The 444,900-nt window shown below is 43.3% G+C and overlaps 10 protein-coding genes, 2 long non-coding RNA genes and 1 pseudogene across 23 annotated transcripts; 7 read left to right on the top strand and 6 right to left on the bottom strand.

Annotated features, from left to right (window-relative positions):
* Window positions 1-8,021: 8,021 nt before the first annotated feature.
* ADAT2 (adenosine deaminase tRNA specific 2) lies at window positions 8,022-18,601 on the bottom strand. The gene is made up of 6 exons (XM_064447134.1): window positions 18,478-18,601; window positions 18,116-18,220; window positions 10,892-11,042; window positions 10,223-10,329; window positions 8,474-8,546; window positions 8,022-8,355 (listed from the first exon to the last, which is right to left on the bottom strand). The coding sequence occupies exons 1-6, from the start codon at window positions 18,532-18,534 to the stop codon at window positions 8,315-8,317; spliced, it is 534 nt and encodes a 177-aa protein (XP_064303204.1). The 5' UTR covers window positions 18,535-18,601; the 3' UTR covers window positions 8,022-8,314.
* On the top strand, window positions 18,163-38,121 carry PEX3 (peroxisomal biogenesis factor 3). 2 transcript variants are annotated; one of them, XM_064447133.1, is made up of 12 exons: window positions 18,163-18,281; window positions 26,494-26,625; window positions 27,168-27,249; window positions 30,433-30,476; window positions 31,691-31,815; window positions 33,168-33,234; window positions 33,342-33,396; window positions 33,676-33,832; window positions 34,717-34,787; window positions 35,628-35,750; window positions 36,896-36,992; window positions 37,328-38,121. In XM_064447133.1, the coding sequence occupies exons 2-12, from the start codon at window positions 26,619-26,621 to the stop codon at window positions 37,409-37,411; spliced, it is 912 nt and encodes a 303-aa protein (XP_064303203.1). In that variant the 5' UTR covers window positions 18,163-18,281; window positions 26,494-26,618; the 3' UTR covers window positions 37,412-38,121. The 2 variants fall into 2 exon arrangements, with proteins under 2 accessions (XP_064303203.1, XP_064303202.1); XM_064447132.1 differs by lacking the exon at window positions 18,163-18,281 and adding an exon at window positions 18,606-18,728.
* FUCA2 (alpha-L-fucosidase 2) lies at window positions 37,325-50,885 on the bottom strand. 2 transcript variants are annotated; one of them, XM_064447130.1, is made up of 7 exons: window positions 50,455-50,885; window positions 47,494-47,681; window positions 45,470-45,809; window positions 44,634-44,844; window positions 43,043-43,233; window positions 41,694-41,802; window positions 37,325-39,412 (listed from the first exon to the last, which is right to left on the bottom strand). In XM_064447130.1, the coding sequence occupies exons 1-7, from the start codon at window positions 50,649-50,651 to the stop codon at window positions 39,272-39,274; spliced, it is 1,377 nt and encodes a 458-aa protein (XP_064303200.1). In that variant the 5' UTR covers window positions 50,652-50,885; the 3' UTR covers window positions 37,325-39,271. The 2 variants fall into 2 exon arrangements, with proteins under 2 accessions (XP_064303200.1, XP_064303201.1); XM_064447131.1 differs by lacking the exon at window positions 50,455-50,885 and adding an exon at window positions 48,540-49,466.
* A 3,293-nt stretch (window positions 50,886-54,178) lies between these two features.
* On the top strand, window positions 54,179-197,595 carry PHACTR2 (phosphatase and actin regulator 2). 4 transcript variants are annotated; one of them, XM_064447124.1, is made up of 13 exons: window positions 54,179-54,338; window positions 146,961-147,128; window positions 157,477-157,557; window positions 160,366-160,524; window positions 170,656-170,892; window positions 174,538-175,087; window positions 176,359-176,558; window positions 178,787-178,943; window positions 181,057-181,112; window positions 188,017-188,078; window positions 189,108-189,245; window positions 191,535-191,611; window positions 195,349-197,595. In XM_064447124.1, the coding sequence occupies exons 1-13, from the start codon at window positions 54,194-54,196 to the stop codon at window positions 195,362-195,364; spliced, it is 2,046 nt and encodes a 681-aa protein (XP_064303194.1). In that variant the 5' UTR covers window positions 54,179-54,193; the 3' UTR covers window positions 195,365-197,595. The 4 variants fall into 4 exon arrangements, with proteins under 4 accessions (XP_064303194.1, XP_064303197.1, XP_064303196.1 ...); XM_064447126.1 differs by lacking the exon at window positions 54,179-54,338 and adding an exon at window positions 84,396-84,452; XM_064447125.1 differs by lacking the exon at window positions 54,179-54,338 and adding an exon at window positions 115,224-115,536.
* Window positions 197,596-205,956: 8,361 nt separating this feature from the next.
* On the top strand, window positions 205,957-215,496 carry LTV1 (LTV1 ribosome biogenesis factor). Its single transcript, XM_064447129.1, has 11 exons — window positions 205,957-206,178; window positions 207,363-207,494; window positions 207,992-208,180; window positions 208,787-208,874; window positions 209,800-209,920; window positions 210,708-210,957; window positions 211,681-211,808; window positions 212,739-212,878; window positions 213,153-213,205; window positions 213,961-214,161; window positions 214,763-215,496. The coding sequence occupies exons 1-11, from the start codon at window positions 206,176-206,178 to the stop codon at window positions 214,874-214,876; spliced, it is 1,419 nt and encodes a 472-aa protein (XP_064303199.1). The 5' UTR covers window positions 205,957-206,175; the 3' UTR covers window positions 214,877-215,496.
* Window positions 215,497-215,550: 54 nt separating this feature from the next.
* ZC2HC1B (zinc finger C2HC-type containing 1B) lies at window positions 215,551-224,857 on the top strand. Its single transcript, XM_064448551.1, is given in 8 exon segments — window positions 215,551-215,559; window positions 216,886-217,008; window positions 219,125-219,244; window positions 220,244-220,382; window positions 222,453-222,589; window positions 223,329-223,434; window positions 224,118-224,159; window positions 224,688-224,857. Coding segments are annotated over 8 exon segments (846 nt in total).
* Window positions 224,858-228,741: 3,884 nt separating this feature from the next.
* Window positions 228,742-280,103, bottom strand: PLAGL1 (PLAG1 like zinc finger 1). 3 transcript variants are annotated; one of them, XM_064447123.1, is made up of 8 exons: window positions 279,855-280,103; window positions 259,621-259,663; window positions 242,375-242,530; window positions 241,190-241,302; window positions 238,677-238,826; window positions 235,102-235,221; window positions 232,396-232,892; window positions 228,742-232,020 (listed from the first exon to the last, which is right to left on the bottom strand). In XM_064447123.1, the coding sequence occupies exons 2-8, from the start codon at window positions 259,637-259,639 to the stop codon at window positions 230,745-230,747; spliced, it is 2,331 nt and encodes a 776-aa protein (XP_064303193.1). In that variant the 5' UTR covers window positions 259,640-259,663; window positions 279,855-280,103; the 3' UTR covers window positions 228,742-230,744. The 3 variants fall into 3 exon arrangements, with proteins under 3 accessions (XP_064303193.1, XP_064303192.1, XP_064303191.1); XM_064447122.1 differs by having other exon boundaries at window positions 279,872-280,103; XM_064447121.1 differs by lacking the exons at window positions 259,621-259,663; window positions 279,855-280,103 and adding an exon at window positions 248,599-248,757.
* Window positions 280,104-283,934: 3,831 nt separating this feature from the next.
* On the bottom strand, window positions 283,935-296,014 carry RSPH3 (radial spoke head 3). Its single transcript, XM_064447120.1, has 8 exons — window positions 295,832-296,014; window positions 295,562-295,649; window positions 294,273-294,414; window positions 292,010-292,155; window positions 291,206-291,409; window positions 289,877-290,039; window positions 288,475-288,561; window positions 283,935-286,220 (listed from the first exon to the last, which is right to left on the bottom strand). The coding sequence occupies exons 1-8, from the start codon at window positions 295,951-295,953 to the stop codon at window positions 285,964-285,966; spliced, it is 1,209 nt and encodes a 402-aa protein (XP_064303190.1). The 5' UTR covers window positions 295,954-296,014; the 3' UTR covers window positions 283,935-285,963.
* An 8,324-nt stretch (window positions 296,015-304,338) lies between these two features.
* LOC135312788 (NADH-ubiquinone oxidoreductase chain 2-like) lies at window positions 304,339-305,171 on the top strand (annotated as a pseudogene).
* Window positions 305,172-309,658: 4,487 nt separating this feature from the next.
* Window positions 309,659-364,171, bottom strand: TAGAP (T cell activation RhoGTPase activating protein). 3 transcript variants are annotated; one of them, XM_064447116.1, is made up of 12 exons: window positions 364,059-364,171; window positions 354,808-354,896; window positions 318,171-318,212; window positions 317,649-317,733; window positions 317,486-317,539; window positions 316,837-316,903; window positions 315,200-315,372; window positions 314,264-314,425; window positions 313,684-313,793; window positions 312,802-312,997; window positions 312,088-312,205; window positions 309,659-311,883 (listed from the first exon to the last, which is right to left on the bottom strand). In XM_064447116.1, the coding sequence occupies exons 1-12, from the start codon at window positions 364,143-364,145 to the stop codon at window positions 310,706-310,708; spliced, it is 2,361 nt and encodes a 786-aa protein (XP_064303186.1). In that variant the 5' UTR covers window positions 364,146-364,171; the 3' UTR covers window positions 309,659-310,705. The 3 variants fall into 3 exon arrangements, with proteins under 3 accessions (XP_064303186.1, XP_064303187.1, XP_064303188.1); XM_064447117.1 differs by having other exon boundaries at window positions 315,200-315,369; XM_064447118.1 differs by lacking the exons at window positions 309,659-311,883; window positions 312,088-312,205 and having other exon boundaries at window positions 312,793-312,997; window positions 315,200-315,369.
* Window positions 364,172-364,335: 164 nt separating this feature from the next.
* Window positions 364,336-376,818, top strand: LOC135312859 (uncharacterized). The gene is made up of 3 exons (XR_010372479.1): window positions 364,336-364,521; window positions 376,110-376,305; window positions 376,672-376,818. It is a non-coding gene; the product is annotated as an uncharacterized LOC135312859 (long non-coding RNA).
* Window positions 376,819-387,964: 11,146 nt separating this feature from the next.
* On the bottom strand, window positions 387,965-389,343 carry LOC135312583 (uncharacterized). The gene is made up of 2 exons (XR_010372190.1): window positions 389,187-389,343; window positions 387,965-388,645 (listed from the first exon to the last, which is right to left on the bottom strand). It is a non-coding gene; the product is annotated as an uncharacterized LOC135312583 (long non-coding RNA).
* An 18,222-nt stretch (window positions 389,344-407,565) lies between these two features.
* EZR (ezrin) lies at window positions 407,566-444,585 on the top strand. 3 transcript variants are annotated; one of them, XM_064447112.1, is made up of 13 exons: window positions 407,566-407,584; window positions 425,617-425,700; window positions 430,619-430,714; window positions 431,525-431,799; window positions 432,623-432,706; window positions 433,338-433,484; window positions 436,672-436,768; window positions 439,838-440,001; window positions 440,934-441,064; window positions 441,771-441,931; window positions 442,223-442,315; window positions 443,247-443,498; window positions 443,837-444,585. In XM_064447112.1, exons 2-13 carry the CDS (start codon window positions 425,638-425,640, stop codon window positions 443,999-444,001), a joined length of 1,728 nt encoding a protein of 575 aa, XP_064303182.1. In that variant the 5' UTR covers window positions 407,566-407,584; window positions 425,617-425,637; the 3' UTR covers window positions 444,002-444,585. The 3 variants fall into 3 exon arrangements, with proteins under 3 accessions (XP_064303182.1, XP_064303183.1, XP_064303181.1); XM_064447113.1 differs by lacking the exon at window positions 407,566-407,584 and adding an exon at window positions 408,113-408,136; XM_064447111.1 differs by lacking the exon at window positions 407,566-407,584 and adding an exon at window positions 408,206-408,660.
* Window positions 444,586-444,900: the final 315 nt, after the last annotated feature.

The raw sequence follows: 444,900 nt of genomic DNA, 5'->3' as shown, positions 1-444,900 counted from the left end.
ACACAGGTTAAAATAGCATCTAGAAAATATCTGAACTGTGTACCTTACTGGACAAGAATTTAGCATATATCCTGAGGTTCACGCTAATCAGAAAGCTGCTACAGAGGATAGAGGCCTGTTATTATAATTTGCTATTTTTAAAGTTCTCTGAAGTAATCAGAAAATCAACCAGCTCAACATCCCCAAAGAGAGCTGCTTCCCACCCACCAGCAGTGGCTGACTTCACTGTTGACATAAAAACCGTGAAGATCTCAGTCTAGTGTTCTGCCATGTAATTGTATCCTTAATTTTGGCCTTGTTGAAAGTCTGCTGGAAAACTGAGATTGTATGTCCTCATTAGAAGCAATTCATATGTAAATCATTTAAGGTTTGGTTTTTGTTTGGTGTTTTGTTGGGGGTTTTTTGTTTGTTTTTTAACTTAAAGAAAGCGTCCCTGTGACTCAAACATCCTGCATTGTGGCTCCCGTGTGGCTGTGACTCCTGGCAAATCCAGTGCAGAGCGAGAGGTCTGCTGGCCACACTCTTGGCTTCTCTTGCCTTAGCTGCTGGAGAAAGCACATGACACTTTGCTTTTGCCAATCTTGGTTTAGTCCTTGAAAGGATGTGAGATGAAATGGTGCTATCTTCTACACGCTTGTGCCTGGCGTACACCCAGGGAAGGTGCTTCCCTCCCTTCAGTCAATGGTAGCCGTCTATTTATCAACTTTTCTGCATATTGGGAGGCTTAATTTTTGCTCTTTTATGTGCAAAAAAATAAGCTCAAGTGTCAGCAGTAGTGGAATGACATCCCAGTGCTAAAATAGAATGACTTTGAGAAGACGTTAAATAAACAAGTGTCAGATGAATTCTCTGGATCTTTATCGATAAAACTGATGAAGCAGCATATGAGGTAACAGCCAAGTGCTTGTCTAAGGGTACAACTTTGATAAAGTTTGGGCACCTATTTCTTCTGAGTATTTCAGGAGTTGGAAATGGAAGTTATTTTAAGTATGCTATTGAAAGTGTTGACAGCAATTTGAAGGTATAAAGGAATATCATGTCTTTACCATGAATTCTATGCTTTTGAGTTGGATGAGCCGAGTCCCTTTACACTCTTAACTGTTCCTAATATATATTATCTGAGGTATTTGTCTCTAAGAAAGCTGAGTCTTTGTTGCTCATGAATAAATTTTAAACTATTGCTGAAGGGGTTCGGAGCTTCCCTTTGGCACCTTCTTATTGCAGATATATAAAAGCGAGACTAGGTAGCAGATAATGAAATTCAAGTTGGTTAAAAAACCCTGTTTGTCAAAATTCTCTGTTTTTTTCTTGTATAAAGAATTCTACATTAAAAGGTAGCAGGGGAAAAAAATAAAGGTAGGGTCCAAGGTAATCTGGGAGGCAGGTAATTGTTTATTGTTCATGAATTGTCCAATTCATTGCAAAAAAAAAAATAATCCCATACCTGCTAGAAATCTGACCTTGTGCCCAGAAAATGTGTAACAGCACAGCTGGCCCTGTTTGGGCTGGAAATCTGCTTTAAGACTAATGGCAAAGACTTTATTTCAAGAGGGTATTTAGCTTTAAAAAATGAATAGGGGCTGCATGTTCCAAATGTCATCTGTCAATTTAACAAATGGCAACTAAATACACATCTTAATGCCAGATTGCTGTTTCATTAGGCTTCTTGCAGGTTATTCCTTCTTCGTAGCTGGCGTTATTCTAGCTGGAACAGCAGAAAGGCAGGAGGGCAGAGGCTCCCCTCTGCTGCTCCTCAGCTATGCAGTGCAGCTCCTTGCTGCTTTTGTGAAGCAGAAGAGAAGATAGGGCACAAAATGGAAAAAATGTTCGACAAGATCAACAGGGAGGCGCATTCCTCGGTACAGCTGGGTTCTCAGCTCAGCACGGGACCAGGCACAAAGATACCTTGGAGTTAGGTTTGTAACTACAGCCTGGGCACACAGGCAAGTCCTTATGGCTGCTGAATGGCACTGCCCAACGGTGGTCTGAAATGGACAGGCAGGTAGCTCCAAATGGGAGCGCTCTGTAGCTCTGCCGCAGGGTATAAAGGAGGATTAAAGATTCACCCTACCTTGAACAAGACCTGCAGAAACAAACTGAACAAACTTTCAGTACAACAGAGTGAAGTGAGTGAGCACCGAGGAAAACAGCCACGGCACAGGGTTAAGGTAAAGCTGGGGAAGGGATGAGTCCGAGCCACTTCACCTGGCCCAGCTCCAACCCATTGGGATGCCATTCCCTCTCTGCCCTCTGTGGCACTGCAGCACTGCCAGGACTCTGTAAATCCACAGGTTGAATCTCCCTGAGCTGCAGCTGCCCACACTGAAGTTGCCAGCTCTTCCCTGTGGTAGAAATGCTTCTGAAGTGCCCTACGTTGTAAGTAATCAAGGTTTTGTTGCAACCGTGGCTGAGAGTTTTCAGCCCTCCCCGTTGTCACAGGCAGCTTGAGCATCCCAGTGGAGTTCCTTGATGGGATAAACACATTTAAATATTAAAAAGTGCACTAAGCAGGTATGGTTTTGAATGATTTATTCAGGCTGGTGCTGCCAGTACAAGTGCTGCACAGCATGACTGGAAAGAAGTTGCAGAGGGCAAGAAAATTAATTTCTTAAAAAAAAAATAAATCAAGCGTATGTTGTCTCCAAGGTTTAGTAATAATAGGCTGGCCATTACACAAGTGTAGGGTTTCCTTGCTGGGGAGCTCTGAGTGTATGGGTGAGGCCAGAGCACAGGAGTGCAGCTAGGTAATTCTGTTCCCAGGCTAAACTGACTTCATTTACTTGTACCACAGCATTCGGGAGAGTTCATGCTGTGATTTGTAAACCACAGGTAACATGAACTACCCTCCCTCCATCCCACGCACTCCCACTAAGAAGCTGCTTCTCAGGAGTCTCCCTCAAGGGTGAGGGGCTCAGTAAATGAGCTGCTGCATTCAGCACCTCGCTGGGAGGCCTTTGGGAAGGGGAAATTGCGTTGGGTCCTCACGAAGTGCTGGCACATGCACCGACGTGCCTGTGCAGAGGCAGCAGAGGGGGTCTGCTGGGGACTTAGCAAAGTTTAACATGAGTCAGGTCTTCAGGTCTCCTACAACCTCTTTTCCTGCTCAAATTCACAAACTTTTTTTTTTCTTTTTTTCAAGAAAAGCAAGGTTTTCAGGGAGATGGTATATACAAACACGTACTTACTTATTTTCATTTTACTTCCATTAGGTATGTGGAAAAAGCTGGTAAGCTTTTGAAATCAGTGTCTCTACAGCTGGTTGTTGAAAAGCTTGCCTGCTTTTTCTGACTGTATCATTTAGCTTAATAAAAGATATTGCCTCTCTCCACAAATCTTGTTTCTCTTGCACAATATGGCTGCACAGATAATGGCAGTTGTTTATATCCTCACAAATTAATGTGACTGTAATGGCTACCTCTCAGACTTCAAAAGAGAAAGTAAGAATCAATATCATGGTGAGCGTCAATTTTTATTACAGTGCCTCCATGCGCAGAGAAAGCTCTGAAGGTTAGAGAAGTGCCACACGAACCTTCCTCCATATGTAAATGTGAAATCCTGACACCACAAAAATCAGTGGCCAAGCAGTTTCCCCTCTAAGAACACTACAGTCTGAGTCACTTATTAATTTCAGAAGCTGTCCCGGCTTTATCCAGCAACGCGGGCGGCCCCCACAAGTGCTGCAGTGGCTGAGGCTGGCGAGTGTGACCGTAGCTGAGACCAGCGCATCACAGCTGAAAGCAGCAGCGAGCCCAAGCCATTGCACCTGGGAAGGGCAGAGTTAATTATACCATGCTAAATGTTCAGGTCTACAGAGCCCTTCATTTTATCATTTTATTTTAACATTCCCCCCCCCAACCCCCCTTTTTTAATCACTTAGATTTTTTAAAAGACAAAAGGAAGGGACCATGTGAAAACATCACTATGGAAACATCATGGGCTCACTTGTACTTGCCTGCCAAGTGACTACCTAACTGAAGTTTTACATCCTATTGGATCACTGTTGGCCATCTGCTCTCCTTCAAACTTCTCTGAATTCCTTATTTCCCTGAAAAGTTCATTTTTAGAAAGGAGGGAGGAGGAGGAGGCAAGGGGAGAATCCGGCATTCTTGGCTAGGGCAGAGCTATTGTGAAAAAGGAAGATAAACTCGCTTTGGGGCAGCCCCTTAAAAAAACGAAGATCCATGTTTTGCAAAGTAATTTCATAGAAAATACCCCATTTCTAGATGCACTTTAATGATAAGAGTATATATTGGCAGCCACAAGGCAAAACAAATAAACAGCTGCTTCTAGTACTCTCACACTAATTGCCTTCCTCTCCCCTTCTCTCATTTAGTGTCAAACGTATTTTCTTCTAAAATGTAACAGTTACTGCCTACGCTGGAGCTGTTGGCTGCAGGCTCCCCAGCCTTGCTCCAAATAAAACACAGAAATAGATTTCCTGCCAAGCACTGGGGAAGTTTGAAGACGTTAGTTTTTAAAAATACAATCTTTTTATCAGTGCCCTAAGCCTGCCAGAGGTAATTATGGGCCACGGCGCATTTACATTAATGCATAGGACCTAGAGACGTTTCAAAAGCTTAATGGAGAAATTCAATAAATGTACATATCAAAAAAATAAATTAATTAAATTAAACTGTCATGTAAAGATATCACTTAATTTTGCAGAGCGGAAGGCGCTCTTAATGGGAATGGAATGGATCAGTGAGCATTTCAAAACCCAAAGCTATAATTTAAATTCAGGCTCTCCTCTAGTGTGCGAGTCAGAAGGCATATTTATTATAGCCTTGGATTGTCAATTGTAATCGGTTTAGCAGAGACAAAGCTGTGTTGTTTTGCTTCCTTGCCCTCCCAGCTGCTTCAATATATTTTGATGTCAGACTATTGACAAGCAAATCAAAGGCTGAAATAAAATCATGTTTGCCTGTGATGAACTGGCAAAAATGCAGTCCAAGGCAAACGTAACGACGTAACGCTGACGCCTACGTATTTATTTATCAAGCAACAAGGAAAAAATGGTGATGTGAAGCATTTAAACTCCTTTCTTTAAATAAACCAGTTGAATAGATTTACTGCTGCTCTTGGGGCCTGCTATGTGGCAATATAGACACAAATAGATTAAAATAAGTAAAAGCACTGTGAAAATTAATAACACCATTTAGAAGTCGCTGCTCTGATTTTTCCAGGTAACAATTAAAGTTGTTGTTCTCAGGACTCTTTTAGGGCTAGAGCCAAAGCCTGAGACCCAGCAAGCACACACCAACACTTCTTCTAGGCTGTCCAACCCATCAGCTCTTGATTCCCAGGGTGACTCTGGCATGGTTTGCTGCAGGATTTTATTTGGTAGCAAGCTACAAACCAAGCCTATGCTTCCACAGCCACGAGCAGCGGTCTCCTCCTTGCTGAATAAGCATTCCAAGAATGGGTCAATTCTTTTACTGACATTCTTTTTTTCTGTGTTCACCAATTCCCTTTCTTATTAAGTCCATTTTCTGATCTGGATCACTGAAACTTGTCAGCTCATCAGGTCAGAACTGTCGTGGCTGCCTTCTTCCAGCCCGTGTTGAGCTTAGCCATGGAGATGGTTCTCTGAGCCTGAACCTGGAGCCTTCTGCCCAGGAGCGCTCAGGTTTGTGAATCTGACTCCAAACAGCGCCGACAAACTCAAAACTCATGGTTAGGAAGAGCTGCAGCACATCAGACAGGGACAACCGCCCCAGACACACCTCTGAGGGCAGCAGCAAGTGGAGGGCAACAGGACCGGCCTCCGTGGGCTCCTGCTACCGTGGTGAGAGCCTGGCCGTTGGCAGGGAGGGAGGACAGCACTGCCCGGGGGGGCAGAGAGGAGAAGACGGCCGAGTAGGTACCAGTTGTTGAGATATCATGCCACGGCTCTGATGAGCGGCTTGTGTTCAAACACAAGTTAATTTCTTTCCTTTATAAAAATACCTGCATATCTGTATTTGTTCTTCCTCCCATAGTAACAGAATTTTAAGGAGAAAGGGCTACACGTCTGCTTTCAGTGTCATCTTTTAGCAGTTTGTTCCCCAAGCAAATTATTATACTTGAAAAAAAACACCACACACAGAAACATGGCTCTTAATACTAGACTGGATATTTTTTGCTTGCTCACACATTAGACTACATAGTAAATAGAAGCCTCTTTTCTAACTTTTCTGTAACACGGCAGTTTTTAGCTTGCTATGCTATTCCTCTTCCGTGCCCCTTTTCTAAGATACACATTATTACCCTTGATCACTCTTAAGAGAAGTCTTTATTTTTGTCACCCTCTTCAGTCTCCTTTGGCTTTGAGCAGGACTTAAACTGTTTTCTAAGTGACAGGTTACCACTGACTGCTGTTACAAAATATTGCTGTTCCACTTCTAAGGACGGGATAATTGGACACAGCTTTTACAGTGTGTTTTGTGCTACTACCCATATCTTTCTACTCATTTACATGGCTCCTGCTCTCACACCACCCAAATGCTACAAACGTTCTTCTTTGAGAGAAGGCGGTGGGGAAGGAAAGCGTTCTTAGCCGCTCTGCAGAAGAACAGATGCTGAGAGATTTAGGTCCTGGTCCAAAACAATATGTAGGCTCCAATTTCTGCTGTCACTGATGTCAGTGACAAGGCAGAAGTCCAGCGTTTTCCTTTAATTTGGACTTTAGTGACTTCTTCAATGAATAAGAAAATTATGGTCCAGTTGATAGCTGAATGTATGTATCTGTATAGACAAACAGCCACCTTATATCACCAGCCAAATACCATAACCACAAGTGTGACCGTTTCTTTCCAACAAAGCCACCACAGTCATTAAAAATGGTCTTTTTTTTCTGAATAGCTTTTCCAGCTTAGCTGTCTGGTTCATGAGCTCTCACAGCTCCAAAGCTGATGAAATCTACAAAAGAGAGTCTTAACTTCTTTTGCTCAGGGAAAGGAAAAGACTCAGAGAGTGCTGTAATAGTCAAAATAGGGTAGGTTACAGGCATCCATTAAAGGCAAACTATTTCTAAACTTTTAAAATAGCTTTTATGGTAAAAATGCCTCTTTCCCATGTCACTTTGTAAACAATAAGTAAATACACAAAATACAAATTCTGAGCTATTAGGAGCAATGGTGGAGCTTTTGATGCTTTTCTAAAAAACACTTTTGAAAGTATTTGAAATATCTAAAAGGTTTGATTGTATTCAGTTGTTAGTCATAGAATTCTTATCACACTTTTACACTAAAAAATAAGGCATGTCTCAAATTTCTGAATATCAGCTGAATAAATTACAGTTTCATGCTTAAGTATCCATTAAGAGGTATATAATCAAGACTGAACTGTACTTGTATTAATTCATTAGTGGAACTGTAAGGCCCTCTTCTGGATTACAAATTACTGCACGGGCAAGCAAAGTGCATGGCAATGACAAAGCCAACCAACGCTACAAAAACATCTCAACGATATTTTCTTGATACTGTCACCAATTTCATTTCCTGGTTGTCACATGTATCTGCCCATCTTGGTTACTATAATTTAGTACCTGAGAACAACTTCAACTTCTTAGTGGATACTTGACCATAAAGCGTATCTTCTGCTAATATTCACAGGAGGAGTGGACAGTCTAAAGAGAGTTGCAGAGAGTTTATCCACAACTTTGTATGAAGATGCTGTGCAGCCAAGTGACGCTTCCTTACGCTTACTAGCAATAGCATACAGAAACGGAGACATGAGAGACTGCTGTCTCATCTATACCTGTCTACATATGTATGTGAGTTCCAGAAGTTACATTTAAAAATTCGGCTTATGCTAGAGGGGGTGTAAAAAACAATGAAGAACAATTACAACGGTCTTATCTCAAGTCTTCAAGGACTGTATAATTCCTATATGTCTTTTAATTAAATATACATACCAGGACTGTGAAGGTCTTACAAATGTAACCTTCCAAGGCATTTACTTGGATTTGCCTAAGCACGCATTTACTATTGAAAAGCAAGATGCTTCTCCACAGACAGAAGGAAAGAAAATATTCTAGAACGTGCTGTACAGAAGGGTATGATTTTAATGGATCCATCTGGCTGTAAACAAGTGAACTCGAACCACAAGTTTTCCCCTTTCTAAAAACAACCGCTTATTCTTCAGCTTGGTCGTGTATGATAACAAGAAATCACACTCATAGAAACACAGAACAGGTGGCAAGTATCCTGCTGGTAAAAACTCTGTACAGAACATTAGACATTGTTTAACTGGACTGCACATTTTAAAAAAAGTACACTGAAGAAGCCTTCACGTATCATTTCTTGGTAAGTTTCTGTCTCACATCAGCGCAGGGCTAATTACGACGGTCCTTCTTCCGTACTTTTGATTTTGGTGCTGCCAAGAAGAAATAGGAAGGGAAAAAAACCATGAGAAGTAAATTAAGGTAAAACCAGTGCCAGTGATCTTTTAAATTAGGTTGGTATCAAAATGGATCCATTAATGTGAAACCTACCATTGGGATTTTCTTGTCTGTAGAAAGCTTTTAACAGTTCCACTGCTTCTTTGGCACGATAGCCAGAAACGCACTGTTCGAATAAGAATGATGTTCATGAGTGCATCTGAGAATAACATATTCAATGCTTCACAATAATGCTTAAGTACAGAATAATTGTAAACAACTATAGTGTCTATTCCACTAATTTAACATGCGCCTTTAACTATGTGGGGGTCAGAAAATCTCCTTCTCAAGTTGAATACCTCATGTTTGAAAAATACTACGTTGAGGCTTAGCAGAGTAAATAATTCCCCTAATAACTCAAAAGTGAGGCAAAACAAACTTTCTTAGTAACTTAAGTAAAATTTTTATGCAATCTCCAATTTCTTTCTTATTAATGTGTCTCCAACTTACTTTATATGCTCTTCAAGCACTTGAAAATGTAACAGACATGCACCTAGGTATTTATAGATAAGACTACTACCAGACAACATATGTCCACACACCTATTCTTTATTCCTAACAGTCACCTCTCAGGCGTCCTTGGTCCTTCCAAAATATTTTTCCAGGCCAGGAACATTAACGACAAAGAATTTAAATGTCACTAACACTAACAGAATCTCCACCCACTCTAGAAAATGATGAATTACACCCATACATCCCACTGCAGTTACTTACAGAAACAAAGGAAGGATTTGCAGTAGCAAAATTAACCACATGCAAGTGTTAGCAAGTGAAGTACTGGAAGAGTTTCCAGTACTGACTATACAAATTAATTCAGATGCTAGTCTCACAAACACCCTGACAGAAAGATCCTTAATATGTTTACGCTGGACTGCCAAACAGTATCGTCTTGCTGACCAAAATACTTTGAGCCACGAGCCTTTAGTGCTTATTTACAATGCTGACATACATTACTTATTTTTGACATTCGTTAAATCCTAAACGTTAAGTGTGGGAAAGAACTCTTAAGAACCCTAATCAGGATCCTTGTATAAGGCAGGGTCATCTACAACTGCATATTATGTAATAAATATAATGCTATAAATACTCTCATTCTCTAGGTATGTATAGGTATACAGGTATACTAGTATAATGCTGTAAAACACCTAGATTTCTGTATACTATACCTCCACTGAATGCCTGTCCAGCCTTTCTTAAGCGACTAAGATGCCTCATTCTCCCCAGTCTCTTCCAGTCCTTCAGTATCCTCACTGTTCAGAAAGTTTCCCGATATTCTAAACTAAATCTCCTCTGCTACTTTTGCAGTCTATATTTATTTTGGGATTTGAACTATGTGAAGGAGATCTAAGCTAATGCATTTTACCTCATATATGGATAAACTGGCAGCAAAAATACAATCATTTCCAGTGGCTCAGCTAAAATCGAGGAACTTAGTAAGTTGCTGTTACTTGATCTTTATTGATTATGTCTTTGTACATTCTGCAGTTTAAAGTAATTTTTCCCTCATCTCTTCCTGCAGCATACACTTACTGTTCTAAGTATTACACATCTTTTAGATATACTCATTTCTTACCTTGTTCCACAACTATAATTCTTTCCTATCCTCTTTGATGCACTCGATTTTCTTTAATTTAAGGTCTTAATTTTTTAAATATTATTTTCTCATAAAGTCAAGTTTATTTCACTTCTGATAATCTTTCATCTAAGTTCTTTTAAACTGATGCATAACATTCTCAAAGCATGGTAATGAAGCTAGGCACAGTACCCTAGCTGAAAAACAAAGGAAAATATTTTATAGCTTACTTCAAATGGTTCTCCTGTGTCCACCATATCATCAGATGAGATGCTCAAAACTGAGCCACAGCCTCCAAATCGCTCATTTCGACAGCCATATACGACCCGTGGAATTTATGTGAACGAGTTAAGGTATTAAGTTAAAGTGAAAAGCAAGCAGGAAGTAAAGTAGCCTGATTTAAGTAGTCATTAAATTCCACTAAAATGTGCTTGTACTTTTCAAACTAAATTAGTTTGCACTACAATTCCTCCCTCATAAAATCCGAGCTTACTTCTGAGTAACATAAGATGTCTTGCTGAAGATGCACATCCAGCCTTCCTCAGAAAAGGAGAAGCATGAATCCCAAAGCAGAGGCATACAAAGCCATGGTTTTCCAAGTGTTACAGCATTCAGAACTGAACACTGAACTGAGATTACCTCATTTTACATAATAACAGATATCTCTAAAATGTATTTTTACATCCCTAAGACAAATTGTGGTTTGTCATAATTTCACCGTTTCACTTTCATTCTTGAGTCTCTCACTATTTACCACGCAGTACGTGGAGGTGGGTGCAGACTCTCACACGTAAGATGGCACCCCTGTTGGCTTTGCCTGACAGCCTCTGTGGGCTCACTGCCAAAAGAGTAACATTTTGACATATGGTTTCCCAGCACGAATAAGCATGAAAGGATACTCATCAAGCGCACGGCAGCTGCACACATGATACAAGGCTCTACGGTTACATACAATACTGAGTGTGCAAACACTTCTGTATAATCTCTGTTGTGTTGCTTGCACCAGTCAAGGACCTGATCGATTGCCACCATTTCAGCATGTCGAGTAGCCTAGGAGATAAAAATAAACATTTTCTTACAGTTTGCATTGATTCTCAGCTTTAAGCGTCTCACTTGTGCAAACAAAATAAAAGGCAATGTCATTAAATTATTCTTTCAAGTCAAAGGTACAATGACCTCACATCCGATTTATTAATAACGCAATTATTTTCGCTACTGTACAAGAAGTAATGCAATGCTTTCTTGAGAAGTCTCTTTTTAGTATACCTCTTTGCTGGTTCAAGTTGCAGAAGAAATTTCATGCAGCCCAAGCTGCAGAAGAAACACTCAGACCAAGAAAGAACATATTCAACCTCAATCTCATATGCAGCACACACAAGATCCACAAGCGCAAACCAGTTTTTTCTTCAACCTGTTCCTAAGCAGAGGAGCCTGCTCAGAAGTTCTCCTCTCTCTGTCGTGCCAGCATAGTAAGACAAGACACGAAAGCTCTACTTGGGGCTTAAGGGACATAGAAAGCCCAACAGAACAATTCATCTAGCCCACTGTGCTTCCAAGGGCAAGAATGTAGGCCAGGTTAATTTCTCTGGAAATCCAAAGAAACTGCTCCTACCTGCTACCTTTTCCTCCCTCTGACAATGTTACTGTGCCTCCATGGAATGAATATGCTTCATATTGCATTCATATATTGCATATTCATATATGAATGACTTCAATATGTTTCTGGAATTGCTTGGCCTACTGTGTAGACACAGCATTTTCAGTCTGCCATCAGGTTTAATGCTGCTAGGAAATAAGTACATGCACAGTAAATCCCACAAGTAATAGGCAGGGATTGCAGCATATGCCTGATTACAAAAAGACAGAATATTGATTTTTCTTTTTTTTTAATCCAAGACAACTGAATGACGAGTGTCTTGGAGGTCACAGCAATAGGTACGGCACAAAAACCTGAACAGAAAAGAAGTGTTGACTTTAATTGCAGAGACAAACACAACCAGTAATGTCCCAGTATCACTCTGAAATGTCTGCAGCAGTGTTTTTTGCCAATCAAATTGTCAGAGCAAAACCATCACAAAGTACTACTTATGAAAGGACTCCCCAGTCACAAAGCCTGATGCTTATTTGAGTTAAAGCTGTTTGTATTTTCCTTCCTTTGAATCTACTCTGGAAATAGATGTTTTTGACACAGGCATTAGACTTAGACTCAATCAATCCAAATTATACTTGTACCTCTGCTACATATGTCTTTATGTGACCTTAGCTAACTTCCTCTCAATACATGAACCTGGGTTAGTATTTTAGCACTTTGAGGATCTGTGGTGATAACTGTGAGATGCTCTACAGTATATGGCAAAGGGCTCATGTATAAATAAGTTACTGGTAAGTTTAATGCTGTTTAAAAATATTTTCAAAATCCTACAGAGATCTAGGTTGCCTATGCCTACATTAGCAAATACTGCAGTGCAAGAGGAGCGTATCTGTAGAACAAGACAGCGCTGAGGACTCGACACCAATTCAGGGGAGTTCACACTGGCGTAGCTCCAGTTTAGTCCCGTAGACTGTATATTCCCAGCAACAGCTGGAGTGCATTAGGTATGCTCCCCGAGCGTATATTTTCAGCATAGTTTAATCTGAAAGGAAGACAGTTTGCCATCTCTGAGAGACAAACCAAAGCACAGCAAGCAGGCACAATCAAGAAATTTATTCCGTAAGTGCACTTGTGATCTGAACTACCATAGTAATGAACCCACTTGGAACAAAAACATGGATCTCAATATGCAGACATGATTCTTCCAGACCTACTAGTGGAATGTTGCCATGAAGGTTCCCTAGTTGAATAAATGAGATTACACCAGCTGAAGTCTCAGTGCACGCATCTTATGGAGGCACAAAGCACAACACCCTCCAGCAGAATGATGCCTCAGAACTGCTACAGCTACCAAAATCCACAAGTGTAAGCTGTGGGTATTCTAATTTTGCGCCCCTCGGATCAGAAGAGACATGAATACCATGTTGTCTTTTCAACTCCTGAGCATGAACTGAAACCATATAAGCAATAAGCCTGCATTACCTGAAGAAAACATGCCTCTAACCTGTAACGCTGCTCTCTACTGAGTATACTGAGCAGCTTTTAGGCCTCTGCTCATCTTGGGAGTACAAGTTAAGAACACATATGCAGCTGCTGTAAGTCATACTGGTTTCTGCAGTAATAGCAGACAACTACACAAAAGACATTACACTAACACAGAATATTACAAGACTCCAGTGCACCCATATCTTAAGTAATACATGCTTGTTTGGCCACCTCACCTCATGAAGACAGGGGAACACCATGACAAATTCACCACAGGGTGAGAAAGGATTATCCAAGTTACAGAACAGTCTCTGTACAGATATTAACTAGACTATGGCTCTTAACTCACCAGATACAGTCATTAGTTTTCCAAGGTAAGAGGGCTACGGTAGAGGTTTATAAAAATCAAGAAAAATGTGGAAAAGCAAACAGTAAATTGTTATTTATTATTTCTCATAACAAGTGGGCACCCAATGAAATTATCAGGCAGCAGATTTAAAACAAACAAAAGGAAGTACTCTTTCACAAAGCACGTAATTGAATTGTGGAACTCATTGCCACAGGATGCTATGGAAGCCAAAACCATAAATGAGTTCAAAAAAGGTTTAGACAAATTCGTGGAGGATATGTGCACAGACAGCTATCAGAAACAAGGATCCAGATACAGTCTTGGGCTCTGGTAGTCCCTAAGTCATTCACTTTCAGAAGAGGAAAGGCTACGCAAGGGGAAGGCTTACACTAATGTCTTCATGTTTCTCAAGCTCCTACTTTAAGCATCTGCTAAAGGTCCCTCTTAAAGACAAGATATGGGGGAAAAAAATGACCTTCTCAGTCCGCCTTAAGATTTTATTTTGTATTGAGCTATGACCAGACAGTCTTTTTTTATTGACTTGCCATGTGTAAAATCACATACAGAAAGAGATTACTTTCATTTTGAGTCACTGACTCAATTCGTAAGCTTCTATAAGCCCCTACTGTTTTTTAATTTGCCCAATCTTACGTGTTATTTAAAAGCCAAGAAAACAAAAGCAGGTAGAGTAGCAAGGAAAAGAGACTTGTTAGAGAGTGGCAAATAGTGTTCCAAGGAGAAATTATTTGAAGCTGATGTCAGTGGGGAAAAAAGCCTTGACAAAGCTCTAAAATAGTGCCCCAAACCGTGGCAAATGTTTTACAGACAAATAAAGATACCATCACTGCCCTGAAAAGCTTACCTTCTAAATCTTAGACAAGAATTAACACGTGAGAGTACAGGGGGCCAAAGCTCTAACTTCTATATCATCTTGTTGCTTCATTAGTAATTTCAGAGTGCAAACAATACTTCATTTTCAATTATCATGTACCGTACTGGCAAGATGATCTGGGCAAAGACACATGCTACAATGACCCAATGGAGGAGAAGTCTGCATGTATCAACAAAGGACCTAAGACAGACTGCATTTTAGTGGGAAGGGAATGACTGCATCACACATGGGAATAAAGATGCCAAAAAAAAATACTTCTAGTTGGGTAGGGTCACAGATGTTATAAGGAAGAAAATTTGCAAGTTGTTCTGAGGCAAGACTGTGAACAAGCAAGTGTGGGAGCTGCCAGAGGGAACAGAGTACTGGCACAAACTTGTGGCTGTATCGCCAGGCTGTTGAAAGTAATGTCTTACACAGACATTTGTTGTGCTATTGCCCAATGAATGCAAGTAATGACCTGCCTAACTATTTTGAAATGCTGACACCACAGCCATGCTCCTAAAAAAATAAAACAAAACAAACACAGCTGTATATAAACTCCTGTCCTCCCACAGCATCTTATTCCAGAAAAATGTGATGATCAATAATTTTGCAAATAACTTCCACAGAGTAAGCAGCACTATCTCTGACATTACTGTGTTCTTCTATGGACACGCAGGGCAGAAACAAAGTATGCAGGGTGACAGGAGACAGACTGGGGAAAAAAAAAAATATCAGAGAGCTTTCAGCAACTAAATCTTTCTGCCAAAACAAGGAGCTTAGGAACAGAAATGGAGGGGGTGTAAAGAAGACACTACCTGCTCCTAACTCCAGTCAGTCAGATCAGAGGATGCAGGGACTTACTTAAGGAGAAGGCAGGGAATTTATTTGACACAAAGCCTAGTGGCAAGTTGATTCCTGAGCAAGGGTGAAATTGTAGGGAAGGACTGCAGATCTAACTGGATAAATGATCATTTTTTAAAAGTGGAAAGAAAGCTTGCAAGGAGTGGAAAAAAGCCAATAGCAAAGGCTAAAGGAAGAATCACCAAACATCAACGTTGCAAAACGAATTACATGAAAAGTAAAAATGTCTTGAGACAAAACATGTGAAAGAAGAATTACAACTACTACAGTGACCTCCAGATGATGCTCAAATACAATTATAGTACTACTCCAAAACAAAATCAGTATTTCGCATTTTCAAAAAAACATGACACAGAGAACATGGTCAAAAGGCAGAAAAAGAGTATGGAAGCAGAAATTACAGTGTACGGGATACAGAATTATGACATTAAAATTATGAAATTGCCTAGGGCATGGAAGAGGGACGAGGGGCAAAAACCCAAGCTGATAGATCACCTCCACCAGAAAAATACTAAAGAACTTGTTGACGAGGCTGCCAATCCCACAGCAATGCTTTTGATGTGTCAAGGGAGAGTATTGCGTGACTGAAGCTTGTCAGAGCAAAGAGAGTTACTGTCATGAAGAACAGGAAGGACACACAGTCCTGACATCTACTGATCCAGGATAGTCTCAACAGCAAAACATGCAGCATAACAAACTTTGAAGGTAATATTATAAGGGCTAGTCTATAAAAGGGAAAGGACATAGAATACATATGGATTTACATAAGACAGCTGACACTAAATTAACCTAGTAACTTTATTTGACAAATGTTTTTTCTAGGCAAGAGAAACACCCATCTCATCTCTCTGAATTTCTACAAAGCTCCAGGCACAGCACAACACATGAAGTTATTGTCAGTCTGGGGAAAACAGCATAGCACAAGAAATGCAAGGTGAGCAAGCAAAGAATAGAAGTTGCTTTGAAAGGAGAAATATTTATCCAGAGGGAACTAATTAGCAAAGATGCTTGAAGATAAGTTTGCTTAAATGTTTTCAGTTGTGACATTGGCCTTAACTAGAAAAACACCTACAGAAAATAGCTAGTGATGTGATGTCTTTCATGTGACGAACGACATCATCAAAAGAGACAGGGTCAGAGCACCACTCAAGAAGTGGACGGCCTTATAGATGAGTATAAAAAAACTAAATAACAAATGAAGAATAACAAAACAGTGTTAAAGACCAAGGCAGCTCCAGAAAAGACGGGTTGACTTAATTCCAGAAGAGTGGGAAGTATTGTTACCAAACAAGGCACAAGAGAAAGTCTACCTGGAATAAAGTTGACAGTTCTGGTTAAATGAAGTCAAGAAAGATGAATCAAAGCTGGAATGGATGTATATACGAATTATTGGAATGAACACAGAAAGAAAGCCTATCTTCTGAGAGGAGATTAAAAAGCTGACTTGGGAAAAAACAAAAGCCAAAAGGGAATACGACTTTAAATACCACCAAGCTATGTAAAATAAAGGATGACGCTGGCACAAGAACAGAGATAACAGATATAAACAGACAATAAAAAGTTTAAAACTGGAAATAAGATGTTTTCTAACCATCTGAGGAATGATGTTCTAGACAAGTCCTCCAATGTGAGGTGGGACAAGAAATTAGTTTCAAAATGGACCTTGACAAATTTATGGTGTCTGCTGGAACTGCCTCAATGGTTCAAGAGGGGTTTTTTTTCCCCCCAGGATTGTTTCTAAATAATGCCAGAAATCGTTAGGAGAAAACTGAAAACAATTTCCTGCATCCACATTTCCCAGCAAGTGCCTCTTTTTCAAGCTCACATTTTCTTTTAGACTCTATGGAGCAATTAAGTATCTGATACAAAATTTAGAAGCACTAAGTACACAGCATTTCCAATCACTATAATATAAGCATTTATGAAAATTAAGCCACAAAAGAATTGAAACTTGAGCTATACAGAAATTGAAAAAAGGACTGGCTTTCAAAGATATTAACAGTTTACTCTTTCCAAAATGCAGATGAATTTTTTGAAATCAGGCTGCTTAGATTTAAGTGCATACCTTCAGGCAACCCTGATGTTATTACAAAAAAAGTCTGAAAGTTTCCCTAAGGTTTTTAAGATTATTTTGTTATCAATCTTGTCAGTTACATTCTGCCCGTATGACTTTTACACAGCATTACTATCTCTGGCGCAATTTTCCCACAAAGTGTCTGCTTCCTCACAGTATTTACACTGATTTAACTCGAGATAGCTAGCTTCAGCTTCTCCGTCATCTCTCTTGAGCTGCATTAGAATTATTTTAATATGTTATGGATTGTCCTGTAGTACACGTTAGTATAATGATTCATTTTTATTGTTATGTTTTTGAGCTTAGAAGGCTCATTTTCACCTTCTGTTATATTTTCAGATTTGAGACATCTGAGTTAGAGCCAGATCCTGCAACCAGATCCATTTATACAAAACTTCCAGTTGCACAAAACCCCTGCTGGCTTTAATGGGTCTCTTGGAGCGTATAAGATCTAATTCGATGGCTAAAATTGCAAGCCTCACATCTAAAATTTACAGGCAGTCTTTTTTAGGATGAACAACTTTGTCAAAGAAACAACTTCTGTAAATTAAAGGTGAGATTTCGTTAGCCTGCACATTCTGTAACACGCAACTTCCCAACTCCTCGTCTTACCCCCGCCCCTTCCAACGTACGACTATTAACGTTTTATCCCTTCATTTGTACGGCAGCTTCCCTAGCAAAGCAGCGGAGTTCGACTTCCAGTTTATATTTCATTGCTTCTCAGATAACCTTAGCGCAAAACACGAAAGCGCCAGTCCGCTCACGACTATAAACGCTGTTTCTGGAGTGCCTACGGGAAGAATTTCAGCAGAAAGGCCGCACAGGTCGCTCCTGCCTCACGCTTAACCCCCCGGTGATTTCAAAGGCCCCCAGAGAGCCCCCGACTCACGTTCTTCGTCTCGTTAACCTCGTTGCTGCCCCTCCCTACGACCTCGCCGTTGTACACCAAGAGGCAGCCGACGGGAACCTCACCCTTCTCCAGCGCCTCTTTAGCCTGCAGGACGGACAGACAGATGGAAGGAAGGAAGGAAAGAAGAGGACGTTACCCTCAGCAGGTACGCGCCGGGCTTTAAGGAAGCTTCACTCTCGTGCCGCCGTGAGGGAGGCCGCGGCCCAACCCCCCTCCGCTCCCCTCAGGCCGCCGCCTCCTCCACCACCGCTTCCCCACCGCCTCTCCTCCCCCCCCGCGGAAGAGCGGAGCCCTCACGGCGGGGGCGCAGCGGGAGCGCCCCGACCCCTGCCCACACTGACCACTTCGAGGGCCTGGTCTATCCAGGCCACCGCCTTCTCCTCCTCCTCCTCCTCCATGGCCGGCACCGGCGGAGCGCGGGCGGCGTTTCCGGGGGCCCGGACGGCGAGGCACGGCGGGCGGGGCCGCTGCTACCGCCCCTTCCGCCGAGGCGAGGGGCGGCCGGGCCGGGCGCGCAGGATGCTCCGGTCCCTCTGGAGTTTCCTCAAGCGGCACAAGAAGAAATGCCTCGTTCTTGGCACCTTCCTCGGCGGTGAGCGCCCGGCAGCCGGGCTGAGGGGCGGCGGCGGGCAGTAACGGGGCTCGGCTCGGCGCGGGGCCGACCTCGGGGCCGTGGGGCCTCCCTGCTCCCGGTTCCCGCAGGGCGAGGCCCCCTCAGAGACGGCGCTCGGCCCGCTGGTCGGGCGGGTTCCCCGCTGGTCGGGCGGGTTCCCCGCTGGCAGGAGAGCTTGTCTGCCGCCGAGGGAGCGCCGCGGTGGCGTGGAGCAGCCCCTCGCCGCGCCGGTGGGACCAAAGCGCGCCCACCGACCGCCTGCGGGAGAGCTCGGGGGTGGGGGGGTCTCCTAGGCAGGGAGGAGAATCTACACCTTGTCCCCTAACGCCTGGAACACAGGGGTCCAAGCGGCCTGGGTGTTCTTACGGTGGGTGTTGGTGTTGCTCTGAAACGGCGTTTAACCGTGCAAAGCGTGGGTGGCGTTTGTGTTGTTTATTATTTTTGGGACGGAGGCTGAAAGCCTGTACTTTTCAAAAAGTGACTTGTGCGTTGAGGTGAATTGTCAAATATAAATCAGCTGCAGACACGAGACTTCACTGGAGGGGAGGATTTACATTAATTATTCAAGCTGTCCTTTCTCTCTTAAGGCTCTTGTCTAACCTGTAGGGTGGGTATGGTCTGGTAAGCTCCTCCTTTCTTTGGAGCTATTACAAGGTTATTTTTAGTCGGAACTGGATTTAAAAGAACACCTTGGATCTATCTCTGTGTTTACTATTAAAGTGCATATCTGTGCAGCTGGAGATTAGATACTCCTCAAAAGGTAGAATCACACCTTTGCGTGCTCAGTCATCACATGTACTTATATTTTATTCAGATAACACAGAATTAAATACTATAGGGTTGCTAAAGAAAGTTTATATTTGTTTACACCCACTGGAACTACACATAGGGCTACAGGGTCTTTGCAGTACGTTTTGTCTTGTGTTCAGGTGGGGTGTCTTGTGAAGGTGAATTGTCTATACTTCTGACTTGCCTTGGTGGTTGCATCCTCTGCATCCCTTCAGTATGAATCCCTTCTGCATTTTTCCAAAGAGTGCTGATTGGTACACGGTAGTAGGTTAGACGATTTTTACTGAGGTACTTGTCAGGCTGCTTCTCCAGTTTATCCCTTCACCCATGAGTTTTCTGACTGTAAGTACAGTTGAACATAATGTTCACCAGTTTCTGAGCCACCACGCTTACAACCCACCATGTTAAGTGAACAGGTTTACTTCAGTATACCAGGCTGTAACCTGCAAGCTGTAACCCCCTCGCCTTAACTGTCTTTGTGAGGGTGGTGGGCAGGCAAATAGAAATAGTAAAAACATGAGTTGTCCCAGTTTCAGCTCATAAACAGGGTTCAATATCCAAGTGGCAGAGCAGGTGTCAAGGAGCTTGTGGCTTTTGATAGTCCTCATAGCCTGAAAGCCTAAATTCATCATGTAGCCATCTGCCAGCCTGCAAACCATCCTAATATCGCTGGATTTGCAGCTTTTTCCTTATGGTTGGGGCTGTTTATGTACAGTTCAGTGTCACTTTCACTAAAATGCTACTGACTGGATCAAGTGCACTTAAAAATAATCAGGGACTAAAATAAAGTCATTTGAAGTATGACCAATAAAAAAAAAAAAAACCAAAACCAAGATGCCCCTCTTGTAGCAAGTGTTTTAACCTCTGACTGAAAATATTGAACTATGCTGTCATTGCCTGCAGTATGGATCAAGTACCTGTTTCCTCAGGCCATGCAGTATTTGAGGGTTCTGTAGCAAATTGCTTTTTTCTACTTGAGACTCGTAGTTAGTCAGGGCACCCACAAGCAGGGGAACGTCATTAGCTGCCAACAGCTGCAACTTGCACCATGGTATTTTAGGGCAGCCTGGAAGATGGGGAGGGATTTACTGCAGAGTGCTGCACTACAGTTGTTCAGAAGCTGAATCTTGAGTGCTTTGGCCATCCACATATTAGTTATGGATCAGACCTTAAAATAACTCCAGGAGCTGTGGTAATGCCATCACCAATGAATCAGAACTCTGAGATCTACAACAGAGTCTCCTCCAAAAAATACTGCCTAATGTTGGAAGGTAGAATGCATCTTTACATCGCTGCTTTTACGTGAAGACAGAATATTTGGAAGTAGCTGAATGATTTTAAGAAAAGCATCCTAATCTGCTGATTAAATACCAGGGACTGGAATCTACATCTTTGGTGTTTGGGCTCTTAAAAAAAAAATTAAGAGCTGTAGGTGCATTTTCTGGGAAGGAGGATGTAACAAGGAAAATAGGATATCACAGGGTTTAATGATTTTAAGTCTAACTGGCACATGGTCAGAGATTAATGTATTTAATGATTCGTTGGACAGTACAGAAAAGTCTGTTATTAGTGATACAATATAATATCAGTGTTGTGTTACTGAAGAGTTATTGCGCCAAAGTCTGAGCTGGCTGGTAGCCCTAGCCTTTCCTCTGTTTACTGAGATGGGCTCCTTGTGTGTTATCAGTGGCTGTCATTCTTAGTGTAATTTCTGTCAATCCCAATGCTGCAACAGATTTTTCTGCTTATGAAGATACAAAACTCATAAGAGCTGAAACTGAGGGAAAAGCAGCTGAGATGGGTGTAATTTTCCCTTAATCATAGAGTCAGGTTGAGAAGACCTCAACTTAGCAAAGACCCTGTACAAACCCTTTCTTCAGAAGTCTGTTCTTTTAGCAATATAAAGTAAATTGCATGCAAACAAAATCCAGTGCTCTGGGATCAAACCCACCAGAAATATTTAAAGCAGAGAGAGAGCTAGCATGATGTAGGTGGAAGAATGCGTTATGTTCACTTGTTATTATTGGATAGGTGGATTTACCTTAAAGTGGCTTCTATCTTGGTGCTCAGCGTTCAAAGCAGATTTCAGTGGATATTACAAAACAATTAACTGTTGAAATTATCCCCTTGCAGTAGAACAGCAAGTTCAGGGTGTGCCTGCAATGTATGGTTCTGATTTCAGTGGTGAATTAGCTATTGTTCAATTTCACCTGTTGCAACCTTTGGCTTGCAGAAAGAGCATTTCAGTTCAGAAGTCTGTCTGCTTAGCAAAGAAAGTTGTCTTGGTTTGTGGGTGAGTGCAGGGGTGTTAAATACGTTTTGGTGTGACCAAGAGAGTAAGGCTTTAGTGCCTTTTTATTCTAAATATGGTTTTCAACCACAATGGGACAGTTGTATGTCAGTTGATGCATGGTTTACTTGTACATAAGGACAAACCACAACTTGCAGAGCTGTTGATGTTCTGGAAGGATGCAGGTTTCTGCATGTCAGTGCAATTTCTATATAATGAAATTCTTAAAACTGAAATTTTTCCCTTAATTTTTTTTTCTGGGGGAAGTATGGCAGTGAGGGTAAAGGTTACATAGGGTTGTAAAGAGGTTTCCTGAAAACTTGATGCCTCCTGGTTACCACTACCATTCTTCTGCTCATGTCTCCATTCCACCTGTGAGGAAAGGAAAGAGCTAAGGGAGAGGTAAGCCATAACTTATGTGATGTCAGAAATATTCTACCTGTTTGAGGTCACTGGTATGAATATCTTAAGAGCCTGCAGATTTTGTAAGCTACTTCCATTGTTTACATTTAGATGCAAAGAGACTGTACGATGCTACAGCCCAAGAGGGCTACAGAGACATATTAGAGCATTTTTTATCTCAACTCACTGTTCAGATGTATCAAGGTGTAGCTTCCCCAGGTATTCCTAGTGTTGTAGGAGAGTGTTGTGGTTTAACCCCAGCTGGCAACTAAGCACCACACAGCTGTTCGCTCACTCATCCATCCCCCTCTGCCTCAGTGAGATGGGGAGAGAATCAGAAGGGTAAAAGTGCAAAAACTTATGGGTTGAGTTAAAAAATAGAAATAATAATAAATTGTAAGGAAAGGGGGGGATAACAGTGAGAAAAATAAAATCCAAGAAAGACAATTGATGCAAATGAAAACAATTGCTTACCACCAGCCAACCTGATGCCCAGCCAGACCCCCAGGCAGCACCCCACCCCCCCCCAACTGCTCCCCTAGTTTAGTTGCTGAGCATGACATCATGTGGTGTTGGAGATCCCTTTGGTCAGTGGTCCTGGCTGTGTCCCCTCCCAGATTCTTATGCCCCCCGTCCAGCCTGCTCGCTGCTGGGGTGGGGTGAGAAGCAGAAAAGGCCTTGACTCTGTGTAAGCACTGCTCAGGAGCAACTAAAACATCCCTGTATTATCAACACTGTTTCCAGCACGAATCTAAAACATAGCCCTGTACTAGCTAGTATGAAGAAAATTAACTCTATCCCAGACAAGACCACCACAGACAGCCAATACAAGTGTAAATACATTTCACTTTGTAGATCAATTTTAAAGCAGTATGAACTGTAGTTCAAGATCCTTACTGAGGTTGCTGTACCTGAAGGTTGTGGCATCAGGTGATATAATCCTAGTTTGTACCACTCATCAGTTTCTGAACCCTCTGTGAATCGGAAGTGTTGTGATGGCATTACAGTAGTTTGCATAGTTCACACTTTAATGAAGGCAGAAAAAGGTTTATGTAGAAATTATCTTTTGGGAGGTCTCATTATTGCTGAATTTTCTTAATTCCTGGTTTTGTATGGAATATATGGGAAAGATTCAGTATGAAGTTCCCTCTATGCAACGATTTAGGAATTAGACATGAGTGAAATGGTGCTGATGCCTCTTTTTGCAGACTTCCTATGCTATACTGAGAAGTAAATTTGAGTTATATTAGCTATTGTAAAAAGTTGGTGTCCACTTTGCTTGTTTATGACAACAGAGGCTTTCAGAGTGTCAGTCTAGTTTCTCACAGTTATGTTAGCAGACTTGATGTTATGGCAGTTCTTGGCATGTGGCTTTATCTGGTCCTGCTTCCAACTCCAAGTGACGATGTTTTCGTGTGATGCATTCAGCCTGGACTTCTTGGAAGCCTGTGTTATTTTCAAGTCTCCTGAATTAATGCTACCTGTATCAATATAGACAGACACAGTACTTCTAAAGTAAAATGTGAACATGCATGGAGACTGACTCCCGGCTCCTTGAAATGTCCCATAAGCCAGAGGCTGGCAGAGGCTGTGATGCCACATTTAGGTGTGAGTGACTAGTGGGCTGAAGGTCATTGTCACAAACAAGACTCAAATTTTCCAAGTGTGGTGTGGTGTCCTCCAGGCAACTTAGAGGCACTTACAAGCCACACAATTAGTAACAGAGACAGTCCACTGCTGACATCCAAACTTTGTTGCTGTTCATTGGTTTTGCTTAAGCTGGGTGGATGGTGTAACTTTTACTTTGGTTGACTTGTAATGCAGTGTGTTCCCAAAGATGAAGATGATATTGGAGTAAATAACGTCTCTTATGGGTGGGTCAAAGTTACGGCTCAGTTCAGGGGGAGGAGGGGAAATAAGACTACCTGTAGCTGATGTTGCATCATTTTAGACAAGTATTTTTTCCAGAAATTCCTTGTTAAACCTTGATGACTCCTAATGCAGCTTTGGACCCTCCGAGGCACAGCAGTTCTTAGTACAGAGTAATGACACAGCTCTAACAGTATTAAGCAATTAGGTGTCTTAATTATAAAGGTGCTGCTTCAGCATTATCACTCAAGGGCATGCGCAGGATTCTCCTTGGATTGTTTGCATGTCTGCCTGTGTCCTGTGTACATGCAGGAAGAGTCCTTTTTTTTAATACTTATGGGACCTTTCTGCCACAAAACCTGGAGTTAAAGGATTTCTTTTGCAGGAGAAAAATAAACAAAAGTAGTTATTTGGACAAATTACTATGTCTGAATGTAATGTGAAAAATGTGTTGGGATAAAATGATTGGAAAAATCTTGTGTTCAGAAATTATTTGTTTCAGTATATTAGCTGGGAAAAAAAAGTCAGTACCCTGACAGTTGTGTTCTAAATACATACTCTTGGCAGGAGTTGATAACAATTGATAATTGTTATTTGTGGAGTCTCATTTTGGTTAATAATTTACAATGGTAAAGTTGCATTTTATGTATACGGAACCATAATATTAAAGTTTGCATCTACTGGAGTGAATCTTCCACATGTTAAATGCTCAGTCTGCCTAAAGGCCGAAGCAAGAGAGAGTGACTTCACTGGTTTTATTTTATGAGGCTTTTGGGAAATAAATGGAAATGACCGTGGTTGTTCCAAACTGGTCTGGCTTGTATATGCTTATTAGGAAACATCATGTTGATACGAATAGCTGGGGTTTTTTTCAACCATCAATACTGGGGCACAAAGTTGACAAGCCTTTTGAAATACTGTTGGTAGTTTTGGAGAATGTATTGAAAAGTTTTAATGATCTAAAAAATGTAGCTGAATTCAAAATCTTCGAGTTGGGGTTTTGTTGTTTGGGGGGGGGGGTTGTTTTGGTGGTTTGTTTTTTTAAGTTTTCATGAATCAGGCTTATAAAAATAGTTTTAAAACTTTCAGCATTCAGAAACTGTTAAATGCCTTGTTCATTCAGATATTAACTTTGAAAAATGAAAATTGAATTTTGAAGAAAACCTTGTAGCTCTGTTTACTTTGAAAGTGCTTGGTGGAAAAATATAAAAGACTTGATTTGATGTTCACACTTATACTGTGAAACTCTGTCAAGTCAGTAGTGGTACAGTACTTAGGGGATTGCTCCCCAGTGGACAGAAGATGATCAGCTTGTACAGTCTGCTGGGGTTTGTTCCTGCGCTTTCTCTCCCCCCTCCCAATTCTTTCATGAAAGAACATGGGGAGAGCTTGTTATATGCCTAACTGCTGCTACCAGTGCATTCAGGAGGCAGCAAAGGAACTTGATACACAGGAGGTGTTATGAGAAGCCCTAGATGGAGGGGGAGAAATTCAGACAAAGCAGCTTGCAGTGGGAAAAGGTGCTGAGGATAAGTGTAGAGACATAGTGGTAGCTTGAGGAATGGCTTAGAAAGGGGAACGGAGATGAGGGAAGATGAGAAGAGGGCTGTGGGCAGCTTGGAGGGATCGCTGGACCCCTGCTCGTGTGGGAAGAGCAATTGGGGAAACGCCAAAGTGACGTATGTTGGGAGAGAAGGAAATGTAGAGCAAAAATTTTTGGTGGGTCTTTGTGGAAATAGAGATTCATAGCCAGAGTGATGAGGGATGATCAGATCCTCAAGGACAGGAAAAGAGTGGGGCTGGAGAGCAGGAACCAAGCGTGGTAAGGAATAACAGGGCCACAGTCAAGGCCTACTGAAGCAAAGGTTCCTCCTACAGACAAGTTTCGGGACCAAATGAAGGAAGTGTTAGTCTGTAACATTTTTCTTTTATGTCACATTTAAGACTTGAATTTTATCTCAAATTTCTCCTAATTTTATAAAGATATCTTTTTTTAAAAAAATGTAAGTTTTCATCCATCTCCAGACCTGTGCATTTCAGGTTTTTTTCTGTTTTTGTTATGCTGCATTTTTTTCTCTTCCCAATATTTGCTTCAGTCCTTTCAGTGCTAGTTGTTCATGGTGCAGTAGTGCCAAAAATGCTGCCTTTGCAAGGCAAGATATAACTTCTCAGGAAAGTTTCTTATACTGATTCAAGTCATTACCCCTGACATTTTAATTAATTTTGAAAACATTTTTTCTGAGTATTACTTTGTCAATCACTGTTAAAATACTCAAGACCCACATATCCCAAAAAACTCACTGTGTACCCTTATGGTTTAAAATCAAAGAAAGGGGCTGAAGGGGCTTTCCTCACTTTTTTAAAGCGGCTTCTAATATGAAAATCTCTCTGTAGGAGTTTATTTACTGGGAAAATACGGGCAGAAGAAAATCAGAGAAATCCAAGAACGAGAGGCAGCTGAGTACATCGCCCAAGCGCGAAGGCAGTATCATTTTGAGAGTAATCAGAGGACGTGCAATATGACAGGTAAGATAAGGAAATAGCTACCATTCTTGATAGGTGGAATTATTTGGGGACTTGCAACTGTATAATGACAGAGTGGAAAAAGAATAAGAAATGTAGGTTAATTCAAACTCTTAATTAAAATACTAGTGCATAAATAGAGTAATTTTTAATAATAAACACAGAATCTGAAGAACGGAGGATTGAAGGGATTTCTAGAGGTCATCTTAAACCTTGGTTTGAATATATCCATATGTAACGCATACATATATACGTCTGGGTTATCATTTTTTGTCACTTCAGGACCCTTTGTGTATTTCCCTAAACTACATGTGGTATTGAGGTGTGAAACAGCACCCAGCTTTCTGAACTTACAGCAGGATTATTTTATTCCTTATAACATGTTGTTAGTAAGCTACGCAGCTACTTTGTTCAGCCTCCTAGCTTTGCCTGTTGAGCAATGGGGTTTACATTGTATAGCAGCTATTGAGTGAGAGCTGGGGATAGGTTTATGATGATTTTTTTTTGTTGACAGATTTTTTTTCCCTTTTTTCTTTTAATAACAGTGCTGTCAATGCTTCCAACATTGAGGGATGCCTTAATGCATCAATTAAATTCTGAGAGTCTCACATCCCTTCTTAAAAATAGGTAAGACTGTTTTGTTAATTGTGTTAAAGATCACTTGTTTTGATCACAAGATGAGCCCTTTTTTTTCAAATTCTGTATTTATAGTGTAGAAAGCATGCAGGATTTTGGTTCTGTGTCCCATTGAGTCACTAGTCTTAAAGTGTTTTGAAAACACTATGTAAATATTTTGTGTCATGTTGGATGTGTTTTGATAGGTATGGCTGGCGTTTTCCAAACATTAAAAGAAATAATAGTTCCTTTAAGATGCTGCAATGAGAGCCATGGTTTTTGTTGAAATGCTTGTAAGATAGGCAGCTACAGCACTTAACATGATCTAGTCCTCTCAGACAGAACAGAGTATCTTGACTGAGTTGTTGATGTTGTGTTTTGTAAAAAAAGTTTATGTAATCTTATCAAGGTCAGATGTGAATAGTAGTGGAAAGTATCCAAGATGAGATTGCAAGTGGATGTAAGCTATGAGAAGTAATTTTTTTTCTTTTTGAAGTAGAACAAATAGGGGCATGTCATACATTAAGAGGAATGCTTCCCTGTCAGAAAACACCTTTGGTTTTCTTACAACTGCAGGAACAAATAGCATATTTTTAAATACATAAAGTGCCTGATAGCATACCTTGAAAGTAGAGTAAGCTGCTTGGCATTTGGCACGGAGTAAAAGTGTTATGTAGGCAGTTAACGCAGGGTTTCTGACTTGCTCTAGACTGCCTTTCTAGCTTACCTCCCACTGGCTTATTTATATAGCTATAACAGCTGACCAGCATTTAATAGACTACCTACCCAGTCATTGTCTTTTTTTCGGTCAAAAAACTCCCACAGCAAGGGAACAGAATGTGATATTTGAAGTGGGAATTGCAGCCTGAACGATGTTTTTATAACAGATTATCTCAGAATTTGCAACTGTAATTGAATATTATTTACCCAAAACAACAAGAAATTAGGAAATGTTAATTTTAATGGAATATTTAATAATGTGTCATTACTCATGGAGTGAACAAGAGATCTTGTGGATCACCAGATTTGTCTTCTGGACAGTGCAGCAAAATAGTCTACAAAGGCCTGTAATTCTTTGTTCAGTGGCAAAGACATATAATGCCTTTGTTTGCTCTCTTTAGCATGCATTCTTCTATCAAAATATATCTGGTGTACGTAACTTGTTTGACTAGCTGAAACAGTTAACAGCTACAGTGACATGCTTCTGAATTCCAGTAATCCCACTGAAAATAGAGATGAGACTTTCTGATATTATTGTTACACACTTCTGAAAACAAATATTTTTTTTTAAATGCTGGTTACATGCAGTATCCTGTAAGCATGGGTGTCCACTGGGAGTGCCACCTTACAGTGGAGTTCATGTCTTGATGCTTCTTTTTTTGATTTGTGCTGAGGATGTGATTGAATGAGATGAGGTGAAGTCCCTGCTGCTGTACCTTGCAGGTGTTGTGTATCTTCCACCTATTCAGCACTGAGCTTTATTCCAAACCTGTGGGTTTTTTTATTTGCATTGGCTTTTGCTTCCATAGCAGATAGTGTTTTTCCAAATAAATAAATGTGAACTAAAAGTTGAGTTCTGAGTAGCAGCTGAGTCTTAGTAAATTGCAGCAGATGAAGGCTGAAAAATCCATTTCAACTGTTAGGCTTAATACTTGCAGACTTAAACTGTTACCTGGCTGTTGCCTTATGTTGTGAGGAGAAATTTTGTAAGCATGAGCTCTACAAAATGTTTTGACATAATAGGTGCAAATGTAGTTGGCTGACGTTGATGCATTGGCTTCTCTTTCTCTCTTCAGTTGGCATGGAAAACTTATATAAGCAACAAACATGGTTTCGAGTCCTGTTATGTGTTTTATCTATAGAATTATTACTGTAGTTTTTTTAACAGTTTTTCCATTGTTTTGCTTTGAAATAGCTTTTAAAACTGTTGATTTATCTTGCAAAAAGAGAAGTATATAAACTGTTTGTGTATGTGCCATGGATCCTTGTGTCTCTTCCAGCTATCCTTTCTTTAATCTGTCTCTTTACTTTTGGAGTTGTAGACTTCATAGTTTATTATATCAGGGCATTTGCATTATTTGATAGCGGTGAGCTTAAAAATTCATTGTTTATGTAAGTGAGATAACGGTCAAACTAATGCCAGAGTACACGTTTATTCCAGACAGATTAAAACATTCCTCAATAGTTAATTGTGCCTGTAAAAAGAAATGTTTTCTGGTGAAAAGTGTAGTATTTTTTATAAACTAGGTTACTGTAAAGTCTAAGCATGAGTTAACTGCCTGCCCTAAATAATTAAGTGTTAATTCTGATCCTAAGACACTACCAAATGCTCCTCTAAGTGACTGTCACAAATTACTGCTTCCACGATAGAGATACAGTAGCCATTCCTTAGTGACAGCGCTTAACCGGCGAGAATGGCCAGTGAGACTTTTTGGATGGTTAGCTTGCTCTCATCTCTGCTACTGCTGCTATGTTGCTAACATTACCTGTGGACAGTAGTTATAAATATGCAATGTAACCTAGGCAGTTCAGGTGCACGTATGCAATCTACAGCCTTGCTCTTTTGACTGCAGAATATACAAAATTTTAGGAATCGGTCAGGTCAAAAAAGTAAACACACCTCAACAAAAGAAAAAAGATCAACTTGAATTTGTGTGGATGGCGCAAGGCTTCTTTTCTACAGATGGTCACAATCTTTATTTTTTGATGATCAAATCTGAACTTTAAAACCAAGTCAGGCAACGGTAAATCTTGCAAGAAGGTAGGATATAGAAATTCTGGTCCTGCTCTTGTTATACAGAGGGGGGTACAGAAAGCCCTACTGAACTGAGGCCTACATTAAGTATATACAGGATCAAGGCCCCAGAAAGTCCACTTTGTATCTACCATCAGTGGGCTTTTTCTGACCGCTTAGCACAGTAACTCAAAATTAATAATATAAGTGTATAACTGACATCATGAACTACAACATTTATACATTAGAGTTTGAATATCTTTTCTGTGACTTCATAGCATGTTGTATATATACTGCTTTCTTGAATGAGGCAAATCAATGTAGACATGAATCCAATCTGAATAATTATAGTAGCTAAATGAGCTCGCCTTAGAGCACCGGTATTTCATTTAACATATTTGTTAATTTCCAAGGAAAACATACTTTTTGATATTTAATATTTCCATTTATTTTTCCCACAGGCCAGCAAACAAGTTAGAAATATGGGAAGATTTAAAGATAATAAGTAAGTGGAAATGAAAGATTCCATCTGCATAATACTTAGCATAAATTTAAAATGTCTTTCACCTCCTTTAAAATGCACACTTTACACTGGGTTGTTGTTTCAGTAGATATGAAGATAGTGTGACACAGTATATTACAAACCTCCTCCCTGCCCCCCTCCCAAAAGCTCCTCATGAATTTTTCATAGCCCTGAGGGAAGTTGGAAGCTCAGAGACGAAGGTGAAGAATTTTATTGGCCTTCATGTTACAATACTCAAGAAAACTTTGTGAGAACTTTCTTTGCCATCACAGAAAAATAACACTAGTCTTTTGGAAAGTTCTGTGCTGAACCTAACAGAAAACTTCAATCAGAAATGTAGGCCAGCCCTTACATGGCCAGCACTTTCCTCTTTTCCAGCCTGTTGGAGATAACCACCGTAGCAGTGGTTATGAACCCCTCAGTTCATCTTCTTATTTATTGGCTGATGGAAGCGGAAGGGAAGGAAGAATAGTGAAGTCAAATAATTATGTAGTGAATACTACTGAGCTTTTTTTACTACTTCTGATTCCTTGGTGCCATTTGTTATCCCTGTCACCTCCCTGGTTTTGTTTTTCCTTCCTTTTTGTTTCGTTTCTCCTTTTCACAACACCCGTACAGATCCTACTTTTGATCTGGCTCCTTGCTTCCCATGTCCTTGCTACTCAGCATTCATCCATATTTATTCATGTCCCTTCTTCCACACATTCTCTGTTGCCTAGTGGCTGGTAGCTGATGTTCATTTTAATTTTCTTTCTTTAGATACTAGCTGCTTCTGCCTCAGGTAGCTTTTTTTTCTCCCAAGCTGCTGTTATGCCTTGTGTGTCTTAATTGCATGATGAGGGCTAACATACTGGGTGTATTTCCTGGCCTAATGGAGAAAGATGATTTGCAAGTACATCCATTTTCCTTCTGGAGCAACTTCTATATTATTTTTTTTTTCCAAAATAACTTGTGTAACATGCAAAATAATATGAATATAGGACTTTAAATGGGACACTGTAGATGTAGATCCAGCACATTTAGACTCATGACCATCTTGGGTATGTGTTGTGAGAATGTGTTATGACAACCAATGAGAGGAATGTGACTGTGTATTTAAAAGTCATCAGCACTTCCTGAGTCTTGGAAAGCACTCTCCCTCCTTGACTCACCCTTATTTCTTTGACTTTGAAGTTATTTTGTTTTCTCTTTTCAAGGTTTCACAAGAAGCATTGTAGCTGTATATAGTACCTGTATGCTAGTAGTTCTTTTGCGAGTCCAGTTAAATATTATTGGCGGTTACATCTACCTTGATAATGCTGCGCTCTGCAAAAATGGCACAGTAAGTTTCTTGTTTTGTTTCAAAGGTAGAACTTCCACTTTCTTGGAAGTGAAAGAATTATTTAGTGAGAGATAAAAAGCTCGTAGCTTAGGAGCATTAGAATGAAACCAAGAGCTCTTGTAAGAGTTGGAGATGTGGAAGCATTGCTGGAAGTAACATATATTGATGTGTTTTAACAGCCTCTAAATTCAGGTGATTCAGTGACACTGTTGCTTAAGAAAATACTAGCAATATTGAAGAATACCTTTTGTCTGCATTTGTATTGCTTAAAGAAGGTTACTTTGTATCTAAACACCATCATAAAATAATTTCTTTTATTAATCTTTTGTGAAACAGTAATACTGTGTGAATGATCCAAGATACGTATACAAATGTTTAGGTCTTCCAAGCACATATGTTAATTCCCACAGTTAAATTTTCCTAGGATTAAAGAAGGAAAAAGTTGTCTTTGAAATTCTTACTATTTTGTTTAACTCCAAAAGGCTATCTACCTAAATGTCTCTTGGTGGGGCCAAGCAAGGTAGAAGACTTGGTTTTTTATATAGTATATCTATCACTGCTCAATAAAAATAGATCAATCCCACAGTAAGCACATACCCTTTGTGCAGAGTAAGACCTGCAAATTGTTGGATGGCTCATCTGAAAATAATGGTTACAAACTTTGACTAGTTGTTGTGTGCCCCTCTGTGATAGCTCCTGCTGAGAGTCAAGGAACAGGATGTCAAGGCAGGCCTGAGGAAAGTTTTCATTAAGGAGGCTGGGGTTGATGGAGGTCATGCTTCATTCTGTAAAACCTGAAAAAGCTCTTTTAAAAGGGCAAGATGAGTGTGGACTAGAAATGTGTTTCCTTTCTGTTATTGTTCCAGTAGAGAATGGGGTTGACAGGGCCAACTGAGGCACTCTGCTGGAGCAAACTGGAATCCTGTCTCAGTTCTAGAAAGCTGCTTTTCTATCAGACAGGCTTTTGTTAGGGTTGAGCATAAATATCCTATTCCACTAGGTTTAATTTTTGGGGTTGTAGAGAGTCTAGTTGCACCTGCAATGCAGTTTCTTTAACAGACTTTCCTATACGTGAATGAAAAGTGAAAGATTTTTCTGTGCCACTGAAGATGGAAGAGAGATCTGTGTAGTATTGAAGAATCCCATAGGACTTACGAACTATCCATGGGTTGATGACGGGAAGAGAGTCAGAAGCTACAGAATTGCATGAGAGTCAGGGAATCCACCTGCTGCAGGGTATTATAAAGATGAAGGAAATTGGTCACAACCTGTTTGAAATTATTTTTGCATTGGTCTCTAATGTTGACATGTCACAGAACTGTTGGTTTGTGTTTTTTTCTTTTTTCCTGTAGACACCACTAGCTCCCCCTGAAGTTCAGCAGCAATATTTATCAAGTATTCAGCACCTTTTAGGAGATGGTATGGTGCTTATTATGAGCTAACTACACCTATAAAATTCTGCCTTTTTACTTTTTTCTAGACTTGAGCAAATATTTAGAATAATTTTGATACTTTCCTCCTTCTAGGACTGACTGAGTTGATAACTATTGTTAAACAAGCTGTGCATAAAGTCTTTGGAAGGTAAGAGACTGTATTTCTCTGTGGTTAGCTTTTAAGTTTTACTGTGATGACTGTTGCCGAAACAATGAGTTATATTAGAATAAAAAAAAGGGGGGGGGAAGGGGAAGGAAGGTGTACTGACTTTTTCCAAAACAACTTTTTTTATTGTAGCAGGCTATGTCTGCCAATGCAAACCAGTAGAGCAGATTGGGATCCTGTTACTGTGAACGTGTTATCAGTAGGAAGACAAAGCGTCATTATCCATTTTGCAAGTGACACTGTAGTCTTCTTCCTTTCCAGTATTTCTCTTAAGCACACCCTGTCTCTCCTGGAGCTGGAACAGAAACTTAGAGAGATCAGGAAAGTAGTGGAACATAAAGATTCAGATCAGATTGTATCTTACTCTCCCTTATGTCATTATCTGATGCCAGATGAAGAAAACCCCTTGGCTACCCAGGTACTTGTTTGGTTTCTCTCACCTGCCTTCTTTTCATTCTGCATTTGTTTGTTTTGGGGAGGGAAGGGTGCTTAACAGCCCTCTAACAAATGGCAAGGCCTCTTCCTTCATCTTCATCCTTATCTCTTTAATCTAGGCAAAGTAAAGTTTTACTTTCTTCGGGTTTGTTTGAAAACGAGTGTCATTGTCAGTGCTAGCTTTGAGTTCAGAAACAGCCCAATTACTGCTTTTAGCCTGTGACTTATGCTGCAACACAGTGCAGCTTAGCTCAGCCCTGAGCTGTATTGCCTCACGCTTGTGCACCAGCAAAGATCATGGACAAGTGTAGCATCGTGGCTGATGCCCCAGAAGGTCATGGTGTGCTGGAGCCCTTTGTTGTGTTGGGCTGGAAAATGTACAGAAGTCAAAAGAAGGGTGTATCTAATCTCAGTTGTAACATGAAGGTAATTTCCTAGATTTTCTGAAGGTGTTTGTTTCCATCCACACCACCGGTTGGAGAAAACTCATTCTTAACTTGGTCCTATACTAGTATAAAGAAGAAACTTAGGCTTCAGTGTGTGACTGCGCGTACTTATCCCTTTTCCTTGCGCTGATATGTGGGGTTTATTTCAGTTTTGGAGGTCAGAAGTGGAAAACTTTGCTCAATTAGTCTGGTATTTCCTGTTAATATTGTTTTTAGTTAAAAAACAATATCCTAAGTTGACCACTTAAAAGGAAAATAAGAACATTATATATTAAGAATCTGATTTATGACACTAAATATTTTATTTTAAATGATTTGACTTATACATCTTGAATTAATTCCATGGTAAAAAACTCTTCTACTCTTATTCTTACAGTTGCCAACAGATTTCTTACTAAATGTCTGTCTTTGCTTTTTCTAGGCCTGTGGACTCACAGAAAGAGACATTGCTACAATTAAATTACTTAATGAAACTAGAGACATGCTAGAAAGGTATAGAGAAATACCTTGTATTCATACTAAACTCCTCACAACTATTGTTTATATAAGACAAATGCTTTCATATAAAAGCTGTCAGCTTTCATTTGTGAAATGTGACCTCTCTGCCGCATTAAATTTTTATATTCACTAATCGTAGGCTGGGATTTTCAAAATTTGAGAGCTCTGAAACTCATTTGTAAGAAATAGCCCTGCCTTAACAAGATGACCAGGAGGTCCTTCCCAGTCAGACCCCCTTACCCCTTCCTCACCTTTTCTGTAGTTATGCAGGAACAGAGGAGTACTTCCATTCTACTAAAGCAGGGTAAATCGAGAGTAATTTTATTGTGTTTACTTGCTTTGATAAAATTAACACCAGTTTTAGCTTATCAGAATTTATTTTAAATGCATGGGTTTGAGAGTGCTTGTGTGTGTCCTTTTACCAGTGAGGCTTCTATAGTAAAGGTTGAGTATGAGGCAATTGAGCCAAATGCCAAACTACTCTTAAAACTTAGCTGCTAGACTTCTGGGGCATTTTAAGAATAAGTCCCTTATATGTTATTACATAGCAAGAAATAGAGAAGAGAGGAATGCTTTAGATCTATCTGGTTTTTTAGTAACCTTAGGGTAGAGTGTAGGTTATTGATTGGTTTGCTGTGGAGATATTGGGGAGCTGGTGTTTCTTGAGGTGGCTATACTGATGGCCTTTTGTCTGGGTCACGCATCTTCCTTTATGGGAGGGACATCTGTGGCACTGAATACTTGCAGCATTTTTAGTTTGAAAAAAATAAATTCCAGGAATCAAACCTTTTTTTTTTTTTAACTTCCCCCCCCCCCCCCCCTTCTGCCTCCCAGTCCGGACTTCAGTACAGTTTTAAGCACGTGTTTAAATAGAGGATTCAGTCGACTGCTGGACAACATGGCAGAGTTTTTCAGACCTACTGAACAGGACCTCTCTCAGAATGGCTCTGTAAATAGGTAAATGTGTTTTTTTTGTTGTGTTTCTCATGTGACTGATGCTTTGGGTTCAGAGTGAATTTTTATTTTCCTGCCTACTTGAAGTTCTCACACTGGAAAGGATTCTGCTTCTTGCTTTTCAAGAGTAAATACAGTCTCCTCACTTAACCCATGAAGCTGCTGGAATTCACATGAGGTATCTTTCCCACCATCACGTGCAGATCTGCAAGTAGAGATCAGAAGGCCTACACTTCCCACTTCTTGGCGAGGCTGTACAAGCAGACCGCCTTTCTAGCTAAGGAGGGCAGACCCTGCGGGTGGTGGCTACTGACAGATGTACTGCAGTACCTCCCCTGCGAGGCTGCGAGAAAGATAGCGTTCCCCGCCCCTTAGCAGATGAGCTCTGCACGCCCCAGGCTCCCACTGTCAGTTGCTGTGGTTCTCAAGGAAGGCGGGCAATTGGCATGATTCTCCTAATACACGTAACCAAAGCACCTGCAGAGCTTTAGGTTCGTTACTGGTATGCTGGAAAAAAGGTACTGATGTTCAGAATATTCTGCCTTTTCCTGGAAGACTGTTCAAAAATAGCTTTTATTCTGAAGTTAACTTTGGTTTTAAACAGTGCAGCAAGAGTGTTCCAAAAGCTGAGATTGAATCCTTGAAATATGATTTCAAACATATTAAAACCTTGAATTAACTGGATTTATGTATGCTTATTTTACTAACTGATGGCTCTCAGAAAGTAATGTTTTTATTTAAATATATACTCTTTACACCACTTAGAATATCCCAAAGGCTGTAGGTTGGCTGTCTGTCCTTAGCCTGGTTTAGAGTTTGAAATAGCATGAGATTGTAGACTGGCACTTCTGACACCTGTTTACGCGCACACGCATCTGAAGGCTCTGGCTAAACCATATTTCTCTTGCATGAGAAGCAAGCCTGAACCTGTATGTAATAGGAACAGCAACTGAAACTTGCTTTGGTGCTTTTCTTTATTAAATGAAAGACTTGACTGGGGGGGGAAACTCTTCATCTCTATGTTTTAGTTTGTGGTCTTTCAACCCTTACTGTTGAAGTAGTAATTATTTAGAATTGTAATAGTCACAGTTTAGTGGCTTTACTAATGTCAGAGCCGGTCTAGGTCAACATTTTTTGTTCTTTTCTAGTCTTTCCAGTGTCAGTCTTCCTTTAGCCAAGATAATTCCAATAATAAATGGGCAGATCCATTCAGTATGCAGTGAAACACCCAGTCACTTTGTTCAGGTAAGAATTTCACCTATTTAAAATATCCCAAGTAAAACTTTGAAATGAATGTTGTACATTTCTTTTTCATAACATACTTCATTCTGTTTAATTTCAGTGGCTTTTTAAAAAAAAGTAGAAACAATTGCTAAACTGTGTGGAAGCACAAAAAGGTCTCTCGACTTGGTTCTATTTGAGGTTCTGCCCATAAACCTTACTCTAAAGCAAGAAATTTGAGTTAGGTCTCTGTGGGAGTGCCAGGTGTTTTTCTCAGGATTAATTACATACTGCAGCAAAACCAGATCAGTGGTGGATGTGTTTGATTAAGCAGACTTGTTCTTTTAAATTTCTTCCAGGACCTGTTGATGATGGAACAAGTGAAAGATTTTGCTGCTAATGTTTATGAAGCTTTTAGTACCCCTCAGCAACTAGAGAAATGAACTGCACATTTATAGGAAGAGATCGGGTATTTATAACAACTCCCTTGTGACTACTGATGAGCCTTGGGTTAATTTTATACTGGTGTAGGAGCAGCAGACCAGCAGAAAGAACATTCTGAAGGAAGTAAGAGCAAGCCCATACTTGTAATACAATTCTGTTTCAAGCACCTGTTAAAAATACTCTTGTTGAAAGAATCATTGTATGTAAAGACTTTTCTATTAAAAAAAGTAGTTAAACTCTTCCATAATTCATTTGATTATTTTTTACTGAAAGGCATCTGGTGGCCATATCACGACGAGTTACTAAAAACCCATTTGTTTGCCTGGGGTGTGTAAGTTTTGGAAAAAAGTTATGATGGTGATCCAAGAATAGCCCAGGGAGCAGAGTTGAAGTAAGGCTTCTTTCTTCTTCTCCCAAATTTTTCTTTTTATAAAAGAAAACTTTTTTGTTTCCCTTACCTTCACAAATGTTATTCCAAAGAGTCCCTCCTTCTTCAGAAAGCCTTTGCCAACTGATGCGTGTTCCTCTTGAACAAGCTGGGGGAGTGCTCTCTCTTACCTAATACTAAAGGAATGTGGATTTTTAGAGGTTCTCTCGTTTATGCTGTTCAAACAGCTATGCTGTACACATTATCTTGTAAATATTTTATCTTAATTTGTATTAATTTTGAGCCCAACTGTCTGTATTGTAATAAAATATTTTAATGTAACATTTGTGTGTGTATTAACATTGCTAGCAGGAACGGCAATAACCTCTTTTGGCCCATCGCTTATAATCTTGACAGAGTTGAAAGGATAAAGTTAACTTATACAGTAATAGTTTTGCACTTATTAACATTACTCAGGAAAAATAAACCTTTGATCTCTACACTGAAACCACTCATGCTTTTTGTTGTCCTCTACCTCCCCCTTTGCAAACTTCACGCTGCAGGTCCGTCCCTACGCCTCCTGACGCAGGATGAGTTTGGGAATTTTTCAAGTTGGATGTGATGTACCCTCAGCTTGAACTGTTGTCTGTCTGCCAAAGTTGAGGATCCCTAGCAACCCCTGATTGCCTTTTTTTTTAAAAAAAAAGTTAGCCACTGAAGTATGTGTTTTGTTTAATAGTCCATAGCAGGCACCCTGGTAACTGTAAAAACAAGGGCTGTAAACAAGAGTCAGGTTTAACCATGTGAAATTATACAAAACAGCAAAAAAACCCTCACACTTTACTTGTATCCCCAAAATGGACAGAATTAATTTTACCTGTTCCTGTTGTTAATGATTTTCATGATGAGAAATGAAGATGTATATGTGCATTGCTTCCCTGTGTTTGATGAATTCCTAACCCTGAGAGGAATGTTCTTGCAGATACCTTGCCCTACTCAGCTGAAAATGCCAGCTGCTGTACACTACTGGAAAGTTTTTCTCTAAAACTGACAGTTTTTACTGTACAGCTTTGTGGAATTCAGCTGTGTACCTTCAGTGCAGGAAATCTAACTTCCATACGTTTGAGTGCTGGCTTCACCCAGCTTTGTTCTTTTTAAAGTCATGAGAAAGTTAGTGCCTGTTTTCCACCTCCGCCCATTTTTCAGGTAACTTGGCAAGAAACAGGCTAAAAAAAGGAGAGAGGTCAAGGTAGATGCTTGGTTTTTCCACACAAGTTCAAAGAAACAAATTCTATGCAGAGCTTCAACTATCAAGTGCTAGCTTTCATGTGAGGTTCACTCTGTTCCATCCTTTAATAACAGCCCACCTTTCAGAAGAAAGTGGAAGTGCTGATGTTTCTCAGCCAAGCGAGTGCAAGAGTTAGAAGCCAGTGCTGAGAAAGTGGGCAAACATCAGCCTCCCTTGCGACCCAAGGCTCCAGCAGCCTGTGGCTCAGCTGACAGCAGTCAGTCGCAAAGTCCAGCCCCACTGACATGGCAATTGCTGAGGCGTTAGTTGAGGTAGAGCGATCACCATTCCCTTTTCTCCCAGTGCAACCCATTTCAGCAGTTCCTTGTAGCCCATCAGCTTTACCTGAGACAGAAACAGACACAATAGTTTGAAAAGGCACTGTTCTAAGTGCATATAATAGCAAAATTAACAAAAAAAATTGTTCTGTGGCTACTTTACTATCCATTTATCCTTAAATGCCACTTACAACCAAATAAATGATAAAAACAACAATTAAATGTAGGAGAAAAATACTTGCAGAGTAGATAAGTAATAAAGCTAGTGATGTTGGGTCTTGAGCAGGACTTAGGTCTGTAAGTGGTACATAACCACTCTTCAGAAGTATTTGGGATGGGAGTTGAGTCTCAGCAGGAATCCAGGTACCACAGTACACAGTTCTGTATCACCCATTTCTGAAATGCCTGTTTCCCATGGTGGAACTTGTCATCTTGAGTAAGCAATATTTCTTACGGAGTGTGGCCAGGTATCTCAGAACAAAGCTGACCTGAAGAACCTCTCCACTACAAACACACAAATAGGCTTTACAGTGAGACTCACGCCAGCTGCTGAAATGCTGAAAATAGGCATATTGAAAGAGACATTGAAAAGCAATAGGAGCAGCTGAAGCCCAGTCTCTGGCCCTGAGGAACATTACTCTTATGCACATATGGTCTAGGTTTCCTCCTTATTGCAGAACTGTCTTGGCACTAGAGTCTTTTCATATGGAACTAGACCAGAAGAGACAGTCTAGATAAACACCATTAATGCATTTCAGCAGCTAGTGGTCATCCAGTGCACAAGACCAGGACAGAGCTAAACCAAAATGAATCCCCACCTTAAATGCACAGTGTTGCTATTAAGTCCTGAGCACCAGCTCTTCTGCTCTGTAAATCTGCTTCCATTGGGTTACACTACGTGCTAGCGTAGGTGCGGCATCAGTGTCCTCAACTTCTGCCCAAGACACGCATCTAGGGTTGCACTGGCTTACTACTGAGCATCTGATAGGATGCAGCTTTCTCGGAAGGGGAAAAGGGTTTTTGCTCAGCAGCTAGCAGGGCTGATTGACAGAGCCTTAAACTGGATTGGAAGGGGAGGAGGGGGCTAGCCAGCAACAGGCAATGGGAAGACATGCCAAAGTTCGAGGACCTGCGTGCTAGTGAGACTCTTCACACTGCTCCACATCGCAATGAGCACAACAAACGGCACTTGAAGTGTTTCTACACAAATAAGCGTGTCATGAGGAACAAGCAAGAGAAGCTGGAAGCCTTGGCCCAGTCCCAGAGGCATGGTATCATTGGCATATGGGAAACCTGGTGGAATGAGGGCCGTGACTGGTGTGCCATGGATGGTTACAGGCTCTTCAGGAGGTCTAGGCAAGGCACAGGTGTGGCACTGTATGTAACGGAGGAGCTGGAATGCACAGAGCAGTTGGCGATGGTACAGTTGAGAGCTTCTGGGCAAGGATTAAGGGCCAGCAGATGTTGTCATGGGAGTCCACTGTAGGCCACCCAGCCAGGAGGATGACATCAATGAGTTATTCTTTAAGGAACTAAGGGATGCCTCTAAGTACTCCGCCCTTGTCCTTATGGGGGACTTCAACTTGCCAGATGTCAGCTGGGAATACCACATGGCCGGGACAAACAAGTCCAGAAGGTTCCTAAAACATCTGGATGACAACTTCTTGGTACAGGTACTAAGGGAACTGACCAGAAAGGGTGCCTTCCTCAATTTGTTGCTTATTACCAGAGAGGGTCTCGTGGGTGAAGTGGAGATAGGTGACCGCCTTGGCCACAGCAACCATGAAGCAGTCAAGTTTAAAATCTATCGTGACAGATACATTCTGTCCCTGGGCAATGAAAACCTCTGTGTGCTCTCCTTTTGTGCAAGGCTTTGACTTGAAACTACTGCACCATTACAGCAATTACAGTATCACCAAAGTCACGAGGCTGCTATTTATAAAGAAGGGTCATGCTGAATTAGAGTCTACACAGGAAATGAGAGGGGTGGCAGGTTTTTTTCCTGCTACTTGGCCTCTTTTTATGATCCTTAGTTTACAAGCTAAAACATATCCCAGCAACAATTTGGTCTAACTTTGTTGGAGAAGAAACATCCCACTGGGAGGACTATGACAAGGAGGTCTCAGAACGAAAACAAACATTCTGCTGGGTCTCCTCCAATGTACTCTGTCCTAAGAGTTACACGTTCCCAAAGATGCCAGAAACTAAAACAAACGCTGATGGAACATGACAAATCCTAGAGGTGCTTTCCTTCAGAGTATGTCCATGTCATGAACTGTGTGTTAAAAGCCTCACTGTTCTAAACGGGAAGGCGGGGAGAGGGGAGTGTGGCATGTGCTGTCTTTTACCTGAGTTTCTCCAAGCTTAGCCTGTGGCTCACCAAGTTCCAGAGTCCCAGAGACTGGCCAGCTGAGGAAGACAGCATTGACTTTGTCCTCTTTAGGGCTGAAAGTGTACCTGGTTGGAAATGGGGAACAGAAATGCTTGTCAGTTTGTCCTTGTAAAATTTCTGAAGTGATATATAGAATGCTTTCATGACTGGAAAAACAGATTTGAAAAGTTGGCATTAGCTACCTTTTCACATGCATGACTCTCTCTTCAGACAACTTCTAGCCTTTAATGAAGTACTGTTTCTTGGAAATATGTTCCAACAAACTAGAGGTAAGAGACTATTAAAGAACTGAATTTAACCTCTGTACTAAGCGTATAACAACTCACTGCTGCTCAGCCATGTAGGAAGGAGGTACTTGCAGCGCAGGGGGAAATCACTAACAGATAATTGTGGGTTAGTGGGTTATATTCAGAAAAATATGGTAGTTCACATCTATACACAAACATACAGACATTCCACTAAAAATTTTTAAACAAGAGGATGTGTGAAAATAAAGCTTCCACCTTGCACAGCTAGTTTTTAAATTAATTTCAGCAGACATTATCTACAGTATGTCCTTGGAAATCTCATGGCATACATTCGACACATTCCTCCCTCTGTCCTTCATTTTGTTACAATTTTTTATTGCTCTTGGAAGTGGTTTTACTAAACAGTCAACAAACAGTTCAGCATTTCAAGGTTAACGCCAGATGTCCAAATCTTACTGGGAACAGAAGTCAAAAGTCCCACTGAGGCAGAGAAGGGGGTCAAGGCCTGGTGGATCATTAAGGTATTACAGCAGTTATGAGGCACAAAGGCAGAGGCAGGTCCAGAGACTGGCTGATTTTAGTGACCAAACAATGGCTGTTATCTTCCCACATGTTTTTACCCTAACAAGAAACGCAGAACATGCTAGACTGATTTCCACTTTCTTTCTCTCCCTTCTTTCTCTCTAAACAGTGACATTAAGTATTCCTTTGCACAGATAAACACTTCATAGCAGTTTTATATTTCTGGATTTATATTTTTTGGTATAGTTTCTATTCCCAGCTACACTAAGAATCACAAGATCGCCAAGGGAACGCCTGCAACCTTCCCTTCAGCCCTGGCATCGCCCTGAGACTACATTCCCTGACAGCCATTGTCTACCTACAGTTTTATACATATTTCTATGTGCAGCTACTTAAACAGACAAAAGGATTAACTTATTCACAGCGTACAATAAGATGGTGATTCCTGTAGCATCATGTCATTAAGAATTTCAATGTTTCACCACATACACTGCTGCTGCTTTACACGGCCAACACCTTGATTCAGTAGCCTTACCATACTGCCGGTGTGACCGTGTCGTTCTGTGCTCTCCACGGTTTCGTTCCATAGATGGCTTCTCCATTGACTTTCAGCCAGGCGCCCATCTGCCTCAGGCGTTCCTCAAACACAACAGTGATGCGACCATCGTGAGTGGGCCCGATATTCATCAGGAGATTCCCTCCGCAAGACACTGTTTCTACAAGTTGCTGAAATGTTTTTAAACACATAGAACATATGGTTACAGCTAATTAAATCATACATTTGAAGTTCTTTCTAAAGCCAGGCACGCTGCGTCAGAACAATCAACTCAAGTCACATTACTGCTGCGCGTTTAGACTTTGGGGTTATCCCAAGAGTCAGTACAAAACTTAAGCTCTCATAGAATGAAGATCAGCTGTCAATTTTTATGGCAGAAAACAGCCCGAAATACATTTTTGCACCAATATGTCTGACTGAATCTATGTTAGAATCAGATCCTACATCCTGTTAACATTCTGACTTCTGCAGGAATTTCATGAGGGTTTTACCAATAGAACAATAGATAGTTTCTCTACAGAGAAGATAATAAGGCTAATAGATGCCACTTTGTTTTTACTGAAGCTGAGAGAAGCAACTTCCTTCTTCCTCTGTTTGATGCTTTCCCTATTTTACAGGGACATCTGTAAAATACTAGGAAGCCTTCTACAGAGTCCATAAATATTTGTGTTCACATCCACACTGCCCTCCAGAGATCATGGACTGAGATGCACAAGTCTGAGGAACGGACAGCTGGAGACAAGCTACTGAATGAATGTAAACCTTCTGCCTCTGAAAAGAGGTTACTTCAATTTGCAATTATCTTTTGCAAGGACAGTGCTAGGAAAAATTTGGATTAAGCAACAATAACAATCAATCTTCCCCTCACTAGCTGAATCTTGCAATTAAGTGCATTTATCTGAAAGATTTATCAGGCTTCCTTTCATTTTTTCCTAAGATTCAAATCTCTTTTTAATACCTTAAACTAGCAAAGGGAACCACTGCTCTATTAACACCAGCTGTCTGCGTCTGCTAGTGTTTATCTATTTGTCTGTAATAAGCGTGTTGGTTTCTCTTCTTTAAATTAAGTGGGATGAAAGGAAAGTTTCTCGCTACAAGGTAAAAAGACTATTAAGTTATAAACTGTTCCTAGCTAGAACGGGGAGAAGATGCAGACTTCGATCAGGAGTTCCTAAACAGGAAATGTAAAACTGCAACTGTTTGCCTCTCACCAACTTAGAGGTGCAGTTACTAGAAAAACTTAGTAGAAAAGGCAATTATGAGTCTCTCCAGATCAGTCTTTGGCCAGTTACTCACAGGGGAAACAGCTTCTAAGAAACAGGTTGAATTTTTACTAGATACTAATTTTCTAGAAATGACTAAAAGAAAAATTAAGAATTACATGGATATTCCATCCCGCCAGTGTTAGGCTGCAAATGGACAAAATGATTTATTACTTCATCATCTCATTATTCAATTCAAATAATATTTTTTCATAAAAATAGATACATAATTGAAATGTTATGTAGCATGATATAATGATCAGGAGGGAGAATTAGAAGTTGTGGGCAACATCTTTGTCCCACTGTACCTTCACCAAGTCCTCGATTGCAAGGTAATCGTCAAGTTGTGCATTCCTCCTGTACCCCCATGACCTTTTGTCAATAGTCATACAGTTCTCCCACTTGTGAGGCAGGAGGTGGCCGGGGTTATACCGGTCACTACAAGTGTAGAAGCCACCATGTGTACAGATGCTGCCAACTCCCCAGCGATCATTGGTCACAACCATGTCCCGGACTGGGCTGGAAACAGAGAAATGTTCAGTTTCTGGTTTTTACTCTAAAAAATACAGTCACAGCCAGTGTAATCCCTTCCCACATGTACACCCCTTCCTTCCCAGAAGCTAACATTTAGGATGACTTCTGTGCTATTGATTTATTATAATTAGATTAAGTGCAATTTCAGGAATCTTATTCTCATCCTTTCCTAGCAAAAGGTCCAACTGGCATTTCTTAGGGAAATACGCTGCAGACTTTCACAGGAGGTCTGCCAGAAATCAGCCTGCACTTCACATGCACTGCCAGATGTTCAGTCTGCGATGACAACAGTGTACCCATATTCTCCAATTATCCTGCTATCCTGTTTGTCTGTGCAGTAAACAATACCTAGGGAAGAATATGACTAGGTAGAATAGCCAATACCACCTTAACAGATTAATCTGCAAATGTGGTTAAAAAAAGGTATGAAACAGTCTTTTTCTGAAGCAAGCTTTGATAGTTCTAGGAAAGACCTGGATTCTAGATTTCAGGAAAATTAATATTTAGTTGAATCCTCAAAAGTAGGTTCCACAAAATATACAGAAAACGAGACAAACTAGACACAGAGCAGAATTTCAGATAAGGACCTAAAACCAGCATCATTATGTACCTGTCATTATACAGCCAAGCCAAGAAACTGGTGCTGTTCCAGTACGTATCTGGTGCATTTCCGTCCCCATCAGACCAAATTATTTCTGGTTGGTACCTGGTCACAATTTCATAGAGTTCTGGTAATGATTTACTGGTTGGAAACTTGCTTGTCTTAAAGACATTGGTGGCATCCTCAAGGAAGAGGGGATTAAACCATTCAAACAGGGAGTGATACAACCCAAAATGCAAGTCAGTCCTGTTTCTAACTGATGCTGCTAGTTCAGCCACAAGATCTCGTTTCGGTCCCACATCAACAGCATTCCAGTTCCAAGAATATTTGGAGCCCCACAAAGTAAAGCCTGAAAAGAAAAAAAAAAATTAAAAAAAAAATCAAAGGATAAGAAAGGGAAGCAGAAGAGCAGAAGTTATATTTCCTCCTTCTGGAAAGTGGTTTGCAAGCGTGTTGCAAAAAAACAGATACAAAATCATAAAAATCATATATATAATAATGTTGTTATCATAGTATAGAGTATGCCTATAATCTGTTTATGCACAATGATAGCAGTCATAACATCAGAACACCATGCCAGATACGTTTATGTATTTTTTCATAAATATACACACGCATTTATATTTTTATCTAAAACATTCCATTTTCCAGTTCTGCACTGCTTAGGATTATTCCTTCCCCTTAATTATTCACTCCATTCATATGCCCCAATTAAATTAACCAAAAATACAGCAACTTTTGAGGCATCTCCATTTTCACTGATTGTATCAAATTGAACTGTGAATACACATTCAACAATTGGAAGATAAAACACTGTCTCGGTTGCAGAATGCACAAGCAATCATTTCCATTCAAAGACCATTCTCCTCCCTTCTGTTTAGATCTTATGCAAGTGTTCACTTTTCATTTGTAGTGACATTTGTAACAGCTCAATCAACTACTCAGTACATGTATGTAAGCAGAGTACAAAAACTCCTGAAACAGGTTTTAAAACGTAAGTATCAGGAGGGATTGAATGTTTTAGACATCCAGCAATCCAGCACAGCACTTACAAGTACTACTGCACTGCAGACTTACACCACTGCCGGAGGAGCCTCACTCTGAACTTCAAACTGCTTTATACTCATTGCCTAATAAATCTTGCAATAATTTTGTGAACTGGATAGATGAAATTGCATCGACTAGACAGAGAAGCTAAAAATTCATGCCCAAGGCTACAGGGCAGACTAAATGAATCATGGTTCTTTTGAAGTCACTGGGAATTACGCCACAGGCATCATCAGGATCCAGATTTTACATGTGTTAGAGACGAGATTAAAATTCACAAGTTACTAGTTGCCAGCCTTGAACCCACATCTCCCCAGACATCAACACTCACTAGCTGTACTGTCATACTGCATCCTGGTATATTATACTTTCTTTGCTACCATGTTTCCTTCCAACCACTTTCTTTTCCTTCACTTCTCTCTGCAGAGTATCTTAAAATTACAGTGCCAAAAATCAGTTGTGCCGGTGAAGTTCCAGACCTGGTTCAAGGTTTTGGCTTCTGTGAACTGTATCAGGAAGAGCTACACCCTGTGTATGTTTCCAACTCTGAAGTTGACTTCTGCAACGTACTTCTAAATTCCTTGGAGCTCAGTAACTGCCTGTACACAGCAGCTCTCCATACACGAAGCAGCGCAGAATTCACTTTTGTGGTTCCTTGAGCAATAAACTGCACAACAAAAAATAAACTATGGCTATTGCAGGAAGTTCAGCTGCCCCCACCGCTTCAGGCTGTCTTACCTACAGCAAGAGAACAATGGCACAATCTATTTCTCCTTCTGTGCAAGCTTCATGGCCATAGTATTTGTGTAAGTGCCAGGAAAATGCATGCCTGTTTCTCAAGTGGTTTGCTTCCTCTTTGGCTGGGTTGGGGCAGGTAAGCCTGCCTGGCTTTCTCTCTCTCTCTTAGCAGGCAGTAAAGTCATGTGGATTTTTCTTCTGTTGACGGAAGTGCAACAATTACTAACATTCACAAACCTTCCACTTACCTTCGTGATGCTTTGAAGTTAACACAACATATTTTGCACCTGAAGCCTTCAGAATATCTGCCCACTGGTTGGGATCAAAGAATTCTGCTGTGAACAGTGGCCCAAAGTCTTCGTAACTGAACCCAGGTGGGTAATTGGCCTCCATAAATTTCACATAGGGCTCTCTCTTTTCCTTCTGCCAGTACCACCTACAAAGTATAGACCAAAAACACATCTGCTGGTGTATCTTTAGACAAAGAAAAGAGAATTTAAATCATTAGCTCCTATTTCTGTTCACACTGAGAGGCACATGGACTAGAGGTACATGACACTGGCAATGGGGTAAAACTGCTTTGGAACATAGCAGTGCTGATTATCAGAGATTTCCTTTTCTCTGTCCTCTTTCCCCATGCTCTGCTTCTTTCAAGCAGTCCACTTTGGAAAGATCCCAGGGTTTCATCTGGAGCAACGTCACAAAGCAACTATACCTGACAGTCTTATTCAGTACCCAAATCTCAAAACAATACTAGAGAGCACAGGTACATGATCCACATAAGCAGCCCAGGTGGCATGAGGGATGCACTTTTTCTGGACTAACAACTCACTCTCCTCAAGTCTCACATATCAGCCATCAGGCACCTCTGCTCTGCCCCCCACACTGCAACACCTGCCGCCCATAAACATGCAAGCCAACAGCTTTACCTCTCTGTTGGTCTAGAGTCCCCTATGCCAAACGCAGCTGAGCAACTCGACGCGTGAGCAGATGCCCATAGCCCCAGAGCAGGAGAGTGCTGTGACTGGAGAGCCCTGCAGTGGCTGCACACATGAGGCTCTGGAGCAAAGGCGCCCTACTAGAAGGCATGTCCTCCAACAACGACCTGCCTCTGCAAGAACCCTGCACACTTACAAATGCGCCTAGCATGCAGGCACACACCTGCCTCGGTCTGCCGGACCAGTGCACACAGACTTAAAAACCAGAAACATCATGCAACAGTCCTTACTGCATAAACAGACTTACTGCTGGACACCTCCTAACAACAATGTGCATTGTGACTGTTAATACTTACATGAAAGGGTCTGAAAGCATTTTCCTTTCTATGAATTAAGCTAAGCAGCAAAAATCCTGTTTGCAAATTTAGACATAAATGAAGACAAACTGAAACTGAAGGCCAGAATCTGAATGTCTGAAATGTGTTTCTCTCTCCTGTCCTGAGCTGGACTCTGACCTCACTTCTGTAAGACCACGGTAACCTATGGATGTTGTTGTAACCTTTCCAAGCAGACTTCAGCATAAACAAACAATCTCTGGCAGCCGGGGAGGGGAGGAAGAAAGAAGAAAGAGGCTGAGACAGCCTCCTTCCATAAAAGAACCTGAAAAGAAACCACCTCTGACTTTAAAGTATGTAATTGCACAAAGAAACAAATAACATCCTTGCTTCTCGTCCTTTGTCACATAGTTGGCTAACAATGTGAGCATTTCTGCTCTGACAGGATTAGGTTCTAGAAACATCCTGACCAAGGTTATGCAGCTCTGAGGGAAGGAGGACAGGCTGGGTGATATCAGAGTTTACAACCTTCCATCTGAAGCTGCTAACACAGGACCTCAGTCATCTGACTGCACATGCTGCCAGAAGGACCCGAAGCAGCTTTGCGCCCACATGCCTAAGGATGGGAGGCAACAGGCATATAAAAAACAACTTCATCAACTACATTAGAGTGTTCTGGGGTCTTTTTAGAACAACAACAAAAAAAATGAATGTTTGAGCCTGAATCTGTGTACCAGTATCGGAGCGCAGCGCTCGGGGTAAGACTTGAACTCAAAGCTAGCCCCCCTGGCCACCAAAAGTCACTAATTAGTAAACAGAGTCCACGTTTTAAAAAGTGCTGAAACCCTTGAACTAATTCTGAAAAAAGCAGGCCAAAAAATTGCCTTTGGAAAACTGTGGTTTGTTTATATTGACATTGGTTTGGTTTATGAATATTGCATTTAAGGTTTACCATAGCTCTGCCACAGAGCTGCTGCTATCTTCATACTGTAAATGATAATGTGACTCACTTGAAGTCACACAGGAACTACTCAGTAGCGCATGGAAAGAAGACAGCAAAAAAATGCTTAGAGCCACAGGGCCTGAACCAGTGGACACTCACAAAACAAAGGTTTTACTCAGCCTCTGAGATAAAATTATTTCAAGGATCAGAGCTTTAGGTTCTTTGAAGGGGAATGCACCCTTTAATAAAAATAATAATAAAAAAGAAGAAAACCATTGACAGCACAAAACACGCATGCAAAAACTGCAGGCAGTCTGCCAAACAAGGGCAGGGATGCGGGGAGGGATGGAGCGATGGGCTCCCGTGCTCCCCACAGGCGGTGTCCCACGGCCCTCCTGCAAGAGCTGCTCAAGGCTCTTTCAGGGAGCCTGCGAGTTCCCCAGCGCTTGTCCCCCACAGAGCCTGAGGAGAGCCCCTGGAGAGGTCTCCCTCTGCCACTCAACCGACTCTTCCACTAACGCTGTGAAAACTCCATCTTGCAGCTCTACAAGCTCTCTGCTTAGCTTGGTTAACGTTAGACAACATATTCAAGAGCTTCAGGGCTGGGCAGAGAGATGGCCAGACATACCAGAAGCACATCAAACACCACTTCCTTCATAAACGGCACCACAGAGCCCGTGGCCTCACTGCGCAGCCTCAGGTAGAAATAAACCTCTTCCCCCGCACCTCAGCTCCAGGGTCAGCCTGCAGGGGGGCTTTAAACTTAATCATGGCTCGGGGGGTGGGGCACCAAACCCAACCCTGCCTGCCCCAACAGCAGGGATCCAAGCAAACCCTCACATCGCTGGTAGGACCCATCCGCAGGAGCGGCTATCTCGGTGCGACCCCCCCCCCCTCCCCCAGCCGCCCCCGGCGCGCCGGGCCCTGAGGGGGCTGCGGGGCAGGGAGGGCAGGCTGCGGCGGCCGGTGCGGGGGCCACGGCCGGGAGCTCACCAAAACCACTCGCTGCCGAAGCTGGGCACCGAGAACACGCCCCAGTGGATGAAGATACCAAACTTCGCCTCGTCAAACCAGGCGGGCAGCGGGCGGGCGTCCAGCGAGTCCCAGGTGGGCTCGTAGCGCGGCCTCGCCGGCAGGAGCCCGGGCAGCCCCAGCAGCAGCAGCGCGGCGCGGCCCAGCGGGCCCGACATGGCGGCGGCGGCGGGCTGGAGGGTAGAGGCGCCTCAGGGTGGTGGCGCTGGGCGGCCGCGCCGGGGCAGGGGGACACGGCAGGGGTGGGCCGGCCGGCCGGGAGGCACAAGGCCGGCCCGGGCTCTCCTCTCCTCTCCCCGCCCCGCCGGAACCGCCGCCCTCCGGCCGCCGCTGAGCCTGTCCTGCCGCCGGCCGGTGGAGGGCCCCGGCGCTGCCCCCAGCCGCAGCTCGCCCCAGCCGCGGCCCGCAGAGCCGGCAGCGCGCCTCCGCCTGGAGAAGCGCGGTACCCGTTGGGGGCCTCGTCCCCGTCGGTGCCGTTTTATCTGGTAGCCCGGTGACAAACTGTCACCTGGGTTTTGAGGATTTAAAGAAAATTAAGTGACTGAGTTGTGCCTTGGCCGACACCTCACCGTGCTCCTCCTGCCCGCTCCCACCCCAGGCCCTGACACCCCAGGTGGCCGCCGGTCGGCCCTGTGCGCGTCGGTGCTGCTTTCCTCGTTGAGGAGAGCACCGGCCGTTCTCCCTCAGTGCTCGCCTGAAAGCTGCCTGCCCGGGTCTGCTGGATCTGCAGTCTGAGCCAGCCTGAGTCTTGGATCTGCAGCCAGGGTCTGCTTCAGAGGTGGCCTCGGCAGCCTCCTGGACTTGCCCTTCCCACCTGCTTCCAACCACAGGCTTTTCTCTCCCCCTTCCACTTTCCATTTCCATTTCCCTTCCCTGCAGCTCCAGTATGTGATGGCTTTCAGGGTTCAGAGATGCCCCAAAGCCTGTCCAGGAGGTACTTCCTTGACCATTAGAATGGCTTCAGAGGAAGCCTGTGCTGAAGCTGCCTTGCTTCAGTAGATGGCACTTTGTGTTTGTGCTGCATATCATGGGTGGCAGGCATGTACTTTAAAAGATGCATCTTCCAGCATCTTTGTAGCCCGTGCTGGCACTTCTCCGATCTTTCCTGATGCCGAAATTGCGTATTTTTGCATCAGACCCCAGCAGCCATAGGATGGCCTTTGTGAAATCATCTGGCTTAATAAGAAAATACTAACTTTCCAAAATCATCGCCACGAGTAGCAATTTCTTAGGCAATCTCATCAAAACAGTTAAAAATGAAGGAGCAGAAAACTGAATTAATCTCTCTTCACCTGGGATGGATGTGTATTTTACTGCTCATCTATGGAAACAACTTCGGTTTCCAAAGCCATTAACCACAGCTGTTACATTTAATCCAGAAATATCTAAAGGGCTGTGAAAATGGCAAGTACATAATTTTTTAGCATTTTCATTTATGTACAGACCTCGATGAGTGTATTAAGTTACAGGCTGATAAAAAACATTGTGACTTCCATGGTATTCTTTCTGACTGATTGCTCACATTATTCTGATTTACAAAAGCTCTTTGATATCACAATAGGAGCCTCTTCATATTTCATTTACATTCAATATTGACCTACTTTCTCTGCGTCTTCTATTACTTTCCCCCCTTTAGATGTCACTTTGCTTCTCAAAGGGGATCCTTAAGTACCTTTGACCTCTTGCTATGGTATCTTTTCTAGTTTATCTTTGGATTTCTTCATGTTCTCTTTTCTTTGTGATCATTGCAAAGGATTGCAGGCACTGAGCAGCTCCTTAGTGTGGGAATTTTGAAGTAGGCTCTCTGAGGCTTACTCTGTACAGCATAGCAAAGTTACAACTGCTCTGTGGCTTTGAAGGGAAAATGATTTAAAAAAAGCTCAGGGTCCTGACCCAAAGCCCAGTGACGTCAGTGACCTGCCATCGACTTTGGTGAGATTTGGAGCAGGAACTGTGTATTTCAATAATGAACTTGATCACATCCTTTAAATTGAAAAAAAAAAAAAAAAGGAATTAGAAAATAGTTCAGTAAATAGCAGCCATGAGTACACTTCTGATTAAGACATAAACAGGTTCAGAAAATGTCACCAGCCCACACAGGCACAGCTACTGAAATCTCCAGCGAGGGAAAAGGTCCCCAGTGCACAGTCACATCTGTAAAGATGCAAGCTTCAAAGGGTAAATAATAAAAATTGTACACTGCAAGATTTTGTGAATAACGCAAGGCCGGTGCCTGCACCCGCAGGAATCTCTCTCAACCTGGATATGGTGTGCCTGCCCGCACGGTGCTGAAGCCACCAGGCCACCATGAGGAGGCCTGTAAGCATGGAGCTCGCTGCTGTGCCCCGCGAGGAGAAGCCCCTGGCTCTTGCTCTCGCAGCATGGTCCCGGTGGGAAAGCTCTGTGCAGCTAGGGAAGGATCGGGCTGGTCTGTCAGCTGGGGGGGAAGAGGGAGAGGGAGAGGAATGCATGAAGGCAATTCCCTGGGAGATGCTGAGCAGAAGAGACCTTTTGACCTGTTTAATTGCTGACGTACGAGACTCACGTACTGGATCGATTGCTTGGACAAAGGCAAAGGGTGCCTGAGCCGTACCATTGCTGGGAAGACCACAAAACCGCCGTGCTTGGGGAGCTGCACGGGGCTTGGCATTGAGAGGAGGGGACTTGGTCACCTGGTGGGAAGAAGAGGCAATTTCACATGGGCATGTTTCAGACTCGGTAGGATTTGATTTACACCTGGGGAGTGGTGTTTGTGAAAATATTTTCATCAGCCTGAATGGGACTTTTGTATTCGACAGCTAGGTAACGTGGCACTGGATGCATTAAAAACACAGGGCGAAGTCCCATCTGCCTTTGCCGTTGTGCTGGTAGCTTCAGGGCAGCAAGGACTGTATTCAAGGCAGAATATAAAACTATTGGCCTGTAAAAAAGCAGTTAAGTACCTTTTTAAAAGTTGAGTCGTGTCATGAAAGTGTATCTGTAAAACACCAGAAAACGAAACCACGGGGCTTGATTTTGCTTTTGCCGAAGTCGGTGTGACTCCCGCTTGTGATTTCAAAGCCAGGAGTACTTTCCTCCCAAAAAGTTGAGTCACACGGTCGTAAAATTGGTTGTGAAAAGCCTCTTGCCTGCAACCCAAACCTTAAGAAAGACGAAGGGTGTATGTGTGTGTGTGTGTGGCGGGGGAAGCAGGAGATTTGACTCATCCCCCTCCCCGCTCGGCTGCGGGGGTGCGATGCCTTGTGCAAACTCCCGGTTTTGTGGGTGAGACGGGGGGGTGGGGGTAGCCGGGGGGGGGGGGAGGGAGGACACCCTGTTACACAAAACAGAAGTGCTGGTGTCGGTTGCTTGGCTCTTTTTTTAACCGATTCTCTCTTCCCCCCCCCCCCCCCCCCCCCCCCCGAGAGCTGGAAATAATGGGAGCGGGAAGTACGAAGACACCCTGGTGGGGTGCAGATGCACGGAGGGAGGGGACGCGGGAGGGTCCGTCCCCGCTTTTGCTTTACCCATGTGCAAACACAAAATTTAGGCTCCGACAGACCCGAAATCCCCGCCGCCGTCCCGGCGGGGCGGCCCCGCTTCGGCGGGGCGGTCGGAGGCGAGGGGCGGCTCCTCCCCTGCAAACTTTCCCTTTCCCCTCCCTCACCGCCTATTTCCCTCCCCTGCTCTCCTCCCTGCCCCTCTCGGCTCCCCGACGGCGATGGCTGAGAGGCCGGGGAGCACCGGGGGAGCACCGCTGCCCTCCTGGTCCTTGCCCGGTCCCCGCGGCCGCTCCCAAAGCGACATCTCCTCCTTCTCCTCCTCCCGGAGAACCTGCCTGCTCCGGTCCAACGTGGGCGGCTCAGGTAAGGGGGAGGGAGGGGAGGGTCCTTGTGTCCGAGCCCCCCCACCCCCCCCAGCCCCGAGCCGAGCTGAACTGGGGAAACTGGGAAAAAGACATCCTCTTCCACACCCTGCCCTCCCAGAGCTGGGACCGTCTTCTCTCGGTGGCCAAAGTGTGGGTCCCTGGATTACATGGTGCTTGATCTACCCCCTCGAGATGGTGCACGTCAAGTTCCTGGCTTTTCATACCCGTGTTCTCAGGTTTAAACGAACCCCAGTAAAGTCGTGGGTACCCACCCGTTGGCCAAAGCATCTCTGACTGCAAGGGCAGAAAAGCCCCAGGAAGTCTTCAGGGTGTATTGCAGGGACATCAAAACTCCTTGTCCTGCTGCTTCACACGTTATGCTTCAGTTGTGTGTTAGGATTTTTTTACTGCATGCACTCATATAGCCTTCGGGTTTTACACTAACAGGTGAGGCAAAAAAATGTGTGAGTCAGCATCCCGCCATCCTCCTTCAGGAGGTGCGCGGGGGTGATTTGGGGGTGGAAGCTGGCCTTTTGGGACAGAGTAGACTTTCTGCAGGATTCCAGATAACTTTGCTCTGTAAAATGATAGGAAGTGAGTGTCCTAGTTTACAGTGCTGATATCTGACAGTGGCCAAAGTAAAAGAAATACATACTCAGTTGGGCTGTTATTTACTCAGGCTGTTTCCTGAGGATGGGTATTAAGGAAAATGAAAATCTGGTCTCCATACTGCTGCACACACTTTGAAAATGCCTGCTAACATGGTTGCGAATCAGCCCTGTTCTGTTGACTAAACAAAGACTGTAGGCACATACGTCACTAACAGTGTAGGTATCTTGGATGCACTCATACACTCTATTGCACAGAGGTACCCTGATCCACAAAGCCATCAGGGAAGCTCCTGAGTGCACTGAGGAACCTTCTCTGCTGCAGCACAAGTAGGACAGCACGGTGCGTGGTCGGGTCTGCAATGGACCACAATGTCCTCTTATGTTTGCTCCTCAGGAAGCGTTAAGATGAAGCAGACCATTTGCTTGGGGAAGCTCAAATATATGGCTATGGCTGCCTGATGAGGAAAGAGGGAGTGAAAACTTGCTTAGTCACACAGGAGCAAGTAGGTTCAGCTTGTAGGGCCAGAGGCTGCGAGCAAAAACAACTCTACGTGCTGTTTTGTGCATCATTTTCTGCTCTACCTTTTTCTGTGTCTACTCAAAAGTTATGTTGAAGGACACTTGGGGCAGGGAGGAGGGAGAAGGTTCCAGTGGTTTGTCCAAGTCAGAAAGGACTGCTTTTAGGTGTAAGGTGTCTTTCAGCACCATCTGGAAGAGTGCTGTATGAGCAACACCCTACGACTTGATGCGTACACAAGATGCCTTAACCTGGACGCAGAGGGATCGCCACAGAGGTTGACAAGATTGAGACTATGTCAATGTTAGACTATGTTCGTTGTTAGCTTAACTATAAAGACTACTAACAATGAGCTCAGCTCATTACAAGACACTGGCATATCCAGTGGAGGTAAAACGATGGTGTTATTGAAGATCTGTTGTTATTTGTAGTTTCTTACACACAAAATTTAGGCCTCCCTGTTGCCCTACTTGATTTTTTCTCTTAATTTTGAGGATGTGCTTCCTGCCAGCAAATGACAAGAGCAGCTTTCTCTGGTTTTTATTTTTTTGACAATTTTTCTTTCATTCTGTATTTTCTCCATTGTCGCTTCCTGTATTTTTTTCTGCCTGCTCACTGGGCACAACAGAAATACTTACATGCTTCCACACAACTGTTGATTCCCTCTTTAAAAAGTATGCATTAGAGATGCTTAACTATTTAATTTTTAATGTGGTGGTTAGAGAATTGTTTTTATACTGAGATGCCATTAAAAGAGCCTGCTTTTTCATTCCCCCACTAACCTGGAGAACAGCTATAATGGGGACAGAAATGTGAAGCACTTAGTGAAACAATATGAGCCTTATTATTCTTTTTTCTTCTACCTCTTTCTCTAGCTGTACCATTTGATTAATTTAAAGTAGGTCACTCATTTACATCAGATGTTACCTGTGCTTCAGCTGCTCCATTTAGAAAAGAACAATTTGCTTTTTAAATAACCTGCAAAATGTTTGCTTACTGACTGTTCTTGGAGTGATTCACTTGCAGCTGTTGAAGTCGCAAGTTGCTGTTTCTCTTGCATATTGTCTTTGTTTTCTAGATCCCTTCGCCAGTTGTGCTGAGAAGACGATATTGTCTCCTCGCGCTCCATCAGCGATGGGTTGGTACTCCTATAGACAGTTTGCACTGTTTATTTTACTACCTCCTGATCTACCATTCTCAGTGCAGGATCTGTAAGAGGCAGTATTTGTAGGCACCCTTCTAGCTAAAGAAAATACAATAATAGCCTTTCTAAAAGCAACTTTGGCAGTGGCTTATAAAATGCATGTGTGTTGGTTGTTCTAGAGCAGTACCCTATGTATCTCAAGAGCACAGCGAGGCTGGTCAGGTGGTCCCCATGTTTATGCTGCCTGTGCTTTCTTACCCCTACTCCTTCCTCTGCTATTATCATATGCTGAAAGTAGCAACTTCCTGGTATCACTTTACAGCATCTCACTTCACCAGCTGCAGTCCAGTTTGTGAGGACAGTATATCTGCAGGTTTTTTCTTCTTCTTAAAGCTGACCTCTTCTTTTAGGGTAGTGGTAGAAGATGATTTAATTTCCTTCTCTGGGCTGTCACCTCGCCTGTCGTCATACCAGGCCTTTACCTTCCAACTCTTTCTTTACTTCTGGTAAACCCTGGGAGGAATAAGGTGATCCCCATGATGAATAAGGGTGGCAACAGTCTAGACTCTTGATTTAGACCCTGCAATGTCTAAAGCTCAGAGCCTCTGTGGCAGGCATAGCCTGGTCATCACTTCAACGTCATGGTACGCCCTACCTGACCACTGGCTAGTTCGTCGGAGTGTCTCTAGGAGATTAGTGAAGTAAAAAATATTGTCCTAAAATTTCAGAGCAGCACCAGAGCCACTACAAGAATGCAGCTTGAATTACATACCTTTAAGCAGCCTTCTATGTTTAGTGACTAGATTTAAACCCACATTAAAGGTAGACCAAGGTTCTCGATTTGCCCAGCATAGATGGGGACCAAACTGCATTTGAAATAAAGACCTTGTTCAAACTCTTTCCCAGAACTTATCCAGAATGTAGACTTGGTGGCCATGGGGCTGAGGTCGGCTCTCAGCGTGAGCAGTCAGCCCCAGGCTGCAGGGTGGAGGGCGAGGCTGCTGTTTCCTATCAGCCTCCTTTGCGCTCTGGTTGTGAAGCGGCGCCGGTGGTTCTGTTCATGACAGCCCTCAGGCACCAACCTCAGCTACTGCGGTGCCCGTTCTTTATCTGCATGTCCACGTAGACAGTTTTCAGTTTGCTCTCTTTTTAGTGTTGTGGTTTTTGCTATGCAGGCTTGCATTTTGTTCCAAAGGTGGGGAGGTTTGTGGTGAGGTGCATCTTGGTGAAAAGGCAACTTTACTGCTCAGATCAGAAGTCAAAAAACCACCCATTTCTCCACTCTGGGATTGACATATGGTTAGAAGTTTCAGATAATATGTTCCACTGCTAAGAAGCACACCTTCCAGGTAGAGAGGTGAGCTTCTCATGCATATTTCCATTCTTTTCATGCTTTTTTTTTTTGCACCTTTCTGATGATAGATGAAAAAAAAAAAACCCTACCTGAGAATTCAGGGAGCCGTTCATCAATACCTCAGGCTATACCCCAGATGCTGGGTTGCAGCAGACAGTGAAAGGCTGAGTGCAAATGACAGTCCTGCCTCAAAACCTGTACGTCCCAGGATTATTCTGTGAATTTTTGACTAGCAAAGTGGTCCTTCACGTGTTATTGTATTCAAAATGATAATGAGTAACAACTACAATTCCTTCTGCTGCTGACTCCAGAACAGAGTGGGTGAACGGATGGCTTAAACTCACCCTGTTCAGTGAAGAAGCAGGGAAGATTTCATGTAGTGGTCAGAGTGGCTGCTGTTGGATGGGAAGAAAATTGACGACTTTTGGAATTATTGGAGCTTTTCATTATTAGGGTGCTCCTCTTTGCGAACTTAACAAATGTCAGGTTATCTTCTTAAAGGTCAAACTTTCTGGCTTATGCAAAGAAAATAAAATGTTTTTGACAGCTGGAGGTATTTGAGCATCGAGAAAGAGCGAAACCCTAAAAACTCTTATCTAGAGACTGACTTGACTATATGGGGGCTTGGAACCTAGGAGAAAAGGGAAATATTGGCTAGGTAAATATGTAGCTGTAAAGGTTTGCCTGTATTTCCCTCCGCACTTGTATTTCCCAAAATGGCTACAGATTCCAGTTTCTTAGATCCCATTTCCATATACACCGAGCAAGTATGTGCCCTACCAAAGTCTATAAGATTTGAGTTCAGTGTTTGTGAAGAAGACGTCAGATGTGCTTTGGAAGGGCAGTTAGAAAGATGGTGTTTTTCAGTCATCAGATGGGGGTGAGGGGAGAGCAGCCTCATGACGTGGAAGGACACTCATAATAACTAGAGCATCTGGTTTTGGTACATTGTATGAAAATAGGGGAGTTATGGGAAAACATGATTCTCCATTGTATCAACTCATTTGCAACACAAATCAAAGTACACAACTTTGCAAGAAGCCCAAAGCAGATAATTTGGGGTAGAAAACTATAGCAGAAGTTAAGACAAATCATTGTTGTTGGGGATTTAGAATCTAAACTGAACATGACTGTGTAATTTCCAAGAAACAGTGCATCCTGTTCCTATAAGTCCACATGAATAGTTTTCCATCAGTTTGAAAGTTTGAACTATCAGAAAGAGGCAGCAATCATAACCATATGAAATTTGACATATGCTTATGGAATTGAAATATCTACTTCTTCATAATCTGGAAACACGCTTAGACCATCATCCCATAATGTTAAATCTCATTCCAGTCACCCTTACATGTAACTTGAGGTTTCAGAAGTGTGCTGAGCAAAAACCCAGGAATCATATAACATTTTTTACTGTGCAGACATTGATAAAGGTTAAGGCTGCCTGAAAACTGGTTTAGTTTATAAGATTAGGTGGGCATGAGGGAAGAAGTATGTGCCATTTCTAATACAAGTTTATACAACATTGCATATAAAATAAGAATCTGCCTGGTTTATCCTGGACTAAAAGACATTATTCCGCACCAACTCCTGCAGAATAACTGGGGTATGTTCTTGGTGTTAACCCTGTTTAAGTGTGAAACGGGGAACACTGGGAACACAGGGAACACTATGATTTACAAATACAAACCATGTATACTATGTGCCGTTTACACATGACCCAGTTTCTGGGACAACAACTTTACAATCCAATATTCAAACCTAGGCTCAGGATTAAGAAAAAAGTATTTTCTAAACGTGGTAATAATCTTCATGGTTGGCTAAGCAGAAATTGGACTGCAAACATTTGCAGCATATGATTTAATGCATATTTTGCAGCAACTAATCAGTAGCTGGCTGTGGGATCTGTTCAGCATTTTGCAACTCTGTGTGTTTTAGTTTCTCAAGGCCCTTCAGCATTTAGCACTTCCTGCTGATCTGTGGCTTCTAGCAAGTAACCATTTAATATCAGACTGCATGTCAAGTATGTAGTCTGAAGAAGTGATCTAAAGAGTAGCTGAAGAAGAGTTTTTATTCCTTCTCTTGCTGAATGTAAACAACTTGTTCCAAAAAAAGCATTTGTTTTCATTTTAAAACCTAAAAGTTTCATCATTCAAATCCATCATTAGCAGAAATCATTTATCCTTCTTCCCCACCCCCCACCTCCTGCTCTTTTTGCCATTATTTCCTGAAAAAGCAGGCACTGTTTAAGGTCAAAGGGCTGGGGGTAGTTGGCAGGTTTTTTAAAGATTGATGAAGAATTTACTTTTTTATTTATTTTTGCTTTTTGAAGTCAGAATTTTTTCAGTGCCAGAAACTCTGTAGGATTTAAGTTTTCAATAACACCAGTATTAGCCTTGCTTCTGAATTTTTAGTAGTTCTCACTGAATATGCTTTAGCATAAGGCAAAGATATCTTCAATAGTAATCTTCTCATTTTTTCTTCTTTTTCTTCCCCCTAGCATTTTACCTAGTGTGTTGCTATTTTTAACAGATGCAGAAGTTAATTTTTCTCTGGTACAAACTAAATGGCACAAAAGGAAAAATATCCAGAAGAAAATGGCAAACCCTGGCTTCAGTGTTCCAAGTTCAATCACTTTTTACTTTATCTCTGAAATTGTCAGTCTTAAAACCCACCACAACAAGGGATGCTCATGTGTTTCATTCATGCGGAAAGCGCTGTGATCTTCCTGAAACACAAGCAGAGTCTGTAGGCAGTCAACACTTCCCTCAGTGGTGAGCTGAGAAAACTTGTTCCCCATCATGCATCGTGCAGTTTTGATGCAGAATTGGACTTTTAATATGTTGTGTTGTATAAATTCTACGGGTGTCTTTAGTATTGTTAGGATTTTTGAATTTTGAAAGGCTGAAGCAGTGAAATGTTAGTAAATTATATCAGTATCAAGTAGTTACTGTAATGGGCTCGGAAGCATTGTCACTGCTTTAATATAGCGTGAAGCTTCAAAGCCACTACACTTTGCAAGTCTGATGAGCTCCCAGGTAGAGGACTTTATAACAAAGCGGAGCTAAAAAGCGGCTTAAACCACTGCGTGCTGTGGTGGTAAGACACTTTCTTACCCTCTCTCATATCTCTCATGTTTCTTATATATTTCTAGCACATTCTGGATTGCCCTTCCCATTTCTCATGTCGTTGTTAAAACTGCTTGTCCACATTGCAGGGCCAAACAGTGGGGGGCTGGGAGGGAAATGTGGAAGAGGAAGCATTCTACCGCAGGTGGCAACATGGTGACTCTTTACATGCTAAAATACTGTGTCTAAATGGCTTCTGTTTGAAATAATGATCGTGGTTTTTACTAAATGTCTTATTTTTCAGAATATGTAGCCTTTAGTGGTTATTTTTAATTAAACATGTATTTTACAGCTTTCCCTACACTTTTTTAACATTTGCAAAATTTGCAGTATCAAGAAGAAAAACTTGTTTGGGGAAAGTGGACTCCTATTAAAAGCAGTTACTTTTCCTTCCCCTTCAACCTCAGACATGACTTCAGTCTCGCACACAAACTCTGTTGGCCCCCACTTGGGGAATTTGGCCAGTTGCACAGTCCCACACACTGCTTCTGTTAGCTGGATGCATCAGTTGGTAGCTCAGTTTTGGCTCCTTTACCCAAGTCATTGCTATCCAAACTATACTGGAAATAAAAGGCACTCGTGTTTTTCTTCCTTTCTCCTTCTCCCCACTCTTTCACTCCCCTCTCCGCTACTAGCTTCTTTTCTATCTTCTCCACAGCTTCCAATAAATCTCACTTATATTGTGTCGATAGCCTACATACCACTTTTGATGATCCTCTGTCTAGGTCTGGCTGTGTGTGTGTTCGGTTCTGTCCTGCCCACTCAAGTCTGATGCACTCCAGTGCTTCCCAGATGTTAGAGGCTCTTTGACCCCAGAGACTGAGATGTGGATGGACTAGGAACCTGCAAACTTTATTTTCTGATTGTCACAGGGAGATAAAGGTGAGAATTTGTATAGGCAGAGCAGAAGTTCATTCAGTTTTAGGGATTCATTGGGGAGGGAAAAAAAGATCTAGTAAAAATTGAAGAAAAAAACAGGTTTGCTGAACGTTAGGAATGGAGGAGAAGTACTTCAGAGCCTTTTTAAAATAAAGCTTGGCACAGTGGTGAGGATCAGGAAAAGGCTGAAGTCTGGCACAATCCCTACATTATTTGAAGTTGCTAGGTTAGCTAAAGTTTCTTTGAATACAAATGTATCCTGATGAAATGAGACTTTTGTGAAAATCCACTTTTTTTAGAATGAATTCTGATTTCAGGCACATTTCTGTATTTTCAGGAGAAATATCTGACAAAGTTTCAAATGGTAAATTGTCACTTCAAAAAATTAGTCTAAGGTTTTTAGAATTTTTCACCATATGAAAAATTGATATAGGAGGTTTTTTTCTTCTAGTCTGGGGGGCAGGAATAGGAGTGAAGAAAGAAGTGTCAGAATTTCCCTGGCAGAGAAATGTGATTATTCTAAGGGACCCCATCCACCTCTACAGGGAAAATGTAACCACTGCCACTTTACTTTTTCATGGCTAAATCATTGGATATCAAATTCTTTAAAGCTTCAAATGCCTTCTTGAAAGAATAAGGATGTATAAGGAAGTATTTCATGGAACCAAGCCCTAAAGAGCACAGTTGAGCAAAGCTCCCCTGCCAGAGCGCATATGTTCACTTTTTCTGTTTTGGGGGGACAATAACAGCTTTTAAGATACATCTGTGACTAATATGCAGCGTACTCAAGAAAATTACAGGCACCAAGTAGAACTGCTGTTGAGGTATTTTTTGTATCAGCTACTAACACAGTGGAGAAGGGGTTGCAGTGCATTTGCAGTTGAATGTGTCCTAATTGCAGCCCTTCTTTGTGTTCAAACACAGGCAGCTATATTTAAACTTTGTGAGTGAAAGGATAATTAGCAGTCATCTGCTTGCCATTTTTTTTATTTATTTCTTCTGTTGCCCAGTTGTCAGGGTTGACAGATGTTAGTGGCTTAAACCACGAATGAAACTGTGAACTTTTTATCTGAAAAAAGATGAGTGCCACCAAAGCGCAGCATGAAAAGGCAATGTCCTCAAGACATAATTCTGATCTTTTTTTTTCTGATTAAAGGCAGTTTTGGCAAGCTTAGAAGGGTTAGATTTGAAATAAGTTATTTCACTTACACAGCCAGAGCAAGTGTAATCCACTGGGGACCAGCGGACATCCCAAATCATGATATGAACTGCTCTAGTCCCAAGGATGAAGCATGGCATGCTGCTTTCTTTACTTGGGCTATAGGCACCTCTGCCTGTGTTTCTCTGAGTAGACTCTCAACTCTGTATCCTTAGGAGTGAGCCAAGAGGGAGAGTTACAGCTCCCCAGGGGCGTGACATTTTTCTTCCAGCTCTTTGAGTTTTGAGCCCTGAACATTTGATAAAATAATGGTGTCTTCCTGTTATGCCTTGCTGCAAACAAAACTGAACAGCAATATTTCACACTGTGTTTATTTTAGTGAATAGCAAATCCAAAAAATATGCTGCCACCCAGCTATTTAAGCCTTTGGAAACACATCTGCTATGAATTTTGCCTTATTCTTTGGAAGTTGAGATAAACAATGGCTTTTGATCTGCAAATAGCATAAATCTTTCGGGGGAGAGATTTCCAAAGGATTGATGCAGTAATTTTCAGAGCTTTCTCTTATTCATGTGGTCAACTTGGGATTTGCCTAATGGGATCTTCTCAGGTGAACTAGTGAATGTATATATGATTTTGTAGGTGATTTTGGCTTACAAGCCAACAGCGCCCATTTCATGCCATGGTATGGATGTTTATCACTGGGCACATGGTACATGAGCGCGTTGTACTACAGCTTGTGCATTTAGTGGTCTATCAGAGAGCATCTGAAAGCTATACCCTTGCAGTGCAGAAGCTGCCAGACCTGGAGGGAAACAGCAGAGTGAATGACTTTCTTTCAGCTATAGGGGTGAAAGACTCTGGGGTGAGATTGGGATTTGGCCATGCTGCCTGCCCTTTTTTGGCTCTGTGTCAAAGAGCTCTCCTGATCATCACCAGACCCTGGAAGAAAGTTCCTCCCCTTGCAGCTTCCATGAGGACAAATAAAGCCTTTCACTCAGTGCCTGCCACGGAGGAAGCACCAGGAGGCATGCAGCTCTGCAGATTTGCCCATCCTTGGGTGAGGGAAGGTGGCACACTATCTCAAAATAGCAAGGTAATAGCCTAATAGCAAGTTAGGTGTTACTTTGAAATCACTCTTAACTCAAGCTGGGTTAAGTAAAATGCAAACAAAATGTCTAAAATAATGCAGCTGCCAGTCTTTTAAAAAGAGAAAGGAAACATCACCAACAGAGCAAGTGCTGGCAAGATGCCTGTAACCAGTCTGCCTAACTCAGGGGGAAAAAGACCCGTCATGCTTAGTCTTGGTGTCAGCAGTTTAAGCAAGGATTTTCTTTATTTATTTGCTTACCTCTTCTACGAAGTTTGGAATTATATTGTCTGTTTTGGATGGGTTTGCACTTTGGTGGAGTTGTTATAATTTATTGTTGTGGTTTAGCCCCAGTCAGCAACCACGCACCACACAACCGTTCACTCACTCCTCCTGCAGTGGGATGGGGAGAGAATCAGAACAGTAAAAGTGAGACAAAAAGCCTGGGTTGAGATAAAGGCGGTTTAATGGGTAAAGCAAAAGCCACGCACACAAGCAAAGCAAAACAAGGAATTCATTCACTCCTTCCCATGGGCCGGCAGGTGTTCAGCCGTCTCCAGGAAAGCAGGGCTCCGTCATGTGTAACATTACTTGGGAAGACAAACGCCATCAGTCTGAACATCCCCCCCTTCCTTCTTCTTCCCCCAGCTTTATACAGTAAGCATGACGTCATATGGTGTGGGATATCCCTTATGTCAGTTGGGGTCAGCTGTCCCGGCTGTGCCCCCTCCCGGCTTCCTGTGCACCTGGCAGAGCATGGGGAGCTGAAAAAGTTCTTGACTAGTGTAAGCACTGCTTAGCAACAGTTAAACATATCTGTGTTTGTCAACACTGTTTTCAGCACAAATCTAAAACATAGCCCCATACTAGCTACTGTGAAGAAAATTAACTATCCCAGCTGAAGCCAGGACATTTATTAAAATAAGAAATCATCTATTGCAAGCATTAACAAGTCCATATCACATAAATTCCTGGTGAGTGGGTTGCATTATACTCACTTTTACCCTAGGCGTAAGATAAATATATACATAGATGAATTTACATGAATAGCTGAATTCTAGGCAACAGTGCTTTGACAATGAGAGGTTGATCGAACAAACAATTTTTGTCTGCCTTCTAAGCTCATTGCTATTTTCAAAGAAATGATGTCAAGGAGGTTTTAATTCAGGCACTAATTAGTAAAGTGAATACTTCTAATACTTACTAGAACTCCATACTTCTGCTGCCGTGAATTTGTCTCAGCTATATATATGCCATAGAGGAAATAAATTTCAGAAAACTAAACTTCATGAATATCATGTATGAAGTAAATGAGATTTGATCCAAAATGCTTTTATACAAACATTGATTATCATAAAAATGTGAGAGAGGGAAAAAATGATCAAGACAGAGCTCTGTAAGTGTCAATTTTGCATCTCTCTCAAACTCAGGAGTAGATGTTTCAAATTATGCACATTTATAAGAAGGACTTGTGTTTTAAAAATACATGCAAATGATTTCTGATTCTAATAATTTTAAATGTCAATAAAAGCTATCAAAATATGCACTCTTTTCAGTAGTCCTAACCTCCGTTTGTTAATGGGAGCCTAACCTTTTTGAAACAGAGTTTTGGGAGTGGCTTTCATGTATTGAGGCAATTTGGGATCACTGTGGAAGTGGTTCAACCAGTGTAATAATTGTACCAAGGAGAGATCAGAAGCCAGGTTTGGTGGCGTTTGGTAGATGCCAAATGTCTGTGGGATTCACTCTGACACTGAAGGCTCCTGCGGTAAAGGCTGATGTGGTTCAGGGAACCGAAACTCCTTGCTTGTCTTCTAATGGAATATCTTCCCTCTGTGATGCTCTGAGGGATGTAATGTCCCTAAGTGGAGGGCTCAGAGTGGCTCTGAGCCTAGGAATTTCTGTAACAGCACTGAACATTGGCTGAGTTGTATGGACAGTGGGCATTGAAACACTCTGCCACAGAACCCCAGGGCAGTTTTTAGGAGGGTTGCGTATTTTATATGTAAAATTGCAGTAGGGGTTTGTCTGTTGAGAATTCATGACATGCAAGGGATAAGAGCATATCAGGTGTGCCCTGACCATAGGCACTGATAGGTTCTTGGGTTTGATGATGTGTGTATAGATGAAAAAATATCTAACCACCTTCAGTTCAGTCCAGTTCATTTAAATGACATTTTTCTAAACCACTGGCATATAAGCATCTAGCTATCAGGCTGGTGGAGCCTTGCTTTCTCTGCTAGAAAATACAGGTACACAGTCACAGGTAAGGAAGGAGCCAATTGGTAGCTATCAGGCATCTCCAAGAGAAAGGCTGAAGGCTGACCACATGGACCCTCGCTCTGAACAGGGAAGCAGGTTTCAATCACTCTGCTTTGAGGTCACCATGGAAGGAGAAAGGGCTGCGCACCCCTTTTCTTTCCCCCTCAGCTCTGTGCCGACGTTTTTCCTCCCATTTCAGTGTATTTGGTACAGAGTTAGTAGATAATGCGGACATTCTGGATCCTCAGCAAATGCATTGGCTTTGAGAAAGCACTTTTAGCGAAGTGAGCGTTCTTCAACAGAGCGTGCAACTCGGGCTGTGCCAGCATGGCAGCGTGGTCCAGCCAAGCCATCACTGTGACTGCAACCCACCTGAGCTTCACCTTCAGCTGCCATGCAGTCCTCCTCTTCTAAATGCAGCAGTACACTGCTGCTGAAGTCTCATGCAGTGTTTCTGGGCTTGGGATTTCATTGTGACTTTCCAGTGTTCGATACTGTTTTGGTTTGGCTCTTACAGGCACAATCTCAATTGTTTTTTTCAGTGGCTGCTGGACTGCTTTGGTGTTGAAAACTTCTGAAAACATGATCCTGCCATGTCCAGGCATTCAGAAATTAGGAGAAGGCAAAAGAGAGGGAGAAGTTTACTGGTCTTTTTTTTATTATTTTAAATGAAGTTATAATATGCTTTCTATGTCATCCTCATGTTTCTGGAGGCCTGATTCATGTTTTTTGTACACTTGTGGCTGGCAATGCTGCTATTGACTTCAGAGGGCTTTGGCTTGGACTGAAATACATCGCTGCAGCTTTTATCCCAGGAAGGCCTCTTCACAACCATTTACAAAGATGAGGTGACCTGAAGTTCAATATCACAGTCCTTTGGAAGGCAAAAGTCCCTTTGGGACCAGACTGGGTTTTTTTCAGCTCCAGCCTCTTAAGAAAATCTGGATGTGAGCAGGCATGAGATGCATTAACACATTCTGTGAGTGCCCAGGCTCAATAATGACCAAAATAAATATGAGATTGTTTTCCAAAGGAAATTAAACAAGGAGCAAGTAGAAAACATCTACAGCAATTTCACAGTAGGTAACATTGTATAGTCACTTCTATTTTTTTCCTGTTGTCATGGTTTAGCCCCATTTGGCAACTAAGCACCACACAGCCACTTGCTCATTCACTCCCCCCACCCCAGTGAGATGGTAGAGCGAATGGGAAGAGCAAAAGTAAGAAAACTTATGGGTTGAGAAAAGAACAGTTTAATAATTAAAATAAAATAGTAAGAATAATAATAACAACAATAATAATAAAAAGCAAAATAATGAGAGAGAGAGAGAGAGGCAAAACCTGGGGAGTGGGAAAACCAACCAAACAACAAGTGATGCAACCGCTCACTACCCGCCAAACAATGCCACCAGTCCCCGAGCCACAATCGCTGCTTCCCCCGGCCAACTCCCCCTAGTTAATACACTGGGCATGACGTCGTATGCTATGGAATATCCCTTTGGCCAGTTTGGATCAGCTGCCTTGGCTGTGCACCCTCCCTTCCTGGCTTCTTGTGCCCCTGGCAGACCATGGGAAGCTGGAAAAGTCCTTGACCAGTATAAGCACTACTTAGCAACACTTAGCAACTACTTAGCAAGAACTAAAACATCAGTGTATTATCAATACTATTCTCATACTAAATCCAAAGCACACTATACCAGCTACAGTGAAGAAAAATTAACTCTGTCCCAGCCAAAATCATGACACCTGTGAAAGCCCTGTGAGGGTACAACTGATGACATGGGGGGCTCCAGGCAGCCTGGCTTTATGTGAGAGGGTGTCCTTGTGGGATGAGAGCTCTGCCTGGGCTCTTTATTGCTTAGGTAACGACAGGAAGATGGGGGGATTGTCCATGATGCACAGTTACTCAAACCCCTTCTGCCTGTGAGTGGGAGTGAGGAGTGTGTTGGCTTTTCTTCTCTGATGTGAGGGATATTACTTCCTTCCATTCAGCTAGTCCTTCATCATGGTATCAAAAGGAGGAGAAAAGTTCAGACTCAGATAGGAAAGGAAAATGGAGAGAGCTTAAAATGTAAAAGATCCTCAACAGGAACAGAAGCAATTCCTTCATTCCAATTATTGACAGTTCTTTGATAATCTCACCCTTATGTATACAAACAGAGCAAATGATTTTTTTCATCTAGAGAAATCAGTTAATCCTGCCCTGCCTCTTCCACTTTATCTCCAGCAAACCACTTTTTGGCTCTGCTCCGTAGATTCCTGTTCAGTGGAAAATGTTTATTCTCCAGATCTTTTGCACTGCAACACCCACCAAGTGTGAGAAAAGTGGGGATACTCTCCATCTAGCATCAGTTACTGCAGGAGCCCATCTACCTCTGGCGGCCAGCAGAGATGACATGTTGAACCCTTACCAGCTCCAGTTCTGCCCTGCCATGGGATGAAAAGAATTGTCCGTGGGCTGGGATTTTCTAGCAGAGCCTAAAAACACAGACTATACAACAGAAAACAGCAAATGAGTAGGTTGGTGGCATTAAACAACTTGTTAGCTTTATAGTAATTTGAAGAGAGTCTCACTCATGTGAGGAATCTTTTTTTTTGTTTTTTTTTTTTGCTAAGAAACACGGAATGTGTTACTGCAGCACTGGGCCATGTCACCACCAAAACAGCTTTCCCTGAGCCCAGCAATATGCCTTATACCGTATGCTCCCAACTGCCCCCGCAGGCTTCTGACCCATTTGCTGCATCTCGCGTTACCCATCACCTCCATGCATTTGTTTAGGTGCCTTAACCTGTCCATCGGCACAGCTGGCTGCCAGGAGCCCGCAGGAGGGAAAATCTCAGCGGGTGAGAGATTTTGTGTCTCAGGGAGATGCTGCCGTGTGAGGCTGATACACTAGGTGGGGCGGTTGTTATGCTGATCAGCAAAAACCTGGCTCTCCGGTGCCCGATTTCTTGCCTGGATCACCCACCTGCTTGCGGATGAGAGGATTTGAAATACAGGCTTGTTAATATAAAGTGAGCAGCCCTCCTGCAGCATTGTTGGTAGATTGCCCTGGGTTGGTTTTGGCTGGTTCTGCTCCTTCCCGGATGAAGTCATGGCAGAGTCATCATTAGTTTCAGTGTCTTTAAATGCAAACTCGGCTGTCTTTAAAAGCACGAAGCTGGAGTGGGATGGGATGGTGTGGCAGTGTTTTAAATTTCCTGAAGGCCCCCCACCCTTTTCTTTTTTAATCCATAAATTGCATATTTAAAAAGCACAAAATTTTATTATCATCCATCGCTCTTCCCTCAGCCAAGGTAATGCTGCAAGCCTGACATTATTGGTTGTACTGGTGAAATTGGATCTCCTTGTAGTATTGATTCTGCTGTACTTTGGTCGGGGCTTGCAGGTTTTGTATTGATCTGTCAAAGAAAACGCTGAGGAGCAGGTGAGCAAGATCTGTTGTCTGTGTTGTTTGGGAACTAACAGAAGCTCTTATTCTTTGCCGACAGCCTGTTGCACACCTGGACATTGATTCATTATGAGAGATGTCAGCTTTAATTAAAGCCAGGTTTTCCAGTACTTGTACAGAGTGCTTTGACCCTGATCCACAGTAAATTCATAAAGGCAGACTTTCAGGCTGAGTTGTTCATTTATTATGTAGTCTTCTGAAAAAGAAGCCATTAAAAGAATCAGACTAAAATTTTTGTATGTGCTGAACCTGAAGTAGTCTTTTCTAAAACCAAACTCAATGGGATCTATAAAATGTGTTCAGAAATACACATCTAGACCTCCACTGGCATTGTGCACTGAAATAGGTATTGCTTACCCTGATGTTTTCCTGGCCTGCTAGAGATTTAGATTTGATGTATGCAGCTCTATGGGCAGATGCAGAATCCTTTGACTGGTTTGAAAGAGCCTGAAAACAGGAATTCCTTCTCACAGCCTGAAAACTCCAACACTAGAAAGGCTTTCCCCAGAAGCCTCAAAGAGATACATCACTCGCTCTTTCCAACCTCAAAATAATTTTATGGCAGAAGAAAACTTTTGTTTTCATTTTTTCTTTATTTATTCTTGGAGGAGGAGGGCCTGGCTAGATTTTTGCTTTTAGACTGTATTTCACAAAAACCACTGCAGTAATGTTAAGTGGGTCATATACAATTCATAAGTATCAAAGATAACATCAAAGTGTTCATGTATGTTAGTACGTGTGCCACAGAAATTTTTTTCTATATGAAATAATAAAAGTATAGACACTAGATATATGGCTAAAAGTAAGCTAAAGCAGTTTTCCCATGCCATATCTCCAAATGAAACATGAAAAGAACACTCTTCTAAACTATCAAAACATTTCTCAATTATTTATTCAATACTGCCTGAAATGATCATGAAAAGTGACTCAGTGAAAAATGACTGTGTCATTTTATAGAATGCAATCCGTGCCCTATAAAATTGTAGTATTAAAGTAGTATGAACAAAACCAGAAGTCAAGTAAATTACAGCTGTAAGTCCTAGCCACCTCCCACATAGATGTGCAGATGAATATAAAGGTGGGGGTGGGAGGGGTGGGGGTGTGGAAGGACCCTTAGAGTAGTTCTTATTAGCCAGGTCCCAGCCAAGTACAAGTCTTTCGCAGTCATACTCTTCTAGCAACCACCAAGCAGCCATTGCAGCATCTGTAAGACTAAGGAGCCAAAGCTCCCTCACCCCACAACACCCCACAAGAAATGCTTGGATGCTTGGTGAGTGTCAGCCCCGATGGCTCAAGAATATCCAGGACTGCTACAGGCTTTCTGAAAGTTTTGGGGCAGGCTGTGTTGCTCGTACAGCACGGTGGAAGACCTTCATGTCCTGGACTCTGGGGGAGGACGCATGGTGTAGTGCCATCCAGGTCTTGAAATGTGTATTTGATAATATCCCAATGTCAGGATGAAAAGCATAGTTGGGTTTTTTATTACCAGTTTGAAAATTATGCACTAAACTGTTTGGATTCAGACACAACATTTAACTAAGGATGCAATAAGTAAGGTGGCCTTCTTCACCGCTTGTCACAGCCTTAGTACAAGGTAGTATCTGAATGCGTCTTTTTAGGTTAACTGATCAAAATGCTTCCAAAATTATTTAGTTCTTGATTTGGACATAAAAGCCCATAGGATCTGTATGTTCTGGCAAAGCATATTAGAAGGTTTGCCTATTGCACTTGACTTTTCTTTCATAAAGTAGAAATGTGATCATTAGATCTGTAGTAGGAGAGTCCCTTTGTGGACTGGTCTAGTTCAAAAATTGATGTCGTTTGCTTAGTTACCTTTAAACATCATCTTTTTCCAAAAGAAGCATGGCAAAATGAATACAAAGTCACAAAAAATGTTAAATTACTAAAATGTTATGGGACTTGTATAACTGCAGAGAACAACTAGGCTGCATGCCTGATTTCTCGCATGGGTAGGCATTGACAGGATTGTTTCTTTGATTTATATGGGCTCATTGAAACATGGGGCCAGCACAATCTTCTTTTTAGATCAACTTCATCTCTGACATATCATCTTGTAAACCACATGACAGCAGCTTCAGAGCATGTGCCTCATTAACTGATTTTTATTTGTGCTCATCATAACCACTTCACTTAATGTTGTTATCGTTGTTATCTCCTGTATTTGCCGGGCCTCTCTATGGGTTCTTGTGCTTAGTTTTTGTAGGGTTCCGCCATCCCTGACAGCTCTCACTCAGCCGAGCAGCCGCCTTGGTCTGGATTGTCCACACCACATGTGGAAGAAGCTTTTTCCTTTTGGTGTAGCAACACAACACTATGTTTGGAGGTCCATTTCCTGGGATCGGCTGGCAGGGTTGGACGTGGGCTGGCCGAAGGGATGAGTAAGTGTACCATGCTGTCTCCTCTGCCTCCATCCCTGGAAGCCAAACAGGAAAATTAATTACCTGGATCTGTGTTATTGTTTCCACATAGGGCTTACCAGACCACGCTGTGGTGATGCTGGCAGAGCTGCAGCAGAGAACCCTGCCGCACGGCGGCGGAGCTGAGCTTGTTGCATGGGCTCAGGGCACATACATTGGTGGATGACCTTGGATCTTTGGGAGGGTGTTTTGCAAATCAGTGTTGCTTGTCAGTGCCCTGGTCTCAGTGTGGTGTTTTATAACAAAAAGTGGAGGCCAGTTAGACTAAAATTCACCCCAGGAAGGTTCCAGAATGAGTTATGTTGAACAATTGGCAAGTACTGAGAAGAAAATAAAGCCAACAACTAAATGAGAGCAAATGTGTGGTAAATCCATTTGATTTACGTTTGGAGGGCTAAGTTGCACGGTGAAGGAAAACACTAGATATATCTTCATTTGATATATCTTGACATTGAAAAGGTTTTGAGGCTGTTTCATAGGACTGCGTTTTAGACATAAGCTAAGGAAACATGACCTAGATGTAATCTCCATGAGGTGGGTGTACGACAGTTTGATAAACTGCTCTCAGAAATATTTATCAGTAGTTTTCTGTCAGACTAAAAGGGCATCTCAAGCAGGATCTTGCAGGGGGCAGTCCTTGGCCCAGTTCTACACAATACTTCAGTTTTGATTTGAATGTAGGATTACGGAGTCCATCTGCAAAATTTGCAACTATTACCGAGCCAGAAAAGTTGCAAGCATTTGGGAGGACAGCACTGGGAGTCAAAATGGTCTTCACAAGTTCAAGGAAGGAGGTAATACAGCTTTCTGTCAATTGGCACACTCCTTTGCTCTGGTTTTCACATAACCATGGCACATAAAGAAAGAATTATTGAATTCCAGGTAAAATTCCAAAGTGCTTGAGAGGTTAATCACTGTCAAGTAATTTATGCCCAATGCTGAGGTTTTCTAAGGATTTAAAATAAAGATGTTTGAAAAAATGCTTTGGAGAAATGCTGAAACTACCACATAGAAACATACCCTTTCCAGTTTTCACCAAAATGCTTAGAGTTTGGGATTTGTCAGACTTGAAGACTGCAGCCTGAGAGGACAAGTAGAGAGCAGAAGGTTTGGGAGATTAAGGCTGCATGGGATTGTGCCATACACCCACACTGCTAAACTGAAAGCAAATTAGAGGATGGGAATTATCTAAAGACAGTATGCCTGTGCGTGAAAACCAAGATGGAAAATGGGGAATAAGAGGAATAAGACAAAACAATCTTCATTGTAATCCCATTGTCCATGCTGACTGCAGTGGCAAAAGAAAAAGATATCAGCAGTGAAATAATTAGCTATTTCAAATTCATTACATTTTAATAATTCAAACAATATTAATAATGCAGTTAAGAATATTTGAAATATATTTTTGTCAGGGACCTTCTGTAACGTTCTCTTCCTCACCGAAGCAAGGGAGCTTATACTTCTCACCACCTTGCAATGGAAAGAGAAGGGCAACGCAGCTCTAAAATACCAAGCTGCCTTTTGTAACAGCTTTAATGAGCTTTTTCACATTGCTCTCAAGAGGGCAGCTTTCCCTGCATTTCTAAATACGATCTCTGGGCAAATTCAAGCAGCATGTTCCTGATGAAATTTTGTTATTTTTAGAAATAAACGAAGCAGGATACATCATTTCCCCTCCTACACTTTTGTTGATGCTTTAATACAAAGACCTGTGTTCAGAAGTTAATTACAGCATCTTAGATTGCACACCAAATAGGCACTGCAACTGCAAGTGAGTGCTATTGTAAAGGGAAAAGAAAAGGAACAATGCCGTAAAAATGTTGCTTTGGAGTTCTTTTTTATGTCTGATTACCACCCCAGGAAAACAGTGCTGACTTGTTTGCCACAAAAGGGATTAAACTGCCTCACATGACACCCTGGGAATGGATGCCCAGGTGAAAGGCATGTTACAATAAACAGAGTATTTTGTGTAATATCTAGGGAAGGAAAGAAATATCACAAACCAACTTGTCATGTGTATGTGGCCCGTTTGAACTTTTATGCAACCTTATATGCTGTTTCACTTAGGAGGAGAAACTGATAATAGAAACAGGAATGTCTTTGATTTCTTCATCTGCTTGTACACCGAGTTCTGTTTCCCTGAAGACAGCAGGAGTCATACAAGAGGACATATTTCATTGCCCACAGCTCAGTCTTTCTCAGCTGGCATTTGGTCCTTAGGTTTTTCTTGGGATGTTCTTCCAGAGTTTCCCTGGCTTCATTGTTGCCTCCTCACTTAAATTCTCTGGTCTTTCTGCCCTTCTTCTCCAGACACACATGCTTCTGGGCAAAGCATCCAAGCAATTTGAACCAGATTTATAACAAGTTGTTGAGTTCATCATAATACAGCTCTCAGCAGTGGAAGTTTTTATGTTGTATTAACAGTAGTTTACCCTCTGGCTCGATGATGGAGTGAAGCACTGTTAGAGTTTTGACTCAGAATAAAAAGTTCAGGGTGCTGAATTACCAGCATTGGTACCTGAAATGACTCTGGGGTTCCATTTTCCTTCTGCTATACTGGCCAGCTATGGTCTAGTGAGAGTATAGCCTATGGTGAGACAGCTGCGCCCTGAGCTGGAAAACATTTACCTTGTCTGTTCATTCAGCAAAAGCAAGCTCTCTTTAATGCATATTTTCCCAACACCTGTATATGGCACATCTCCAGCTTGGCAATTTGTCTGATGTGCTTTGCTGATCTCAGTTCAGCTTGGTGTTTGTCACACAGATTTTGCAGTAAGTTCTGGCAAACGTATTAATTATCACATCACAATAAAAATAACTAGTGCTGTTAACTAGCCTCTTTCAGGGCAATTATATATTTTATAAGAATTAAAATATACCTGTCCTTTCATTACCTTTGAGGTGCATTTGAATATCTGTTTTGTTGCTGGTTTTAGAAAATCATCAAGCTGTACGAGGTAAAGTGATCCTCTATATGGTATGTGAAGCAGTTACGGATAAGAGTAGCCAAAGTCAAAGATAGAGACATTCATGTGGCTGACAAGTTAAATTACACATACACCAACAGACAACTGATTCACCACACTTTGTGCACTTGAGAAGGGACATCGGGCTCTGACTATTAGCCATTGAAAAGAAATATCCTTTGGTGCAAGTGTGAAGCACCTTGTACTGGCAGCATCTGGAGCTGTGATTCTAGTCTAGCTGGATTCCTTGAGCAGGTTGATCAAGCAGAGGAAGTTCTTATTCATAAATACCTCACTTTGAATCAGGAAGTAGCAAGTGAAGTAGACACAGGGAAAAAGGTGAGTGTTTTGTTTCAGGGGTCTGTGCTTGCATGACATAGAGGGACCTGTTCAGGCACGGTGGGCATGCCTCACTGTTACACAGCCCATTCAGCTTGAGCTCCTGGCCATGAGGGAGGAAAGTAGTCTCTGCAACTCCATGGAAACTCAGGGGCTGAAGTAATAGTAACCCTAAGCTTGAAGAGATGAGACATTAATTCCATCAGGCCTCGTAGAGATACCAGTTGCTCATATGGACACCATAACCTGGGCTATATGTGGGTAAAGTGAATCCCTTCTATGTGGAATAGAAGTTGCAATTAAGTGAAAGTGCAATCCCAGTACAGTAATGTAGAGAGTAAATTTATATATAAGTATACATAAATAGGTATTTTTTAAACGCACTTGGGAGAACACACTCAAGCAGTGTCCTTTGCTCTCCTTAACTCTGCTTCACTCTGCCATTCTCCTTTTCAAACACTACAGAACATCTGGCAACACCTAACAGTGCTCCTTTATTTAATGGTAACTTCTGGCTGATGGATTTTACTTTTTTAATGCGCAGTATGGAGTACAAAAGCAATGCAGGTTAACAGTGAGATCTATGTGATAACCAGCAAGACCTCAGGGGAGGAGACAGTAAGGTAACAAGCTGAAGTTATACCTCTCTGTAGTGGATCTTGTCAAGTGTCTCCTGTTTGTTTCTAATCTATGTCTGCTCAGTTTTCTGTCTCATGAACCAAATTACAAAACACTAACCTCTAAAGAGTCAGTCAGGTTTGCTGGCTAAATGTAGACTGCATAATGTACAGCGCATGACTTCATGGTAGCGGTTGTTCTTCAGCCTTCAGATTTTGCAAGACTTCTTTTTCTTTCTCAGTATTTATTTGATCAGTTTCCTATGGATGGCATTTGACATTTAAGTGATAATTACCTAGCTCTCACTTGCCTAAATTTCACTTTGACTGGGAGAGAGGGATTACAACAAATGATGATGAATATCTCAAATGCACTCTTCTATTCAATTGCTTAAGTCTTTCTTCATGTGTTTTCACTCATACCAATGAAAACAAACTGACGTACCCAGAATCTCCCTTATCCTTAACATAAGCCTAACAACATATTTGATGTCCAGAGATGAAGCCCTGACCCCACTGAAGTGGAAGTTTTGCTCTTGGCTTCACTGTGAGTGGGATGCCACCTTAGATCCTCAGAATAGGATATATTGTTTTACCTTGGTTTTCCTTCACTGCATTAGTTAGCAGATTTTAAGGCAAAACAAAAAGAGCTATGTTTATACCTCTCAGTAAGGTTAAATCTCTTTTTACTGTACATAAGTTTACAAGAGAGAAACCTGCAGAACACGCAAGAGGAAAAGTGATGGGCAGAAGGTAGAAATCAGGTCCCAAGATAAAGAGCAGGGTAAAATGTTTTGTAAATCTATTACTAAGGCATGATAAAAGTTTTGGTATTTCATTTCAGCAAGGATAACAAAGACCAGCCTTTTTACATAGATTCATAGCACCAATGCCAGAGATGTTGTTAGGTCTGACTTGTGCAATACAAGCCCTTAAATTACTCTCATTTACCCTTTTGTTGAGCTCAGTAACTTACGTTTGATTGTTGTCATCCAGAAAGATGATGTGATGACCTCCAGAGACAGAAAATCCACTGATAGCCTTGGTAGCTTAATCACATTTGCTGTTGCAATAGATACTTGGGTTTTTTTATTTGAAACTGCATGTTCTCAGTTTCCAAGCATTGTTTCTTACTGTAACTTTCTCTGCTGGACTAAAAGGCCTTTTGTTTTACTCGGTGCCTTGTCCCTTATGATTCAATATGTGTTTTCACTTTTTACACTGCAATAACTGGCTGAAGCATTTTTGCTCATCTTAGCCATCCTCCTCAAGCTGAACACTGAGAGCGAGGTGTTGCTGCACCAGCCACAGTATGACTGAGCCAGAGCCAGAGATCGAAAACTGGCTGTCCTTGTATCCAGAGCTTCAGTTTTGCCTTTTTATAGAAAAATCTGTCCAAATACAAATACTGCATCTAGCCAAATATCATGATGGTTTCAGAACATTCAAAGATGTTCCCAGATTTTCAAAGCCAGAACATTTTATAAACAGGCTTTGTAATTGTCTAGCCTAGGTGTGGAAAACCTGCAGCCCATAAAATGGGGTTTGGGTCAGGGACTTTATTTCACAATGTACATATGGACACAAATTTTCTATTCCTTGTTATTATCGGATAACACTGAGGATTATGTTAGCCTGCTACCTTACAGTTACACTCAATAGTCTTGTTTTGCCCTGATTTACCCTATTTCCTATGCCTGATTTAGCCTGGCACTCTGGGTAGCAAAGGCCATGCTCTGAGGTAAGGTTTCAGTTGGAACTCATTTCTGTTTCCATAGGAATAGTAAGGCGTTTCAATGCACTTGTTTGTGATATTTAAAGAGAAAAGGGGAGAGGTTATTTCAGTTTGCTTGACAGAATTCACTTATGTGAGCAATACGTTACATTAATGCATGAACACCCATGCCAGAGATTGCAAATGGCCGTCCAGGTCTGGTAGCCTTTCTCCCAGAAGAATACTTACCCAGTCTCCTATGACAGAGAGGAAGAGAACTCTTCTGCACTTTCCCAGATCATAGCCTTGATCCATTTAGTAGCCATTTTCTTTTTCAAGTAATTTTCAATTCTGAGAGATTGTTAAAAGCAAACAGAAGGGCACTTTTCGTTTCTGAGGACAAATACTTGACGGTTCAGTGGAAGATGTGTGGCAGTTTCGGATCCATACCCCTTTCTTCTCTTCCAGCCCCACTTGGGTCTGGTACCTGACAGGAACTGAGAGTTTACCTTCCAGTAAGAGAAGAACTAGGAGGACTAACCACAGCCCAGTTTGTGTATGTACCTGTGCCCGTGCCCGTGAGAGAGAGGGATGAGGGAAGAAGGGGAAGTGGTACAGAAGTAATAGGATAGGAGAGAGCACAGATGAGTTTGAGACTTGTGGCATTTTTAACGTCAATTAGACCTGACTCTGAGTAGATTTAATTGCACTCTGAAGACAGTAAGCCTGCCAATAGTTCTGGGCTGGTTTAAATAGTAGTAAAAATGCTTAAAGCCATTAGATGTCTTGTTTCTGAGGCTCGCATTGCCAGATGTGCGGCTGTGCTCATGGTGGCAGCAGCAGACACTTAATATATATTTAGTTTTGGTCATGTCAGGGCATGGCATAAGTTGTTCCAGCACATCCAAGTCCAATAAGTCCTCTGAAGATTTCCAGGGCTAGGTAGGCAGTTAGGCATGTGCAAAGCTGCCTGACTCCATAGCAGGATCAGTGGGAAAACTAAAGGAGAAAAACATATGTTTGTTCTTCCAGACTTTTCAAAGTGTCCCTTTCATTATAAATAGCTGTTCTCTCTGGATGAGTGACACCAAACATGTACCACACCTCTGTCTAGATATGTGTTTAGTAAAAGCAGGGATTCAGTAACAAGTTAGAATTTACTTAAATAATCGAGCATTTAGAGGCATTTTTCTTGTCCTTGGTTTTATCTCCCACTAAGCACCCCTCTTCATGATATGCTGAAACCTCCTTCTTGACCTCTCCCCATGTCCCTTCTTTCCTCGCTCGCTGCCTTTGTGCCTCCCCTCACTCAGCCCTGCCACTCTCTCTGCACTATGCTCAACATATGCCCAGCCCCTTCCTGCTCCCTCTGAAAACCCATCTGTGCTGTGAAACTCCCCTCCTACAAGGACCACACATTGCTGTCTGGATCCCACTCTCTCCTTGTTTTCTATCAGTTTAAATCTGTTGACTTCGGTGGTGTTGCTTCTCCCCTTGCAGCTTTCAGCAAGAGTCAGAACCTCTGCATCTGTCTGGGCTGTTCAAGGATAAAGTCTTCCCAAGGAACAAAAGGCTCCTGTTTGCTCAGCAGAATAAAGCATCCTCTGCACTTATAGAGGTATATTAACAATATTTCTAGATTGAACTGTAGCTTCTTCCCAGGCAAAGATCATCCTTGTTACTGTCCTGCTCTCAAACTCTTACGCCTCTGTGAGATGGGGAAAAGGCATTCAGCAAAACCTTCTCCTGGTGATTCTGGGAATTGTTGCTGAGGCTTAGGGAAGGCTTCTACTAGAGGTCAGTCCTGCCATATGCTGAACCCTCAGCCCTAACCCAGGGAAACCTAATTCCATGCGTATGATTCAGGCCTTTGTCAAGAGGCTTTCCCTTTTGCCCAGCAATTTTCAAGAACGTGCCAGAGGCAAGATGGTTTTCATATACCTAAAGCCTGAAGAATGCAGCTAGCAACCGTGTATTTATAGAGGTGTTACTAATGAAGGATTTTGGTGCATTCTGTGAAGCATCCTTTTGCAGTAAGTGGCAATCTTCATTACCGACTGAAAAATTAGGATTTGTCTGTAGCAGAGCCCGGATCTTTTGCTGCCATTCCCATGCCTTCAAAGTGTCCGTCCTTCCCTCCCTCCCTGTGAAACTGCCCCACCACTGTGAAGTGTACTTCACAGAAGGAAGCATCTTTTGGAGGGCCATGGACCTCTTGTACTCAGCCTGGTTGTTGCCCTGGGACTTGGTGGATATTCAGAAGAATTGCATGAAGCTGTATATATAGAATGTTGGCGTTGACTATACAAACCCACAGCATCTAAAAACAAGTACAGCTTCTCCCAGAGACACCTGCATGATGGTTTCTGTGTGGGAAGAAACAGACACAGTGAAAGGGAAGCGAAACATTTTGCCCAAAATGGCATCCTACGGAGTCAGATCTTTGCAGTGACAAATCTGCGCTGAGCTGAGCCAGATTTCACATTTTCTAAATGTGTTCTTAGGCGTCTTTGTCATGATTGGAAACACCACAGCTGAAGCTGTACATCGATTCTGCAGGTTTGTCAACTCAAAGTGGTTTTGATGGCTGGGCGCTGAGGTGTCTGTTTAGCCTGCTTTCTCTATTTGCTTCTTACCTGGGCAGATTGCTGTGCCTCTGTGAATCCTCATCGATTTTCCCAGGAGTGAAATGTCATTACTGCAGCAGGCTGTGTACATCAGGTACATTGAAGAACGGGATCATTAGGGTTCTGTGTCATTAGCGGTGCTTCTAATGCACCCCATAATGCTTTCTTCTCTAGGAGGTGGCACTGATTATCTGAGTTAGCTGCTTTATCGCCTCTTAACGCTGTACCACCAGGGTCTCGCACAACCTCCAGCGTGTTTATCCTCACACAGCTGAGGTGTGGGGACTGAGCATGGTATGAGCCGTTCCTGTAGGAGGTCAGATGTTGGAGGAGCTTGCCCAAAGCCATTCAGAAAGTCTGTGGCTGAGCAGGGAATTGAATCCAAGACTTAAGTGCCTATGACCAAAATGAACTGTGAGCCAAGGCCACCTCATAGCTGAGGAAAACTGGGATACAGGTTAATGAAGTGTGAGATTTTGGGAAGGGGAGCAGAGAGCTTTGGACCTGTGCAGACCTGATCTTCTCAACCCTTACCCAAAATTGCCCTTAAACAGACTGAGGTATTTTGGTGTCATGTAAATATGAATCGTGATGGGGTTGCTCTGTACTCACAAATTAAATAAGTTTATGCTTGGACTATATGTATATTTAACCTTTAAATAACAATTGCAGTCAAGTGTTCAGCCCCACCTAGTATCTGTATCTTTCTTTTGCCCATGTGCAGTCAGGGAGACATTGCTTTAATTCTATAATAGTAGCATCTGATCATACATGTTTGTTAATGTCTATGCAATAATCTAATTACCTACAAGAAAAGAATAAGTTATGCATTTTGTAAAGTTTTCTGATTTTGGAAGGTTCCTGGTAAGATATTTTCTCTTCAAATGGAAGAGATTTAGGTCATGTATCATATTAAGTTTCCATTTATAGTTAGCTTTCAAGAGTTAATAAATGGTTACCTGTCACACAGCCCTGATGAAGCACCCAAACTCAATGCTTATCAAGCTGTTGTAATTGGTACTTCCCATACTCTAGTTAGCACCTTACAATCCTGATCCTCAGCTGACTGGAGGCTGTGACTATATCAGAATTGCATGTCAGGATGGGATGTGGGTACATATTACCATCTTCCAGAGCTTCTTTGGAAGGAAACTTGCACATGCAGGCAGTATGGGAGCTGTGGTATGCTTCCGTACGTCTTCTCATTTGCCTGGCTGGGGGACCAGCACCCTGAAGGACGCCATGAAGCCCATCTGCTTGGCAAATGGTGTTCAGCCATTGTACCTACACTGGGACCAGCCAGCCACATAGAGAGAGTCACCATCTGGAGCTCTTCATTGCCCTCAGGTCTAAGTAGGTGCAGCTTTGCATCTTCTTGTGGATTCTTGGGATCTTTGGCACAGGCTATTGCCCACCTGTATCCCCAGCCACAAGCGTCTGTACTGGTTTCCTCTAACTGCAGCATTGCCTGGTGGCTGCTCAGGTGCGTAGCTCTGCTTTCCCAGCCTAAATGAAACTCAAAGGAAACTAACTGGATTCAAAAACGATCTCTCTTAGCTTTAATCAGCACAAGACACTTGCTTACTTGCTAGGATTTAAGATATGCATACACCCTTCTGCCCTGTGGTGGCTTTGACACCGACCCTCGTGCTGTTTGGGCTCAGTCAGACACCTGTAGGTTTTGCAGCTCTGCAGAGCCCCATCTCCAGACCAGGGAATCTCTTCCTTTTACGCAAGCAGCTTGCTCTTCCCTTGGTTGGCTCCATAGTTAAGCAATTGCATCCTGCCACAAAGGCACAATCCTCTGCTCTTCCCTCCCAAGCAGTCTGCTGGTGCTGCAGTACATCCCCCAGCTCTCTCCAGGATCTGTGGGGCTTTGAAAACCCACTAAGAGCCCTTACTTTCTCTCCGGGAACCCAGCACTCTCCAAGCAGCTACCTCCCACAGAGGAGTTAGAGAAAACTGGTCACATGTATCAGGTGGCCAACTCACAGCCTCCGGTTTAGTGCTCCTTTGCAACTAGATTTCATCAGATACACATTAACCAATTACATAAATTGGCACATTAATCAATTGTCATTAACTGATACAGAATCTAGCAGGTGAATAAACTCCTTATTGATCATTTTTAACCCTCTGCATTGGTGTGGTTGTAGCTCTGTGTGACATGTATTCATGCAATGTGCTTATGAGAACTTCTATTTTTTATAAGCTCTTTATAAGCTACTTATAAATAGAAGCTTAATATGAAGTGTGACAAATTTCTAATCTTCAGTCTCTCCTTAGCCCTCCAAGCACTTCCTTTCTGGAAATACAGAACATATCCAGTATGCCCTAGATATTCTCCATTCTTGCTGATGACTTTAGCTCTCAGCCATTGATTCTCTCCACTTCTTAATCAGTGTAAATAGATCAGTACTGCAACTCTCTATTTATTTAACATTTAAAAAGGACAAATAAGATCAAAGGGGCGGTGAAGGGGTGATGAATGGAAAATGTACTTTTTTGCTCATGTGCGCTGAGGGGGTTCATGTCAATATAATACAGGCACAAAAATCTGTATTTCTTTTCCATTGCAATAAAGAAGATTGAAGTAGCTGAGTGAATTATTTACAAGAAGGGAAAAAATATTGAGAAGATACTGTGTGGCATTTACGTAGTGTCAGTACTTTGTGACATTCTCTTTCACAAAAAGCAGTATGTGTAATGGTCTCCCTTCCACCACTGCGCAAACACTGTGTCACAAAATGCCTTATTTAGGGTTACACAGCAAATCAGTGCCAAAACAGAGGATGGAACCCAAATTTCCTAGTACCCTCTTTGTACTGCTGCTGTTCACTTGCTGCTGCCAAGGGAGAGACTGAAAATAAGATATTTTTTCATTTATAAGGAAGAAACTCTAGAAGTGTAGGGGAGAGAAATATTTAGGAGTCTACACTGGTTTGTTTTGTTTGTTTATTTATATGGGGGGAAAGCCTGTGCATCTGACACTCAAGTGGTGTAGAAAATTTAGAAGTAATACCTGTTCACCTCAGCATATACCATTCAGATTTTGCTGAGTCTAATCCCTCCAGCATCCAGTCTATTTTTACTTTGACTTTAAAAGAAGTAAAGCCCTGTAGTTACTTTTCACCCTTTCCTTGCATTCAGCTATGAACAGTATAATTATATTGAATGTCTCCAGGCAATTAATATATTGACATGCATTTGCAGATAAGCAAATCTGTGTTTCTCACAAACCATAGGGAACATCAGGTGCAGAACTTGTAGGATTTAAAGCACAGCCAAAGCTAATGGCTGCAAACTGTAATCTAACCTAACAGTTTCTCAGCCATCGATTCCTCCCCCTTTTTTCTCCTTAAAACTTTTGCTGTTGCGTCACTGATAAATCACAGCCCTTTGCTCTGTAATGTATCCCTTTTTTATTTAAAGTTTTGCCTTCCTACCCATTAAACCTTTCCTCCTTAGCATTACTTTTACTTTTCAGAAACATATATTCCATATTATAGGCTTGGAGTTCTTTTGTTTTCTCCCCAAAGAGGTAAAACCCTGGGGAATTTAAGTGTCTACTTGATAGGCTCACACAATCTTAATCAGCCTATAATGGAGCTAATGGCTGTTTGTCATCCTTGGAGATATAAATTTCCTGGTGATGTCTACTGCAGTCAGTGCATGAAGTATGCTCTGACTGCCAGCAAGGTCTAATAACCAGAAGGGCAGCCAGCTTCATTAACGAGAGCGAGACTGAGACTGTACCGGCTGCTTTTCTGGGGAACTCTGCTTTTTTGAATACCAAGGGGGGGAAATGGACAATGCTGGTAAGTGAAATAAAACAGATCTTCATTCTTAGTGGAGCTGCAGGGTTTGTTTGTCTGTCTCACTTGCTGCAGGAAATGTGTTTCTTTAGCCTTTGTGGCTTCTTCCTTTTCAGCGTCCTTTATTAAAGCAAATTTCTGTGTAAAATGTGACACACTTAAGTTGTTAACCCTTTAGCAGTCTGTTTTTTCTGTTTTAAGTCTGTGTTTCCTGCAAATGTGAACTTAAACTGTAGCATAGGATCTGCCTTTTCAGTGTTATTTCAGAAGCTATATGCAGGACATGTGGCAGGAAGGGAAAAATTCGTATACTTTAGTAGGAAAATCTCTCTCACAGATTGCAGTAGGTGTGGATAGGATAGGTAACTAATAAAGCTAACAAAAAGTAGATAATGCATGTCTCTCACCTGTCTTATTTTAAGCCGTTTCTATTTTCTCCATATAATGCCTTGCTCTCTTTTATATTTAGTACACAAAATATTGAATATATTTGCAATTTTAATTGTTTTCTTTGATGTTCCAACTTTAGATCATGCATTTTCATGCCAAATAATGCACTTCATGGTTTCTAAGGAGTTCTAATACCAATGTTGCATCTGTGATGAAATGCATTATTTGCATTTCCCTTTTGCATTACCTTGTAGCACTAAGCAGAGCATAAAGAGAGCTCTTTGGGATGGATGTTTTGCATGTTGCTTTGACTGCTGTAAAACTTGAACATGTCAGTGTCTCACTGATTTATTGGTATTAGTACAATACATACTAGGACACAGAATCCGCAGTAGATGCGGTGCCCATTGAAACCTGCTCAAATCACCAGATTTGTCTAATGTTGACCTTAAAAGTGATGACCACCTCTAGAGTGTGTGAAAAAAATATTCTACCGTAGATTTCAGCAGTGATAGTATATGAGCAGATTATTTCTGTGGTGTTTTGTGGGTGGGGGGGTTTTGCTGTTGGTTTAATAATAATAGCAAAACTCTTACTTGTGTCCGTTAAGCTGTCCAGGTCAATCTTCTCTCAAGTGTATTACTATTGACTTCTGCAACAAACAGATTAAAGGGTCTTGCTGCTTTTATTTCTGTAAAGCCCAAGACAAAAGGAAAAAAAAAGTTTTCCCAGAAATTAAAATGTTGGCATCATGGAAAATTACATTGCTAGTACCTATGAACTTAAAAACTGACATGGTCCTAGTATAATGTTCATTTTTGAGAAATAAATAACATTAGGAATACTGTTTGCACTTTGTGCTTTGGCCAGCTTTTAAGAAACCTCCATATAATAAATTATAAAGATGTGTGCTCGATATTCCATGATGAGGCAGAATTTTCTGGTCAGAGGTGAAGGATTCATGTTCTCCAGCACAGAATGCCTGTGGGCAAGAGACACCCTGGCAGGCAGACCTGCTAATTCCTCCAGGTTTTTAAACTTCCCAGCATCAACAACTAATACTATTGAAGTCTTGACAGAGCTATCACTTTAATCCAGCTATAAGAATCTGTTCTGGAATGAGTCACATTTATTTTAAAGGTCAGTTTTGGGGGGGGTGAAGAGGGAATCTAGTATCTGAAAACCATAGAAACAGTTTTTCCCGTGTGTATATATTTTTTTGCCTTAGGAAGATTCCGATTTGGTTGCTATCTGCAAAATTTGGAAGTTAAAATATGTAAGGCTTTGCTCTCTGCACAACTTTACCAACTACTCTCAAAGCCTATTATAACACCAGTTTGCTGAATAACTCCAGACAATGTTTTAAAAAATGCAGAAACAGTGACCAATACTTTGCATTTTTTAAGAAAACACTATAAATACAGGTGAAATTAGTTAAAATAATACTTTTGGAAGGAGAATTAAAAGCTAGTTGTAAAAAAAAAAAAAAAAAAAAAAAAAAAAACCCAAAACAAAACAAAAAAACCAACAAAAAAAAACCAAACCAACATAACAACAGATAGAATTAAGCCTTAGTGAGGATGTCATGGCAGAGGGTAAGGCCATGCTCCAGCTTCCACCGTGGTTACCAGTGAGCTTCTCGCTGCCTGTGGTTAGCCTGGCCAAACCCCCAGCAAGCTTGAGCCCCGCACGTGGCATGGGAGTCTCTTCTCCAGGCAGCTCTTCCAAAAGTCCAGCCAATTCCATGCTTTGAGCAGTGTAGGGAATAAATCCCTTTCCAGGAAGTCTACAGTGGGCTGGGTGTGCAGCGGTATTTTTGGGGCTCTTCATCCCTAATTGCAGCCAAATGGAGTTGGGTGCCAATGTGGGGACCATGCAGTTGAATACCTCTGTAGATCTGGCCCGTGCCCCCTGGCTCCTACAGGGATGTGAGCACAACTTTGAAAACCCACATGGTGTAGTCTGGGTGCTTAGGAGATTGAACCGAAAGGAGCAGGATATCTGCACCCATAAAACTAACTACCTAATTAGTTTGTTCTTCAGCAGTTCACCAACTGAAATGTAAACATGCTAATGTATACAAACTGGATACCTGCCTGAATTCTTCGTAAAGAAATGCTATTTCTGGTGATACAGAACTGCAGAATATTAGCACAGCTGCGAGTTTCAGCCACCAAGTGTTGGAAATAACAATTTGGTTATCAGTGTCAGTGAATCAGGCCTTTGTTATTAAATTCATCATGCCGCCAAAGAGACTTTCAAAGTCAAACCATGGATAATTGTTGGGCAAAACTCCATCTTCTCTTCTGCATAACAGAAATATCTCTGTAATTCATCACTCATCTTCTGTGCCATCGTTACAATAATTTTCTGGCCAAAACTGTTATTTAAAAAGATCAGTGTTGCTAATAGGTCACCTGCGCACCCTTTAGCTGTTTTGTTCTGTGCTATTCCATGGTTTTAAGAATCAATGTTTTAATTTAAAAAGTCTTTTCCTTTAAATGTCAGATTGCTTATATTTTTAATCTGTATACAAAGGCAGATCCACATCGTCGTTGTCTCGTGTGTTCTTTTAAAAGCCTTTCCTGGAATAATAATAAAATATTCATCTATCTGTGTATGGCACATCAGGACAGTTCTAGTTGTATTTTTTTGCCTATTTTGGCATCAGCTGTTTCTGATGGGATGGCTGCAGGTATTCAAGTGCAAGGATGCCTGCCACTACAGGCAGGGGAGGGCGGGCGGGTGGGCAGCAGCCCGCTGTCTGCTTTCACTGGTAGGCCCTGAGCTCTGGCTTTGCTGCACGTCTGCTTTGGGCCAGACACATCAAGCCCTGCAACAGCAATGATGTAATAAAACTGGCTTTAAAAACCAAGGAAGGGCTGAAAATAACTCATGGGAAAGAAAGTTAATATAAAAGTAGCAAGAAACTTGCGGTAGCAGGAAGAGAGAAGCTGCGGAAACAGACGTGTTCCCAAGTGATGCTTTTTGGGGGGGATTTCCTGTAAGAAGGAGTGAGAGCGGCATCATTTCTTTCCCTAGAGCTCCTAGACAGCCATGTCCTGCCTGGGCAGGCGTCTCACCTTAAAGTGGACAAGTCTCACACACTCATTCATACCCCAGGAGCATGCCAACAAGAGGTGCCAAAAGCTGAGGGGGAGGGTTCTCATCAGGGTGAATGGCACCATAGCAAGGTGCTGTGTTGTGCATACTATAACTGAACAAAAACAGGAGGCCTTGTTTCTTGGGGATTTATATGACTTCTTTGCACTTGGAATATTGTTTTATTAGTAATGAGGTAGCTGTGGTTAATTGTTACCCTGGATTATGCAGGCTCTACAGCTGTGGCTGCAGGCTATGCCTTCTGGTAAATAATCTGTTTTAAAAGGACTGGAGGTCTTGCACATTGAATATCCCATCTCTGAGTAACACATCGAACTTCATATTTGACCAGTAGTGAAACTTAGAACTTTCCATGGAAGCAAGACTATTTAACCTGAGGCCTAAAATGTGGTTGGACAGGGTGAAGAGCAAGTGTTGGTTTAGCCGCCTTCTGCACGATATCACATGTGGCAGGAAGGGTAAGAGACTTAGGAAGCTGTTTGCTGACTGTAATTCCCTTGCTTTTTGAAGTAACTGGTCATTTTTGTCTTTCAGTAAGTCAATAGGATTTACTTAGCATCCTTTAAAAATAAGACTGCTGGGATTGAATGCTGGTTACGGATTTGACCTTAGATACTTTGCAGTCTCTTACCTGAATTCAAGGTAAACAGGGTGCATCTTTTTAAAAAGTAGGGGAGAAAAACATTCAGGTAGTTAGAAGAGCAAGCTGGGAGGTAAGCTTTAGATTATGATCCTGGTTTTCTCATCAACTCACTGTGTTCAAAACTCTCTGATGTGGCCCAGGTGATCTGTGTGCAGGATTAGGCTAGATAACCACCTCAGTGTGTTTTAAGGTTGCCTGTTTTCTTGGCCACCTGTGGCTTAAGCTTGGCTGAATTGTCTCTATCAATTTGGAAACCTACTGAAACAAAACCACTTGCAATGGAGAAAGTGATGATGTAACAGTGGTTTTGTCAGCTCTTGACACGTATGACAGCTCCAAACTCCAGCAGCAAAATCAGCTGGGTCCTGCTGGCAGCTTCTGTTTTGATCTTTGATGGTGCCTTGCCCAAGTGACTTGTGTATGTGTTCTTGGGGTTTTTCCTTCTCTTGTTCTCTCTAACAATTGGAAGATGTTTTTGGATGGGACAACAGCATCTCCTTCCTCTCCCCCTCACTCTTATGTATAAGTTCACTCATTGTCCTTGAAAATTGTGGATATCATCAGTGACGCCATGTTGACTTTTATTGGGTTTATATGACATGTTCTATAGATCACAAAATGGTTTGCATATAGGCATTAAAATACAAAGCAATAATCAACTCTTTTATACTACATTGTGTATCTTTATTTTTCTCCTACTTGCACTCATGGCCTCAGTGGAAGCAGATGCTATAGTGTGTCACAGGTCACTCTTTGCTAGAAAGTTGAATTTCTTCTTCTAATTTTAGAATAATACTCATGGCTTATGCCCCTTTACCCAGAAGCTGGAACAGTGTGCTTATAAAGCCATCATCTTGGAAAACATTTCTGTGAGGGTTAAACTTCCTTGTGATGCTGTTGCTTCCAGTGTTATTTTCAAGTCTGTAAATGTGTAGCCCAGAATAACTCTATAGGAGCTTGCACTAGAAGTAACCAAATACCACGTAGGACTAAAATGATGGTGCATCTTCTAATGTAGTGATGGTCCACCCACCCTACTTCAAATGGTTCTTTTTAGCTAGAAATGCTGTGGTTGCACTGTGGTTGCACTCTGTTGACACACTCATGATATTTTAAGCAACTGTTCCAGTTGCTACAGTAGTTCTTCTAAAGACGCACCATGAGCTCCTGCTGGTTTGGAGAGATGGTATAATACAGATTTTATTTTCTGATAAGTTCTCGTTTTGTTTTCTGATAAAAGCTAGCAAAACATCAGACCATCAGGTGCTCAGTTCATGCCTTATATGTGCATCTGCTGGTTGTATGGGGTTTTTTTGAAAACTGCCCTCAGACCCCTGTTCTGGGCTCTGATTCATCATTGCCACCTATGGTGAAGAAGCAAGTGTTGTGTACGGAAGTAGAAAACCAAATTTGACAGGTATCACTTCGCCATACACTTCTAGCAAGGACCAGACCATAGCTGCAGAAGCCAGCCATTTTGACAGCATGAGAGAGCAGTCCCAAGGAGGAAAGGTTGTATTAAGAGAGGCACCAGTGCAAATCACTCTGAGAAAAGCAGCCTGTGCTCCAGGGGCTTCAAATACCCCAAACTGAGGGGGCTGCAAGTGATCTGCTAGGGGGGAAAGCAAGATTGTATGACCAAAGAGCAGGTGGCTGATAATAAGGATCTAGTCTGCTGCTGTTTAATCATCGTTCATTGTCTCTAACTGTGAGTCTTTTAGGAAATTTTATGCTTAATTATGGGGTGACTTGCAGAAGTATTGCTTTGGGCTCTAAAAGTAGACTGGATGGAATTTTACCAAAAAAGTCTTCCCCCCCCCCCCCCCCCCCCCCGTCTTACTATTTAACCATTTTTTATATTTTCACATAAAACATTTATGAGACTTCTTCCTGAAGTATAATTGGAAAATATAAGTAGCTTAGGATTTCAAGAATACCTAGCAACCTCCCAGCAGACAGAAATAAATCCAGAGTAAAGGGGCTGAGTTGCTCTCTAATTGCTCCTTCTGGCAGGTGGGGCCCAGCAGCCCCTGGGTGAGCATGGGGGGGCTCCCAGGGCCAAAGCAAGCAGCCCCTACTAGTGCCCTGTGGAGAGGCAGGGTGTCAGAGGAGATGGGTCACCCGGATTTGTTATTCCAAACCCAAGGAGCTATGCATGCTTCGCTCTTGGCACAGCTCAGCACTGGAAGGGATGTCCCATTTACTGTTGGAGATGCCAGAATAAAGAAGTAGCCATATTCATTTGAAAAAAAACTTCCATCTTTTCTGCAGATACTGGGAGACAGAAGCTAATGTGGTTTGTACTGAGACCAGTACAAAAGCATCCTCTCCAAGGACCCTGTGGGGGCAGTGGTAGCAGCAGTAGGACTTCTCGCAGGGAGCAAAAGTAGGGATGATGTTTATGGTTAGCTGCTTCCCTCCCGAAGGAAACAAACTCGACCCAGACTTGTCAGCAATGGGGTGTCTGAGTTGCTGGGAACATATGGCTCAAACAACGGACTTGAGTGCAGCATTAGGTCCCTGGTCACACCCAATTTTCAAATAAAGCAAAAGGCCTGGGAGAATATTTGGCCAGGGCCAAATATTTGCTTAATCTTAGTTTGCTCAGCACCGCCGTTCCTGTAATGAAACAATAAAAAATTACTGTGTTTGCATATTTCACAACTTACTGTATGTGTTTCTGAATAGCAACAGGCTATTTCATAATGATAAAGACAATTCTATGTCTCTAAAGAGAGGCAGACATAGAGGGAGACAATCCCAGAAACAATCTTTTAATCCATGGTTTGACCATTCCTAGGAGAAGCCTTGCACAATGTAATTCAAACACAAATATGACAGCAGCTGGTATTTCCACAGGAAACAAAGTTGTGATCGATTCGTCCTAGCTCCAGCTCCTGCTGACTCACAAGTCCCTTCTGTCTTTCTCACTGGGACTTGCATCAGTCCAAAAAGCAAGGGGTATTTTGTTATGGAGGCTTGCAAGGAACCCGTGTGGAGAGATGAGCTGAAAATATGGCAATCTCAAACCAGCAGAAAATGCATGTTGTTGAGGGTTGCTTATTGACATTTAGACCATAGGCTTTGCTATGTCCTCACTGTCCAGGTTTGTTAAGGTAGGAAGCCTAGGGATTTTGTGTCTCTGTGTGTATCTCAAAAACAGCCTGTATATTTTAGCTGCTTTGTTTGTAGCTACAGTTGTTATATAAGTCTCCTTTTCTTCTCTTTTCTGTTTCTGTTTTTGTTGTTTAATATTATTAAAATAACTAACATGACGCATTATTCTGTTTTAATTTCAAGTGAAATTTGGCAACTTCTAGTGGTGGGATAAAGTTTAATTGCTCTTGGCATTTTAAAAAGAAATGCAAATGACAAAGATATTAAACTGACAAATTATGACAGCTCACATAACACTTTTTTCAATGGATTTTTTCCATGCATTTTAATACCCAGAATAGTCAGCCTTAGTACTACCATATTTACCATAAATCATTATTCTAATGGAGACATTCTGCTTTGTCAGGCAATACACAATCAGCAGTTTTCAATAAAGAATCTGAAAACTGTTTAACATTAATTCTGTGACACAAACTTATAAATGCCAGACAATTTAAAATTGGGGCCAATATGCCGCCCTTAAATTGGGATATTAAGAAATAATTAGAGCACAGTAAGGGCAGGTTGCCAAATGTAACTTCTAAATTCCCTAGTTTGTGTCACTTAGCACAGTGAATATATTATATGACTTCTGTAAGGCATAAACATGAATTTCCGACATAACAACCTAAGGCTCTGAGTGGTGCCCGCAAGAGGTCAAAGTGGCTGTTTACTTTGGCATGTGTGGCTTCAAGAGGCATAAAGTATCACAAAATTTATGAGCAAGGATGGCTTTGGGGTTAAAAATGGGAAGAGGAATCAATGGAAGAGCCCACTTTTCCTACAAACCTCAGTGGTGTTTTGTTTGTTTGTTTGTCTTCCTCCTCTAGCATCCCACAATGGCCATGTCTGCTCTGTGTAACCAGCACCATGCCAGAGGTCCTTGAGCTAGCTCTGAGCATGTTTATATGGTGTGGTCCCTTTTGCCCGGCCGACATTAATCTGAACCAGTAAATAGCATAGTCACATGAGTACAGGTGGCTGCACCCAGGCTGGTTAGCCAGCTCCGGTTAGGTGTGATGCAGTGTCTTACATATGCACGGCATCCAGCTCGGGACACAGCTTTTCTGCTTCTAGCTGGAGGATCTTTGAAGACTGTGATGTTAATTGATGCAAACAGGCCTCAGTCCAACCCTGCCCATGGTTTTGGAGGTGTTATCCGTGCTGATGAATTACCTGTCTTATTTAGAAGCGAAAGAAGGTCTCATGGTGGCATGTGAGGGCATCTTGGCAATTTCTGAGGTCATACAGTCTAGATAGTGGGGAAAAATACTTTCTTACCTAGATGTGAGAAGTTCTCGGGCCAAATTAACTGTGATGAAGTCTTGAGCAAGATTTTGAGGCCCCTCAAGGTGAACAATTTACTTCGCAACATCAGCATCTGAAGGTGATGATCATTATATTACATTACTTGATTATATACCAGTTCAAAATAATGTAACGTCTATTAATTTTCATTGTTTTAGCTCTGAACATTCATTCTTCAACATGAATACTAGAGGAGATGGAGTAATTGTACATATGGCACTTCATTTTCACATGAGTTTCTGTCACCTTTGCAAACTCTCATATTCCATAAGTGTTGCATATATTCTTTAATACTGTAGTTGAGGAAACTTGTCTGCAAAGTAGAGTGGGCAGGTATAATGTATAATATATATATATTGTATAATATTGGAAAAGTAGATGTACTGCTCAGTACCATTTAGAGTCTTACTTTGAAATGCTAAAGGAGGAAGAATAGTCAGCGTTATTTCCATCTTCCTGTGCCAAAATGAAGGATGGTGGTAGGGTTGTCTCCCTCTCTCAGCTGGTAGCCTGCCTCACTCTTTCTTCTGCACCATGAAGAAGCTAATTATATGCTGCTTGAGTGGGGGGGCAGTTGTACGGCTACTATTTAAGAGCAGTTTTCTAAGAGTAGTGTTTTTCTGCTGCATTAGTAATGCTGTGTGTACATCAGTGAAGTCTGTTTCTCCCTGCAATCCCGTTGTGACAGAGAAACACGCAGTTAACTGTTGTGTACCTTACTAAGCCAGTGACATGAAAAGCTCAGCTGAGGTAAAGATTGCCCTGGGATAAGTTGCCTTATTGCTGCTTGGAAACACAGCTAGATTTCTTTGGGTTTTTTTAATTTAAATTTGAAAACTTGAGGGCAAGTTCAGCTTTTTTCATCTGGTAGAGCAGATGGCTCCCAAGTGGTAAAGTTTGTGCATCTCTTCTGGATGCAGGTAGGTTGTGCAACCATTTCAGACTACCCTGGGGGTGAACAAGGTGAAGGCAGAAGTTAGCATCATTGTTACTATCAGAGTTTAACTGCAGGTTTGTGGCATTGCTACCTCTTGTCTGTGATCTCCTTTTCCTTTGCTCTGCTTTTAAGGTTTTTCCCAGACCAAAAAGTGCTACCTCAAGCAGTAGATCAGACTGCTAATGGAGAAGAGGGCTGTCACTATCCTGAAAGACTGTTGACGTGTGCTTGCCTGAAAAAGCAACACAAACTTCTCAGCACATTGCAGAGGGAGCTGTGTGACCTCTGGCTCTCCTTTTCTCTCCCTCTGGCACACCACACTTGTCTTTTGCACCTTTGCCTTTTTACAGCTTATCAGGAAGCACCTAAGCATCCCTAGGATGAAGAAGTGCTGTTTCCCACAGCAAAGCATCTATTGTCTGCTACTGTGTTGGACTGGTCTTGATAGCTCTTGTGGTCCCCTCCATTTTCATATTCCCGTGCTGGTCTGCATGCTCAGTGTGAACCTGCATCACTGGGGTTTCTTTTTTTATTATTTTTAAAATTTTATTTCTGCCCATTTTCACAGTCACAGTGTATTATGGGCAGAGTAAAAAGGGAAAATACGTATTTTGACAATATTAGTAGCTTGGCAACCGTAAAGCTTTCCTGTGGCTTTGCAGAGGAATTTGGAGTACTTATTTTCTATGCTTCCCCTGGTTGTGCTATGCACTGTGCACTAGAGCTCCAGTTCTGCAACTGATGCCATGAAAGTAGGCTGCTGTGCCCAAATCCAGCGTTTGCTTGAGTCTTCCGAGTTCAGTTTTAGCACTGGTAAAACAGCATATGCATTGCTGGTCTAGACTCCTTCTACCACGGGTCATCCATTGGCTGTCTCATCCCATTTAGAAGGGGGAGTAGGTGAAATCTTAACACTGGTTTGGTTTCTAGAAACACAGAAACAAAATGGTAAAAGAACACTTACCTGTGTCAAACTGGGCTCGTTCTCAGCTGAGAGAAAAAGCAAAGGAAGTTTTCATGCACCTGATGATTTCCCTGCTTGCTAACTACCTGGTCACACTGGCTAGACTTGAGTGTTCTGAAATCTGAGGTTCTTTACAGCTGGTACAAAAGGACATCCCACAGCTGAGGAGTGGTCCTTAAGTTATTTCGGATTTTGCTGTGTCAAAGATGACCAGTCCAAGGTTTTCACCATACTTATATATCAACACTTCCAGTTTGCTCCCAATTTTTTCCTCCCATTTCAGTGAATGTTACATTAAATAAAATTCTGTTATGTGTTCATTTATAGAACAAGCTGTCTCCTCATAATATTTATGCATGGCTGCATCGCATTCTTTATGGAGAGGCACTGCAAACACATGGGAGCAAAAATGTTTCCCAAGCAAGACAACGCTCTCTTTAGCACATGGAGGACTGACCTGCACGGGCAATATTCAGCCAGAGTGCAGAGCCTGTGGAAAGCCTGCAGTGCTTAGGGACACTGTTGGAGACAGGGTGCTGGGCTAGGTGGACCTTTCCTACACGTGTAGGAGGGATGTGAGTTGGGTAAGGAGGCAGAGAGGCACCAGCCTGTTGCAAGATGCCTTAGTATATAGTAGTGTCCCGGAGAGTGCTATGAAAGAGCTGCAGAGAGTTGGCCACACAAAGGCACAGAGCTGCCGTTTGTTTTGTAGCCCAGAGACAGAGCTGGCAGAGCTTTCTGGCCTTCTGTTTGTGGGCTGGGAAGGCAATGAGTTACCTGGGCTCAGAATCGTTCCTCTTCTGAGGGTAACCAGGTAGGACACACAATGTGGACCCTTGGTCTCCCTTGTGAGAGAGCTGCATGCTTTTAAAGAAATTATTATTAATCTGTGTTGTAAAAATTTTTAAAAGGAGTAAGTGAGGTAGACTGGTAATCATTAGCTGGTGACTCTGACATCAGTCCCAGGGAAAAATATGGAACAGATGATACAGGGACTGAGCCAGAAAGAATGGAGAGGTTGAATACAAATAATTCCAATTAACATGGATTGGAGGAAAAACAGGTTTGAGGGAATTATTTCATATATCTATCTTGCTGCCTTAGAAGATGTTTGGCTTGGTTCTTCTGTGTAGAACCTAAAATGATACAAAATCAATATGTTATTTATCAAATGGGTTGTTCTGTGCCTAAATGCCAGGCTTCAAAATACAAGTATATTTTGGGAATCGTTGCCACCCATCAGGTCTGATTCAGGAGGTATCCAGCAAGAATTGGTTCTTTGCTCCAGGCTGTATGGTGCTACTAGCACTGACTAGCAAGAAAATATGAAATTATTTTTAGGCAAGAAACCAATGCACTCAGTATGGACGAATGAAAGGCCATATAATCAGTGAGAAAATTAATTGGGTCATAGTTACACATCAGGAGGCTCAGTGTTGAGAAGCAGTGATTTTGAAAGATACTTGCACAATAATAGCATTATGCTGGAAGCACATGTTCAGCTGATGAGCTCTGTCCCAGAGAGCTAATGTACTCTTTAAATGTATTTTCAACATTGAAAGATGTCTTATTCTGGTTTGAGCACTAGAATGACTGCTCCTGGGATATTAGGTAATCTTTGGTGTCCCACGTCTTCCTTGAAACATAAAAATCTGGAGAGGATTCAGGAAAGCCTTGTAACTAAGCAATATGAATCACTGTGAAGACTGGTGAAAGCAAATTTCTGAACCTCCTTTGCACCTCACCCTAAAATCCTTTTGCAGCTTTCTAACTATAATAATCCCACAAAGAGAACTGTCTCAGTGTTTCTTACTGGAAAATACTAGTTTGGACATCTTCGTTCCTGCTTATGACTAAATAGCACCAAGATCTATCTGTAGAGGTACATTGTTGGGAACTGTAATATATGTGTGTGTATATATATTACATGGGTGTTTATATATAATCACATGCAAAAACTGGTAATGGGTGATTCTGAATATATTTCAGATTAGGAAAAGGAAGGTAACTATTGACTACCACCAGGGAAAACCAATATTGCACAACTTCAAGCAGACAGACTGCTAAAAAGGCTGGAAGTCAGGGGTCCCAGGTGTTAGAAAGCCTCTAGCTGGATGTTTCCTAATCAACACCCAGACTTCTTCCTTCCAGTTTTAATAAAGGCTCTGTTTCCACCGGAGCTAGCTGCATATGCCTTAATTGCTGCCTGTTGGACACTACGGTATGGCAATGCTGACACATACGAGCCTTGGCTACCCTGCCTCCTCAGCAGGAGAAAAGCTTGTTGAAATAATGCCCATTATACTGTTTCTCAGTCCACATGTAGTTAAATGGAGGATGCTCAGTTCTTTCTCATCATCCCAGAGTCAGCACTGGCCAGGGTTCCTGTACAATGCATTAACTCATGTTTCTTTTATGTGGTAAGTACTAGCGAGTGGGGCTGATGGGGCTCAGCCAGAAACCAATTAAGTCATTTATCTCCACTCACACCAATGGAGGGCAGATTTTGGCATTATTCCAGCATCTCTGAAATCAGGCACCATCCTCATTCCTCAGTGTCGTCGTCAGCCTGACAATGTAGCTGGAACTCATACAGGGCTGCAGTGAAGACCGTGGTTGAAAACTGCTTTGGTGTTTTGCCTAGTAGGAAGGGTTCACCGGCTGAATCTGGTTGTTTAAGAGGCACATTAGTGGTGCTGCTTTTCATACTGTGAGGAACTGCCTTCCAGTCTTATTACCATTGCTTTACGCAGATGGTGTGGTTTTCTCCTCCGGTGAGAGATAGTTTTATTAAATTTTATTTTTCATCCAGAGGAACCTTTAAGTCCTCTCCTCCTTCAGGTTTGTGATGCCTTTCTTTGGGTGGCACCTGGGAATTCAACACAAGGCACCCCCTGCCAGGAGAGGCCCCCTGGGACAAAAGAGCTGGAGGCAGCAGAACAGGTTGTGGTGAGGCTTAATGCTGTTGAAACCCGGGTCTGCAAACACAAGCAGTCCATTTGGCCTTAAATAGACAATGTGTACGAAAATAGAGCCTACTGATAAGGGCACTCACCTATCCTACTCAGTACCTACTCAAAAAGCTGAAGCACTTTCTTTTTTGGAAGGAGGACTAGAAACAAGAGCTCAGCCCCATGCCACCATGCTATAGAGAGGTGCCAACACTGCTTTATTATTCTCTATGCAAAAGCATCATCAATCTTTCTCCCTAATCCCAGCTGACAGGACAAAAGTCCCCAAATACTTGTACTATACCAGCACACAGATTTGTCTGATTTGGCTGTTGTAAGGTGGGAGAAGCAGGAATTAATCCCTTCAGGCAGAAAAGAGGTTTGAGTCAAGACCCTTCAAACTGTTCTGTGCCCTGCCTGAGCTACTGCATGGACGGACAGAAAGGGTCCCCTCCATCTAAATGCTGGGTTTGTGTGGGATTTGGTCTGGAAAGAGAGCCCCTGTAACACAAATGACAGAGTACCTCGCTACCCAGCACTGTGCTGTGTAGGCTCATGTCTTGGGAATGGAGACCCCGAGGAGAGAGGATAAACTTTTTCCCCCAAGAGTGCATTCTTTTGACAGTCCAGTATCACTTGAAAAGGCACAGGCTCCTCAAAAAGCGCAGCCTTCAGGCTGTTCTCCAAGATGCTTTAAAAGGGACTGGACACCACTTATCCAACAGTGTAGGTGCTAACAGGGCATTGCTATGGTGCAGACAGCTGTGGTGGTACCCCTAAGCAGACCTTTAGCTACCAAAGTTGAAAGCTTCAATGTACAGGTAATTCTGGTGCCTCTGTGGTTAGGCAGCAATGAAGCAGGGGCTGAGGACTGTGGAACTGAGTGCTTATGGCTCCAACCACATTTCTGTAAAAGGGAGTAATTTCTCACATGGCTCTCCTGTTACCCCCTAGATTATGCCTGTAGCAGATCTGTTTGCTGGGTACTGTGAGGTACTCAAGTATTGCAATGATGGGGAGCCTGAGATTTGCTTTGCACCGTAGCTGGTTACCTCCCATCAAGCACAGTGTTCCAGCTACATGCTGTTTTCAGGCAAAATGTGCTTTTCCTATACCTTCTTCTCTTCTGGCCTGCAATGAATGGCAGAAGAGACTTTAACCATAATGGAAATAGCTACTACACAGAACATGTGCTTTCTTCATAGCAAAGGGACTGGGAGTCAAGAAGTCAGGTCTGGGTGCAGGCTGTTGTTGTAACCTTTTGCTCACATTCACAAACAATGCCCTGTTGTTATGTTGTTTCCTGCAGATTATTCTAATAACCAGCAAGCAGTGAAGCATGAACATGTGTTCAGGTTTCTTAGATTGAATTCTAATGTAATAAAATGTGTCAGCTTTTTAAGGGCCAATCAGAAATGCACAAGGAGGTGAACTGGATAAGACTGAGCACAGGGAATTTTGCTGTCACCCTCAAAACTTGGAAACTTCCTGCAAGAAATTGATTTTATACCTGAAGACATATGATGCTTGCTTTCTTTTCAGCTATTTAATGATTTGGCAATTATATACACAGATTTCTTCCCTGAAAGGGCATAGTCTGATGTTGGTAGTAGAGCTTTCATACAGGCTTGATGGTATTTACGATGAGATAGGAATTTTTGTGTATGTGAAAACACACGAGGCCTCGTGTGGTGTGTGAGCCGACACAAAGACAAATCAAGTACCTCACCAGGGAGAATAGGGAGACCTGGAGCTCCTACGTGGCCACATCACTGCTTACATGCTGAAGCATTCCAGTTATTTACTGGACCAGCAAGTCTGTAATACATTGGATATAAAACTGATTGCCACTAAAATACATTTTAGTGACTTCAGTGGAACGGCACCAAAGAGGAGCTGAATGACATCTCATTTTGGCAGTTCAGTATCAGGCTATTAGCAGTAGACTAATGACGTAAGCATGTAAATGTTCTGTCTGCAGAGAAGGTCATGTTCCTCATAGTCTGGATTTTCTTTTGTCCTTTAGACTGGCTCAGCTTTTAGTGAGCATTAACCTCGGAGTTAAATAATGTCATGGCACCTGGAAGAGTTTGCAGTCAGAAACACCCTTGCAGTCAGACAAATTACGTTCAATGTAAAAATTAACAGATAGACCAGCCTAAAATAACTTCAGAACGGGTAGGAATTTTTCTTCATACAGTGTTATGGTCCATTAGTTAACCAACATTACTAGACAACTTATACAAACAAAAAATTCCTTGCATGAATTGTGGATCCTGTTACTTTATATTAGCTTAGACAACTTGACAGGGAAAATTATTTATAAAATCACCTAATATTTGCAATACGATAAGGAAATGCCAGATTTGTATCTGCTGTCTGCACCAAAATTTTTCACCTATGAATTTAATAACAGAATACCTTAAAATTCAGATACTTCATCTTCTTTCTATTAGACTGGTAAACAGATCTCTTTGATATGTCTTCTTTTCTGTATGACTTCCAGTCCATGGATTTGAACTGCATCAGGTGTGCCTGCTGGAACTCATGTTCACACTTCTAAAAACTTCTAGGATTAATAGGATGTTTTAACACAAACATCTGCGCACTGAGAAAGTTTTCAGTAGTTCTGGCCACACAAGAAATTTTCTACCTTTTTACCTAGGTCAACACTCAACTGACTTGCATCAGTTTAGCATATCTACATGTGCATGAATATGAGCTGAACATGAGCCAGCAGTGTGCCCAGGTGGCCAAGAAGGCCAACGGCACCCTGGCTTGTATCAGGACTAGCGTCGCCAGCAGGAGGAGGGAAGTGATCGTGCCCCTGTACTGGGCACTGGTGAGGCCGCACCTTGAGTACTGTGTTCTGTTTTGGGCCCCTCAGTACAAGAGGGACATTGAGTTGCTGGAGCGTGTCCAGAGAAGGGCAACGAAGCTGGTGAAGGGTCTGGAGCACAAGGCTTATGAGAAGCGGCTGAGGGAGCTGGGGCTGTTTAGCCTGGAGAAGAGGAGGCTGAGGGGAGACCTTCTTGCTCTATACAACTACCTGAAAGGAGGTTGCAGCAAGGTAGGGGTTGGTCTCTTCTCCCAAGTTACTAGAAATAGGACAAGAGGAAATGGTCTCAAGTTGTGTCAGGAGAGGTTTAGATTGGATATTAGGAAAAATGCCCTTACTGAAAGAGTGGTCAGTCATTGGAACCGGCTGCCCAGAGAGGTGGTGGAGTCACCATCCTTGGAGGAATTTAAAAGATGTGTAGATGTGATGCTTAGGGACTTGGTTTAGTGATGGACTTGGCAGTGCTAAGTTAATGGTTAGACTTGACAATCTTAAAGATCTTTTCCAACCTGAATGATTCTATGATTCCATGAGTCTAAATACACTCACTTCCTAAACAATTTTACTTAAACTGATCCAGCCCTTGTCCATAGACATGACCTGCCTCGTGAGGCCAGGAGTTAGTACAGTGCTGAGCAAGGGTTAAGTCTCTGTACCTTTAATTTTTTCAACTTTGATTGGCTTGAGCTGTGGGCATCTGACTCCTGACAACGTAATGAGATTTTGACCACCCTTTGTCTTGAATTGAATGGAATTCTGCCTGGATCCAGGTGTACTACCCCATGCTGAGACATTTGGCTTTTGTGGAATTCAGCTGCGCAAAATGAAGGTGGCCCTGTTTTGTCCCTTAACCAAAGGTGATGTCTCTTAAGGACTACTTTAGAAAGGAACATGTATTTTCTCTGTACACATTAAAAAAAAACAAAACCAAACAAGCCTCTCTGTGCTTTCCTCAAGTGCATACTGCACTCTGATTTATGTTCAGTATGTCAGGATAATGGGGATGGAAAGCACAGGACACACTTCTCAGTTGCATAAATATGTTGTAAAACATTCTGAAAGTTTTCGGCACGTCTCCAGTAATGGATCATTAAATAAGAGGAATAAACAGAGAAGGGACCATCAACCTGACCTCCACATAGTGTATGTGATGACTGCCAGCTACATTAATAAATTTACAGGCACTGGGTTTTATCACCATGTGTGAATCGAGGTTGTGTTTCATATTTACTGTGCAGTTCATGGGAGAACAGAGACTCTGACATTTTGCATTGTATTTTAGGAATTTCAGTGAGTGGGATCTGTGCTTGAGTGCTTAGGACCACCCCAACCCCAGTATATTATGTGGGTAGGTGAGACTTTATGTAGACATTTGCTTACTATTTTGGGAGAAAACAACTCTTTACTGTGGTACACAACTAACATGCAAGGAACGGTCTCAGCTTTTCTGGAAAGGGTGACTGTTTAAAAAGAGAAATGGAGTGGGTTTGGGTGTCTTACGTGGGGTATCTTTTTCTTCTCTTCCTAACACCATTACGACCTGTCGAATAAGAAGGCCAGCGTTTACTTACCCCAGTGATAGAAAAGTCCTAAACCAGATAGCATAGTTCTCTGAGTGACTTTACACAAAACACTGGAGCATAATGCCAAGCTGGATTTTGTGGATCATACCATACAACCAAAGGTTTCTCTGCTGCAGCCACAGAGCCCAGCAGATGCTATTTTCATTGCCCATGAAAGCACTCCTGCATGGCATGAGGCTGCTCCTTGCACAAACCCAGGGTTTTAGAGGGTGCTTGGCATTGCAGCCTGGCTCCCTGTGATGCTGGGGACTGCGAGGAGGCAGCAAGGGGTCTCTGGTTAGGTCATGTTTTTGGAAATGTGTATTTTCTGCTTTTGGTAATGGGTCTTCTTGGTTTTATGGTTCTTTGTTTGGTTTTTTTTTTTTTATATGCACCCAAATACTTACAATAAACACTGTAATGTTAAGTCACTTTTCTCCCAGTAAGTAACATACCAGTAAAGGTTTGATTACTGGCTCTCCCATGTCAGCTTTGTGGCTTCTATATAGGAATGTAATTCAGTGAGCCACAGAACTACGAAAATATCTGAAGTACTATTTCTTCTAAATGGATTCTTCTTACAGACAAGTTATCTTCCTGGGCATTTCTGTGAAAGCTTCTGTCATCCCAATTTAATTGGATTGTAGCTGAAAACAATAATACTACATTTACATTAGCTTAAAAAAATTCTGCATTTTTCCCTCTGCAGCCCATCTGGCTTTAATGCTGCTGAATTTTAATCTAATGAAATTTGTTCATTTTAACTAACTAAATGTGCTGCATTAATGATCTGCTGTATTAAGCAGGTAGTTAGAATAAAGTGAAATATTGATGTTTAGTCTTAGTAAAAGCACTTTTCACAAGAACCATATTGCATTTCTACTTTAGTTCATATAATTGTTTTAGTTTACTTATGCGTGGGTTTTGTAACTGAATGAACCTGAGCTAAACTCAGCCTGGATCAGCATAAAAAACCGCCAGGACTAGCGTGATTAAAGCACGCTGGTTCCCCTGGCCACCAGCAAGCAAACGAATGACGCACGAGAATTTAAAAGGCAAAAGGAGACCCACAGATTGACACTTGGTTTAAACAATCACCACGTAGAGATCAAACACCATGCGTATGGGAGGAGCTTGAGGCAAAGCTTGCCAGGCTTTCTACCTCATTAAAAGCAGCCTTCTCCAGGGAGAAGTTAGCGGGTTAGCAGATCAGAATTCCCCACAGCCCACTGGCAAGGGTGCAAAACCTGGCCCTTCACAACCCTCCCCGTGCACAGCAATGCACTCGGTCATATGGAAGTTAAACAGGGGTGATACGTTTCTCAGCATCGAGGATGGCTTTAGGAAAGAATGGTATGCAAAACCTATTAAGAAGAAAGCTACATCCAGTTTGGAGAATGAAGGACAGTGGCTGATTCTGAAGGTTCAAAACAAAACCCCCAAGCAACTGCTGGGGAGGGAGGGAGGTGATTTGCGTGCATATAAGCATGAAATTGGATCTACTTGTGTATTTGAACCAGTCACACCTTTTTGACATTACATCTAAAGAACAGGGCCCAACCACCAAAGGCAACATCCCCTGAATCCATCCATGTTCATGAGGCTGCGTGACCCTCTTGGCTGGCTGCTCTTCCCTGGCAGAGCAGGTTGTGTGCTGTGCCGGCCCCACTCGCTTGCCCGTGTCTGCTGTCTGTGAGCTGCGCAGACCCCACCACCCCTTGGACCCATTGACCTTTACGAGGAGCTGCAACGCGGGCGAGCACCGCAAGGCTGATCTGCGCCATGCTGCCCCTGCAGCCCAGCCCTTCTTGAGGAGGAAAAAGCTGATGGGTCCAATGCACAGAGACCCATGGGGTGACTTTTTCTCTTCTGTCCCCACATTCCCACTCCCTGGTGATTTCGGCAGCAGTCACTGTCCATCCCTCCAGAGAGCCAGGGAGCAGCCAGTCATTCCTGAGCCTGGGTCCTTTGGAGGCAGCAGGTAGGTGCAGCAACACACACACGCTTGGAGGCGTGAAGCTGGAGGTTTTTGTCTGCTTTGCCAAGGGAAATGGGCTTGTACAATAAATGCCCTAGTATGGTGGCCTCTAATGACAGCTCTTCAGCCCTGTGGAGAGCTGGCACCAGACCTGGCATAGGAGAACCAGCCTGAGTCAGTGCTCTGCAAGTGCCTGTGTGTATCTGCAGCCAGACAGCCCCCGACAGAGCCGACAGGGAGGGGACGTTGCTCCCCTGTTAAACCTCTGGAGAATCTGAAGTAGCAGAGGGGGATGTTCTACCAGCCCCACTCCTGCGGAAACTTTCAGTTGGTGTTTGGATTTTATTGCAAGGCAAGAACTGTGAGCAAAAGCCACAAATCCACAGAAAAATCAGGCTGCACAGAAGCAGAAGATCCATTTTACACCCTTGATTAGGACACTTTCAACTGGTTCTGGGTTTTTCTAATGGATCAGCAAAGGTGCAGGCCACGCACCACAGCTGTAATCATGGTAGGTGCAAAAAGGGGGTTTTCTATCAGAGCAGCAGAAGAAAACTGCCCAGGGCCATGCTAGATGCCTTGGAGCAGCTGGAAGCAGCAGACTGAAGATAGCAGGAAGACTTTGCCAACAAGGAGAGTGCAGCTGAGCAGGACACCCTCACCTCTTTTGTAGCACCCTCCCTCCCCCCGTTCACTCCAGATGAAATGTGGAGATCCTACCTTGGGGATAATAACACTTCCCCAGGACCAGTGAGGGGTGCTCACACGCTGTAATAATAGATGCTGTGTAAGTAAGTGCTGCAGATGGAAAGTGGGTAATGGCTCAATATTTGCAAAATTGGAATAATAAGCCTGGTATTGCAGAAGACCATTTGGGGAGCATGTGGTGCAGGAAAGAACCCAGCCTGAGAAAAGGAGAGCACCTCTGCCAGCGGCCCCTTGTTCTGTTACTCGGCAGACACTGATGAATTAAGTGTATAGTGTCGTGCTGTGCAGAGTAAGTGGAACAGACACAGGGAGATGTCTGACATATATTTTGAGGTGTATTTAATATTGTAGTGCTTCCGGATTCCACTAGCATGCTAGGGGTTTTGGCCTCAAACCAATGTTTGCATCAGTACCATGTGTCTCTGGAACAGCAGTGCTTACTTTAGAGCTGGCTATGAAAATAGTTTCCATTATAACCCTTTTTTTTTCACATGCTTCTTATATTTTATTTTATTTTGAAAATCCTCTTTTGAGTAAAAAATTTCCATTCTGTATCTTTGCCAAAAGGTGAGGTTTTCCCTCTCCCTTTTTCTTAAGCTTGGAGGAAGAATCTTTCAGATGTTTTTGAGTCATGGGAGAGTGGAAAAAAATGCATTTTCTCAGTAGGGTAAAAAAAAGGTCCACATTTTTGTAGTAGTAGAAATATGGGGGGAAATTAAAATGAAGGCTGAAACTTATATTTTGGTCTAAAGATTTCTGTAGTAAATCAGCTTCATAGGGTATGACTTTGATTTGCCAAAGGCAGAGATTATCCTCACTTTTGGCAGTTAATCAGGCACGAGTCCAGGTTTCAAACTTTGCTGGCATTCAGGATATCAGTTAAGGTAGTGTCTTTACAGCTGTCCAGAAGAGGAAAAAGCCGGTCCCCTGTGGTCTTCTGACCTTCAGAGCTAATTATAGTCCAGCAATACATTTAAATTCATTCTAAAATCGGATTGAATGGCGAGGAACTAGAGGGACAGTTGTGCCAAACACTTTCAAAACTTCTCAATTCTCACTCAAGTCAGCAAGAGCAAATGGATGTGCTGAAGTCATGGACAGGCTCAGGCACTTTGAAAGGGCCAAAGTGCATGACAGGGTATGTACACACAACTGCCTCGTGCAACTGAGAAACTTCATTCAATATGCCTGCCAAATTTTTTGTTGATGTCTTTCCCCCTTTAAATAGGCTAGGAAGCATCAGTGTAAAAATCTGCTGTGCTATGTGTAGTTAGACTGAACCAGTCAATAAACGGAAGAGAAAAGAAAGAGGTAGGCATCTAACAGTCATGCTGATGAGTGGTCCTGCTTTCTATTACTGTTTTTTCCTGGTGAGAGCTGTAGCTGATGCACTAGGGGTAATCCTCCTCCACATCTTCTAGAAAATATACAAAATGTGAAAAACTACTGGTCTAATGGGACTGTTGTGACCTTCAGATTCGCATTCTCTAGCTTTTTTGTAACTTATAGCCAAGCAGCCTGCACATTTCATTAAACCTTTCGCTTTCTATCATTCAAAACCTGCTCTAAGTGTACATATATTTGGCAAAGGCATCCAAAATGATGTGTTTATTTTGCTTTGGTGCCAAAAAGCAGTGATTCATTAAGGAGCTTGGAGTCGTAGACTGAAAGCTGCAGCCAGCAACCACCACACGTGCCCTGAAGAGCAGAAAGCTGTGTTTTCCTAAGCAAAATAGTTAGTGCAGATGGGCTGGTATCACGGCTGACTCCTCCCAAGTGAGGAGGTACTACTGGGCAGATGGGCAGTGCAGAAGTTCTCCAAGATAATTGGGCTTTGCTGCAGCAGCAGCAGCCAGGAGGCATCTGGAGGCACGGGAGAGAAAAAAAATGAGAGAGATTTTTTTCTCTCCAGATGGGCGAGAAAAAATATGCCTAAGGGGAACCGGTCCAGCCGGTAGGAGCCTTTCCTCGAAATGATGAATTAGGGGTCTCCAGTTCTGTGACCACCACTATGGTGAACGCTATGAGCAGGCCTTGAGAGAAAAGATGGAGGAAGAAAGGTGTTGTCCCACAGTAAGAGCAGACCTCCAGCTGCTTTTAGCTGCACTACTTCATTTTCTCTGTTGGGGTCATGCCAGCTTGTATCAGGAAAGGGGCCAGTCCGCTCTGTTTATTGTAACTACTGATACGAACTTGCAGCGGCTAAAGCCTTTGAAAACCTGGCAGAAACCTGACTCTTGAGGAACTCTACACTCTGGCATGTCGTTTTTACACCACCGCTTTCTTCCCCAGTGGCTTGAACTAGGACAGGCAGAATGCTATTTATACTTTTTAATGTAGTCCTTTTCGTCTTTCATCGTAAATCTGGAACCCTGGACAAAATGGATAGTTGGTGACAAACACACGCTTGATTGGAAAATTTCTGATGGTTATTTTCTGCCTGGAAGGCAGATGCTGTCCGGTACTGTCACAGTGGAGCCGCTGCATGGCAAAACGCGATGCAACAGGAGGTGCTGGGATCAAGGAGTCAGTACGAGGCACAAAGGAATTGATCACTTATGAACAACATTAATATTGAGAGTTCTTGTTATTAACAATAACAAAAATGTAAAAGAGTTTTTGAAAATGTACGGTTTAAAATTTAAACCAGGACTGTAGCATTTAAATGATTACGTATTAGGGACCTTACAGACTTTGGATAATACGTCTTGCCATCTACTGGGCGGATTCTTCAGTTTTTTTCAGGCATATCTGATCTAGGGTTAGGGACACAATGTGATCTAGTATGTCAGTTCCCCTTGTTCTTTAAACAAAGACAGAAGGTAGCTTTTTCCAGCATTAACCACACAGTGCTTAGCTATTCTCAAAAGAAGAAAAGATCCTTGCCCTGAAGAACACACATTTCTTAAGGTGTATTAATTTTCAGTAAATTCAAATTAAAAAATCCCAACACTGTTAGTGTCAGAAGAGTCTGATTAATCAGGGTCTGAATCTTTCATTTGCTCACCTTTCATAACCTTGCACAGAAGTTCTCCAAAACCTGGGTTACACCACTTCTACTGCTTGTGTCATAAGCCTTCAGGCAGGTGATAACTTTTAAAACAGTAGATGTGAAAGTAATAATACACCAGCTATTTAAATACTCTGGGTTTGTGGATAAAAGAAAGGTTCCTGCATACGCCAGGCTTGCTGAAGCAAAGCAAGGGAACTGACTCCAGATATTCACAAGCGGAGTAAACAAACATTGGAGAAAAGTCAAAGAACTCAGAGGGATATAAATTTTTAGAATTTCCCTTTAGGATCACTTTTGAAATATATTGTGGAACGGAACTGGGGTGGAGAAGGAGCATGTAGAAATTGAAATACTAGAAGAAAGCGCAGTGAGGGAGCAGGGCAGTTTCTGAAGGTGAGGAGCATGCTCGGGGGATGAGTAGATCTGCTCTCTGCGACTCCTGAAATGTTTGTGCTGGGACCATTTTCTTTCTATTGTCTGCCTTCAGCCACATATATTATGTAAATTACTTTAAAAGCTCAGTCAGTACAGTACCACAAGAAACTGCAAACTGTTATTGAAATGAAAATGGGGATTTTTCAACATACTTGCAATATTCAAGTCTGTAGAAATCTTTCCGAGAACAACTTTCCAAGCTGTTATTTAATATAGGCAAGAGTAACATTAGTTAAAGGGTACAAGAAAAGTCACAGATCAGATGATAAAATCACACGAGTAGATCTATACGCATTCATCACTAACCATTTAAAACCATATTGATGCAGCTATTGTGAAAGTTTCCTCTAGGTGCAGACAGCACCACCAAGTCAGAGAGCACAAACTGAGCCCCACAGCTGGGGGCACCTAGCACACAGTCTGCGTAATAAATTATTGACCTGCTGTTGCCATGAATTGTTTACTTGCTTCCCAGTTTCCGAAATTTGCTTACAAACGGTTATGGTGAATAATTTAGAGTAGCAAGCAAGTCTGCAAGTGCATAACATATTTGCGCTTAATTTGTGAGCAGAAAGAAAACCTGCCTGTGCCAAATTGCCACGAGTGAGTTTGCCCAGCTGTGCTCTTTTCCTGCCTGTGATGGCGGGGGCTGGTCAGGATGAAGAACAGACATTGAAACAGGAGTTGAGAACACCTGAATACTAAACAACTCTGAGCCCCTCAGACCTTCCATAGGTAGGGGCCTCACTACGTGTCTCCCAGTGCAGTCTTAGTCTGAGCAAGCAAATCTCATCCAAGAAATGTCTGCGTTTTGTTTTAACCAGAATAACCCTCATTCGCAGATTAACTGCTCTGGTCCAAGGCTTTGAACCCCTAGCTTCCAAATTGAGAGACTAAAGTACAGAAGCTTCTCTCAGGTAGTTCCTCTGTATAGATACCTTTCATTTTACAGTATAGAAAGTATGTACAGTGCGGTTTTTGAGGGGGGCAGGTTAAGCCATAGACTTGTGATGGTCACTTGCAGACAACAGCCTCATTTTTAAAAGAAATTTCAAATTTCTTTTTTTGTGCTATACCTTGGAAGTGGGAGGTGACACTGGCAAGACCATAGCGTTGTTAAGCCATTCAAAATAAAAAAGGACACATAAATATATTGAAAAATATTTCCAAATGAGAGCATAATCTAGGGTTCTTACAAAAGTCCCCAGTTATTAAAAGGAAATGGCCCAAACCACCAATACAACCCCAGAATAATTAATGGAAATGGCCTGTGATTTTATTTTGACAGTGCCTGTTTAAGAACTGCATTCAGTTTCCCAGAAAACAGAATTAGATTTTTGTTCAACTGCAGCTAATGTTCTAGTCTTAAGCAAACAAACTGATTTAGGTGGGGCCCTCCCCAAACTCTTCCCTTTTGTGACTGGAAGTTCTCTACCAGCAGGTACAAATTCAATGTCATTGTTATAAACCTTAGTGTGACCTGTTACTAAAAAAATTTACTTAGCTTCTTGTTCACATTTGCTCATGTCATATCCTTTGCTTTGTTCATTCAATCATGCAGCTCTGCCGCCTGGGGGATAAGATGCTGCTCATCTTCCAGCAGCTCTGCAAACTGGCAGGAGTCGTGGGTGGGATGTGGAGGGCTGGGAGGCCCACACAGGAAATGACCTGTCTGGAACACTTCTGTTCAGGAGTCAGTGCCATCCTCTTGGTTTATCTTGATAAGCACTTGGGTAATATTTTTTTCCTGTTACAACGTTGAAGGCATTTGCCAGTCTTGCATTATGAATCCTGGGATTAAATGTGATAGTACCTCCTATAGCTTCTGTTGCATTTAGTGTCATAAATTAGTCTTTGTGACTGGAAGTAGAGTAATACAAATTCACCTTTCTAAAATGCCTCTTTATGTGAGCCTACAGAACTCTAAAGACTGGGCAACAGCATCTTACTGGTTGTAGGTCATCTGTTGGCATCAGTCGTCCCAGTATAGTAAACAGAGTGAAATACAGCTGTCTTTGAAGCTTTATTGATGGGAGGGAATTTGCTCTTTGATGTGTGAGACAGGTTATTGTTTGTATTATTTCATTCTCCCTTGGGAAAAATTTTGAAGTTTTACATTCTCTTCCATGAAGAGATCTCATGCTAGACTTCTATGCAAGTGCAATATTCTCCTTTTACAAACATGTCTGAAGTTCATGAAGAAGCCATTCTTCCTCTTTTGGTGGAAGATTTCAGTTCCTGAGGGAGAGCAAATATCTGTTTAACAGTATTCACTACAGTACCCAACATTATAACTTGGGACAAGAAGGGAAGAACTACGCGTGCAGCATGAGGCGATAAGATAACCGCAGTATTACTACTCCTGGCACTGAAATCTAACTGGGACGCTGGGTCTAGGAACTACATTGAGGCTGATGTTGTGTCAGAACAGTCTGGCATGACCTACCAGCACCTGTCCTACCCACCAGGTGAGCCTCAGCTTCCCCACCTGATAGAAGACGTGTTCATGTTTTAGCATCTTGTTGCAGCATTTCTTTCAATACAAGATTAGTCCTGGCTAAAATGATCATGTAAATTTTAGTCCTGAAATTCTCACTTTTATCCTCACAGGCCATTTTTGCTTTGCTAATAATTGTGGATTTCCAGAAACCCCAGAGACTATAATAATTACAAAATGCTGGGCAGCCCTTTCATGTCTCATCCTCTTAGTTGTTTAAAGGCAAAGCGGAATATACATCCAAACACTTCATAGACAGTCATCTAAATCCTAAAAAAAACAGTATTCCCAACACAAATGTATTTTATCCACATAAGTGCAATCTCAAATCTCTGCTAGAATCAGTTGTTATCAAACATTACCCTTAAACTTTTAACTGTCCTAAATGCCAGCTACCAACATGGCAAGAAATTTAATGCACAGATTAAAATACCTCTATCATACTGCAGAGTGAAAGTCTCCAGACAACTGAATATGAACGAAATGTATGTATTTTGTGTGGATGCTCATATGGGAATGTCAGTAGGACGCTACAATCCCTTCTGTGTGGAGGCAATTACATAAATGTTGCTCTACGTAGGAGAAATGTAATATATCTTTGCTTTCAACAGTCGAGTTCCTCTCATAGGTCACACTAGTAGATGTCTTTTTATATACTGTTGAGGATTCAGGGTTCATTCCCTCCCATTGGTGATGTATAAGCTGAATTCTTAAATCGAATGGCTTAAAAAGCAAGATCTAAGCAGAAGAGTGCTATTTTTTTTTCTAATTTGATGATCATTAATGACTGTGAGTAGTCTGAGATGTATACATTGCCCCTTTACACCTTTAGCCAGGAGATAAAGCAGAAAGAGGCATAACTGTTGTAGGGACCAGTACTAGTTTATGTATTCGACCAGTATTCCATGTTCAGAATCAAGAGAAAGTATTTATTTTTGCCCACTTTACAAAAGCTGAATAAAGAATCTATGGTGCTAGTACTGCGTGCTCCCAGTATCTTGTCCACCACAAATAAAAATCTCCTTAATAGGACCTTTAAATTTTCTTATTCAAATAAATTATTTATTGTTTACAAATTGCTGGTTTTGATAAACTTTCATAATCAGCAGCTTCATTTTCTTATTCTATGTAATAAGATGTCTATAATTTGTTAGTGCTATACATTAACATTTATCTTCCCTAGAGTTGACGTCTCCTACTTTCTAAAGAAGTAACCATATTCTGCAATATACCACTAAACATCACTGAGGTATGAAGACAGGGCCCTTAAAAATGAGATGGCTGCAAATAAAACATACGAAAGAGAGTCACCATCATCAGTTAATTTATGGGGAAAAAAAAACCCAAAACCACCAAACAAAAAAACCAAAACAAACCCCAAAAGCCAACAACAACAACGAACACAAAAGAAATTGGCAACTAATTCACATGCGCTGGAGGATGTTATAACTATGCCCATTTTATCAGCTTACAAATCGACCCTGAGGAGTTTATTACCCTCACAGGAACCATTGCAGGCAGATGATATATACTTTTGCATTGTAAACTGGGCTTTTACATAACAGGGGAACACAAATTCCTTTGATAAAATTAATGAGATTCACTGGAGGCAGACAGGAACACTTTTATGTTCCTGTTTACGAGTAACTCCAAAGAAGTAACTCGAGTTTCTCAAAACAAAACCTTTTCAAATCATTTTTCCAGGTAAGAAAAATAAATGTGGAAATCACTGCAAAAAACTCTCCTGAGAAATGAGTGACAGGAGTTGTTTGTTCAACAAGCCTCCCTTCCAAAAGCCTTTCCTCAGGTGCAGGAAGGGACTGTTAGGCCACCTACCTTCCACTTAGCTCCTGTGGCATAATTCAGCCTGGTGCCTCTGTTCTTGCCGCAGCCATCTGCTCAAGCAGGGGGGTTGGACAAGATGACCTCCAGACGTCCCTTCCAACCCCTACCATTCTGTGATCCTGTGATTCTTCAACTCCATGCTCTGTACAGGGTCTGGATTTGGAGGTGTCAGCAACGAGCCTTGCCTTCAGCGTTTGGACTTCCAGGAGTGCTGCAATGCCAGTTTCTCCTCCAAAGGCACTTTTAGGTTAAAATGCAACATGCCAGTCTTTTCTGAGCGCATCTGAACTGGTCAAGCCTTTTGTTGGAGAGCCCTTCCTTCACTTTCCGTCTCACCTTGTGGATATCTTTTGCGCTGACTCCTATGATTCAGCATTGTTTCTAAAGGGGAAGACAACAACACTGGACATGGGAGAGCACTTTTTGTCTGATAAAAAGTGTGATGATGTGATGGGATTTCTACCTACCACTTTCCTATTTGCACATCCATATGTGAATACTGGCTTCCTTCTGTACCAGCACTAGCCCACTAGGAGCTCGTGTTGAATTCCTCTGAGCCCCTACATGGATCAGCTTTCTAACATACCTTCCTTGGCCCTGTAGTCTGCATTGCTCCGGTCTGCAAATCTGATTTCTTTCTTCTTTTGACCCTATTAAAACTTACTTGTTTGAAAGAGCTGAGTTTATTAAATAATCCAGATAACTCTGTGACTGCCTTGTTCTCATTATCGCTCTGGTAATATTTACTCGGTCTAAAATTGCTGCTGGTGGTTATTTATTTAGTCTTTTATAGCTGTTTGAAATAATACTTCTCTGAAGTGCTGATGAAAACACTGTAGAGCCTCCCTGCAGCTCCCCAACAGAAACACCTTCACTAAATGCTAGTGCTCCTTGGACAACTGATCTTCTTTTCATTTAGCTCTTCGTCTGTTTGGGCTTTATTAATTCTGTGTTGTCCTCACTTTTTTCCATCTTACTATATGAAGTGCCTACCACAAGTCTATTACACTCAAGCCCATACCTCTGGCAATTTAATGTGTAATCATACAAAACAAGGAAATAAAAGACCTGTTTACCAGGACCTATTTTCTATAAAAACCATGAAGACTAGCATAAGTTGTATTCTTGTCTATTAACCATGTATTAGCTGATGACCACATCTCTTCTGCTTGTAACTGACGTCAGGCTACCCAGACTGCAGCTGCCTGTGGTACTCCCGAGCGCGGGCCCAACACTAACACAACTCTCTGTCCTGAAACGTCGCCACAGTGACAGAACACACAAAGATCATCAGGTCAGAAATCTCTTCAGCCAACCCCCCTAGGACCTCCAGGCCACTCAGAAACATAGTAATTTCATCGTATGTCTCTCTGATAGATGTTCTTTAGTGTGTGATTTAGATGAGCCTTGAGCATCCTCACATGACACCTGTGCATCTCCCTGCTTCTTTCTAGATACCGTATAGTAATACATATTAGGGACCTGAGCTTTTTTTTTCCCCTCCCTCATCACTGGTAACAGTTACCTGTTTGCTCTAGGATTAATCTTATATCACTGCTAGATTATGGTTATGCATTAAGAAGACCAAAATAAAACCTCTGTTGCTTTTGCCCTCGTGCTCTGCAGTCTCTATTTCTCCCCATGTTCCCCACTGATTTATCCAATTGATTACGTCCCACCTTGCCACTTGTTACGGCAGAGTGCTGTCTGGGTGCTGCTGTCTTAAACTATCTTCTTTCTTTTGAAATTAAAAGTGGTCTTGTCCTGCATTATGTACCCGTGAGAGAGGGAAGGGTTGGGCAGACCCCTGTCACGGAGAGCAGCGGCACAGGCTGCCCAGGGAGGCTGTGGAGCCTCCTTTCCTGGAGACATTCAAAACCCGCCTGGACGCGTTCCTGTGCCCCCTGCTCTGGGTGTCCCTGCTCAAGCAGGGGGTTGGACGAGATGATCTCCAGAGGTGCCTTCCAAATCCCACCATTCTGCGATTCTGGGCAAACACGGGCTCGCAGGGACCCCGCGACCCGCCCTGCCCAGCCGGTCCCTGTCCGCTCGGGCGGTAGCAAAGCCCTGAAAGCCGCTCCCAGCCGGCAGCGCCTCGGAGCCGGGCGGCGGGGCCGCTCCCTGCGGCTGCCCCGCGTTTTCCCGGTACCTGCAGGGGAGGGGTGGAAATAACTTTACGTCTGGCCCAACGTTTTGGATTTTGGAGAAGGGCGGGGGTTAGGCAGGGGCTTGGGAGGTCAGCAGCTGGAGAAGGCTTGCCAATTAAGCGCCGCTTTTCCCAATCTCCGTATAATTGTGGTTTTTTCTTTTTTTTTTTTTAATTATTATTATTTATTAAAGACTTTCACGATCCGCCCCGCAGCAGGGACATGGGCGGGGAGCGGCGTGCAGCCCCCCCCCCCCCCCCCCCCCGCGGCCGGGCGGGGGCGAGGCGGCGCCCCGGGGAGGGGGGAGCGGAGCTGCTGCCGGGGGCCCGCGACCGACCGACCGACGGACGGACGGACCGGCCGGCGGGGCGGCAATGACAGTCAGCCGCCGGCCCCCCGCCGCAGCCGCCGCCCCCCACCCCCCCGCCCGGCGGCGGGCGGCGCGGCGGGGAGCGCGGCCCCGGTGAGAAGGGCGATGGCCCCCCGGAGAGAGCCGCGGCGGAGGCTGCGCGCCCGGCGGGCGGCCTGAGCGCCTCCCGGCTCAAGCCATGGGCCAGACCTCCGTCTCCACGCTGCCCGAGCCGGCCGGCGGTGAGTACCGGCGGCGCCACCGGGGAGCGGGGCGCCGGCGGCGGCGGGGGCGGGGGGGGAAGGCGGCGGTCGGTTCCCTCGGACCGCGGCGGGGACGGCGGCGGCTGCCGGGGAGGGGCGGCTGCACCCGCGCTGCTCCGCCCGGCTCGGCAGCCCCGGGGGGCCAGGGGCTCCGCGGTGCCCCAACCCCGGGCCTTGGGGGTCCTTTTTTCCCCCCTTTAATAAGTACTGCGAGGGGGGGCGGGGGGCTAGGAGCTCTGGCACCTCGCCCGGCAGCGCGGCCACTAACCCGCCCATCTGGTTGCTTCTGGCTCCGGGACATTTTATGTGTAAGCAGACTATTGAAAATAAATAAATCGCGTGTGAGTGAAACTTCCCAACTCCCCCAGCCCCAATAAAGCAGCCCTAGCTGCCTGCGAGTTTTTGAAGATAGGACGAGCTGCTCGGGAGTGCTGTTTGGAGGCACGTTAGGATAACTTGGTGCGTTTTAGTGGCGGAAAAACAGAGCGGGTCTCTTCCCACAGAAGTGGGAAGGTGTCCCCACCCTACAATAGGATGTAGAATCTTAATCGACTGCAGTGAGGTTTGAAGTTTCCTGCGAAAATGTCACTGCGTGCATGTTTTTCCTCAGCGCCTGTTTCCTTTCCGTCCATTTAAAAAAAATAAGCAAATCCTGTTCTAGACTTTAATCCTGAAGGCGGAACTTTATTCTTAATTTGCTTATTGCTAATAACGTGGGAATGTTTTGTCAAATAGGAGACAGCGCAACAAACTTTCCTTTTCCTCTTTTTTTTTTTTTTTTTTTTCCTTCACGGATATTTCCAAGAATAGTTTTAGGAATAACACATACATTTTCAGAAAAGCTCCATTATGTTGCCAGTGGTACAACTTTCTAGTCATACCATCCCAGTCAAAATCTTGGATGATTTTTTTCTCGTGCCAAACACTGCATGAAAGAGAAATTTGACTATTTCCAATAAATTTCACCATCCTGTTGAAGGTTTTACCCAGCAGCCAGCACGTTAGAATTATATCAAGATAGGCGTCGGGAAACAGATGTAAGGAAACAGATGGACTGCTTAAAAGTTTTTGTTAAGCTTCCTGTACAAAAATGTGTCCCAACCCTTACATGCAAAACTCTGCTGCGAGGGTATTTTGCCTGGGAGGGGGCCCATATCTTGGCTGATGATAGCCATAGCTGTGGCGCCGGCATTCCCTCTGCAGAATGCTAATGGACAATAATAATTGGATGGGATTTCTAGTTCTAGCTGGAAGGAAAAAGTCACCTTCGAATTCTTTCCTAACTGAAACCAAGATTTTCAGTCGGGAACAATAAGAGACAGTTACCTGAAGATGTAAGCTGTGGTGATGCAACCTCAGTGTTGCCAAGTAAATTCTGTTTATTGCCATTTCAAGAGCAGCGCACTTGTGACGGGACACCAGTAGTAGTGCCTGCGGGAGGTTTCACAGAAGAGCAGGCCCGCTGCACTTTCAGCCCCAGTGAAAACGTTGGGAGAATATATTCTCAACAAGAAACCATGGGGGCGGGTAGGTTCCTGGGTGGCATGGATTCTTGGGGGTGCAGTCATTTGTTTTCTCTAGTCTGCAGCACAGGTAAGGTCTGAATGCTTAGTACGTTGCAAAGTTTGAGAGGCCCCATCCAGCTCTAATCAGGGCAGGAGAGTGACTTCCAGTGGTTCCAGTTCAGATTGGTTGCCCCTTAGGCAAGTAGTTCTAAAATCTTCATTGATCTTGGCATGCCAGCCAACTACAAGCCACTTAAGCCTTTGACAGCTGCTAGAGATTAGAGTTGAAGGCAATCCCTGTCTTGCACATGCAGGGGCTACAAGTCTGTTTTAGTGCTAGGGAATCAATAGTGCATTCAGATCCCCAGTGAGCCACACAAAAGCAGCTGTGAGAAGTTACTTGCCTGTTTGCTCCCTTTTTTTTTTTCCCCAGCCATGCCAGCCTGCGAGAACTCAGATCCTGCCCTCTGATCCCTGCTGTGCCCCTGCGGGGTTCAGAGGGGCTGTCGGCTGGGTGCAGGGGAGGGCACCACTAGTAAATCACCATGGGGCCTTCCTGTGGACTGATATAGTGAACACGGTTTGAGGTAGAAAATGGAAATAAAAGATTTTTCCTGAAAGTCACAGAGTGTTAGAAGAGATAAAATATATGCATAATACAATAGTCAGTATGGACCCCAGCCAATGTCCTGCATTTTTTTTTAAGATTTACTTCAAACAAAGGATTTTACTCTTGGAAAGGGAAATATATACCAAAGTACTTAAACAGACCAAGATCCTAGGGGCACTTTCCCATTGGGTTAAGTGCAATACTGAGGCCTAACCATAAAACTCAAAGTCCTTCTCGACTGGGCAAATGTATGCTCATACCAGATGGATTAGAGTGCTTTTAAAGAGAGGAAGAATTGGATTTTTGTGCCCCATTGGAACTTTCTTTAGTAGCAGTGCTCTCTCGCTAGAGTTTGCCATCAGCTGCAGGTGAGTGGGTGTTGAAGTATTTTGGACAGGAGGATCAGGGCTTTAATCATCTTCCACGACTGAGAGCGGTAGATGGGCAGCAAAGCAGGTCTTAGCTGCCTGTGGACACCCACCAGGCAATCCTTTGCTCCTTCTCCTCGGTTCCAGCTTTTCAATCATTTAGATAGATTTTTCCAAAGCTTGTATGTTATTTGTCATGGTTAGCAAATGTGAGCAAACAGTGATAGCAAGAGGGGCTCGAGAAGACAGTATAGAGATGTGGAACAGGAGGAGTGCGTGCTGTCCTTGTTTGTCATCCTTCCTCTTCTGTGATTTTCCTGTGTCTGGCGGGACTTGATTAACGTGCTCTCTCCCCATTCATTGGCTGGACTTTAGTGCTTTTGGGGGTTATCAGCCATCACGTGCAAAGGCTATCGCTTCTGCCGTCTGATCTACAGCTTATCAAAGGGCAGTAGAGCTGTGCACGTTTTTCAGTCTTTTTTTTTTCCTCTCTTTTTGGATTTGTTCTTGGTGAGTTCAGTACCAACCACGGTACTGGGAAACAGCCAGGTCCTCAAGTGGAAGCATGATTGGCATATTGGGAAGATAACACTTAAAAGCAGACCTAGGTAGGTGGCAAAAGATCTTTGTTGTTTCTTGAATAGCGATATCTTGTAGAGAATGAAACCTACAGTAAAAACAGATCTACAGAGGTCAGTCAGCTCAGCACGGAGTCCGTGGAGCACAGCAGAGGGTATGTGGAGGGGAAGGACAAGCTGCAAAGGGAAGGTCTTGGGAACCTCTTGCCCCGATGGTCAGGGTGTTCAGGGGTACCAGCTGAAGACTGGGGTCAGATCCCTGTGCTGACCTGCAGTGCCAAGTGCGTAATCCATTGCCTGTTTACTCTGGGGTGGGTGGGAGTTCCTCCCATCGTATGTATTTTACAGAAACAGAGCACAAATTGTCAGGCTTGCGTTTCATCCTATTACAGACCCAAAGTTTCTTCAAGGACATGAAAATGTACTTTGATAGCACAGGAAAACCGTTTCCCACCCAGCTCCCCCCACGAGATGAAAGCAGTCACTGGAAGGATCCTGTTGTTTGTTGACCTTGGCACTCAGTGAAATTATTGTCATAGGTCAGAAGTGGGCATGTTTCTCAGACTGTTCTTTTTCATCTCTCTTGGCTTTATGGGATTTCCTGTTCATTGACAAAGATACAGCAGCTTCACCTGTGACTGTGCAGAGGAATTGCAACTGCCTTAACCGGGCAACCTTATCTTAATCCTGAAATGAAATGGAAAACTAATATTTGTTTCAGTGGCTTTAGGTGTTGGGTAAACAAACTAATTGGTTATCAGCGCAGCAATTCTGGGACTTGCCTAGCAAGAGAGGTTATTCCAGTAGGGCTCTCCAGTAGTAGCTACTTGTGAGCCTTACAGAGGGTGCTGTTCTGGAGCAAACACTTCTGTTCCCGAGGAGTGGGACACGGAGATATTCAGCCGTAGCCTTAAATTGTCATCCTGACTCAGTCCACTACGAATCTGAATGCGCAGGCAAAAGCCCTTGCAGTAATAATTCTTAACGAAGGAAAAAATGAAGTTGATTTTTCTCTTCCAGCTTCTCTTCCTTTCAAAAGCGGAAGAACTTTGACACCATTGCACTTTACAGGAGGCCATCTCAAAGTATTTGCAGGCACAGTGAGGTACAACACACCTGTTAGCCAGTCATTTCAGTTATTGGTGCACTTTAAAAGAGTGGAAAGCTGAGATATTGAGCTGAGATGTCAAGTCCCACTTGATGCGAAGCCCTAAATGACTTGTCCGCAGCCACAAAGGAAGTTCTGGGCAGAGAGTCTCATTATCCTTACTTTTTCCAAGGGTTAAATTGACTGGGGGCAATGAGGCTGAACCCTTGTAATACTGCAGTGGGAATCCTATTCCTTTTTTTTCCTTCTTTATGCTTTTGTAAATTATGGAGGAGTTGTAAGTACAAAGGGAACTCTGTTTTCAGTTGCTGCTAAATTTACATCAAAACTTTTCAGCTTTTGTGGATCTTGGGATGGGAAGCTGTTTCCTCATCCTACCAGTCATGTCAGGTGGGGCTACAATTGTGACAGCTCCAGAATTTGGGTTAATTAAGTAGGCAATTTGCCTCAGACTTTGGGCACTTATCCACTTAATCAGTGGATATTTTAGACACCTAGTCAAAGGCATAAATAGCCCATGTTTTTCAGACAGAATGGGTGGCCACAAATTTGCCTCCTACTAATGGGAACTGTAACAGCTCATTTAAAAAATTGGTACTTGTGTGTCTTGAGCTGAAATAGCAGAAGTAATAGCAACTACTAAAAATGTAGGTCTCGGCACCCAAAACCATTCTGATTTGTGCTGTCAGTTAGAGTCCAAGTGTCACCATCTGGAATGAATTGCTATTTCTAGAGAAAAAAAAATTGTACACATTTGTAAATAGAACATATTTATAAAATATAAAATGTATTTCCGTGTTCATGGGTGCTGCCATATACTCGTGACCAGCCAGAGCAAAACTGTGCCCTGGATGCCTCAGCAGTTGCTGCCAGTTGGCCCAGACTGAGCTTCTCAGCTGCACCGATAACTCACTGCAGAGGAGGCTGCAATCTGAGCCTTCGCTGTGGGGCACGGCCGAGAGCAGAGATCTTATAAGGACACGGGGGACCAGCCACACCACAGGAACTGTGTGTGACCCGCAGGAAGATATGTGTGTGTGAAAATAAAGGCCTAATGCTCAACAGGCCCCAGGTTGGTGTCTCACCTCTTCTGACTGTGAGGCTGCTTCAAAGATGACCAGGAATTCTCCTCACTTAGCTGCCGGGGTACGTGACCTTTCATGTCAGGCACGCTTGCTGATATGCCTTCATGCACTGATATTTGGTAGCCACTAATCACCTGTTCGCAGTGTTAATCATCAGCTTCCTCGTGTACCATGAGGAGAATGAGAGCTGGGTCCCAAGAGGTCAGCGCAAGCAGTGTGGCAGAGCTCCGTGGGCTGGCTGAGTTTGTGTAGAGTTGTCTTCTCAGATGACCACCCTGATACTTACCCCACATGAAAAGCTCACAGGAGATCTAATTTCCTTCTGAGCCCCCTGTGCTAAGCCCCACTGACAACCAATCCCACTTCGTTGGATCTCAGCCATCCCTTGGATCAATTGTCCTTCCTTCCTAGGTCCTCTTCCTTGGCTTTCTTACTGCTCCTTGCTAATATAGCATTGTTCTTAGGTGGTGTTTTCACAGATTTCAAAACACTTTCTAGTCCTTCTTATAATATTTGTTGCTTTAAATGGGAAAACTGAGCACAAGGAGGTGGGACAACTTAGCTTGTGATCACCTGGTGGACCTAAGGCACAACCAGGAGGAAACCAAAGAGCTCCCAGGTCCTCATTACTGTTTGAGTCATATCACAGTCCTGCCTATTAAAAGTGGAAGAGACGTGGACATTTATATCTTTTTTAATATGTTTTTACCTACATAGAGTTGTCCTTCATTAATTTTGCATACTAATTCTTCTCATTATTTAAAAAATGAAGAAACAGTAACATTTCTGGAAAATACTTCTGATTCAATACTGGATTTGGATTTATTTTTCACTTTAAGGTTTGTTTTTTTAGAACATGCTGGTGGTGATGATTAAAAAAAATAGAGTGCACTTAATGCTTTGGGACAATAACTGATGCATTTTTAAAATAAATACTTCAGCAGCCAGCCAGCTTCTAGAACATATTTCTACCCATTGTATTCAAATTGTAACAGTGGCTAAAAAAATATCTGATCCACAGAAATGCCCCAACCAGCTGCCATTCAGTCCCATAGAGAGAAGTGATTTCTGAAGGTTCATTCATTGCCTTCTCTAGTTGACATAAGGGGGATTACTGATCCTGTGCTTTTTCTGATGAGGATCATGACAGTGTGGCAGAGGGATTTTCATTTGCGGGGGTCTGGGCAGGGCCAGCACTAGGCAGAGAGGGGGTAGTTTGCTGGTGACGATATAATGCCTCTAGTAACAGGCAGTGGTGGCTCTGGTCTGCTTTGCCCCCGGCAGATCCCAGAGACCGAGGCTGGCTGCTGCTGCCCCTGGTGAGAGAGCAGCCAGGGAGGAGGTGTGTGTCGGGGAAGGAGGCAGTTCAGTTTTGTCTTTGCCCCTGAGTCAACAGAATTCAGTTTTGCCAATGCTGCTGCGAAGCCATCAGTCAGGTCTGGTTTCAAGCCACATAAAGATATTGATGTTAAAAATATGTGCTAAACTGAAGAAGGAAGAGAAGGAAAATATTAGTACAAATCATCAGCAGAAAAGGTAGGCAGACAGTGAGGGTGTTTTTATTTTGGTTTTTGCCCCCAAAACAAAATCAAATGCAGAGAACAAAATTAAGCCACCTCTTAGATGAATTCTACAACCCCTAAACTGTCAAATGTGGTTTTGAGTGAATGTAAAATTACAGTGGGGCTCCAGAGTGTGCTATTTCCTGCAATGTTGTATGACAGAAATGGTTCAGCAGGAGCTAGGTAGGAAGGTCACTGTGAACATCAAGGTGATGCACGGTGTGAAGATGGACTGGTTTCTCTTTGCACTGTCTCTGGCCAGAATCACATGGGTAACAGTGCTGGGTGTCCTCTTTTGGGTTTGTTGGTTTCGTTTGTTTGGTGGTGGGTTTTGTTTGTTGGTTGCCCACCCCCTACCCCCATTTTGTTCTGGATTTAAATATCCACAGAGTGTTTTGGACTAACAGTCTGCACGGGCAGTGCGACTACGTCTGTCCATCATGGGGAGGCTCATTAGAAACTTTGATTTAAGACTTGGCTTGCTTGCAGGCTTTATACAAGGTCTCTGCATAGGAATGAATTTCTTCTGTCTCTGACTTGGTTTTTGGGTATTTGGAAATGAAGTCTCTGTCAGAAGTGAAAGTCTTACTTTGTATTCTCTCACTGCTTTGAACAGCTGTGATGATCAGTGTAAGTGGGGAAAAAAAGCTAGGGAGAAATGAGGATCTAGGTTGCTCTGCCATTATGTGGAAGCCTAGGGGATGCTGTCAGGCTGCACACAAGTAAAATGAGAAAAAATGTGAAGAGAATGAATTGCTGTCTGTTCTATATTGTTAAAGGGTTGACTAAGTATATGTTGGATAATACTTTTCTATATAATGCTATAAAATTGTGATAACACTTTGTTACTTGGCAGACTGGAGTATTAATACAGAGTCCCATGTCAATGACAGCTTTGTGAAAATGGAGTTCTGTATGAGAAGATGTAAACAGCAAGGGGTGTGTTGCATTTTTCTTCTCTGATTCCTGCTTTGGTTTCGTATGAACTAGAGCGGTGTTTTGTCAAGCAGAGTTAGACTGTGATATAACTGTCTTAACATTTGAAACTGTGTGAGCAAACCCAGTTTTCTTCCCAAAGATCAGCCTGCATCCCTCACCCCTGAGAATGTGCCTCTTTTATTAGTGTTGCAAGATGCCTGTCTTCACTCTGACAAACTGCCCAAACTGTCAGCAAATCCTTGTCATGTAGACAGACCATCCTCGTTTCGGTATTATTTAACCTTTTTTGTATTTTCTGGATCTGAATGTTTTAATGTGTTGCCCAGTAAAAGTCCAAGAATGGTGCAGAGACCTTAGATGCTGGTTGGGCTTTTAAGCCTGGGGTATTACTGCTCTGTGCAAACAAATCACATAGTTCATAGTCTAGAAATAATTCATGAAAAATACGGACAATCTGTAATGTTCATTGATTTAAGCTAATTAGGTAATTTGCACGATTAGAATAACTGTGATAGACCATGAAATTTGATGTTTTCACTGCAATCATATAATTTCTGTTCCAGCTTAAACCATTGCTGACAAGACTTAGAGGTGCACAGGGACACTCAGCCTTAAGAATTTTTCTTTAATGCTTGAAGCTTCAGCTCAGAAAATTAACTCTTGACTAGGGATTTCTCACCCCTGGTTGTGTTTGGGGGGGGTTTGCAACCCATAACTCTGTTGACGCAAACTGAAATTATTGTCATTTCACTTGACCTTTTCTGCTGAAGAAGACAGGGCTCTTCTCCTTCCTTCTGCCTGTGTGGCTGCGGAGCAAGGGCTGGCAACAGAAAGCAATTTGGATCCCAACTTCAGTTCAGTAACCAGCTGAACTAAGTCAAATAGCACTTGTGATGAGTGAAATTGGGTCTGAATGCCCAGGAAGCTTCACGGGAGGGCAGCCTGGCACTGGAGAGGATGGTGTGTTGAGGAAACAAACCACGGCGACAGGAGCCAGGCTTTGCACTCCAGCTCAGCCTGCTGCAGTTGGGTGCACCAGTGATCTTCCTTCTCAAACCAGGAGCTGGGAAGCCAGCGCCATGTGCCAGTGTCCGTGTCTGCATCCTCAGCAGGCTGCAGCTTCTGCTGATGTATCCTAGATACCAATATAAGTTGGTGCGTGTTGTTGCACGGATGCCAAAAGGCATAGCAGTTTATGGAAGAGTCGTGATGCTGTAGCTCTAGGTTATGTCCTTCTGTGCCCCAAGTCAGTTTTTGCAGACACTGTGGGGAGTGAGTTTCCTGAGATAATTACTCCTACCTAGCATTTGCCCATGAGGCCCTGGTAAACTACAGTGTGACTTGCAGACCTCCCACCCCTACTGTCTAAGGGATGCACAGGGGTTTCTAATGCTTGGGCACCAAACTGGTGAAGTTCACCAATGCAGCACCTTAAAAATATGTGACCATGAATAGTGAGGGACGGTCCATTTTGTGACTTTTCTCCCAGTTGCTTTCCTTGCTTATAAATCCCAGAGATCAACTTACCTGAAGCATTTCTGTCATAACAAGCAATATAAAGTCATCTAGGCTGAAAAATAATCTCCTGTGGGCTTTTTTGCCTTCTTTTTCCCCCCCAGATCCTGGATGAGTCAACAAAGAAATGACACTTTCATTGCGTGCTTATGAAACACAGATTCAGTGGGATATAGTCAAGTAGTCTGAGTCACGTTACCACTTAAAGTTGTTGTAAGCTGGTGGGAAATGATTTTTAGATACTAGCTGTGTTTACAAGGAGAAAAAAACCCCAAACCATTGCCAAGAAATTGGGCATGTTTAAATTATACATATGTAATGTGTTATAATTTATTTCATTGGTAATAATTCAAAACTAGCTGTGCATTTCCTTTCCTGGAAATTCATTCAATGTGTCTGAAGATTACTGGTTTGTTTCTTGGAGTTTTTTAGATTTATTGCATTTCTGGGGGAAAGGAAGTGTTGGTTTTGGCATGGATGCTAAGAATATTCTTGTTCTGAAAATGTGAAGCAGTGTTGTAGTGCACTGCTAATCTGGCCTCTTTTATGTTGATACAGAGAAGGGTGTAGCGGTTTTCTTGTCCTACATGTACCTACCACCATGCATGGTCCTCCTTTTCCAATGAATTGTTAAAATGATTGCTAAAAAGAAGGAAAATATTAGTATTAATAATTAGTATTAAAAATCTCTACGTTATTTAAAACAATTGCAGACTAATTGCAGAGTAGGTCCTCTGCTTTAAATTCTTAAAATGAAAAGTTTTAGAAGGCTGGTCTGACTCTTACAAGACACCAGATTCAATTTCTTGGGAAGAATATGCTATTGTTGTTTCTCATTTGAATATTGCTGCTTTTGACACATGGAAATAGGGCATGGAAGAAATATATGAGGCCTGATGGTGAGAAATGAAAGAGACTGCATCTGTGCAAGGGGGTGAACAATAAAATGGAAAACTAAGACTCTCATATCCAAGCCAGCTTGTCAAGAGCTGGATAAGGACCAAACAGAAATGAAAAATGGTCTATACTTTAGTTGGAGAAGAAAGTCATAGAGAGTAGCGGAACATGAGCCAGCAGGAGAAAGAGAGAGGTGTTAACTACAAAGCACTGCAGAAACTACATGACCATGACACTTGGCTTTTCAAGCCTTTTGTTGGACAATACCATCATGTAACAGTGTTGTGTTGTAGAGTGAACATGATTCTGAAGAGAGGAAGAAGGTTGTTGTTAGAAAAGTTTGGGAGAATTCATAGAGAGCTGAAACTGGAAAAACACATATCTTGGACACTTACAGCAACACCTCTCTCTTAACTCCCTTCTGGCACTGCTCCTCCTGCTGATTTAATTTCCCATCACTACTGGAGGCAAGGGCAGAGAAGAGGAGGGCATATTTCAGCCGGACCCAGCAAGACAAAGAGTTTGCTTCTGAAACATTTAATGCACCTGGAAACTCTGTAGCTTAGTTTGAAATGCATAATAAAATGTGTTGAAGATAAAAATAATCAATGTCAGTATTGGGTCTCTAAGATCATGTCTTTTTGAAAGGAAAAGAAGAGGAAAAAAGCATGTACCTTTCTAGCTGTCATCCGTGAAAGGTGAAAAAAACCTTGAGAATGCAGAGGTAGGCCGCTGGAAAGCATCCAAAAGCTAAGCATTATTTTCAGTACATTTTAAACCATTAAGCAAAGGTTTGGGGCTTTGCAGGCTTCTCTAATTAGCAGAAGCTGGACACGAAATTTCGTGTATAGCACTGCACACTATCTAGTGCATAGACTGGTTATTAGTTTGGAAATGGTTGCAGGGGCTGAAGATGCACCCACCAACACTTACCTTCCCTTAGACAGAAGTTATCCGCCTCTCAGCTCAGCCTTGCTAACGTGCAAGCCTTTCCCAAGTGCTTCATGCAAAATCTGTTAGCCTGTAATAATAAAGGCCATAGCTTTCCACCCTGGCGTGATCTGGAAGGGTTTGTGTCTCCTGACTCTGAACTCTTCAAGGAGCATTAATCAGTCCTGAGAATGGTCTTGTGTGAAAATTAGATGTTGTTATCCCATCACCTTGCTACAGATGGAGCATCCCAGACCTGAAAGCCATAGACCAAGGAACTAAGTGAGCACAAATTAACAAAATCAGGCTGTGGATTTTTGTGTTTGTACCTTTCAACCAGTCGTCCTTAAGAGAGATGTTTGTAGAGAAAACATATATCTCTCTCTCTCAAGCAAGCAAGAGCCTACAGTGCATTCAGGCTTTCCTCAACCACAGAAGAAAAACATTGCAAGAAACATCCCCAGAAGATGCGGTGAACAAAACCCAATAAATTAAGTCCTTTGAGTTCACCATAGTGGAGGAATACAGCTGAAGACAGCTAGTGAGTTAACCCCATGCTGTGGCTGACTATTCCTTTAGCTTTTTGAGGGGAGCAGCTTCCTCAGACCCGGCCTGCCTGTGGTTTAGCAGATAAAATCTGTACACTCTGACAGTCGCTGGATGGGAATGCTACTGTTCAGCATATTCGGCAACTTTTTTTTTTCCCCTGAGGCCTTGTTTCAGGGGATATATGCCAGCAGGGCACAACTGAGGTCCCAGTATCTTTTTGTCAGCACTGAGGTGTCTGGTGGCATAGACCAGGTTTTTTTTAACCCCTTAAAAATTTATGCACCCTCTGTATATATGGGGTCAAAGGTTTCTTACTTTTGGTTTAATTATTTTACTCTTTATGCAGTAAATTCCACATAGGAGTGAGGGGAGAATGGAGGAAGAACAGAGGCAGTAGAGCTAATTAAATTAGCCATTTCTTAAAAACAAATAAATACCAGGCAGTTCAATCTCAGTAAAAAAATACCAGCATGGAGCCCATTCGTTCTGGCTTAAGCGATTATTTACATGCCCAGATGTCAGTGTGGGGAAAACCTGCAAATCTGGAGAGGTTTATTTTGTCTTACTCTGTGGATTTCTTTATAATTCAATCTTTGCACCTACGATTTTTGCTTCTTTTTTTTTAACGTATGGGGTGACAACAAAAGTTTAGACACAAAAAATGTCATTCTGAGGGGTGGGGGAAAAAAAAAGGGTGTTTTGGGGTGAGAAAGAAGGGAGGGAAGTTCAGGTAGTGCTGAGGCAGTGCAAGTGGTGACCTTTCAAGGAGATGGATAGCAAAGTGAAAAGTCTTTATGAGGACTTCCAGTAGCCCTCTTTAGCCCAGCAGCTTGCTCTAAAGTTATGCGGGAAAGCCAACCATTAGTACATCTTAATGCAATTATTGTTGATATTGTGTTGATGGTTTTTCTTCTGACATATTTACAGGAACTTTTTTTTCTAACCCGAGAATTATGGCTCAATTCCCACAGAGATGCACATACGTGTACAGTCCCATATAATTGCAAAAGTTTTTTAGCATCAGATTATGGTTTACATTATATTTTGCTGTAAACTTCTGTGGCACAATTCTCAAGAAAACGGTGACAATTTTTAAAAATAGTTCTCACCTTTTATCAGTTAAAACAGAAGCCAGAGCTCTGGTAGCAGTAACTGGGTTTAGATGTAGAGAACTGTTTGCAGTTGGAGGAGGGGCACATGAAGTCAGTGGACATGAGAGAAGATGAGAATCATAGAATCATAGAATTGTTAAGGTTGGAAAAGACCCTTAAGATCATTGAGTCCAACTGCTAACCTATCACTGCCAAGTCCACCACTAAACCATATCCTCAAGCACCACATCTACCTGTCTTTTAAATACCTCCAGGGATGGAGACTCAACCACCTCCCTGGGCAGCCTGTGCCAATGTTTGACAACCCTTTCGGTGAAGAAGTTTTTTCTAATGTCCAACCTAAACTTCCCCTGGTGCAGCTTGAGGCCATTTCCTCTCGTCCTATTGCTTGTTACTAGGGAGAAGAGGCCAACCCCTACCTTGCTACAACCTCCTTTCAGGTAGTTGTAGAGAGCAAGAAGGTCTCCCCTCAGCCTCCTCTTCTCCAGGCTAAACAGCCCCAGCTCCCTCAGCTGCTCCTCATACGACTTGTGCTCCAGACCCTCCACCAACTTTGTTGCCCTTCTCTGGACACGCTCCAGCAACTCAATGTTCCTCTTGTACTGAGGGGCCCAAAACTGCACGCAGTCCTCGAGGTGCGGCCTCACCAGTGCTGAGTAGAGGGCCGTGATCACTTCCCTACTCCTGCTGGCCATGCTATTCCTGATACAAGCCAGGATGCCGTTGGCCTTCTTGGCCACCTGGGCACACTGCTGGCTCATGTTCAGCTGGCTGTCAGCCAACACCCCCAGGTCCTTTTCCTCCAGGCAGCTCTCCAGCCACTCTTCCTCAAGCCTGTAGCATTGCATGGGGTTGTTGTGACCCAAGTGCAGGACCCGGCACTTGGCCTTGTTGATTCTAATACCGTTGGCTCCGGCCCAACGATCCAGCCTGTCCAGGTCCCTCTGTAGGGCCTTCCTGCCCTCCAGCAGATCGACACTTCCACCCAGCTTGGTGTCATCCGCAAACTTACTGAGGATGAACTCAACCCCCTCATCCAGATCATCAATGAAGATATTTAACAGGACCGGCCCCAACACTGAGCCCTGGGGAACACCACTGTTGACTGGCTGCCAACTGGATTTGGCTCCATTCACCACCACTCTCTGGGCTCAGTCGTCCAGCCAGTTTTTAACCCAGCGCAGAGTGCAGTTGCCAAAGCTGTGAGCAGCCAATGCTCCCCAGAGCTCCCTGCTAGTAGAGTAAGGTAGGTTTAGGGTAGGATTGGGTTAAAAGCCTCTTCAATAGCAGGTATTTGTTCTCGGTCTCCCCAGTTCTGGGTAGGTGTCCTAGGAGGTAAATGGGATCCTCCAGTTTTGTGGATACAGCCCTTCATTTCATCTAGCATTGCTACAATTGCCTGAAAAGAGAACCACCCAAATTAGTCATATCAACGAAATTATTGATGAGAGATTTTTCCTTGCACAAAAACCTACACTAATGTTTCTTTTAGTTGTTGTCCTTCCAGCATTTTCACTGATTACTCGCCTGTTTCTACTAGCAGGTAGTTCTGTGCTTATAAAAACAACATCCAGGTATTCCCCAGAAAAGTACCTTGACTTCATATAAAATTATGATGATATTCTTTTCAGTAGCTTGACCAGAGCACACAAAAGACAGTATTCTGCCATTGTACATTTATCTCATATTCTGCAACTGTACGTTTAGCTCTGGATTTAAGTTCTAGCTTGTTTTAGTTGTGAAATAGGTGGGTTTGTCATAATATTATGTGGAGGCAAAGGTCTTTTCCAAAAGCCAGCATGTGGGCCATGGCCTCCAGAGTAGTTACAGTAATGAGGAGCTTTCATCTGCACAAATAGCAAGAGCCACATTATATTTCATAAATTTGTTTTCCTGTGCTCAGCAGCCTCCCCAGGGAACAGGTGCTGAGCTTGGGGTGCTGCTGTGGCTGGGGGGTGGAACCGCACATCCCTGTGAGCCACAGCTGGGCTTGCTCTGCAGCCCTGTGGGTGGCCATTCCTTGCCACTGGTGCCTGTCCTTCCTCCTGCCCTTGCTGCAGCACTGGTCTACACAGAAGTGTGCAGTATTAGTGATAAACCATGGTATTCCTGACAACATGAGTAAATTAAGACATAGTCTTTTGTCTTTCTCTGAGTGTGAAGATGTATGTGCTATAGTAATGCATTATTTTTTCTTCTTAATTATTCTTTTTTTTTTTTCTCCCTTCAAAGACAAACTTCCCCAAAATGCAATTATACCTTAAAATTCTGTGTTGGGATGAAAGATAATTAAAAGTCCACTCAAATCTTTGATTCCCAGGTGGGTTAACAGACAGAAGCTTAAAGTTAGCATAGGGACTGACAGGAGCAGGAAGGCAGTGTCAGTGATGGAGCTCGGTGGGAAGGAGGCTCTTTGTATTGGAATCTTCAAGGAGACATCTGAAGGTTCTTCATCCTCTTAAGAGCTAGTGTTGCCTGAAATAGGATCCCGTTCTCCCTGTGACCCTGACACAAACCATGGACCCAACCCTTCAGTAGGATGCTCCAGCGTTGCTGAGCTACTCTGGCGGAGGCTGACTTAGAGTGGGTCACCGGCTGGGTGTTCAGCTGGGCTGCTCCTCCTCATGCCGATGCCTGTCAGAACCCTGTAGGGCAGTCTCTAAAATGCCAAGGTGATGTATGGGCCGTATACATGTCCACAGACATGAAACTGAAAAGTTTTGGTTTAAGTGAAAATTCATATAGAACTGGTTCCCAGTGACTGCTATTCATAAAAACATGAAATGTCATAAGGTTTGCAAAAGAACCTTCCAGTTAGTTACATTGTGCATAGCTCTGCTGATCAAGTTTGGTATATTATTCCTGATCTTATACAGTTTAAGAAAAAAGAGCCAGTTAACAATTGGTTTAAATTTAATTTTATTCCTTCTAGAACAAGAAAATATTCAGTGAAGGTTAATGATGCTTTTCTAGCAATTTTTTTTAGCCTGAGTCAGGCTGTGCTGTTGTGCTTACCTACATTCCTTGTATTATACGTCTGTATTGCTATGCAGAAAATCTCCTACCAAACACAGAAATCTTCAGTCTTACTTCTGTGGTTTCTATATGTTTTCATCACGGTTTCAGCTTTTTCTCTGAAATACCTTAGCTCTTGTGAGCACCGCCTGTGAAAGGTTCAGTATGACTAGCCAGCAATGTCCTTCTGTACCTTCTGCATGTAAGGGAGAAGACAGGCCAGCTACTTTGGGCTGCCATCAGCTCAGCAGCTGCCACGTGCAGGCAATGCCTGTGTGGGGCAGGAGCTGCATGGTATGATGTGCCAGTCCCTTTTTGGGTCCCTCCTGGGGTGAAAACTGCCACTCCCTCCTGGAGCTCAGCATCCAGCTAGGGTGAAAAGCAAGCGCAGGGTCTAAAAACGTTGAATATGTATGCTGGGTACTTGAATGTTTGCAAGAATGAGAGGGAGGTTTAGGGGAAATTACTAACCTTTTTCAATGCAAGAAAAGTGACCGAACACTTTATCTCTTCTTTTCATTTCCAAAATATCACAGCCACTCCCCTAAGCTTGGGAAAGTTGCCGTCATTTGTTTGTAAGCTGCTTGAAAGCGCTGTCTTAAAGAGTAATAATTAACCTCTTTCTATTTCAAAACCTGCTCTTACACAAAGCGTGTTTTGCTGGAGATGGAGTTAGGCAGCAGCTTTGTTCAACATGGCAAAGAGAATTTTCCAGGAGGTGTTTTATGAGGGAGGTAAATTGCTGGGGGCTGCAGGAAGGCCCTCTGCTCCTTTGGTCGAGGTTGGAGCTGAACAAGCCATGCAGTTGGACTGGCACTCGGAGGGTGACTGTGAAGATGTCATGCCTTGCAGAAGTGCATGGGGACTAGGCTCGACCCGGTTGCCAGCCCAGAGCTGCAGCCTGCTGGTGTGGGGGCGAGAGCATCCCATCATCAGGAGGCTCTCTGCTCTCCTTTCCCTCCTAGGATTCCCCGCAGCGATGCCGTTTTGGGGGATGCTGAGCAGGGACCCAGGTGAGCCCTGGCTGCTGGAATGGGCTACCCACCTCTGGGCAAACGCTTGGATAAAGACCACCACGGAAAGACCACCAGTGGAAACTCAGTGTTTGCTCATTTCTTTGTGGGAGACTCTATCCACATGTTAATTCATTATTAAATGAACAGATAAATAGCCCTTTCTCTCCCTTGAGTGCATCAGCTGCTGAGTGAGTTGCAGGAAGCCCAGGATGAGAGCACGAGAAACAGTCAGGACAGGCAAAAACTGCCAGCAGGAATTTCTGAAGTATTCCTGTAGGCTTTCCTAAGGGATGGCTCACTTTCCCAGGGACCGCTGGAAACAGGCAAGCACTCTGTCACATAATGTTCCCTCTCTAGGAAAACATTTGGTAGTAGTTTAAAAAAGAAGACTTTACAGAGCTTAAATAAAGCCAAAGATGAATTTGGTGAACCTTGCTGCTGTACATACTTTACTTGGGAGGATTTGGAATTTCCAGTGCTGCTTGGAGTTGCTAGCAATAGGTGCGGGCCTTGCCAGTCATATTCAGGCTTTTTGCACCACCTTTTCTTTTAAATCAAGTTCTTACTATGGCACTTTTAAGCACGCGGCTAAACACAGCTTTTGTGTTCAGTTCATCTGTATCAGCATGGTCATGGCACTCACAAAGATACCACAGAATTCGAGTAATCAAAATTTATGACGTACTGATAATGAGAACGGCTTCAATTTCATTCAGATTCTTAAAGTAAACAATTTTGGTGTTTTCATTCGTATTCTGGCTTGTAATTACTCAAGGGTCATTTAGTCTGGTTTACCTCTGCAGTCATAAATAATAATTTTTAAAAATTCTTTTTAAGGAAAGCTGGAGGTTTTTAGGGTTTAAAGAGAGTTTTTAGGAAAATATGAAATACAGTGAAATGTGTCATTCCATACAGTGGGAGTGACCTCTGTCAGCATTAGTCTGGCTAAAGTAGGCTAAATTATTCTTGATGTCTGTATAGGGTTTTGTACAAAGGAAATAAATCAATATATTATCTGATTCAGGACAAGCTTGAATACATCTTAATGGTAACTGGAAGACTTAAAATTTCTCATTGGGCTGCAATGACTGCTCACTCCTAACTGCGCCTGGCTCAGTAGGAAAAGGAAAGGAAAGGTATTCCCAGGCAGTGGTGCATGCTGATGTAGCTGGGTGGCCTCAGATCCCCCCGCCCCCCGCCAGGCAAACAGGTGTCACCACTGGTGGCGTTTGAAACTCTTGCTAATGATGTGCATGGAAGCTAAGTACTGAATGAATGTTGTTAGGCTCTGTGATGGCATAGCGCTGAAATGCATTGGCGGGGGGAAAATGGGGTCTGGTATTTCTTCTGTGGGAAGTTGCTTTCAGACTCAAGGGATGCTCGTCCAGCTCCAGCTAAACCAATTCAGTTTAAACTGGCACACAGAAGTTCAAGTTGGCATTTTGTTTTAGCCTACAGATGTCAAAGATGTATTTTATGATTGCTCAATGCCTATGTCTGAATGAGAGAGGTGTTAGGAAAGGACATGCTGCAAACAAAATCATATGGACTTTTGGATAGCTAAAAACTCTTAAAAATGCAGCAGCTGAGCAGGTGGCAAGGAAAAATTTGGAATCTGTTGTTCAAGCTGTTCTCTTTCGTTTTATACTTAGAGCTGGAGCAAGAGTGAACTTGATGGGTTTTGTTTGTACAGCTCTTGTCACAAAGAGGTCCTGATCTATGACCAGTTCTCTTAAGCACTGCAATAATGCAATCATTCATTATTAACAGAGAGCAGAGGAGAAGTGGGGACCTCGAATACAGCATGAGACAAGCAAGTGGGGAAATGAAGGTATTGATTATGTATCTGCCATGTTGATGATGCTCTTACAGAGCAGTTGTTTCTCCCTAAGGGAAGGATCTGCTGGAAGACCTGAGCATGTTCCCAGTGCCTTCTCTGACAACAAGACATCTCCCCATCCAAGGCCTCACCAAGCCTTTTTCTTTAGCCGTTTTCCCTCCCAGGAGGACTTGATGCTCTCGTTAGTCCTGGGCTGGTGCCTGGCCTAAAAGGGGAGCACTGCTGGCCCTCCCACAGAGAAGTGGGATCCTGGTTTCTAACCCTACCTCCATGAGTGCCTGCACCCCCAGGGAGTGCTGCAAACAGGGTGCTCTCCCAGCACAGCATCCCAGTGTGCTGAGCTGAAGGGGAGCCGCTTTCTCATTTGCAGTTTGTTCCAACCAAAGCTTTTTGATTATCCATGCCTTGCTTCTGTAAACACTGATTCCATGGAAAAATTGTAGTCCAAAACGTGTTTCAATGCAGCCTTCAAATCTACATAAAGATAGTACGATAATTCCATTGGGTCTTGCTGTACTGATTTACGGTGCCACAAGCTTGCTTGATGGAATTACTATTTTTTATTGTGTAGGAAGTAGGAAGCTATTTTTTTGAAGTATAGCTGAATCCCATCACAAATTGCATGCAGACCTGTCCTTTTACATGAACATGCCCCTGAGTGTCCGAGTTTAACCTGGCAAAGGAAGAGCAGCTGGGCTGACAAATATGTCAGCTTGTGTCTGATTTTCCCCACCCTTGCCCTAATAAAGAACAAGATACAGGGAATAAAACAGCTGTTTGCTGTGCGTCCGGGGATGGAGAGAGTAATGAAATATGATGCGGAATAAAAGTCAGCTGCAACTTGGCAACTCCCATTTCCTCATAGCAGAGGATGACTTACACTGTATTCAGAACTGTGATATTATAGGTACAGGGTGATATGAACAATTTTTACAGGCTGTGGTTTTAGAGTTGACAAATGGGCATTTTGGGAGGAACTGTGCTTAATCATTAATAGTTTCTTCTGAGCGTGTTGGAGTTTTATTATTATCGTTTATCCAAGCCAGTATCTAGCAACAAAGACAAACATTTTAAAGGCAGCTAAAAACTGAATTTAAAAATAAACAGTTTGCTCTACAAAGACTGTAGAGCTAATAGCTTGTGCAAACATTTGCAGTGACAGCAACACTCAGAAATTTGCTGGTTGGATTTAAAAGTGTCCTTGACCTCCCCCGCGGGGTTCTGAGGCCAGTGGGGTGACAAAAAGAAATTATTTGCTTCGGATTTGACTTACACACATTTGGACAAGTGCAATATGCTGTTTCCTGTATTAGAAAAAAAGGTGTTGAAGTGGTGCCAGTATAAAAGAAAATGTCACTTTTAAAAGGCAGCACAGCGAGTTCTGGGCTGTCCCGTATGGGGGATTTAATTACACGACTGCTCAAATTGCTCCTAAGGTTTTTTGTATGTAAATGTTCTGTTATTTGTAGATCAAGAGCTCCTTGTTACAGTACTTAAGTGCGAGGAAGCATTGGGATCAGAGCCCACAAAACCAAACCTGCTCTCAGATGTATAGCCATGTTAACTGTGAAAGGTTTGGTTAAAGTTAGTAATAATAAAGGGAAAAGCACATGTGTAATGTTCATACAGCATTATATTTAGTAAGGGTGCTGGGTGGTCTGGCATGAGTTGGCGTGAGTGGGATGGGGAGGGGGGATGTGTATCTCCTTCCCCAGCTTCCTTCATGGGAAATGGAAAATAGGTAATGGTGTCAGCACTTCAGGCAGTCATTCCTTCAGCGTTGGATGTGGTGAAGGGGTTGCGGTGTGCTGCTGTGAGGAGCAGCTCTCACACCCACTGGCAGTGAGCTCAGGGGCTGACTTTGTGGCAGAAGTCTTCCATCTCTTCCCAAACTTCTCTCCCATCCCCTCCTTTTCTGTTCCTGCCCCAGCTCCTCAGCACACCACCAGCTCAGCCTGGTCAGCAAAACTATTTGCCTGACCCTCCTGTGTCAGTAGTAGGAACTGACTCAGTTTTAAAAGCCTAGGCAAAAGGTTATTTTTCTTCTGGCTCAGTGCAGTGATAAACTGCAGCCTCACAAACGGTCAACAGCACCGCTCTGGTGGTTCAGCTGATGTTTCTGTTGTGGTGGTGTGAAAACACAGGCTGAGATGACCAGGAACCCGCTTGTGTGGGCAGGAAGTGTCTCTGTCAAGCCATACCTGCATGCAGCCTCTGCCGACAGTGGTGGTGGATTCTGGAGACACATCCAGCGAGCTGTGGGGAAACGCCTCTGTCTTTCCAGGCGCACTGAGGGAACGACTAAAGGCATCAGAGAGGGATCAGCAGTTGGGTTCTTTAGCTACTGCTGCAGGGTAGGCAAGTTGTTAACAGAGTAAAACCCTCCCTTGGGATGATGTATGCCTCCAGAGGAACCAGCCAGCTGAGATCTCTGAAGCAGCCCCAAGCTTGCGTTTGCATATGGAGAGTAGAGGAGCTAGAAACAGCCAAGTAATTTTGGCTGTGCTTTGACCATTTTACTACATTTTTGACTGAGCTTGGATAGCAAATAGCAAGGGCCGTCTCAGAGTGTGCTGGTTCACTCTCTGAAGGCAAACGGGCTACTAAGGGCCATTGTAGGTAAGCATCTAGACATGCCCATGAGTTAGCAGCCTGACGGTATGGGGGCTGCTCAGCAGAGTTTGCACTAGACCACAAGGTTTGCATTTGCCTTGCCTCCTTCGGTTTCCCTTTCCCCAGATTCCTGTGGGCTGTGTTTCTCATCTTGTCAAGTTCCTTGGAACACTGGGGATGGGACGTTCCAGCAGGGCAGTGACATGGCATACCTATCACCTTGGCTCTCTTGTTGGGACGAGCCAGCACCAGGAACATTCTCCCACCTTCCCTTTCCTCAGTGGGCGCCGCTGCTGCTCAGGCAGGGCATCCAAGAGCTCCTGGCCCATTCTGGGGGGGATGGAGAGTAACTTTGCCACTAGCAGGAGAAGTGGGAACAGGGCCAAAGGCTTCCCTGTGACACACTTCGCCTGGTTTTATCTCAGCGTCAGTATTACCTACCTATTAATTACCATGAAAATGTTCTCTTTTAATTCCCGTTTATTACCACACAGGAGAGGGGCCACGTACTTGCTTCAGTTTATTTTCATACTTCTAGCCACTGTCTGCTGGGAAGTTTTACCACTTGCCTGTAGATAAAAATGTTTGTTGTAAACTCATTATAGTTGTTGTTTTTTCCTCCCCCATATTAAGGCTATACCAAGAAAAGTCAATAAGGAAATATTTCTGGCTCTGCAGTTCTGGCTTTCACTTGTGACATTTTAAAAATATTACAGAATTTAACAAGATAAGTACGTGCAGCTTACTTTTAGGTGGAATTACAAAATTATCCAAAAACTTTTAAAATTAGAAATGGAAATCTATACCTTGTACTCCCAGGAGATTTATCCCTTAATATTCTGACACAAGAAGCATTGATTTTCAATCCTCAGCTCTTCAAAGTAGTTTGGTTGCTCTTTTATGTACCCTGCTTTTAGTTGTTGTTTTTTCTGTCCTCCCACATCTCTGTTACTGTGCCTGGATTTTTTTTCCCTCGTTTTGTGGAGAAGTTGCTTGGATCCAGAATTTTACCTTTGACCTGATGTTTCATCTATCTGGAAAATGTAACTGTCTGGAAATTTTCCATTTCCATTCACTCAAGTATTGGGGTAGAAAAAAAGGAATAAGCAGCCTGCATTAAACCTATGATCCCCCTACTTCTGGTCAGAGCCAGCTGTGTTCAGGTCAGAGAAGACGTAACAAGAAGATTTTTGGCCAGATCACTTTCAAACCTGTATAATGGGATTGCTGAGCATTCTCTTATTCCTTTCTTAGGAAGCTAAAAGGATGGAAGTTAATCATTTGGTTGAAGAGGAGGAAGTAGTGCAGGTGTTCTAATAAGGACTGCATGATGCCAAAACATAAATAATGAATTTGCAAACACATGATTCTGGGCATATTGTAAGCTTAAGGTCAGGTCCTTATTTTTTTCAGACCTTAAGCAAATCCCTAGTGTGTTTTGACACAAGAAAGAGGTGAGAAGAGAGGTGGTCTAATTGTAGAGGTATAACTGCAGTGCTTAATGCGCTGTAGAACCCCCCCAGCTCACATGCCAGCACAGATGTAGCAGACGAGCTCTGCACAGGTTTCTGCATGAGAGGTGTTATTTGGTAAGGCTGGGTAGCCCTGACTAGCTGTATTGCTTGTGGTATTTCCAGTGTCTGTAGGGTGCCCTACAACCATAACTTTGCTTTTTTTTTCCTGTAGAATTAACCCAATGGGATTGAAAACCATACCATGAAGTAACTCTGAAGCTGCACGTTAAAAGTGCGTTATCTGCATTTGGGTTGCATTAGCAAGAGACAACTTGTGGTAACTAATGTGATAATGTGATAGCCTGTAACTTGACAAAATAACCATCAGCACTTAAGTTGGTGTGGTTATTGTGACCAGAAAAAAAATAAAAGAGCAGATAGTTCCTTGGTGCTTTTCACCCCAGTGAAGAAACAAGCACATCTCAAGCCCTAAAGTTAACACTGTTTTATTTACTGTTTCTTGTGTAAGGTAGTAGGAAGCCAAGGTAAAGTCCGCTCCTTGCTTGCTGGGGACCAGTTTCTCACGGGGCAAGGTTTTCCTACCTAAGAGACAGAAAGCTAAACAAGCTCTTCCAGGCTCTGAGCAAGTTAATCACAGGTGTACAGGTGAGGGAGCAAGAACTAGAATAAATGCATGTGAGAGGCAGCACCATTGCTTGGGACTTTGCTTATGTTCTTCTGAACACTATAGAAGAGGACAGTGTGGCTGAGCATCTCTCTAAGCCACGTGGCTTTTTCTCTGAAACGTGGAGCCTTGGATGTCTGTGCTATCGCTTTCAGGGGAGCAGAGGCTCCCTTCCTTCCCTTGTAAATACCTGTGTAGCAACACCTGTGCTTTTTGCAGAGCTTAGGCAGGGACTGATCGCAGGGGCAGAACAGAGTATGTCCTTTTGTCTCAGCTGTAACAAAGCTGAATTTTCCACTTCTTGCAGTGTTTGACTTTCTGCAGCGAGGTAACGTATTGCTTGTGGCGAGATGGGAGGTGCAGGGTTCAGCCTCCTGAAGCTCTTTCTGCACTTCGGCACTGCTGATCCATGTGTGACTCCGACAACCCAAAAGGTGTTCGTGCATGTGTCCTTCTAGAAACCTGGAGGCATTCAGGCAGTTGTATCCATTCCAGCCGTGGTTATCCCAGGAGGGACCCCTCTGGCTCTTTTAAGGCAGCAGCCAGCATCCCTCTGAAGTAGCCGCTACCCAGCCTGTTTAGCTCATCACCAGCAGGAGGTCCAATTAACATTTTGCAATATTGGCAGTTCCATATGGAAACTACCATTCAGCCGCCTACATCTGAACTTCAGCTCTTTCCTTTCATTTAATTAAAACACAATCAAGTCAATTAGCTCATGACAGAGTTTCCCCAAAGTTAAACTCCAGATGTATGGCAAGGCAAAAGCATTCAGATGCCAATTCATTGTGCTGCTCGGAGGCAGATTATAGCTCTCCCATTTGTCAGTTTATCCACTGGGGATTAGTTGCATTTTTTCCTTTCGAAGTAGAAAATAAAAAGGGAGAAAGAAAAAAGACCCGTCTTTCCATCTGGTTCTGGTCAGGAAAAATCGATATAACATTACAGAATTTGAGAGATTTATTGAAAATTACATTGATAGTGTCAGAATGACTTCTGGTTTTTAATGACCATGTCAAACATTTCACCATGCAATGACTTGATTTTTTTCTAGTAAGCTCCAGGAATAAGCAGCTTACCATACTCTATAGCAAGTCAATGAGTTATTGTTCTTGTCACTAAATGGGGATAATATGCAGCTGCATAAACATGCTGATTTTGCTGGCATAAAAACCATGATTTTCAACTCTGTGCCCTTTGGCAAGACTGTATAGAAAATCATAACGCTGTCACAAGAGGTTTTGAGGTCTCAATAAACCAAGATGACTTTTGCAGCAGGGTAGCTGGGTGCAGCGGGAGGAAGACGAAAAATAACTGTACAAGCTAACTGGTCATTAATAAGCATAGAAATCATTCAGACCCAAATCCACAGATCGGGTAGCTTTGAACTGAAGCCACTGCATCTTCTGTTGTGTTTCTTAATTCATTTGTGGTTAGAGGTGGCAATGCCCTGAGTCATCTGCATTACAACAAAAAGGTTTTATCCTCACACACTTTAAGGGTGATGTGATACCGTGGTGATACTGCAAGATAACCAATGCTAGTGAAAGTATTAGATGCCAGTACTACCTTAGTACCTTGATATTGGGGAACACTTGGTTCTGTGCCTTTTCCCCTCCTGGTCATGTTCCCCAGTGCTGGGGAGGAGAGGCTGGAGGAAGACCGTTCCTTCACCTGGCCACTCTGTACCTTGCTTCTCTTGACAAGGATCCAAGGCAGAACTGCAGTGCAGGTGGGTGAATCTTGAGAGGCGAGTGGCTGGGAGGAGGGATATGAAAGGTGCAGCACCCAGAGGGGTCAGAAGAGAAGAGAACTTGCCGCTCTGCGGTAGCGTCTTATACTTAACAGCACCAATGTGAGAAAGATCCCTTAAACATATATCCCAGTGCTCCAGCAAGACTAGATCAGTTGTGGAGAATGGTGCAGGTGAGGGGAGTAGAGAGACAGAGGAAAGAAAAAACACTTCTGACTATGCATTTGGAAGACTTAATAGCATTGCAATCCTGTAATACTTTTTTTTTTAGTATGAGAAAGATATTTTACATTCTCATCTAAACTACAGCATCTTTTTCTTGCAGAAGGCCCATACACATTGCATCACTCATGAGGTATATGAATTCCTATATCTTTGTAAATGAATGAACTTAGCTACCTGAGTACAACATCACATTCCTCGTGGTGTTCTCTCTTGCCCGTGGCTGAATGGCCCCAAAACTACTTTCTGCAGAGAACCATGACTCCCACTCCTGGTTAGGGTGTTCTTCTTTGGGAAGGGAAGGATAGTAGTTTTCAACGCTATTTGTTCAGGAAGGGGGAGGAACCCAAGTCTTCCACCTACCCTGCGAATGCAAAAGCATGCTTATTTTGTGGACTTACCCAGGTTTAGACACGTGGTATGTGCCAGGCTGTGTAGCACTCTCAGGTTTGTGGCTGGAGTGTCCTGGTATCCTGGCTGCGGCTGTGAAGCTGACACAGGCTGCCTGCTCAGCCCAGTCACCAGCTCCCTCCCCATGCCACAGCCCGCTCCTCACCCAGCCCTGACACTTCATTTGTAGGATTGTGCTGAAGACTAAAACACTGAAATGGCCCAGATTAAAAATAACCTTTTAAAAAAGGGAAGAGAGTGGAAAGGGGGAGGCATTTTTGGTTGGGATCATTCAGAGATCTACTTGTGATGAAGCCCAATAACAGTTGTATTTTTACAACTGAAGGGATGGCGTATTTTCTTTGGATCGGGAATGAGCAGATGGAAACACAGAGAAGAAACTTCACACGCTAACTTCATCACCAAAGCCGCTCTGCTCTGAAACTGTAGTCTGGGATGATGTTTTACGTACAGAGAAGCAGAGATTTCAGATAGTTTTAATGTCATGAATTACGGCATCTGTACCTTCAGAGTCAGGAAGCATCTGAGCAGAGTTTCTCAGGCTCCCAATAGCATAACTTTTGACATATGCTCCTAAGTTCTGCCTTACTTCTTTTCTTGGATGTCAACCTGAGTGCTTTTTTTACTCCAGGATCCTAAGAATCTTTGTGACAAGAATAAATTAATTAAACTTCACTTATTAACATTGATTCCAGTGTACTTGTTATCAGCTTGGAGTCTCTGTAAGACTAAATTAAAATGATCCATGTTTTTCATATCATGTGTTGTTGTTGGCCACAACACACCAAACTCTGTTAAAACACCATTCAGAGAAGAATTATTAAACAGCAATTTTATAAGACGTTCCCTCCTAGATTACAACAAAGTCTGTCTAATAAACTCTGTCTTGTTGGGACTAAATGGGGATGTGGACTAATGTGAGAAAGAATCTGAAAACTGTTCAGAGTCAGTGAAAGATTCTTCTACAGACAAATCTTTTGAGTGTACTCCTACTGTAGCTAGCTTTGACCTTTTTTAAATCATCAGTGACTCATATTACCAATAGTAAACTACAAGCAAGGAATTTTGTTCTCATAACTATTAAAATACAGTTCTACTAGAAAAAGAATAGCATGTAGACATAAGGGGAAGGGGGGAAGTGTCCCATATATCTTGTATTACTCCTGGTATTCAGTCATGAGGTTAGATTCTACTACTGACTTTCCACTTTTACTGCCAAGAGCAAAAATACACAAAAGCAGAAATACAGGACCACTTCTGGCATAAATGTAGCCCTCTTTTTCTGATCATGAATGCTTTTTAAGTCAAAGCTTTTAAAAAGCTATTTACTTGAGAGGAATCTATATTAGACTTGCTTGAAATGATCTGATGGCTAGTTTTTTGTTGCATTTTGCATTTGTAAAGTTAGCTGTAATTTCTTACCTGAAGAAGGTATTAGTGTGTGTCAGTGCCGACATGAACGTCTAAGTGCTGACGTGTACCATGCCCTGGGAAAACTGTGATGAATACACATGCCTGCTTCAGCTGCACAACATCTCTGGAGATCATTCACAGCAGAAAAGTGTCTCCTAGGCAGCTACAGAGATCAGCATTACTTAATGCAAGTAGCCTTCCTAGGATAAGATGTGTTCAGGCATTTCTATCTTTGGGTGTTTCTAGGAAAGTTTTGGTCATCCATAAACTGATCTAATCTTTGCTGGCTGCCCACAAGCTCAGGGAGAAGCTGTCCTTTTTGTATCCTTCATCTAGCTTATGGCCTGTGCTAGCGTGATTTGGCTTCACAGTATCTCAGCATTGTTGTTGGTCTTTTACAAGATCTCTTCTTTGCATGGCATCAACATGCATGGTTGATATACTTACTTCTTATCCTTCTTACTTCTTATCCTTCTTATATATACTTTTATCCTTCAGATGTAAAATCTACACCCAGGGCAAAGGACTGGGATATAACAACGTATCAGGTAGTAGAGTCAAAAGTCCTAATGTCAAACTTAATAATTACGTTTATTGAAGGCGACAAAGTGACTCACTGGCTTTTTTAAGATGGTGGGAAAAAGGCAGGACTTCAAGACACTGCACAAATAAAAGAATAACACAATTGATTAAGCTCTTCTAATCTTGGAAAGCTGTTTCCTTTCATCTCAGTGAATATGTATAACGTTTATAATGATTAATACATAAGTTCTCTGAGGTGAAAAATACACCACTTTATTCTTAAATAGTACATGACCTATAAAGAAAACTGTAAATCTTAAACATCAATTTCCTGCTGAGTGTTTCAAAGATGAGGAGTAATAGCTTTTGAAAAGATCTTTCCATAAATGCTCTGGAACGTCATTGCTGAAATAGTTTTGGGCTTTTTTTTTCCTAGGCAGTTTATTAATTGGTAAAATGTGCTACCTTATGATTGCTTTTGAATATAAATAAGTCCTTTTTCCTAGAAATGTTACTTTATCTTAGGTTATTTCTGAAATAAATCTATGGTGTTTGGTCATACTTATTCTTCCTTTCTGGATACATATTTTGGTCCTCTTTTCAAATGAAGGCACTAGTACAAGGTCAATGGTTTAGTAAATTCCCAATTATGAGCACTTGTTAAACTCATTCGATAAATCAACTCCTCATCTTTTATTGTCAGAAGGAGTTAATGTTGAATCCTGTTTTCAAAAGGTGCAGTCTTCCCAAACAGAATTAATCACCACTAAATGGATCCCTTTTTTCATATGTTAGCTCATTTGAAGCAGGCAGATTTCTTTAGCTAGGATGAATATCATTATTTCAGAGTTAAACATCTTCAGCAGAGGGCAGAGCAGGGACTGATGCAAATCCATGTTTCTCTGTGGGCAGCTATTGGAGCCATGACCCTCCTCCAGTTCTGCTGGTAGGCACTGGAGGAAAAAATTTAGATGAGGCTTTTGTGAAAGTGGTTGCCTGCAATGGACTAGACTCCATGACCCAGGAGGATTTGAAAAGATCTATGTTAATAAAGACCGTGCTGTCTGTCACCAGGGTGCAGGCTCTTCACATCAGTAACCCAGCTTTTCTAAGCCAGTAGACACAAGAACATGAGTTTTGTCCCGCTGCCCCCAAGGAGCGGGTAGCTTTTCCCTCCAATGAGACAATGGGCTGCCTCTGCCAGTGAGATAATGCTTGGCTCCTGTCCCAGGACAAAACCCTTCAGCCACCAGATCCTGGTCTCTCTGCTTCAGCGCTTCACTTCTGATTCTTTGGATTTACTAGTGCAGATTTCAGAGAGCAACTGTGTCTTTCCACATCACGTAGCACCATGGGAATCTTGACTGGGAGGGACCTTGGGTGGTCACTCAGTCCAGTCCCTCAACTGGAGTAGGACTATTACTGACAGTAGGCGAGGTCAGCCCTGGCTCACCGGCTGAGCCTCTAAAACTGCCCAAGACCTCTTCCAGTCCTGTGCCACTCACCTCCTGGAAGTGTTTTCCTTACGTCTAAGCTGACTCTCCCCAGCTGCAATCTGTGGCCCTTGCTGCTCCTTATATCAACTGGAATTACCAGGATAAATTTAGCCCTCAAATCTTTGTAACTCCCCTCCAAGTAAAGGTACTTCTCTCTCAGATCCACAGTTTCCAGCAGGGGCTTCTGTATTCCATAGGGGGTTGTACAACATGGGCAGCGACTGTAAGCCTAGACAAAAGTGTGATCCGTAATTCCAGGTGAGGCACACCCCCAGGGGTCCTTCTGCTGTCCCATGCCTCTCTGTCAATGCAGAGCTGCGTGCTGCCTTCAGTGGTCTTCTCAGCCCCACCTCTCACCCGGCTTCTCAGGGTCTGTAGGGTGGCAGCTGGTTCGTTTTAAGGGAGTCTCATCTTAAACCTCCATAAAGATCGCTCTGTGATGTTATCTAGGATGCAAAAGTGAGGAAGCTGGGGTTTTATACTTGTGCAAGGGGTAGATGTGTCTGGGTCTTTACCAGAATCTTGGCTTTTTACATTTAAAGCCCATTTGCAAGCCTTTCTTCCATCTTATCTCCATGTTATAGACCAGAAAGTACCCAAGGAAAACACTTTTTAAAAAGCTTTAAATTCCAGTGCATCTGAATAACAGTAATTTATCGTGAAGAAGCTTCGCATCTCTCTGTTCCATCTCTCTGACAGTACAGGATTTATTACATTTTATAGCATAACTCAGATTTATTGATTTAAATGCTATCATTTTCATACAAATTTATCTCTGGTTTTAACTTCATAGATTTCAATGAAATTATACAATGGATCTTTTTTCCCAGTACTTTATTTCAAAACATTGGAAATAAAGTTTCTTGGGCTCTGATTGCATGACATCAGCTTTCTCACAGAATAGATTTTTATTTGGTTTTTTTTTTAGCATCCTGGATCAATCTAAAGTCTAGGACAAATATAGGACTCATTAAATGCCATTTGTCTGAGAAACAGAATAATAAGATTGTACCATGATGTTATGTGTCTGAATATGTATCTTTTTAGCAGCTAGGACACAGGACCAGGATTCAGGAAGCCATTTGGCAAACACAAAATTAAGCACTTAACAATTCTGTACTTCATATTTTCCATCTGTAAAATGGGGACAGTGATATTTCCTTCTCCAAATAGCACTTTCTGATTTAATGATCTCTGATTATCATTATTACTGTTGACAGTGGCATCAACTCTGTTCCGAATTGGTTATAATTAGAATGTTTAGATGAATGAAAGCAATTACAGAGCCCTTATGCTGCAAACATTTAAGTCTGTGATTAATTTTATGTACGTAAGCGCAGTTACTTCAATGAAGCTGCTCACGTGAATGAAATTAAGCACATTTGAAGTGCTTGCAGGACCATGAATGCAAGGCTCTACGAAACCTCAGTTCTTAAAAAGAAATAACAGTATTAAAAAGAGATAACAGTAGACTTCTCAGGGAAATTTCTGGGAAATTTATTTTAACTGTATGCTACAGTGTGTTGTGGAATGGGTCTTAATTTGGTTCACAAAACTCCATGTTACAGCCATCGATGATAAATATTGGCTTTCACATCACTCAATATGTTTTTGCAGAAAAGTAATCCTTCTTTAAATTTTGGCTACAGCCCAAAAGCTTATTGTTAAATACGTTTTGTTAATAAGAAGCCTGACTCATGGCAGGCTGTGCTGTGAATGACTGATTATCAGGGATATCAAATGGACCTATTTCCATTCTACTGCCAGAACAGTAATCTTTAGAGCTTGTTTAAGAAAGAAGTTGTTTTACCCAAAAGAAATAGTTTGTGTTTTTCACGTTGTAAGGGTTTCATTTTCCATATGGTGACATTTTCTATAGGGAAGAAGTCACCCAAATATTTGTCGAAAGAAATTCTCCAGTAGCAATGAAAACCTGCAGAAACATGTGGGTGTGCCAGATGCGTGTCATGAGAAGCACGTTCTGGGCTGCTGCAGCTGAGGTGCCAAGCAGCAGTGATGGCCAGGGCTAGGTGGGGACTGGCTTGTGACTACAGGCTGCAGTCAAGTGTCTTTTGGCTGCCTTCTGGAACAAAAAAGGCATGGACCCACACACAGCCTGTTGCAATCGGATAGTGGAGGAGTTTAGTGTCGGGTACCATTTTGTTTCCCATCCTTCAGTTACCTTTACTTTTCTTGTTTATACAGTTGATGGTTTGGATAAGGCTTCAATCGCTAACTCGGATGGATCAGCCCCAGGATCCCAAACTCCCCCCTTCAAGAGGAAGGGCAAACTCTCCACCATCGGCAAAATCTTTAAACCTTGGAAATGGCGGAAGAAGAAGACTAGTGACAAATTCAGAGAAACGTCAGCAGGTATGTCTGTGACCCTTTGGTGGCAAAGAGTAGAAAACACTGTGATAGCTTTGCAGAGTAGTATTTGAAAAGCTTTTGGAGCTTGTTAGAAGGCAGGGATTATTTCAGCACAGTATTTGACATACAGAAAAACAGTTTGATCCTTGACAAGGGAAAATCTAACCGTGTTCAGCTTCTGTCCTGAACCTGTCACCAAAAATATGTAGTTTATTTGTTTCCTATACATTCTATGTGATATTCTTTTGATGTTGATAGTATTCTTTTTTTAAACTAAGAAACACTATGCTCTGTATTACATATCCTCAAATATGTTGGAAGTGTCTCTATGTCCTCCTAATAGTCAGTGACTTGGATTATGAAACAAACCTTGCCTCATGGCGACAGAATTTTGGTCTGTTCAGAGGGCAGAAGCAGACGTGGCTGTGCCCAGCAGAGAACGAGGACCAGCTTTGCGACCACTGCCTTCGTACGGGCTGCACTACCCCTTCACCCCCCCATTGGCAAGGCTTGAAGAATGGTTTGAAATAAAATGCTGATTGACTTGCATTCCTTCTGAAAAAGAGGAAGATTGAGGGCTAGGATTCAGTTAGCTAAACACAGTTGCTTGGTGCCACTTGAGATGCTCTGAGGTGTCCTGGCCGCTCTCCCAGCAGGTTCTACATCATATTTGCCATCCCTGTGCAGGTATCTCCAAAACCCCAGGGCATCTCAAGTGGCTGTAGACACCCACGTTTAGGAGACTGCATGCCACCCTGCATATATGTGTGTGTGTCTGTGTGTCACAGATCTGGCCAAGCTTTCTCCAGACAAATCCCAAACTTCCGTTTTGGGATTCAGACATTTGATGCTGTGCTTTTCTAAACTCAAACTGAATCAGAGTCCAGGGAGCATCTATGAGCTCTTCAGATTCATTACCAAAGTGCAAGCTGTCTGTCCACTGTGTTCCATGGCTCTAGGCAGTAAAACCAATACTAATCACTTAAAGTGTCCTCAGAGGCTCTCCTGAACTCTTAGGAGGTCACTGCTTGACATTCTAAACACATAGCAACCCCTGACAATTACAGCAAGGAGCTCTCTGGTTTTGCAGTGTAACTTCTAAAACATGCTCTGTTTACACAAAGGCAAAAAGAAGACATCTTCTCTGGTGCCATCATCACTCCAGATACCAAATGAAGTTTTGGAAAGTCTTTCTGAGATCTTCAAATCCTTCTTCCAGGCGCTCTTTTTTATTTTTTTTTCTTTTTTAAAGATTTTATTTTTTCTCCTGGGTACCCTGCAGCAAAACCCCCACAATTTTTTCCACTGTGGTAATAAAAAAAAATCCGCTCAGTCTGCTATCTCCTTCATTGCTTCCAGTTTCCTTCAGCTTCTCCAGTACTTTTATCATACTGCTGGAGCAAAGCTATTTCTAGTTAACGATTCCTGAATGTTCTGCAGGTACTGTTGGACAGGTATGTGATTTTATATGCAGTGAATTCTCCAGAATAACTACCGTTGATAAGTGTACACAGATTCCCCAAACTGTCACAACAGATTAGCAGGTGTTAAATCATTATGCCATTAAATAATTATGCATATGTCATTTTGCAGTTATTTTTTACGAATCAGTATCTGGTAAATTAATGTTAGATACAGTATTACTTATGTTGTACTGTCTTTCTTTAGAAGGCCTCAGTGCAGTCTTACAAGCATGACACATCAATTCTTATAATACCAAGGCAAAGCATGTGTTTATATTTCTTTTACAAAAGGAGGGAATTGGGCACAAAGAAGTTAAGGTTAACATTTCCAAAAGTGCCTCTGTAGTTATTTGCTTGTACTTAATTTGCCTGTCTTGTTTATAATGGTGTGGTTCCTCAAGTCCTTTCAGGAGTGTGGAGAACCCACAGTTCCCACTGGTACTGACTTCAGATGGAGTTATTAAGGACAATTTATCTCAAGGAGAGCACCTGAAAAATGGAGGTGCCTAATAGTAGGTGTAATGGACAGAGAACATTAAATAATTTCAGAACTGTAATGAAAGTCAAGCTTTAAAATTATGCTATAGATAAAAACAGACAAACTTTGAGCCACAAAATATCTTTTTTCAGGTGCTATACAGCTACAGTAGTTTGTAATAAGGGTTGTCATGTCTCTCCCTGAACCTGCTACATCGATATACCTAGACCATCAGAGCTAAGGTACTAGTAGTATTACAGCAGAATACGTGTAACATTCTACATTCTGAGTCTCTGGTTTTGCCACTGTGTGCTCTCAGTGCATAGCTGAATTTATTACTCTTAAGGAAAAAGTAATTATTGGGAAGCTGTGTCCATCTTAACTTCCTCAAAACTAATTTTCAAGTGATAATTTGTCTTCCCAGTTCTCTCAGCTGTGTCTCTGTACTTCACTGCCTCCTGTGTACTGGCACCAGTTTTGTGATGAGCAGATCACAAACCTGATCTAGCTAAAAACAAACCCAGCAAAACATAACACGAAGAAGTATTTTTTACTTTTCTGCAAAGGTTACCACTTGCATTTGTGTCTTAGCCTTGTGATTACTATCAATAAAGTGCAGTGAAGCAGAGAGGAAAAACAGAGCCGCTCTTTTGGATGACTTCTTAAAATTTAGACAACTGGATTTTTTTCATTTCAGCTGTGGTTTTGCGACACTGCCTTTCAGGTCTGGAAACTAAAAGAGTAGCATAGACCACCTTGTATTTTTTTTCAAAGTTAAAGCTTTATTTTGTGATCAGTCTTTTATTGAAAATGGAGAGCACCAGTGTGCTGAACAGAAATCCATAGAAGTTAGGAGAGTTTGCACTATAAATTGGCAGAAGAACAGATTTGGTGGTGAAAAATAAGTATAGTCCATAGATCATATAAGTGGGAGCTCTTTTGGTCAATTGAATGAATGATTATATGTAATTATGTATTGTAAAGTGGAATTTCATTATCTGCACAATAAAGTGTCTCTGTAAATGGAGTAGCGGATGGGAAAAGTTTAATGCAGGACGAGGTAACACTTAGTTGACTAACTGAAGTCCCCAATCTAAGTCCAGTCACAAGACTGGACTTTGTATTTAGTAGTCCTTCATGGCAAAAAAGCAACCAACACAATTGGTTCAATAAGTGCTTAATGTACCTTGTGTATCTAGAAGTATCTTCTATATAGACTTTTAAATTATCCTGAAAAACCTTTCATTTTTTACTCCATTGTTTATCTAGCATCCTGCTAGATAATGGTGTAGTACATACTCAGGCTCTTACATAGTAAAGGCTGCTATTATATTTACTAACGTAAAACAGCTAATAAACCACAAAACCATTATAATGCTCTGAATTATGTAAACTAGAGTATTTCAGTGCCTATATCGTTTGTGAAGAGTAAATATACAAAATTCAATGCACGTCTTGGCAAACAGAACGTAACGTTATACAAGAGGTTTGTGAATTTTTTATATTTTTTCATTATTCAGTAGATTGATGTTTTATAGAGTATATATGCTTTATTTTTAATAAAGTTCTGCTTAATCATCCTGCTACACTGTAAAATTCAATCTATTTGGGTGGAATTATACAAACATAGTGACATAGGGAATTAATTTCGGGTTTTCAAAACTTCTGTATTATTTTGTACATTCAATATATCAGCTTGTATTTGTATGCCCCAGTTTACATGCATTTTGCCAACCATGAGAATATTTAGTGATTTTTATTTTTTTTTTCTTCCTTAAAATGAAGCTCTGGGAGTTCTGTAACATCTGAAAATCTTGGCTTTCACCAGCAAGACTGGCTCACTAAGCTAGGGAGAAGGAAAGAAAGTAAACCTGGATGATATTAATTTTAAGAGTGTTAAAAAGAAAGAAAAGGTTCCCAAATTATTTCCCCCCTAAATTTCTTATAGGAGTTTTACCCCGTGTGACTCTTAACATGTAACCTACAAATTCAGGCATTTTGCTATATGACAGTTCCCAGAGCTTTTATGTTGAGAAAGAAGAATGTATCTAAGTACTGATTAATCCCTACAGAGCAAAGATTTGGAGTACATCTTCCAGGCAAATATAGTTTATAGTCTTGCTTAGGTGTTACTGCTGTTTACCTTCCTATCTTCGTACAAAGCTTTTTCTTCCCAGTCTGGCTGTACTCTCTGTCCTACGCTAGCAGCCAGTTGTGGCCTAGGTAGATCTTTCATTCATGCTGATTGCCCAGTAGTGCAATTAGTGATTGCAAGTAGTGCTAGTAGTCCTCTGCCTTGGCCAGAAATGCAGATGACCTCTCCACATATTTCCGTATAGAGAATAATAGGGATTAATTGTACTGTTCTGCAGCACTAACTATAAGGAGTTGTGTCTCCAGAAATCGTAGAAACAGACAGTGTGCAGTCCCCGGCTGCATCATTAATAAGCTGTAGCTTTTCAGTGCAAATCAGGTTAGCTTGCAGCGAAAGCATATCTTTACATGTTTCGGGACTATTTCACTGTCAGGAAGCCCCAGAGCTATAAGGAGATATTAATTCGCTTTTCAACTTTACGTATGTATGTCATCACTTATATTTGTGCATGTGCTTCCTTTGAGGCTGGAATTTGAAATGAAAACTTGTTTGGATTGCATTCATCCTGCCTCAGATGGTAGTTTCAGGGGAAAAAAAATTAAAAGTAGTTATCCCTGTATTTCTTGAGGAAACAGACCCAGGACCAAGGGAGACTGAGAAGATGCATTTATTGGCAAGTTGCCCCTTGCTACATGCTGACTGACACAGCAGAAGAAATTTGCTTGTCTAACTAGAAAAAGAAATGGGAAATATTCCATACAAAATAAAAATCCTACAGGAAATCCTCTTCCTCAGACTGCTCAGTCAGACATGTATTTACATTACAGAACAGGGTATGTGTACGTACATGTGTGTACGTGCATCTTACATGCAGGAAGCTGATTTCCTGGCCTGAAACCATGGGACAGTACGATGATCGTCCCATTTATGGCCTATTCTCTTAACAGGGCTACAACTTGATAAATTTGTATGCAGCTGAAGAAGGAGTTTCTTCTAAGGCAGAATGTGGGCTATTGGAAAGAGCTTTTATTGCTGTATCTGGGTTTTCAGTAGGCTTTTCGAAATAGATTCTTACTACAGCCTTGCCAGAATATGTGCCATGTAGTGCTTTGACAAAAATCTCATGTGACTCTTATGCTAGCAACTGAAAGATGTTAATAAACAGCAAACACAACAAACATCAAAAAAAGATGGAGGGCTAGATGTGGAAGTATTTGTGCCGATGTGGGAATGATGGTTGGAATTTTTTCATTTAGCAGCATATTTTCCATGCTGTATCTCAGCAAATCTGTTCTCTGGGCACTGATAGTATATACTCTGCCTAGAGGGCTTTCAAAATTAAGTAAAAACAAACAGAAAATGGCATCAGCTCAAGGGTTTCTCCCCTCCACAGTGTTTTGCTGTGAGGGAAAAGAAGGCAGCAGTTTGTGTCTTGGCACAAAGTAGATGCCACTACAAAGCTCTGTTGCAAGAGTATCTATAGACAGGGAGCAGAAGGTGATTTTACCTCTTACTAGGTCAGAGGAAGATTAAAAACTGGAATTCTTTCGAGCTTCTCTTGGAAGAGAAAAACTAGAATCTGGAGAATATCCAGAATCTCACAGCACTCTTTGAGTCAGAGAATGGGTTTTAAGACTGCTTGAGGTTTGTAGTTGCTGACTATCACTAAGCAGTCTTTTTTGAGGGGTTAGGGAGGGAGGGATGGAAACTGGGTTTTGAGGTAAACTGTTCTTATGATTACTGTTACTATTATTTGTATTGGGCCAAAAATACAAATGTTTGTGGGATCCCTTGGACGAGTAAGATTTACTCAAGTAAATGAGGGCTGCATACAGTGTGACAAATTCACACGCTTCCTGACAGTTACACCTGAAGTCAGGGGAAGCTTTGCTTTTGACTGCAGTAGGAGAAGGATTTTGGCATGAGATTTCTTGAGTCTGCTGGAGCACAAAGTCTGAGAGTGGAGCCCACTTCATCTCAGCCTTCCTCAGCAGGCAAGGACTGATAACCAATTACACTGACAGTCAGGACTGACTTGTTTGTGTAATCAATCTTAATATGTACATGTATACAGATGGAGAAATGGTTATTTCTGTTTTATTATTGCTTAATGTTATAAACAATATGTTGATGTTAATGTTGAAATGTTATATATATTCACACTTTTCTATATACACATATATATCTATATATCATATATATCACAGACATATATTAAGATATATATATTCACAGATATCTATATATATACACACACATTATTATATACCCATATGACAGAAAAGATTTGTAGTAATAAGATCAGCTGGTCACTCAGCTTACGGATGTCCACATGATGGTGGTACAGCTAACAGTATTTATCATATATTTGTTCCAGGATACTACTAGTCATCTACTCCTGAGTGAGGAATAGGTAATAGCTTGTAAGGTCAGAGATTGCAAAAATGATGATCAGCAGGAATAGAGAGACAAAGGTACGCTTATGGGAGAAGCAAATGGGTAGCATATCATGGCAAGTTCTACTAGAAGAAGAAGAATAGAAGAGAGGTAGGTCTGGAAACCAAAGATAAGAAGTTTTAACTTCTCAAGTAAAGGAAAAAGACCCAGGTGATGAAGTCATGACAGAGGTGGTGAGAGGAGGGAGCATGCCAAGCAGATCAGTGGTGGAAGCACTGAACTACAGTTCTCTTCCTGTACAGAACTCAGGAGACTGAACTGTTTCTAAGGTGACAAATAGTGAAACGCATCCCAGGCGGTTCAGGTAGATGATAACTGTTTCTACAGTTGTCTGTTCTATTAGCTCAGCAGCAGATGGCCAGTGCTTGGAGCTTCACTTCTGTTGATTAGATACTTTGAATCATAAGTCGGCAATTCAGCTAGAATTCTTATGCTTTGGGTTGGTTTTTTGTTTCTTTGCTTTACTTCTTTATCACAATTTTAATGTGGGATATTACATGTGAAAAGGTACCTCAAATTAAACACTAACAAATGTCAGCATGTTTGATAATATGACTTAATCTTTCTATGCCATAAGTTGCCTGTCTATACAGTCATGATAACACCTTTGCGTATCTCGCTTGGGCATCAAGGAGAAAAGCATGTTGTCTTTGGTTCACTCAGTTGCTGGGATGACGTTTGGGAAAGCTTAGAGTTTTTTGTTCAAATGAAGGTTTAGGTTGTTCCTCAGATAAGGTCTGGGCCCCAGGTTGAAAGGTAAGGTTAAAAATTTAGGCAAAGAAACCATTCATTGAACACTGTGCAGACTGTATCCTAAACAAGGCAGGGATGGCAAGGATAAAATATGTAACAAGCAAATAAAAGCTGTACCATCTGCATACCCATCAACCTTCATTCAAACATTTCCTGACTTCTGAATGCTTGACACTGTAACTCTCTTAAAATAAGAGAGTTTACTGAAACATAGCAGTAGTCAAACGTGATTATCTCAGCTGAGTAGTTTGAGGCCCTTAAAGCTCAGTGCAGTTGGGCTGTGGTAATCAAAATACTTCTCTGTGTAAATGTGAAATGTATTGTATAGTCCAAAGCCTGTAATAAGCAATAAATTATAATAATGAGTCCACTCTGGCTAAATAGCACCCAGTATAGGTTCATAAGCAGACAGGCTACTCATTCCTCTTATACAAGGGGACATATTACAGTTGGACTTGATGATCCTGGAGGTCTTTTCCAACCTTAATGATTCTATGATTCGATATTTTTGGTGTCTTTGATTTAAATAAAAATTATGCCTTGTCTTTGTAGGAATTAAAATTATAATATTCATAGTGAATACTAGCATGATTTCTAATGTTCTTTCCATGTGCCAAACAATATTTTAAATAAATTATCTTTTCAAACTGAATTAACTGAGCTTAATCAGTTTAAATAGAAACACCACTAAGGCCTAGCATTTTAGATGATGAAGGATTGGGGCTTAAGCTTCTTATCTCTTCATATATTTTCTAATCTGTGAAATGGAGATAGTTATGTCTAAGGGATGTTATGAAACCTATGTAATGTTAATGAAATGCTTTGAGGTCTTCCAGTAAAGGCATGAGGAGTTAATGTCTTTTATTGCCAATTGACATTTTCCATGATCATTAATTTGATACAGTTGTTAATTCCATGTTGTAGAACTGACAAAATATATCATCCTGAAAACTAGAGAGAGACATTGATGGGGGTCTGAGTCAATGTTCTTGAACTTGATGGAAAGAGCATCATTGTTTTCAAGTGGTATGGATTAAGTCCCACAAATAAATCTATAAGAGAGACCATGTCATTTCACTGTCCCCAAGAAAACAGACATAAAAAGTAAGCAGAGAGGAAAAGTAGTAGGAAGTAAATTATACTTGCAAAGCTGAAATAATAATAAAAGAATATATATGTTCACCTACATGAAAAACCTTTTGCAAGGATAGGGCATGCTCCTGTGCTTTGTTTGCCATGCCATATAACTTGTGTGACACACAGTTGCAAGGCATATACCTTAAAGAGTCATTGAGAAAAATTGGAAGAGCTCCTGAATAATTTAGGATCAGGACCCAAGGCAGTATAACCAGATCTGAGTTCAGGCTACCACACTGTCCCCAAGGACACTGGCTTACATAGAGAGTCTGCAGCCACACTCATGGGCTCCTTTGTATTGTCAAATGTGATTTGAATGCCGTGAAGGTTTGACCTTTAATGGACAGATCCCACAAAGTACCTGAGTATATAAACACAGACCTAATGCCAACTTACACGTTCTTGTGCCAGTACTGTTTGCATTTACGCACGGTTGATCTCACGGGCGTGGAGAGCGTGAGCTGGGCCACTCAAAATGGTTACTGCCCCCAGTCCTTCTGCCAGGAGTCGGTGCTTTTTTGTCAGGGAAATGCATCCCATGTGGAGCATTTCCTGAATCCCCACACTTCGCAGTGTGAGAAATAAAACTGGTGCTGTAAATTGGAGAAGCACAGTACCTGCTTCATCTTCTGTTCAACCATCCTCTTCCCTGGTAGAGAAGAGGAGCGGGAAGCTGTGAGCAGTGATGCCTTCAGGCGTCTAAATTCAGCCAGCCTGGTTGCAAGTCAGCAGCTGGGGTTACCTGCTGCAGGGAGAGATGTTTATCAGCTGCTATGCATAGAAGGTAAATTTCTTAGAAGCACCAAACTGCCTCTCTTTGTGCCTTCACAGGAGCCCTCACTTCACCCTATGGCTGTTGACTTCGGCTGGGCTGGTGCAAGTGAGATTGACAATACTTGCAGTATTTAATCTGCATAGAGCAATTAGACTGACCCTAGAGAGTAATTGGATTACCAGAGTGTCTGAATTTGTTGATGAGATAAATAACCCTATCCCATAGCATTAATAGGATGAAGTCCAGCACGGCTGAAGCTTTGCTGCATGCCCTCAGCTTGAGTTCCAAACGTCACTTGGCTTTTGATGTCCATACGTAAACAGAATCAGGATGGAAGATTAACTTTTCCTAACAACAAAGACAGGATTTTACAAGTGATCCTCACATTTTATGGACGTGCACCATGGTTCCATGGATCATTACAGTGGCCTCCCAGGTCACTGACCAAAACTGTATTGGTTTGGCAGTGGGGCACAGTAGGGAGTTACTCTATTTTGCCATCTGTAAATGCTTTTCCCTATAAAACTATTTAGCATTTTTCCCATGGGAAATAAACAAAATAATTAAATGCTTCCTGTCACAGTCTTTTTTTGTGTGTTGTATGCTTCTTTTTTTTAACCTAAAAAACAGGACACTGCAGTTTTTTCCATGCAAGCCGACCAGCCTGGATGAGGATGTTATTCCCTTTTAGAACAGAACTTTCTAGCTTCTGTTTAAGGTTATTCTTTTTTCCTTTAAAACAGTTGGCATGTCATAAAGGCTACTCTGTGGATTGCTTGCTGTGAGCAGGATTTGTCTTTCCCAACTCAAAACATATATGAAGCTGACGGAGGTGTCTCCAGCTGAGCTAGTCACCTCAGTCAATGGTAAAGAGGGGCTTTTATGTATTAAACATCTGTGCTAGGATGAGTTCAGTGTCACTCTGGAAGTACCTTTTTCCATTGACTGTAAAGGAAGCCTCACAGAGCCTTGCTCAGCTGAAGGCATTGGGTCAGATGAATCCCCCTTCCGTGCTTGAAACTGTGGGAGAATATTTTCAGAGACTGTCCATGAAAACCCAGACCGTTTCTCCTGCAGAATCAGAAAAAACAAGATTTCTCAGGTTTTCTTTAAAATAAAAATATTTTTCTAAACTTTTCACAAGCATCAGCAGTATGAGAATAAATCTATTCTTAACTGTGCTTTTTCTTTAGTGTTGGAAAGGAAGATTTCGACAAGACAAAGCAGAGAGGAGCTGATAAGAAGGGGAGTGCTGAAGGAAATGCCTGAGCAAGGTGATAACACATTACCTAGAACTTAGTTCCTCAGTGCTAAACATGGGTGATAAAGCCACTATTGCATTGTTTCCTTGTAGTATAAATAGGTATGGGGAGACAAAGCTGAGGAGTGTGAGAGGTAATTTGGTCCAGCTGACAACAAACTGAAGTTGAGAGATTTGTGTTCTGTAACTGCTTCTCCCATAGGTCCACCATCTGACTTCTGGTCATATCCTTAAGTATTTTGATGCTCCCTGTAAATAATGTGACTCCTGTGGTTCCTATTTATTGCTTCTCAGATTTTTTAAGTTAGTGATTAACCTATTTTTTGAGTCAAGGTCTGCTGTCTAAAGCAACTGGAGTACAATACAAGAAATTTTGGCTGAAAAAATTTTAGAGGCTTTGAGATCCCCAAGCAAATCAAGCGCATCCGTTTCAGGTATCAAAAAGTACCAGTGCTGGGATCGTACAGATCCCACTACTGTCACAGGCACCACAATCACAAATGGCACAAACATAAAACTGTGTGGAAGACACGACATGTTTCAAAATGCTATAAGTTTTAGTAACTGGTGTTAACCAGAATTTGTGTTTCGAAAAGTATGAGTAAACCATGGTTAACACCTCTGTGCTACATCTGATTTATGTTTCTAGTGGTGTTCTTTCTAATATTCTTGATTTCCTAGAAATCTAGATCAAATAAAATTCAAGTGAGTAAAATAATTTTCTGTAGCTTAAAATTAAGCCATTCGTCATTTTATCAAGGAGTCTAAGAACTCCATGATTGCAAAAAATATTTTTCTCCTAGAAATTGTGTTACTCTGCCTGCGCTGAAGAATTGTGAATCTATCAATGTGTAGGGTTGTATCGTACACATTGATATCTAGAAGTAAAGGGCTTGTTTGTCCACGTGTGACATCACTTGTCTTCACAGTGTTTCACTAATTACGAGGCTATGGCGTTCAGCATAGCTGGCTTCTGAACTTGTCTCTGCCACTGTCTTTGACTTAAAGGAAGAAATGCAAACTCTCCATACCTCAATTTCTCCCTCTGTGAATTTGTTACATATTTTTGCTACATGCTTTGCTGGGAGCTGTGTGGCTTTGTCCATTGGTGACTCTAAATTGCATTTAGATTGCTGGGACAGTTAATGAAATGTGTTAACATTTCAGTTTGGTTACAAACAGTCTGAACATAAACACTATCATTTGTGATAAAAGTGTGTATGCTTTGGTCATCAATGTCCTTGAAAGGGGATGGGACTTTGGATCCCTTACAGAGGTTGAACAAAGTGAGAAAAGGATGTAGAGATGAACAATTTTCTCGTCTTCTTCCTGTCTTAAGAAGGATTGGTTTGAAGGTGCTAAAAAAAGAGTTACAGAAAAGACAGTAGTTGGGCAGTATGAAGGTAGGTAGAAGGAATGACTATGGAGGTGAAAGCTAGATGGGGAAATTACAGGGGAGTCTTGAAATGTGAGAGGTAAGAAATGTGAAGAAGTGTCTGACTCACCTGGGATAAGAAGAAAGAAGTGCAAAGTGGCAAGTGCCACTTGGAGGCAGGAGGTGTTTACAGAACCATGACATGGATGCCACATGTGAAGGCAGAGAGGAAAGAATGGATTTATGAACATCTGGAAGAGAGGAGCTGAAGAAACTGATTGTTGTGGTAAGGTAAGAAGGAAGCCTTGTGTGACTGTCAGCTACAGGGGATGAGGCAAGGATAAGAAGGCAGAACTTAGTTTTTACACATCAAGTTTAAGTTAGCATGTGTGAGAATGAAACCATCAGCTTAACCCATGGAGGCTGCATAATTGTGTTGAAACCAGGGAACTGCCAAACATCCAGGTCTGATAGCACACAGCAAGGAAGAGGAGGAGAAAAAGAGAGTGGAATCACCACAATTAATGAAGAAACAACGGGAGGAACCAGAAGAGACCCCAGGTAGATTTGCATAATTTTTGGACCAACAGCAAGAGTATCCTGCAGAAGGAAAGCAATCATCTACGTGAACTGCAGGTGTGGTGTGAGCAACATAAGGATAACAAGCCCTAGAAATGACCAGAGAAGAAAATCAGCAGCAATTTTAAAATGCGTGGAAGAGACAAATCAGTAAATAAGGGAAGAGAAAAAGCCGTCAGCCAGCAAGAGTATGTGGCATTTTTCAGGAATATAGAGGCAAATAGGGAAGAGAAAGAGTTTTTTTTTAGGTGGTCTGGGTAAGTGAGTAAAATATCATCAGAGCTGGGAAAGAATTTGACTTGCAGAATTTAATAATGGTGTAATAAGTGATACAGGAAGACCTCACCTTGGTTCTTAAGACTGGATAATGACTTGGTTACATATTTTATTCATTAATTCGGCACACATATTCTGAGAACTTTTGTCTGAATTGCTGGCTGATTTACCTACTGGATGCACCACAGTAGTCCTGCAGCTCTGCCCCCTAATTGTCCAGGTTTGGGGCCTGTTGGAACACGTTGCAGCTCCGTTGTAGTCCATGCACACATTTCTTTGCTGTGTAAACCTAGATGCAGGGAGGAAGAGAACAGGATGCTAATGTCTACGGGCAAGAAGCTGGACCTGAAAACCCATGTGCACTTCCAGGCCCGCTACTGCAGAGGTCTCCAACCAAAGAATGAGGAAGCCTGTAGAGTTCCTTTACAGCATTAACTTTTCAGAGCAGATCTGCAGCCTCACGTTTCATATTTCAGTAAGTCTTTCTGCTTTGCTTCCATGGAACCTTGAAAGCAGAGGGATGCTGTATGTTGTCAATAGATGGTAAAGAAGAAGTTAAACTAGATAACAGCTTTTTAATTTTCATTTCAGATGGTGACATAACAGTGAATTTTGAAACTTCAAATGGACACACCATAGCCATTGGTGAAGTAACTGTACAGGAAGAAAATGTGGTAAAAGCCAGTGGAGATAATGGTACTTTATCAGAGAAAGCATCATTACTGGAAGGAAAAAGAGATGATCAAAAAGGTAAATGAACATATTTGTCACAAATTGTTTTTCACCTATTTAAAATATTAACATGTTCTTCCATTAGCACCAATACATGCTGTGAGTTCTGTTCTGCCACAAAGATGCCAGCAGAACCTGCCAAGACGACTTGTAAAACATCAGTATGTCATCACTGGTATGCATGCCTTTTACTGTGGATATAATGAGGTCATAAAGAGAAGCATGGTCTGAGTATGCAAATGGGTGCGGAGACATTTGATTTCTAAATTCAGTGTGAGCCTTTCCTTGTAGCCATGGGCAAGCTTTGGTTTCAGGTTTTCCTTTTGTGAAAGAAGACACTAAGTGCGTATGCACCACCTTGCAATGTCATTGTAGAAGTGGATTATGGTTTGAAAGTCCAGAAGTGTTTAAGCCACTTAAAAAACATGTATCATTTTGAAAGTAACTTCAGCAACTCATTCCTGATGATATTCATAAATCTTAAACACTTGCAGTCCAGCTCTTCAGAAGCATTCAAGAGGCTATATCACTACTGTGAACTGAACCTAGGTCATTTATGGAAAATGTACCTTATGACTATAAGGTTTTCTATATTGCAGCAAATTGCAGCAAATACTGCTAGATATTTAGCAGTCCCAAAGTCCATATTAATTTTGTTACCTTTACTCAGATCTATCGTGGTAACAAGAGTTTGACTGAGTAAGAAAAAGCTGAAGATTAAATGCGGAATCACAGGACTTGGATCAGGTTTCTTTTTCTCTAGCCTCTTGAATAGTGTACCACTTCTTTTCCTTGTCAAAAAGTGTTCTAAATACTGTTCAAGTTATTGGATTTTCCTAGAGGGTGCAAGGGTGCAAAAGATCAAGAACTTTATGGCTGGCTGTTAGAAGGAGCAGCCTTTCCAGTGTCTTCTGGTAACCTCTACCAAGTGATGAATGAGCCTCTAGAGGTTGAGAGGGTTAGTTTGGCTAACACAAAAATCTGAATTCTTCTCTGAACTATGTAAATCACTTGACTATGTAAAAAGTGGTTGGATGTCCAAGGAGAACTGCCTTTCTTATGAGATTTCTAGTACTTCCTGTCTCCCAACAAGACAGAAATACAACATTAGCCTTTTTCATGACATTTAAATATGACTATCTTTTGGTGCCAACTAGAACCAGATGTGTATTGGGTCAGGGAAAATGAGTTATAAAAGCCATGGAAAACTCCTTTAAAATGGTTCAGGTTAACTTTGGGGTTAGATAAGACCACTTATTAATTTATGCATCCCTAAATACAGCCTTTTAGAACTGTCAAGTCTTGAAGTTTTTCCTAAGGTACAGGGTTTTTTTTAGAAACACACATTCCTAACTATGTTGAAATCCCCTCTACCTGTCTTTGCAGAATGTAGAACTCCAGTGAAGCAGGAAAGGTTCAATATCTATTTCAAACACATCATTACACTCTGCACTCCCTATATATTGTGTTGACCTGACAGAGAGAAATTTAAAATGATAGCTGTACCGGAGTAGACTCAGTACAGAAGAATATATAGCTATCACTCCAGTCCCTCTCTGAAGTATATATGGAGGAGGGAGAAGGAAAACAAAAAATGAGCAAATTTGGTATTCTGGGCTTCATAGAATGTCAATATGACCATATAGAAGATGCAAAACACTTCAAGTATACTTCCCTCTTACATCTAAACATGGAGTTCTTCTACACATAAACATCTTGAGTCCCCTGAAAAGGAACAAGGTAGATTTATTGCCGAGGAATAGACTGCCCAAAAAAGGTGTTAAGAATCAGTTTCACACATCAGCAACAGTGATACACAGTGCAGATCCAGTATGACTCACTGGATAGAAGGTGAGCCAGTCTGTTGAACTCAGTGGAAGAGTAAGGCCCGCTGCATCTCACAGATGCATCTCACCTGACAAATTAACCCTCGGTGATTTTTTTATGGAAGATGCAGTGGGTCTGCATTACACCCACACCCACTGGCAGAGGGAGGAATTAACTGGAGAGTGGAGGTTTGCTAATGCTCACAGAGCATCAAAATAAGAGCTGAAGCAGGAATACCTACCTCACTCTTTTCTGCCCAGACCATAAAACATGCTGGTGTTCCAGATCACAACCGTCCGTCATGACAACGAAGACAGGAGGAGTGATTATCAGCTGGACAATTGGGAGTAATGGATGAAAGGAGTTCATCTTCAGTGAGGCTAATGTTAGGCTTTTTAGAGTCATGAACTCTTATGTGTAAATCTTGAAGGAAGTTAAATACACTTTCCATGTTTATAAAACCTGAAGACTGGATTAATTCCTGCTGTTGAGTAGCACGGTGTGCTGCAGTTCCAACTCCAGCTGAATCAAAATGTTCCAAAAAATACATCACAGTCCCTGAAAGTTCTGAAGTTATTTGAAAATGTTTTTATGAAATGGTGGTGGTCTTTACTTACCATCTTGTTCAAGTGCAGTTTGAAAATGGCCTTCTCATATACATATGATAAATATGATAAATATGACTGCTGGAACTGGAAGCTTAAAAAGAACAAGTGATAAAGGAACATTGTGATAATATGGGTTTAATAGCGAGAGTTGGCAGCAACGCATGGTAGAATGTTGAATATGTTAGGAGTTAAAAGAAGTTAAAGGAAAAAAGTTGTTTCAGCATGAGCCACAGAAGTACAGTATCAACAGGGCAAACAGTCAGGTCAGCCATGCAATATAAAAATGAGTGAAGAAGACGACCCCAAGGCTGTTCTCTGTGCTGTGAACCAGTTCCATAACCCGTGTACCCATCTGCTTCCTGTCAGCTCTCAGGTGCCTTTTGTATTTGGTGAATAAGTTCCCTTTGGCAATTTAAAAGTGTAACTGTTACTGTTTATAGTAACGATGAGATGTCAGTCATCCAAGCAGGGTGTTTAAAAGGAAATTTCTCTTATGGCAGGGTAATAAGAAGCTGGTGACAGTTTTACATAAAACAGGTAATTGATGGATAAAGCTTTGCAGATGAGAAATCAGAGAAATCTTTTTCCTAGATCATTTATTCACATTATGTTTGTGCTGGGTTGAGTTCTGAATTTTTCTGTTTTGTTTTGACTAAGAAAAGTTAATAGCATCTTTTGCAGAAAATAAAGAGCCATTCTCTGTAGCCATTCTCTGTGAGCACCCTGGAAAGGATACAGAGCAGCGAATAAAAAGGCATCATGCCAAAGTACACCCTGGCTGCCTGGGCAGCAGACTGGACTGTACCATTGTGCCAGGGCTCCTGACCTGTGGTGCTTGGCTGCAGCAGCCCCTACAGACCCCAGCGCTCCAGGTTCCAGGTGGGGTACGAGCATCGCAAAGGGGATCCAAGGAGTCACTCTGCCTCCTGCCCCCTGCAGCAGTGTTGCAGAAGACCAAAAGCCACAGCAGTAGAATAGGCGTCAAAATTGTCACTGTTTGCCTCCCTAGGTATAGGGTCATAGCATGCTGACACAGCATGCATGCTGCACATTGTAAAACCTCCTGGTACTGTGTGAGAGGTGCTTTTCTCCCTTCCACCCTCCCAGGATGTCTCTGGCACACAGATGTACCAGAGAGCCCAGAGTTTGTATCTGAGTTCAGTTTGTAAACTTAGATCTTACTCATTTATATCAGAGCAAGCTAATATTTTCATGATTCTGGTAGATACTTCCACATTTCATGGTTAGCCTGGGCTTGAAGAAGTGAAAGGCTCAATAACTATTAGCAAGATACTGCCTGGAAAGAAGTAATAAGAAGTTTCATTTTGTGTACCTTTAGTCAGGAATATTAAATGCTGCTTTGATAAATAATTGCATTGCAGGAAGCTAGAGCTATGTTGCAGGTGCTGTAGGTGTTATGGGTGACATGGAGCATAAGCTTCTGAAATGTTCCCATGCCATTTATAGCAGACTGATCCGCTCAGGTTTGCTCATGTCTTTCAGTAGAGGAAACAGTTTGTAGTCCATTTTCCAAATGAAATCATGGGATACATGTGCAGAGTGTTTTTTCCCCACGGGATAACTCCAATATGAGAGCTGGCAAAAGTTCCAGGTCTTGGTATGTTGGGTCAGACATTCTTTCCTCTATACTTTGTCTGCTCTCCCTTAAATCTGCCATTAAATTTAATCTTTTCTTTTTCTCATAGGTAACCAAAAAAAAGAAGCTTGGAAGCACAAGCTCTGGTCTTATGAGCATGCATTGTTGCTGACCAACGCTTTAGTTTGTCTACCAAGGAATGTTCTTCAAAGTCAAAATTTCTAGGTTCCTTTTCTCAGAGGTCTTTGCTTTATTTCCCCAAAGTGGAACAAAACCTGTTGAGTTTAAGATAGTAGTCCTCACCTTCCAGGGTCTCAGAAAAGAGCCTCCTTTCTCTCAGAAGACTAATGCTGCAAACCACTCACTGTGAGAGACAAGGCAGACTTTCTTGCCTCTTGTGTGCCTAGCTGGCTTCCTACACTCCTGAGCTCTGTAGATCATCTATATGCGCACCATACATAAAAGAGGGGCTTTTTTGTCTGACTCCCAAAGAATCTCTCCCTCCAGCTGAGTTATTTGCTGAGTAAAACCAGTTCTTCTAAGAATAGTATATCTTTGATTCATCACCTGAACTATGTAAATGAGGCTGAATCCAAATCTTCTTAAAAGGAAAGCTACTCTAGATAAAGCTGTATTTGGGCAGAGACTGTCCACTAAGTCAGCCAGGCTGGCTCATGACAGTAGGCTGACTTAGTGGCAGAGAAAAGCTCCTGATTTGTAAAGCTGCTATTTTTTTTCTTTTATAGGAAAGATATCCTAACGTCGCTCCAGAAATAAGACTGTAGACGTGCTTTTAGTGAAGTAACCACTGAATTATTTGAGCATATTGATACAGAAAGTATAAGGGAATGTAGAAGCCTACATGCCTTTCACTTTCCAAGTCTCCCATAGACCAAGAAATGGTAAAAGTATGTGGCTGACAGTGAAGATGTTTTAGGTATTCTCTCTTAATTTAAGATTTGAAAGCTTACTTTTTATGCAAAAGTTGGCCAGTTAGCCATTTAAAATGACAGTCAGCAGGGTTTTTTTCTTTTTGTCTTGGAACCAATGCAAAATATCTGAACGTGGCTGCCTTAGGTCAGGTGTTACACCTATTCCCTTTCTCCCCTCTTCTGTTTTCTACACTGTCTGTTACGAGACCTCTTGCACATGGTGGTGTTGAAATTATAAAGTATGTAAGATCTGTAAGTCTGCAGATGTACAGATCTGCTCATCCATCTTCAAGAAAGATGAATTCAAAACTGCAGAGAGTGCTGCAAAAAGCATCATGAGGCAGCTGTTCTTGTTCACCCTAGCAAAAGAGAGCCTGAGAGAGCCTGAGTGCGTTTGATGAATGTAACAAGTTGGTATATAGCCAGGAGAGAGCATGGCTAAAGGACAATGCTGGCACAAGTAGAAAGGAATAAACGGTGGCTTGAAATACATCTAGGCTGGAAATTAAAGGAAGCTTTCTAACAATTAGAATGGGTCTTTTCTTGAACAGAATTTTAGAAACAAAAACAGGAACAAAAGATGGAGCTGGTTAAATCTGCAGTTTATGAAGGGATTTGTATTAGTTGATTACCTGCATCAGCACAGTGAGTGAGTCCAAAAAAGAGACAGAAGACACCTTGTCTTGCTCTGTGTCCCATGTTTCTGGATGACAGAACATGCTGAATGTTTTGATTAATCAAAACACAGCTCTCTGCATAGGCTGGAAAGGAAACTTGTGAGTCTCAAAACTCCTGAGTTTCATTTTGCAGGGAGTCATCCTGCAAAAGACAACAAATCATATGTTATTTCTAACTTCCATTTTACATAGAGTTACTCCACTGAGTTGTGCTCATCTTCCCGGAGAAGGGTGCTTTGCAATTGATTAAATGCTTGTGTTGCAGCACTACTGGTTTTCCATGAGCTAGCTCCATGTCACTGTTTTAGCTGTAGAAACAAAAATACCAGTACTATATGACAAAATCCCAGGGTAGAAAAGCTTTGGCCTTTGGTTCCTTAGAAGTTCACAAAAGAAAATAAAAAATTCTTGTATTATACAAACCAGTCATATATGGCTTTGGAAACTATGCCCAGGATTTTCATAGGTCCGTTTGGTCCAGAGTTTGGCAAAGGTCCCACATTTAGTTTCCAGAATAAGCCACCTGATTTTCCAGTGCCTGTGGCATGCTGACACCTCTCTGAAAGTCTTTGAGACTTGATGAGCGCCCACAAGAGCTGTTGTACACTGAGTACTTTGTAACCCTGACCATCATTTAGGTGTTTACATGAGAACACAGCTTTCTTAAGAGTCTGGCCTCAATCACAGTTTGTGGGAACAAGAAAATCTGGTCTCAAAGTGAGGTGAGCTTTCTTGAAAATCTGGCCTTTGAAAAATTTATTCTAAACGTAAATATATTCTAGATTCAAATGCTTAATGAGACATTAACATTTGCTTTTCTTTCCTATTTAAAGAGTAATTTATAGGCAGATTCCTTTTACAGCAGATCTCTTGATCAAGACAGCAGTGAAAAAAAGATATTCCTATCTGATGGTCTTTTGTAGACCTTTTCTTAAAAGGTCAGTTCATGGTGAACAGATGTCTACATTAAGAAAAACAACAGCAATAAAAATACATTGCAGCTGGTACTGAGGTACCTGGGGGATTGGCTTGAACAAATAGATGGGTCTGAACTGATTCAGCTGCCTCCTTGTTTTGGCAAAAGATGCAAAAGAAAGAGCAGGCATGAAGACTAAGGGTCCATATTCAAGCAGAATCATGTTAGAGAGGTGCAATTACAACATAATTGTATCTTGAGCCATTTACAGACATCAGACCATCTCTGTCACTGTTTGCGACCAAGCCACTGTTGCCATTATTAGTTATTTGTATTACTACAGTACTTATGTATATACCAGGAATTTATTGTAGTGTCTTACATAAATGCAGAGAAACACAAAAAAGTGTGGTAGTAAAAAGTGTTGTAGTCTCGCAGTAAAAGAGAGGACACATTGGTTTAGGCACTGAAAAACAAGAGGGGACCAGACCAAGATAACAAGTGCAATGCTGACAGCCTAAAAATTGTCAGTTTTGGCATCACAGCAGAGAGGAATTTGCAGGAGGACGGTCAGTGAATGTTCACAAAGCCTGAGGGGCAGCGGAGGCAAAGCAATGAAAAGCATCCGCTTCAAAACTTGGCTTGTCGCTGGCAAAAGCTATTATAGTGGACTAGTCAGGTAGGAACTGGAAATCTGTATCTCAAGGGTAAATGAGAAATAGTTTGGGCAAGATTGGATTGACACTGAGAGCAGTCAAGTTTATATCTGATGAGGTAAAAAAGATGAAGCTAACAAAGATAAAAATGACAAAGCTAGTAAGATGCCAAGAGGGACGATATGGTGAAAGGCAATCATCTTCAGCACAGCTTTCCTCATGGCTATGAGCAAAAAGAAGATTCATTGGTCAAGGCCAAGAGAAGGGCATGTACATAACCAAGGGGCAGGCAAGACTAGATCAGAGCTGTAACTATCTGAGCAGGTAGGTTGCTGCTGTGCAGAAAGAGTCTGCCAGTCTTTGGTATGATGTACATAAAAGAGCTGTCCTTGATAAAGATGATTTTCCAGAGATGGCAAGGTATTTCAGTTACAATCAATGTTACTTAAATTGCCGGTTTTTATCACAACTGAAGTCTGCAAGCAAGAACTGTGCTGTGAATTAACTGCTCCAGTTTTTTTAATTTATAGTTTTTAGTCCTGTATCTAAAGAAAATTTGAAAATAGTTGGTTGTCACTAAGATATGTTTATTTGCAACTAAGTAAAGCTTTAGCCTTATATTTTATACATTTTTTCCTAAATCAGAAGCTAAATTCTAATACATATTATTTAATAAGTTATATAGTTTAATGTAGAGTGACTGAGATTCTAAATAATTGCACTGTATTACTTTAGAAGATGGTGAATGGTGTAATATTTCTTACTAAGTTATCGTTCTCTTTTTAATATTTTCTCTACTAATATGACTGGAAACAAAACACAGTAATGGTGTGTGAGTACACAGGTTTTAAATTCTTTCTTATTAGTAACTAAAATTTTAGCCTGCTGGAGCTATAAGTAAAGGGTATATTAAAAAATTGTTTACACTTAAAATTCTTTCTGATCATCATGTCCTTCAAGATCTTCCAACTAGAAAATCTTATCTTCTCTTACCGTGTTTGTTATTCATGGAATTAAAAATTTAAAATATGCTGTTTTTTCAGAATTAAATCCATTTTTCAACTTTGAATGAAGGTAGGTAGAATTTCACAAGGAGATGCTTTTTGCTAAAAAAAAAAAGAGGAGAACAAAATGTAACAAAGTCTTTCTCTGGTCCAGAGTTCTTTCTCTGGAAAACAAAGAGGCAGTTCAAGAATCTGTGCTCGAAAGACTCTGTTAGAAAGCTGTAAAAGGTTGCTATGCAATTGTTCTTGCAAAACATTAGCAAAAGCATATTAGTCTAGAATGGGGTGGAAATAAAGGAGGAAGACACTGGACAGTTAACGTTCATTTCTTCAGTTCATGAAGAGACATATGTGTGCATGTTGCTTTTAATAACTGCAGGTGATGCATTAGGTTCATGTTAACAAACCTTACGCTAGAGATTGAAAAGGCTTTGTTTCTAAGATGAAGAATGTCATTGTTGTCCAACACATTATTTGTTTTTCATCTACTAATCTTAAAATGAAAAGGTGCTGCTTATCTCTTGGGAATCTTATACATGGGAAGGAAGAGAGCAAGGAACGGCCAGGAGATCCAGGAACGGCCATTTAATGTGTGTAAGCATGAGGCTCTAACAGCAACATACTGCAAGAAATTAATTGGTTTCCTCTTGAGTGATAAAAGGGACTCTTAAAGTCCTTGCAGTATTTGCTTGGATCCTTTCTTCCCCAACCACCATAGTTTTCAGTAGCATGCAAATAAAGCCCATGTGATTCTGATGGTTTGCTCTTGCTTTTATAATAGTCTTTTTCTGGAAGGTTTGGGAAGGCTATCTTGAGACAAAATGGGCACAGCGTTCGTGTAATTGAATAGATAAAGATTTCCTTCTGGGAACTGTAGCTGTTCCCAGATGTCTTGCAACCATAGTCTTATGACCATAGCGATTATGTTGCAAAATTTTATGTTGACTATAAATGGCTCACCTACATTAACATTATAGTTGGCATTAGGCATGCACTTTTGAAGTGAATTTCCTGGTCATCCCCACTTACCATTTTTTGATTTGGAGAGCACACAAGCCAGGTTTCTTTTGGATTAAACTAAGCCAAAAGATACATTCAGGAACTTACGCTCCTATGACTACTGGGCATGCAATCTACAGAACTACCCTGAAGCTAGTCCAAAGTCAAGTCTCCTGAAATGCACATTGTGGACATTGGGTCCTCTTTCACTCTACATTCCTATTGCATGACATAATGTAGGTACAGTCCAAATTCCAGTTGACTAAGGAACTGCTGATTCTTGAAAGTGCAGTCTTGTAACAGTACCCAGAGATCTTGCAGGAGAGAAGAACATTCCCATGGCAAATGATATCCTATATGATTTAGCTTCATCTCTTTCTGAGGAGTAGAAATACTCTGGGAAATATACCCAGAATAAAGTTGCCATGAGCAAGCAGCCTGCAGCTTAGGAGAATGGGTTGCTTCAGGGGAAACTTTCGGCTGCATAGTCATATTTGAACCCGTGGTTGAGAGAATGGCCCTGTTCACATTAAGAATCACATGAATCTGAGTTTTATAGTCTGTTGATCTCAGAAGGCTGGAAAGAAGCCAAGGGAATTTATTAGAGGAGTAAATGGCATTTCCCTTGTTTAGTTTGCAGCCAGTGGTCTAGTTGAGGATACTGGATGTTAGGGGTGATCTTTGGAGGTCTAGAAGAGATGAGACTGAGAGAAGTGCTGGGCAGAAGTCCTCCATGAGAAGGACTTGAACTGAGATGACGGTAATTTTTTTCTGAGATACTTGCCTCTTCAGTAAGAGGCAAAAGATGAAGAATTCTCTCCTGATTCCCAAGAGCTCAAGCAGCAAAAAGTAGACATTGTTGTCAGGCTTGCTGTTGAATGTATGTGGCATATGTCTGTGTCAGTTGGCTTCTGTTCACTTTCTTATCCATAGAGAGCCCTACTGATCACTGCCCAGAAATACCGGCATCTCATGCTCCACCACTACCCAAGCCTAAGCCTAAATCTAAAAAAGCTCCGCTACCACCAAAAAATGCTATTGCTGCTTCCACCTCCACCAGCCATAAAAGTAACGAAGCACCTCATGCTAAAAAAAAGGGAAAGGCTCCTGCTAAGCAGCCTCCTCTCCCACCGCCCAAGCCAACAAGTCACAGTGCAAATCGAGAAGCTGGTGAGTACTGCACAGGCAGTGCCAGTTACAGCGGGTGCATGTGCATGGGGGTGCTTGGCTTGGTCTTAGGATAACTTCTGCCTTTGTACATAGCAGCATTACTAAAGAGCATGCCACGGATCTTTTTAGCTAGCTTCCCTCTGAGCTCTGGTTCTACTGTCTGCAAACACCTCAGACAGCAGACAAATCACTTTGCTGTTTAATGAACGTATGCACAACACCAAGCACATCAGAGACTATATTGAATTCCCAGCTCAAGAGTGATTGCCGGCAACAAAATGACCCAGAGAACTGCTGAAGAATCAGCAGAAGGTGGCTTCTGAAACCAAACATTTGAGTTGCCCCAAAGTAAAACTACCTTGATATTGCTGTAATTTTCTGCTGGAAATATCTACTATTCTGATTAATTTGGCAAGATTAGAAGATCTCAAAGATGTAAAGGATAAAACCATTAAGACATCTTTAAAGACTGTTGAGTAGCAGTTGTTTTGGCTGGAAAAAAACAAAAAGAATTCATTAGAAATAGCTGGGCTTCCCTGAGCTTGATGGCTTACTGTGATTCTAAATATGCACTGGAAATGGAAAATGTCCATCATCAGGCACATAGCAGATGTGTTTATCACTACACTTTCAAACCAAAATTCAGCAGTGATGTTATGTTAAAGATTATAAGTAGCTGTTCTTAAGGTACTGATCTTGACTTTGAATGGTTATAATTTAGGTGATGACCAAAATGAAAACATCCAAATATAATTTGAACACAAGCAATAATATGATGAACGGACTGTATATATGCATTGGCCAACTTATACAAGCCTTGTGTTTTCAATCATCTGTCAGTCTTTCAAAGCCCTTCAGTTCCTCCAGTTTTCTCTCCAAGTACACCTCTTCATGGCTTGTACATTTTGGCACATTTCATATTTGAAGCACACAGAAGAGGACTGTTTGAAAACATTGCAAGACTGCTAGAGTTACAATAATAACTTTGCCATAAAATACCCATTAACTTGGTATTAGCTGTCCCTACTATATCAGACAACCACAAGAATAAATATTTTGAAAACCCAGAATTTGCTGCTTGTATTTCACATTCAGCTGGAAACTTGGTTCTTCCCAGGTGAAGGAACCTTATAATAGCAGACCTTTCATAAATAAAACAACCCATCACATAAAGAAATGTTTAGACCAGTGGTTGGTAACAAACTCTCAGATAGCTCAGTTCTTAAATTAAAACACATTCAGATTCCAGCTTTGTATTTTAGTAGCCTTGCTGAAATTTTGTGCAATGCATGAGACCATATGGATATAAAATACATCACTGCATCCCTTATATAAAATAGTACATATTCTACGGGTAATTTCTTCCAACATTAGGTACGTTGTGTCCATTTGAAGTAGCAATACTTAATAAATAGAGCTGATGTACAAGGGCTTTATCAGATCCCTGTGCAAGTGAACGCATGATACAGCCAGTGATCCAAGCCCATGAAGAAGCAGAGGAATATGAGTAACAACTGAGCCATGGCTCTCCTGAGGGCACCACAGCAGGTTTCCTAACTGAAAGAGTGGCGCTGGGAGAAGGGGAGACTTAAACGTGAGCATGGACACATGCCAAAAGGCAAGAAACAGCCATGAAATTCTTCATTTAAACAAAATTCAAGTCTTCTGCTGAAAAACAGGCATGACAGAAAATTGTCGGCCAACCCAGTCAAAGAAAACAATAGGAAGAGCACTTTTGACCCACTTGAAAGGGTAGAGGGGATTTTCCCTGGGAGAAATCTTTCAAGTTGCTGTATCTGATTGCAGGTCCAGAAAGGTTCTGAGAATAATATAAGGGTTTTTTCAATGGGAACATCTTTTGACATTTTCCCAGCAACAATTATAGTGTGTCTGTGTATTTGTATTATGCTGGTGTTCTTAAGTGTAAGCATGTAACCGGTTCTGTTGACGTCCAGCCTGTGTTTAAGTGCTTTGCTGGATCAGAACCAGAGCCCTTTCTTACTACCATGCACTTACTCAGTAAGGTTTCTGTTAAATAATATGCAGGTGGAGCCGCCATCTATTTCCACTGCAATTATGAACTGCTGTGTATACCATTTCTTTGCTTTCTTTTGATATGCCGATAAGTCAGTGATTTGTAGTTGTGGATGATTAGGGCAGTATCAGTAGATTCTGTACTGTGCCCTTTACACTTACCATGCAGCGCAAAGCGGGACAGCGATTTGCCTGAAGTCATGAGTTTCTGCAGATTTTTCCAGATGTACTGAAAGCCTCACAGGGCTCTAAATGTTTATAAACCATAACATTCAGCTACATAAAATAACAGAATAATGTGTCGTCTGAATTATTTTCCATCTTCTTTGAGACTGAGAATAGTCTCACTGTGAAAGCTATTTTTATATTGTGAGCCTATTAGGGCTAGTATCTGTATTTTTCGTTCTATCCTAATCTGCTGGGGTTTTGTTTTTATTTAAATGCTTATAAGTAAAGTAGGCCTTTCAGCAGATTTCTATTAGAACTTTCTGTTTTACTCGGTAGGCTTAGCCGCAAGGCTGCTGTGTAGCTTTATAATGCTTTCATTTGTTCTCGTGAGGTTAATGCATTTTTACTACAGCAGAAGTGTTTGAGTTGGATGCATTTTGATGAAAAAGACTGAATCGTTAAGATGGTTGTCATTTTTATTGCTTTTAAAATGAAAGTCAGAAGTCTGAAGCTCCTGGTCCAGATAACGGGTGCATCAACACAGGCAAAGAAATGTGACTGGAATTCACGTGGGTATGCAGGCTAGGCTAGCTGAAATCTCTTGCAAACTTGGGCATTGACACATATATGCTTCAGTATAGTAAGTATCACAGCATGAAACAGCGACATCACTGGCCAGCTTGTACAGCTAGTGTCAAAACCTTGAGTCACTACATTTTCCAGGCTACCTGAGTTGGTCACTGGTAAGACGAAGACCTCCAGTACATACAGGAGGCCTTCAGTGTCTCCTCCCTTCTGGAGATTGTTTGTGCAGAGTGAGATCAATGGTTTCTGCCTCTGTTTTATGGACATGCCCAGATAGACATGAAAGTACATCTTGTTTTGCTGTCCTCTGCTGCTTGCTGTTAACTAGGAGCATAGCACTTGCAATAACATTGTGAAAGGTAATTAACTGAAATCCATAATGGTCCTGAGGTGTTTACTGAAAAGCATAAGGAAAATCATGGTGTTCTCCTAGTGCTCAGACCAAAACTTCATGTAATAGGAAAGGTCAGGCAGTTTTCTCTGTCTGGTAGCAATTTTTTTTAAATAGGGCACTAAACACATTTGGAATAAGTAGTGGACTTTTTAGATGATGTCCGGGCAAGATGTAATGGGCCAATGCAAAAATACTAGACTCAAACACCCATTTGTGAGGTTGATCGCCTCCATTGTTCTTGGGCAAGTATTAATTGTTCCAGTTTTTTCTACCTTAAAGGTGAAATTTGAACTGCAACATTTACTCATCTCAGGAATATAGATGTAGGATTGTAGAAGTATCAAGTGTAATTTTTTCATTTTTTCATTTTTTAAATATCAGCACACATCAATCCATGTAGAAAGAACAGTGCAAAAATCATATAGTTGCAAGACTGTAAAACACTTTATCTTTTCCTATTTTAGCTAGTTCCTCTCACACAAAAAAACCACCAGTCTCCAAGTCCTCTTCATCACCATCTCCTTCGTCCACATCATCTCATCCCAAAGCCTCTAAGGAGACTTCCAGCAAATCAGGCACTTCAGGGACTCCCAGGGGCAAGAAAAAGCCTGGGAAACAGTCAGCCCCACGAACAGCGCCAGATGGGGCTACTTCTTCCCCCTCAGGTGCCTCTGCCAACAGGTTGGACGCAAAGGCAGAAAAACCTGAGCCTGAGCAACCTTCCATAGTAATTTCTGAAACGGAGGATGCAGACCAACTGAGCAAGCTCGTCGTCCCCCCTCCTCCCACCGCTGCCCCTCCTCCACCTCCACTTCCACCTCCATTTACTGCTGCAGCCGGTCAGCCTGCTGTCTCCTCAGATGCCCAAGATGTGTCAGATAGCTGTGCGGCAGGGCCAGTCGTCCCTGGATCAGATACTAAACCTCTTCTCCAGACTGAGCATGGCACAGATGAAAGCCTGAGCAGTTCAGCCCTGGACAGCGGTCCAGATGCTAGTGGAGAAGACATAAGAAGGTAAGATGTATGGCTGTCATGGGTAAGTGGTAAGACCCACAGCCAAGGAAGCTACATTTCTTCCTGTAAGGGACACTGTAGGTACATGGGGATCTGTCTGTTTCTTCTGCTGACTGGTAACAGTTTGTGTCCTTTCCTTGGAGGCCCAGGGCAGTGTTGCATCCCAGCACAATTTGTTCTTTGCCAATGTCTTTGAGCCATTCACCTGCAGTACCTCATGTTTCCCCAGAAGGTCGTTGCTCATAACCTGCCTCCTTCATCGTTGCGTGGCTTAATGTGACCACTGCAGTCAGCAGTCCAGCTGGTAGCTGATAATGCTTTAATTTCTCTCTTATAAAGGCAAACAAGAAATGATGCTGAATTACAAGGAGGTTTTATTTTTTGTGTGGATATCATTAAATATCTTACTGCTAAAGCTCTCAATTTGATAGCTGAATTTACTTGCAGACTTGAAAATGACAGTTCCAGGCTTTGGTTTGTAGGCGTTTGGTCTGTTGGTGCCTAATATCTTGTCTAAGCCTCAGATACTATAAAATCGAGTCAAGAGAAGGTCATAATTACATTTTTTAAGCAAAATAGTTGGCAGCAAAAAACAAACTAGCTTATGTCTTTTCCCTGCCACAAGAATCAGCATCTTTCATAACAACCCAAGAGAATTTAGTCTAATGCCGGTGGCCTAGAGATTTTCTTTTAAATTCTTGATGGTATCTCTGTGCCAGCATTACATTCCTGTGCTGCTTCTCCCCTTGCTCTACCCTTCCTTTACATAAAGATTTTCCCAAGGCAGAGAGCATTCTGCTGCTGATTTCCACGTTCATCGGTGACAGACATGAACATTTTGGACATAACAACAGTGAAACTGTATTTACATTAAATAAAGTTAGGCTCCCAGAACAGAAAGCTTTGCACTCCCATCCACTCTCCAACTCGCTCTCTCCCAACTTTATGAGCTGTTTTTCTCTTCTTAGTAGCTTTTATGTACTATTGGTCCCATCCCACAAGAAATAAAAAAGAATTAGGGTTTTTCTTTATACAGGCTTTGCAGCACATCATTCCAGACTGTTTGCATCTTTTTTCCTAACTTACATGCATACAGATACGTATACACATATGCATACTTTGTATATGTTTTATATGTGCCTGTTTTTTAGAAAGAGGTTAGTTTGAGTTACAGAACTTTTGTTTTCATACTTGCTTATACTGTCTGTCTCCCGTTTGTGTTCACTGCTGCTTCCATTAATATGACACCATGTCTGCTTCTGAATTAACAGCTTGGCTACCAATGAAGACCCAGAAATGGAGGCATCTGACCAGGCACACTCTGAACCAGTGGAGGAGGCTTCTGACGCTGCTGCCCCTCCTGAGAGTGAAAGTAGCAGAGAGAGCCACAGCAGTGACTCGGACTCTGATGGACCAATACTATACACAGATGATGACGACGACGACGACGATGATAGTGCAAGTGCTGAAAGTAAGCTCCTGACAAGAAGGGCGTAGTGGGAAGGGGTGGTCACCTTTGAATGTATCTAATACGTATATTTGGCCTGGGCTGGCTCAGAGAGCCTACTCTGATTGTATCCAGATTGCTAACCGGAGTTTACTGATAGAGTGTAGTCCAAAGACATCTATACTCAGCAAGATTTTGTGCAGCTGCCTCCATTAAATTGTGTCCTTCAGGAGAGCAAAGACTTTGGGATAGAGCTGCTAGCAAGCACATCAGTCCATGAGTGATTCTGTTCCAGGATCTGCTTCTCTGGCAGGGCATCCCGCCAAGGAGTTGCAGGCTACCTTTTGCACATTGCGTTACACGAGCGTGCCTGACCCATACTAGTGCAAAGTAAAGAGAGGAGGATATGGCTGCATGGAATTGTTTTAGATTATTTAATATTTTACCACTACTGAGCAATGAGTGTTCTGCTTCTCCCAGACAATTGTGATCAGAAACCTGCTGGGCCTGTGCAGTGGTGGGACCAGATCAAGCATTACACAGATGGGAGTGGAGGTGGGAGGAACAGGATCAGGAGACCATGAGGATGGAACAAGGCCTGCACGTTAGGGCATCAGTGAGCCATTGATTTGGCTTGCCCATGTCATGAGCCTCTACTGTTAAAGCACCAGTGTAGCTTTCAACTGAACTGCACTAGAAATCCCAGAGTTTCTTGTGGGAGTAATAGCGGGGGTAGACAACAGAGGAGGCTCATTGGTCAGCAGCTTCACTGTCTGAAAGTCATCTGTTCCTCTTTGATTAGGGTGTTTTTAATCATTGAAACACCTTAGCAGCCAGAACAGATCACAGTGGATTGCTTCTAAGTTCACAGCTTTGAAATTTCATCTAGGGTCATGGCTGAATTATCACCATATATTGTTTGGCAGAAGCCCTTGCTGCTGCTGAAGGGTGTTGTGCTGCCCACCCGCTGCCTCATCCCTGTTCCCAGATGTTCCTTTTTCCCTTAGGCCAGTGTTCATCTTTGGTTTTTCAGCGGTGGCTGATCTTCAGTAGAATCGGTTCCCTGACCCAGCTCACCACATGGTTGCACCTTTGCTGGAGCAAGGGAGGTGACAGCAAAGACCTGCCAGCAGTAGGGAGGAGGGCAACCCTACCCCTACCACCTGCAGGGTGGCCTTATGTCAGAATTAAAACACCATCAAAGCATGACTTGAGAGCCTTGCCCACAGCCATACAGGAAGAGGTGCTTCACTGTGCTTAGTGAAGAAGGCCTGAACACAAAAGTGCTGTGTACTGGAGGTGGGTGAGGGAAAATGAACACCTTTTTTCCCTTGGACACTGGTGCAGCAGAGGGTGAAGTGCCAGCTAGCTTAAGAGGCTGAAGTCTTCTGCAGTTCTGCGTTTTGTTTGAATATGATCCAAAGTGGTGGCAACGAAAAATTCCTATATTCAGACAGCAGAACGGTGTCTTGTGAGAAGTGAGCTGGGAGCCTGTGGCCTTACCCAACTGTCTAAAGTCATGAAAACCTGCTAACCTAGTACCTATGCAGCCCCCTCGGCCAGAATATCAAGAGACAAAGGAAGGACTAAAGGCCATGAAAAACACTCTTCCTTCCACAGCTGGCTGAAGCTAACACTGGCAAAATTGCACAGCCCTTGTCCCTGTTGTATCTGTTTTATGGATAAACAGATTGCTTCGGTGCCTGGGAGTTCCTGCTAGGTTACTTTACAAGCACTCAGAGCACTTTTCTAAACTGTATTTTTTCATTTAATTTACAAATTAGTTAAATATGAAAAGCACTATACAAGAACTAAGTGGTATTAAATTGAAAAAAAAATGAAAGAATGAGGGAAAAGATGAGAGAAAGAGACTAAACTATTTAAGGATGAAGAAAAAAGAGCAGCAGGTTGCTAAATATATTGAGTAGATAAATAAACCAACCTGTAATGTATCAGACTTCAAAGACACTTATGTGTGGATTTGGCATTTTTATCCTATCACTTCACAGATGACAGGTGATGTTTGTAAAATTCCTCTGTCAATTTGGCTGGTAGCTTTTTCATCCAAGTCTTTCAGCTTTTTATTGTTGTGAGCTAAGCTAAAACTATTTTTCTTTTGATGTTAATTAAAATTTCTTTCCTGCATGTGGGAACAAGAATGCTTTAGGGAGGTATTAAAGTTCTTACTCAGAGTTTGTGTCTGTAACCTAAGCATGAATGAACTAAATCTACCCTCCTCGTCCTTTCCTCAGGCTCTTTGGCAAGTAAAATTCGTCGCAGGGATACTCTTGCTATCAAACTTGGCAACAGACCATCTAAGAAAGAACTAGAAGACAAAAACATCTTGCAGCGTACATCTGAAGAGGAGAGGCAGGAAATCAGACATCAGATTGGAACGAAGCTAGTGAGGTATCCGTGGCAGGGTAAATGCGGTTTCACTGGGCGGAGGTGGAGGAAGACAATCAAGAACACTGGGTTCGCATTTCAAATGCAGCCCAATGTGTGGTGCAGGATCTTTGTGGTACAACTGCCTGGAAAACAGTATTTTCATTTCTCAAAAAACTTCAAAATGTCAATAATGCATTTTTGTTCTGCAAGAAACAAATCTGAGAGCTTCTGGGTTTTTATAGAAAGAGGAAGAGAATAAGAGTGACTCCAGAATAATCAGTGCCATGGTTCAAGTTTTTTTTTTTCACATTGGTTAGCAGGGACTTGCATTTGTATATTCCCTATCTCAGGTGGAGTAGTAGTTCCTGACATACAGAGCATGCCTGTGCCTGTTTGTCCCTCCTGGCCCTCCCCATCCTCCCCCTGCTCTCTAACTCCTTTATTCATGTGCTCATTCCAGCAAAAGAAATAGAGGGAGGCTGACTTTGTAGGTCAGTGTTTAGTGTTTTACTGTGCTCACCTCTGAGGCATGTCTTTCTCATGCCGTTTAACTGCTAGGGGATATATGTTACCTTCTCTTCCTGGACTTGAGAACATTGCATAAAAGAGACTAATCTTCACTTGCATTTTTACAAACTTTTGAAAAAAAGACGCTCATAAATGTTAATTTTGGCTTTCGTGGTCTCTAAGAATAGACTACAACATATCTGGATTTTCCCAGACCTGTCCTTGTTTCTCTTGTGCTCAGAAATGTTGTCTAGGCAGATTTGGAGGATGTCCTGTGTTTGTTCGAGATTTCCAGATATTGGGTAGTCCAGCTGGTACTGCTCCAGTACAGAGTACAGCAGTCCTGCATCAGCACTTGGAAGATGAGCTGAATTGCTCTGCGAACCGGGTGGCTGGCTAAGTCATTTATTTCAACGCTTAACCGTAAGAGTGATACATCTATTGTGCAGAGCCCAAGGGTCATTTTACTTCTGCTAATAAAGCGGTATGGCTGTTATCACTGCTTTCCTGACCAAATCCTAGCTCCAGTGATCACATCCTACTTGTTGATGCTCCCTCAGGGGCTTGAACTGCAGGAGCTGCTCCAGTCCCCACCCTGAGCTCCTCGCACGCAGCTCTGCTTTGGTGGCAGGAGTCTGCATCCATGTGTGTCAGGGCAGTGCTCATGCCTGAAATCACAGCCAAGTTTGATGCCAGTTCCTTAAAAATTCCTGGCATGGTGGTCAGCACCCAGCAGCATCAAGGTCTGATGGGAAACCTGTTCCCATACTTTGGTCAGGGTCGGGTCAGGTCCCAGCCTGGGACTTCCTACACTGGGGGCTGGTCACTTGGGGTAAACCTGCCAGTTCTCCCCACCAAATCTGAAAGCCCAAACATGGTTTGAATGAGATAGGTTTAAGGAGGCTGAAGATAATCTGTAGTGAACTGTGTGAGGGTTGCAGGTCAGAGAGGCATCTATCCTTAACACACATGCAAGATTAATTTCATTGCTGAAATTTTCCTTGCTCCTTTTCTCAGGTGAACCCATTTAGTAAACACAGAGACATCAACCGTGTTCTCCACTATACAAACCAGAAAATTCATATATCTTTTTTTTTAAATGGCAGTTGTTATATATAGGTAACTAAACAAAATTAACTTTCAGTTAAAACTCCCAATTGTATTATACATCTAAATCAGTGAGGAGTGCACAGCTTATGTTGTGGGTTTTTGTTTTTTAAAATAATGAATAGGGTTTGCATTCAAAATATCTGAGAATAATCTTATGGTTGCACAACTTATCATAATTATGGTGCTTGGGGACAAAAAAGGTTTATGAACTCTAATAAAATTCTACCTGTAAATGAGGAATTTAAATTTGCCTGTACAATTTCTGTAATATTATGCAAGTATCAGTTATTTATGCATTCAAGTGGCAGCAGTACATCTTTTAAAACAAATGGCCAATTGGTACTGTGGTTGCATGCACAGTTATTATAACTGTGTCTGTAAATTACCTGTGTTGTTGAATACCACGGCTGGCAAAGAATAGCATGGCCATATGAGAAACACCTTTTAAGCTTTATTACGAATCATAATGTGTTATTTGGATCTGGTTTTAAATCAGTCACTTACTTTTTTCTCACAGGAGACTTAGCCAGAGGCCTACAACTGAAGAGCTAGAGCAAAGAAATATCCTAAAGCGTAAGTATTTTATTCAGGTTTATAGGTTTCAGCCAGCATTTACTTAGAAAGTGAGCATGTGTTGGATTCATATAGAAGCCTGTCATTGTTGCTCTAGTGTTAGAGCCATAACTGGAGAGAAATTATGTTCTAGAAAATAACGTGTCAACACTAGATCTATATACTAACCTGTAAAAGCTGTGAAAATTGCATGTATTCAAGATGCTGAATTTTGCTTGTCTCAATCCCACTTCTTGAAGCTGGTCCCAAAAACCAGGAATGACTTAGATACCCCTTAGAAGTATTTCTAGGCTGGTTAAACCCCTCCACCTAATTTTTATGAGGAAGAGGAGGGAATATCAGTAGGAGACAGAGGTGGGATATAAGGGCAGAGGCTGGAAGGTGGAGTAGAAAGAGGAAAAGTGAAGCATTCAGTGGCAGTGCTGACTACTTCAGCATGCTAGCCTTCATATCCACTTCCGACATCTTGTGTACTGAAACTTGCATGAGACATTCTCACTGTACATCTTCCCATTTATTAAATCCTTCCTCGGTATACCTCTTGACAAATTTAAGTCAGTCATTCAAATAGTCAGAGGCAGAGGAATGAAGTACTGTCGTGGTTTAGCCCCAGTCAGCAACCAAGCACCACGCAGCCGCTCGCTCCCTCCCCCCTGGTGGGACGGGGGAGAGAATCGGAAGAGTAAAGGTGAGGTAACTCATGGTTTGAGATAAAGACAGTTTAATGGGTAAAGCAAAAGCCGCGCACACAAGCAAAGCAAAACAAGGAATTCATTCACCCCTTCCCATGGGCCGGCAGGTGTTCAGCCGTCTCCAGGAAAGCAGGGCTCCATCACGCATAACGGTTACTTGGGAAGACAAACGCCATCACTCCCAATGTCCCCCCCTTCCTTCTTCTTCCCCCAGCTTATTTACTAAGCATGATGTCATACGGTATGGAATATCCCATTGGCCAGTTTGGGTCAGCTGTCCCGCTGTGTCCCCTCCCAGCTTCTTGTGCACCCGGCAGAGCACGGGGAGCTGAAAAAGTCCTTGACCAGTGTAACTGCTACTTAGCAACAGCTAAAACGTCTCCACATTATCACCACTGTTTCCAGCAAAACTCCAAAACATAGTCCTATACTAGCTACTACGAAGAAATTTAACTCTATCCCAGCTGAAACCAGGACAAGTACATTGGGTGTTTACCCTCTCTACCTGTTCTCCCATGTACTTCTGTTGGTTTTCTTCTTAGGCTGGCAAGCGCTTCTTAACAGGTATATTTTGTATCCCTTTATGAATCTTTCCATAATATGGGTGTTACCTAAACACACACTGTAACAGCTGTCATGCCCAGCTTCTCTAGCTCTGTGTTCATTCTGTAAGGGTAGCTAGTACTTGATATGTAAGTGGAAGAAATAAATGAAGAAAATGCATATGGAAGCATTTCACACATAGCAACAAATCCAAAAAGTCATCTATTCTTAAGCTGTAAGAACTTTCCACACTCAATGTAACTGAAAGAGCAGGTATAATGCTGTTATTTCCAACAATCATTCAGAGTTCATTGGTTGCATCCCCGCTGCACAGCATGCTAATGGAAGAAAAGAAAATGGGCTGTTTACCCGACAAAGGCCATGGACTGATCACTCTGTCACCTGCTCAGGCCAGGAAATCAAGGAGACAGAGCAATTACTGGCTTTCAGGCAACCATCCATGCTAATGAAATTCTACTGCTGTTGTTTAAGCTCTCAAAAGCCAAATAGGGCCATGTAATATTGAAAAGGGAAGCTACATTCATCATGTGAGCATGATGCAACCAACATGTATTATGGTGCACAGGAGAGGGTTCAAGGGGCTCCTGTCCAAGACATAATGTGAACAGACTTTCTAAGACTATAATTTGTGAACCTATAGATTGCATAGGTAAATAAAATTTGAAATATTAACTTTTTTTATATGACAAACCGCTTTTACTGGACTATGTGAGAAAGGTAATTCCGAAACATCTTTGGTGGGCCAGGATTTGGCCACTGAGCTGGAAGCACCAGCTGGGCTTTCTTACTGCCCTCTCTGGCTGGCTAATCTCTAGATAACTAATCTAGCAACAAACCTGTGATGTACTTAATAGCCCTTTTGCCGTTGTTTATTCCGTTCACCAATTTTGCAATAAGTAGCTCAAGACTAGAAAGCAGTTAATAGATTTCTTCTCCTGTTTCAGCTTGTTTACTTTAAGCTTTTGGCAACTTACCAGGCTTTGCACTCAATACCTCCAGCCATTCTCCCTTGCTGCTGGGGGGCTGTCTTAAAGAGGCAAGGGAGAGCAAGAAATCAAGGCTGGGAAGCAGCATTATAAATCACAAAAAATTGCAGTCATTGATGAGCATGTAGAGTATCCAAAGCTGCTTTTTGCTCATTACCAAAATACCAAATATTTTGAGTTGACAGTGATCTGTAAAAAGCAAAGTGAACCAAAGCAAGCCATGGTTTATGATGACAGTCTGACTCAGAGCCCTTTCAGGGTGCACGTTCTCTCTCAGCTCTAAGACAGTTGTATTATTTATCAAAATTATTACATTCCCTTCCTGTGGATCATTCAAAAATGTTTACATATCTTAAATGCCTTTGTTGTTGTAGGCAGATTTTGTAAATTGGGATTTCTTTCATAAAGCTTCCTTCCTCCTATTTTTAAGCAATGGATGGGGAGAAGGGACTATATTATTGTGTGTACGTAAACTGCAGCTAAGGGAAGTACTGTTTTGCATAATATTTATCAGACTTTGAGGTTACATGAAGTGGTAAAGGTCTAAATGTTTATTTCAGGATTAAGTTCAACCCAAAACTTTTAAGAGTTTCAGAAAAAGTCCGCATTTTCTCCTTTTTTATATTTCCAGTCAGCGAGGAAATCTGTCTTGCAAGAGGTTTTGTTTTGATAATACTTCCAGATAAACCAGTTACTGCAAATCCTGTTACAGAATACAATCGCAAGACATTGCAGGTGGATTTCTATAAAAACAATTTGGATAAAACTATCCAGACTTCCGAGTCTTCCCACACTAAAACAAAGTTACGATAACTGAAGAGTCCACTTGAAGGAATAGATAAAGCCCTGTGTTTTTAATAAAGACAGGTTTCTTGTATACTGGCTTTGAGCCAGTAGTATTTACAATATTGCATTATGGCAAAGAAACTTTTATTCTTCCAGGAATTTTGGACTAAGATAACTGTATTTTCCTGTATTTGTAAGGGCCAGTGGGCTTCCTGCACTGTGCACCTGCATGCCTGCCAGTCCTGGCTTTGTGGAAAACAGGGTTTAGCTCTTGATGCTAGTTAAGCAATATTAGTGGTTATCTTTGCTTGTAAAACCAGGAAAGAGAAACCACTTTGTGCATTCCAGAGCACTGCAAGAGGCAAGCGCTTTATTTGTCTTTTCTTCCCCTTTCCCTAGCAAGCCCACAGAGAAGTCTAAACATAGCTAATCCCATAGGGACACAATGGAAAGTTCAGTTTTACGCCCCAGGAGTACTTTCTGGTCAAGAACAGAGCAGTCCTCAGGCAAAGCAATTTCTCTCTTCTCTTTTCCCCTTCTGGTATGAAACAAATGTCCAACAGAACAGAAAGTTACCAGATTTAATATGGCAGAAGTTGCAGGAGCAATAATGTATAGGTGCCAGGAAAACTGCTTGTTCTGCTTTGATTAGTGTTTTTTTTTTTTAACTCAAAGGCCACAATAAGTAACGCTAAACAAAATTGTTTAAAATAGGAGTCAAATCCCAGTTTGACCTCCTAGGAGCTGCAGGCAGGGAAGCAGGGAAACTATAGTTTTGCTGGGATCTAACTGGGGACTTGTGCAAGCAAAGGGCACTTGCTGGGCTGATCCTTTGCCAGTACGGCAGCAGCGGGACATCTGAGGAGGGGACTTGCAGCTGGGAATGCTGTGTTTATATTTTTTTTTCTCCACATCACACAGATTAGATCTGCTTTTAAGGTGGAAAGCAGTCAGAAGTCTGTTCCTATGCATTAATGTGTTCCTGTTTGGGCAAGTGAGTCAGTTCATACCTGCTGCCAAAACGTGGCCCTCTGGCTGGAATTTTCCACAACACCTGAAGGAAGCAGGAGCACCAGACCCATTCTTTTTAGCACCACACAGCTTCTTAACTCACTACAGCAACTTTCAAAACTTTTACCTTAAAAGACCATAAATACACTGTAGGTGTTATTGTTGGTAGGAATTTTTATCAGGGCAGTGTTTCTGCAGCACTGGCTTTAATGCAACACCCTGCCCAGCAGGCTGGAGGTGGTAAATAGGTGCCTTAGGTACCAGTCAGTGCCATAGATGGAGGACTGTTTGCTCAACAGTGGATTCAGTACGTTAGCAGCAGCCACCAGATTTCAGTCCCTTTCCTTTAGCTCTTGAGCTTTATTCCTAGAAGTAAAATCACTTTAATATATAAATCACATCCTGCCCCATGGCCTCTCAACACAGAAGACTATTCCCCATGGGTTCAATCCCCACCTGCTTTGCCCAGGCATGAAGGAAGCTCCTGGTCCCTCCTGTTAGAGCTGTCATCTGAAAGGTGTGCTTCCAGCCCTCCTCACCAGCCTCCTTGAGGACCTGCCTGGACCCTTTGCCCAGCAGCTAAGATGATGGCCCTGCTCATCTACCATTTCTCAGTGATTTCCCATGTCCAGCCACCCCTTCATGCAGTCATCTGTACTCTGGGTCTGCAGCCCACAGGGACGTAGCCTCACAACTTGGGAAAGGCAGCTAACCTTCAACCTCCCTAAATGTCCAGATCAACTTTTCTGAGTTATTTTATCCTCCCCCAAAATACAGGAAAACTATTTCATGTGGCCATGCTGTTGGTAGTTGTTTCTTAAGGTACACATTAAGCAGCGTGAGCCGCTGTTGCTTACATCAGGTGCCTTATTGCTGCTTCTTAGGAGACAGCATGGTTTAGATAGCAAAGAAATGTCAAGATATGAATAACACAGAATGTATTTTATAAACTAAATTAAGGAAAAGGCAGTACAGCAATGTGTATATCCAGCTGCATTTTTTCTGCTGTGTCTGCTGCTGGAGAATTTCTGTAGGACTTAAGCAACTCAGTTCATGAAGGAACAGAATTTTTTATGTCAAATGATTCCCAGCTGAATGGAACCCCAAATTAATAGTTTGTGTTTAATTACCTCAGTTATTATGTCTATTGATTGCAAAGACGGTATGTTTAAATAAAAGACTAAGATGATTTACCTGTCCTAAAACAGCTAGAGAGCTTTTGATTTTGTTAGGTGATGTTAAAACAGTTCTCATTTGAAGTTGAAAGTCCTTAAATACACCCAACTTGTTTATTGATAGGTATATTTTAAAATTTCTTTTAAATGTAGCTCAATCTTTAACTCTCCATTCTTCACTTTTAGTCAGTTTACACTTCCTCTGTGGAAACAGACTATCCATTTCTTCACCATTTAAGTGAAAAACTGTTAAAAACTATAAATAACACTCACATTTCAGTATTTCAGTAAAATCACCGTCAACACTAGATCCAACCTAATCCTGGCAGCAAGCCTGTGCGATTGCATCTTGCTAATGGAAACCTGGGGTTGCTGTTGGACTTTTCTCACAGAGCAGGCCTTGGGCTGGTGTCACCTTTTTCCTACTGTAACTTTCTTCTTTTGGGTTTTGTTTGTTTGGGGTTTTTTTTAATAATTTGTTCCTCTTCCCCTTTCCTTTGTTTCTTCTTACGTGAGAGCCTTTGAGTCAGCAAAGGAAATCTGCAGGTACCATGAGGTGACCTGCATCGAGCTGTCTCCACCGTATCAGTCAGTCATGATACAGAAGATCCTCTGTGGCCAGGTTGCCTATACTAACACAGCAGGCTGGCCATAGCAGACAGGGAAAATTGGACTATACCAAGATTTAAAACTGCCTTTTCATCTGTACAGGTTAGCTGCATCCACAATAGACAGATTAATTACTTTAAATTTATAGTTAGCTGTGAACTGCAACATGGAGTCCATAACCTCCAACCATGAATAAAACAGGATCAGAATTTTATGGATATCTCTAGGTGGGATATTTCAGCCACAACAAAGTTAACTTTGCACATAACCCTCAGAGGTAGACTGAAAGGGCAAAAAATATTCTTCAAAATGTACATCAATTAAAATACTGCTGAGTCCATATGAACATGCCTGTGTGATTTCCACTGACACTCAAATCTAGTTTGGTTAGCACAGAAATTTGTTAAAAGCACTTTTCAGTCTCATGCCCAAATACATTCAAAAAATGCACCTAATTTTCTGCTGTACTCACTCATTTGGTCTAGCTAGTGGCCCTTAACCAAGAGGGCTTGAGTGCTGAATTATATGCCTGCATTATAAAAGCAGAAAAAACAATTTTAAAGTAACAAACCCATTTTGCACTAACAAATAACAATGTAATGAATTATCATTGATTCATTGCATCCTGTAGCAGTAGAAGACACTCGGCTGATTCTGATACTCAGAGCAAACTGTTTTCTTGACCCTTATGAATAATTAGACTCTAAAGTCAAAAGGTGGCATTTTGGAAATAAAAGCAACAGTGATTTTAATGTTAGAACAAGTAATTGAAACATTAGGCAGCTCTTTCAGGGTACTTCTTGTTTGCTGTTACACAGAAAGAAAATGACAGACGCCTCCTCTTCGCTGTGTTCCTGACCCAAAGTGGTGACTTGAGATGTCTGCAGAATCAGGGGAAATGAGGATAGGGAAAAGAAATAAGAGCACACAAAATCCAAAAAGCAGACAACACATGCAGGATCACCCAGAAATATGAGGAAACATGAGCCAGGACTTGAAGTCCTGAAGCTTTCAACCAAGAGAAAAACAGTATGTGCAGTTATAATACTTATTCACTCCTTTTTATCTCTTCTGAAAACAGAGAAGAATGAAGAAGAGGAACAGGAAGCCAAAAGAGAAATAAAACGTAGACTCAGTAGAAAGGTGATGATGTGTTTTTGTATTGTGTATTTGTGTACGTAGGATTATTTTTTATAAGATTCTAAAAATCAGTGTGTATATATTACTGCAAATGTCCATCACTCACGCCCCCAGATTAGAAACCTGTTTAAAAAGCAGTACAAGCCAAGTCCACTTTGGGGAAACTCCATCCTGTCCGGTTTCGCATACCTGGAAAAGCATACGGAGTCTGGCTGTGCTTAATATTTGTCCCTGTAAGCAGGAGAGAGAAATGACGTGTGTTTCCTCTGTGAGCATGACCACTGCTGTCATGTATGTTTGAGGGCAGCCACACCTGTAGATCCGCTCTTCCCTAGAGCAGGGCAGCAAACCAGTGTGGGCCCTCAGAAATCCCTTCACCGTTCTTCTAACCACGTCAGTGGTCTTGGCCGCTGCGGGTGGGGTTGTGCTCATTGTCCCTGGAAATCAGGCAGCTATGGATCTGCTGCCCTGACTTCTGGGAGAGGATGGGGGGAGTTTTCATACATATCCCTAGTCTGCCCTTCTCTGCAAAAATAAAGTTTCCTTAATATGATCATCCTTAGTTAATTAAAGGGAGGATTGTTTGAGGTGACTGAAAAAGTTTGGCATCATAATGACACCCAGATGTTCAAACCCAATTTTTTTAGTTAGGCAGACACCTCCAAATCCTCCTTATTTTCAATATTATATTTGAACACAGCAGACTGTGTAATCATTAATGCAAATGGACCTACTGCCTAGTGGTGTAAACAGTGTGACAGTTGCAAAGTCACAATTAATATTCCAGGGATAACTGTCATGATTGTCTGTGACCTGCCCGACAAGGGCTATTTTTATAATTGAAGAAATTAGGTTGTGCTGCTTCCCCATTCCCGTGCAGTGCTCCCAGGATGGTACCTTTTTTTAGACACCTGAAAGTGACCCTATTTAGAAATACCATTAAAGTTCTCTTGAGATTACATCATACCCTCTGCTTTTATTTTATTTTATTTCATCTTATTAAATGTACTATTTTTTGCCTCCTGCTTACAGCTCAGCCTGCGGCCTACAGTGGCTGAACTTCAAGCAAGAAGAATCCTTCGATTTAATGAGTACGTGGAGGTCACGGATTCTCCGGATTATGACCGTCGTGCCGACAAGCCTTGGGCCAGGTTAACTCCCGCAGACAAGGCAAGGGGCAAATGTAGATTATAAGAAAATGCTCGCATCTGTCACTTTTGGGGGGGCTTTCCTCTGGTTTACATTCTCTTAATGCCAACATCACAAATGACATCTGCTGGAGGCAGTGAGATTGCCATGGTACTACTTTGCATCTACTGCTTGCAGCTAAGAAAACCCACTCAGGTGCCTATCAATAGCATATTTGCCACTTCCATTATGGCAGTTTAGGCCAGAATTTCTTGCATTTTTAAAGCCTTGCTAAGCTAGGCACACACTGTTAGCGAAGGTGGCCATGACCCATGGAATTCAGACAAGGTTTCTGCAGGCAGAAGCCTGCCTCACTGCCACCAAGAGTTACTTTTGCAGCTCATTAAAGTGAAAAATGGAGAAGTCGCTCCATCCTCCTAAGGGTTCTTGGGCACAACTGTCAGTGCAGGAGCTGACTGTATGTGTGCAGCATGCCATCTTGGTAAGTTTTCCCCCAACATGCTGCAGTTAATAGTTCCTCTGCCTAACTACAAAGGATGAGACAAATGATTCTGTGATTCTCTTTTAAAAACCAAATCAGTCAAAGATTGCCATAAAAAACTCTTCCATTTCCCTCCTATACCACTTCATAAAAGGAAAGCTGTAGGATTTATGTATCAAAAAGTGCTGGCCCTTAGCACTGGATCTGAAGCAACTTTTATGGAAATCCTATGAGATGTGTTTGTCATGAAAAGTGATATGTGCAAGAGCCCGCTGTCTTGTGGGTAAGAACTGTGAAGCACTGATTTTATTTCCACTTCTATTTTAATATTAATGCCAGCTCACCTGATAATCAAAGGAGAATGTCATATCAAGTCAAGGTGGAGACATTAAAAATGTACCCAGAAGTGTTTGTAAATGTCGGTTCTAAGAGGTGCTGAGCACATTCTAGTCCTCAGGTAGTCTGTGGGAGGTTAGATCACCCAGCAACCCCACTTTCACCTAGGTCCAACCAGGGTAAACTGCACTAGAAAAACACTTGTGTTTCCTACCTACTTTAGGGTAGCAGTTTTTAATCTGATTTCATTTCGTAACGAAGAGGTGCCCAAGGCTGGTTCTGTGATCCCCATGTTTGTTGGCCTCAGCAGAAAGGCAGACCTTGGGCTGCCAGGAAACTCCCTTGCCCTTTTTTCCCAAGGAAGTAATTTTTCTAATGCCAGTGGGAGCAGAAAATTGTACTGGAACTATATTATGGAGCTGGAGCTCTGGTGTCTTTGCTGCTGATTTGGTGCTCAGAAATGGCTGTCTCTTTCCTAGCTATTACAGAAGCCTCATGTAAGCATGCTGTTGTGGCTAAACAGAACCATCCCCTGCTTAAAATGAGGTTTCTCATTTATGAGACCGCAGTCTGGTGATGCTATAATTTAATCATGCTGCTTGTCTGTTTTGCATTGAAAGGCATGCATACCAGATGAGATTTCTTTAGGGATTAATGAAATTATACTGCTTTTATTTAAAATGGTGAAAGAGTGAGTAAGAATAAACTGTCATTTCATTTCACAGTGAAGGTAGGAAAGCGCATGGCATAGAAACAAAAGTCCTTGTAGTATATATTAGAATATTTCAGAAATTGCATGTATTATCTGATGAACTAAATTGCTTATCGCTCTTCTAACATAAGCAACAAGTTGTTTACAAAGTGCACTGATTTTCTGCTGTTCTTTAGTATATGCTAACTGAAAACACAAGCCTTAAATGCCCAAATATTTCATGTAATTTTACATAAAACTGATCAAACCGAGTGACTAGTTCCACTTAAAAAATCCTATTCATCTTGCATTCCTGAATTCCTGTCTTCAGTGGGGAGATACAAGGCCCCTGCTGTGTGTACAGTGCCTGTGCAGGCAGCATGACGCACCAGCTCCTCAGGGGCTGTGCCTGGAGATGTAATCCCCTCGGATTGCACACCCAGCAGGTGACTGTTGAGGTAACCCAGTCCCTTGCCCGTTTTTATCTGTAGCAAGTGCCGCATTTCGGTGGTGGGTTGGTTCACCCATTGCAGTAGATTTGGTGTTTCTTTGTGTATTGTTAGTGTTTGGTGCTTTGGGCCTCTTTGTAGTGTATTACTGCTTCAAATAGCTGTAATTGAAAAAAGTCATTCGTGTTGATGAGGAGAAATATATAAGAGATGTGGCTGTGGATTACAGTAAGGGAGACTGTAAAATGGGAACTGTAAGGGAACCTGCAAGAGTAGGGCCAGGTTCCTCTCAGACTCTACTTGCTTTAAGATTCATATTTCTCATGACTGCATATGTCATTGTTGTTTATTAGGCAGCAATACGGAAAGAACTGAATGAATTTAAAAGCACAGAAATGGAAGTACATGAAGAAAGTCGGCAATTTACCAGGTGGGTGAATCCCTCTTCATGCATAAGTCAGAGACATGAGTATGACAGGGAACCCCTGCCTTTCTGCAAGGCCTCTGCAGTTGTATCATGACTTGCATGGATTCCTACCACAAGTCCCCTTGAATCCCACCAGAATCCCACCACTGATTCTGTTGGGATTCCCAGTGTTGCTGGCTCCGTCCCTGAAGCTGGGTAATTGACACAGCAGTGAAGGTGACTGCAGTGGATCAGCTGCTACGTGGAAAAAAGATTGTTTGGGACATCTGAAAAATAATCCTTTGAAGGGACTCAGCGTTTCTCACAGATGAAGTTAAGAGTCCTTAGGCACAAAAACAATGGCATGTCCTTCTTTGGCAGTACTCCCTTGCTCATGAAAGTATACATTTTAGTAGATGTGTTTGGTTAGTGAAAACTAGATGATGTGTTGAACATCAGAAAAGCTCACCCATGTTCTGGGGAGCTTCCTAAGGGTCACCTAGGCTCCTGGCAGCAGTTTCTGGGGAACAAGACAGATTCTAATATCTTTGCTACTTTCAATGTGTTAATCTGGATTTGGTTTGTTCTCTGCTTTGGTTAACACCAAGGTGTTGTCTGAAGCATTACTATTTAAAGAGCTCTGAAGTGTCCACGATTTTTAGCAGGAGCTCAAATTTGGCAGAGTTATTCCTAGGGGCAGGGAGGCACTTTCTGCCATCCCCATGGCATCCGTCAGTATTTTTTTAAGTTATAAAGACTGAAAATTGCCACCAGTGAGAAAAACTTGCTCTTGGGATTAACCAACATCACATACATAGTAGTATGGTCTTCACTTCCATGCAGAGTTAAGTCAGATAAAAATAATTGCCCAAGTCTGGGTCCCTTCCTGTTCCCACTACTGTTTCAATCAAACTCAGCATCAGAGCAAGTGAGTGTGAATCCTGTAATGAAAGAGAGTGTCACAAGGGAAATTGACAAGGGGAGATGGGTGCTTGGTAATTTCTGGCATCTCCTAGTTCAGTGCTTGATTTCACAACTTCAGTGATTTTTTTTCTTACCAAAACATGGATTTTTTCTATAATACTAGAAACTCACTGCAGTGTAGACATATCATGGATAAATTAATTTTTAGAAAAACAAACCAGTTTCACAGACAGCAAACCTAAGCCAGGAGATGAAGTATGAGGCAGAGTTTTAATCTTGCATCACATTCTGAACATTAGAAAATGTCCTTTTCAAACATGGATTTGTATATTTTCATTTGGCTTCTGATGTCATTTTCTCTTCAGGTAGTGGGTAGTATATCTTCTTTAGAATATATAAAAATACTACTTGAAAAAAATTAGCATCCCGAAGGAGAGAAGGAAAACGAGCAGGAATAGAAACCTGGCTGTGTGCTGAGAGAGATGGAGTGCAACCCCCTGCTTACATTGTTATGTTTTTGAGTTGCATTGCAATATAGAAGCGTAAGTACAGCTAGGCATGAGTCACACAAAAAGAATTGGTTATTTTTTCATGAGAATTGAAAACAGTTGAGACGGATTACAATTGGATTCTTGAGAGCTGAACCAAAAATATGAGGGATCCAATGGAGTGATAAATGAGTTAAAAAGTGAATTATGTTTTTTGAGAAGGGCTTTGGAATATGGAGTAAAAAATAGGCACAGCCAAATTGTCATAAATATAGGCAATGATTCTATAGGGTCCTGGAAGAATTTCAACCTGAGGGAAATCAGGCGCACTCTGTTCCCTCTCCACCCTCTCTTTTTTTCATTGGTCGTGTTGTAGAACCACTGCACAGAAGTCAGCAGAGTAACACTAGAAGAAGCTAATTAAGAGCAGAATTAGATGCAGATGTTTTAAGTCAATTGCAATTTTGAAAATAAAAAGAGATTCTGTTTCCTCTGGGACCTCTCATTAGCAATTATGTAGTTCACCACTACATTTGGATTGATACAACAGAAGTGATTTGTTTTAAGAAAACTGTAGGCAAAAGTTGCTAGCCAGAGAATGAATTACTCATCTTTTCATTTTTTTTTCAAGGAGATCACTGAGAGAATATAAACCAAAAGGCACTTGCATTGGCAGATGGTTAACAAAGGCTTATTCGTGAAGCTCTATGGTAGAATGAGACAAGAAGGAAGCTGCCTATTAAACAAAAATAGCTTATAGCATATAGTTTCTTCTATTTTTACATATTGAATATAAGACACTAATATTACAACCAGTATTTACAATATCTTTGAATTGTTAAAATTCACTGTTAAACTTGGGAAAGAAAAAACACTGGTTTTCATTGTTCATAATTTACCATAATGGCTGTCAGTTGAATTGTTTCTATACTCCCAATAATTTAGACCGATTCCTTCTGTTACGAAATAACAGTGTCTTGAATCCAAGACACTGAGTTCCTAAAAATAAATAAATAAAAGTTTGAGAAGAGGATATTAGTAGATGTTTATAAAGAGTTTCTAATGGAAATGCTATATATAGTCCAATATATAGTTATTCTACACCAATACAAAAAGCCAGTGTCTTTTCTGCAAGGCACTGTACCCTCGCTTAGCAGATAAGCTGCATACCTATGACAGTCAGCTCTTGTGTACGCCTCCTTTCTTTGAGAAGTACATCCCTGTATTGTACTGTACCACATTACAGGGGTCATGTGTGGCTTGTTTCTTTTCTCTTCTCTGGAACTGCTAAGAGAAAATGTGCCAAACAAAAACTTACGTAAATCTACTGTGTTAGGCACATCACTACCTATGCTGTTGTAAATTTGCCCCATCTTACCTCATGGATAGATGCATTTTTAAAGTCATTTAAACAGAGATTTAGAAGTGTGGTGGTCGATATGTTGAACACCTGATACTGATGCCCTTCTTGCCTTTGAGTCATTACGTTTAAGCTGAGTTAGAATTTCAATTGCTGTAGGTTCCTAAGTTATTCTAGAAAAGGTTGGTAACACACTTTGAAGCAACCCACCTCACTATCCATCATACAGGCCATCTGGAGTGATGTACACACCCTACCTAAAAGTCTAAAAAATAGTGAGGTGTATTTGGACCTTCATGTGCCACAGCTGGTTGCTGTTAATAGGAAGAAAGCATCTGCAGTGCTATAAAATTTGTTGCTTACTTAAAAAAATCCAAAATTTTTGTTAGCTTCATTTTGCAGAAGGATTAAAAACCAGAAATTTAAGTTTTACGGCTTAGCAAAGCTTTTCTGATTTACTGACAGTGTCTCCAAATAGTGGATGCAACCGTGGCTAAATCTATATTGGTAAACAAAACAGACTGGAGACTCTTCTCTGGCCCTGAGGCCAGCAGGCTTGGGACAGCTTGAATCCATACAGTTAACTTCTTCCCCCCCACCCAAAAACAGGGTGATGCCCCCCCCCCATACGCAGCCTGCCTATTGGCCTGTGCTAATCCCAGCCATGCCCAGGCAGTATCTGGAAGAGTGCTGGTTGACCCAAGCAAAACTGTGCCAGGGACCACAGTAAGAGGTTAATGGTATGGAGAGACAGACATATACCATACATGCCCGAGCCATGCCATAGCCCTGTTTGGTTTCCTAGTAGAGAGAGAGAGACAGACAGTGGGGGGTGATAGGGCTGACTCTAATCCAATGTAGACCAGGAAAATCAGGAATAACTCTGTTCAAGCAACTAAAATAAACAACTGTGAGAGCAGGATGAGGATTGGTGTCATTGTCAGTTTAAATAATATAATTCTAAGTTTTTAAATGATTTATCATTTCAGGTTTCATCGTCCGTAACTGTTTGACCACACCCCATATTTCATGTAACAGTTTTCTTTGGGGAAATCATTGTGTCCTGAAGACCTGAGATTGCACTGGAACTTGACTGAGTGTGAGTGTGTGCTACAGCTTACCCTGAGGGTAACGAACGATGTGGCCCTTGTCTTTACCAATGGACAAATTATTTGTCTAGGAGGAGAACCCACATGAAGTGTTTGTCAGTGTTAAGACAAACCATGGTTCTGTGGCTAGCCCACACAAATGAATCGGTGGACTTCTTCGGAGCTCCACAAGTCAGGAAGAGCTGAAGACAATCGCTTGAGAGCCTGCTACCAGGAACTCATCAGACTTCATAGCGTTGTGACTGAGGGTAACTGAGAGGGAGGAGTGTGAAGAGGACTGAGAGCATGGGGGAGGAGAGACTTTGCTTGTCAGTCCACAGAGAAAAGTGGAATGGATGGGACTGCTTAACGATGCACTTGGCCAGTGGGAGGAATTGTTTTAAAAAAAAAAAGATGAGAGTATGAGCAACTGTGCATGTATTTTGTTTAGTGGCTGCAGCCTGTCTTAGAAAGACAGCAAGCCACAGGTCCTCATGTCATCAGTACTTTAGTGAAGAACTGTAATTTTCTCTGGTGCCAGTAAATACAGTTGCCAGAAATTAGTCCTAGTATAACTCAGCTGTCTTTTTTAAAATTGCAACGAGCATGCTTCAGGAAACTACACCAAACATTCATACAGAACAAGTCATATATTTTTGGGTTTTTAATGTTGACGTACTCTGGATGCTCAGAAATACATAAACAGGATTTGAAGGACAAATAACGTGACACTATGAATGCAATTAAATGCTTCATGTTTAGAAACACTCCTTGCTGTCACTTGCCATTCAAACCACAGGGATCATCATCTCTCTCACCTGTGGCAGGCAGTGCTGACAATTTTGACATCATGCTAGTGGGAATCCAAAATCAGAATTGAAATTGGGTACAAAAGTGTTCACTGGTGGGCTTCAGCAGTGATTACTAATGTGACTTCTCATGTTTAAAGACTCTTGCACTGCTTGGAAGAAGAGCTCCCAGATGTGTCAGTATGTCTTCAGCCAGTGGTTTTGTAAAAGCAAATGGAAAATCCTTAGAGTGTCTGCAGCCTGTTTTGTTGAGTGTGAAGAATGCTTCTTAGATTAATAATTTTTTATACTATCTTGAAATTGTATATGTGAATACAGTACTATTAAAATTAAGTGGTATGGAGTGTGAAAGGCAATACATGGTTTTTCTAAGTTGGCCCAAAAGCCTATTAAAAAGCCTGTGGCGTTGTTTACACTAAGAAATTCTCTTTCTTATATTAGCACTTATTTATCCTTTGAATTAATGTACACAACATTTTTGGGGGGTCTGGAATTCACATATGCATACATTTAAAGCAGTATTACTATATATTTGCTATTTATCCTTTCTAATGTGTGTACATATTACAATTTATTTTTGTCTTTTATGTGCCCTGTTTAGTTTTTAATTATGAAGTGTAAGTATTTCTTTTTCAGGCAACAAAAGGTCTGTGTAGATGTCATTTTTACCTCAGAACCTGCAGTAGATTCTTGTGGAATGTTTTTAGGTTATAAAATTGAAGGTTGCTGTTTTAGATGTCAGCCTAAAGGCAGGAAGGCAATTTGGTGGCTAAAATTAGATCTCCCTCTTTACTGATATTTACAAGACCAGGTTTGCATAAATGGAGTGGATTATTTTAGCAAAGAGCAATTCTAGTAACAGGAGAGTGCTTTGCAACAGCTGGCACTCTATTATTTTTAAAGACAGTGACAAACCTTTTTTAAAAAACATAGATGTATATGACACTTAGGATCACTTAACATTTTAATAAAAACCCAATGACGGATGGACCCCAAACTATCAATAACCAAATAAAATAACCATCTACATGCTTGCAGCAAAGAAGAGGAAGCAGCACCTTCTTTTTTTAATGGAATCAATAAGAGGCATTAGGATTCCATTTGCAGAAAACAGTTTAGCTTCTGTGAACCCATCATTTTATAAATATAGAAACACCACTTCGACATCAAGGAAGAAGCGAAAATGTATTCTTTGGCACTAAATCATGGAGGAATGATCAGGCCATTAGAGTTAAGGTTTGTCAGCAATTCTGGTAGAATCCTAAGTTTTTTTTTTTAGAATTTTAGAGTAAACTTAAAAACTTACAGTAGCACTTAATAAATAGTTCTCCTGATTAAACTTTTTGTTGTCGTTGTTGCCAAATTTAGAAATGTGTGTCCAAAATCCTATAGAGGCCTACTATGTTGACTTTGAAGTATAAAACACAGTAAGTATTTCACTTCAAAGGAAACAAGTGGAGCAATTAAATAGACCTCAGTGTTGCCTTAATCACTTTCAAACATTTGAAAGCAGCCAAGATACTAAAGGCAGGAAGGTAGCTGTTGCACAGGCAGCATAACTTGGACAGAGGTGAAGTCAGACTGTACAGACTTTATATATGACAGTAGTTCCACTGACATGCCAGGATACATACGGGTTACATAAGCGAACCATAACTTTTTAAACTCTTAGGATGAAGTGAATGAATTGAGTTTGCAAGAAGACATACCTCTATACTAGGCCTGGACCATGGATGGCAAGACATGTGGCACCTTCTCATTTAAGAATTAAAACACAAAGATGAGGATACAGCTTCTGGCTCTAACTTCTTCAAGCAGCATTTTGACAGAAGACATGAGGATACGTAGGTGAGGTATTACTTAGGCTTCTTCTATCCTCCTTCTGGATTTGGATTTGGGGTTTTTGTAAAGTATTCACTACAAGCCATTGCTAGAGGCAGACTACTAGCCTGGATAGAGATGCTGAGCTAATCTTTAATTTCATATGTAATTTCTTAATATTTTTGTGATAAAATGTCAGATGCATTCTTTGGCCCACAATTCAGCAAACTGGTTAAGCAAATTTATGTAACTGGACAAAAAGAGTTGTCTTTATTGGGTCTTATGTAAAAATGTAGTATATTTGCAGAATTAGAACTATAAAATATCCATTGTGTATTGTACCCACACACAGACTTCGAATTGTATATACTATTTTTATAATATCAACTGGCAGAAAACCAACAGCTGTAAAGTGTTATCCATGCAATAAAAAATAACAAGATTTTGGTATGTCACTGTGTGCAGTGAAGCAAGTTTGCTTTACCTTATTGAGCTGCCTGTAGTCAGTTTATCTCCTAGTCCTCTGTATTGATTTCAAATGTCTTCAAGTTGCTACAACAGCCTGTTGGAAATAATACATCATGTACCTAACTCTCTAGGGTGCTGCATTGCCTGTAAGAAGGGGAAGATCAGGATAAGTCGTGAGAAATTCTTGAGTGAGTAATCCTTGAGGAAAAAAATAAAAATATGTAAAAAAGGCAAAGAAAAAAAATAACACTTTCCATGCAACACATAGTACAGTCCAGCTTGCTAAAAGGGATGAATGTGTTAATTTTTATCAACTTGGACAAATCCTTTAAATATCATCCACAACATATGACAAACCTTACACACATACCTATATTCCACAGAATCAGGTATGAACTCAATGCTTACATCCACACAAAGGGAAAACGAGTAGCTTAAACATTTATTAGTAGGATCACGCATCCCAGCATGTTGCTGTGAGTGCAGAAGAATGGATACTTAATTAAATCCTAATTCATTCTTCACATAACAAATTGAAATGGTTCTAGAATGTCTCCCATCTCTCTCTTCTTTCAGGTAATATATATTAGTCCTTATAACTGAAATTCATTGTTTCAAATGAAGAATAGTCTGTCTGAATTTCCTCTAATTGTGACCTGTGTTGACTCAACGAGTACCAAAAAAAGAATTATTTAAGCTAAATGATATGATTATTTACACTAAATACCATTTTGACCAATGATTTGAAACAAGGTAGGACCAGGAGCAGTGTCTCTTCAAAATCACTGAATTATTCAGAGCCGTTTGTAGGTCCACCAGATTGCATTTATTTGTTGGGTTTAGCCTTTACCTACAGTTGTGTGTGTCCTTTGCTGTGGTGGACTTTACTGACTTCTGATGTGGTGTGGGGCAGGGCAGCCCAACCTTCTGCTTCGGCCACGCTGGGCAGCTCTTAGAGAAGCACCACAACCTCAGTGTTGACATGTAAAAACCGTATCGGATGACTTTTTTTTTTACTTTTTTGTTTTCCCCCTTGAAAACCAAATTAAAGCTGTGAAACAAAGGGAGGAAGATGTCCCTGATACTACAGAAATTAGAGCCCTCCTTCCAGGGGTGATTAGTGCTTTGTTTCCAGCAGGGATGTTTCAAACCCACATCTTGTCACTAGTAATACAACAGCTATGTCAGAGAACTTGGTTTGAAATAGCTGTCACTTAACCTGATGATAAATATGGTCTGAGCCACATTTTCATATCATCTTAAATGGAAAGAAGATCCAGCTAGCACAGATTAAAAAGGTGGATCTCGTCTGGCAGCCTGGGACTCAACCGAAACCCCCTCATCAGCTGCAGCTGGCAGCCGGTCGGAGGCAGGGTAGGGAGAGCCACGCTGTCACTGCGGTACCTGGCAGACTGTACCAGGACAGGTCTGGCTGACCACTGCTGGCATCCTAAGTAGAGACTAGAATATGAGCCCATGTCCTGGCACCTGTTAACACTTTAACGATACAGTAAAACAAACTGAAAGTCTACTTTTGCATTAAATTGTCAGGTATACCAGAACTGCGTCTTTTAATGCTTTCACGTCATCTGTTTTTATTCATATCTCAAGGAGTTAAGACCTGTGCCACTGCTGTAAACTAAAATAAAGACATACTCAGGGTAGAAAACAGAATAAATTTGCCTCCTGCCTTTAGAAGCTCCCACATTTAGCTCCATTATCGTTGCTACCCTTATTCTTATTGTACAAAACTCAGTACAATGCTCACTGCTGGGACCTAGCTTTTGATGAACAAGAACAAAAAGTTTGTATTAGGTTAATATTAAAATATTTTGAGGATCAAATAAAAAGCAAAGTAAATTCCCCAGAATAGTTTAAATCTTCTATTTAACAGGTGTCTGTAAAAAAAATCTCATGGAAGTATAGCTATACAGAAAATGGGAGAGATGTATTAAAAAGAAAATATTTCACTGTAATGTTTTGACAGGTTTCTATTTATTAACTTTAATGATTAGTAAGATCTTGTTTCACTTTGTCAGTGTTCCCATCTTGTTTCAGGATTATAATGGAAATAGAGCTCATATGAACTAGATACAGCATTTCACCAATATTTCATTATTTTCTAGAAGCTAAATATTGCATTGGATAGGAACAAAGAAAGTAATGGTATTCTCTGTATCTCCTTGTTCAATCATTAATTCTTTATATTAAAAGTCAAATTTAACATATTTGAACATTGGTATGATATAGTAAGATGTTGCTGAACATATCTCCTCTTCCTGTCACTACTTTGTGTGGTGGTATATTGATTTGTAAACTTGTATACATTTTTGAATTAAAGAAATACTGTGTTTTGGACAATAACTTTACCTGGTGTGATTTGAAACCCAAAGGTATTAACGGCTTATTCGAATGGGCATCTAACTGTACGAGTGGGGGTGGGGAGGGTGCGGAGACGGAGCATGCTAATTGCCTACAACAGTTTAAGCAGCTCTTAAGATTTTTTTCTTTTTCCCGTAAAAGAGAAGTAGAATTCCATTTACAACCAAACTAAAAATCTAGAAGAGATGCTAGAATGCTGCAGCCCACACTGCTGTACACCCAGGAGCTAATAAATTTGCGTCCCTTCCCAGCCTTTCGTGGAGCAATTGCTCAAACAGTAAATCATGGCAATATTAGTATGTCATGCTTTGTAGGCCCAACTGTGCCTTAAACACTGGCATTCAAGAATGCGTATTTCTCTGGCAGAGCTGCAATACCCTGCGGCGGGGTACTACTGAGTGCTAAGAGTCCTTGCACACATGACTCTTCCACTCACGTCTGCAAGGACACCTCTTGGAGACGACTCCAGTAAGGCGGTGTCATGGTTTTAGATGGGATAGAGTTAATTTTCTTCACTGCAGAGGGCATAGTGCTGTTCTTTGGACTTAGTATGAAAATAATGTTGATAACACACTGATGTAGTTGTTGCTGGGTAAGTGCTTATACTAGTCAAGGACTTTTTTAGCTTCCCATGCTCTGCGGGGTGCACAAGAAGCCGGGAGGGGATGGGGCACAGCTAAGAGAGCGGATTCAAACTGGCCAAAGGGATACTTCATATTATGTAATGTCATGCCCAGTATGTTACCTGGGAGGGGCTGGCTGGGGCTGGAGCAATCGCAGCGTTAGTCAGCGGGTGGTGAGCAATTGCATCATTTCTTGTTTGATGTTTCTTCCCTCCTCCCAAGGTTTCATATCTCTCTCTCTCTCTCTCTCTCTCTCTCGTTATTTTCCTTTTCATTATATGACTATTATTATTATTATTATTATTACTGTTTTATTGTAATTATTAAACTGTTCTTATCTCAACCCACAAGTTTTCTGACTTTGGCCCTTCTGATTCTGTCCCCCATCCCACAGGGGTGGGGGAAGTGAGCGAGTAGCTGTGTGGTATTTAGCTGCTGACTGGGGCTAAACCATGACAGGAGGGCTTGATAACCCATCCACACCAGTGCAGGTGGTTAAGCTCCAGTAGGATCTTATTAGGATCCAGTAAAGCCAGGAGGTTTTTACATGCTGAATGCACTATGAGCAGGATACAATCACCTGAAATTAAATTTTCATGTTAATTCATTGGAGTTAAAATTTTGCAGCACATAATGGAGAGTGTCACCTATTAATAGGCACTAAGCCAGTTCTTAGACTTATTGTTTTATTATTTTGATTAAAAATAGAAAGAAATAATGCTCTAAGTAACACACTCGAATTTCACTAGATGACCCTATTTACAAGTAAAACGAGGCAAACAAAATTCAAGACTTGGTTCCCCACTGCCCTCCATGCTGGATAGTTATTGATAACTATAAAAAATGTATGCGAAACACTATCAGCTTAGAATTGCTGGCATTTTAAAATGTACTTTCCACGTGTTTAATGACTTTCAAAAGATGTGAGGCTGTGTAGAATTAATACCAAAAACTTTTCAGCTTATGCAGTATGTATTTTACATAACAATTATAAAACGAATGCATTTACTTGTATTTTAGCAGCTTGACTTAGAGTGACTGAATATGGTAACTTTAAGATGTGGCTGGTCTGATACTGCATTTTACACAGGTGTTTTGATAAGTGTGAATGTAAATAACTGGAATTGTTACAAATGAATGATAGCTGCTTCTTGGGGTTTTATCTATACTGTAGTATATACCTACAGATACACACACACACACGCGCGCGTATATTCAAACATTGTCCTCTGAAAAATAGAATATGAATTATCTTTTTTATATGCTACATATATTATGCTTGTTTATGGTGTTTTTATTTAACAAGCAAAAAAAAAAAGTGTGCTGTCTAGTTTTACAGTACTGGAGGATACTCTTGCTATACACAGTTCCAAGTGCCTTAGACAACTGTTTAGCTCTTTGAATTACAGATATATATGAATGAATACATATATGAAGATAAAATGAAGAAAATCACATCAATAAAATTGTTCAAAAAATCTTCACAGAACATATTTTTTCTTTAATCTCTAGCAAGTACATGTGCATGTATAATGGAGTTAACTTCAGAGAGCAGTTATTTGTTGGAAAGTAGCCTCCAGAGACTGAATTAGAAGTCCCTGTGAATGGAAATGAAAAGCAGGAAAGTTCATGAAACTTTCCTTTGAATTTTGGAACTCCTTCAGGCACACTTGGTAGCTCTCTCATGGGTGGTGTATTCATGCAGAGGTGTGTGTTCAAAGTGGTGGCAGTTATTTTAAAAATACAAAATTAGTGTTGTAGCTTGATGGTTCAGAGACCTAATCTATGCTCCCAGTTTCCTTTTTTTTTTCCTTAATATGAGCAAGAAGTGGTTTCCACTAGTTTCAGTGGAATAACTTCATTGACAGCAGGTTTGCACCAGAATTACACCTACCACACATGGACAGAACTGATCTGCATGGCTGAGGATTCAACCTAGTCTACAGTTTATCTGCCAATGCTTTTTAATTGCTTTATAATAACTTCTGCTTTGCAAGAACTAAGAGAAAAAATAATAGCATAAATTTTCTCACATGGAAGGCAAGTTATTGATTATGTTAAGGAAATGCGTGCTTCCAGCGTATTATTTTTCAAGTGTCTGCCTCAACAGTGAGACTGTTCCAATATTGACTATTCTTCTTCAATAAAGCATAAAATAAGTGGTTAGTGACCTGAGTGCTTTTCACCTCAGTCTCTGTAGTTGCTCTTTGCTGAGTTTAAACTGCAAGGTGTCTCAGCAGAGATCACAATGAGAGAGTACAGCGGGATGGATAGCCATGAAAGGTTTAGAGGGAAGCAGAAGCTTAAGTGTCTCCATCTGAGAGACTCTCTCATACACATTTCACATACACGTAATAATAAATTTTGAATTTTGATATATCATAAATCAGTTGGAAGGAGATGACTCACCCTTAGGCATCAACAAAGGAGGCAATATGATGCATATTATTGCTAAACACTCAATCTTAAAACTAACCTCCAGATGTATTACTCTTCGCATACATCATCAATCTTCTGTGATAAGGGAGCCTGTTGTTTTAATCACAGTGTGAACACCTAATATAGGTCCTTTCCCCTAAACGCTTAGAATCTAAACAGGAAATACAGGGCGGGGGGATGTGAGTTAAAGCAAGACAGAAAACGCTGAGACTTAAAAAACTGAACAGGTAAATTTAACTTACACATATGAAACAGATGATTAGCAACAGAGCTGAAAGCAAAAGCTGATTTTCCCACCTCCAGACTGACAATTATACTCCTAGATGAGATTTGGAGTATATGGAATGACAGTACTGCCACTATTAGATAGGGGGTCACCAGGTGTAGGGGATTGTCAGATGTAATCCTACTACTCTGCACTTCTGTGGATGCCAGAGCTACCTCAGGGACCTGGAAGCAATAAGGAATAATCTAATATACTTCATTACCCTACAGATAAATGCTAAGCACTGCATTTTTAACAGTTGGGTAATTCTGCTCTTAGTTACCTTGTGAAAAGCTAGCTCTGCTGTTCCACCTGTCACTGGGTTTGCAGTATAGACATACTATAGGAAAGGAGTTGCTCCTCTCAGGTGCAGTCCTGAAAAAAACATTCACAGCATTCAGCCAAAGAGTTGCTAACCCTCCCGTACCACGAGGTGTGTGCTACAACCTTCAGCTGGCTGACAGCAGCAAGATACTCACCATGTACCTTTAGGAAGCAAGAGGAAAGGAAGGTCTAGCCTTTGCATGGATATAGGCAGGGATAATTTGAATCCTCTGCATACAGGAGTAATTTCAACAGATGGAGCAGATCAGATTAGTTCCTGCACTTCCCATGAGAGTGTTGTGATGAAACTTGATGGTAAAGATGCAGGACTTCCAAAAACAATAGCCAGAAGAGTGAAAATCTGGGCTCTTTTGGAGCTTTAGTGACACCTACTGAAAAACAATGAAATCCACTCAAATACAATTAGAGCTAATATTTTAAGGTATACATATACGTATATATTTAGCTGCATACATATACACGCATAATATGTGGATAATTCTTTGTTAATTTTCAGTAACAACCTTTCCATAGTTGTTGTTTTAATCGTCTATGTGCACGTGGAAGATTGGTCCCTCTGTGTTTCACACTTCCTTTTTGAAACGTAATGAAACAGTTTTACATCATATTCCTAAAATACCAAGCATAGTTTTTTGGTTTTTCTCAGCAAGGAGCACATATGTGTGTGCCCGTGTTTGCGCCCAGGCATGCTACATGGCATAGGTGCAATTTATGCAGTGTCATATCACCAGCAATAAGAACTCATATATGGCAAAACACCGTTAATATGTATTATTTACACCTGTGCCTTCAAATTCAGCCTGGGTATGAGCTTGTGCAGAGCCACATTGCAAAGGTGCACACCAGTGACCCCTGTGGCACAGCTAGTTGAAGAGGCCTGTTCTGCCGGGCCAGCAGGCGAGTATCGCTGTGCCTCCTATCTCACACAGGTTCTTCATAAGTTTATTGTAGGTTCAAAGTTTATCGCATCTTATTGTAGCGCCCGATCACCTCCCTGCCCCTCTCCCCGGCCGCCCTCAGCCGCCCGCCCCGCCCCGCCCCGCCCCGCCCCGCCCCGCCCCGCCCCGCCCCCAGCAGCAGGAGCAGGGGGTGGAGTCCCAAGCTTAAGCCACGCCTCTCCGCCGGCGAGCCCCGCCCCGCCCCCGCCCCTTTCTGCGAGCCACGGCACGGTCGCTGCGCAGGCGCATTGCCCTTTGGCCCGCTCCCGAGTCCTCCATTGCGGCCCTCTGGCGAGCGGAACCATTCTCCACTATTGGGGGGGGGAGAAGGAGGAAGATATGTATATGAATGGTGAGAGAAAAGCACTCTTCTTGAGCTGACGGAGCCCCTCTTTTATTAAAACGCTATTCAAGTCTGAGCAAACTCTCGCTGTTGTTGTTACTGTGAAAAAAAAGGGTCAAGAGTTGCAGCTGACCGCCTTCCCCCCCCGCCCTTGCTCACTGGTTTATCCCAAGATGGAGGCTGCAGCCGATCGGTGCTGAGGGCCGGTCCGCGTGAGGGCGAGCGGGTTGAGGGGTGCGGGCAGCGGCTTCCCTCGCCGGCGGGCAGCGCGCGCCGCCTGTCCTGTCCTGGCGCCATGGTGAGCAGGGGCGGAGGGCACCGGGCGGCCGCCAGCCGCTCGCTCAGCCACCCACCCACCCACCCGCCTCTCCGCTCTCCCCCAGCCTTTGGGTTGAAATCGGGCCGTTTCCGTAGCGTGGAAACTTGCTGGGCTGTCCGGGGGCTTGCACCGGGCCCGGGCCCGGGCCCGCCACGGGGAGCGGCGGCGGGGGGGCGGGCCGCGGCGGCGTGGGAAAGCGGCGCAGAGGGGCGGCCTGCCTACCTCCCCCGGCGGCGGCCTGGGCCCCGGGGCGCGTGCCGCCGGTAAGCCGACCTGAGAGGTGTTCGTCCGGGTGGCGCGTTGCCTGCTCCCGAAAACTTGCCGTATTTCCTTTTACCGTTGCTCCAAGTATAAGATTTTAAAGAGCGGTTTGGGGTTTTTAACTGAAAACACGTGGCAGCTGATGTGCTCTGGACTTTGATATGACGCGGTGCGTAATGTTGTACGCTTAAAGTTACCAGGTGAAGAACATAGGTTAGGTCTGTAGAGTAGTTTCCGAGTTGCATGCTTCTGCTATTAACACTTTTTCGTAGGTAAGTAAAGCAGGAAATTTTGATAAAAGCGTTTCCCTGGGTCAGATGTGCTAACTTGTAGAAAAGCCTTTTCTACCCAGTTAAGAATGCTTCAGACTTTTGTTGATCCTGAGTGTAGATATATTCTTGATGTTATAGCAAAGTCTGTGTAATGGTGCAGTCGATAGTTTTCATGGCCGATACCAAATTACTGGTGTAGGAACAGCTGCCTAAACAATTTTCAAGAAGCTAGGTGTGTCTAGATGAATTTCCTTATGTCAGTTTCCTGTGTTTCTTGGATGAAGTTTGTTTCAGATTTGACTCAGTGTTTAGAAAGTAGTTACTTTAAAATTCCTTTCTAGGATAATGCCTAACATGTATATGCTACAATCAAATATTAATTGTAGCAATGTATTGCCATTTTGCAGCTGAATACAGCTGCATGTGCTGTTAGAACATACGAAATGGCTGTTGTGCATGTGGTGAGAAGAGTTAGGCTACCACTAGTCTCTTTTTCCTTTGTCTCTAAGTATATGTTTATAAGACATTGCCTTAAAAGGAATATAGAAGCACGCTCCAGGCAAAAGGTTCACTTTAGGTGTATTTAATATTTAATTTGTTATTAATGGTTAACCAAATGTCCTTTTGCAGCCTCACAAGAAGAAAAAGCCCTTCATAGAGAAGAAGAAAGCAGTAACGTTTCACTTAGTGCACAGAAGTCAGAGGGATCCGCTTGCTGCTGATGATACTGCACCCCAGAGAGTTCTGCTGCCTACACAGAAAGTAAATACTTGCTTTAAACATTGAGGTTCATTTAGGTAAGAAATGTTGCAGGAGAGAAAAGTGGATATGCAATCATACAATTAAAAAACATAGTCTGAGAAAAGGTAGTTTTTAGTCCAGCTTATTGAAAAGAAGGGGATGTTGTAGGGAGCTTAATATTTGTGAGTTACTACGTGATGGGCTGAAGGATTACTAACTGGCAGTAGGGATATAAATGTATTTAAAAAACCAATAAAGATTGCCTGACCCACCTTAAAAAAACAGGCTATGTTATGCTGCTTATGGAAAGAGTTGTTTATGGTCCTGCTCAGACACCACCTGAATGCTGAACGAGACAGTTACGCGTTCTAATTGGTGGTGCGTTAGGGTAATGAGTGAGGAGAGGCTACAAGGTCTTTAGAATTCAGGCATTGTCAATAGATGTGTTACTCTTCCTTTTGCTAATAAGTTTTAAATGGACTTAAGTAACTAAATTTATTTCTTTTTACGATTCCAAGGGGCATGAGGAGCAAAGGAGGGAAGAGCAGCGGAAGTATGGAGTCTTCTTTGATGATGACTATGACTATTTGCAGCATCTAAAAGAAGCTTCTGGTCCTTCTGAGCTTGTTCCTTCTGTGCATGGACAGCAAAGCAGAATTGTTGTCACAAGTGAGGGCCACATAGAAGATGAAATTCAGCGGGTTCCAGTAGGTACTATTTTTGCTAATAATAAGTTTATGCTGTTCTTTGGAGTAACCATATATATACTTCAGGCAATGAAGTATGCCATTGCTAGTCAGTCACTTTTAATTGAGGGACTTTGGTTTAACAAAATACTGTCATTTAGTTGAAACAGGTGTTCTTGGTCAGAAACACCTTTTAGGTACAGTTTGGTGATACTACGTAAGATTTAAAGTTTAGATGTGTATGTTAGTAAGCTTTTGATAAGCCTTTCAGTAAAGGGGGAATTTCAAATGTGTGGTAGTGTTCTCTGAAACAAAAAAAAATATTACAAATTTAACTGTTCCTGCAGTACAACCATTCTCTAAAACACTTCAGAGGTGTAAAAATACTGTGTCTATACCTGGAGAATATCAGAGAGATGAGAATTAATACTGCTAATGCTTTACCTAGCTTTCATTGCATAACTGAAAATTTGCCACCAATGAAGGGGTGCTTGTCTTAATATTTAAGTAATACTCACAGAGATTCTTCTGGTCATGTGATTATCTGCACGTTTGCTAATGTGAGCTCAAATGAGAAACTGTGAACAAATATATGGTGGTGATGGGGTTTTTTGTTTCTTTTCTAAGGCTCCATCTATTAAGTTGCCTTCCTCAGTATTTGCCACAGAGTTTGAAGAGGATGTGGGCTTGTTAAATAAAGCTGCTCCTGTTTCAGGTATCATTAAATCTTTTACCTTTCTGTAATGTGAGTTGCCATCTAGGCAGTAGGTGGTAATTATGGGTTTGATTACAGTGTCATATTTGTTTTGGTTTAGAACAGCTCAGTAGCAGACATAAAGAATGATCTATAAGAGGCCTATGTTTCAACTGGAGACCTGTTTCTGTGGTTCACTAATAATAGCTTTTCAGCTTTGCTTGGGGGGTGGAATTCATGAGCTCTTACTCTTGTGTGGCAAATACAAACTAAAAACGGGAAAACTGTAGCTGATACTATTGATTTTATTACTCTATCTGTTTGAATCCAAGTCTGGGACTGGATTTTCACTCTCAAAATTTCTCTTCTCAAATGCTCAGTGGTGTTTACTTCCTTAGTATTCTTTTAGTATTACAGGCTGTAAGAATGCTTTTGTTTTGTATCCATGCTTGCACTGGACATTCACCTTACAGCTATCTAATATTTTATAACAGGGAATAATTGAGGTAGTTCTCTCTGTCCTGACAGGAGGATGCTAAAGACACTTTGGTTAATTGCAGTAGAGAAACACTTCTGACCTTCTCCAATGTAGGGAATTTTAGGGGGTGGGAGCTAGGGTTGGCAGTTGATCATACAATACTTTAACTTGGATATTTTTCCTTCTGTAGTATTCTAAGTAAAGTATATTAAAACACATTTATGGAAGCTTAACAGCTCTGGGGAATGTTGTTTTCTGCATGAGGAAAATTGACAAGAGGCTGGTGACTTGCATGGGCTTGTACCAATCTACAAATTTTATTGAGAGGTTTTGTGATTCTTAGGTTTAGTCTTTCCTTAGTGCAAATTAACAGTCTAGTTGGATTCTGTTTTATAAAGAAAAGTAGCTTCTTAATGTCAGAGAAACTTAAATATTTATGTTTTCTGTTTGGTTTTTTTAACTTTCTAGGGCCACGGCTAGATTTTGACCCTGACATTGTTGCAGCTCTTGATGACGATTTTGACTTTGACAATCCAGACAATATCCTGGAAGATGATTTTGTTCTACAAGCAAATGAACTGCAGAAGGGGTATAAAGCTTTGTAGAACTGTTTGTCATGTGTAAATAGGAATGATGCTATTTGTTATTTTATTTGTTGTTATAGGAAGCAAGAATGGTTTCAGATTTCAAATTGAATCCTTAGCTGTGTTAAAGGAAAAAAATATTACCTTGTGTTATATGGGTGGTAGCTTATAAAATCAAATTTTCATGTGTTATTCAAGAGATGGGTTTCATTTGTTATTTTGAGCTCATGGATTATATGTATTTGTTTACAGATGCAGTGTATGGAATAATAGGATTCTTGAACTATTTAGAACATTACCATCTCTCACGTTTGAAATAAGTCAGTAATGATACTGATGAAGGCTAATGGGTGTTTCCAGAAGCTTTACAAATGCTTCACCTGATATCCCACTGCATATTGTTCAGGTTTTGGTATCATTCCCAACATTCTATGAACAATGAGAAATTTTGCTAGTTTTAATATTCAAGAATGCAGCTGGTATTTTTCTTTTTCCACTTTGACAGGTGTAGCTGTATGTAAACATACTCTCATTCTCAGTGCACAGATGTGTGATCCAACAGTTACCAGGAATGTTTTCAGCTTTCAAACAAACGTATTGTTACGCTGACTTTAGTAGCACCGTTACTGCTAAACTTGTTTTTATTTTACTGGCTTGAAAATAATCACTTTTTATCTTGGCCTCTCAAGATTTGAATCTATTATTGCCAAATGGTGTCAGATAACCCAGCATTGGCCAGAGCTGTGGAAAGGTCCATGTATGATTCTAAAACCATTTTATACTTCTGTTCAGGGGATCAGATGCTGAGGATGAAGATGAATGGGAAGATGTGGAAGACGATAGTGATGAAAAGGATAGTTGTAGTAATGATAAAGACTATGATTCAGAAGGTCCTTTATCAGATGATGGGCTGAATGGACAGACAAAAGAATTTCTTTTTATGCAAGAAGAAACCAGGAGTCGTTTCACGGAATATTCCATGACATCTTCAGTAATAAGAAGGAATGAGCAGTTAACCCTGTTGGATGACAGATTTGAGAAGGTGAGGCGGCTCAAGAATGTAACTGTTAATCATGAACGCTCATGATTAAATGCTTCTTTGTCTTTTTATTCATCTCAAAGTGGTGTCCTGTATCCCTGCCCCAATTCGTACTGCCTTCAGTAGTCAGGGCATTTAACAGCTGTTCTTTGCACATATTCTGCACTTAATATTGTGTGTGCTAAGTGGCTCATATTACATAGTGTTAATTATTATTAAAAGGCCTGACACTGATATTGTTAAACAAAATTATTCCAGTCACTAATCATTCATAGTTGGTGTTACAATTTTATCTGAGAGGCTCAGTTCAATGCACCACGTCACGTACAAGTGCCTGGTAAAGATTCACTTCTTTCACCCCTTCTCTGCAGTGTGCCAAGTATGCATTCATGAAATGATGTCACAGCAGTGGAAATATGGTGTAACTTTTTCCTTGAGCAGCACCAGGCTTTCTCAATGTACAAATTGAAATAACACATCAGAATAAGAAATACTTTCCAGAAGCTGATTTATATATTATTAAAAGATAACTTTGTGACTCTGGTGCTGAAAGAATACTGACAGTAAGAAGGGAATCGTGCTGCAGATGTGTTTGGCAGTTGTTTATCAAGTGAGAGGGGAGAGGAAAAACGGCAAGCAGAAATTAATGTGCAAATCTTCTTTAAGCTAACAAGAAGTTGCATGATAAATGTGATCTAATTACAGATATCCACTTCTTTATTTTAGTTTTTTGAACAATTTGATGAGGATGAAATTGGAGCCTTGGATAATGTGGAGTTAGAAGGCTATATTAATACGGACAATGCTCGGTTGCAGGAAGTCCTGAATGATTACTATAAAGAGAAAGCAAAGAAGTACGTATTCCCAGAAGTACTGCTTCACATAAGTACTTATGTAATCCTGTGTTTATACTGAAAGTTTCTGTATGTTGTTTCCAGTTCATGTACTCGGAGGTTACATCCTGCGGTAAAAAGCAACTACATATGAGTATTAACCATTTTTTTAATGTCACTGAATGTCAGTCTTTGCTTATGCCTCCACTTAATTTTATAATTTCATTTTGTTGGTTTATGTGAAATTATGCTCCTTTTGTAAAATTGTGTTGAATTCAGAGTAAGTAATATCTAGAGGCATTCTTCCTTTTGCTTTTTAGTGTAGCTTACCTTTCTCCTTATACCTTTACTTTTGGTTTTAACAGGCTCTGTAGCCAAGTATATTCTGTCCTGTTGGTATGCAGCTGATTCCACTGTATACCTAGTTACACAATATGGGTGACTGTTGTGTGGGTGCCACTGTTTGCAGCACTGCAAAAATCAGTGCTTATAAAGCAACCCTGTGTCAGTGTAAGGCTACATTTCCACAGTATCTTTACTTTGCCTTGAAGCAGGTGATATTATCCCAAAGTTAAATGGCTAAATGTTCTCACATTAGTCTTATGCTTCCTGACTGAAAGATATGGCAATGTGTCCCTTGTAGTGAAAGATGACTGGTCAGTAGCAGAGCCCATAATCACCTCTAGGGCTGCCTTGATTACAGGCTAAAAAGTATACCCTCTTCTCTTCCTGTCCTCCAATCACAGATTTTGTGTGCCACATAATTTTGAAACGCAGAAATACTGCTTTTGTCAACTGTGTCTCTTGTCCTACTGTTATGGCTTATTTGGGGAGTCTTACGGAAACTTACTTTTGATGCAAGTTTCATGAGGTTTTACTGAGGGGAGACTGCATTTACATAACTACACGTTTTCAAGAAAAGATAAACTTTTTTTTTTCTGGACTTCAAAGTTGTGTGAAATTGGATGCTCTTGAACCCTGTGAAGATATAGACTCTCCTGTGAATGAAGAAAGTGAGGAAGAAAAGGAAGAAATAGTAGCTGTAGTTATTGAAGAACCAAAAGAAAAGTGGGATTGCGAATCCATTTTGAGTAAGTATTTCGGAGTTCACGTGTTTGTTCCTAGGACTTCAAAGTAAATGATAGGTGATCTCGTAACTTTTCTAACAGTGCTTTAGGTAAAATGGTTTATGCTTCTGGAGCACAGCAGCAGGAATTCTTGCTAGATAAAACTACTGGTTTTGTGTGGATAACTTGTGCTATTTTATATCTCGAAAGACTAAATAATAGTACAATTCAAAATAGATTTACCTAATTTCGATTTGCAAGCCCTTCTTCACTACTTTTTTTTTCCTTTGTGACCTAGGTACATATTCAAACTTATATAATCACCCAACACTTATTAAGGAGCCATCAAAGGTAAAATCATTAAACTTATTCTGAGTAACAACCTGGCCTGGGAAAATTTGAGACAAAAGTGATTGTTTTCTCAATGGATATCTGTTTTTAAAAGGAAGAGGGAGCAGAAAAGAGGTTTGGGGAGGGTGCTAGCCTCTGGTATTACTTCTTCACTGAAGAAGGGTTTGGATATTCTTTTTTCTATTAGAAGGAAAATTGAGTAAGTTCAAAATGTCTGTAATAGCTAGGCAGAAACGTAGAGAGGAAGGAACTTATTACTGTCTTATCTGTGATACACCTTTGAGTAATCTGTGTCTCACAACCACATATTAGGTTTTTCTTCTTGAAAATAGGCTTGTCTTTCCCTTCTACAGATTGAAGCAATTTATTCTAGTTCTTTGGCCTTCCAGACGTTCCCCATCATTAGAGCATAGCTTGATGTTCCAGATGTATGAGATTTTGAAAGGAAACCTTTTTCTTGAAAGCTTGTAAAGGAATATTAAGCGCCTACTTAAGTTGGGTTCTTTTTCAGTAATATTTAAATTAAAGGGATAAATGTTTTCTTGTTCTGGGAGGCCAGATTCTGCTCACAGGTGTGTTTGATTTCTTACTTTGGGATTAATGTGCATTTTTCTGAGGGAAGAAAATAGTATGAGGAAACTTGTGTTATTGCTGTTAAATCTGAATCTAATGGTTTTATACTGATAAAGGAGTGCGACGTGCACTTCTTGGAGGGAAAGCTAGGGACCATTAATACAATGCGCTCTCTATTTTAGCCCAAACCAATAAAAGTTTCCCAGAAGACCGGAATTCCCCTATACGTCTTGCCTCAGAAAGGTCTTACCGCTAAGCAGATTGAACGCATGCAAATGATTAATGGCAGTGACCTGCCAAAAGCATCGACACAGCCCCGTCCCAAAGATGAGAGCAAAGAGGATCGCAAAGCTAGAAAACAGGCAATAAAAGAAGAGCGAAAGGTATGCCTTATTTTAAAGAAAACCCTGAGAAACATAGTGTTATCTGAATTCTGTCTTATGAACTTTTTTTAAAGCTCTTTTTTTCTTGTGTCTGGAAATTAATGGGAAAAACTTGCTGGTCTCAAAGGACTAATTATTGCTTTTTTTAAAAAATCTACTGGAAAGAAAGTTAACCTCATAATTTTGTCATCCTAATTTCCTATATGGAAATTTTGGTCTGTTATTGTGGCCACTATTACATATATAACTTCAGAAGGAGCCCTCATATTTCCTTACTATCTAGGGAAGCAAAGAAAACAGTTAAGATGTTTCAGATCACACAAAGTGAAAAAAGTCTCTGAAAGAAATGTGGAAAATCTAATTGGCCACAATTATACACTAGTTGTTTTATTTGGGAGCAGAAATTGCCGGCATATTAGAAGCTTCAGCTAATTAAAGATGATAATCTTGGCTTTACACATATTAATTTGACTACTAATAATTAGTGCCATCAATAATATTACTGTCCAGATTGCTGCTGTCTTCATGATCTAGAACTGTTAATGGCTTCTTTTTGCACATTATGCCTATTTTGTAAAGTTGTAATTATTCATACGCGCAGGAACGCAGAATGGAGAAGAAAGCCAACAAGCTAGCCTTCAAATTGGAGAAAACAAGGCAAGAAAAAGAGTTGCTCAATCTGAAACAAAATGTTCAAGGACTGAAGCTGTCTTGATGAAACTGAGGAACTTCATGTGGAAACATCCTTAAGTTTTCGTTTGTATTGAGAAGGGAACGGCTTTGCCAGTCGTGCTCAAATGCTACTGTAACAGGAACAGTAACTTGTCATTCTTTCTGAAATGAAGTTATACATAAAACAAGGTATTAGTGATGTCTAGTCTGCCGTGAGTGACATGGCAACTGTTACAAAGTTTCATTACAGTAGAGATGTAATAAAATTACAAAAAAATATTTTTCTTACAAGCTATCACTGGACAAAGTTTTATATTTCTTGAATGTATTTGACAAATCAGCAGAATCCTACAGATTTGATCTGATTAGATTCTTCTATTAAATTATTTCCATTTACAAAGCAGTATATCCTTTTATGTCTTCTCTCCCCTATACTGATAATTAAATATAGTTCCTTGATATAGCACAGTTTTGTAAGTTGAGGTCTTTTCACCCACTGCTGAGTTCTTTTCTCGGTTGGTTATTTATTGTTCAGGTACCATTATGAAACATGAAAAATAACCTCTTGTAAACAGGTGTCTGAAAAGCTGCTGTGTTGCTAGGCATCCTCGTTACCTAAGCTGCATTTTTATACTTCTTAGCAAATAAAATCTGTTGCGACAAGTTTTGCAGTTATCGTAGCCTGCAGAAAATGAAATTTTCCACTAAGTAATAACAATGGACCATGTGAGCTTTGCAAAACAGAATCAAGTGGACAGAGGAGGGAACTGAGAGAGAGGGGGAAGCATTTGTTTTACAACTCTATCCTTGAAGAACTGAGAGACTGGTAAAAGGGAACGTCCCACCTCAAAAGACACCGAAAGCTGAGTGATCAAGTATGAAGTCAAGGAGGACAATTAATTGGGGTGTTTATACATGCTGATAAGAACTAAAACTAAGTGTCCTCTAGGTGAACTGTCCTGTATTATAATACTAAAAATCACACCCATGGGTCAGAAAGCCCCCTACTGCCCTGCCTGAGCATGCATGGCAGATTTAAAGGGAGCTGTCCCTTTAAGACCAAGTAAGGAAGAAACTGGCCAATGGTCAGCCGGGGGGCGGGAATAGTGGCTGTTACTGGCACGCGGAGCTGCATAAATACCTTGTGGTTTGTCGGTGCGGGGCGCTGGCCTTGCGGAGTTACCGCCTAGCACCAATCTTTTTCATTCATTTCATATTTGCGCATATCTCCGCCCTGTGCGTAGTCTGGTGTTTTGCACACCGGGCGAATGAACCTGCCTTTGGGGAACAGTTGCAGTAGTCAGTGATCCTTACCGTTGCTGTTGAAATCAGCTTTGCTGAAAGTACTTGATCTGCGTAGTACGGCAAACAAAAGAGCAGTACTGTATGTTGCGGATAACCATTGTCTTGTTCAGATATTCTTCACATCTTGCATTCAGTTTGGTTTCACTGAAGTATGAATTTATGACCTGCTGCAAGGACTCTCTGAAGCTGAGCTGAGGGCCAGTATCTTTAAGCTTGCGATGATCTATTTCTGTACTCTGCAAGTGACATGAAGGGGATTTGTAGTCAGTCCTCCTGCATCCTTCTGTATTCCTAAGAAACACTCATGGAAACATTCTGTCTTAAGAATGAAGATTGTGTCATGTTTAGTGTGCCACCTGCTACTTTCTGGAATAGCGATGGTCTGCCCTGAGCCATGACTGGGCATCGCCGGCTCCTAATGACTTACAAACGAAATGGAATAAATGTGGGTGCAGATGGCCCGCTCTCGCTTTCCAGCCCCCCTCCCTGCGTTTAGGCAGTGGTGACTTTGAGCACTCTGCCATCATCTCCTTGCCCAGCTGTGATGTTACTGAGAAAAGGCATATCTGAGCAGTCATGTGGAAAACAAAAAGCTGTCCATCGTAGTAAAGGAGAGCTTGTGCTTCACAGAGGCAAGAGAAATAAGGTAGTTCTGCAAAAGGGAACCCTGGCACGTGGCTGTAGATGTGCCTTTCTGACAATGAAATACTGTTTCAGCAAGGGCTCAGACCAAATGCTGACTGACAGCCAAAAGCCATCCTGTACTGTGTAACTGAGGCTCTTGCACGGTTTGAATTTTACACAGCTGCCCGTAGTCAAGATCTGGTTCCTTGTACAACCTGTGGAAAACATTTTGCACAAGATGTTCCAGTAAAAGAAAACTTTTGTCTTTTTTCCTTTTTTTTTTTTTTTTTTTAATGGGAATGTCAGTGCATTTAGCTGAAAGGGATGGTGAGCACTGGGGAAGAAGGAGGTGGCTGCTAGCAGACAAATGGGTTGAACACATGTTTAAGAGAGCAAATGATTTAATAACTGATTTCATTAGTGAACTTGGTTAGAGAATTAATGTTCATAGAAATATTGTGACTTAATCTGCAGTCTTGCACTATCTTAATTTACCTGCTTGTCCGAAACCAGATGTTTACTATATATCACATTTAAAATAACATATTGTCTCTTGGTGAGACATAAATTGCTAACCTGAAGCTTCCTTTGTGTTCCAGGTTTCTAGGCAGAACTTGTTATTTCAGGCTTCCTGGGAAAAATAGACTAATAAACCATCTGATAAGTAGTCCCTTTGACAGCATAATGTAGGCACCAGGCTCTGTTCCAAAGCCTGCTGAAGTGAATGAAAAGATTCCCCCTGACCTCCCTGATCCCTGGATTACAAACTAAATGGGTGGCTGCACAGTTTGCCTGGCACAACCCAACTGCGGGGTTTGTCTGCAAGGGGGGTTCTGCACTCACCCCTCCCCTCCTCAGTTTGCATTACTGATCCCATGGCTCTGTGATAAATCAGATCAGCCCCGTGATAGAACTAAAAAATGATTTAGTAAAACAAAAAGAAAAGACAGGAAAAATAGGCTGAAAGCTGAGTAACTGTGAGCATGGAGATGCAGGTGGAACTACCCCGTGTTACTTACTAATTCCACGTTTTGGACCTCAGATCAAATGCATTAAGAATATGATGGTTTAATCCAGCAAAATAATTTGAAAATACATGGTTTTGGGGGGGCAGGAATTTTCTTCTCACTATGACTAGCGTGAGATAAAAGTCCTGTAATCCCTGTCCATGCCCCAATGATGCAGGACTGGCATGCTCCTTGGTAAGCAAGGCACCAGTATCTGCCACCCTCTTGGTCCTGCAGAGGAATTCTCCTCTGAAGTTTGCTGTCAAAAATGTCTAGAAACAGAAGATAAGGACCTGAAGCACCTGAATAGAAAGGTTCAACGGGAAATGAGAATGTAGAAACACATGTTGTGGTAGAATGAGGTGCTGCTTGGCTTAGCTGAGCTGCAACCGAAATGCCTTGCTCAGGCAGCTGCTTAACTCATGGGAAGAGGGTGGGTAGCATAAAGAAACTAATGAGAAGATCAAGAAGAAAACTGAGAACAGGAAAGGGGGGCTAAGCAAAGGAAAATAGGAATGGAGCCTTTAATTTACCAGCTGTGGATGGGCTCAAACAGGTGTGATCCACAGCACAAGAGCAAGGATGTAGCTTGGCCCTCGCTTTCACGTTGCTCCTCACAAAGGGGACCGGCCATCCTGTTGCAGACAAGGGCGGTCAATGCTAAAATCTGAGACACTTCTGAAGCTTAAGACCTCCTTTGTTGAAAGGTGTGGCTCTTCCAGAAATTCAGCACTGGGTGTGTACCTACCTAAAATTTCCCCATGCTTTCAGCTGCAGGTGTTGTCCCTAGTTTTCCTTCCGAGTTGCCAGGTTATGTGTGCTGGTGGGCAGCTGCTCCCTTTCAGCCTGGGGCTGTTGCTGTTTTAGTGGTGCTGATGGGATGGACAGTGCTGCTGTTTGTCAGGGGAGCCGCCGGTCTGGAATACTTATCTAAACTCAAAGAACTGATAGTGTAAATATCAGCCCCTTGAACAGGATCAGTCTGTTCTCCCTCTTCACCAAGAAAGAAAGAAAACCAAGGGGGGGTGGGGGGGTGGGGAGTCCAATGGGACTGTTCCTGTTCACAGACCCAGTCTGTTATTCTCTGCAAGTTGTTATTTGTGCTGGCCTTCAGCATATCCCTGAGCAGAACAAACTGGAAATGGCTTCTATTTCTTATTTGTGTCAAACTGCAGCTGTACTTGGACAGCTTTTTAAAGTTTTGCTGAACTCCTTCAGGAGTTAAACTGAACCCAAGATAAATACTGCTTCAGCTCCCTGCTCTTGACTAAAAGTAATTTTAAAGCCTGAATAAGGAAGCGTATTAACAAAGCATGACTTCAACCCATAAACAACTGTTTTTCTTTGCATCCCAGCTGAGACATGATCCAATATGCAGGAAAGTCTTCAACAAGAAGCGTAAGCCCTTCAGCTCTGTGAAACAGAGACTGCAGGGAACAGAAATCACCACTGTGAAGAAGAAGCCCCCGCAAAAGGTATAGTTAAAATTGAAGCATGTGTGTTATCTCCATACGAAGTCTTTCATTCAGTAATGCTATTGTTTCCTCTGGGGACAAAACCTGGATGTTGTGGATGAGTCTCACATATGTGCTTGATTCAGTGCCAAATTCATTCCTCCCCCTCCCTGCATGGCTAGTGTTTGAGAATATTCCTCCATTCAGAAGCCAAACCAGTAGGTGTCATGACTACTCTGAGCACACGTCCCTGCTCTTCTAGGAAATTTTCAATTAAGTATTTTAAAGACTATGTGAGTGTCTGACAACTTCCTCTTCACTTAAATCTGAACAAGAGTGTGATCCAAGATGGTTGGTGCATGAATGCCCCAGGTTGAACCCAAGAGCTGTCAGTAGCCGCAAATATTCCATGGATGAAGCTATGGAGATTCACTGCTATGGAACTGAAGGGTTTCAAAATGTATTTAATTTGAACTTATTTACAGAACTTGAGGGGAAGAGGCTTAAGCTCTTACTGGAACAAGGTTTTTTCCATGCATTTTTTGGGAGGAGGCAAATACACATGGAAATGCATGTGTATAGCATTATCCAGAGATGCTAAATCACTGCTATTTTGGTATCCATGCAGACTGCTGTTGTAAAATGTCCTTTAAAATCAGTTGTGGAAAGAAACAGAAGTGTACAAAGGTTTAAAGCAAGAAGACGACTCTGACAAGTGGAGCAGAAGGGAAGGTGTTGGTCATAGTGTCTCTTCTATTCCCCCTGAAGAGCCCTTTGGTCTGCCACGACCAGAGTGTTTTGCTGGAGAGCGATGTTCTTTTATCCATCTTCTGGTGCCGTCAATAGACGGCAAGCAGCCAAATCAGCTTTCCTATGCCTTTCAAAAAAAAAAAAAAGCAAATTTCTTTTGTTTGTAACATTTTTCCTTTCCCTCAGAAAGGAAGAACCCTCACTCTATGATTTTTTCCTGTCCCTTGCAAGTGGGAAATATAGTTTGTGCCTTCCTTTATTCCATTACAGTAACAGCCAGAAAAGAAATCTGACTGGAGGCAGCACCATGAGGATTTTATTAATACTATTCAACCAGCCAAGCATGTCACAAAAGCTCTGAAGGAGGGCCACCCACTTCCGCCTCCTCCCCCACCAAGCATCAATCCAGGTTTGTGGTCTACTTTATCTTATTACTGATCTTGTACTGATCTTTGGTAAAGCAGTGACCTCTTACTATCCACAGCTGGGCTTCAGTTTTGCACCCCCAGCACAACACAATGTGAACATTAATTCCCTTTGCTATCTCTAATTTTCAGCTGTATTTCTCGGATTAAATTGGAGTGCAATGCAGAGGTGGGAGGGAGAAAGAGAAGACTAACTGTACCTTTTAAGTTTAAAGGCAGCAAGTTTGGGGTCTGATATTAGACAGTGCTTTGGGAAGAGAGTCGGAATGCCTGTGTTCTAGCACAGGATGCACCACGGTGTAATAGAGGGAGAAGTACATCCCCTCCACATTCAAAACAACTGCAGTGCACATGGGCTTCCCCACTGCCATGTGATGGCTTTTCCACTGTCTCCTCCTCCTGTGTCGTTAGGGGAAATCAGTTAGAAAAAGACAAGTCTGGTTTACTACTAGTACCAGGTGTGGTCTCTGCACAGAGCTCACTGTGTTCAAAGTTACAGATCCAAAAAGATCCACATACAGCCAGTATTTCTCATGATATGTGATTTATGAAACATGGGGAGCAATCTTGGAAAGGGTCTCAGTGCAGTCCTGCCTGCTTTAGGAAGGCAGAGGGAGGGAGGGGGAAGGGGGGAGGCTCTCTGGGCTCACTTCCAGAGGAGGAATTCGTGACTGATAGCAAAACCAGCTGCCGTGACTCCAGCCTTTCTCCTCTTCTAGATGCCTGAGATGCAATATAAGCAGCAGGACACATCTTCCTTCCTTGACTGGGGTCAAGCTCCCCTCTGAATTTCCACTGGTGAATTCTTTAATGACTCTGTTATTTCTTGTCTGACTCTACCGACTCTAAAACCAGACCCCTCCCTTTCCTTCTCCCTCTTGGAGGAAACCAAGTTGTGCAAGAGCTGCTGCGGTTGTGGAGAAAGGAATTGAAGAACTGCTTTTTAGGAAAGACGAATTGCTGAGGGGCCTAGTGAGGATGTATATCCTATACTACAGGACTGGAGAGAAAGCGTATGGATTGTGGGGAGGAGAGATATTCCCCTTCCCTCTCCTCCTCCTCCTCCTCCAAATAGAGCCCTAAGCTCCCCGTTCTCCCCCAAAGTGCCAGGTCCTCCTGCAAGCCCCCCTGAAGCCAGGCACCTGCCCTGTCTCATCCTCCCCTGCTCTCTTCAGAACCATTTTGCCCACGCTGCTGTTCTGGGGCTGGCTTTTGGTGGCTGCGTGGGCCACCTTTTCTGGGCTGTTACTAGGAGAAATGGTTTGTAAAGGTGCTATATCTGTAAGATTAGGATAAGAACACTTGGGCTGCTTTTGTGAAAGGCGCAGGGTGGGGAGGAAGGGTCTGAGGACAGCAAGGGCAGTGCGAGGGCTGAATGTGACTGTGCTGACCCCAAACACCAACCATTCATTGAAACAAGTAGGACTGCACCAGTAATAACTGTAGCCGAACAGTTTTTAGGAGAATCAGGACTATACCACCATCAAAAATTACTCTAGGAAGCACTGCTGTGTGTTCTTCACAATGCCGCTTCACACCCAGAAACCTGGCTCTTGGATGCACCTCAGCTGGTGGGCACAACTTCTTAAGCAGTATTTTAGCCATGTCCAAAGGAAGTGGGTTTTGTGAAACCAACTAACAATCTTAATGACCAATCTTCAAAAGTAGTCTTAAAATCATTGGTTTAGACTACTTGAGGAATTCCTAAATATTGCTTTTTCTGCAGATATGTTAATTGTGAGGTTGGGTGGGAATAGGACAAAGATAATAAGATCTGCTTTTAATAATCTCCAGGGATTTATTTCTGAAAGCAATTACTGTTTAGTTGCTGGGTTAATACTGTAAGCATGTATTTTGGGATCCCAAGTGCTTTTCTAGAGGAGGCTTTTGTAGTTCTCCTAAGTTTGCACTTTGGGAGCTCATGGGAACTCACCATGGTCACCTGCTGATGGACCCAGGTTTTGAACTACATCTTGAGTGCTCCAGTAAAGCAGGGCAACTCTTCCCCTGTAGTGTATGAACTGTGACACAAGTTGTTCCTTTCTCATGATCAGAGTATATTCAGTGTCCACACTGCTCATGAAGGTTTAATGAGGCTGCAGCAGGGAGGCATGTGAAGTTTTGCGAAGAACAAGCTGCCCGCCGTGCCTTTGCTGCCAAGACTACTGGGAAGGCTTTGTAAGCAAACACAGTGCTGGAGATTTACTGAACTGTAGTTTTTAGTGAGACCTATATTAATATAAAACTTAAGACTCCAGGGAAGTTGGTAAATTTTTAAGACAAGACACGTGCTGAACATCAGCTAGGAGTTCCTTGAAGCTGGAGCCCTTTGTCTGATATAAAAAGTGACAGAATATGATAGTATGAAAAAGTTGGACAACAATTCCTTCAGTCTCTTCTGCGATTGGATTCCAGGGTAACAGCTGTAGGGGAGTGGAAACCTGGCAGCTTTTGCAATATGTAGAGAAAGCTCTTCCTGTTCATAAGGGCTCCCTCCTGTCTGCAGGTTTGCTGCTCCTTGCAAATGTATAGCTGATTTACTGAAGGCCAAAGGGCTAAGCCCCTCTGGGGAATCAGAAGGTGGAGCTAATTGTCAGTGGCTTAAAGTGAGCTCCTATTTTATTATAGAAAAAAAAATTAATGTAAACAGTTCCTTTAGGAGAGTACTGCTTCTCTGGTTTGTTGGGTTTTGGTGGTGGTTTTTTTTTTCTTTGATTGTTTTGTTTTGTTTTTTAAAAGACGTTTTTAAAACTTATTACTCCTTTACCTATTTGGGGCAGGAAAAAATGGCTTCCAAGGGGGAGGGGGTGCACCTCCCTGGTCCTGTTTTTCCTGTTTCTAGCACTGCTTCTGCAGCAATTTGGAGAGTTGTCACCGGCTCCGTAAGCTCATTGCTGGAGTTGTGTGGATTGTGCATCTTCTTTTACTAGGGCAAGCAGCCAGTGACTCAGAGGAAACCCCCAATGTTGATAACTGCTGTGCTTCTGCTTCAGAAGAGGCTACAAGAAAGTGCCAATATAGACAAACCTAGGCCAGGTAAGGCGTTCATTTAGACATATTTATGTTTTTAATATAAAAATCCTAAACTCATTTCCATACAACACTTGTTAGAAATGAAGATGGTCAGAAATTTCCCAGTGGATGGTGTTGCTATTGAATGGCTAAGTCATTATCCGGATCTGTTGCGCTGAGTGTATGCACAGAGGTTTTCATGTGGGTTCTCAGGAGCGGCTTCTCAGCCTTTTCAATTAGAGGTCCTCAAACAGATATGTCCAGATATAAACCTAGAATACACAGTCTGGGTGTGAGGTTCCTTCTGTCCCATAAAGGACTCCATAACCGTTAAACTTCAATGTTAAGATTTATTCCATATTCTTTAACTTTCATTAAGTCCATGTAGATGAAGCATCAAGCTTTGTATGTTTTTTGTTCCATATGACTTTCCCCCTGTTCATACCTTAAAGTTAACACCACCACATCTCTAGAACAGGATACTATATAATACATTTGCTAGCACCCATCGCTACCCATACTCAGTCTCTGTTAGGAAGACGTTTTATAATGTTATTTTAATAGTTATTTCTAGTATAACCTGTGAATGATAACACACGCTGCTCTCTGTATCAATATCTTTGACACCTACATTTCTGGGTTTTATATTGAATTTATGTAGGTTATAAGTTTTATGGTCAATAATTTTTTTAGATAATGATCTGCAGAGACCTCTCTAGGAATACTGTGGAAAATCAGAAAATCTTTGGGTATGTCTACTGGAAAAAATCTTCAGGAGAGTGTGAGCAAGACCTTTTTTTCCAACATTATAACATAAAAGGACCTTGTTTGCTTTTGTGTATATACAATATCCTGTTGCAATGTTTGCAGTATGAACTTCTTTGTATTAACTGAAGCAATCAATTGCACTGAAAACTTTTGCAGAGCTCCTCATGTCCCCAGTGTAGGCTGCTGAGAATATTCTTTTTGGTGTTCAATGTTCTTTGGTTTGGGGCAGCTCCATCTCAAGTAGGAAGTGACCGTGCTCAGCCTCAACAGGCATCTTGAGAAGATTTGCTGCTTGATCGTGCAAGCCTCTCTAGCAGGTCTTGTGCTCTCATGATGTGCTTCCATTGTCCAAGTGAGAAAGATGCCAGCATCCATTTCAATAATCACTATGTCAGGATGATGGTGTGGAGGCTCTTCCTCCTTCTCAGTGTTTACTTTCCCAGACCATGTTTGGTGCTTCTGCTCCTCAGACCATGCAGCCAGTCTTTTTCCTATCTTGGGCCATGCAGAGCCATGTCAGAGCAGCAAGAAGGCCTTTCAGTCCCTGCTTAAGGTGGTTATGGTGCTGTTGTGCATGGGGACGGCTCAGGTCATCAGCATCTTGCACCCCTGTGACATGCATATGACTGCAGAATATGATAATCTGGCAGGGAACATAGCCAAGACAGATCCCCTGTAGCTGGCAAGGCATTTTCAGCATGGGACATGAGCTCATAAGAGCGCTTGGAGTGTGCGATGAACAGTAACTTGCACAAAACAGTCTGTTGCAGAGACTCACATTCAGAGTCTTTGTAGGGTCCTACTATGTGGAGTTTTGCTGTCCTTGTTTGCTGCTGGTCAGTTGTGAAGTACCTACAACTGTGGGGAAGTCTGCAATGGGCATGGGAGCGTTCAGTCCACAGTGCCATCATCAACTCTACCTACCTCCTTGACTTTGGCAGCTACAGAAAAAACCGTTGACAGTAGGAGACCAGTGGTCTCATCTGGTGTTCTCCACTCCCTGGATTACCTGTGACTAAGTTAACAGTGCAGTATCTCTTATGGTTATTGTGCAGGACCTTGCAGACCATGAACAAGGATTTATTGATACCATCACCATTCTCAAGGTTTAGCTGCTGAACTCTGAAACTCGGGGCTTGACAGGACTGGGGAGTAGATGCCTCTTCCCTAGGGACACTGGCGAGTCCAGGTACCACCAGGGTTGTAGTTGCAGCCAGTTTACAGAGAGGCTTGGGGCAGCCAGTGCCTCCAGCAGGTCCCCAGCACAGACATCCACACTAGTGTCCAAAATACAGGAGAGTCCTGTATGTCCCTGATAACTGTGGGAGTGGCTACCCTGGGTGAGCTTGTACGTGCTGGGCTGTGGGCAACTGCTGCTGCATTTTCTGTAAAACTTGAGCTTTGCCAGGTGCTTTGGGCTAGTGAGAGATCAGTTTCAGTGCAGAGCAAGAGTGCTTTTTAGCTAAGAAAGCATACATGAGAAACTGGCTTTGAGTGGTGCAAATAAATGCCCTCATTCTTAAAGTGTTTCGAAATGGTTTCCTGGGTGAGCTGCTCCATCACCTTCCCAGGGATTGAAGTTTAATCTTCTTAGGTAAAAATATAAAAGCTGTTTCTATGCAAACAGCATATACACGGCTTGTGGCTGCTTTCAGACAGCAAATATGCAACAGAAGATAGAGTGGTTGGTCAGCAAATATGTGTTAAGGGTTTCTTCTGACGAATTATGGAAGACCTTAAGCAACGCAGTTTTCCAGCATGTCTTCTGCTCCAAGTGCTACAGCTACCACATCCAATAAAATAAGCAGACTGAAACTCACTGTTCTTTTTTTTTTCCTTCCCCACCCTCCCCAGGCTTCCCAAATTAACAAAGTTAATTATGCTGTCATTTTTAAAGTTGTGAGGTTATTTGTGTATCAGTTGCCAAAACGTAATTAACTGATTGCCTAAAAGGAGATGGATGTTACCAGTAGTTCAGTCAATGGTTTCAAGAAAATGTAGGAAGATCCAATATAATGGTTTTTTCCCCAACGCTTTGTTTTGCTATAGTGAACAAGACAAATGAACATTTTAGAATTTTGTGTATATGTTTAATAGAATCTTCCAGTAAACAATGATGCTAAATGGTAGTGATTGATAAGTGATAAATGGCCGTGTAAGCTCTGCAGCAGCTTCAAAGCACTTCAAGTTCAGACTAACCAAATCTCATTCTTCCATTAAAAACTTCAATTGCTTTTAGAAATTGATTGGCAAGACAGAGATGTCATGGAGGCATATCCCCTTCTTAGGTCTGGCCACCTGATTTATTACCAACCTTGGAGCACCTTGCATAAATTGTCGATGTTGCAATATGTTGGGCTGGGGTGTTGTTGGTTTGGTTTGGTTTTTTAGCCCAACAGTTCCCAGTAAGGCTTTCAATTAAAACCCTTAAGGAATGCTCTTGGCCATTAAATGTTTATAGAGTAAATGAAGATGAAAAGTAGTTGGACACACAAATGACCAGTACCAGACTCTGCTTAGGCTGTAGCTAGCCACTACTAGCTAAATATAGAAAGGATGACACTGAAACCAGGGTAACTCCTATAGCTAACCTGTCTTAGAAACAACAGGCATGAAATCACCCCAAATATATTAAAGCAGTGCTTCTCAGGCTTTTTTCTCATCCCAGAAAGGAGGAGGGAAACAGCCCATTCTGGACTATCCTGTGCAACACTAGCACAATTGCTTCCTTTTACAACCAAATAAATGAACCCTTAAAAGTTAGAGGAAATTTTAACTGCGTTTGTTTTCCCCTCCCACCATTATTGTCTATCTGTGTGTAGAGCTGTTTGGTATTGATTTCACAGATCATTTCCTGTGTCTTACAGAAAATGTAATTATAGGGACAGGAAAGGTGTATTGAAGAAGAGCACCGTAAAATTCTGCTAGCAGAAAAATGAATTGATCATTAATATATGGAACTTACCATCCTATATCAGACCAGCTGGGAAAAACTCTCAGGAATTAACAGCAACTCATCGGTTAAGAAAATGGAGAGCCCCAACAGAAATGTTTAGTAAATAAAGGAATAAGAAATTAACATAGTTTGATGGGAAATGAGCTAAACACAACTAGAAATAGTTGTGTTTACATAGAGGATGCAGTCTTTTTTGTTCCATGTAGTAGAATTTCAGCTCCTTACCGTTATTTCAGCAGGTTTACAGGACTTCCTTTTTTAATTTTTTTTTTAGTAACATGAGTACATTTTTGTCTATGAGACCAAATTTTTACCAAGTTTCTCTATTTTACGGTATCACTTGATTATAATAATTGTGTTGCTTAGTTGGCATGTTTCACTCTGCTTCCACAGCTTTCCAAGCAGTGTTCAGGAAAAAAAAAAGTATTTTTCTCTGTACTAGGATGCGAGGTAAAATATCCTGAGAAAGATCTCTAGGAGGGTCAGCGCTTGAACTGGATTGGATCTTTCTGTTGCATCTCTCAGCTGCTATGCCACGGTCCCCTACCTTCCTCATGGCACCTCTCTGCCCTTGCATCCTCCTCTCCCATTTTGTGCCACAGAGGAGGGAGGACTGGCCACTGGTGAGGCTGCACTCTTCCTCTGCCATACCCGCGGCGTGTGCGTGCGGGGCCGCCTCTCCCCACACTGGTGCTGCTGCAGCCCTGCATGAGCCAAAGGCAGTGCTGCCAGATGTCCTGCTGCTCTCGCTGCCTTCTCCACCGTCACCTCCTGAAGTCACGCCTGCCCGCCCACTGCAGCCCCATCCTCTCCGGCACCACAGGTAAGCCCAGGGAGAGCTGGTGAGGACTTGCTGCTGCCTCCATACCTCTCCTTTAGCACTGCCTTGCCTGTGATCTGAACCCCCCCACCAAAACCAAACTATTGCTCTTTCAGAAATGCGATATTTAGGCTCACACCAGGCTGGACTGCTGAGCTCAAAGAATTGGTTTGCCCAGAAACAAAGCAGTCATGAGCCTCAGCTACTGATGGCCTCTCAAAAATGCTCACGGAAATCCCCCTAACAAGAGCTATGAGAAAGTCCAGCCCTACTTTAAGTATTACATGACTCAGGGGTAGCTCCCCAAGTTGTGTGAATTTTAAAACGAAACAATTTTTCTCCAAACATAACCTTCTGAAAGAACTTGCCTGCCTTTGTGATGGAACATCATCAGCTTCCTCTACATTTATGCTAGCAAGAATCTGGAAAAAGAAATTTGAATGGACCAAAGGGTTAAAGCTGCAGTATCACACAATTAAGGTTTGCTTCTGTGTTTTACTTGCAGACAGCATCATGGTGTGCTTTTTAAGCATTTTAGTATCAAAAGTGGTTATTTTGTTTTTACTTGAATGAGATTTGGTCTTTAACCCATAGTTACATACAATAAGCATTTCTTGCCAATGCATCTTTCCACGTCAGGCAGCTGCACCTCTCTTGTCAGCTCAGAGCTCAGGTACCCTGCTACAGTCAAGCAGGTCAAAGAATATGGGCGCCCGTCTAGCTCACTGTTTGCATAATGTTCGCTTCTTGAAATCACATTTTAATTCAAAGACAAGTATTTCAGTAATTAGTTACACCTCTTATAGAAGCACAAACCAAAATTACAAAATGTCTATTAACAGTATATGATCAGGAAGTGCTACAAAATTTGTGTGGTGGGTTGGTTTTTTTTCTTTTTTTACAAGTACATAAGCTTGGATGAAGCCAAGTGAATACAATTTGCATGAACAAGGAAAAAAAAATGCAGTAAAGTGAATACACACACATACACACACATCCCCTTTCCAAGTCCAGATGAAAATATGAGCCTAGCTGTAGAACGTGCATATAACATTGTTTGCAACCTTCTCCCTATTCTAGAACTCATAACTTAAATAGCTGCTAACTGGGCACGAACTGTGCAGCACCTGCTCCTCCTCCTGCTGTTGTCATTACAAGTATGATCTTAAAATTCCTTCTGGTTTGCCTTATGCCAAAAATTTTCATAACAAAAAAATACCCCTCAACAGTGTATCTGAAGAACATATTCTTGCATGAATTGCAAGAATACCACCTTTCCTTAATCCAAGTTCCGATAAACTTGTAAGAATATTCAGCTCAGTGTAGTTCATTAACAGCAAAACAGCAAGCATTTAAAAAAATATTTATTTGATGCTGTCTGGAAATATTCCTGTGATTAATGGGGGAGAAGAGAATATGCTTGCTTCATGCTATATTTGTAATGACCATCAGGTACTACTAACTCTCTCTGGATTTAATGGAAAAGTAGCTCTCTGGGTTTGAGAATTTACTCAGATTCAGAAATTCTGTGTCTGTTTTAGCTGCAACACAATCTATTAGTAACTACATCACCATTAAGACCACAATTATTTTTTTTTAATAATTATGGGTTAGGTAAGAAAAAGTTTGTTTTTTAATAATGTCATCCACTGGGTGATGTGATTTTTGCAATTTCTGCCAGTTCATGCATCAGGTGATAGGACCGCCACGCCAACACACTGTCAACTGGAAATGTACATGGACGATTTACCCCAGGAAATAAAACAAAAGTCACGGTGATTCTGGTTTAGAAGAGACAAAGGCTGGAAGTCCAACTGCAGCTCTCCCAATGCTACTGAGCAAAACCCCTGTGATTAAAATGGCCTTGACTGTTACCACACCCACCCACAAATTTCAGGTGATGCTTGTGAGGCAGGTTCATAACCTGGTTTTGAACAGGGCCCGGTGCTGGCTCCCCACCACAACCCTTCTGTGTCTGATACCTTGCCAGATCCAGCTCTAAGTGACAATTAATGTTTTGCTCTAACCTTTGAGACCATTCGCTTCCCATTCTGGAAACAGCACAAATACAAGACATTGGTTCTTACATGGTCATGCAGAAGTGGGAGTTATGTTCCAGCCCTAGGAAAAAATACAGGAAATGTGCACAGCTCAAGTGTGTTTCAGAAAACAAGATCTAGTTAAACATAATCACAATAGCGATCTTCATTTTAAAAAGTGAAACAAGGAGGTAAGATTTATTCTTGGAATGATTCTGATTAAAATTAAAGATTCGTAAAGTCCAGTAATTAAGTGCTTCACAGAAATCTACGTGATGTTGATAAATCGTTTGTTACATTTGCTACATGTATGAATTTGCTGTGATTTATGGCTCATCAAAATTATTATTATGTGATTTCTCCCTTCTTCCCATTCACCCTAACCCTATTTCTCCTGCCGCAGCAGCCATAGTTTCACTGTGCCTGTTACGATGCTTTGCTATCATTGAAGTTATTTACACAGTTGTTTGCGTGAAAGGTAAGAAACAAAAATATAGCGGGTGTTGAGGGAAATATGTTAGTCCTGCTATTGTCATATGCTAAAAAACTAATAGTAGTATGAAAAATAGAGCTTCTTGTTTATTTACATCCTGAATTAAACTACCATGCTCATAACGTGCTTTGAAAACATGTGGGGCAGTTTTTCTCAAAAATAAACCAAAACCAAACCAAAACCACCCCGTCCTAACATATTTAAGTAAGAAGCACAGTCTTAAAAACAGAAGGAAAAAAACCACCCCCACGGTGATAGTTATTTGAAGGCATGGTGAAAATGAGGCAACGTTACAGAATTTGTAGTGGATGGAAAGGAGCGAGGAAGATGATGCAGCTGGTTTATGGCCATCCCACCAGTTGCCAGCTGAAGACCTTGCTGTTGGCTGAGGCCATTCAGCATTTGTGACGGTTCCTCTGGACCAAATGCCATTGTGATGTCCCCAGTAGTGTTCTGGTTGTCAGCTGGTGGGAGCTGCCAGAAACTCATCACATGAGTGAGATCCATGAAAGGCAGGCTCATAGTTTCAGCTGCTCCCTCTGTCTCCTTGTGCACTGGGTACTTGTTAGTATCCCCTACAGGCCCTGAGGAAGCTTCTTCCAGGCTGATTTTGTGGAGAGATTGAGGTTCCGGTAATGGCAGGTCCTCAAGAAGATGCACGTTGTAACCTTTAACATCCACTTTTATCGGTAGATTCTTGAGGGCTCCTGCTGCACATGAGGTAGAATTAAGGTCATATTTATTAGGCTGATGAATGTTCAGGTTGGCAGGAATGGCTGTTGAGCATGGTGTGGTATGGACAGCTGGAAGGCTGTCTGCACAGCCCATCCTTTGCAAATGAGGAGAAGGTTCAAGAGGAAGAGCAGTTTGTAAGCTTGGCTGGGAATGAAGATGTGAACAGTTGTATTCCCCTGATTCTGAACTATTCAAAATCCCATTCTGCACAGAGGCCCTTTCAGGAAAAGGGGACAGTATGCTGGCATCTTCCTTCAGCCTGAATGGAAAAAGCTGGTCAAGGAGACCCACTGAATCACCGTTCTGCAACCTGCTCTTCAGCAGTTCTTGTGGATGAGTTTTCCTAGTATGGCGAGTCAAGTGGTCCTTCCGCCCAAACCTCTGGGCACAAAACTGGCATAGAAAGTCTTTGCAGCCTGTGTGAACTACCATGTGACGCCGCACATCTTTACGGGTATAGAAGTGACGCTCACAGTGGTCACACTTATGTTTCTTTTCCTTGGTATTGCCAGTTGGTTTCCCTGCATGGCTTTTGAGGTGTTCCAACAAAACTTCAGTACCACCAAACTCCTGGGCACATACCCTACAGGTAAGGTCTCCGCTGGTGGCTGCATGAAGAGCCAAGTGTCTCTTATAGCCTAGCTTGGTGTTGTACTTCTTGCCACACTCTTCACACTTGAAGGCCATCTTGTTAGGGTCATGAGTGTGAAGGTGATTCTTTAGATGGTCTTTCCTATGAAAGGTCTTTTCACAGTAGCCACACTGGTGAGATTTCTGTGCAGAATGAGTGGCTGAGTGCCTAAGACCAAGAAAAAAAAAAGTTATTTGCATTTACATTCACTCTAGTACACAGTGCAGCTTCAATACTTGAAAACACTGGCACTCCTGAAGGAAGGCATTTTCACAGGTTCTCAGGTTATTAGTAAAAGCCTAACTTTTTTGGGGGGGATGGTGCTAATCATAAAGCATAGAGTGGGTTAAAATTGCTCAGCGTGATCTTTTTGAGTAGCCACTGCAATTGAGGAAGATTGGTTTCCCCCAATTCTACCAAAACAGGAATAATAAAAACTGGTACTCAGGGATTAACCGTCACTAGGGTGCTCAAGATGAAAAAGATATCCCTGGTTTTTTTCCCCACACACCCATCAGAAAAGGATTGCCTTCAGAGCTGTACCTGAGCAGTTTATATTTGGAAATGAAGGCTTTTGTGCATCCGTGCTGTGAACACTTGTAGGGGCGCTCCCCTTTGTGCGCATAAGAGTGGACTGTGAGCTTGTCAATGGAATCAAATATCTTCCCACAGAGTCGGCAAGAGTAACTGTCTGGCTGCTTCACTTCTCTTCCCTTCAACAGTGAAGACCGGCCATTTCTCCATTTAGGTATAAACCTTACAAGAGCATCACAGTTGCTTCCTGAGCTGGCACAGCTAAGCTTTGCAGCAGAGGAACAGGAAATGGTCCCATAGCACTGAGTAATGCTTTTGCCTAATGCCGCTCCTCTCAGTTTCCCTTTGAGTTTACTTTTTGCTTTTACAGGTCCCAGTTTATTTGGTGGTCTGAACCTGGTGGTAAGGACTCGATCTTTATGGATGCACTGGTGAGATTCTAGCAGAGCAAAAGTTGCAAAAGTGCTTCTACAGCTGGAGCATATCCAAGGGTCTACAGGCTCTTTCTGCAATGAGAACAGAAACAGGTCTTTCTTATTAGCCGTTCTGAGGAAAGGGTGTATTCTTCTCGCTGACCCTACATTTTCTCCTGGGCTTTCCCAAGACCTGTCATTGTCCTTAGTGATATTTACTTCACTGTACTACCACACAACTGTTCAGCTGGAAATTGATTCTCTCTAGGAGTCTACAAACTAGAAAGAAAAAAAATATGGTTGGCTAAACACTGATTTCCATGTTTTTGTTTAGCATTTACTGTAACAGTCCTGAGGCATTCGCCTTTATCTGTGCTGACTGAGTTTCAAGGTCTCTACATTTGTTCCTTTTATGGAATTACTCAAAAAAAAGCAGTTGCAAATTGTACTTTATCCTTAGACTGACATAATATATTTGCTATTGTAACCATACAAAAATTGGGTGAGCTTCTGCACACAACTGTAATTTAGCCATACAGCATTTCCTAATGTTTTGGGCTGACTCCATGCTTTACCAGGTGGTAATGGTCAATGCCTCCAAGAGAGACTTCCTCACGTAGCTTGACATTTGGCATTAGACTTTCTTAAACTCAATAAGAAACACCTTAGGTTTAGAATAATAGAATAGAATCATAGAATAGTTTGGGTTGGAAGGGACCATTAGAGGTCATCTAGTCCAACCCCCCTGCAGTGAGCAGGGACATCTTCAACTAGATCAGGTTGCTCAGAGCCCCGTCCAACCTGACCTTGAACATTTCTAGGGGTGGGGCCTCCACAACCTCTCTGTGCAACCTGTTGCAGTGTTTCACCACCTTCATTGTAAAAACTTCTTCCTTATATCCAGTCTAAATCTACTCTCCTTTAATTTAAAACCATTACCCCTTGCCCTGTCACAACAGGCCTTGCTAAAGAGATTGTCCCCATCTTTCCTATAGTCCCCCTTTAAGTACTGAAAGGCTGCCATAAGTTCTCCCCACAGCCTTCTCTTCTCCAGGCTGAACAACCCCAACTCTCTCAGCCTGTCCTCATAGGAGAGGTGCTCCAGCCCTCAGATCATTTTTGTGGCCTCCTCTGGACCCGTTCTGACAGGTCCATGTCCTTCTTGTGCTGAGGGCTCCAGAGCTGGATGCAGCGCTCCAGGTGGGGTCTCACCAGCACGGGGTAGAGGGGCAGAATCACCTCCCTCAACCACATGGCTACACTTCTTATGATGCAGCCCAGGATATGGTTGGCCTTCTGGGCTGCGAGCGCAAGTTTGGGGATCTCTAAGCTTATCCTGACTTAGAGGCATTAAAAATTAAAAGTTTTTGGCAAACAATGCATTATTTGGAAGTTAGTTCTGTAGAAATAAAAGCTCTACTGGATTCAGTTGAATTCACTTTAAACATCATCTTTTTTAAAATTCCATTGAAAATTAATTACAAAAAAACCCCAGTCATTGATGAAAAACTTCCAATTAATACACGACGATGTTGTTCCTTAGCTGTCTCTGTATTTTACTTAAGCTTCTCATAAACTGTCCTTACTTTCCCTTGCTCTAGCTTGCTCTGGAGAACATGGTGATGCTACGTCCGCTCTGTTTTTAGTTACAGAGTCCTCTGCTACCTTAGCTGTGTCTGATGCTGTGGCCCTCCCACCCCTTCTTTCTGGCGTATACTCTAAAGCCCTCATATGCAAATGCAACAGTGGGGGTTACTTGCCTTCCTGGAGCACCTCTGAATTCCTAGTTTTATCATATTCCCTGTTTAACATTTCATCCTACAGTAGGTATGGATCTTCACAGTCATGTTTTCAACACTTACAGACTTTTCCTATCAGTTTAAGGTTTCCTGCTTTCATACAGAGGGGAAGGTACTGGGATTAGAAGAGAAAGGTTATTGCACAGAAAAGACTGAATCTGACCAGCTGGTCAGGGCATATCAAGTGGGAACTGGTGAAAGAAGTCAGACGCTGGATAACTTGGTTATCTACATATTAAAGCCAATCTTAAGTCTTTCCAACACATCCCACTGGTGCCACTTACTTCTGCCTGTATCTAATAGCTCCACTGGTTTACAAACACAGGAGAGGAAGAACAGCCTTTCTCTGAGTAGCTGTTTGGTTAAAGTTGATCTTGGCTTTGTCTTAGCTTACTGCTCTGTGGTCTATTTTAGCATTACCAGAGTTACATACACAGAGATAGTATGTAACTATTAATTTACTATGTCTTGTGATGGCTTGAATGCAGATTACAGGTACTTACTGTTACTGGAGGCAAAGGACAGACATCAGATTCTTCTTTAATGAAGACTGCAGAAGCTTCCATAAATTTGGCATAATCGGCAGCATACCATACTTTCAATTCTGTGTGGGGTTCAATTGGCTGCGAATGGAAGAAAACAGCACATGTTTACTTGTGACAGTTTTCCTATACCAAATAATACTGAAGATTGGCAGTGGGTGTGTGCGCAATTTGTGTCATTACCCAAGCAGCGTTCTTTGAATCTGTTTGAATTATTGGTAACTTAGTTTCAAGATTCAAGTACTTTTTGAGCCTTACAATCCACTAGTGTTTGATCCCTTCACAGTTTCTAAAAGCAGAAATGCATATGTACAGAGATTTTGGGCAACAGTAGCAGGAGGGGTGCTTTAGCCCTCATGACCTTTGCTCAGTGAGATCTATTTGTCTGTGATGTCCAGACATCCAGCAGTCTTTCCAAGCAATATCTCATGCCTACTCCTCGATGTTTCGAAGCCCACTGGACACAACACTTAACTATAGGGTACAGGCAAAGGAAAAAAATGCATTGTGAATGCACAACAGTTTGGATGCCTCCTGGATGTGTTGCACTCAGAGCGTGGGTGCAGAGTTGATAAATATCAATTCAAACTTGCATGTTTCCACACGCTGGCTCTAATGTGTCAGGCTCACTCCGCATGTGCTTTATTTTACCTCTGCTTTCCTTTCACTGAAGCCTTCCCACACAAGTCTAAGGGAGCCCTTAATCTGCAGTCTCCCATCCAGTCATGCCTGCCCAAATCTTTCCTTGGACTGGACTATGACCTCCTCTGACAAATACTTTCAGTCAATAATACAGCAAATAGAAAAAGAGAGGAGTGATAACACTCACTGGCTAAAGATCCATTAGTTATTTAAAAGTAAAGGAGAAAACTAACTTTGGAGTCATGATTTATATGACTCCCTGGCCCTGTACACAATTTTCTTCATCTATAATAAAAAACACCATCAGTGCAACAGGGGTAGAGCCAATCTGCACTGCACTTGTAGTTTTATTTAAACCAAACTAAAAAGAATGAACTAGCCTAGAAGGGGAACAGCTGAGTCTTATTCCACAAAATGTGACATCTTAAAATGCACTTATTTTTTAACATCCGTGTTGGATAAGCATGGGAGGTGAAAGACAACTTAGATTGTGAACGCTGACAGGTGACAGATAATTGTGTGTATAATGTCAAAAACTGAACTTCTGAACTCCCAAGCACAAGCCTGCTTGCAAACTACAACCAGTATGGGTTGGTTGTACATTTTGATAACAGAAATGGTATGTGCTAAATTCTCCACTCAATAAAGGACATGAGGCAGAGCCACCAACTAGGAGGCTGATCATGCATTGTGCTCCTGCATATAGTCTGTTTAGATGGAGAAAACCAAGCCTTGGGGAGCTCCACAGAGACGAATGCCTAGGGATGCCCTTGGACCTTGGCCAGTGACACCTGAGGCTGGTACCCACAAAGAGCTGCACAGCATGATACTGTCATGACTTTTTGCCTGACATTCCTGGACCAGCGGTGATCTCTGTGGGAAGCTGAGACCTAGCCCATGTGACTTTGGAAGGAGAGCAAGCACATCACTGTGTGGCATAGTTCTAATGTCAGTAAACCCAAGATTAAACACCAGTATCCAAATCCACTACAAGTTGTCATTTACTGTCTCACCTGTGACAATAAGAGAAAGCTATGGCAGCACGCACAAGAAACTCTCCTGTGATCAGACAGACAGCAACCATGAATGATTTTTACTTCCTCATAATTCTGTACTTTTTAACATATTTATTTCTATGGACTGCAGTCATTAGGTCAGCAAGTACGCTAGCAGTGCTGTTAGTACGCCACTTACACGTATGCTTTTGTGGCAGCAGCTTCATGTCACTGAAACCCCATCTCTTTGTAAAAACAGTGGGGAGAGGATCCAATCCTTCTACTCCCAACTTAAGAGACTTTATCCAAAATATCTTGAGAAACTATTTTCATAACCAGCCCTAAGGCAGCCTCGTGACGTGACCAGCAGGGTGTGCCTAAGCGTACACAAAGGCTATCACTTTCGCTGACCAGGGGACAATCTGCAGGATGCTGCAGTACCGTGAATGATACTGGGACTTAGGAGCAAGAAAACCAAAGTAATGCCCCAGGGTACACTTTCCTTATCCTAAGATACTCTTCATGTCAGTATATAGGATGCAACTCTCCATTAATGCCAGCGAGCAGAGTTTTGCTGAAGTCAGCAGAGAGTCGGTTCAATAATATTAAAATTATACTGAAAATTTTAAGTTACCAGTTCATTACTACAACTGCTTCGAAAAGCACGTGTTCACGCTTCCCAAATAAAGTATAATTAATCCTGTCGGTTCTACGCATACAGTATCCATTGAAAAATCAAATTGAAATCTCAAATGGTATGGACTGCATCAGAATTTCAAACACAGCCTAAACACTGTCTCAGATTAGCATATACTGTTTTACATTGATTTTCTTTTTCTTAGATTTTTTTATTATTCATCCAAAAGCTATTATACTTAACACTGTTATAGAAGACTTTATAAAAGTGTTATCACCATTAACTTATTCTTATGCCATCACTGTGTGGTAAATAGTTTTCTCACTTTGCAGGTGGAGAAACAAAAACGGAGGAACAAAAGTAAACACTATGATCCCACAGAAATGTGTGCCAATCTTGGAAATGAAACTGAAATGCTGGATTTTAATCCCACAGTAACTTCTTTTGACTAGTATTCTCTCTCTCTTTTCTTTTTTTTAATGTTGCCCACAATGATATACAAGCATTAACTTAAGAATAAAAAAGGAAAACAATGAAAGTTCAACATACAGACTTCAGTTTCACAATTGTGCAAAAGAGTAAGTTCTGATTAAAACAAACTTTGCCTGAGAAAGTGGCCAAAACAACAAAAACCAAGCCTGTATGTTCCAGTGTCATTTATAAATAGAGTACTTTGTTCTCTCTCCTCAGACAAAGCTGCAGTCCAGAATCTCTAACATAAACTGATCATCTCACGGCAACATCACAGTATTGTAAATTCTGCAAGTTAAGCCTTCAGATTTAACAAGAGAGGAAAACAGTACATAAAGATTCTACTTAGCACCCTATTCCTCAGCACCTGATAACATGCTCAGAATACAACGTGTGTCCAAAAATGTAATAAAGGAAAGGAATGTGTTTCTTCTTTCCATGATGAAGTGCTGCTGAATGTAACATTGCTAGATAATCTCACCATGTACCTATCTGGAACTGAAGATCTTTACAACATTCCCGTTTAAACACCACCATCATGAATGATATTTCTGTTTCTCTCTGATCGGTTTCTTCACCACCCACAACGGTAAGAACACACCGCCTTTTACCAGAACACCCCATATGCTGCTTGCTCTACTACAGATTAAGTGAGATAAAAGGTGATATGTAATAAAGATCCAGTTGCCCGAGTGTAATCAATCCTTCATCTGTAAAAGGGTTAGCCTTTCAGAACCTTTGCCTATAAATTTCGATTTGGATCATGGGTGAAGCAGTGCGGGTTTAACTACCTTAACAGTTGTGAAGTAGACTTCTCCACAGTGCTGATAAGCCACAAGAGTCTGTTCTTCTTGGCTCCGGGCTAGCCGGACAAACATCATCCAGTTTCCACAGTCTTCATTGGGAGTGTCCAGGAAGTACTTCCCTCCATCTTTCAATACCTGAAACAATGGGGGAGGACAGGAGAAAGAACATGATAAAACCAAGTCCTGTACAGAGGCACAAAGTAAAGAAGTTTTTCCTCATATTCAGGTGGAACTTCCTGTGTTCCAATTTGTGCCCATTGCCCCTTGTGCTGTCATTGAGCACCATGTTTTCTTTAACATGGAATCATGGCTATCAGTCATTTACCCTGTCTTGGTCATACGTCCTTTGAAATCATGGTTGTCTTGAAACAGATCACTCTTAAAGAATACTGAGTACACCAGAAAGTGGAGAATGAATACCTGCCGTGGCACCCAACTACCAAAGTAACTGTAGGCCTTTGTATGTATTTCCAGTTCATATATCATCATTTTTATGTTATATAAAGATAATATTATAAGAACTAAGTGCAGGCAGGTAGAAAGATAAGCTTTATGTTTTAATGTACTTCCTGAGTACTTGATAATCTCAAACTTTAGTGCTGTATTAACACTGCATTTTGCACAGAACAATTGTGTAACTTGTGTAATAAGTCCAGAGAGGTAACATACGATATAATGGCATTTTAACAGTCCTCTCTTTTTCCCCTTAACAATGCAAAAGTAAACACAAATGAACAATTGTGCCAGAAAGATAGATCTCCTCCTTTTTGCTTTACTTCATTCTTCCTAGATTCCTTTCCAAGAGAACACCTCTACAAGGCAAATGCTCCCAACCTCATGCAAGACAGTTGCTTTTCTGCAAATACACTCTCAAATATGGACAGCCGAAGCTGCGAACAGATGTCAATATAGCACGTATCTGTTCTACTAACCATGTAAGTGAGCAATTAATTGCAAAACAAGTGGCATTTCCATTGCTTCTGGGAACTATTTTATCTAACTTTGTCATGTTTCTGATGAAAATACCTGCCTGTTTGACAGGTTTGGTCACATACTCAGAACACTGCTGGGGAGAAGTCAAGGCAGCTATTGCTGTCATGTAGGAAATCTGGGACTCTGGTCTCCTTTTCTGAAGAAACACTCCATCAGCCAGAGCCGCACTCATCAGTGTATACTTTTAAGCAAATGGAGCTGACTGATAGAGGATAGGGTGTGGTTTACAATGGGTTGGTGAAGAGGAAGGAACTGGGTGCTTAGCTCATCCATGCTCACAATCTTGTTAGAGAAGTATGTTTGCTGCATTTGTGAGAATTAGTGTCTCATAAAAAGACAGAAGAAATTTTGTTATGGAGAACAACAAATCCTCTCTGGTGTCAACATGCCATGAAAATCCCACAGAAGGACAGCGTTACTTTCCTGGAAGACCATTCACATGACTTCCACGAGCAAATGAAATTTACAGAAATTACTGAAGCTATTACTTTTGCTCTCAAATGAAATTACAGAAATATCAGTATCTATGCCTTCATCTAAAACAGCCAGTGTTTTCCAGTCCCAGGCTTCTGGAGAAAGCTCAAATGAAGACATAAAGCATGTCACAGGACAGCTGCTGCTGGTTGCTCTCTCCTGTGGGTGAGAGGGCCTGATATGAAATGCAGGCTCTGGAAGAACTGTGGCCTGTCAGGAAGTCCTAACGGAGGCTGTGGCTTGACCATGGACTCGTTGTATGACAGAGAAGTGTGCCCAGGCATGACGCTGTGCAGCAAAATGCAGAGACTGGGATGTAGAGGATTATGATCAATTATCACTCCCAAGGAATTCCTGCGGGAAAGGATGTGCATGCAGCTATGTCTATGCTAGGCTGGTCCTGAGAGGCTATTTTTTGTGCTGGACAAAGTACAAACAATAGTGTCACAGTCCAGATGAGACGATCAGTGTCTGCGCGTGCAGCAAGGGATGGTACCAACCCTAAATTACAATCTGACCAAATAAACTGAGTTAGTGCCTTATGTGTCAACGTTTATATATAATCACATTATTAAGAAGTGTTCTCCCATCTCTGCACTGCTAAGTGGGTGCCTTCATGCATATTTCTGCCACTGTTGCTAATTTAGTGCACAAATTTATCCCTCCCAGTGGTATAGTATCAAGCACAAATCCTTCTGTTTTATTTGGGAAGACAGTACTATCCCTGGATACTTTCAGTAGCTGTGCTCTGAAAGTTTATTTAGAGCAGTTAGACTGATAGGTAAATCACCCTGTAAGTGGTAAAACTAGAAAGCAGGAAGGCAAACTTCTAGAAAACACGGCATACAGGAACATTTTGGTACTTCAGGCTATGCTGTGCAGCCTAATAATATGATTCAAACTTATAGATACAGATTAGAAGTACAATTAATTACTTAGATTTGAAGGCAAATTGACGGGTTAGAATACATAAATACAAACGAACAGTTAAAGGCATATATACACTTCATAGTAAGTCACTGGGTTTTTACCTGCAGGACTAGCCTGCTCTCATCATAGCAGGTCAGTTTTGTAGACAGTTGACCAACATAAGGACCAAACTGTGTTCTCTTCTGTATTACTTTCTTTGCAAATACTCCAAGGACTGTGAATAAAAAAAGACCAGTCTAATATTAATATAGACATCACAAACTATTTCTTGTATATTTACAGTTGTGAAAATGGATATAAACACAATAGTGCTGAACACATTAATTATTCTTCTAGACAAATAACTCAGGTAAATAATTCTAATGGGAAGAATCTGAAAAGGATGTAACTATGTACAGAGACTTTTAAAAAATGGGTATTATACTGAATACAAAAGTGCCTAAAATCCATGACAGGATATTAAACCGAGTATGCAACACAAATGTGCTGATACTCTCCAATCTACAAGCTGATGTTAGCATAGTGCTCTGATTGTTGGCATAATTTACCAGGTTTTTCTCTCCCAATATGAGTGGAGAGAATCTACAAAAACACATTAGTCACCTTCATCATTCCAGTTATTCCCCTGCCTCATACCAATGGTCCAGGCATCTTGTCATTCTCTTTCTGAAATGCAGTCTAGGCAGAACTAATTTTATACAAGTAGCTGCACACTGAGGAAGTAGATCCCTTGTTCAAGTTTGGCCATTCAAACCGCCCTGCCCTCAGAACAAAACAACAGTCTGTCTATAATATGAACGGAAGGTGCTGCAAAAAGTAAATTGACTCCCTGTGTTCCTTTGAGTTTGCAAGGGCGTGGGCGAGGGATGTTATTTACCATTTTGTTTCTGACCTTTTACCAAATATTCTTTCCTGTTTTGCATGATTGGGGAAAAGAAAAAAAAAATATAATAGCGCATGGCTGTTACTATCAGATACAAATTCAACATTCATTAAACTTGTATTGACTGAAAGGAGCTAACTCACTGCTCACAGCTAAATGTCACACCAGCTCTGGCTAATGTCCTGCCGTCAGCCTATGCACTGAGGTTACTAAAAAATCAGTCATAAAACAAAACAAAACAGTAGCTGGATGTGAGCTTGAGCTGTGCTCAGCTACAAATAAAGTAGTCTTCATATAGTTAACACCCAATGATTATGCCTTGAGTTATTCATGAAAACAAGCCAGTGTTAGTACTTTTGCCTCCTCTTTCGCAAATGTGGGAAAAAAGAGCTAAAATACTTACTCTGCTGGTTTCCAGCTCGCAGCTCCAACACTCGCAAAGTGAGGTAATGAGGTAGGGTGAGACGGGCTCGGCTAGGAATAACCCTATCTTTAGCCCTGATGAGTGGTCCGTGGAGTTTGCATTCTCCTATAAGGCTTTTACCGCAATCCTCACACCCTACAAATCCAGAAAAGGGAACCTGTTACTAAAAATGACATACTGCTCTCCAATTTAGTCTCTTCTGATTTTGTCACCTTGAGAACACATCTTGAATTACCAATGCTTTTCTTCATACCACTGTTCTACATCAGGTAGCAAAAAGGTTATCTGCAAGCCAAAACTGAACTAGGAAGGTTTGAAGTAAGACCTCCAGTTTGTGCGCTCTCTCCTGAGCCAATTGGTGGGTCCTGACCTCGACAGATTTATACACATATTCATTTGGAGGTGTTGGAAACTGTGCCCTTGAAGACTAGGATGGCAGCAAAACTGGAGCTTGCAGCATGCACACCTATAAACCAAGGTGCATATATTTATACAGAAATGAGGAGGGCAAAGTTGCTAGTAGTAACCAAGGTAATTTGCAGAGATCCAAGGAGTCCAAGATAGATCACTGTGACTTTGTGAGCCTGTACAGACCGTTCTCAGTAGAAGGCAAGACCCTCAGTGTACCATCAAAATGAGTACTATGGGTCTTACAGTCACAACTCAGTTGACAGTCATGCAAGGGCAGCCTTCTTGTACGCCATGCTGCCTGTGGAGGTAAGCAAAAGGGGCACACCACATCTCCCAGTCATTGGTTCACAATAATGACATCCGCAGGCTGAACACACGAGCCACCCAGAGAAGTCATTAATGAGAAATCCACATCAGCAAACTGAATTTCCCCCAGCACAGTGAGGTATTTTTGGTTCAGCGTAGCTCCAACTGGTTGCCAGGGAAACTCATATGGAGCAGCGACCCAACTGAGCAATGAGACTTTCCAGCAGAAGGTCATCCCAGCACTGGTGTCACACAGGGCAATGGGAAAATGGGGACTTCTTGCACAAAACCTTTTTATAGACTGTAGAAACCAAACCAGTGAGCCAACAACGCTTTATGACTGAGTTAAAAAGAAAAGCTGATATTGGTCATCCATGACTACCTCGTTTTGTTTTACTTCTGAAAACTCTGCTGAGCAAGCCTATTCAGAAAGCGGCAACGAGCAGCACAGGAGGGGAGCCAGAACAGCTGAGAGAGTCCAAGGGAGCCATGGGATGCCGTAGGAGAGACTGGGGCAGGAGAGGTGAGGCTTCACCACAGACAGGGACTCATAGCCAAAGAGGGGTCAAGAGAAGCATAAGGGCTCAAGAGACACCATCTGGAGAGACATCGGAGATGGTCTTTGAGACAGGACAGTAACACAATAAATGCATATTCAGGGTAGCTTGAAAAGGTTTCAGTTTGTAAACACAATTAGGCACTTCATTAAATTACACACCTCGAGAGCCTAGTCCAAAATCTCCCTAAATAAGCCTGAAGTGTTCCTACTGAGTTCTTTGGGCTCTTCATCAACTCTAGATGAGGAGGCAGGCTTGCATGTCGGTCAGGCTGCAGGCACTGCAGCAGTCCATATTTTTCAATAATTTGGGGACCATGTGATAGTTTTCTCTTGCCATGGCTCCTGGACTGCAACTACCTGAAATACTTTTTTTCCCCCTAGTGCTACAGATAAAGAACATGCCACTCTAAAGCAGTTACTTAAAATGCACAAAAAAAATAAGTAATATAGCTGCTTTTTCTTGTTACACACTGTTTTATGTACCTGAAAATCCTTTACATCTAAGGTGCAAGAAAAAAAAATTTTTCTTGGTGATTTAGCTTAATTGGCTTTTAAATAAATTGCCAACGATCTGTGTCTTCTGAGGGCAACAAAATTATGAGTGCTTCCTGAGCTTACCTAGAATAATAGCGACTTTGTCTCAAGTCAAACAGCTCCTGCTTGGAGAGTCATTGTATGCAAACTGCTGAAAAACATTACCAAAAGCAAAATGGAGACAAAGAACCGCTGTTAGGAGGAGGATGTATCTAATCATAAAGTACACGACCTTATCAATCCATGCCATGACTCCATGATTCATCACTACCGAGCTCCTTAGCAAACCTTCCAGCCACCCCAGAGCAGTGTCCACCACGGAGGCCCCAGGGTGGGCAAGCTCACAGGAAGGCTGGAAAAGGAAAGCAGGGAAGAAGGGTTTCCCTTGAATCAGCCTCCAAATTCAGCACTGGTGCCCCACTAGCGAACCTCCCTGGGAGGCAGTCCTCCAAAATCAGGGACCGCTTTGCATGCAAACAGCTGCCAAGCATGCCTCTGGGGTTAGGGGCCCCAGAGATGGCTCCCCAGTGGCATGCCCAACCAGCGTGATGAAGCCAGCACTCTGGCACTGAATGAAATAATACCTGCAGAGCTGGAAGTGGTTTTTAAGCACCTGACTAGTATGGCTTGGGATTCTGACCCGGCATTGCCACACGTCACCTTGAAATATCCAGAGCTGCCCAAGGCTTGTTCTAGGATTTTCTATGTTTCATTACATGGGATATGAAGATAACTAGATGACTTAGTTATTGTGCATCTTGGAATTACACTCCCTACGCAGTATTTCTGACCCCACCAGCATGTTAGTACCCTGACTCTCAATTTATTGCACACTAAAAATTGTCAGGTGTACCAGCAGCACAGGATTGGACCACTGTAAATATAATAACTTTCAGGACTACCCTGAGGAACTGGCGTCTTTGCAGTTTCTTCCCCCAAACTAACAGCACAAAGCTGTCAAGTTCACATTCTTCCTCAGAGGTGATTACAGACCAAGTCACGATCCTTTGTATTTCAGTGCTAAATTACAGATGCCATTGGCGAAGGAATGTATGCATTATCATAGCTGCAGCATGACACTGGTTTGCAAAGCTCATGCTTTGCAAAGCAGCCGTCTTTTAACTTGGCTGATTAAGCAAAATGTAATTTTTTTTCAACAACAGCCCCAGAACACACTCTAACCTGTTCTGAAATATGGAGCATCCAGCTACAGAAACAACACACACTGTCATATTAGCACTAGGAATGAAATACACTTGGTTAGAAAAATCACTTTCTGTGAAGATTTTTTCTGCTTTTTGTTAGGCACTTTAGTACCTCACTTCATGCTTTTAGAGTATCCCTGCTCCCCTAAATCGTATTTATACAAACAAAATTAATGGATTCAATGTCACGTTTACAGGAATACTTGATAATGCGCAAGCACGAAAGAAAAAGTAAAACTGCCTATGTTTCTCTACTCTGCTGTTATTTAGATGAGTAGACAACAAAAAGAAGTAAACAATTCACAGGAGTTACAAGCTGTTAAAAAAGCAGATCGTATCATTTACTGCACCTTTAGGGCAGCAGTGCTAAATAGTCCCCTAGAGGGTATTCATTCTTTCCCTATGTCTTTGCAATGATTCTGAAAAAGTTCCAGATAATGCCTTTTTTTATCTATCTGTAGGTAAAACTACACAAACTAATAGATCCTGTAGCTGGTAAGATTTTTATTTTGCTGAACTCCAGTGCAGCAATGGGGAGGCACATGTACAGAAAAGCCCAGCATGGGTGCAGGTGCAGACTCCAACCAGGTTTTGGGTGTGCAGCCACCACCTTATCACACAGATGAGGTGCTCATGCCCTGCAGCCTGCCACTGGAGGGGCTAAGAGAAAGGTACGTCTCCTGTAGGCCCCAGCCTGGTAGCCCTGCCCTTGAATGCATCTGCTCCCACTTCTGCCCAGCCATCGAGAGGCATGGTTGGCAGCTATGGCTTTCCTCTGCTCCTTGGGTCACCAGAAAAATGATACCCACTGCCTGCAGGATTCACTCCCACCCCATGGGCTGATCAAAACACTGGCAGCCACGTTCCCAGGGAGGAGAACGGGCTGTGAGTGTGGCTCACCTGTACCATCCTCACCACGCTGGTGCTTCCCGCCAGTCCAGGTCTAGGTGACAGCTCTCCTTTGCTGTGGACTACAGCATGGCAGCCTCAGCAGCCAACTTGCCTCATCCTTCAGACAGCTCTGGGGCCAGCCACGCTGCACAGGGACGAGCTCCCGCAGCCAGCAGTGGCCAAGCTGGCGTGGCAGCTTGGGCCAGCTGGACTCAAGCACAGTTAACAAACCCGGGTTTCGAAAACAGCGGCACCGTCCGAGCGCCGTGCCACCCCCACAGGCACAAGCCCAGCCTCGGAGAGAGCTCATTAGTGTGGGCAAGGAGCCACAGGCTGCAGTTACACAAAGTCCAGCTGCAGAGATAACGGCAGCTATACATAGCCATACTAGGAACTGCAATCATTGTCGTGATAGCTCGAACATACCACCAGCTCCTTAAACAATCAGCAGCAGAACACCACTTTTTAAAACCAGTCTGCTAAAAAGGAGATGCCTATGAGGCAGTCCTTCCTACATTTTCACCAACCTCTACTTCCAAGCAAGAATTTACGGTACCTGAACACTTCAGTGACCTGCAAGACGCCTGCAGTAAGATTTACATGCCCTGTGAAGGCAGAGGTAAATCATTCCCTTTAAAATGTCCACTTCAACCAAAGACGCCCCATGAGAAACGATCGTCCGGGTGAGCAGCACTTGACATTTGCTGTGCTGTTTTGCAGCATTAGAATTAGCTCCCGTGCGCAGAGGGAACAAAGATCAGTGTACACAGCCGTCCAAATCCTAGCCTAATTACAATCATAAGATTTGCATAGCAAACAACAGTAATTTATCCCAGAGCAAAACTGTACTGCTCCGTTACCCCTGTTCAGCTTTCGTGTAGAGAAATGCTGCATACATACCTTGTGGACATTTTCTGTCTAATAGGAATTGCATGTGCAGCATGTGAGTCTTGGTTCTCTCTACACAAAGGTACACAAGGTTCTGCTGCCCTGTGATTTGTTCTGCAGCACTTGTTGCTGGAAAAGCCTGAAAACCTTGTTCCACAATATAATTTATTTGGCAAAAATTCAAAGTACTCAATTAGCAAACAGTTAATCCCAAGTTATTTTCCCATTATTGTGGGCCACTGCCATGCACTTCATCTGTAAAAGTTCTTCATGAAAGCCTTTACATGTCCTAAGTTTGATATGCAAAGTGCATTTACAAAGGAGCTGAAACTCTTAACTGATTAATAATTCATCCTATTTACAGTATAGTAAAATAGAACTCGTTATAATTACCAGAATTCAGAAGATAAGAATTCTATTCAAATACCAGTAACACCTGGTATTTTGTCATGCTAAATTTTCTACTTTCACTTTTTAGCTGTAGTATCTGATTCCCTATTCCAACACAAAACGAGATGAACATTTCTTCAATGTCTGCTTTTCTTACACAACAAAACCTTGTAGTAGCAGAGAGTTACAACTGCTCAGCTCTGCATGGAGAAAAAGAACAAATAAACCGGGAAACTGCACTCCAGGCTCAGATTGCCATCGTAATTGCTCACCTAAGCAAGGACTACAAACTTGCACATTCATGCACCACACAGTGTATCTGGGAAGCAGGTATTGTGTTTTCTATAACCCTGTACCCAAAATAACATCCCCCAGAAAAAGAAGGGGGGGGGGGAGGGGAAGAAAGGAGATTGACTCCTAAGTGCTTGAGAGGAAAACTTTTGATAGATTTCAAGCAGTGAGTCTCCATTGTCTTTGGCACACGGAGACCCTGAAGCCTCACAGTCTCTACCTGGTGGCACCAGCACAGATACTGTGGGACAAGCTGCTGGAGCAGCATCGGCTCCCCTGCTGAGGCCTTGCCCTGCTGGCTGCCATCCTCAGGCTTGCCAGAAAGTGGATTGGAGCCCCTGAGGTGCTGGTGGAGGGGGAGGAGTCCTGGTCCCGCACAGGGGTGAGCATCACCCTGTGAGTGAATGCCTACGACTCTTTTGGGGCCCCCTCTCCCCAGGGAGGAGAACAGTAGGTGGTTTGCAAACATCCCAGCAATCATTCTTAAACATATTCATAGGAACATGACATCACTCTACTAAAATGTAAAACTTAAAAAAATGAGTTACTATATCTGGAGACAGAAACAGAGAAATAAAACAGCAAACATGCCTTACTGCCACCCTGTATGTTCTGACTGAACCAGCGTGTTGAGCTAATTCCCTACAACTGGGACCCAGCACTGCAGGTGAGGCCACCCCTCAGGCATCCGGACCCAGATGCTAATCTGCAGTGAAACATTCCCTCACCTTGCCTCCACCCTCCCAGTGCCCCTCCTTCACTCCCAAGAGGAAAGAAGATTTGGATGGAGGGTACATCCTCAGGTCTCCAGCAGTGGGAGATCATCCATCAAGGCACCTGCCTCACAGCAGTATGATCCTGTCCAGCACAGCTGTTGTTATGGAAGGATGCCTGTAGAAGGGAGACTCGGCACTTATCTGACTGTAAAGAAATCCTCTAATGCAAAGCACACATGTATTTTCCTGGCAGACTTGAGTTTAAGTATGTAAACTCTTTAGAACTCCAAAACTATTTGTTATACAAACATATAAATGGTAACAACAACTATGATTCATTATTAGTTCCTAATAGGGAGTAATCATGATGACAGTCGAGCACATCTGGGAACAGTGAGGTTTTTTTCGTGGTGATCGTGAAGTACTATGACAGGCATAGCCAGAAGGAATTTAACCAGCCTCCCATAAAAAGCCATCCTCCCGTCAACCCCAAAGAGGCTTTCTACCATGCTCCTTCTGTCTAGCAAATCTTAGAAGCAAAACAGTTAAGAGAACCCTCAAGGAGCACCGCCAGGCTGTGAAATTCAGCAATGTAACTGCACGTAGCAGCTTTAGCAGGAACCCATGAAGTCTGTGCAGCAGAAGGATACCCAAACTCTGCTGTAACTTATAAACTTCACAGCTAGGAGAGGAAAAAAAATACCTTACCTTCACTGTTTAAACACCTGAAAGGGCAGTAGCTTATAGGACTTTCCTGCAAACTTAAAGAAAAAAAAAAACCAAAACCAAACATCAGGGAAAGTATGTAGGTGTATTTATCAAATCTAACTTCACTCTGCAGTCTGAGCAACTGGTTTATCAAAGTTCTTGGTAGGTTCATTCATCTAAAAATGACTTAACATCAAAGCATGGATTGATTGACTGAAATCTAGTTTTAAAAAAATAATCTTTTCCTCGTTATTCTTGAGACTAAAATGTACGTGTCACATTTCTGGTACACCACATGGGGTTTGGTTGCTATCAGAACCCATATACATAACAAGTACAGTTCAAGTGAAGTCACTTCCCATAGTTTACATGTAATAGCTTCTAATCAGCGTGAACAAAGAGACTTCTCTCATTGCTGAAAGCTGAATACATTTCAAACAATCAAACTGAAAAATGCAGTTGGATTTTTCAGGGTTTTTTTTTTTTTCCTTCTCTCCCCCCTCCCTCCACTGGCTTGGCATGAAGTCATACAAAATTAGATCCAGAAACAAGGAAGGAGGTTAACAGCAAATTCACAGAAACAACTGCCATTTTTTACGAGAAACAGCCTCAGTCAGCATAGCCTGGTCCTAATGCCCAGAAAAAGCTGCCTGGGAGCCGAACCTTCTTGTTGCGTGCTGCTTATCTCCCCGCAGCAGTCAGCAGTGGCTTGTCCTAGTGTGAGGCTGTGGCTCCTGGCTGTGACACCGGCTTGCTTTAGGTTTTCACTAGTGCTGTCCAAACTGCACCTGCTTCCATGCTGCAGACAGTAAAACTAAAATCCTCCTGTCCACAGAAATACAGACAGCCATCAAGGGAGTCATATTCAAACTAATTATACATACCCTGTGGCTCCTGGGCCACATTTTGGACCCCCTGTAATCTATACATCCCACAGCAGAAATTTTACCTCCCACAGCAGAAGTAGCTTTAATTGGTCTCTAGCACTTCTCATTTGGGGAGATTTTTGGCAGGCTGGTTGATTTATTTTAGTGTCAGACCTTTTAGTGGAACAGCATTGCTACTGTTATAATTTAACACAGACACCGGAATCTCCTATCTTTGTTCTAGCAAAAAAAAATCCCAAGCATGTATGTCTTCCTAAATGTATGTACATATAAATACACGTGCACGCAGCCATACACACCATATCAAGTCCATCAATACAGTCAATAATTTTATTCATGGCAGGTCAACACCATGGTTTCAATTCTGATAAACGAAGTGCAGCGATTCTAATGACTAATGCTTAGCATTAACTAGTTGAAATATTTCCAGACCTTCCAACATTCCCTTAAAAGGGAACCTTAGATTGGGTCTCTCTCTCTCCTTCACTAAGCTTGGTTGTTAGTGGTCACCAAGTCCAGATGTCATCTGCAGGAGACTGCTGGAAGGCTTGGTGACAAAAGCCACCTCTCCTTAGGAAACCAGCCCAAACTGATTCTTGCTCTTCCACTTGTGACACAACTTTCAACATGGACTTGCAGGAACTTTCCCAGCAAGCACACTAGCAGCTGGGATATATTTCTAGCTGCTTGCTGGTAGAACAAGCCAGCCAGGTAGACATGCCTGGAGAAGGAAATACGAGTTTACTGTAGGATGCAATGAGGAAGCCTAGCATGACAGAGCGAAGAGATGTTGTACTTATCCTGCAGGTGGAGAACTTGAGGTCTTTAGAGGCAGTTATAACTAAATGAAGCAAGCCTTAGCTACTGGGAATAAAAGCGCAGAGTAAAAGTCACAGGACCCACTTCTGCAGGTAGAAGTCTGTACACTCAGCTCTACTGGTGTACAAACAGCCATCTATGGAAGAAGGAAGTCTGTGTAGACAAGTGATACACGGACACTTAGGACTGGTGGGGGCTGAGACCTTGGAGGGCCAACCCTGAAAGAACACTCCAATCCATATTACATTCAGTGGAAACTAAGTCTGAATAAAACTGCAAAATCCGTTAACTTTCTCAGTGAACCATCCAAACCTCCTCCTGGTATTCCAATTCACCCAAGAGAACAAACAAACAAAAAAGTTAATTTGTTTTTTTTACTAACGAATCCTAAAACATATATTTAAAATACTGAAAGGTAGGAGTCTTCTTTCAAAAGCATTGGGTTTTGTAAATGAAGGGTCATTAACAGCTTAGCAGAACATCTTTAGCTCTTACTATGCATCACCTTCATAACAGAGGGGACAGCCAACAACTGTTATTACTTGCCTGATTTCCAACATGAAAAGGATGCTTGATTCCCAGCTTATCTGAGAACAAAACGGGTAGGAGACTCTCATAGTTGGCCTTTATGATCCTGTTAAATTATTCTCTTTTAAGGCATGAAGTGATTTCTCTAAAAAAAACCCATAGACATTGGGAAGCTCTGCTGCTGAACAGACTCAAAAATATATTTCTGTGAAAAAAATACTCACACATGCAAGTGTCATATCTGTGTTTCCATTTACTTGTTCTTTTTCCTAAGATCTAATATATACTTTTTTTCTAAAGACTTTCAGTGGGAACCACAAGATAATTATCTAACATCTTGACTCATATTGTACTAAAGAAATTACATCCACCTGAGTTTCTTTAACAGACTGATTAAGTAAAGATAATAAAGTTGGCAGCAACAGATTAGGCAGCAGTATAGTACATTTCCCTTACAATAACTATTGTACTCAGACATAAGGACAGCCTTGAATCTAGTTCTCTAAAACAGAGGATTACCAAGGATGTGATTACAGGGTATTACTGGAGAATTACATCTGAGACCTGCAAAAATATGTGGATTTAGAAAAAAAATATGCAACTTTTTCTGCAGATGAAGCATTCTAAAATCAGATAATGTATCTCCATAAAGCCCTATTTATTCTCCTGTTGACAGTCATCTCAGTCTGAGATTAAATAAAATCTGAACACTTTTCTGTATTTGTTTCTGATTAGTTTGTAGTTTCTTTAAACTACTTCCAAAGCTCACAAAAATAAAAATAACAGTAGTCTCTATTACTAGAATGTAAGAAGCAACCTTGTAAAGCAAAATTGCAAAGAACTTGTTTTCATACTTTCCTAGCTTGAAAAGCAAGATCAACAGATGGTAAAGGCATCACCTTGGGGGAAATGTACTGTTCCTCAGATATGGATTTGCATAACCCTGGTCATTTAACATGCATATTTACTTAGAGCTGTGTATGATCACATATCCCACTTTGTATCTGGTATATCTCACTCTCTTGGTTGGAAATCAGTTCCTTCATACTCCTTCCACTTCAACATTGGCAAGAGGTCACAACGATATTCATAAAGATCCTTGATGTTAGAAGAGGCAAAGGGACAACTGTCTTGCCAAAACATCCCCATGTGCTTCCCTACGTGCCTCTGCCTGAACACAGTCCAGTAAGTTAAACATAACACACTCTGCCTTGCCCTATCGTCCAAGTAACAGAGAACAAATGCCACCTTCCATGTCAGAGATGAATCATCTACTTTCTTCTCCATTATACTAAAATAGCTGTGATCAACTGAGCTTTCCTTGACCATAATTCTTTTCTATATACACCATTACAACTACCCAGAATCCCTCACCAGTCAACATTTTCACGACATGTCTAGACTATAGCGGTAAAATGGCCTACAAACACACCTCCTTTCCAACTTGAATGTTAACTTTAAGTTAGCTTTAAATTTTAGCAGTTTCCAATGTCTATCATGTATGAATACACATAAGTGAGGCCAAAAATCACTCTTCATGCATTTGGCTAACAATAATGACAACAGAGCTCACAAACACCAGTATCAGCCTACTTGAGCTCAATGTTTTCACCACTGTCGAAATCATAAATGCATTTTGCTTTTTTTGCTTTTTTCTTTGAAAACCTTGGAAATTTGAAGGCAGACACTACAAGCCATAATGCTGACACTCTGCAATTAAGCAATGTATTTTCATTTTCAGGATTGCAAAGTATTCTAAAGAAGGCATGTTTGCATATGAAGCCCCACTGCTTCCAAGAAAAACAGATAAGTTATCTCCTGCAGAGACTAGCAAAATGAGACAAAACTAGTTAAGATTACTAGCTCAAAGTCACCCAAAGCAAAAATGCCAGACTGAGGAACACAAACTACTCCAATAAACTTCTCAAGCATTTCCCCTGAAACAAGGACATTACTCAAGAGTTTTCAAACAACTGCGTTCACGTGCAGACACTTTGAAGCAGGTTCGCAACACAAAACCAGCCATTCCGACTCACACGACAGTGATTATTCTGTTTGGAGCTTGTCCTTACACTAAAACTGACACAAGAAGAAATGACATTACTTAACTTTTTTTCCTGCAGTCATAAGTTGGCCACACCTTAAAGTTGTAACTACTTGAGCTCAGAAACTGTTTTCTTCAGTCACCACAGAAACTAATATAGAAACTCCGGCGATTTGTTCTCCTGTTTTCAGTAGAAAATTTACATATGAATTACACACCAAATTCCTTTGGTCTGATAAACTGTTCTGGACTTGCATGAAGAAAATACAGCTCCTCTATTATCACCCTCTTCTTGCTATTCTTTGCTGTCTTTACAAAAAACTGTACATCTAAAGCCAGCAAGCATAGTGTTAAGTCCATTTCTTGCCTTAGGTCTACGCATAGAAACAGAGGTTTGGAAATATACCCATACATTTCAAGGGCTTTTAGATTCCTGGATTTTCTGCGAGACAGGCCTGCCTGTTAGTCCCTGCCTTGCTTGTAAGTATTAACGCAACGATTTGTACCAGTCAAGAAATCATTTGATGCAGTTCAGCTATTCTCAAAACCAAAGAACTGCACATAACAGCCTACATAAACAACTGATGTTCAGGACCTGACTGCAAGACCCAAATACAAAATTATTTATATTACTTTTCATATCATCAATCACCATTAGGAAGAGAACAAATGAACAAGCACAGCAGCTAGAAACAGCACAGGAGTCACTTAAGTGTTTCCCGTGAAAGAACACAATTCAAACATTGTTTCTGCACTTGAGAACACAAATGCAAACATTTCATAATTGCACTACATATGGGAAATCAAAACAATCCTTACCTTATTTAAAACGGCATTTTTAGTAAAAAGTCAGTCTATGCTAGTACAAGGTGGCAGAAACCATGCCGTCCTCCTTCGGCAGACTTTTCCAAATGCCCCTGTGTTCAACTAAGTCTAACTCCGCTCTGTTTTGTTTCCCCAGGAGGACCCATTCAGCACCATGTGCTCCTTTTCAGCTGTCAATAAACAGAAGCAGTGAATTCCCCTGCACTTCACAAAGCTAGTTAGGCATAGCCATTCATTTCTTCAGGAAAACAGGGCATTGATTTCAGCAAATTCCCAGGGAGCAGCTACAACAAAGGGATCAAAGACCCACCTCCCTTCCTGTGCAGCTTTGGCTGGCCTGGCCAAGAGGAGCAGCGACAGGTTTCCTCAAGAGCGGGCTCAAGCCCCACAGACCACCGCGTGCTCCATTCACACCCATCGCCTTCCTACATTCCCGGGACAGCCCCCGGCGCTAACCGTGACAAACCCCTACATTCAGGCAGCATAATATACTGCACGCTAGTTCATCCAAGGATAGAAAGAAAAACAAGCTCCAAGGGAAGTCCATTGCTTTTCTGACCAGCCGAGCCTCAGTAGCTGCCAGACATTTTATAAACTTCTCTTTTTTCCCTTAGCTTCTCCATCTAAAACAGAGAAACACTTGCTACCTCAAATTCATCGTGCCAAAACTTCACTGGGATGTTGGCTTTTTTCAGTTTATTACCACGGCATTGAAGACTCAGCTGCTAGAATTGGAAGTCTAGCTGCAGCAGCCCTTGTATTGTGCAGCCACGACATTTTCTTTGTATCATTTGCCCCAGACGGCAGCGTTATTTTTTCCTAGGAACCTAAGGGGTTTTGTTCTGGTTTGGTTAGATTTTTTTTCTTTTTAAGTATACATCTAGTCTTCATTAATGTGACCTGGAACAAGATTCTTAATCCTAGAATCTGACCTTGTATTTCATTAGTGAACGACGATGCTGTGGTCAGGCTTAGGGTCTGTGTGGTTAGGCTACATGCCTACTACTACACAGTAAGAGCCAGAAACTCTTCCCTGATGCTGAGACCACCTGGTATCAGCTCCACATGTCTAAACACTCCTCACCTCCTTCCCTTTTCCCGCATAAACAGTTTGGTTCCGTCCGGGTTCCTTACCTGGAACAGAGCCTGGTAGATGTTATCCCCAAAACACGCCACGGTGTTGCTTGTTAGCATAGGTCAGTACTAAGCTCATGGGCTGGCTCTGTACTATTTATTTATATAAAAACAGATGTAAGGATCTAGAGTCACTTCACATCTGTACAGATTTGCCATGTTGTTCTTTAGTGTTCTCCTGTGCACTGACATTTTTCCAAGGCACTACCTGGCTGTCACAAACCCCACATGCACGCGTACTACCACTAGCTGGAACCTGGAAAGTTCCCACAGCACTGGCATTGCCTTGAGGCTATTCAGACATCTCCAAGTGAGAAGACAAATGTCTATCCCTCTAGCATGACCGAGTATCACAGGACCTGCCACAGCACAAGCGGTACAATATCAAGACGACCAGGGACAGGTGGTAGGAATGACTGATCATTGCGCAGAAGACAGCTGAGGGCACAATGAAATACAGAACTGCAGAATTATCTAAACTGCAAGAGACCTGTGGAGATCAACTAGGCCAGCCTCTTGTTGAAAGCAGCCCTTAGGTTAGCATTACTCAGGGGCCTGCCAAGCCGTATCTCCAATATTTCCAGTGTGGGAAATTCTACCACTTCCCTGTGCAGCTTATTGCGATGTTCAATTGATCCCACGGTGAAAATACCCCTTACATCCAGGAGCATTTCCCTTGAAGCAACTTGTGGCCATCGCCTCTTGTCCTATGATGGTGTATGCTTGGGGAAAGACTGCTTCCACCTTATTCTCCAAATCTAGCATTTTTGTACTGGAAGACCATGACCAGATCCCCCTAATGCCTTCTCAAGGCTGAGAACATGCCCTGTTCCCTGGCCGAACAGAGAGCTTTTGTTGGGACTCAGGAAAAAAAGGAGAGTTTACCACTTTTGGAGGAAGGGGCAGGCAACTCAAGAAGAGTACAGGGATCTCGTTAGGTCATGCAGAGAGAAAATTAGAAAGGCAAAAGCCCAGCTGGAACTCAATCTGGCCACTGTTGTGAGAGATAACAAAAAATGTTTTTACAAATACATTAACAAAAAGAGAGCCAAGGAGAATCTCCATCCTCTCTTGGATGTGAGAGGGATCATTGCCACTAAGGATGAGGAAAAGGCTGAGGTACTTAATGCCTTCTTTGCCTCAGTCTTTAACAGTCAGACCAGTTACCCACAGGGTATTCAGCCCCCTGAGCTGGAAGGCAGGGACAGGGAGCAGAATAAAACACCCATAATCCAGGAGGAAGCAGTTTATGACCTGCTGCACCACCTGGACACTCGCAAGTCTATGGGGCCAGATGGGATCCACCCGAGAGTGCTGAGGGAGCTGGCGGAGGAGCTTGCCAAGCCACTCGCCATCATTTATCAGCAGTCCTGGTTAACAGGGGAGGTCCTAGATGACTGGAGGCTTGCCGATGTGATGCCCATCTACAAGAAGGGCTGGAAGGAGGATCCAAGGACCTACAGGCCAGTCAGCCTGACCTCAGTATCAGGGAAGGTCACAGAGTGGTTCATCTTGAGTGCGCTCACCAGGTATGTGCAGGACAACCAGGGGATCAGGCCCAGCCATCATGGGTTCATGAAAGGCAGGTCCTGCCTGACCAACCTGATCTCCTTCTATGACTAGGTGACCCACCTAGTGGATGAGGGAAAGGCTGTGGATTTTGTCTACCTGGACTTTAGCAAAGCCTCTGACACTGTCTCCCACAGCATCCTCCTGGAGAAGCTGGCAGCTCATGGCTTGGACAGGTGTACTCTTTGCTGGGTAAACAACTGGCTGGATGGCCGAGCCCAGAGAGTGGTGGTGAATGGAGTTAAATCCAGTTTGCGGCCAGTCACAAGCAGTGTTTGCCAGGGCTCAGTGTTGGGGCCAGTCTTGTTTAATATCTTTATCAATGATCTGTACAAGGGGATCAAGTGCGCCCTCCTTAAGTTTGCAGATGACAACAAATTGGGCAAGAGTGCCAATCTGCTTGAGGGTAGGAAGGCTCTACAGAAGAACCTGGACAGGCTGGATTGATGGGCCAAGGCCAATTGTATGAGGTTTAAGAAGGGCAAGTGCCGGGTCCTGCACTTGGGTCATAACAACCCCATGCAATGCTATAGGCTGGGGAAGAGTGGCTGGAAAGCTGCCTGGCAGAAAAGGACCTGGGGGTGCTGGTTGACAGCCAGCTGAACATGAGCCAGCAGTGTGCCCAGGTGGCCAAGAAGGCCAACAGCATCCTGGCTTGTATCAGGAATAGCGTGGCCAGCAGGAGGAGGGGAGTGATCATCCCCCTGTACTGGGCACTGGTGAGGCCGCACCTCGAATCCTGTGTTCAGTTTTGAGCCCCTCAGTACAAGAAGGTCATTGTGTTGCTGGAGCGTGTCCAGAGAAGGGCAACGAAGCTGGTGAAGGGTCTAGAGCACAAGGCTTACGAGAAGCGGCTGAGGGAACTGGGGTTGTTTATTCTGGAGGAGAGAGGCTGAGGGGAGACCTTCTTGCTCTCTACAACTACCTGAAAGGAGGCTGTAGTGAGGTGGGTGTTGGTCTCTTGTCCCAAGTCACTAGTGATAGGACAAGAGGAAATGGTCTCAAGCTGTGTCAGGGGAGGTTTAGATTGGATATTAGGAAAAATTTCTTTACTGAAAGAATGGTCAGGCATTGGCACAGACTGCCCAGAGAGGTGGTGGATTCACCATCCCTGGAGGTGTTCAAAAAACATGTAGGTGTGGCACTTCAGGACATGGTTTAGGAGGCATGGTGGTGCTGGGTTGATGGTTAGACTTGATGATCTTAGAGGTCTTTTCCAAGCTTAATGATTCTATGACAGTACGATTCTCTTCTCCAGGCTGAGCCCACACAATTCCTTAAACCCCTACTCAGGTGACACCTTCTCTAATCACTGATCATTAGGAAAAACGTGAGAAAGGTGCTGACACTGAGCTGAAGAGAGAGAGATGAAACTGCCAGGGCATAAATTAGCTAAAACAGTCAAACCAGCTTAAAAGTCTGAGTAGAGTAGAGGAGTCATAAGAGATTTTGACAAGGACCACGGTGCAGACACCCTACCCTCTCTCCTTTCTTTAACATTTCACTCCTGACAGCAGTGTTGCCTGTTGTATACAATACAATCAGGCATATTACATTCCTCATTTTAGAGTTCTCTCTGTATCTAAATGGTAAATTAAGTCATGCCCCAAAACTGCCAGTTATCAGTTAAAGCTCAAAAAATGCACTTTCACAAGTAACTTGATCTTGAAGTATAGATATCGCCTCCACAAGTAGCTTCTATCTGCCAGTAAGCCACTGATGTTTTTGTATTGCTTAACTGATTACAGTCATTGACAACAAAAAAAAAAGTGTTCTTTGTTTCTCTGAGTAAGTACTGGACACTGATAAAATGGGTTTCTGAAATTCCCTTCTCTTATACTGCATAGTGTAGAGCTGGGCAGCCCTCGGCAGTAAAAAATGGCAGCTGAGGCATCGGAGGAACTCCAAAAGAAAGCATGTAGACCAGATCAATAACCATAGAAATTGTGCTTAATGCTGCAGATGGCTTTGGCTGGAGTGAGAGAGTGCGAGTATTGAGAAGACCTGAGCAGTAGTTTTCTGTGGTAGTTACAACAGCAAAGTATGAGGATATGCCACTTGCATATTCTTTGCTGTTGAAAAAGAAGGGTGGATAATAGCGATGAGGCATGGGATTTGGATGCGACTTGGATAATGATGCCTTGGAAACACAGGAGTTAAATTCACAAAGTGATTAAAAAACCCCAAGCACATCACTCAGTAGTAATCTGGGATGGCATTTGTGCCAAAGATAGATAAAACATTTTAGATAGAATTGTAATTTTAAGTCTCAATGAACCAGTCTGTTCTTATACATGGGCCAGATTTTTACAATTTTACTCATATTAAGTCATGCTTCATTCCAAGAATAATCCCGTTGATTATAATGGTAATATTGTTCCACAGATGTCTCAGAAGAAACGCAAATGTAAAAGCAGACTTTATACTTAAGATAAAAGGCATCAATCATGAGCACATCTGGTAATCCGATAAAAACATATGGTACAAAAAATCACTGTGGGATGACGGAAATGTACTTACATAGCAGGTCTGTGGACATGTTTACAGATCAGGCAAAGGAAACCTACATAAAATAAATGAAAAAAGAATGATCAGTTTTCTGAACTAACACTATTAATGTTTAAACCTCATGCTAGTTATCATATGCATAGTTTTTTAGTTCCTTAGGAAATGAGGAGAACATCTAGGGAAATCTAACAAGGAAGAATTTCAATTTGTAGAGGAAAAGAGTAAGTCCATCTATTTTTTACTCCTTAATAAATGATTCCACTTCATTTGACAAACAATGTGAACTCACAATATTAATGCAATGCATTTTAATTAAGAGCAGTTCACTGTATCCCACGTCTTCATTAACATTTATTATTAGAACAGAATTTTCAGGCGCCATGTACTTTACTCCATTGCACGCGATTCTGTGCTTAAGCCTGCTGTTTCTGGTATTCCTCTCAAGAGTTCTCACCCTTGCAAAGTCAAAGGGAATATTAACTAGATATAGGACACGACATTCTGTTGGCTCTCTTGAAAGACTCCTGGAGACTTCTAGCTTTCTGCTGAACTCTGTTCAGCTTGTTCCCTTCCCACTCATCTGCTGTTTGACTGAAATTTTACTATAATCACATAGGAACAGAGTCTTGAGTTTTCTGCAGCTGTCTGAACAGTCTCCAGCACAGTGGGATCCCAATGTGTGGATAAGGCTACTGGGAGCGACAGTAAAAATAAGGTGGCATGCAAATAACAGCACAAATCACATCAGCCTATGCCATTTTGTCGTGTCCTGTACAAATCTCAAAAATTTCAGGCAGTGTTTGAAGGTGTATGTATATGATTTGGGGGCAAAACTTAACTCTGATGAAGACAACATTATTTTGTTGTGGACTGAAATGGGTCAAAGAAAACATCTTCATTTTTAAAAATACAATGATTGTTAGTAAGATGCTTCCAATTAATTGGAGCTGGTTGGGAGAACGGAAGAGGAGTATGGAAGAGGGCAATAAAGATGAAAGGAAAAATGGATGGCAAAGAATAATGAGAACCAAGAAGGAAACAGACCCAAGGAGAGTCAAGAAGCGGTAAGACTAGGTGAATGCAGAGCATGATGAGGCAGAGAGGAGTCAGTGGCCTGCTGATGAGAACTTGCCAAGGAAGAAGCTGTGACTCTGCCAGGTTGTCCATAAGCACGCTGAGGAAGCTGAGATCCAGCTATCTGCTGAAATCTATGAGCATGCTGTAGTGACATTTTCAAGTTTGAAAAGACTAAGATAACACTTCTAGTGATCCACTGCAAGCACCTAAGTTGCCATTTTAGCTTGAGGATGTGCCATTTGTCCCTGCATACAAAAGCAGCAATGCTGAGCACTCCCCCCAGCACTTATTCAACAGTGATGTACATACAGCTCATCACTACTGGGCAATGTAACAAGTACGCTGATTACATTAGCAAGCTAACAATTAATAAACTTACATATCCTCGTTTAAGTGCTCACAGACCCAATCCCAAGACCAAGGGCCAAGACACACAGTAAATCAGACTTGCTGTCTCACCATGTGTCTCACCACAACATAATCAACCCCCCAAGGATTTAAATTGTCAAATCCTAGCATAAAAGACAATATGTAAAGAAAATATCTTTTATAGATGCTCTGCACTTTGGATTTTGGAAGACTTCTGATGTCAAAATACGAAGACCTGCCTGGTCTTTCCTTGTCACATGCTTAAACATGTCTTTCAAGCCTATTCTGCTTTCATCAAACAGAAGACAAGTACAAGCGTTGCATTGTAAAGAGCTATTCGCAGTGGTGGGTGCCGAGGGGTAGCTGATAGGTACAATGTAGTCTTTAATGCAGAAAATTCATATTTTCAACACAAACCCCAAAAGATTCCTCCCACCTTTGGGCTGCACACATTCCCTAACATCAGTAGGATAAAGCTGACAGGGAGCAGCTCATCAGAGAACCTCAGCAGGGAAGACACTACAAGGAAAGATGCTTGATTGCCTGTGCACAAGCATCCTGTGTCTTTTGAGGTGCCCTAGGACATTTGAAGCACCCAGATGAGGCAGATAGCTATAATATTGATTATACAAGAAAAACAGTCCATCCTGGACCAGGAGCTAGAAGCCAGGCCAGGCTACCCAGGACATCTCAGGCAGCACTAGACACTTATGTTTCAGCAAATTAATCAAGTCCTACACTATTGCAGTTTGATTGTTTTTGCAAGAAACCAGGCAGAGAACAGGCAAACTGCTGGTACATCACTTCTGTCTGAGATAAAGGGGATTGCAGATGAGGCACAAAACACAAGTGCCAGCACATCAACTTCTCTTCTGTAACCTCTGTCCTCTGCCAAAACAGCTTCCTCCGGTGAACACACAGCTTATAAACTGGCTTTTGTCTCTCACTGGGACTGTGTGTAGATGTGAGAGCAAAGCAGTAAAGGGGCCCACACGCTAAAAGGACATCAGCAAGTCCTCTTTCCAGGTGAAAACAGCTATGCTGAGAGCAGGCTTTCTAAGCAGCAAGTGTCCTTTCTCTGGAGATTCCATCGGCCAGAAAACAACATTCTTTCTGCAAAAAAACTACTCTGCAGTTTGACTCCATTCTGGCTGCGAGCAGGGCACTTGTCTGTGGTGTTAATTTCTAAGAATTTAGGCCTTGCAGAGGGAACAGTGGACTTTAATGGCATCCATATGTGACTGTACACATGCCAACCTTTGTCATCCCCAGAAACAGCAGGCTACATGTTGTCACTGTCAAAGCAGAGCCATCAACTAATAAAGATTTCATCCCCCCACTCAATTACTACGCAAAATGATTTCATTTTGCCGGCATTCAATCTGTGAGGCAATTACCTGGTAAACCACCACACCACAACAAGTTATCTCCTTCTATATGGTTTGAGTCAGTAGTATACCTTCATCCTCCCACATCTGGTCTGCAGCAGCCTCCTGTCATGAGAAAGTCCAGCCTCAGTCCATCCTCTCCCCGTCCCTCACACATCTGCCATCCAGCCATGTTTCAGTGGCTCTGTGGTCCACGAAAACCCCAATTAAGGTTTGGTTGAATTGTCTGTAGTCTCACTTTGGTGGTAGAGGAAGGGGCATGGAGAAGAAGGAGCACACACACCAGCTGGGACAGAAAACCATACCTCTTGACACAGACTATGACAGGTCAGAATGACATCAGAGGGACTCAGATGAAGAGCAGTACAGCCCAGAGCAACACGAACACCTATGAGACACCTCCCTGCAATCAAAAGGCTAATCTGCTGCTGGGGTGGGTGCAGCTATCAGAAGCACGAGAGGTTCTCCATTCACTTATTACTCAGAAGTGGCTACAAAAACCAGAGCAGAAAAGTGATATTGCACAGGTTGGCTCTTCCCCCCCATCCCTTTTGCCCATGCTGGTAGGGCTGCCTTCTCCTGTGGTCTGGAGCCAGGAAGGAATCAGTCTGTGTCACTGTCATCTATCTACCTGCTTCCCCTCACAGCATTAAAGGCGCTTACTAGTACAGGCAGATCACCTAGTATAGAGCTCTGCTCCTAACAGTCCTCATAGCATGTGGTCAAAGGTACAAGAGTCTGCTGCAGAAGATCTGCCCTAGAGAATGAGGCCATTGTGAAGAGGATAACCATAAACCACCAAAGTGTTTTTCTCCACAGCCCATCAAATCCTGGGAAACTTTCTCCTTTTTTCCCCCTGTACAGTCCTCTGATAAAGCAGCATTAGCAGCAACTTGGTAGTGCCCAAGTCCAGCCCTTGGGAAGGACACAGAGACTACAGACCAAGAGGGAACAGATCCGTGAGGGCATCCCAGTCACTGCAACACAAGCCACTTGCAGAACAACGGAGCAGCAGGTACACCAACACAAGGAACCGTTCCTCTTCTAGCAGTCAGTCAGAACTTGTCTTTGACAGGGTGAGGATAAGCACAGCAAGGTGTATTTGCAGAGGCAAGGGAGTGGAAGCAGAACTACAAGCTCCTTCATAAGCTAAGCCAGCTCTTCCCCAGTTACCCTCAACATGGACCCAGAACTACCTGTCCTTCTAGCTGCAGAAAAATCACCACCATAAATCCCTCTCCTGCTTCTAGGTCAACCCTCTGGTGCATGAGGGCACCTCTTGTGCAGTATATTGCCCCCTCAACCAAGGGGGCTCCCACACATGCAGAGTCATGGCAGCCACTCATGCTGTGCCAACCAGGCACAGTGCCTGGTGGTTTCTGGCCACATCAGACAGTTGTCAACCTAAACGTCAGTGGTTGGCCAGTAGCTATGCTGGCCTCAGTTTAACAGTCCTATTGGCCAATCTTCTCTGTCTTTACTTCTTGTAAACCACACTGACGTACCACATTGACCTTTATATGAAGTGTTGCAGGTATATTAGCCATATTTGCTGTGCTGCTCACACAGACAAAAAAAGTTGTTTGTGGTTGCTCTTAAATACTGTCCTATCTCATCAATGAATGGGCAAAAGGAGAGGAGGAGCAGAGTGGGGAATGTTTCCCATACATGAAAATTGCAGCCCTGAAAATTTGAGGCAAAGCTTTATGATGTTCCTACAGGCTTTGAGGTAGCAGGAAATTAGCTCATGGATTTAGGTTAAATAGGACTGGATGGGTTAAGTATAATAGATGGTTAACAGTCTGCAGATAACACAGTGATTACAGGTGATTGTGGTGGTGAAAAGTGGTTATGTGCTCGTTAGAGGAGGTGAGGATGGTTTCTGCACTGCCTATTGAAGAGAAGGACATGTTGCAGAGCACATTTGTGCAGGAGCCAGAATTTTAGGTTTTGTTTTTCTTAGTTGTTCCACCATTGCCACAAATTTCCAGACTATGCATTTTGTGTTTCAGAAGTGACTGCAGTGGGTGCACTGTGGGCATGTGTGACTTGGGATGGGTACACATTATGGTGGTGCAATTGCCCTCGGATGTCCAGGATCCACAGTGGGAAAGGCAATGCCTGTTACCCCTTCTGTTCTGATGCAGAGGATGTAGGGGTAATGAAATCAGACAGCCAGTGTCCAGGTATGGTCCATGAGGAGGACCTACATGAGGACTGGGGTCACTGCTGCACCTGAAGAGGGGTGACTCCCTCAAGGAAATGCACAGCAAGGGAAACCAGCCTGCACCAGACCTCTCAGGCTGTTCATGATGACCATGAGACACCTGTGAAGGCTGCCAACAAGAGCCTTGATAACTACCTTGCTTACCAGTCATTTGTGTTTAGAGGCAGCAAGGGGGGCAGCAAAGGCTCCACTTTCTACTCCTACTGTGCCTGGAAAATACTATGATGGCACCTGGCTAAAGTTTCTGAATGCAGTTCTCATCCAAGATCCCATCCACTGCAGGTCACTGCAGATTTCTAGGAAGATGTCACAGTTTTACCAACCAGCGCTTGCTTTACTCGCCCTGAAGCTCATCTTCACCAGAGACAAACAAACTACACGGCAAGGGAGGCCAGGAAACCACTCTGAGGGACCTTTGCAACGTCTGCAACATAAGACTACAACTAGCTGTTCAAGACAGCTGTCTTGCATGTAGCACTACAGCATTCTCACATGGGTTCATGTGACAGAGCTCTTCCACTGACCTCACTCTCTTCCAGAAGAGGTACATCTATCTTCCGGGGCATCATGCTCTGGAAAGCCAGAGGAAAAGCAGGCACTGATGTGGGAAGAGACATAAGTGGCAGCAATGGGAAAAGCTTTCATACTGCCACACTGACACTGTGGGCGATACCCTTATGGTTGCATCATGATGCCACCTGTAGATGGCAAGAGAACATGCTGTCTGCAAAAGTGACCTATGCCATGCAGAGACAAAGATCTGGATCACAGCAGAAACATGGCTGTTCTGAACCAGTCAGCATCTGACCCTCGCCAAGCCCTCAGAGGTATTACAGAATTCTTTACATTGCTTTCCACACAAAAACGATGTCAAAAACCAATGGCAATTGTCAGCACAGGCATACTCTTTCTAATGATCTAACACTATATGGCTCAAAAACGTGCCCCAGTTTCATGCTGCATGCCAAAGAGATGCATTAGTTAAGCAGTCACCCAAAGACTCTTCTCATGATGCTGTGAAGTCATCTGTCCACCTTACTCATGCAGCTGAAAAGAGGACTCTGCTATACTTCAGATACTCGGAAGAACATCCAGGACAACCCGTTTATAGATTCACAACAGTACCAGGTAGATTACATTGTTATCTAAGCACCTTTTATTACATTTTAACTGAGTAAAGGTAAAACGCAAGTAAAAGCAGTTTTTCAAGACATCTATGGTAAGCAATACGGTTGCAGATATGTCTAAAATATACAAGCAAAGATGTGACAGGAAAACCACACTTAACCTACTTACACTGAGATTAAATCAGGAAGGACTGTCTTCCCCTGTTACAGAAATCCGTTGCTGGGGTTTAACTTTCAGCATACCTTATGTCTCAGGCTGCATCCATCAGAAGGAAACATACCTTCAGGAGGCAACGCATCTATTACACAGTATTAGCATTCCACTGGTGTCCCTGCTTGTTCTCTTTCGGCTACTGCTAGTGCTCGTGCTGGGCTAAGTGCATTTCTGCTGACATGGTTTCTGTTCTCCCAAATTCATGAACAGAAAGGAAAACCATAACGATATAGAAATTATTTAAGTATTAATGGAGTACTAGCAGAGAAAATTAATATGCAGGGTCAACATCTTCAGAGAAACCTATGTAGATTTTCTGAAGTTTGTGTCAGTCTCCCATGTGCATCCACAATCAGAATTTAGTACATGCTAAGTACAACTCAAACACATCCAACAGTGAAATTCTGTGCATTTTGTATCTACCACATGTAGAGTCCCTCACTGGAGAAAACATGACATTATAAATCACTTCATAATTTATCACATAAAATAACATATACTTGTATTTTTATAAAATTACTTTTTTTTTTCAAATCATGGAGTTATTTTATAATGATAAAACAGGATAACTCTTCTGCCATCATAATTTTTTTTCTTTAGGTACAGGACTCCGTACCTTTCCTTTGATTATGCAAAGACCTTAAGTGGTATAACACAAACACTTGTGTCCCTGATCCAGAAATCTGGCTCATTGATATTACAGAAGTTCTTCAAACATAAGTCTTATTTGTGAATGTAAAAAATAGTGAAAAACCCAAGTTATGTATGGAAGACCTCTTTTACAAGGGACTATGCAGATGTAAAAGAACAGTGCACAAAATCATAAGGCAGGCTGTGGGTGGATAAGTCATGCACTCAAGGATATGTTTTCTCTAATGTGTTTACTAGGAATATTTTGTATACCTTCATGATACTTGTTTTAAAGTGCATATACACACATGCAAATACTATACGAATATATAAACTAGTCCTGCTGCTGAAGGAAACTTTATAACTATATACATGTCTCTACAGATTAAATGCCTTGGCATGCAAGCAATCAAGAGCACTATCAGCTTCTAGTGTCTTCAGGAGGTCAGGCAATAAGATATCCTATTGACTTTGATAATTTTTGGATCAGTTGGCTATTATTTTGCCGAAGATATATCGAATGTAAAAGTTGGATACATAAAAAAGTCCTGCCTTTCCACTCCCTGCACCAACTGATCAATATTCTAACCTGGTTACAATCGCCTCAACATGTAGCATCATCAAACACGGTCCACTTGTGCACCGAATCTATCCAAGTCTATTTTCAGTTTAAGGCAAAAAACCAATTTTCATTAAAAGGAAATCCATTTTATATCTTGTGTCCTGATTCCAGAAACACAAAGATCAACAAGTCCCACTCCCTGTTTCTACAAAGTTTTTACTGTTCTGAAATATGGTACTGTCTCTCATCATAATTTTCCTAGCCTCTTATCACTTGACTGACCACTATTTTGATCAGCAAAAGACCTATGGTAGACAGTGCATCATGTACAAGTCTTTGCCCATCTCCAGTGTCCCGATAATAGAAGAAATGCTATTAAATAGTATTTTTTAAAAGTGATAATAACAATAGGGAGACAAATCCCTAGGGAATGATACCAAATGGCATCTCCTGCCAGCCTGCCTTACTGAGGGTTGCTCTTGTTGTTTGGCTTTGCAAAGCAGTCAACATTTTGATTGTGATCCAGCAGGGATCGTGATCCTGACTTGCAGGGAACTATTTATACATGTGAAGACAAACCTACACTTCATATTTTGCTGGGTCAGGGTCAAGGCACCAATGATCTTTCTGGATCCTTGTTTTGTTATGAGAATTGGTTAAAATAAGCTTAAAAAAAAAATCTTAAAAGTGTGAGTTTTAAAAAGCCTCAAGACCCAGGAACATTCCTAAAATAATTTGCATTCCACAGCAAAACCATTTCCATTTCAATGAGCCTGTGGAGAGGACTCTGGTCTACTCCCTGAAACTCAGGACTGAACTGGCACAAAATAAACACTGGACCCACTTGTACAAGGTCACGTGAAAAAGCACTTTTTCCTGTTCTCCCTCAATACCTTGGCTAAACTCTTTTCATCGCTTCAGGCCTGCATCCCAACACTCCTCTCAGGAAGGGCACTGCCACTTCTCTCCACTGGACAGGCTGGTAGCAGGGAGATTTCCCTTCCTTTCCCTGCATCCTCCTCAGGCAGCCTACTGCAGAGTCAACAAGTCTCCTGCAGCTTCAGAAAACATTTTATGCAAGCCTTGGCTTTAACACTCTCTACAAATAAAACTCATTAGCAGCCACCTGCTTTCCAAACATGGTGAGCAAAACCCACAGTGGAGACAGAGGGACCAATGAGTTCCCACACAGTGCAACAGCTGCTCCTGTGCCCAGAGAGGGGGATACACATGTAGCCAGTGCTTCAGCAACATTAGTAAATTTCAGGAAATCATAAAAAAATATTTGTTGTCTGGAAGCCAACACCTTACCTCACACATCTTGCTTGAATTACGGTAATCTAAAACCTCTCAGCCTCAGATGCTTGCAAACTTTACACATACATACAACATCACCCAGGTGCATCCTACAGTGCTACTGCAATAGTGCAATGTTGCTGCTATATTATGTAAATATTAATATTCAAATTATTTGGTCAAATTTCTCTTTCAGAGTCTTGCTCTCACTCTTTAGCAGCTTTAAATTTTAATGCTGTGAAATGACCATTTCATTCAGAAACGAGTAGAACTGAGGAAGCTTTACCTGAAAAAGATTTCAGGTTGAGAGTATTGGTACTTTTACAGGTATTTTAGATGCAACATATGATCTGAACAGTGATTTCAACAGGTTTAGCAGCTTTGTCTCTTTAGCTACTTCATAAAAGCTGAATGTCTAATACATAATTTATGTACTATTAATGACGAGCATTATTAACGCTCTTCCATAATATGCCCCACTATTTGTTAACAGCATCTTGGCTACTACAAATGCTTTCTTTCCTCTGTCTACTCCTAAAGGCCTCAGGTTTAGAGAATGGCTTGAGCTGCCTGAAGGAAGCAACGATAATGTTAATACATCCTCAAAACTCAAACTAAAGCATAAGCAAAGAGTTTTCACTAAGAACTTAATACTCAAGGTAGAGAGACAACAGTAGCTGATTTGTTCAATTAAATGCCACAGGCCTTGTACTGGATAACAGCTGCCTGTCACATTCCTCAATTTGTTTGCTGCAACCTGTACACTCAGATTTCCTGCCAACAGCAGCTGGATTTGCCAACAGCAAACTCAGCAACAAAACCACCCATGTCCTTTCACTCCCATTGGCACACATGGATGGGCTGGGGTGGGATACTGCATGAAAAATGCGATCTACCACTTCATACGGTACAGATGCAAGGGGCAATTATTAAAACTAATTTACTGAACGAGAGCCGTTACATTAAACCATCAGGGACTAATTCTGTTGGAATTAAACTGTAACCTGAGAAGTGATTTCTTATTGCCTTTTGTTAAAGGGTATGTTAGTGTTAGTGGTTTTATTTTCACAGTAGTGCTTAGAATGCCTACGGTGCACAACTCTAAAAATATACAAATCCTCCAAATACTGCATATATGCCTGATTAATGAAAGCTATGCACGTTCACAAATATTACTTCGCTGTTTCCTTAATTTTTCCTTTGATTACGAAGCCATGTGATTCAAAAAATTGTGGCTCATAGACTATTGTTGAATAAATGTTGATATAGATGCAGATTCAACACAATGAATCGCCATTCATACTCAGCACTGTAACCTGTTTCTCAGATAAAGGAGAGATAAAAAGTTGCTGCCCACTGTCAACTAAAGATCAGTTGAACCTCTTGCTCTCCCATACTGACAGCTTGTAACACAGAGTTATAATTAGACTCCTGCCTTTCCAAGGTCTGGACTGGAAGCCTTCTCGGTAATTGCATGGTATACAAACCTTCTTGGGATTCTGTGCTGTTTCTTGCACATTATTTAAACAAGAAGCCAAAGATGTGGCATTACAGTCACGGCGTTTGTGCTTGTTTAAAATTTCATCCTGCACAGTAACGTAGTTCTACCCTTTTCTGCAGCAAAACTGAAACTTGAATACATTAGAGGAGACTGGCTCTTGTCTACGCAAGCTTCTTTTTTTCAGCATAGGAGAATGCGAAAGGAATTACGAAACCAGAATAACAAGGCCAGCGCTGAAGAGCCCTGTAGAGACCGATAAAGGAACAGTTCAGCCACTACCTCCACAGAATGAAAAAAAAACACTTAAAAATAAGTGACCCTAACTTCTGTATCAGTACTAAATTAGGCACCTGAAATTTGGTGCACCATGGATTAATGCCTGCCTAAGTACAGGCAGATATAAAATATACCTAGTATTTCAGCAGTTTGGCATTTTTATTACAATCACTTACTTGCCTGTATGCCATTTCTTCAGGGGCAGTCTTGGAATCTGTTTAACTTCTCCAAGGGCTCTAGCAACAGGGGCAAGGAACAACATTTCTTCATTTAAAAGTTATCCTGATATAGCAAAACTTGTTACAATAATGCAGGAAAAATCGTGTGATCTCTAACCTTTCATTGAAAGTTCACCAAGAGGTCATTTGTCCTTATTTCTTCACCCCGTTGCATGACCTCTTCAACTCCAACTTTGACATTTGAAACACCCATTCAGTATGGGTCAGTGAGCTAATGAAAAATAACCCCAAACAACTCAGATGTTTGACATTTGCACCCCAAGTTACCACAAGGTCATTTTAGCAATTTATAAAACCTACATGAACATATTCTGTCAGATGTTCATATGGGATGTGAGGTCTGCAAGTAGGAGAACTTCGGGTTACCTAAGTGTTCACTATCTAATACTTAGATGGTTTCAGTCAACAAACTACTGAAGTGTATTTTACTTGTTGCACCATAACATCTACTCTCCAACATCTACTACAATGTTAACAAAAACCCAACAGATTTCTAATAAATGGTCACTGATGACTTGCTAACTAGATTTGCATTGGGAGAATCAGTATGATTGAAGAGCCAGTGCTCTGCTGGGACAAACTGAAGGCACAGGTCACACTTTCCACAAAGATGCTGTTTTAAGCTGTCCTGTAAGCCCCATGGATTCAACTTTTGAAGAACACCCTTGTCAAAATAAATGAAATTAAAATTACAATTTAATGCAATTTAAGATTCTGGGACCCAAATATATTATTAGAAGTATGATAGCAACCTTAGCACCTAAGTCGATGCGTGGCAACTTTTGCTATCAGGTTGGAATTTAAGTTTTAAAATTATAACCTGATTATCGTTTTTTCTAAATTATATGATTAATAAAGTAATCAGTGCAAATCACTGACCATAAAGACAATTCAGAGATGTATATCGTCTAAAAAATGAGTGAATTTGACATGAAAAAAGTTTTAAAGTAATATATCCTGCTAGTATTTGTACAGATCAAAAAAGACAGTCAGTCTACATTGTCTTCAACTGGTTTGTGAACCGCTTTACTGATTTGGGTACAAAATAATTAACCTCATTTTCATACTCTGTTTTCTATTAGTTTAAAAAGTCCACATTCATTTTTGTAATGTCCTGTTTTAAAATGTTTATATTTTTAATGTTGATAAAAGCGGTACAAAAAACTTAGCAAAAATCTGACAACATGTTTTTTTAAAGGACAGAGACCCACAACCCGTTCTCAACGGTCACTTTGATGACCTCTAACATCCTCTTATACACTCTGCAACTCTGTTACACTCTGTAACAGAGTATTTAATCTCTGCTAGGGATCCAGAGATTTGTAAATATTTGCCTGTATGGGTGCTGAGGCCTGCAAAGACTGAAGTGTTCTGAGGTTCAGGCTTCAACATTGACAAATCACTGAAACTATAAAAACAACTTACAGGAAAAAAAAATCACTTACAGACTTATCTTTTCTTTTAGAATCAGATAAAGTGTGAAAACCGATTTACTCTCCCTTTTATCCTTGTTCTGTTTTTTTCCTTGTCAATCGCTCTGTTTTGGTCAGGGCAGCATGTCTTAATTTTATTAAATAAATACTTGAAAACTAGGATACACTTTTATTAACCAAAAACTTCCACATACCTTAGCAGACTCAGTGAAAGATCTGTATAGCAAATTCATGCATTAAAAAGGGAGATGATTCCATCTATCACTCACACTAAGAACATTTTAGAGAGAAGAACAGCATGTAAATGTGCACAGGTCAAGTAAAGATGATTTCCAAGCGTGAAAATTATTCTTGTCACTGGCAGCTGTTATGCGAGAAGTAATAAGGTCCAGAAGCCTTGCCGGGCCCAACCAGTGACAGGAATATCATTACAATCCATCTGCAACCTCCAGGAGACCCAAAATGCCTCTGCAACTTTTTGTTCTAAGCAAAAGTAAAAATTTAAAGCAACAGGTGTCCAAACCAGGACATCGTGAGTCTCCCCACAGCGGTAAGAAACTTTTCACAAACACCCCCCAGCAATGGGTTCACGGAAGGGAAAGCAGAGAATACTTTTCAGAATTACAAAATTTCAAGATTACAGCTTTTATAGTAAACATGTGCTTGCTTTGCCTGCTTATTTGCTTGTTTTGCGGGGAAAGGAATGTTAGGTTTGTAAAAGCAAGTAATGAACAAGTCAATATTTCCAGTAAAACTTATTTCTTTCTGAATACACTGAGTTAACTGAAACCAAAACATTTTGCGGAAATACATCAGTTTCACTGGCTTTGTGATGAATCAATGCTACAGGTTGTGTTAAATTTCACTTAAATTGTTGGTTTCGTCTTCCTTCCTATACTTGGGATATATCAGCCTTCCCGCAAGCCGTAGAAATCCTCACCTGACACGTTTTTTCTTACTTTCATTGGCACCTACCACTCAGAACCAACCACTAAGTGATCTCTTCCCAGTGCTTGGCACCATCGGAATGAGGAAGGGCTATTTGGCTGCCAGGTCTACAAGAAGCAAATGATTCATCCCCTCAGGATACATCATGTGCTAATTTTCAAATTTCTCTTCCACCAAAAGAGGGAGGAGTGGTTTTATCCTAGTGCATTTGAATTAATTCTGGCCAGCAGCCCTGGTCTTCTCTCAGATGAGCCCTGAGAATACAAAAAGGTAGTGTTTCAACAGGTAAATCACCTTATTTCAGCAGGCAAATCATCTGCTGCTATTTCACTGTGAGAGGTATTAAGTCACTTGTTCAATTAATATGGGTGCTGTGAGGTATCTAAGTGCAGTTGAAGCAGAAAAGAGTTACATTATTTCTTCTTAGCTTGTCTTATTCACTTAAAAAGGGTTTAATGCCTTTTACTAACTCAATGATGCAAGTGAGCCATGACTCCCACCAAGATACAAGAAAAAAAATCAGAAGCCAGAAAGCATCCTGGGCCACATATGTACAGTCTTTTTGCTTTCTAGAACATTAAAAAGGTTGCCCCTCTGCACAGGTTAAGCTGGTTGCTAAGACTAAATGAAAATTGAAGTAAAATAGAACTTCTTATGCTGACAAAACAAATCTCTGGGTTTTTTGCACTGTTCTTCCATCTAACAGTTTCTCTTTTGTTTCTTCAGTCCCACTTCAGTTATGTTTTTGGTAACTTCTTCCCTTCAGCTAATACTTTCCAGTATTTCATTATCTTTCCTTTGACTTTCGCTTACCGTCTCTTTCCAGATCTTTGCTCAGTATCGCTGCTTCCCTTCCTTTCATACTCCCCTCAGTTCTCTGCACTCTGCATCTGTGGTGATGACTCTGGAGGTAATTCCATCTGACAAAGAAGGAATATCCACCCCTCTAGGGACAAAACAAACTTTAAACTAGCTTAGCTATGTCTTTAACATCTGCTTCACTGGTCCTTCCATTGTTTATTATTGCAGGACAATATAATGATTAGATACTTGGTGTCTTCTTTGGACATCAGTCTGCAGGGCACGGGGCAAGAGAATGTTAATGCTTTATAAATCACTTGTTTATTGCTCAGCCTTGCAGAACTTTTATTTGTAATCTTTAGAAAAGCTGTATTGATTCTAATGTTACTTCAAACCAATGCTGTTGATCACATTATACAGCTGCGGTGATGGAAATAACGTTCTAGCTGAAGTAAAACAACAAAATTCCAGTGACAGTTTATGGCCAAAAAAGCACATGGGACTTCTGCTGTTGCCTCTCTGAAAGATATACATGACACTCTTGCAAAAGATATCCTTGCTTATCCTCAAGATTCCCTCAACACCATTCATAGCAACAGGAACCTGGAAGCAAGAGTCGCAGTGCAGGAGCAAAGTATAATATTGCTCACTGCGTTACATTTGCTTGCTATTGTATATGCTAGCCCAGGTTAGATATTGCTACTCTAGTATTTTCCTATGTGCAATACTATTACATGCCCTGAAGAAAAGCAAAGCACACCTACACAGATTTTGTTACCTGTGCCACGGTACAAGGCTTGGGGCAAATGCTGTGCCCTGTCTTTGTCTGCTCTAGGTATCAGATGGACTGCACGGGAGCACAGTGGCTGTCTGTGCACTCTCTGTCTCTGTGTGACTATACTACAGGACTCTTTAGCCTACCTCCACCATGCCCGTGACTTGTATGCCCAATGCACACAGTCGACCACACCAGTGGCACCACCCTATGCATTCTACCAGCTGCTATTCTGCATTTGCTGCAAATGCATTTCTTGCTACAGTTCTTCAGATGATTGTTTGAGAGGCAATGGCATCAGAAGGTTGACAGGGGGACAGGGCCTCCCAACAGGATGAACACAACAGATTTATTAATCTGTGGTTTAATCTTGCCCTTCTGGAGTGACTAGAGCTCCCAAACTGGCAACACACAACTTTCCCTAACACAGATAGTACCACTGTGAAGAAAAAGCATGGTGCCATCTGTGCAGTGAAGGTGGTGAGCCATTCCACATAGTGTGTCTGGGTTGTGCAGGTCATCTGCAACACCCCTCAGCAGAGAGAGTTGACATTTAGCCCTGAAACAGCTCTAAGTGCCACATGCAGTTCTGGGCAGCCACCAGTTGAACTACCTTAACCACATGCACAAGTTTTTCTGTCAGGAGCCCCACTGCCCCATGGAAGCCAAAAAGAATACTATCACTCCAGACATTCAGGAAATGACCGCTGTCCTATTGTATCTCAATACACAAAAGGGACAACTCCCCTACTCTTCCCTAAGACACACATAAAACAGGCAATGAAGAAGCATCCTCCTAGGACAGATCCATTCCCACCTCCCCCAGAGCAAGGGAGGAGGAAGAAATGGAGGAGAAAACAACTGGGACATGGAATCCATCCACATTACACAGAGGACTGGCTCCCAGCAGCTGGGCTGGGATGAGCATCGGCACTTACTCTCTGACCCCTGTGGGTCAGACAGAGCTGGAAAGCCTTCTTCCCCAGCAATTATTTGTGGGAGAGTCAGGACTAGGTGCCACTCACAGCAGGCCATGTGATACTCCTGTGAGACTCCCTACATCTTCTTTTGCACTCCAATAGCAGCACCTAAGTTAATAACAAGATGAAATGCACACAGTAGTTCTGCACAGCTACCTTTTCAGGCTCTTCACTGATACAGACAAGAACTGGAGTTTTAATTTATATTTGTCTAATATCTTCAAGGATTTATTAGCAACTCAAAGAGCCAAATCTTTCTATACTTGAAACTTGAGGCTCTCCAGAGAAAAAAAAATTACAACAATCAAGGTTTAAACCCTTCTACAACGCACCACAAGGACCAGAAATGCACGCTTTTCTGCATTTTATTCCCACTGCAGTTTTTCAGGGGTTTAAGCAAGAGAATATACTGTGTCAGTGTGTTCAGGGATGTCCTTTGAATGGGAGAAAACACTGGGAGGTAATCAGCATGATCAAGCTATCTCTCCAACTCATCAGAACTATAAATCCATGCCTTATGATACAATCCCTATTGTATCATCATTCCAGCTTGGAATTATGAGTAGTTAATGCTATCTGGAAAGCCTAAATTTTGCTATCTCAAGCTGTTTGTGAAGTAGCTTCTCCTAAAATAGTGCTCTAGGTGCAGGAAGGAGAAAGATAAAAGCAGATCTACTCTGTTCTGCAAGACAGAATTAGTTTACAAAGGCATCCTGGATCCTGATTTAGCACTGCAACTCATGCGATTTTACAGAGGACAAATCAGTAATAGGCAGAAAAAGCAAGAAAAAAGAGGAAATACGAGAAGCACATGGACAAAGACCACCGGAAAGAACGGTTGCGTCTAGATCATGTCAGAGACATATGGAACCCGAAACGCTCTTTCACAGCAAATTCCAAATAGCCCATATTCAGACGAATGCATGGAAGAAAGAGATAAGTCTGCTTCTAGCTTTCCTTTTTTGCTAAGTATTTATTTGATTATCCTTGGGATGTGTGTGGAATTAGATTTTATTATCAACTTTCAAGTTTTTCCCATACAGAATTCAAGTAGACTGACCTTCTTTCTGTCCTAACTCTTGCTATTTCCTGCTAGTTATCACAAAATAGCAGCATCCTTGGCATCATTTAAAGATATTTCCTACTTCTTTCCACACATGCAAGAAAAGAACAAACAGTTTCTTCTGGGTTTAGTGACAATTAAATGATGTGGCTAGTTGTATGGTCGCACATGCTTAAGTACAAGTGTGTGACTGCTGTTCTCTTGGTGTTTAGAGCAGTCTCGTTTGCTTCATGCTTATCTTTGAAAGCAGGAACATCTTAAAATAAAAACTCAGTGGAGCCAGTAGGGAACTAGTTGGCAATGCATACTTTAAATATGCTCTGGTTCTGCAAACATCTTGTGAGCCAGATTGCTCTTACTGAAGAGGACTATTTAGGTTCATAAAGTTAGGTGTAATGTCGCATGCTCAAACACATGAAAACTTATACCAAACACCAGCACAGACTGCCTTAAGTACAGTGTGTGTATTCACTTATGGGTGGGGTGGTGGCTGATGTTTTCAGTTTTTAATCATCAGCCAAGAAGTTAGGAGCTGGAGGGAAAGGGAGAGCAGCTCAGGTCCAGCTCCTGCAACACACTGTAGAATAACTGTGTCTCAATAGTTGGGGGGAAATTATCTTACGCTGTTTCCTTTCCACCGAGTCCTGGCAGAAGAGCAGGCAGGGAGAGAAGAAATGTCTGTGCTCACAGAGCTTTACACCAAGGGATTCTCACTGCAGAGCGGATTACAGAATTGAAAGGAAACAGAAGTTATTTTCTTTAGCTAGAGAGCATGAATCTGTGACCTGCTGGCTTACATGTCTGCCGAACGAATGCAAAACAAGTGCTCACGTTAAAAGATAGTCTACCTACAAGCAATGCACTACAGATTTAACTCTTCATTTTTATCTTGAAAACAGAAATTTTAAATCAACTTGAAGATGTCAGTCTAAGGCTTCAACCTGGTTAAACCTGGAGAACTAACTACATGATCTAATAGCCCCTTCTGCCTTTAAGAAATAAATATTTATGTGTTTAATGTGCTTTCTTCTATTGAACTCTCCAAACCTCCAGCTACTGTTCTCACTGCGAAGCGCAGGTCCAGAGAAACTGGTACAGGCCTTCTGATCTTATTTCTAGCTTTTATTCCCACTCATCCCATCTTCTACTTCCTACACAAATAATCCTATTTTCAGTTTGTAGCATCTGCCTGATCAGAAAGATCAGGTCCTGTTTAAATGTCAGACATACACCTTGAGAGCACTCAACAGTTCAAAACGCGGTGGCAATCAGCCTATTACGCAGTTATACTACTCCAGGATCTATAGCGGCTCCCATTAGGTTTGCAAATGAGATTTTGACTGCTTTGATTTACAATGCAGGGCAAGGAAGTGCATGCTAATGGTGGAAAATACACTGCACATATAGTGGCACCGCAGCAGCAAACACACACAACATCAAATAATAATCACACAATTTGTCACTGATCCCGTCACTGTATCCATACTTCTGATTAGCAGAACTATCTGGTTTCCACCCAGAACCACCTGCCCAGCACAGCTTCATTTCGTGTTGTACTGCGTGACCGCTCCCCGTGCACAGAGGCGGAGCAGTGCTCCACGCACTACTCCAAACCAACAGCAGGGACCTGAAGGACCAGTGAAGGCGAATTCCCAATGACAGCATCTTTATTTCTCCTCAGGGAAGGGTCAGAGCACAACAGAGGTGCTGCACGTGTGGGGTCAGTGGAGTACTGCAGACCTCACAAGAGAGACACTCCTGTTGCGCAGGAGAAGTTGCCAAGTCAGGACAGGACTGCTTGACACTTTGAGATATGTAATCACATGCAGCGGCACAAACAGCCAGATTTTCTGCTAAGCACTGGGACAACCAAGAATGAGGTCACACATGCTGATGTTAATTTTACAACTGCAATACCGAGAGATGCAAGTGTTCAGATTGGGAACCACTTCTTTCCTCATTCTGTCAGAGCCGGATTTGCTAACCTTTTGGCAATAATGCCAAGCACATCTTCTACCGCTTCTTGGAAAAAGAATGCATGTACCATTTGTATTTATTCATGAAGACCCTCATCATCAAAGAGATATGAATAATCCTATACGCTGGACAAAGTGGCCACACATGAATACGTATGTAGACATATAATATACCCCAAAACATAGCTTGGATTTTGTCTTATACACTCCTTTATAAATTGAAAGTATCAGCTGAGGAGAGAAGAGTATATTTAAACTCACATTTTAAAGACAGCTACTACTTCATGCTCTTCATCAACTACTTTAAGTATCCTCTACAGAAGCAGTTAGCCTTATTGGCCCTCCTTTGTAAGGAGGAACATACTTGTCATGCTCAAGTCACACAGGGAAAGCAACAGACCTCAGAGAAGGGTTTGTCTGTCCCGAATTCACCTTTCTAGAAAAATGAACTGTCATTTGGCTGTGGGGCGCAGACTTTTAACAGGGAAATAAAAAACAACAGAAAGTTGAAATCTGAGAGTTGTGCACTTTAAGAAAAAGTAAATCATACAATGTGGCAAATCCCTGTTCCCCACAGAAAAAAAGAAAGTCATGTCTCCCGTAGGAGTCAATGACAGCTCAAGACTCGACTGCAGCAGGTTGTCACCCCACCGAAGGGGGATGAAAAACCGATGCAAACCCGCCGCGGCCGCTTCTGTCGGCCGAGGTTTTGAGGCAGGCGTCAAGACCCATTTGCGAGCGGCGGGTGCACGTTTGGGCCCACGGACGGTTCCTCACACGGGAGCAAACCTGCCGGACCAGGACCCCAGTTCCCCTGGGCCGGAGGGGTGCCGCTGCCGAATCCGCCCGCTGCCCCACGCTCTGCCCTAACGCCCCGCAAGTGCCGTGGGGTGAGGAGAGGCACGAAAGGACGACGAAGAGATGTGCCCCCCCCCCGTCCCCGGTCCTGAGGCCTTTCTGTTCCCGGAGGGATGAGGGGCTGGAGCGGGCCCGGGTGCGTTACCCCGTTCTGGGGCGAGGCTCAGGGGACGGAGAAGCGGGAGAGCCTGCGCAGCGGCTAGGGCTTGGGAAAGGTTGAGGGGGAGAAGGGAAAATAAGTAAATACATAAGTAAATAAAAAGTCTCCTCCTGAAGGCGGACACATGTGGCGCAATTCGCTTTCCTGCAGCGGCGGCGGGCGGCCCGCCCCGCCAGCCCCGGTACTCGGCGCTGCTGCCCGCCCGCCCCGGCCCCCGCCCCTCAGCGCCGCCGCCCGCCGGCCGGCCCGGAGCGCGTCCCCCGCTCCCCCGAGCGGCCCGGCACCGCGGCGGAGCTCCCCCGGCCCGGCCCGGCCCGGCCCGGCCCCGCACGCCGCCCCCGCTCACCTGCCGCCCCCGCTCACCTCATGGCCCAGCTCCGCGGGCACCGCCCGCTCCCCCAGCGCTGGGCCGGGGAGCGCAGCGGCGGCTCCTCCCGTACCCGCAGCGGTGCCCAGCCCCGGGGAGACGCCTGGCGGCTGGGCGGTGGCGGGGCGGCGGCGGGCGGGGCGGGCCGGAGGAGGGCCGGGCCGAGGGGCGGGCGGGCCGCCTCCCGTCCCGTCCCGTCCCCTCCCCGACGCTCCGCTCTGGCGGGGCCGCGGGCACTCGGCCAGGGGGGAGCGGTGCCCGGCCGGGCCGGGGGGACCGCGGAGGCGGGCCGGGCGGGGTGGAGCTCCGCCGCGGGCGCCCGAGGGCCTCCTCTGCAACGGCGCTGTCGGGAAACTTGTTAAAAAGCAAGTGTAAGTGTCCCGGCCCGCGGCTTTCCGACCGCCGGCATTGGCATTGCCACTACTGCGGCCGTACGGAGTTGTCCCTGCTTGTAAGGATCCACACAAGCCCCCTCACCTGCGCTGGTGGTAGTTAATTACTCCCAAGGAAGGCACCTCACAGCATTAAGAATTTCCTGCACGTATACCGATTTTGCTTCGTTATCTTGGGGTTTTGTTGCGGACTTGCACCCTGACAGGCTGAGGGGCAGAGGAAGGGAGGTGTGCACATTGCCAGCTGACCCTGGAGCAACTTGTGGCTGCTGCTTCTTGTCCTGTCAGAGGTCATCCTTGAGGTGCTTCCACCTTCTCCATAACCACCTTTTCAGTGCTGGAAATCCATGATCAGATCGGGTAGAGCCTTCTCTTCTCCAGGCTGAACCGACCCAGTTCCTTCAGTCTTGCTTTGTATAGCGGATTCTCCACATTTAACTATCTCTGTGGCCCTCCACAGGACCCTCTCCCGTTTTTGATTGTCTCTCTCGAGCTGCGGAAGATCACAGCTGGGCTCAGTCCTCCAGGTGTGGACCAACAAGTGCCAAGCACAGCGGAATCATGGCATCCCTTGATCTGTTTCCTGTGCTCTTGCTTATGCGAGATGGGACATAGTTTGCCTTCATGGCTGTAAAGGGGATTGCTGCCCAGCTTGCAGGCCTCCAGGCCCCCCCAAACTGTTTCAGCAGCGCTGCACCCCAGCCAGTCAAAGTCCAGCCTAGTCTAGGGCCCTGCTTTTGGGGAAGGTTGGAGCAGATGACCGGGAATTCAGAGATCCTTTCCAATCTAGCTAGGCCTTTCAGTGATCCTGTGATTCAGTGTGTTGTGGTTTGGGGAACTGTAGATAACTTGAGTATAATGTCAACTCTGTTTGAGACAAGTGTATTTGATTCATTAATTACCATTAATTAAAATGGTGGTGGTTGGTTGGCCCATTGGTATTTGTCCATTAAATAATCTTTTAGATGTACTTGTACCGGATCATACATACAAGTACATTCTGACATGATCATTTTAAAAAAAGCTATGCTTAAAGTAGATACCATTTGTACCATTTCAGTTGCCAAAGCATGACTGAATCACAGTTGCTATTGAGTCAAATTCCACTGTTAGGTAATTTTTAATAGTGTATGTTTTCTCATCAGTGGCTGCAAGATCCAGCTAGGACTCTGGTAGATAGAAGTAATCTTTCTGGGGCAGTTTCAAGCATTATTGCATCAGCCCCTCAGCCAGACTTTTTGCCAGGAATCATGAACCCCATGGCAGTTCGCAGCATGGGATATGCCACTACCACAGCTGCTACAGTTCACTGTCAAGTTCATTAACTTAAACTGCCAGTGACCATACATGTGTACTAATATTATCCTACGTTAATAACCATGACCTGTGCTACCTGGAAGGGCCAAATATTTGTGGTGGGGCTGAGGAGGAGGCATGAGGCATCATAAGACACTGTATAACTACCGTGATTCTGCAATAAAGCGCCATCACAGCTAGACCACTGAAGCATACTCCAGGCCATGTCTGGCTTCAGGTACATACCAATAAAGCAGCCCTGGCAGTAAGAAACAGCACTGAAAAAGTTTCAGTATTTCACTACAGTAGATACTGTCCTACTGATCTAAAGGTGTCTCCTGCAGGAGGGAAGGACAGGAATCTTCACGGGTTTGTGAACACCACAGGGCTGTTGCTGTGTATTGCTGTATGCTGTATGTTGCTGTATGCTGCTGCTGTTAAAGTAATACAGCTTCTGTGGGCTCCCAAGGCTGTAGACAGTAAAGGTGGATAAGGTGAGGTTCATGTTTAACACAAGCCTATAAGCAAGTGAACAAACACTTTCATGGTGTATTCTTTTTATCCATTCTCTCCCCAGCTCTTTGAAACCTGTGATTTCTGCCAGCAGCAAACCAGCCACGAATTTTAGCCTCAACAATATGCTCCCAGTCTGTCAGTGTGCAATAGAGAAATGTGGAGAGTCCAGTTTGGTCCATCACTATCAACAGGATTCTCAAACTGAATCAAGGCCAGGCAGTAAGTCTCAGTGTCTTTCCCATATCTCAAACAAGTGTTGAAGTAAACATGGAGCTGAACTGCTGAGCTGGTTGTTGGAGTAATGCTTTGGATCTTTGCAGAGAAATCAATAGATGGAAACCATGTGGATACAGTCATATTGTAACCAGCTGCTTTTGACAAAAACACACAGAGATAGGAAGCTTCACTGTGCACACACGCCACTGTTTGAGGCTTTTACTGACAGGTACCAAGCCTCGGCATGACTTGATGACTTGAGATACTAGCTCAACTCCTCCATGCTACAAGTGGTCCGTTGGACACAGTTCAATGCCAAAATGACCTTTGCGTCCAGTTTCTGATGGTTCTGAGAGAAAGCACCCACAAGCCTGCATCCTGGGTCCAGCCCGCAGATGTGTTAAGAGTTGCTTATCATCTGAAGAGATGGTTGCATTTTTCCTCCAATTTCATTCACAAGACAGGCTGAAACAGTTCTGCTCAACTTTCTGAAATGGTTCGGCCCAGGGCTGAGACACGACATGGAAATACTCAGCAGCTGCAGTTAGAAAGCCCTGAAACCCACAACACTCAGAGAAGTTTTGGATGCCCAATATGGGCATGGGAGTCTTCAGGGTTGGTTGGGGCTTTCAGCAACCTGATCTGGTGAAAGACGTCCCTGCCTACAGCAGGGGAGTTGGGCTAGACGATCTTTAAAGGTCCCTCCCAACCCAAACCATTCAGCAATTTTGTCATCTTAGTGTGCACTACGCTGGGTGACACCATGAGTTGGGTCCCCGTGTTATAAGGAGATTTTGCAAAGAGTTGATGCCTTTTTATCTGGGTTTATCAGAGGAGGGAAGTCCAGGCGGGTGTCACTAGTGCAGGGCTTGCAACGTGCAACGGGTGATATCAGTGTCTTTCTACACGTCTCCACAGCCAGATTGCCTTGGCCCATCCTGCCCTCTAGTGCCTGCGGCGCCGCCTCCCTCTCTCTCCTCTCCACTCCCCCTTGCACCCACACGCAGGCTGAAGGGATGCTGCTGTGGTTCTGAGCAGGGAGCAGGAGCTGCAAACCCACGAGCCTTCCCTATGCTACTGTGGGTGCGGAGCTGGCCACCCCGCAGCCTCACCTGCCTGCTAGGGACAGCTGCTGCTGGGGACACAGGCCAGAGAAAGGGGGTTTGGAGGGGAATGGTGTCAGGAGGGGTCCCCATGGGGAGGTGGTGTGAGGGATGTGGTGCTCACACCTGGGCTCGGCTGGAGCAGCTCCCCCAGCCACCTGTGTGCCAGCCCCCGAGCCACCCTGGCAGCGGCAAGGCCTGTGCCGCAGAGCCTGCATATCTGCCAGCATCACCCCAAACGGGACAGCTACGCCATTGCCCCATATCCCTCTCCTCCTTACTGTTGCTCACTGTTTTCCGCTTCTCCAGTGACTGACAGGGTGCAAGGGGTTCCCTCCTCTGCCAGCCTGCCCATGTCTGGGGCTGAATTCAAGTACAGGGCTATTAATGGAAAACTGCCAGTGCAGTATAAAGAAAGCTTCATGGCTGTACGGCCCCATAAAATCATAACCTGTTACAGCACATTCTACCACAATACATAATGCTTGAGTTGTATCTATACACTCTAATGATAAAAAACGCAGAGCATACAATTAATTATTTTTTAATAATAATTTTAAAATACACAATAATGCCACAACCTATTTATACAGAATAATTCAACACTTCAAGTAAATTTTCTAGAAATCAAACACAGAGCAGGAGTAACAAAAATGAAACTATTCCAGGTGATCACCTGCCTATTGAAACGTTCCAAAAGCAAATATACAAGTCAGCATTTGTTTGAATTTTTCAGGAATCATCCATGGCAGTCCTCTAGGTTATGCTAAGTCTCCTGTAAATACATGACAAAATAATGAATCGGTAATGAGGAATCCTTAGAACTGACATACAGTGTTCCAAAAATGAGCTGAAACATTTACAATTCTCATGAATCATGTCACAAAACCTTTTCATTTCTCTAGATAAAATTAGTCTTAAGTTATTTACCTTATTTACCTGAAGTCATGTCAGGAGTCTCCATCATCATGGGAAAAAAAAACCCAATGCAAAATCTTGGTCCTACTGAAATTGAGGTAATCCTCCCACTGACTTTAATGCCTAGACCAGGGTCTCATTTCAAGCCTTCAATTTCAGTCATATGCATAAAAATAAATTATTCTTAGAAACTTATAGACAGATGTAGTGAGCACTGACTACCGTAATTTCATACATGTAACACATTCTGCTGGATGCTTTGAAGAATCAATCATAAATGAAAAAGCAAACCCACTTTGTTGAAATACTGTCAACTTAGCACACAGAGAAGGAGCTTACAGAGGAATATTCCAACTTTGAAAAGCATCCACGGGTGTGTCTATCTACAATCTGTACTATGTGACTCCAGACACTCAGTTTTAACACATTCATGTTACATCAAACCACCAAGTGGATTTGTTGGTGCTTACATCTCATTATTTCTGATTTTCAGCTACCTACAGGGACAGGTGAATGCCTGACACCTTCCAAGGGAGTTTTCCACATAAGCAATTGCAGCCCTGATTATCTCTGGACGTCCTAGCCCAGGAAGGGTCTGCCTGTTAAGCCACGTGTACAAGTAGCCCAGTGAAAAGTCTGGACGTCCCTTTTGAGGGTATGAGATGTGGAGCAGGTACTCGTCTCTTCAAGTGTCATTCCTGAAATCCCACTCTCAGAGTGGGATCTGGCCTGCTGGGATAGCACAAAGCTCCTCTAACTTGAGAGAGGAGGTAGCACAACACAGTCTGGACAAGGCAGGACTTCTTCCACAGGCGCAGCTAGCAAGGAAACAGTGTTGCTGCGATGGAGTGCAGATATAATTTTATGAGGGGGAATGCCCTACTTGTGGAGCTGGCCTGTGAACAGACAGATACATGTGGCGGTGCCGGCGCATTTTGTTAGTCATGCCTGGTACCATTTCCAGTGAACCATCAGGAAAGGACGATTACAAAGAAAACTGAGGCTGGACTTAGCACATGGCTCCAGCCTCCCACCAGCGCTCTGGGAGTCAGGAGGCTGAGGAGGGTTTTGCACTGGCAGAAACTCCCAGTGGCAGATAACTCTTTGAACCTGAAGAGCTTCAGGAACAACAGCCTTTGTTCTATTACCTGCTGAGGTGCCCGTTCAAGTTTGTCAGGACTAACATAAGTGAAAAGAAATGTATCTTTTGAAACTTTTGAAACTTTTGAAAGTGCTGTAGCAGCAACCTTTCAAAATAAGGAAAGTAAGGAAATTCTGTTCTGAGAACATTACCGAAGCACTTGCAAAGGTTATTAGGATGCTCTCAATGTCCGTCTCAAAACCTTTGAGCACAGGGTGGGGGACAGCATTACTCTTCAACTGTAAACATCCCAGGTTTTTGATGTATTGGATTGTGTGGAAGGGGATAGAATTTCACTGCCATTCATTGCACTAGTAACCTCTAGCTGGATTCTTACAGCCTGAAACCAGCAATGTCAGCATATGGAAAACATGCTTTAATGCTCAACTGTTACTTAGGTTCATCCTTCACCATGACTTGGGCACAATAATTTAAAATAGATAGGAATTAATTTCTTCTTTCAGCTTCTTCATTCATCTCCATTTACTTGATGACTTGCCTGCTTGTTAGTCAGTTTCCAAATCCTCTGTTCCTGCTTGATCTGATTCTTCTAACTGGAATGAGATGTGACGTGAAGGCTGTTCCTCAGCAACAGGTTGATCAGTCTCTTCTTCCTCTGTGACCGGTTGGTCAGCAGCCTCTGTCTCACTGGCCACCTGAGGTGCTGCATCTGTTGGCCTCAGCTCTTCAGCAAGTGCCTGATCAGACAGAGGTTGATGGCTAAATGCATCTAAGCGTTTTTCAACCACTGAACAAATCAAGGCTGAAACAGAGAAAGGCACCATTAACAAACATGGGAAAAAAAAATTATAATTTGAGATTATTTTATGTATTACTGACTGATAACTTCTTAAATAGGGAAAAGACCCCGAAATAACACTAAAAATGAAAGAATACTTGAATGAGAAAAATGATCCCTTCTGCTGTAGCCTAGTTCCAGTTAAATGAGCAGTTTACGCTGCAAGCAGTGATTTGAAAGGGTTCACCTGAATTGTTTTGTTGATTTCCTCACAGCTGTTCCTCACTTCCAGAGCGGGTCACCCCGCCAGGAACAAGGACTAGTCAGGTTGCACACAGCATGATGGTTTGGCAGTGGGAAATGCCGGAACAATGGGAGTCATTAAAAGATTTTCTCTTTCTGAAAAGCAGCAGTAAAGCACCTACTCTTTATTACTTTTGCTGTTTAGCCTTCACAAATTTTTCTAAACATTATACCCCTTACAAATCAAAGAACACAACAAAAAAAAAGTCAACACTCACTTTGATATACATCATTTAAATATGAAAAATAGAGGCCAACTATGAAGGAAGAGAGGTTTAACACAGAAAATAGGACAACCTACAGGTACTACAAAGAGCTTCATTGTTAATTCATGGGTTGACTTTAGCAAGTTAAAGTCGGAATGGTCATCTCTGAGAGGAAAAACATAGCCCCCTTATACTGTGGGCGCTTCCCTTGTAGTTCACAAATCTTTTATCAGACAGTGACAAAATAAATTCTTGAATTAGCATATTCATTCAAACAGGCTAAAAATAGATCCTCAGAGATTTTTCCTATGCTTCTGCGTAAAGGGGAGAAGAAGCCACAGACTATCTCAGCAGAGGCTGGGCCTGCCTCTACAAAATTTGGAGAATCTAGTTTGCAGTTCCTCTTACAGGGGTGATGTTTTCTCAACAGTTGGTGATTGGGTGTAAGGTAGGAAACAGAAAAACAGGGGCTGGTGGTATTACTTATTGACCTGCTCCAGCTGCTCTGTTTATCTTAGAACTGGTGCAAGACCATGATATCTGGTTAAAAAGAATAAAGATTTAAACAGGAATATGATAGATATTCTCATTAATAGTGTATCCTGTAGCAACATTCTCCTTGGGATGTTTATTCAGTAGTCACATACAATACTGCTTTCTTAAAAGGAGAGAAAATTCCCTCCCTTCTGAAGAGCTACATGAAGAAGTGATCCTTGAGCGTATATACCAGCACATACATCATAGGATAAAATACCTAACAGACCAGCTGTAATTATCCAAATTATACCCTAACAAAGGATCCTGGTTAAACTGAAAATAAACACAAAGGAAACAAACACAAAGATAATTCAAACCCAAAATCACAGTAGGAGGAAAACCATACGAATGAAAGATGTAACGCAAGTATAAAAAGTGGTTTGATCTAGGACCACCACGGTGGACCACATGCATTCATCATAATTTTGTGTTTCTACACAAGACAGATGTTACATTGTTCAGGTATTTCAGCTACAGCCTCTGAAGACTGAGTAATAAAAGAACTTGAACACTTAGCTTGAACTAGCCCAAAAGACCACCGATATTTTAATCTATTTCAAAAGCAAGAACATGATTATTGACTGCTGAGGAGGCAAGCCCTTGTTTTGATGAAAAGTGTTGGTCACCTGACTTCTCAGTCGACCATGGCCTACGATTACCCCCCTCTCCTCCTTTCATGGAGGGTGAACATATTCCATAGCTCAGGGAGCTTACACAAACGAGTTAAGGGACTTTCATGGTATACACATGTGGCTGTAGACAGAATGGGCTTTTCTGTTCCCACTGGCACAATCAGGCACACTACAGAGAACAGCACAGCAATGATGGCTGTGCAACACATGAGAAACAGAAGTTTTATAGCAGAGAAAAGACTTGGTGCTCTTTAACTGTTCTGCTCCTGCCAAACGTACTGCATCTCCCAGCACCAACACATCTCAAACAGTAAAGAGACAGCAGAGAGAGGGTAGTGCAGCATGACTGACGCTTCATTATTTCAGTTGAAAATCAATTCCCTAGGTGTATGTAGTAGTAGTTTTCCAACCTAAAAATGTCTTAATATAGTAAAAAACCCAAAACAAAACACAAAAGCCACGGGTACGTGGAGTTCTTGCTAAAATGACACCTTCTACCTTAACCCACAATGACCCTGTAAATGTGATATTTGTCTGACTGGGGAAAACAATCAAGAACATCAAGCAGCCCAGATTACATTCCAGGATTTGGTGACTTACAGTCAAGAACTATCCTCCCCAGAATCTTCCTTTCTAGTGTTTCTTCCACTTCTGTCATCAGCCATGGAAGGAATTCTGTCTCAATATCTGTAAGCATAAGACGGGGCGGGGGGGGAGAGACAGAGTGTGGGTAGACAGAGTGGGGAGAAAAGGGAGAAAAGGGAGAAAAGGGAGAAAAGAGAGAAAAGGGAGAGAAAGAGAGAAAAGAGAGAAAAGAGAGAAAAGAGAGAAGAGAGAAAGAGAGAAAGAGAGAAAAAGAGAGAAAAGAGAGAAAAGAGAGAAAAGAGAGAAAAGAGAGAAAAGAGAGAAAAGAGAGAAAAGAGAGAAAAGAGAGAAAAGAGAGAAAAGAGAGAAAAGTCTTTTTATTAAGGATGAGCAACAGGATCTTGGGGCTGTTTTTCATTTGCTACGATCATTAAGGGATGCATATCCTTGCCAAAAGACACTTGCTTTGCAAAAGCCAGACAAAATCTCTCAGGTGTTGTTGGGTTTCTTATCTCCCGCCTCTTTTGCTGAGGTTCCTCATTGTTATGGATCCAGACCAGAGTCCTCTCAACTGCAGTGATTTTCAAAGGGGTCTGGCACCCTTGAAAGGCTAGCTAGCACAGATGAGACACACAGTAATGTTCTAGCGAGATGAAAATAACTATCCTGAACAAGTCAGGAGAATAACATTTCCTGCCTTGCTTTCCAAAGACGTCTGGCTTCTGTCTGCTGAAAGCATTTGTTCCCTCTGACTAAAGAGCTCTTGCTTACCCATGTACTTCTCAAATCGTGCTCTTTGTAGGCTGTGGTCCCAAAGCATGACCTGTTTGCAAAATACACTCAGTGTATTGCCCTGAGACTCATTCTGGAGAGAGTGTATCCATTCCTAAGCTGTGGTCTGGGCAGCTGTGCAGAGACTTGGGAACAGGGGTGCAGCAAGGTAGCCCATAAGGAATGGTGTTGATTCTAAAAGATTGGAAGTCACCGATGTACAACTCTGAAGTTATTTTCAGAGCCTAATTATAATCAACTAATTTCTCCATTGCTCTGATAATCATTAACAAAGATTCAGAATGACATACAGATTTCCTTGCCTGTCCTATCACAATACGTTTACTTCAGTTTGGATTTCTTTCTCTCACCCCTCTACCAATCCTTACCGCCCATTTATTTCTCTCCAATTCAAAAGCAGCTCTTCTCATTGTAACACTGTCAGCTCTTGCTTATTCTTGACTACTTGTACCGATGACCAGTAACGTTTGTTTTAAAAATTTGCGTTTGGAAGCCCTCTCTGCAGCCACAAATGTAAATGAATAAAGTCTTGTGACACTATTCTAAATCATAGGACAATAAGCTATGTTTTATGGTTGTTTTGACCTTTATATTACTTAGTTCACATATTAAAAAAAATACAAACCTCTTTCTATAGGGTCATAAAAAAACCCACTCTCACGAAGATTGTTGAAGACAGAGGGAATGAGATCAGCCAGGTAACGCTGAGCAAATGCCCGAGCTGCAATTTTCTCTGTGGTCTCTTTCTGTTTCTGCAGCATTTGCATGTGCTGGACTCTGCGACGTTCCTGTCAAGACAATATTGCATATAAAACTCTCAGGCCTTTAGCTGTTACTCCATTAATCTAGACTTTGAAGAATGATCGCAGTGTTAGAGTCATAAATGGCAAAGATAATCAAGAGTACCGATACTTATGGCCTCCAGCTTTCACAAAAATTTCTCATGTGAACAAGTGCTTGTACTTGTGGAGTACTAAAATCCACAAGGGTTAGAGGGAAACACGTTCCTTTGGTATACCTTTTTATTTTGGCAAGTCTGTAAAATAAGGGCCTTGTAGCTGGACAAATGAAACCCTTCTCTGGTTAGCATACATTAGTAAGCATTTATCACAATCGTGTCAAAGTATTGAACACAATACCTTAGTATGCATTGATCTCATGGCTGTCTGTTTTATTATTGCAGATAAAGCTGATCATTGGCCTTGGTATGAGATGAAGTTGGATCAGGACTTCCTGAACTTTTAATCTTTCTAATTTTATACCCTATTTCATGTAATTAAAGATTAAAACTCAAAGTGGTTCAGGAAAACATGGGAAAAACCACAAATATATAAGGCTGATGAATAGTGAGTAATTAAGGCTTGCCCTTTGTATTTACTAGATAGTACTAATATAGCTTAATAATTGCAGATCTTGAGAGGTATGTGTGCACATACAGTAGGTGCATGCATTGAGTGTGAAAGATTAGGAAGTGCCTCTCTCACTTTCAAGCTCTGTGACTATTCATTTAGCACTTGTTATAATGAAAAGGCTTGAGTAATAACCGCACCAGGTACAAAGGGTACTGTTGGGTTTGGCCTCTCGATGAGGTGTCTGCGTACACCAGGTCACTGGAACGCAACTGCTCCAAATAAACAAAACAGCATGGCGCTGCTGCATGAGAGCAAATGGCAGAGTGCAGCTGTACAGCACCAAAATACTTTGAGGAATATCAAACTTGAAAATAACCTTTTGGGCACATCCAGCTTATTTCACTGCTTATCTTTCAGTACTGGAAATAGTTTTCTCTCTTCTGACAAGCGTGCAGACAGGCCTGTTCTGCTCCTAATAAGTCATGGTGTCAGGAAATTCATGGTGTGAATTTCAGGGTTATCCTATGCAGGGACAGGAGTTGGACTTGATGATCCTTGCAGGTCCCTTTCAACTCAGGACATTCCGTGATTCTAAGGCCTACCTTCTCCTCTCTGTATCGCCTGTCCTGCTCTTCCAGGCGCTGTACTTCAGCAAGTTCTGCATTACGCAGCTCTGCGTAGGCACGCTGACGTGCCCACAGCTGGGCCAGCTCTTCTTCCTCCATGACTTCCAGCAAAGCTTGCTCAACCGTTTTCCCGATCAACACTTCCAGGATTGGCTTGACTTCAACATCAAAGTCAAACAACTGAGGATAGGAGTTAGTGAAACAGAGATAAATATCCCTCGATCACAATCACTCTTAGCCTCTTGGCAAGGACAAAAGGAGGATGAACAAAGCCCTCGTGCTGAAGGCAGGCCTGAGAAGTACAGGTGGGGGGCCCAGTGTCAGCTAAGGCAAGAGGCATGAATGCAGCCTGGGGGGTAAATGAGTGACACACCGCACACCCTACCACAGCCATTGTGGGGGCTGCCAGGGAGAAGCAGAGCACTCACCAGGACCCTATTTCTGCTCACCTCTGCGTTCCCAACACCTTCTTAGGCTGGACAGTATTTCTACAGGGGAGAGCTGTAGAAATGTGTAAGCTGAAAGCTGTATTTCTACAGAGAGATTTCTCCACATTGTAGTTCTTAGCTGAAAGCAGCAGAACCAGTGCACATGGAGAAGTACCTTCCTTAATTTTCCACTTAACCTCACAGCAGACATCAAGGACTTTTTTGTGGGTTTTTTTGGCATGTTCTGTGAGGATAAGTTCCTTTCCGTTTCTGCCTCAATTTTGCATCAGAAATGTGTTTTGTACGGGAGACATGTTTTGAAAGCACTTGTAGACGTGACTTTGCTTCATACCTCTCCTTCTTCTATTTGCGTGGCCACATCTTTTCCCGTTTTGGCTGGTATGAAGAGTGGAGTGGGTGGTCTGTCCAAAAATGCATCTGTTTGACACTCTATATCAACCTCTATTATCCGGTCACTAATCTCTTCCAAATACAGCTCTAGAAACAAAAGCACAACAAATCCTGTAAATTGGATTCTTTTAATTTTAACTCTCAACTATTTTTGATGACTTTACAAGGTGAATTATATCCAAAGAGTGCAATAAACTGTCTTCTATAAAGTTAAAAAAAGACACCTCAACTTAAAACATAGATCAGTTTGCCGCATAGGCCATCTGACGCCACGTTCTCTGTAATGTCTGGTGCACTTCCTAAAAGGGCATTTCTCTTAGTAGGTTTCAAAAGTCAGAGTCTAGACTTCAGCCCACCTTGCAGAATAAACAATTCTTGATAGTCAACAGGATAGGACAATTTTAAAAAGGGATGATTGCCCATCTACTAATCCATAATATTGAAAACATAATTTTTTCTCCACTGTATGTGCAATCACCAACCATATGAAGTTTAACAAGGGCAGGTGCCAGGTTTTGCACCTGGGGCACGGCAACCCTGGATGTACATACAGACTGGGGAACGAGAGGCTGGAGAGCAGCTCTGCCGGGAGGGACCTGGAGGTTCTGGTCAATGGCAAGTTGAACAAGAGCCAACAGTGTGCCCTGGCAGCCAAGAGGGTCAACCAAGTCCTGGGGTCCATCAAGCACTGCGCTGCAGCCAGTTGAGAGGCGTGATTGTCCCGCTCTGCTCTGTGCTGGCACGGCCTCACCTCGAATGCTGTGTGCAGTTTTGGGCACCTCAGTACATTAAGGATACAAAGCTGCTAGAGAGTGTCCAGAGGAGGGCCACAAAGTTGGTGAAGGGCTTAGAGGGAAAACCATAAGAGGAGTGGCTAAAGTCACTTGGTTTGTTCAGCCTAGAGAAGAGGAGACTGAGGGGAGACCTCATTGTGGTCTGCAGCTTCCTCACAAGGGGAGGAGGAGGGGCAGGCCCTGATCTCTTCTCTCTGGTGACCAATTATAGGACCCAAGGGAATGGCAGGAAGATGCGCCAGGGGAGGTTTAGGTTGGATATTAGGAAAAGGTTCTTCACCCAGAGGGTGGTGGAGCACTGGAACAGGCTCCCCAGGGAGGCAGCCACAGCACCAAGCCTGACACTATCCAAGAAGCCCTTGGACAATGCCCTCAGACACATGCTGTGAATTTTGGGGCTGTCCTGTGCAGGGACAGGAGTTGGATTCGATGATCCTTGTGGGTCCCTTCCAACTTAGAACATTCTGTGATTCTATGAAACCAGAATACTGGTTCTGTTGGGTTTAAAGAATATTCTACTTCTGGCCCCACCAGAAGTGGCTCTGAGGTAACCAAACATCTATAACAACATGTGCTTGATTTAAATTATAACTGTCTCCTACTGCAGAGATAAATAGCCTGGCTCAGGTAATAAAGTCTGTGGAGTGCTTAAAATCATCCGCACTAGTCAGTGGTAAGGACATGAGACCAAGACTTCCACACTAGATAGCCTCCTTCTGCATCCAACAGTATTTGAAAGGTGAAAAGTTGCTGTGTGCGTTGGAGGTGGGGTAGGAGGTTCAGTGGGGCTGGGGCAGAGGGAATGTTCAGAAGCCAAAGGCCATGTCTGATTAGCATGTAACACACCTGTTTTCCCAGTTTGTAAGTCAGTCCAAGCTGAAATGATTTTCAGAGGGCACAGCAATACATTACACCCCCCTCATGACTATCCCACTGCCAAATTTTGTTTTTCCTACAAATAAAATTGTTTTCCCACAAATAGGGCAGTTTCCTATTCTAACTTAGGGTGTATCCCCCCAGTTTTTAATAGTAGCTTTATTCCTACATACGACTGTAGTCTTAAGCAGAATTTAAAAAAACCTCAAATTTAAGCATATACCAAACTTCTTTGATGATACTGGAAAGGAAAGAATAAATGAAGAAGTCTTGACTAGTGTTTGAGAACAGACACTGACAACTGAGAAAGAGAACCTCTGGAAAAATGTCACTAATTAGCTAAGTTTATTAAATACAGCTAAAATTAAGGGGTCATAATGGAAAGGATAGGAGAACCTCTGTTTCTAGAATTCTGTGATTCTAACCTTAACCCTATGTGATTCTACCAAATGCATCATCCATTTAGTAAGTGAATACAAATCAGCAAGTTTTTGTTTTCAGATAATTTTTTTTTTAACAATCAGCCTTTTATACCTGTTTGCACATGAATATGCTCTCTGCCTTCCACAGGCTCAGGTGTTCTTTGTTGCATTTGCTCTTCTGCGCGCTTTCTAGCCTGTGCTCTTTTCCATGCTTCCTTCTGCCTTTGAATCTCAAGGGGACTGGGTTGGGTACTCTGAGCAGGGATGAAAAACAAAACCACAAAACAGAATACATTTTGTGCTTGGAAATAATAACAATTTCTCTCTAAAGGAAAATGAAGGTTGTTTTTTGATTTCAATTCTACAATTGTAGCATTTTGAATTTACTTTTTCTGGGTCCTGACCCTACATTTTCAGTTATTTTAAAGATTGTGGGGTGTGAAGTTAATTGGGTATGCTAGCTGCCTATAGGCACATACTAATGGATTCTCATACTAAAAGCAATCAGTTGCTATTTGGAAGTAGATATTATATACAGGACTTTGCTTTGCGAGATGAAGTGTATTAAAATGGCATGTTCTTGCTGACCAGCGAGAGTTTCTAGGTAAAGCTTTAAGAAGGTCAAATGGACTGAAATCCAGTTACCATATTATCAACAGAATTATTTGCTAGGTAAAAATTTGTCGCTGATGAAGCAAAAGAAACCCACCCTAACTTTTAGATTTGGTAGTGTGTTTGTGGATTGAAATGAGGATCACTTTTGAGCTTCTTAAACAGGACATATGTGAAAGTCACTCTAACACACAGCTATTGAACAACACAAAGTTATTTCCACAAGGTAGCTTTTAAAAATACAGGCTGCTTTAAACTCTTATATGATCAGAGTAGCTATATGGAAATATTCTCTGAAAATTGAGTATCACTAAACCATTTACCACTGTATCAGGTGAAGTAAAATACTTTTGCCTCCGCATAAGCAGCTTTTGTATACGGCTGGACCATCTAGCTCTGCTTCTTTAGTAGGGTAAGCCAAAATCTCCCCCAAAGCTTAATTTCCCAAGAGGTGCTATTCTCACTGGTAACACCTGCGGAGGCACATGGTAACCGATGATGCAGCGATGACTTGTGCTCAGTATCATTACACTAAAGAAATGGGAGGGGAAAACATAAGTACTTATGGGGAAAAATAATCAATTACAGAAGCTCATGGGAAACTAAGTGCTTTAAAGAAAGGCTGAAAACAGTCGTGTGCTAGTTTAACTGGAGAGCTTGCAACTGCGTGAAATATATTAGGGGAAATTACAACTTCGGTCGTTAAAATTATTAACGAGGAACCGTTTTCCCGCCTTACCTATTACTTTTCAACAAAGCTGTCGTATGATCTGCATAAAAGAAACATACCACAGGTACGACTTGGAGGGCGTAAGTGTTGCCGCGCACCACTCTCCTGTCATACATGAGGTTGGCGTAGCGAACGGGTTCCTTCTCCCTGCAACACCGAGCACAGACCGCTGTAGTTACAGAGCTGCAGCCCGTACGCTAACGCCTCGACGAGCCAGAAGGACTTCGCAAGACGAGAGGTGCGAGTTCCCCCGAAGGACCCTCTCCCTCCCGGGGCGGGGCGGGCCGGACGGCGCCGCCCGGCCCGGCCCGCCGGACACCCGCACTCACGGCTCAGCGGCGTCCGGCGGCGGCGCTCGGTACTTGGGGCGGGCGGGCAGGGCGCGGGGCCGGCTGCAGTAGGTGTAGGGCCCGGCGGGGGCCGCCTCCGGGCCGCCGGCGGCGGGCAGCATGGCGGGGTCCGGCCGCGGGCGCCGGAGGGAGCTGCAACGCCGCCCGCGCCGCGGCAGCCGTCTCCAGGGCAACCCGCCGCGCATGCGCGGGGGCGGGAGGGCGGCAGCGGTGGGGTACCCGGCGGCCGTGGGTCTGTCCCCTTCCCACTCGTGCAGGTTTTCCTGCCAGGAAAGACCTAAAACCTGATGGAGAGTTGAGGAGGACGCGCCAGCTCTCCGGGCACTGGGGTGCTCAGCGGGCAACGTGCCCTGTAGCTGCGCTTGGCAGCGCCGTGGGCCTCCTCCAGGGCGAGGTAATGAAGGAGTTTAGCCGCGAGGTGTCACCGTCCTTCTTCCTCCTCTCTGCAAGCTGCGCAGGGACTGGAAGGTTTCCAGTTTAACTGAACCCGATCTGCAGTGCCTTTGGGATTGCGAAGATCGGCTGGGGGATCGCAAAAGCCTGCCTGCCGGTGTGCTGGTGGCTGAAGTACCGGTGTCCTGAAAGGCAGCCCAAACAGCTGCCCTCCTAATTTTGTTTTTCCCACACAAGTAGGGGATTTGGATACCGTAAGGGTGTTGTACGACGGGAGATAGGAGCGTGAGGTGGGCCCTCGGTGTGCCATCCCGTGCCCGTAGCGAGCTGCGCTCCCTGTCATGGCAAATAGTGAGGATGTGCTTTCACATCCTGTGAAAAATTTTCATTATGAAAAACATGAAAGCAATTAAGGGTTACTAATATAGTCATAGCTTTCTTTTTTTTTTCTTTTAACCTATGTGGGTGGTGATACAAAGGCTTAATTACTTTGGCAAGACTGAGTATATAAAATAATCCATACCCTTTGTTTCTGAAATCTTTGGTTCAAATGTAGTTCATGGGTGAAATGCTATTTATTTCAGCTCAGTTATGTTACTGTTGCAGGTGTCTGTGCTCCATGACAGCCCTGTGTAGACAAGAGAACTGCAAGTAGCAGAGAGCTTCATAGGAGGCCTGCAAAGCACAGAGGAAGCTGCACAGCAAGAGAAACTTTTAGAAAAAGAAGTGAAAAAAACCCCACCCCAAACAAACAAACAAAAAAAACCTTACCAAAAACCAAGACCAAGTGTGAGAGGCAAGGGAAAAGAGGAAGGAATGGTTTTGTAATTAACAGAGTCAATACAGGAATGGGAGTTCTGTTGACTACCTGGTTACCTGCTGGGTGGTGGGACAAGAGGTTGTGGGGCTGCAGGAGCACAGTGCAAGTGTCACTGGGGTGGGAGGGGAGAGCAGTCCTAAGATATTTGCTTGTGTCTGGGCAAGCAAAGTTAATAAATGAGCAGCTCGGTCCAGCCAAGGCAGAGCACTATTGACCTTACATTTGACCAGAACCAGTACAACCCTTTGATTTTGGGGACCTGACTCATATTTTCTGAAAAATTGAGTTGGGCTGTATACATATTTCTGCTTTTGATCTGGCTACTTCAGTTCTGGGGAGACATTTCCAAGCTGTTAGGGGCATGGTGTTTACTGTTTGCATGAAAAAATAGCTGCAGTAGAGCATGCAAAAACATCAGTCTGTATGTGTTTGGTAAGGAATTGTTTGAATGTGCTTGCTGAGCAACCCTGGAAACCTGGCTGGAATGGATGAGGCAGGGAGGCAGCGAGAGGAGAGCCTGTAACCACCTGAGCAAGGATTCCTGAGGAGCTGCCTGTTAAACACCCGTTGGCCACAAATCTTGTGAAGATGAAGGTGTTGCATTTCAGGTTCATTCTGTTAAGCTGGCCCCAGCCTGGTGTCTCACCTGTTGGGTGAAGTTCTCATTCACCTAACTTGTGCATTGATCAAATGGCAGCAACCTTTCTACTTATCTCTGAAACGCTGGTAACTCCTAAGTTACCAGTTTTGTGCAAAAGCATTGCAAGTACTCTGTGGGAGAGGTGGTCTCTGGCTTTGCGGGTTAGCAGACCTTTGTAAGTGACAAAGCCATGTCCAGGAAAAACCTCTGCTCTTCAACCTTGTCCCCTTTTATGTTGGGGTTTTTTTTGCTAAAAATACCCCATGAGTTCTGGAGCATATCATGTGATCACAAGACTGACTGCAGGAGAAGGCAAAACCACGTTGATTGTATCAGATGGCTAGGCTGCCATTAGTACCCATAGCTGCATGCCAGGTCTTGCAGTCACAGTGGCTGTTTCACATATTCTTTGAAGGATTGCTTGGGACATGCACAGATCTCGGTGCAGGAGGTACTGCCTGGGAAGTGGGCATGCCTAGTGAAAGATGAATCAGCTCCCATATGGCAGCTAAGAAAGGTCTTTTGAGGTGCCTTCGGACGACTTGAAAGCAAGGACTTTGTCTCCTTCCAGGTTTGCTGTGGGTCTGTTAAAATTCTTTGGAGCCACAAACAGACTATGTTGTTTTTTTTTCATGAGAGTTTCCTGGCATTGTACCATGCCTTATGGAACACTCCTTGGCAGTGGGCTTTCTGGATGTGAAATGAGTTTATTCACAGCAAAGCAAGTGTGAAGGTGTCAGCATCTAGTAACAAAAGATGTGCATTCACCATTTCCTCCAGCACCTGGGATGCATTCTGTAACTACTGAATGACAACTTTAAATACAATATAAGGGGAATACAGTGCTGAGACTGGGTTTTACTGGGGCCCTAGACTGGATGTTGCCAGCCTGGGGAGACCCTGTGCCACAGTGTATTGAATAATATGATGCTGAGCAAACTAGCTGTGTCCAGGTTCCACTATCTTAACTTTCTGTGGCATTGCATAATTAAGAAAGGAAGGAGGTTTACAGAGCTGTTTTGGATATAGACAATGCTTAATTACCAAGGAAGGACATGGAGAAATATATTGCCTTCCCAGAGCATTGCCTTCTGTCTGGAGAGGGCCATGGCTGCTTTTAAAATTACAGGAATGCTTCCCTGATGTAATACTGTGTTATTACCTGAATTACCTGATTACCTGTTTTTATTTTTATTACCTATTACCTAGTATTACCTACTATTTTATTACCTATTTTTATTACCTGTTATTACCTAATTACCTGAAATTTGGGTTAGATTTCGTTTTCCATGGTCCTGAGATGGAATTCTAAGCTGTGGTTCTTACCCCTCTGGGCCTGCAGATAACAAGATGGAGCTTTTAGTCTTGTAAGTAACTGCTTGAGGCCAAAATGCCGCTGCCTTCAAGTACATGTCACAGAATCACAAAGCAATTAGGTTGAAAGGGACTCTGGAGGTCTCCAGTTTAACCCCCTTGCCTAAGCAGAGACAAATTCAAAGATAGATCAGATTGATCAGGGCCTTGTTCTGCCAGGTTTTTAAAATCTCCAGGGATGGAGATGCTTGGGGTAGCCTTGAAAATCCCAGAAAGCATCGTGCTGCTGCTAATCAACACCCTGAGATGTCTGACAGAATTACAAAAACCACAGTACAAAAGTGGAGGGCCATCAGCGTGCCTGCAAAGTTGAAAGAATCACAGAGCCCCAGTGAGGTGCATATGTACTATTTGCCCAGTGCTGTTGAAGAACAATGAATAGAAGTGCTCTGAAATCTGCTTTTAACTTGCTGCAGTGATGTGATCACCAAGAATGAGCAATACCGCACTGGTATTGTATCACTGGTGTCTGCCAGCCCTCAGGTGGTCTCTTTGCTACTGTTTGTAGGCATTAGGTTCAATGCTTCCATGATATACAGACATTGCCTACATATAGGCCTGGTCCTAATAGTGAGATGCTTAGTTTTTAAAAATCTATGCCAGCCTGAGTTTTTGACAGATGAGAGACATAGAAGAAAAAATAAATAAATACCTGAGCTAAACTTGAGTCCCTATGGTGACATCAATATTTTTTTAAGTAAGGCTGTTAATCTTGATATGTAATCGTGAATAGAAAAAAATGCAGATCCTATCACTCATGTCTTTAACCCAATAACTTCCTTTTCTCTGTAGCAGCACAGCTTTCTCTTGACCCAAGTCCTGAGCTCGTGGGGTCGGGCAGGACTGGGAAATTCCACTTCTGAAGGCCTTCATTTCTCCAACACTAGTCAAAAAGCCAGATTTTATTCATTATTTCCAGCCAAAATTAACAATCCTCCTTCCCCCTACCACTTCACATCTGAATCTCAGCACCTTTGTCCCTACATTCCCTTCCCTCCATGTGCCCCACAATCTTTGTTTTTCTGTGTGACAAGCTTGCTGTCAGGGCTTGCATTCATGTTGTACGCCACTGCAGGACTTCAGAGCCAGGGACCAGAAAGAATTATGGAGGGGTGAGAGAGCACCTTAGAGGGTGGAGCAGTGCACACTTAATTTTAAACTACCGTTCCTTAAACTGATAATCGGAAAATCGATTGTTGGTGACCTTCCTATTTAAGCTTAAATAGACTGTGAGTGGCTAATCCCTCTCCATCCCCTTCTTACCTTTCCCTTCCTTGAAGAAGGCTTCCATGAAGAATAAGCTCTGCCTTATTTTCCATCTCCCTGTATTGGGGGCAGTTGTTCAATTGCACTAAACTTGCAGTGTAAGCAACAAGACTGGTCTGCTTCTGTTGCACCTTCACTGTAGCTTCGTGTTCGTCCATCTGGAAAAAAATTGCCCTTTATCACATTTCTGGGAGTCAGAGCAGTACAATCTGTGCTTTATTGGAGTTAAACTGCACAGTCCACAAAGGGCTCTGAGCAGGAGGCATGTGGAAAAAGCAGACTCTGACATTTGAATAACCTAACTACAAATCTTCAGTCTTTATCTCAAGTTCATCCTCCCTGAACACCTACGGAGAACTAGTGACTGCTCTACTCTTTGACACACGCAAAGACTTCTCAAATGCCTTGTTTTCTGGTGTCTGTGGCTCATAAGATGGGTATGCATCTGTATATCGTATCATGTAACATGTGCTCCTCAGAGTACAGCGCTTGGCAAAGTTCTTAAATGATGCTGTGGTTACTTTCTCACCTTGTGGCCAGTTGTGCTAAAAAGAGTTGGTTGGTGAATTGCGGGCAAAGCTGTCAAGCTGCTCTTGCTGTGTGAAGTCACAGCTTTATGACAGGGAGACAGAATTCACACTGGAAGGAGTGAGGGGAAAGGTGAGTGCAAAACCTCTTCCTCAGTACACAGAGGAAGCAGGGCTCTGCCCTACGTATGATGAGGTTGAATTGCACGGCCCAAGACTGTGCACCAAGCATGTGGAAAAGCAGACAGATCTCTAATCTTTATCATAAGAACATCTTCTCTGATCATCTGTCTTGGAATCTGCTTGGGTTTGGCCTTAAAACTTTTTAAAAATATACTTTTATAATTTTCAGCTTGGCCTGTGTGATGCCAAAGGTGCAAGATTTGAATTTGGACCATAGCATCTGTCAAGGAAGTTGTTGGGAGGTTTGTGGGTGGTAGGAAGGAGGAGTTTCAAGCAGCCGTTGGATCAGTTCTGTAAATAGCTGGTTGGCTAAAGAGCAAGTTTTGTTTAGAAAGTGCGAAACCCTTCATAGAAAACTTTTCATATTATTAGCCAGCAAAGGAAGCAGAGCTCAACAGAATCAAACCCTGTTTGGGATTTGTGAACCATTTGTTCAGACTTATATTCTGGCACCTCAAGTTAGAAACAGAAAATAATCTGCGGTTTCCTCTCCCCTAATGAAGAATTTGGAATGGGCTTCACTCAGAAGTGAGATTTAACTTGGTATATTTATCATGGCAAATGGAAAATGAAAAAAAAATTAAAGCAGTAAAAGTAATGCATGCTATAGGAAAAAAAAAAAAAGGATTACATAATCAGCATTTCTGAGTAACAGATAGACAGGAAAAACAATTGTTCATGTAACATCCACGGAGACTTGCAGTTGGGTATGTATATGAGAGTCAGCTGTCCAAATGAGGATTATATCACTTCTACACTGCCTGCCCTTTTCCCATGGATTTTTCTCTCTATTATTGTCAGACTTTTTATTTTTAAAGTTGCTTTATGCTCTGAATTTTTAGCCTTCAGAAGTTCCTCTGAAGTTTTCACTCTGTTCTGATGACACATGTGATAAGGACTGACTGCTAACAAAATTCAGAGAAAAATGTAACCAGAGCGCCTAACCAAGGTGGGTTTCCTTTTCCTGTAGTCAGAAATTGTCCTTGTGGAGACACACAATAGCCACAGTAACTGCTATCTGGCTAATGCTAGCAGAGTAGCAACACGTTTTAATCACCTGAGTTTTGCAGCTGGATGTGATCAGTTATGGACATGAAATGCCATGCTGGGTCAGACAGTCAATGAAGCCAACTTCAGAGTGAACTTGGTTAACTTCATGGCTGAGTTTCCAAGTTAGCTTGGTGAATGAGTTTCTGTGCTGCTTTCCATCTGAGACAAGCATATTCTGCCATGCAGAGGGAATGTGTACCAAGAAAACAGCTCTTCACACCTGCTCCACACAGCTCTTGCCACCCCCTGAGTCTGCAGAGCAGCGGAGAAGCAGGCCTGCTGCCTTGAACATGTCTTTGTAGGCAGGTGAAACATCTCGTGCGCTCATTATCGAAGGCATGATTTACATCGAACAGAAATGTAGGATTGCATGAATGACACTTGAAAACATCCTCTTTTTCCTGTGAGAGAGAATAAATTAATGGATTTAAGGGGCAAAAGATAATATTACTGTCATGGAGTTTTTGGCAGTGAGCCACTGGGGTTTCTTCTCAGCCTTTTTTGTAAGGCAGTTCCCTTTGTAGGAATCCTATGGGAAGAAGTGTCTCTGGACACGTTCAGGTGGCAGAAGGATAAAATTCCCAACAATCATAATCCCATCTTCCTCTAGGGAGCCCTTGAGCTTGGAGGTCCTGGAAAAGAGGCGCTTGAAATCAGTGGCTCCTTAACTTCAGTACTCTTTTATCTACTATAAGCTGTTGTTCAGGATCCTGGGCTGCCTACGTCTATTTGTTCAAAGCTCACCCCTGTGATAGCCAAGTGCCGTAAACTCTTGGCCTCACTATGGCAAAAATTTTGTTCTCTGAGTCGAGACCTGCCTGGGTGTAATGGGAAGCTGAAATTATCACTTGCGGTGTATGGGTGAGGAATGAGTCAGCCCAGGAATAAGCAGTGCTGGTGTAGTGCTTCAACAAACCACCAGCTTTCTGTGATGGATCAGCACCACAACCAGAACAGGGAGTAGAGGAATAAGAACTGCCGTTCCCAGACTAAAAATAATGCAGATGGGATTTTTGTCTGCTGTGATCCTCCTGTTGTAGCTGGAGACATCTGATAGCAGTATTACAAGAGGGAACATTATGGTAAAAATGGTCTGTGTGGAACTCCATAAAATATGTAACCGAGTTATGAGACAGGAATTTTATGGTTAGCTTTTAACGTTAGGTTAGCTTTTTAACATTAAAGTATACATAGTCCAAGCAGGAATCCCAAAACCATCCATTTTGGCTTTAGTGCTACAGGAAAAAGAGATCTATTTCTAAGCAAAAGGCTGAAGAGATACTATTCCACTACCAAAAAAAAAATAATTTCCAAGTTCTTGGCTTTAGTTTAGGTGTCAGAATGGTGGAGCACAGTCAGATCCTACAGACTGGTTCAGTCCCAACAGAAACAGAGTTCAGGGTGACAAACAGCATGCCCTGCCTTCCCTAATACTAGCTGTTGAACTCCGGGTGATGTTTGTCAATGCAGGGCATGCAGACTTGTGCTCCATTTACATAATGTCCAAATAAGAAGATTGCAAATGCTGTTTCATCAAACTAGGTACAGTGTAAGAAACTCTGAAGAGTCAAGCGCACTTGAAAAAAGAAAGCCAAGTGTCTGTGTTGTAAAGAAGTAAATGTCAAATACAAAAGTGTGGGCAGTAACACTCCAGGCTACTAGTTAGTATAAAGTTCATGGAATTTGTTCCATTAATATTTTTGCCATGGGTTTGTACTAGCAGTCTCTGTGTTGCATCTTGTGCTTGAGGTAAACAGGTAGCAATCATGGGAGGAAAACACAGAAGAAAGATCTTATGTAGAGAAGTGGTTCTGTTCTGTGGCTATGTCCGGTGAAGAGCTTTCCTGGGCTATGTTGCAGCATATTATAGAAGGTGTCCATGGTAGTAACAATTCTTTTGTGCATCATTTTTTTTGTGGCTAGCAGTAGTTCTTCCTGTGGTGTGAAGGGTCTACAACTACCTGAAAGGAGGATGTAGCAAGGTTGGTGTTGGTCTCTTCTCCCAAGTTACTAGCTATAGAATGAGAGGAAATGGCCTCAAGCTGCATCAGGGGAGGTTTAGATTGGATGTTAGGAAAAATTTCTTTACTGAAAGAGTGGTCACACACTGGAACAGGCTGCCCAGAGAGGTGGTGGAGTTACTGTCCCTGGAGGTGTTCAGAAAACATGTAGACACGGCACTTTGGGACATGGTTTAGGAGGCATGATGGTGCTGGGTTGATGGTTGGACTTGATGATCCTAGAGGTCTCTTCCAACCTTGACGATTCTATGATTCTATTCCATGATACCTTTATTTATCACCCCATAGAATCACTCTTACTAACAACAGCAATTGCAATAAAACTAGGACTAGTACCATTTCACTTTTGATTCCCGGAAGTACTACAAGGCTCATTCCTAACCACTGCCCTGCTGCTATCTACAGTAATAAAATTCCCTCCAATCACAATTCTCTTCCTAACATCACACTCGCTTGACCCGGCTCTATTGACCACTATAGCTGTCACTTCTGATGCTCTGGGGGGCTGAATAGGATTAAACCAAACTCAAACTCAAAAGATCCTAGCCTTCTCATCCATCTCACACATAGGCTGAATAACTATTATCATCATTTACAGTCCAAAGCTCACCCTATTAACCTTCTATCTCTACTCCCTAATAACTGCCACTGTATTCCTCACCCTCAACACAGTCAAGGCCTTAAAGCTCTCCGCAATAATAACACCATGAACAAAAGCCCCCATGATAAACGCAACCTTAATAGCAACCCTACTCTCCCTAGCAGGCCTACCCCCACTAACAGGCTTTCTGCTGAAATGATTAATCATTCAAGAACTTACCAAACAAGAGATAACCGCACAGCAATAACAATAGCCACACTCTCACTTCTAGGCCTATTTTTCTACCTTCGCCTCGCATACCACTCAACAATTACACTTCCGCCAAACTCTACTAATTTCATAAAACAATGCACTAACAAAACAACAAACAGTCCAACTGCTATCCTTGCCTCCACATCAATCTTACTTTTACCCCTATCCCCCGCAATCCTAACAGTCATTTAAGAAATTATTTTATTTTTTGCAGTTCCCAGAAAGAGATGCCCTTCAGATAACAGCTTTGAGAGGAGGTCAAACAGGTGAGAAAACTTCTTCCTCAATTCCTTGCATGTACAGGCAGCAAAAATCAGTGTACTGTCAATGCCTTTTCTCAGAGAATGTAAGCAGATTACCAAAAATATCCCTAACATCATATCTTGTGCATTGCTTTGGTGAGGCATGGGGGGAAATGGCTTATTTTGAGTTGCTATTTTACTTTAACCTAGCTCCAAATCTCCTTCCAAAGTAGCTGACAGCCCATACTTACCCACAACAAGAGATGTGCACACCCTTTGCTAAAATCCCATAAAGTCAAGGACCTCCATCCATGGGAGTTTCATCCTAGAGGCTTTCCATAGTTACAGCTGTGAATTGAGGTCATCACTGGACATTATGAATTCTATATATTTTCTTCTGTAGCTTGCAGAGGTGTTTCCTTTAATTCTGATTCTCTGCATATGCAGAGTCTAAAATAAGGGGGGTGTGGGACTGAGACTAGATGAGTGTTGATGGGCCTTATTGCTGTAACAACCAGTGCAGATATGAGGGAAAAATGTGGAAGAAGTGGAAGAGGACAACAAACTGGCTGACTGAGAGAAGTGGGTCTGGGGATGGAGAGGACAGGAATTAAATTGGGATTTTGACAGCAAGTTCACAGAGATATATTGGGTTTGGTTCAATTAAAAGATAAAGAACAGGATGAGGTGAGGAATGCAGGCTGGGAATGGGGAGGCAATGAAACTGAGGCAGAGATGAGAAGTCAGGAGTGGAGAAGAGGAAGGTCACAGTCAGGGTTGTCTGTGGTGGGATGGAGCAGAAGGACCCAAGCTCTGGAGCAGGGCAACTAGAAGGGCCTATACCTGCTCAAGAATGCTTCCTTTGAAGGCTTAGGTGGATCCTAAAATCCCAAGTTTTACTGTTTATCTGCTGTCAGTAAAAGTATATGTCAGCCCTAGATTATAGAGACCTATATCCAAAGTATCTAAGCGTGGCATCAATGTGTGAAGTGGGAGTCTAAGCTCCCATCACAGTCAGAGAAGATTTTAGGAAAGGATTTGGCTGCCTAAATATCCAGGCCACTTTTGATGCCTCAGAAAATTCAGTGAGGTTCCCTAAGATACCCAGATAACTGTAGACACCTACTTTCAGACAACTGTGTTTCAGCTGTGCTCAACTCAGTCCCAGGAGTCCAGAGAGATACTCAAATGCAGACTGTGCAGAAGATGAGACACAGGCTCACATAAATTCTTGCACACAGGTAACCAAATATAAGTGTCTATATCTGCAGTCTGCACCTGAGTGCTAGTCCAAATGTTTGTGAAACCTGCAGGCGTGGTATTTCTCTTAGCCTTCACTAATGTTTGGCCATAGAGTTGACAACAATGTGCTTTTGCTGTAAGTTGCTGTCCTAATTCAAGTGGCAGAGAACAAGAGTTTGCAACTACCCAGTGTGCAACACAGGGAAGGAAGGAGAGGAGCGTGTTGCTCCATGAGGAACTCCTTTGCTACACAACCTTGGTTCCTCCCACAGCAGGTGCATCCTGTGGGGAAGAACAGAGTGCATCATGTGATTGAAAACAACAGCAGGATGCAAACACAGGGAACTGAATTCAGGCTGCACCAATAGCATTAATTCCAGCATTGCCTTTCACAGCAATGGCTTGGATCTTCTGCTTTAATATTCCTTTTTTCCCTCTTTCAGTCTCATATGCCACATATATTTAGAGTGTTTTCATGAAATTTAATTAGAAAATTACATGTGTGAAGCAAGTGATGCAATACTGATGGTGGAGTAACCTTTGGAGAATAGAAGGCTTGCTGTCATCATTCAGCACTTGTGCCAAATAAGTCAGCTCCAGCTGACCTAGCTGTAAATGGGTGTTTGATTTTTCTGGCTAAGGAGTCAAAGACAGCTTTGACAAAAGTACTTAGATAATTCACTTGTTGGATATAGCAATTAAAGGGCCTTACTCCTGGAGGTCAGCATAGTTGGGCTTGATATTTGAATGTGGTACGGTGGGCTGGTAGCATGATAAAGCTGTTTTCTGAGCTGAAGGCAGATGAGTAAGTGCTGAAGCAAAGCTCTCTGCTTTCTTTGTCATTCTAGTCTTTTGAGGCCTTCTAAGTGCTTATATAGAAGAGAAATCCCTTGTGTGAAGGGATGTGACATGAAAATAATGCTGACTGAACAGGCAAGTCTTAAAGGATTTGGACAGGAAGAAGAAAAAAGTTATGTCATGAGGGAGTAAATCTCTTTGGGGTCTGTTTACATTCAGATTTTATTTAATCATGGTGTTCCCTGGACTTGAAGAAATGTAAGAGCAAGGTGAGGGGGAGTGGGCCAATCTTTCACCTTGCCCCTTGTTTGTTAACAACGTGTAGACCTCCTCTCTGTTACGCTCATCTTCCTTTTTCTCCCTCTACTGAAGTTCCTTAAAAGAAAATCCAAATTGACTTTCTTATCCAGGAGCTGGAAGATTTAGGTTCATCTATATTGAATATTTAGAACCCAGGTAAGCTTTCTGAATGTGGTTGTCATGTCTGCCTTAGGACACCTTGGACCTAAAGAGAGACTCTCCTCGCCTCTGGTGAAGTGACCCTCTCCGTGGGTTTTATGGTGTGGTTACAGCACAGGAAACGAGCAGTTCCTCTTCTTGGGATTCTTAGTCTTGTCAGAGTCAAAAAGAATGAGTCACTTACCAAAGTAGCCATGTTGTTGTCTGAGAACATTTTGGAGTTCCCATTTTCTGTTCTGTGGCTTCTGACCCTTTCCACTGCATGTGGATTATCTCTCCACACTCATTCTGCCATGAGGGCAAGACGCTTGGGCTTTTTACAAAAGGAAGCTGTCATTCACACTCAACACAGGACAAGAGGCAATCGGCACAAAATTAAAACACATAGAATTCCATCTGAATGCAAGGAGGTACTTTTTCAACGTGAGGGTGGTCAAACACGGGAACAGGTGGTCCAGAGATGTCCATCTGTGGAAATATTCGAACACCATCTAGGCATAGTCCTGGGCAGCCTGCTCTAGCTGACCCTGCTTGAGCGGGAAGGTTGGACAGGAGGATCTCAAGCCTGACCTGTTCTGTGATTCTGTGATGCAGGAGTTGCAGATTCTGGAAAATGGCAAAAAAACTTTTGCAGCTTGCAGCAGAGCCCTCTCATTCAGCTTGCTTGGAAGGAGAGTTTCACTCCTTAGGGGGCTGAGTGAGGTGGCATTTTCTCTGGTTCATAGAATCACAGAATGTTCTAAGTTGGAAGGGACCCACAAGGATCATCGAATCCAACTCCTGTCCCTGCACAGGACAGCCCCAAAATTCACAGCATGTGTCTGACGGCATTGTCCAAGGGCTTCTTGGATAGCGTCAGGCTTGGTGCTGTGGCTGCCTCCCTGGGGAGCCTGTTCCAGTGCTCCACCACCCTCTGGGTGAAGAACCTTTTCCTAATATCCAACCTAAACCTCCCCTGGCGCATCTTCCTGCCATTCCCTTGGGTGCTATAATTGGTCACCAGAGAGAAGAGATCAGGGCCTGCCCCTCCTCCTCCCCTTGTGAGGAAGCTGCAGACCACAATGAGGTCTCCCCTCAGTCTCCTCTTCTCTAGGCTGAACAAACCAAGTGACTTTAGCCACTCCTCTTATGGTTTTCCTTCCAAGCCCTTCACCAACTTTGTGGCCCTCCTCTGGACACTCTCTAGCAGCTTTGTATCCTTAATGTACTGAGGTGCCCAAAACTGCACACAGCACTCAAGGTGAGGCCATGCCAGCACAGAGCAGAGCGGGACAATCACCCCCCTCAACTGGCTGCAGCGCAGTGCTTGATGGACCCCAAGACTTGGTTGACCCCCTTGGCTGCCAGGGCACACTGTTGGCTCTTGTTCAACTTGCCATTGACCAGAACCCCCGGGTCCCTCCCGGCAGAGCTGCTCTCCAGCCTCTCGTTCCCCAGTCTGTATGTACATCCAGGGTTGCCGTGCCCCAGGTGCAAAACCTGGCACTTGTCAAAATCTGGTAGTTGCAGCCTACCAGTACGGTCCTTCTCACATAATTTCTCCTGTCAGGCCAGGTACTCTCCTTCCCCTTTCTCCATGTCCTGTGAACACCTAAACCTGGAAAACATAATACCTGAGATGCTGGTATGCTGTTTTCTAATCTGCTCCACTTTTGGAGCAGCATCACCTCTTTGCAGCTCCTTCTCCACCTCACTGATAAATGCTGTAACGTGGAAGTGTATCTTGTTTCCCTGACAGAGAGGGATTTGTACCGAAAATCTAGCCTGCAGCCTCTTACAATAACAATAGTGATACTGCTGGTCAGTTACTTTCCTTCCCACTACTTAGATACACCGTGTCATTCAAGCAGACCTGCAGTACCCATAGAATAGTAAAAAAGTAGGTAGAGTACACATAGGGCCTGGATGTTTTAAAGACAGACAATGGACAGTTTAGCGTTCATGCATAAAAATGTTTTATTGTAGTGAACTTACAAACGAAAAAACCAAAAGTCTTCCTGCTGCTGGCTCAAGGCTACACTGAGCCATAAAAAGGCAGGTAAATCCTATCCAAAACAAATTTGTACATTCCTATATGTAAAAACACATTGCACTTCCAGTCATTTTTACAACATAGGTACATGCCTGGGTTTTTGTTTGTTTGTTTGGGGCTTTTTTTGTCTTTTTTTTTTTTTTTTTAATTTAATGAGCTGCAGCTTTAACTACTTAAAGATGGAATCAAAAATATTTCCTTACAGGAGTTTTTGTTGTTTGGGGTTTTTTTCCCCTCATAAAAGGAAACCTGACGATACTTTTCTTTCTGCTTAGCCTGTCCAGTTTATTTAGACTAAAAGCACATGAGTTTTACTTGATACATTCCCATAACGACCTTGTACAGCTTCAGTGGCTCTAAACCCAGGCTCGGTATACAACACTAATGCTGTTCAGTGGTCAGCTCATTCTCACCACCAGCAAGCAGGAAGGGGGAATGGCAGCAGATGCAGGGAGTTTATGGAAGAGTGCTGAGGTGGCCTTGATGGCAGAACAGCTCTTCCTTACTTGGGGTAACTACCAGCTCACTTCTTAATGCAGAAAATCAGCAAAGTATTGCATCAGCCTGGCACACGTGTGACAAATGGCATGGAGTCTGTGACCATACAGAAAAGAAAAGGAAGGTGGGACAGGTTTTAATTGTCCTTTCAAGTGTGCAAATACAACACTGTTCATCAACTACTAACTAGTTTTTCCACACAACAGGTTATGTACAGCATATTCACTTATATTTTTTACATAGTAATACACAGGTCTTCCTCACCACCATCCCTTGCAGTGAAAGAATGTGACATGTTGAGGTGACAGACACTTCAGGAGACTCTCAAGGAAAAAGAAGTTCATGCAGACCTAGCTTATTCTTGGTCTCTTGAAAGGGAAATCTTACCAAGGATGAACAAATGTCTATTTTTACAATATTTACTTTGTACAGTGCGAAAAGAAGGGACACACTTTTTAAACATAGGATTCCTTAGCATACTGGATCTGGTCTACCTCAAAAACTGGCTGGCTGCACCTCCGAGCCACATACTCAAGTTTTTTCTTTTGACAGGATTCAGACATGGCTCTCATTCGGTAGACTCCTGGAGTCACAGGTAAACTCACACGGGAGTTTAATCCCACAGTGATGCTGAGGGTTTCAGTTTCCACATCAGAATCCTTCGCTGCGGAAACTCTGCCACTAGGTAAATCTCTTGGAGCCGTATATGCTGTGTCCTGTGCACAGCTGCTGCATGGATGAGGCGGCAAAGCATCTTGGTTTGACACCTTTAATCTCATAGTTTGAACTGTGAGACTGTGGGAGGGAACTTCAGTGGCCAGGCAGTTTTTAGTAGCCTCTTCATAAGAGGGTGGTCTTCCAGGATTCCTCTGGTCTACCTCTCTGAACACTTCATCAGCTGACCTGAAACGGGGCCTTTGCTGATATGCTACAGGCAATGGTTTGTCATCGTCAGGGCTGTTCTCCTGGACAACTCTGCAGGAGAACTGATCTTCTTTCTTTGTGAAACTGTCTCTCTGAAAACCCATGTTTTTTCCAGGCCCCCAACTCTGGGTTTTTAGTAGTGTTTTCCTGCGGTTTGCAAAAGAGAATGACATGGAGTGCTTTTTGATTTCTCTGCTAGGCATACTGCAGTCTTCAATGGCCTTGGTGGAAAAGGACTGGGGCCTATTTAAAAAAGTTTTTTTAGGACTAGAGGGTGAAACTACTGGGGAGCTGGTGAAGACTGAGCCATCAGAGCTCTCCAGGGAGCAACTGGAGGAAGTTTTGGGTAGAGAGTCAGTTGATAATTGGGAAGGTAAGATTGCAAGCCGTTTCTCCAGGGCCTCCAAACCTAGCTGTTTCTGCTGAACCGGAAAATTGTCCTCACTTTTGTTTAGCTTCTGATTCGTTATCCTGCCTTCAAGGTGGTTCTGGGAGGACAGGTCTGGCTCGGAGTACCTCCTGTCCATTGTGCTGATGTCATTTCTGAAATTAGTCAGTGAAGGGGCAGAGACGCGTGTCGGATTTCTTCTGCTCACACTAGTGGTCCTCCCTTTGGGATGCTCTGTCTGAGAGGTACGGGGGCTGCCTTCAGCTTCAGGATCTGGGCTGTCATAGGCAGAGTCATTCTGATGAGCAGCACATAGGTGTTCTGTGGGGAGAAAGCACCTGTTAGTTTTTACTGACCATCTGAGGACATTAGGGAACTATATGGGAAGAGTTCCTCTAGAAAAACACTGCAATAATGTATTGAACTCTATGCAACACACGTGTTTTCACAGATGTATTCCCATACCATATTAAAGAATTTGCCCCAGCACCCCCAGTCTGTGACATCCCCAGTCCTTTCTCATACCTGTGGAGCTGTCTGTGTGCTCCGGTGACGCCTCAGCCAAGGCACAGACAGAGAAGGCAATGTCCTCCCCAAATATTTCTGAGCAGTTGTTTATGAGGAACTCCACCAACACTGTCACCTGCACACAGAAAGATTATTCCAGTCAAAAAGGTCTGAAAACATATTAAACAGTCTTTCTGGCTCCTGCCTGCTGTCTTTGTATGAAGGGCAGCACAGAGCAGGGTGGCCTCTGCCAAAATCATAGAATCATAGAATACCAGGTTGGAAGGGACATCAAGGATCATCTGGTCCAACCTTTCTTGGCAAAAAATCCTAGCTTAAAGTCAAAGGGTGAGTCCACTCTGGAGGGTGAGGCCTGATGCTGCAGACTAACTGATCTGCCCCAATAGAAACAAAACGCCATCAGCTGCAGCTTCACCCTCGTTGCCCAGAGGGCCCACAGGTGGCAATGCCCACCAGGTGCCCCTTGCTCTCTGCATACAAAGTATTCAGGAGCTGTGATACAGCGTAGGGGACTGCAGGGCAACTGTTACTTTTGCTCAGAGGAGGCGAGACAAGGGACAGCCTTGCCCATCACGTTACGGGCACCTGAGCTGGGAGGCACCCCCAATGTCCAGGGGCGCTGTTTTGTTCAGCTTCTACCATGGCAGTGGGATCCCTCTGGATGGCCCTGAGCTGCCCCAAAAAGGGTGGCTGCTTACGAGCTCAACACACCTTGTCATTCATCTCCTTCTGGACTTCCAGGGGGAGCGTGTTGTCCGTCTCTGGGCTCAGCATATTTGGGCCAATGCAGATGGCCAGATTGCTGGAGTCCATCCTGTTGGTCTCAGCGTTCTGGCTGATGTGGTGGAGCAGAGACAGCAAGTGCTTGAGCAAGACAAGGTTTGGTCGAGGCAGTTTGTCAGCCACCCTGCATGAACACAAACAAAATGGGACATTAATTCATGGTGCAGCAGCCTCTACTTCTTTAACTGAGCAAGTCTCAATTAAACTCAGAGAGATGATGCTTCCTCTAGTACGAGGCATGCATGTGCTTTTTTCACTGCTTAGCAGAAGTATCATTCAGAAATCCCCAAATGAGCGTGTGGTTAATTATGAGATCTTGAATTACAAGGTCTTGCCTGAAAGGCAAGTATTACAGCAGTCCATGTCCTTGAGCAGATGAGGTGGCATCAGGAGACGTCACTGGAGGCTTCCCAAAGGCACGTGAAAGCCTGCAGTTGTGCTGTGCATATTTCAAAGCACTCCCAGTCAGCCTGTACATCTGCTCTTTCTAAAGAGCAAAACATGGCCGTGGTCTCCATGTGCCTGACTTCACCGCCAGCAGATGTGAAGGCTCCCTGCCAGTGCCTGTCCCACAGCAACTATGATAGCTGTGACACCGCAGCCTCTCTCCCCTTCCTATGCTAGTCGTTTCGTACAGCAATCTCAAATACCTGCAGGAAGTGCTGCTCCTAGAGCCCTATAGACCAAAGCCCATGGAGCAATAGCAAGATGAGATAATTGACAGGCTTTTAGGTAAGACTCTCAATTTTGAGAGACGTTACTGGCCTCTACCAGCCACTCCATCACATTGGGACTGATTGCAAAACTTACTCTTTCAATTCTTCAATTTTCTCCTGCTTGCTTGGCTTCTCCAGAGCTTGCATCCACTTCTCATAGAGGTCAGCCAATAGGAGTTTGGAGGGAATATTTCGGAGGAAGTCCTGCAAGGTCAAGAGATTTAGATGAGGCTTTGCACACTACCCCTGATCACACAGGGAGCATCACTGTGACATGGGCTCAGCAGGAGGCAGGCTGGCTTGAGCCACATGACTTGAGCATTGGCAGAGCAGTGGGGTTCACAAGAACATGCCAAGTACACTAGCTTTGGTGTAGTAAATGGGACCCAGCTCTTTCCTGCTTCTCATTCACCCATAAATCTCAGTATTCCCCCACGGGGAGGATGCTGAGGAGGAAGACAAAGTGAGTTTCCTGCAGGCATGTAGGAAATCGGTGGCACAACATATGGGACTGAAAATCATGTGGAAAAGGAAAATGCCAGACCTTCCTAAGCCTGAAACATTTAGCCTGGCTTTGCTCTGCCTGTAGCTTGGAGTCCCACCTAGGTCAGCTGTGGGGACTGGAGTGGGCCTGTGCAGGTTAGCAATGTCCTCCCACTACTGCAGGAGCTCACCTTCAAGCCCACTGCCAGCAGGTGCACAGATTTGCTTTTCAAATCAACATTCCCGCCTTTGTTTAGGTCCTCCTTCAACTCCTTTCGTGCTTTCTCGTTGGCAGCTTTTCTGAATATCCCTTCAGTGGAAGGTCCTTTCAAATACAGTATAGCTAGGAGATCCTGCAGGGAAAAAAACAGACAGGAATAAGAGAACTGTTACTTGGGTGAAGAAAGGTTCTTTGGCAAGTGAATATTTAGAAACAGAAGAAAAATTGTCTGGAGGTATACTGTGCTCTAATTAGGTCAGTATCTAGTTCTTGCTCCAAGGAGATGACAAAGGCAATAACCTGATTTTCCCTCAACCCACCCTCTTTTGGGACTGGTGAATTCCACTAACTTCAGTGGAGTCATCCCTGCTTCCTTCCAGAAGAAAACAAGGGATGGCTTAAATCTTGGTTCAAAGCCTCTCCCTCCCAAGCCAGGCAAATATTACTTAGAAGAGCCAAAAGCCTGCCTATTGGAAAAGTCAACTCAGTGGGAGAACCGTCACAAAACTGTTTTTATCCAGAAGATGGAGTTTAGATATTTGTCAGTGCCAGTCCATAGCTGAACAGAAATCCTTGTTCAAGAAATCTTTGGAAGTTTATGCTGCTGAAAGATTCATTTAAAAGACTTCCGTAATCACAGATGTTTATACTAAGGAGCAGATCTTCCTCTAGTCCTGGTCCTGGGCTGTCTTCATTCAAAGTTACTTCCATGAAAGTTGGGTGGGCTGGACAAAACCCGCACCCCCGACCCTTTCTACATCTGGGATGGGCCCTGAGCTTATCAGGTTTGTGTGTGGAGGGGAAACACCAAAATCACTCATCTCCTGGGTGCTGCAGCACAAGTACTGGGGATCCTGCCACACACTGGAAGCCAGAGGTATGATAACTGTATCACAGGCTTGCTTACCTGGATGGGTTGGGGCAGTGTGTCATCTTCCCCACAGATAAGTGCCAGAGGTTGGCCAAACAGAGCAATTTTGGCACCCAAGCCTAGCTGCCCTGGGAAGTTCCCACTGGTAGAGCTTCGTCTCAGAGTAAATGACTGCGATATCACCTTCTTTTTTTTCTTTGTTCCATCTGCTGCAAGCAAAAGGAAAGCAAAAAATCACTTAAAAAAACCCCCAGCACTCTAGGTCTCTAGGTAGCCATTCATCTGTGTGCAGTGCAGAGATGGAGATATATGTTGAAACAATTCAAACTAAACAAGGAGAAACTGAAAGACAACTAAGTGGTTACTAAGGAAACAACTGCCTAAACTGTAAAACTGTGACCATCCCTCTAAGGCCACCACCTTTCCTGTTTTTGGGTTGTTTTGTTTTTTTTACATTCTAGTCACTGTTTCTTCTTAGAGAGTGGGAACATACAACGAAAAGAAATAACAGCATTTACAGAGATTTTTGATATTGCAGTGGTTTACATGATAACTATCTAAGACAGATAATCACTTGGGCAGCCAGCAATGTGGTCTTACTGTGCCCCAGCCTTAGGGCAAGAGTAGAACTAGGGGCTTTTGCTTTTCATCCTCTTTCACAGGCTGAAATGAAAACACTCAGCTCTGCCAGCTTCGGAGCCAGCTCTAATGATAGTGGTCCTGCTAGAGCTAGTGCCTGCCCCCTGTCAGCCAGCTAGTGGAAGGTAATGCTTGGTCCAGAGGATGGGAGCATCACAGTAGGGCCATCATTGGCTTCAGGGTTAGAAATCTCTTAGCATGGGTTTTGCATCTGCATCTTAAAGAGGAGGGCATGCTAGGAATTTGGAGATGATGGTTGTATCAGGATGAGGTGTGGCTTTTTCAAAAACAATGAGAGAAGGATCTTTTTACTAGAAAGCTTCCTAAAGGAGTTGCCTTCTGCAAATTTCCTATAAAGGACTTGCCCTCTACTCCAAAATGAAGTTGTCTTACGCAGATGAGAATGTCTCAGGACCTGTATTTGTGGCTTCGCACAAGTCCTTGGTAGGGAGGGGTTAAAAGCTATGAGAAAGCCACATAACATTATAGTATCATACAAAATGTTTGCTTCTGATCCTCCTGAAAGTTGATCTGATGTGATGGTCTGCTCCAAATCTGACCCTGCCCTTCTAATAGTCTCCTCTGGGTTGCTTACAGGTGCTGAGGTTTTGCATGGCAAGAGAAAACAAGTGCTGTTGCTGCTGCAAAAAGGGTTTATTTGCTCTGGCGTGCAACCGCTGGTAGCTGTACTCGCTTGCAGTGCCACACCTCAGTGGTGATGCTTCAGTGAGAAAGGAGCACATTTACTTCCCATCGCTGCCAGGGAACACAATGAAATGTCACTCTGAGGACCAGGGAACAGAGATAGAAGACCACTGGCACTCAGCACTGCCACCTCTGCCGCTAAGCATAAGGGAAAGAGGTCATCTGCAAGAGAGTGGCACTCCAGCGGTTAAGCTGCCTCCTGAATGGGACTGAGGGCTGTGGATTGCTTACAGGGAGGTGAAGCAGGCAGTTTTGGGTGGTTTTGTAGAAGCGCCAGCTAGCAAGCATTATATCAGAAGGCAATTCCTCAGTTTGTTTTTAAAACTCACCAGTCAAGAGGCAAAGTCCATCTTCAGTATCTGCTGGAACCAGCGGGGGACATTTCTTGGCATCAGCCTGCAAGAAGCATGTTGGTGTTACAGAGCTGCCACCAGCAGCGATGGCCACCTGCGAGTTGCTGCAGCTCCTCAGAAATGTGTGGGAGGCTCCGGGGAATAACCAGAGCAAACCTAACACCTGCCGAAGAGGTGACACTGCCCAATAGAGGTGTTTGTGGTAACCCCTGCAGCCAGCCACCCCAGACCTGCCCAGGAGGTCCCAACCTCGTGCTCTTTCAGGCTGCTCTTTCAATTGAGAGAAGCCACAGCTGGACACAGCCTGCCCTCCTGTGTCCTCCCCTGGCACTGGAGATTTCCTCCCAGACTTCTCCAGGGAGCCTTGATGGCTTCAGGGCCTGCCAGATTCCTGAGCAAAGCTCCCCAGGAGCCCTGAAAATGCACTGGCTGCTCACAGCGATGCCCAGCTCCTGCATAGTGCTGCATGGAGTTGCTTTCAAAGGGCTCTGCCCACTGGTGGGTAATGGTAGGCAGCCGGTACTGGTAGACAGCAGGCAGTTCCTACAGAGCCCACCCCTACTTCGCTAAGATACCTCACATCAGTACCCACAACGAGTCTCGGGGAAATGTAGCAGCTGCTTACCTCTGACTGGCACTCGATCAGACTCTCCATGTTCCCAGCATTTAGTGTCTTTGACTAGGCAAGAAAACAAAGACACTACGTGAGTAACTGAATGCTATAGTTTAGAAATCAGAGCTTTTCAAAATCACTCAGTTGACAGAGCTGAAACAGTAAAGATACTCACGGTATTACAGCTGCTTAACACTTTCATTAGGAGTTTGATCGGGGGAGCTCTGGACACTCTGGTTTCCTTTGGTCCTTTTGTTTGCCTGTTTATTGAACAGGGAATGGACAAAGAAAGTTTTGTAAAACTGCACCCTTCTTGTCTTTCTCCTCTGCAAGCCAGTCTAACATTTAAGTATGATCCTGAACAAGCAAGATATCCCACACAAGTCAATCATAAAGCCCTTCTCTGGAAGGCACTCAGCCCTGCTGCTCTATTTGCCTCTTGATTAAAACAGGAAAAAAGCAGCTTTCCATTTTTAATCCATGCAAAAAATGAGCAAGTGGTGACAGCTATGTGAGGTTGTTGTTAATCTGCAAACACAAGGCTAAGCAACTCAGTCAGCTCTGCCCATGAGCTACACTTAGCAGTGGGTGCACCTCTCCCCCATCTATATTTCTGTACATCTCTGTGCAGCTGTGTCTGGAGCATTCCACTGACTTCAACCATGATGCCACAGATTTAATCCCAGGGAGTACTTACCCAAGGAGGGAGTCCAGCCAGAGCTCCTTCACTTCCCGTGAACTGCAGAGGAAAGGAGAAACAGCATCACTCCCCACTGCTACTAATCCTTTGGACAAAGGCAAGTGACTAAACAGTTCAACCCCACGAGTGCTCCCTTATATATACGGACAGGAAGAAGCGTCATGGGGCAGGACTGAGACACTACAAAATTTCTGGCTTCCTCTTTCCTTTTAAAGAAGCTACTTTTTTTCCTTAAAGAAAAAAAAAAGCACCCTTGTAGCTGTTATGGATGGAAAAGATGAGACACTCGCCAGGTAAAGGTTCCATCTAGCATCACTAGTGTGAGGTGGGATGTGCAGAGGGGGCTGCAGTGTGGGCAGCTTCTTACCATTAAAGGGCAGTGGGTACAGTCTGTCCTCTGACTCTCAGAGACCTTAGAATTTGCAGTTTAAAGATACACCACCAGATCAAGTTACACTATGAAAAGTTAAAAAGATGTGGGTGTGGAATAGACAGGATTCAGAGAAATGTTTTTGTATATTTTTTTAAAACTAATAGCAACATTTTACTGTCTGCAAGCAGGTGTAGACACACACTTTGCCAGTGCCAACTAGTTCTTAAGAATCCAAGCACTGGACCTCTGTAGAAGAAGTGGTGTAATGTAATAATACAGTAATATATGACAACATGTAATAAAAAGTCTTGCTTAAATTATGTCTTAGGAAGAATTATGTGTCCAAGTAATAAAGTTTAATTCAATTGAAGAAATTAAAAAAAATCTCCCTGTACCTCTTCAGGGTCATTTCTGACATCCCCCCAAACCCGGGCACATCAGGAACGTAAGGACAACAGTACTCATTCTAGGAGGCCACGTTTGATGTTAAATGCTTATTAGTTCCACTCATTCATTGACAGAGGCAAATTACAACCCGGTATTCTGGGTACCAGTCTTTTGATCTAGTGAAAAAGAGGGCCTAAGGCTGAGAGCCAAAGGGTCAGGAATATTTCATCGGTGTATTTAGGTGGATAGCACGCTTGTAAAACTGTGGTCTCTGCTGCTTCCCCCAGTGGATGCTCCTCCCCTGGTGGATGCTCCGTTTCCTGCTTGCAGGGGACGAGGCTGTGTTGTAGCACAGCTCTTTGCAGATTTATGTCATGGCTACATCCGCTGTTGAATTCACCCTGAAAGCCGTTCTTTGCTTAACCACTTCAGTCCTGGCCCATGTAGTACTGACCCCAGTTGTCATGCAAAAGAGACAGGCGGTCTCAGCTTGGCTCTGGCAGAAATCCAAGGTGCAAAATTCACTTTTGGTTAGACGGAGATGTGCCCAGAAGGGCAAAAGGAGAGCTGCCCTGCATTTGCAGGGGAAGATGATGTAGATGGCCTTTCAAGTTCTCCTGAGGCCCATCACTTCCATGCTTCTGTAGAGAAACCAGCTTGTAGACTTGTTTAGGGCTGAAGCTTACAGGAATCTAAATCAATTACTCTGCAGGCCTGTGCATTTAACACTGATCTTTTACTCACTGGTGTAACTGATTTTTTGTTAATTAGCAGTCCCGTGACATCTGTCATTTCTCTACTAAATTCCATGGGTTGATGCACGTTTTTGCAGAAATATTGTCATCCTGCATCTTGTTCTTCTGAGAATTTCTTCCAAGGCTTGCTGGCAGCTCCAGCACCCCTGCTGATAGTCCCAGCGGGATTTCTGGGACAAGGGGTATCTATTTTTCGGTACATCTTTTAAATGTGTATCTAAACATATCTGTCTGTTAAGTATCTTGGAGGCTTAAGGGACCTATGCAATTCAGTTCTGCCTTGCTCTCACTTCCAGCACCCTACACAGACGTATTTCTGAGCTCAGCCTGTTGCGCGATTAAGACATGGGGTTTGATCTGGAAAATGTGCTACTCGTGCAGAAAATGGGAGTTTAATAGGTGGTGATTAGCCAGGCCAGAAGCTTAGATTACAAATAGGGCACAGCTGTACACAGAGCATAATGCTTTGAATTTCCCCGGAGGAAAACATACAGTAATGGGTGGTGCATCAACAGCACATCACCAGACTGTCTGTTGGTGCATGCTGCTGTATCGCTGTCTAATTAGTTCCCATCTATTAACAGTTATGGGGATATAATGGCCATTGTATGTGGAAGGTATGTGTATAGGCCTGCCTGCCCATATGGAAAACAATTCAGGGTGGTTTTTTTACCCTTATGATAGCATTCATTTTTGATAGCTCTTGTATGGTGTGTATCACAAACAATTTGTGTATCACAAAAAGCAGGTTATTTCATTAGGACAAACATGCCCTGTCTGAATAACGGACATCCTAAAAAGCTATGGTTTGGTGGAGTAATTGTATGGTCGCACAGATGAAGCTTGGCTGTATTTGTGAAAAGCAGTTAGCAAACATGTGCTGGCTCCTGTTGAGCACTGCAGGGCTGCATGCAGGATCTCAAGGTCACAAGATCTGCTGCACCAGGTGGGTGAAGACAGGAGGACCAGCACAGCATGAGCTGCCCTCTCACCTGCCAGCCAAAGAAGCTTCACAGCTTCCACGGCTAGTGTGTAAAGGGTAACGTAGATATAGCTACCAAAGCTGGTGTCCGCATGAATGTTAACAGAAAAGGCCTGTCGTATGGGATATTTACAAATGAAGGTCCCTTACATGAACAGCTTCTCTCCTTTAAGAGACCAATTCCTTCTCTGCCACCCAGCTCTGCTTTGCAGACTCAGAGCCTTTGCTATGGTCTGCCCCTCAGTTTGGTACAGACCTTATACCACGATGCATTAGAGTACAATGGCTTTTCAGAACGACAGTGTACAGTACAATGTAAGGTTTGTACCACAGCGGTTGCCCTAGGGCAGGCGGGGTAGATAGCAGATGGCTTGGGCACACCTGGGGCCGTTTTCAAGGAGATGTGTTTCTCCCACACCATCCCTGAATAAATTAATGCACTCTCCTTCAAAGACACGGGGACGTTTACACAGAGATCAGGGTGTGGAAGAGGGGGTGGACTTGTAAGAGTTTTGTAGAACTAGCTTGTGTATGAGCTCTTCCCCTCCTGTACATCAGGTTGCTTCCCCAGTTCTGCTCAGGTGCTTTGCATTCACTGGAGGGAAAGCAGGAGTGGGCAGGTCTCGCAGAGCAGCAGATCCTGGGTAAATCCAGGCCTCTTGGGACTGGCTTTGTTCCTCGAGGGTGAAGCATTTTCCTTGTAGAAGCCAGGACATCAGATTGAGGCCTGTGCTTCCCCCTGGGCCCAGGCAGCCCCTCTCCTCCCCCAGGCCACGGCTGCATTTGTGGTCCACTCTCAAGTCCACCTTGTCCAGCCAGGTTTTTGAGAGAAGGCTTATACAGCACTTTCCGCCAACACAGACTAAATGGTGATTTTTCCCCTTTGTGTGAGCTATAGTCAAGTTAGGCGTTTTCTCCTCTTTTCTTCTCTCTCCCTTTACACTGTAGTTCAGTGAAGCACCACAGACAGTAGCAATGAAGGGGCAGCATCAGCTGGGAAGAGAAAGGAATCAGGAACTGATAGTAAGCACAAGAAGAAAAGCACAAATCTGCTGTGGCTGGAAAGCGTCTGTTTTTCTTCTCTCCTTATCAAACCACAAATGGGAAAATCCCAGCCACAGCATTGTTTATTTCAACGCTACTTTCACAAATGTTTGACATGATGGCTCTTAAAAATGGGGGAGGGTGTGAATGAATCCTGAAACCTGTCTTCAGCCTGTTGTCATACCAGCAAGGAAGGAGCAGGAGCATAGCTGTGAGAAGGGTACAGCAGGACACGCCTGGAGCAGTGACTCTTTCAAGCCCATATAGAGCAGAAGGAGCTGAGTTCTGCACCGCTGCCTCTCTGTGTGGAAAAGGGGTTGTATTCCAGTCTTGTCTCTACTGGCACGATTGTGTCTTCCGGGGGACGATAGGAACATTTACCAAAATAAGGAAAGCAATTATGCCAAAGTCAGAGAGTTGCTGGGTTGAGTTTTTTTGGAAAGGAAAGCCCTGCACGATCTGTCCATGGACTCAAAGAACAGAGTGGTGTGTGGGTTGCTGAAAATAGGTCACAGTTCTACCTGTCTTCTGAAGGCAGCTCTAATTTCCTACCACTTTCCAGAGTGTGCTGCAGATTGCACAGGCACGGTTCAGGGTTTCATCACAGAAATGAGGGTGGCTTGAGCTTTAATCAGGCCATTCCCTACCCCCTACCTGTAACAGTTCAGGCCGAGATCCATCAACCCAGCTGGTGCTGAACTCCTACAGTTTTAGTCACATGGGACCTGGGCTCATGCTAACCCTCCCTTTGGAAAGTGAAACCCACTGGCGATTTCTCCCGGCTCTGCTCTGCTATTTTTACCCTTAATCAGACATCAAGGTTAGACTGCAACGTGAGGTAGATTGCACCACTCTTCTACACACTGGGTGACTATTGCACAGGAAAAAGTTACAAATCAAAAATATTGTAAGAACAGCCCAAGGTGTGTTCTGTGCCCTTCCCATGACAACCTTTTGGTTGTATTTGCTTTGCAGGATGGTTTGTTTATTCTTTCATGGGTGCTCCCCCCAAGACTAAGTTGGCAGCTCTAAAATTTTTTACCAGTCATCAGCTGACTGGTTCCAATGGGGTTTTTTCAGCTATGAAGGGCAGGCATATGTCGACCACTTTTCCAAAGAGCCTGTGCTGGTTGGTGTTCAGTCGTGTCTGAATTCAGCTTGCTGTTGTATCTTGGCTGCGCTTAGGAATCACTCATTCCCTGGGCTCCCCGAGGTGGCCAGCATGAAGGAGTCTGGGAGTTGAAGTTGCCGATCATTTCTGACACTGCAGATGCAGATCTAAAATGTTGCTCCCTTGCAACAATAATAGAGAATAATAATAGAGAATAATAGAGAATATGTGTAATTAAGTCTGAATTCTATCCTTTTCAAGATTTCTGGTTGAAGGTACTCAAAATGTATTGAAAAGTGAGATGCTACTCACTTTTTTGTTACACCATCAGGTTTCTCACTTATTTTGCTTCTTTATGTTCATTTGCAAATCAGAAACTGAGATGTGCTTTTCTACCAAGTTCATTTGCTCTCAAAGATCATATTTCTTACTGAATCCAGAGGTGTGAATCTTGATTTTGCTTTTCAGGATTAATACAAATGTTTTCAATTTTTGTTGATGTAGGCTTGTATTTCTCCTGCTTCTGCACCTTGTGTTTTGTTTTGAATTTCAGCATCAAAACAATCTCAGATCTCAAAATGAGACTCAGTGGAAACCACAGGTAACCTGGATTTCACACCAAATTCTAACCTGCCTGTGATTTTCAGGCATAAGTCATCTCACATCTCACATCTCACAAAAGATCTGCTGACTGCCAGTGGCCTAGGAGCCAGTCTGGAATGAGACCAAGAAAACTTGGCCTGAGTGTAATTGTGGGTTTCATTTTGTATGTGTCCCAGTGATACAAAAACTAGAAAAGAGAGCCAGGATCAGGAGTGGCATGACCTTACAACTCCCCTGGTAGAACAGGAGTTGATCCAGGCACAGCAAGTGCTCGTGGCCATGATCACAGCTGTCACTGTAGATACCCAGGAGGAACAACCAGAATTTCCCCATCCTTCACCTCCAGCTGGCCTCCTCTGAGCCCCAGTGGTATGATGGGAATAGCCCCAAACTCTTCATCATAGCAATGCCCTTGTGAGTTTGTCATTCCTGTGTTGTACCTGCTTCCTAAGTAATAAGTAGAACTGCCAGTAACCAGGCCCTCTTCACCACTACATTAACAATGAATGGGAACATTTATAACCACACACCTGGACTCTATCCTCCAGGCAAAAGCAATGTCAGGCAAGGCCAATCTTTTCAAGCACAACTCTACTGGCTGCGGTTAAAATCCCCTGAGCACATTGGACCCTGTACTTTGGAAGAGTTATTTGCTGTCATGCCCTCTGTCCTTGTGCATATACATCCACACAAAGCAAAATAAAATGTTCTTCTGCAAAGTTTTGGCCACCCATCAAAATCAAGATGATAAATTCAAAACAAACATCTCCATATTAGCTGGTGATTGCCATATTGTTGCTATTAGCAACAGCTGCTGTATTAGTGTTTTATATAAACTCTCCACTTTGGTATTGCTATCCCGTTTTAAAGCGGGACTACCTTATGAGGATTTCAGAAAGCAAATGCTTCTCCTGCCGCAGGGCACCACGAGGTCTCTGGGCAAACGGGACTGTTGCTACTGTCGCAGAGGGGACACACGGAGGGTGGAGGTGCTCTGCGCCACAGCTGCCGTGGGTCAGGGCAAGCCAGCCTTGGGTACCAGCACCGACCCACCGACCAGCACAGCTGGCGGGTGGCGAGGGCTGCCCACCTGGAACCAGGGCAGCCAGGTCCTTCCCTCCACATTTGCAAAAGCACAGTGACTCTTTCAGGCTGGGAATAAGAGGGGAACTCCCACCCTCCAGAGCAAGCAGGACTTGGGATCGCCTGCTAGTGAGAGTGGGGTGAGGGGAAGAAAAAATACTTTTGAGCTTGAGTTCAGCTATATCAGCTTATTGCTGGAGAGGGCTCAGCTTGAAGGCCAGGCTGTTCTGTTCAGGACTGCATTCCTGCAAATTTGACCATTAATTACTGCTGCTGCCATGCAGACCAGGTGCTGTTATGGCTGCATTTGTTTATTCCACTCATGTATGCCTGCTCTGAACCCTGCCTTTGCTTTCAGATCTGTAGACACTGCACAGAGGTAACAGTGAGGGGTACACAGAGAAGGTACCTGCGTGCCACCATGTCCATTTCCCTGTTCAGCAGTGGCTGAGGCTTGAATAGAAGATTTTGTTCTCCCTCTCCACTTCCTTTTAAAGGTTTGTTTGTGCTTTACCTTTTCTCCCATTTATCAGATGAGTATGTTTCTTTGGGATTTTTCTCTCGGAAAACAGTCGCTGTGTGTGGTCTTAGTCTTGAACTGCCTTATTTAGTATTAGCAAGAAAGTTTGCAAGGGGAGGATATATCTTTAACCAGGCCAACTGATATAGGTGCAAACCCCTTCCTTAGGTCTGAAGGGAAATGCCAGTCTTCGATCTATGGACCAGTTGAGAAAAAGTGCTCTGAGTTTTACTAGATACATTAATCAGTTACACTGTTACTTGTTAAGGTAAGATAGGCACCCTAGAAGTACCTGAAGAAGGGTCTTGTCAAAGACAGACTGAATTCTCTTACCTTTGGGCACCATAAGATATAAAAATGCTAAGCCAAAAGATGTACAGCCCAGCAACTGCTGTAACATTTGTGTAAATCAAAGACCATGTTGCTATAGAGTCTTAGTATGGCTTGTGCAACACTGTGAACCGATCCTGTCCTTGGGTAACTTAACTGAACTTAGTATTCAGGGCCCAAAAATGAACACTCATCATTCTGTAAGTTATGCCAAACCTAAGATGCTGGTACATTTGTGAGGGAGTCCTACTTCCATTTGGTAGGTAACAAGGCAAAGTGCCTATTCTTACTGCATTATAAGCAGATCCCCAGTGTGCGTCTTTCAAACGTGACCCCCTGGAATTATTATAGCTCTAAGTTAGTCACCTCCAATGCTATACTCAGTAAAAACATTTGCTAAACTCAGGCACTGAAATACAACATATCACTGTAATTGACTCCTGTCTGTGCTATTTTAGGAGAGCCAGATTTGCTAGAAGAGGAGTTTGAGAGGCCTGCGTTATGTCCCAGGGGTTGTCCCTCCTCCCTGCAACATTTCTCCTTGCTTCCAGAACCAAGTGTTCCCGCAGTTTTCTCTGGACACAACTGTGCTGCAATGTAAACTTGTCATAACTGTGAGACTGACATGAATAAACAGTGCAGATAATAATTCCGTACTGACCTTAGAGGAAAAATTCTAATGAATGTCACAAGCATGGAAAAAGTCGTTACTTTAACAATTGAACAGGCTTACTCATCAAACCTACAGTGCTCAGTAATCCCCCTATTAGAGAATTTTCAGACTAACCAAAAACTGTAATTGCATCTTTGTGTTGGGGTTTTGTGGGTGAACTCCAGGAGATGCTTTGTTTTGCCCTTTGATTTTCCACATAACATCTGAAAGGTAGCTTGCCTTCTTTCTTCCTCAATTTCCCATGAATAATGTGCCACAAATAAAAGGTCACTGCACTGCATAAGGTGCTTTGATATCTTTTGATGAAAAGTGGTACATACAGGAGAACCCAGTAAAGAGTTTGGCAGCTGTTGCCTCTTCTGCCTCCTATGTGCCATGCAGCAAAGAGAAGACCTTCATTTTAGCCTTAGTGGCAAATCTTTGACAAATGAAGGCATTTTAACTGCATCATCTGCGAGGACAATGTGTTATTTTCTGGGCGTTACTTGTGTCCCTTGAGGTCTTTGCAGTTCTACTTACCGCATTGAAATGCGACAGTCACCTTCTGGCCAGATCAAATACTCATTTATTTTAAGCAGGCAGCTTATCGTCAGGAGGAAATATGACAATGTCACTATGAAATAACCATTCAGTATGGTACCTGAACTAACCATTTCATCTAGAGTCTGTAATAAAAATGTTTCTGAGCATGAACTCCCCTCCCTTTGCCTGACCTCTGAGAAGGAATCTGACCTGGGGACTCCAGCACGGTCACAGCAGAGGCTATGCTTTAAACATCAGGCAGATAGCGGGATATAGTGTCACACAATGTCTACATGAGGAGCTACTTCCTTCAAAGTAAGCTTGGGAAGGGCCACGTGGCACTGCAGGCATTGCAACCACTCTGTACCTTCCAGCTCCTATGGAGGCTCTTAGCATGAAAGTTTGCAAGACCCCTTAGCAAAAGGGGTATAATTCTGCATGGCGTTGGGGGGCCTCAGTGGCAGCTACTCAGAAACCCCAAGCCAACAACTATCCCCTCTAAGACACTAGTGTCTTAACTTCTCGCACGCAATATTATTTGTCCTCTGATTTTTACTTTCCTATGCCAAAGTCTTCATCTTCAGCCATGCAACTTTTACCAGACTTAACTGGATTTAGTCCTTTGTATGCCCTTAATCTTGGGCTCCTAGTCTCACAGGCAAGGCATATATGACTGCACTTTTTTCCCAGGTGTTTTTCACTCCTCTATCACCCCCAGTAACTTTTAGTCTCTACATTAATTTCAGTCACAACAGGCAAGTGAGCAGCTCTTCCCCAAGCCAGTGAATTTCCTACAAGCATTTTGGAAATTAGTGGATGGTGGGAATTTTTTCTCTAAGAAACTGTCATTAAACAATTTTGGGTGGCTAATCAGCATGTGCATCATGGCCACTCAGTCGCTGCGCCTGCAGCTCTGGGCTAGCTGTTGTGTAGAGATCAAGGTCTTTGCAGGGAGGTGAACCAGATCACAAAGGATGCAAACCTGCAGGAAACCTTACATGGTTGGTTCCACTGTTCCCAGAACAGCATATTCAGATTATCAGGTAAAGCTTCGGTCACTGTGTTTGAGGTTTGAGCTACAAAGATAAGGAAATGGAGAGTGGAAGGTGGTTAGATGGACAGCCCATTCTATCAGCAAGGCCTGTACCAAGGTGTGCCTCTGTCATCAAATACATGTTTGGAGGTCTGTCAGAATATACAAGAACTTCTTTTATATTCAACATACAAGAAGTGCTGAAGGTAAGCAGTAGCTGTCAATTTTTGTAAACGTCATATTTAATCTTCTAAAAAAATGCTGGGATGGTGACTACAGGGATATGTGTATGGAGGTAGACTTCTTGCTCTATAGCCTAACAACAAGCCAGAGAGCATCCCTTTACACCAGTGTGACACCATCTGCGTAAACACTGAGATGTTCAGAGTGTATCAAAGCATTTGATTCAGTTCATCACTTTTCAGCAAAGAGCATAGACAAATACTTAGCTGAACATGATGAGCTGGAATGTGAACTGAATAAATTTGGTACCAAGACAGAAATCACTGCTTTATCCTTATAATTAATAGGTTTGTCCCTTTCCTCTACTTTCGTCATAAACAAATGGAAATCAATGGCATTTGGGCTCATGTATCACTTCAGAGCTTGGAATTCCCCTCTTCCATTTTCAGGACACTGGGGTACCTGGTCAAGAGACAAAGGCCCATTTTATACCCCAAAGATTACTTGTTTTTAACAGTGGGGGAAGAATCCAATCACAAATGGGATTTTTGCTTAGCATACCTTGGAGAATTTTGGCTGGGGTTTGGCCAGTATTCTATGTAGATAAAGTGATTTTAATGACACTAAGGAAAAAAGATGCCTGTATTTTACAGATTAGTTTCTAAATGCTGAATTATGTTGTAGTGATTGAAAAAAACAAAACAAAACAAAACAACTTTCATCAACTTGAAAGTAGTTGCTTAATTTCTTACAAAGAGGTAATCCTCCAAAAGGAAATTACGGTCAGACACTGTGGTTGGTTTTTTTCTCTTCCTTCTCGTTTTTTCCTTCTTTATTGCTGCTTAGCAGATCCTAGTTTTAGTTCCTCAAAATGCAGTTTTTGTTGGTTCTCTTTTTCTCAATGCATAAGATACCACTAGTTTTGCAGAACGAATTTTCCCGCCAAAAATACTTTCCCTTGCAGTGTTTTGTGCGGCTGTTTCTGTATCCATGTAGGTGTAACTGAAAATTGATAGGCTTCATAGATAAGCTCCTGCAGTCTGGCTTTCCGTGCACCCCTGGTATAAAATGCCACCATTCTGATTTAAGGTGGTGTTCAAAGTTAAACTGAGATAAATGACAAGAATGGGAAAAAATCCCAGGCTTTTGGTGTTGGATTGTGCTTTTATGACAGGACACCTATAAAAGCCTGCTGTCATGAAATATTCTATCACTTTTAGTGAAAATTTCTGTCCTCCAAACAGGGAATTTCCATTAGAAACCACAGGCTCTTTCACAATGATACATGTGTATGAGGGCTCTACTTTCTACAGTCAAGGTACCACTCCAGCTTCTGTTCCTTAGAAGAGAAGAAGGGGTGGAAACAGCCTTTGCCCACTTCTGGGATTTTATCTCCTTTGTTCGTGACTTCTGTGCTGTCTCGGTGGGAGGAGGCTGGAGCTGACCTTGGCGGCTGTGGGGAACGTTGAGCTGGGAAGTTACCACTGAGGGCTCTGGTGAGGAAGTGGAGTCAAGGACTAGATCCTCAAAGATACTTAGGGACCTATCGCCTTTTTAGTCACCTACCGACCCTGATTTTAAACAGGAGTTGGGAACATAACTGCCTTGGCAAATTCTGGATGAGATCAGTGGCAGGGAGAGGGTGGGCAGGCTCTGGCCGTGTGCAGTGTAACTCATTTGGGTCTGCTTTTCTTCACGACCACTGTGCACTGAGCACGGCTGAGAGAAAACTAACTTGTGCTTGGGCAGTGCTTTTCATTGTGATCCCTTTTATTTTCAGTACCAGTGAATGGAGGTACAGAGAGTCTAGATGATGCATACCCCAAATCTTTTCTACAGAACACAGATGGCAAAAGCATGACTTAGACTGCATCTGATAATTACAGAAGATGGATTTAATATCAGGGTGCTTGCCTGGAATACCAGGTCTGGGACACAGAGAGAAAAGAGGCAGGGATCAGCATCCAGGTTGTGATTTTAGTTGTCACAGAAATATTGCACAGGAATGCTGCAAAGCTTGGATTCAGAGATTAATTGCTCCAAATGGTGCTTGAAACAAGTGTTAGTCAATGGCTCATCTCTAAAAAAATTAGTATGATTCAAAGATCTACTACCAGCCAAAATCTTATGAATGAAGAGATTTCATTGTGTCTGTAGTGGAACTCTTCTCTGAATGAACTCTGCCTTGGACTAACTTATGGGGCCACAGTGAGATGTTTCCTTTAGTGTAATTTCCTTTACTGTAAGAAGGCACTGGATCACTGACATCTTTTGGCACACCTCCACCATGGTGGCACATCATCTAAACCTTTAAGAGGACTTTGACATGCTAATAATCTTGTGCACAAGCAGAATTCACTCCTCCAGAAACTTGATGCACTAAAAGTGATATGTATGACCACAGGAAAATGAGGAAGGTACCATTTTCTTTAATAAGTAGTGTTACAACGCAAAGTGTAACATACGGATCCTGCTAAGGTCTTGTGGGAATTCAGGAGCTGTTTGGATCTGCCCACAAAATATGCAACAAAAACAAAAGTGTAGAGAAAACGAGAAACCATCCTATTGTGTTGGCTGATTACGCATAACAGCACTTGCACATGTCATACTTGATTTGTACTACAGACTCCCCAGTCATCACTGGGCCTCACCCCATTGCTGCTGGCTAACCTGACTCCTATTAACCAGCTGCCCTGCAGGAGAGTGAGCATCCACTCACACTTCTCTGAACACCTCAGAAAATATGTACACTTTGACTTGGGAGCAGGTAGTGACAAATCTTCAATGTACCTGATGACTGTAGCCCTCTTCAGAAAGGTGTTTTAAGGGGGGAATTGATTGTGATCCCTATTTTTTCTGTATATGAATCTTACAAGCTTTCATCTGAGGGACCCACAAACCTTCTCAGTGTCTTTGCTGTTCAGCATGTGGAAAACTACAGAGTTATAGAAATAGTTTTGCATTATTTTGTTGAAGTCCATTCATCTTTTGGAGAGGTAGAAAGTACCAAACATTGTCAAAGACCTTCCCAAGCTTGGGTTGCCTTGGAAACACTTTGTTGGCCTGTCCAAATAATGACTAAATGCAGGAATATTGAAGGCCAAGTTCCCATCAATACCAATCTAGCAACAGCAGCAGCAGCCGTGCTAAGAACATCTGACAACTGTCAAAACAGCTGCAGCTGAGTGGGGAGATGGGAGATGGTTTAGTCAGTTGAACAGCTTCTACCTGAACTGCAGCACATATTGCTCCTGGCCCCACTGAGATGGGGAGGCACCAGTTGACAAGAGATGCTGGGTGAGGAGCTGGCTGACTCCTCAGATGCAAATACGCATCCTTAGCTTTGAAATAGCAGCCCTCACTTGGTGCAAGCCACCATGACTTGTTTTTTGACTCAACCTTTACAATGACAAAGGATTCAAGACCCTCAGCTGGTGCATAGTAGTAGGGCTTGTGGCAAGGACATTTGGCTTCTCTCTCATTTTCTCTTTTCAAACCATGGTCTGATGGTGAGGTGGAGTAAGAAATGCAGATACTAGTGAAAGTTACATATAACAATATGCACAAGTCGGGTAGATGAAAGAGTGCTTAGTGAGGAGCAAGCAGCTCTGATCACCCCCCAGTTACCCATCAAGAGCAGTGCCTGTAGTCAAGGACAGTGGTAGCATGGGAATCAGAGACCCCTGTGAAAGGTAGGCATGAAAAGTGACAAGCAGAAAGAACCTGCCCTCCAGCTGCTCAGCTGTTTACATCTGTTTTTCCATTTGCTGTGCCTTTGGGAGACAGATCCAAAGCCACAGTAGAGACTGTCAAGAGGGAAGACTGGCTGGAAAGGGTCTGCAGGGTGTCTGTAGAGCCACCTGATGTTAGTGAGAAAAAGCTATGCATCATGCTTGCTCTGAACAAGAAGGACAGGGAGCAGAAGCATCTCCTAAACCGTATCTGTAGGCTGCCTTTATTAATGCTCACTGTTGCTTTTTTTGTCTCCTGTTTGTGGAAACTTTTATCCCAAACAGAAGGGGAATGAGAATCTATGACTTTGGTGGGAATGCTGTCCAGTTATGGACATCTCCCTGGACTTGGCTTAAGCTGGGTTGTCACTTTTCTTCCATTCAGATTTATAAACATAGCTAATTCTCCTTGCCAGGGGCTTGGGAGCCCCAACTTGCTGACTCAAGCTCACAAACAACAAAATCTGAATTGAAAGGATGCATGTGCCTGCACAACAAAGCAATAAAGGTGACTCTTGTTTCCCTCTAATAAAGACCTGGGAAATTACGTTGAAGAAAGTGATCTTGATCCTGATTGACAAGTCAAACTGGGAAGTGACTACACAGGTGGGTTTTCTGTAAGATCCCCGTCTCATTTTGGATTTGAAATGAATGCATAAGGAGTAATCTTAAGATAAATGTAAATAATATTCTTATATTTCTTAGTTCAAAATTGTTGAATACATCTCATCACAAACCATGTGATGTTTCCTAGCACATTTTTATTTCTGCAGTGAGATACACAGCTACCACACAGTTTTCTGTGATTATGTTTCCCCTCCACACTGCTCAGTTTCTCTTCTCTTTGGCCCATCCAGCCTGAGGGTTTTTTTTCCTGGAAATGGATTCCTCACTAGCCAAATTATTTCCTTCATGATTTCCTGGAATATGTTTCACAAGAGGGGCAGAATGGCAGTCACTTCTGCAGTTTATGGAGATGTTTTTCTCAGAGGCTCACCATATCCCTAAACTGACATCATGGAGGAGTATGTTGCAATTGAAATCCACCCACTGAATTTAACTTTCGTTTTACTAGTTTGCAACAAAAGACAGGAAAATGGCCCAATAGTAGTAGGTCTGTGACTGACATTAGGTGTCTGTCTAGCCTGATTTTCCCACTGCTGTTTACTTCGGTGTAGCTCTTTAATGTTCCCTCTCGGTTTCATGGGAAGCGCCCCAGGAAACTGGAGTTTTATGCAACCTGAACAGATTTTTTTTCTTAAAATTTGTAAGACTCAGAAACTTTGAATGGGATAGGTAAAGTGCTTCTCATCCAGCTTGTCATCCCATACCTGAAGATATCAGGAATTCCTCACAGAAGAGGGGCTAAGGAGGCCAGGGAGGATTGGGTTTGGATGCCAGACACCAAGGGCTAGCAAGCCTAAATCCCACCTGCCCTTCAGCTCTGAGCACAGACCGTAGGTTTCTCCTGGAGCACCGTTGGTGATGCGTGTGCCTGCGCCAGCCCAGTCCCACCCTAGGATGAAGGAGCTTTGCTCCTACATGGGAAATCCATGAGACCAGCTTTTCCCTTTCCATTTTCCCATTCTTACTTCTGCTGAATGTAAGGCTGCTTACATTCTGGAGTCTCTCCATACCAATATAATGCCTGCTGGGGCTGCAATGTCAGGATTGTTCCTCAGAGTGGTCATGGCAATGTCCGAGGGAGGTGACATGGGCTTTTCCAATTCAGCATGCTCCTCTATTAGCTCTGGCAGAGACTGTGCAAGGTTGGTAACAGGATCTGACACAGCAGCACCTGGCCCTATCCTGTACCATTATTTTCTGTCACTGAAAAGTTTTGCCATCAAGCAAATTCATCATCTGGGTCCTGCTCTGACAGCCATAGATCATTTCACAGAGTGTCCTCAGCCTGCTGCTGGCTAAAGGGTAGGTGAAGGCTTGAGGTGCCCTTTACCCCTGATCTCATGGTGCCTCAAAGGAGGGAGATGCCTTGTTTTCCCCGTGTGTTCAAACGCAAACGGGGAGCAGAAACAGTGCAGGGCATCATCTCCCTGATCATACAGGAAAGGAGGTTGGAGGCCAGGACCAGGGCCATGCCCAGTAGTACCAAAAGGACCTGCCCAAAAAGGACCTCTCCATTACTGAGGGCTGCCATTGGCCCCAGTAATATGCAAGTTGAAATGGACAAAGGAGATGTGGTGGAACAAAGGCAATGTCCCTGTACTCCTTTGGCAGATAAAGAGCAGAGGAATATAAAATGACTAAAGGCTTGTCTGACACAAAGATGTATGAAGCCAGAAGAAGTCTTTACGGTCACCCCTTTCAATCCTGGATCTCTACATCTTGTATAACTGCCACTTACTGGTGAGGCCTGTCATGAAATAAAAAGAACTCAGTGGTTCTCCAGATTTTATATAGGTTGTCCTGTCTTCCAGAGTTGTCATGGCCTGCAGTTCAGGATTGCGAAGAGGAATGGTGCTGGCTGGTGTTTAATTGGTTTTAGATGACTCTTAGGTGAAAGTAAATTTGTGGTCTCCTGTGACCAAGAGTGACCACTTTCCACTTGGTAGGAGTACACAAAAGATGCATCCCTGCACATCTGCTCTTCTTGTTCCAGCAGTCTACACGTGCACACCTCTCAGTACGCTCCCTCCTGCAAACCTGGCCTCACTGTTATGGTGTTGCTGCATGGCCTGTTCACAAAGGGGAAAGGAGCGATTCAAAATATGTGGTCACGGTCTAAATACAAAGTGGTGCCTCTACTTTCTCTTCCGAGATTCTGACACAAGCCTGAGGCAGCCCAGATGATTGGCTGGGAGATGAACATACAACCATACATACATACAACCCAGCACAGCTGTGTGAAATGTCACCAAAATTCACCAGAAAGTGCCAAGAGGGAAGTTGGTGGGCCAGAAAAAGATCTACTGCATCTGAAGCTGAGTAACTCCTGCTCTTCTTCACACATTGATGCTGCCTTCTCACTGCACACAAGCCACAGCTCACCAAGACCCAGCTGTGCTTCAGGCAGAAGGTTGTGCCACAGCTGCAGAGGGGAGCAGCAGGGACTCACTCCTAGGCTGCCTTCTTAGCGCAACCATGGGAACCATCTCTGGGAGTCTTGGATGGCAGAAATCAGCAGCGGTCACTGCCGAGAAGACATGCTGACTGGCACTGCCATGTCTTCTGACCTATGACATGTATCTCTTCTTCCCCTCCATCCTGCCATTTATACTACCATTGTTATCTAAACACTGCAATGACAGAAGCATGAGGCAAACATACTTTCATTTTTGGTGATGATGATTATAATTGGTTTTGTGTGTGGCAACATTGAGGGTTCACTGAAGGAGCAGGGACTGACCTTCATTGCTCAAGGTGCTGTTCAAACAGCAAAAAGTAACAGCTTTTACTGAAAGAGGATGCAGCGAAAGGCTGAGACTGAGTGAACACAGCCAGTCCCATGGAGTGTCATGAGGAACGGATGAGACCTTCCCTGTCAGTGCAAAAGGTAGTGGGCATAACATCCACTGGCTATTTTCTCTGTCTAAACTGACACATCTACCTCCAGGTTAGTCATCTAGACTCTCTCTATAGTCCAGAGAGACAACAAGGCATGTCTACCTGGGGAGGAATCCTGTCCTACAGTAGGAACCTAACACAGCTCAGAGGGCTTCTGCATCTGGAACTGCCTCTTTCTTCCCATTGACTGTAAAGGGGCTTAAACCATAGGCTCAGATGTTCAGTATTTCCCACAACACATAAACATGTGGTAAATGCATAGTACATACACAGTAGCACACAACAGGAATGGTAGCACACTTCCTTCAGTCTAAGAGGAAAACTGGAGGAAGCCTATTTTCCAGATGGAGAAATAAAATGAGACAGAATAAAAACTTCTTCTTGTACTTCTCTATAGAAAAGTGCTTCTTTCAGTTCCTGATAAAGACAGACATTCTCCTTGTGCAGCTCTTAGGAAATAACACCACTACTTTCCTTCCACCTGTACTGCTCACATAATAGCAGTAGCACCTTGCTCTTAAACTGTTCTCCCCAGCAGTAGCTCTTACTCTGCTCTTTTATGCACTGAAGAGCATCTCAAGGTTCCCTTCAGCAGCATGGGTCCGTACCACTCTGATGCCCCTCTTATGACAAAGAAGCTTGGGATTCCTACATCTGATTTTTCCTGACAGTTTTGTAATATCTGCTTTAGGCTCCCATCATGCTACTGGGGATGCTCTAAGCTGGGTTCTCCCCTGCTTTGCCCAGGGCATGGTGAGTGCAAAATGCTCCCAGGCCCAGACAGCAGTTGGATTTATGCCTCCAGTTTGACTAAGCAGAAGGCAGAAAAGCAAAAAAGGAATAAAAGAGACAGATCTTCAGTCGTGATTGCACATGTCAGCAAGGGTCTCCTCCAAAGACTGCACAATAGCAGTGCCAGTGAGAGGACGTTCCAGCCCACTGTGCATTCAGAAAGCAATTGCTGGTGACATTTCTTCATGCCCTCCTCCTCGGAGAGAAATTGGCAGGTTCTGAGGTGTCACACTTCTTGTTTGCATGTGGAAGGCTGATAAACTAGGAGCAGAGTCTACTTCCTTGTGCTGAACTAAACAAGAAAGCAGGGAAAACCAGTGCTTTTAATCTGACAAGGTATAATAATTTTTAGACTTGCAACAATCTACACTGGAGTATGAAAAGGTAAAAGTCTGCCCACTATCACCTCATGGAGACTGGGGGCCTTTGTCTCTCTCTTTAACCCTGCTAAGGACTCTTGAGAACAAGTGTTTAAGAATACATAATGCTACAAAATGTGAAAGACAGGTAACTTTTTGCAAGGGCCAGGGCAGCTAATCTGCTGAGTAACGATGTAATCTGGCTCATCAGAGAGATTTTCTCTGCAAAGCTGGTTCATGTGACCAATGGCATCATATGATCCATGGCAGCTGGTCGGTGTCTTGCCTCAGTGCCTAGTGGCTTGTTGTGCAAGCATGAAAGCTCAGATATGCCTGATTTCTTTTAAATGAGCTCTTCATTTTGCTGCCAGTCAAGTGACCTAGCTTGGCTTGTGTTATTCTTTCGAAAGCCCCTATGTGCCTTTTGCTCTTTGAGAAATTTGCTGAATTGCTCATTCCCATGACCAGAATTCTCCATTATCTGGGGCATGTTGGTCATCATTGCCACACAGGGTCTTCCCCCAGTGCTGGGATGACCATTGCTTGTGTTGTCCTCACAGCAGCTGACAGACTACTTAGTGATTACAAACCACAGCATATTTGAAAAAGGCCAGAGATGGGGTTTCAGATTATCTGGTAAGACAGAAAAAAGTCTACAGTTGTCACATTCATGCTTCATCAAATAGCATTCAGCTAGCCCAAACTGAGTCAAAAATCTCTTCTCTTGGATGCCTGAGAAACAGTTATTTGTCAACACCACCTTTGTGTGACTTCAAGCTATTTTTTACATTTTTCACTTGAGGGTTTTAACATTTCACAGACAACTTCAAGCCCTTGAAGACCTTCAGAAATCAGAACACACATGATAAAACCTGTATCTATCAGCCCAAATAAAAAAAACTCTTCCTTTCTGTGACATACCGCTGAAGCTCATGCAGGTTGCATTTTAAATACTCTGAACTTCATTTACATTTATCAGTCCAAGTCACTGGGGCACTTTGTCTTCCCATGTTCCTGAGGTACCTCAGTGTCCCCTCAGATGAGATCCTCGGTTGCAAGGTTAGGACAGCAGCACCTCTGACATCCTCCTCACCTTCAGGACAAAGAGGTGGAGAAGATGGGCTTTGCAAGGTGAGAAAAAGACATGCCTGAGGTGGCCTTACTCTTCTCCAGGTCTCCTCAAGTCCTGGTTGGTCCCTGGAACTACTGCCAGCCAGCTCCCAGACATCTCCATGCTTCTTGTCTCTGCTGTATGGAGCATCTTAGCATGGGGTATCATGACAGAGACACCCTCGGAGGCAGAGTGGAGGAGGTCAGCCAAACAGTATGAAACTTAACAGGACTAAGTGTCTCTTGCAAGTATTTTTTAATGTGGAAGCTGTTGCAGCCAGACCCCAAACCCCAGGGCCAGGAGGAAGGTGAGGGAGCTCTAACTGGTTCTCCAGACACCACCTGCTCTCAGCCTATGCACTCTGTGCTGAGAAGGAGCTGAAATCAGTGCAGATGGTCCTCACAGCCTTGGGAAGGTCTTCCAGGGCTATCAGATGACACTGGGTACAGAGCCACTGTAACAGACAACCTCCCAGCCACTGCTCTGAGCTGATGGTGATAAAGCAGGATTCTGCTTTTGGAGTGGGTGACCATATGTCATGAAACAAGCTATTTTTATTCCATCTAGTTGTTCCAAATTGAACAAGAAAACTTGAATGTTTGGGGAGGCTGGCCTAAAACAGAGCTACCTGAATATTATCGTCTTAGTCTCCTTATAAAAATGCATTATGTAAAGAAAAGACAACAGGATCCGTCCCATTAACTGCATAGTTACACAATTCTGTCATTTTTACTTGGAAGAAAAATACAGACATCCAGAGTAGATTTGCAGACTGTATTTATAATTCACATCCATAACAGTTCTGAGCCATACAGTATCAATTTAAGGGGACTACCCTGACCTTTCTCCATGCTGATTGTGTTAAGGCGTCTACAGAGCTAATCCCCAAGAAACACATTCGAACAACCTGAAGCCTTCTGCAGTATGGGCTGATTCTGATGGTTTGTGGTTCCCTGAACAGCCAAGCATAGTCCGCTTACATTATATTTAAAATATACTCAAGGATGGGGAAGCCCAAAAGTCTGGGTGGCAGGAGCACTCAACAAGAACACATGCCTTGTGAATGAGGCTAACATTTTTATTAGCTCTGTAGGTCTTACCAGCTTTCTTCTACTGGCCAATTTTAGAAACAATTTGGGGAATATCCTTTCCTGTGCTATTCTAGAACTTCTGCTTGTAGTTGCAATTGAAACCAAGATCTGTGAAGACGTGTGGTGGTGGGAAGTCCCTACAGGTGACCAGAGCTAACTTCTGTATCCAAATACTCATCAGCTCACGGAAGCCTTGAACACAGATGAATTTTCAGCTTGAGCCATCTCATTGGGGAAAAAGGCGTACATAAGACATAGGAATGTAGGAATTAGCAAGTTGGATCAGGCTGGTGCTCCACCCATCCCAGCTTTCTATCTCTAATGGCAAATGATGCTACTTGCTTCAGAAATAGTTGCAATTCTTATGCCTTTATAAGAAGCTTTTTCTTCCAAGTCCCTAGCTTATTAATTTTATTTATTCTTGACAAAAGAGCATAGGAGAAGGCTGATTTAGGTTCTAATTTCATTAGACACTGTCTGCCTAAAACAAGTAGAAATGATAATACACTGCTAATCATTTCAGTTTTACCCATATATCAGTTTCTGCCCCCATGGGCAGAAGAGCACAGTGTTCAAAGGAAAGATTGCTGGTAGGGCCCCAGAGCATTCTTCTGGGGCATCTTCTACCCCCAAAATAGAATAAATTAACAAATGTTTGTCTAATCCATGCAAGCTGTGACACATATGCTGCCTTTTTGCGTTAAGTCATGGCAGCAGGACTCTGAGCTTGCTGTCCTGGAAGGCAGGAGAGCCTTCCTCTCTGCAAGAGCCTATGCTTTTCGCATCACCCAGTTCTCTGAGTCACGTCCAGAGAGACCCTTATCTTGGTTGTTCTCTATAAAGCAGCATACAGTCATGTTAAAGAATGACTAACAAAGTGAATTAATGTGTTCTGCTATTGCTTTAGCCTTTTCACGCAATATAAGCAAGACAAAAAATGCTTGAATGGGCTTATAGTAAAAATTCTGGATTTAATTACTCTTTTTTTCCTTGAAGGCTCCTCGAAATTATGCTTTTTTAATGCTATCTGCTGCAAGAAGGTAGATGAATATGTATATATTTACAACTGCCAAAAATGAAAAAAAAACCCAAACAAAAAAACCCACCCCAAAGAACGAAGAAAGACTGTTGCTCTTCCTTATGCTTCTCAGCAGAAAAAAAAAAACACAACAAAAAAGCCCAAACCCATATCGTCATATTGCAAAAGTGACATTGCAAATCAATTTTAAGAATTCTGCTTATAAGTATTGTCTAGGGGGATTTCTGATTGGAAGTGTATCTAATACAATAACTGAAATTTTTTTAATTACCCCAAACAATGGAAATGAAAAACGACATCTGAACTGACTGTGAGAAGACATTAGATAGGAATACATTTAGATCTTTCTGTTCTTTTTCAGTCAGCTCTCTCTGATAAGTCACTTCTCAGCAGAAATGAATAGCACTGATGGGAAACACAATATACACTTTGTCCATTAGTAAGGCAAATATTGCAGTTGAGGCTGAATCAGAAGGTGTAGCCTCTGTTATTTCCCAGCCCTTCAGACTGATAAATTAAGTTCCTCCCCTGAGTAATTTAAGAAGTGTGGGCTTTATGAAGAAGCACCAACTTGTTTGAATGTAGGAGGCAAGGGAAAAGTCAACGAAGTGTGGTGGGCTGGCTGACCTGTGCACAGGCTCTATGTTTTGCCTGTGTGAAGAGAAATGTTGTCCAGGGGTGTTTGCGGTTTAAGACTCTTTCAGAAAATCTGGTAGTTTTTCTCCCCACAGGATTTAGAGCTTAGGCTAACAATTTTACCTGAGGAGAGGGTCTTTCTAAGAACAAATGCAAATCCTTTGGGCCCTGAAGCACAGAGTCCCTTCCTCCAGTGCTGTAAGGAAAAGGAAAATTAGACTGATTTGTGGTGCGTTTCGAAATACCTGGCTTAATTATCTGGATGGGATGCAGAAGGAGGACGTGATAATTTTTACTCGATGTATGAGCCACACAGAGTTTAGATGCATGCATACAGAGCAGATGCAGGGGAAGAAAAACAATCCCAAAACCCAACCAAAAACCAAACACCAGATACGAGGGATCATCATAATTCAAAACCCATTCTGTGTCTCCTAGGGTTCAGAAAACCTTTCCTTATATTGCTACAAAAGAGCTGTCCTGGTCCACTGGGCAAATACTTTGCTAAAACTCACTAGCCAGCTCTATTTACATATTAGTTTGCAACACATCCAGCTGGCACCTGTTTAGAGTGGCAGCATTTTCTGAATAATGGCCTACACAGTCTACTCAACTCCTGATGCATTTTTTGTGAGGATAAAGGGCTTAAGAAGCCTGGCTCCCCTCAGAGTGCCTAGCCTCCTTCATTTTTCTCTAGCTGCAAAGCTTGCAAAAAGATAGAGCTGGGACCCTGAAATGAGCACTTGACCCAGCAAAGAGTCCAGGGGAACATTTATGATCTGTGAAGCAATGAAATCTGCTAAAAGGTTGGACCTAACTTTCTCTGTGCTATGGACTTCCCTGTAGCTGTGCTAGCAGCCCCCCTCAGACCAAGCCTGTCCAGGGAAATTCCCTTTCTGCCTTTAGTATCCTCCTGAATGATTACATTTCAAAGTTTCTTTAAAATAAGCAGAGCTGCTGGCTCTCTCACCTCCATTTGTTTTGAAGGATCTGCTCATTAGATAGCCACTGAACCAGAGACCGTATTACCAGGATCTGAATGGAGAAGTCCAAATAGTAAAGTAGAGCTGGAAGAGGAGAGCTGCCCGTGGCTGAACACCAGTGTGCAAGAGTGGTGGATATTGATGACTTCCTCAAGGTGAGCACAGGCTTTGTGCAAGTCACTCGCCTGAAGCGAAAGCTTGCACCTTTCATACATAAATCCGGAAACATCAGATGGCTGATTTGAAAACCAGTGATGAATGCTTAAATGCTAGATAAACAACTGACTGTTTTGATAAGGAGAGTTACTGTGTTATATATAGAGAGGCTGGGTTTGGGGTCCGAGGGTGGGCACGCTTGATTAACTCTGATGTTGTTGATCTAGCCATTAGCATGATTATTATTAACCTTCCTTATTATAGCGCAGTGCCTGGGACTCAGCCAAATCAGAGCACTACGGGTGAAAGAGGGACCAGGTTTCTCTGTGAGCAGGTTATAGCCTGCACACAGCAGGTAACTGGGGTCGATGCGAGGAGACAGTTATCAGTTTGAAGGGGCCTGGTAATCCTTTTCAAATTAAGAACCTGCTACCATTTTCCTGGGAAATATTTTTATAACCTAAACATAATAGCCTAGAGACGTCTGCCATGAGCAGGCTCTCTGAAGTTAGGATGCGGGTAGATTTCCCTTGGGTGAGGATGGGGACAGCGACATGCCCACTTGCAGGGTCTGGGTTAGTGAGCAGGGTGCTGATGGGGCAGCTGCGGCTGCTTGACTGTGCTGCTCGCCCCAGCCAGCTCCATGGTGAGCCCCCATCAGGGTCAAAATGGTAAAAATGCTGAGGAAAAAATAGGTTAGATTCATCTCTTTGCAAAATGAAGGGAAGACTGAAACTGGTTTGGAAATGACTTCTGCATCATGAAAAGTTTAACTGAATACAAAATGCTTTCACTGAAAAAAGTAAGGTTTCCTCAGTGGAAAACAAACTATTTGAAATGTGAGTCAATTTCGTGTGCTGCTTCCACTTTCAGCAAATCCCCAGCAGCCTGCCAAAAATGAGATTTTGAGAAGCTGTTCTTTTTTCTTCATTTTTTCTTAAAGCCAGCACCAAAAAGACCTGTTTGTTTTGTTTGGTGTATGTCAGTAAATGCGGAGTCGCAGATTTACCCAGCTCACCTGTGCCTGGCTCAGCAGGGTTCCAAGCAGAGCCTGGTTTTCACTTTCGGTTTGGCTCTTAGCTCACTCGTGCAGAAGTTGAACTTTGAGAAATCCCCAGAGACGAAGCCTGGTCACAGTACTACAATTAGTCAAGTGGAGGATTTTCCCGTCGTCTGTTTATAACTGACTGGAGAGTTTCTTGGGTTTTTTTGTTATTTTTCAAAAACTTTCAAGGTAGGGGGGTTTCAGGGGTTATTTTTAGAGATATTATACGAAGAAAAGAGAAGCGTAAGTTAAAAAATCCATTTGACTTGATATTTGTGAGACACAACCAGTGTACACATTTTCTTGTGTAGAAGTAGGGTTACTGCTGTTAGCCAAGAGGAGATGGATGCTCATTGATGGGTTTCTGGGAGGCTGCAAGCCAGGGCCACCCCGGGGCCAACCTTACAACAGATAAGAGCGAAGCATGGCTAGCTGTAGTTAAATATTGCGGTTTGCCCAAGAAAGCGAGGAGTTGTCTCTTTAGATGCCTCTGGATGTGTCTGGTCCCTTTTAGATGCTTATTCTTTTCCTGTCTTGCAACTGGGCCCTTATTTTGCAATGAAGCAGTGAAATTGGCACATCAGAGTCATGGTCTGAGCCAGGAGAAGGGCCAAGAGTGACATCTGGCCTTGGCCTCACAGGATTATGTGAACAACACTTTGCAGAAGCTGATGGAAACTGTGCTCAGGTGAGGACTGGAGGATGAGGGTATAACAAGTAGAAGAGAGATGTTTTTCTTTTTCCCTTAGGAAAACAGGTAACATGGACACAGGTTCATCCACCATTCCAAGCCAGGAAAGAGTCCATGAAATCATCTAGTCCAGCTGCGTGTCCACACTGGAATTTCAGCTGATTAGTCTTGGAGCAAGCCCAGCAAGCAATATATGTCTGACTAAAATACTTCTGCTTTTAGTTAACACATACACCCCCCCAAAAGGCTCTTCCTTTCTACCTGGAGATCTCAACAGAAACACTGCCATTTACCTTGGTTTTTTTTTCTAAGGTTCAAACTTTCTCAACTGCTTATTAACGGTGTCATTATTTCCACATTTTATTTTTCCCAGTTTGTAGAGCTACCAGTTATCCTAATGCCTATTTCTGCCTGCAAGAGCTCCTTGTGGCAGCTGTTTCCCATACATAAATGAATCCACACACATACCCTGAGTCACCTCCTAATCTTCCTTGTAGTAATCTATATGGACTGATATCCTCCAGATTCACACTGCAGAGCTTTCTCAAACCTTGCAGCAGTTTTTATGGTATCTTTCTGCAGTTTCATCAAGTTTCCAAACCCTTTAAAAAGTACAAACACCAGCATGTCGACAGTCCTTCAGTTCCAGTGTTTCAAACACTTTTGTAAGGTAAAATTAATGTCCTTACTTCTGCTGTTTTTTATATACCCAAAGGTCATATCAAGCTTTGAGTATCTAAAAGCTACCTTACAAATGGTTGTCTTGCTAACAAAGAGCTGAAAGTCTCAAGGAAACGCAAACTCATACCCAGACAGAACTTTGATAATTTTTCTGTAATTGGATACACAGTGTAGAGACCAACTCACAAAGACGACAAGTCGTTTTGATCAAGAGTGTTTCTAAGAAGCAAAAGGGCTTACATGCAGTTGATACATAGCGAGGACAGGGATAAGGCATCTCCCTGGATGAGTTTTGTGCTGTCAGGCTGGATACAAGAGGCTTAGCAAAACAATAGTTGACAGTATTGATATTATTTGTATTGATTATGTTGTTCAGTAAGAAGCGGATGCAATGAGTTTGGCCAAAATTCCTTCTCATGCCCAGTGGTGGGCAACTTTGTGGGATTTCATTTTGACATTAAAGCAAAGGGCATTTTTCTTTTATGGCTATAACTGATTTAAAATGAAATAGCACATCCACTGAGGGACAAGCGTTGTGCAGGAAGCACCAAGGAGGTACTTTATCCTCCAGCGGGAGTTCCTCATCCCTTGCTTTTCACCTGGTACTTGAAATCTCGGTGACTGCCAATTCCTTCATATGCAAAACCAGCAGCATTGCCTCAGGCTGCAGCTTTATGGGGCTAATTTCTGTGCCCTGGTCTCCTCTCATTAATCCACCAATACACGCGGAGCAGGGGAACCACTGTGACTACACACCAGCCCTAATTCCTTCAACACCTGAGTTTTAAAAGACATAATCAGAGGCTAAGAGCCTGCCACTTAGCTTCCTGGCAGTGGACAGTGGGATGTCACTGCTGCCTGGGACAAGAGAGGAGACAAGATTGGTGTTTGATGATACAACAGGTCCAGCAGCTGGGTTGTGTTTCCATATAAAACCCAAACACGCAGACCTATCTACAGTATACCAGGGTCCTCCAGAGGCTTGGGTGGCCTATAGATACTTGCATTTGCCCTGGAAGAGCAATAAAGACATTTGCTTCTGGCAAACCACAGGTCTGTCCACCGCCACAGATCCTCCAGTGAATCAGGCTGAGACTGACTCAGGATCCTGTGTCTCCCAGTCTGCCCTCTCTTGTGAAGGGTTAAGAAGTGCAGCTGGAATTTCTACCTCATTTACACCTGTTTCCTGTGACAGGTAACACTCAAATCTTCAGGGACCTCAAAGAGAGCAGAGTCAGAGGGATATGGTGTGAAGCACACCATCAGGACGTATGAAGGTTCTCCTACGTCAGACAACTGCAGCTTCACTTGGTTGTTCCGTCTCACTCACAACTTGCCACATGTCACCTCCTCTGCAGAGCAGGTGACAGGGTCACGTGTGGAATGAGAAACACGAGCGATACTCCAGTAATGTGCAACAGGAGGAGCACACCCACATACACAGTACACGCTGCTTCCTCCTGAATCCTCACTTACCGTGCCAGCTGCTTGGTAGCAGGGAGCTCAGGGCTGGTGCACAACTGCAAAGGTTTTCCTGCTTTTGTTGATATTTAACTATTAACCAGCTTTGTGGAGACTGAAGTAAAAGGTGTTGTTTGTGGGAGGTGATGTGTGGATAGGAGAAAGAGTAGGAGTAGCAGAGGTCATGCAGTAAGAGCTGTTTGATTGAGTTTATGCATTTTAACCTTGGTTTTCTCAAGGACAGAGCCCTTCTGGGTCCCCTGCAGCCTTGTGAAGCTCCAGGCACCCGTGCTTGGCTGACTGTGGGTGCTAAGTACTCCCGGGCCTGGCTATCAGGAGACTGCCTGGCAGTGGAGGCACTGGTTAACTGTATGACTGAGTTTAAAAGCCTGTCAAATATGAAAGCACAGATGGGGAGTGGGTGGAAACCCTCTGGCTCCATTCATGCTGGTGGCTGAAATAGCCCATACAAGCTGACACCATGGCACAGTCTGAAGTTGATCTCCAAACAAGCCTGGAGTTATCTCACCTTGCTGAGGTGAGACTTGCCCAGGTCTTCTAGCTTCAGTGAGCGCCGAAGGCTCTCTGTCAGGGAAGGGGCACTGCCTCAGGCACACATGAGCAAGAGCAGGATGACAGTTACTTGGCTCAGCTCAACCCTGGGGCTTATCATAGCACTGGGAGGGCCCTGCAGCCCTCCCTCTCTCATTTTTCTTGCTCTCAAAGGTGCCTGTGAATGCTGGCACAAGTAGGCCATGTACATGCCAAGTACACTTGCACTGCAGTAGTAACAGGACCCAGCTCTTACCTGCTTCTCATTCACCCATAAATCTCAGTATTCCCCCACGGGGAGGATGCTGAGGAGGAAGACAAAGTGAGTTTCCTGCAGGCATGTAGGAAATCGATGGCACAACATATGGGACTGAAAATCATGTGGAAAAGGAAAATGCCAGACCTTCCTAAGCCTGAAACGTTTAGCCTGGCTTTGCTCTGCCTGTAGCTTGGAGTCCCACCTAGGTCAGCTGTGGGGACTGGAGTGGGCCTGTGCAGGTTAGCAATGTCCACCCACTGCTGCAGGAGCTCACCTTCAAGCCCACTGCCAGCAGGTGCACAGATTTGCTTTCCAGTCTCGGCCCTGGGAGGGCCCTGCAGCCCAGGCACTGGCAGGGTCTCCCCAAGTCACAACAGGGTGTGAAGGGCAAGGGTCAGAAAATAGGCTTCCTGGATGGGTTATGAGGGACTCAGAGACATGTAGCTAATGCAGGTCTGCACAGCCAGTGCTAGATGACCCATGGAATGGGAATACAGAGAGGGACAGGGATATCCTCTCCAAAAGGCCTGTACGCTGCCACCACTAAATCCCAAGTGCAAAAGTGATTCAGGCTCTCAAGATGCTTTAGAAAAAGAGACTTCTGTGTTTGTGATTATTTGACCCAGCAGCCCTGGAGCCAAGGAGGCACAGAAATGAAGGAGAGTGGCTGGGTGTGGGTCTGGGCCTCCAGAGGGGCTGCTGCTCCCCACTGCACTCGGGCTGGCATGTGACCACCACCTGCATATGGGTCCACACAGCCGGGGCTTGGGCTACATGCACCCTCCAACTAGTGCAACAGACAAGTCATCCGTCCATCTTCACCTCAGATTCCCCCATCTGGAAGTTGCACTTCCCTGCCTGAACTGGGGGCCTCCTGGGGCAGCGCCAGGATGGAGACACACGCTTTTTCCCTGCTTCCCCCCAGTGCTTTTCCAGGCATGATTTGTAGCTTTATAGCTTTATAGCTCCTCCCTGGGCCAGACAGGCAGTTTCTGTGCCGGTGTTAGTAGACCCCCTGCTCACGCAGTCATGGTGACAACCAATCGTGAGTGTGGGGCTGGAGACCTCCTGCCAGGCTGAGAAGGGGAGGTGTTTTTTCACTTGCTCCCACTCCTGCCTGGTTTCTTTCCCACAGGTCTCCTTCTGCCCAACATCCAGTGCTTTCCCTCCATCTTTTCTCCATGGGCAACCGAGGTGACGGGAGCTGCAGCTGGAAGAACCGGCAGGGCAGGGCACCCGGCTGCCACAGAAAGCGGCAGCTGCTGGTGCTCTGTGCACAGGAGAAACATGAAAAGGTCCTGTGGTATGTCTTCCTAGAGGAAACAGCTTTGCCTTTGTGTCTGGTAAGAAACCTTCCACCCCTACAGGGGAGAGCACTGTGGGTGGCCAAGGTGAAAGTCTTCAGTGTCCATGGAGAAGCCAGGGTTGTCCCGCACGGCCCGAAAGCAGCCGTGTGCCCTTGCGTGGGTTTCGCAGGATACTCCTCAGGCAGCCGAGTTAGAAGAGGTAGATGGTGCTGTTATAATGGACTTAGCCTCCCAAATGCTCTCGTAGCACCAGGGAATCTCTCACCCAGCTCTGATCTATGAATTGAACAGGGGAATAGTGGGTTTGCTGGGTGGGCAAGGGAGCTAAAGAGACCAGGGCTGCACCACTGGCATGGCTGGGACCTGCCCATGCCCTGGGCTCAGGGCAGAATATTGTCTTTTGTAGAGTCCTCACCCAGTGACTGGGGAGACGCCAACCACAGGCTGTGGCAATGGTGGCATGCATGGGGCAGTCCACGTCCTTGCTGTTCAAGGCTATTGCCCTGCCAAGCAGGGAGACTTCGTCTAAGCTGCCCACTGGGGATGGTGCCAGTTTCCAGACGGTGGTGAGGAGCTGCTGGCAAGGGCTAGCTGGCTCAGTCAGGGCCATGCTGGGAACACCTGAACAATTTCTGTGCCAGTGATGGAGAAAGTCTCCAAGAGCACCCCGTTTGCTAGCAAAGCTGGTGCCCTGGTGAGCCCAGGGATGATACTCTGCTGCAGGAGACCTCCGTGGGCTGCCATGGACTGCCGAGTGTGGGGAGGTCCTGGCTGGAGGCCCTGGAAGCATCACCAGCAATGACCAGGGTTACCGTCACTCCTGGCAGGCCCAGGAGCACTGGTTCTTCTGCGTGTTAATAGGCTGTACGTGCCTTTCCAAGATTTCCAAGTGCTGAAGCAAACTTCAGAAAACTGCTGAGGCAGAAGGACCAGCGGTTAACTAGGGGGAGGCATCAGCAGGGACTCCCCCTCTCCTGTTAGCCTGCAACCCCCATCAGAGCAATGCTGCTTCCCCAAGCCCCCCACCCCAGCTGGGTGTCTGCCTGCCAGCTCTCTGAGGCCCGGGGTGCCAGTGGTCTGCATGCCTGTGTGCTGCCGGCTGTGCTGCCTTCCCCACAGCGGCAGAATGGGGGAAATGCCAGGCATGAATGTCAGCCTTGGGACGCCTACAGCATGTTTCCTTTCCACCAGCAGACAGGATGTAAGCTGTCATGGGTGTTAATTAGCCTTTGCAGAGACCTGCAATGTGATGCTCCTGATTTTCGTCAGTGCATCTCTCAGTTTGACGCTCTCTCTTCTCAGACCACTCTTTTGACAGGGCCGCAGCACTGAAGCCCCCATCACTTTTGCAAGCCTTTTACAAGCTCTGTTTTCTAGGTACAAGACTTTTGAAAAAAAAAAAAACAAAAAACCACCACAGAATCCTGTTCTCTAAAAGCATCCTGCAAGTGCTGTAGAGTACTGGCCGTTTCTGGATAAAGATATGTTTGTCCAGATGTCTGCAGTACTGCTGGCCTCAGCTGAGTCCTAGATGTGTCCAGCAGCAACATCGCACTTGCTCCTACACATTTCTTGTGGCATATACATGGGAATAGCTGTGTGTATGCAGAAAGGTCAGAAAAACCTTTTTTGGCTTGCCTGAGAGTTTCATTTAGAAATGAAATTAAATGATTAGCTGTTTAGAGATAAGCTGGTTATGACTGAGGCTTGGACACATAATAAAAGTTTTACCACTTTAAACAAGGTGTGTTGGTGGAAGCACAGACTCTGCCCCCTGTGGAATAACTGTACGGTTCAGTCTCTGGGAAGGAGGCAGCTGCTACCCAGCAGCTGCATGCTGCTTGTCACTGCCCACCCAGTAAGCGTCCTGCTCCCACCAGTTTGCAGGCAAAACAGAGCAAGAGAGTGCTCCCAGGTTTTTTCCAGGGGAAAATCTCTGGTTTACTTTAAGCCCCACCACTCAGCACCGTAATACAGCAGTAGCAGACTCGGTACCAGAGCTGTGAGCTCCCACCCACCAGCCTTTGCTGCTGGCTATAACTTCCAGACAGGCAATGGTGACAAGTAGGAAGAGGGCAGTAACACCTGAAGTCCCTCCAGTCACTTTGAAGCTGCATGGATGCCCCAATGCATCTGCATCTGGGGACAACCTGGATGTCTCTCTTGTCACACTGGCAGCATGGGCTCTGCTCCCAGTTCACCACATCCAATTCATCTGATCATAGACCCCAGTGACTGGTCTTGGAGCCATATGTATATATCTGGTATCAACAGTCAGTGCCAGGGCGATACGGCTTCAAAACATGCTTAGCTTTCCTGGTGTGAAAACCATGCTTCTGGGGTTCATTGAACAAATTTGGATTGCAACTTTCATGAGACTGTAATTTATCAAAATCACAAAGGCGAGTCACGCAGGCCAAGTTTCTAGAGCTCACATGAAAGCTAGAAAACAGTTGAAATGAAAGTTTTAAGGTCTCTACCAATAACTGTGACAGATTTTTCCCATTAAGAAGCTTTTTAGTTTGGGTGATATTTTTAGTCTTGGGTTTTTCAATAAAAATGTAACATTTCCAAAGAAAGCAGACACCATCTATAATAATGTCAGCCAACCTCTGAGTTTCTCGTCAGAACAGTTTCTATGAATTGTTTTGAACCAACCTGTACGAGAAGCTATGTTACTTCTGTGCTTATAAATAGGCCTGTTTCACAAAACTCTTTCTCAAGTAAATTGCTCTCGATTAATATGAAGTACTTTCACTTATTACTTGTATTATAAAACAAGAGGGATCCCCACATGGATCAGAGTCCTGTTATGCTAACAGTTAATAAAGGGACATGTCTCACTCCGAAAAAACTAATCTTTTGGGTTTGCTCCAGATCTCTGCAGTTCCTGACTATCTTATGTGTACCTCTTAACAAATCAGCCCCATGGCTGCGTTGAGTGCCTCCTATTGTTAACTACTCCTTTCCTAACCACATTCCTGTGAGTAAAGGCAACATTATTAACCCCATGCCACAGATGGGAACTTGTGCTGCAGAGAGGTGAAATGTCACACTGAAGATGATACAGGATATCTGGACCAGAGCAAGGGGTGGACACCCACTCTTCCCTTGAAAGGCAGCACCCCACACACTATGCTTCCATATGGCTGGTGCTGTGATAGTATTATTATTTTACTCATTACTTTGCCATCAGAGAGGCTATGAAAGCAGACTTACAGTACTATCATCAGCTGGTTAAACAAGGGAGCATTTAGCTAGTATAAGCATACCAAGGATGAAAAACAGGAAGAGAGTAAAAGTGAATGAAGGGAAAAAGTGAAGGGCAGGGGCAGCATGGTTGTCAAGAAGTAGTAGGAGAGTATAGAAAGGAAATCGAAGCTTCGAGCTGACCTGTAAAACTCCCTCGTGTTACCATAACCCCCCTGATTTCACCCTCAGAGATCTTGTTTTGCAGCAGCCTTCACTTGACTCATCTACACCTGCCCACTTCAGTCCTGTGGCCAGCAAGAAACCCTCCCACCTCCTTTAACCACAGCCTTCCACACAGGGGTCTCTGCCGTCAGTCCCTAGACTCCGCATGACTCACCCCTCTGCACCTCTGCAGATATTTCCCTGAGCTTTCTCAGCTTGGAAAGCAAGTCTGTCACACCACTGAGGAAAAAAAAAGGCAACTAAATATGGTTGTGTGATGACAGGAATCAGATCTTCAGTGTTGGGATGAGCTCCATCATCTCTGTAGAAGAGTTCAGTACATGGTGAGCCTCCCTGCTTGGAACTGGCTGCCTGGGCAGGGGAAGGAACTAGCGCAACACAGAAAAGATCACACAGAGCCCAAGCTCCCCCACTCCTTGTTCTATCAATGTGAAGACCCCCCGAACAGATGTTTCCCTCTGCAAGGAAATGCAGTGCTAGCTTCATTATCAGGCTGGAAATCAAGACAGTGGTTAATTAAATGACTTTCCCTGTGTCACAATAAAAGCTGCAGATCAGACTCTCCTGAAAGCCCAGCTGAGCGTCATCTTCAGTGCACTGCTCCTCTCATCTTCTGCAATTGCTTCTGCAGTCATGGCAGGAGTTGGTCTGGGTCCACTGATCTCTCCAGCACTACCTCAGTGGAAAACCCAGTGGAAAATCTTTGGAATAGGAATTGATGGTTGGACTTGATTATCCTAGAGGTCTTTTCCAACCTTAATGATTCTACAATCTTGTTCCCATAAATGTTTGAGGAGTATGCACCTCATTTAATGTCTTCCCTACCAGGAGTAGGTAATGAAATTAGCGCCTAATAAGCAATATGCAAACTCAGTCTCTGAGGTACAGAAGATGACTGGTACAAAAATAAACATCAACTGTCAGGAAATGTCCTCTAGACAACATCCCAAGGAATAAGTTCCTTCAGGGTCTCAGTTTGCTATGGATGATGTGTGCTTTAAAACAAAAGGTTTGCCTTACTTACTTCTTGAAGTTTGTCATTGATAAGTTTTCCAACATAAATCCAAAGGATTTCTGATTGGCATGTTGGTTAATAACCAGAAAGTAAGCATGGGATTATGCTCATGTTACCTTTTCCTAATGCTGCTGATAATTGCTCAGTAGGTCCAGAAACCAGACACTGCAGTGACTTTGGTCGCAAACTAACTCTTCTGTCAATGTCTGGATCTGCACTAGTTGATTAGAGTGTGTCCTGCGTGCTACTGCAATCAGGAATTGGTTTGAGAGCTGAAGGAAACTAATATCTAGGCAGTTGAATCTGCATGATGAAAAAAACTCATCAGATTTCTGGAAATTACGGTTTAATTACTACAATCACCCGCATTAGCCCAGTCAGGTAGTTTGTGAACCTCTGTAGGGGAAAGGGAAGATTACCATTTAGACTGAGAACAATCAGGAATGGTTCACAGGTTTGGCAACCAGATCACAAAGGCTTTTGCCTCCACTTGAAATTCATCCTCGCTGTACAGTGGCTATGAAGGGTAATGCTCCAGTAAGTGCTCTGTGATATTTTTATGGCTTACTACCTGCACAGAAAAATTCAGGGGATATTCCATCTGTGACTGCTCTGAACCCTGAAAGGTGATAGCTTTATGAAGGTCGGTTCCTTGTGACAATTCCAACTTGTAACAATTTTCCTGCTACTAAGTGTAATAGAGACTTTTCTATTTATGCTTCTGCAGGTTCAGAGGTTCTAGACTATGCCTGCAGGCTGCAGGCAGCACGTCTGGAGTGTTGCCCAAGAGACATTTTTCATTTAAAGGCTGATTATTTTCTGCTGATCACAAACAAAAAGCTCTTTCCACAGGGCTTTGTGGGCCTCCTCTGTTGCACTGTGTCACGGTAAAGCCACCAGTGGCTTAACCATGGGGCTGGGAGGTCTTGGGGAGGGACTGTATTTGTGGCACAATGGAAGCTGCGTTTAACCTGACTTTCACACAATCCTCTTCTGCACCTCAGAGGTTTTGTGTATTCGTTGACCCAAATGCATTCAGTGGAAATGATACTTCCTTTTGTGAGATGAGGTGATTCAAGGCCTTCGTGGCCATTAGTGCTGGGAGGCAGGTGCTGGTGAAGCAGCTGAGGCCCTGCCTAGGCTATTTGGTGGGATTAGCACCAGCTCAAGGGATAGGTAAAGCAGGCAGCCACCCAAGGGAGCAAGTTGCCAAGAGTGTGAAAACCATCACAGCTCTCCTGCCTACACTGCCTGGAGAGCGATGCTCCTTGGGCAGCCAGGCTGGCTGTGGAGGCAAGGCTCACAGTGAAGGGAGGCAGCAGCTCCTGCTGAACCGCTGCTTGGAGGAGCAGCAGCCCCTGCTCTGCCCTGCCCCACCGCCGGAAGCGCACACAGACAAACCTGGGTCCCAAGGGCTATTTCTCCCAGTTCTGCTGCTTGCCCTCTCCCTCCCTTTTGCCATCGTAGGAGCAGCCCAGTGCTGGCACCTGATGTTTACTTGTCTTGCTGAGATACCTTAAACTGGCTTTGTCTGGAGGGGTAGTAAAATGGGGGAGACTGCTAGAGCACATCCAAGCAAATTAGCTGATGGCACCAGCAGCAATGTAGATTACACCACCAGGAGTGTATTGTGCTCTTGGTAAATGCTGCCTCCTACAGAAATGAGATGGAGGACCTATACTGTGCAGGGGGGATGAGGCACTGGGACCACATTCCTGCCCCACCAGGTCTGTTCTCATGGACAGAGGTCTGAAAGCCAAAGCAGAAGGCTGGAAGAGGCCGGAACTCAGGGCTGGAGAGGGAGCACAACTGCCCCTCCAGCTGGTCACCCATCATCAGCCAACACAAGGATGCTGCTCTCTCCTTGCTATAGAGACATCAACAGCCCCTTTTTCCTGCAGGCTCAGGCTCCTGGAGTTTGCAGTGCTTGTGGACAGGGTGGGGGTGTTGGGGGTTGGTGGTAGTATTTTCCACCTGTAACACCTAGTAATTACGGCATCAAAGAAAACAGAGCAGTGACTCTTGGGCACTTGTTCAGTATTTGAGTTCCACCTGTCCCCCCGGGCTGTAGGATGATTCTGGGCTCAATGATGGAGCCATATGGCAAGCCAGGAGGTGTCACACAGAGCCACTGTGCAGACTTCAATCAGGAATGTTTCCAGTGAAAGGAAAGTGTGTTAAACTCAGCCTTTCTCACAGTCTGACAGCTCCTGATGTTCATGTCAAGAAACAAATGCAAAAAATGTGCTCACTCTGAAGAGAGACATAACTGAACATTAACTGCATGTGCTCATACAGCAAAACTTGCCCCATTCACCAAGCGAGAAATGCTCAAGGACTCAGACTTTGCTACCTGAAAACCCAGGATACTGCTGCCTTTCTTGCCTTTCCTCTGTAAGCTTTTTTTTAAACACGTAACGAGCCTACTTGCAATACCACCATGCCCAGTTAGCAGTGCCGTTTGACTAGCTGGACTGGGTTTGTTAGAGGATAGGAGGGAAGTCAGAGCATTGCAGTGAAGTCACTGCAGTTCAAATGATAGTGTTCCTCTGCTTACCAGGAATCAGTTTAATGAAGGAAGGAATCACTGCTGCTAACATCAGAAGAAGTTTCCCATTGGTTTGGCTAGGCAAGCCATGACCTGTAGCAAAATAAGGCAGTAAATGCTATCACAGCCAACTCTTCTCCCTATTCTAAAGGCTTTGCTACCCAAAAGAAAGAAAAACAGTTGGAAAGCAAAGAACTGAAATGCTCTGCAGGGGAAACTGCCAACAGAGGCTTCTCAACAGTATAGGCAGAAACTAATATGAAAAAGAGGCCAGTGCTGGCAGGCCTTGTCATGGGGTGGGAGAGATGGGAGGAAGAGCCTGAGCTCGCACAGCCCTGGTGGGAGGGCAAGAAGAGCAGCTGGGGTCAATGCCATGAGGTGCAGTTCCCACCACCTCTCCCCTCCATCCCCTCTACATCAGCAGACCATGACTCTGCCAGCTCAGCTGCCCCAGGCACCACATGTACACTCCTCCATCCACAACTCGCCTGGGGTTCTCTAGTGCAGGACACTGACAGCGGCGCCGCATGATATGTGCACACACAGCCAAGGTGCACCTTGCTCCTGGGCATTAAACATCTGTGCAGGCACTGTGTATACAGCATAAAATGTACGTACCTGGCTGAAGGCAACCATAGCTTGCTCAAACCTTTGCTGAGTAAGAGTGATGGTGCTGAACACCGGCGGGGAAGAACAGTCTGGAGGGGCTGAAAATGAGAATGAATGTTATCAGTTTCCCTCATCCAGCAAACCTCTCACAAAGGTGAGGGATTTGAGCATTTAAAGAGTCATTGCTACAAAGTGTGTATGGGGAGAGGATAAAGTCTCTTTGTGCTCCTAACTCCTGGCTGCTGCCAAATTTCCCCTCAAGTGCCAGGGCTCCAAGCCTGGCAGCGGTCAGCATGACAGCCACTGCCGCACGGAGCCGGCCAGGCACCGCAGCACTGGCCAGGGCAGGTGCACAGCCTGCCATAGGCAAAGCCCTGTGGCCACTAGGCAAGGCACCCTGGTGGGTGTCTGCCTAAATTAGGGCAACCTCAGCACCAGTGTCTTCATGGGAGCTGCTCACCCCAAGCTCCTTTTACAGGCAGTGGGGAGACACAGGCGCTTGTAGAGCACCATTCTTCCTTCCCCGCTTCTGCTGCAGACTTTGGGAGAAGAGGAGCCATGTCTTTTCCCAGAAGTGCCCACTTCTCTGCATTGGCTATAAAAGGTCCCTGGAGTATCTGGGTTGGATACAGACCTTGACGCTCTAACTCTGTAACACAGGGCACAGGGTGAGAGGAGGCCGCTCTTGGTGAGCCCAGAAGCAAGCCAAGTGCCCTGCAGAGGCAGGAGAGCTGGCTTCAGTTAGAGGTGGGTAAGCTGCCTCCTGCAAACCCACAGGGGAGCTGCCTGACTCTTAAAGAGCTCAAATCCTTCAAATCTATGCTTCGGGACAGTGGGCTCTGTATGGCCACCCACCCTCCGAACATGAGCACGAGCACCAGGGAACAAGGCTATTTTGGGAACAACTGACACAGCAGGGGAGCATCAGAGGCAGGAAATGGCTCCTTGCTGCCAAGCATTGACATGAGGCCTATAAAGGGCAAGTTAGCACCCTTTGGGGGATGCCTGTCTTATTAAAGTCATATTTGCAGTATTTTTTTGAGATACTTGAAAAGCAGGGTGATACATTTACAGGCAACTTTCTGAATATTTGGCCCCATTTACTGAGTAGAAAAAGAATGACATCTGCTTTTTATTGAAACTTTGTCCCAAATTCATCAGAATTTCAGCAGCTTTCACCTCTAACTCACAATTTTTACTCCTGAAAGCTGTCAGCAGCATACCACTCCATGCGGTTTACAAATAGCAAACAAGCCCTATTATCTGTGTCTGCAGATCTTTTCTCCTGGGAGAACTGGAAAAGTGGCCTCAGTCTTCTGCTGGGGATTCACAGAGGAGAGGGTGGGGTGGGGAGAGAGAGAGAGTGTGCACCAAGTGCTGCTGCCAAAGCTGGAGGTGAGATGAGGAACTGACTAATTTCCTAGAGGGCAGAAACCAAGATCTCATCGAGTCAGTGCACACCAGCCCAGCGCAAAGGCGGGCACCTGTGAGTGGAGCTAGAGACACCAAGTGCACTGTGAGGGTGTTGTGGACCGAGCACTGTGAAGGGTGACGGGCAGTTGAGCCAGCTGAGACCACCCCCGTGGTGCCCCAGCCCGTCTAACCCAAAGCAAATGCAGTTCCCAGAGGAGACGAGCAATGCCTCTGGCTGTTATCAGCAGAGAAAAATAAAGCGGTAGCAGAAGTCACTTTGCTCTCACTGCAGGGAAAGGCGCTGGCACACTAGCAACAGTAAAAGACAGGAGTGGGCATGCTGTGGTATCTCTGGCTCTGGGGGAGGACTCAAATGCCAGGGATGACACCAGTATATTTACTCCAGGTTTATACCTGCTTTATACCAGTTTGACACTGGTATATTTACTCCCATGGCCTCTGCATGTGGGAACTTGTGTGACAGGAGTAGGTGACATTGCCTCAAACCTGCAGAGGAGCTGGTTTCTGAATGCAATGGTTGTTCCCATGCCTGTACTATCGTGGCCCTTTTTGCTGCCTACCTTTGACAAATACTTTAAAATACACAATCAGAAGTCAAAGAAATGAACATTGAAATTGCTTATTACTTACATGTGTCTGTTATCAGAGCAGCGGGTTTTTTCTTTGATAAACATTGACTCATTATTACCAGAAGCTTTTCTGAAGTCAGCCGCTCGACAAAAGGTCAGTACATGACCAAGCCCGTGTTGCTTGCACAGTGGTCGCAGCAGAGCACACAGAGTTAAGCATGTTCTGGGGAAAGGTTATTCTTCTAAGATACTGTAGGGTGTTCCCCTCACGCTTGAGGCCACCAGGACTCCAGCCTGGGGGAGTCCTCAGCTCCAGTTTAAAATGGGGTAGGGGGGTGGGGGAGGGCACAGTCTGTGGATCTCTGGGCTTGCGGTTTCAGGATAAATCCCCAGTCAAATGATGCAAATAGGCGCACACTGCATCAGAACCCTGACCCAGGCAGAGGTCTGTTATCTCCCCAGCTTACTCCCTTGTATCATGAGCTCTGACCATACCAGGTTATAAAACCATCAGTGTTGTCTGTCATACGGCTTCCACTTAAACCCACAAGGACTGTTCAGTGCAGACTCCCAAACAAGATGCATGTGGGAGGCCAGACACCACTTTCTTAATATGGTGAAACACCTGACAGCAAGTAGCACCGAAAGGCCAGCCCGTGTGCTGGTTTTGGCTAGGAGATCATAGTAGCTAGTATGGGGCTATGTTTTGGATTTGTGCTGGGAACTGTTGATAACACAGGGATGTTTTCATTAATGCTGAAAAGCGCTCCTCAAAGATTCAGGGCCTTTTCTGCTCCTCACATCACCCCACCAGTGAGCAGGCTGGGGGTGCACAAGAAGCTGGGAGGGGACACAGCTGGGACAGCTGACCCCAGCTGAGCAAAAATTCCACACTGTGTGATGACATGCTCAGTGTGTAAAGCTGGGGGAAGAAGAAGGAAGGGCGGTATATCCGGAGTGATGGCGTTTGTATTCCCAAGTAACCGTTACACGTGATGGAGCCCTGCTTTCCTCGAGATGGCTGAACACCTGCCTGCCCATGGGAAGGAGTGAATTAATTCCTTGTTTTGCTTCGCTTGTGTGTGCGGCTTTTGCTTTACCTGTTAATCTGTCTTTATCTCAACCCATGAGTTTTTTCACTTTTACTCTTACGATTGTCTCCCCCATCCCACCAGAGGGGAGTGAGCGAGCAGCTGTGAGGTGCTGAATTGCTGGCTGGGGTTAAACCACAACATCCAGGAACCATTTCTGAACCCACCTAGGGCTGGCCAGAGACACACTCTCTGCAGAGAAGACAGGGGATGCTCAGGGAACATAACCTGCCTGACTGCCGCCCGGGATGGAGATGGTGGTTGCAGCTGGTGGCAGCGTGATACTCAGGGTGCCTAGGACGATGTATCACGAGGAGGGGAAAGAAAGAGCACTGCACTGCAGGGAAGAACAGGTTTGTTCCTCTCCCTGAACAAGTATAAAGCAAATTAGTCCTGTTACTGTTATTCCTGTTATTCTAGAGTTGCCACAGTTTCATCTACCCAGTGCAAATAGCAAAGATTAACTGAGCAATCGGTTTCAAGTAATGTATGTACACATGCACACATTTTGGCACCAGTGAAAATGCCGGCCCTGTTGTTCCTCCTCTCACTCCAAATACGGCAGAGAGCAAGACCTGGCTCTGGCTGTGATGCTGGAGGGTCTGGAGATGCTGAGGCATGAACCCAAGTGTCACTCCTGAGGAGTGGGGAGCCATGGCAGGGCCTTCAGAAACCATCGTGCTTTGCAGCTGGGTTATGTGCTTTACCAGATTTGGCTCTGGGCAAGTGACAGGACCCACGGTAGTTCGCTACCTCCTTGCAGAGGTAGGGGGACAGGGCCCTGAGCCCAGCAGTGAGGATGGGGCACAGTTCTTCCTTGATTCACCCAGGTCTGGCGCTTGCCACCTGCAGAAGGCATGCACTGGCTGCTGGCTGAGATGGGTGAGAAGTGCTTCCAAATTATTCCCTCCCTTAGGTCTCTAAGTTATGGTCTCTCCTCTGGGTGAATTAAAAAAAAATCCTATCATCTGGATGGGGTGAGAGGTTTCCTATCATGATTCAGTAGCAAAGGACTAAACCTAGGAAGTGGGAGGTCCTGGGATGTGGGGAATCAATCCAGCACATGCAACGTGTTTCAGGTAAAAGCAATAAATTACTTCATCAGGGTCCAGGGGCTTGGAACTGGCTATTTCCACATGGAAAGTGCATTCAGCTTTTATGGTTTTAAAAATTAAATTAATGACTTGTTAGAAAAGTGAGAACTTGCATAAAGGTTCCCACATGGGGTGTATATTTTTTCCTTCTGGCCTGAGTCCTCATCAGTGCAAGAAGAGCTCCATGAGAAGCTCCCACCAGCCCCCTAGGACTGCTGAACCATCCCCCAGTCTTCATGCTTCTTCACAGCTACTGAGCATCTTTACTGGGGATGCCGTCCCCTCCCCAGCCTCCCATGTGATCCCCAGTAAAACCTCCATGCTCTCCCTGCAAATCCCTCAGCAAGCTGGTAGAGGTGGGCAAAGCCAAGGTCAGGGGTTGGTGGTGCAAAATCTGGGTATACCTGTCGGATTTTGTGTTTGGCTTTAATTTACATGAAGATGATGGTCATTTTCATTTGATTTATTGAACTGAACAGTGTTATGCTGTGAAGAAAAAACTTTATTCCCAAGTGTTGCTGCTACTTCAGTGGAAAAAAAACTACATGTGATTTCTAATGAAAGAGTGCAGCAGACACAGAGAAGCCAAATTAATTTTGCCCTGTGGTCCATGAGCTGGGAGAATTTGAACACATTTATGCCAGTATTGACTGTCAATTACATCATACTTTCTCTCTTCAGGGGTTTTCCTCCACTTAACAGAAATCTTTGCTTTCTACATGGCGGATATCTCAGTACCTGGCACAGGTTAAACTCCAGCCCTTCTTATTCTAGCCTGCAACCTGCTCTCACTCTGAGACACACAGCAGGTAACACAAGGATCACATCTACAGTTTGTAGAATTTCAGGTACAGTCACTGGGAGCCATTTACTTAATGAAATCACCTACATGCACCACGCAAGGGCTTTATCCCAGGCACCCGCAAGGAGAAGTGCCTGAAGACTGGCCCATAATCAGGAAAATGGGAGGGAAAGCCTGAAAGAAATCCTACTGCTCTGCACATTGTGGTGGGATGTAGGGCGCTGAGAGTGCTGAACAAGCCCGGCACTAAATGATTTGCTTTTTGAAACTGGCAGAGAAGTCACAACTCCTTTATTAGCTCAAAGCACTCCACCAGAAAAACTGAAAATCCAGAGTTTAGTCATTCTTCCTCGGATGGGCTAACCACATGCTGCTGCCTTATAGGCACAAATGCATCACTTGTTTTTACTCATTCGAAAAGCCTTTCAAAGTGTTACCTCATTCAGAGATACACAGGGACATGATTTTGCCACCTGGAGAGACTTTTAGGTGCCCAGATTCTTCAGCAGGCAAGGGCCAACACTAGCTGAATACAAAACCAGTTCCTAAAACCTTGGACTTCTTCATAAATGCCCCCAAATTTACAAACCTACTTATACAACCCCTAAGGACGAACTAAAAGCCACTTCAACCCCCTCCACCATGGTGTGCAAAAGTGCTTGTGAAAATGGCAAACCCATGTCTTTCCTCCTCCTCCTGAAAGAATCCACCACTGGCAGAAGCACAAACATTTCACAGGGTTCATGGTAAGTGATCACTTAAACCAAACCCCACAAGACACCAAAAGCAGAAGCAGAGTGGGGAGCCTGGGGGGTTTCCAGGAGGTGTGCTGGCAGGTAAAGCTGGCTTTCCTCTAGGAGGTTTTCCCAGGGGACATACTGAAACTCCCAGGGACTTTCCTTTCCCCAGCCACATTGTGCATGTGCACATGCAGAGGAGGCCGGGAAAGGGGCAGCTGTGATGGTCCCAGCACACTGGACCACCACAAAGGGGAGGAAAAGGGGCTTTGGGGGGGGGATGAGTCCTTTAAATGAGCTTTTGCCTGGACCTCTCCCCTGGTTTGTCTCTCACTTGAGGCCAGCAGCAAGGCAGGAGCAAGGGCCATGGGGCAGCCCTGCTCCACCTTGAAAGTGGGACCACCTCCCCCCCAGTACAGCCAGGCCTCAACCCCTCAGTGGTCACTCCAGCCAGGACATCCTCACCCATAGCTCCCCACCCAGCTGTGAAGGGAAAGGGTCTGGCTCCCTCCCACACAAACGTGAGCGGGGGCAGCCGATGCCATACAAGCACCGCGGTGCAGAGGGCCCTGCCTGGGCTGGCACAGTGGGAACAGATGAGGTGGGGATGTAATGGGGATGACTGAGGTGATGGGAGCAAGGGACTAAATCTGTTAGCACTGTGTAACTGGTGTTGTTCAGGAAGGGTAGGGGAAATGGAAGAAGAGAAGGAGGAAAAGGGATAAGCCAGGTGGGAATGGCTGGGGCAAGCTCTCACAGCCGCAAGGGAGAGGGAAGGGCTCACAGCAGGCAGTGCAAGGCAGGAGCATCCAGACACTCTCTGAGGCAGTGCTGTGTTGCCAAACCAAACCACCTGCAAATGCTGCTGGTGCTGTGGCTCAGGCTGTGCCTGCCTGCAGTAGCCAGGGTTGCCCGGCCCAAGGCAGGGCTCTGCTCCCCAACTGGGGACCACCTGGGACACTGCTGCCCCATAATAGTCATGCAGGCTGGGAAGGAACTTACAGATATATGCAAGAAGAAGATTTCTGGTCTCTGTTGTAACAGCACAGGCATAGAGTGGTTCCTCTGAAATAAGCGGCAGCACTCTTGATTTAAGCTAGCCCTCCCAAGGTCACTGGAGTGGCTCCTGGCTTATATGGAATAAACCAGACTGGAATTTGCTTTGAGCTGGTCTATGTTAAAACCCTTTTCCAAAGCTATTTTGTGCTACTAACATCGCTGGAGTCTGTGCAGTTACTCTGAACTTCTAACAATACAGCCATAAAGAGGTTTTTATCTAAAGAGGTTTAAAAGCCAACAGCCTGCTTATTGGGACTGGTGAGATTTTCTTTATTGAGTGTGCAATCAGTGTGTTTTAGAGCCCCCACAGGGGCCCTGCTGCAGTCTCCCTAAGACCAGCTGTGACATGTGCCCCCCAAAAGCTCTGCTGGCACTGCTGCTGTCCCCAGCAGCAGTGGTACTGAGAGGTTCCTCATCATCATCATCCTCCCACCCTCCTGGTCCTCCCTTCCCAGTGTCCTGCCCTCCAGTGGGGCCAGTTACTTGCCTGGCATCACACCCCTGCTTTCCAAGGTACTAAATTACTGCAGGATGCAGCTTTGCACTGGACTTCATTAACTGCAGGCGCTGTATCCCTTTTCCTGCCACACCATGCAAGCCAGACATCCATGCCTATCTGCAGCAGATATTAATTTCTCAGGCTCGTGGGAGGACCCACTGGTGTGTGGCAGATGGTGCACTGGACTGATGGATGCACAGGGCTGGGGAGGTGATTCACCCTTCTTGTCACTTGGGATCATGTCCCAGCGCAGCCTGGAGCTCCTGTGACGCTCCATTCCCGTGCCATTGCAAGGGGTTTATGTACATTGTCAATATCGGATAAAACGCGATGTGAGTTGAGGAGCCTTATTCGGTACTGTCTTGCTCCATTTTCAGAGACTATTGGCACTCTGAAAAAGCACCAGGCTTAAGTAAAATAGTGGGCAGCCAGATCCAGAAAACTGGAAGTGAAGACAAGCCTGAACACCAAAGTGCAGTAAGATGGATCCAGCCTCATGCTATGGGTGCAAGTGCCAGGGCCGTGTTATGTCTAAAGAAAATAGCATTTTTTTTTCAACATATATTGAAGAGTTACTTCTGAAAAAAAGTAGAGAAAAAAAATCGATCTTGGGTCACTCAGCATCCCAATTTGTTTTGCTAAATAATCACCTACTTTTTTCTTTTTGTTCCTTTCCTGCTTTCTCACCAGAATCAGAAAAATAAAGAGAGGTTAACAAGAAAGAAGGAAGTAAGAAAGAAAGACAGAGAAAATTATGCTTATCTGAAATCCCGATTTTTTACATTGTCTCTGCTGACAACGTTGAACCAAATGCATTATTTTCCTTCTTTTTTCATCTTAACTCTTTTTCAGTAAGCTCCTTCTTACTGGAAAATAGTCCGTTTCTGCTAGCAGCCCTAGTTATGACAAGCTGAAGGACCAATGGAAAGCCAGACCAGTTGGCATGTAAAATACACTTCCAGTCATTATATCTGGAAGGTCTGAAGCTTCTACTTGTGATACACGCACCTCTGTGTGTTTCATGCAGAGAGCCCCTGCCACTAATCTCGTTTTTTGTGGAAGACTCTATTTGTCAAAGCTGACAACGCCACGAAGAAACAGTGTTTCGGGGCAGAGATTTAGTGCCCGGCAATTTTCTTCTTGTTTCCCAGCCAGCACCTCGCTCCTGCCTGAGGTCAGGCTGCATGATGTAACGGTCCCTTCTGGCCTCCCAGTCGATGCGCTGGCAGCCGGGGCTCCTCTCCCTGCTGACAGGAGCGATCGCTGCAGCTGAGACCCCCCCGGGGACCCGGCTTTGGTCCTGGGCTCACACCAGACTACCAGCTGCTGCGGGACAGGGTTCACAGCGTGCACTAAAGTGAAACGTTTCTCTTGCAATGATGTTAAACCTCTAAGAAACACGAACAACGACAACCAAACCCCCCTCTTTAACTCTTTCCCTCGCACAAATACAGCCAAGAAAGACTCCGGTTTTATTTTAACCAATACTCGCTTCCTCGCGGCTGAGGGTTTTGGTTGGTTTGCTCTGTTCCCCAGGTCTCTGCTGCCCTGAAGCGGTGTCTCAGCAGTTTGACCGCGGTACCGTCAAGCCGGCTCTTCAAATTCTGCCTCTGGCAGGAGGTGGGGGGCTCCCAAAGTCTGACCCCGATACCGCCCGGCTCCCCCGGCCCTCCTCCTGAGGAGAAGGAGCGCTCCGCGGCGCGGGGCCGGGCTCAGCCCCGCCGGACGGCGTTAGTCCGGTGCCCTCGGAAGCGCGTTTCTAGAGTTACCCAGGAGAAGCCTCGGGCTCTGCTTGTTCCCAAATTCAAGACCAGGCTCAAAGACCCCGCTAGTTCTGCAGCAGCCCCTATAATATCTAGATGTATATACCCGCCGCAGCCAGCCCGCACCGCCTTTCACACCCTCAAAGGCGGGGTGCTGCCCCGCTCCCCGCCCCCCACACCCCCACCCCCCCCGCCGGGCCGCCCTCACTCACCGCCGGGGCCGCGGGGATCCCCCCGCCGCCGCCGCCGCCGCCGCCGCCGCCCCGCCGCGCCTGCCCGCCAGCCCGCGGCCCCGGCATGGCTCCGGGGGGCGGCCGGAGGAGCGCGGGGGGCCGCAGCCCTCCCTCGGCGGCTGGCCCGCCTCTGGGCGCCGAGCCGCGGCGAGTGAGCCGAGAGCCCGGCGCCCCCCGCCGCCCTCCCCGCCGAGGGAGGAGCCGCTCCCGCCCCGGGCCGCCGAACCCGGGGGGGCAGCACGGGTGCCCAGCCGGGCGCAGGCAGAGCCGGGCTTGCCGGGCTCCCCGTCTCCCCGCAGGAGAAGGGGGCCAAAAGTCAATAGGCGTAGGGAGAAATGAAGTGAAAAGTGACTTAGAAAGAGAAGACCCTTCGCAGCTGCTTGTTTAATGATGGCGCAGCCAAGCCCTCCCCGCCAGGATTATTACTGAGGCAGCGTGACAGGTATGCATGTGACATCATAGGGTGTCAGAAATAACGAGCACTGGTGCCGGGGAACTTGTAGCCCAAATTTGAGTTCATCAGGCACGCAGGAACGAGGGATGGGGTCAAGGGACATGAGGGACAGGGGGCTGTGTCGCCACTGGCCTGGAGGTAAAGGCTCTATAGTGCACTCATGTCCCCGCAGGCATCTGCTTTGGTCTGTAAAACGCATCCTCACATTCTCCTGGGCACAGCTTTGGGGAATCACCCTTTTAACCGGGGTAAGAATTGCACAAGGCTCTTAAACAACTGCGATTGACTTCCTACTACCCAACACGCTCCATGTTCATATTGAAATCTACGCACCTCAAGTGCAGGGGAGCTTTATCAGTTCAAGAGGGCTCTTCCTTCCATGGACTTGCCTATATTTAACCGTCGTGTTTTACAAGTGCCCTGCCCTCACTGAGCTGTGCTGCTTGGCAGCTAGAAATAAAGTTGAAGGATTTGTTTCAAGTAATGATTAATCGCCTCTGGATGGGACACTACCTTTTGCAGTCCAGATTATGGTATTTTACCTAGGAAAAAGCATAGGATCTGCTCTTCCCCATGAGAAGGACAAGTGTCCTGTCAAATGTGAGCTGGTTATTAAGAGGTCCAGTTTGTCCTTGCAGAAGGAGATGAAATACCACCTTCCTGCCTGTCCACAACGCACTCCTTAAAAAGAACCCAGCAAAATATAGCAACCTTTCAAAACCACTCAGGTCCCTTGAAAGGACAGGTAGATACAGACTTGCGCAGAAGTTGCATCTAACCGCAACAACTCTGCCCTTGCTTGCATACAGCCGGCCTCTGCAAACCGGCCACCTATCTCTGCCAGTATTTCCCTCCCTTTCCTGGTTCTGTGCGATCCAGAGAGTTCTGGGGGCTTTTTGGTTTGTTTGGGGTTTTTTCCCCTTGTATTTTTTAGCTTTATTGCTGAGTGTGTCTCTTGTATAAAATTTTAACAAAACTTCTTTCCAAGGTGCTGGGTTCCCTCCATGACACGCTCTGGCAGCTTGCAAAAATCAAGGGGGAAGTTACACGAGGTTTGGCATCAGCAGTGCAACTATTGTGAAGGCTCAGTTAAGCCCTCCAGGACATGAACGCAGGCCAGCTTTTGTGGAAGTTGCAATATGTTCCCAGACAGCATGATCAGGGGTGATTGATTTCTACATTTACATATTGGTTTATTATTTATATCAGCTCAAGTTGGACAGATAAAATTATAGCTTGAGGCCTTCAGAGAAGTGAGACAGACCACTGCTTTCTGCCTATTATTGTTCAGATCAGAAATGTTTTCCAGATCACTGTGAAGGGAAGACATTTTTTCTAAGGTCACACAATGTCTTGGCCAGGACTTAATCTGGATGTAAAATAGTGGAGAATTTTGGAAGGTGGTAACTGAAGACTACAGTGAAAGGAAGAAAATGAAAATCAGAATTGCAGATGTGGTCATCTTATTTCTTACAATTCGTGTTTCTTTTCATGCTTATGCCAAAAAAAACCCCTGTGTTTTGCTCTGCACAAAGCCTCATACATGTCAGCAGTGTAAGATTAACTGTGATGCCTAATTAAAACAGGCAGTCACCAATTAAGATAATAAAAAATTGCTATTTGAAATTCATAAGAGACTGAGAAGTTAAAGAGACACTTATCTTATCCAAAAGCTTAGCAGGCTTTCATTTGCAGATACTTAAGAAAAAAAGAAGTGAAAACGCACTCTGGAACATAGCCCAGCAAAATCAGAGAGGAGTCTGCGAGCTCCTGTGACGCTTCATTACTGAAGTGCCTGCTGCTAGCCAGCCCGTTTGCGTTTGCACTCCATCTGCCGCATCTTGTACATATTGAGATCCCAGCTCTGCTACCATCACTTCTGATGACAGTTACCCCTCAGGTGTCCCTAACGCCACTGCTGGGACCACCTGAACAGTGCAGGACCTGCACCAGCACCTGTGTTTTCCTTGGGGGAGGGGCAGCATTTCACTGACATTGTCAACGTTGCTCGCTCTTATCTCCCTGGAAGCTCTATGAAATACAGTAATAATAAGTAGTTTAAGAAACTGACAGCAATTCTCCAACCTGAAGTTTATTTCAAATTCATTTGTACTGTCTGAAAAGCTGATTCAGTCTTCTTTGCCTGCTGTTACTAAGTGAATTATCTCAGAGGAGAACATATGTATGTTCAGGTATATAAACATATGCACAAAGCCTGTGAGTACCTATATGCATGTGAGTGTGGCGGGTTAACTTTGGCTGGCTGCCAGACACCCACCCAGATGCTTTCTCACTCCCCCTTCTCAGTGGGACAGAGGGAAAAAATGAGCTTTAAAAAAACCAAGAAAAAACTCATGGGTCAAGATGAAGACAGTTTAATAAGAAAAGCAAAAGCTGCATGTGCAAGCAAAGCAAAAAGAGGAATTCATTCCCTACTTCCCATCTGCAGGCAGATGTCCAACCGCTCCGTGGGCAGCAGGGCCTCAGCACGCATAACGGTTGCATGGGAAGACAAATGCCATAACCACAAATGTCCCCCCTTCCTCCTTCTTTCCCTGAGCTTCTATTGCTGAGCATGACGTCATGTGGTATGGAACATCCCTTGGGTCAGATGGGGTCAGCTGTCCCTCCCAGCCTCTTGTGCAGCCCCAGCCTTCTTGGTTTTGGGAGTGTGGGGAAGAGAGAGAGAAAGCCTCGACACCGTGCAAGCACTGTTCAGCAGTGGTGTGTTATCAACCCTGTTCTAGCCCCAAATGCAAAGCACAGCACCGTACAGGCTGCAATGGGGAAAGTTAACTTTGTAACTTCATCCCAGCCAGACCCATCAAAATCTTCATCCCTAATTCCATACCATTTGTGTCACTCTCAAGTCCCACATTATCTAACACATCTGGGTATCCTCTGACCATCCCATTCTATCCACTTCTTGTTCCTGAAATCCCCTTACCAACACTTCCACTACACACTTGAACCTTCTTTACATCCAACAGTCAGGTTTATACATCCTCGTTAACCACTATACCCTGTTCCTTGACATATAGAGAGGTATTATTCTCCCATTCCATGGGCCTCCTTCAATAAATGTCCATAAGAACAGTCAATTACTTGGGGCCTATCTGTCAAGGTCATCATCTAGGACAGGAGAAGCAGCATGTGGGATTGTTGGGCGCCAAGATCAGTTTGGGTTGGGTCATCACGGTACTCACCTGGTTCCTGGTGAAGCTCATTCTCCATCAATTCAGGCAGTTCTTGCTGCATTACTTACATACAACTCAATTAGCAGATTTTTTTCTTCCCAAGATTAAATGCCCTTGAGATACACACTGGATCTCCCCATCATTCCACATTACCCACCAAGCATACTTGGACCCTTGAGCGAAGACAATCCCTTGAGTGGGTTTGCCTTTTTCCCAAAGGAGGAGCAACCCACACTTCCCTTCCCAGACACTTCACTATGTGCACTACTACGGGGACCTTATCTCCTCCCACAGCATGCAGGGACATTGCTTAGGCAGGACCAGACAGTTTGCAGATCCTCTGCTAAATTTATGTCCCAGTGTTTTCATGCCCCAGCACTCAATGGTCCCAACAGTCTTTAAGAGTTCATTGTATTGTTCAACCTTTCTAGAATTCCGTGGGTGATAGGGAATGTGACTCAGCCAATCAATGCAGTGTTTCTTGGCCCAGGAGTCTATGAGGTTATTTTGGAAATAAGTCCTGTCATCTGACTCAGTTCTTTCTGAGGTACCATGTCACCACAGAGCTTGCCTTTCAAGGCCCAAATGCTGTTTCAGGCAGTAGTATGGATTACAGGGTATATTTCCAAACATCCAAGAGTGGCTTTCACCATGGTGAGCATGTTGTAGCACTTGCCTTGGCAGGTGGTCCAATATAGACAAATCTGCCAGGCCTCACCATATTGATAACCCAACCACCGCCCTCTATTCCAGGGATACTTTATTCATATGGGTCACTTGATTACAACACATTTCACATTCATGAGTGACCTCTCTGATGCTTCAACGGTCAGGTCCACCCCTTGATCACAAGCCCGTTTGTATGTTGCATCTCTCTCTAGATGTCCCAATGTTCATAGGCCCACTGAGCTACAAAGAGCTCACTCTTACATTCCTAGTCCAGGTCCACATGTGCCACTTCAATTCTGGTGGCCTGTCCACCTGCTCATTGTTCTGATATTCTTCAGTGGTACGGTTCTTGGGTTTGTGAGCATTTACATCACATACCTTCACAACAATGTTTTCTACCTGGGCATTGATATCTTGCGACAATGCAGCAATCCAGATAGGTTTACCTCTGTGCTGCCAGTTGTTCTCCTTCTATTGTTGTAACCAGCCCCACAGGGCATTTACCACCACCCATGAGTCAATATAGAGACAGAATACTGGTCGCTTTTCTCTTTCAGCAATCTCAAGGGCCAGCTGGATGGCTTTCACTTCTGACTTGACTCTCCTGCAACAGCTTCAACAACTTGTCATGTGGGACTGGCTAGTCCATGATCTCTTCCAGGATTCCTAGGTGGTTGGGGTTCCCCATTCAAACCTGTTGCATGATCAGTGCTACCCACTTACTGTAGGTAGTGTTGGTTGCTTGATATGTAGAAGTGATGCTTCCTTTGAACATCCAGTGCAGCACATGTAATCGTGGTGCCTAGAGGACCTGTGCTTCTGTGCCAGCAACTTTTGAGGCAGCTCAAACTTCCTCATGTGCTGCTAGTATCTCTTTTACATTTGGGGTATAGTGGGCTTCAGATCCTCGATACCCCTGGCTCCAAAACCCTAGAGGTTGGCCTCAGGTTTCTCCTGGTGTTTTCTGCCAGAGGCTCCATGTGAGGCCATGCTCTCCAGCTGCAGTGTAGAGCACATTTTACACAGCTGGTCCTGTATGGACAGGCCCAAGGGCTACTATGCAAGATATCTTCTGGCTGATCTGCTCAAGGGCCTGCTGTTGCTCAGGCCCCCAATCAAAATAGTTCTTCTTTCAGGTCACTTGATAAAGAGGGCTCACTAGCTGACTGTAACCCAGAATATGCATTGTGCAGAAACCCACAACACCTAGGAAAGCCTGTGCTTCTTTTTTGTTAACTGGTGGGGACATAGCTGTTATCTTACTGATCACATTTGTCTGTATGTGACAATGTCCATCCTGCCATTTTATTCCCAAGAACTGGATCTCTCATCTGCGTTCTTTGAGCTTGCGCTTTTTTGTTTGTTTATTTTTGTTTAATGGTGAAACCAGCTTTCAGAAGGATCTGGATTATCCTTTTCCCTTTCTCAAACACTTCCTTGACTGTGTTGCCCCACACAATGATGTTGTTGATGTATTGCAGGTGCTCTGGGGCTTCACCCTATTCCAGTGTAGTCTGGATCAGTCTGTGACAGATCTTACGACTGTGCTTCCCTGTTACGGTCAGCTCCAGGTCCATTGAACAACCCTCCACACTAAAGCAAAATATGGCTGGGTGATTGAGTCTTGTTAATCACTCCTTAGCTCTCCAACTGACGAATCAGATCATGGATGGGAACCGGGGAGTCTTGGTTGGTGTGATATTGCCAATGGTGCACCATCATGGTAGCAATCGGCACCCGCTGTTCTTTGACACGCAGCAACTCTGCAACACAGGGATCCTCCAGGAGGCTGGGCGATGTAGGCAGCTGTTTAACCTTCTCTGAATCCATGGCAACTACATCAAAAGCCCTTCACTACCTTTTGGGTCCTTGAAGTATCCTCTCCTGAGGTAGTCTGTGCCAAGGATACATGGGGCCTCTGGGCTGGTCACAATGGGGTGCTTTTGCCACTTGTCCCCTGTTAAGCTCACCTTGGCCTCCAACAGGCAGTTGTTGGGATCCCCCTGCCAATCTGGAAATCCAGATGGGTTTCTCCCTGCCATACCCTGATGGCATTAGGATACACTGTACCAGTGTCTACCAAAGCTTTGTGTTTCTGTGGATCCAGTGTGCCAGGCCATAGAATCCACACAGTCCAGTAAACCCAGTCATCCCTTTCCTCCTCTTGGCCAAAGGCAGGGACTCTCTACTTCCAGTTGGAGACCCCTGCGGTGTCAAACCAGAAGTCCCTTCACCAAAATCATGGGAGGCACTCAGTCCTTTTCTGTACCTGGGGAATGACTGCTTGCCTCCTACCGTCTCAACAGCAGCTGAACTGACAGCCGTCTTGGATGGCCCTTCTTATCAGCCGTCTTTCCCCCCAGTTTGTGTATGTGGGCTCCTAACCTGGGGGTGGGCTCACCATCCCCCTTCCTCATGTCCTGCCCCTGGCCACACAGGGGGAACCAGAGAGTGCCACCCAGAGTATGCTTGGGCTCCCTTCCCCTTTGGCTGGGGAGGGCTGGGTCTGCAGGGGGGCCCTGACAGCCGAGATGCTGGCCTGCGGGGACAAGGAGGGAGACACCTTTTCTAAAAAACATCAGAGCCAGTGGGACACTCTCTCCACGGTGTATCGAAGTCTGCTCAGTCAATTGTTGCCAGGCAGTTGAAATATAACGCTGGTGCATCTTGGACAACCTTTTTGCACATGCACATGTATGCTGGACATCATCCTGATCTTTGGAGACCTGGCTGTCATTCAGGTCACTGTAAAATATTTTCCAGCACTGCTAATCCTCTCAGATATTGGATGCCTTCTTCAGTGGTAGTGGCAGAAGTCTGCTTGCCTGGCTGGCAGCTATAATCTTTCAGCACGTCTTGAAGTTTGCCCAAGGTAATGGACCGGCTAGTTTCTGCCTCTGGGGTGATTTCCCTCACTTCTTCCTCTTGCTTCCTTGCTGAAGGACCAGCTTTCTGACCAGACCCTCTCCTCCTCCTGTACTAATCGATGTTATGGACCTGTTGACCTCTGCATCCAGTGCTTCTTTTTGACTACTAGGGCAATTACTGTAGTTGGGGTTTGGGTCCTTATCTTATCCCTGGTGTTCCCAGATGTGGTTCGGGTCCCTGTCTTAAGCACACTCCTCTGATGGTGCTGAAGGGAGGTTCAAGAGACATGAGGAAAGCCCCAGTGCTAAAAGCTGCTGGGTTTCATTGGGGTAAGCAAGGCACCGTTCCGCCAAGTAGTGCGCCAGTTCAGTGGGACTACACGCCCGTAGACGTGTAAGATCCCAGGCTTCACTGCCACTGCAGGCACCTGACCAAGTCCTGCCACATACCTGCCAGGGATCGATAGCCTAAAGGCACATTTCCTTGTTACCTCACCGACAAACTGTCCCCTCTTAACACCAGACCAAAACCAGTTTCTACACACACGACAAAAAGATGGTGACGTAAATCAAGTAGCTTAGATAAGGATGTGTGAGGACCTCTGGAGCCTGTGCAACAAAGGTGGACACATCAGTCCTGGAGGGGAAGAGGGAGGTGCAATCTCTTACCTCTCTACAGGGCAGCCCTCCTGGCACAGTGGTGGTACCTGTGCCAGGCCCAAGCGAATGGCTGCTGCTTTTATCAGAATGTTCCCAGGCGCAGCTAAACACAGAGATAAGTGGTACAGCAAAGAGCAGGAGCTGAAAGCAGCCACTGGCAAGACCTAGGCTGTGTTACACGGTAAATCAAGTGAGCTCCGTGACCCATGCAGAAGCTTGCCGATTAACAGCTACCAGAGCTATAGTATGCCTAGACCAAAACTGTTGTTATCTCATGCCTCACATTGGGCAGTAATAAAAAGGACTGGTGGGTTGATCTTGGCCAGCTGGCAGACACCCACCCAAATGCTTTCTCACACCTCCTCCTCAGCAGGACAGGGGAGAAAATAAGATGAAAAAAATCCTCGTGGGTTGAGGCAAAGACAGTTTAATAAGAAAAGCAAAAGCTTTGTGCGCAAGCAAAGCAAGAAGAGGAATTCATTCACAACTTCCCATTGGTAGGCAGATGTCCAGCCACTCCCTGGGAAGCAGGGCCTCAGCACATGTAATGGTGGTTTGGGAAGACAATCATAATCCTCCTTTCCCTGAGCTTTTATCAAAACAGATGTGCAGCTCTCATTTGTGTGCTGTTTGCTGTGTGAAGCTCTGTGGATTGGAGCGGGGGCTGGGAGGTGTGATCTGTTGAGCCCTTGGCAGGGACCCCACAGCACAGGAGTGTCTTAATGTATGTGCGGGACTGCGGGACGGCACAGGCTGGGAGAGCCGTGTGTTCTCCTGTGCAGCCCAGTGGATCTCGACTTGGGAAGAGATTTAGCACCAGAGAGAACAATTCTTGTGCTGGGCCACAGGAAAGTTTTGCACCTGGGGGAAATGCTGCCTGCAGTGCTGATGGACCACAGAGAGCAGCGTGGGTGAGGCAACCTGCACCTGCGTTGGTTTGTTCAGTCATCCAGTTGCTCTTGGGGGACTCTCCTGGGGTTTATTTCCAAGCCTGGAGGTCATGTCATCCCCGGACAGATGTTTCTGTTCATGTCAGCTAACAAGGTAGGGCTATGTCATGGATCATATCCCGAGGTGCTGTGTGTAGATCAGGCACTGCAAATGCTGTGGATCTGCATATGCCAGGATGCTTCACAATGACTGCTCAGGAACTGTATCGTGAAGGGTTTGTACACTTTGGAAAAGAGGCACATCTGCATCTTTTTCTCCTCCCCAGCCCTGACTGGCAAGAGCTGCTCGCAAACTAGTCCAGATCCAGGGTCTGGAGGGAAACAGGCATCAGGTGGCATGGGATGAGGCAATATTTGCCCCTTTAGGCCAAAGAGCACCAGAGGAATTGCTGGTGGATTCTGAGCAGCGAGACAGCAGGAATGCATTCCTTCTGGAAACATTGCTACAAGTACATAGCATAATGTATAGCTGAATGTTTGCTGAGTGCTCCTTCCAGGTCTCCACGAGGAGAAAATGTTACTGCTTTACATAGGCGGATACTTAGCAGGGACTGAGGTAGGAGCAGTGTCAGGGTCTGTGCTGGGAACTCTGCTCTTGGGAAAGTGGCCAGAGGTGCTGGCGGAGATGAATCACCAGCTGCACCTCTGGGACTGTAGACTAAATTAGTTTAATGCAGTGTGCAAACAGAACAAGACTGCTTCCTACACAGGGTTTGGTAATGAGCCCATTGCATTTTTCAGATGGCTGTTGAGTATTTTGTTTGGTTTTATACAGCCTGCTCTACACTCAGTTTGGGTTTGTGTCTGTGTATTTGATTTCAGTTGTGAAGCAGTAGCAAGAAGGGGTGCCCTGTCATTTCCAGTGAGCTGTGGGACCCGATTTCCACATGGACAGTGTCCCTGGACACATTTTCAAAGCAGCCAGGAGCCTGAGCTCTTCGGAAAATCTTCCCAGGTATTTTGGAGTCCATGTGGGATATAAACTTTTTGGAGGATCTGCTCCAGAGAATAACTTCCGGTTTTCAGCAGTTTGATTCTGCCACTCCCTTTTACCTTGTGAAAATTGCAGGAAGATCATAGAATCATAAAATGGTTTGGGTTGGAAGGGACCTTTAGAAGACATCTAGCCCAACCCCCCGGCAGTGAGCAGGGACATCTTCAACTAGATCAGGTTGCTCAGAGCCCCGTCCAACCTGACCTCGAATGTTTCTAGGGATGGGGCCTCCACAACCTCTCTGTGCAACCTGTTGCAGTGTTTCACCATCCTCATTGTAAAAATTTTTTCCTTATATCCAGTCTAAATCTACCCTCCTTTCATTTAAAACCATTACCCCTTGTCCTGTCACAACAGGCCTTGCTAAAGAGATTGTCCCCATCCTTCCTATAGTCCCCCTTTAAGTACTGAAAGGCCACAGTAAGGTCTCCCCACAGCCATCTCTTCTCCAGGCTGAACAACCCCAACTCTCTCAGCCTGTCCTCATAGGAGAGGTGCTCCAGCCCTCGGATCATTTTTGTGGCCCTCCTCTGGACCCGCTCCGACAGGTTCGTGTCCTTCTTGTGCTGAGGGCTCCAGAGCTGGATGCAGCGCTCCAGGTGGGGTCTCACCAGCACGGGGTAGAGGGGCAGAATCACCTCCCTTAACCTGCTGGTCATGCTTCTTTTGATGCAGCCCAGGGTATGGTTGGCCTTCTGGGCTGCAAGCACACACTGCTGGCCCACGTCCAGCTTTTCGTCCACCAGAACCCCCAAGTCCTTCTCCACTGGGCTGCTCTCAATCTCTTCACTCCCAGCCTGTATTGATATTGGGGGTTACCCCGACCCAGGTGCAGGACCTTGCGCTTGGCCTTGTTGAACCTCATGAGGTTCAAGATTTCCATGAGAAGCACAAAACACAAAGCAGAACTCAAGCATCCTGCATATCTATGTGCTAAAGCCTCTGCTCCACTCTTACAAAGTGTGCTGGAGCTGTGCTGCACCATTTCTCCCACCTCCTGGCTGAGGAACCTCGTGATAGTGGTGCAAAGCTAAAACCCCAAAATCTGGTTCCATAGCAAGGAGGTGACAAGGGTTACTTACTGGGACATCTGAAAAGATAGTTTAATATAGGCAGGGAAAAGTATTTTTCCTCAAATCTTATTCAAAGGACAGGCTGAAACAGTTCTGCTGAACTTTTTTTCAGCCCAGGGATGAGACATGGTGTGTAATTACTTGGCAGCTGCACTTAGAAAGCCCGAAACCTGGGATCTTAGCATGGACTTGAGTAGGGGACATGCGGACATGTCAGGAGTGTTGGAGTATGGACTTTAAAGGCCCCTTCCAACACAAACCATTCTGTAAGCCTGTGATCTTACTGCAGACTGTGTAGGAAGACCCCAAGTGCTGGTTCCTCATGATATGGGCAGATCTTGCAAAAGGTTGACAACTTTGCAGTTTAGCAGAGGAGGGAAGTCCAGACAGGTGTCGCTAGTGGAGGGTGTGCAATGTGCAATGGGTGACATCGGTATCTATGTGTCCCTGTGGCATCATTGCCATGGGCTGTCCTGCCCTCTAGTGCCTGCAGCACCATCTCCATCTGTCCCCTCGCCCTCTTGAACCTGCACCACACACACTCTGAGGGACACTGCTGTGGCTCTGACCAGTGAGAAGCCCTGTGGGGAGGTGAAAGGATTCTTATCGAGCACAAAGTCGAAACCATTTCCTTCCAGCTGACACATCCAGGATTGCATTTTTCCTCAATGTTCAAAAAAAGGCAGCTGACACTTCCTGCAGCAGCCAGGCACCCTGCAGCACCCAAGCCCCAGGGTGATGCTCTCTGTGTGATCAGGGGTAGTGTGCAAAGCCTCATCTAAATCTCTTGGCCTTGCAGGACTTCCTCCGAAATATTCCCTCCAAACTCCTGTTGGCTGACGTCTATAAGAAGTGGATGCAAGCTCTGGAGAAGCCAAGCAAGCAGGAAAAAAAATCAAAGAATTGAAAAAGTTTTGCAACCAGGAAGTTTCGCAACCATTCCCAAGTCTTTCAGTCAAGACTGTGTAATTCAAGATCTCATAATTAACCACACGCTCATTTGGGGATTTCTGAATGATACTTCTGCTAAGCAGTGAAAAAAGCACATGCATGCCTCGTACTAGAGGAAGCATCATCTCTCTGAGTTTAATTGAGACTTGCTCAGTTAAAGAAGTAGAGGCTGCTGCACCATGAATTAACGTCCCATTTTGTTTGTGTTCATGCAGGGTGGCTGACAAACTGCCTCGACCAAACCTTGTCTTGCTCAAGCACTTGCTGTCTCTGCTCCACCACATCAGCCAGAACGCTGAGACCAACAGGATGGACTCCAGCAATCTGGCCATCTGCATTGGCCCAAATATGCTGAGCCCAGAGACGGACAACACGCTCCCCCTGGAAGTCCAGAAGGAGATGAATGACAAGGTGTGTTGAGCTCGTAAGCAGCCACCCTTTTTGGGGCAGCTCAGGGCCATCCAGAGGGATCCCACTGCCATGGTAGGAGCTGAACAAAACAGCGCCCCTGGACATTGGGGGTGCCTCCCAGCTCAGGTGCCCGTAACGTGATGGGCAAGGCTGTCCCTTGTCTCGCCTCCTCTGAGCAAAAGTAACAGTTGCCCTGCAGTCCCCTACGCTGTATCACAGCTCCTGAATACTTTGTATGCAGAGAGCAAGGGGCACCTGGTGGGCATTGCCACCTGCGGGCCCTCTGGGCAACGAGGGTGAAGCTGCAGCTGATGGCGTTTTGTTTCTATTGGGGCAGATCAGTTAGTCTGCAGCATCTCTGTGCAGGTGATGGTGTTGGTGAAGTTCCTCATAGGCAACTGCTCAGAAACGTTTGGGGTGGACATTGCCTTCTCTGTCTGTGCCTTGGCTGAGGCGTCACCGGAGCACACAGACAGCTCCACAGGTATGCGAAAGGACTGGGCCTGTCACAGACTGGGGCTGCTGGGCCAAAGTCCTTAATCTGATATGGGAATACATCTGTGAAAGCACAGAGTGTTGCAGAGGATTCAATACATTATTGCAGTGTTTTCCTACAGGAACTCTTTCCAGAATTTCAAAATGACAACAATCACAAAACAAAATTAAACCCTGATGTTAAACATCTACTTCAAGCGCATTTTGTTATAGTTGTGCTGATACCTCAAGGATCTTTCTGGCAGGGCTTGAAACAGAGCATCATTCTCCAAACCTATCAGATCCAGAGGTCTCTGTTTTGCCACTGCTTCCCATGAGGAACAGGCAATGAAGAGAAACACGTTTTCATCATAGCTGATATGCTATCAGTGTCCTTTTTTGCACTTGCCTTATCAAAGTTAACTCCTCCAAAAGCTGTTTGTTTTTCAAGGTGAGCTGACACTTAGAGGTCTAGATGCTGGCTTCAGTAGTCTGTGGAGCAAAATGTCCTTTCAGGAACCATTTTCAAGAGCAGCACACGCTACAGAGAACATGGCATCAGAGCATGCACAGATGCCTGGTGTATGTTTTAAGTTGGGGTTCGCGTTTTGGTTTTGGTTTCACAAAAGTCATTTTACTGTTAATTTCTTGGATGATGGTTGCCTTACTGAACTGTCAGGTTTAAAAATCACAACAAAGTCTTGCAGCTGTTGCTTTCTAGGGCTGCATTCAGAAGAGCAGCAAGGGAAATGCATATAGAGAGTCAGAAAGGTGCTTTTCTGGACAGACAACCCTCTCCATTCTTCACGCAAGAAGAAAGAGGAGGGCATGTGGCCATGCAAGTAGCAAAAGGAGAGGTGCACATCCTCAAGCACTGTCAAAACATGTCTCCTGTGTGAAACAATTTTCTGATGCAAAACTGGGGCAAAACCAGAAGGTATTAAAGGTATTAAAACAAAACTGTCTCCAGTGTATGCTGTGATGTTAAGTGCAAAATTAAGGAAGATACTTCTCTGGGTCCACTGGTTCTGCTGCATTCAGCAAAGAACTACAATGTTGAGAAATCCTCTCCCCTGTAGAAACAGTGTCCAGCCCAAGAAGGGGTTGGGAACACAGAAATAGGGTCCAACTGAGTGCTCTGCTTCTCCCTGGCAGCCTCCACAGTGGCTGTGGTAGGGTGTGTGTTGTCTCATTACAGCGCACTCATCACTTAGCTCAGGGCTTTATCCAGTGAGCTCTTGAAAACCTCCAAGGACAGAGACTGCACTGCTTCTCAGGGTGACCTTATCCACCCCCTGGCTAACCTCAGGGTGAGAAAGGGATTCCTTAACCCCAAGCTGAACCTCTCTTGTTTCAACTCCTGCCCATTGCCTCTCATCCTCCTGCTTTGCACTGCTGGGAAGAGCCCAGCTCTGTCATCCTGCTGACCCCCCCCCACCAGGTGACGGAGGGCTGCTGTTAGGCTCTACCGAAGCCATCTCTGCCCCAGGCTGAATAAGCCCTGGTCCCTCAGCCTCTCCACACAGGACAAGCGCTCCTGCGCCAACCATCTTGGTGGCCCACTGCTAAACTCGCTCCTGTTGAAGACAATTCCTTCCTTTTGTACAAAACCCAACCCATCAACTACCAATGGAGCTTTTTGCAGCACCCCTGTATTGTCCTGTTCTCTGTATTAAGCTCGTCCATCTTCACTGGTGGCCTTTTTAATTTGTCATATTTATTATTCAAATTATGTATTCCAGTTTGGGAGTTGAATTGTTGCCATGTCAATTGATTTGGAAGTGCTATGAGGTTTGGAAAACTGACAAAGGCTATATGTAGCTGACAGTAGTAAAGAACAGATGTTCATCATCTGCTTTTCAGACACACAAAATACCAAAATACTTTAGCGGCTTCCTTGGTTCCTGAGTTTACCACCACCACCAAATACCATGCTGTGCAGGCAGTCTCCTGGTTCGTCCTTGTTCCTGGCACAGTGCACAGCCATTATATGTTTTTCTCAGACAGAAATACACTAGGGAAATACAACTCTGTAAAATAGTTCAAATGGGTTTAAACTCATACTTTAAAAAGATTTAAACTGAATTAACTGTATATTACCACCAGATGTCACTGATAACACTAAAGCAAAACACATTTACCTGTGGTTAAAGTCTTCCCTCAAATGCAGGCTTTGCACACCCATCTATTGTCAACAGTTTTCGCCATGGCCACGGGTGGTTTACGCTGCAGGCGTTAATTTAGCATTTGTCACGTGGAGCTTGTTCAGTGTAAAGACCTTCCTAGAACTGTTCCTGCTTATCATGCATTTTGGGTTGTGTAATATTTTTGCCAGAATCTCCCTAGGTTGGACAAAGACAGGCTTAGGCACTGGGCTTCCCTAAACATACAGCCTTGGGATGACTGAAAGACCAGTATCAGGCTTACTGATGCAACCTGGAGAGGTACCAAAAAGCATGCTTTCCATAGCTTCAGGTCAAAATCAAAAACCTGAAAACTGAAATGGTAATAAAATTCTACCTTCTAACTTGTACCAAAATGCTTGTAGTGGAAAACAGAGGATTAGGCTCACCCTGTAGAGGCTGTCATGGGGCTTGATGTGGCTGATACAGAGGGGATGCGAGCAGCCACCCTCACCCCCTTGTCCAGGGTGGGTGGAGGGGACAGACCCAGCCAGGATGGGCCTGGGGGCCAGCAGGGTGCTGGAAAATTACTAACAGGAAAGCTATCATCAGGTTTGCCTCTTCTACCCTGCCTCACACAGGCATCTCAACAGGCAATGGAGGGAAGGCTGCTGTTTCTGAAGCTCTTCAGGTTCAGAGTGTTATCTGCCACGTGTGGTAACCCAGCAGGCCAGATACCAGTCTGAGAGTGGGATGCCAGGAATGACAATTGAACAGACAAGTACCTGCTCCACATCTCATATGCTGAAAAGGGACATCCAGACTTTTCACTGGACCACTTGTAACATGGCTTCAAAGGCAGACCCTGCCTTCCATCCATCCTGGGCTAGGACACTGTCATGGTTTAACCCCAGCCAGCAATTCAGCACCTCACAGCTGCTCGCTCACTCCCCTCTAGTGGGATGGGGGAGAGAATCAGAAGAGTAAAAGTGAAAAAACTCATGGGTTGAGATAAAGACAGATTAACAGGTAAAGCAAAAGCCACACACACAAGCAAAGCAAAACAAGGAATTCATTCACTCCTTCCCATGGGCAGGCAGGTGTTCAGCCGTCTCCAGGAAAGCAGGGCTCCATCACATGTAACGATTACTTGGGAAGACAAACGCCATTAGTCTGAATGTCCTCCCCCTTTCTTCTTCTTCCACCAGCTTTATATGCTGAGCATGATGTCATATGGTGTGGAATATCCTTTTGGTCAGCTGGGGTCAGCTGTCCCAGCTGTATTCCCTCCCAGCTTCTTGTGCACCCCCAGCCTGCTTGCTGGTGGGGTGATGTGAGGAGCAGAAAAGGCCCTGAGACTGTGAGGAGAACTGCTAAGCAATATGAAAACACCCCTGAATTTTCAACACTGTTCCCAGCACAAATCCAAAACATAGCCCCATACTAGCTACTATGAAGAAAATTAACTCTATCCCAGCCAAACCCAGCATATTCTCCACCCCTTATTCCATACCATTTACTACAGATATCATTCCCTTAGTCTATGGACCACCCCTGTGAAATATCTGTAAAATGTCCATAAATGCCCATAAAATATCCACTGAGTTAATTTAGTCCATGACTTTGGGCTTCATCTCTTATGGTTGTCACTCAGGACAGGAAAGGTGGTGTGTTGTGTGGAGTTATTTGGCACCAAAGCCAGCTCAGGTTGGGTCACTGCTGCACTTGCACTGCTTCTTGTAAGGTTTCTCCTCCATCAGTTGAGGTGGTTCCTGCTATAGTAATTCCTATAACATGCAACTCAAATCATGGGTTACAAAAATTTAAAGGTATTTCCATTACACTTTCCACCCCTATTCCCTTTGGACTAGACCAGAGGGTTTAACTTTGCAATGAACTCCTCCCTTTGCTCCCAGCCTGGCTAGCAACAAGGGAGGAGACTTGTCCACAGCCACAGATCACAGAATCTCAGGTTGGAAGGGACCTCAGGGATCATCTAGTCCAACCTTTCTGGGAAGAGCACAGTCTAGACAAGATGGCCCAGCACCCTGTCCAGCCAACTCTTGAAAGTGTCCAACGTGGCCGAGTCAACCACTTCCCCGGGGAGATTATTCCAATGGTTGACTGTCCTCAGTGTGAAAAATTTCCCTCTCATGTCCTATCGGAATCTCCCTAAGAGCAACTTGTGTCCATTCCCCCTTGTTCTCTCCATGTGCCTCCTTCTAAAAAGGGAGTCTCCATCTTCTTTGTAGCCACCCCTTAAGTACTGGTACACGGGGATGAGATCCCCTCTAAGCCTCCTTTTCTCAAGGCTGAACAAACCCAGCTCTCCCAGCCTATCCTCGTATGGCAGCTTCCCAGTCCTTTGATCACCTTGGTGGCCCTTCTCTGGACCCCTTCCAGCCTGTCCACATCTTTTTTGTATAGCGGGGACCAGAACTGTACACAGTACTCCAGGTGTGGCCTGACAAGCGCTGAGTAGAGCAGGATAATGACTTCTTTCTCTCTGCTGGTGATGCCCTTTTTGATGCAACCCAGCATCCTGTTGGCCTTCTTGGCCGCAGCAGCACACTGTTTGCTCATGCTGAGCTTCCTGTCCACCAGGACCCCCAGGTCCCTTTCCACAGAGCTGCTCTCCAGCCAGGTGGATCCCACTCTGTGCTGCACTCCCAGATTATGTTTTCCCAGGTGCAAGACACTTGTCCTTGTTGAACTTCATAAAATTCTTGTTAGCCACTCTTCCAGCCTCTCCAGATCTTCCTGCAGAGCAGCTCTCCCTTCTGGAGATACTTCAAGGTGTACCTTCTCCAGCATGGACTTGTCTTTGGGCCACAATTCCCTTCCCTGCTGCGGCACTGACATAACCACAGCCACAGACACTTCGAAGTGTCCTGCTACCGTGTGGACTTGTCCACAGGTCACAGTCCCTTTGACTCGAGTTCACACTGGAGTTCCAGCCTGTCCAGTACAGCAGCACAGAAGCAGCAGAGATGCCCTGGCCATCTGGCAGCCCAGGCACCTGGCCATTGCTGTTACCAAAATGTTCCCAGGCACAGCACAGTAAGGTGATCAGCAGCACAGCAAGCAGTGAAAGCAAGAAGCAGCCACTAACGAGCTCTAGACTCTAACATACAGTAAGGCAAGCAAGCCCCATGGCAAGCACAGGAGCCTGCTGGTTAATCGCTAAATGGCAGTTAACAGCTATAAATCCAATCTAGCACATTCCAATCAAACCTGTCGTTATCTTGAACCCTTCAAGCACCAGTGATAATCAGGGCAGCTATTGCTTACATGGAAATGCTTCCTTGGCAGGTGACAGGTATTCACCTGTCTCTGTAGGTAGCTGAAAATCAGATGTAATGAGATGTAACCACAAACAAATTCACCTAGTGGTTGAGGATCAGCAGATCTGAATGTTTAAACTAAGTGTAGTCAGATGGACTGAGGTAAAAATTAGGCTTGAAAAGCATGGACACTCTCTAAACATGAACTATTCCCTTGTAAACTCTGTGCTATATTTTTCATTCATTCTTAAAAGTATCCAAATATATGTCATCTGTCTGAAATTAAAATAATCCATACTCACTACACCTGCCTGTTAGTATTTGAGAACAATTGCTCAGTTTCTTTTGATGACACACAAGACTGGAGTCAAAGGCTGGCAGTAAAAATTTCGTTTAGGTATTAAAGTCAACAGGACCAAGACTTCAACTCTTTTGTTTCCATGATGATGGAGACTACTGTCACGACTTCATATAAATCAGGCTCATTATGACTAACTTTATCTGGATTAAAATCAATAAAAAGGACATTAAGATGTGTCTTGTGAGAACTGTAAATGTTTTATCTTATTTAGTGGAATATTATACGTTAGTTTTAGGGATTACTCATTACTGGATGTCTTGTCATATCTTTGCAAGAGATTTAGCATCAATAAAAGGATTGCTGTGGATATTTGTGAAAAGAGTCAAGCATCCGAATGCTGACTTGAATATTTGTTTTGGAAATTGTCCAATGGGGAAGTGGTCAACTGGAAGATTTTCATTTCAGCCACTTCTGCTTTAAGCTTTATTAGCTGGAAAATTTAGTTAGAGTGTGTTGAATTGTTGTATTTAAATTGTCTGTGACATTATTTTTGTTCTTAAGTTGCTATAAGAAAAATTAATTAATTGTATCCATTGCAATAATTCAGCAATATTGGCTTATGAAAGGTCAAGACCATGTTTAAGAGAAATTCAAAAGCTCGTATATCATATCTGATTTTCACATAACAATAGAAGTCCTGTTCAGGAAGATACTGTCCTTACTTACCTGAAGTGAAGTGAACTACACACAACTATAGGAAAGAAAGCAGGTTTAGTCACAGCTAGAAAGACATGCTCTTGATTTCATAGCAACATTTTTTTAAAAGTAGCATGTGAAGAGTTTGATTGTTCATTTACGGTGTAAAATTGTCAAGAGAGTGTAAGGTGGTTTAACTAATGCTGCTTGGGATTTTACCCTCAACCTGCTACAATGCAAGAAGAGGGTACTTATGGAAAGTTATGTGAGAACTTACATTTAGATATTTTTCCTGCAGCATCATTCATATGAGAAAGTGCCATTTTTACTTCATTAGAATTTACAAATACAATCCAAGCCTGTAAATCGTATCTATACGTTAAAGTCTGTGCTTAAGAAAACAAATGTGGCATGACGATAATACTACACTGTAAAAATTATCTTACAGTATATTTGCAGAATGTATTAGAATAGGGGAACCAATTCTTTTAGCCCTAAAGTGTGGTGCAATCTCTGTTCTTTTGTCAACAACTTATGGCTGTGTTTGGTAAAAATCTCACAAACCTGTTTCCATCCTCCCTAAATACAATATTTGTTTAATGATAACTGCAGCATTGGCACCAGGAACGCTTATTTGATGAAACACATTTCTTCACACAGATAAGGTGTACCCAAGTTTAAAAGAAAACTATTATAATGGCCACCCCCAAGCCACCTTTTGCAAGTGACTCTTTGCTGGTGGAAGGACGTTACTGTGCTCTGCAGTCAGCCCAGCAGTCACGTTCCTCCGGCTGAATGGGAAGTATTTAAGTCCGCCCTAACTTAAAGATAGCAATAGCAACAGAATTTACTTAGGAGCCTGTTCTCTTCCTATGCCAATAAAAGTTGCACTGCACTGACCCAGAGAGTGCATCTTGCTAGCAGGCAGATCAGTGGTTGGGCAGGTTCTGCTGCATTTCCTTCCATTTGCACTAAAACATTTGCACAAAGCAGTGTTAGAAGCATGCAGCAGGGACAAACTGACATATGGGGAGGGAGCTGGTTGGTAATGAGAGGTAGTAGAGTTGTGTACCTGACAGGGGTTTACAGCTGATCCTTGGGTCTCTGCTGAGTAGCAGTGGCAAGTGAATGTCTTGAGGCTGGAGGAGAAGCAAGGTTACTCCAGGATGACCAACCTTCATGTTCCTGTAAGCTGCCTGCCAAAGTCGTCACATGGCCAAGGGTTGGGGAAGAGGAGAGAGTTCTAGTGTGGGTTCACCCGCTCTCCATGGGCCCGTGCTGTCCATAGGGCTGGGCAGCCATCTCTGACAACATACTTCTTCACAGAGCTGGTGTTTGAGGTCACCTGGCAGTGTCTGTGCCTGCACAACCAACCCAGGGCTCGTCACGTGAGACCGCTCCAGCCTGGAAACCACACTTGCCCTGCTCAAGGATCCATTGCTGGCCACCGCTGATCTGTGTTCCTCAATAGCTCCATCCTTCCCGATGTATGCACTGCTTCTGAAGGGTATATGGCAAAAGCAAACCCACAAGCATTAGGATTTGCCAGAGCAGCCCTCAGGGTCCTTACACTGGACACTTCACAGGTGCCTGTAGTCTCACGGGTCCCTGCTCCATGCAGTGCCAAGGACCGACTTGCCATGGGAGCCACCTGGGACCAGGGTGCTACAGGGGCTTGTTGGGGACAGTGGTGGGTTCGTGGCAGAGGGCTGCAGGCAGACACAGCAAGCTAGTTGCAAGCACTGACGCTAGTTCTGGGCTTCCCCAAAGCTTGTCTCTTCTTCTGAGGTTACATGTGATGCTGGGTGACCATGAATGAAATAGCTGAGAAACATATTTTTCTGTTCCAGGCAGGCATAAAAATCTACTCATTTAAAAAATCTTAAGAACACAGTCATTGCAAACAATCGGTTCACTAACACTGGAATACACAAATCCAGCTAGTATTACCTCTGTTTAATAAACATCGATCCAGTGTATGTTTTGGTAAGTATGCCCAGGTAATAATTTCCAATACTTTTTCCAACAAACAATTTAAAAATAGTGGTTTTCTGAATTTTAACTGAATTGCAGTTTCCCTCCAACATTAGCTTCACACACCAAATTAAGAGCAAAAATGTAATTCATTAAAATGTAAAAATTACAAATGTAAATTAATGTGTTTTCATGTATAACTGCCTAAATGTTAGGAACTGTCTAGTTCTGTTACGTGAAAAAGACAGATTCAAGGAAAAAGTTATATTTGACTGTAAATAAGAACTGTCTGAAGAGATACTAGTCAATAAAGACAAGTCCTTCTCTTGGGAAATAAATAAAAACATAAATTTACAATTTTTATTTTCTTTCCATGTTTCCTCCTTATCCCTGCGTGGCAGATTACCACCTCCGTCCCTCTAGACAATTTACAGAAGTTTTCCAAAGGCTCTCAGGTACTGCCCTGCTCCAAGAAAACGTTGCTGCCCTCCAAACACCTTTGAGCTGCAAGATCTGTCTATCCCCAGCCATTGATGACCTGGGTTCCCACAAAAGTCGGCCTGATTAACTACTCCATGGGAACACGCCGACACCCCACGCCTGGGCTGCTGGAGCTGCCTGGCCACGCAGGCGGGCAGTAGAGGACTGCAGCAGCACCTGCAGGAATGGCAGGGATGAGCCGAAGGAAAATGAAGAGGGTACCAAAGTCAGGCCTGGTTCAGGAACTGCAACTCACAGGAGTGAGGAGAGCTTTTCCCTGTTCCTCTATGGACTTTGCATGAGTTTCCAGGGAAGAAGGTGTGGGGCTTTTATTGTGTGTAAGCACCTATGCACAGACACAACTAGAATATGCAATTAGCACTTAACAGAAGCGCAGGCTGTGCCAAAGTACATTCATGAGAATGGTTCAGAGGAAACATTTGTTTCACCATATGAAATTGAGAAGAAACTACACCTCAAACAACTTTTAAGAGCGAGGCACTTGGGGACTGGTGGCCAGAGTCTCTGAAAGAAAAATCATGCAGTGCCTCAGCAGCATTGGACTTGAGATTGGAAAACCCCTCAACCACAGGGACACAGTGCTAGCACACCCGACCTCTCCTTGGTTGCTATGGGAGCCCAGACTTGTGACTTCTCGACAACTACCAACAGTCTGAGGTTTGTTAAAAGTTATTGGGAAGTACAGAAAGGGCTATGGGTGTGCTGAGTCAATGTGGTGCAAACTTATGTTGAATGTGGGGCAGGTAGAATAAACATTCTGCAGCCCTTTCTGGACTGAAGTCCCGGTCCTGTGGGACTGAGCTAAGTGACCTACCCCAGCCCCTCCAGGCCTGTGCCCTCCAACTAAAGAATAAATTCAGTTTTATTGTCTTTATTTACACTGACTCACTCCTGGAGAAAATCGTTATACAAAGCATCTGAGTCCAAGGTGCAGCTGCATGTTTAAGCAGCTGTTGAAGAACTGCTCATCCTTATGAAACTGTTACCTCTGAGGGGCTGCTAAAGCCGTGGTTTGCGTGGTTATTGGCAACACAGGTGACATAAAAGAAATGTGACTTTGCAACAGGACTGGCTTCCATTGTCAACCTCTGTAAGCATGTGCTCACTCATTCTGTACGTGTGCAGCCTCTCTCCGATCCCCTGCAAAATCAGCAGAGCAGCAGGGACACAGGTGAGACAAATAGGAAGAACATCATGTTTATCATTCAGCTTTTGCTGGGTTACCCACATCCATCCTCAGCTGGATCTTCATATATGTGGGAGGTTGTGCCTCTGAGCCAAGAGCTGGTATAAGATCTCCTATGTATACAGCAAGGATACTCCTCAGTAGAATCACATGCCCCTCCTCTCGTCAATTCTCCTTAGGGAGTGGGCCTTCCCCTGGGTTTTTCCCCCGAGTACTAGGACTGACACATTGGATTTCCATCATATTTAAAGCAAGCATGAGAGACTATAGTGTTCTCCAGCCTTGGCAGAAAAGGAATTGGGGCTTTTTCAGATCTGTGCTGAGTTTTGTTCAGTACAATCGGATGATCACATACCTGTTCCCCATACGATCTCAGGGCACTTCCATTCCTGAGCACTAAAATTAGCCTTGTCTTTGGAAAAGAAACATGAATGTGGACAACTGAATTCAGTGGAAAATGTCTGCACCAACCCATCTGCCTCTGGCAGCAAGGCTGGAACAGGAGCTACCTGTGTCACACATGGCAACTGTATCTCCCTGCTACAAGGAAAAATCCAAGGACCAAGCCCAGCTGACCCCGTTTCCAATTTCCGAGCCTGCTGTCAGCACACCATCCTCAGCAGGTGCCTGCTCAGTCCCTCACAAGGCCCTCCACGCCCCCTCGGAGACACCCTGTCTTCTCGGCCTAAGGCATGGCCATGGGCAGATGTGGAGCCGGAGAACACCACTGGCAAGTGAGGACCCGCCGTGGACCCGCCGCCAGCACCAGGCTTCACCGGGAAGGGCGCAGAGGCCAGGTCAGGGCAGACATGGGGCTGGCACCACACAGTCCCCCTGCGCCTGTTCTGCTGCACTGATGTCTCAGCTCTGATCTCACCCTTCAGCATCAGCAGGTTTGCAAGGTTGGGTCCAGTGCTCCTAGATAATAAATACAAGGCCTTGCAGATGCAGAGCGTGGAATTTGTAACTCCTTAGGCAGGTATTGCTGGTATTTTAATCGCTTTCTCGAACGGCCGTCTGGCTAATACTGCCAGCAAATGAGGACCGGGAGTTCCATGGTTCCTTACTTAGGATGTTTATACCAGCAGCAAACTTTTTGGCTTGTGGTCATCTTCAGAAATACAGATCATTAATATTTATTTATATTCAATAACTGTCTAGGAAATACAGGCACGGACCAGTGCTCAGCTTGATAACGCAGCATTATACAAACACACTTGAAAGCAACCTTCCATCCCCCAGCCAAAGCAACACGCAAGGAAGAAGAGAGACGTATGGAGCATAAGGAAACAGCGTTTACGTATCACAAAAGTTCATTGCAAGAATTTCTGTTTACAATTGATTACAGATTATGGAATAAATCATGTTGAACGAAAATACACTTAAACAGTGGGATGACCATGCTGGGTCAGAACAGCAGCATTTCTAGCCCAGTCCAGGCCTTTATCTCCTAGAGCTGCCAACAGGAATGGTCTAATGACAGAGTGAGGACAGGGGAGGCTGCTCCCCAAAAATGCTTCCGCAGGATGTGGATTTGCACCTTAAAGAGATCCTGAATCAGAGGTGTTTGTGTTGAACACCCCGGCACGGATTTTTTTTTCCATGATCATGCTTAATTGCTTTTTGAACTTCTGACATGCCTGACATCCTGTAGCAATGAGTTCCAAGATTTAATTGTGTTCAGCGTGAAGGGTTACCTTCTTTTCAACCTGCTACCTCATAATTTCATTTGATGATCCCTCTTCGCCCAGCTGTTATGTTAAGCATTTCAGTAAATACTTCTCCTTGAGACCAGTGACAACTGTATAAAAATCAGAACAAACCTACTATTTAGAGAATTTAGCTGTATTAAAAAATATATATAATTATATAAGATAACTTCCCAATTATAATTATAGTTACATAAGATACCTTCCCAAATAGCAAATGGATTTCTGTATTATCTCACTAAGGTGTTACCAAAAAAAAAACAACCCAAAACCCAGCAAACCCAATCCACCCAACAACAACAAAAAAACCACAACTGGACAGCTGGTGATGCTATAGCAGATGCCTTATCTGAGAGTAGCAATGCAGTATGTGCAATTGGTAAGGTGAGAACACAGATAATTGCACAGTGCAGGCCAAGAACAGGTGTACTATGGGCATTTCCATAAAACCAGCATAGTTTAAGCAAGTAGGGGTGGACCTTTGTAGTGATCCACTGCACTTCCAATCTTGAGTATAGTCAGGAACACCACATATTCTTAATTTTCCTGATCATATATTAAAGCAAAAATCTTCAAATAGAAGACCGTTTGCTTTCATTATCAGTTATGTTTTAATACGGCCCTCCTACTCACTTCCATGTGGTGCATCCCCATCTTTCCCAAACGGAAAGGGGATGAACAGAAAACCTCACTTTATGTTTCTTCAGTGGTGGACACTCAGCTTACGTACTCATTGCGCGCGGCCGTGTACAGGATTAGGAGGCCCGAGCAGTGAGCCCCAGGCAGGGCAGGGCCGCCTCTTTCCAGCAGGGTCTCACCCGGGGAGGCCTGGCCCTGCAACACCTCCAAAACCATCCTGTTGCAGCACAGCTGAGGCTCACGGAGGTCAGCTGGAGGAACACAGGCCAGCACAAGCTTCACCACTGTGCTTCCTCCACCGGTAAGGGCCAGTCTCGCACCTACAACAGATGCTGTTTTAAGAGCTCGCACAAGGAGCTGCTGCTGAGAACAGTGGGGGTTTTTTTCCACGGCGGCAAGGCACCGGCTGCCCTCGGTTCCTTCAGAGGGAGCAGGAGAGCACGTTTTAAAGGAAGGGATGAGCTGACACCGGCAGGGAGAGCCACCGAGGCCGCGAGGGGACGCGGAGCGACGCGGCCGGGCACCAAGGCCCGAGGGCATCGCGCCCTGTCCCGGGGCCGCTCCCGAAGGCGGGGGAAGAGGAGGCGCGCGCGCTCCCCCCCCCCCCGGCGGCTCCCCTCGTGGCGCGGGGCGTGTGCCGGCACCCCGGCGGGCGCGGGGACGACGACCGTGACCGAGAACACGGACACACCCCATCCCCCCACCTGGGCCCGCCGGCTGCCATTTATAGCGCGCTATTTTAATCGCGCGCGCTCATTGGCCGTCGCCCGCGTGACGACACGGGCTCTCCCAGGGCAAAGTCTCACCGTGTGTCCCGCCCCCTCCTTTCCCCTGGGTGGCACGGGCGGGTGGTGGCTGGGCTGCGACTCTGCGCATGCGCGGGGCGCTGGGGTTGGAGCGCTGGAGCGGATCCCGGGGGTGGCGGTGGTGCCGGCGTCGTCGCCGTCGCAGCCTCACCGCGCTGGGGAGGAAGGCTGTGGGTTCTTCCCCAGCGGGAGGTGCGGGAGGCACGGGTCGTCCCCGTTCCGAGGCCCGCTGCCACCTCTGGGCCGTTCAGCTCCCTCCTCAAAATGGCGGCGGGGGATGAGAGGAGGCTCCCGCGGACACGGTCGGAGGGTGGCTCCGGTTCCTGCTGTCGCCGGGACTCCCGGGGCAAGCTGTAGAGAGCAGCGGTGTCCGAGCGTGGGATTGCCAGGGGTCTGCGGGCAGGGCGGGTTAGAGCCATGTTTCCGGGGTTTCATCCTTATCCTTCCATGCGGGTGGGGAGAACATCCCGTGCTGCTGCCGTCTCTTGTCCGTCGCGGCTCTCAGCTGGGAACCTTAGGAGAGAGACGGGGGGTGTGTGGGTGTGGGTGCGTGTGAGAGAGGGACCAGCTGTGGCAGCCACAGCTGGCTGAGGCGTTGGTTGGGTTGTGAAAGTGTGCATGGTACCTTTGCGTACCCCTGACACCTGTGAAATGAACTCGGAGGAAGTGGCTAGGATGTGTCCATCTGGATGTACAAAAAACCTTAATTACAGCTTTGCTGATTTTGGCCTCTAGATAGGAGCATCCTCACATTCCCACTCCTGTGTGACGGGGTGGCACTGAGTCCGATAGATCGGGTCACTGCAGATTTATTTTTTGCATGTAGCACACGTGCTTTGTGAACATTTAACTAATGGGCTAAATACGTTACTGGGATTCAGTGCTACTCAAAAATAGCCTCCAGAACACCTGGGCCGTGAAAGCCACATGTGACTTTCATGCTCCATTTATGGCTGGCGCGTGTGCTTTTAGCAGCTGCAGTCCCTCGTATCTCCAGTAGGTCTGCTGGTACATTGGTACGCATGTGACGTGGAGGTCAGAAAACTCTACTGGTAAAGATGAAAGACCAGATTGCCATTTCATGGGGTCAAAGAGCTCAACAGTAAGTAGTGTTAAGATCCAACTGCCGAATATTCTTACATGGGTGTGCGGTTTCTCCCGTTCACCAAACTCTGTTCAACTAAGTGCGTTGAGAAAGGTGCAACTGCAAGTATTAGCTTGGCAAATGTAGCATGAGACTGAACAAGCAGTGCTAATTGCCTACCTTAAGTCTTGCAGGAATCATCATCCCTGGAGTTCTTGGATGTAGTTCTCAGGAGGATGCAGAAGTCAAGCCATGTGGAGACAGGTGTCATGGGAAACCCCCAGTTTTCTACAGCCAGGGCATCCTCTGGCAGTCAGACGGGTTGGAAACGCAACAACATATTGGTGCAGACCTGAAATGCTCATTTGTGTAAGCCCTTCATCTCCCACAGGAATTCGTCTGCGCAGGCAAGATCTGTGTTAATCTGGAGCCTGAGCCAAAAGACTCCTGGACAGTTTCTGCTAGGTGATAGGCCTATTACATGCTAAGCACACAGATGGGGAAGAAGGGCTTTTTACAGCCTTGTCTGTTAACAGCTATAGTAAAATATTAATTAGTTGGACTTTGACTAGTTTAGTTCACACCATTTCCTGATTTAGACCATGTTTTTGGCGAGTGGAGTGCAATACATAAACTGCAGAAGCTGTTTCTGTTGTAGGATTTCAGAACCTATTTATGTTTAAACTAAAGATTATGCTACTGGTCGCCTGATAGTGCTTTGTCATTTCTAAAGAGCAATCCTGGCTATACGCCTTTTATACATATATTTAGAGGTATATCATGCTTTATGTGTATTTACTCTACATATGAAGCAGTATTGAAAGAAAGACGGAGAAATGCGTTCCTCCCAGCATCTGCTGCCCATCAATTCCTTAACAGAAAATCTTCTTCCAGAAGGCGATTGACTCGGGAATTACCGTATTCTATAGTACAGGGTTTTCCAGGCTGTCACATCTGTACCACTATCAAGCCATATACAACAGTGTACTATAAAGTTTTATATAACATTTCACAGAGCTGAACACTTCCATCACTGTACATCATATGTAGGAAATGAAATTGGGGAATCTCTCACCTCTGACATTCAGAGCTCAATTACAAGTCCACTGAAACCTATGAGAGTCTTCAAGAATTTCAGTATAGTCGAGGACATACCCTCAGTGCAGAAGGATCCATGGAATATTTTTTTAAAAGCCCGCTGCTAAATTGTCTTTACTGGGGAAGAAAGTTCAGGAGGCAGCAGAAAGTAAAGTTTGCAGCTATCCTATAGATCTGCCCCATACCTGGTTAGTTCTGTCTGCGTGGCTTGAGTTGCTTTATCCAAACAAAAATAAAACTAGATTCCAGTTTTGCAATAGTCTTAATTTAAAGACAGTTTACAATGATTGGAAAGTCAGAGTTCACTGACAGTAAGGTTTCTGAGTAGACAACATAATTTAAGTACTGTTCCTCAATGAGTGAGTTTGGAAAGATCCACACTTTCCAAATGCTTCAATTAACCAAAGTTTAAGAAGATATTCAAGATTGTATTATCAATTTATAAATCCATCTGCCAACTAAGATCTCACAAAAGCTTATATTTAGATGCAAAGATTTTATTGCCTTCAAGCTAACAATATGCCTGATAAGCAGAGCACTTCTTTTAATATCTGGAGAATAAATATGGGCTGCTGGGCTTGTCCCCTATCAGTGAAGCAAACCAAGAGATTCTCCAGGCTTTCATTGACTTAACTGGGAATTAAATCAGAACCTGTGCCAGAAGTAAAATGCAAGTAATTCCCCAACATTAAGATAGTGAAATGGCATTGTTAGTGGAGGTGTTCATTTGTGCGTTTTTTATCACTTAAATGTCATAACTGTAGGTTACTGGGACAAGCAGCTTTGCCACCACCACAAATCAAAGGCATCATCAAAGAATGTCAGTGAAGTTTTGCACTCACTGAATCTCATCTACTGTTGGGGAAAAAGTATCTGTGAGTAGTGTTCAAGAGTTACATTGATCCAGTTTCTGCCTTGCCCAGTGCCTTGATCACCACGATAGTGCACTGCGCAGAGCTTTCTGAGACACCAGAATGACAAAGGATGAACTGTAACCATTCAGGAACAGCTTGTAACTGAGGGAAGTTTGGGAATGAAGGGTGCTCATTTTAGGTTACAGTTGTTAACACATTTTCATGATTGATTGCGTAAAATCAGATTCTACCTTCCTTGTTAATAACCAATTTGTAATGCACAGGGAAGGGTAGACCGAGCAGTAGTGTCTGCCTTTGCATTCAGAAGGCTCTCTTAAAAGGCTGCTATAAAGGGGTGCTTAAATAAAACAAATTTGCCACATGCAAAAGATTTCTTACCAGGCCGACCAAATTCTTGTCAACCTAATGAGAGGCTGAAAGTCTGTTTGCAAAGCGAGACTTGCTGCAAATGTTGCTACACAGGAAAATAATTGCATGAAAATGGGAGCTCCAGAGTTCAGGGAAACAGTGCCCAATTTTGCAGAGGGAACACAGAGGTCATTTCGTGTGCATGCTCATTAAGGACAGGAATTGCACCGGAATGTGGGAGGGTAGAGAGTAAAAACTCAAAGCTCCTATGTCTGCAAGAAAACAGGCCAGTATGTATGCCACAGTGACTATGATGTATAGACACCTACTGAAATGATTCTAAAAATGTTAAGGATGAAAATTAGTTTTACTAAAGATCACAGTCACCAGAAGCAGTTTGTCAGCTCTCCCCATATTAGATTAGTTAGCTCTTAGCCCTGAGCGTGTACAGGAGTGCCTGCTGGACCCATGCTTTATTCAGGTTCCAGCTCAGCAAGACTCCTAAGTATACTACAGGGTTGAACAACTATTGTAATTTCCCCAGATTCTGGAGGATGCTGGTTTCAAGGCTGAACTGAAGTTGGTAGCCTTCAAGGCATGAGGTACACGCCTTGCCACAGGGTCCCATTGAGCAGTTCAGATACACGCTTTAAGGCATGGAAACACTCGAATCTGAGGAGGGTCTTGCAGATCCCAGTCTCCATCTGGGTAAGTTCCGTTTGCTGTTCAGAAGTGAAACTGCACTGGGAGAAAGAGTGTTACATCTGTGGAGAAAGAAAAAATTGAATAATGACATTTGAAACCTGCTCTGTAATTTAGGGAGCAAGAATAGAGGAAAAACTGCCTCTTATACAGAGGCAGATGTAACAGGAGAATACAAGGGTTGCCAAAGATATATTTATGAATACTTCTAATTTTTGAAGGGTATTTTAAGGCATTTATAAGAAATCACTCTGTTGCTGGGAAGTAATCATGGTCCCTTGGACTTCCTTTCTCACCCTTTTTGTTTCAGGTGCCCATCTTGGGCCTCATCCTGGCTGACTGAAATCCATTAGAGGTTTTGAGTAAGGCTGGGGCCTCTCTAATGCTGTATTCAAGCTGCACAGAGCAGAAATCCTGTGGAAATAACAGAAACCTTGGGTTTTAAAGAGTGTGTTGGGATCGTTTGCAGTTCCTCAATTTTTGATTTATTTTTACACTGTCGTGGGCTGGTAGCAATGTGGGCTGGGGCTAGACCAAAAGTGCTTGGTTTCCTCCGAAGTGTTGTGTTTGTTCACCTGCATGTGCCACTACTTCCATAAAAATGCAGTACTTAATACAACTCAAGTGTTTACACAGCACTGTTGTGAAGCAGGCAATAAATTACTTCCTTTATGGATAGACCTGGGGGTACACACTGCTCATTTTTCTATTAACTGAATATTAATAATTAATGAAGAAAAGACAAAGAATAGCAAAACCAACTTCTTCTGCTGTTAGGAGAATATAATGTTTACTGGCTGCTGTAGCAGGCCCTTTCCATCCTGCATGCACTGCCCTGTACACGCGCTCTGATGAAGGTCCTTGTGTGTACCACGGCAGTCTGTTCCCAGCCCAGAACTCCTGGAGCCAGCTCACACCATTTATGGGCACTGGTTTTATTAACTATATTATACAGAACAAGACACTCAATCCCATAAGGCCCAGCCTTTGTTGTAGAGCCTTGATGGGCAATTCCAAGTAACCCTCACCGGATAAACCTTTTTCCTGGTTGCCGGCTGTCCTTTGATGAATGTGTGTTTCAGGCAAATTCAGGATGAGCCACACCTTACTTCCTTACTGTGAACAACAGGGATCACTCAACTCTCCCGTCCTCCTCACCTGGGGGCTGAACCAGGACCCTTGGTGCAGCTGCCTCCCCAGCTCCCAGCTGGGGTGAGGAGTGAGGGCTCGAAGAGGCGCTGAACCATGGGGCGGCCTGGAGGGCATTGTTGACAGGCTGTGGAAAGAAACAGAGCAGGCACTGGGTAAACAAGTATTGAAAAAGAAGATGCAAAAGGAATTGCTGAGCAGAGCAAATCAGGGAATAGCACCATGGCTAAAAGTAGGAGAATCAGGCTGGTGAGCTCTATTTCCAGACTCATGCACAAACTCTTAATCTAAAGTTTGATAAGGCCCATAAACAGCTGGATTACTGTGATCAGGCTGACAGAATCAGCCCGATTCTGACCTCACACAAGTGCAAAAGAATTTCTGACTTTGTCCCTGTACGCTGTCTGCAGGTCTTTGGATAATACTTAAACCATGAACACAGTTCAAGGTTATCGTTTCACATTAACAAGGGTTGGCCGAGAGAGTAAAGTAACCAATTAAGAATTACAATGGGAGCCTGTTGGAGTGAAGTCATGGAATTTTCTCCATGAAACCTCTCGGTTACAGGCCTGGTCCTGCCGTCTTAACTCTGAAGGGCTTTGACGTTGGGGCAGGATTGCAAGCTTGAGTCCTGTGGGAAGGGGCTCGCTTACAGCTTCCATTGAAACAGCTCGCAGCTTTCATTTTCTTCTCTACAAGCAAAGTTTCACTGCAGCTGAGTTTCCTGTAAATGGTTTCCACAGAATTAATCACTGGGTCTAAAAATGATTCAATTACCTTTTTCCTAATGTTCTGAGATTGCTTACAGGATGTGAGTTTGAATCCACCTGGATACTCGATACAAAGCATTGCATTTCTTCTCAAGGGAGGAATAACCAGGTTACCAGAAGAACAAGAAAATAACCTAAATTCATATTTCAATCCTGCCAGTGTGAGTTTTACTGTTGGGTTTTTTTTAAAGGATATTCATTACAGAAATAAATTGTTTAGCACATGTAGTCGCTGCAGTTGTTTTTCCCATGTGTTAAAAATGTGTTATACCTGAAGTTAAAAAACTCAATCTCAGAATTTTACAGCTATAGTAGAAATCAGTGGTTAGAGATTTTAGAGCCAGGAGAGATAATTTTGATTATCTGCCTTGTCTAACGTGAAAATTGGGTTGTCAGTCAGGAATTCCAATAACTTTTGTTTAGGGTTTTGTTTGAGTTAGATTTCCTGCTGAAATTTAATACCTGCAAGGGCAAACAAAACTTTTTCTCACTCCTTATTGAAGCCATTATTTACTCACCATTGCTGTGTGGTGGCATTTGAAACACAATACTTAATTGCTGCTTGAAGCATAGAAAAAAAGATCATTTCATATACTACACATTGGCAACTGGGGAGAACGGTGGCCATGATCTTACTTGAGACAACTCCACTATTTCAAAAGTCCTTAGCATGCACTAATGATATTGCATGCTGCATTTTAATTCTGTTCCTGTAAAGAGGAGTTTTTTGTAACGTTCCTTTTTTTTAAATAAGGGTGCAGACTGAACTCTGAGACAAGAAAGAACTTTGTGCAAAAGTCTGTGCTGTTATCTATAGAATATTGTTTCTTATCTCTAGATTCGTACAGCATGGCTAAACCCACTACAGTGATGAGTGAGCAGTTATTTCAGACAACGGGGTGGAGGGTATTGAGAGCAATGCAGGGAAGGAGCACATTTAGATATCAGGAAAGATAATATAGTAGAAAATTATTCCTTGCTGAGGCATTGCTTGCTTGTGGGACAGCCTCCTAAAGGGATCCAGAGAATTCCCATCAATTTGAACACAACTGGAAAAAATGCTGTGTTGATAGAGATGGTTGCGCTGAGAGAGAAATAGAGTGAGTAAGTGCTACCTACATTGCTTTCTGGGAGCAGCTTAGCTGCAGCTCTGCAGGATGCCTCTGAAACCTCCAAGGCACATCTGCTCTGTGGCGGGCCCCATCTGTGAGACCAGTGGCTCTCGTTGCAAGCACCTCCAGCTGTTACTCCACCCCGTGAATCAGCTGCACATGCACACCCTGTTTTGTTGTCATGTCTAAGGCCCTTTTGGCATTTTCCTGCCTCACAGTGTCAGGCAGGTGAAGGGGAGCTAGGCTAGCAGCCACAACTCCCAGTTTTCCCACTCTGTGCTGCTGTCCTGCCTGGCACAGCAGCCATGGAGGGCTGACCCAGGAAACTGCCCCACAAGCCTGGCCTGCCATGTCTGCATGGAATGGGCTGAGCCTGCAGAGTCATAGATTCATAGAATCATTTAGGTTGGAAAAGACCCTTCAGCACCACCAAGTCCACCACTAAGCCATGTCCCTAAGTGCCACATCTATGCATCTTTTAAATGCCTCAAGGGATGGTGATTCCACCACTTTGCCGGGCAGCCTATTCCAATGCTTGACAACCCTTTCAGTGAAGAAATTTTTCCTAATATCCAATATAAACCTCCCCTGGTGCAACTTGACAACATTTCCTCTTGTCCTATCACTTGTTACTTGGGAGAAGAAACCAACACCAACCTCACTACAACCTCCTTCCAGGTAGTTGGTCTCCCCTCAGCCTCTTCTTCTCCAGAATAAACAACCCCAGTTCCCTCAGCCACTCCTCATAAGACTTGTGTCCAGACCCTTCACCAGTTTTGTTGCCCTTCTTTGGACGCGCTCCAGCAACTCAATGTCCCTCTTGTACTGAGGGGCCCAAAACTGAACACCGCATTCGAGGTGTGGCCTCACCAGTGCCCAGTACAGGGGGATGATCACTCCCCTCCTCCTGCTGGCCATGCTATTCCTGATACAAGCCAGGATGCTGTTGGCCTTCTTGGCCAACAGGGCACACTGCTGGCTCATGTTCAGCTGGCTGTCAGCCAACACCCCCAGGTCCTTTTCCTCCAGGCAGCTCTCCAGCCACTCCTCCCCAAGCCCGTAGCATTGCATGGGGTTGTTGAGACCCAAGTGCAGGACCCAGCACTTGGCCTTGGCCTCAGCCCATTGATCCAGCCTGTCCAGATCCATCCTTCCACCCTCCCTCCCTCCCTCCCTCCCTCAAGCACATCAACCCTCCTGCCCAACTTGGTGTGGTCTGCAAACTCAGTGAGGGTGCACTCAATCCCCTCATCCAGATCACTGACAAAGATATTAAACAAGACTGGCCCCAAAACTGAGCCCTGGGGAACCCTGCTTGTGACTGGCCACCAGCTGGATTTAATTCCATTCACTGCTACTCTTTTGGCCCAGCCATCCAGCCAGTTTTTTACCCAGCAAGGAGTATGCCTGTACAAGCCACGGGCAGCCAGTTTCTCCAGGAGAATACTGTGGGAAATGGTGTCAAAGGCTTTACTAAAGTTTAGGTAGACAACATCCACAGGCTTTCCCTCATCCACTCAGTGGGTCACTTTGTCACAGAAGGAGATCAGGTTAGTCAAGCAGGACCTGCCTTTCCTAAACCTATGCTGACTGGGTCTGATCCCCTGGTTGTCCTGTACGTGCCGTGTGATGGCACTCAAGAAGATCTGCTCCATAACCTTCCCCAGCACCAGAGTCAGGCTGACTGGCCTGTAGTTCCCTGGATCCTCCTTCCACCCTTCTTGTAGATGGGCATCACATTTGCTGATCTCCAGTCCACTGGGACCTCTCCGGTTAGACAGGACTGCTGATAAATGATGGAAAGTGGCTTGGTGAGCCCTTCTGCCAGTTCCTTTAGTACTCTCAGGTGGATCTCATCCAGCCCCATAGACCTGTGTGTATCTAGGTGGTGTAGCAGGTTGCTAACCATTTCCCCTTGGATTATGGGGGCTTCATTCTGCTCCCTGCCCCTGCCTTCCAGCTCAGGGGGCTGAATACCCTGTGGGTAACTGGTCTGACTATTAAAGACTGAGGCAAAGAAGGCATTAAGTAGCTCAGCCTTTTCCTCATCCTTTGTCACTATGTTTCCCCCCACATCCAGTAAAGAATCAAGATTCTTAGTCCTCCTTTTGTTGCTAATTTATTTATAGAAACATTTTTATTGTCTTTTATGGCAGTAGCCAAAATAAGTTCTAGCTGGGCTTTGGTCCTCATGGTTTTCTCCCTGCATAACCTTACAACATCCTTGTCCTCCCGATTTGCCTGTCCCTTTTTCCAAAGGTCACAAACTCTCCTTTTTTCCCTGAGTCCCAGCAAAAGCTCGCTATTCAGCCCAGCTCATCGTCTTCCCTGCAGGTTCATATTACGACACATGGGGACAGCCTGCTCCTGCGCCTTTAAGACTTCCTTCCTGAAGCACACCCAGCCTTCCCGGACCCCTTTGCCCTTCAGCACTGTCTCCCAGGGGACTCTGTCATCCAGGCTCCTGAACAGGCCACAGTCCGCCCTCTGGGAGCCCTTCCCGCAGGCTGTCACAGACAGGCCTCAAAGACCAGTTTCCCCACAGAGCGTAGGCAAAAGCCACTCGCGGCCCTAAGCCCAGAGCACCCGGGCACTGAACTGAGGCCGTGCCTGGGGTGACCGCGCTTCACCACGCTGTATCACGAACAGGTCATGTTACCCAGTGTGGCCCACTGTGAAGCCCTGATTGTAACAATATTTGAAGCACTAACAGCATTTGGCCTTAAAACTGAACTCTGCAAAAGAAGGCCATAGCCGACGTTGTACTTCAACCTCACTCTCCACCTGCCCTGGCGGACAGACCATGGTCAGGGAGAACAACACAGGGCAACCCACTTTCTCGTAGCAAAATGGCACATGTAACAGCGTAGCATGCCTTAGAGCACAGTATGGGTCACCCACGTCTACCAGGTGTTTCCAGCTCTTGCGCTCCCAGATCCAGAACTGAGCTGGGGATGTATTTGGAGATAATCCAAGGCAAGTCTATGAAGGTCTCTAATGGACATATGTTTGTGCTAAACCTCCCAAAGCAAAGTCCGTAAGGCCGAATGATATCGTTGGGAAAACCAGACAAACTTCTTGGAATCAGAAACTCTGTTTCATGTCTGATTGCTGCAGTGACAATGTTTTTACCACTCCAAGATAATTAAACAAACTGAACAATTAACTCATGAGCCACTAGCTCTGGACTCAACAGATCCTCAACCTCAACAGCAGCATCTCGTCTTTCTCCTCCCACGCTATAAGTGCTTGAAGGTCAAAACAGAGCAGTGGACCAACAAACCTGGCTCCAAAGGCCTTGCTAGCAATTGCTGAGAGGTGACGCAGATGAAAGCATGGCATAGAAGGAGATCATAAGCGTGTGTTATAGATCATCCACCCCCATCTTATATTTGTCTTTTATTACAAGAGACCAAAGAATTCATCACGTCACCTTTAAAAGACAATCAACTTGTTAGTAAGTGAAACGCTGAGCTGTGTTCCGCCTAGAAGCAAATCAAGTCTGTGTAAAATCCTGGTTATATCTGAGGCAGCACTTCAGCTCTATTTTGAAGGCTCAAGCGGTATTCAATTAGTACCTAGGTCCTGAGTTACCTGCTGCAAACAGGTGAAATTCACCTGCTATTTTAAGGGTAGCATAATGATATTATTTTCCAAAGTGTTTTGAGGAGTTGCTAGCCAACACGCTACAAGACTAGGTGTTTATCTTTTCTGTCATGCGTCAGAGGTAATTACTTCACAAACTAGGTGTGTCATTGGGAAGCAGTGAAAACTCCCTTTGTTTCAGGTTGCCTGCATGCCTCAGTGTGGCAGGTGAGCAGTAATCAGCCCGATCCCCTTCTCCTCCAGCGAGGCCTCACAGAAGTTATTTGTTTTGGTAGCCTCTTTGTTTCTGAGTTACTGACTTTAAGGCAGCTGGGGCTGATTAGATAAGGTGACTGCGTATCTGCAGCCTTGACATAAAACAGATTTAGTTTGCCCTCACTGTTTAGTGGGGTTGCTGAAAACTAATTAAGGATATATGTAGCCATTTGTAAATTGTGTATGAGCTGTTTGCTATGAAACACAAATAGCTTTTTCTCATTAATGAATATTTAATCGAGGTACAGTTCCAAGTAAGCCCTTGAAAAATATCAGAGTTAAAATTCATGTCTGGTGAAAGTAGGCAGTGTTCTGCTTTGTTTAGCAATGTCACCCTGCTTATACCTGCCTTGTATTTGGTCTTACATCTTTATCAGTGCCCACCTGTTTTTGGCATTATTGTGTTATCACAGAGCAAACAGAAGATTTCCCAAGAGATAGGTGGATTCTTGTAATTCAGACTCCAGTTTAGTGTCTTATTCATCATACACTAAAGTCAAAATTACCCTCCTTTAACTGCAAGAGAAGTGTCCATTGTATATTCTCTTTTAATTCTGCACTGGCAGTTCCCTGTGCAGCCTGCACTGCAGCTGCAGTCTGAGTGGAACAGAAATAACTTTAGTTTCTAATAGCGCTTGGAAATGTTCTTGTCTACAGTGATGCAGAGTAGGAGGGCAAATGTAAGACCAATAATAAACAGCAGCCCCAATATTACATATTTTCTGTTTCTCTTGCTCTTGGATGCAGCTGTTAGGGCTAACCAGTCTTACACTACAAAATAAACCTTATCTCTAACGTTCAAAGGGGAAGAGGCCTTGTTGCCTAGAGCACTTAAATGAGGCTAGGCAAAATATGGGAAGAGGTTCTGAAAGAGGCAGTCCTGAGTGGAAAAATAGGCTAGAGTGATACTTGGGACCTTCTGGACTTTACCTAGTAACCTCTGCATCAAGCAATTCTTTCTGTTTCAATGAGGGAAAAATAAGAGAAAATGGTCTTTTATTTTGACAGCTGGTACCAAACTGCACAGTAACACACAGCTTATATTCCTGACTTAGCTGAGTCAAGAGCTATACTAGATGTTTTATATTGGCTCAGTATTTAACTGCAAATTGCATTATAGATAGTGCATCTTCTGAAACTGAATGAGAAACACAAGTACCAGTCAATGCAAACAACTTTCACAACTTATACTGAAAGAGCACTTGGCCAGGGAGAGAACTGGACAGGAGGTAGAATCACTGTCATTCAGTCCTGAGCCTGGGATTTAAGGCCTTTCTAATGTTACGGTCTTCATTTGAGAATGACCAGGCAAAACTCAACATCTTAGTTTATGCTGAAAGTCAAACAACGTAGTCCTTCTGATCTTAAAAGGTGTGACTCAGCATGATATCACAGGAGAAGAAAATGTACGCTATGTCCATTAATTGTACCTTGAACTCTGCACTCTTATTTGAGCCCTGAAATTCTGAATTTTGGCACTCTTAGTTAAGTTGAAATAGCTTATTATTTGCATTTTTTAACTCTTACAGCCTCATTCCCACAGTGAGAGTGATACAGATGTCAGCAATAGATATAATTATAAAACAACGTGGAGTAAAAAAACTCCTGTACGTAGGCTGATGAATTATTTTTCCCTCTGTAAACCAGTGGGCATTTATTTTGCCTCTACCTTCCTTACCACTCACACCTGCTCTAAGCACACATCTGTGCTCATTTGTGAGGCACATGAACTAAGTTAGTTGACATTACTTGACTTGCTGTTTTTGTCAACATTCTCTTTATACAACTCTAGTCTGATGTTAAAAACAAAAACAAAACTAAAAGAGCTGGTCCTTATAGAAAGAGTTCAGATTTGTAGGGGGTGTTTGCAGTAAGTGGCACACAGCTCTGCTTTTAATCAGATTCCAAATAAAAAAGCACAAAGGAATATATCAAGGTGGAATAGAGATTACTTAACCAAGGGAACTCCCTTCCTCTTTCCTTTCTTATCATAAGCTTTAAGATCATTATTTCATTTTGAGACGTAAAAGCTGTGTTGCCCATAGTTTCCATTTGCTTTCAGTCTTGGACAAACATGGCTGGATTTACACGTGTGGTATAAACTCCACAAATTCAGTATGTCATGAACTACTTTTGTCATTTTACATGGTTTTAAACAATGCTTTGTGACATGATTGTTCTAATTCAATAGATTCAGAAAACTCTCAGTGCTTTTTCTGTTAGTTTATTTTTGTTGGTAAGACCAAGAGATGATTACCATAGATTTTCCTTCCCTGATCACATGCATGTCTAAATGTGCCTTTACTTTGGGTAATATTGTATCTATATTTTACCTATCACTAGGTCTTGCCTTCCCCATCCATTTAAAATAATTTCTCAGTCTCAGCATACCCAAAATGTAAATGTCAAATTACATTTTGTTTCAGTCCAGAAGATTTTATTGCATACTTTGCATTGCTCCATGTGAAAGTTTCCTGTGGAAGAAGAGTGAAGAATGCATTACCAGAGTTGTTACTAAGATGACTTTCATGGGAGCAGAAAGCAATCTGGGCTTGAGACTTTTCAGAATTTTTGCTGAGGAAAGAAATATATTCATAATCATCTTTCAAGCTTTTATCTCTTTCTATTATGGGTAAGAACAAACCAGATAAAATCCTGAAGTCTTGTCTGCTTCTTTTTCCTTCTTACCGCAATCGAAAATAATCCTTCATAAACTTCATTATATATCTATTTCTTCATAACATAGCATGTCCTCATGGGGCTTCATGATGATCAGTCATAGGTAATCCCAAGGAATACTTGTGAGTGCAGCTGGAAAATAAAACGAATACAAAGATAAGGGTCTTCCAGCATGTAACCACTGGATCATTTAATGACGTTTATTTCCAGGCCTGAACCCACCTAACAATTTGGTAGTACAAAATAAACTTGTGAGAACCCACGCTTACTGGAAGAAACATTAACTGAACTTGGCAGCAGCTTATCATTTAGGAACAACCAAAAATGAGGCACAAGCTTCGCGCTCTTTTACCTCATATCTCCTTCAAAAGAAACCCAGAAAACGTCAACAGTGCTTTGTCAACAGATGCTGCTCCACTGTGACCTGAATTCATTGGGTTTTCAGTAACCTCACTGTGGGTAGTGGGGAACGAGCTCTCAGCACAGGCAGAACTAGAACATTCCAGGTCCTTGGCCACTCTTTCTCAAGTCTGGCATTTCAGGAATTATAGTGCCAAAACTTCAGAAACCGGAATAGGGAATAAGCTGCCTATTCAGTCACGCACAATGAAAAAGAAGCTATTGTCAATAATACCATACTTTTTTTCCCCCCTACAGCTCATCCAATTGACAACGAAAATCACCCTTTTGACTATCCTAGATGAGAGCAAATCTTGTTAAATCTGTAGAACGTGGCTGAGAATGTAGCAGCCTTTCCTTTAACTGCTATCCTGAATGTCCTTTCTTTTAACTGCTATACTAAATGCAGAGTCTGTGAGTTGTCAAGAGGACAGAGTTAGCTACTATAGATTTCCAGTTCATAAAAAAAAACCACAGAGCAAAACTGGAAACGAACCAGCAGAAATGCTGCAAAACTCTTCCAGCTATGCCTTGCCAAAAATCCTAAACCTGGATGAAGTTCTCTATATGGAAAAACAAGGAGTTCAAGGCTGCCTCTTGCTGAGGCTACTGATTTTGTAGGAGCCGCCAAGGAGGGTGTTTTCAGGGCACAAGATTCCATGTTTCCCAGTTCCGGGATGATCTGGTTTAGGAAGTTTTACCTTGACTAAAAATTGGCTGGCACCAAGCCTGTTAAGCAAAACAGCGATAGGACTTGCTTGAGCAAATTCTGGCAAATACTTTGAATTCATAAATGTTTTACATCAAGTTGGAACGTTATTACAGATTGAAGTAGAACAGACAATTAAATGGGTCTTCTTTTTAAAACAGGGAAGGCAGGCTTGATGAGGGTGACAACACACAGTGTGGTTAGCGGTCAGTAAGGTACAGGAACTGTTACAGTGAAGAAAACAGAAACTGGGTTCTGCTACTGACCGGCTGAGCAATCGAGATCCTTTCATCACCTCCTCTGCCTAAGTAATTCCTGTAAATTGTTAGTAATGCTATCCTCTTAATAAAGCAGGTTAAGAATAAGTGCTGGATCAGAGCAAATCCTAATCCTGTAACTTCAAGGCTTCATTTTGATTTGGGTCTTATGCTTAATTGTGAGGTCTGACTGAAGGTGCTGTAGTGAGGTGGCTATAAAAGCTCCCTCTTGCTTAGCTAATGCCTAAATCTAGAAGTAACCAAGTTCCATAGATTTTTCATGTGAAAATTTCCCCAGCTTCTACATTTGTGTCTGGTTTTTTTCATATTTGTATTTCTGCCCCAGTTTTGGTAGGGGTTGATTGCTTTGCACCCATTTCATGCCTGCTCCAATGTTTCCTCACCCAAACTCCAAAGCTGATTCAGTCTGTAAGCGTTCACAGATGATGCTTATCAGTATTACACATGGTGCCCAGGCTCTGAAAATTCAATATGCTGACTGTCAGGACACTCTCAGGAAAACCCGAAAACAGAGGGCTTCCATCCCCCTTCTGGTGGAGAGGGGAGCTAGACTGGTTGTACTGCATCTGCAAAGGATGAGTAGGCTTCTGTATAAAAGGGAAGAAGGGGCTGGTGTTATATACCATCCTATCCGTTTGCAGGAGAGGTGGGGAGAGAACCATAAAGAGCTCAGGGACCCAGCTATAGAAGGGAGTATATAGTATAAAAGACAGCTTACTACTCCACCTAACTGAATGTTTAATAAGGCACCGTGCTCTGTGGCCAAGGGGGTGTGAAAACGCACCTAACAGAAGGCGAAACTCTGTCCTGAAGAAGGTGGTGAAGGGGCTCTAATGTATGCTCCAAGCTGGCAATCGTTCTGGTTCCTTCTACAGAAGATGATTCTGCCTGTGTAAGCTCAACGTGTTCATGGTGCCTGGTTTTGGGTGGAGCAGTGTTGAGTAAGCTGGTAGTTATGGATACAATTGAGGTATCTACCTTTCCCCATGTATGGCAGGTGGTTGTGGGAGAATGGCATAAGGTTATGTGCTGTGGCAAACAGGAACCTAAAGATTGTATGTTGCCACACGCAATTATTAGTCATCTAAACTCCTTTTGCCTCTAGGTCTGTGTTGTTAGGAAGCAATACTAAGTGTTAAAAAAAAAAAAAGCGGGGGGGGGTGTGTGTTTAAGATTGGATATATAAGTAACATATGGAAACAAATACTCACCCAACTGATTCAAGACATTGAAGAGACTATGATCTATTAAATGAGCCATCACTCTGACATGGAATTGCTCCAACATGGAGCCCCAGGGTGATGCTCTCTGAGCCGAGGTTCAGCATTGGACAGGAAAGGATTTGGGGGATGGAAATCTCCCAGGATGGAAATGGGCCTCCCATTAGATCTGTACCCTGTTTCTAGGGTATGCAGACACACACACTTGTTTTGGCTTTTCTTTTTCCAGTAACAGCCAAAATCTGGATTTTAAGACTAAGGAATGAAAATATCTCATCTATATCCTTTTTCCATACCCCAAAAAATCCATGCATGACTCTTGGGGATCTGAGTGACAGCTGCAAAAGCTGGGTTCTTACAGCACTTCTTACTTGGAACAGTCATTCCTTGTGCTTGGCAGTCTACACAAAACACTGCAATACTCTGGTCTGGTCCATCTTCAGTATCACCCCACTGAATAAGGCATGAATCCCAGCATAAACTTACCATTTACCAGAATAGCATAGAAAGTCTCCTCACAGATCATACTTTGTTAAATTAACCCAATCCAAGTAAATCTCAGCGTAATTGTTCCATCTGAAAACAGAGGCCATATTTGTTTCCCAAAGATGTTTGATCCCACAGCCCTTTTCTTAGAAGCTGTTTAGCTTAGCCTATTTCTTCTCACCTGCTGTTGCAAGCTGCCACCCCCATGGCCTCCTCTAATCCCCAAGGATCCTGCAACAGGAAAAGAATGTAACTGTGACTTCTCTCAGACTCAGCTTCCCACCCCTTTCTCTCACAGACCTGACACAGTAACAACTCTTATTTTAATGTGGCCCTACCAATTCCTGCCTACTGGACAAGTGATGGAAGACACTATTCGGATCTTCTCTGGTGCAGGAACTGTATTGTTAGGGCTGGATTTTTTGTCACCATCCCTTGATATTTCCCAGGCTCTCTCCCACCCTATATATTTTCCATTTAGTGGGCTGTTACTTGCCTTGGTCTGTGTCTCCCTTTCCTGACCAGACACTGCTTGAAGTGGGGATGTTGCAGGCAGCAGCTTGGGTATAGGCTGTGCGATTTCCTTAACCTTACAGCTCAACTACATGCCATTACCGGCACAGCCGACGAGCCATGTCCTGCAGGCTGTTTCCCATGATTATATAAATACAACATGCTCCTGTGACCAGCCAAGCGAGATGCTGTGGGAGGCCAGCAGCTCCTTGCAGAGCTGGCAGACGCTTTATCTGCAGGAGTGTGTTCACAGATGAGGAGGCAGAAGGAACAAGGAGCAGAGACATCTTTGCATGCCTACAAGTAAGGCTACTTGGATGATCTTTTTTTGCTCCTGACGAAAGATCAGGGCCCACTGAAGTACACTCTTTTGCTTTCTAGTCTCTGAGCTTAGATGGATTGTCAAACTTTTCTCTCTTGCTGCCATTGCTGAAAGCATGCCGTAACACACAAAGAAGTCCTGTGTTTTCTTAAGTAATCATACCTCCCAACTTTGGACTTCCAAGAAACATAGCGACTATTACAGACTAGCAATAGAACGGCAGGAGTGCCAGTGCCCACCGTTACGAGGAACAGTAACTCGCTCCCCGTGCCCGGGGACTCGGCGAGCCCAGGCACAGCAGCCCTCTCTCAGACTCCCCTCCCTCCCTTCCCCCCCTAAGCCGGACACCTTCCCCCAGCCACCCGCGCCGTTGCGGCGGGCCGCACCGGTCGGTGACTCCCCGCTGGGCGCCGCGGGGCCCCCGGCGGCAGCGGCAGGTGCGGGCGTGGCAGCAAAGCTCAGCCCGGCCGCCATGTTGCGGCGGGCGGGGCGCGGCGCTGGGGGTGAGGGTCTCGGATGGAGGCGGGTCTCAGGTAGGGAGCACAGAGAAGAGGCGAGGCGAGGCGGCCCTGCGGCGGCTCGGCTGCGCTCGGTGGCTCGCCGGGGTGGCGCCGCCCTCGCTCCACCAGCACCTGTTGCCGCGACGGTTCGCAGGCGGCCCCGCCCGTCTCTCACCGCGCAGAGGGGCGGGAGGCTCCGCACCCGGCTCCCTCCTGCACCCCGGGGCGGGGGGACCGGCCGAGTGAGGCCGGCGGGGGTGGCCCGGCGGAGGGTGCCTAGCGGCTGGGCGAGGCTGGTGCCACGCTCGAAAAGCGCCGGGAGGAGGGGCGGGTAATGGCCGGCGGTCGTGAGTCACTGCCGCGGCCCCACCTGCGTACTTAACCGCCGCCGGGCGGCCGGCGCCCCACTCGTGGGCTGTGCTGCCGCTGTGGCCGGGAGCGTCTCCTCCTTCCTCCTCCTCCTCACAGGGCGCTCGGCTCAGACGGGGTAGCCGTTGCATGAACGTTTGTCTTGGGAGTAGGAGAAGCACCAGTAGCGCCTCAAAATGCCGAAGCCGGTAAGTGGGGTGCAGGGGAAGGCGCTCCCTGGGGCCGCACCGGGGCCCACTCGCGCCGGCGCTGAGGGGCTGCCCGAGCCCCGGCTCCTGGTGGGGTGGTCACCTCCCGGCGCCGCGCCGTGGAGGGGCTGAGCCGGAGTTCTCGCCGCGGCCCGACCCCCTGTGCCGGGACGGGGCTTTGCGCTTTGGACACCCGCGGAGGTTCTCCGTGGAACGAGAAGGGAGCGCTCCAGAAACAAATAACTGGCTACTTTGAGCAGGAGGAATAGCGAGAGTGCCTCGGGTGGGCTGGGGGCGCCTCGGGGCCTCCCCACCGCCGCGGGGAGAGGAGGAAAGGAGCCTGGGGAGCTGCGCTCGGGAGAGATGAAGCGGCGCGTTACCCCGCTGTTCGCAGTGCTCCGCCGCTGGAAGCGTGCAGACCTCCCGAGCGACCCCCAGCAGACGAGATTTGATGACACTCCCACGTCACGAGAGATGGCAAAACTGTACTGCCTTCCATTTAGTATTTGCATGGTCTGTGTATTTATCTACAGTTCGTGTATTCCTCTGTAAACATAGGAGAAACTTCCCGTGTCGTGCCCCCAGCCGCCCCCCCCCCCCCCGCCTTTGCGATCTAAAAACTAAATGCTAGGGACTCTTCGTGCAGGTCATTATGAAAAACCTGTTTCTTCTCTTTGCATTTTTTATTGTTTTTAATTGAACAAACTTGGCTGTCTTTTTCATCCCTCCTTTTTTTTTCTTGACACCCCTCCCGCCGATTTTCTACAGGGTTATTTTTACTTGTTTTGTTTTAAAATCTGCTCTTCTGCTAGTTAGAAACAACAATTCCCTTGAGGGACTAACTGCCTAATGCAAAGCTTTGAGCAGTCATTGGAGCAGATGCACTTTTGAACTCTGAAGAGCATAATCAGAGCAGATTCTTGTTGCTATCTATTTTCAGTACAGGCAATATTTCTTAAAATGAAGTGTAGTGAAGGACTTATGTTAGTATTAGCTACACTGTGTGAAAATGGAGTAAACAAGCTTATCTTCATGGTAATAAGCAACTGATGTTGTACCACCATAACATTAAACATCTTTTTTTTTTTCCTTCTCCAAAAAAAAGATTACTTATGTTGCAGTTTCTGTAAATCTAACCAAAAAGATGTGCTTGATCCTTTTAACACCTGCTAAATCTTCAGTCTCCCTGGTTGTATTTCATCAGTAGGAGGTGACATATTACTTCATATTAAAAAATGTATACCGAAAGGACCCTTCTGCAAGTGGGAGAGAAAATACAGAATTTACAAAGCATGGATATAAAAGGTTGTGTATGAACAATCTCTCTCTGCCTTATTAGCCATTTTCTAATTATGGAGTGCTTTCTTGAAATATCCTGCTCAGAATAATCTGCAGTCCTGGTTTAGGACTAAATCATGCTGGAAGCCATCGATAGGTATGGAAAAACTCCTTAATATCTTTTTTTAAAAAAAAATTACAGCTGTGTTAATCCTTTTTTACCTGGCATTGCTATGCTCGTATTCCCTCATAAAAGGTGATTTTTCGTTTGTTTGTTGGCTGACTAGCCAGTGAATAACAAAGGTGGATGGTGTAAACCACCTTCCACTGGGGAAGGACAGTTGCACTCTGATGATTTCAGAGGCATGACCTACTGGCAGGGGTATATGGACAAGACTCTGTGTCAATAGTTTGTACAATGTAAGCACTTTTTTAAACTTGCAGTTCAGTAAGGCTAACTGCCACCTTGCTTTAAACAGAAGAGGAGTTTTGCAGAGTTTATTCTACTGAAACCCACTGTTTGGTCTGATTGCTTCAGACTGAGTCTGGACTTGGATCCTTGCCAACCCAGCTCATTTGGTCTTAATACAGCTAAATAGGATTCCTGTCAGTTTGCAGGGAGCAGGGGGAGAGGCAGAACTAGGCAGAACTGTGCTCAGGATGAACACTACAGCAGCCTTTGGCATGTGTGAGGAACAATAGCATAAACTCTGGGGACACACAGGGAAGCAGTTTTAGTTTCTGGTGGGTATTTGACATGGGTACTAAATATTTATTACCTGTGCTTGTTTGTGTGTGTCTTGTCTGCTTGGCATAAGTACATATGATGTTGCTTGGCAGACTTCATGCTGTTGTGGGTTAAGTTTGACAAACTGGTCCTCAGTTGTCATCTTACCTTCACTTGTAAACAAAAGCAGAATTTTGGCACTGCCCCCCCGCCCCCTCCAAAACCCACTAAGTTAAACCTTTATAGGAATCTTCTGTTTTAACAAAAATATGCAAGCACACACAAAGCTCACAGATAGTGTTTGGAATTTGTTCTTTAACAATAAAAAAATAGTAAGTCCGTTAATGCTAGAATGTTAGTGATTTTGAATTGTAGTTGAGTACCAAAGTGAAGTGCTAGAAAGCAAACTGTATTCCATATTCTGTGGTAACATTTGCTAACAATTAGTTGGATCTGATGCATGTCTACGGTGCTTAAAATAAATTTTAGCAACAGTCTGGAAAATAATTCTGAAATAAATATATTTGTTAATATAGGCAAGTGTTAATTTATAACACAGACATTCTGCCATGTGTAACAGTTACAAAGTAACAAAATCTCTCTGAGGTAAGCTATAAATATATAACTTCTTGTACCCGGTGCATAAGGGTTTATGGCTGGGAGTTTATCAACAGTTCAGGTACATAATTTCCATCTAGTCTGTAGAGGGGTTCATTAGGTTTTGCAGGTGGTAAATTATTTTGTAGGAAAATCCAAGAGACGTCATCTTGTCCAAATCTTGCTGTGTTATCTGAAAGCAAGTGAAATTCTAAATAAACTTATTTGCTCAGCCTTGCATATCTCCATTACTGGAGTGTCTGTGTGTTCTCTGCGTTTTTCCTAGATGCACATTACTAGTTTTTCTTTTTGACTCATTGAATGGATGGTGTTTTACCTGAATTATATCCTTGTGCAAAACAAACCAATCTAATAAATTGTGGCTGGAACAGCATGGCTGTGGGCTAATGAACATTGCTTACAGAAGGAGAAGGAAACATGATCTCGTTTCTACAGACCTGTTAATTTGATCTGCCCTACCAGCATTCTCTGTTACTTTATCGAAGGTGGATTTTTTTTGTTTTGGGGAGAAAGCTTAAATCTTCACAACAAATGAAGTCAGCCTTTTCTTAGAGCATTTGATGTAGTGTCACACAAGAACTTCTAATACTTGTGTGCGTGTATATAAAACTGTGTAAAGAGGATGGCAGTAAATGCAGTCTAACTGCTTCTGGTGCTAAAGAGAAAATACAAGTGAATAATATCAAGCAGCACCATTTTTTATTACCTTTACTAATAGCCTGTGGTCTGAAAGCTGAGCATACTAATGAAATCTGCTAATGCTGTGCTGTTGTGGGGGAGGTATTATTGATGCAGATGGCTGCCATGTAAAGGGGTTTGAAGGATTGGGGCAATAAGGTCCTGTTGCAATAGTTAAACTTGGGGCTGAGGGAAGAATATCCCTCACTATGTATGATAGAAGCATATGGATTAAGCAGCAGTAAGATGACTGTCTTGCTGTCCATATTGCCTGCAATGCATAGGGTTTCTCTAACAGAAAGCATTAGTAGAAAGTGCTAGTGAGACCTTTCCTTGAATAGAGGTTGCACTTATCTGTGTCCAGAAGAGACAAATTCAAAGCAGAACCTAGAGAAGGGTTTTGGGATGACTAGAGGCAGAAAGCCACCCCATGTTAAGGGAGTGCCTGGCTAGTTTAGCCTGGTAGAATTAAACAAGTAACCTCTTCATTCACCTGTATAAAATGTAAGGGGTTTAAGTGCCAAAGGGGAGGAAGAACTGCTTTTACCAGAACTTGTGGTTTAAAAAAAAATTCTCAACCTGAGAGCAGTTAAGTGTGTGTGGTGGTTTTTTTGTGGGTGGGGTTCTCCCCCACCACCTTGTTGGTCTTATTAGGAGGCTATTCCAATCCCTAACATGCCTTAAAATAAAGTTTGAGAAGGACACAATTTAATGCTGCTGCCTGTAGGAGTGAGGAACTGGAACTGATGACTCAAAAGGTTTTTCCCAGCCCTGTGTTGTTAATAATCTGCTAGTGTGTGCTAAGCATTAAGTGGTTAGACAAGTCCTCTATACCTGTGTGGTGCTGAATATACATGAATTCTCCAAGAAGAACTGGAAAACAGCATGCAAATCTTCTGCCAAACCTTTAGCTGTCTGTGAACAGACTATGGCATTAAAATTCGACAAGTTTATGATTAGCCAGACCAAAGAGATACAAATGTAGTGACAGGAATTTATTCTAAATACAAATAACAATTATTATTTAATAACTATTAATTTATAATTAAATTAGATAATAAAAATGGTTTCCAGATCTACCCAATGTATTCTTGACTGTATATCTCCTAACTACACATAGCAGTTTTATCTTAGAGTTCTTCACAGCAGATTGCTGTAACTGGACTGAAATAAAAATATTTTTTCATATCCTTAAGTGCTCATAATTAGTTAAAATACTCTTAGCTTATGGGTAGCTATAGATTTAGTCAGGAGTAAAATCTTATCCTTTCCTTGTAAGCACCAATTCCAGTACATCAGGTGGTACGGTGTACTTGATACCAGGAGGTGTATACTGTGGTGCAAAATGGAAATGTAAGGATGCTTTCATTTGCCAAATGTGAGGGCTCCTGCTCATAGCTGCAAAAGAAAGGTGGAGGTTTCTATTAATAGTAAATTTTGGGAGTTGTTCACAGATGACTAAAGTTATAAGAGAATGAGCTCACAGTTGTGCCAAAAACCTGAATTACTCCATGAGCTGAGTAAACATTTCTGAGGGCAGTTTGTTCTGGGATGTTCGCTGCTGCAGAGAAATCAAGGGTGTTAACTGTTATGCTAGTCACTACTTAAAGAATTTCTTAGCCTTCTTAAAGGGCAGAGGAGGGGAGATAAGCCTTCCTGTTCTTCTCCCTTCCCCCGCCCACATGAATGTCTTCCTCTGTCCATGAAAAAAAAAAAGCAGCTGCAGTATGTCAGGACTTTTTGAGAATAAGACTTCTTGATGACCAGTGAAGATTCCCGTGTCAGTGTTGTTCTTGTTTGGCACTCTGTGTCCAAAGAGCTTTAGGCACGCTGTAAATCTCATAATCACTCAGTTGACCTTGAAGGAAGGCAATGCTGCCTAAGATCACTGCGCTGCATGCTGCGTTAAGTAATGTATTTTAGCTGTGTTGTGTGCTTACTTTGAAGCCTGGTTTCAGCATTAGATAACATGAGTTGAGAAGTACAGCTCTTTGCAGAAGCAACTGAAGTCTCTGGCTTTTACTGAGCAGTGTATGGGATCCTTTCCCCTAGGAAAGGGAGCAAATTGTTGATATGTTTGGCTGGAAACAAGGTGTAGCTCAGTGTAACAGCTAACCATATTGCCTCTATATTGCTCATCTGTTCAGATCCAGATTTTGTTTTTCTTTTTAGTTCTTTCTTCATAGTGGGGAAAAATCACCTGCCTTCGCTGCATCTGCTCTCATCTTTGAGAGGGCGTGAGTAGCAGCCATGTGCTCAGCTGGGACTGATGAGCACCTGGTACTATCAGCTGTCAATTAAAATAAAAATCCTGAGTCTAAGAATTAAAATGCAGGACTCTTATCTTCTAATTGAGTAAGGAAGAGAAACTGTTGCTTGGTGACCAAGGACTTGTATTTGGCTCCCTGCCATGTAGGCTCAATGGAAGAGGTGCTGGCACCCCTATACAAGGTTTGTAGCCTTCTGCTAGCTTTGAGAAGGGAGTATGGAATTGCCCTGTTTTGAGAGTTATTGTGCGCTTGCTCGTGAAAGTGGGAGGGAGAAGCTCTAGCTATTGTCTAATACATCACTGTCACCATCTCTTCCTCTCTTGATTTTGTACGAAAATGTCTGTGTTTGCTGTGGTTGTTCAGACCTCACTGTGGAATGTGTGTGAGAGGGGCTCCTCTGGGGATGCAAGTGGATGGACATCCAGTTGATGAATCTTGAGCAGGCTTATGAAATGGGTCTAGAGCTGCTCAGCTGTGCCAAGAGACCACTGTTCTGCAGATGTAGAGAGCAGATCTGTGCGCTGCCTGCTACCCGAAGAAGTAGAGATTAAAGAATCTCACATTTGTATCAAGGTGCCTGAATTTAGCCTGGACAGCCCAGCAGAGGACTTCAAAATCTGTACTGTAGGATCTGGGCTTAAGAGTTCTTTGTGGGAGCTAGAGTTATTCTTTAACACCTAGCTGAATACACTTTAATTGTGAAAGCTTAGCTTGCTTAACTTTTTGTCTTTGTAGAGATTAGTGATTATAAAAAGTTCCTGGTGCACAAAGTATAGGGTGTGAGTTGATTTGCATAATTGATACTCGGTGATCTCAGTGTGGGAGAGAATAGCTTTCCCCTTTAAGAACTGACACAGCTGTGTAGCCAAACTTTTGAAAGTTACCTTTTCTGCCCCCATTGTGCTCTGGATACACTTTGGGAATCACTGGTGCATGATTGTTTGCCATCACACATCTGTAGTGGAAGGCCTGTGAAGAGTTTCCTCTCAGAAGCCCTCAAGCTCGTTTGGGGTCAGGAAGGGGTATTTTGCGATCCTTCCAATCAATTTGCCTGTATGATCTCAAGAGCAATCTCTTTCTGCTTAGGTGACATTCCAGACTGGCAATGACCTACCTTTATCTGGGAGCAAATAGTACCTGTTGCATACTGTTTGAAGTACCTTATTGGGAAGTGTAAGCACTGCAGTGTAATGGATGTAGCCCAGGTTATCAAGCTATCAGAGGTGATCACATCACATATTCCCACTCATAAATTTCACAAATGCCATGCAGTATGTTCCACTGAAGTCCATGAAGTAAAATGATAAGAGCCTGATTATGGGACAGGTAAAACAGAAGGATGGCCTATCAAATCAATAAATCCCTCTTTGAGAAATGGTTTAATATCTAGGATGCAGAATGAACATACATCATTACTGGGCCTTGTGTGAGTTGTTACACCACTATTTCTTCTAAAGTAAATAGAGTTCATGTTCCTTCTGTGCTTTGACTTCTATAAGAACGTGGCTGGCATTGCTAGGTCAGGCAGGAAACCCCTGTAGTCCATATACTATTAGACTGATGTGCGCCAAAAGCTGATGCCTGATGAAGAGTATTTCAAAGATATGCACCATTGCTTTCCTCTGAGGTGTCCGAGGCTGAAAGTTCCTATATAATGAGTTACTGAACGGATTTCTGTGAACTTGTCTAGTCTCCCCTTGAAACCATTTTAACTCCAGCATCCACAGTAAGCTTTAACAAAAGCTGTCCTAGATAACCTTCACATTGTTTGGAAAGTTATCTACAAAACTCCTTGCTACAGCACTATTTGAAAAACTTTTTTCTTATTCATAATGTTGATGCTCTGTAGTTATTCTGTTGGTAGAGCAATGAATATGTGGTCCTTGTCCACCCGGTTCATGTAACTCATGAGTTTATATGCCTCAGTTAATTTTCTTCCAAACTGAGAAAGTCCCAACCAGCTTAGTTGATCCCTCCATGGAGGTTATTCCATGCTTTTGAACATCCTTCAGCTTCTTCCAGTTCACATCTGATGAAAATACTGCTTTTCATCCTGCAGTCTCTCTCTCTGGGAAGAGGATAGTTGTTGAGAACATTTCTCCAACAGTTGGTTCTTGGTCCCCTTAAACTCTCAGGGCATAATCCTGTAAGAGAGTAAGTCATAGACTCTCTGTGTGTTCACAAGGCCAATCCTGCTCAAGTATAATGTGCCGTTCTTCCACCTCAGAAGAAAAATCCTTGTACCTTGTGCTGGTACTGTTCATACAGGGTCTATCGAAAGTGCTGGGAGCTGTGTGCCGACAGGCTGTGTTGTTGCCAGGTGAGTATCTGTCAAACTTTTGACTCTTCGTAATGGCTCTGGGTTTTCCATGCACATTACTCTCTATAACATATGCCTCTGCATAAGCATTGGAATAAAAGGAACCAGTATTGGTGCTCAGGTTTGGGGGAAGCTCTGGGGCTATTATAGCTTTTATTTAGATTATTCATGCCTTCAGACCCTGGTCCTGTTATTTGCAACTTGGTACGGTGAAGTTCAGCTTTTGCATAAATTTTTGCGTGCCTGTTGTTCCCAAATGAAAAAGCCAAGGAATGGTACAAAGTGGTGTTTGTGTTCTGGATCAAGACTATAAAGTACTCAAGGTTTGGGGTTTTTTATTTTCCCTTGCAGGGATTGCGGAAGGATCATATTACTTCATGTAGCTGACTTGCATAAATATTAGAGATGCTAAATTGTTTTAAAGACTCTGAAATTATAATAAAACGTGAGATTTTAAACCTCTATATTATATGCACTTGGCCCATGCCGATGTTTCTGATGGAAGATCACAAAAGGTGGTCTGAATTATTCTGGACTCTGAGTGCCTTCTTGAGATAAAGCTTATTTGAGGATTGGTTGTGGGGCTTTTTTTAAACTTCATGTGTAAAGCCTTAGTCTCACATCTACATTACATTTAATTAGATGCAACAGCTGCCATGATAAAACAGTCTGCATATGAAGGAGTTTGATCCAGCGGCCTGTAGCCTACCTCTATATTTATCCTTTAGGTACAAAGGACCTATTGTTGCTGCAGTCAGTGTTCCTAACATCCATTGAGGGCAAATGGCTCATCCAAGCAGTGGTGCTGTGTTGAGACTGCTGTCACTGGCTGTGCGTTCCTTCTTTGAAGACCAGACTGCTGCTTGTACGCAGATATTTTGACAGTGCTAATAGACTATTCTACAGCATCAGTCTTTAAAGTGAATAAGCACAACCATAAACCCTCCTGCCGCTTCTTAGCCTTGTTTGTGTTCAGAATCAACCATTCCTGCAGCCCTCAGAGAAAGTAAAAGCAAGTGTTTCGCATGAAAAACATTGAGGCTCCCTAAGTGTACCGGGCTTTGTTTAAGGGCAATAGCCTGTGGCCTTTCAGGCTTAAATTGCATTGCTTTACGGCTTGTCAGAACCTAGGGCTGTCCCTAGGTAAGTTTTGATTTAAAAAAAATATGAATTTTAAAATTTTAAAAGGCCTCTGTCTCTCAGTTTTTCGACTTCTTCAGAACTTGAGACAGAACAATGTAGTTTGCTTTTTAGGAAAGAGTTGGGGGAAACTTTGTTGGGTGGAGAAAGATATCCTCCCCCCCTGCCCCAGGAAGAGCACTGGATTGGCTTCACTGTTTCTGAGCCAACCAGAGGTAGAGAATGCTGGAAGCCTGGCTGAGGTCTAGTCATTTGGGAACCCGGGCCATCAGAGATGCAGGGTCACACGTGCTTGCCAAACCTGCATGAAATCTTCATGATCTTTTGGTATGCAGAATGTTACTGCTTCACCTAAGATAAAGGACTGAATTAAAGCTATGGCTGCTTCTTAGCTTTTTGTGCAGATGCCTGCTATGCAGTTGTTATATGCTGAAAGAAGATATATCAGGCTTTGGTTAAGGAAACTGAGATAGGCATGTAATTTAGTATGGCATCTTCTTCTGCACAAATAAACTAAAAAAGTTTGAATTTATGTTCTAGGATTATCTTCATGATTAATTATAAGGAAGGTTTCATACTATCTCACAAAGAGTCAAGTGACCTGGCTGCAAAACCAAACTCAGTGGGTTGGCTTTCTTGTGTTCTGCTTGTGTGTGCTATTGGCGAGGGGAAAGTTTGTTCTGACAATTCAACCTGCTTTGCTAGAACTGGAATTTCTGGATGATTCCTCAGATCTGGGTATTCAAGGTTCTCCTGCCCATATGAGTGCGCGCACACGCACGCACGTGTGCACACACTACTTCATCCAAAAGAGTCTCTAGCTTTCAGATTTCACTTCAAAATTATTCTTGGCTTCCCCTCAAACTACTTTTCTCTCTTCAGAAAAACTTCCACAGAAGTTGTTATAAGGCTTTTTCACCTTACACAGAAGCAGCAAATACCTGGGCTCCTATTGCCTTGAGTAAACTGAAGAAATTTCAGTTAAATATAGCTGATATACTTATTGCTCCTAAAATGCTGAGGATTACTACCCAAAAATATGGTTGTATAAGCTGTTGCATTAAAGTTGACTAATAGTAAAGGCTAACAACTGTGCTGGACAATTTTAAAGTAACTACTAGCTTTCTAGATTATTATATACAACTGTATTTACCCTCAGTGGTATTTGCCCCTCTCTCATGAGAAGGTGAGCAAGGTTTTAAGGAACAAAGACCAGCCTATTCAACTTTAATTTTACCCGTTGCAAATGCAGCAGTACCTAACTCTGCTTCATAGACTCCCAGTGGAATGTGACTTAATGTTCCCATTTATTTGCAATGAGGAAGCAATGTTTAACACAATGAGATCTGAAATGGAACACGTCCTTCATTTCGCCATCGGGTCTTTTTGATTTGACACGGTATGCTGAGAAACTGGGTCAGTTAAATCAGTGCAGTGAGCTTGTCTTCTCAGTCAAGTGGATGCCAATGAGGCTGTCGCCCTCTTCATGTTTTGTGAACTGATGAAGCTGTTTTCTGCCTTGTTAGAAAACTGCATGCTCTGCAGTGTGGAAGGAAACGCTCAGGACTGTTTTGCTGTGCTGCCACTGCCCTCTCTGAAATGCTGAGTGTTGGGCAGGTAGTGCAGAAAGGGTTCTGGCATGGGAGCAGGGGATGAGTGCGTGGATCATACTGAAAGGCTTTCTTCAGTGTTGTGCTGTACATCTCCTTTCCACTCTCATAGGAATCAGATTCTTCTTCCCACAGAAGAGAAATTGCAGGTTTGTCATTTGCCTTCTCATTTTAGCTTCTTGGACATGCTTTAAGTTATAAAAGTGTAGCACTGGGGAGGACTTGAACCTATGTTGTCTGAAGGCTGCGTGGAAGTAGTTGTACAGTATCCCAATATCTTACCACTCCAGCAGTTATTGTTTCTTTTCCTGTTACCCAGCCTGCAGAATAAGAGGGGTTTTTTGTGTTTTCCTCCTTGTGGGTTTCTCTATAAACTGTCTTCTCTAGAAGTACTTCATGTTTCAGACAACTGCCATTTGGAAGAGATTAGGGCCATGCTAACAAATCAACTCCAGTTTGAAACAAAACAAAACAAAAAAACTTCAAAACTATCAACCAACCCAAAAAAGCCTGGCCTGTAGTTTAGTGCAGACTTTTCTTCATTAACTTGCTCCCTTCCAAAAGAAGCATTCAAATTTGGGTGACTACATTCCAGATGGCAAGTCATCAGGCAAGCAGAATAGTCACCTTCTGTAATGCATCTGGTGACAACTACGCTCAAGATTGTAATTTTTCCTTCTATGCAATAGCATCACACCAGGAAGTGTAGTATTTTTCTGGGGGTTTTAATAGACCACATCCTTGTCTGTATCCTTCTGTAGCCTATTGTTTGCAAGCCTGTAATCTGTTCATCTCTTTGTCTGCCTCTTGTCCATTCTCACCTCTCCAAGTGTAACATCTGTAACTATTTATCAGACCTACCAAGATACTTGAATTCTAGCCCTGTCTTCGTAAAGAGGGTTTGGGGTTTTTTTAGTTATTGACTGGGTGCTGTTTGTGGCCTTCTAAGTGTGCTCTGCCTTTCAGGGACCGTGAGATTACTTAACTGCATTTTCTTACATCTTCCACCTTGCCGCACACATCCCACTTTCAAGGTGTTGGCCTGCTATGAAAAGGTCAGAATATATGTCCCTACTGTCACTCCATCACAATGAAGGTGCTGAGTGCCACTGGGAAGGGAGTGGATAGAATTGATCATTGGCTTGGTATTCATGACCTTGTCTCCTGCTTTGACAGAAGCTATGGAGAATTTATGTGCACAGCTTGTCACTCAGTTGTAATTTCATGTGGCTCAGATTTGTTGTATACCTAGTCTATGTCATATGGGACCACATCAAATACGTTACTAGACGAGGTCTGGTCCATCAGGCAGGTTATGTCAGAGAAGAAACACAACTGGTTGCAAATGCTGTGTTCTTGACATGGGCTATCTCAAGTTGGAAGGGACCCATAAGGATCATCGAGTTCAACTCCCTGCTCCTTGCCGGACTACCTAAAACTAAACAACATGGCTAGGATGTACATGTTAGTGTTTATAAGTGCTAAAGAATAATATAACATATTGAACTAATATCTCCAGCTTCTTGGGTTATTTAAGCTACTTACCCTCCCAGAGTTGTCCTCTCCCTTCCACAGTCTCATCGCAGAACCATTAGCTGTTGACTTCAGTAAATTGCAGAAGACTGAGAAACGCAGACACTGAAGTGTTAGCAGGTCAGCGCTGCGCTCTGGAGCCTCTAGGGTTTTTTCCCTAATCAAAGTTGAAAATTTTCCCAAAATGCTTTCCAGAAGCTGAGACTACACTTACTCCATCAGGTAGCACAATATCTTTCTCTTTTTTTGAGCCTGGAACCAATGAACACTAACACATGGAAGGTGGAAGAATAGAGCGCAGTATGCTGCTGTATGAAATTACTTTTTGTATTACCCGATACCTGATCACTACACTTGTTTATGAACAGGTCTGGTTGCTAAGGTTGAAATGAAACTACTTTGTCCGCACAGATGCATTGGAACTCTGGGCAAAAATTATTACAATAGTAGTTTTTGCTTGTGTGATGGAAGAGTAGGCCTGCAGAAGCGAGGATGCAGCTTTCTTAATAGTCTTCTCAGTACTACTGTTTTTTCTTATTTCTTGTTAAGACTGCCGTATTCCTTCAGCACGAGCATGTCCATGTGCTATATGGTCAGTTTCTGTATGTGCAAGAAACTTTACCAGGCCTGCGTGCTGTTTTTCACAGTATGTGCTGTGCAGGTGCAGCACTTCAAATAACCCTTATCCCCTCTGTGCTATGTGGTTGACCTGCTTACGTGTACTAGCTACTTGCTTGGGATTTCCAGACACCAAGAGACTGAAGAAAGAAGGCATGCCTATCTAGGTTTCTCCACTATCATAGCACTAATTGTCACCACTTGGAAAGATACTTCACTAGCATTTGCACTTGTAAACCTGCTATTTAAGAGACCCTGGTCTTTATCCCTCCTTGGAAAGAGGAAGAAAACATTCCTGAGCATTGTCTCGAGGCATTTAGGGTTGCATAATGATAATGATATGACACGTTAAGTACTGGTTTGTCTTGTATAGATGGGTATTTACTGCCCTTTATCTTACGGATTTGCTAGAAATAAATTGTAAGGTATTTTAAATGACTTGCGCAACTTCGTGGTTTCACTGAACTATTTTATTATGCAAGTGAACTTAAGGCGCATTGGATTTCATGCATCAGGATACAAAATATCCATGATAGCTTACTACTGTGTGTGAGGGCTGTGAGCTTTTTCCTGTTCCACCTGATGTTTTACAGTGGGGCAGTTAAATATCAGGAGGTGGATGGTCAACTTCAAAGATACCATGATGCCTGCAAGCAGGGACGGATTCTGGACCAACAGGTCATAGCTCAAGATTCAGACTTTACAAAAAATATTACCTGTGCATGCAGTGTCCAACACACCTGGTAACTGTGTCTATGAGAGGGAGACACTGGAGAGGTAGTCATCTTCAGTTTGTGTCTAGGTCTTGAATCTTACAGAGAAGATGAGCTGGCTGGCAGTGTAATGCCTCCTTAAGAGATAATGTTTTCTGAATGCTTTTCAAATGGCACTTTAATTTTCCAAGTTAGACAGTGGGTGGTGCACAGTCTCTGAAAGGCTGCAGTGTCCCATGGATTGACCTACTGACTTAGCATTAGAAGAGTCTTAGCAAAAAAAAAAAAAAGTAATAATAAATGCATAACTCAAGGGCACTGCTAAAGCAAGGAAGATCCCCATTCTAACTACTGAAACATCTAGTACAAGAACTTCCCATAGTGTTATGCTTATTTAAACTATATTGTGCAGGTCTCTCCAGTTCCATCTTTCATTTTACTTCTGCTTTCCTGTCACAGTCAGAAACGTAGGCAACATGTTACAGTCCAACCTGAACAGTCTGAAGTCATGGAATCAGTATTCAGTCATTCAGTTTAGTAAGGTTCTGTTTCTTATAATTCATGGAGCTTTTATTCCTTTTAATGCAAATGGAATTGCCTTTTCAACAGCACGTTCTTCCCTTCTGGATCAAATTTGTGAGCAATTTTATGGATCCTAAGACAGGGGAAGATGAAAATCTCGTGTTCTGTAATGTTTTTGTACACACAAGCAAACTTTCTAAGGCCCTATTTGTCATTAATTTTAAGTACGTTAGTCTCAGACGTAGAAGTATAATCATAAAGTGTTATGGCATCAGCCTTTTGAGAAGGAAGTTAGATCTTAACTGACTAGGATTTTTAGCATGCTATGAGCATTTTAAAACTCTTACTTCATGTATAACAGCCATGTGCTCTACTCCCCCTTCCAAGCACCTGTGTTCTGAAACAATTAAAAATTACTTTCTTTTTGGTTATGGCTTCCATTTTGTCCTGGGATACTGCCAGGATTTGGTAAGGATCTTACAAACAGCCTGCCTTGCCTACATAGGGTAATCAGGACTTCACTGGTGAAAGTTGTCTTAACTGCATCTTGCTCTTTTTGTTGCTGGTAGAAATTAGCCCAAGTTGTTCCCTCTTTTCCTCCCCAATAATGTCTTGAATTGTTTGGCACCTTAGGTTTTGATTTAATCGTCTTGGCGCCATGGGGAGTTTCATGTGGTCTGAGCTGAATGACAAACTTACCTTCTCTCAGCCTAACAGACATCGGGGTTTCTTCAGACTGTCTAAACCAGGGTTTCAAGTGGGTTAAGCTCTGTTTGCCTGCTTCACTACCAGCTTCTCTGTGGCTAAAAGCTTGTGTGGAGTGGTTGTAGGACATCTGTTTAGAGACACTGTTAAAACCATTATGTTCTTCTTTAAATCAAGGCTAAGGTTTAATGTTGAGAAGTAAGAGGACTTAATATGGTAGGAAGGAGACTCAAAGGATTTTCCCAGACAGTCATGGACTCGACATGACAGCTGCTTGAAGCCCTGTGTCTTCTTGCTCTGCCTGTTGTGTAGCCAGCAGTTTGTCTGTCTGAGGGCGCACCACGGAGTTCCTCTGTATCCTGCCCTGCTCAGCCCTTTGAGAACAGAGAAATTAACCTTTACCACATGCCCCAAGTGTCCTTGAAATCTTTTAGATAACCAAGCAGTCGTGTTCCTGCATGCTTTATGGCTTTAAATGATTGAAGTGGAAAGCAGATTACTTCAATTTTTGGTCTTAATACTAAAATCATTCTTAAAAGATGTAGCAGGTAGATAGCTTTACCACTTAGCTTGCTATGTAGCTGATCCTTTAGTAAGGGGTCTGTATCTAGAAAGGGTCTTGTAGGGAATATAGAGTACTCCCCTAGAAAAGGGAATTTACCTTTTGGTTGGTTTTTTTTTTTTTCTTTTTAACTAGCACATAACTGCTAAGGAGATAGAGTAAAATATGAATGTATCAGTACTGACTGGAATTCTGTGCCCAGCCAACACCCTCCAGGTTTTCTGGTAAGGAGTGGGAAGCACATCCTTTCAAGTTCTTTAGCTTGTAAAGTAATACTTATTTTACACCCACTGTGGTGTTTCAGACAGAAGTGCAAATAAATTGCACAATACAAAACTGTGGATTATGAGCATATGTTTTCTTGAAGGGGGTAGAAAGGATTAGAATATGATTAGGGATTTATTGTTGAGAGGGATTAAGCAACAGGAGCTTGTTAAGGTCACATCTTCAAATTGCAGTCTTGCTGTTCCTGAGAATTTGGTATCTGAATTTCCCTTCCCTTGGTACACTGGAAACCCTGTTTGGGAAACCTTTGGCTGTTAAGGCACAGGAAGAAAGCCTTGAGCATAATTCCATGCTCTGTTATGGATCCCAAATGCTACAGTATATATAAAATGTTGGGAAATTGTAATGAAATCTTACCTGCCTGTAGCTTACCTGTTGTCTGGCCTTGTTTTTACATGTCCACTTTTTTTCTCTTTTCTTTAAAATACCAAGCTACAAATCTAACTTGGTAGTAGAACTGTACTACACAATCATCCCAGTTTGGGGGTTTTTTATTTATTTTGGGGCTGTTGGGTTTTTTTACGACATAGTGTAATATTGCAAGCAATATGGTCTCCTGTAGTCGGAGCAGTTGGAGATAATCCTTTTCTGATTTGCCATTTTGCTGGTCCTTATGCTATTCCCTGCAAGCTTAGTTGGTTCTTTTGCCTCTTGATTAACGGCTAATAGACTTTTTCTAGTCATTAAACACTCTTGCCTTCTGCATACAGTAGTAACCTGTCTTGCAGTCTACTTCTGCCATTGCAGTAAACCTGGTGACGTCGTTTCTTCACTAACAGCAATAGCTTAGTGAACTCTTGCCCTGTAGTATCATTCAGTACCCATAACTGCTGTTTTTATGTGCCGAGTAGATTTTTATGAGGGAAAGAATGAATGTTTATCAGGTTAATGCTGATTGCTTTGTAAGAATAATCTGCAGCCTTTTGCCTTTAAAACCTCAGATTAATTCCAGCTCTAATATAATTTAACTTCCATTTATAAGTCTTAAATTTAATTTAGTCATTAGGGCCTTCCGTAATCCAAAGGATGGCCTGCAGGCAGCTATGCTGTGTGCTCACAGGAGCCCTTATTCCAAGGGGATTTAGGCCTGAAAACAGTCAACTCTAAAATGCCCTCTCATTTAGCCAGAAGCAAAGTCCAATGCTGTGTTGAGTAGGAAAACCTGCAGAGCGATCTGACAATAAGACAGCAAAGTCAGTGCCCCAGTAAAGTTTGCTGGTGTGATAACACAAATCTGTTCAGGGCATAAGTGTGTATATTTTAGAGGTTACATCAGTCCATCATGAACGGAGACTGTATTGTGCAGAGAGTACTGTGTTAACACTGAGAAATATCTCTCAATACATCTTAAACTATGCTTTTTGTTTTTCTCCTTAGATCAATGTTCGAGTTGTTACTATGGATGCAGAGCTGGAGTTTGCCATTCAGCCAAACACTACAGGCAAACAGCTGTTTGACCAGGTGAGTGAAGGGTTGGTATGGGCTCTTGTTGGAGTACATTTCAGACTACAGCGTTTCCCTAAATGGATTCCAAACCTACCTTTCTTCTCTCCACCTCCTAATCAAAGGGCCCTGGTCTGAAGTAAGATCTGTAAATTCCACCACAGTAAAAGAAAAAAGCAAAAATCCTTGCAGGTATGTTATGTTCCAGTGAAACCTGTCTTCCTAGCAATGTTCGGTGATGCAAATGTCATAAGGGATCCAAAATGTCTAGACGGCATAGCTGGCATGTAAAAATGCACTTCTTGCTTTGAAATACAGCTTAGCTCTTATTATTTCTTAAGTTCTAAAGGTGAAATGTTATCTCTGTGCATAGAACTCTTCAGAATCATGTCGTCAGACGGCTGACAAAAGTGTAGGCAATAGCTGCATTCCTTCAGAAGCTGGGTTTGAGGTAGCCGCTTGCCACAGGTGTTTGAGTTTGCCAGAGTGCTGGAAAACCAGATGAGTTTGTCATCTCTGTGCAGCAATTACAGCAACATGCCTTGTAAGAAGCCCCTGTGCAGCAGGATGGAGCAGAGACTTGTCCAGCCTGCCTCCAGGGGTTCCCAGGGAAGTGGAGGACATGACTAGCCAAGACTCTCCTCCCTTACTAGTCTTCCTGCTACTGCATTAACAATATATAGGTCTGTTTGAAGGTGGACCTACAAAGGTCAGATAAAGACAACTCAGATAAACAAATAGCACTTTGTAGAACTTTATTATTCTTTTCTTAAGTAGCTTGCTCTTATAAAACTGAAGCAAGGCCTAGGTTTCAGCAGCAAAAAAAATAACTTACTGTTCTGGAATTTAAGAAAAAAAGCTTGCTTCTAGCTGTTCCTGCTGGAACCCTGGAAACTAAGAACTGATCTATGCAGACTTCAGTTACACATATTAAGCTTTTTATGAAGTGTTACAGCAATTTCTTTGTACTTCTCCCCTTGTCCCCTGCTAGCCTTGATAGCAGAGGGTGCTTGAGCCTTAACTCAAGGAGGCAGAACTGGCCTACTTGAGAAATGTCTATTCCTTCTAAGCTTTTGTTGCTACAATTTCTCATTTCAGTGACTTAGCTCGAACTTTCTAGGCCTTAAGGCAACACTGCAGGGAGAAGTACTTAAGACAAAAACACCAAAAAGAAACAAACAAAAACCCCCAAAAAACCAAAACCAAACAAAACCCAAAACAACCTGAAAACCAGCAAAAACAAACACAAAAAACACCAAACCCCCAACAAACAAAAAAAAAGTTAGTGGGTTCTTGGAGGAATTGAAAAGAGGAAACCAAATTATAATCACTGCAGAACTTCACAGTACAAAATAGAATACTACAAATTGTGTTTAGCATTAAATCTAACTTTTAATTCCTTCTGATTATTATTGATGTGGGATAAACATCAAGTATTCATTAACTGGAAGTTTGGTGAAGTGCATATGAAACCAGCATTTTTATGGAATGAGCATTTGGTGTTTGACCTTCCGTTCACTGCTGATCACCCTCGCGTCAGGGTAACTTCCTCTCCCAGCCCCTTCCATGCTAATCCTGAAAACAGAGAACTCTGGTTTCATCTCTGAGGGTACAAAAATCCAAATGACTAAAAACCAGGTTTTTAAAAGCAATGTCTTAGATCAGACAGTGTAAGTATGCCCTATATTCCTTATGACAAGGGTTCAATAAGGGCTCCCCCTGCCCTCTTATATTCACTAGCGTTTACATTGGTCAGGGTCATCTCTCTGGCAGAAGAGAAACTACTTTCTTGACCTCCAGCTGAGAGGCACAAAATCCTGAGAACATGGAAGATGGCAGGATGCTTCAGATCCAAGATACTTCTAGCTTGCTGGCTATAGGTAGTTCTGGATTTCCAAAGACTGCTTCTTGCAGCACTTGTTGCAGTATTGGGATAGACTTACCACCTCATGAAGATTTGTTCCTTACATCCTATGGCGTGGGTTTAAAACCCATGATTGGAAATTCTTATCCATAGTCCATACCTTGTTGGAGTGTAGGTCTGCACATTGAGGGAAGACTAAGGTAGAAGCATGTAGCACAAAACCGGGGAAGGTGAAGACTGTATGTTTAACTGCAATTATTCTGACATCCTCTCTTCACTTCTGCTGTGCAAGCCTTTTACTAAGCCCTTATCTCGGATGGAGTTTACACTCAGATAAAACCTAAGGAGGCAACAGGTTTTTGCAGGTATGGGGAGTGGCCCAACTTGAACTGCAGAATCACTGAGGGGGGAAAAAGGGCGTTGAAGAAGCAAGCTATTTTTAAAAACCACAAGATGATTTCTTGGCCTGGTTGTCAGCCGGCAAAACTGCCAAACTGCTCTGGCAGAGCCCTTGTGCTTTAGGCTTTGCTAGCATAAGTGTATCCTGCATGCAAGGTGGATTATAGCTCCCCTTTATAGAAAGGGGAAAACAGTGGAATCCTGTGAATATTGAGGTCAGCTCTACTCAAGCCAGACCTGTGCAGAGTCTACACTACAGTGGTCTGTGGTGTCCTGAGAACCAATGCAGTGGGCTCTGCAGCTGGCTGGAGTACCTTCCAGGCAGTCGTGTGCCATCCTGGCCACAAGGAAAAGAGATTAAAATGGAAGAGTGTGTGTCACTGGTAGTTTTTTCTGGGAGTGAATGCATTTCTGGGTGGAATGGGCAGGCTTAAGATTTGCTGCTTCATGCATTTGAGGAGCAGGGATGGGAGATGTCTCCCATCTTGAATATAATGCCTTGGTTCTTGGTTCTTCCTTGTTTTGCTGTGGAGGAAGTTTATAAACCATTTCCCAGAACATAGACCGAAACATTAATGTCTTTGTTCTTTGTATTGGAACCCAAATGGTTAAATTGTGAAGTTTAGCCTAACGCTTTCTCCTTCCTTGCCTTTAGGTTTTGGGAAGAACTCGAGGGGTCATAACTTCTGCAAGCTTTCTAACTTGATTTATAGAAAAATGTACTTTTTCTGTTGTAAGAGTCATCCAGAGATTATGACCTGATAACGGCTTGATTTATGCAAGTCTTTATTTTAACAAAATTGCAACACTTTTTTTTGTGCAACAGGAAGTACCGTGCTCAACATACCCCTGCTTTTCTGCTAGATTGGGTAAAGCCCAGCTCTGACCCTTCTAAAAATACATCTAGCTGTCAGAAAACTTGGCTTTCTGTGGTGAAACAAACCACTTTGGGGCAGGAGGGAAAAGGAATTTTAGTCAGATAAAGGCTGAAGTGTTTTCAGATCCCAGCTCTCTTAAAAAAGTCATGGGATTTGGGGTTTTTTGTTGGGTTTGGTTTTTTTTTAAATCTAAATCCTAGGTTGTTATAACTAGTTACTTTTGTCCCTGCTGAAGTAGAATATATAAACGATAGCCTACTGAGTACCACCCACAGTGTCTAGGTGTGAAGCTACCCCATTTCCTCAACTAGTAGGCACTAGGCACTGACCTTGTTATGTTTAAAAATTGTATTTGCTTAGTGACATTTTTCATACTACTATGCAATTCTCCTGGACTGCTTATATCACTAAGCTTTATAGATTGCCTGTTATTCAACAATGTCACACAAACAGTAATTCTCAGAGTGCTAATCGGGACCGTGCATTTTTTTCCCCATCTCCCTTACCAACCCTGGGACACTCTGGCTTCCAGGTACAGACTGCTGGCTTCCAGCTCACCAGTAAGAAAATTTAAGGGAAGCTACAGCAAAACCTAAGTATCCTAAAATCATTGTCTCTCTCAAGTCTGCTCTCCAGCCAGAGTGTCTCCAGTAATACTATAATTGGGGAGGGCCAAACAGATCCTTGGTTGAGATCTTAAACTTGTTGAAGGACATGTAACTACACCCTACGAAGTCACTTTCCTAACTTGCAAAGTGTTTTTAGAAAGCTCTTGCTTTCTACACAGTTCACCTCCCTCTGGTGATGCCCACATTGCTTTTTGAGGGGCTACTCTGCAAATAACATCAAGGAAGTTATCCAGATACATATGTAGTGGATCTTTCCAGGTCTTGGTTCTGTCTAGAGCACAGCTTTACAGGTAGATGAGCTAGCAGCAAACTGCTGGGCTGTAAGAAGAAGTGGTCAAGAGTAGGTGGAGGTCAGGAGCTTGTTAGGCTATCTCCTCCATTGAGAAAAGGAACGTGTCCAAACAGGGCTCTTTTCACTCATAAGTGTGACATCCAGTCAATGGATGGCATTTCTGGATCTTTCCTCTGGTTAGTATTTAAAATATATGAAATTAAATTTGTCCTAATACTGGGCCATCAATATATTTTCTCCTTCAAAACCAGCCTTTGTGGCAGTTTTAAAAAACAGAATACCCTTGACTGAGAATACTTGCAGCTTGTTTTAATTCTCAAAACTGCACAGGGAGCTTACTGCAGCAGCTGTACCAAGCATCCCTCAGTTGCTGCCTCCAGCCAAATAATCTTTGCTGACTGGCAGACAAGATCACTTGAGCCATTAGTACTGCTAACTAGTTCTAGTTAGTACTAACACCGTTACAGACCATCTCACTACAAGCTTTGGTGAGAGAAGTAACTTGTCTGCTTCACCAAGTAGTTTTAAGAAGGGCCAGTAGATAAAAGCAAGCAGAAGGCACTCAAGGTACCTGCTGCCAGTGTACCAATCTAGCAGTTGGTGGCCTGTCACTTGCCCCATTTGTCTCTTCCCATTACCCCAGATTCATCTTCTGCTAGGAACTGGGTGGGACAAGTAGCTAAGCCTGTGCCATTGCTGTCACCTATGATGGCAGCTGTATATCCTTGTCTGCAATGATGAAATTAAGAGAGGCCAGGTGAGTAGGTTTAGGCTGTTGCCTGGACCTGCAGGTGACATGGGACTTGAGAGGATACCTGGATCTCAAGTGAACTGTTACCTACAATAACTTTTTTTTTTAACCTTTCTGTTGCAGGTGGTTAAAACCATAGGTTTGCGAGAGGTGTGGTACTTTGGTCTTCAGTATGTGGACAATAAAGGATTCCAGACTTGGCTGAAGCTTGATAAAAAGGTAACAGACGTCAGGCTAATTGCTGAACAAAGGTTAAAGCTTACATGATTCCTGATGTGTTACTGGCTGCAACTTTATAAACCTTGTACCTGTTGTTGATTTGTTCCTTAATTCTTATAACTCCAGGATTATTTTTAGAGAAACCATGGGAACTGTTTGGGTGAGGTGTGGCATGGTGGAAATTGGCCCTTTCTCGTTGTGAACTGTAGAAAGCTTTATAGCATTTGTCAGATGTACGGCAGCAGCTTGATATGGTACTTTGTTGGGTAGAAGCAGCTATTCTTGCTGTTTCTGGAGGAACATTTTGGCTAGTGGTGGTTTTAGTCTCTGCTTGTGCAGGATCAGTTGTTGCACTAATCAGAAGGATAAGTCACTTCAAGGCTGGGCAGTTGTAACAGAGCACAGGTGCCTCTGAGGTGCTCTTGTTTGCAGACTTGCAATTCTTGTGAGGGTATGAACAGTTTTTCTCGATGGGGCAGTCAGTGGCTTACCTGTTTAATGATGGGGGGCTGTCCTCTGTCAAACATGTACAATACTGGATGGGTTTGCCATCTGATACAGAAGAGTAAATCATTCTCCAGTGACCAAGGTTTGCTGTGCAAGCAGAATTTTACTGGCTTAGTTGGAAAACATAATGTGTCTCCCCTGTGTTCTGATACCAGTAAGCAGCTGGAATTAAGGAATGCCAGTAATGAGTTGCCAGTCACTCGCCTCTTAAGGCAAATGCCCCAAATCCCCTTTTTTTGTGTAAAAACAATTTATCCTGTTGTTTGCAACCCTGCTGAGTTGTGGTGTCACCTCTGTCCTCAGGTTTCTGCTCAAGAAATCAGAAAGGAGAATCCCCTCCAGTTCAAATTCCGCGCCAAGTTCTTCCCAGAGGATGTGTCTGAAGAGCTGATCCAGGACATCACGCAGAAGCTCTTCTTCTTGCAGGTGAAGGAAGCGATCCTCAGCGATGAGATCTACTGTCCTCCTGAAACAGCAGTGCTTCTTGGCTCCTATGCTGTGCAGGCCAAATTTGGAGATTACAACAAAGATGTGCACAAGCCTGGATACCTCAACTCAGAGCGTCTGATCCCCCAAAGGTGAAGGAGTTGGTTGATGCGGTCTCCCTTTTTTTTGCGTGTTTTTTGTTTTGGGTGGTTTTTTGTTTGGTTTTTTAAATCAAGAATTTGCATTCTAGCTAAATAAAGAGTCTCACTGAAAGCATAATTTTATTTTTTAATTGAACTGTATGCATTTGGATTTTCTCCTTTTTTTATCTCTATCTGTCAAGGTATGTTTTTGTGCCCTCTCCTTGGGTTGGTTAGGGAGAGGAAGTATACTTTTGAAATCAGCTTTTATTTCCTAAACATTGCTGCCATGCTGGTAACTGGCACTATGAACGTCTCCTCTTCAAGAAGAAAAGAGCAGCCTTCAGTCATGAATATGTCATTCCTGGAGAAGTTTGGGTTGTGTGTCCTTAATCCTAACGTACAGTCCTAAAAATCCTGTACCTGGAAAGCATGTCTTGCCCACACAGGATAAGTGTATCTTATCAGACAAATGGCTTCTCTTTGTGCTTCCTGATGGCACTCTGCACAGTGGCTAATTCGAGGAATGACACCAGCTTTTGCTTTGCTTTAACCCTCTGGTGTCTGCAGTTTGCATGTAGTTCTTTTGCAGTGCTCTGCTCACTCCTCTCATGTCTCTGGTCAGTGACCAGAAAGGCTTTGCAGAGGTTTTTTGTTCATTCTGAATTACTCTGCTTCACAGAGTACGTCTTTGGGCTGAGTAGGATCTTCCCGTTGGTTTCAGTAAGGCTTCATGCGTGGGACTGACTTTTCAGTAAGACTGTAGCAAAGACCTGCATCAATGGATGCTGCAGAACATGAAGTCTAATCTTGTTGTATTTATTTCTTTCTGTAGGGTGATGGACCAGCACAAACTCTCCAGAGAGCAGTGGGAAGAACGGATCCAGGTGTGGCACGCCGAACACAGTGGCATGCTCAAGTAAGTGTTTTGTGTTGGTCCCTAGGCCAGTCACTTTGTCACTGGTTGATTACCTTCAGCTTGCAGCTCTACAACATGCTTTTGAAATTAGACTCCAAGAGTCCACCTGTGTGTGGGAACTCTTGGTGTATATTTTCTAGTCCAGTGTCAAATCACATGGTAAAACTCAGTTGGATTTTCAGAATTGTGCTGAGAACTTGCATGGCTTCCTGAAAACCCTGGACCTAGGCACAGTGTGTCAGTGATGACTTTGAGTGGAAAAAAAAGTACAGGTGTGTGTCTAACCTTAAGTTCATTGAAGTTTTTTCATTGGCCGCTGGGCCATTTCAGATACTATACCTTTCCCACTGACTGTACCTTGAGACAAGGGTGAATGCTGGAAGAGATGAATGTTGCTAATTTTCTGTCTGGAAATACTAGGGCTTGGTAAATGGGAGTACTCTGTGTGTATTCGTAGGTGTAATATCGTAACTCCTAAAGTGAATGCCAAATGCTGAATGTTCAGTTTTAACTCTTGTGCTTGATGGGTTGGTTTAGGGAAAGTTACTTGTTCCTCTTGAGGACTTTGTGCTTTCTGAGGTAGTCAGATAAACGAGAAGCTAACATCTGCTGTCCTTCTTGTCTCAACCAGAGAGAATGCCATGCTGGAATACCTGAAGATTGCTCAAGACCTGGAGATGTATGGAATCAACTACTTTGAAATCAAGAATAAGAAAGGAACTGACCTTTGGCTGGGGGTTGATGCCTTGGGGCTCAACATCTATGAAAAGGATGATAAGTAAGGCACCTTTTTTTTTTTTTTTTTTTTAATCTTCTCTCTCCCCCCCCAACAACTCTGATGTCCCAGAGTGAGGGCTGGTGTGGGAGCCAAGGGGCATTTCTCATTTACAAGATCAGGACAAAGCTTAGAACTTGCTCATGTTCCAGTTGTGGATCAGTAGGTGAAGTTGTGCTAGGAATTGAGCTTTCGTATCATTTATGCTTTCATGACTTTCCTGACCTCTCTGTAGCCTGACCTGCTAATGCTACCTACCATATAGAGAGATGTCGGTTGTACAATGCCATCTTGTAAATCATGCACGGTTGTAGAGCTGAACCCTGAACTAAAGAGCTTACCAAGCTTTTCCTTGAGTCAGGTTGCCAGGTATGCCAGCAGTGGATACAACACAGGAACCCAGATATGCTAACATATCTGCAGAATGCTTGGACAACTAAGGCCATTCCCATAGTGAAAGTAATGATAGATGTGAGTACAACTGCCTGGTTTTGAAAAAGATTATGGGGTGGACATGAAACCAAAGCTGGATAACACCCAGAACCCCGAGAGGAGTTAACATATATAGTCGCCATGAACAAGGAATGAAATGAGATCTTGCTGAGGTATGCACAGTTTTAATCAGCCCTTCTGGTAAAGGCAGAGCCATTATTAATTGGGTAGTAGGTGGGAAATGATAGACTACATCTATAAATAAAAGGTGAGAACAGCTGTGTCTAAGCCTGCTAGTATCTTCTAATACTCCACAATTGAAGGATTGAAGGGGAGTTAAAATAGACATTTTTTAGATGAAGTGTTGCCTTCTTTTCTCTCCTCCCCCTACACTCCAAGTCCTGGTTTCATGTCACTAATCTATTACAGACTATCATTGTAACACAGAAGGGACTTCACCTGTTCTACATCTTTGCCTCCAAAAGCTTTGAATACAACCCAAATATTAATTGGAACTCTCTGGAGTGTCTGTAAAGACGGCAAAGAGAAACGCAGTCTTTTCTGCAATGCTAATATGTGCTGTCACCCAGAAAACAAGGAGTGTCACTTGAAAGAAAAGTAGTTTCGCTCATGTAATACTTGAGTCTTGAATGACTAGTCTTGCTATGTAACCATGGCCACACAAACAGGTTTTTCGAGCTGCAGAAGCAGACAGAATATAGCCATTGACTAAAGAACTATCAGGAGCGTTTGCAAAACAAATACAGTGCTGGAAGAAACTGCTTGTTTCCGCTGTAACTCTTGCTGCTATGTAATTAAGTCCCTGAGCAGATACGGGGACTAGAAAAATAGTAATGTATACCTCGCCTCTGGTTTGTACGTGCAAAACTTGGGGACAGGGGCAAAGGTGAAAAAGCAAAGATCCCACTGTTGAAGTTCAACCTGAGGAAAATGAGACCATGCTATAGGTGTGCCAGCCTCTATACTGCAGTGTGTGTCAGTGCCCCGCTTCTAGGTATTTTCAAGCTCTTTTTTTTTTTTTTTTTCTGTGTTAGGGGAGAATCTGCAATAGAACCTATTAATAAAAGTTAACTATTTTAGTTGCCCATCATACTGTATTCTTTAGGGCTGAAACACTTAAGCTAATATGACAGAGGCTAGAGTAATTAATCATGTCTAATGAAATAATTTTCTTTACAGTTCTTACTTAATGTTACACACACACTATTGCATAATCTTGCAGTTGAGTTAAAGGTTAGGGAACGGTACGTTCCGAAGAGGCTGTATTTTATTCTTTATGTCTGATTTCAACCAAAGCAAGTGGTTTGTTCGTTACTTTTTTTTTTTTTTTTAATGCTTGGGCCCAGGAAAATCATGCTCTGTAGTAGCTTTCTACCTCTGCGACAACGAGTCAAATTCCTCCAAAATTGCCAGCTTTTTTCCTTAACCAATGAGCCCCATAGAAAGGATTCTTACAGAGTTCAAGTGGTTTACTGTGGTGATAGACATTTCTCTAAGTGCTAAACCTTAAATACTTGTGTCTTCAAACCAAACTAGAACTATTTGTCAGCATTTTGGTGTGTGTCAGAGACACATATTGTAGGGGTCAGAGAATAAGAGGATTGCTTGTTGGTATCATCATTTTATGTAAGAACAATTCTTAATAATTAACTGTTATCTCTAGAGCATATAGCCTCCCTTGATAAGAGAAGACTGAAATAATAATAATGTGATATTAAACATGAAATTTGAAATATTTGGTTGGGGGGGTCATTAAAGGAATTAGTCAAATATGTAAATCCTTGTAATATTAGAACTTGCTGCAGAGCTTGGGCAGGTATGTAAGGGTAAAGTACTGGAGTGGCTTGGAAGGATTTGATCTCATTAATAACTTGATGGTTTTTATATGCAAGAGTCGGGAAAAATCAAAGCAGAGGGAAAAATCAAATGATTAGTGAAGTAGAAGTAATTTTAAACTAAACAGCACACCTGAACTCCTAAGCAGGGAGGAAGAGCTGGGAGTCTGAGTCTTGCCCCTTGCTTCCTAGGGCACTTTCTAATAGGAGAGCACCACGTGGCACAGCTCGTCGCACAGCCAGGTCTAAAGCTCTGCTTAATGACTAGTGGGATGGGCTGAAAGAGCAGTTAGCATGGAAGGGAAGAACAGGGCTGTTTGTTACTAGCCTTACCTGTAATCTAGGGGAGGAAACAGAAGACAAGATATCTGCTTCTACCAACTGTGTTTGTGCCTGCCCAGCACTTCAGAAGTGAAGGCAGCATGGGCGTGACTGGGCTAGCTGTAACACAGCAGGGTAGGCTTTTCTGTGGGTGCTAGATGGTGTGAGGAGCAGCTGAGTTACTTTGGCTTGTGCCTCCCCTGATGTATGAGAAGCCTCCTGGAAGCACAGCACGTATACCTGAAGTTGCACACTGCAGATTTTAGGCCCAGATTTCAAAGAAATGAACTTAATGTAGGTGTTTGGTAAAGCTGAGTGTGTGGATTCGGTAGAGACCATCCCTGTTGCATAGCCAAAGGGCAGAAGAGTGGCTGACCAAAATGAGAGGAGACCCTGTAAAGGAGGTGACTGGGCTTCTTTCCCTACTCCCTGTGGCTTTTTGGTTCAACTACTGTCTTCTCTCTGTTGGGAGAGCTGTGTGAACTGTTGCATCCCACTGAGTCTGTGTGTTAGAAGCAATGGGGGGGTGGTGGGGGAATGTTCATTGCCACATCTCTTAAAAATATTTCTCTTCTTTCTAGATTGACTCCAAAGATTGGGTTCCCCTGGAGTGAAATCAGAAACATCTCCTTCAATGACAAGAAGTTTGTTATAAAGCCTATAGACAAGAAGGCACCAGTAAGTATATCTAGAATGGATTCCTGGGTACTGTATTTGAACAACTAATACTGTTTCATCTCAAAATAAAGTAGCCTATGGAGATGAGACAGCTGCAGATATTCTAGAGGCAAAATAAACCTTAGTATTCAGGGTGTACTTAGAGCCATCTGTTTTTCTGTGCAACATAAATAAAGGGCTTATCATGGTGTCTAACCCAGAGAAAGACAAAGATTTTACAACTGCGGAGTCCTTTTTTCTTTCTAGCAAACTAGGTAGCCTTATGCTTAAATCTGAGATTTCTTCACTAGTTCTGTGAGTCTTCTGTGTAGCCAGATTATACTGAGACTAGTCCTCTCCTCATTTCTTTCAATGTTTTTGTTGTTAGCTTAAGAAAAAAAAATTCAAACGCTACTGCAAAGCCACATGGATACATATGGCTCCTGTCTTAATGCTCCCTGCTCGCTTCCATGCTACTGAAAGAGTAAAAGCCAATTAAGGACCATGGAGTTCACTGACCTTGAATACTAGGGTAAATGGCAAGGGTATGATTTCTGTGGAGGACTGAAATGGAGTTACCTGAGAATGTTGCTTTTCAATACTTAGAAACATGGTTTTGGAGTTATTTTATTGAAGAATTAGCAACTTACTTTGACCTGTTGAGAACTAAAGTGGAATAACTGGTATAGGTGGATCTCATTCTGTCAGTCTTGTGAAACTATTGGAATAGTTGAGAAAGGCCTCCTCTTCTTCTCTTCCCCCACCCCAGTACCTGGCCTTGGTGGGTAAGTACAGCCCTGAGAAGTAATAAGCAGTTCGGCTTTGGCAAAGGGTGATGGCTTATAAATCTCTTTAACGGAAAAAGATCCTCCCAGTAATGTATACTAATGCACAGTGTACTGTGGGGCTTCCCTCCACATAACAACCTGAGTTTGTGGGGAGAGGAGCTGCTTGCTGTGATGCCATTAGTGAAAACCAGCAAAACTCCACAGAGAGAGAAAGCTGCTCTCTGTCTGGCATTCTTGTCTCAAAAGAAGAGCCTCTTGGACATGTTGCACACATTGCAAAATATTAATCTCCTGTTTATGGACCACAGCTTTCCATCCACTCCCCAACAGTAAATCTGACTGAGTTTGAAATGGGAGACTTGCAACAGGCTGATGCAGAAAGGTGGTAACATTGAAAACCTCAGTTATGTTTCTTCCCTCTGTCTCAATTGTCCTTTTCGCTCTGCGTGGTGGTATGTTTAAAGCTATGTGTGAAAGAAGAGTTTATCTGGATGCTAATTCTGAGCATTCAGGAAGTTCTCTGGATCTTTTCTCCTTTTAAATGAGCAAGTATTATAACTACAGCAAAATACTCAGCCCACCCAAGATGTGCGTTGGAAGCTCCCCTTTAATTTGGGGGATTCTAAGTGTCAGTGTTTAAATGGACACTAAAGTAATGGGTAGAGCTCTGCGGCACCTTGCCCAGAATAATAAGCTTTTTAATTTGTAGGCCTGTCTGCCCACATACCCTAACATCTTCAGCACATTATCTTTAAAATATCAAGCTGCGATGCTCCTAGTTGTGCAAGCCAGGGGGAGGCTGGGGACGAAGAAAGGAGGGGATTCTTTTATGTTCTTATGTGAATGTTTTGAACCTTGGTTAGGGCTTTAAATTACAATGTCCATGCTCTCAGTATTTACTGACCTTGCCTCAGGACAGGACCTGTTCATCACAAGGTGCACAAACTGTTTTTAAAATTACTTGTCAGAAATAGGAGGTCAGATGAATACCTTACAGTTGCAGTTAGCAGTATCGGACCTGTGCGGCTCAGAATGGCTCTGGCAGGATTTAGTGCGGAAGCACGACACACTGCACTGACTGCCCCTTTTGCTGTTAGTATGTGAATTAGGAAAAGGCATTGAAGAAAATTAGTCTCTATCAGCATATTCATATTCATCTTAATTGTGCTTGGAGAGCTTTTCATGGCTTCTAGTGTGACTTCTAGTTTTCCCAGAGATAGCCACAACTTGTGCTTCTGAGCTCAGGCAATTAAAAACATGATCACAGCTGCCATGCAAATCATAGAGCCCCCCTGTGCCCTGTCTCAGTTCCACCTCTTGCTAACAGTGAGGCAGTCCACAGGAGGGTAATTCAAGGAACGTTTACTGGTTTACAGTGGTAGCGGGGCAGCTTGCCCCCTGCCCATATCACCGTCCACGTAGTACACACAAAAAAGTTCACAAAGACGCAGAGTTTGTCTGCTAGGTTCAGACTGCACTGTAAACATGTATGGTTGTGGACTCAGAAGAATCAGCAGGCAGGTAATGAACTCGGCCCTCTTTATCCCTTTCTTAGCAGATTTACTTCTAGAAGATCCAGGGTAGTGAATAGTTTCTGTAAAACACTGGTTATAACACAGGTAGTAAGAAATTTGGGGCTGTTCTTTTTGCAGAGCTAGAAACTTTAGAATATCTGGTTTTGTTACTGCCTGCAACCCAATATTAAAATAAAAAAAAAAAAAGAGCTTTCATTTGACACTTCTGTAACAGCCCAGGTCAACCTAACTAGGAAATGCCATGGAGAGGAAAGAATATTGGAAGGTATTTCTTCTCTTTCTCTGAAAACACAAAGATGGTGCCTTGAATATTGATTCAAATAGATCAGGAATTTTTACAAAATTACTTTAATAGTCTGCAATACATCTTAAATTTCATGCTTTATCCTTCAGTCACAACTGTGCAAAGTTAAAAACTAATTATTCAATACTAGAGGTCTGTGATTTGCCCAGATGGTTACCTGCTAACCCAGACTCTTCTGCAATGTTTCCAGACTCCACAGTGTCTCTGAATAGAGATTGTTAATTTTCTCTAAAAGATACTTTTTCTAGAAGAGTAACTTGTCAATTCTATGTAGACTTTAAATGGAGAATATAAATAACAATTGGTTTGGCTTCAGATATTGGCAGTCCCTGCTGTTATATTTAAATGGCCTGCGTATGTGTCTCGATTACAGTTAAATTAGCGGCAAGATGATCTGTCTGCAGCTAGCTGGGATAAGAGGAGGTGTGCTCAGAGAGCTGACACTGTGGTGTCTCTCTTCTAGGACTTTGTGTTTTACGCCCCTCGCCTGAGAATTAACAAGAGGATCCTGCAGCTCTGCATGGGCAACCATGAACTGTATATGCGGCGCAGGAAGCCTGACACCATTGAGGTGCAACAGATGAAAGCCCAGGCCCGAGAGGAGAAGCACCAGAAACAACTGGAAAGGTGGGCCTGAGTACAGACAGCAGGGCTGGGGTGGCAGAAATGACGCCAAGCTGCCAGGCTTCGGCAGGCAGCTGTGGGTAACGTGGGCTTCACTTAGGCAAGGCCAAGAGCTGTCCCTCATTTGTAAGGCACTTGTGTGGCCCTAGAGCTCCAGCTTATGGGGGTGGACTTCGGACAGCAGGACTGTAAGCGTCACTGTTCTGGCTCAGACCTGTGGCCATGTAGTCCGTTGTCCTGTTTGCAGTCTTGGCAGCTGCAAGGAAGTGTGCGAGTAAAGGCACAGTGGGCTCTTGTGTGGTTGCACACACCTAGAGAGGGGTTCTCCTGACTCCTGAGCCGTGGGACCGCGTTTATGTGTTGGACCACAGGATGGTTGGGAGTAAGGGAGAAATCTTTACAGGGAGCATGTCTGTACACTTTGAAGAGAGGAGAGGGGACTGGGAGACCTCTGACAGGCAAGGAAAAAGGATTAGCAATTCCATTGGACTTCTGCCACTGGCTGCAGGTTGCTTGTGATTCAAGAAATCGTGTTGCTCTTCTCCTGTGTTTGTGGCTTGTTTTGTCTTAATTCCCTCTGTGCTCTTGTTTTCAAACCTCCTTGACTTCCTTTATGATAGAAGTAACAAAGTTAAATCTCCTCTGTTGTGCAGTACAGAGTCCTGGTCTCTCTCTGCATCTAGTGGCTATTTGGTGTGTTAAATTTCTGACGTGGGCAACAAAAATATAAATGCTTTTATGAAATGGGGTATCCAAAGCTGAGCAAAAATTCCAAAGTGATGAAGGAACAGGCTATGTATATTTCTGTCTTCTGGCTCTCATTTTGTGGCAGTCACTTGCCCTTGAACTGCCTGGAGACATGCCCAGCCAACTTTCTTGCCTTGCTGTAGCTTAGATCTGAAGTGCCCTTCAAGCATGAAATCTGTTTCTAACAGGCAACAACTAGAAAATGAAAAGAAGAAGAGGGAGACAATTGAGAAGGAGAAAGAGCAAATGCTGAAGGAGAAGGAGGAGCTGCTGGTGAGGCTACAAGAGTATGAGGTGAAGACTCAGAAGGCAGAGAAAGGTAACGTACTTGTACTGGCTGACCGGGTCACATGTGTTGTGCTCCATTAGAAAGGTCATATGGGTCGCTGCCTACACCTAGCTAACACCTGGTGACACTGGGATCTCTTGGCAAAGCTTACTACTGTCTACCTGTATGGATTAATACACACATGTGCACGCACTGCTGAGATCATCCAAAGCATGAAGGTAGCATAAATCTGCTAATCGTATATGGGAACTGAAGGGCACAGACTCTGTTTTCCCTTATTAACAAGAGGGTTTTAGTAGTATAGCTTCTTCCAGAGTGAGCAAGAGTTCAGCTCGCAAGTACTTTTTACTTAACCCCTAACAGAAAAAGTACTTTGGGAACAAGCCTTTCTAGTGAAATGGAAGCTTCTGTTTCAACGCACAGATGAACAGATTGGAGGCAGCAACGTCTGGTCCTTGCAGTGAACTGTCAATTAATGGCAGCAGAATGACATCAGTGTACAGACTTCAGTGCAAATATCTTGCAGAAGATTTAACAATAATGTGCAGCTGACTACTACTGAGTTCAGTTACTTGATGTGTTATGCAAATAACCACTTTGAGGCATGCAGTGAAGAGAGATTGCAAGCTGGAGTCCAGTGCTTGTCCTGACCTCTGCAGTTACCTAAGAGATCATCTGTAGTCCCTTTGCTTTGACCAGGCTTGTGGACTAACTGCATTGATCTGTTTTTTATCAGAGCTCTCAGATCAGATCCAAAGAGCCATTCAGCTGGAGGAGGAAAGGAGACGAGCCCAGGAGGAAGCAGAACGCTTGGAAGCCGATCGTTTGGCTGCTCTGCAAGCCAAGGAAGAGCTGGAGAGACAAACTATAGACCAGATGAAGAGCCAGGAACAGCTGGTAAGACCCAGTCATTTTGAGGATAAGATATACAGGCATGTTACTGTGCCCTTTGAGTAAGGCAAAGCCTTGTTCTCTGGGGAAAAACAGTGCAGTGAACATGAGACCATGCAATAGCATCATTGTGGCACTGGTTTCTATCATAAGCAATCTACTTCTTGTTCTTAATTTCCTATTCAGTCTTCATTACAGTGGAGTGTAACAGTTGGGTCTTTTCTCAGTCAACAGTATTTCAGTGTTCTGTTTGGTTTTTTTAAGAGTCCTTATAATTCCAGTTTTATTATTCAACAGGCTACAGAGCTTGCAGAGTATACAGCCAAGATTGCACTTCTTGAAGAGGCAAGGAAGCGTAAAGAGAGCGAGGTTGAAGAGTGGCAAATCAGAGTGAGTATCTCTGTTCTACAAAGTTGCTCTGAAGTTCTACACTCGAGCAGAGCGTACCGCAGTGCTTAGCCTGGTATGACTTCTCTAAACATGTGGAGACAAACATGCGTACACCAGCAGAGGAGGGGGGAGACTTGCGATGAATACGCAATATGCCTGCAAAACACCTTCCTTTCAACAAGCTTTCAGTCAGAATTTTAAATGGAAGCCTGTGTGAAACCTAAAAATGTGCTTCTCATCTTGGAGCCAGGGAGGGGAAGGGGTGCATGTATAAACAGTGCATTTAATCCATGATGTAAACACTACATCAGTCAAGAGAAGATGCTGTAAATGCAGCCACACCACAGGTACTGGTCTTGAGGAGTGTGTGCTGTTGTCAGTGGCTTCCTGGTACGTGGGTCGAGAGACTTGAGTAATTTGATGCACTAAACCCAAAAATAAACCATGCAAGGCTCGGAGTGCCTGGTGCTCCCAGTGCCCTCTAACTCGTGCTGCAGACCACACAGGAGGGCAGAACCACTGAAGCAGCAAGGAAGCTGACTGCCCAGTGCATAATTGCATTAAAAATGCCAATGCGGGCAACTAGTTCTTGCTCCATGGAACCCATATTTACAACCTACAGCTGTTAAAATGGAGAACAGGATGAAGATAACTGTAATGTTCCATGGAACTATTTTTCCTAGAGTGTATTTTATTGGAAGAAGATTCTTCGTTTGGATCCCCTTTGCATTACACCGTGGATGATGACAGCATCACCAGGTGGGGGGCGGAAACATTCTGCGTGCGACTGAAACAGTCTGCAGAGATTTAATTCCCTCTTTCTTGCTTTTCATTGTAGATCGACAAAACTGGAAAGATAAGCATTGAAATGTTCGTTATCTGGTTTAAAGCAAGAAATGCATTAAAATGTTTTGCATTCTTTTTCCCAAAGGCGAAGGAAGCCCAGGAGGATCTGGTGAAGACAAAGGAGGAGCTACACCTGGTGATGACTGCTCCGCCTCCGCCCCCGCCGCCTGTCTATGAGCCAGTGAACTACCACGTCCAGGATAACTTGCAAGACGAAGGATCTGAGTACTCTGCCTACAGCGCGGAGTTCTCCAGCGAGGGGATCAGGAATGACCGCAACGAGGAGAAACGCATTACTGAAGCAGAGAAGAATGAACGTGTACAGAGGCAACTGAGGGTAAGAAAATGTTTGGAGGAGGAGTAGTAATGAAACAAATCGTTCCTGGAAAATAGATAATTTTAACCACTTGGTTAAGCACACAATGCACAACCGTTTCTCATTTACAGTTCCCGTAGGCAGTTTGAATTAAAGACAAGGTATATAAAGATTATACTCATTGCTCAGGCTTTGAGATTACTTACATCATCCATAGTGTTTATGGAAAGCATATGCTGTGTCCATATCACTGATCTGTCCAGCCATCTAACAACCGTCAGCTCTCACCAAAGAACACCATTGTCACGAACTAAAAGCTTCTTGTGTATAATCTATATTTGATGTTCTCTGTATTGCAGGCACTGACAGATGAGCTGGCCCAGGCTAGAGATGAAAATAAGAGGACCCACAATGATATTATCCACTCAGAGAACATGCGACAGGGACGTGACAAGTACAAGACGCTGCGGCAGATCCGGCAAGGCAACACTAAGCAGAGAATTGATGAGTTTGAGGCAATGTAACGATGCTTATAACAAGAAAGCAGGACTGTGGGAAAAGCAGATCTTAATGCTGTGTTCTTGTTTTGGGTCTTTTTTTGTTGTTGTTCTGTTGTTTGGTGTCCCCCCCCCTCCCCGAGGGGAGGGGTCACTGTATGACATTTTAACAAATGTTCTCTAAACCCTGAGGTGGTTGAATCTCCCTTTTATTCCATACCTTCTATTAAATTTGGTATAGTGAAAAACTCATTGCACCACTGGTCCTTGGTAACTTGCTCATGCCTTTGCGTAGTGCCAAAAGGCCTTAAGTCACATCTCTGTTTAAGCAAGACAAATTTTAATAGGCTGTGCTTCTAGTTGAAGATACATGTCCTGTGCAGGTGCTGGATTCAGTTTGGTCTAAAAATAAGCAACTGTGGGTGAATTTTGTGCCATATGTCTTTGTATTACTAGTTACAGTGTAAAGTCTAACAGCTGAAAAGAGAGGCTGTAGAACTCAGGATTTGCAAACACCTGTGCATATGCGTGTACATGCGTGCACTGGTGATTTTACACCCTAGTTTTTGTCTTGGTCTTGATGCCCACCTTCCCCCCCCCTCCCACCCCCCCACCCCCCCCACCCCCCCGAAAAGAAAAACCACCAAAACCCAAAAAACTGACAGCACCTCAGAACTACATTGTGTAGAAATGAAGCTTTTTCTGGTTGCTGTTCTCAACTGGGGAAATTCTGCAGTGATGGCTCGGAAGTGTGGCATAGGGACACTGATACCTTCCTCACATAATAAGTAGGCAAATGCTCTGTTGGAATCTAACACACTACTGTGTTGCACTCCAGCTTCATTACTGATCAGTTATAGTGTAGTATTTATATATATATATATAAAATGCAAACTAGTTTAAAGGGAAATAGTTTTGCTCTGTAT

The sequence above is a fragment of the Phalacrocorax carbo genome, chromosome 3 (assembly GCF_963921805.1).
Source record: "Phalacrocorax carbo chromosome 3, bPhaCar2.1, whole genome shotgun sequence".
Classification (NCBI taxonomy): domain Eukaryota; kingdom Metazoa; phylum Chordata; class Aves; order Suliformes; family Phalacrocoracidae; genus Phalacrocorax; species Phalacrocorax carbo.
Note: the sequence above shows the minus strand (reverse complement) of the source record. Positions and strands in the feature narration are given on the sequence as shown.

Excerpts from the sequence above, each read along its gene's own strand:
- PEX3 (XM_064447132.1), top strand. The coding sequence starts at position 18,656 with ATGCTCCGGTCCCTCTGGAGTTTCCTCAAGCGGCACAAGAAGAAATGC. Across the intron at positions 33,235-33,341 it reads TCAGCACCTTTTAGGAGATG|GACTGACTGAGTTGATAACT; the intron begins GTATGGTGCTTA and ends TCCTCCTTCTAG. Across the intron at positions 35,751-36,895 it reads CAGAATGGCTCTGTAAATAG|TCTTTCCAGTGTCAGTCTTC; the intron begins GTAAATGTGTTT and ends GTTCTTTTCTAG.
- ADAT2 (XM_064447134.1), bottom strand. The coding sequence starts at position 18,534 with ATGGAGGAGGAGGAGGAGGAGAAGGCGGTGGCCTGGATAGACCAGGCC. Across the intron at positions 18,221-18,477 it reads TAGACCAGGCCCTCGAAGTG|GCTAAAGAGGCGCTGGAGAA; the intron begins GTCAGTGTGGGC and ends TCCGTCCTGCAG. Across the intron at positions 10,330-10,891 it reads AGCTGCCGTGCGCTTGATGA|AAATTCCACGGGTCGTATAT; the intron begins GTATCCTTTCAT and ends ACTCGTTCACAT.
- TAGAP (XM_064447116.1), bottom strand. The coding sequence starts at position 364,145 with ATGCCGGGGCCGCGGGCTGGCGGGCAGGCGCGGCGGGGCGGCGGCGGC. Across the intron at positions 317,540-317,648 it reads TGTTAAGCAGCTGTAATACC|TCAAAGACACTAAATGCTGG; the intron begins GTGAGTATCTTT and ends TTTCTTGCCTAG. Across the intron at positions 315,373-316,836 it reads TGGACTTTGCCTCTTGACTG|CAGATGGAACAAAGAAAAAA; the intron begins GTGAGTTTTAAA and ends TTTTGCTTGCAG.
- PLAGL1 (XM_064447121.1), bottom strand. The coding sequence starts at position 248,695 with ATGATCTCCCACTGCTGGAGACCTGAGGATGTACCCTCCATCCAAATC. Across the intron at positions 241,303-242,374 it reads GCGAGCTGGAAACCAGCAGA|TCCTTGGAGTATTTGCAAAG; the intron begins GTAAGTATTTTA and ends TTTTATTCACAG. Across the intron at positions 238,827-241,189 it reads AGAGCAGGCTAGTCCTGCAG|GTATTGAAAGATGGAGGGAA; the intron begins GTAAAAACCCAG and ends CCATTGTTTCAG.
- PHACTR2 (XM_064447124.1), top strand. The coding sequence starts at position 54,194 with ATGGCTGAGAGGCCGGGGAGCACCGGGGGAGCACCGCTGCCCTCCTGG. Across the intron at positions 170,893-174,537 it reads CAGTGCAAATCGAGAAGCTG|CTAGTTCCTCTCACACAAAA; the intron begins GTGAGTACTGCA and ends TTCCTATTTTAG. Across the intron at positions 189,246-191,534 it reads GGTTAACTCCCGCAGACAAG|GCAGCAATACGGAAAGAACT; the intron begins GCAAGGGGCAAA and ends GTTGTTTATTAG.
- FUCA2 (XM_064447130.1), bottom strand. The coding sequence starts at position 50,651 with ATGTCGGGCCCGCTGGGCCGCGCCGCGCTGCTGCTGCTGGGGCTGCCC. Across the intron at positions 47,682-50,454 it reads TTCGGCAGCGAGTGGTTTTG|GTGGTACTGGCAGAAGGAAA; the intron begins GTGAGCTCCCGG and ends TATACTTTGTAG. Across the intron at positions 39,413-41,693 it reads CTAAGCTTGGAGAAACTCAG|GTAAAGCTGATGGGCTACAA; the intron begins GTAAAAGACAGC and ends TTTCTGTCTCAG.
- LTV1 (XM_064447129.1), top strand. Across the intron at positions 207,495-207,991 it reads TTCTGCTGCCTACACAGAAA|GGGCATGAGGAGCAAAGGAG; the intron begins GTAAATACTTGC and ends TACGATTCCAAG. Across the intron at positions 208,875-209,799 it reads TAAAGCTGCTCCTGTTTCAG|GGCCACGGCTAGATTTTGAC; the intron begins GTATCATTAAAT and ends TTAACTTTCTAG.
- RSPH3 (XM_064447120.1), bottom strand. The coding sequence starts at position 295,953 with ATGCTGCCCGCCGCCGGCGGCCCGGAGGCGGCCCCCGCCGGGCCCTAC. Across the intron at positions 291,410-292,009 it reads CGCAAATAGAAGAAGGAGAG|TTGTTTGACTTTGATGTTGA; the intron begins GTATGAAGCAAA and ends TCCTATCCTCAG. Across the intron at positions 288,562-289,876 it reads TTATGACCCTATAGAAAGAG|ATATTGAGACAGAATTCCTT; the intron begins GTTTGTATTTTT and ends TTATGCTTACAG.
- EZR (XM_064447111.1), top strand. Across the intron at positions 436,769-439,837 it reads CTATAGACAAGAAGGCACCA|GACTTTGTGTTTTACGCCCC; the intron begins GTAAGTATATCT and ends TCTCTCTTCTAG. Across the intron at positions 440,002-440,933 it reads CACCAGAAACAACTGGAAAG|GCAACAACTAGAAAATGAAA; the intron begins GTGGGCCTGAGT and ends TGTTTCTAACAG.